This window comes from Peromyscus eremicus, chromosome 5 (genome assembly GCF_949786415.1).
Source record: "Peromyscus eremicus chromosome 5, PerEre_H2_v1, whole genome shotgun sequence".
NCBI lineage: Eukaryota > Metazoa > Chordata > Mammalia > Rodentia > Cricetidae > Peromyscus > Peromyscus eremicus.
This window is the reverse complement of record NC_081420.1, coordinates 95,058,785-95,635,500: the sequence shown is the minus strand read 5'-3', so window position 1 is coordinate 95,635,500 and position 576,716 is coordinate 95,058,785. Positions and strand designations below refer to the sequence as shown.

The window sequence follows — 576,716 nt, the reverse complement described above, 5'->3', positions numbered from 1 at the left end:
TCCCTACACTTCCCAAACTGATCCTGTCCCCTCCCATCCCCGATCCACCCACAGAATGGAGTCTATTTCCCTTTCCTGGGGAGATCCATGCTTCCTCCTCATAGCCTCCCTCTTTACCTAACCTCTCTGGGTCTCTGAGTTACAGCTTGGTGATCAGCTACTTCACAGCTAATATGCGCTTATAAGTGAGCACGCACCATATTTGTTTCTTTGGTTCTGGGTTACCTCACTCAGGATGATTTTTTTCTAGTTCCACCCATTGGCCTATAAATTTCATGATGTCATTGTTTTTTAACAGCTGAGTAGTACTCCATTGTGTAAATGTACCACATTTTCTTTATCCATGCTTCAGTTGTTGAGGGATGTCTAGTCTGTTTCCTGGTTCTGGCTATTATGAATAAAGCCACAATGAACATAGTTGAGCAACTATCCTTGTGGTAGGATGGGACATCCTTTGGGTGTATACCCGAGAATGGTATAGCTAGGTCTTGAGGTAAATCGATTCCCAATTTTCTGAGAAACCGCCATATTGATTTCCATGGTAGTTGTACAAGTTTTCACTCCCATCAGCAATGGAGGAGTGTTCCCCTTGTTCCACATCTGTGCCAGCGTGAGCTGTCACTTGTGGTTTTTTATCTTAGCTATCCTGACAGGTATAAGATGGAATCTCAGAATTGTTTTGATCTGCATTTCCCTGATGGCTAAAGATGTTGAACATTTCTTTAAGTGTTTCTCAGCCATTTGAAATTCCTCTGTTGAGAATTCTGTTTAGATCTATATCTCATTTTTAATTGGATTATTTTGGATTTTTTTTTAATATCTAGTTTCTTGAGTTCTTTTTGTATTTTGGATATTAGACCTCTATTGGAGGTGGAGTTGGTAAAAATCTTTCCCAATTTTGCAGGTCATCTCTTTGATTGACTGTGTCCTTTGCCTTAGAGAAGCTTTTCTGTTTCATGAGGTCCCATTTATTTATTGTCAATCTTAGTGCCCACACTATTGGTGTTCAGGAAGTTGTCTCCTGTGCCAATGTGTTCAAGGATATTCCCCACTTTCTTTTCTATCAGGTTCAGTGTGTCTGGTTTTATGTTGAGGTCTTTGACCCATTTGGACTTGAGTTTTGTGCAGAGTGATAAATATGGATCTATTTTCATTCTTCCACATTGTGACATCCAGTTTGACCAGCACCATTTGTTCAACATGCTGTCTTTTTTGCACATTTTCAAGGGCAGCCACAAGAATCAAGATGAGCTTCTGAGTTGTTTCTCGTTGTCTTCGTGATACTGACTAGTCATTCTGTCCACTGACAACAAGCTTAGGCCCCATGAGCAAGGTCTTGCCATGTAACTGTAAGAGTCCCTGTTAGACCCTCAGAACTTATGTAGCTCTTCCCTGTAATCCCAGCAGTAAGGAGGTGGAAACTGTCAGCTGAGTCAGTGAACCCAGGCCAGTGAGAGACCCTGTCTCAAAAGACAAGAAGGATAGCTCCTGAGGAACTTCAACTTCTGGCTCCCACATCTATGAGCACGCATGTGTCCACACACCTGCAGGCACCCCCAAAATCTCTCTCTCTCTCTCTCTCTCTCTCTCTCTCTCTCTCTCTCTCTCTCTCTCTCTCTCTCTCACACACACACACACACACACACACAAATCCAATCAAATTTAACGAAATTTTAGAATAAATAGTTTTCATGGTGATTCTTGTCAAACTTCTTATTTCTGAGTTAACTTGTAACTAAAAGTGATGCATTTTCTCTGCTGTCACCCAAAGTTCTCTCAGCTCACAAACTGCTCCCTGGGGATAAGCAACTCAGATGGGAACATAGGATAACTGTAACTGAATGGGACCCCAATGGCTTATAAAAGTTAATGTGTCTAAGGCAATTAATGAAGCTTCTACAACAAGGGATGCAAGTCAGAGGGTAATTTATGCATTGGGACACTCAGGCTCATTATGAGCATTATTTAACATTCCCCAGGCACTCACCTAGTACATAGATATACACATAAACACAGACATGAGTATATCTTAGACTCCTGTAGGTAAGAAAATATCTCTCATTAGAAGACTCAAAAAGAACTAAATGTGGAACATAATAACTAGTTGGAAGAACCGGGAAGGGAAGTCCTCCATGAGGATCAGTGAGTAAGTATGTAGTATAAAAAGACAGAATTCTAAAACACATTGGCAACTCCAAGTGAAATAATGGTTCTAGGTAACAGTCACTACTGAATTCTCAAACAGGGGAAACAGTGATCAGCAATTTTACAGTGAGAAGCAGGCTAACATCACATGAACCTGCCAGTGACTCGACATCATTAACTATGAGGTGGTCTAATGTTGGCTCTGGATGATGTCTAGTATTGAGAGTGCAGAAGACTGTACAGAAGAACTATATAAAGACATTTGAGCCTGGTCAACCAGATGCCTCAGCAGGTGAGAGTTCTGGCTGTGAGACCCTGATGACCTGAGTTCAAAAAGATGAAAGGAGAAACTAACTCCACAAAGCTGCCCTCTGGCCGCCATATGTGCACCACGGCACATGCATGTCCCACACATACATCATACAAACATATGCATGCATACACTAATTAGAAAATTTAAAACAAATTGAGACTTATTTATGTAAAGTCCCCCCAAAACCTGTCAGTTTATAGGCTATGAAGGGGATAAAGGAAAATTAACATATACCTATAGGAGTAATTAATCAAATGCAGAATGTGAAGTACTTATTTGTACATATTAATAGAGTAAATAAATTAGGGACAACTGTCACAAAAATAAATGAGACTTACTGCATTACATGTGCTTTGGGGGGATCTTGATTCAAATAAATGCATATAAGATATTTTTATACACGCTTTTATATACATGTTGAGAAATTATTGACTTTGAAGGAATGTGGTTATTTAACAGTCTTCTCAGCGGACACACAGATAATCAAGTATTCATAGTTGAGATACCATTCTGTGTTGTATTTGCTCTAGAACATGCTGACTAAAAGACACAGGTCAATACAATACTGGACAATGGCCATCTGTGAGTGTAGGATTGATTAGTGTGTGCTCTGGCTATGTTTGAAATCTGCAAAATTGGGAGGACTATTAATGTGTCCTGGGAGGAACAGACAGATGGTGAAAGAGTTACATCTTCTGAGGACTCAAGACCTAGTGCATCATCAGATCAAATCTGAGTGCTGTTTTGAGCTGATATTAGCATTTTAGGTATTCTTTAAATACAGCACAAAAAATGTCTAGACTTTAAAAATGCTTAAAGAAATTATCATCCATTTACAAATAAATTTTTTCCTCTTAATGGAAAAAATAAGAACTTCTGTGTGTGTGTGTGTGTGTGTGTGTGTGTGTGTGTGTGTGTGTCACATGGATGCTCCTGTATGCCTGTGCATGTGTTCAGAAGTCAGAGTAGAGCATCAGGGGTCCTGCTCTATCTTTTTCTACTTTATTCCCTTCAGATAAGGTCTCTCCCTGAACCTGGAGCTAAGGTGATGTCCAACAAGTCCAGTGATCCTCCGTTTCTGCTCCTTCTTACAGTACTGGGGTTACAGAGGTGTGTGTGTGTGTGTGTGTGTGTGTGTGTGTGTGTGTCTAGATTTTTACTAGATTTCAGAGAGATCTGAACTCAGTTCCTTTTGGTGATATTTTGTGTATGCTCTAACAAATAAAGCTTGCCTAAAGATCAAAGGGCAAAGCCAGCCACTAGTTAGCCACAGAAGCCAGGCAGTGGTGGCACACACCTTTAATCCCAGCACTTGGGATCTCATGACTTTGCTCCCAGTACTAGGGAGGCACACATGCCTTTAATCCCAGCACTAGAGAGGGTGAGACAGGAAGTAATATGACTGGGTGGAGAAAAGGAATATAAGGCAGGAGGAGACAGGAACTCAGTGCTCTTTTAGGCTGAGGATTTGGTAGAGGCAAGAACTAGTGGCTGGTTCTCTAATCTTTCAACATTTACACAGATATCTGGCTTTGGGTTTTTATTAAGACCAATTACAATTTGTGCTACTGTTCTTGATTCTTGTTGAACTGAGTCACATTCCTAGATCAAAACTCCAAAACTTCTCTACATAAATAAGTTTTTTAAACTTCTTCATCCAATAAGTTTTAATGGTGATTAAGATGATTAAGTTGTACCTATTTATTTTAAAAACATTTTTCTAATACCTAATTTGAATATTGGATATACAGATGCATGATTCTCAATAATAGTACTGGAGTTTATTTCAAGGGATCACATGAAGTGCATTTTAAATAATCATGTGAGAGGTAATTGGACTTCGTCAAATGTCTGGAAAGACATTTCAATGAATTTGGGGAAACTGAGGCAATTGATAATATTTAAGCATCTGTAAAACCTAGACTATGTTGAGTAGCAAGGCAACTTGAATATAATAATGATGTTTTGCAAGTGTGAGAGGAGCCACATTAAACAGGAACATTTTAGTCACACAGGCCTACCTCACGGGCTCCTCTCAGACCATCCAGTGCATACAGCTTCCTGGCTTTCTTCTTCACTCACCCTGGTTGCCTTATTCTCTGAGGCTCAAGGAATGTGAATGTGGGACAAGTGGGGCAGTTGTGTTTAACCTGCTGAGACCCAGCTATAAAGTTGGCACTATTTCATTCTGATGTCTCATCTTGTTCTCATTTGCATTTTAAGTCTTATTTTATTTTGGCCAGAACATTGCACTAGAGATCTGCCCTGTGTGTATGTTACCCTGTGGAGGCCAGAGGTCAACCTCCAATGTTGTTCCTCAGATTTGTTTTATACTGAGAGAGTCTTTCATTGGGACCTGTGACTCCATGATTGGATTAGGCTGACTGGCCAACCAGCCCAGGAAAATACCTGTCTCTGTCTCCTCAGTGCTGGAGCTAAAGTGTGCCCCAAGGTGCCAAGCTTTTTAGTGGGTCTTAAGGATCAAACTCTATGGGTTTGGTGTCCCGGGTTTCGGCACCAAAAATGTATATAAATTGGTTGCAAAATGTGAGTTTTGCAACTCTGTGGGTTTGGTCCCAGGTTTTGGCACAAAAAAATGTAGGTAAATTGGTTGCAACAACTCTGGGGAAAGGTGTCCTGACTACCTGGGGAGTCAGGCAACACCTTGAGCTGCTTAGGACAGCTCTGATGGCTGGAACTGCAAGGAGACAATTCAGCCCTGGAGGGTGAGGTATCCCTGACACCTTGAGCTGCTCAGAACAACAGCTCTGCCCTGAAGGTGTCCCGGACACCTGGAGCTATTTAGCACAGCTCTGACAGCTGGAACTGCAAAGAAGCAGCCCAACCCCAGAAGGGAAATTTTTCTGACTTCAGGAGAGTCAGGCCTGGAACTATTTCAGCAGGAAAGGGTATCCTGACTCTTCTGGAAAGTCAAGGTATACTTGGTGTGATGGGGGATGGTCTCTCCGCAGGATATAGCAATCCTGCTCCTCTTCTGGAGAGCCTCAACAGCTGAGTCTTGCTCAGCCCCCACTTAAGGGGGCTTCCTAGCAGAGCTCTGCTTCTCTGGCCTGAGATGTTGCTTCTTTTGCTTCATTCTGAGAAAGGGGAAACCCCTGCAGAAATGTAGCATCAGTGAAGATCTTCTGTTCAGCTCCTCCTTGCTCTGCTGTTTCAGCTCTCCCTTGTTTTGTCCACTGGGGGACGTCTCAGCAAGGATCTTCTCTACGCCAGTGAATGAAGATCTTCACCCAAAACTCTTTTGAGAAAGAGATTTATTTAGGAAGGAGGAGTCCAGGAGAGTAGCTACCTCTACTAGGGTGGAGAGAACAGCCTTTTTTTTTTTTCTAACTGAATAGGCAGGGTGGTTTACACAGGAAGTCTTGGGGGTGGAGTCAACCCCAGCCCCAGGGTTCTACTATCCTGCTCTGTGATTGGTTGGTTTCACAAGTCAGTTGGCTAGGGGCAGAGATGGCTCTGATCTGCCTGAGCCAAACTGTGTATCTTTCTGCCCTGATCTTAGCCATCTTTCCCTATTTCTGGGCTCCAGGGTCAGGGTGGGTTTCTTTATCTAGCCCCTTTTCCCTACAATAGGTATGGGGTTATATAGCAAATCTCTAGACCTCATTTGGTTTGCCTTGATTTGATTATTACTGCAACACTCTAGAGATCTGAAAGCCATCTTGTTGATGTTTCCCAATGACTCCTGATCTGGTCTGGTACATTTTCTTGCACAGCTCATGTCCTATTGGATGCATCCCAGGAGGGACCTGTTTCTTTCTGTTCCGTTGCACAGAATGCCAACCTAACTCAAGATACCGTGCCTTATGTCCCTCTCGATTTTCTTTCCCAGTTATTGTTGACCTTAATAAGATTTTTGTTTGCGTCCATTCCCTGTTGGAAGTTTGACATACTAAACATCAGGGAAAAAAGGAGAAGACAACTATTAGCATCTTGTGGATACCCTTGGTTTCCTTGTTTGGGTGGTTTCAATTGCAATGTTTTCCTGCTTTAATGAGACCCAGTATTCATGGGAATAGGGACTAGTATAAAAAGCAACGATGCGAGCAGCTCTGAAAGGCCGAATGCTACAATAAAATTCACCTTCTGGGACTCTCTCAGAACTCTGAAGGAGGACTGTGGACCACTATTGTATTTAAGCATGGCAGATCCCCGAGCAGCCATGAAGGAAAATGTGGATTTCTGGATCCTGGATCAGTACAACAAACATTTTACAAAAAATATTCAATTAAGTGTTTGCAAGCTTTCCATGTGGAAAATTATCACTTCCATTAAACTGACTCAGAGTTTCAGAGTGGGGAAAAATAATCACTCAGATGCTGTAAATGGGTTGACCCGCAGGTGGGTCTATTCATCCATTTAATGTGGTGTTTTGCAGTGTGGTCCTGGGAAGCAGAAAAGGTCACCTGGGAAATTGTTAGGAAGGCAAATTTGGAGTTCCACCCCAGACCCCAGACACAAACATTTAAAGGTGGGTCTCAACCTGTGTTTCCACAAGTCTATTAGGAATACTAATCAATGCATAACTTTTAAGAACAACTAGATAGTTTTTCAAAGATTGATTTTGAGATTTCTAATGTGATTTCTTTGAGATAGGATAAAGGTTCACTTTTCTTAATATAGTAAAGTCATTTGAGTCAGATAAATAGTCTTTCACTGTCTAAGATTTTTAATGAAAGCTCAAAGGTTTCATAATAACTTGATAATTCTGCTTATTGATCATAATTAAGACAATGCACATTTATTATTATAACCATTATCTTATTATTCATGTTCAGCACTGTAAATGGTCTGATGTGTAACTTTTATGCCTGCATATTTCTAAGGACAGCAAGAAAGGTCCTTTTTGTTACTGTGATGAAATACCTGTGGCTGAGTATTTATAAAGAAAAGGTTATTCAAGTTCAAACTTAGTGAAAATGACAAGACTCCACATCTAAGAAGCTCAGAGAACTACACTGCAACACAAATAATCAAATTCCTCAAAATCAAGATTAGGAGAATATTTTAAAGATTCATTTTAGAATGTTAAGTATGTGTGCACATGTATGTGTTTGTGTCTGTGTGAATGTATGCTATGTATATATGTGCCTTTGAATACCAGAAGAAGGTGTTGAATCCTATGGAGTTGGAGTTATAGGTAGTTGTGAGTCACACAGTGTAGACCCTGGGAACCTAACTTGGGTCCTGGGGAAAAGCAGCAAGTGTCTTAAGTACTGAGCCACCTCTCCAGTCCTAGGAAGATATTTTAGCATTAGTCTAAATAAATAAATACAAAAGAGCAAAGATAAATGTATTTTATTTGATTTTTAAAATGTATATGGGTGTTTAACCTTCATATGTGTCTGTACCACATGTGTGCAGTGCCTGCCAAAGCCAGAAGGGTCAAGTTCTCTAGAACTGGAGTTACTGATGGTTGTGAGCTGCCACATGGGTGCTGGGAATTGAAACTGGGTTCTCTGCAAGAGCAGCCAGTGCTCTTCACTGCAGAGACATATCTCCAGCCCCAACAAAGATAATATAACAATAGATTCTCATCAGAAATGATGCAAAGGAGAGAGAAGTCCCACCTTTGAAAGAAAAATGGCAACCTGTCAACAAAGAATTCTAGGTCCAGTGAAAATGTGTTCCAGAAATGAATAAACAGAAATATTTTCAGACATGTGAAAATCAAAAGAATTTAGCACTGGGTGATGAGGTTTTATCAGCTACAAAACTGTTAATAAATAAAAAGGATAAATAAAAAGGATAAAAACAAGCAGGCTCAAATCATGGATATGCACAGGAAAAGATATCTGATATAACCTAAGGAATGAAAATTGAATCATGATGAGATTTAGTTTTAAAAATACTTATAATATTCACATTATTTTTTGAGATGTTTTCATTAGCTTGACCTTGAATTCATGATTCTCCTGCCTCAATCTCTCTATCCTGCTCTAAAAGAATTCTTATAATTTTAAAGGCTAGCCTTGTATTGCTTCTTTGTGGCAAAAATATTCTGAATCCTTTCTTCCAGAATTTGGAATATAATAGTGGATAATCCCCATTGCAGTCATGGTCAACAGGGCTAAAAAAAAAAAGCCCAAATTCCACAAGTCAAGATTGAGGTTAACCCAATTTAGACCTTGATATAATATATATTCATGTATTGAAGAACCACAAAATTTATACCCCACTAATGTACAGTTCTTATGCTATCAATTAAGTAAATTAAATTTTAATTAGTAAATAAGAGGCCATAGGTTTCAAGTATTGACAGATAATAAAAAAATGAAATTTTCATATTGCTTAGTGTTGTGTAAAAAGATTTAATCACTTTGAAAAACTTGTTAATATTATCTATTAAGAAAAGCATGCACTCACTGTAGACCAGTATTTCCATTTCTGGATATACACTCAATGGTAATAAATTTCTTTCTTTTTTTAACATTTATTTTTGTGCATGTGGACTATGCACACCATAGTGTGTGTGTGTGTGTGTGTGTGTGTGTGTGTGTGTGTGTGTGTTAAGGGAAATGTACAAAATTATTCATGGGCATTTGACAATAGATCCAAACTAGTAACTCAAATGCCGTGGCTTTCTCTTCTCCATTTTCCTCCTCTAAATGGTTGCTGAAATTTCCGTATTGCTTGCCCTGTTGTTTTTTTTCTTAAGGTTTGGTAAAATTTGTTCTTAAGCTTCCTTGGGAGTCCATTCTTTTTTTTATTTTTTATTTTATTTTATTTTACAATATAATTTAATTCTACATATCAGCCACGGATTCCCTTGTTCTCCCCCTCCCACCCCCCTCCCCTTCCCCCCAGCCCACCCCCCATTCCCACCTCCTCCAGGGCAAAGCCTCCCCCGAGGATTGAGATCAACCTGGTAGACTCAGTCCAGGCAGGTCCAGTCCCCTCCTCCCAAGCTGAGCCAAGCGTCCCTGCATAAGCCCCAGGTTTCAAACAGCCAACTCATGCACTGAGCACAGGTCCCGGTCCCACTGCCTGGATGCCTCCCAAACAGATCAAGCCAATCAACTGTCTCACCCATTCAGAGGGCTTGATCCAGTTGGGGGCCCCTCAGCCATTGGTTCATAGTTCATGTGTTTCCATTCGTTTGGCTATTTGTCCCTGTGCTTTATCCAACCTTGGTCTCAACAATTCTCGCTCATATAAACCCTCCTCTTTCTTGCCAATTGGACTCCTGGAGCTCCACCCTGGGCCTAGCCGTGGATCTCTGCATCCAGTTCCCTCAGTCATTGGATGGGGTTTCTAGCACGACAATTAGGGTGTTTGGCCATCCTATCACCAGAGTAGGTCAGTTCGGGCTGTCTCTCGACCATTGCCAGCAGTCTATTGTGGGGGCATCTTTGTGGATTTCTGTGGGCCTCTCTAGCACTTTGCTACTTCCTATTCTCTTGTTCATTTACCATGAACATTCCTTGTTCTCCCTCTCTGTTCTTGATCCAGCTGGGATCTCCCACTCCCCAAAGCTTTTTTTCCCTTGACCCTCGCCCTTCATTACCCCCACTCACGTCCAGGCGGGAGTCTATTCTTAAATTCTTTTATGAATGAGACTAAGAACTCTGAGATGGGATCCAAATTTCCCTGGTGGGCTGGTTAGTTTTGGTCAACTTGATGTAACTTAGAGTCACCTGGGAAGAGGTAACCTCAATTGCAGAATTGTCTCTATGAGATTAGCCTGTGTCTGTGTCTGTGAAAGGCTATCTTGATTGATGCTTGATGTGGGAGGAGCTATCCCCCTGTGGGTGGCACCATCTCTGGGCAGATAGGCTTGGGTTGTATAAGAAAGCCTGTAAGTGTGAGCTGGAGAGGGAGCCAGTAAGCAGTGTTTTGTGATTCCTGCTTCAGTTCCTGCTTGAGTTTCTGCCCTGACTTCCCTCAACGATGGATGGCCTGTGACCTGGAAGTGGAAGCTGAAATAAACTCTTTCCTTTCCTAAGGCACAGAAAAGCAAGCTAGAAAACCAGGTAGCCTATCACATCCCAGATGGGGCTTTCCCCCAATTTCCACCAACGCTCTACTCCACCATTAGTATGTTTTCAAGCTTCTTCTTCTTGGGCAAGAATCATGACTTGAAGCTTTATGCCATGCTTTTGGTGTGATTCTGAAAATCCTGAGTGGTGAGGTATGAGTGGGATGGCAAATACCTGGCAAAGAAGAGTTGTCATAGGAGAGGAAAAATTAGTCTGAAAGCGGCATTCCTGGGGTTTTCCTTCAGGGTGAAGCAAAGACTGACTCAACAGGAAAAGTGATACCTGGCCCCCACCCTTAACCCTGCACAGTCACCGATTATGTAAGAGCTCTGCTTGTCATCTCTGCTAATAGTAGGTGCTTTGGGCTTAAGAAGTCCTTAGTCGTCTTACAGTTTCTTCCAGCTTTCCTGCCCTTTACCCCCTCCATCGTTAGTAGTGATGATTTCCCTCATTTCCTTACATCATTCAGCTCCACCTCACTTGGTTCTTGTGTATTTTTATCGATATTCCTAGTTGGAAAGATATTCGAATTTCCAGAAAGGAATACAGACCTGAGGACACCTTGATCTCAGCCCTGTCAGGGAGAGCATCTTGGCCTGGATTTTGAAGACACTTAATTCCAGTGCAGCAATATTGGGAGGCAGGACCCTTGGGGAGGTTAACACTGTTGTAAGAGAGTTTGATGGAAGGAGTTTGGTTCCTCCCTTACCTTTCTTCCCTTCTGCCCTGTGACTCAACGTGCATTCTCTTGGAAGGATGCAGGTTCAACTGGCCCTGCTTGTACTGCAGTTTTAAAACTCCGCTGCCTTCAGAACTATGGGAAAACACATTTTTGTTTCTTACTGGTTACCCCACTCAGGCATTCTATTATGGCAGCAGAAAACAGACCAAGAGAGTTGTTTTCAAACTTTGAACCTCTAGAGCTGAAGACAATAGATTTGTGTTGTTTTATGCTGCTAAGTGTGGTGATTGGTTCTAGTAGCAACGAAACTAATGCATTCTTAAAAGGATAGAAAAGTTAATAATGATAAATTTAGCAAAGGATTAAAAAATTGCTTAATAACATTATTATTCAGAATACTTTCTAGCAAGTTTAAACAACTTAGTGAAACAGATGTGGTTTTGAGAAAGAGGATAACTGAAGAGTGAATTCTGTGTTCTTCAAGGTCCTTGCTTTTTCATTATGTCTGGGACAATCAGCTCAAGATCCAGACTTGTGGAACAGAGTTTACTTTTGGGGCTCGAAGTGGGGCCGTTTCTATGTTTCTGACATAATGTGGTCAGAACCATTTTATCTCATTAAGGCAAGTGTTAAGAATAAGAGAGTTCTAGGAAGGAGCTGATGTTCAATATCCCTCCAGAAGTGAGCTTTATGAGGAGAGAGGGCATCACAGCTGTGAGAGCTGAGATCTGGCCTTGCTGCAAGAGCATTACAAAGGGCGCAGTCTACCCTATCAGAGACAACAAGATAGAGCCTTAAAGGGAAGGAGAGGGCCCAGGACTTCCCTTCTGAAGCACAGGTGAGTGCCCTAGCTTGCCCCCGACCCCATCCCTGGGCACCAGCCACTCCGGGGAAGACCTGCCCAACTTGGGCCCAGGTTCTGGTCCCTGGGCAGGTGCCCTTCTACCACAACCGGGAAGGATCCCCTTCTCCAAGACCCCTGGCAGACCCTGCAGTCTCCACGCCCTGCCCCCACGCCCATCTGCCTGAGCCCCAAGCCTCTTCCTGAGACTTAGAGGCCAGGCCCCCCAGCTCCCATCTTGCCCAGGACTTCCCTTCTGAAGCACAGGTGAGTGCCCTAGCTTGCCCCAGACCCCATCCCTGGGCACCAGCCACTCCGGGGAAGACCTGCCCAACTTGGGCCCAGGTTCTGGTCCCCGGGCAGGTGCCCTTCTACCACAACCGGGAAAGGTCCCCTTCTCCAAGACCCCGGGCAGACCCTGCAGTCTCCACGCCCTGCCCCCACGCCCATCTGCCTGAGCCCCAAGTCTCTTCCTGAGACTTAGAGGCCGGCCCCCAGCTCCCATATTTCCCCGGACTTCCCTTCTGAAGCACAGGTGAGTGCCCTTGCTTGCCCCCGACCCCATCCCTGGGCACCAGCCACTCCGGGGAAGACCTGCCCAACTTGGACCCAGGTTCTGGTCCCCGGGCAGGTGCCCTTCTACCACAACCGGGAAGGATCCCCTTCTCCAAGACCCTTGGCAGACCCTGCAGTCTCCAAGCCCTGCCCCCACGCCCATCCACCTGAGCCCCAAGCCTCTTCCTGAGACTTAGAGGCCGGCCCCCAGCTCCCATCTTCCCCCGGACTTCCCTTCTGAAGCACAGGTGAGTGCCCTAGCTTGCCCCAGACCCCATCCCTGGGCACCAGCCACTCCGGGGAAGACCTGCCCAACTTGGGCCCAGGTTCTGGTCCCTGGGCAGGTGCCCTTCTACCCCAACCGGGAAAGATCCCCTTCTCCAAGACCCCTGGCAGACCCTGCAGTCTCCACGCCCTGCCCCCACGCCCATCTGCCTGAGCCCCAAGCCTCTTCCTGAGACTTAGAGGCCGGCCCCCAGCTCCCATCTTCCCCCGGACTTCCCTTCTGAAGCACAGGTGAGTGCCCTAGCTTACCCCCGACCCCATCCCTGGGCACCAGCCACTCCGGGGAAGACCTGCCCAACTTGGGCCCAGGTTCTGGTCCCCGGGCAGGTGCCCTTCTACCACAACCGGGAAGGATCCCCTTCTCCAAGACCCCTGGCAGACCCTGCAGTCTCCACGCCCTGCCCCCACGCCCATCTGCCTGAGCCCCAAGCCTCTTCCTGAGACTTAGAGGCCGGCCCCCAGCTCCCATCTTGCCCAGGACTTCCCTTCTGAAGCACAGGTGAGTGCCCTAGCTTGCCCCCGACCCCATCCCTGGGCACCAGCCACTCCGGGGAAGACCTGCCCAACTTGGGCCCAGGTTCTGGTCCCTGGGCAGGTGCCCTTCTACCACAACCGGGAAGGATCCCCTTCTCCAAGACCCCTGGCAGACCCTGCAGTCTCCACGCCCTGCCCCCACGCCCATCCGCCTGAGCCCCAAGCCTCTTCCTGAGACTTAGAGGCCAGGCCCCCCAGCTCCCATCTTGCCCAGGACTTCCCTTCTGAAGCACAGGTGAGTGCCCTAGCTTGCCCCAGACCCCATCCCTGGGCACCAGCCACTCCGGGGAAGACCTGCCCAACTTGGGCCCAGGTTCTGGTCCCTGGGCAGGTGCCCTTCTACCCCAACCGGGAAAGATCCCCTTCTCCAAGACCCCTGGCAGACCCTGCAGTCTCCACGCCCTGCCCCCACGCGCATCTGCCTGAGCCCCAAGTCTCTTCCTGAGACTTAGAGGCCGGCCCCCAGCTCCCATCTTCCCCCGGACTTCCCTTCTGAAGCACAGGTGAGTGCCCTTGCTTGCCCCCGACCCCATCCCTGGGCACCAGCCACTCCGGGGAAGACCTGCCCAACTTGGCCCCAGGTTCTGGTCCCCGGGCAGGTGCCCTTCTACCACAACCGGGAAGGATCCCCTTCTCCAAGACCCCTGGCAGACCCTACAGTCTCCACGCCCTGCCCCCACGCCCATCCGCCTGAGCCCCAAGCCTCTTCTTGAGACTTAGAGGCTGGCCCCCAGCTCCCATCTTGCCGTGGATTTCCCATCTGGAGGAGAGAGAGAGAGAGAGAGAGAGAGAGAGAGAGAGAGAGAGAGAGAGAGAGAGGAGAGCACCCATCCTCCCCCGGACTTCCCTTCTGAACAAGAGCTTCCATCCTGTCCCGGACTTCCAATTTGGACAAGAGAGCTCCCATCTGGACAAGAGAGAGAGACTTCCTGAATCTGTCAGCTCTGAACCAAGTGTGCGAATAAGGCCAGGAACGAACCACAAGGAGATGGGCAGACGTCAAGGCAGAAACACATACAACAAAATGAATAGTAATACACCATCACCAGGCCCTAGCCCTCCTCCAACACCTAGACCTGAACATCAGAAATTGGAAGAAGCAGAAGAAAATAGCCTTATGAATGTCATCATGAAGAAGCTAGAGGCTCGTGTAGAGGAAAAGACAAAAAAATGTGAAGAACGCTGTAAACAACTAGAGGAAAGGGCAAACAAATTAGAAGAAATCAATAAAGTCCTGGAAGAGAACAATAAAATACTGAAAGAAAATCAAGAAAAATCAATGAAACAAATGAAGGAAACAGTCCAAGACCTGAAAAGGGAAATAGAAAAAATGAAGAAGACACAAACAGAGGGAATGCTGGAAATAGAAAATATGAGAAAACGATTGGGAACTTCAGATGCAAGTATAATCAACAGAATGCAAGAGATGGAAGAGAGGATCTCTAGCGTTGAAGATACAATAGAAGAAATGGATTCATCAGTCAAAGAAAACACTAAAGTCAACAAAGTCATGAACCAAAATGTCCAAGAAATTTGGGACACCATGAAAAGACCAAACCTACGAATAATAGGGGTAGAAGAAGGAGAAGAATACCAACTCAAGGGCACAGAAAATATATTCAACAAGATCATAGAAGAAAACTTTCCCAACTTAAAGAAGGAAATGCCTATGAAGATACAGGAAGCCTATAGAACACCAAACAGACTAGACCCCCAAAAAAAGTCCCCTCGCCACATAATAATTAAACAGTTAAACGTACAGAATAAAGAAAGAATATTAAGAGCAGCAAAGGAAAAAGGCCAAGTGACATATAAAGGCAAACCTATCAGAATAACACCCGATTTCTCAATGGAGACTTTGAAAGCCAGAAGGTCCTGGACAGATGTAATGCAGACATTAAGAGACCATGGATGTCAGCCTAGACTAATATACCCAGCAAAACTTTCAATCGTCATAGATGGAGTGAACAAGACATTCCATGACAAAGCCAGATTTAAACAATATTTATCCACAAACCCAGCCCTACAGAAAGCACTAGAAGGAAAATTCCAACCTAAGGAAGTCAGATACAACCTCGAAAACACAGGCAATAGATAAAGCCACAGCAGTAGACCCCAATGAAGAAAAGTACACACACATCACCACCAAAAAATAACAGGAATGAACAATCACTGGACATTAATATCCCTCAATATCAATGGACTTAATTCACCTATAAAAAGACATAGGCTCACAGAATGGATACGAAAGCAGGACCCAGCTTTCTGCTGCATACAAGAAACACATCTCAAACTCAAAGATAGACACTACCTAAAAATAAAAGGCTGGGAAAAGACTTTCCAATCAAACGGTCTTAAGAAACAAGCGGGTGTAGCCATCCTGATATCCAGCAAAATAGACTTCAAACTAAAAACAATCAAAAGAGATCAAGAAGGGCATTACATACTCATCACAGGAAAGATCCACCAAGATGAAGTCTCAATTCTGAACATTTATGCCCCAAACACAAGGGCACCCACATATGTAAAAGAAACATTATTAAAGCTTAAATCACATATAAAACCCCACACATTAATAGTGGGAGACCTCAACACCCCACTTTCACCACTGGACAGATCCCCCAAATCGAAACTTAACAGAGAAATAAAGGACTTAATTGATGTCATGACTCAAATGGACTTAATCGACATCTACAGAACATTCCATCCTAACAAAAAAGAATATACCTTCTTCTCAGCACCCCATGGAACCTTCTCTAAAATCGACCACATACTTGGTCACAAAACAAATCTAAACAGATACAAAACAATTAGAATAACCTCCTGTGTTCTATCAGACCACCATGGTCTAAAGTTGGATTTCAACAACAACAAAAACTACAGAAAACCTACAATCTCATGGAAACTGAACAATACCCACCTGAATCACCAATGGGTTAAGGAAGAAATAAAGAAAGAAATTAAAGACTTCCTAGAGATCAACGAAAATGAAGACACCACATATCCAAACCTATGGGACACTATGAAAGCAGTACTAAGAGGGAAATTCATAGCACTAAACGCCCACATAAATAAGCTGGAGAAATCTCACACTAGTGACTTAACAGCACACCTGAAAGTTCTAGAACAGGAAGAAGCAAAGTCTCCCAGGAAAAATAGATGCCAGGAAATTATCAAAGTGAGAGCTGAAATCAATAAAATAGAAACAAAGAGAACAATACAAAAAATTAATGAAACAAAGAGTTGGTTCTTTGAGAAAATCAACAAGATAGACAAGCCCTTATCCAAACTAACCAAAAGACAGAGAGAGAGCATCCAAATCAACAAAATCAGAAATGAAAAGGGGGACATAACAACAGACATTGAGGAAATCCAGAGAATCATCAGGTCATACTTCAAAAACCTCTATTCCACAAAACTGGAAAACCTAAAAGAAATGGATAATTTTCTGGATAGGTACCACATACCTAAATTAAATCAAGACCAGATAAACTATTTAAATAGTCCAATAACCCCTAACGAAATAGAAACAGTCATTAAAAGTCTCCCAACCAAAAAAAGCCCAGGACCAGATGGTTTCAGTGCAGAATTCTACCAGATCTTCAAAGAAGAGTTAATACCAATACTCTCTAAATTGTTCCATACAATAGAAACAGAAGGAACATTACCAAACTCCTTCTATGAGGCTACAATTACCCTGATTCCCAAACCAAACAAGGATACAACAAAGAAAGAGAACTACAGACCGATCTCCCTCATGAACATTGATGCAAAAATACTCAATAAAATACTGGCAAACAGACTCCAAGAACACATCAAAACAATTATCCACCATGATCAAGTAGGATTCATTCCAGGGATGCAAGGATGGTTCAACATACGAAAGTCTGTCAATGTGATACACCATATAAACAAACTCAAAGAAAAAAACCACATGATCATCTCACTAGATGCTGAAAAGGCATTTGACAAAATCCAACACCCCTTCATGATAAAGGTCTTGGAGCGATCAGGAATACAGGGAACATACCTAAACATAATAAAGGCAATTTACAGCAAGCCAACAGCCAACATCAAATTAAATGGAGAGAAACTCAAAGCAATTCCACTAAAATCAGGAACGAGGCAAGGCTGTCCGCTCTCCCCATACTTATTCAATATAGTACTTGAAGTTCTAGCCAGAGCAATAAGACAACATAAGGAGATTAAGGGGATACAAATTGGAAAGGAAGAAGTTAAGCTTTCCCTATTTGCAGATGACATGATAGTATACTTGAGCAACCCCAAAGATTCCACCAAGGAACTGATACAGCTTATAAACACCTTCAGCAACATAGCAGGATACAAGATCAACTCCAAAAAATCAGTAGCCCTCCTATATACAATGGACAAAAAAGCGGAGAAGGAAATCAGAGATACATCACCCTTTACTATAGCCACAAATGACATAAAATACCTTGGGGTAATACTAACCAAGCAAGTGAAGGACCTATATGACAAGAACTTTAAGTCCCTGAAAAAAGAAATTGAAGAAGATGTCAGAAAATGGAAAGATCTCCCATGCTCATGGATAGGCAGAACTAACATAGTAAAAATGGCAATCTTACCAAAAGCAATCTACAGATTCAATGCAATCCCCATCAAAATACCAACACAATTCTTCACAGACCTGGAAAGAATAATACTCAACTTCATATGGAAAAACAAAAAACCCAGGATAGCCAAAAGAATCCTGTACAATAAAACAACCTCTGGAGGCATCACGATCCCTGACTTCAAGCTGTACTATAGAGCTACAGTAATAAAAACAGCTTGGTACTGGCATAAAAACCGACATGTGGACCAATGGAATCGAATTGAAGACCCTGATATTAATCCGCACACCTATGAACAAATAATTTTTGACAAAGAAGCCAAAAGTGCACAATGGAAAAAAGAAAGCATCTTCAACAAATGGTGCTGGCAAAACTGGATATCAACATGTAGAAGGCTGCAAATAGATCCATATCTATCACCGTGCACAAAACTTAAGTCCAAGTGGATCAAGGACCTCAACATAAATCCAGCTACTCTGAACCTGCTAGAAGAGAAAGTAGGAAGTAGTCTTGAACACATTGGCATAGGAGACCACTTTCTAAATAGAACACCAGTAGCACAGACACTGAGAGAAACAATCAATCAATGGGACCTCTTGAAACTGAGAAGCTTTTGTAGGGCAAAGGATACGGTCAACAAAGCAAAGTGACAGCCTACAGAATGGGAAAAGATCTTCACCAATCCCACATCTGACAGAGGACTGATATCCAGAATATATAAGGAACTCAAGAAATTAGACATCAAAATGCCCAACAGTCCAATTAAGAAATGGGCTATAGAACTAAACAGAGAATTCTCAACAGAGGAAACTCAAATGGCTGAAAGACATTTAAGGAATTGCTCAACATCCCTAATCATCAGGGAAATGCAAATCAAAACAACTCTGAGATACCACCTTACGCCTGTCAGAATGGCTAAGATCAAAAACACTGAAGACACCTTATGCTGGAGAGGATGTGGAGCTAGGGGAACTCTCCTCCACTGCTGGTGGGAATGCAAGCTTGTACAACCACTTTGGAAATCAATATGGCGATTTCTTAGAAAATTGGGAATCCATCTCCCCCAAGATCCAGCTATACCACTCTTGGGCATATACCCAAGGAATGCTCAACCACACCACAAGAGCACTTGTTCAGCTATGTTCATATCAGCGTTGTTTGTAATAGCCAGAACATGGAAACAACCTAGATGCCCTTCAACTGAAGAATGGATAAACAAAATGTGGTACATATACACAATGGAATACTACTCAGCAGAGAAAAACAATGACATCATGAGGTTTGCAGACAAATGGATGGATCTAGAAAAAATCATCCTGAGTGAGGTATCCCAGACTCAGAAAGACAAACATGGTATGTACTCACTCATAACAGGATACTAGATGTGGAACAAGGATGACTGGACTGCTACTCACATCACCAGGCAGGCTACCTGGAAAACAGGACCCCAAGAAAGACACAGGGATCGCCCAACGACAGAGAAATGGAATGAGATCTACATGAACAGCCTGGACAGGAGTGGGGGTAGTGAAGGGCGAGGGTCGAGGGAAAGAGAGCTTGGGTGAGTGGGAGATCCCAGCTGGATCAAAAACAGAGAGGGAGAACAAGGAATAGGAGACCATGGTAAATGAAGACCACATGAGAATAGGAAGAAACAAAGTGCTAGAGAGGCCCACAGAAATCCACAAAGATACCCCCACAACAGACTGCTGGCAATGGTTGAGAGACAATCCGAACTGACCTACTCTGGTGATGGGATGGCCAAACACCCTAATTGTCGTGCTAGAAACCTCATCCAACTACTGATGGATCTGGAGGCAGAGATCCATGACTAGGCCCCAGGTGGATCTCTGGGAGTCCAATTAGCGAGAATGAGGAGGGTTTATATGAGAGAGAATTGTTGAGACCAAGGTCGGATAAAGCACAGAGACAAATAGCCAAACAAACGGAAACACATGAAATATGAACCAATGGCTGAGGGGTCACCAACTGGATCAGGCCCTCTGAGTAGGTGAGACAGTTGATTGGCCTGATCTGTTTGGGAGGCATCCAGGCAGTGGGACCGGGTCCTGTGCTCATTGCATGAGTTGGCTGTTTGAAACCTGGGGCCTATGCAGGGTCCCTTGGCTCAGCATGGGAGGAGGGGACTGGACCTACCTGGACTGAGTCCACCAGGTTGATCTCAGTCTGTGGGGAAGGCTTTGCCCTGGAGGAGATTGGAATGGGGGGCGGGCTGGGGGGAAGGTGAGGGGGGCGGGAGGGGGGAGAACAAGGGAATCTGTGGCTGATATGTAGAACTGAATTGTATTGCAAAATAAAAATTAAAAAAAAAAAAAATTTTATCAACCATTTAGTTTCCATATTTTGGGAACTATTTGTTTAGTAAAACTAAAAAAAAAAAAATACACAGAGATAAAACTAGGATATATATTAATATTTATTGATTTTAATATCCCTTCATTCTTCATGATATTAAACTTTATCCTACACAACTCTCTGTTACCATCAAAATTATTCTCAAAACTCTTATTTGTATTATAGATATTTTATGTAGATAATTAATAATATTATTCCTTATAACTTTTTCAGACAACCTTGCAATTATGTTGAAAGACCCTAGCCCTTCAGGCTTACACCCCTAAGCCTCAGGAAGGGAGAAACTTCAAGCACCAGAAAATGAAAAACTAAAAATCTAGTTCCAAGGGCCACCTGACTCAGCCACTACTCAATCACCCCTGTAACAATATAATACTGTAAAAAGATTTCTGTTAAGAGATGTGCTCAACTTTGACTGGGATAGTTGCAGGTGTTCCAGGAAGGACCACTATGACCTGTGTATAAACTCCCCTCCTGCCCTGATACCCCCCTTGAGGTTTCAGGAAGAATGTATCTGTTGATGTGACTGTAGCCACTTTGTGATCAGGCTATGAAATTGTATGGGAATTGTAATCTTGTGGGTTTTGTGGGTGTTTCCTTTAAAAGCCCTTATGGGGCTGCAGTAAGATGCGACTCTTGCTCTTGGGAGCAGAGGAAACCTTCTGTGTAGAAGCTTAATAAATCCTCTTGCTGTTGCATCAAAAAAAAAAAAAAAAAAAAAAAAAGGGAAGGAGAGGCTCCCTTTTAAGTCCTCCAGAGGAATTTGTTAAGTAGGAAAGTTTGAAGTAAAAGAGAGGATCTTACTGGACAGGTTGGCAGGGGGAAAGCCCAGAGGGCAGTTTTTGGTGAAATCCCCTGAGCAAAGAAAATATTTGACTTTTATATCCTTTCTGGGGGTGTCTGGGAGTTCCACACCATGTGATTTAGTCTTTGATAGCCCAGGTTACAAGGAGCACAGAGGAGTCAGGTATTAGATGAGGCCATAAATTAGGGTCTGCAAGGTGTAGAACCACTCAGTTTTTAACTCTGTCCCAGAGAGAGGGTGAGCTGCAGAGGAGTGTGGCCCGCTCTCCCAGGCTATGGCATCTTAAAGGGCCAGCCCCATGATCTAACAGTAAGAACATCTCACTAACAGCATGCCACCACAGTTTAAAAATGCTTATTATTGTAAGTAAAAGGTGGAAAGAACATTGCGTCAATTTAGGTGTTTGTGGTTTTAATTCATTTTGTTGATTTTAATTTATTTTTCTATTTCATGAAAATACTTTTAAGGAAAAAAAGTTTAAAAGCAAAGAGGAAGAATACAATGACAGCATTTATACTCAGTAACAGATATGAAGCACCAAGAGGATGAGGCTATGCTAATCTATGGGTGTAATGATTAGTCATTAGGAGTTGGTTTAATGCCACCTAGTGATAGTAGTAGATTTTCTCCTAGGGCCTATGTTCTGTCTACCCCAGTTTCAAGTCCCAATAATGGCACCAGTAATGGGTTTCAACTTACAGAATCCAATGAGAAAGTGGTTAATTCCTTCCTGACATTCATGCCACTATGTCAGTGGGCATGTCTTACCAGATAAGTCATTATTATTAAAAACGTAGTGCCAGGAACCAGAGTGCAGCCAGCAACTTCATTACTTTCTTCTTGCATTGCATAAGACTGCTCAAGCTTATTTGGTCCAATAGAAGTTCAGTTGTTGCTGAAATTGTTTGCCAGGCTGACAGAAAAAACTTTCAAGACATTATTTGGGATAATAAAGAGTTCGAGTGAAAGGAAACTATGCAATGGAATCTTTCTCTTTGAGGTCTACTGTAGCCACTTTAGAAGCCCTCACTTCAACCTCAGCGTCTTGTATTGGATGCGCTTGAAGAGAAAATGTTTCATTTTTGTGAAGAGCTGTTGGACACAAGGAAACTTCACCTTCAGTAAGATTAGTCACGAACACAGGAACAATCAAAGCATTGTTTCTTCAAAATTGCTAGCACACACTTCAGAGTCCCTCCTTGTAGAATATGCTTTAATTTCTGTCCCGTCCTTGCCTGTCAGAGGCTTTGTGTCCACCTCTCTTTGTCTCCCAGTGACAGGCAGATTCGGCACTACACAGCAGTTCACAGAGGTAGCCTGCACTGAAGTCATTGTTTTGCAAGTTTTTATTTTTTAAAGACTGAGGAAGAAAGATTTAGTAAAAGATGTCAGATCAACATTTAACTGGTTCTTTTTTTGCCCCACACTTATATGCAGGGACTGTTTTCTCTACCTGATGGTGTCAGTGCTTTGTGTGAGGACATTTTCTTTGAAGACTGAAGACATTCACTGATGAAGTCCAACCCTTTTTTTTTTTTTTTTTTTTTTTTTTTTGCGGGGGAAGGCGGGGGAGATAATTTGGAAGTTGGCTGTGGGTGAAAATATGTGTAGAAAAAGATTTCCTGGTTTTCTGAATTTTATAAAATCTTTTCTCTACACTTGTCAATTTCATTCAGATATATTAAAAATATTAATGTTTCTTTATTTGTGATTCTTCTCAGAAAGAAGCCCCATGGACATCCCAATAAAAACAGAAAACAGGGCACATTTACTATTGACACTTCCCAAGACTTCTTTGCCTAATGTCATTTGGCAGGAAGTGATTTTTAATTACAGGATATTATCACAAAGCTATGGCTTTTAATCTTCTTTATTCATTAAGGAAAACAAAAGCGTGTCTTCACATAGTGTATGTCAATCTCTCGTGGGGATTTCTTTGGCATTTTTATTTTTCCTCTCTCAACTGTTCCATTTCTTACATGATTATCTGCATAGTGTGCACTTCTCATTTATGCAGTTATGAATGTGCACATTTTAGCTACCTTTGAACACCTTTGTTTTATACAATGAATTATTTTTGTTCATTTTTCTTTCTTTTGTAAGATTAAAGTTGGAAATGTGTTATGATCCATTAAGTTCTGAAGGGACCAAAATCAAGATTTTGAAGGGAGGGGCCAGGGAGATGTCTCTGCTAGCTGTTAAGAGCACATTTGTTTCCCAGCATCTACTTTGGACAGCTCATAACTGCTTATAATTCCAGTCAGGGGATCTGATGCCCCCTTCTGGCCTCCATGTGCACTTGCATTCATGTGCACATACACACAGATACATATAACTTTCAAATGAAAATAAATCTTTAAAAAAGTTTCAAAAGGGTATTTATATGCCTCCCTGCCATTATTCACCATAGTCAAGATGTAGAAACAACCCAAATGTCTCTCAGTAGATGAATAGATTAAGAAAATGGAATATTACAAACAATGGGCTATAATTAATCCTTAAAAATTAAGTAAATCCAGCTGGATGTGGTGGTGCATACTTGTAATCCCAGCACTTGAAAGGCAAAAGCAGGAAGATTAGGAGGTCATGGCCATCCTTGGCTGTTTAGTGAGTTCAAGACTATTTTGAACTGTATGAAGCCTCTGCAAAAAACACAGCAGAGCTGGGGATGTAACCCAGTTAGTAGAATGCTTATCCAGCCTTCATGAAGCCCCAAGTTTGATTCCCACCACCATGTGAAACCAGGCAGGTGGTTAGTTAGTGAGCTAATGGCCAGCCTGGGTTACAAAAAACCTTCTCAAAACAAAAGTCAAAAAAAAAAAAAAGGTAAAAGCAGGGAATAAAACTGTAACAGTATAAGTGGCAACAATAATTTAAATAAATACCACCATTTGACCAACTGGGATGAACCCAGGGACAAGGTGCTTAATGAAATAAGCTAGTCATAAGAACAAATACCCATGATTCCACAATTCTGTTCCTAAGCTAACCAGATCCTCAGTGGTAGAGAAGAGAGTGAGCTGTAGTTGCCAGGGGCTGGGAGGAGGGAGGAAACAGGATGCTGTTTCTTAAAGAGCATAAAGTTTGTTGCAGAAGCTGGCTAAGTTCTAGAGGTCTGTGTGCAACAGTGCCATCATCACCATCACAGAGCAGTGTTATTTTCACTCTGTACAACTCTGTCAATGTCCATATTGTAACACATCGCTTCTTTCTTTTAAATTTTGTACATCTTTTAATACCAGCCACATGAGCCTATTTTTTCCTGATTCATAGTGGTTTTTTTTTTAAAAGATTTATTTGTCTTTCATGTGCATGAGTGTTTTGCCTGCATGTATGTCTATGCATCATCGTGTGTTCCTGGTATCTGTGGAGGGCAAAAGAGGGCATCAGGTTCCCTGGGATTGAAGTGACAGATAGTTGTGAGCCACCATGTGGGTGCTGGGAATAGAACCCTGGTCCTCTTGAAGAACCATGAGTTCTCTTAAGTACCGAGCCACCTTTCCAGCCCCACATGTACAGTATTTTAGAGAATGATTATCTAACAGTCTACTTACCTGCTTTCCAAGGGATGGCTGTTAGGAATGTCTCTGATGGTTCCCTGTGATGACTATGTCTGCCTTTCTGCTTGGTGCCATCCTTGTGCAGTGGGTTTCTGTATAAATAGACATAAGTAGATTCACAAGTTCAAATGGGCCATTTATTCAATACTGCTTTTCCTTTATTTTCTTTTTTTTTACTGTAATTGTTCTTTTATTAATTTGTTTAAATTTTATTAATTTATTGTAAAAAGAAATGAGTTTTATTGTGACATTTTCTTTTCTTTTCTTTTTTTATGCTTTTTCAAGACTGGGTTTCTCTGTGTAGCTTTAGCGCCTGTCCTGTCCTTTGGTCTACCCACTCTGTAGACTAGGCTGGCCTTGAACTCACAGAGATCCGCCTGCCTCTGCCTCCTGAGTGCTGGGATTAAAGGTGTGAGCCACCACACCGGGTTCATTGTGACATTTTCAGAAGAAGTCGGGAAGGGCAGGAAACAAAACACAGTGATAATATACACCATCATGACATTTTCATATGTATATTATCACTCTGCTTTGTTTCCTGCCCTTCCCGACTTCTTCTCCCCACGCTGTTGGTCCTTCCTGTTCATCTTCTTCCTTCCCCTTCTTTGCCAAGGACAGTTCCTTTTCTTCTTTTATGATGTATATATTCCATCCCAATATTGGTTTTTAAAATTTTCACTGATTCTCCCTTAGAATGCTGCACCAGATGATGATAGCACACTTTTCCTTACTGCAGCATTTCAACTCAACTGACCTATGGCTTTCTAGAGAAGGGTGTGGGACATAACACTCTCCTGCATTTAGCTTTGATGGCTGGAGTGTGCGTATAGAGACTAGACAAAGTTCTTGCTGAAAAATGAGACTCTGACCATCTGCATGCAGTTCAACAAATGCTTTAATATCTGTGATATACTTTTAGGATGGAAAAATGGCATGACCAGAAATCAGAGATCTGGTAGCTTGCTTAACTGTTTCTGACCCTACTTTGTTTGAATGTCCATGCATAAGAACAGGAGGTGAGACTGTCTGTATCTCAGAGCATATTTGAAAAGAAATTTCTTCGCAAAACAAAACCCCAGCAATCCATCCATTTGGTGACATTTCTCGGGTGTTTTCATAGTCATCGTGTAAAGCTTATTTTTATCAAGTGAGACGTATGTGGTGCTGCAATCATACACAATTAGCAACACTCACACCAACAGAATTGCTTCATTTTTTACTTAAAAATGATTTCCTTCATTTCTTTTGAGGGGATACATATGGAAACACACATCACATGGACCACATATATCCTTAACTTTATTCCAAATGTCTAATTATTTTCAAGAATTTGAGTTTATGGGTAAGAATGAAGCTTTTCTTTTTTTTTGTTCCCCATTTTGTCCTTGCAATCCCTGCCGAGTGTGAGTTCACACAGCAGATGGGCCCAATCACAGCACACGTCCATCATTTCACCCATATTGTTTTCATAAATTCGCTGCCTCCCTGGGTGCAAACAAATGATTTTCTTCTTCAGTTCACCTGAAAATTGCTTCTCAGGCCTTCATTTGGAACAAGTCAAGATTTGGGCGTTGTCAGCAGTGCAGGGACACATTTGAATAAAGTCAAACTCCCCAGATCTAGGGCAGTATCATCCATCACACGTATGTCAGGGAACTGTCTGGTGGCCCTATAAATCTTTGGCTTCAAGATGAGCTAAGTCCCCCGCTTAGGAGCCTGGTCCTCCACTGTGCTGCACTCCACTGTGTCTTTCTATCAACTTCCAGATGACTTGAGCACAGGCTTTTCCAGAAGCATGCCTGTGTGTTCATGGAACAGAAGGCTGTTTCTTCCAAAGCTTTAAGTTTCTCAATAAAAGGTAATTTTATTAAGGGAGCTAATATTCATGTCTACACGGAGCATAGCGAGAGTATTTGTTCTTCACGACAATAGGCATTTGAGAGGAGATCGAAGGAACTTCTAGAATGAACAAAAGTTTCAGAGAAAGTAGATTTGTTGTACATAGAAATAATTCCAATGAGAACTCAAAAGGCAAATGCCACATTTCTAATACAATCCTTTTTAAATTATAAAGGTGATATAATAATCTACATAATAATTATTGGAAATACAAAAGAGAAAAAATTTACAGTAATTGCCCCAAATCAAATGGTCCATATTTCATCCATATTTATTAGTTGGACTCTCCCCTTTCATTGTCATTTATTTTTGTATGTTCTTCTATACGAAGTCTATTTGCATATTCTATAATAATGATGAGTTTTATGGATCACTTGGTGAGAACACGCATTCCAGCTTCTTCATTCAGTTTTAGTGAGGAGTCTGTGCCCTATGATAAAGTGAATGTGAATTCACGGTGTAGACAGGGAAAGTTGAGCCTGATGGAGATGATGTCCCAGGGTGCAGATTTAGTCAGTGTGACCCTTTGCCTTTGCACGAGTTTGCTGCATTGTCCCAGGTACTCTTACCTTGGTAATTAACACCGGTAACATTGCACTCATTGTCTGCGTGGCTGTGTGGTCTTTGTAGCAGTAATTTCTAATGAGGACATCCTTTCTTTTAAGTGCAAGCCACACAAAAGTGGAATTATTTAAGAGTTTAAAAGTAATAATTACATAAAAAATTTCAGCAGGGTGCTTTTAAATATATTTTGCACCATGGTATTTTCACCGTTTCGGTTCTTGTCTTGCATAAAATTATGCCAAAGAGAAAAATAAACACCTTTGTCAACACCTTTGATATATATGTGTTTCCTAAGATGGTTATATTGATTTAAAAATTTATTGGTGATTCTTGAGAGCCATGGTTTGCCGCATCTTTACTGGCATTACTGTAGTAATTTGGTTTTTACAAAAGGTTTGAAATGTGACGATACAGACATAGCCCAAATATTGAAGTGAGAAAAAAGATGCGTCGGAGCTGCTCACGCAGCTCTCACCAAACCTGCTCTCTGAATGAATCAGTGTCTGCAGTTTCCTGCACTTGCTTCCAAGACACTTTCTGTGGTATGAATTAATTCGTATCTATTTATCAACACTTAGCTATACAACCTAGTCTGTAATCATCTATACATCTATGTACATATATTAATATTTATGTATCTACATATGTATTATCTATCATCTATTTATATACCTATTATCTATTAATAAACAACAACCTACTTATATTTTAATGTATGTATCTAATTATTAATATGTATTATTTGTGTATGAATATATTCATGTATTGTCATCTAAATCTATTATCCGTCTATCATCTCTCTCTGCTGTCTATCATCTCTTTCTGCTGTCTATCATCTATCTTTTAATGGTTGTCATTTTCTATGTATCTGTCTCTATCAGCTAACTATTATCATCACTGATCTATTAATATCTACCATCTATCCATGTACCAACCTCTATGTATTTGTCTACCATCATCATTGATCTATTAATATCTATTTATTATCTGTCATCTCTAAAATCGTTGTAGGATTCATTTTTAACCTACTTACTCATTTATCCTCTCATATTCTTTTCTATTCTTCTCTTCCACCAACCCTATTTGTCCTAGATCCCATGTGTGTGAAACAGCGTTGCACCCATCATTCTTATTTAGCTGTATGATGAGTCATTTAAATAATGGGTGACACATTGCCTCAGTGCATGGGCTGTTTATTAGCTAATCCCAGAGATTCTGTTTCCATGCCTATAAGTTTCCTCCTTGCAGCAGGTTGCTCACCCTGGTGCATGACATTTGATTGGAGAATCCCCTTGTTCAGGTCCAGCCTCAGCATTGTGCAGATTCAGTATCCCTGGTTCTCAGGGTTGGGCTTTTTCAGGGACCCTGTATGAAGACACATCAAAGGTGCAGAACCTAAGGTAGCTTCCTACTCCCTTTCTCAGAACATGCCATACTCTTCCATGTTCCCAAGCTCAGTGGGTCTCCTCGGAACCTCTGGCAAAGGCTGAGCTGCCCTTCCTTGCCTTAGAGGCCAAACCTCTCTCTGCTTAGGGAGAAGGCCCTGGGTCACTGTGCCCTTCTGCAGAACCTGCTACACCTCTTCTCTTGGCCTGCAGCTCCAGGGAGGCTTTCCTGTCACCTCTCCTGTCCCTGCTTTTTGTCCTATGCACCTGACATGGCAGAGCCTGTGAGTGGGTGCAAATTCCTTGTCACCTGCGACTTTTAGGATCCTTTTAGTTGTTCACAGCAAGCATTTGACAGTTCATTAAAAGTCTGGCTGGATCCTTCCCATCCTTTTCTGTGAAGATCTTGTCCTTTCTTCTGCTGCTGTGTTAAGCCAGGGCTGGCGACCCGCCTTTCCTTTGATGTCATTGCAGGGGCTCTTTTCTCTTTCCTCCGTTTTTTGATGTTTTCAGGAAACATTACACTTTTGTAGATTAGGGTGCTGTTTCTCACCATTAGGGTGGGAGTGATGCTGACCAGCCTTTTACATTTTAGTAGAATCCGGGAGTCTGCCTCATGAAAGAAAAAAATCTGAAGGATGCAGAAGTTTTGGTTAATAGGTTTTTGTTTCTTGTTTGTTTGATTTCGGTGTGTTAGAGACATCCATATTCTTTGTCCTCAGGTTTCTGATGCAAAGTCAGTGACCTTCAAACCAGTGTTTCTTCTGTGTGAACTATTATTTATTTTTCCTTATTTACTTTTTTTTTTCCTGATTGCTTCTAATGTTTATTTTTTGACTTGTTTTACTAGGTGCTTTCGGATATGTGCTTCTTCTAAATGGCGAATGTTTTCCAAGATTTCAGGCCCCCTCCCATTGCCCTTGCTTTCTAAGACATATGTTTAAAATTTTATATAAATGCTATCTTTTGGATAGTTTTCACAGCCACCTCAGAAGAGGACATTAACAGTTAACATTAATAATTTTGGTTTTTTTTTTGAGAACTTTATCTACAACTCTCTGCTCCTCCCTCCCCCAAACCCCTCTTGTGTCCCTGCTCCAAAATCCACGATCTCTTCTTTAATTATTATTGCTACATGTATATATTTATATATGTATGTATATATTCATGCATGTATATTCAACCTCCTGAGTCCACTTAGCATTGCTTTTAGGGACATGTGTCCAGGGCTGACCACTTGGGACTGGACATCCTTGGGACTGGCAGCTCATTGATGGAGGAAACTAATTCTTCCTTTCCAGGAGTCACTGACCACTTTTAGTCCTTCATCTAGGAGTGGGTACCAACTGCTGTCTAATTGGATTTTAAGGCCTAATCAATAGGAGGGAATTCATGTCTGGTAATGTAAACCTAGCCAACTACCCACAGCTGGAGAGGTCACAGACCGGAGTGGAGAGCCTACTACTGCCATTTCCCAAACCAGCATAACGTCTAAGTGTGTTCTCAACACTTACCTTTGCACCCACAGATAAAATAAGTGCAGCTCTCAGCCCCCATCACAGAAGCTTCTTTGCAGTAGAGGACACAGACAATTTGCTTTTTCCTTTGTGCCTATGGCTGTTGTAATGCATGGGAGGACTGCTACAATGATCTTAGCTTTATTTAGTGATGTGGTCTAAGATTTCAGTCTATTAGCGCTTTAAAACGAGTCTGGCTTGGCCACAGATTTCTTTAAAGATTCATGGACTTTGGCTGTTCTAGCTGCCTCACATCAGAGTCTCGGCAGACCTGACCCCAGTATTGGCTAATTTTAAAAGTTCCTTAGGTGAGCCTAAAACCTGATCAATTCCAAAAACCATTTAAGCAAGCTCTTACTCTATAGTTCCCATGACCTCACTCAGTAACAGAGCGTCATGACAAATTGATTTTTGAAGGTGGGTAGCAGATTTGGAATTGGAGAAAATGAGAAAAATTATTTTGAATACTGGAGGACTGTAATCAAAGACATAGGCAGGAAAGTGGGGTGCTCTCAGACTATTGAATTCCTGGGTTGCTATCTGGAATGCTTAGTGGAAATCAGCTTGAGGCTAGATTTCGGATGGCCTTGGAGGTTAAATTAAGGATACCAAGATTCATTTTCCACACAAGAGAAAATCAATCAAGCCTTTTGATATGAAGAACAACATGCTTAAGCACTATCCACACACACAAAGAGAATAACGGTCTGCATAGCCCTGAAGGCTGCTGAGGGAGTTGAGATGAGCACACAGTTTTCTGTGTTCATGAAGGGAGTTACTGTGGGCTTGGATGTGAGGTTGAACCCTGGGATAGTGAGGTTGTGATAGACGAGAAGCTGAGGATGCAGATGATCAATAAAAGAGAGGGGGCGGGGTCCAGGGAGCCCTGGGGCTGAAATGCAAGTGATGAGGAGCCAAGGCTGCCACTTACGGTAGCCAGAAAGCAGAGGATAAGCAGGTTTGTGTATAAGATAAAACTTTTAACTGGCATTGAGATGACTTGAGGGGTTAGTGGCACTTCCTGTTGGTGATATGGCAAACTGCTTTGCGTTCAGGAGTGCACACACACAAGTCTATCTGGGTCTACAGTTTCTATGTCTGACAGAAATTCTATACATGAGATTTTTCTCATTTAATCCAGAATACCCCGTGGATATATTGAATTAATATTCCAGTATATTTGAATTTAATGTGTAGCATTACATTTCATGATAATTAGATTTTTCAAAACTTTATTTAAATTATCAAAAAAGTCATGAAAGCAGATTTATGTTCTCCTACAAAATCTTGATAGCAATTATCCTCCACTTTTCTTTGTGATAAATTTGATGTATTTTCATTTTAGCATTGTAATTTTCATTTTGAATCTGCATTTAAAAATATTTCTTAGCAAATTTTAATGCACTTAAGGAGGAAAGCAAGATTAATAATTGTGGACCTTGAAAGATGTTCACATTTGTCCTGCATGTCTCTTCTCCACAACCTATCTGTTTCCTTCAAAAATTTATTATTTTTATCTTCGCATGCATGTATAATATGTGCATATGTGTACATGTATGTGTTACGTTTGTACATGTATGTGTGTGAATGTAGGTGCAGGTGTGATAGAGTGCCCATGCAGAGGTCAGAGAACAACCTCAGGTGTCAGTCCTTACCTTCCTCCTCATTTGAGGCAGGGCCTCTCTCTTGACTGTGCCTCCTGTCTTGTTGTAGGAGCACTGAGACTGCAGATGCACACTACTCCACCCGGCTTTGAACTCATGTCGTTACGCTTGCATGGCAACCGTTTTTCCCACCGAACCTTCTCCCAGGTCCCCACACTAGCCTACTCCCTTCTGAAGGATGCTCATTCTTTCACTGTGGGTTGGTTTTACTTGAATGGTGTCACGCAGTATGGACTGCATGCCTGGCTTCTGTCACTGGGATCTGAGCGTGCACTTGTTTCGTCCTGTTGCACTGGAAACAGTTCTCTGTTTTTCTTAGTTTCACGACTCTTTATCGGCATTTGCACTGTCCCTGTCTCGCTGCTGTTAGAACAATGCTGTCATGATGTTATGACTCACTTGGGGGTATGTCTATATTCTGTTTTCTATTTAGAGCTGCAATGGGAGTGGGTCACAGGACAAGTACGCGTCCAAAGTGGAAATTATGACAGTGTCTGGTTTTCTCATCACCCTTCATGCTTATTTCTAGTCTTTAAAAATTTCCATGTATTGATGTATGCAATTGTCAGTCATGAAATTAGTTCACAGTTTTCTGGTGATTAGCAAGTCTGGGCGCAGTCTCATATGTTTAATGACTGAAACTCAAATTTTCCTTTTGAAATAGGTTGCAAAATAAGTTATTTGTTCTTTTTGTCTTAAAAAAGATTTACTTTTTTATGGTGTGTGTGTGTGTGTGTGTGTGTGTGTGTGTGTGTGTGTATGTGCATGTGAGTGCAGTCCTAATGAAGGCCAGAAGAAGGCATTAGATCCCTGGAACTAGAGTCACAGTTGTGAGTCACTAGGTGGAAGCTGGGAATTGAACTGTGGTTCTCTGGAAGAGCAGTAAGTGCTCTTATCTCCTGAGCCATCTTTCCAGCCCCAGATCTTTGTCTTTTACCTTTTGACTGGTAGAATTTTTTCATGCATTGTGAATATGGAACTTTAATTACTAAGTCTATTGTCTATCTTCCTGCTTTGTGGCATGTATTTTAGTTTCTCAGTAACTGCTCCTAAAGAGGATTCTTTATTTTAATCTATTTATTTATTTGTTTATTTGTACATGCGCCTGTGTGTACTTATCTATGGAAGTCAGAGGACAACTTGGAGTTAATTCTCTCCCTCTACCATGTGGGTCCTGGTGGGTGGTGGTCAAATTTAGGTTTCTCAGGTTGTCAGGCTTAGCTCCTTTACCTACTGAGCCATCTAATAGACCCTTCTTTATTTGTTACATTTTAACTTACCAATATTTTTATTTTTAATTATGCTATAAGATTTTTCTTTCATGCTATGGTGGTTTGAATAAAAATGGCATCCATAGACACATAGGGAGAGGCATTATTGGAGATGTGTCCTTGTTGGAGTAGGTGTGATCTTGTTGGAGGAAGTGTGTCACTGTGTTTGGGCTTTGAGGTTTCAAAAGCTCAGGCTAAGCCTGGTGACTCACTGTCTCTTCCTGTTGCCTGTGTATCCAGATGCAGAAACTCTTAGCACCTTCTCCAGCACCATGTCTGCCTGCATTCTGCCATGCTTCCTACCATGATGACAATGGACTGAACCTCTAAATTTGTAAGCCAGCCCCAATTAAATGCTTTCCTTTATAAGAGTTGCTGTGGTCATGGTGTCTCTTCACAGCAATAAAACCCTAAGACATATGCCATAAACACAACCTATATTGTTCCAGAAGTTTTATTTTTATTATTTGTTATTTGTATTCCTTTTTACTCATTCATGCTTTTATTATTTTCTGTGATGCTAGGTATGCTAACTCTAACTATCGAGATGCTATTGGTATAGATGGACAAAATGCCTGTCCCTGTTTGAAGCCCAAGGTCAGTCTTCTTCAGATGCCTCAGTCTTTTCCAGCTCTTCTGTAGTGACCCTCTTGGCACTAATGAGGTCACTTGTGTGTGATTCTGAGTCTTCTGGCTCCATCTCATCTGTTTGTCTGTATTGGACTTAAGATAACAAAGTGACCTGCTGCACCTTCATAATAAATACTGGCATCTTGTTATGAGAGACCCCCAAGGTTGTGCTGGCTAAAGATTGCCTTGGCTCTGCTTGGCTACTGGCATGTCTATGTACATTTGAGGACAAATAACCTGGATTTTGATGGTAAGTGTAGGAAACCTATTGGTCAACTTCAGAGGAAAAAAAAAAGGAATCATATTAAATCCTATCTAGAAGCAAACTGTGGATTTTAAAATTGCTGATCTCTTAGTCCTTCATTACCTTGGATCTTCCTTTGTTTGTGTGATTATTACTTGATATTTCTAATGCTACTGAAGATTGTATGAGTTTAATATTTTTCTTTTTTTTTGCTTTTAAATGGAAGTATAATTAACTTTAGGTTGACCTGTTATGTGGCAAGATTCATAAAATAATATAAAAAATTCTGACAGTAATTTAGTGTTATCCATTAAAAAATCATCTGACAATTTTAATACGGAAAATTTCATTCCTCATTTATATCAATATATATTAAGTTTTCTACAAATTCCTTATGACTACGTCAGTCTCTTCAAATTATATTTATTTTTTATTCTTTGACAACTTCATACATGTATATATTAATTTTGGACACCTTCACCTTCCTTTGCACTCCTTCACACTTCCCTCTTCTTGCTGGAGCACACTTCCTCATGCTTCCCTCTTCTTGCCGGAGCACAATTCTCCTTTCTACTTTGATGTATTCTTATTTTTATTTTTGACCCACCGAGTTTAATTAAGGATGCTTGTACACGCAGGAGTGAGAGGTTATTTACTGGAACATTATCAGTGAATACACCCCCGGGGAAAATGACGGTCCTTCTCCCAGGACCCATTGACTTTCCATAGACCTTCAGTGGTGGGTGAAGCCCCATATACCCAAGCATGATGAAATGGTCACAGGTCCAGTGTTGTACAAGTGTTTGCAGTAGTCACAGCTGCAGTGAGCTCACAAATGCAATGGCTGTGCCATGTCTAGAACTGTTCTGCAGTGCTCTCTGTCACCCTCTGCCTCTTCCATTCCCGCTCTCCATAATGCTTCCTGAGCTGTGGCAGTGTGTTACACAGATGTCCTAATTAGGGCCATGCACTACACAGTCACCCATTCCCCACAATTCAACTAGTTCTATGTCTCTGCATTAACCACCACCCACTGCAAAAATTAAAGCAGCTTCTCTGACGAAGGCAGAGAGAGCACTAATCTATGAATATGAAAATGAACAATTAGAAGACAGTTTGACACCATGCTGATAAAATCAATTTTTAAGTCTGAAAAGTTGTCTTCTGATTTAGGTAGGTTTTATATGCATATTTTAGGTCTTTTTGAAATTATTTTTAATCCATTATTCTTCTGTAATTTTGCTCAGAAAAACACTGAACAGAATGCAATGGATATTTTAGTTCCCACTCCTCATTTCATGGACAAATCTTTCAATAGTTCATTATTGAATATTATGTATTTATGTAGAGTGTGAATTCATGTGTGTGTGTGTGTGTGTGTGTGTGTGTGTGTGTGTGTGTGTGTGTTAGCTTAAGAAAATCCTTCTCTTAGGATGATGGAAGATTTTACTTTTTTTTTTATCATGGGAACACCATACACGATTGAATATTATATATATTCTTTGAAACTGAGGATGATATTTTTTATTCTTTTTCTAAATAATGTGTTAAATAATAGTAATTTATTTTCACATATCTGATCAAACTGGTAGGCATTTCTTGGCTGTCTTGCCAATATTGTGTATAGAATTTTGCAAGTATGTTCATACTTTGGTAGGATATGGGTCATAATTAAGTTGTTCTCATAAGTGAGTTTATTATGAGTCTCTTCTACTCTCTGGAAGAGTGTTTGAACAGCTGATGGTGAGTCTTAAGTATTTGGAAGGATTCATTGTGAAGTCTTGAGTTGTCTCTGAAGATTTTCATGAGTATCAGTCATAATTTTATTTATTTATTTATTAATTGGTTGGTTTTCTGAGATAGGGTTTCGTGTCTGGCTGGCTTGAACTGACTATGTAGCTGCAGATGACCATACACTTCAGATCCCCCTGCAACTGCCTCCCAAGTGTTGGGGTTACATGTATTTGTTACATCTGGCTTCTCAGCAGCCATTTTTAATGCCTGTGGTAATATTAATCTTCATTTGGTTTAAACTTTCATATTTATTGGTATGAACGTTTATGTGTATGGGTTTTTTTGCATGTATATATCTTTCCAACACATGCATGCCTGGTACCCATGGAAGAGGGTATCAAATCACTTAGAACTGGAGTTACAGACGATTGTGGGTCCCCATGAGGGTGCTAGGACTTGAACCTGATTCTTCTGGAAGAATAGCCTATGCTCTTAACTGCTGATCCATCATTCTAGCTTGATTTTCATTTTTTTAAAACATAGTATATGTTTCATTCTTGATAATTTTCATTTGCATTCTCCTTCTCTTAAAATTCCCACAGAATTAGTAGTTTTATTGTTTTAAAAATTGATTTTTGAATTGTTTTTGTAGTGTTTATGTTTTGTATTTCTTTAATTTCTGATCTTAAGTTGCCCTCACATTCCTTTCTTTTCACAGAAGAACTTACTCAGATGGAGAGTTGCATTCTGAGTGCCAGTATTGCCGTAAGCATGGTGGTGCATATCTGTAATCGCAGGACTCAAAAAGAACAGGCAGAGGATTGCCACGGTTTGAAGCCAGCTGGTATAGTAAGTTCCAGGTCATCTTGAGCCCAACATTCTCACGATGGGCTGTGAATGCTGTCCTCTAGACTGAATACAATCATTGCAATCATGATCTCACAACTAGGGTTATCTGCACTGGACCTGCACAAGACCGGCTCTGTCAATAGTCTGTTATGAAAAGGGGGAGGCCTCACAGGGCCCTACTCCTCACTGCTGAACTATTGGCTATAGATAGATTTGAGATGGGGAAAGTCATTGCCTTCACTGTGTATCCATTGCTGAGCCTATTAGGCCCCAACAGATAGTGCCATATCCGTGGTTACACAGATGTGCCTGGTCAAACTTAGTGGGTCCCAAAACAAAATGAATAGACATGAACATGGAAAAGAGATTTTCAGGGAAGGAGGTGGCGGTAGACACAAAGAGAGGGAGATAGAGGAGGGTGAGGTGTAAGAGTGGTTAGTATGCATTATGTACCTGTGTGAAATTGTGAAAGAACAAATTTAATTAATAAAAAGCCAAAGATCTCAGTTAAAAAAAACCAACTCTGTCATAATGATAAAGCCAAGAGTATCAGTATTTATTATTTTTCTAAATATGCCCTAAAGATACTTTTTCTTCTGATAGATACAGCTACATGTACAGTTAGGGACAGAATTTGTATTATATATAAATATTACTTTTTGACATGGGGGGGTCTCATTATGTAGCCCAGACTGACCTTAAACAGGTGATGTCCCTGCTTCTACCTCCCAAGGGCTGAGATGACAGATATGTGCCCTCATACTAGGGTTTAATTATTAAAAATTTGCTTTGAAATGCTCTTTATCTGTATCTTATTAGTTGGGCTTTATTTTATTTTAAGCAGTCTCACAAACCTTTTTTAAGGCATGATTTCATACATTTATATTTGAGTAAGCTTTTGTTGTGTATCTGATAATTTCTAACACCTTACTAATATTTTTTTTGGAACACACGGTACTTTTTGTGCTTAAAACACTTTAGTTGGTGCCGAATGTTCTCATTTTGTTTTCCTGGAACTCATTTCCTTTTGGTTTTGAAGGATGTTTTTCTTTAGGTTTAGATACCTAGGCTGAAATGATTCTCATTCATCAGTCTGATAATATTCCATCAGTTTTTTTGGCTTCCATAGTTTTAGTGCAGTGATAACTGTCAGCTGTGAGGGAATGTGCTTCTCCTCCTGTACTTGATTGTGGGATTTTCACCTTGATTGGTGTTGAGTTTCCTTGAAAATTTGGAGAGCTCTATTATCCTTCTTTAATTCAGCAGTTGATGCTCTCAGGGGCTTACCTATAGCTCTACCCCGCCGAGAATCAGATCATACGTATATATGTATGCCTATGTATTTGTCTGGAAGTTTGTTCAACCTGTTTATATGGTGACATTAGCAGTGCTCAAGAATTGAAAATCCTCCCAAGTAGTCCTTACCTGATGATTGGCAGTTATAAGGCTATACATATAATAGTTTTCCTTGGGTGGGATAATCGTGTGTCTTAGACATTGTTTTAACCACCTCAGTTTGTCTTATGTGATTAGCTACTCACCTATAGTTCCCTTATTTACAACACCTCCCCCATGTTTCTTTCAAGAATAAACGATTTGTGCTCAAATCCTCATCCTAGAATCTTGGATTACTTTAAACTCAAAAGACCAAATGCATCTCTCTTCTAGAAAAGGAAAACAACAACAACAACAAACAGTGTAGATAGGGTAGGTGTAGTCCTACCCTATCTGTTGCCTCTGGTAAATCCAATGGTCTTCCCCCATCACCCCGAGAAATCCTCTGGTATTTTATTATGTTTGCAAGATATGTATACCCATCATTGGCAGACAGCTTACATTTGTTATCTGCCTTGTGGGAAAGAGGTGGAAGCCCATACTTTTTTTACTTTTGTCAAGAAATACCAAGAGTTAGCTGTTATGGTTTGAATGTGCAAAGCTCATGTGTTTGAACACTTATTCCAAAGCTGGTGGTGCTGTTTGGATGATTGTGGAACCTTTAGGGGATGGGACCTTGAAGGAGCAAGTGGGTCACTTGGGGTGAGCCTTGAGGTTTTGTACCTCAGTCCCAGTTTCTGTTTACCCTCTTCTTTCTGAGTAGGGCTGCATCATGACCAGCTGGCCTCTTGCTCTTGCTACTGTGCCTTTGCCTCCTGCTACCAAGTCTTCACCATGATGGACTGTATTCCTTTAAACTGTAAGCCAAAAATCAAACCGTCCTACCTTTAGTTGCTTCCTGCCAGATATTTTATTACATCAACAAGAAAAGTAGTTAATACAGTAGTGATGATGTAGCTGAGGGAAATGGCAAGTTTATCACCACCCCATGGGCTTAAAGGATGAAGATTTGGTGGTCCCTGTCACATTTCTAGTCCACTCACTAATCTTGATCCTGAAAATACCAGATAAAACATAGAAGATTGAGAGATACGAACAAAACAACATCAGCAATCGCCACTGTATCTGGGATCCATGTAAATGTCAACAGTGATAAAGGCAAAGAACATCTTACTATTATTATGACCATAATGATACTCTCACAGACATCCTGAAAGTGTCATCATGGTACCCCCTATAGTTTAGGACCATAGTGGGAGAGGGAACAGCCTCATTCACTGATATCTCCAACGACCCACTTGAGAAATTTGTGCTTCAGCTCCCAGTGGAGAGATGCTTCTAACAGGCCACACAGCAAGCTCAAATTACAGCTCTCCATTAGTCATTCTGGGCTCTCAACAGGAGTAGAGATGCATTTTGTGAAGTTACATCCTGTCAGTGGAAAATGGTCATTATTATCATGAGGGTATGGAATCTGTTTCCTAATGAAGGCAGGAAGATTCACTGTGTGTCCATGCCTGGCGATTAAGCCAAAATGAACAGGAAACAGCGTGCCCTGACAGAGTATGCTAACCAGGGAGCCATAACCCTTAAGGATAAGGATCGGGTTGATGCCAGATCATTAGAAAAGCTGGCCAATTATTAGAAGAGTTTGTTTGAATGACAAAAGAGACAATATATTAATTGTAACTTTCAGATGAAGCTGCAGTACATGTGCTCCCCATCAGCCCCTGTTTGGTGTTTTGAAGTAGGGTTTCTTATAGCCCAGATGGACCTTGAACTTCCAATGAAGCTGAGCTTGAAGTTGAACACATGATCCTCCTGTCGACTACATGCTGAGATTAAAGTCATGTTCCCCCTCCACCATGCTTGGCAAGACATATATCTTACTCCACAAAATTGTTGATTTTAAAATATTTGACTTTGAAGAAGTGCTGACAGGCTAGAAGACACCAACCTTGGGGCACGTGTTGTTTTGAGCATTTCTAAGGGTTGGCTATGGCAGACGCTGTCAGATGTCACTCATAAGCTCTATTGCTTACCCTATCAGTGTCCTCTAGGCAATTGCCAACCACCAATACCTTGAAAGTTTGTGCTAGAAGGCTACTCTGTTTGTATCCATAGGAAGTGCTATGTGCTATGGAATTAATGAGCACTCTGAGGAATAGTCTCCAGCCAATGCCTAACAGGAAAGGGTGCATAAATACCCAGCATCCTCAGCCCTTAGGTGGCACATATCCATGCTTAGTGCTTTGTGCCATTTTCCAGTTCCTCCAGTGTTAAGCCACAGTATTCCTCTGTGTCTTGCTAAGTAAAAGGGAACCACGTTGCAGGCTGCCTCCTCTCCATCTGTTCGCACTCTCCTCTGGATGCTCCTTACATATCTCAAACGGACTACTTCAAATCTCCTCACAGTCTCTTTTCAGAGAAACCCAAGTAAGGATATGTGGGTACCCACTACTCGCTTTTTGCTCTGATTTTCATCCCAGTGGGCACTGCTTGGGAGTTAGAAGATGCCTTCAGGGTAAAAGCGCTCCTAAATACTCTCTGCTTCTCTCCCCGGGTTCCCGAGTCTTTGAATCCTTACTGATTTGATAGCTCTCTGGTTCCTTCAAACAGACTTTTTAAAAATGTATCCTGCTATGACAGTAGTTCTCAGTGGGAGAGTTGGTCCAATGGAACTGATAGCCGAAATCAATTTCTTTCATAAATCCATATGTGGATTAAAGAAACTTTAATGAGAACCAAAAGCAGTCACCACCCTCCTCCCTGATGTTTTGAAAACCCCTAAATCATTTAAAATGGAATTCTATAGTTGTGGAGAAAATAAAAGCAATAAACAGAAAACAAAGCTCAGTCCAGGCTTAAGGTTTCTCAATGCTATCACTCTGTGAGTCACCTTTGACTTCTTGTGTTTTATTTTGTTTTTGTCTCTGCATATTTTGGGTAAGTTTCTCTGCTCCTATTTTTTGAGGAAGAATATACTTTCAGATCTTCTATTGTTTTTGTTGAGTTCTCGGGGAGTAATTATCTGGCTTCCAAGAATCATTCCTTTGGGAGGGAGGGCATTATGAAACATTCATACATCTTTTCATTTTCTGTCCAGTAAATACAGTTCGGGAGGGGCACAGCATAATATTTTGCAGAGAAAGTGAACCATTAAGGGGATGAAAAAGTGGTTGTTTGAGGAGCTCATGATTAAGACTCATTTTGTAGATTAATAGAGACATCACCAGTCTCCAAGGTTAGTAAGTCAACAATTTCACGAAAATTAAATTTACATAAAATCTGGGGAAATGAATAACGTTTCAATCTTTGTTGGTAGTGGGTCAAAAAGCCATACCCTCATTGAATTTAGAACTTTGCTTTCCAGTGACTTTTACTGTGACCTATTTTCCAGCTTTCAACTTACTGGCCACTTAAGGCTTCTCTGGGCATCGATAACTTACTCTGTAGCTTATAGTCTCGTCTGTTTGGAGAGCTGTGCCTATGAACAGAGTTATAGGTACCGTGCACCATGTGACCTGTCCATACTGAATGCTGCCCGCTTTGGTTGTTTCCTAAAGGGTAATAAGTCCCAACAATTCGACTTGATGTTAAAGAAATGGCTGCCACCTTAGGGTGGTCTCATTTGTGGACATAAGGAACACTCTAATAACAGCTTGCAAATTAGGGAAGAAAAGGGCAAGTGGGCACCTGTCTTATTTATCAAACAGAAAACCCAGAGGGCTGGAGAGATGGCTCAGTGGTTAAGAACATTGGCTGCTCTTCCAGAGGACCCGGGTCCAATCCGCAGCACCGACATGTGGCTCACAATTGTCTGTAACTCCAGTTCTAGGGAGATCTGGCGCCCTCTTGAGGCCTCTGTGAGCACCGGATGTGCACGTGGCTCAGGGTTATACATGCAAAACCACCCATAGGCATTAAAGAATAATCCTCCAAAAGTCAGAATCTAAGTGTTTATCCCACAGAATCAAACTGATAAGAAAGACCATCATGCCCCAATTTTATCTCTATGCCAATTAAATAAAGGAAAAAAAGAGAGACCCACTTTGAGGTCTAGGGGTGTGAAAATATCACCATGCTCCTCTGGGACAAACCATCTCTAACACTGTTAGGTAAATTTCTCATGTATACCAGCACGGCAGAGGAGGCTGGCTAGCCCATTGTCTTAAACCATAAGGTCCCCTTCTTCCTGACCCAACCCTGACACTCAGCCAAACTTTGTAATTTCCTAAAGGAAAATATAAGATATGAAGCAATCGGGATGATCCGTCTCACCCCTTGGGGCTTTTGTGTCCCTAACTGCCCACAAAGCATCTTGAACTCTGAAGTAGTTCATATTTAAAGGCTTTAAACACGTCTGTAAAATGGTTCTACTCCTTCCCTGGTGATGGGGTGGCCGCTCAGTGACAGCAAACAGCTAGCTAAGGGTGTGCTTTGAGATGGCCAGAAGAGGGTTTATTATTATTTTTCATTACCACTTGGGAACATAAAAACAGCATTATTTCACTATCTATTAGGTGCGGTAACTTATACCCACCAGATGTCCCATTTAAATATTTTCTAAAGTTTCAATAGATTTGTTAATATTTACTTATCCACTCCTTTGTTCAACACGTGAATTCCTTCAATGCTAAGAATATTGCTAAGTGGTTGTTCTGAAGATGATTAAAATGATTTGCTTCAAAAGAGATGGTGGAGCACTGGTAATTTTGTCTTCGAAATCACATGCACATTAAACCATAGTTTGCCTTTTCAAAAATGAATGCCAGGCCAAGGGCTAGATACTTGTATTGTGCTACCCATCTATGGTTCTATTTATGAATACCATGTACATAATTTCTACAAACTAGTACTCAATATTTATTTCAAAAGAATGCCAGAATAGGACGAACCCTAACATGAGACCAAGATAGATTTCAATATCTTTATACAATATGGATCTGGAAGCAAGAATCAATGTGCTGTATGCTAACTCTTGTCCCACATGGAACACTTTCCTTCCTAATATTCAGCAGACATTAGTAACATACCCTCAATGTTGCTCTCTTTACATTTCACACCCTGTGAGGTGCTGCTGTTAGATTCTTACTTTACAACAAAGGACGCTGAGCCTGGAGAGTGGCCCAGATTCAACGCTGGACCTGGACCTTGAGTCTTCTTGTGTGGTATTTAACCGTGTTTGCACGAGGGTTTTCTTTTTAGTTTATGTATGTGAAGGTTAATACTGATTGTCAACTGGACAAATCTAGAATCATCCAGGAGACAAACCTCTGGCATGTCTGTGAGGGTTTAAGCAGGAAAGACTCTCTAAATAGCAGCACCATTATTCTGTGGGCTGAGGTCCTATACTGAATGAGAGAGGGAGAGGGAGAGGGGGTAAGAGGAGAGGGAGAGGGAGGAGGGGGGAAAGGGAGGGGGAGGGGGGAGGACGGGGAGGGAGCTGAGTGACACCTTTCATCTCTCCCTGCTTCCTGACTGTAGCACACCTTACTGGGCTGCATTGTGCTCTGGCCACTGTGCCTTCCCAACCTTGGTGAATGGAATCCTCACACTGTGAGCCGAAATAAATCCTTCCTTTCTGGTTTTGTCAGGTGTTTTGACGTTTTACTTGTGAGCCTTAGCCTGTAACAACTGAGCTATTTCTCTAATCCTTGTCAGGTATATTGTCATAGCAACCAGAAAACAAACTAATACAAATCATGATAGGCTGTTTCTTCTCCTCCTCCTCCTCTCTCCTCCCTCCTCTCTCCTCCCTCCTCTCTCCTCCTCCTCCTCCTCCTCCTCCTCCTTCTCCTTCTTCATTCAGCAACTTGTGCATGCTTGGCCAGGGCTCTACCACTATGCTACACCCCAATCCTGTCTCAGAGCCTTGGGAGGGTGAAGACACCTGCCATCATTTGCTTTAAGTAGCCATTAGAACGCCAGATTATCTTTCAGGTGCTGCCCCTGTAGTCAGCTCCCTCTTGATTCTTTTGTTTTTAAAGATTAACTTTTTTTAAAATTTGTGTGTCTATACGAGTGTACACCATATGTGTAGGGGTACCCAAAGAGGCCAGAAGAAGACGTTGGATTTCCCAGAGCTAGAGTTGTAGGTGATTGTGAGCCACCCTAAAATGCAGGGACTAGGGATCAAATTCGGGTCTCCTGGAAGCACTCAGACATCTCCCCAGTCCAGCTACTTGAGTCTTATATGCCCAAATGTTCTAGTTTTGTTGTTTCTGTTTCTGTGACTAAATATACCAATGGAAAGCAACTTGAGGGAGAAAGGAATTAGTCAGCTTCCAATTCCATGTTACAGTCCATCATTTGTGGGGAGTCAAGGCAGCTAGTTATATCCGTGATCAAGGACACAGAAAGGATAAGTGAATGTGTGCAAATTCTGCTAACCCCCTCTTTATTCTTATACAGTTCAGGGCTTAAACTCAGGAACTGGTGTCATCCATTTTTAGGCTGGGTCAGCCCACATCAATTAACATAATTATGACAGTTGACATGTTCACAGGCCAATCTGATCTAAATGATTCCTCACAGAAACTCTTTTCCATCTTAACCCTACATTGTGTTAAGATGACAATTAAAACTAGTTATCATATCGAGGAAAAATGAAATGAGAAATTTAGTAGGAAAAAGTGAGTGTGTACCTGTGTGGAGACAGAGTCATACATTATATATTGTAGTGTCTACCTAGTCACTCCCCCCCCCCCCCCCCCCCGAGTACCCCATAGAGGCACCAGTAAGATTGGAATTATTATTTTTTTTTCTGATTAACTTAAAGTAATGAAGAGGAGAGAGAGAAGTGATTCATGAGCAAGGGAAAAGGAAGGAACGGAGGCGTGAGTGGGGTGGGGGTGGGTGGAGGAGGGGGAGGGAGACAGGTGCAGAGGGAGAGGCATACTGCTGGGACGGCAGAGGGGCTGACAGAGCACTGGCAGGCTCTAGGCTGTCAACAAAGCCCCTGCTCTGGTGAGGAGGGAGAGAATGCAACACCAGCTCCTTTTCTTCTGCTTCCCCATTGCTCTCTGGGGTTGGGAGAGGTGAGCTATTTGTTGCAAATGCATGATGGATTTCATTAAGTATGCAGAACTGCTGTTAACATCACTAGAGATCTGCAAAATAGAAGCCCAACATGCCCAGAGCAGATTTGACACATGGAGCAAGGATGTGAAATTTGCCAGAAATTAAGAGCTGTGCTGGTAAATTCTGGTCCTTCACGATTCATTTTTTTTTTCTGAGCAGAACAAGATTTTATTGAAATAATGACAGTTGCATGTTTTATTAATGTGTTTTTCAGACAAGCTTTATAACATGATCTCATCATAAAATCCTGGAAGGTAATGGATTTATCATTTAGTGAGTTAATGCAGTACAAAGTGCTTTGTAGCCTGGAAAGTTCGAAGTAAACATTAGTTGTTGTAATCATAATCCACGTGGCATTTGGCTTATAGATTTTTTATTTTAAACATTTTTTAGAACAGTTTTAGATTTATAGAAAATTGTGAATGCATACAGAGAGTTCGCACATAACCCACATTTAGTTTCTGCTATTGATACCTGTCATTGAGATGCTCAATTATTATAAATAACAGACAATATTAATATATTATTTAAAGTTCATATTTTATTCAGATTCTCCTGTCTCTACCTGCCTCTTGCTCTGACGGATTCTCAGACTTGCCTTATTTCTAAAGATGCTGCTGGTCAGGAGGAGACAGGCCAAGCGTCAGTGGGCTGCCCTCTTGGGGGACGAGTCTGGTGTTTTCTTGGTTGGGATTGGTTGTGAGGGGTTGGCATGCATCGCTTCTCCTGCTGTTGCCGTGTCAACTCTCCTTAGGTGGCTTCTCCCAAAAGTGTGTGTGTGGTTACAGTTTTACCCCTGGAAGGTGGAGCACCCACATACATTATTTGTAATTGCATTCAGGTCGTTTAGTCTTCTAATCCCACTTACTGTGACTTACCAATCATGTATCTATATGTCAACATGGATTCAGATTTTTTGGTTTTGTTTTAGTTTTTAAAGACTACTTTTATTTTTAACTCTCTCTCTCTCTCTCTCTCTCTCTCTCTCTCTCTCTCTCTCTCTCTCTCTCTCTCTCTCTCTCTCTCTGTGTGTGTGTGTGTGTGTGTGTGTGCAGGTGCCTGTAAGGGGATAGATCCTATTGGAGCTGGAATTACAGGTTGTTGTAAGCTGCCTGATAGAGGTGCTGGGAACTGAACTCGGGTCCTCTGGAGGAACAGTACAGACAGTTAACCACTGAGCCATCACTTCAGCCCCTCCAAGTGTTTATTTATTTAGTTTTACTTTGTTTTATAATCCAGTACTATTTTATTTTGTGGCTCACATTATTTCAGTTTTGGGAAATGTGTATGTTGGCTGTCAAGTTCTTTTGATAGATTCTCGTGTGTGTGTGTGTGTGTGTGTGTGTGTGTGTGTGTGTGTGTGTGTAGGTATATATTTAATGTCTCTTTATTTTCTGGCACTCTAAGGTGAACCTGCAGTGTCATTTTGGAGCCATCCTGGCCCAATACTGGAATCAACCATTTCTTTTTTTTTTTTTTAAATATTTCTATTTTATAATTAATTTAATTTTACATATCAGCCACGGATTCCCCTGTCCTCCCTCCTCCCACCCCCAACCTTCTCCCCCACTCCACCCCCCATTCCCACCTCCTCCAAGGCAAGGTCTCCCCTGGGGAGTCAGCCCAGCCTGGTGGATTCAGTTGAGGCAGGTCTAGTCCCCTCCTCCCTGCACCAAGGCTGAGGACCAATAGCTGAGGAGCCCCCATGGAACTGGATCAGGCCCTCTGGATAAGTGAGACAGTTGATGAGCTTGAACTGTTTAGGAGGCCCCCAGGCAGTGGAACCAGGACCTGTCCTTGGTGCATGAGCTGGCTTTTTGGAACCATTTCTTTAAAAGCATACCTCAGTTCTTTTATTAATTGCTTTTTAAAAAGTTTAATGAAAATGAAAATGAAAGCATACATTTCTTTTCCTTTTCAGCTTATGTAACTACATCCTTCTTCTTGAATTTCAGGATGGCAACATGGTATTTTGATACCGATTTTCTATGGAAGGTTGTGGGGAATGATCTAGAGAGGAAGAAAAATGAGCTCACTACCCATGTACCTCTACTGCTATCATTTTCACATCCCCTTCCAGCATCTGTTCTGTTTAAAACAACTAAATGCCATTTTCATCGGTTAAATTAGCTAGAATTTGGAATCCTATAATGGCTTGTCAGATTCTGGTTAAAATAGTATCTCAGATGATCACAGGCAAAACAAAAATATTGTAAACAGAACAAGCTTAGACCTTTGAACTGAAGAAAACAATTGGAATGGTGAGTTTACTCATTGCCACTGGGGCCTCAAAGTGAGAAATTAAGGAAAGATATTCCTGTATATTAGCCCATGTGTGTACACATGCTTATAAATATCTTACCTGGAACCACCTGTATATACATGTGATAAACATGACCTCTTACTGGCGCTTTCAACTGAAACCATTATCACATGGACTGTTCTAGAATTCTTCCTGCTTGTTTGCCAATGAGCAAACAAGCTCCCTCATAAGCTGAAAAGGAAAAGAAATGCATGCTTTCATTTTCTCCCTCAATGAATGTTTAGCTCCTTCTACACTAATTTATTTCATTTTTAAAAACAAGTTTTACACCTACTATTAGTGTGCTTCCAGCATTGAAGAATCAGCTACCAAGATGAGATTAGATGTGTACAGAGTTTGTTGTGGAAGGACCTGTGGGGAGAAAAAAGGAAGGGGGCGGGGTCAGAATAGGTAGGGAGGGTTTTCAGAATAAGATGCCAAGTTTCCAGGTATGGAAAGAGGAAGAGGGGTGGGGGGAGGGGGAGGGGAAAAGGAAAAGAGGAGAAAAGGAAGGGGAGATGGGGAGGCGGGGCAAGAGGAACATCACTGCTGTAGTTCCGAGACAGTCTCATCTGGCTACAGCTGCAGAGAGAAGACAACTCTCCGCGAGCAGAGCCTCTGATCTCAGACACCTAGTCTCCCAAAGAGTGAGCCGATATGGTCCTTAGTGGGAAAAAACAAAAACAAACATCTAGACATGTTTAAGTGTTTTCAGGTAAATGCTGTAATGTCTGGAGATTAATTTTGACATACTTCAGCCAGAAAAGGCAGGGGCAGTTGGTAAGGAAAGGAGAGGGAGGGGCTTACTGTAGCAGCTGAGTTCTGAGCATAGGGAAATTCATCACCCTGATTTCTCTATATTACTGTGTGGTTGAAAATTGACATAGTAAGTAGTTTTAAGTGCAACCAACTCATTATTATTGATTATTGGTGAATCCACTGAGCACAGTATGCCACAATCTATATATATTATAACACATTAGACTAAGTAACCATAGCACTAACTACACTGAGTGCTGGAGGTGAAATACCATCGTTCCCCTGATTGTAATAGAAGGCTAGTATGATAACTGTTATTATTATTATTATTATTATTATTATTATTATTATTATTAGTATTGCTATAGTATTATTTTACCTTTTAATTATTTGTATGTGTATATGTGCACGTGAGTGCAGTTCCTGAAGAGGCCAGAAGGGGCATCAGATTCACTGGAGCTGGAGTTACAGGCAGTTGTGAGCAACCCTGACATGGGTGCTGGGAACCAAAGTTAGGTCCTCTGCAAGAGCACCAAATGCTCTGAACCCCTGAGCCATCTCTTTAGGCCCCCAAAGTAGCTACTCTTAACCTTAATGTGCCCATTATTCACTTGCTTATTTGGACTTGAAACAATAGCCTCATTGCTTCAAAAGCTAAAGTAATCACATCATATTTTCCAATTAAACTCCTAAGTCATACTCATAACTACTTTTATTGAATATATACTGTATACCCAGTGTGTTGTGAAGTGTCATATATCATGAGGGGATGTCAAATTTTAAAAAAATAGGAATGTATTTATGTGCTCATATAACGGTTCTAATTTATTGTTAGTGTGACAAAATGCATTAATTGATTTTTAATAGTTTTATTTGTGTATAATTGACATATAATTAACCATACATATTTGAAATTCATAATTCATTAGATTTTAATATATGTGTTCACCTGTGAAACAATCACCATAATCAAGATAATTGCCGGTGCTACCTTCTGCCAAAGCTCCCTCCTAGTCTCATGGAATCCTTCCTCCCTGCTCCCTTCCCACCTCCACAACCACAAACTGTTTTGTGTCACAGTAGATTGGTTTTCACGTTTTAAGAGCAAAGATCAACAAGCAATAATCTGTTGGTCAGATTTAGCCCAGCTGATTCTGTGAACAAAATGCTATTGGCACTCAGCCACACTGGCTTTTACATTTCAAAGTTTTATTTATTATCATTGTGTATCATTATCATTATCATACACACACACACACACACACACACACACACACATATATATATATATACACACACACATGTGGTGTGTGTGTGTGTGTGTGTGTGTGTGTGTGTGTGTGTGTGTAGCTCAGAGGACAATTTTTGGGATTTGGAGCTTGAACTCAGGTCCTCGGGGTTGCATAGCAAGCTCTTTTACTCACCAAGCCATTTCTCTGGTCCCCACACTAACTTGACTGTTTGATTGGTTTTGGCTACAGAACAGCAAAGTAGAGTTACGAAGGTGCTCTAGAGGCTCATGGAGGCTGATACTTACTAGTTACCCCTTCAGAGAAAAGGTACTCTTTTTAAAGCCTGGTTTCTTTCATTTCCTATGAGTGTGTTGGCATGCATTCATGTTGTATCTGTCAGTAGATTGTGCTTTCAGATGCTCAACAGTATTTAATTGTAAATACACATCAATGTTTGATTGTCCATCTACTTGTTGAAGGTCATTAGGTTGTTTGAAGTTTTAGATCACCATCATCAACAACCACACACACACACACACACACACACACACACACACACTCTCACACACTACTGTAACATTTAAGTTAACAGAAACCAGAGCTCTCTGTTTCTGGGGGTGAAAATCCGCAGACGCAAAAGTGGAACATAGAAACCATATGGCCAACATATTTCATCTGTGACCCTTTAGAAAGTACTAACTGGCTGAAGCATTTTGCATTTCTACCAGCAGTATGTGAGCACCCCAGTGTCCCCATGTCTTCTACCATTTGATGTAATGAATCTTCCAGTGTTAGTTATCCTGGCAGGTATATTATTATATCTTGTGTGGTTTCGTTAAAATTAACTGAAGTGCTAATAAAGCTCCATATTTTCTATGTTTTCTCTGTGAAGTGTCCGTGACTTTTGCCCTCTTAAAATTTTCCTATTGACCGACACTTTGTTAAATATACATTTTGCTTGATGAGGGATGAAGACTACATGTATCTGTAGGTATAAGGACAAATGTTTATAGGTTGTCATTAGGGATTATGCTGGTTTAGTAAATTAGTGGTTGTAGATTCTCCTTCAACAACCATGACTTTATTAGCTATACCCATAAAGTCTCACCAACACGACTGCCCAAATGTGAGTCAAACAAGAATTATTCCAATGGATGTGTTAAACTGTATGGAGAAAGCCCACAAGGCCTCAACCATACACAATCTACTACAGACAACTGAGGAAGGCTGGGAATGGGAGAGGTGGCCTTCCCTAGGGAATTGGTTATCCAGTGCCAAATGGTCAGCCCTGAAAACAATGCAGTCTGAACTAGTTTTATTTAGGAATCTATATGTATATACATATACTGATATGCGTGCAAAAATTGGTTTAAAAAAAGAGGCTGTGAATTTGAAGGAGAGTGGGGAGCATGGGTGAGTTTGGAGGGAGAAAAGGGAAGAGAGAAATGTAGTAAAATATATCTAAAAAAAATTCAGGAAACAGCAACAAAAACCCAAAACAACAACAAAAATCCCCACATAGTTTGTAAACATTTCTTCCTTGAATGTGGCTGATTGGTCCATTTTCCTACATTGTCATCCATGGATATGTGTTAATTTTTATAAATTTCAATTTACCTTTAAAAGGTGTCTTTCTGAGGGCTAGAGAAATGGGTCAGCGGTTAAGAGCACTTGCTTTTGCAGAGGGTCTGAATTGTTACCATCACCCACGACCAGAGGCTCACAACTGCTTGTAACCCCAGTTTCAGAGGATCTGACACCCACTTCTGGACTTCACCTGTGCTCACACTTGTTCACACCTGCCCCCACAGACACATAATTAAAATTAGAAATAAAGTCTTTAAAAAACACATTCCTTTTGTCTAATTTTTATTGTGCCACACATAAGAAATTTTTGTTAATTTTCAGACCAGAAAGCTTTCTTCCATTTTTTTTCCTTTGAGAAGTTTTAAAATTGAGTGTTTGTATTTACATAGAATATATTTCGTTAATTTGTTGAAAAGATCAATTTTTTTTTTTTTTTTTTTTGGTTTTTCGAGACAGGGTTTCTCTGTGTAGCTTTGCGCCTTTCCTGGAACTCACTTGGTAGTCCAGGCTGGCCTCGAACTCACAGAGATCCGCCTGGCTCTGCCTCCCAAGTGCTGGGATTAAAGGCATGCGCCACCACCGCCCGGCCCTGAGCTTTTTTTTAAGCATTTGTCAAAGCTAATATACCTGGGACTGAATCCCTTCTTTCTCCTGACTGACTTCACTGTCCTGTGGTATTTATGGCTGAAGTGGTAATAACAAAGAAGCTTCCAGCTGTGATGGTTGGATTGCCTATTTTTCCTTCATAGCTGCCATTTCTTGCTCCATGTGTTTTGAATTTGTTGGTTGCACATTAATTTTAATTGGTATTACCTGTTAGATGATCAAGCTTTATTATTATGAAATGTATCTCCTACCTCTCTAACATTTTTACCTTAAATTTCACTTTCTCTGACTCTAGTTTTTTCCATTAGCAGACCACTCTTCCTGTGGTGTCCCATTTCCCATCCTTCCATATACAACCTGTTAGAAAACACTGAGTTCCTTTCTCAAGGAAACCATGCTCTTAGATTTTTAAAAATCCAATCTGACAATTTTTGCTTTCTGTGTAGAGCCTCTACCAATGGACATTCAGTTTAATTGCTAATAAGTTTTTATAAAAAAGATTTGTTTTTCAAATTGTGTGTGTGTGTGTGTGTGTGTGTGTGTGTGTGTGTGTGTTTGTGTGTGTATGCATGCTCCCATGCACACATAAGTGTAGGTGACCTCAAAGTCCAGAAGAGGGCATTAGATCCACTGGAGCTGGTGTTATAGGCAGTTGTGAGTGACCTGATGTAGGGCTGAGAACCAAACTTGGGTCCTCTGCAAGAATATCAGCACAGGATTTTAACCACTGAGCCATCTCTCCAGCCCCAGAAATGGTTTTGGTTATAAATTTATGCTCACGATTTTAATACATCCATACGTCCTTTGTACGGGCCTCCTATTTTTTGAATCAATCTGTTTCTCCTTTATTGTCTTTACCATTTACATCCTTGGTTGGAGTTTTAGCTGCACTTTAGTTTTAGATCTGTGTGTCTACCTTGTGTGCAGTGTCCATGGCTAGAAGAGGATGTGGGATTCCCTGGAAGCTGGAGCTAGAGATGTATGTTCCCTGATGTGGACACTAGGAGTTGAACTCAGGCCTCTGAACAGGAGCACACACTCTTAACTGCTGAGCTCTCTTTCCAGCTCCTGTCCTCCTTTGTGCTACCAATGACGTATACCTCATGGTATTATAAGTCATGTAATTATGACTTACTGTGTGTCTACAGTCTTTAGAGTAGGTATGGAAAGGACATATACAATGCTTATCCTGCCAACTGATACACTTTTTATGGTACTATTTATTTCTTTGTGTGGATTTGATTTCCTACATGCTGTCCACAAGTACTCTGAGTCTTCATTTATCTGAGTTTATATTTGTCGCACTTTTGCTTTCAGAGGGCGGCTTTTCAGGGTACAGTTCTGGGTGACAAAAATCTGCTCCCCTCCCCGACTCTGCACCGCAGCACTCTGAGAGAAGTCAGCTGTTCGTTTTTTCTTCCATGTGTCAGTGTGTGGTCGTGGAAATGGTTGTATTCTTGCTGTTTTCAAACTTCTCTCTTTGCCACTTGACGGCTTCACTATTTGTGTCTCCCTCACACCTTGCCACATTCCCTTACTCTCTCTTCTCCTTTTCTTTCTCCACCGCCCCCTTTCTCTTTGGCAGAATCTTGTTACATAGCACAGACTGGCCTTAAACATGTAATCCTCCTGTCTCAGCCTCCTGAGTACTGGGGTTCCAGGCACTCGTCACAGTGCCAGGCTGTGGTCCTCACTTCTTGATGCCAATGGTAAGTTCCACAATCTGATGACTTAAAATAACAGAAATTTACTGTTGCACAGAAATGGGGATGAGAGCCCCACACTAACGTTTCAACAGGGAACACTGTCTTGATGGGGGTTCCTTCCTAGTTCTGCTTGCTTCTGACAGTTCTTTGCATTTCTTGACTCACAGCCTTGTCTCCACCTCTGTCACGTGGCCCGTGACTGTGTCCAAATTTCTCTCACAAGAATGCTGGTTGTTAGACTAGTATTCATGCCATTCAAAATGATCTCATCCAGACTTGACTAAATATTTAAGTCCAAAGAAGCCACACTAAACTGTTCCAAGGCTTTGGCTCTCAACATATTTTTGGGGACACAATTCAATCACAAGATTCCTTTGAAGTATACATGTGTATATCCCTTTTGTGTTAGTGCTAGTTGGGAATTTGTTGTGCATTTTCTTTGAGATTGCATGTTAATGTTTAAATCAAGTTCAGAATGTTTCTGGTCTTTATTTCTTTCAATACAATTTTTCTTCCACTTCTTTCTCTATCAACATTCCATTTGTTGCTCTCATTGTGTATATATATTGGCATTATTTATCAGGTCAAAGAAGTACCTGCTTTTGTTCATTCTTTTCTTTTGATAGTGCAATTCCATTTTATATCTTCAACACATAATCTTTTGCCAGTTCAAACCTGCTATTGAATTATTTTAGTGATTTTACCCCTCCCCCCACTGGTGATAGTCTACAAACCAGAATTTCTATTTACATTTTTTTTAAAAGTCATTTATATCTCTTCATTGATGATTTTGTTTATTGCTTATTGTCAATACACGTTTCTTGCCGGAAGTTTCTCCGGTCTTGCTCAGCCTTGTGGTCCTGCAGCCACCTATAAATTAATCAGAGACTTAATATTAATTGCAAAGTCTATGGCCTATTAACTCGGGATTCTTGTCAGATAGCTCTTACAACTTAACTCAACCCATAACTATTAATCTATGTGTCATCACGTGTTCTGTTGCTTTACCTGTGTCCCATTATATGTTGCTCCTTAGACGGTGGTTTGGTATCTCTTCTGCTTCTGACCTTCTTTCCTCTGTATCTCTGCTTAGTTTTCCCGCCTGGCTGTAAGCTTTCTTGCCATAGGCCAAACAGCTTTATTTATTATCCAATGGGAGTCACACATATTCACAGCATACAGAAAGACATCCCACAGCACTGCCCCTTTTCTGTCTAATCAAAAAGGAAGGTTTTAACTTTAAATTATATGTAACATTATGTAAAATTATATGTAACAAAAGAGTTACCAAGCAAGAATTATAGTTACAATATCTAGCCTATTTGTATTTGGAAAAATTAAAGAAAATATTCTATCATCTATCTTATTTTTGTGAATCTAAAGTTTCATATCTAATTTACCTTTTATCATGACTAAGGCTACTTATAATGTTTTATATATATATATATATATATAATATTACCATAATCATGACTGTAATTATAACTCTCTAGTCTTCAACTCCATCAAAGACTCCAGAAGAGTATAATATTATCTGAGTAAACAGGAAGTGCATTGCAAGCCACTTCTATAATTCTAGAAATGACAGAGACAGTTGGTTGCCTGGACAGTCACCCAAAGTTCCTCTGCAATGTTGGGGCATCTTCAGCCTATAGGCCTAGTCTCTCAGTCACTTTCTCCTGTGTCCTGTAGAATGTCTCATAATCTCCTCTGCGAAGTAGGAAACTGAAGGACCATTTTGCCTTGTTTTGGCAAAATTCAGTGGTCATTTTCCTATGGGTCCTGTATGTCCAGTTTATGCAACATATTATCAAGCAGTCCAAGCAAGAGCAGTTTCTTGCCAAAATGGCTATTTTTGCCATAAGGAAAGCAAACTTCATATGGAGTTCCTTCAGTGCCCATCATCTTCTTTAAAATAATTGGTGCTTTCAAGAGCATACGTATCTCACTGTCCAGAAAAGTCTAAGTTCTTAAAACATTTTAAATGCCATATTTTGTAGGTCTTTGAAGTGTTTGGAGATTACCTAACTAACTAAAATATATCTCTGCATATCTAGAAAACCTAATTAACATGACTGTTATAGATGACTATTAATTTGTATTTTTAAATTATATATTACATTTCTAAATGAGCTGCATAAGCATAATGCCCTAAACAAGAGTGGAAATATACATACAGTATAACAAAATTAACTTTAAATTTTTATCAATATACTAAAATTCATAGCAATGTAAAACATTTCAAATAAGTTGTTGCTCTTTAAAAGTAGATTCAATAATCTACCCTTTTATTCTAGTATATCTATGTCCCCTTTTCTTCTTTAGAAAGAGATTGCATTTATAATCAACCTCCTTTAAATAAAAATAAACATTTATAAATAATATTTTGGGAATTTGGGTGTGGCTTTTCATACTATTTCCTGTTGGTTGGGAGTGCTGGCACTCTTATGGGGATCCTGAGAAAATTAAGAATCATAGTTAAATCTTGGCTGTAGTAGTCTGTGAGGCTGGATTGTCTCAGTCAGTTGCTTTGAAGCTGTTTTGGATGTTGGATCATCTGGGCCCTGCCTGTCATCAGAGATCTTTCAGGGGGTCTTGGTTGATCAAACCATATTAGCCTGGAAGCAATCCACAGGTTCTCATCTTCTGTGGAAATGAAAGCAAAACCCCTTTCCCAAAGCAACGTATCCTTAGACACAAATTTTGAAGTCAAGATACCTTTCAAATATACATATTGGTTTAACTTGGTAGCCCCTACAATTGAATGTCTCTCTGTAGTTAAAAATCCCCCACACAATATATTAATATGTAGTATCCAGATTCTTTGTGTAATTTCCATCTTTATGTGGTTTAACTTTTATATTATTCTTATTGTCTTTTTAAAGATTTTATTTTTTAAAACTATTTATTTCTTTATATAACTGTCTATATTCCTTTTCCTATCTCTTCCAAGCCTACATATATTTTTATACACACTGTAAATAGTTTAGAGTTTTATTCCATCTGAATCCGTCTTATTATGAATCTGTAATCATTTTTTGAGCATTGACTTAAACTGCAATGTGGCTAAGACCAAAGTGGCAGCCGAGGCTGTTGGCTCTGCCTACCTCAGCTTCCCATCATGGTGGAGGTACATTTACCACCAGCTCTGGGGGTGCCATGCTCACCTGCCGACTCTGGGAAGCTGTGGGTCTATGCCTCCATCCAGCAGCATGTAGCCCAGAAACTTTTCTTTGTCTGTACTAGCAAAAGCTAAAACCACCATGCAGTGCACTGCACAGCTTGGAGACACCGCTGTGTACTGTAGTAGGAATCTGCCATGCTGTAGGTCAAGCCCACACACCTCAAACCCACCATACTGTAGCTCAAGTCCACACCCTGAGGTGTCTCTGTATCAAGGCTTGCCTGAGAGACATAACTAGGAAGCTGTTTTCAGCTCCATTTTAGAATCTTTTTTTTTTTTTAAAAAGCTTTCTCAGGTTTTGGGTGGAAATTTTTGCTACCACATGTGGGTGCCAAAATGTAGTAGAAGTTTCTCTGGTCCCACCTGGCTCTGTGTTCTGTAGCCATTTATAAAATAATCACTCAGAGGCTTATATTAATTACCAACTGTATGGCCTATGCCAGGTTTCTTGCTATCTAGTTCTTTAATCTTAAATTAACCCATAACTAATAATCTATGTAGAGTCACGTGTTCCATGGCTTTACTTGCATCTCATTACATGTTGCTCCTTGGATGGCAGTTAGGTGTCTCCTTACACTTTCCTTTTTCTTCTCATTATCTCTCTTAGATTTTCCTGCCTGGCTCCATCCTGCTCTGCTATAGGCCAATGCAGCTTTGTTTACTAACCATATATTCACAGCATACAGAAAGACATCTCACAGCACTTCCCCTTTTCTGTGGGTGCCAGATAAAAGAAGAAATATCACTAGCAATCCATGGAATCTACTTAATGAGCAAAGGAATTTATTTGGGGGTTAACTCACAAGACAGAGTAAGGGAATTTGCTGCAGGATCCTGGAAGGGTGAGGCACGGTCCAGCGCTGTTTTCTGGTAAGATCTGCCCTGGTCCAGCCTCCAAAACCATGAGGTAGCAAAGAGAGCACTGCTTATATGCATCCTAGGTCTTTTTTTTTTTTTTTTTTTTTTTGGTTTTTCGAGACAGGGTTTCTCTGTGTAGCTTTGCGCCTTTCCTGGAACTCACTTGGTAGCCCAGGCTGGCCTCGAACTCACAGAGATCCGCCTGGCTCTGCCTCCCAAGTGCTGGGATTAAAGGCGTGCGCCACCACTGCCCTACCGCATCCTAGGTCTTAAGGGTCCCCGGTGGCCATGCCTCAGGGGCATGTACTTCAAGGTCATAGGCAGGTGTAACTGTTACCTGCTACCTCACTAGGGGCGGTGCTTCAGGGCATGGCAAGAACAGCTACCCACTATACATTCCTTTAATTCTTTATTACATACATTTATTTATTTATTTATTTATTTATTTATTTATTTATTTATTTATTATGGCTGGGGGGTGGAGGTGTCACAGCACACGTGGAGGTCAGAGGCTGACTTGGTGGGGTTGACTCATTTCTTCTACCATGTGAGTCTCAACAATTGGAGTCAGGTTATCAGTCACGGTGTCAAGCATCTCCACCTACTAAGCCATCTCTCAGCATCCCTTCCCTTAATTCTTTAATCATGATTCCCTTCAGTTTTTTGATCCATCTACGGTAGCTGTTTTGCAACTGTCGTGTGTGTGGTATAGTGTCTGTATCACCTGAGTCTTACAGACTCCTGCTTTCCCTTCTCGTCACACTGCCCGCCACCACGGAATGATCTCTGCTGCTTTTTGCTGGTTGTCATTTGTTTAGTGACTCTCATAGACTGGATTTCCCGAGGCCTTTGCATCCTTGTTCCGTATCCTTATTGTCTCTATAACTCCTTCATTTTCTTCCCAGCTCCCATTTTTCATGAGCTGTCAGCTATAACTTGTTCTTTGGCAAGCTTACATTATGTTACATGACCTCTGTTAAATCTTCTGTAACATGTTTATAAATATTTTAGTTACACATTTACATAAACACATTCGGTCTGTGTTTCCTATGTGCCCCTGAGTGTGAAGGCTTCTGATTTGGAATGGTTCACCCAATAGACAGGACCTTTGCTCTCTTGAAACTCACATTTTATGTTTACAGGCATAAATGCATGCACAAGAAATAGATAGGACCATATGTGGAAATTGTCAGCGCTCTTATGTAAACAGCATACTGAAGGGCGGCGGCGGTGGTAGAAGAGGGAGGTCTTTGATGCAGTGAAAATGGTCCTGAAAGGTGATGGGGGCCGCAGAGTGGTTGATGGGGCTGATGACTCAGGTAAAGAACGCTACATGGCTTCATTTTTTTTTACTATGATAGAATGCCTGCGAAGGGACAATTCTATAAAGAAAAGCTCACATTATCCCACTTCTCAGTTCCGGAGCTTAAAGAGCATGTGCTGCCCTTCCCTGAGCTCTGGTGAGGTTCTGACCTTGTCTCATGGCTGGAGCCCCTGTGGGAGCTAAGCTCACATCTCTAGATAGGAAGCTGGGGGTCTGGGTGGGGCCAGGCTCTGGTTTCTGCAATAACTCTCCTGTGAGTGATACTGAATGGTTGTAGGAGCATCACTTGAGTGTCTTCCAAGACTAGCACTATCAAATGACCCAAAGGCCTCTTGCTAGGACCTTCTCTCAAAGGAGCACACCACCTCCCAATGTTACCAAACTGTGGACTCTGAAGTTTTAATAACATGATCTTAATTTTGCTTATGGAGGAAGTTTTTGACTTCCTAGTTTTTAACCAACTGTCCTTCCTTTTAAAATATATGAATTTGTCAAAGTTAAAAAATTTAAATTTCTAGGTAAGTATTTGGATTACTGGACTGAGGGAGAACCAAAAGTAATAGCTTTAACATTGAACTTGTATTGGCTCATGTTTAATGTTTCATTCCAGAGATCGGAAGGCACAAACACTGAACTTCAGTCTCCTCTTGCCTATGGGTGATGGAACTTTGGAATGATGAAAAAAATTTTTTTAAAAAACCATATTGTCTCAGGTATAGTAGGGCACTTGACCCTGAAGCCTGGTGAAAAGTTAGACTTCATTGTCTTTATTCTTTAAACTAGGTTTTGTCATAGCTAAGCACCAGCCATGGACTTCAACCTTGTCAGGCTGTGACAGGATATGATAGCTGTAGGAAATTACAGAGCCCAACACTGACCTTAGCCTTAAAATAAACATAATAGCAAGAAGAATAGAGCATCTTCCTTTCAGATATAAAAATACATAGAAAGAACACAGAGCATATGTTATCGTTTTAGGCTTGACATTAACAGGAACAGACTCAAGAAAGGCACCCGCCAGGAAAACATTCTAGAAGTTTATAGATTGTTCTTTAAAGCCAGAGAAGAGAAGTAGAGCTCATCAAGACACAAAGAGATTTTCTTATGCTTCAGACTTCCCAAGAACCATTGTTAACTGTCGCACACACACCACACTTCATAATTAGGTGCAGGTCTTTGTGGGATGGCAGCTTAGCTTATCCCGCCTTGAGTGTGAATCTATATTCTTTGTAGGATGAATACATACTGTCTTAACACCCACTGGAGCGGAGAGCTGAAATGAGAGAAGCATTCATCTTCTCTGAAAATAATGAAACCCGAAATACAGGAAGTAAAAAAAGAATCCTCAGCAAAATAAATACATATTTAAAAACAAATGAAAACATTTATGTTCAGATGAAAGTGTGCCGCTTGAGCTTGCTTTCCCGCTGCATTCCCTTCTGGTTTTTGTCACACGCTGTCTGCAGCACCCTTCCATCTGATTATAAAATGAAGTACCCATCTCAGAGAATGCTGATGTATAAAGAGATGAGTGTCTTTAGATACTCATGCGCAAGTGTGCTCTGTGCATAAAACAAGTGAAAGGTACACAGATAATGGCCTGGGAAGGACACTGTTTTCTGGCATCTACAGTGTCATTAACAAATGCCTACTATGTTTCTCAATTAAAGCTCAGCTTGCGGGTTTGCAAACAAGTACCATCGCATTTCCAAATCTAAAATGATCAGCAATTTTATGACATCATGAACTATGCACTAAACATAACACCTACAGACATGTATCATTTTTCCTATTTTAAGTAGACTTTTTTTTTTTTTTGAGACAGGGTTTCTCTGTGTAGTTTTGGTGCCTATCCTGGGTCTCGCTCTGTAGAATAGGTTTGTTTTGAACTCACAGAGATCTGCCTGGTTCTGCCTTCTGAGTGCTGGGATTAAGGGCATGCACCACCACCGCCGCTGGGCAAGACTTACTTTTTTATTATAAGTTTTAGTTACAGTAAATCTGAGCATAAATGGCAGAGTTCTTATATCACCACCCTGACCTTACATATGTATAATGCTTCTTACTATCAGCATCTTATACCAGAGTAGGACAGTATGACTACAGAGGGTCCTGAACTAAAGCATCCTGTTTTACCATTTTTTACAGCATACATTAGACTTTGTTCATGGTTCTGTGTGTTCTATGAGTATCAACATATAATGACATTCACTCACCATCGTGAGACGTATTTTTGACGTCTTAACAGTCCTCTGTGCCTGTTCATCATTACTTCCCCCACCATCTCTGGCAACCTCTGGCTTTTTAATATTTTCATACTTGTGCTTTCTTCTAGAATGTCTCCCAGTTGTGTGCATACAGTCTGTAGCTCTTCCAACTTTTTTTCTCACTCATGTGGTAATCTGCATTTAAGATTCCTCTGCATCTTTTATAGCTCGCTTCTTTTCAGTGCCTTTCGTGGTTTGAATGAGAATCTCTCACATGGGCTTAGATATTTGAGTAATTGGTCCCTAGTTGGTGGTGCTGTTTGGGGAGGTAGAAGATGTGGCCTTTCTGGAGAAGATGTGTAATTAGGGGTGCGCTCAGGGGGTTTGTAGTCTTGTCCTACGCCCTGTTCTCTTTCTCTGTTTCATCCTACATTTGAAGATATGAGTTCTCAGCTTCTATTCCTGCTGCCATGCCTCCCATCACGATGGACTCTCCACCTTCTGGGATCACAAGCCCAAACAAACTCTTCCTTCTGTTGGTTGCCTTGGTCATGGTGTCTTATCACAGCAACAAAAAAGAAATCAGGGCAGCACTGAATGACAGTTCATTCATTGTTTGTGCTTAGCAGGATTTCTCCAGTCACTCATTGAAGGATATCTTGGGTCCTTCCAAGTTTTGCCAATTATGACCAAAGCTGGTATAGACACCCACATGCAGGCTTTTGAGTGAACATGTTTTCAGTGCTCTTGTGTAAAAACTACAGACCACAACTGTTGGATCATCTGTTAAAAATATCCTTAACTGAAAAGAAACCACCAAACTATCTTCAAGTGTGGCTATGTGGTTCATTGTTCTCGTCAGCAATTAAGGATTGTCCCACATCCTTAACAGCACTTGGGGTTGTTAATTTTCTGGATTGTATCCATTTAAATTGGTGGATAATAGGAGGTTATTTTAATTTTCCTAAAGATACAAGATGTGCTTATTTTGAAAATTAAACTTATATTTATTGTGAGTGCATTTGCATGCCTGTGTGTGTGTTTATGTGTATGTGTGTATGTGTATATGTGTGCCACTCCATGAATGTGGAAGTCAGAGGACAACTTTTGAGAGTTGATTCTGTCCTTCTATCATGTGTATCCCAGGGATCAAAGTCAGGTGATCAGGCTTGGCAGCCAGCGCCTTTCCGTGCTGAGCCATCTTGTCTACCCAGAAGGACTAATTTTTTGTATGCTTCTTTTCACCCATAGAATTCCGAATGAATGATCTTTCAGCCTTTGCCTCTGAAGTTCTGGGATTAGAGACCTATGCCACCACACTTAGCTTATAAATAGTTTTTTGTTGTGTTATCTGTTCAGCTCTTTTATCCACTTTGTGTGTATGTGCAGGTAAATGTTTGTGTGTGTGTACACATGTGTGCAGGTACATGTGTACATGTGTGTGGAAGCCAGAGGTCAACTTTTAATGTTGTTCACCTTGTTTTAATTTTTTTTGTGTGTGGACGTATGTAGCTGGAGAATTTCTCTCCAGCGTCCACCAAGTCCCACCAGTCCTGGAGCCCACTTATAAAATAAACACACAGACTCTTACATTATTTAAACTGCTTGGCCATTAGCTCAGGCCTATCATTGTCTAGTTCTTACTCCTATATTTAGCCCATTTCAATTAATCTATACTTTGCCATGTGGCTCGTGGCCCACTGGTACCTTACATTTTTCTTGTCCTGGTGGCGGCTCCAGGCAGTCTCCCCCTCCCCCTTCCTGTTCTCTCAATTCTCCTCTCTGTTAGTCCTGCCTATACTTCCTGTCTGACTACTGGCCAATCAGTGTTTATTTATACAGAGCGATATCCACAGCAGATGTATATAAGCATGTTCATATGTGAGTGTTTGCATGTGTTGATGTGTGTGGAAGCTAGAGGTCAACTTACAATGTTCTCTTTGTTTTTATTTGCATGTGCATGTAGTGTATGTATAAGCACGTTCACGTGTGTGGGTGCATGTGCATGTATGTGCATTTGGAGACCTGAAGTTGATGTTGAGTGTCTTCCTCATGTGTTCTCCACTTTAATTATTGAGGTAGAGTCTCTTGCTGAACCTAAGGCTTGCCAGTTCTTACAGTCTTGATAGATAGAGTGCCCTGCCGGTCCCAAGCAGTCCTTGTTTGTGTCTCCTGAGGTCTTGGGATTACAGGGTACAGCCACACCTTCCTTGATTTGACTTGGTTCCAGGGATCCAAACTCTAGTCCCTCACTTGGGTGGCAGTGCATTATTCATTAAGCTATCTCCTCAGCTCAGCACCTTGTTGTTTGAGGCAGACGCAAGACTTTCCAATTAGGTGAGGCTGGTTGCTCATAGAGCCCAAAGATCCTCCTGTCTCTGCCTCTCCAGAGCTGGGATTACAAGCGAGCACTACTATGTTGGACCAAATTCAGGTCCTAATGTGTGAGTGGCAAGCCCTTTACTGACTGAGCCATCTCCTTAGCCTCTTTTACTCATTTTAAAATCATATGTTTAATTGTATATATTGGACAATGTTTTTTTAATCAAACACATGTTTTTTAAAATTATTATTATTATTATTATTATTATTATTATTATATTAATTTTTATATCCTGACTATATTTTTCCCTTCCTTCCTCTCCTCCCAGTCCGTTCCCACCTCCATTCTGCCCTTCTCATTCACTCCTCCTTCATTTCCATTCAGAAAAGGGAAGGTCTCTCAAGGATATCAACCAAACATGGCATATCAAGTTGCAGTAAGACTAGGAATCTCCTGTCATATTAAGGCTAGACAGGGCAACCCAGTATGAGGAATAGGGTCCCAAGAGCTGTCAAAAGAGTCAGAGACAGCCCCAGTTCCCACTGTTAGGAGTCCCACAAGAGGAGCAAGCTACACAACTGTCACGCATATGCAGAGGGCCTAGGTCAGTCCCAGGCAGACTCCCTGGTTGTTAATTCAGTCTCTGTGAGCTCCTATGAGCCCAGGTTAGTTGGTTCTGTGGGCTGTCTTGTGATGTCTGTGACCCCTCTGGCTCCTCAATCCTTCCTTCCCCTTTTCTGCAGGATTCCTGGAGCTCAGACTAATGTTTGGCTGTGGGTCTCTGAATTTGTTTCCATTAGTTGCTGGGTGAAGCCTCTCTGGTGACAGCTGGGCTAGGCACCAGTCTGAGTGTAGCAGAATACTGTTAGGCATTATTACATTGACTTATTTTTTTGCCAGTCATGTTTGATTTTATCCTAAGTTTCTGGGCTGTCCAGCCTCTGGGTCCTGGCCCTCAGGCAGTATTAGGGGTGAGCTTCCTCTCATGGTGTTGGGTCTCAGGCTGGACCCATCATTTGTTGGCCACTCTCACAATTTCTGTACCACCTTTATCCCAACACATCCTGTAGGCAGGACAGACTGTAGGTTGAAGGTTATGTGGCTGGATTGATGTCTTGTCTGGTTTCAGGAGATGGCAAATTCAGGTTACACAACCACTATTGCTAAGACTCTTAGCTAGGGTCACCCTTGTAGATTCCTGGGCATTTCTATTGCGCTAGGTTTCTACCTCATCCCCAAATGCTCCCCCTTTCCAGTCATCTCTCCCAGTACTTTCCCCCTCCATCCCCCCACCTGATTCCTCCCATTTCCATGCCCACCAACCCCAGTCCACCTTTGAAATCTATTCTATTTCCCATTCTCAGGGAGATCCATGCATCTCTCCCTGCCCTCTTCTCTTGGAACCTCCTTGTTACTCAGCTTCTCTGGGTCTGTGGAGTGTAGCATGGTTATCCTTTATAGCTAATATCCACATATAAGTGAGTACATACCATATTTGTCTTATCAAACACATCTTTTACAATTACATTTCCCAGTCTGTGTTACTATTTTATTGACACTGTCTTTTAAAGAACAGAAGTTTTAAATTTTAATGAATCCCAGGTTCCTAGTTATTATTTTAACAGATTATGCCTTTGGTATTGTATCTAAAAAGTCATTGCTGTTACTGAGGTCACCTCAATATTTGTAGTTATTTCTGGGAGTTTTTTACTTCTATAGTTTTGCATTTGGGTCTATAATTCATTTTAAGTTAATTTTTGTGATGCATTATGACTCCCCCTCCCTCTCCTCTCCTTCCCCTTCCCTTTCCTCCCTTTTTCTTCTCATTCTCTTCCTCCTTCTCTCCTTATTCCCCCCTTCATATGCCTGTCCAGTTGTCTTAGCATCATTTGTTGAGAATCAAACTCCTTTTTTGCCACTCTATCATCCTTATTTCTTTGACAAAGACCGAGTGACTGTATTTATTTGGGCCTTTTCCTATCCTGTTCTATCAATGCATTTGACTCTTCTTTTACTAAGGCCAGACTGCTTTGATTACTATGGCCTTTTTAAAGTCAGTATCAGTCCTCTATTTTATTATTCTTCAACCTTGCATTTATTATTCTGGGTCTTTTGCTTTTTCATACAAATTTAAGAATGGGCTTGTTGCTGGGCAGTGGTGGCACATGCCTTTAATCCCAGCACTCAGAAAGCAGAGGTGGGTGGATCACTAAGTCTGAGGCCAACAGAGTGAGTTCAAAGACATTCAGGGCTACATAGAGAAACCCTGTCTCCCAAAACCAAAAGAACAAGACAAAACAAAAAGAATGATTTTGTCAACATGTACAAAAACTTGGTAAACTTGGTGGAATTCTGACTTGGTAAAACTTATGAGCTTTTAATTGCTTGCATGAAGATTCAGATAAGGATCAAGTATTGTGAGTTATTTACATATCTGTTAAGTCTCTTTTTAATCTATACATCCTGCTCCCATGTGTCTTTTCTATGCAGTTAAGTTATAGGAGGAGCCAGGCATTTATCCTATGCAGTTTTTCACTTGAATGGTGCAACTGTGGGTCAATGAGAAAGTGTAAAGAAAGGCTTTAAAGAGGGAGGTGGGGGATAATAGAATGCATGTGATGTCAGCAGGAAAGAGGGGACACTGGGGCTATATGATATAAGAGAGGATGGGGGCAGGGAGGGTCAATTAAAACTAAGTGTGAATGAGAATGCTGCAATGTACCTGCTACTTCATATGCTAATTAAAATGAAAGTGTGTTGTGAGCAAGTGAATTTTATTCCAGAAATTCTAACTTAAATCACTAAGTACTATTAAAATATTAACAGAATAAATAGAAATGTTAAAGTATCACTTTAACAGATAAATAAAACTCATTTAAGAATCCATACATTTTTATGTTTTTGACACGTAGCATACCATCCACGGGAGAAGGCTTCTTTAATGTGATATAGGTTCAGAATTGCAAGGACTTCTGGGTGTTCAGACAGAAATAGAATCAAAGAGAGAAGTCTGTTGTGTTAACTCATCATGATCTAGAAAATGTCAGTTCAATTGAAACAAACAGTGAGGACAAAAGAGGGGAAATGGCCACTGCTCTTTGTAAATATGGACGTGTGTATCAAAATTCCAAACAGGGAAAGGTAGAGCATACTTATATTTCACTATATTTAAAATGAATACGAAATTATTTCATATATTTTATCAAAGTGTATAGAAGACAAGGAAACCCACATCCATGCACGTCTTTAAAACTATTAGAAAAAAATAGGCGTTTTCACTTTCAGCTCAAAATCACACACTGCTCTGCACTCTGTGTCCATTTCAGATGATTTTGTAATTCATTTCACAGACAGAAGAATAAGCCTTATCTTTCCTTTCTGACGACCCCCATCAGATTTTATGTTTACTGAGGTGACCTGCCATAGACGGAGGTGGAAATGAGGAAAATTAGTGCAATGTGGTGTAGGGGGAAAAGAACAAAATAACATTTCTCTATCTTCAAGAACCATGCTTGCTTCTGGAATTAAACCCAGCAGGTAGAAAGATTCTAAACAGACTTCAAATTGTTGAACATCTGCTCACCCCAGCATAGTCTGAAACAGGGAGTGTATAACACTTCACAATGCTGAAGCTCACATGGCCTCTTTAGAATTATTACACAATTAAATTGTTTTTGAAATGTGTCTTAAACCGACTCCAAAGTATTTTTATTTTCAAGTCGTACAATACTATAAAACTGACCCCCCTCACACAGCTCTTTTGGTATGCTAAAAATAGTTGGATATATTTTCCTAATTTAACTTTATGCCACTTCTTTAACTTTCTTGAAATGAAGTTTAAAGTTAACAGACTCGAGGGTCAATTGTATTTAAATGAGGTGGACATGTAATCTCAACTATTAGCTGAACCTACTTGCTCTTCTCTAATGGCCGTGTGATGCCAGCACGTCCTGTACCTTGCAGAAAAGAGGGGATTTGGTTCACTTTTAGAGAGTAAACAATACCTGGGAATCCCTTCTACTTATAACACAATTGCTAACAAAAGAGGAGGAGTCGCCTCTTTGTCTCAGCTTTTGTCTTTACTGTGACAAAATACCCTAGAGAAGCAGCTAGAGAGAGGAGAGGCATATTTCAGCTCACAGTCTCGGAGGGTAAGTCCATCATGGCTCATAGGGAAATCCTGGCAGAATGTCTTAGTCCAGGAATGGGAACTCATGGCTGCTGCTTCTCATATGTTGGTAGATTAGGGGAAAGAGACAAAGTGGAAGCAACTCTTAAGGTTGGCCACTAGTGACCTACATGCACCAGCTAGGTCTTGTGTCCTAAAGGCTCTGGAACCTTCCTTAAATCCCACCCATGGACTAAGTGTTCTAATCCATAAGCCCATGGGGAGCATTTAACATTTAAACTTCAACGTGTTTCTAGGGCTGGAATTGTAACAGCAAATTCAAATATCTACTCTTCATGGACTGACATGGCTCCTTCTGATTTGCCAGGTCCCAGCACTCACACATGTCTCAGAGAACTGACAGTACAGGGAGGAAAAGATGGCCCAAGAATGTTTGTACTTCTCAGCTGATGTCATGGTCTCAGTTCATCTTCTGGGCAGAACGCAGGGCACATGTCGGTTTGAAGTCAATCATCTTCCTGGTCATGGACCACACGTGTCCTTACATGACATCCTCAAAGAGACAGAAGAGAGCGATAAGTAGATTGGTGGTTGACAGAGGTTGAGAGGAAGAATGTTGATGTACAGGGATGTCATAAGGGCCATTTCTTCTGGGATGATGTACTTGTTTGTATCCTGTTGGTGATGATATTTCTGTGAACCTATACACACTGCATTCACAGATAGGCACAACATTGGTTGTTCCCCAAAAGTTCATTTACCATGCAGCAATTTAAAAATCAGGAAAAAAATTATGCCCAAAGAAAACCCCGAGTGCTGTTATTTGTAGCAAGGCTCTGTGACTGACCCCCACATCCACTCCCACACAATCCCTTTAAGTGAAAAGTTTTCTAAGCACAGGCTTTTGATGTTATTCTGTGTTTTAAACAGAATGATTTAAAAGCATGTTAAGGTAATTATCCATAGTTGATGTCGAAGGAGGAGAAAAAAAAGCTGTGTTCTAAAAAAGCTTTTAAACAACATTTAAAGCAATAAGCAGCATTGGGAAAAGTGATTTTCTTTTCTTGAGATGACCCCCCCACCAAGTGATGCTTTTGTTGATGCCTCTATGAGATTGTGAGGAGGCAATACTTTAAGAATTCTTTGCTGTAATGTAAAATTGACTGGAGATTCCCTTTCCCCCTCCCGTTTTGTAATCCCAGTAATGGAAAGACACGTGTCCATATCACTGTTCAGTGAGCTGCAGAACAATGAGGAACCCTGTCCTTGATTGCATAGCAATTCTGTGAAGGAAGCTTAGAATTGGTTTGACTGCTGTTTCTTTTACTGTGTCCCTTCTAGTCTTGTGACTTCATGCTTTACTCGAGTGTTAGGAATAGTCAGACAGCAGGAAAGGAGAGGGAAGGCAAAGCAGAAATGTGATTCTAAAATTTGTACAGGAGGGAAAAATCAGAGGCTTATTAAATTCGAAAGGTTATGTCTCTGAATAATTTATTCATAAGATTTAATTTGTGTAAGAATGTTTATGGCAAAACTGCACGCTGGCTGTAAAACCTGAAGTAAAAGCAACAAACTGGTGTTGTGGAACCGGTTTCTGCTGCAGGTGGTTTCTTCTTTCTCTCACTCTTTTCCCTTTTTTAGCCTGACCTGTCATTATCGTGCAGCCAGAAGAAAGTAATCTACTTTCTCAGAAGATAACGAGATACTTCTGTGTTTTGTTTTATGTAGATGTATTTTGGTGATGTGAATGTCTGAGTTTCCCTGCATGAAAACGATCAGTTACCATGCTAGATGCGACGCACAGCAACAATGCTGGGAGACTGTTCATTTGAAATGACTTACTTCAGAATCAGAGCCAGAGGAACTGTAATGGACTGTGTGGAACCACAGGTGGCCCAGCTCTCCTGACCTGTGTTTTTCTCAGTGAATGTCAAAGTCTTTAACCTGGATTACTTAGTGCTACTCTTTCTGTTTGCAGTGCTGAGAACTGACCCTGTCATTGTATTTGTCTGAGTGTGTGTGTGTGTGTGTGAGTGTGTGTGTGTGTGTGTGTGTGTGTGTGTGTGTGTGTGTGTTCATGCATGTGTTCTGTGACAGGGTCTCAGTTAGCTCAGGCTGACCTCAAACTTGTTATGTAGCCAAGTATGACCTCCCAAGTGCTGGGATTGTAAGTATGGGCCACCACAGCAGGTTTAGGATTGAATCTTTTATGTAATGACTTAGTTCTAAACACCAGTGAGAGTATCCTCACCCTGTAACCCCTTCACTCAGCAGGATTTCTTTCATTGGTTTAGTAAACTATTATTGTGGACACATTGAATAACCCATGGGAGAACATTGCTTTCACATTCATTGAAATGTGTAACTATTGCAGCTTCTTCCCAATGCTAAATGCTTTTAGAAATAAAAAAAAAAGTTATAACATATGGTGTTCCAGGAAATCGTGTTCTTAGATGTATAGACCACTGGGTGATAATTTGTGACAGGAGCACATAGCTGACATCTGTGAGACAAAGATTTGTCACATAGAAGTGACACCCCACTGATAAGTGATAGAATCGCATGACCCCTCTCTTTTCCTGTAGAATAAAGATGGGGCGATGGGGACTAAAATGTCTAAACTTCTAATCATAATAGCAGTATTTGATTAAAGATTAGTAGTCTACAGGCCACAGAGGTATTTGCATAATCTGTATTTTCTTCACTATCCATAATAGCCAAGAGGGAGCCCATCAACAGACGAAAGGATAAGGACAATGTGGGTACATACGTAACATCTTATTCAGCCATAAAGAAGAATGGAGTGATGCCATTTTCAGGAAAATGGATGGAACTAGTGTGGTAGTTTGAATGAGGATTGTCCCCCACAGGTCCAGGTATTTGAACACTTTGAACTGGTGATGCTGTTGTGAAGGTTATGGAGTCTTTAGAAGGTAGAGTCTTGCTGGAAGAAGTATGTCATGGGGTGAATGGGCTTTGATGCTTTACAGGCTGGACTTACTTCCTATTTTCTTTCTCAGTTTCATATGTGTGGATAAGATGTGAGCTATTTGCTTCTCAACTGCTAGGCTGGCCTCAGAGTCCTACCGCCATGCCTTCCCTACCATGATGGTTTCTATCCCCCTGGAACTATAATCTAATGACTCTCTTCTGCTCTAAGTTATTTTTGGTTGTGATATTTGATCACAGCAACAGAAAAGCAGCTGGAGGTCATTATGTTAAATGAACTATGATAGACTTAGACACACACCATGTTTCTTTCATATGAATTGCCCCGGCCAGCGGGGTGTCAATGAGGGCGACCCACCTGCGGGAGAGAATGAAAGGGACGGGGAGACACGAAAGAAGACAGCAAGACAGTGTTCTGATCAAGCTGCAAATTTTATTCTCCTCAGCAAGGCTTATATATGGAGGGGGAGGGGGCAGGAAAGAGGGAAGGGGTGCAGTACGTGCCATACGTGCAGGTGAAGGGGGACGTGCAAGTCTTGAGGGTGTTGTGCTAGGTGGTAAGGTCACTGGTCAGGGCCCATTGTTCTGTTGCTATGCTACCTGACCTACCTGACCTGTTCTTTATCTTTGGGGGCATCTGGTTTAGGGCAGGGGCTTGTTCTCTGGCCTAGCTAGTACTTTTCCATGGTCCATGTTTGGTCCCTGACAATGAATAATATAGATAAAATGTACTACATGAAGGTAGAAGGGAGACTATGTGAGGTCTAAAGGAAGAGGCTGGAACAAGAAAGGATAATGGACAGAAGAAAGACAATTACATTTTTCTCTTATAGGTAGAACTGAAATTATAGATATACAATATATATTACCTATATGATATGAAAGCAGAAGAGGAACTATTTGGGAGGAGGAAGAAGAGGTAAGAGAGGCAGAGGTAGCAATGAGGAAATAGAAAACCACAATAATATATAATCTATGAACATGTCACAGTGAAGCCCATCATTCTGTTTGCCAAAAATTAGTAATAAATGTAAAACAAGTGAAAAATGTATTGACACTAAGACATTAAGATATAGACATATGTATAAGGGGGTTGCTTAATCACGCAAATCTTTATTATATATGAGAACAAAAGGGTGGCAAGATATTGCTATCTGCAAGTGTTGCAATTCTGGTGCATGTTGGGATGGCTCTCTCACTAAACACCTCTCTACTGCTGTAGTGCAAACTTTAAACAAGGGTCTGGAGAGATGGCTCAACAGTTGAGAGCACATGCTGCTCTTGCTGAGGACCTGGGCTTAATTCTTAGCACCCACATCAGGAAGCTCACGACTGCTTGTAACACCAACTCTGGGAGACTTGATGCCCTCTTCTGGCCTCCAAGGTACTTGCACACACAGTACACACACTCACTTAGGTACATACACATACACTAAATCTTTTGAAAATTTAAATAATAGGCTAACAACTTTTCATTAATTTTGCCTTTTGACGTGAACTTATTCTTTCCCTTTCCCTGGAGGATGAGTAAATATTAGTCCAGTGCTCACAAACACCTTGCCATTTCTTTAAACATAGGCATTCAAGAATGAAAACATGGTCTCAGTGACCATGGTATTTTTGAAAGATGGAACAATGTCATGGTGGATAATTTTTTCACCAAAATGTGAAAATGTATATTTTCAAAATGTGAAACTATATATGGTATACATGTATGCACACACACACACACACACACACACACACACACACTAATATATATATATATGTGTGTGTGTGTGTGTGTGTGTGTGTGTGTGTGTGTGTTAACCAAATCTTGACTACTATTTTGGTAAAACAAAACCTCAAGTATTTATCTCTTGATATCAAGATTTGAACTCAAATTTCTTCATGAATAATAAGAAAAGAAAAGGAATTTGAAGCTAAATAGGATTTTCTTCCAAATTGGTATTGAAAAATCAGTGTAGAATGATGAGAAATTGGAAATACGTGTTACATTATAGTCGGGACAAGACAGTGTGCAGCAGGTCAATCTGGAAATGAGCTTGTTATTCAAATATGGCTTTTCTTACAAGTGGTGCCATTTAGACTGAATTAATTGATATATTAGAGGAATAATTTTCTCCCAGTAGGATTAGATCATAATAATTTCCTAAATTAGTGGAACAAAATGCTTGTATACATAAAAAAAATACCCTAGCATAGTTCTTGACTTATAAAAAGTGTGTAATAAAACTTAGTAATCTTCTTGGACTTCACTATTTAAAAACATGCTTCTCAAAATGTTGCCCCATAGCACCATTTTTTGGTGAACTCATGTAGAATCCAACATATGGTAATAGATGACATCAGAGCTATTTTGGCCAAAGAGGACTTTGGAGCTTAGTATTTGTGGTCCTGGACTCTTCTGTTTGTTCCCTGCTACCCCACTGAACACCTTTCTGATAATTATCTGGTCTCACCCCCATCCTCATTCCCAGAAGGTTAGCTATAGAGCTACCTCCATTCTTAGGATTCCACCCAAAGAATGCAAATTGAAAACATCAACACTACAGTTTAGTAAGGCAGTCTTTTCAGATGTAATAACCAAAAGTGTCATATTCAATAATGTCCACCACAACTTATTACAGATAATCAAATCGGTTAACTTTAATGAATCAGAAGAATAATCACTCATGAACTTAGTATTATTCATTGAAAAACACACGAACACACATATATTTGTAAATATTTTGATATAGAGTTATAACATTTTAGGAATATTTTTAATTTGTTCATTGAAAAATTTCTGTACATATATCATATATCTTGGTCATATCCAACCAAAATCCTCCCTCCTGCTTCTGACCAGATCACTCAATGCATCACTCATTCCACCTTATTCATGTCTTCTCCTTTTAAATTTTTTTATAACTCACCAAGTCCAATTAGTGCTGCCTAAATGCATGAATGTGGGGCCATCCACTTAAACATGGGCAACCTACCATCAACCGTATCCCTAAAGAAGAATGATTTCCCCTTAACCCAGCAGCCATCAGTGAAGGGTGGAATTTCTTAGTTCCCTCTCCCACTCATGCTGGAATGTTGACTGACATGACCTTGTGCATGTAACATAGCTGCTGTAAGTTTATACGGGTGCACAGCCATGCCATGTTCAGAAGTCTGCATCTCACAATATTCTTCCTTATCTTATGGGTCTTACTTTCTTTTCACCCTCTCTTACACGATATGCCTTGAGCCTTGGGAGGTGGTTGGTGTCCCATTTTTGGCTGAGCATTCAACAGTTACTTATTCTCAGTGCTTTGATAAATTTGGTTTCTGCTTTGACTACTGCCCTCTGCAAAACAAACCTCCTCTGACCAAGCTTGAGAGCAGCATTAATCTATGGATATAAACATAAGTATTTAGAACACGGTTTGACAACATGTTTATTTAGCAAAACAATAGTATGAATCCCCACTCCCATGGCTTATGTCCTCCAGAGACACGGCCTTTGATCAGGTACCTGTCATGAATTTCTTCCTATGGAACAGGCCTCAAATCCAATCATAAAGCAACTGGTTACCCCCATCATGTCATGCCACTGTTGTAGCAGTGGACACATTGTGCTTGGTAGGTCAGTAGTGCAGCATGCAGGGCTCACTGCTGGGTATGATCAATGATGACCTTTTTCCCTTTGCAGACTGTGTAGCACCCTCTGAGACTAATAGAACCTAGCCAGTAGGGAAAAGGTTTCTAGTAGATAAACACTTTAAAGACAATGTCCAACTAATTGTAATTAATGTAATTCGACTGATTGGTGTAAAGGAAAATACTAAGATTGAAATACTGAGAAACATATACACCAAGTAAGAACTTCTTATTTAAAGAATTGGCATTTTGAATAAATATAGGCAGTTGGTCTCTAAACATTAAACCAATTTCAATACCCCTTGGATCAACAAAAATAATAGTGGTTCCTGAAACAAGAGAGACATCCTGTATAGCTTGGTTTCCATGTTATGTCCAGTTTTCTCTCTGTTATGAATATGTGTTGCTTCTGATTCACAAGCCATTCATAGGATCATACAAATTTAGTATGCCCTGAAGGTAATTTGCTCTAGGGACACAGTCAGAAGGCTAAATATGATTTTGAAGGTTGTAAAACTATGCTTACCAATTTAGTGTTATTCAATCAGGCCTAATTTATACTTTCAGCAGAAGCTACAAACGGAATAGCCAGAATTTGCCTGGTGAATGTCCAAGGCAAAGAAAGACTTCTAGCAAATTCTCTAGTGTGTGCCTAATTGATATTTCTATTGAAAAGAGATTGAAAATGTTTGTCAGCATCCCCAAATGAAACAGAAGTGCCTCTGATCGCTCCTAAAATGTTTGCAAAAATCCTATGCTGTGTTTTGGATCAGTAATCTTAGCTTGGCCAGCTTTTTCTGTCATTGGTATTATTTACCAAGATGGGTCAATATCCCTTAAAATGGAAGGTTCACAGTGATTATGACTCAATATCTGGTTATTTTCCCCATTCTTGTATCTACTGCCTTGGAGTCAGCCTTACACCTCAACATATTCTAAGGCTCAAAGTACATTTGCTGGAGCTTGGCATACTTACAACTTACTATAACTTAGGCTGTAAAGACAGTATGCCCATATTAGCAAGTCCCTATGTATATACTGATAAATAGTTTAATAGTTTAAACATCATTATCAACTTAAATAACATACCGTGCATTTTACCAATGTGAAGGTTATGATAATTTTAATAAACTTACAGAACTTTTCAGGTAACAACATAACCTATTATTTCAATCTCTTCAAAAATCTTCCTTATACCCACATGGAATCAATTCAGTTCTTACTTCCAGCCCCAGGCAAACCAAAATATGTCCTTTCCTAGACATTTCTTAGAAATGAAAACACGAGCTGGGTGTGGTGTGGTGGCACACATCTTTAATCCCAGCACTGAGGAGGCAGAGGCAGGTGAATCTCTGAGTTTGAGGCCAGCCTGGTCTCTCATAGTGAGTTCCAGAGCAGTCAAAGCTCTGTAGAGAGACCTTGTTTCAAAACAAAACAAAAACAAACAAATAGCCAACAACAAAAACAAACCAAAGGGGAATAAATTAAATTTTTTTTCCTTTTTGTTTCTGGATGTTTTTATCATGGTGTTTTTGAAATTAATGTATACTCTATATAGGAGTACTTCATTAGTTTTTCTAGCTGAGTAATATTCCACTGAATGGATATGCTATATTTTATTCATTCATCAGATGAACATTTGAGCTTCTTTTAATTTGTGGCTCATACAAATAATGTTGCCAGAAGTATTAAATAAATACTTACGTGGACACCTGTTTTATATTATCTGAGTAGATTGGGAGTTGATGGGATATATAAGAAAATTACCTTCAATTTTCAGGATATCACCAAATGATTTTCCAAAGTGGCAATGCCATTTTAATTTCAACAAGAAATATGTGAATTCTTTGTAAAACTTACTATGGTTTGTTGCTTATTACAGCTATCCTGGCGAGTATGAAATGACCTCACATTGTGGCTTTAATGGATGATAGTGATGAGTATTTTATATGCTTAAGTACTGGCCTATCTTTTAAGGTAAAATGGCTGCTCTGTATAGTCTTTTGTTCATTTAAAATGAAGTTTTCTGATTTGTTTTATGAATTTGTTATACTTAAACACTTGATTTACAAATAGTCTTCTTTTAGTCTTCATTTTATTTTAGACAAGTCTCATGTAGCCCAGGCTGGCCTCAAGCTTGCGGTGGGGCCAAGGATGAGCTCATGTTTCTCATCCTCTTGCCTTCACATCCTGAGTGCTGGGATTAGAGGCATGCCCCATCTGGTTTGTACAGTGCCTGGGACTGAACCAGTGTTTCTTGTGTCTCAGGCACGATTCCAACAACCAAGCTACCTCTTATTTCTTCTCTCTCTCTTTGTGTGTGTGTGTGTGTGTGTGTGTGTGTGTGTGTGTGTGTGTGTGTGTGTGTGTATGCATCTGTGTGCATGTGAGTGTGTAAAAGTTTATACTTGAAGGCTTGACATTGACATTAGGTGTCCTCAAGCACTCTCTACTTTATTTATTGAGGCAGAGTTTCACACTTTACTACATCCTGATCCAGAGAGAGAGAGAGAGAGAGAGAGAGAGAGAGAGAGAGAGAGAGAGAGAGAGAGAGAGAGAGAGAGAGAGAGACTGGCTGGGCCTGGAATGGGTTTTTTAAAGCTCAGAGTCTGGTCCCAGGGACACAAGGCCACATCTCCTAATCCTTCTAATCCTTTCAAAGAATTCTACTCCCTGGTGACTAAGCATTCAAATTTATGAGCCTATGGAGTCCATTCTTATTCAAACCACCACACACTTGAATCCAGAACTTGTTAGTTTCAGCTAGGAAGCATGCCAGGATCCTTGCCTGAGTCTCTGGAGGCTGCTGTACCTGCTTGGCTTCTACATGAGTGCCTGTCCCGACTCTGTGGCTTCTACATGACTGCTTGTCCCGGCTCTGTGGCTTCTACATGACTACCTGTCTTAGCTCTGGTCTTTGCACTTGCCCAGTAAGCACTCTATCCACTGAGTCATCTCTCCAGCCTCTTTTTTAAAAATTTAATGGTGTATTTTCTTTCTTTTCTTTTTTTTAAACACAAATGTTTAAAGATTTGAAGTCCAAATTAGAGTACAGCAGCCCTTTAGGAGGCTGATTTCAATGTGAGGTTCCCGGGTTCCTGCTCTTTTGGTTTTCATGTCCATGGCACATCCTTTCCCATTCTTTTACTTCGTGTGTGTGTGTGTGTGTGTGTGTGTGTGTGTGTGTGTGTGTGTCCCTACAGGTGACACGAGTCTCTTGCAGCAACCTGTAGTGGGATCCCTCACGATCTTCCAACCACTTTAGGTCTTTTTGTTGCAGAACTTGGCCCATGTACGTTCAAAGTAATCACTGACAGGTGAGCTCAGACTCCCACTTTGTTAATTGTATTTTGACTCTGTAGCTCTCATTCCCTTTTCCCCTTTAGCAGTCTACTTTGGCGGTTAGGTGATTTTCCTCAATGGAATCCCTTATTTTGTTTCTGTGAGTAGAAACCTCGTATTGGTTACTTTTCTTATGGCTGTGACAAAATACCAGACAAGAAGCTACTTATGGGAGGCCAAGTGGTCACATGACATCCAAGTCAGGAAGCAGAGTGGGACCCAGAAGTGGGGCCAGGCTAGAAAACCTCAAGACCCACACCCTAGTGATCCACTTGCTCCAGCAAGCTCCACCCCTAAAGCTTCTACAACCTTCTCAAATGGTGCCACCAACAGGGGATGAAGAGTTTAAACAGAGCCTATGGGTGTCATAGTTTCATTCAAATCACAACAACCTCAATTTAAACTTTTTTCCTTTTAACTAATTTTTAAAGCTAGTCTACAAAGTAATGGGCAATTCTTTATTTTTATAATATATATCATCTATGTCTCTACAGTGTAGGTCAGTCTAATAAATGCCCTTTCATATCAGTTCTGTTCCCTTAGAGAACCCTGACTAATGCAGATTGTGGTACCAAGGAGGGTCTATTAGTGTGACAGGCCTGACCATGTGGTTATTTTTGGAAGCATGTGGATGACTTTGGGACTTGGGACTAGGAAAGCAGTTGAATGCTGCAAGCAGAGATTAATGGCACATCCTAGTAGGAGCTTGGAAGGCAGTAGTGCTAAGAACTTTGTGGACTGTGGAGGGTCAGCTCAAGAGGTTTCAGAGGGGAACAATATTAGAAACTAGGCTGCAGACTGTTCTTGTGATGTTTTGGCAATGAATGTGGCTGCTTTCTGCCCTTGTCCTAAGAATGTACCTGGGGCTAAGTTAAAAAGTAAGGGACTCTAAGTTTAAGGTGCAGTAACAACATGTACCTTGATGGTAACCAACAGTTCCCTAGTTGGGCTTAAGACCAATTCAACACAAGGGAAACCATGAGTGGTACTAGAAACCTAGTCAATACCAAGGGATAGTGAATCATGGATATTGGAGGAGAATCTACAACTACCATTTTACTAAGCCAGCAAAACCCCCAACTATATTGTAAATATTTTCCTTATACCCTCAGGCAAGTGTAGTCCCCTATCCCTCATCAAGGAAGCTATTCTTGGCAACAAATAGAGACCATTACAGAAAGCTATAACCAATCAAAATGCAGAGCTGTGCAGCACATTTTTGAGGATGGAAACATCTACAAAACAACTCCTGCACCTAAGTAAGTAAAGGAGATTTTGGAGAAGAGGAGTAAAAAGATTGTAAGATCCAGAGGATCAGGGAGTCCTCTGTGAGATTGTATCTCCTAGTGACAGGATGGAGACATATATATATATATGGATGGATATATGTGTGTGTATGTAAATATATATGCACATAACAATAATTAATGAAAAAAGAGGCTATGAATTTGAAAGATCAAGGAAGGGTATATTGGAGGGTTTGGAGGGAGGAAAAGGAAGGGGGAAATGATGTAATTATATGGTAATCTCAAAAATGAAAGAAGTAATTTTAAAAGTAATGGACTAATTTCTTTGACAAAGGAGATTTCAAGACAGCCTAATATTGACTCTATCATGTGATTATTAGTAGTCACTCTTATGCAGGTCTACAATGAAAAAGAGCAAATGGGGCAGAAAGAAACACATAATGTTCAGTTTGGAAAGGAAAAGGACATTGGCAAGCTTAATGTTACATAAAAGCTTGTATTGGAAGAGAGGTTATAATTATTAAGAAGATTGGAGCCATTAAAGAGAGGCCAAATCTACTTTGGGATAATGGGAAGGGTGCCCCCAAGCAAGATCCACCCAGCTAGTCTTCAGACCTTTGAAAGGAAAAGGCCTAAGAAATTAATAAAAGCTGCTGCAAATGTGTTTCAAGTGGCCAGCATTCATCCCAAGTGAGCAGCCTTACTTGGCAGTGTTATTCACATGGAGTGAATGAAAAATAATCAAGTAAAGGGACTGTGGAATCTTCTCCCATGGTTAAGGACATTCACTGAGGCCAGGCAGTGGGTGGCAGGGAAGTTCCTGCCTGAAGGTCCTGAGAAGATAAGAGGCCCTGAGAAGGCATTGTGTGACACTTTGAAGATATAACCTGTATTGAAAGAAAACTCTAAGATGTTAGCGGTACAAGAGCCATGAGGCATCTGCCAAGGGGAGCTGCATACAGGTAGTGGAACTAGCCTCAGATGTATTTTTGCAGACAGAAAAGCTGAAAGGACAGTGCCAGTTATGCCCTTTGACATGGAGCTACAGGATTTGGAGTTTTCCTTGCTGGGTTTTGGTTTTGCTCTGCCCCAGCGTTTCCTCACTGCGACCTGATTCTTCCCTTTGGAATGGTAATGAATATTCTTTGGCACTGTTTGTTGGAATTACTCAATTGTCTTTTGATTTTAAAGGTGTTTACAATTAAGAGATTAATTTGAGTCTTAGAAGAGATTTTGGACTTTTAAACAGCATTGAGACTGTGAGAGACTATGGAAATTGGAAATTGGACAAATGGTATTTTGTCTTATCATATGACCATGGGGATTATACAGACTAGGGAGTGTAATGTGGTATTTGAATGAAATGTCCATCATAAGTCTCAGGCATTTTAATACTTGGTCCCCAGTTGGTGACTGTTTGGAGATGATTAGGAGGCAAGTACTCACTGGAAGAAATTTATCATTGGGGTGGGCTCTGAGATTTCATAAGACTTGTGCCATTTTGAGTTAGCCCTCTCTGTCTCTTGCTTGTGGCGCAAGATGTAAGTTCTTGGCTGTTCCTGTCACCACGCCTTTGCTCAGCCAGCATGGACTCTCATTCTCTGAAACTGTAAACCCAATTAAAGGCTTTCTTTTATAAGTTGCCCTGGCTATGGTGTTTTATCACAGAGATAGTAAAGCAACATTCCATCAACACTTGGTATTTTAAAGTAATCTAGTAACAGACAGCCATTTCTCTATGTGGAACATCTGGGCCTGAACCTCTGAGCTAATTTCTGCAACTGGATTTCATCTAGTGCCATCTCACTATATTTTTTTGGTTACTTTTATTGCCATAAGCCTCTTCCTTTGAAGAGCTCACAACAACCATATTGTTAATGTGTCCCAGCCTGATTGCTGGATTACGTGATGGATAATCTCTTACAGTAGTCGTTAGGGTCTTGCTGCTAATTGTCATTTGATCTCAGAGTCCCCTCTTCCCACTCTCGAAGATGGTTGGCACAGTGCGGATCAGCATTGGTGCTGAATTTCAGATTGCCTTTCAACTCTTTCCTTCTTAGCCTTGTTGCTCTTCTTCCAGCACTGGATGGAGTGCAAGCACTTCCCATTCCATCACCAGTTATTTTAAGATGGCAACTTTGTAAAAAGCAGATTCTTAGTCTGTAGTTCAAACTGATCTAGAACTCGCTAGGTAGCCAAGGATAGCCTCAAACTCAAGGTAATTCCTCTTGAGGTCTGGGATTATAGGCATGATCTACACTATGCTAGCTGATAACTTTGTTGTTATAATACTGTAACCCCGAATACACATTATCGTGGTTCTGATGTTATGATTTATATTGCATTGTGATTCTTGGTCAGCTTGATTATATCTGGAATTAATTAAAACCTGAATGGCTGGGCACACATGAGAGATTTTTTTCTTAACTCATTTGAACTGGGATTTATTCTTATACATAATAAATATTTTATATATTGTAATTATATAATTATATAATCATGCATTTATTATATATAAATGCATATAATAAAATATAATTTAATAGAGTATAATTATAAACATATTTTATATATTAGTACATGAAATATATAAATAAATATATATATATATATATATATTTTTTTTTTCCAAGACAGGGTTTCTCTGTGTAGCTTTGCGCCTTTTCCTAGAACTCACTTGGTAGCCCAGGCTGGCCTCGAACTCACAGAGATCCGCCTGGCTCTGCCTCCCAAGTGCTGGGATTAAAGGTGTGCGCCACCACCGCCCAGCTTGTTATATATATTTATATATAATTATTTTTATATATAATAGTAAGTAAGTAATTTTTATTAGTTCTAATCTGGATCTTTGAGGTGGGAAGAAATATCTTTAATCCAGATCTTTTAAGGTGGGAAGGTCTACCTTTTTAATTAAATAATTTAAAATTTTTATTTTATTTAATTAACATTTTTTCATTTATTTTACATACTGACCACACTTTTCCCTCTTTCCTCTTCTGTTCACCCCCTTCCCATCTACCCTGCTCCCCATCCACTCCTCCTCCATCTCCATTCAGAAAGGGGCAGGTCTTCCACGGGCTTGAACAAAGCATGGCACATCAAGTTGAGGTAGGACCGAGCTCTTACCCCTGCATAAAGTCTGGGCAAGGTAATCCAGTATGGGGAACAGGTTCCCAAAAGCCAGCTAAGCATCAGGGACAGAGCCTGATCTCACTACTAGGAGCCTTACAAACAGACCAAGCTACACAACTGTAACACACTCGCAGAGGGCCTAGCTTGGTCCCATGCAGGCTCCCTAACTGTTGGTCCAGAGTCCATGTGCTCCTAGGAGCTTAGGTCAGCTGTCTCTGTGGGTTCCTCCATCACGACCTTGACTTCTCTGGCTCATACCATCCCTCTTCCCTTTCTTCAGGAGGACTCCCAGAGCTTGGCCCAGTGCTTGGCTGTGGATTTCTGCATCTGCTTCTATCAGTTACTGGATAAAGGCTCTCTGATGACAATTAGGGTAATCACCAATCTGATTACAGTAGATGGCCAATTCAGGCACCCTTTCCACTATTGCTAGGAGTCTTAGCTGGGGTCCTTGTGGATTCCTGGGAATTTCCTTGGCACCAGGTTTCTCCCTAACCCCAAAATGCCCACCCCCATCGTTCTTACTCCCTCCCTCAGTCCTGCCCCCAACCTGCTACCTCAAGTTCCCATCCCCCATCCCTCTACCCTTGCCCCCAGTTTACCCAGGAGATCTCTTCTGTTTCCCCCTCTTAGGGAAAACCATGCTTCCCTCTTTGAGGGACCTTTTTGTTATCTAGTCTCTCTGGGGCTGTGGATTGTAGGTTGGTTATCCTGTACTTTACTCCTAATATCCACTTATGAGTGAGTACCTGCCATGGCCATGTTTGTCTTTTTGGGTCTGGGTTACCTCACTCAGAATGCTTTTTTTTCTAGTTCCATCCATTTGCCTGCAAATTTCATGAGGTCATTTTTTTTTTTTTTTTTTTTTTTTTTTACAGTTGAGTAATACTTCATTGTGTAAATAAATATACCACATTCTCCTTATCCATTCTTTGGTTGAGGGGCATCTAGGTTGTTTCCAGTTTCTGGATATTATGAATAATGCTGCTATGAACAGAGTTGAGCAAGTGTCCTTGCAGTATGATTGAATAGCCTTTGGGTATATGCCCAAAAGTGGTATAGCTGGGTCTTGAGGTAGATTGCTTTTCATTTTTTTTTGAGAAACTACCATATCAATTTCCACAGTGGCTGTACAAGTTTGCACTCCCACCAGCAATGGAGGAGTGTTCCCCTTACTCTACATCTTCTTCAACATAAGCTGTCATCAGTGTTTTTGGTCTTAGTCATTCTGACAGTGTAAGATGGTATCTCAGAGTCATTTGATTTGCATTTCCCTGATGATTAAGGATTTTGAACTATTCTTTAAGTGTATTTTGGCCATTTGAGATTCTTCTGTTGCGAATTCTCTATTTAGATCTGTAGCCCATTTTAAATTGGATTATTTGGTATTTTGATGTCTATTTTCTTGAGTTCTGTATATTTTGGAGAGTACCCTTTGTCAGATGTGGGGTTGGTGAAGATCTTTTTCCATTCTGTGGGCTGTTGTGTTGTCTTATTCACACTGTCCTTTGCCTTACAGAAACTTTTCAGTTTCAGGAGGTCCATTTATTAATCGTTGATCTCAGTGTCTGTGCTACTGGTGTTATATTCAGGAAGTAGTCTGTGCCAGTGCATTCAAGCCTAGTTCCCACTTTTTTTTCTATCAGGTTCAGTGCAACTAGATTTATGTTGAGGTCTTTGATCCACTTGGACTTGAGTTTTGTGCAGAGCAATAGATATGAATCTATTTGCAATCTTCTGCATGCTGCCATCCAGTTATGCCAACACCATCTATCTGTTCAAGATGCCTTCTTTTTTCCATTGTATAATTTTAGCTTCTGTGTCAAAAATCAGGTGTTCATAGATGTGTGGATTTATGTCAGGGTCTTCAATTCAGTTCCATTGATCCACATGTCTGTTTTTATGCCAATACCAAGCTGTTTTTATTACTATAGTTCTATAGTAGAGGTTGAATTCAGGGATAATGATACCTCTGGAAGCTCCTTTATTGTACAGGACTGTTTTAGCTATCCTGAGTTTTTTTTCCATATGAAGTTAAGTATTGTTTTTTTGAGGTCTGTGAAGAATTGTGTTGGGATTTTGATGGGGATTGCATTGAAATGTAGATTGCTTTGGGTAAGATGGCCATTTTTACTATGTTAATCCTACAAATCCATGAACATGGGAGATCTTTCCATTTTCTGATATCTTCTTCAATTTCTTTCTTCACAGACTTAAAGTTCTTGGAAGATCCACCTCTAATCTGGGCCACACTTTAGGCTGGCAGCCTATATAAAGGACATGGAAGAAGTTATCTCTTTGCCTGCTTGCTGTCAATCTCTCTAGCAAGTCCATTCCTTCACTGGCATTAGAGCCTACTTATTTGAGATTCTGGTATATATAGAAGACCAGCAGAGACATCCAGCCCTGTGGACTGAATAACTACTGGATTCTTGGACTTTGCATTGGTAGGCAGTCATTGTTGGACTAGCTTGACTGCAGCCTGTAAGCCATTCTAATAAATCCCCTCATAGGAACTTAGAAGATAAGAATGTTGAGAGTAGTGTAGACATTAAAGGCCTGGCTTGTAAGGTTTCAGAGGGAAGCAAAGACTCTACTGGACCATATGTGTGAAGACTCCGTAGTATCTGGTCAGTTGGTACTGAAGGGTCAGTTGTGAAACCTTTGGGTTACTGGGACAATTGATGATGGCTATTGGACCTAAGAAATTAGCAGTGATTAAGAAGAGACCAGCATCACTGAGGTTAAATCTTCTGGGAGGTGTTTTTTCAGGGTCAGCACACAGAAGCTGTGTCCCAAAGGCAGTCAAGGTTGTACCTTGTGCTAGAAGCTGAACTTGGTAGTGTAAGAGTCATCTAGGTGGTACTGGTTTTGAAGATATGAAGGGATCATGGAGAGCAGCTGAGGCTGGGCACTGTAAAAATCTATTGGTGAAGCTATTGGTGAAGGTGAAGCCTCAGTAGCAGTTGAAGGCCGAGGACTAAGGGGCCATGCAGAGAAGTTGAGGCTTGGCTCTATGAAGAGAGCTCAGGAGAGGCTATTGGTGAAAGTGCAGCCCAGTTGCAGCAGAAGACCCCAGCATTTTGGAGACGCTAGTACCATGGGATGGTCATCAAGAACAGCAACAACAGTGGAGTGGAGCCTGGTGGAGCTTAGAAGACAAGCTGTGTGTGCTGCAGAGGGTGGAGCCAGAGAAGTGACTCAAGTCCTTTGGAGGAGCCCAGAAGATTATGGGTGGATCCCAGACATTAGACACTGAGTCATTTACAGTTGGGGTTTGTTTTTTCTTTGATCTGATTGTGACTGTGCCCTGGTTCTTCACTCTTGAAGTAGGAAAGTATTTATTTTTTGATTTTATAGGCATTCACAGTTGAAAGACTGAATTTTAAAAGAGATTTAAAATTTTAAAAGAGACTTCAGATTTTTAAATAGACCAAATTAAAGTATTTGAATTTTGTTTTAAACTGTGGCACTTTTAGAACTCGGAATATTTTATATTTTGATGTTCATATTAATGTGTGCCTTTGGGGATGGATGAACAAGAAAGGAAAGGTTGTAGCTTAACAGTGATGTGTTTATGTGTCAAGTTGACAAGGGGTCATTTCTTCTGGCTAGTTTTATGTCAACTTGACACAAGCTAGAGTCGTCAGAGAGGAGGGAGCCTCAATTGAGAAAATGCCTCTATAAGATTGAGCTGTATGCAAGCTTATAGGCCATTTTCTTGGTCAGTGATTGATAGGGGAGGGCCCAGCCCATCATGGGTGGTGCCGTCTCTGGGCTGGTGGTCCTGGGTTCTATAAGAAAGCAGATTGAGCAAGCCATGTGGCACAAGCCAATAAGCAGCACTCCTTAATGGCCTTGGCATTAGCTCCTGCCTCCAGGTTCCTGCCCTGCTTGAGTTTCTGTCATGACTTCCTTTAGTGATGAACAGTGATGTGGAAGAGTAAGCCAAGTAAACTCTTTCCTCCCCAAATTGCTTTTGGTCATGCTGTTTCATCACAGCAATAGTAACCCTGGCTAAGACATACATATACTTCAACAAATTGGTTGTAACTCATACTTTTTATGTTTTGTGTCTGAATCTTCATACTAAAAGCACATTACATATGATTACAGTATTAAAGTATTATAAAGCTGATTTATTTTACCAGTAAGTTTTATACTTTTTGACGTTGTTGTGCTGCACATTAATGTCCTTTGCTTTCATCTTGAGGAAATATTATAAGGTAAGCCTGTTGGTGATAACTCTCTCAGCTGTTGCCTGAGAAATCTTTATGTTTTCCTTGTTGCGGAGACAGTTTTGCTGGGTATATTGTTCCTGATTTGAGTCTTTTCTATTTTAGGATTTGACTATGTCATCCCACTCCTTCCTGGCTGTTAAAAATGGCTGTTAGTAATACTAAATAAGGCTCTACTGTATATTATTTGTTTATTTTCTTTTGATGGTTTTGAGATTTCTCTCTTTTTTAATTTAAATTTTCAGTTGTTTAATTACAGTTATGTTTTTTTTTTGGATTGACTATATTTAGATACTTTTGACTTTCCTATGCCTGAACATTTATATCTTTCTCCAACTTTGGAGTATTTTATTATTTACTTTTTGAAATCATTGTGCACTTTTTCTCTTTCTTTACATTTGTGGACTTAAAAGTTTTTCTTTTTTCTGCAGTCTCCACGCCCTGCCCCCACGCCTATCCGCCTGAGCCCCAAGCCTCTTCCTGAGACTTAGAGGCCGGCCCCGAGCTCCCATCTGGCCCCGGACTTCCCTTCTGAAGCACAGCTCCCAGCTCCCATCTTGCCCCGGACTTCCCTTCTGAAGCACAGAGAGCTCCCATCTGGACAAGAGAGAGAGACTTCCTGAATCTGTCAGCTCTGTCTGAACCAAGTGTGCGGGTAAGGCCAAGAACGAACCACAAGGAGATGGGCAGATGTCAAGGCAGAAACACATACAACAAAATGAATAGCAATACACCATCACCAGGCCCTAGCCCTCCTCCAACACCTAGACCTGAACATCAGAAATTGGAAGAAGCAGAAGAAAATAGCCTTATGAATGTCATCATGAAGAAGCTAGAGGCTGGAGAGGATGTGGAGCTAGGGGAACTCTCCTCCACTGCTGGTGGGAATGCAAGCTTGTACAACCACTTTGGAAATCAATATGGCGATTTCTTAGAAAATTGGGAATCCATCTCCCCCAAGATCCAGCTATACCACTCTTGGGCATATACCCAAGGAATGCTCAACCACACCACAAGAGCACTTGTTCAGCTATGTTCATATCAGCATTGTTTGTAATAGCCAGAACATGGAAACAACCTAGATGCCCTTCAACTGAAGAATGGATAAACAAAATGTGGTACATATACACAATGGAATACTACTCAGCAGAGAAAAACAATGACATCATGAGGTTTGCAGACAAATGGATGGACCTAGAAAAAATCATCCTGAGTGAGGTATCCCAGACTCAGAAAGACAAACATGGTATGTACTCACTCATAACAGGATACTAGATGTGGAACAAGGATGACTGGACTGCTACTCACATCACCAGGCAGGCTACCTGGAAAACAGGACCCCAAGACACAGGGATCGCCCAATGACAGAGAAATGGAATGAGATCTACATGAACAGCCTGGACATGAGTGGGGGTAGTGAAGGGCGAGGGTCAAGGGAAAGAGAGCTTGGGTGAGTGGGAGATCCCAGCTGGATCAACAACAGAGAGGGAGAACAAGGAATAGGAGACCATGGTAAATGAAGACCACATGAGAATAGGAAGAAACAAAGTGCTAGAGAGGCCCACAGAAATCCACAAAGATACCCCCACAACAGACTGCTGGCAATGGTCGAGAGACAGTCCGAATTGACCTACTCTGGTGATGGGATGGCCAAACACCCTAATTGTCATGCTAGAAACCTCATCTAACTACTGAGGGATCTGGATGCAGAGATCCATGACTAGGCCCCAGGTGGATCTCTGGGAGTCCAATTAGCGAGAATGAGGAGGGTTTATATGAGAGAGAATTGTTGAGACCAAGGTCGGATAAAGCACAGAGACAAATAGCCAAACAAACGGAAACACATGAAATATGAACCAATGGCTGAGGGGTCACCAACTGGATCAGGCCCTCTGAGTGGGTGAGACAGTTGATTGGCCTGATCTGTTTGGGAGGCATCCAGGCAGTGGCACTGGGTCCTGTGCTCATTGCATGAGTCAGCTGTTTGAAACCTGGGGCCTATTCAGGGTCGCTTGGCTCAGCCTGGGAGGAGGGGACTGGACCTACCTGGACTGAGTTCACCAGGTTGATCTCAGTCTGTGGGGAAGGCTTTGCCCTGGAGGAGATTGGAATGGGGGGCGGGCTGGGGGGAAGGTGAGGGGGGCGGGAGGGGGGAGAACAAGGGAATCTGTGCCTGTATGTAGAACTTAATTGTATTGCAAAATAAAAATTAAAAAAAAAAAGTTTTTCTTTTTTGAACTTCTGCAAATCCTGTAAGTGTTCTCCATTCCTTTTCATTTTTTTTCTCCTTCTGATTTTATAACCTCAAATAACCTGGTTTACACTCCAGCAGTTCTACTGTTATTGGTTTCTGTTGCATTTTTCATTTTATTAATTATGTTGTTTAGCCTCAGCCTTTGATTTTTAAAAATCATTTTAATATCTCTTTAATTTCCCGTTGTGGTCATTTATTATTTTTTATATTTCACAGAACTATTTATCTGAATTTTCTTGAAGTTTGCCACACTTCCTTAAAACAGATACTTTAATTCTTTGTCAGGCAGTTTACATACATTCATTTCTGTAGGGTTAGTCATTGGTAATTTATTTTGTTTCTTTGGTTTCCCTGGATGTTCTGGATCCTATGGGTATATATTAGTCTTGCACACTGTAAGAAGTAAATACTTTTTCCAGTCTTTGTGGATTTACTTTGTCTGGTAAGACCCTTCAACATTAAGTCCATCTGCTGTGAAAAGTCTGCCATAGTCTACAAGAGTCATTGAGAACGTTTGGCAAGGAGACTGAATCCATCTGGGTGGATTTGTTAATTGGATATTTTGATGTTGTGCAGAAGCTTGTATCCTGGAGGGATTCCCAAAGCTTGTCCTTAGTGGCTTGCCTGGTAATGAAATAGGCTAGAAGTTTAGGGGAACCAGTACTGACATTAGGGAGGGCCTAAGGCCATTCATTTGGCTAACCTAGGAGTGGGAGAGTTCCAAAGTCCAGGAAACTAGATTTGAGTTTGCAGTGGGGTAGGAAAGAGCTTGGGAGGTGTTTTTTCACCCTTGTGATGCAGCTGGTGTAAAGTCTAGGGCTGCTGAGGCATGGCACTGGTCTGAGTGTCTGCCAAGGAGTCTCAGGAGCTTGGAGATACTATATATAGCTGACTGGGCAGTGGTATGGACCATAGACTGAGTCTCATGCAAAGACCCAAAGACTGGAGTCTCTGGGTCTGAATTAGCACAAGGTAACATTCTAGAGTCTGGGGTATTGGGCTTTTCAGTAGCTGGGTCTAAACTACGGGTAGATCCAACAAAGCTCATTCTCCCACTCTGTTTTTCTCTAAACTATTATGCCTTGGATTGGGAAAGAGATCATGTGACTAGTGCAAACTGCCTTTCCTACCCTCTTCATACACTGATTGTCTTGGTCACTGTTCTATTGAAGCGATGAGACACCATGACCATGGCAATTTTTATGAAAGAAAGCATTTAATTGGGGCTTGCTTACAGTTTCAGAGGTTTAGCCTATTATCATCATGTTGGGGAACATGGCATCATGCAGGCAGATGTGGTGCTGGAGAAGTAGCTCAGAGTTCTACATCGGATCTTCAGGCAGCAGGAAGAGAGTGACTCTTAGTTTGGAACGAGCTTTTTTGAAACCTCAAAGTCCACCCCCCAGCCCAGTGACACACTTCCTCCAATGCAGGAATCCTAATTCTGAAAGGGTCTGATAACCTGGGATGAATGTGTGAAGTCAGTGCATTGAAGAGATTATGACCACCTGTTTCAAACAAGTGGCCCTGGATATCCTGGGCCGTTTTTATTTATACAGTTTCAATAGTTTGTATCAACAGTTTTACAATCAAATTTGTTTCCTCATGTTTCTAATAATGGTTACAATAATTGCCAGTTTGTTCCTTTACCTCACTCCCCTTCTGTCCCCCAACTTTCCCACTGGTAACCATTACCCACTTGATCTATAGCTCTAATGTTAGAAGCAGAAGCAGTGTTGCACATGACAAAGGAAGTTTTCTTTTTTTTTTCCATGCAAAGCAAACTTTTATTGAATTGGACAGCAAGAAGAAAAAAATTAAATAAAAAAAGAGAGACCACAGCACAGACTTGGGAGCTGACTACATCCCCAATGTTCATTGCAGCAAGTATTTAAACACGAACCCCACAAACATCTGTGCCAAGTCACAGTTACATTTTTCCACCCATCAGGATCCAAAGATTAGGGGCTTTCCCTATGTGTCCTATCATTGGCAACTGACACAGAATGCAAACTTTTCAGTCCAACCAATCAGATTCATTTGTTCTTTCTATTGTTAAGAACAGCCATAATGTTTTTAGAGAACTAAAGATGCATAACAGACTATTTCTATTGTTTAAGGAGGAGGTTGGTTAGCTATTGGAAAGTCCCCAGCTCCCCAAAGGGCCTGGGAAGTTTTCTAACTAGGCACACCTACAGGTAGAACAGTGTGCCCAGTTGGCAGCATTTGCAATTACAGTGGCATGCAAAGTGAAAGAGACTTTTGTCTCTAGTGGTTAATATGTACATCTGGTAGGGTCTGAGTTCTCATAATCAACTCACCAGTCGAAGCTGGATCAATTCATTCTACATTCTGTACTAGTCTATCTCTTCTAGGTTTTTCCATTTATCCTATAGGCAATCTAACTTGAAAACTTACTATTAATAGTTGGCACTGCTTATCCCTTGTTCTCATGTCTCCTCCCTCTCAATCAACTTCCTCCAGTTGCTGGCACAGCTATTAGAAATGAGAGCATTGTGGATTTTTATGATTCTGCTTCATTCCGTGTTCCTAGACTGTTCCCATCAACTCTTGATATCATCTATTTATTAGCATTTCTCCTAGATTCTTATGGTTAAAATCATTCTCTCCAGAACAGTTATGCAAATATGAAATGTCATGAACTACTGTGACTCTTTCAAGCTAGTCACAGGGTGTGTTAGAAAGGCAACATCCTGTTCTTGAGAAGCCTGAATTCATGGTCACTCTTGAAACATCAAGGGCTTTAGGAGCTGAATCAGGTCCACTGTATATTTTTAACAATATCCCCTCTGGCTCACCCAGAGGATTGTCATCAGGGGGAAGTTTTCCTTATGTAATAGCCATCTTATCCATAGCTCTGAGAAAGTGAAACTAGAGGCAGCCAGCAATATGATTTGTATAAGGAAAGCAAGGAAGGCAGGTAGCACATATGGTCCTGGGTCATGCCCAGAATTATGCAGAGAACAATCTATTGGCCTTGCCAAAATGGGTCATATTCTCCAGGGCCTTGCCAAAAGAAGAATTTGTTTGTGCTGTTCTCAGGCCTTGTCCCCTGAAGAAGTCACATGGATCCCAGCACTCCAACAAGGCCACACTTCTTAATTCTTTCAAATAATGCCACTCCTTGGTGACTAAGTATTCAAATCTATGAGCCTATGAGGGCCATCATGCCTCTTCTGTAGCATATTCAAGCATCGCCATCTCTTTCCCGGTTTCTTGGCTTCTACAGAAGTACCTTGGATAGTTGTGCAAATTGATGGAATTGAAGTTCACTAGAGAGTCCTGTTCTCTTATCTGGCCCTACCCATTCATACGTACCCTCTTCTATGTGACTAAAGTAGACACAATCACTATTTAAAGTTATACAATATATGTCTCAAATTCTAGGTTTCACTAAAGGTGTTTTTATGTATTATTATCAGGTTCACTTTCCATCAACTAACTCATATACCAAATATGAAGACAGTAAGATGATGGAAAAATATTCCCAAGGTAAATGAGAATCAGCGTTGTTGCTTTCAGAGTGGAAGTGGGGTTTGACTGGCTCTCTTTCAAGTTCAGGTGCATGATAAATTACACTGATCAAATTCCCACAAAGATACCTGTGCTCAGAAAGATGGCCTCACAGGAACTATAAAATGCCATACTTGAGTGGCTTTGGAGAAAAAGAAAATACAATTATTTGGAAAGTGATATGTTCAGAGGCTCTGGATATATTTGGTTTTAAAGACCTTACCCACTTTAATTCTTCATCAAGGAAAATCAATCACAGTTTGAGAACATGAATTAGATCTCTCTAAATGTCATAACATTTATATATTGGATTTTATTTTTACTTCATTAAGAAACCAAATAGGACTGTAATTAAAGAAAACGATAGCATATGGTAGAGAGTCTGTTTATGGTTTGCCCAACTTTATCCATCGTTAGAAGTTCCACGCTGTGGCAAAAGAACTGTGTGCATATCTGTTCAGAAACTTACTCCCCATTTAAATCACAGGGAAATAGACCTTTATTGAATTTGAAATCTGTTACACAACTCTGTTTGGAATTGAGTGCCCTAAGAATTTCCCATGAAATTTGAAGAAGGATGAAAATGAATGAGGGAGCAAGGGCTTGAAAAGTCTCTGAACAATATTATTGAATTTCATAGACTTCCTAGGAGTATGGTATCTTGAAATTATATTTTTTATCATTTCTGTAACAGCCAATTAATCTCACTGTTCAAGGAAATAATTCAGTGGAAATTCTTTGAGTTGTTATTGTGTGCCAGGTATGGGAGAAGTTCTTAGCAACTGTAAAAGAGACTTGATGGTTTCTCATTGAGTGGCCCAGGATACCAGATTTAAAAAAAATAAGATTTGGGACATCTTGTCACAAAGTGCTATGTGGTCAGAGAACAGTGACTGGGGAGAGAGACCAGGAGCGGTTCTAAAAGTACCATCTGGATCACTCACAGGAGTTCAGAACTTGGGTTTTCTTTTCTTTTCTTCTTCCACACTAGTTTTTTGGGTTACAGTAATTTTGGGGTAGGCTAGTATTTTATGGAGGAGATACCTTTTAATTTCAACATTTCTGACACTCTACTCATATTTTATAGAGGAGATAGCTTTTAATTTCAACATTTCTGACCCTCTACTCATGACTGAACCAGAACCAAACAACTGGTATTTTGTGTGTGTAGAGTGGCATTCAGGGTCTCATGCCAGGACATTGTGTAGCATTGCATGCAGTGCGGTTGGTAAGTGTTGGGTGTGTAGTGTTGACAATCGTGATGTGCTGTGGTGCAATGAGGATGTTGGGCCTAGGATAGATGTGCATGATACTGTGTTTGGTGTGGTTGGAGTGGCATATGGTAAACAGACCACGGCTTTGAGCTATACAGCATGCCTTGTGCAATATAGTACTTGGGACAACGAATTTTTGTGGATTATGATGTACCGTATTTTGACACAGTGTGAAGGTCCATGTTTCTGAAGTCCTGCAAATATTGAAAGAAGTAAAGTTCCCACCAGTGACAAGGAACACAGGTTATACTCATATTGTTTTCTGTGTGACATTGGCTAAGTGTCAGCATTTTCTTTCTGTGCTGAATGAAACAGCATCTGCATGTTGGAAGCTTAGACTTGGGGCTGGGGGCTGGGCATTCCTAGGGTGAAAAAACCGAGCAAGCCTCTCAGGTACATTGCTGATTTGAAAATCTCTTGAAATTTAAAGTGCATACATCTGAGTACATAGGAAGATGTCAATTATGATGTTGATGGTGGTAGCACAATGTTGGACTTATCTAAATGTTCCATTAAGAGGGAGGTCATTAAATAAATGGCTATCGACATCACTGGCAATTTGGAAATAGCAGATCTATTTATATTGATTTTAAAATAATGCCAGTGGTAGACAGTATTAAGGGAAAAAGTTAGTTGCCAGTCATTTTTGTTCATTATTCTGGTATGTTCTTTACAAGCATAGTTAACATTGTGTCTATATGTTACAGACAGCAGTGATGCTACCCAGCTCCTGAGATTTGGGGCCAATGTTCTCTTTTTGAATTTTTTTTGTTTGATATCTTTTGTTAAGAAATCTGTCTTAGACAAAGTAGTTATTTTTGGAAAAAATAGACTGACTTGTGTTTCATAAGAATTTCTGTTGAATTAAAAAGTAAATATCCCTATGTAAAGCTGGCTCTGGAGCTTTCGGTTCCGTTTTTGAAGTCAGTTAATTATCCTTGTGACTGTTCTGGGTTGGTCCGTGTGCCTGTGTCAGACTCATCTTCTGACTCGCTCTTCTTCCCTTACAGGGAACGCTCCTTTATTTTTAACAGCATCTGTGGGGCTTGGGATTCATTTCCCTCAGCTTGATGAGTTATGCTCCATTTTTCTGCGCCTCTATGAGAGACATTTAAACTTCGAGTATAGTTTCTTGGCTAAAATTAAACAATTCAAATATATTTTGCAAATGGCCAAGAGAGAAGAGGTGAGAGAGGGAGAGGGAGAAAGTAAGAGAGAGAGAGAGAGAGGGAGGGAGGGAGGGAGGGAGGGAGAGAGAGAGAGAGAGAGAGAGAGAGAGAGAGAGAGAAAGAGAGGATCAGTTTTGTGCAATTTTGCTGCATATCCCTTGTGCATCGAGGAAATATATCTGATTAGGCAAATAAGACCGTGTCCCATTTTACCCCTTCTTGTATCAGCACATTCCTCTATTACTTCATTAAAAACCAAATTATACCATGATTACATCAAATGAACATGTTTACACCATTATGTGTGAAGATACTGCGAATTTCAGACCCAATCAGCCCCTTCTCTTTCATTCGTTTCCCTCTGTGGTCATCTGTCTCCTTTCATAAGACCTAATCACAGTCTAAAGCATGTTGCTACGAAATACTGTATTTATCTGGCTCAAAAGAGAAATCCTAGAAAGGCCGTATGTTACTGGCCTTAAGCAAACACTATGTATAAGCTAGCACTGTTTAAACAATTAGGGGAAAGAACTTGAGAAAACAATGCATTGCAGCCCTTGTAAACCTCAGCACTAAGTAGGAAGCGATGCCCGGCTGAAGCAGCGAGAGGAGAGCGCTCTCCCTGGCCCCCTTTCTTCTTATAATGACCTGTTCTCAGTCTGGCTGCCTGCGGATGATGACTGCCAGAGTTCTCCGGGCTGGATACAAATGACCCTCTGCTTCACTTCGAGATTCTCAGGCTCTGACCAAATGTCTAGGCAAAAAGGAAAAAAAAAAGATATGATATTTGAGGCTATTGCCTAGGTATCTAAAGCACTAATACATCTTTCCTTGAAAAATATCAGTGCTCTGATGCCTGCATTGACTGGCCTGGCCTTTTCCTTTTACAATCTGAGAATAAACTTATGCAAGATGAGGGGGAAATGTAAGACATTTAATCTCTGGACTCCAATACGTGTTTGTTTTCTTCTGCTCCTATTATGAGTTACATTTTCAATTGGTAGGCACCAATAGGATTTTTTTCTTTTTGGCAAGTGACCGGCATCTTGCAGTCATGAGCCTCAAAACGAGGATGGCTGCCCATGTATTGAGGATCTTTTTTATATTTTTGTCCAGTGTCATCCACATTTCTATTTGCCTCTATGAAGTAGCCTGAGATGCAAACACATTTGCTAAAATTGTTGAGCTAGGATGGGGTTACTTTGTGCTAAGTTTCCATGATGGATTAAATGAAAACAAAAAGTACTGTTGTCTCCCTCCACTCCCGCATCCCCACCCCTGAACCCAGCAGTAGCACTACACTTTGGAAATCATTTCTTTTTCTAATGGTACCTAAATTGAGATAATAGTACATATTGTTGATATCCATCCATATCACCTAGTTGAATGGAAATTGGTGTTGCCCTTAATTTGAATCTATTATACCATCTCCAATAATCTTTTACAATATTATTTCTCTTCTAGGACCACTAAGATTTATTTGTCAAACTCTTCCAGGGATGGGATGTATCTTCTTGTTCTGAATCTTCTATACACAGCATGACATGAAATGTCAGGAAACGACTTTATGGACATCAGTGTGTAACGTTGACTAACTAGGAATAATACTACCAACATAGAAGCAGAATTAATGAGATTATGATGGATAATGTTTAGGTCTAAGGCATACATTTAGTGTTTTATAAACTTGTTCCCATTCATGATGCATTTAGTGTCTCATCACCAGGATGTTAAGTTTAATAATTCATTGATTTGTTTTGAGAAATGTGAATTAAATATTTTAAAGATTTATTTATTATTTTATTTATGTTCTATGCATTTAGTTGCAGGAGTTTCTGTGTACCATATGCATGAAGGGACCTTTGGGGAGGATCCTAGAAGAGGATTTCAGATCCTCTGGAACTGAATTGCAGATGGTTGTAAGCTGCCATGTGGATGCTGGGATCCCCACCCAGGTCCTCTGCAAGGGCAGTGAGCACTCTTAACTGCTGAACCATCTTTCCAGTCCTGAAATTTTATATAATTGAAGGAGAATAGTATGATGCTTTGATATATCCTGTGAAAGGAATTATCAGTCAAAACTGATACTTAATACAAGGTATTTAACTCATCCATCACTTCATATGAAAGTTGATCTTTTTAACTGTGTGGTGAAAACACTTAATGTTTACTATTATAGTATATTTTGGATACCCATCTAACTATAATCAGCAAGCTGTACATTTGTCCCCAGGACTTACTTGTCTTATGTTACTGGAACTTATATCCTTTGATCAGCAGGCATTTATCTGTGACTGTGAGTTGCAGCTATCTATTTAACACAACCTCAAATCAACTGGGAAGAGATTCTTGATGGAGGATCTTCTAGATCATGCTAACCCAAGGGCATGTCTGTAAGGATTGCTAATTGAGACAGAAAGTCCCCCCTGGATGTGTGTGGTCCCATTTCATGGGCTGGATCCCAGATTGTATAAGAGTGCAGCAAGCTATCTGAACTGAAGCGAGGAAGCAGGCAGTGTGCACTCATCATTTCTCTCTGCTCTTGGCTGTGGATGTGTGGTGTGACTAGCTACTCCAGTTCCTGCCATGACTTCCTTGACATGATGGACTGTAACCTGGAATTGTGGGAAAAGCCCTCTCCTCCTCCTCCTGCTGCTGTTTTTGTCAGGGTGTTTTTCATAGACACAGAAACGGAATTAGAATGTCATCTCTTCTGCCATCCCCACCTTGGCAACTGCAGCTCTACTGTCTGCCTCTAGGAGGTTTGTCTTGTTTTGTTTTGTCCTGGGAATGGAACCTGTAGCCTCACATGTGATTGATAACTTCTGAGCCAGTGAGCTATGTCCATAACCCTCTTTTCACTTAAAAAAATTAGCCAATGTTTTTATGTTGGCAAAGCAAACCATATATTACTTAGTAGACTGTGTTGATACCCAACCTAAAGATCAGATGCTGTAAGATCCCTCTCATTCTAAGAGCAGCTGTGAACCTGGATATGGTGGTGCACACCTGCAGTCACAGGGCTCAGGAGGCTGTGGCGGGAAGGTTAAAGATTAAAGCTAGCCTGGGCTACATAGGGAGACTGTGCAAAAACCAAACAAAACCACCACAACAAACTCTCTGATATTCAGTCAGTGGATCAGATCATTGTGTTATTTGTTATATCCAAGAACTGTTTTCTCTATATTTAAATCAAACAAGTATTTAGTTTAAAAATGATAGTTGTTTTAATGATATCAGGAATTTCAAATGTCCCTATTTATGTTAGGAATGTGAGAAGTTAATTTTCTAGATTTGTTTAATTATTATTTTATGTGTGTGGGTGCTTTGCATGTATGTCTGCATACCATATGTGTGCATGGTGCCCTTGGGGGTTAGAAGAGGAAGTCAGGTTCCCTGCAATTACAGATAGTTGAGCTCTGTGTTTACTGGGTCTTTTTGTTTTTTAATTTTAAGACATGCTCTCACTAAGTTGTTCAGGCAGGCCTAGAACTTACCATCTTCTTGCTTCAGTCTCCTCTGAAGCTGAGATCATGGGCGTCCTCCATCAAGTCCAGTTTTGTATTTTACACATTTACTTAAGTGTTTCACTTTCTTGGAGGTTGTATATAATGCTGCAGTGAACATGGGAGAGCAGTGATATTGTTGACACACTGAATTATTCCTTTAGGTGTCTATGCAGAAGTGGAAATCTTGGAACATGGGGTAATTTTATTCTTCTTCTTTTAAGGAACATTCATGCTGCCTTCTATAATGTCTGTACCAATTTATGGTCTCAGTAGTAACATCAAAGGGTTCTTGTTTCTCTGTACTTCCTATGTCTTTTTGTTGTTTGTTTGTTTGCAGTAGCCATTCAAATAAGTGATATCTCATGATGGGTTTATTCTGAAATTTCCTGATGTTGAGCACTTTGCACACACACACACACACACACACACACACACACACACACACATCAGTCATTGACGCCTTCTTGAGGTATGTTTCCAGATCTTCTGCTGATTTCAAAGCTGTGTGACTTGTTTTATTGTTATTGGATTGTTTGCATTCCTTATTACTTTGGATATCGATCCCTTATCAACTGAATGGTTTGCAAATATTTCCTTCTACTCCATCAGTAGGTTGTTCCTTTGTGTTGATGCTTTCTTTTCCATAGAGAGGCTTTTAGTTCACCACAAGACTACTATACACATCTCCTTGCCTGTGCTTGGGGGTCTCATCTCAGAAACCACTATGAGAACAAATGTCATAAAGACTTGACCTGTTTTTGTCTGGTGGTTTTATATTGTACAAGTCTCATATTTAAGTCTTTAATCAATTTTGAGTCGATTTTTTAATACTGTGTGAAATAATGGTCCAATTTCACTCGTTTCATTCAACATTGATAGCTTTTCATATGTTTGTCTCTGGTTTCACTTATCTACTGTGGTGGTTTGAAAGGAGGCCCCCATAGGGCGTGGCACTATTAGGAGGTATGGCTTTGTTGGAGTAGGAGTGTCATTGTTGGAGGAAGTGTGTCACTGTGGGAGTGGGCTTTGAGGTCTCCTTTGCTCAAGCTCTGCTCAGTGTGGTACACAGTTCACTTTCTGTTGCCTGTGGATCAAGACGTAAGACTTTCAGCTTCTTCTCCAGCACCATGTCTTCCTGCATGCTGCCATGCTTCCTGCTATGATGATAATGGACTAAACCTCTGAAAATGTTAACTAGCCTCAATTAAATGTTTTTCTTTGTAAGAATTGCCATGGTCATGCTGTCTCTTCACAGTAATAGGAACCTTAACTAAGACATCTCCTTTTCTGTTTTTTAATTGTACAGCACTGTTAACTCTTTGGTTAAATTTATTCCTAAGCATTTTATGCTTATATTTCTCTCAGCCTCAGTAGAGTATGATAAATGTATAGTAAATTTTGATAGTTGTATATATTATAAATTATTAAATAAAATAATAACATATACATCAGTTCTCACACTTTTTTGTGAAGAATATTTAATACTTAACCCATTTGTAATTTTAAGTATATATTACATCATTACTAGGTATAGTTATCATGCTTTATAATAGATAAACACAATTTATTCATCTCCTTTAGCTGAAGCTTTGTCCCTATTAAGCCAATATCTCATTTTATTTTCTCTGTGTTTCTATTAGTGAAACCTAGATGTCACATTTAAGTGAGATGACAATAGTAGTTTGTATTTCTGTGCTTGGCTTGTTTCTCTTAGCCTAATCTCCTCTAGATTCATCCATATTGTCACAGATGAGAAATAATATTTCTCTCTGTCTTTATCTGTATGTCCATCCACCCACCCACCTACCAATCCATCCACCCACCCACAAATTCACCCACCTACCCACCCACCCATCTATTCTACATTTTGTCTGCCTTTGATGGATATTGTTTTAATCTACTTTCTGCTGCAGTAAAAAAATACTCAGGGGAGGTTATTTGTAAAGAATAGCAGTTTATTTAGCCTATGATTATAGGGGCTGGAAGCACAAGTACATAGTATAACAGTTCAGCATATGGAGGGCTTCCTTGCTGTATCATGTCAGGATATAGGGCATCATGCTGTGAGGCACCTGGTTACCTCCCAAAGACCCTCTTCTCTGGATGCCATTAACACATGACTTGGAGACCTGTTTTCAGCACATCAGTTATGGGAGACAAATGTTCAAACCACAGCAGACACTTAGGTGGATTCTGTAGCATGGCTATTAAGAGTTTACTGTAAAGATGGCAGGAGTGAGATGTCTCTATCACATACTGGTTTCATTTCCTTTGGATATAGACGAATCCCTATGGATTGCTCTCTTTTGAATTTTTTGAAGAATTTCCATACTGTTTCTATAACAGCTGTGCTAATTTACACACCCATAGCTGTGTACAACAGTGTCCCTTCTCAGTCTCACCAACACTTGTAATCTTCTATGATTTCAGCAACGGACATTATTCTATTTGCTTAATACAATATTTGTTGATTATTATTTTCAAGCATTATGCTCAGCAAATGGAAAGGGTGAGAAGGAGATCATAACTTTCCTCAAGAGGTTGACACCCTTGGGGAAGTCATTGGGGAATTTGGGGACTTCAGTACAGCCTGGCACATGCATTAATGAAGTGTGTGTCGAGTCTCAGAGGGGCAATGAGAAGTGTGACTCAGGTTTGGGCTGCTTTGAAAAGTTCCTCAGAAGAGGTTGAAAGCAATCTGAGGGCTGGAGAGATGGCTCGGAGGTTAAGAGCACTGGCTGCTCTTGCAGAGGGCTGGAGTTCTATTTCCAGCCCCCACGGTGTGTGCTTCACAACCTCCTGTAACTCCAGCTCCAGGGATCCAACACCCGCTTCTGGCTTCCTTAGCAACCCCTCCCCATGTGCATATAGCCACACACAGCACACATGCATACACATAAATAAAAAGCGTTTTAAAAAATCTGCATTTTTAAAGGCTCAATAGAGAGCATCATCAGAAAGGACATTGGAGACTAATTAGCAAAGGGGGTCAACAGAAGCAGTCTTGGAGGAGAAGGGGAAGAGATAGCTGAGTCTCCAGTGGTAAAGGGGTGGGAGGCGGGAAAAGGGAGTGAGGGTGGGGCAGAGGAGCCTGGAGTTCTGGGTGCTGAGTCATTAATCATGTGTCACCTTGTATAAGTATAGACACTTTGCTTCCTTATATAATGCATTACTTTAAAAAATTAGCATTTTCAGTATAATTATTCTTGATAATTTTCAACTAAGGAAAACCAGTATTTTTAAAATTTTTTTTCCTCTGGTTGAAGTTCTGGCTCTGGTAACTTGCTGTGGAGACCAGGCTGGTCTTAAACTTATGGTGATCTTCTCATCTCTGCCTCTTTAATTCTGATATTACAGACATGTGCCACCATGCCTGGCTAAAATATAGTATTTTTGATACTAATATTTTCTTTTTTGGTTTCAACTTTTTCAAATTTCAAATATTTTCAAATTTTAGTTTCTTCCATTGGAAAAAAAGCTGTTGGTCACCCGCCCCCCAAGACTATCTGCTTAAGATACGAATTTGTTTAATGCAAACTCTAAACAGAGTTCTGAGACTTGTGATTTCTGCTGTCCATGGTGCTGGCAGTTGGCCTCCCATCCCTAGGGGCACAGTCTCCAGGCTTCACTTTCCCAGGCACTACTTCTACGGCTTGTACATGGGCTGGTTGGTATCCCTGTCAGTACCTGTTACCTTCCACCAAGCCATTCTTAGATTTCTTTCCTTTTGTTAATCTAATATGGGTCCCACCTACATCTACCCACCCCTCTCCTCATATTTCCCATCTCAAGCTGCAGGTGTTCAATAATTTCCACGCTCCATTAACATTCACCCACAACAAAACCCTCAGGAGAAGTTCCTGCCAATGTCCCAGTTCCAGAATACCCCACATTCCCACAAAATTTCCTTAGACATCTCTTGGCCTATCTTGAGGGACGAGGGACTTCTCACTGGGTTCTTCCTTTCCTTCCAAAAGGCTGATGGCAAATCTGTCTCTCTGTTTAGGTGGCTGTAGAATGTGCCCCTGGAGGTATGGGCAGGATGACTCATGAAATCACATCTGACTGTAATTCATCAACTTTCAGTGTCCCAGTTTTCATTTCTGCCTAAAGCTATATATAGCAAAGTGTCCAGCATTTCTAAGTGAGTTCCAAATGGGAAAACTGATTTTTTTTCTGTGTAATTATATATCTAATTTCTGCTTAGTCACTAGATCAAGAAAGAGGCTGAGGAATTGTTCATACATGTCAGAAAAATTCCCATTTCTCACCAACATTAACAGATATGTTAAAACAGTCAATATTATCCAATTCTAAGTAACCAAGGCAATTGATTTTTCTGGTGGTATATTCTAAAAGATTTAAGAATGTGGCATCTTAAACGAATGGAAACACATGAACTATGAACCAATGGCTAAGGGGCCCCCGACTGGATCAGGCCCTCTGAATGGGTGAGACAGTTGATTGGCTTGATCTGTTTGGGAGGCATCCAGGCAGTGGGACCGGGTCCTGTGCTCATTGCATGAGTTGGCTGTTTGAAACCTGGGGCTTATGCAGGGTCGCTTGGCTTGGCCTAGGAGGAGGGGACTGGACCTGCCTGGACTGAGTCTACCAGGTTGATCTCAGTCCTCAGGGGAGGATTTGCCCTGGAGGAGATGGGAATGGGGGGTGGGCTGGGGGGGAAGAGGAGGGGGTGGGAGGGGGGAGAACAAGGGAATCTGTGCCTGATATGTAGAACTGAATTGTATTGTAAAATAAAATAAAATAAAATAAAAGATGAAAAAAAAGAATGTGGCATCTTATTGGAACAAATAAGAAAACTCTAGTAGGCTTTCACGAGAGGTCTTATTGCAAGGCAAGAGAGAGAAGCTTGAGAAGGAGTTATTGACTCTCAACCTTGGCAGCCTGAACTTAATCAAGAAGTTATTGTAATCAAATGAGTGGTAATGAACCAAAACACTGGAGGAGACACTGAGAGTACATGAGAATTAAAATAACTTTGACATTAGAATTAAGGAATCTGGAGATATTTCATAGGGGAAGAGGACATTGAACACCAGAAATGATGTATGTGTTACTTTAAATTTTGTTACTATTATTATTTTCGATTTCTCTCTCTCCCTCTGTGTGTGTATGTGTGTGTGCTTGTGTGTGTACGTGTGTGTGTGTGTGTGTGTGTGTGTGTGTGTGTGTGTGTATGTGTGTGTGTGTGTAAAGGCCAGAAGATGTGGGACTCCCTGAAACTGTAGTTACAGGTAGTTATTTGTGTTCATCTGAGGTGCTGGGAACCCAAAGTTAGGTCCTCTGCAAGAGCATCCATTGCTCTTAACCACTGAGTCTCAGTGTGTAGGGTCATCCTATGAACCAGGATAGGAGCAAATAACACCAGACAGGGTTAGAGGGTTGAATAATCTCATTAATTTGAACCTTCCCAAATAAAGTGTTTCCACACACAGCCTTGGAGTTCAGAAAAGGGACCGATGACAGATGTTTGTGTTCTCAAAGTGCAGATCACTTTTGCCAAGGTCAAAACAGAGGGAGAACCACACAGAAATGGGGTGAGGATAAGAAAAAAAGAATAGTAGAAGGCATGGGCTGGGGAAAGCACAAGGAGGGTAGGAAATGAGGAAATAGAGACCAGGGGAGGGGAAGTGGCCCACAGCAGCACTGCCGTACAACATTAGAACAGAGAGAGGGCAAGAAGCAAAAGGAGTTGATACTGGATGGTACGGTTTTCTTTCATAGTAGAATAATGAGAGTCATATGAGTTAAAAAACCAGTGTATGGCCAGAATGATGACTCATCAAGTAAAGACATTTGCTGCCAAACCTGATGACCTGAGTTCAATCCCTTGGGCCCACATAGTGGAAGGAGAGACCCAATTCCCCCGGGTCGTCCTCTGACCTTCACAGTCACATCTTGGCACACATGTCTACTCCACCCAACCCTGACACCAAATGAATAAATGTAAAAAGAATTTAGAAATTCAGCTTGTAGTAACACAGAGGACTGAGTGGTTGAATTGTGTAAGAGGCAGGATGTGATATTGAAGATGTTTGATGGTGAGTTGATACATAGACAGCTGGCAGAAGTGTTGTGATGTGCTCATAATGTAAAAGACTTTTGTTTTTGGGTCAAAGACCAAGTCAAGCTCCTCACATGTTGTCAAATTGCAGCTCTATACTGCATGCGCACTCACAGTCCTCTAAGCATTCCAGGTCTTCCCACACCACAGAATATCAGCTCATGCATGAAAAAGGAGTGGCTTCGTGATCAGCGTGCTCAGCCAGGCGGCTTCCTCAGACACGTCCCTGGAGATGCAAAGCTTATGTCTCTCACAGGACTTACAAATTTAGTTAAAAATAAATCTCTTTGCTCTTAGCAAAAGGTTCAAAGATGTTTTTAAGAGTTTGACATTGTACTGTTGAAGATGTATTTAGGTAAGAACATGCCAGCTCTCTGAAATGCAGTATAAATATTCATTATCTCTATTCATGTAAGAGATGGGAAGTGATTGAATGGGACTGAGTAGGTGGTTCAGTGGTTAGGAGCACCTGCTGCTCTTTGAGAGGACCTGAGTTCAGTTCTCAGCACCCACATCTGGCAGCTTCTAACTTGCCTGAAACTTTAGCTTCAGGACCTGACACATCCTGGTATGTGGGGGCACCTGTGCTTATGCACATCTGTGCGCGCGCGCACACACACACACACACACACACACACACACACACACACACACACAGAGTCTAAAATTAAAAAAAATATTTAAAAGAATAGAAGTGGGTAAAATCAGAGTAGAATGTCTATTTTGGGTCCTTTTTTTCTTTTACTATATTAACTTCTACTCTCAGTCCTTCCCAGTAAAATCATGTTGTCTTTTTATAATATTACCTTTCCAGTACACTCTCTTTCTGTCTCTCTCTCTCTCTGTCTCTCTCTCTGTCTCTCTCTGTCTCTGTCTCTGTCTCTCTCTCTCTCTCTCACACACACACATGCATACACACACACACACACACACACACACACACACACACTTTGTAAATAAGATCTGAACATTCAGGTCACAGAGGAAAGAATGAGAAAACAGGACAATTGTATCTTCTTCTTCTTCTCCTTGGCCTTGATTTAATAACTCTTCAGATACATTTGGGATTATTGCATATCACAGCAAAATAATATTGTCTGCCAATTATTACATTAAAAAGAAACCACGTATTAACTTGGAACTGAAGTAATTTCTTTCCTTGAAGGAGTAGAATTGAGTTGTAGGTGATTTTGATGTTATTGAGAAGGCTTTAATCACACCGTCTATTTAAACTGTTTATACAAATCTTTTCATGAGAATGCCTAGGGGATGGCCTTCATTCCCCATTACTACACAATTGGGGGAATATTAGATCTTAATAACAAGGCATGTGGGTACATTTTTCTACTAGGATTTTTTTAAGTCTGGAATTTAATTTAAGGATCTAATCTAATTTCCTCTTAAATTGTTTATTTCCTTGTGCAGTACTGGTGTGGACTGTCTCATTGATGAAAACTTACCAGTCCTTCGATATTGTGTGAACACACAGTCCTCTATTCAGGGGAAAATTCTGGCCTGTGGATGTAGCTGAGCTGATAGAGCACTGGCCAAGCTTGCACAGAGCCAGCTCAGAATTGGTTCACCAGTACTGCATAAACTGGGTGCTGTGACACACGCCTGTCACCTCAGCATTAGGGAAGTGGAGGTAGGAGGGTCAGAAGTTCAAGGTCATCCTGGGATGCATAAGGACCTTAAGGCTAGTTTGGTTACATGAGACCCTATCTAAAAAACTCATGAGCGGCCAGCCTGGTCTACAAAGCGAGATCCAGGAAAGGCACAAAGCTACACAGAGAAACCCTGTCTCGAAACCCCACCCCCCAAAAAAACAAACAAACAAAACAAAACAAAAAACTCATGAGCAGGTGGTGCCCTGGTTTGCCTTCTATTGCTGTGCTAAACACCACAACCAAAAGCAAACTATTTCATCTCACAGTTCACAGTCCATCGTGAAGGGAAGTCAGGGCAGGAACTGAAGCAGAAACCATGGGGGAACACTGCTTACTGCTTTGCTCCACATGGATTACTCACCTTGCTTTCTTATATAACCCAGGACCACCTGCCCAGGGCTGACACCACCCACAGTGGGCTGGGCCCACCTACATCAATCATCAATCAAGAAAATGTCCCACAGATGTGCCTACACACCAGTCTGATGGAGGCAATCCCTTACTCGAGATTCCCTCTACCTAGATTGTTCTAGTTTGTGTCAAGTTGATAAAAACAATCAAACAGACAAAAACAAACACCTAACCAGTACAGCTGGCATGGTAGCTCATTCATAAAATGATTTCTATGCAAACTGGAGGATCTGAGTGTGACCCCCAGAACCCTCATAAAGAAGCTGAGTGTAGTGGTGTACTTATCATCCCAGTATCAGGGAAGTAGAAATGGGTAGATCCCCAGGGTTCACTGGTCACTCAGCCTGCCTGAAAAGGTCCAGGCCAATGAGAGACCCTTATCAAAAAATAGCAAGGAGGGTAGCTCCCGAGAACCAACACGTATAACTGATTTCTGCCCTCCACACACAAGCACACACAGGCACCTGTCTATACGTACCCCCATGTGCGCACATGGAAAGTGGGTCTCAGTTAACAGAGGGGTTCTCTTAGTATGTTGCTCTTACTGAAGACACAGTGCAAGCCTGGCTACAGAGGGAGACTTGTCCATCATACAGAAATTTGGAAAACTTAGGAGATAATCATCAGTGGCTTTCTGAGTTCACACTGTCAGTTAGCTATTGTTTAAATGACCTGCAACCCTCCATTATTTAGCTCTCCAAGGAGTCACTAGGTTGATCCTGATATTAACCAGAAAGGTTGAGAGATGGTAAACAATTTCAAAAAGTCACAAAAAGAATAGCGTTTGGACTTCCCCCTCCCTCAACCAATCTAACTTCAATGTTATAGTCGGTTCACAAAACATGGTCCTTAAATATTTTATCACCCAATAACTGCTAACAGCAAGGACCATTTCCCAAATGCAAACTTTCTGCAACCAACAAGCTGGCTACTATCTGTGTTTTTCATACACCCTTCTCACAAGTTGATTGGGGAGGACTCAGTCAATGTAAAGTTTAGCCCATATGATCCTTGTGCTTTCTTACGAACTGCAAGTATTGTTTCTTTGTCCATATTAGCATCCTTAATAAAGATGCTGAATGGGACAGGGTGGGACAGAGAGACCCTGTGGCTTGTGCACGTCACCGGTGGGAACTCAGTCCAAAGCATGGTGAATAGCTGGTAGGTAAATGAAGATGGAGGTTAGAGTACAGAGCCCACGTCCTTCATTTTGCCAGCTCGAAGTGGAGTGCTTGGTACTGGCCATGGGGCTCAGTGGGCAGAAGATTGAGTTGTAATGCCAGAGGACCTGGGTTTGATGCCCAGCCCTGCCTAAAATGGGGTGGTGGAGGCAAATGGGCCTGTCATCCTGGCCACTCCAGAAGCAGAAGCTGGGGGATTAGCACTGCAAGCTCACTCTTGGTCTCCGCCAGCTCCAGCCCCAGCTAGGTTGGGTCATATTGTAAAATAACAAGGAAAAGTTAGATCAAAATGGAAGGGTTTGTCCAGTGTCCATTGAAATTCAAACATCCTTATGCTTCAGGTGGGAGCTTTTGTCAATCCCATATTTACTATTTATTTAGTGTGTGTGTGTGTGTGTGTGTGTGTGTGTGTGTGTGTGTGTGTGTGTAGACACAGATGTGGAGGCCAGAGGACAACTTGTATGAGTCCATTTTGCTTTCTACCATGTGGATCATTTATCCACCCAGGAATGATCTTTATTTTCTTTTCTTTCTCAGTGTCCCATGTGTATACATGTTTTTTGCACATGTGTGGGTGCATGTTTATATATGTCCACATGTGTGTGCTTGGTTGATGTTGAGGCTCAGCAATGGCCCTTCCACCTTGTTCACTGAAGCACAGTATCTAAATTAAACCCAGAGCTCACTGATATGGCCCCTCTCACTATTCAGTTTGTCCTGGGTATCCCCAGACTCCATCTTTCCAGGCTGGAATCACAGGCAGGCCATCTTGCATGTTGCCCACCCAGCATTTATGTGGCTTTCTGGGGATCTGAATTCCTGTCATCACCCCAAAGCAAGCACCTTAACTACTAAGCCATCTCCCCAGTCCCAAGAGTGAACTTTTAAAGGGCCTGGGGAAATGCTTCCTCCAGTCCACTACAATTTCTGACATCCCACTTTTCCAGGAGAGAGAACTCAGCATAGAAAGAATAGGTGCATCTTAGAGCATGGATTTTCCAGAAGGTTGTTCTTTCCTGAGGGTGTTCCTCCTCATGACTTTCTTCTGGAATCCTCCTGAAAGAAATGACTTTTCAACCTGCAGAAAAATCATTAGTTATGAACAAAGTACAGATGACCAAGCTTCCAAAGAGCATATGCACTTTAATTTCGTTGTGAGCAGAAAAAAAAAAAAAAAAAGCATGCAGTATTTTTTATTGCGGGACACTTAGATAGAACAAGTTGGCATACGTAGTGTCCTCTTAAAATATCATTCATGGTAAATTACAGAAACTGGGCAAAACAAAACAAAACAAAACAACACCAGAAAAGCAGAATTCCCCAGGGAGGGTGCGGAAAGCGTGAGTAGAGACAGGTGCACCCCACAGCTCCTGATGAATGGAAGCTAGAGGGCACCAGAGAGCAGCCATGTACCCACTCAGAAGGCAGGCAGGGTCAGAACCTGACCCAGCGAACCTGAGACAAGAGATTCTTCTAGCGCTTCAAATTCCCATCAGCATCATCTGCTGTAAATGGTTGTCAGCTTTTCACTTAATTACTCAGTACATTTGTTTAGACATTTGCCTAGAGAGCCATCAAGTTACTCTTAAAAAAAAAAAAAGAGCTTTGTTTAGAGCTCTGGTTGAATTTCCTGATTAAATTATTTGATGTAAGCAGAAATACCTGAACCCTGAAAACCCCGTAGACGCTCTTGCTGGTCCCGGATAGGACGCCCATCTGCAGATGGCTATTGAGAGGGGAGGAAATGATGACAGAGGAGAGAATCTGTGCTCTGAAAAAAAATCATTAGTGGTGGGTGAGATTTTTAAGTTTGACAGTTTTTTTTTTCCACTTACACATAATTTTCCCTCTTCAAAAAATCTTTCTCCCTCCCTCTCCCCCACCTCGGATGGGCAGTGGGGGGCGTTGCATGCCACAGTGGTGGTCAGAGGAGAATCTCAGGTGTTGGTGTAACCCTCTCACCTTGTTTGAGGGAGTGTCTGGTGTCCACTCTCAGTTTCATCCACCAGCGACCGCCTTCTCCCATCCCTTCGGAGAAGTGCTGAGGTTGCAGATGTGGTCACAGATGTGCAGCCCTGTGTCTGGCTTTCCGTGTGTTCTGGGAATCTTATGAACTCATGTTTGCACAGCAAGTGTTTGATCCCTGAGCCATCCATCGCCCCAGCCCTGTAAGCTTTCTTCCTTCAGCAATAACAACATTCTGCATTCATGCCCACAAGCTTTCTTTGCAGTTTAAAACAGTAAATATAATCCAAAGGCAGAAGATTAAAACATATTTCACTGATGGGAAATATTACCAGTATTTTGAAAAGACTTTCCAAATTCTATTTAAAACATTATTCTTCAAATGACACATTTTATATCCAGCACAAAGCTCCAATGCCCATTTAAAAAAGAGCTAGTGGGCTCTTACTGAAAATACACTAAAATAATTATTTCTTAATAACGATATTTTTGACTTAATCATTTCCTCCTCCTCATTTTCTGAGAGACACTTTAAGATGTCATAGCCTTTTCTACAAATGGAATTAGCTTACTTTACTAATGTAATATATGATGGCTACTAAATTAGCATCCTGTAAGATTTATTTCATTTTAATACTGCTTCAGAATTACAGCACTCCTTTTGGAAACATGGAATTACCTACAAATACTTAATTTGTCATGAGTCATAACACAGAAATTATTTGCAGTGTTTAATTGCTTAATATTTTTCTTTATGCCAGTTTTGAACTTGTGCAAAATAGATACAGCCAGATGAAAAAGTATGTAATAAACTCCAAAATACTTTTTTTTTTCATGTAAAAGTCATTATGACCTGTTCATGATTCTTCATTTCACAGCCCCACGAAGGGGTTTTTTGTTGGTTCGTTCAGGGCCCAATGTTCTGAGTTATCTTCTTTAAGACAGAGTCTCAGTCCGTAGCCAGTGTCTCAGTCTCTGTTCTACTGCTGTAAAGAGACCCCATGACCATGGCAACTTTTATCAAAGAAAGCATTCAATTGGGGCTGGCTTACAGTTTCAGAGTACATTGTCATCAGGGCAGGGAGTATGGAGGCATGATGCTGGAGCAGTAGCTGAGAGCTACATCTTGATCCACAGGTCGGGGGTGGAGGGCAGAGAGAGAAAGACTGGGTCACTCATGCATCGGCTTTTGAAACCTTAAAGCCTGTCCCAAGTGACACACCTCCTCCAACAAGGCCACACCTACTACAACAAGGCCACACCTCCTAATCTTTCAATCCTTCTCAAAAGGTGCCACTCTTTGCCAACTAAGCATTCAGATATATGAGCCTTTGGGGGCCATTCTTATTCAAACCATCACACCCACACTAACCTCAAATCCTCAGTTGTCTTTCTGCCTCCACCTCCAAGGGGGGAGCCACTCAACCCAGACATTTAAAAATTTGTAACATTGAACCTCATGGAACAAATCTTGTAGAAAAAAATCAGGTTAAAAAAGCATCAGTCAGGGGAATCTGTAACAGGGAGAAGAATGGGTACATGTGTAGCATCTATCCCAGAGCATCTTGGCTGTCAAAGGACAAGAAAGGGAACGGTATCATCGAACTGGCCTTAGTGGCATGCATCTGTACCCCCAGAGGTTGCTGCCACTGTGCTCTTTATTTTACACACTAATTGGAGCTGTCTTCTCGACAGAAGTCAGTGATCAGCTTCCAAGTGTTTGAGACTACGTGGAGTTTGGAGTCGGTCCACCTGGCTTTGGTAAGCCAGGTGTGTCACCTTGGAGAAGCAGGTGGACATCACCAAATCTATTGTCTCCCCAGGGGTGTGATGGTAATAACTCTCACCTCTTACATTTCTCATCAGCAGATACAGGCGCCTAGTGTGCAGCACAAAGTCTGCACCATATCCAAAGCTCAGCAAATCTCAGCTGAGCAATCACAAAAGTTCCCACAGTTAATTTGTCCTCTAATAATATGTGCTGCAGACTCTGACCAACAGGGGAAACTGACTGAACTGTTGTCGAAGAATTAACAAGTGTTTTCCTTATTTTATGTAACTGTTTTTTATAGACAGCCCAAGATGACTAGCATCATGGTAATGCTGACTACCGAGATCCATCCTTACTTCAGTCAGACCATCCTCAGGTCAAAGATGTTAAGTGATACACATGATGGAAGCAATGTGTTATAAAGAAAATGCTATTTTCTATCAAGGACAAATAAGGTCCATGTATGCACAACTATAAATCTGGATAAAAACAGCTGCCATCACCCCCACACCCACCACCACTTGCTCCTAAATGGGTGCTTGGGGACATGGAGCTTCTAATCCCATTTATTTACTTCAGAAATAAGCCACTGAATTTGAATTGCCATTTTGGAGGAATTTTAATGAATAAAAATTTCAAAACAGCCTGAAATCTGGAAAATCAACCCCTCTGGGCTTGCCATGATGTAACTGTTGTGACCACCAGTTTGTCAGAACCTCTAATAATCTGAAAACTTTTCAACAGTGCATCTCAGCAACTATCCAGTAGGCTTTGATGTGGACAGTTCTGTGGTCCCGGGGCTGATGACAGCTGCCTTGTGCCACTGCCTCTGGCTGTGAGCTTGGTCTGATGGCTCAGGGGGGTGCAATAGGTTCATTGTGAGAAGATCCTTGGAACTCTCTGGACCTATTTTGGACTTTATGTCTGGGAATTTTAGGTTCCAGACACCCTGAAAGTTGCGTTCCAAATTTTCAGGTTTACTTTTTAATAATAAGCAACTAGAGAGCTAGCGCAGTCATGAAGGTGCTTGCCCTGCTTGTGTAAGGACTTTGGGTTGATCTCCAGAAGTTAGGCATGGTGGAGCATTCCTGTAATCCTAGTCTGAGTGTCAGGGAAGTGGAAGAGAGAGGCAGATTCCTGAGATTTGCAGAGAAGGGCAGTGAGAGGGACTGACTTTAAAAAGAAAAAGTGAATGGTGTCTTAATAATGATAATTGAGGTTGCTCTCTGGCCTACACACACACACACACACACACACACACACACACACACACACACAAGTCCATCTACACGCACATGAACGTGCGTGAACACATACAGAAATGTGCACTTTATTCCTTCCTTGATATTTGTACATTGGCACCTAAAGTTAACCATTTGTGCACAGAAAGGATCACGTTAGTTTTAACCATTTATTCACACACTGCATTTGTATTTTAACCTATTCTCAGGCCACACAGTGTTTACCAGAATAAGCAGAGTGCAGAAAGATTTTCTTACTGGTCACTTGTTCAATATAGAAAGAAAGAGAAAAGAAAGGAAAGAAAAAGAAAAGAAAGAAACCAAATCCAAAAGTAAAACAATCAGCCCTCCCTCAAAAAGAAACAAAGAAGTTAACAAAACCCAGTAGGATAAGAATATGTGCAAAATGGAGTGGAGTAGTTGATTCATAGAACCAGCTTCTCCGTGTATGTCCCAAATACATCATAAAGCACCCTCAAAGTGAGAGATGGGGACTACAGAATGCCTGTAAATGACTGGCTTCCCTCCGACTGATCAGATGTCATCTCTGTGACAGGCATTGTTGGGGACATCTAGCTCTCTGACTCCCTGCAGGAAGCGGTCCTACAGAAGAGAATCGAGTCTCTACCAGGCTGACACACTGCACTGCTCTAGAATTTCACTAAACTATTGAAATGGCATGGTGTGAAGGAACACCTAAATTGAGAAATATGACCAAAGTAGTGTGAAATAAAATCAATAAAATCAATCAGGAGATCACAAAGCATATATCCTGGGCTATGAAGCAGAACATTTCCCATTCTTTGTAGAGAAATTTGTCAGTAAGTGGCCGGGGTTAGGAATAAAATGGACAAGAGCCAGCAATTCACACACATTGTAAAAGGAAGTCCAGGAAATCCTTCTCGGTATTTGATCATTTTATGCTGCATCCCAGAGATAACAGACAGGAAGCAAAGAAAGAAACAAACATTGGTTGAGCAGCTTTGGAGAGGAGGTTTTGTGTCAGACATCTTCCATGATGGCCATAGCCACTCTCTGAGTTACAGCTATTCAAGGTAAATGAGGCTGAGAGATCTCGAGTAACTCATCAGTGTCAGAGGCAGAATCGTAGCCAGGGCTCTTTAATTCATGATCTTGTGCTCATTTCACCGTACTTCTGAGAAGCAAACACTCCCCTCTGTGTCAGCAGGGAGCAGCCAAGATAGCACAGATCTGAAAAGCAGTCTGTGGAGTTAACTGCCTTGGGATATGAAATATGCTCTTTGCTGTAACAAATAATTCATGGGAAGTCTCCCCTGTTCCTGATGTCACCTTGATTCTCCTTCCCATCTCCTTGTTGGCTCTTACATGATTGTGTCCTTTCTGGTTTGTCCTGGATGCTCTCACTTACATTCTCTTCCTTGGAAGCAGCAGAGAAAGTCTCTTAACCAGACTCTGCCTAAGTAGTGTGCTGGCTTCACTGATGCTCTCTATTCCTCAGTAAAACACATCTCCTGACTCTCACAGTATGTTAAACCCATGTGTGTCAGTGTCTGTATTTTCTAATTCTTTCCATGCTTATTGTCATTAGTGTTTTTTATTGTTGTTGTTTCCAAATCTCTATAGAATACTTGGGAATGTCATTATTTTATATATTTTAGTTCTATACTATGTCAACTGAAAATAGATTTGTGCATCAAATTGTTTACATAAAAATTAAGTTGAGTAGTATTACTAGGTTTTCCTTTAGGGCCTGTGACCTAGCCAGTTATGGGTTTTTGGTCCAGTTAATAGTACCAAGCATGAGTTTCTTCTTGTGGAATGGGTCTTAAATCCAAGCAAAAAATGGCTGGTTACTCCCATAACATTCATACCACTATCACACCAGTGGGCATATCTTGCCAGACTAATTATTATTGTAGTTTGCTAGGTTCACAGCTGCTAACACTATTGATTATATTTTCTCCCTGGTAGTATGCATAGCACACCCCAGCACCATGAAAGCCAGTAGGAATGAAGTTTCTGGGTTGGTACCAGCTTAATTATAGTCTTATTCTACTAATTGGATGTAGTAATAAGCCACCCCTAAACTTTTTACAATTATACTCATAGATTAGTTCATCTATCAACCCTCAACAGAGAAGCTTCTTTTAACACTGGGTGTTGATTAATACAGAGACTCACAACTGGTCAACATGCAAAGAACAAAAGACTATGGAATGCTCAGTTCTGTTGAGATATCTTGCTTCTCCTCCTCCAAGGCTCAGGGGTCATCCTGAAAGAGGGGCCAGAAAGATAAGATACAAAGGCAGTAGATGTCAGGGAAACAGTATCAGCCGAGCATGGCAATGCCATTGCACATGTAAACTCACAGAGACCATGACTACATACTCAAGACCCGTGACAAGATCAAATTAGCCAAAATCCCTGCACAGAAGGGGGATGTGCTCATGAAGCCCCACCTCTAGCTCAGGAGCTGTTGGCAATTGATGGCTGCTAGTGGAGTAAGATTGAGTTTTCTTTGGGGACATGTTCCTGAAGAGGTTACACATGTATGTTCCAGTAGATGGTTCTACACCATGCCCATGCAGGCAGCTCCAAGCAGATGCAGTGACTGTTTTGCTTTTAAAAGGAGTTCATGAAGTTAGGAGGGAAAAAGTGGTGGGAGGGATAGGAGAGTAACTGGAGAAAAGGGTAAGGGGGGGTGGTTTGATCAAAATGCATTATATGCGTGCATCCAAGCTGAACACCTTGCCAAGATGCCACAGGAAGTCACTGAGAAGACTTTTCAAATTAAAGCTATAAAAAGCAAGAAATAATTAAAAGAACAAGAATTCTGAACTGAGGTTTTTTTTTTCATATGTGTTCTTCAATTCTAATTCCAGTTAAAACATTTGGTATTAGAAACAGCAAAACAGCATCATGAGAGGGGCAATGTCTGTAGCTCCGCAGCCCAATACTCACCTTGTGTGCACTGGGCCCTGGTTCAATCCCCAGCACCACAATAAAAACAAGCAAAATGAAATTAAAAGCACTGGGAGTAAAGTTCACGCAAGAAAAATAGTAGGGAAAAGTAGCAACCCTGTTTTAGAAGCCGGGAAAAGGTTTTGTTCAAGGTAAATGGCAATTCCCTGCTTTTGTCTTTAGCTAACTGGGAACAAATAGGAAAACTATTAATGAGAGGAAATTCATACAGGGTGGGAAGGACTTAGGGAAACCAGTGAAGAACAGTGTACAGACTCACAGCAGTGAGGGAGCCTCTACCTCCTCTGTACTTGGAGAGACACAGGGCAGTAGCCCCATGGAAGAGAGGGAGGGTCCTGGCAGATGGGGCCCACCCAGAGAGACTCAGAAGGGAGGAAGGACATTGGCTTCCATCTCCATCCCTTGGCAGTGTCACAGTTGGGATATGTATTTTTTGTTCGGGGATTTCTTTTCTCTGTAATTTAGTGGGGGTGAGTAGGTGGGTGTGTGCAGGAGAGCATGGAGGTCAGAGGTGTCAGATCCCCTGGAGCCATGTGATTGATACAGGTGCTGGGAACTGAACTCAGTGACTTTGCAAGAACAGTAAGTGCTCTTAACTGCTGAATCATCTCTTCAGCCCCTCCCTCTTTCTAGAACAACCTTTTCACACACTTTTTTCTTTTTTCTAAGTTAAAGATTGTTTTCATACAATTTTTGATCATATAGTTTGATCATATTGTTTCCCTTCCCCCAAAGCTTCCCAGATCCTCCTTACCTCCCTAACTACCCAACTTCATGTTCTCTCTCTCTCAAAAAAACCCTCCAAAACATTTAAAAAAGGAAATAAATATAAATAAACACACACACACACACACACACACACACACACACACCACATTAGGACAAATTTACAAAACTAAACTAAACAAAACAAAATATTCACAAACTGTTTTGTCATAAGTCCATTAGAGAACACACACAGACATTCTTAAAACTGAATAGAAAGTCTGTATTGCTCACTGGCAGTCGCACAGGGACTTTGCCCAAATCATGAAGCTCCAAGCCTCACCTTTCTTTGTCTTTTATGTGCAAACCCCAAATCCTGGTTGACATTGTTCAGCTAGCAAGAACAGTTAGCAAGGATTTAAACTACAGAAGCCAAAAAGCAAGGTTAGTGCATTTAGGAACTTTCTGGATCTTGGAAATATAGACTAGGTCTTTGATAGATGAGGTCTTTTTCCCCATTTTGGAAGGTGTGGGGTTCTAAGGTCAGAATGGTGCCTCCAACATGGAGTCAGTTGTGCTAAAGTTTGGTAGGGGGCTGTTACAAAACATTTTGTGTTGAGCAAGTACTCCTGGGCATGGGGCCTGCCCTGCAGTGTGGTTAATATATCCAATAACACTCCACTGGAGAACATTGACTTTCCCTTTCTGAGCAGGTGTCAATTGAAAATACCTTCACAGTAAGGGGAAGACTGTGTCCATATCCCCTTCTCCATGCTGCAGTTTTGTCTGATTTGAACTTGTGCAGATCTTTTGTATCCTCTCATAATCTCTGTGAGCTCATATATGTATCAGTCCTGTTGAGTCTGGAAGAAATTGTTTCCTTGGAATTAGCCATCCCCTCTGGCTCTTACTGTTTTTCTGCCTCCTCTTCCTGAGCCTTGAAGGGAGGGGTTTGACAAAGACATTCCATTTAGGACTGAGTGCTCCAAACTCTTTTACTCTTTGCACATTGTCCAGTTGTGGGTCTCTGTGTTAGTTCCCATCTACTGCAAGAGGAAGCTTCTCTGATGGAGGTTGATGATCTATGGGTAGTATGGCAGAATGTCATTAGGACTCATTTTATTACTATGTTCCTTTGGCAGAATAATAGTAGTGGGTCTCCCCCAGACCTATCTAGTTCCCAGTTCTTGGTAATGTTAGCAGTGTCAGGTATGGTTTCCACATCATGCAGTGGGTCTGAAATCCAAGCAAAAGGTGCTTGGTCATTTCTACCACCTTCATGCCACTCTTTCACTGTCTACCTTGCAGACAGGACACAGGGTTTGTAGCTAAGAGAACCACTATTGATGATTACTTTTCTCCTCTAGTAGCATGCACCTTCCAGCACCATGAATGTAGTAAGTAGAGGTGAAGCATCTAGTTGGGGACTGCCTTGATTTCCCCATGTTTGATGACATAAGTAAATGGTGTCTTCAGCAATAGGGCCTTGCCAACAGGCTGTGGAGGGTAACCAAAACATTTGGATTATTATTAGAAGTGTAATATAATTGATTTTTATATCAGACCCATTCTTGATTTTTTTCTTTTTCAAAAGTCTTTATTTTCTTAAAATTACTTGAATCAAAGGTTCTGATAATTTTATAGCCAAAGGCCTTTATAAGAACTAAACTTCCATGGTCCTGCTGCAGCTGAGGTCTGAGTTGATGTCTGTGGCCTGTGTTACACTGAAGGCCATGTGGATGTCTGTGGCCTGTGCTGCTCCCTGAATCATGTTGATGTCCACCTGAGGCCATGTTGAGGTCCGTGGTCAATGCTGCCACCAGGGGCCATGTCTGGGTCTATGTTCCTGCTGCAGCTGGAGGGTGAGTTGATGTACATGGCCTGTGTTATTACCAAAACCCATGTAGGTATCTGTTGTCTGTGCTGCCTGAAGTCATGTTGATGTCTGAGGGCTGGGCTGCTATTGGGGGCTGTGTTAGTGTCTGTGTTCTGTACTGCCACTGGAGAGTATGCTGAGATTCATGGCACATGCTGACACTGGAGGCCAGGTCCATACTGTTGCCAGATATCATGTGGAAGTCTGTGAACCATGTTTCTGCTGACTGGAAAAGACAAAGAATCTTCTTCTGTAGTGGTATCAATGACTGCAGACTCACAGGTGAGAAAGAGAGATGCAGAAGGCTTCTGTGACAATGGGAAAAGATCTTCACCAACCCTACATCCGATAGACGACTGACCTTCAAAATATATAAAGAACTCAAGAAAGTAGACATCAAAAAACTAAGTAATTCAATTAAAAATAGGGTATAGACCTAAACAGAGAACTCTCAACAGAAGACTATCAAATGCCTGAGAGACATTTTTCAACATCCTTAGCCATCAGGGAAATGCAAATCAAAACAACTCTGAAATCCCATCTTACATCTGTCAGAATGGCTAAGATCAAAACACAAATGCCAGCTTTTGCTGGAGAGGATATGGAGTAAGGGAACACTCCTCAATTGCTGGTGGGAGTGCATACTTGTACAGCCACTTTGGAAATCAATATGGAGGCTTCTCAGAAAATTGAGAATCAATCTACTTTGAGACCCAGCTATACTACTCTTGGGTATATATCCATGGATAGGAAGTTATTTACTAGACCACGGAGAATTCATCAGTGCCTACACCATTGAAGAAAGTAACACTGTAGCATTAACTATGCTATAATGGTTGACTAATTAACTAAACTACAATGATTTCTCAGAGTGCAGTGAGGCCTCATGAGCATTTCTCTTTTTCATGATAAAATATTGACAGGCCTAATCAATCTCATACAGGTTTGATCAAGTAAACCACAGCTGCAGTGAGCTCCTATATGCAGTGGTCTTGTCACGTCCTGAAGACACCATTCCATAGCACTCTTCCACAACCTCTGAGTGTTACATTTTTCCTAACCCTTCCTCTGAGATGCTCCCTGAACCTTAGGTATAAGTGTGAGGTGGTTTTTTTTTTTTATTGTTGTTGTATTTCTGATGATAAGTCTGAGGCACTAGTATTACCATTGCTGTATGCATGAGACAGCAGGGGTGGGGAAGAGAAGAGTGAGAAGGGATGGGCAGTTAACAGCAACAATTGGAACCTTATTGGGGCGTGAAACCGAACATCATAATTAAACCTCTCTTTTGGATCACTCACTCTGTTGTCCACTTTACTGTCATTCCTTTGGGTTAACAAGACATTTGGGAGTGGTGAGCCAAACTCCCGTTCCTTAAACAAGTAAGTGAAACCTTGAATTGTTAGTGGTCTCATTCTTCATGGAGTTTTCTGTGTTTTACATTGAATGGAAATATTGGACAGTGAGGTACTAAAAAACATCCCAGTCACACTCTTGGGTCCAGAACGTCATTTCATTTGTACATTACCACTCCCCCACCCTTGACACTATGTAGCTACAATTCAGTTTCCCCTTAGATAAACCTGTCTTGTGGTTCCTTTTCCAGCCTGATAATAGGGCTCCTGAAGATCCCCAAATAGCCAGGGATCTGTTTTGGAACCCAACTCTACCAGTCTTGGACTGTTTTCTTTGATGAAGGACATTGTCCTTTTGAGCACCTGGATTTTCAAGCCTTTTCATCCACAGTGTTACCAAGGAAACAACAACAACAATGAAATAATCAATTGTCTCTTAGTTTAAAGATGAATGGGAAACTTCTACATTTTGCTGTTTGAATCCATGGATTGGTGCATAAAATATTAATTTCTGTCTTAAAGCACACACCATGTTAAGCTGGACAGCACATAACTTTATAAGACTTTGCATACATACCAAGATTGGATTTAGCGAGTGATACAGGAGCGAATTAGAAGACATTACATAGGCACTGTGCTTGGAATATCCAGGCATGATGGAAAATACAACTCTTCATTGCCCAAAACCTGGCCTTGAACTTGGCTTAGTTCCTGTCTATATTAAACCCAAGACCATAATGGGGTGTCCCTCCAAAGCTGCCATTCAGGCACTCTATGTTTCTATCTTTGGATTGTATCCTACCCGTATACATAGAAGAATACTGTAAATTTATTTCAATAGGCTTACAAATATTCAACCAGAACATTATTAAGAAGCATAGCACAAATAACCTGTCATCACCAGTAGCCTATATTTTATAACTATGGAATGTATTCCATAATACAAGATGCTCTTACCAGGGGTGGAGAGATGGCTCAGTGGTTAAGAGCACATGCTGCTCTTGTAGAGGACTTGAATTTGGTTCCCAGAACCCACATCAGGCAGCTCACAACCATCTGTAGCTCTTGCTCCAGGGCATCTGACACCCTCTTCTGGCCTCCATAGGCACACACACACACACACACACACACACACACACACACACACACACACTTAAAAATAATAAAAATAAAAATCTTAAAACAACCTGAATTATACTATCAGATGTCTTTAGTGAGAACTATTTTGTCAGAAATACATACATATATGCTCACAGATACAGTTTTTAAGTTGTATGGATTATTCAAGTTGATATGAAAATTGACATTGTGAATTTGCAAAGAGAAGACAATATTTGAGATAACACAAAAGCATATATTACAATTTGAGCAAACTTGGCCATTTTCAAGCTATGAGCTCAGTTGGTTCCTTGAAACCCATCTCTAAATCTTACATACAGAATTGCATTTTTAATTTTACAGAATTTAATTTCTTGCTTTAATTACTCTGCCTTGCTCAGGTTATGAAAGTAACCTGATGAGTTATTTTTATTTATAGGGCTTCCATTCAATGTGCTTATAATTATATTTCAGTGCATTAGAAATTTGCAATCATCTAATTCCATGCCTCTAAGGGTTTTTTCTTTTAAATTAGGCTTTTGCTAAAGGTTAAAGGACTGCTTTTAGAGCTAAAATACTATTTGTTAAGATGGTCGATAAGGAAATTTGCACCTGCGTATTACAAAATCATTACAAATGGATGGAGTTGTAATTTTTATTTGGCAAAGCCATTCAGTTTCAGAATCATTAAACATGTATTGAGTACCATCTGCATGCCACTGTTTTTCATATGACACCTTTAGTTTGGGCTCAGAAATGTACAGATCTGATGTCATTAATAACAGACAGGAAAAGCTACTCTTATTTAGCAGCTACCTCGCCGAGTCCGGACTGTAGCAGGTTGCGTAAACACACACTTCAGATTCTCAGACTTGGCAATAGCACTCCGATCCCTCCCCTGGGTATATCCTTGAGACAGCTGTCTTGACCTTATTTCAGTGTCTCCAAATGCCTTGCTCTCTTTTGGCTCCTGGTCTTCTCCCAGGCTGGTCATTTTGTCCATATTGATCTCCATCCCTACCCTTACATTGCCATCTTTCCAAATCATCTTCCAGGCCCCAAATATCATCTCATGCATTTAATGATGCCCTACAAGAATTTTTAAAGCATGCTGCCTGGTCTCATTTTACTAGGAAGGGTCATTTTACTGTACACCTCTTCTTTAACGTCCCTTTAAGTTCTCTCGCACCAGTCTGCTGTTAGCACAGCTGCCTACTTTTTGCACCTGCCTTCTTTCCAGCTCAGAGAAAGCTGGGCAATGACTGTTCTATCTCCCCCTTATATTCTGTCTACCATCACCAAGAATCCCCTGTAATAGACACTCATAAACGTTTGGGTAAATGAAACATTTAACAAATCAGACTCGTCAAAAATTGACAAAGTAGTGTAATGAGGTTGTAGTAGAGGCAAGAAATTCGAGTAGGGCAGAGTTCTCCACTCTGTTAAGGGACAACCCAGCATGCCAGGGTGTTAGATCTGCAGGGTGGAGACTGTCAGAGGTCATGAAGGGGTTGTGTTCTGGTGCAATGTGAGACTGGTACGGCCACTGGACTCTTCAGAGGAAAAGGTCTCAGCATTTGCCTTTCTGTATGTGTAGGCCATACACCTTCAGAGAAGCTGCATCAGATAGGTTTCACATTTAAGGAACGCCCAGCTAAGCATTAGCAGGCTGTGCCCTCAGCTCCTAGCACAGCATGCCAGGGGCTGCTAAAGACACTCAGTCTGCTTACTGAAGTTGGTCTGGCTGCCTGGAAGTCGTGCCAGTTAGTGAACAGAGAGCATATTTTTTTGACTAATGAAATCAAGAATTGCAGAGAGCCCTAAGGTCAGAAGTGACCCACACGATGATGGAAACGTAGCTGGGAAAGATATATATGCGAATGAAGTAATTGCCAATTTGGCAACTATAATTTCCCACTTGGTTTAAATGAGATTTTCCTTGCTCGCTTAATCAGCATGTGAACCAGAGCCCCTGCGGGGTCCCTGCCAGGCTGGAGCTGCGTTGTCTGACTACACACAGTCCTCTGCATCCTCAAATATTCCTTTCACTTCTGCTGTCCTCTGAGGCCTTATGGCAAGCACCATCCTCTCTAATTCAGCCGTTTTGGTCAGTACTGTAAGAACAACAAGCCTTAGCCTATAGATTGCCAGATTGACTTATTTATAACAGACTTTGCGAAAGGTCTCTGAAGTCCAGGAGTGAAGGGGGGGGGGAATAGCTAATGACTTTCTAGAATAATAATCAAATTAAGCCAGATTTCTAAGACTTAATGTAGGACCCCATCAGGTAGTGCTGAGCTAAGCAGGAGCTGCAGACAGTAAGCTCATCACAGATGACTTTTTTAGCAAAGAGCTCAGGCCACGAATCCCTCCACTATCTACTGTTTTCATTTCCTTATGAAAATCCACCATCGTTGCTTTCAGGAGGCAGAATACCAACGATGTCATTTGGGGCAAGCAGCTAATTTAGGGGGTGAAGAAACAAAAATATTAACCTCAATTCTGTCGCTTACAGCAAAGCAAATTAGCAGGTGGCCCGGAGAATGAGAGAGGTGAACACTGCATTCGCGAGCCTGGCTTCCCAGGGTGCAGCAGAAAACACATTCATCACTGAAAGCAGGCATGGCTCCTGGACGTCTTGGTAGTTATTTTTAAAAGTGTGGCAACAACTCTTACTTTAATCTGAATCAGAGCTGAAGCTGGGTCATAACTTTCCTCTGATCTGGGTTATCTTTAACTCCCAGTTCAAAACCACAGCTTTGCCTAGAAACATACTGACATCAAACCAAACAATTACTCATGTATGTTTTCTGACAGAAAAGAAGTGAGTTCACGCTCATGAATAACAACTGAAGGAGGGTGACAGTTAATTTGATCACCTTAACCAATTTATATGAACACAGTGCAAAGACAGATTCATGTTGCCAAGTTAGAAGAAGTAAAGTTTTGCATACACCCCAGATTTCTCAAGGAAGGAAGTGTATTGGACTTCTTTCTTTGAGTGGGAAATGGGAACAACCAAATGAAGGACTCAGTGTAACCATGGGGATTAATGAGAGAAACAGGCTTCAAAGTAACTTTTCTTATCAGAATCCCAAAATGATACATCTACAGTAATTAGAGCAGTGTGATGCTGGGCAGACATAGAGCTGTTGAACAATTTCCAATCTCTTTAAAGAGACTCGGATGTGATGCAAATAATACAACATAAAGGAATAGATAATCAAAAGATTATCGAGATAATCAGCTATCAAAACCATTGAAACAAATCGAAATGGGGACTAGGTCTGAAGAGTCCCCGAGCACACAGGACCAGTTGCTTCATAAGTGACCTTAACCTTGCTCGATTTGTAATAAGCAACAAATTATTAAGCTATTTTTCACAACTGCCCGTTTCCTTAGTTGCTCATGTTGCTGGGACAGAGTTTCTGAGATAAGGTGATTTGTTGAGAACAGACTATCTTGTTCCTCATGGTTCTGGGTCTAGGAAGTCCAAAATGGAGGCACAGACCTCTGCTGATGAGTGAGGGCTTCTTGCTGTGCATCTAAGTGGCAGGAGATGGAGGGATAGAAAGGGTCAGGAGCGGTGTCTTTGCAGGGTGAGAGCAGAGGAAAGTGAGCTCACTCCTGCTAGCCCTTCTTGCAAGACCTCCATTGAGTCCCACCTCCCAGCATGTGAGGTCAGACAAAGGCACGAGTGTGACAAATCAGAAGGAAAACAGAATTCAAGTGCAGCCAATCAGAAGCAGTCCATACACTTGTGGTTAGTTCCCAACAGAGATCAAAAGGGACATTTGCACTGACAAATTCTAACCCTTTGTACTCCTGTCTTGATCCTTTGCAAATTTCTCCCCACTTTTGTGGCCCTGGGAACTTGAATCCTTTGTGACTGAGCACCACCTGGTTCATGAGCCACTGCAGGATCAATGAACTGTTTGTGATTCAGTTGCATTTTTTAAGTAAAACACACCCAGGCCTGAAGAGATGGCTCAGTGGTTAAGAGCATTCACTGCTCTCTCAGAAAAATGGAGTTTGGTTCCAAGACATTGGGCACCTCACTCCCACCTGTAACTCCAACTCCAGGAGTCTGATGCCCTCTTCTGGCCTCCTTGAACACTTGCAGGCATGTGCACGTACACTTAAACACACACACACACACACACACACACACACACACACACACATAAAAAAAACAAAAGTAAAATATTTAAATAGAAAACATACTCCCTTAGAATTTTTATTGTGGAAAGAATTTTTAAACTTTTAAAATCTATGCTTACATCACAGTTGTCACAAAATAGTCTATAAATATGTTAAACAACTGAATAGATAAGGAGAATATTTTTAATTTTTAAGGATTAATTTATTGTACACTGGCTGAAGTGAGAAAAGTGAGATCAAATGACAACCAAAGGAAAAAATTATAGCTAAGACAATATTTAAAATATTGAAAGTATACATGTCATACAAACTCTTGAAAAAGAACATTAAAAACAGAGAGAAAGATACAGGGTAGATATTTTAAAAAGAAATGAAATACTGGTACTTCATGAAGTTGAGAGAAGATAAATTCACTAGTAATAACAAAAATTAATAAAAAACACAGCTGTAGGGACTGAGGATGTAGCTCAGTTGGTAGCCACCTACTTGACATTCATGAAGCCCTGGGTTTGAGCCTCGGCACCACATAAAACCAGACATCGTGGTACATGACTGTAATCCCAGCACTTGAGAAGTGGAGGCAGAAGAACCAGGAGTTCAAGGTCATCCTCAGCTATATAGAGTCAATACCAGTCTGAGCTACAGGAGATCCAGTCTCAAAATAACAGTAACAAAACCAAAAGAAAGCAAAATAAAACTAAACCAACCAAACGACGGTCAGGGGCTTCCATGAGCACCCTGTATCTCTCTGCTGATCAAGAACAGCAGGAAGCGGAGGAGACCTAATGCCCACATCTCCCCTGCCATCTCTGTGACTTTGTTGTTGTGCCCTTCTGTGGATGGCCATGCCTCCTGGAAGCTGTTACTCTCTAGCAATTTCTCCTGGTTTCAGACACCCCCTGGGTCTTTTCCCATGAATTTGGAGTTTCCTCATTTCATTAGCTTAGAGCGTCACACAGTGACCTGTTACTGTGCTTAGTGCCTCCCATATCCTGAACAGACCTTCTCAGCAAATCTACTGAGTACAGCATCGGTTTCCTGCTAGACCTTATCAAGCTAAACAAAAGAATTTTAAAAATTGTAAATATTTGCTATGAGATCTTGATATTATCTTGTGGAAATGATGTGTTGACTATTCCTGAAACAGAAGAGAATATTATCATTTTCATATAAGATTTTCACTAACACCACAAAACTAACACAAATACACTTCAAGTCACTGAACTTTGTTAACACTGATAGAGAAGAGTGCTGTTTATCTGGGAAATTTCTGCAAACACTTTAATGCTATGACAACTAATAACTAAAATTTTAAGTCAATCTATATCAATCAATGTGGTGATATATTGTGTACTCTAATAAAGTTTGCCTGAAGATCAGAGAACAGAACAAGCCACTAGATTAAGCATAGATGCCAGGCAGTGGTGGTACACACCTCTACTCCTAGCACTCGGGAGGCAGAGATCCATCTGGATCTCTGTGAGTTCAAAGCCACCCTGGACTACATGAGATTGACTCAGTCTAGGAGAGAAACAGAGCCAGGAAGTGGTGGTACACACCTTTAATCCTAATACTTGGGAGTCACATGCCTTTAATCTCAGCACTAAAAAGAAAGTGATATGGTGGGTGGAGAAAGGTATATAAGGTGTGAGGAGCCAGGAACTAAATAAAGCCTTTTTGGCTGAGGAAGTACATTTGGCTAGAGGCCTATCCGATGAGGCTTTTTCAGACTGAGGAGTCCTAGAGGTAAGACATGGTTTGTTCCTTTGTCTCTTGACCTTTCAGCATATCTAGATCCGTTTTTTTTTTTTAAAGACCATTTTAACATTCTAGTGACAAGTCAAAAAGTTTCCCTGAAAGAATCATGGCAAAAGAGAAGAGAAGGAATTGAGAGGAAGTTTTAATGTGCGTTTTCCTAATGATGAGAGTTTTAGTTGTAATTATTTACCATTGTTATTAGAGACTCAAGCTTGAAACATAGTTATTATTTGGGAATCTTGATATTTTTGTTTGGAGGGAGATACAGAAGTTGAGAGCATGTGTGCTCTAGAGGGTGAGGGTCAGGGATGATGGAGGCAAATATTTTAGGTTTCCCTGGATACAGTATACCTGTTGTTCTGATTTCCTTTCCATTGCTGTGATAAAACACTTGGATGAAAAGCAATTTGGGGGGAAGAAAGGATTGATTTAACTTATACTTCCAGGTCATAGTCCATCACTGAGTGGACAGGAACTCAAGGCAGGAATCTGGAAGCAGGAACCATAACCAGGGGATGGATGTTGCTTGCTGACTTCATCCCAGGCTTGTTTAGTTAGCTTTCTTACCTAGCCCAGGACCACTTGTCTAGGGAATGGTGTTGCCTAAAGTGGGTTGGGCCTTCTTACATCAATTAACAATCAAGACAACCCTCTCTCCTGGTCATATTTATAGGCCAATCTGATCAGTGCAGTCCTTTGTTAGAGATGCCCTTCTCAGGTGACCCTAGGCTGTGACAAGTTGACAGTCAAAGCTAACTATGACATTGCATATTTCCTTAAAGTCAAGTACCCATACTTGGCAATCGTTATTACAGCATCACACTGAAGTCAATAGACTAATTAATCCATCTAGGATTTGTAGTTTAGCAAGAGTCATATACTTTATTGCCCAAGGTAGCCTTATCAATTTAAAATATTTAAAGGTATTTGCATAGGCTTATTCTTTTGACTCATTCACTCATCAGTATAATCCACAGGCAATTGTTGAGTCTCATTAGGAATCATGTCAATTAATAAAGTAAATATTAAATATTAAAGCCATCCTTCAGGTGAACAATGTATTTCTTAATATGTAACTATAGTAATGTCTTAGTCAATTTTGCATTGCTGTAACAAATTACATGAAGAAGACTATTTCTACAAATAAAAGAGTTTTGTTTAGTTCAAGGTTTTGGAGGTTCAAGGGTATGACACTGAAGTCTCAGCTCTGGTAGTGGCCCTCTTGGCTCTGTCAAATCATAGTGGTATGTATGTGAAAAGAGGGAGTCACATCAGGTGAGACAGGAAGCCATGAAGACTAAAATCTCACAGTCCCTTTTGAAGGCACAACCCCAATTGACCTAAAAGCCTCCCACTAAAAAAATACTTTATTTTGAAGGAATTGAATTGTGTGTATGTGTTTGTGTATGTATGTAGGTGAGTATGTGCATGGATGTGCAGGTACCCAAGGAGACTGGAAGAGGAAGTCAGACCCCCTGGAGCTGGAGTTACAGGTGGCTGTGAACTGCTTGTCATGGGTGCCGGGACTAGCACTTGGGTCCTATGTAAGTGCAGCGTGTGCTCTCGACTGCTGAGCCATTTCTTCAGGACTCTGGGCACGACCTCTTTAAGGTCAGTTCTATTTGACACTCCCAGACACTCCTAGGCCTCTGACATGGGACCTTTGGGGGACAAACCACCTCTAACCTATAGCAAATATGAAAAATCTCGTCACTTAAATCTAGTGGGCAAAATTAATAATTTCTTTTATCAACAGAATAAAAACCAAGCAAAATTGCCAAATAAAAACTTTTAGAAGTGCTTCTCATAGACTAGTTAAATTAACTGGAATAAATAAATAAAATGGAATATTAAGAATTTATTTACATAATCTATGCTTAAGTGGTAATTAATATGGATATCTCATTCTTCATAAAATTATGTTAAATAATCATTTTGTTCTCAGAGAATATACCACCTGCTGCTACCACCCTTAAATGATCATTCATAACACTAAAAGACAGACATTTGCCTGTGGTGAGAAACCCAATCTGCTAATTACTACCATTAATTTGGATAGTAGCTTTGCCTTTATAAATATGAAATATTAGCAAATGTGACAACAGTGCATTTGAAATCTAAGAGATAAAAGACTTTATGTTTTACTTCAATAAGCCTACACATCACAAAGTCTATTTGTGCATATTCATTAGAAAATATACATTTTAGCAGTGTCTTTTCTTTCTATATGTTAAAACTGGCTTAAAACTGGTTATACTTAACTCACCAATAGAGTTGTAATTCAAGTTTAAAATTAAGAAATCTTTAAAAAATTAATTTAAAGATGTGTATGTGTGTATGTACACGAACATTACTACAGGTACCTGCAGAGGCCAGAAGAGGGCCTCAGATCCCTTGAGCTGGAGTTAAAGGTGTTTATGAGCCACTTGATGTGAGTACTAGCAAGTGAACTTGGGTCCTCTGCAAGAGCAGTATGCATTCTTAACCACTGAGCCATCCCGCCAGCCCCACCTTTAATCTTTTTCACGTGGTATGTCAGCAACTTCACATCGGGAAGTTCTGCTCAACATTTGTGTCTATGCTTGACACACTCTGGTTGATTAAGTTCTTGAAAAGCTTCATCATGTGTCTCCCTCCATTCCTTAGTTTCACCTAGTGAAGCATTCTAAACTGTCCTCAGAGTTTAACAAGCCAGCCTTTTAAGAACAGCTAGGGGCTGGCAAGATGGCTCAGTGGGTAAAGGCACTTGCTGCTAACCCGAGTTCAATCCCCCAAACCTACATGGTGGAAAGTGAGACCAGTCCCCACAAGTTGTCTTCTTCATGGGTGCCAGGGCGTGCACAAACCGCACATACACAATTACACATGAAATGAAAGCTAAGATAAAGAGGGAAGTGGGTGTACTGCAGTGGGACTTTCTTTCTAACCTTGTGATTTTGGTAAAAGACCACATTGCTTTGAAACATCTCAACTACTGAGAGGCTGTCTTAATAGTTCACCAGCTATCTCCCTCTGACAGACAGCGCGGTGGTGGCAATTAACTTCGTCAACTGTGAAGGTCACCAGCTTGCAGACATTGATGGGCTCACCTAGCCGAGGGGCAGTAACTTACTCCTAAGCCTTTCAAAAATTAATGTTAATTAGTAGAAACTAAGGGGGAGGGTGATCCCCGGGACACTGACATGTTAAGATTGTGTAAATATCGGTGACCCCGTCTCCTTCCCCAGCTGTGTGGATCCTCTGTGTTAGACACATCCAAAGCTCCTGTGTGGCTTTCTACCGTGGAGATTTATGGTGGGAAAGTGTGTCTCAAAAGCTTCAGAGCAAGACTCTAATTTTTCAGTATTTATTCACGAAAAAGTAATGAAAATTATAATCTTTTATAATCGAAAAGGAAAATATACTAGTCTGCTTATATTAATACTTACAAAGAATCTATAATAATTCTGAAGCCATTGAGATAGTTTAGCCTGTACAGGTACCTATGACCAAATTTGATGACCTGAGGTCAGTCCCTGGAACCCACATAGTAGAAAGAGTCAACTCTCGTAAATTGTCCTCTGAAATTCCATTTATACAGACTCTCTCTCTCTCTCTCTCTCTCTCTCTCTCTATATATATATATATATATATATATATATATATATATAAATATATATATATATAAAATTTATTTTTTTTGTTTTTCTAGTTTTCTTTTTTATTGTTTTTTAATATAATTTTTTATTTAAAAAATGTCTTTCTTTTTACATACCAACCCCTGTTCCTCCTCCCTCCTTTTTTCCCATTCCTTGCCACCTACCCCCATCCCATCTCCATCCCCTCCTCATAAAGGGTAAGGCCTCCCTTGGGTAGTCAACACAGGCTGTCATACCATGTTGGGGCTGGACCTAGCCCCTCCCCCTTGAGTCTCCAGTGACTGATGGAAGCAGATGCAGAGACCCACAACCAAGCACTTGGCCAAGATCCTGGAGTTCAGTTGAAGAGAGGGAAGAAGGATTATAAGAGCAAGGGGCGGGGGAGTTAGAATCATGATGGGAAAAACCACAGAAATAGCTGACCTAAGTTAATGGGAGCTCATGGACTCTGGACTGACAGCTGGGGACCGAACTAGGCCCTCTGAATGTGGGTGAAAGTTGTGTGGCTTGCTGTGTTTGTGGGTCCCCTGGCAATGGGACCAGGACTTATCCCAGGTACACGAACTGGCTTTTTAGACACCAAAAAATAATTTATAATTTTAAGAAAATGTGTTTTGGAGACATGGTCTCATGTAGCCCGGAGCGGGATCCAAATCATTTTTTTTCAGATAAAAAAAGGCCTTATTCTCCTGCCTCTACTTCCTAAGTGTACAGCTATGCACCACTACACTTCATTTATAATAAACATATTTTGAATCAAAAGACAAATCTTAGTTTAATAGGTTCCATTTTAGTTCCTTTGCTTTTTTAATGACATTGTACATTTACTAAGATGATGATGATGATGACTGTGGAGACAGGGCTCTTACACTGCAGCCCAGGCTGGCTAGGAACTCACTGTGTAGCCCAGACTGATCTGGAACTTCTGCCAGTTCTGCTTCAGTCTCCCAAGTACTGGGATTACAGAGGTGAGCCACCATACTTGGCCCGTTCCTTAATATTCTTACAGATTGTCATACCCCACTTTATTTCCAAAACATTTTTCATAAGAAAAGAGGACAAAGGAAACCCTCAGGGAGATTTTCTATGGATTCACCAAGCCTGCTGCAGTCAGGAAAAGGAAACATGATACTAGCTACACTCTGCCAACCAAAGCAGATGTGTGAATGTAATGCAAACTTACTCGGATAAGACAATTAAACCCTTGTCTTTACAAGAATGTAGAGACAAGTGCATGCAGGCAGCTAAAGCCTGTAAGACTAAGGTAGATGTCATCATTGGATACGTGTTACATTCAAGTTCACAAACGAGAAAAAATTTAGAAATTAAGTTAGGCTGTCTTTCTTTTTCAACAACTCTGAAAATTAAGACTTTAAAATTATTATTTTCTCAAGGATGGGTAATATTTTAAAAAATCTATATTTTATTTAATTGTATACAATTGCTTTCAATTACTCTTCAAACAAAGCCAGCATTTAACATTTGTGTTCAGTCACAGGATCAGAAACCCCAATTCTGGTTATTTCCAGGTAGGGCCAACATATCAACACGTTTGAAAGTCTGGACACATAGCTAGCTCTGAAAAGCGGGACTTGAAGTTGGCCACTTTTGTCTTTCTGTGTTGAGATGATCTGCTATGCTCAGTTGAGTGGCATCACCCATCTGGCCATCACAGTTGCTCCATCTTAAATATTCATTCCCTGCATTTAGTACAACTAATACCATACTAAGTCTCAGCCTCATATTGTCTGTTTAAACAGGCAGAGATGGACTTGGCAATAAGTTGAACGCATTTTGGCCATGCCTAGAATTCATTGGTGATATAGTCATCAAGGACAAGCAAGGATACTGCCAGGAAGCTCCCCGTGACTGTGGGAGGGTCTATGTCACTCACTGCATTCTTCATTAGGTGCGTAGGCCACAGACAGTCAGTGTTCCTTATTGACTGAAGGAACCAGAATCCTCCAGAAACATGTGTGATCTTCACAATCTCCTTGCCCAATGAGGTCTAGCCTCATGGTCTTCTGTCTTAGTCCCCTAAGTCATATCACACCTGAGATGCTCCCTGCCCTCCAGCCTGTTAGAAGAGACGCTTCTGCTCCAGACGGGGAGGGAGAGGATGCCAGAACTTTTCTTCCCGATGAATAATTCCAAGAAATATGTCAGTGGTAAGTCAGAAACCACTTGTCAAGCTTGGAGGCAGCCACCCTTTGTGTCTTCTGAGCTCTTTTTTGGGGGATGCTAAATTATTTTGATTTAAATGCAAGAACTACTCTGGAACGGTCCATGATCACCCTTGCTGTGATGTTCTTTTTGAATACCTTTGATATTATGCTGTAGTTACACATGCTAGGTGCTTGGAGAGTTAAGTTCTTTCAGTAACTTCTTAAACTCTTGTCAAGGTAAAGCAGGCATTATTAGAATATGTATAGATATGTTCTATACACATAGATAAGTATTTATATATATATAATCTCTATAAATATACATGAGATAATTCCAAACAATATATGCATGATCCTTTAATAAATGTGTATATATGTACTTTGATTTATTGTTATTGCGTGTATGCTTAATGCATGCATCTGAACACCCATGTGGAGGTCAGAGGACAACCTTGTAGAGTTGATTCTCTCTCTTCCTCTCCCTGGATTTGGGGGAGTGAACTCAGGTTACCAAGCTTTAATGCCGAATGATTCACTTATGAGCCACCTTGCCCAGTCCTTACATGTCTCCTTAACAGCAAGCATACAAAATGCCTTCATTCAAAGGCAGTAAAATTGAAGCTAAGAATAGACCCAGTAATGAAATAAAAATATTTTATCTCCATCAGTTATCACTAACACAACAGCATGTTTTAAACATGTGTATTATTAGTTTGCTGCCAGTGAAAATCAAGTGCTAAGGAATCATTGTTGTGAGATTGAGAATCAACATTTTGGATACTTGGTATGAATTTTAAGGAGTGTGAGAGAAAATGCCAGAGCTGAGTGTATTTGTAAGCAAATACAAACTAAGTAAAACAGTAACAAAAATCACTTTAGTCATCGAATGGCTTTATTTCTTGTGGACCAAATGCATCTAACTGTCAGTATAATCTTCCTTTCCTTCCCATCAATCTGGATTGTAAGTACTTTGCTCAGCAACTCAAGCATCTTGACTCAAAATTTCCTTCTAGTGTTTTCCCCCACCAATTTTTTGTGTACAAAGTCCCTGAGCACAGTGAACAGACAGTACACCCCAATGTGAATTTTGAGCTTGTTCACAGAACATATGCATAGTATTCCTTCTTACCAGATACTTGGGAGACAGCTTGGTGCCCAGGTAGAAGGTGAGATTGTGTTCTTAGCACAGTAAAGCTTAATATCTCCATCAGGAGAACCATGAAAGGGCTGGAGAGATGTCACATTAGTTAAGAGCATGTACTGATTTCTGTAGAAGACCCAAGTTCAGCTCCTGGTTTACAACAGCCAGTGACTTCAGCTCCAGAGAATCCAATGCCCTCTTCTTACCTCCATAGGCAATCACACTTGCACACACAATACCCCCACACAGACACATGCTTATATACAATTAAAAATAAAAAATAGATCTTAAAAAAATCATTGCTGGGCTGGCAAGATGGTCCAGAGGTTAAGAGCACTGGCTGCTCTTCCAAAGGTTCTGAGTTCAATTCCCAGCAACCACATGGTGGCTCACAGCCGTCTATAATGAGATCTGGTGCCCTCTTCTGGTGTGCAGACATGCATGCAGGTAGAACAGTGCATACATAATAAATAAATAAATAAATCTTAAAAAAAATCATTGCTAGAAACATTTGGAAAAAAGCAAAAGAAAAAAGAAGAAAAAGAAAAGATCCACGGAGCTTCCAGGCATTGTGGTTTTATTTTTGTAAAACCTTCCCATTTTCTTCGGGCTTAAGAAAGCCAAATGCAGTGTTCAACCCCATCCCTCCTCACTAGGCACACACGTGTGCATGTATGGTCCTCTCCCGGTCTCAGACAATGAACACCGTGTAAGAAACGCTCATGACTCTTTTTCTGCTGTGACCGGCAGTGCAGCGTTAGTCACATTTATGATAAATTTTGTCCAGCAGACAGAGCTTCTTGCAACTGCTGGCATTTTATCCGCTCATTAAAAAACAAAACGAAACTGGATTTTCTTTTGTGTTTATTCTTCCAAGGAGAGTAAAGGATGAATAAGTAGGGGTATGAATGGCTCACTGAACATTCCATTCTTGCATTGTGAGTTAGATATTAGAGAGATACTTTGCAAGGATGAGTTTTCCATTTCCCAGAAAAGTAAGCCAGATAGCGTACCCAGTTAAATCCAAAAGATCACATTCTTCAGAGAAGAAAATGTGCAACCAATATTTGGGGATGCCCTTGCTAGAGGGAAGCTGCTTTGAAGGCCCAGGAATTTGATAGATATAGGTAAGGTACTAACATTTAGCCCATACTGCCCGGGTCCACCAACTTCCTGTGCACAATAGGGTGGTCTTTAATGAGAAGTCAGTCATAGAAGGTAGACACTTTAAGCACAAACGATGGCCACAACTTTTCTTATCTAGAAAAGTTTGTCAGACTCAATGGTTCTAGTCTCTTTTCCCATCATGTGCTAAATATACGCATCTATTAGTAACTTTGCTTCATAAAGCTTTTTATAAAAAACATCGCTCTTGCCAAAGGGAACGCACTTGGAGACCGAAACACTCTGAGAAACAGAAGTTTCTCCTTCTGCCCTGTTTTGTAGAGTTTCTCCTCCTTTATGCTTTCCATTAATATTCTATATTATGGTACACAAACATTAGTGTGGATCAGAACTTCTAAGTTAATATACATTTTAAAGCCATTAGAAAAAGCACAGACTGTGCGGTTGCTCTTTTTATGAGAATGGAGATTGAAGGCAGCTGTTTTCGAGGGCGCTAATGTACTTCAAACAATGATGTAATAGCTAACGTACATAACCTTTTAAAACCTGGTAATACAGAAGACATTTGGATTTACTGTGGAAATACATCTCAGTTTTATTTTCTGCCAAAAAAGGAGAAAAATACAGGGAGGCATGGGGAGTTCTGTTTTTTTTTCTTCCATTTGGTAGCTAAAGGTTATGGCCCATAAATAAATCTACACACTACCCGGTATACCAGAGCAAGCAGAGAGGCAAAAAGATTCAAGCTACATCTAAGGCATGGTGAGTTTGTGAAGGCGTTGAATGGAGCGGAGTTCATTAGATACTTCTCCTCTAAGAGTAATGTTGTTGGAGACATAGTTGTGTAATTTGTCATCCCAGCCAGATATCGGGGGGTGGGTACTAATCAGTGGGTTGCAGAAAGAAAAAATGGAATTTTTGCTTGTGTTCACTGTTACATCCTTTTCAATTTGAAGGTGTATTTACTTTATAAACAACACGTGAGAGTAGCCGAGCGTGGAAACTGACAGTATTTAACTTACAAGTAGAACACATATACTTTCTTTTCCTACATATTTTAAATGCTTTAGACTGAACAATAATAGTCCTAATGTGGCTGGAAATGCCTGATTGAGCATATATTTCAGATTAAAATGAAATGGGAGTTAGGTTCAATTAGAAATTTCAACAGTTAGGAAAGGCAGAAGTCAGAAATCCTATTATTTCTTATCACCTACAATTTCACAGAGGTGAACCCTATAGAATAACTGCAAATAACTGAATATGATTTTAAAAATTATTTGGGAGAATGGGGATCCTGAGACAATTTCAGCCTTTAGACTTTAATTGATTCATGGGATAATCTGAATTAAAGCACCACATGCAGAAATAAAGAAAAATCAAAGGCTGGAGTGAATCGTGAAGCATAAATTAAGTATCTCACAGAAAAATTGAGTTATGTATTCTTAGTTTGTTAACTGTGGAGTTTTGAAGGTTTTGAGTCTAGCTTAACTACAAGGTATTATGATTCTTTCAATCAAGAGGTGGAGGTGATTGGAGACTAGTAACTCTTAGGGCAAGCTGAACTTCCCATTGTTTTGACATTTCCCCAGTCATACCATTTCCTTTTTTTTTTTTTAAATTTAGATATGAATGGCAGTAGTCCCTCTTCCCTGTGGTTTTGATTTGCATGGTTTTAGGCACCTAAATCAAACCATAGTCTGGAAATATTAAACAAAATGTTCCAGAAGAAAATTTCAGAAATAAATGTTTGTAAGTTTAAAATAACCTTTATTATAGCACATTGTTATAAAGACCATATTTAATTGTTAGGTTATTGCTATCTTATACTTAATATGTAAGTTAAACCTTATCATAGATGAGTCTGAAGAGGAAAAAAGAGAACATATAATAGTAGAATTTTCTATGGTTTCAGGCATATCCTGGGGATCTTGGAATGTACCTCTTATAATAAGGGAAATGACTGTACAGTATTTCTCATTATTTTGGCTTTAGAAATCAGTGAGTCAATCACACATGACATTTAGTTCTCAATAAGTATTATTTCCAAGGAATAGTTTTAAAAAATACTTAAAGATAATTTACACAATGATATAGTAATCATATGTAAATATTTATCCTATTAATGAGAGGAAAAACATACTGTTCAAGTGGACTCCCCAAAGACCTCAAGAGATGCTGTCTCTGTAAGCAGAGAAACAAAGAATAGTGGTCTGGGGTTGTAAAACAGTAGTGTAAAAACTGGCAAATGTTCTACAGGGCTATACAAACCCAAGGTTGGGGCTTGTGTTTGTACCAGCTAGAAATAACTGGCAGTTCTAACAGACAGAGGCATGCAAGTTGAGAAGCCATGCAGAGACTGGGCATGGGTAAAGATCGTGCACAAATATGCATTTCCCTTTAGAATTTACAATTGTTTTGTGAAGACCCGTTAGTGCTTCAATATGATAATAAAGTGGCACAAAGCCATCACATTTCCCCATTTCTAGGCTTTAAATCAGAGTTTCTGTGTTCACTTATGCAGTGAGCAAAGTAAGCTCTAGAAATGCTTTAAAAAGAAAGTTTAAATCCTGAGTGAAACACTTCACAAATGGTGGCTATGCTTAGAGATATGTATTAACTCCTTTGTCTATGAAAGGAAATCCCCTTCACTGATAGATGCCTGTCAGCTACATGTGCTACCTGGACTGGGAAACAGCTGAGCCTTTGGAAGTATGCATTGTGCTGCAAGTTATCAATGTTTATGCAACTATGCCATTTAAACAGGAAAACCTAGATCTTGGAGGGAATCCTGCCCTTAGGGCTCTTTAAATTTACTTCGCTTGCAAATAACCATCATGAAGAGACTAAATGAAACCATAGATCCCTGATTGTTTTGTTTGTGAGTATTTTTTGTGCTTTTTTTTTTCTTTTTAGTCATAACTTGTAATTTTCATTTTCAACTTTGATTGCCTTATTTTGAAAATTTTGTTTATTGGGTCATGTCACTCTAATTTGATTTATACCTGAGAGTTGAAATCTTTTCAGGTTCTCTAACTTCCCCATCTACTTACAAATATTCAGAGTATCAGGTACTTTTCTTGTCAATGTAATGAAATGCCTGACAAAAAGCAACTGAATGACAGAAGGGATTGTTTTGCTTCATAGTTCAGAGGAGTGTAGTTCACCATTGTGGCAGAAGGGGCTTGGTTTTGCAGTCAGCAGGAAGTAGAGAGAGAATGCCAATGCTCATGGGACCTTCATATGGTTCAGTTTGTACCCTAAGCCCAGGGAACGGTGCTGTCTGCATTCAGTTCCCTTTTTCCTCTTTCTCAGTTCCTTTGGAAAGGCCTCACAGACATGCCTGGAGGTATGTCCTCTAGGTCATTCTAAATCCAGTCAAGTTGATAATAAAAATCAACCATCGCAAGCCGTCCCTGGTCGACTTGACACCCAAGTCTATCACTTTCAAGCCATAGATTTCATCCCAAGTCCTCAAACATCCACAGTCATCTCATAACGCAAAATGTATTTAGTCCATCAATAAGAGTACCCCAACTCTAAAGAGCTTCAGAATGTTCAAAAGTCTAATGTCTTTTCTGGATGTCAAAGCAAACTCTTAATGGTGAGATCCTATGCTAATAAATTTTAACTCCAGTTTACATATTTCCAATATATATGGCACAGAATAAATATTCTCATTCCAAAAGGGAGATACAGCAAGGAAAGACTGAAAAAAAAAAAGAAAGAAAGAAAAAAAGACTGACCTCTGCAGTTCTGCAGTTCCTTCTCTGGCATCCTTCGTAAGCATCATTTGAGATTCACAGCCATGAGCAGCACCCCTCTCTGTTCTGCTCTCTGCAGCACACAGTCTCTCTCTTGGGTTGATCCTACTCCTGCAGCTTTTCTTGGAAGATGTCCCATGGCCTTGGCGTCTCCAGCATCCTGGGGCCTTCATCACAACTTAGGCTTTACCTTTACAATGTCACACGGGGGATACTTAGAACCTGCTCTCAGGAAATCTAACCCCAGTACACATTGTTTGGCTTAAGTGGTTTTGGGGACCTTGGTGCAAGCTGCTATGACCCCATAACTCCTGAGTTTTTCATGTCTGCAAAACCAGCATGGGGAAGACACTGCCACGTTCTGCTGCCGGTCAGAATGTAGTCTGGTTCCGTCCTCCACAGCTGGAGTGTGTTTTGTGCACCTGGATAGATGAAGACAGAAAAACACTTCCTTAGGTGGCTGTTTTATCCAGTGAATTAATTTTATTGTATGTGTATGAGTGTCTTGCCTGAATGTATATATGTGCTCCCTGTGCATACTTGGTTCCCTTGGAGGTCAGAAGATGATGTTGGATACACTGAAAATGGAGTTATGGATGGTTGTAAACTCCATCATGGATGCTCGAAATTAAACTAGGGTCCTCTGCAACACATGCTCTTAGCCACTGAGCCATTTTCCCAGCCCAAGGTGGCTGATTTTGAGCAGGGGATCCTTTTCCTTGCTCTCTAAGTTCAATTCTTTCGTTTCAAATTAATTTTTAGTTTTGCAAGATAGAGCCTTCAATGGTAGGGTCTTATCCCCAAGGCACCTTTCTTATTGTCCCAGTGCAAAGAGAAGATTTGTCTTTGTGTTAATCACTGTAACGGTTATACTTTGTCTAGACCTCCTTGTCTGAAATTTTAAGCTTTCTTATGCCCCTTTCCTGACCAAATCCCACATTTTGCATGTTTTTCTGCTCTGCTTGCTGCTTTCCTTCACTGTGAATCCAAGCAGTAACCATGCTGTAGCTGGAATGCCAGTCTGCCTTAAAATTTCATCTCCTAAATAACTCAGTCACTTACCCAACTCAAGTTATCAGCACATAGGTAGCCTACAGGCAGAACCCCCTCCCCCCCAGAATGTGACATCAGTGGCTTCTAGTCCAATTCCAGTCTTTGCTCCTTCTGAAACCTCATGAGCCTGACCTTATTGCCCACATTTCTGTCAGAATTGTGCTCTTTTCACAGCTCTCTAGGCTTTCTCTAGCCCACAGCTTCTAACTTTTCCATATCCCTCTTGAAAACAAGCACCAAGGGCACCCAAATGGCATGATCTGGCTTTGTACTGATTTTCTATATTGGTTGCTTGTGTGTGTGTGTGTGTGTGTGTGTGTGTGTGTGTGTGTGTGTGAGAGAGAGAGAGAGAGAGAGAGAGAGAGAGAGAGAGAGAGAGAGAGGGAGAGAGAGAGACTAAATACCTGTGGAAAAAAAGGTACTTAGGTGAAGAGGTGTGTATTGGGCTCACAGTTCTGAGGAATACAGTCCATCATGGTGGAGAGGGCACAGTGGTCTAGGGAGCTAATAAGGAAGCAGAAAACAAATAATGGTGACACTAATCTGACCTATTCCTTTTCTCCTTTTTATTCATCTCTGAGGACCCCAACCTGTGTGATGGTGCTGCCTGTATTAAGGGTAGATCTCTTTTCTTCAGTTAGTGCTCTTTGTCGATGCCCTCGAAGACACAGAGGAGTGTTTTGAAAGTGATTTTAAATCCAGTCACGTTAACAATGAAGATTAGCACTTGTCAACCAAACATATCACTTTTAAGTTTAGTTATTGATTATATGCTATTGTTCTACCTCTTAAACGTAATAAAAACTTTAGGTTGATAGCAACATTTCTTTAACTCCATATGATCCCGTATGCTGTTTCCCAAGGCAGCCTGTAGGTATCTCTTATCTCTACCTCGATAGAGGCAGAGCTGTTGATGAAGGTGGTGTTAGTGTTATTCTTAGTGTCAGGTTTGAAATGTTTGGGAGAAATCAAACAGTTGAAGAAAGGTACACACTCTTCCTGCCTCTTTTTAAATTATGCACATGTTCTATTGAGCTAAGATATTATGCACATTACAAAAACAACACATTTGAAATGATAGATGTGAAATGAAAATCAATCAACCCTACTTGATTTTCATGTTCCCTCTTCACCCCTGACCAGAGTGGACAGATTCCCCTTAGGAGATCATAACTAAACTGCCATCAATGTTATCTTTCTAGAAGATATATTGACAAGGCCACTTTCTTGCTTGATTAAAATTTTCTTTTCATTATTGAGGATTGAGCCTAGCACATCCTAGGTAAGCTTTCTACCAGTGAGCTGCTTCCTGAGATCTCTAAGTACACCCTAAGAACCAAATCTTCAGACAAAATAGTTTTGCTATTTTCTTGCCTTTCTCTTCCATTCATCATTAATTTAATACTAATTAAACATCTCCCCCAAGGTGATACTTGTTTCTTTATGGCCTTTTCCCATCCTGTTCTGACCAGCTCCTCTCTTCACTAATCCTGTAGTAATTATGACCCTTTCCTAAGAATGAGATTGCTGACATCATAATAGAAATACAGACTATGCCCAAATCTTCTTCGTTTTCTTAATAGTACTTTATTAGTGGTGGACTCTCAGTAATGGGATGTTGAATAAACACTTTCTTTGTTACTAAAAAAGACAGGCCTGTGTTAATTCCCATCTGAGCAAAAATTGAGATTAAATCCCAGAAATTGCCTTTTATGGTGCTTTTGAAGATCCAGATTGGTTTGCTGTGTTTTTCTGGCCTGGGATGATGACTTGCAGAGATTTATCATGTTGCCAGCAGGTGGGTTCCTACAAATGGGTCAAGGTATTATGGAGGGAAAAGTTCACACAAGTTGCAGTTATTTTCTGCAGGAAATATAATTGAAACACGGCCTCATACTGAAGCCAAATTCTCTTTCGCTATTGCTGTAGTTGAAAATGTTGTTTTTGAGTCATTGAGTGATTCTTAAAGAGCTTTCTTCTATCCTTGCTTACATAAAACCAGCAACCACAACCTCTCTGCTTTCCTAATGGTTTAAAGTTTAGCTTAGACTTTCTAATACACCATCAGGTTTGCACATCTAGATAAATATTTAATGTTAATGGAAAATAGGAAATTATTTTGAACATAAGTATGAGAGAAATCTCTACAAAATGGGGAGAGGTGAAATCTAAGTTTCTAGAAGTATTTTATTTCTAATAATTTCTACTGCCAAGGAAATCTGCTCTTAGAATCCTTTATTATACTAAATTACCAGATTCATGTTTTGCATGAGAAGTGCCAAACTAAAGCAGGTGCCTACGAATGAGAAACACCTGTCCAGGCTTCAGAGAGGATTCAGTTCTGCTTGTGTCTGTAGCTGAACAGCTAACTTAATGCACATGTGGGATTTTTTTTTTAACTGCCAAGTTGGTGAAGATTAGACACGGTTAACTCTTACAGTTCCCTAAATACACTAAAAGCTAATGACTCTTATAATGTCAAAACTGTCCTGGTAACAGTTCCCTGAAAGATCAGGCATGTGTCTGCTCCTTAAAAAACATCACCTGTAGCTCTCTTTGAACGGGCTTCTGAAATAGAGGACACCATTAGACATCAACCAAGGTGCAATGCTAGAAGCTAACTGGAAACTGTAAAACAATTAATACTTTTGCAAATTTAGGAAGCAAGAAACAAAATCCACCTGAGATGAAAATTTGACCAAATTAAGAGCAAGACATGATGTCGTCATCCAAGAGTGGATGATTGCTGAGAACCTCCATCCTGTACTACACTGCCTCATTAAAAAGGTAACGAGGGGTCTAGGGAGATGGTTCAGTCAGTAAAGTGCCTGGTGCACAGGCAGGGGGACCTGAATTTGATCCCCTGCACTCATGGAAAAGCTGAGCATAATGGCTTTTACCTGCAACCCCAGAGCTGAGGAGGTAGAAATAACATCCCTAGAACTTGCTGACCAGATATCCTAACCAAATCATCAAGCTCAAAGTTCAGTGAGGGACTTTGTATCAGAAAACAAGGTGGAGAGTGAGCAAAGACTCCTGACATTGACCTCTGACCTCCAAATGCATACACACATGTGCATTCCCCTGCACCCATGTGCAGGACCACACACACAGAGTAATATCCATTTCACCAGTGTCCATACCTTCCAGGAATTACTAAGGGGCCCCTAACACACATATGAATTGCCTGACTTAAAATGGGGTCATATTCTTGCCCCGGACTTCCCTTCTGAAGCACAGCCCCACCGGGAAGGATCCCCTTCTCCAAGACCCCTGGCAGACCCTGCAGTCTCCACGCCCTGCCCCCACGCCCATCCACCTGAGCCCCAAGCCTCTTCCTGAGACTTAGAGGCCGGCCCCCAGCTCCCATCTTGCCCCGGACTTCCCTTCTGAAGCACAGCACAGAGCTCCCATCCTGCCCCGGACTTCCAATTTGGACAAGAGAGCTCCCATCTGGACAAGAGAGAGAGAGACTTCCTGAATCTGTCAGCTCTGTCTGAACCAAGTGTGCGGATAAGGCCAAGAACGAACCACAAGGAGATGGGCAGACGTCAAGGCAGAAACACATACAACAAAATGAATAGCAATACACCATTACCAGGCCCTAGCCCTCCTCCAACACCTAGACCTGAACATCAGAAATTGGAAGAAGCAGAAGAAAATAGCCTTATGAATGTCATCATGAAGAAGTTAGAGGCTCGTGTAGAGGAAAAGACAAAAAAAATGTGAAGAACGCTGTAAACAACTAGAGGAAAGGGCAAACAAATTAGAAGAAATCAAAAAAGTCCTGGAAGAGAACAATAAAATACTGAAAGAAAATCAAGAAAAATCAATGAAACAAATGAAGGAAACAGTCCAAGACCTGAAAAGGGAAATAGAAAAAATGAAGAAGACACAAACAGAGGGAATGCTGGAAATAGAAAATCTGAGAAAACGATTGGGAACTTCAGATGCAAGCATAATCAACAGAATGCAAGAGATGGAAGAGAGAATCTCTAGCGTTGAAGATACAATAGAAGAAATAGACTCATCAGTCAAAGAAAACACTAAAGTCAACAAAGTCATGAACCAAAATGTCCAAGAAATTTGGGACACCATGAAAAGACCAAACCTACGAATAATAGGGGTAGAAGAAGGAGAAGAATACCAACTCAAGGGCACAGAAAATATATTCAACAAGATCATAGAAGAAAACTTTCCCAACTTAAAGAAGGAAATGCCTATGAAGATACAGGAAGCCTATAGAACACCAAACAGACTAGACCCCCCAAAAAAGTCCCCTCGCCACATAATAATTAAACAATTAAACATACAGAATAAAGAAAGAATATTAAGAGCAGCAAAGGAAAAAGGCCAAGTGACATATAAAGGCAAACCTATCAGAATAACACCCGATTTCTCAATGGAGACTTTGAAAGCCAGAAGGTCCTGGACAGATGTAATACAGACACTAAGAGACCATGGATGTCAGCCTAGACTAATATACCCAGCAAAACTTTCAATCATCATAGATGGAGTGAACAAGACATTCCATAACAAAGCCAGATTTAAACAATATTTATCCACAAACCCAGCCCTACAGAAAGCACTAGAAGGAAAATTCCAACCTAAGGAAGTCAGATACACCCTTGAAAACGCAGGCAATAGATAAAGCCACAGCAGTAAACCCCAACGAAGAAAAGTACACACACATCACCACCAAAAAATAACAGGAATGAACAATCACTGGACATTAATATCCCTCAATATCAATGGACTTAATTCACCTATAAAAAGACATAGGCTTACAGAATGGATACGAAAGCAGGACCCATCTTTCTGCTGCATACAAGAAACACATCTCAAATTCAAAGATAGACACTACCTAAAAATAAAAGGCTGGGAAAAGACTTTCCAATCAAATGGTCTTAAGAAACAAGCGGGTGTAGCCATCCTGATATCCAGCAAAATAGACTTCAAACTAAAATCAATCAAAAGAGATCAAGAAGGGCATTACATACTCATCACAGGAAAGATCTACCAAGATGAAGTCTCAATTCTGAACATTTATGCCCCAAACACAAGGGCACCCACATATGTAAAAGAAACATTATTAAAGCTTAAATCACATATAAAACCCCACACATTAATAGTGGGAGACCTCAACACCCCACTTTCACCACTGGACAGATCCCCCAAATCGAAACTTAACAGAGAAATAAAGGACTTAATTGATGTCATGACTCAAATGGACTTAATCGACATCTACAGAACATTCCATCCTAACAAAAAAGAATATACCTTCTTCTCAGCACCCCATGGAACCTTCTCTAAAATCGACCACATACTTGGTCACAAAACAAATCTAAACAGATACAAAACAATTGGAATAACCTCCTGTGTTCTATCAGACCACCATGGTCTAAAGTTGGATTTCAACAACAACAAAAACTACAGAAAACCTACAATCTCATGGAAACTGAACAATACCCACCTGAATCACCAATGGGTTAAGGAAGAAATAAAGAAAGAAATTAAAGACTTCCTAGAGATCAACGAAAATGAAGACACCACATATCCAAACCTATGGGACACTATGAAAGCAGTACTAAGAGGGAAATTCATAGCACTAAACGCCCACATAAATAAGCTGGAAAAATCTCACACTAGTGACTTAACAGCACACCTGAAAGTTCTAGAACAGGAAGAAGCAAAGTCTCCCAGGAAAAATAGATGCCAGGAAATTATCAAAGTGAGAGCTGAAATCAATAAAATAGAAACAAAGAGAACAATACAAAAAATTAATGAAACAAAGAGTTGGTTCTTTGAGAAAATCAACAAGATAGACAAGCCCTTATCCAAACTAACCAAAAGACAGAGAGAGAGCATCCAAATCAACAAAATCAGAAATGAAAAGGGGGACATAACAACAGACATTGAGGAAATCCAGAGAATCATCAGGTCTTACTTCAAAAACCTCTATTCCACAAAACTGGAAAACCTAAAAGAAATGGATAATTTTCTGGATAGTTACCACATACCTAAATTAAATCAAGACCAGATAAACTATTTAAATAGTCCAATAACCCCTAACAAAATAGAAACAGTCATTAAAAGTCTCCCAACCAAAAAAAGCCCAGGACCAGATGGTTTCAGTGCAGAATTCTACCAGATCTTCAAAGAAGAGTTAATACCAATACTCTCTAAATTGTTCCATACAATAGAAACAGAAGGAACATTACCAAACTCCTTCTATGAGGCTACAATTACCCTGATTCCCAAACCAAACAAGGATACAACAAAGAAAGAGAACTACAGACCGATCTCCCTCATGAACATTGATGCAAAAATACTCAATAAAATACTGGCAAACAGACTCCAAGAACACATCAAAACAATTATCCACCATGATCAAGTAGGATTCATTCCAGGGATGCAAGGATGGTTCAACATACGAAAGTTTGTCAATGTGATACACCATATAAATAAACTCAAAGAAAAAAACCACATGATCATCTCACTAGATGCTGAAAAGGCATTTGACAAAATCCAACACCCCTTCATGATAAAGGTCTTGGAGCGATCAGGAATACAGGGAACCTACCTAAACATAATAAAGGCAATTTACAGCAAGCCAACAGCCAACATCAAATTAAATGGAGAGAAACTCAAAGCAATTCCACTAAAATCAGGAACGAGGCAAGGCTGTCCGCTCTCCCCATACTTATTCAATATAGTACTTGAAGTTCTAGCCAGAGCAATAAGACAACATAAGGAGATTAAGGGGATACAAATTGGAAAGGAAGAAGTCAAGCTTTCCCTATTTGCAGATGACATGATAGTATACTTGAGCAACCCCAAAGATTCCACCAAGGAACTGATACAACTTATAAACACCTTCAGCAACATAACAGGATACAAGATCAACTCAAAAAAATCAGTAGCCCTCCTATATACAATGGACAAAAAAGCGGAGAAGGAAATCAGAGATACATCACCCTTTACTATAGCCACAAATGACATAAAATACCTTGGGGTAACACTAACCAAGCAAGTGAAGGACCTATATGACAAGAACTTTAAGTCCCTGAAAAAAGAAATTGAAGAAGATGTCAGAAAATGGAAAGATCTCCCATGCTCATGGATAGGCAGAACTAACATAGTAAAAATGGCAATCTTACCAAAAGCAATCTACAGATTCAATGCAATCCCCATCAAAATACCAACACAATTCTTCACAGACCTGGAAAGAATAATACTCAACTTCATATGGAAAAACAAAAAACCCAGGATAGCCAAAAGAATCCTGTACAATAAAACAACCTCTGGAGGCATCATGATCCCTGACTTCAAGCTGTACTATAGAGCTACAGTAATAAAAACAGCTTGGTACTGGCATAAAAACCGACATGTGGACCAATGGAATCGAATTGAAGACCCTGACATTAATCCGCACACCTATGAACAAATAATTTTTGACAAAGAAGCCAAAAGTGCACAATGGAAAAAAGAAAGCATCTTCAACAAATGGTGCTGGCAAAACTGGATATCAACATGTAGAAGGCTGCAAATAGATCCATATCTATCACCGTGCACAAAACTTAAGTCCAAGTGGATCAAGGACCTCAACATAAATCCAGCTACTCTGAACCTGCTAGAAGAGAAAGTAGGAAGTAGTCTTGAACGCATTGGCATAGGAGACCACTTTCTAAATAGAACACCAGTAGCACAGACACTGAGAGAAACAATCAATCAATGGGACCTCTTGAAACTGAGAAGCTTTTGTAGGGCAAAGGATATGGTCAACAAAGCAAAGCGACAGCCTACAGAATGGGAAAAGATCTTCACCAATCCCACATCTGACAGAGGACTGATATCCAGAATATATAAGGAACTCAAGAAATTAGACATCAAAATGCCCAACAGTCCAATTAAGAAACGGGCTATAGAACTAAACAGAGAATTCTCAACAGAGGAAACTCAAATGGCTGAAAGACATTTAAGGAATTGCTCAACATCCCTAATCATCAGGGAAATGCAAATCAAAACAACTCTGAGATACCACCTTACACCTGTCAGAATGGCTAAGATCAAAAACACTGAAGACACCTTATGCTGGAGAGGATGTGGAGCTAGGGGAACTCTCCTCCACTGCTGGTGGGAATGTAAGCTAGTACAACCACTTTGGAAATCAATATGGCGATTTCTTAGAAAATTGGGAATCCATCTCCCCCAAGATCCAGCTATACCACTCTTGGGCATATACCCAAGGAATGCTCAACCACACCACAAGAGCACTTGTTCAGCTATGTTCATATCAGCATTGTTTGTAATAGCCAGAACATGGAAACAACCTAGATGCCCTTCAACTGAAGAATGGATAAACAAAATGTGGTACATATACACAATGGAATACTACTCAGCAGAGAAAAACAATGACATCATGAGGTTTGCAGACAAATGGATGGACCTAGAAAAAATCATCCTGAGTGAGGTATCCCAGACTCAGAAAGACAAACATGGTATGTACTCACTCATAACAGGATACTAGATGTGGAACAAGGATGACTGGACTGCTACTCACATCACCAGGCAGGCTACCTGGAAAACAGGACCCCAAGAAAGACACAGGGATCGCCCAATGACAGAGAAATGGAATGAGATCTACATGAACAGCCTGGACATGAGTGGGGGTAGTGAAGGGTGAGGGTCGAGGGAAAGAGAGCTTGGGTGAGTGGGAGATCCCAGCTGGATCAACAACAGAGAGGGAGAACAAGGAATAAGAGACCATGGTAAATGAAGACCACATGAGAATAGGAAGAAACAAAGTACTAGAGAGGCCCACAGAAATCCACAAAGATACCCCCACAACAGACTGCTGGCAATGGTCGAGAGACAGTCCGAATTGACCTACTCTGGTGATGGGATGGCCAAACACCCTAATTGTCGTGCTAGAAACCTCATCCAACTACTGAGGGATCTGGATGCAGAGATCCATGACTAGGCCCCAGGTGGATCTCTGGGAGTCCAATTAGCGAGAATGAGGAGGGTTTATATGAGCGAGAATTGTTGAGACCAAGGTCGGATAAAGCACAGAGACAAATAGCCAAACAAACGGAAACACATGAAATATGAACCAATGGCTGAGGGGTCACCAACTGGATCAGGCCCTCTGAGTGGGTGAGACAGTTGATTGGCCTGATCTGTTTGGGAGGTATCCAGGCAGTGGCACTGGGTCCTGTGCTCATTGCATGAGTCGGCTGTTTGAAACCTGGGGCCTATGCAGGGTCGCTTGGCTCGGCCTGGGAGGAGGGGACTGGACCTACCTGGACTGAGTCCACCAGGTTGATCTCAGTCTGTGGGGAAGGCTTTGCCTGTTGGAGATTGGAAAGGGGGGCGGGCTGGGGGGGAGGTGAGGGGGGCGGGAGGGGAGAGAACAAGGGAATCTGTGCCTGTATGTAGAACTTAATTGCATTGCAAAATAAAAATTTAAAATAAATAAATAAATAAATAAAATAAAATAAAAAAAATGGGGTCATATTGTACTATGTGGATTGAAGCGGAAATAAACTGTGATAATTTAACGCATGATGGTAAGGAGCACTGAGACCTTTCTTAGTTCTTCATCCCCACGCAGATATGAGCACCATTAAGTGAGTGTTCACAGGAAGACTAAGAACTGACTGACTACCTCCTTTATACCCATTCCCTGATACCTCGAACTCATTTTATGAACTTCACAGTGCATTTGTTTTGAGCCTGACAAATTTATAATGTGCCTTGGGATATAAATTTAATTGACTATAGTTTCTGGCTTTGTCATTAGAAAGGTCACTGGAGAAATATACATGGGTAGATTCTGAAGTATGAAAATTGTCAGCTAATTTGAGCTTTTCATTTAACTGAAATTTTATTTTCAGGTCCAATTTCAGTGTGCTATGCCAAAGGCCATTGTAAAACTTGATGGAGAAATAGTTTTCTTTCAAAAAAAATGATATAACATTTAATTGTAATTCTAATTGTATTCAACTTAATGGTAATACTAAGGTCTATTTTGAATGGAGGCTGAGTCCTTTTTGCTTTACTCCTTGGTGGCAGTGGAACCAGGAAGCTACCAAAGTTGAATGACATTTGCAATTATGTACTGACCACTTATTATGCATTGGATGCTAAATACATTGCCCTGGCTCCTGTGCAAAGAATGTTTAAATATATGCATGTTAACGCTTGCATTTCACATCACAGGAAAGAAAGATATATAATTGAAAAGGCGATTTCCCCACAGACTCCCTATTTATGTTTATATATTAAGTGATTTCTATTTGCTCTGAGGGTGACATTTTCTTTCATAATTGTTTCCTAAAATTTGTGCTGGAGTGTTGTCTATATTTATTCTTTGTCTTTTCTGCCATAATTGCTTTACTGACATTCTTCAGTAATATGTCTTTAGTGGGTAACTAAATAGTCATAGAGGTAAATATTAATTTGCTATCTCTAAAGAAAAATCAACATATCAGCCAAAGCTTACATTCATTTGTTCTCATGTCTGTAATTTAAATTTCTTAATAAATATGGAGTGCTTGCATATGCATACTCTACTGATGTAAAGAAGAATTGGAATAAATATGTAATACACACGTTTGTAGAAGATGCCAGAGAAATCTTAGACACTCTAGACTTTAATTAAATATCTAATAAGAAGGTCAGAATATAAAACGTGGGTAGACTTTGTTTTTTAAAAATGTGGACATGGTAGATTAGAGCAGGACTTATACATAGACTCACAGAGAAGTATAAAGGAGACAGCAGGACATTGCTGTGGGTGTGGATGAATGAAGAGAGCTGACATAGGCCAGAGATGCAGGGGAAGGGAATATGGGACATGGAACATTGGACCCATGAACTAAGAAGAGGGTTTGTGTGGGAAGATGGAAGGGTGTCACTCAAATGGAAAAGGATGGTTGGAGCTGGTTTTGTAAGATGTTAGTTTCCAAGTCTCACCAAGATGGGGAAACAATGCTTGGTAAAGAATGGCAGAATGACAGTACTGTATATGATGCCATATTTACTTCCCATTGTAACAGCCAATTAAACCTCCTTGTACTTCTGTGCTACTCGTCAATGGCTGCCTGATAAATTTTGAGAAATAACATATTTCCTGAAACAGATTACAGCGAACCCATTGTGGAGACAGGGAGCTGCCATTCTGCGCAATTATACTTTAATATCAGTCTATTCATTACTCAAAGGAACTGCTGTTCGTCTCAACCACAGATGTGATGAAGCAGAGCTGGGTCACAGTACACCTAATCCTCCTTTCTCTCCTATAATATTTGTATTTCTTAACAATTACTTTAAAGTCTCAGTGTTTACAAGATGAGTCATTTTACATGGCTTATATTTGAAAATGAGACTGAATCATATTCTGGTGCGTTCTCTTTTCTTTTTTCTTATCTTTGAAAGAGTTAAACAAAATGTTTACTTTAAAAAATGCAGCAAAATGAATATTGACTGGCTTTGGATTTCTTTTGGCAATTTCAACCACCTGAGGATATACTGCAGAGATTGCATTAGGAGGAAAATATTCACAATGTATAAACACACACGCCTCACACATAGTGTTGCATATCAGACTTCGTCTGCTGATGGGCAGCCCAATTCTCTGATGTATTTAAGTCCATCTGGTACTTTTCCTGTTCCCCCGATGTGTTTACTGGCTGCTGTAATCTAAGTGTCAGAAACACGCTTCTCTGCATTGAATTATCCATGTTTGTCACTCAGATTATTAGTCTGTTTGGTAAATGAGCTTCTATTTCCCATGCACCAGCAGTTTGTATCTACTTTTAAATCCCTTTAGGGATGTTTGGAGATATATTTCAGGAAACTGGCTATGGCTTATGATCCAAATTGTCTCTTATTCCTACTGAAGACACACATCATTGTTTCACATCTCCAAGACCAAGTTGTTACACACTAAGACCATCATTTGTAAACCAAGCTGAGGACTATAGAAGCTAAACTAGACAATGGAGAGAGATTACTTAAGTAAGATATTACTAATGCCATTCATGAGAATAATTTGTAACACACACACACAACTTTAAAGAATTAATGAATTTAGAAACTTGTTGAGTGTGAAAGGTATATGGAGCCCACTCTTTCTTGATGATTGGCAGTTATCTTAGCCAAAAAAAAATTAAATAAATAGCTGAGACATGGTGGTGCACACCTTTAGCTCCAGAACTCAGGAGACAGAGGCAAGTGATCTTTGTGAGTTGGAAGTCAGCCTGGTCTACATAGCAAATTTCAGGCCAGCCAAGGCTACATAGTGAGACCCTGTCATAGTGTAGAGACATCCATGGAATGAAGGGAGGCAGTTTCGGAAACAATGTAAATGTGAAGGAATGAAAAATTGTAGAGAAGATGGAGGAAGCTTGGTGAAGAGGAATCTTCTAGTGAGCCTCAGCTGTCAACTTGACACAGTCCAGAGTTATCTGAGAAAGTCTCAAATGGGTAAGTCAATCAGATTGGCTTGTGGGCATGTCTCGGTTGTTTTCTTGATTTCTAGTTGGTATGGGAGGGCCCAGCCCACTGTGGGCAGTACATCCCTAGGTAGACGGGTCTGGATTATATGGGAAAGCTAGCTGAGCATGAGCCAGTGAAAGAGCAAGCAAAGCAGTACTCCTTCAGTCTCCTTCCTTGAGTTCCTGCCATAGCATCCCTCCTGGATGGACTGTGACCTGATCATGTAAGCCAAAGAAACCCTTTTCTTACCCAGTTGCTTTTGGTCATGGTGTTTTACCACAACCACAATGAGGAAAGTAGAACGGGAGATAAGAACATAGCATATGACCCTTTCCATTTAAAGTAACAAAGAGCGGTGCTCTTGATGGCTTCGAGTTATAGACTAACACAGAAGAAGGAAGATTCTGAGTAGTTCCTCAGGGCATGCTAGTGAATAAAAAAATCAGCTGATAAGAGTTACAGAAGAGAAGCCTCAGAAAGAGAGCATGCATTTCTAGTCATTCCCTTCCACATCATTTATTATTGTGCTAAAAACACACAACAGATCTACTCTTGCGAATTCTAAGTGTACAGCATAATATGGCTGTGAGCATGGAGCAAGGACCAAACACTAGTTTTTTCCACATGACTGGAACTCAACATCCACTGAACTTCACATTCTCCTTGATCCTCGGAATGGCTTTCTACCCTTTGCATTTATGAATTTAGCCACTTCTGATTTGCGTGTCGGTGGAATCAGGGGTGTCACACAGTATTTATCCTTCTTTGATTGGCTTGTTTCACCCAGTATAATGGATCAGTCAGTGCTGTAGTATGTGGAAGGATTAGCTTTTTCATGGCCGAGAAATAAACACATACTCTAACACAGGCACACACACTTTCTTCCGCTCCCTCTTGCCCCTCCCCCACACTGCACAAACCGTCATCCCCATTGTCTTCGTCCATTCTTTTATTTTTCCAGTGGATATTTGGGAAATTTCCCACTCTTGACTATGTCAAATAGTACACAATGAACATCAAATACCTCTCTGATAGCCTCTGCATAGTTTGCATACGTACACAGACATGGAATGGTTAGATTTTATAATTTTTATTGTTGTTCTTTTTCTGGTTTCATTTTCTTCAACAGTCATCTTAACAGCTGTAAGGTGATGTTCCATGCTTTGATTTTCATTTCCTTGATGTTTAGGCGTTTTGAATTTTTTTTTTGTACACCTGATGGCTATTTGTATGTTTTCTTTGAAGAAGTGTCTATTCAAATTCTCTGCTTATTTTAAGTCATTTTTTTTTCTGCTATTGCATTGTAATAGTTCCTTATGTATTTTGGATATCAGACATGTAATTAGCAAGTATTTTTCATCCTGTTCATAGGTTACCTTTTTACTCTGTTATTTCCTTTGTGGAAAAAGTTCTTTAGTTTGATGTACTCCCACCCCCACCTCCCTGCTTTTATTGCCTCTGCGTTTGGTGTCAGATCTGAGAAGTCATTGCCACAACCAATACTATGAAGCCTTCCTCAACACTATGTTTTCTTCTAACAGCTTCAGAGTTTTAAGTTTAGCTCTTTATAGCAAGTTGATTTTTTCTGTGTATTATAAAATAAAGGTCCAATTTATTCTCTTGTATGCGAATTTCAAATTTTCATAGTATCATTTGTTCATAGTCTTTCCTTTCCCCATTGTGTGTTCTTGACACTTGGCTCAATTAGTCTGACTTTGCATGCATGGGCTTATTTCTGAGTTTCCTATTCTGTTTCATTGATTGGTGGATGTATCTGCGCTAAATCAAATGTTTAGGTCATTGTAGATCTGCAATATGTTTTGAAATAAGAAATTGTGATACCATCAGCTTTGTTTTATTTATTCAAATTTGTTTTGGATATTTGAGGTCTTTCATAGTTCTGTATTAATTTTAGTTTGTTTTTTCATTTCTGTAGACATTTTGGTAGAGATTGTATTAAATCTGTAAAAACTGTTTTGGATCATAAGAATGCTTCAATAACACTAAATATTCTAATCTTTGGACACAGGATGCATTTCTACGAACTTGTATCTTCTTTTATTTCTTTCATTATTGTTTGTAGTATGTAGTGTATAAGTCTCTCACCTCCAGGTTAAGTTTATTCTTGAAGACTTTATTCCATTTGAAGCTATTGCAAAAGGAATTTTCCTTTTTTAGTTTCTTTCTAAAAATTTTCATTGTTAATATATAGAAATTAAACTATTTTTTGTATGTCTATATAATTTTGACTTTGAAAAATGTTTCAATGCATTCAATCAAGAGTGAAAATTAGACATTTCAGAGACCAGGTAAAGACGTAAAGGGGGATGAGTTATGGCACAAAGTCCGTGGAGATATGGGAGCCTAACAGGTAATATAAGCTATAGTGTTGTGGATAATCAGATTCAGGGCTTCAACAATGAGTTCATCCATCTTCCTTGGGCACCTGCTATCTGCTAGGTGACAGGCACGGCAATGTGTATTGGAAACACGATGGTGAAAAGTCCAAGGACTGGAGGGAAGTAAGGCCAAGTGTCTGAAACTCCCAGAAGGTTGAGAGAATTGTAGAGGAGCTGAAATACCGTGTTAGGTCAAGTCAATAGAAGATTTTGAAAAGAGGCTGGTCAACACTTCCATGTCCTGGAGAGATATTAGGTAAATTAAAGGAGATTGCCCCTACGGGTCAGTGATAAGGCAGGTATTGCTGCCACTGACAAGGCAGCTTCAGTGGATTTATTTAGGGTCAGAAGCCATATTGTTGGGTTGTGGCAGGTAAATAAAAGAAGTGGAAATAAATGGAGAATGCAGCTAGCATCAGATCCAGACATGCAAGCCTTAGAAAGACACCAAGTTCTGCTGGTACCCTAAATCTTTTCTTTTTCAAAGTGGTACAGAATTCACATACAATCTGGAGTATAGTAGAGTTCCCATAGCACATTTAGCAGTAGAATCTTGCGTAAACAATCATGACTGTAATATCTCCATGCCTTTGCTTTGCTAATGCAAACTCCTCCGTGCTTAGTGTATCGTGGTTTTCCAGCAGTGATCCCCGTTTTAGGAATCTGAACTTTAAAAGAGAAATAAGATGCACTGAGATTGAGTTGAGAAGGAAGCCAGGACTCAGGAGACTGGAGAGGATAAAGTAAAAGGGTGAATTTGATTTTTCATTTGGGGAATATTAAAGAATATTCAAATATTAAAAAATTACAATCTATAAAAGTAAAGCTCTGGGAGATTTTCTTAGTTGATTTTCCAGCACTGTGATGAAAAATCAGAGAGAATCAAATATGTAAAGAGGAAAGACTCACTGTTTGAGGGTTTTGTCTGAGGTCACCTCTTCACTGCATTTGATCCCACACCGAGGCAGGTCATCACAGTGTTAAGTGTGGCAGAAGGGGAAGTTCCTAACGTTCACCAAGCAAAGAGACACAGGAAGAGGCTAGCCTCCCAACATCTTCTTCACGGGGTGTCTCCAGTGAAGCAAGTTCTTTCTGTTAGGTGTCATCTCCCAAAGACCCCATCTGCTCCCCATAATGCCAGTAGCTGGCATCCAAGCTCTGAACATCTGAGTCTTTGGGGAAAAATTCTGACCCACAGCACAGCAGCACAAAATTCAACAAAATTTGTGAAGTAGAGTTTCTTGATAAGTTGGACAAAATAAGATTAAGAGAATAGATAAAATATAAGACATTTATATCAGCCATGAGAGCAACACCATCTCTGTAGGAAATGCAGCAAGAGCCTCAAGGTATCGACCAAAAAAATGGCATGTTCAAGGTAATTTGATGAAACTTAACTCCATAGACCATCCAGAGGTTCTGATGTAGTGTTGCTTAGCTCAGATAGGGGTAGTTTGTGTACCTTCACAGAGAGCATACATGACAGAAACTCGTTTTTAGTGGAACGCATTGTATCTTGAGTAATTTTGAATAAACTCATTGGACTAGATCTTATGTTCACTTAAAAAATTTAAAATAATACCTAGTATGTTTTTGGAATGCTTTCCATGGACCAGACACACTGCCAGCTACTTTACAATTATCCTCTCACCATGAGCCTGTGGATTATCTACTGTTAATTTTTTCCAGGGTCAGGTAGCCAAAATATCAACCAGAATTCAATTGTAAATCTCCTGAGCTTAGCCACAGGGTGTACACTAGGACTAAGTATATGGGAACAGTTCCCGTATTAATTTTCTATGAGTATCGTAGGATGAGGTCTATCTGGGTTGAACCACAAACACAGAGGGCTAGTGGGGATTTAAAAAGGCTTGGATAGACATCATTAAAACTCTGTAACTAAGCCTTAGTATTAGCTGACAACAAGCTTTATAAGCTACACATACAGATCAGTTTAAAAGGTGAGTTTTTGTGGTTAATAAGTATACAAGCCAATAACGTGATATTATAAAAAAAAAATCTACCAAAACTCTCAAAGAAGAGTGTTTAAAATGGGGCTAGGCAAAACTTTAAGAGCACAGAAATGGTGTCATGCAGCCAGTGACATCATATACCCACGATCCTGTGAGTTCAGAGGCTGTCTCTGTTGCAATTATTCTCCAGCTTGCTCTCTGGTCTACCTCTCTGTTGACCCCTCCTTTCTTCTCTGGTCACTCAAAGGCTACATATTCTGAAATTGCATTCCAATGCTCCCTCTATTCTGCCCTCCATTGTTTTGAAATACATTTTCTTGTTTGAGAGAAATGACAAGAACTCAGGAGTTGTTTCAATTCTACCTCCAATTGGAAGGTATATTACATATCCATATCATCTATGTATCTATGTATCTATCTATATATCTGTGTATGTATGTATGTATGTATCATCTATCAATCAATCATGTATGTATGTATGTATATAGCTATCTATCTATCTATCTATCTATCTATCTATCTATCTATCTATCTATCTATCTACATATACCAGTTCTGAAAAGAAGGGCCCTCCTGTTTTCATTTTCTATTTGAGAAAACTGAATCTAGCAGTGACTTTCCCCCCTCAAATCCAGCTCATAATTACTAGTGTTGATGGGGCTCAAGTTCCTGTTTTCAAAGGCCCAAATCACAGCCTTCTGTGAGATAATGTTATCTGGATATTTAATTGTTCCAGGACAGTTTTGATGGTACAGTGTAAATGGCTTCATTAGTCTCATTTATTCAGATCATAATTCTTGGGTTTGACAAGAAAAGATGCTGAGCTGTGAAGAGTGATAGAAACAATGTGCGAGTGTAGGAAAGGGCACAGATGGCTGCTGAAAATTATAAAATCAAGGTGCCAGGGGTTATGAAAAATCACACCCATGATGTACCTGCTCTAGCTACTCTCTAGCAGGGAGATTTATGATGAGGGTATGGATGCATGACATTCTTCGTTATTTTTTTATTATCATATTATTGTCAGATGTTCTTGGTATATGACTTATCACCATGAAATGCCAAGAGGTCACAGTGTTCTGGAATACATATAGGGAAAAATTACTAGCACAAACTACAGTGAAAATGACTAATATAATAGCCGATTTCTTTGAGGATATAAGGACTCACATATTTATTTGACTTTTCTGTTTTTTACTTTTGTGCTGGACACTGACAAAAGGAGGTATTATCACCTACATTAGAGGCTAGAAAGGAAAATGAATGACATGGAGTTTCTCTTCACTACATGCAACATACCAGTCTTGTATAATTTCTGTTTCTCTTGTTTGGTTGGTTGGTTTGGATCTTTAAAGACAGAGTCTATCCTAGTTAACTTCAACTGTTTACTTGCTATAGCCTTGAGTCTTCTGGAAGGGAAATCTTAACTGAGGAATCATGTCCACCAGATTGGCCTATGGGTATGTCTGTAGCGGATTATTTTGATCATTAATTGATATTGGAGGGCCAGGGCCACCATGGGTGGCACTATTTCCTGAGCATGTGATCCTGGGTATTACAGAAAGTAAACTAAGCCAGTGAGCAAGCAGTGTCCTCCAAAGTTCCTGCTGTACTTTGGCTGTGGTTTGCGTTCCTTGGTTGGAGATAATGTTGTGAGAAATACCATGCAGGCTTACTTTCAGGATCTTGCTTGACTTCCTGCCCTGACTTCCCTCAGTGATGCACTGTAATCTGTAAGCTGAGAAGAACTCTTTCCTCCCTTAAATTGCTTTTGGTCAAAGTGATTATTCACAGCAACAGAAAGGAAAATCGAACAGGATCTCACTCAATAGCCCTGAGTGGCCTGGTACTTGTATGTATTCTAAGCCAGCCTCAAACTTGTGGCAATCCTTATTCCCAAGCCTCCTCAGGACTGGGACTGTAGGTTTGAGGCACCACGGATTGTTGTTTCTTGCAATGGTATTTAACATATTTCTAACAAACCACTGAAAAATTTTCACACAATACAAAATGTCAATTCAAAATAAATCATGAACTAATCGTACATATCAATTTATTGCTGGAACCTTTTCTGTTTCTTTTCATAAAATCAAACTAATTCTATTCTTTTCTTTTATGATGAGGAATCTAGTTAAGAGGTCACACGGCTCCGTGAAAGTCACAGGAAATACTTCCTCCTGTGGAAGGTGATGCAAAGATTATGTACGCTACTTGGCTTTCATATGAAGCAGCTGTATAAATACCCATTTTTGACTCATATGCTTCAATTTCAATGTTCATAATTAATTTATTAAGGCAATTTAAGGTAAGAGAGTCCCAGTTAATGTCTCGCTACGATGGAAAGGCAAGTTTATCAGCTGTTTATACATAAACCACATGAAAGTTAGTTAACTCTGCGAGATTCAATTTTCTACATAAAAATTGCATAGTAGTTATTTTTAGAAGGCTGATTATTTTACTAGTTGTGATCTTGTGTTAGGCCAACAGTCCTCAGATATAGCACATAAAGCTCAAGCCATCATGAGAAAACGGCTGAATCTGACTTTAGACCCAAAGGTAAAGAAAGGCATGTAGTAGGGTTGAGAGATGGCTCAGCTATTAAGGGTGCATACTGCTGTTGCAGAGGACTTGAGTTCATGTCCCAACAGTCACAAGAATCTGTGACTCCAGCCCAGGAGATATGATACCATCTCCTGGTCTCCATGGGCACCTACACTCACCTGCGTATATCCTCACATAGACACAGATACACACATACTCATAATTATAAAAACTATATTTTTTAAAAAGACATGTGACATTGACATAAAATATTTGCAAGTCATATATATGTAAAATGATTCATATCAGTTGTGTCTAAAAAACCAATAACTTAAAGTAAATCTAATGTAAACATTGGGGGGAGGGGACTGGGGGTGACGTTAATAGGTACAAGATTTCTTTGGGGAATGATGAAATGTTCTGAAGATAAACTGCAGATGGTTGCAGAACTCTGTAATGAAAATGATAGACTAATGGAAGAACTAGGTTCTGTGTAAAAAACATTTCAATAAACTGTTAAAATGGGGAAATATCTGAATAGACATTTCACAAAAAGATGTACATATGGTTATTAATGACAAGATGTTCAGCATCATTAGTCATTAGGAAATTTGCAAATTAAAACCATGATGAAGTAAAATTTCATACCCACTGTAATGGCTATAATAAAAAAGATAATGTAATAAGCATGGGAAGGCATCTGCAAAGTAGAACCATTAAACATTGCTGGTGGAAATGTAAACTGATAGCACCACTTTGTAGACCAGCGTAAGAATGTTTTGATGTTTAAGTTCATTTGTAATTTATGTGTCTGTGTGCATCTGTGTGGGAGTATGCACACATGAATGGAAGCACCCACAGAAGTCAGAAGAGGGCATCAGATCCTCTGCCCAGCTTGTTTCCTTGGACAGCTCAGGGTCCTCTGCCCAGGGGTGGCTCTGTACACAGTGGACTAGGCCCTCCTACGATTAGAAACCATAGGCATGGCTGATGGATGTAATTGCTCAACTGAAGTTCCCTCTTCTCAGGTGTATCAAGTTGACCACCAAGAATAGCCATCACAATGGATGAAGTTTAATGACATGAAAATATTACAGCAATAAAATTTAAATTAAAAAAAGCTAAGCAAAGAGAGTAAATACACCAGAAGAACTGTCTAGAATATTTACTGGAAAAATTATTAGCTCTATAATTTTGTAAGTAGTTAAAAGGATAAAATGGGATTGTTCAATGAAGAAGATTCCTGTGTAATATAATCTCTCTCCACACACACTAGTGTATATATGATTAATAGCCTAATGCTAATATGATATTATTGCTTTTACATTTCTACAGTACTACTGCTGGTTAAATAATGGGAAAATGCCCTTAGAATAATCACAAAACACAGTGTGCTTACTTTTTAAGGAGGCAAAATTAGAAGTTCTTGCATCATCGTGTAGACCACTTACTGTCTTTGCCATATGACTTTGCTGAAGAATCACTGTTGGTAAAGTGATCAATTAAATAATCTCCTGGGGCTCCCTTCAGGGCTAGGAATTAAATAATTTCTATGATTAAGAAAAAACCAGTCTGTTTGTGACAGTGTTTCAGATCACCCATTTTCCTTTTATTTCTCATTGCTGATGGCCAGAAGAATAGAAAACTTGAAAGGAATCCCATTTCGAATCAAGAATCATTTTCTTGAGTTGTTATTTTACTTAGTGAACTAATTCCTGTGAGGTGTTTAGAAGAGCTAAGGTATTGACACACGTAAGAGAAATGGAATCCTGCTGACTTTCTAAGACTTAAGTGACGGTTGGATCAATTACATTACAGAGGTAATGCTCCCTGACCCAAGAGACAGCTTTGGGAGTCTTGGAGCTCAACGGAACTCACTCTCGAGTTCTAAGATCGAGACATCTCAGGAACTCTTAGTTACAGTGCATGTGACTGGGGTTAGCTCCTAGAGGAGGCACCTGGCTAAACAGCCCTGGGGACCCTTCTGTTGCAGACATGATCCTGATGCTCCCACTTCTTAAAACCAACACAACCTAACAGAAATGTCACATTCTCCTTTGGGAGAAGATTCTTAGCAGCATCCAGGGATGTAGCCCAGTGGGGTAGATTGTTTGTCTGGCAACGCATGAAGTTCTGCGTTCCATGCCCAGTGACAAACAAACACACAAACAGCTGAGTGTAGCGGAAGACATCTCTAATCCTAGCAGTTCAGAGGCAGAGAGGCAGGAGGACTGAGGTTTGAAGACCATCCTCAGCTGCATGGCAAGCTCTGGCCTAGCCTGGGCTACTTGAGACACTCTTTCAAAAACAAATAAACAGAAACAAGAGTGGTGACTCAGAGGCCAAGAGCCCACACGGCTCTTAAGGAGAACTGTGGTCTGGTTCCCAGCACCCAGGTGGGGCTAACAACTGTCTGTGACTCCAGTACCAGGGGATAACACCTCTTCTAGGCTCCTTAGACTCCTGCACAAATGTGGCATACATAAACTCCTTATAAACACATACATTCACATAAAAATAAAAATAAAAAAAAACAAGTAAAAATTTAAAGCAAACACAGTAAGCTCTAAACAAACAAAACAACAATGATCCCAATCAACTAAACAACCAAGGAGACAGACAGACAAAAAGCATCCACAAAACAATTCCCACCATTCTGTGTGGAGCAGAATGGCAGTTCAAGACACCCTACTGATGGCGCGTTGAAGTGCCTCCTAGGGTGGTGTGTACTTGGGGTACAGTCCAGCATGCCACGTTATCACTGTTGCCCTGACATCACATTCTTATGCTCATTGTGCCGGTTAATTGTTGTTGATGTTGTTTTTTTTTCAACTTGACACAAGCTGGGGTCATCTAGGAAGAGGGAACTTTAATTGAGAAAATGCCTCCTCCATTAGACTGGCCTGTAGGCAAGTCTGTGGAGGCATTTTCTTGGTTAATGATTGATGTGAGAGGATCCAGCCCACTGTGGGCAGTGCCGACCCCTGTACAGGTGATCCTGGGTGCTGCAGGAAAGCAATATGAGGGAACTCTGAGGAGCAAGGTGGTAAGTAGCGTTCTTCCATGGTCTCTGCTTCAGTTCTTGTTTCCAAGTTGCTTACTTGATGCCGCCTCGTGATGGATTTTCAAGAGTCAGATGAAATAAGCCTTCTTCTTTCCATATTACTTTTTTGGTTATGGTCTTTATCCTACCAATAGAAAGCAAAGTAAGATATCCATGAACTTGCATGCTGAGTATATGTGTGCCAATGGCTTTCTAACGTCACCAAGATGTATTTTTGGATATGGTGGTGTATTTTAACTTTGCGGCGAAAGGGCACATCACCAAACCTGGGTAGAGCATCATTTTTACGAAGTTGGCCAGGTTTCCATGAGACAAGAAGGACTCTTCCTAAGCTGAAGCTAAGCATGTGCAGATAGCTGCCTTCCAGTAGATGGGCTGTTTACTGCATGTAAGACTAGCCGATTCAGCTAAATTGTGAGGGTAATGCAACAAGGGCCCAATCAGTCACTGTGTTTTAATTGCTGAAGGTAACAGCCACCTGAGGCAGGAATAAATTATGTCCAATTGTTAAGGACAATTATGTGCCTTATCAGCTGGTCAGCAACAAGAGACTCGAATATATGGACCATTAATCTGTATTCGAGCAGCTGTTCCGAAGTCCCTTCCACAGAGAAAGTGAGAGCCCTCTCGGCCTGCCTTGTCAGTCACCAGCAAATTAAAAACAACTTAACTGGCATCTCCTGTGTTACAGGTCATTTTCTTTTAAAAAGGGAATGTGAGTCCAGATAATAGATGTTTATTAATTTTGAAATGAATCAGACTTTCAGAGCCTTCTGTTCTCCACACTTTCTCATATTCTGTAACGGACATATTTCAGGAAGAAAGATATTCAAAGACAGCAGATTCTTGGAGTTATCACAAGCCTCCACTCTTTATTTTCCTGTATTTACTTGCTTCTGTATTTTAGATTCTACCCTAAGAGACTGCAAAACCAGTTAAAAATATAACTAAATAAATATATTTTCAAAGAACAAGAAAAAGTAGGGAAATATAGGGGAGAGAAAAACAATGAAGCCAGGGAGTTAGGTGCTGGATTTATCCTCTCAAGTCGTGTATATTTTCTACTTCAGGTTTTCAAATCACATTTTAGAAAGTCTACCACAAACCTGTGTGAATTTTATACAAGCAGAGACAAGGATAGGAATGATTCACACTGTGAGGAGAACCACCAGATGAGGGCAAAGCACAATTCCTAACAGCAGTCACTGGAAGGAGGGGTCCTCACAGAGCCCACGTGCTAGGCGGAGGAGACGTGATTGCATCCTCATCCGTGAATGTAGAGAGCATCAGCATTCCCCCCACACACCTTTTTTTCCCTGTTTCTTATTTATAATAGCAGTCAGGGGAGGGGCTTAGTACCAAAAAATTGTTAGGTAAAGTAATTGGTTTGGGAGAACTTTAAAAAGCAGATCATGTTTCTTTCTTTTTTTTTTTTTAATTTGCCAGTTATATATTTATAGAAAGGTAATCCCCTGGCTTTAAATAGATATGTACATACAAACATGAACAAACTTAAAAAAATACAAACCCTTGGCTCACAAGGGGGCCTCTGGGAACCCCTCTATCCTTCCCCCTCACCCAAGGGCACAGGGCATGTCTGCTTTTTAAAAATTAATTAATTTTGGCCATCCTTGCAACAACAAGCCTGAAGTTAGGTGGTTTCCCATAAGTGAAAAGTCAGAGGAAAAATTCAGTTTCCACTCTGAATTCTGTATCTCCAAAATTAGGGCTACATGCTTTTACTTTTAGCTAGTACATCAGGGTAACAGGGGAGGAACCCCTGAAATAGGTTAAGAAATAAGATACACTCATTTAAAAAGGGGTGTGTTTCATTTACTCTGAGAGCAAATGATAAGATAAAGGCATACAGACCCCAGAGAAATCCCCAGTTCCCACACCTTAGGAACATACTGACTGGACTAGGTCCAGACCCTAAGCTCTTTGCTCTAGCCACCTCCTATTTCTTTGGTATTGTCAGAAGACAAGATTCAGTTCCTAGGTGTTGGGGAAGCGGGGGATTAGGTCATGGACTTCCTCTAAGTACTGAGTGGACAATTTAAATTTTTCCCTTTTTAAAGATCACGTTTCTAATGTGCTCCAGGGGGAGGAGTTGGCTAAAAGAACCTGCCATGTAAGTTAGCTGAGAGGTACAGGGGCAGTTTGAGCTCTGGGAGGATTGGCAGGCAAAGATTGAGCAACATATGGATAGGAGTTGAAGCTAGAGACTGGTTAACATACATGTTGACTCCTTTGGAGAGGGGTGGGGAAGAATGTTTTCAGTGTCTATGAGGAGGATTCGAGTGGATGCTTGGACATGGAACATGTGGGCTGTGAGGGCAACTGGCAAACCCCTCTGCAGCTGTGAACTCAAATTCGCTTCCTGTTCTAGACGCTGGAAGGGTGATGCCATAAGTTTTTTTTGTAATCCAATGAGGACTATAGGATCAGTCTTGATGGTGGCATGTAGCCGGCGACGATAGACACATTTTTCTAGGCACCAGTCTTGAAATGTTTGGTATGGCCGTGTACAAGCTCTTTTTCTTCTACCCCTGTGGCTCATATCCTTTAGAGCTGGCAAGATGAGACTGAAACTCTGAGAAACTGTGTGTGTGTGTGTGTGTGTGTGTGTGTGTGTGTGTGTGTGTGTGTGTGTGTAGTGGCCAGCCAGCATAAGGTTCCCCTTCAAATGCAGCCAATTAAAATAATAATTCTGTTAATGAGGAAGTGAATGAATAACAAAACGTACTGATCCCATTTTTTCGACTCCTCATTAGTCTACTCCTATGCAAAATACAGTTTCAAAACTATTTAAAATTTAAGCCCATTTATTTTCATCAGCATTTTCCTGCTTTCCTTTTTTTTTTTTTTTTTTTTTTTTTTGAGGCTGGCCCTCAGCATGAAGCCCAGGCTGGCTTTGAATTCTAAAGTCTTCCTGCCTCAGGCTCCCATGTCTTTTTAGGATTATAGGCACATGCCACCCATCCTGGCTGTGCTTTTACTATTAGGAAGGAAGACAAAGAGATGAGCTGCTGTCATATGGTTCGTGGAATTATTTGTTTGCCCCTTTTCTTTAAAGAGAGAGGGATTTTAATAGCCTTTTCCATTTATTACCTGGCAGTGTCTTTACATTACATGTTACTGTGTTTGTGTGTGCCTTGTATGTGCAGGTGCATGTGCCCATACATGGAAGGCAGAAAAGAGCTTTAGATGTTCTTATCTCTCATTCTCTCTTATTCCTCTGAAGCAGAGTCTCTCCCAGAATCAGGAGATTTCATATATTTTTTTAAATTAGTCTGCTAGCCATCAAGCTCCAGCAATCCTCCTGTCTCTGACCCCACAGGGCTGGTGTTACAGGTATATGAGACCTTGATTTGTTATGTGGGTGCTAGGACTTGAACTCAGTTCCTTATGGTTGTACAACAAGCACTCTTAACCACTGAGCCATCTCTCCAGCTCCTACACATTTTTGATATCTTTTGTGGTAGTGGTGATTATTAACTGCTATAAAACATTATATTTATTTATATATGTTTTCTAGATAATCATTCAGTTAATAAACCACTTTCAGGTTTATTTGCATAGAAGTTAAGCAATGTATTGCCATGGCAATATGGTTAAACAGGGACTTATCTTCAATATACTGTTCAATCTGTATAAAGTGGTAGATTGCTTAAATCTTGTAGTGACTCAAAATTTCTGTTTCCATAGTTACATTTTTTATAAATAAAGATGGCATTAGTACCTAGAATATGCTTATTATAAAACTATGTATATAAAGTGCCTAGATCCTAGTCTAAGATCTCTATGTGTGCTTAGTAATAAGTCTTTTCCTTAACATCCGGTGCCTTTCCTATTTGCATTATTTTACATTTTGCTCTTTCTCCATCTAACAATGTATCTATGCATATAGGCATGTATTTTAGTTGTAGTACCTTCTCATTCCCAAGCCCAGGGGGAGACACACATCTTTCTTTATGTGGAATGATGATGGACTGGGTGTGGGTATCCAGGGAGGGTGGAGGTAGTTGACTTGTCTGGCAGTTTCTCTCTCTCTCCTTCATTCTGTTTTTCTTTTTTTTTCAGTTGAACTAAATTCAACCTTTAAAATATCAATAGAAATTCTTAGGGCACATGCTAGAGTAATTGCGTGGAAGGAGGTGATACTTAAAAGTTTGGGGCAAGTGGCTTTGGATTATTGACCCTTTTAAAAAACACACCTTTCAAAAGTATTTAATTTTATTTTTAAATTAGCTTATTGAATAACAAGTCTCCACATGGAATTTTCATATGTACTTCATTTTGGCCCGCCCTCTCCTGTTTCCTGTCACCCCCTTCCTCTTTTGACCCCAGTGTCCCTTCTCGTCTTTGTCTTCTTCCTGTCCCCTCTTGTTCAGGCTCACAGACCTCTTTCTAACTTCCTGACCTTTCCCTGTTTACTCTCCCCTGCACACACACGTCTAACAGAGGCTAAGGTCCACACATGAAAGGGAACATACAATATTTGCCTTTCTGAGCCTGGATCGCTCACTTAATATAATATACAAACACCACCTTTAGCACAGTGTAGTTTTTGTGTAGAACTTGTGGAAATTGCTGGTTGGCCTTGAGGAAAATACAGGATGCTGAGAAGTATTTTTAGGGAGCCAAGATTTTCATAAATAATGGGAAAAGAAATTCTGGGCACTAGGAAAAGAACACTAAAAAGTGGATTGAATATTTCTAGTCCTTCCATTCATTAACTATATAATCTTAAGTTAGTTAATATATCTCAGTCTCTTCATTAGTGAAACAGAGAAAGTAACGAATTTAATGTGATTTGAAAATCGCTATATTTAAATAATATGTTCAGTCCCTAGAGGAGCCAGGAGCTTGATAGATGCAGATACTATTTTCCTTTCTTTATTATTCTATCTTTTATAGAGTCAAGGTGCACATAATACAGCAACCCTCGCTGTGCTATATATTGTAGGCACGAGTAAAGAAATAATGCGACAGTAAGCTATTAATAGAATTTTGATTCCAACTGAAATAGAGGCCACAGCATAAACATCAGAAGGCAGGAAGCTAGGAAAATGATTACTATATGGTTACAGGCAGGATTTTATTTTATTTTTTTACAGATTCAAAATGTAGGATCATTTATAACACTACCAATGTCTGAAAATTAGAAGAAAGTATCTGTTGAAATATCTTTTCCATAAAAAAGCAATTTCTCTAATACAACACACAGAGTTCTTTCCTCTGGTGGACGTTCCTGTTGAGGGGAAAACATTCCTCCTTTATGAGTGATGTGCATGCAGTTTTCCAAATGACAATTTCTCTTTCATGTATAGTTTCTGAAATTATTTTCTGCCAAATGCATGCTTGTTTACATAATTATAAGTGATTTCCTAAAGCAAAAGGAAATAAGAAAACTTTGTTGTTTTCAAATCTCTTATGTCCCAGGAAGAGTGCACTTAAAAGTCTACATGGATTTTTTTTTTGTGTGTGAGATTTTTTAAGTTGTTCAGTTTTTCCTCTTTAGCTTTATTTAGGTTTAATTTGCAAAATATTATGTATTAATGTATATAATGTGATGGAATTTTGTGTGGGGGGGGTGAGGGGGAGTGTGGATGTGGAGTATACGTATATGTGTGCATGTGTGTGCTATGCACTCATGTATGGAGACAACATGAGGATGCCCAGAATCCTATTCTGTCAGTCTGCACCTCATTCCCTCGAGACATGGTCTCTCCTTGGACCTGGAACTGGGCAGGCTGTCAGCAATACCCAGTGACCCTCCTACCTCCATCCACGGACAACACTGGGTTTATAGACACACCTGTGGGCCTGGCTTCTTATGTGAGTGCTGGGGATTTGAACTTAGATCCTCATGCTCATGTAACAAGTCCTCTTACCAATTGGGCCATCTCTTAGTTCCTAATATGATGTTTTGATCTATAGCTGGATTATGCAGTACTGAAATCAAGCTCACTTATACATCAGTCATCTCACACGCATACTATTCTGTGGTGAGAACATTTAAGATCCACTTACATAGCAATTTTCAAGTGGACATGTGGACATACATTATGTCCTTGGTGACCACTGTACAGTATGCCTCCAGAATTTATTCCTCTCGTTTGAGTTGACCTTTGTCCCTTTGATTGTCTTTTTTTTTTCTTTAAACCCACCGTTTACCAACTCTCCCATGGAAAACCCTGCTAACCATCTGCCTTCTGCTTCTGTGAGTTCTGTTTCCTAAGAGTCCATGCGTTAGTGAGCTCCTGGAGCGTTTGCCTTTGTGTGCCCGGGTTCTTTCAGCAAGGTTCATGTCCCCTGGGTGTCTTCATGTTGCTGGGAAAGAGACTTCCCTCTTTCCTAAGGTGTAATTTTATTTAAATGTGTGTGTGTGTGTGTGTGTGTGTGTGTGTTCTTTCAGTCACATGTGTATGGATTCTTAGATTGACCATGCATCTTGGCTATTGTGAACAGTGCTGTAGTGAACCTGGGAAGGCTGATATCTTTCTGACATATTGACTTTATTTTCTTTGGGAAATGAAAGACAGGGACTGTTGGGCCACAAGGGGGTTCTGGTTTAATTGCTTGAGGAATCACCATACTGTTTTCAACAAGGATTGCACCAATTTGCATTTCTTAAACAGTGTGCAAGTATTTCTTCTTATCCGTGTCTTTGCCAAAACTTATCTTTCATTGTTTTGATAGTAACCCTTCTTTGGGGCTGGTGAGATAGCTTAGCAGGTAAAAGCACTTGCCACTAAGTCTGATAACCTGAGTTTGATCCTTAAGACCCACATGGTGAAAGGGGAGAACCAATTCCTGCAAATTGTTCTTGACCTCCCCAGATGTGCACAGGCATGCACATGTCCCCTAACACACAAATAGATAAATGTAATAAAGCTCCAAAGACTATCCTGTCATGATGATACTTCATTGTGGTTTGAATTTCCCTCCCCCAGTGTGGTTAGAATTAACGTATTTTTTAAAAAAAATCTGTCATTTTTATGGCTTCTTTTTAGAAATATATAACCAGGCCCTTGCTCATTTGAAATTTAGGTTGTGATTTAAGGGTCTTTTATGCTGTTTGGGTTCCTTATATGTTTGGATATTAACTCCTTGTAAGATATATGCTTTGGCAATATTTTCTCTCACTACAGTTTTCTTCTTTTGATAAAATTCTTACTTTTTTTTTTTTCTTAACAAAAAGGCCTGTTTATTACTTTAGCCAGAAATATCTACTTGGACCAGCCTTGACTCTGGTCTTGTCCTTAGGACAGAGCTGTGGCCCAACTATGATCTCCATTTACTCAGGGCACCCACCTCCCAAAGCCAAAGCCCTGGTCCTCCTGCTGGGCAAAGATCAAGAGACAGAGTGATGGGTGACTACTGGTTACATGTCAGCTGGGTGCCTGGGGAAGACTGTTTTTGAGCAGTGCTGTGAGAAAGCTTCCCAGTTCTTCTTCCAATAAGAAAGGGAAGAGGGAAGCACAGCTACCCACTACAGACAACACAATACCAAGGAAGTGAGACCTCCAGGCATACCAGTGATGTCCACCCTCCTTACCTGGGAGGCCCGAAATTCTTGTTTTTTTTTTAATTGATTGATAAACCTTTTCTAAGGCAAAATCTTAGAATTAAATTGTGTATGACCAAGAACCAAACAAACCACAGCCAAGAGATCTCAGACCTGAGTGTCGAGTCTCTAGTAGAGAACAGTTTTTAATTTGCCCCACTCCTCACTGAGTGAGATGAAAATCAAGCTTATGACCTATGGAGCAGAATATCAGAGTGTATTTAGTGTACACATCTGAAGTAGCTCATACAGGACAAGTTCAGTGCTTAAAGGGAAGTGGTTGAGGGGCTAGAGAGAGGGTTTAGCGGTTAAGAGCACTGGCTGTTCTTTCAGAGGACCTGGATTGAGTTCTCAGCATCCACATGGCTTCTCACAACCGGCTCTAACTCCAGTCCCAGGGGATCTGACGCCCCCTTATGGCCTCCATGGGCACTGCATGCAAATGATGCACATATCAATGAAGGCAAAATACTCATACTCATAAAATAAAGAAAACAAATCTTTAAAAGGAGAATGGTCTAAAAACAATGAACTGAGGCTACACTTAAAAGACATAGGAAACATTGAACTTTAATCCAAACAAACACAGAAGTATAGGAAATAGAATAATAGGCAAACTTACCAAAAGCTATTTCTTAAAGTGGCTAGTTTTGACTCTGCTGTCCAAATCAATGATACAGACCCATCAGATCTTATATTGTGTATTTTATCTGTGACATTGAAATAGGGTCTACTAAATTCCATACATAAAATGTAAAGCCCGTGCATACAAAAGTACACAAAATTACATTGAGATGTAGGAGTTTATATTTACCATGTTATATGAATTTGTATATTTCATATGGTAAGTTTTTTGGAGAAATATATTATGAATTGTATTTCTATATTATGGTATGGTCTTAGAATTGAAGTATAAAAAGCAAGAAATATAACTTTTCTTGCTAGCAAAAAAACAATGATAGAAAACTATTTATTGAAGACTATGGTCTTAAGAGATATGACAAGAACTTTTCTAAAGTTGTTGACTGTTACTAATACTTTCTATTTCATGTGTTAAGTACTTAAAGTATTTATTTTGAGCTGTTTTAGTGGGATAGTACTTTGAGTTTTAATAAATTTGTGTAAAAATATAAAATGCTACTCTTCAGCAAAACTAAAAAAAAAAAAGATGGCTTACCAAAATTGATTAAAAGGGGTATGTTATGATACCCTGATACTTAATAAGAGAATACATTTTCAGAAATTTCTCCCAGAGAAAACCTTAAATAACATAATTTTATACAACAATTATACTGGATGATTTAATATCAATTTATATGTTTTTGGAAAATAGAAATATTTCTCAGCCTCTTCCATGGAAACTACCATAACCCTGATGCTAAAAACCAAGCAAACATGTATAAAAATGAAAATTAAACACCAACATTTCTTGTGAACATGGACACAAATGTCCATGAAGAAGCATTAAAAAAATAAATATAACAATATATACAAAAATACTATGTCAGGTCTAAGAGGAAGATACATGAATGAATGAATGAATGAATGAATGAATGCAAGGTGGTTTTAACATTAAAAAATAGTCAAAGTTTAAAAGTATCAGGGCCAGAGAATTGACCAGGTGACTAAGAGCATTTTGCTGCAAAGCCTTAGGTCCTGGTTTGGGCCTCCAGAACCCATATGGTGGAAGGAGAGAACTGGCTCCCACATGTGTGCCATATAGACACACTAAATTCTTTTAAAAGTTAAAGAGAACCAAACAAAGACTATTTATGCTACAGCGCTGTTATGGGCCCCTTTCTGAACTGTCCCCAAAGGTTTGTGTTTTGAAGGCTTCTTCCATAGCTGATTGCACAGTTTTGAGAAAAAGGCTGTAGGGCCTTTAGGAGGTAGACTCTAGCTATAAGAAGTAGAAATGAGCCTTTACACTGGTGTGGGAAATCTCACAAGGTCCCTCTCTGTCCTGGTCACTCTTCTATTGCTGTGAGGGGACACCAAGACCAAAGCAACTTATAAAAATAAAGCATTTAGTTGGAGGCTTGCTTACAGTTTCAGAGGATTAGTCTCTTATCATCCTGGCAGAGAGTGTGGCAGCAGGCAGGCAGACATGCTGCAGACAGTAGTTGAGAGCTTACCTCTCATCCACAAGATGGAGGCAGAGAGAAAAAGAGCAAGACTGACCTGGAACAGGCTTTTGAAACCCTCCAAGCCCTCTCCCCAGTGATAGACCTCTCACATCAAGGCCACAGCTTCTAATATTTCCCAAACAGTTCCATAAAACTAGGGATCAAGCCTTCAACCATACGAGCCAGGGGGGTTCATGCCTATTCAAACCAACAAACACACTTAGATGAATAGCTACAGACAATTCAGCTATTGACTGAGAGGAGAATCAGTTTTCATGGATGAGCACCCTGATAGGTTATTTAATCCCAAGTGGCCAGACTTAAACAATATACAAATGAGCAACACTAAATGAACTCATAATGTTTATAAAACAATAGTAATTTCTTTCTTTAGAGATTTAAAGTTCTTATCAAAAAGGTCCTTCACTTGTTTAGTTAGTGTTATCCCAAGGTATTTTATATTATTTGTGGCTATTGTAAAGGGTGATATTTCTCTGACTTCTTTCTCAGCCCTTTTATCATTTGTGTATAGGAGGGCTACTGATTTTTTTGAGTTGATTTTGTATCCTGCCGCTTTACTGAATGAGTTTATCAGCTGTTGGAGTTCCCTGGTAAAATTTTTGGGTTCAGTCATGTATACTATCATATCATCTGCAAATAGAGAAAGTTTGACTTCTTACTTTCCAATTTGTATCCCTTTGATCTCTTTTGTTGTCTTATTGCTTGACCTTAAAGTACTATATTGAATAAGTATGGGGAGAGTGGACAGCCTTGTCTTGTTCCTGATTTTAGTGGAATCGTTTTGAGTTTCTCTCCGTTTAATTTGATGGTGGCTGTTGGCTTGCTATAAATTGCCTTTATTATGTTTAGGAATGTTCCTTGTATTCCTGATCTCTCTAAGACCTTTATCATGAAGGGGTGTTGAATTTTGTCAAAGGCTCTTTCAGCATCTAATGAGATGGAATGGGCTGAAGAGCTAAACAGAGAATTCTCAAAAGAAGAATCACAAATGGCTGAAAGACATTTAAAGAAATGCTAAACATCCTTAATCATCAGAGAAATGCAAATCAAAATGACTCTGAGATACCACCTTACATCTGTCAGAATGGCTAGGATCAAAACCACTAATAATAGTCAGTGTTGGAGAGGATGCGGAGCAAAGGGAACACTCCTCCACTGTTGGTGGGAGCGCAAACTTGTACAACCACTGTGGAAATCAATATGGCAGTTTCTCAGAAAATTGGGAATTGATCTACCTCAAGACCCAGCCATACCACTCTTGGGCATATACCCAAGGAATGCTCCATCATACCACAAAGATACATGCTCAACTATGTTCATATCAGCACTATTTGTAATAGCCAGAACCTGGAAACAACCTAGATGCCTGTCAACTGAAGAATGGATTAACAAAATGTGGTACATATACACAATGGAGTACTACTCAGCAGAGAAAAACAATGATAGCATGAAATTTGCAGGCAAATGGATGGAACTAGAAAATATCATCCTGAGTGAGGTAACCCAGACTCAGAAGGACAAACATAGTATGTACTCACTCATAAGTGGATTCTAGACATAGAGCAAAGAACAATCAGACTGCAACCCACAGAACCAGGGAGGCTATATAGCAGGGGGACCCTAGAAAGACTGTGGCTTATAATAAGTTTTGGTTTTACTCAATTACTGGGCAAGCCTCAATGAAACATTTCACTATTAGGATAAGACTTTGTACTGTATCAAGCTGATAATAGAAAAACAAACAAATAAAAAACTGGGGAAAAAAACAATAATAATTAAAATGTCATAGAATTGAGAGGGAGACATGGTGGGCATTGGAGGGCAAGAATATGGAGATGGAGATGATGTAAACACAGTATTCATGTGTGAAATTGTCTAAGAATAATAAATATTTGTAAAAATAAGATTTTTAACCTGGTCCTTATTTCTGGTCTTGCTCTGCACTTCCTGGTCCACTGTGATGACAGCAGCTGTTGTCTACCACAGGCTCTTGCCAGCATGGCATTCTTCCCATGTAAATGAAATACAACCACAGGCTGAACTCTCTGAAACAGGAAGTCCCCCCAAAATCCTTTCTTCCGTAAACTGTTTTTGTTGCAAGTTTTGGTCCCAATGAGGAAAAGCTAACACAGATGCCAATTTTAGAAATGTTGAAAACTCTATAGACATGATTTAAGGATAAGTATATAAGTGAAAAATGTGTTAAGAATTAAGAGTCTGAGCTGGGTGGTGGTGGCACACGCCTTTAATCCCGGCACTCAGGAGGCAGAGCCAGGTGGATCTCTGTGAGTTGACCAGACTGGTCAACAGAGTGAGATCCAGGACAGGCACCAAAACTATACAGAGAAACCCTGCCTCGAAAAACCAAAAATAAATAAATAAAATAAAATAAAGTAAAAAAATAAAAAAGAATTAAGAGTCTGATAAATGATGGGCAGTAGTTATATTTTTTAGAAGTTAGATGGGATAAGAGACAGTGTTGTATAATATTTTGATTGTGTTCTGACAAATAAAGCTTGCTTAAAGTCAGAGGGTAAGCTAGCCACTAGCTAACCATAGAGGTTTGGAGGACTGAGAGGGATAGGAAGTGGTAAAGTGGGGGCTGAGAGAGGATCTCGGCCCTTTTTGGACCAAGGAATGGAACAGGTAGGAAGTCATTGGTGGCTGTTCCCCTGCTTCTCTCAACTTTCAGATTTTTACCCCCATATCTGACTCCTGGTTTTTATTGATAAGATTAATTAGATTTACGCATCAAGAAAGCACACAGTTAATGCAATGAATTTGTTAACATTGTATTTGGATTTGCATGATATGGCCATGTGTGGTCAGGTATTTATAATTACATTTGTTACATGTATTGTTTTAAATACATCAAATATATAATATTTTAAAATTTTGGGAAACAAAATATGGGTGAAAAAACTCATAATTTTTTTTTACTGAAACAAATGCAGAAGCAAAACAAAAATTAGTCTGTATACTCTCTCAAACTGTTACTAAATTCAGTATCAACTTAAAACCCTTGATGTACTTGGTATTAAAGTGAAGTATGTTTTCTGAGCTGGGCTGAGAGCTGTATTGCTGGGTGAGTGGTTTTTAAGCTAGGAAAATTGTTACTGGAAGAGATATAAATTCCATATCCTTGGAAATGTTACTTACCCATAAATATTTGAGGAATTCTGTTTTATGTAAGGATAGCATCATTGGTTGGCTATTTCATGAAAAAAGGAACCCACATGAATGCATCCCAGCAATAACTCTCATGCACAATTCTGGAACATGATTTTCGGAGAAAGAGCATCCTTAGCAGGTAAAAAGCTATCTGGAATGATACCCTGGTAGCCAAATAGATGTTATTTCAGATAATAAAGATAAAAAATTATAAATATTCGGGGCTGCAGAAATGGCCCAGCGGAACACACACACACACACACACACACACACACACACACACACACACACGCATGCACGCACACTCACACATCTCTCCAGCCCCAAACTTTAGGATCTATTGTTGAGTGGTGTGAATACATCACAATTTGTTTAACAATTCTCTCATTGAGACACTGCATTTATTATGTTTTATAGTTTGCATCTATTGCAAATGAAGTTGCTATGAACAGTTCTCTATATGTTTCTGTGTGGCATCCTTTCTTTCAGAATACAAATGCTTTTACGGGCTTTTGCCATGCTGACTTTATTATTGGTTTTCAATTACAATCTAAACCTTGTATGCAAATAGCATTAATTTAATAAATTAATAAAACATAATTTGAGTAATCTTTTAAAGATAATTTTTAGATTTGCCCATGAAATAAAACTGAACATTATTTTGTGATAAAAATTCCTTGGAATAAAGGAGAGGAACTGTCTTTGCCTTTCCGAACATCTGTAACATTTCTGTTTTCTTCTCATCTTCACAGTTCCAGCCTTATTTATAGGTCTTCCTTAAAAATTTTTTAGATTTATTTATTCTTTTTTATCCATATATATGTGTAACATATTCATGAAGTACACTTAGAAACCAGAAGATAGCGTCAGATCTTCTGGAACGTTCAGACGGTTGTGATCCATATGTAGGCTCAGGACTAGAACATAGGTGTTCTGAAGAGCGGCCATGCTCTCAACCACCGAGTTATATCCTGGCCCTTGCAGATCTTGTATCTGGTGAGACCCAGGGCTCTGGTTTCATTCTCTATGTGAATACTCAGTCCTCAACGTGCTTTATTGAAGAATCTCTTTCCTTGGCTGCTTTGTCAAATATCAGTTGCTTATGAAGAGATGAAGAACAATATTTGTGTGAGGAAGAAGGTTGATCAGTTGGTAGCCACGTTACAGCAGACATTCTAGTGTTCTGTGTCAGCATGGTGAATGTTATTAGCATAACGTATATATCTCAAAAACTGAAGACGTCAAATGAACTCATTGTCAAGAAATGAGAAAAGTTCAAGATGATGTGTGGTGGTATTGTGTTCCCCAAAATATTGTGTACCTTAATAAACTTATCTGGGGTCAGAGAACAGAAAAGCCACATGATACTTAGGCTAGAAAATATTAGCACACGCCTTTAATCCTAGCATTCCAGAGACAGAAATCCCTCTGGATCTCTGTGAGTTCAAAGCCGCATATGGAAGCCAGGTATGGTGACTCATGCCTTTAATCCCAGAAAGCAGCCTTTAATCCCAGGGAGTGGTGGTAGAAAGCAGAAAGGTTTATAAGGCGTGAGGACCAGAAACTAGAAGCATTTGGCTAGCAGCATTTGGCCTGGTTAAGCATTTGGCTGGTTAAGCTTTCAGGCTTTGGAGAAACACAGTTCAGCTGAGATTCATTCTGGATGAGGACACAGAGGCTTCCAGTTTGAGGAAACAGGACCAGCTGAAGAATTGGCAAGGTGAGATAGCTGTGGCTTGTTCTGTCTCTCTGATCTACCAGCATTGACCCCAATAATTGGCCTTGGGTTTGATTTTATTATAAGACTCTTTAAGATTCCTGCTACAATGATGGATATATTAATTACCCTAGCTTGATTACTACACACACACACACACACACACACACACACACACACACCCCAAAACATTTCAGAATACCTAGAAACTGTGTCCTAATGTTATGTATCTATAAAAATAAAGTTAAAAAGGAAACAAGGGTTGGAGAGCTGGCTCAACTGGTGAAGTGCTGGCTGTGTAAGTAAGCATGAGTTCACCAAGGGTTTGAGTTTGGCCTCAAGAACCTGCATAAAATAGTCAAGTGCTGGTGACATGTGCTTAAAATCCCAGTGCTGGGGAGGTGGAAATGGGAGGGTCCAGAGGGCTTGCTGACCTGACATGCTTGATGAGTCTACTTGATGAGTTCCAGGCTAATGAGAGACCCTGTCTCAAAATGGAGTAGAATAGAACATAATAATAATAACAACAACAATAATAAAAAATAATGAAAATAAAAATATAGATGATACCTGAAGAGGAATAGTACCTTGATCTCTGGCCTACACACACACACACACACACACACACACACACACACACACACACACCTACACACACACATACTTACACAATGCACACATACTTACACAATGCACACATGTATACATGTGCACATATACACACAGGTATATACACATGCATACACATACTTACATGCATATACATACATATACACACACATACATACGAACGTACACATACACACTTACCCACACATGCACACAGAAAGACACACATACACACGCACACACACAAGCACACAAACACACACATGCACCCATACACAAGTGAATATGTGCACAAACACATACACACACAAACATATGAAAGGAAACAAAAGCAGAGAAGTTGTGGGGTTCCCCGAGTTAATTTAAAATAACATTTCCGGTCTTACAGTGCAGGTAGGTGCTGTCTCTGAGCACTTGGCTCTGGGAGAACCAGGGAAGCCTTGCACCTTCCTGTCCTGGCAGCTCCCTCTCATCAGCCCTACCTTTCCTCCTTTCTTGTAGGAGGTAAATACAGAGTTCACACAGGACTGAGAGTTACACTAATGTCCCCCACATCAGGGGCCAGAAAAGATCCTTCGAACCACTCAATGATATCATAAAACCGAGTAAATGGTAAATGAATGTGACTTCAGAACCCTTTTAGAATTGCTTCAAGATATTTTCAACGCTAGAGAGTGATAAAGAACACATTCGTCTTTGTTGAGCTAAGCAGCGGGACCTCGCTGAAGCAAAAACCGTGGTGCTGTGTGCAGAGACCGATGGGTGAAGTGACGCACACGCAACTTGAAGGATGGAGAGGTCCGTGCTTGAGGGCTATTCTTTGTGTGGTTAATAAGGTAGCTGACTTTGAAATGACTTGCATTGGCTGAGAGGGTGTAGCTGGTTTTAGAAAAGAAACAGATGCAGTGTATTTCTAAAAGAAGGCGAAGACCACACAAGGCACACAATACCCACTTGTTTTTTAAGATGGCCCCATCCCTGCAAACAATTTGAAAGACCTCTTCCTTCAGAAAACTGTAAAGCTGAACATGGGATGGGAACTTAGGCAGATAGAAGACGGACCAACCATGAGCCGTTCTTCCTTCTGTTTTGAAGAGGAGGCGGTTCTTGGCCCCTGGCTCAGTCCACATGTTTAGAGTGGAGGTCATACGACGCCCTTCAGAAGTGGGGACTGTTGGGCCTCTGTGGTAAGGTCATTTGAACCACAAAAAGCCTCAGCTATTTCTCTCTTTCTTTGCAAATTAAACATACTCCCCGCCGGGTTGTAATGGGTTTCAGTCCTTTGTAATTAAAGATCCAACTGTTCACCTCCTAAACCAAGGGCTTTTTAGCACATCGTTGCTTCATTTATCTCTGGGGAGAGACACTGATCCACCCGTTTGCTGCTGGAGTGACGCAGCCCTCGGTGTCTGGCTGGCAGTAACGCGGTAATAAAAGCGAACACTACACATTCTGCAGGAGATCCATTACCTCAACTCTCTAATGAGCTTTGCTTCTCAAGAGTTTTTCAGTAAAGGGAGAAAAAAAGAAAAAGATTTACAACAGAGAAGACCTCAAAGTGAGGTGACTGTCTCTTCAGAGTGATGAAAATAATTTCTTTTCTCCTTCCTTAGCTGGGCTTTAGTTTTGCTTTTCCCCTCAATGCCTGAAATTCATTTCTTGCTTGCTTCCCTCTCTTTCACATGTGACTAATTCCACGGTTTTGGCTTGACTCCATGACAAATTCTTCTGTTATCGCGCCTTTATTCTGAAGTTTTCGGACAGCAGAGCCTGAGGTAGAGAGCACGTGTGTGTTCTTCCCAACAGAAGCATGAGACAGCCCAGAGGAAGAGAAGCTGGAAGAGCTCAGCCACAGGAGCCAACGGGACACACCTGTCCACATGTCCACCCCACCCCACTGGCTGAACAGCCAAGCAGTCAGAGGTGGGATTTGCTGACTGAAGCCCACCTCAACCCCCCAGCTCTGTGAAACTGGTTTATTTAGCGTGGAGTGACTGACAAGCAATCACACTGAACACACTCAACAGCACGCTCAGCTTCTCTCATTTTCTCTGTCTCTCCCTTTGGGCTGGTTCACGCTTCTGTCGGAAACCAGCGTGGCTCACGTGAAGTGGAGGTGTCGTTAGGGGATCACTAAAGTTCCTTGAGAGATGGCTGTCACAACGGACTCTGTGATGGAAGACATTTGCAACCGAAGAGATCTGAAGAGGTGCTGGAGGGGTGTCTAGTGCTTAGCTCTTCCTCTCTACCAATTGTTGGTTTGTGTGGAGCCAGCGAAACTCACCCTTGCAATTCGAGGTGTTTTACAATAGTCTGGGGATCATGGTCTTGACATTGTATTTGTCTTGTCTTAGAAATCATTAGTTCAGCTCTCTCAGAGGAACCAGAAACGAGAGTGTATACAGCTCCTTCTGTTTTTCCCAATGAAGCATGAAGCTTTTCAAAGAACACGTGTTCATAGACCCGCTTGTTGTTGATTTTGAAACACCCTCACACTGTAGCTTTGGTTGGCCTAGTACTTGAGCCAAGTCTCCTGCATCAGCCTCTCAAGTATCAAGATTAGATGTATGAGCCACCATACCTGACATTTATCCATGATTGTACTTAGAAACACCATATTTTACAAATTTCTTCTTTAAAATAGTAACTTTGATATGATTTTATGACACAAGTTGATATTCCCCAATTAATCAAAATTAGTTTTGGTCTCCGACAGCTTAGGGCCATTGGAGAGATCTACTTCTTTAAAAAGTAACATATTTTGGCCAGGTGCTGGTGGCCCACTCCTTTAATCCCAGCACTCCTGGGAGACAGAAGCAAGGGGATCTCTGTGAGTTTGAGGCCAGCCTGGTCTACAGAGTTAGATCCAGGACAGGTTCCAAAGCTACACAGAGAAACCCTGTCTCAACAAACAAACAAACAAACAAATAAACAAAAAGTGACATTTTATTTTTAAGTATGTGCATGCGTATACATGTGGGTATGTGCAACTGTGAGCGCAGATACTCTCTAGGTCCAGAAGACGGCGCTAGATCCTCTAGAGTTGGGGTTACAGGAGCTGTGGGCCACTGTGGGTGATGAGAAGCAGATTCAAGTCTTCTGAAAGAGCAGCGTGGGCTCTTAACTCTGACCCGTCTTTCTAGCTCCAGAGAGATTTACTCCTAACCACGGCCTTTTAAACACAGAAATCACTAGAGCCTTCATCACAGAAGCTCAGTCTATTCTAGCTCAAAGATTCCAGACATGGGGAGATACTCTGACGTGGGAGTTTGAAGTCCTGGAGCTCAGATAACAGCCACGTGTGCTTTTCTGTTCTGAGGTTTCCAAGAGAAAGGAGAGAAAGAATGATTCACCACGAACTCTGAGCTGCTCTAGGGGAGCAGAAGGTTCAGTGCGGTCACCAAGTAGGTAAAAATGACATCACCTAGGGTGTTGCTTATTAGGTTTCAGCTTCCTTTGGCTTTTGACTTCTAAAAGAAGACAGTAGATAATTTATAGACTGAATCTTAGGACACAGCCAGCTGTTCATTTTTTTTTTTTTTTTGCGTGTGTGTGTGTGTGTGTGTGTGTGTGTGTGTGTGTTGTGTATGTGTGCATGCATGGCTGTATGTACATTTGCATGTGTGTTTGTGTACATGTATATGTGGAGGCCGCAGATTGATGAGGGGGGATCGCATAATCACTTCTCATCTTGTACTTTGAGGCAGAATCTCTCAGTTGAACACAAAGTTTGCCAATATGGCTTTCTGCCTAGACTGCTTCCTTCAGGGAGCCCCTGTCTGTCATCAGAACACTGGAGTTATAGGCAGGCTGCCATGACCATTCAGCATTTGCATGGATTTTAGGGATCAGAACCCTGCTTGCTTGTAGGGTCAATGCTTTAGCCACTGAACCACCTCCCCAGACCTATTTTTTTTTATTATTATTTTTAAGGCAAATTCTGACTTTGTAGCCCAGGATGGCTTTGAACTTTCAATCCTTCTGTCTGCCTTTCCAGTGCTAGGATTACAAGCACGTGTCACAATGCATGGCATAGCTGTGAAGTTTCCAAAGTACAATCGAATCATTGTTACTAGAGAAATGTTCATTTGTATTCTAGATGAAGATACAGCCAGAAAATTAGCATTTTCTCTCAGTGAAATTTTAACAATTATTTTTAATAAAATCAAGTAATACCTTTAGTTGAATTTTTTTGTATGTGCTTTTTTCATTTGCAGAATATCTTTTTGTGCTTTAAGGATGTACATAGATATTGGAGTCATGTTTTAAGCAAAGTTAAAGATGGATATCTCTTTTATTTGTACAGTAAGAGAAGTAGGGAAAAAACCCAAGAAATATGTTCTCTTTAATCTTCATTTAAAGACTTAATTGCCCATAAAATCTGCTGAATCTAGGCATGTAGTTGATAGGAAGATTGCTTTCTTGCTTTTTTTCCCTTAGATTTCTGTTTCTAGAGCAAAAGGGATAGAAGTGAATGTGTTTCAATGGTGCATGAACACTGAGAAGGAGAGATACAATGGACACTAGTGTGTCCACTTCCTTACTGTTTTCGGCCTTCACACTCTTAATTAAGGAACTTTGAAGTACCTCCCATATTAGGGTTAGAATATATTTTCCTATTCCTTGATTCTTGTTTTTTCCATGTATCAAAAGTATTATTTGGAAGTTAATATGCCTGTCTAAACTGGAAAGGCTTTGCAATAGGTCTTTTACACTTGTCTTAGTTATTGTTCTATTGCTGCAATGAGACACCACAAGCAAGACAACTTATAACAAAAAGAATTTAATTGGGGGCTTACTTACAGTTTCAGAGGGTTAGTCCATGTTCATTACAGCAGGGATGTGGTGGCAGGCAGGAATGTCACTGGAGCAATAGCTAGCTTACATTTTGACCCATAGACAGCAAGCTAATAGAGGGACTGGGTATGGAGTGGGCTTTTGAAACCCCAAAGCCTATCACTAGTAACACACCCTTTTCAACAAGCGCACACCTCCCAGTCCTTCCTAAACAGTCCACAGCTGGCAAACAAACATTTAAGTATATGAGCCTCTGGGGGCCATTCTTGTTCAAACCATAACATTTCTTCTTGCTTTCTTGTGCATTGGCCACCCACCTAAAGAGAATGTGTTCTGGATAAGCCACCAGCCCCAATTTTTAGCACACTCTTTTAGCTGAGTCACAAACGTAGTTACCACTCATCCAATACCTGCCAAGTCCAGACAAGTCCAGATTATTCTTCCCACCCCATGTCAATCTGTAGATGCGTTTTTGAAAACAGAGAACTCTTACTTAGCACTATGTGTTTGAGGTGGATAGAGAAGTAATACTGCAAGTGTGTGTGTGTGTGTGTGTGTGTGCATGCTACCCACTCTCATCATGAACAACCTTTAAAATATGAGCATTGTTGTCAGCATGTTGAATAGCACTCCTGCCGAAGTTACAGCCAGTGTTTTACCAGTAGCTAGCATATGACGAGCGATGGGGATATATTACTGTCTTTGCTTTGCTGAAAGAGTCTAGAATGTACATATAAAAGAGCCCATTCAGATGGCACCAAAATAAATTCAACTTCTTTCCCTTCCGGGGGGAATCTGGAGGCACTATTCTTCATAGGAGCTTGCATAGACTTAGCCGAATTCTGCAAGCTTGTGGAGAATTGTGGAAATACAACATTATTTACAGAACTGCTTTCCAGTCACCCGTCCAGCTTCTTGATTAAGCATTTATTGAATGCCTGCTTTTTCTAGATCTGAAAATACAGATGTAAAGCAAACAGCCACTTCTTTCAGTATACCCTCATAGGGGTCCAACACACAGACTTCCACAGAGAGAAAGAGAAGGACACAATGTTGTTGGGGAGCCTGCTTGAACAGAAATGTTTAGATGTTGGGGAGTGTTTTTCTTTTTGCTGTTATGGGAATGATGGCGTCCAGAGCTTTGTGCATGCTAAACAAGCTCTCTATTGCTAATTTTTTATCCATGGTCTAGAGAATTCTTCCCCCTTAGAAGATATTTGGCATGGTAAAATTTAGTTTGTTAGTCTGAAATGATTTCCCTTTATAAAAGGAGATGCATGCCCTCTGTCTAGAATTTAATATTATTGAAAGTTTTCAACAAGTTTTTTTTTTTAAGGTACTATATGAAATCAGTCACAAATGGGAAAAAAGTATATTCCACTTACTTTTTTTTGGTATTTACTTCACAAATATCCACCTTCCTTTTCAAAATGTAAACCAAGGTCTTTCTCATGTAGAATATCACCTAGCACATACTGGGTGCATAAATCACCCAATATCATATCAATTGCAGAGTTGCCCCCATGGAGGAAATGTTTTAGATTTCCAAATGTGAAAAACATGCTTCAAGAAACCATGCCCAGAATCTCAGGAGGGGAGACAACCCCCTCTTTAATATTTACCACCATGTCTTGCTGCTCAGAACAGACACTGAGAGGTTTGTTGGGCGTGTTTCTGGTTCATGTTGTACTGCTCACTTTGAACTGAGACACAGAGCTCACCAAATATTTCTTTCTCGCCTCTATTGGAATTGCTTGTCCATAAAAATAAGGTCCCTGTCTTCTGGGCTCTGCCATCAGAGCCCGTCTCCTACTGCAGGAGAGTGAGGACAGGACAAAGGTTGGGATATATGGGCTCTGGAGTCAGGCCATCTGGGTCAGATTGGCCTCTGCCATTCATGAACTGCAGAACCCCAGGCAAATTACTTAACACTGTGTTCCTGGATACCAATAAAATGTGGATCCATAGAACAGTCTAGACCACAGGTTATCCTGAGTCTTAAATCACTTCACCACAAGTAACGGTTTGAGTACTTGGGTCACACTAGCCCCAGTTCATGTTGAAACCTAATCCTAAAGAGGGTGATAAGACCTACACAAGCTCAAACCAATCAAAACCCAAGCAGGAAGGAGTGGAGTTGGGGCAGCAGTCTCACCCATAGCTGAGGAGCCATTGGCATTTGATTGCTATAGGGAGAGAGAGAGTTGATTTTCTTCAGTGGAGTGACACCTGGTATATCAACCAGACTCCAGGGCAGGCCCCACATCCAGGAATAATCAGCCAATACAAACTGGGCTTCGTGGGCTTAAATGTGGGGAGGGGGAGGAGGAGGAGGAGGAGGAGGAGGAGGAGGAGGAGGAGGGAGGGTGGGAGAGGGTGGGTAAGGGATAATATGAAGTTGGGTGTATAGGGAGGTTGGAAGGATCTGGAGTTTGAGGGAAGGGGATGATATGATCAAAATACATTGTACATCATTCTCAAAGAATAAATAAAAATGTGTTTAAAGTGGTAGAACTTTTGGAATGAAACTATTACCCCTTTAAAAGGGCCCAAGGGAACAGGTTTACCTCTCTATCCTTCACTACTTGACACAGTGACAAAGTGCCATCTTTGAGTCAGAGAGCTACCCCTCATTGCATCTGCTGTCACCCTGACTTATATACTCCAGCATCCAGACTACTGAGGAATAAATATCTGCCTTCATAAGTGACTAGTCTAAGGTACTTGGTTACAGGTAAAAATATGGGGAGCAAAACAACTTGTCAAGTCGGCAGGACAGTATGGTTGCATGGAGCTAGCATCCACAAGGGGAAGTAAAGATGTCACCCCTCCCCACAAAAGTGTTTTCTCCTCCTCTATTGGCCTTGATTGGACCCCACGCCTGCCATTTCTATGATTTCTGCCTTCCTTCATTGGGAAAGCAACTCTATCTCCATGGCTTTGGGTAACTTTTAAAAACTCTTTGTTTTTAAAGATGTTGGTGTGTGTGTGTGTGTGTGTGTGTGTGTGTGTGTGTGTGTGTGTGTGTTGGGGAAGTAGTGCTTGTATGTGAGTGCAGGTGCCCAAGGAGGGCAGAGGCATTGGATTACACTGGAGTGGGAGTTATGGGTGGTTATGAGTCACTCAGTGTGGGTACAGGAACTGAATTCAGGTTCTCTGCAAGAGCTGTGCATGTGGATCATGCACTTAATTGCTGAGTCATCTCTCCAGTATCATGGGTGAATATTTTCTGATTGCCATCTCTGTCTCCTCCTGCTCTGATACATCAACAGCAAATAGAACACATGTTTCTGCAAAGGCTGATAGGAGACTACACAGAGGAAGAAGGGCTGGACCACCATCTGCAGGCTCTCTTTATGGATGGCTTATCATCTTGAACACTCAGAAGCCCAGGATGAAAGCCTGTGGAAGTAGCCAGAACATTTCTACCTTGGTTCAGCTGCAGAGATTCAGAAACAAAAGCCACATTTCTCCTGAACAATGCTCTACACTTGAGGAGAGGGGCTCTGGGGACCCTAGGGAAACAGAACAGAATTTGCCTGAATGCAAATACTTCAGCCCGTTCTTTTTCTCTAAACATCCCACTTTCAATGCTCTTTCTATTTCATGCCACTGGGGAAGAAAACTCAATTGTGTGCTATGGCAGCTCTTATGGTCACATTCTCTGTTTGTGTTTCTTGTGCCTGCATTCAAGGGAGCTCTCTTTACAGGACACTCGGAAGGAGTGCGGCTGATTAGAGTCCTTTGTGGGCATAGAGTAATACCCCCCAGGACCGAATCCTAAATATGAAACCGTGAACATTTTTTTTTGCCCATGTTAGGCTGCTCTATAAAATGTTTTTAGAATCAAGTGTGGTTTTCTCAAGCAGTGATGAGTTTTTACTGAATAGTCCTCCTTTTTCTTCCAATTACACGCTAATGTCAGCGTTAGGAAAATATCTGAGCATGAGGGATGAATCCTACAGGGCTGTCACAAGGAATGTTTTGGTTTAATACATTTTTCTGAGTAAATACTGAGTCTCTGAGGGTGTCTGCAGCATCAAAAATCCCCTGAATACTATTTCTTTAGCATGAGTATAATAGAATTGTATTTTTATAACCATTCTGTAGTCAGTGAAATAATTTACATTAGCATCCCAAACTGAGCAACAATTAATAGGTTTTTATTGTTGAGCTGACATGATTAACAGCAGAAAGTGAGAAATCTGCCCTTGCTTAGCTTGTCAGAGGCATTTTACCTGGTCAGTGGCCAGAACCTTTATTGCATTTTGTTACAGATCATAAAACGGGCCTGAGCGCCCACAGCCCACTACGTGCAGTAGAAGAAATGCAGGGATGATATAAAAACAGCATCTGACAAGTTTGTCCTCTGAGATTTTCCTGCAATGCAAATTCTCCATTCTTAAACAGTGTAGTCAAAGGTAGAATCAGTTAAAGCAGACAGGAACTGGTGAGTAGAACTAAGACTTTTGTTTTCTGATAACAGTACATGTATGAATGCATGTAAGAAGCAGATACACACACACACACACACACAGACATGCACACACAGAGAGAGACAGACAGCTAGACAGATAGACTAACAGACACACAGATAGACGCATGGATATATACACAGACAGTGAAATGGACATATAGACATACCTGCAGACACATAGACATGCACACATAGACATAGACACACAAATACAGACACACATATGAACTCACAAACATAAACACACATGGATATACAGTCACAAACACACAGACATGAACACACAGACATAGACACATACACAGACATACACAACCATGCACACATACAAATACAAACAGACACACAGACAAACACACATACATGCACACACAAACCCTAATTCTTCGTCACTTCATTTCAATGGCTCTTTGAATTAATTTTAATTCCTTCACTTGAGAACTGCAAAAGACAAGTATTCAAAGATACAAAGATCTTTGTGCTAAAGATCAGATTAGATTAGGATGTCATTACTACAACAAGGACTTAGGGGTGGCTTTTGCTAAAAAGCATCGACTCTTCAGATCTCCAGATGCTTGGTGGGCAGCTAAAGCAGGATAAAGCTTGGCATCACTGTGGTCAGTTTGTGTCTGTCTCCTTTAACTTAAAGCATTTTTTCAGGTTCCTGCTCAGATCCACACAACGGCTTGTTGTTTAGTTAAGGCTATCAGTCTAAACACAGGTAATACAAGTCTGGTTATCTTGGGATTCTGACCTGTCTCACCTTGCTTCAAGGCTGAAACCACCGGGGTAAGGATAATTGAGATATTCTCAATATCTACAGTGACCTTTATCTGTCAGTTTTTAAGCTATCCTGTGCCAGACTCCTTGGAGTCGCACCTCAGAAGTCTCCAGTCATTGCCCTAAACCTGAAGTCACCCTTGAGTTCCAGGAGTAGCCAGCTTCATAGGCAGATCACGCCATGATCATACCATCTACCTAAGTGGAATGATTATCCCATGATGGGCACCAAGGCTCCCTCCCAAGAAGTAATCATATCAGAAATTGAACCAAATTGCCCCGCAAATGATGTTGTTGTTGTTGTTGGTGGTGGTTGTTGTTGTTGGTGGTGGTGTGGGTGTGCACTATGATGTCTGTGTGCAGGTCAGAGGACAATCTTGGGTATTGGTCATTGCCTTCCATGTTGGTTGCAGCATGGTCTTTTTGTTATTTTCTGCCTTGTGAATGCCTGAGAATTCTCCCGGCTCTGCCTCCCATCTAGAATTACAGGTCTTTATTGCTTTGTTGGGACTTTATGTGGTTCTTGGAATTTGTACTCAGGTCTTCATGCTTATGTGGCAAGCACTTCACACTTCCCCCACTGGGCTGTCTTTCCAGACCTCTCAGAGAGCTTTTTTAAAAATGATCCTGAAATAGTCAATATTGTATCTTTCTAATATAAAACTTTCAAATCACCATGAAAGCTTACCTCACTTACAGATAATTTTAATACACACACACACACACACACACACACACACACACACACACAATTAAGATCAGTAAATAGATGTTTATGTGTCAATATATGAAACACATTCCCAATTGCCTTAGATATGTTCCACTTTGTGGTGTTTCTGTCATTTGCCAGTGTTTGTCTCTCATTATTTCTCAGTGTTAGTGAATGGATGGGCTCACTAATATTGCTTGAAAGGATGCAAAGCGCCCCGATGTGAATTCAACCTAAGTTTCTTCTAAATGAGGTACCTTTTGTTATGCCCCATTATGCTGTTCTTGCAAATTCCCCTAACAGACTCATCTTTAAAGTCAATTGACAAAAGCAGGCCCACAGCGGGTTGCTATGATATGGGCTGCTAAGGAAAAGCTAGTGTGAGGCTCAAAACATGGCCTCTGGTCCTTAATGACATTGATTTGTCACAGATCCAAGAATGGAAAAAGAATAATACAGCCAAGCCATGTCCAGTGAAACCTGACACTTCCCCAGCCTGAGAATTAAGCAATGATTTAAGATAATATCATTGCAGAAATTAATACAGTAAGGCAATGCAGCTTCAGGGCTTGGGAAGTGATTCAATCATCAATTGCAAGGTCACGTAAAATGAAGCAAGAGAGGGTCCCCAGCTAAACAGAGAGGTGATGTTATACATGTGCCATAAGGAAAGGTAAAGCATAAAGCAACCTTCCTACCAATACTGGTTCTCTGGGCTCTTTGGATGTAGAATCACCATACAACAAAAATGACAGCCAAAGGTTTCCATGGCCTGATAGTAACTCCACTCAAGCCGAATTGAAAGTAAAAGACCAGGTTTATTGGTCAAAACGTTTCCAGGTCGCCTTTTCTGGTCCCCAGAGAGGAGACCAGGAAAAACTATGTGGCTGCTTTCTAGGGGCAATTTTATACCCTGTAGGTGTGATGTAAGCTTGAACTGATCAGGGGGAGGAGCCACCACTTGGGCTTTCTGAGAGGGGCGTGGCTTGGAATGGGAGCGAATGAGGATGAAGCCGAGCTTCCAACTGAAGAGACAGTTCCCCGTTTTCTCAAAGGCCAGCTTTTAGGGTCTACTTGGAGACAGATGAACTCCTGTCATCAAATTGGCCCATATTCCCAGGTGCCAGAGACGAGGCAGAGCAGAAAGCTGGAGGAAACCTGCTCCAGCTCCTAGGTTTGGGCTTATAGATTAACGACATGAAACACCACACTTCAACCAAAAGTTTTCTTCTGTTTCATTTTTATTTTTAATAACCTTTTGGAACAATGGCAATCCGGGATATTTTTGTCTCAATGCCCTGTTCTGGCTTTTGTGCTGTTTTTAACAGGATGTAGTTCGGCCCGTTTCTTCTGTACGTGATTAGATAGAGCAGGGATAGAACAGACAGGGCCGCTCAGCTCTTTAATCTCACTGGAGTGCCCCCTGAGCAAAGAAACAGCGTGTTACTCTTCCCTTCCTCCCCCCTTGCTTTCATCCCATTGGCTCTTGTTCTCAACTGGTCAAACCACAGCATGCCCTTGTTGGGCCGCTAATCGTACTTGGGTGACCATGAGAAGATCCATCTGTGGTCCCTAAGGTGCCTGACTAGGAAGAAGGGAGCTTGAGGCTCTCAGAGATGAGGGCCAACAGAGAGAAGTAAATTAGAGATTTAGAAGGGCAAGAAATCCAGCCGCTCCCCTTGCTTTATTCAGGGCAGGGGCTTTCGGCGGAATAAGAACCAATGGGATTGTCTGTCGATCCGTTTCTTGTTGCTCCTGCAGTTAGTTAACACGAATTTAGCGGCTTGAGAGAGCGCAAACTTACTCAGCGTTGTGGAGGCCAGAAAGTAATGTTCCATGGCTAAAATGGAGATGCCAGCAGGACTGCGTTCACTCTGGAGAGCCTAAAGGAAGAACCGGTTGGTTCCCTCATCTTTTCTAGCAGTGGAGGTTGTCAACATCCCTACCCGCTGGTCTTTGTGCCTGCACAGCATCTTCACGTCTCTTCCCTGCCCCGAACTCTGACTCACCTACTTCTACCTTTTCCTTCTGGGGCAATTATTCAGCCTACCATGTCTGTGTTAGCTAGCTTGAGTGGGGATTTTGTGGCTTTAACCAAGGGGACCCTGATTAAGACAGGACTCTGTTCTTAAGTTTCCCTTAGAGGTCAAGAATCACACGCCCTCCTGCCTTGAGTGCACATTAGAGGTTTTAAGACGTGGAGTTATCCAGAAGAAATGTTATTAGAATGTAAATTATTTGGTCTTAATTCTCACTAGAGCAGGCTGTATATTTGCTTTCAGGCTTGGCTTATTCATTTATCATATGCAGATTAAATACTTATGATTTGCCCAATTCACAAGGTTGTTGTGAAATTCAAATGACATAAAACACTAAATTTATACCGCTTGCATATAGAAAGTACCTTATTTTATCTCCTGTGAGTGCCATCTTTTAAAATAATAATTTAATCACCAATAGTAAATGTAGTTTCTGAACATGGATCTGGCTGTAATTGCATTTACATATTCTTTTTGCCTAATTAAAAAAAAAGTAGGTGGCTGGAAGGGTGGTTCAGTGGTCAAGAGCACTTGTTACTTTTGCTGCAGAAGACCCAGATTCAATTCATGGCACCCACCTGGTGGCTCACAAGCTTTCATAACACCAGTTCCAGGGGATACAAGGCCCTCTTTCTGGCTGCTGCAGGCACCAGGCATGCATGTGATACACATACATATACACATCCTGGAAAAAACACTCATATACATAAAAAAATAAGTCATTAAAAAGTTTTTGAAAAGGATAGGAGTTTTCCTGAGGTTAAAAAGATAGAGAACAAGGGAGGGGGAGTCTGAGGAGATGGTTTAGCAGTTAAGAGTGCATATTGCTCTTCTAGAGGACCTGCATTCAGTGACCTGCATTCAGTTCCCTCCACTCAGGTTAAGCAGCTCTCAAATGTCTGTAACTTCAGCTCTAGAGGATCCAGCACCCTCTTCTGGCCTCCTTACACACTTGCACTAACATGCACATACCAGCCCACAGATACATGAATTAAACATAAAAATACAATATTTTTTTTTTTGTTTTTTGTTTTTCGAGACAGGGTTTCTCTGTGTAGCTTTGTGCCTTTCCTGGAACTCGCTTTGGAGACCAGGCTGGCCTCGAACTCACAGAGATCCGCCTGGCTCTGCCTCCCGAGTGCTGGGATTAAAGGAGTGCGCCACCACCGCCCGGCTAAAAATACAATATTTTTTTAAAAAATAGAGAGAATGGATAATTCTTCCCTCATCTCAAAATCTGCTTGGAAAAAAAACAACCAAATAAGAAAGGAATAAAATCAACTTTGGTGGAAGGAAATGGGCACATCTCAGTGCTATAAATGGGGAAGGTGGGTTGGGTATTGCGAAAATCCACACAGAGATATTTGGGGCATGAGAAAGCAGTGTGCTGTCCTGCAGATGTGAGGCGTGTCAGAGATCCCCTTCACAAGATGTAGCTGACTTCAGCATCACTAGTGCTTGTTGAGGTCCCAGAGATGGAACATTGGCAGGCGAGCAGGCAGTTAGCATGGGAGGGGAAGGGAAGAAATATCTCAATAGAGCATTTCAGAATTCTTGAGAAGATTTGGAAGGAGGAAAAGCTGTGGAAGCACATTTGGATAATCTACAAAATGTGAATCAGTCTGGTGTCATCTGAGAGACACATCTCTGGGCAGAGTATTTTTGGGAGGGATTACCTGAAGGGACAAGATACCCTCCCACCACAAGTGGCCAGCATCTTTCAGCAGAAGCCAAGATACAAAAAGGTGGGAGAGAAAGGAGCTAATGCCTACTTGCCTTCACTCACTGCTGCTGAGTGTATCTACTCGATTGTACCACCAAAGCTGCTTCTGCCACTGCCACCACCATCCTCCCCTGACATCAGAACTCACCTTCTTCGATATCCCATTAAGTACTGAAGACCTGTAGCTCTCCAAGAATCCTGCAGACCTTCAGCACCAGATTGGGACTGCTGAGACATCCAACTTTTCGGACTGAGCAGTTATTGAGTTCTTAGCCTGTCCAACGTGTGCAGACAGCCATTGTTGGCTTACCCAGCCCTCATTATGTAAGTCAATCTCGTAAGTCACCTTTGCAGTGTATTTCCCTTCTAGTCTGTTCCTCCAGACAATACTGAAGAATACAGCCTGAAGCCTAGAGTGGGAAGGTGGACAGGTCAAAACCTAGGTGGGAAGGTCACAGGTCAGACACTACCACACGTAAATTTGCATCGTGGAGCCGTTACCTGAAAGGAAGATTTACTCCCAAGACAGAGGAAACTGATGTTTTGATATTGAGTACATTTGCTGTGACACATCCAAATTTGTTATGGATGCCACCAAGTGATACATGGAGAAGATGGTTTGGTGATAACCAATCAGAAAAAAATTGGCACTAGATCCAAGCATCTCAACACATCAAAATCGAGAAGGAATTGAAACAAAAGGATGCACATCATAAAAAACTGGGGTCCAGAGGGATGGCTCAGTAGGTCAAGATGTTTGCTGTCAAGCCTGAAGACCTGAATTTGATTACCCTAGAATTTACGTGGACCTGTGCACTGTGGCACACTTCCCAACCACCCTACCCCCACAAACAAACAAACAAACAAACAAACAAATAAATAAAATGATTTCTTAGTTTCCCAGAGAAGGAGGAGGGGAAACCTTCAGAATAATGCACGTAAAATCCTCCTCGCCAAATCCTTTCACCAAGAGATGACACATTTCAGGAAGAGATTGTGTGTCAGGAAAGTCCAAGGAAGGAAACAGGAGAGGTAGTGTGGAAATGAAATGGGTCAGTCTCTCCATAGTTACATCACACACTGTGGGGCTGTGTTCTGAGAAATGCATCATTGGGCAATTTTGTCATTATGCTAATGTCACAGAGTTATACAAACTGTGATGGCTACGACACAGCTAGGTGATAACGTGGCACGGGACTACTGTCATGTGTGTGGTTTTCTCAATGACTGACATGCTACTGTGCAGTTCACAACTTTATATATCACATTAGTATGGTAGGCGTGATATTAACATAATATTCACATGTGTAACACATCGCAAAATAACTCTCAAGCATAGAATGAAACAAGTTCTTCTGCCCTGAATTAAGTAAGAATCTTTTGTACTGTGAATTGTCCCACTGAAAAATTATAAACCCCCAGATCAGATTTTTAAACTTTGTACTGTATTTCTTAATGAAATATAGATTTCCTTATTTTTCAGATGAGCTAAGACCAGGAGATCAGGTGTGACTGACAGCTTGCGGCCGGTAGCTCCCCAAAGTCAAGGCCATGAGACACACATGTGGGTCACCTGGTGAAGTTTCAGGGACTTCAGGAGGCAGAGAGTAAGGACAAATGTGAGTCTTTATTGTGGTCTCTGCAGAGGACACAGGGTTAAATTCGACTGGCTAGTGTGCTGGCTAGCTTTGTCAACATGACACAAGCTAGAGTCACCTGAGAGCAGGGAACCTTAATTGAGAAAATGCTTCCATAAGATCGGGCTGTAAGCAAGCCTGTACAGCGTTTTCTTAATTATTGATTGATGGGAGAGGCCCAGCCTATTGTGGGTTAAGCCACTCCTAGGCTGGTGGTCCTGGGTTCTCTAAGAAAGCAGGTTGAGAAAGCCATGAGGAGCATGCCAGGAAATAGCCCTCCTCCACCTGCCTCCAGGTTCCCCCCCCCCCCATTTGAGTTCCTGCCTTGACTTCCTTGGATAATGAACAGTGCTATAGAAGTGTAAGCCAAATAAACCTGTTTCTCCCCAAGTTGCTGTGGTCATGGTGTTTCATCACAGCAAAAGAACCCCAAATTAAGACAGCTAGTTTGAGTAACTTTCTAAAGACTTTACTTTTATTTTAAAATAATGTGTGTCTGTGCATGTGAGTGTGGTACACACGGAGCCCAGTAGATCCCCTAGAGCTGGTATTATGGGTAGCAGTGAGCAGCCTGACATGGGTGCTGGGAACTGTGGATCCAGGGAACCCACTTGGGTCCTTTGAAAGAGCACTGCATGCTTTAATTGCTGAGTTATTTCTCCTGCCTTATGTGAATAATTTCAGTCCCAGTGTTGAGGACGCTCCCTTCTCAGGTGGTGCCCAGTCTTCTGCATGCGGTGTCTGTGCTACGAACTTTGGATTCCTGGTTTTCACTTGAAAAGAGCATTCTCCAGTTGTTTGCTATTTCTAGCAATTCGCAAACACTGGGATGGGTGGTCTCTGCCAGGGTAATTCAAGTCTCAGATGTGGAAGCATCCAGAAACACAGGAAAACAAACAAACTGATCAAAACAACCCCCTACCAGGACTAATACAATACCAGTCAAAAGGCTCTCAGCAGACTAGGAAGTGGGACCCAAAAGAAATTGTTTATCACACTGTGCCAAAATTGTCATTTACAGAGCACAGAACATGGTATTTAATTAAAGCCTAATAAAATCACATGACATGTCACATCACTGAGTTCCAGGGGAATATACTTCTGATAATTTCCTGTTGGAATGCTTGAAAGAAAGTTGTTTTCCTCAAAATCAGATATTCTGTGCATGCACTACCAAAAATTTTTACACTTTCAAGGCAGCTGGTAATGCCTGCTCTGAAAATTTGTATTTCATTCTATGTAAATGAGTGCCTGAACAAAGAGTAAAACTAATAAATTTTAATAACAAAAATACTAGAAGAAATACATAGCGGGATACAGCTTCATACACACGCCCATGGAGACTCCAGGCTCATAAGTTTGCATGTAATTGGAACCTGGGATGTGTGAAAAATCTGGCTCCCAGCCTCCAGGATAAAAAGGAATTTAAGATTCCAGGCGAACAGGTGAAAGACAAAGGCAAGAATATTTATTGAGTCAGTGGGAGAACTTGGTGACAGACTCAGTCACTCTGTGACTGAATTTACCCTGAGCAACAGACTTTTTTTTTTTCATTTGCTAAAATAAATACCCTTGCTGTGGACAATCTGGGAGGCACTGTACTGCAGAGGTGGAGGAGGGATTGAAAGCAAAACTAATTTATTTTGCAGAAATGGCTGGTCCTTTCATAGCACTGTGTATGCCATGGAACTATGGGATAGCCATTTAGTAAGCTAAATTATCTTATTCAGATATTTGGAGAGAGAGAAACAGAGAGAGAGAGAGAGAGAGAGAGAGAGAGAGAGAGAGAGAGAGACAGACACAGACAGAGACAGAGACACAGACAGACAGAGAGACAGACAGAGAGACAGAGAGAAAAGAAAACCTCTGGCATTTTCCTAATGGCCAGTTGTATTTGAATTTGAAACTAGACACAAAGGAAGGGATTGGAGGGGTTGCTAATTAAAATCACAAACGACAGCATGCTGCCTGTGAGGGCACATGGTGTACAATACAAAAAAAATATGAGTTAAAATTTCCTTTAAAGAGAGAGGAAATGGACCATCAAAACAGGATGAGATTGAAAAGGGGACATTTTCGGCTCTTCGGCTGTACGAAAGTCTCTTATTTTAAAAAATAGACACCGAGTCTCTGTAAATAAAGACGAAATCCCGACGTGAGACATATTTACTAATAGCATGGAAATTTTTGACATAAAATCTATATATGCTTGACTCACTTGCAAGTACCATATACATTAAATTCTTTTAAGACTCCATTAAGTTTCCACTGTTTCTTATTTGTGGAAGAGAAAGATTGCTGTATTTTTCAATGACTTTGCAAAACCTTTAAGGTGGTTAGCATTTCTTCTTTTGAGTTGGTGCATTTGTTACAGAGGAAAGAAAGGGAGAATTCAAACGCTAAGAGTCTTTGACACCCGGAGCTTGTTTCTTCACAGTCACTGCACTCCCTGTATTTACTTTGATGAGACCTCAATTCTACCTATTTACACCGAAACCCAATCAATAACTCATTTATGCATGAGCACTGGGAGCAGTTTTAAGAAGGAATTGAAATGACATAAATACATGCCATGCTGGGAATCAACATTTATTTCCATGTACACTTTAAGCCTGGGCCTTCATGATCATTTATGTTGCCTAAGCAACTTTCAGACTCTCATGTGCTTGCCAGAGAACTCAAGGAAGACAAGGTAGGTATTGAAGTGCACTTGCAGAGGAAGAATTTGCAGCTTAAGAGAGGGAAGCTATGCAACAGCAAAGACAGGCAACTGCTAGAAAGTGCTAGATCAGGAGGGAGGGTCTGACACAAGGTTTGACACTAACTAGAAGGACGAATGTTGCCGTGGTGTCTTAGCATTTTATAGTGCCTCGCTTACCTGCCAATTATCTCTGAAATTTGTAATACTTCACTACAACCTGACCATTCCCCTGCCTCCAGTATTCTTGCCATCACATTGGGAAAAACCAATTCCATCATTCTGTTCTGGGGAAGGGCCACACATACAGCGAGGGTGGAGTGTGCATTCAATACATGTTCATCAGACACCAGTGATCACTCTTACTTTGTGCTAGATTTAAAACATGCAATATAGGCATGATGGCTACATCCCTGGTTCTTATATAGTGTTATGTTTACAGCAAGTGCTATTCAGAGCCCAGTTCTCCCTGATAGGCTGTAGCAGGCATTCATATTTTATAAGCCCAATTGCTCTGACATGGTACAGCTCCCCAGTATTGTTCGATGGCCTGACATATCCCTAAAGCTCCAGTCTCAGTTATTTCCACTCACTGATTTTACATTTCAGCCTCCAAAGCACACATGTACGTTTTGCATGATCCTGGTTCACTCTGCACATGGATAAGGCTGAATCTCATCCTTTTGCCTTCTCTCATCTAGAATTCTTCAGACACACTGTAAAACTGGCTAATTGCTGCATGTCCTTAATGATTCTGCTCAAATTCTCTATTTTCTTGGAAGGCTTCTTCAATGTTTTCTTATATTCAACCCTTGGCTGTGTATTATTATCAAGTCTGGCGTGTTAGTTTATACAAGTTTTCAGCCTGGGGCAGTTTTACTCCAAAGAAGACAAAATGTCTAGAAAAATTTTGGTTGTAACAGCTGGGGTGATGTTCTTGGCATCCTAGTGGGGAGAGACCTGGAATGCTGTTTCAAACCTTGCAAGGCTTGAAAACTTGACCGACAAAGAAGTGTCTAGGAATGGAAAACTTCAAGCTGATGAGTTTCCCATGACTGGAAGCTTTGTTTTTCTTTTCTGTAAATTTATTTTTATGTATGGATATACGTGTACCTGCTTGTCTGTGTGTCTACCACGTGTATGCAAATGCCTTCGGATGCCAGAAGAGGACTTCAGGTCCCTTGGAACTGGATTTACTGGTGGTTGTGAGCCACTGTGTGGGTGACACGAACCTAACCCAGGTCTTCTGGAAGAGCAGCCAATGCTCTTAACTGCCCAGCCACCTCTCCAGCCCCTGAAGATCTACTTTATTTGTCATTGTATCTTCAGAATCAAGTTCAAAGCTGGGACATGTTTCATTGGTATTTTCTAAATATAGGATAGCGGGGAAATAAAGCATATATGATTATATAAGTTTCTGAAAATGTTTGTGAGGTTATAAAGATACAGACTCCACTCAGACCGTTAGCAGTGTCTTCTGACTCAGGGGTCCAAGTTTTGAGTAGGGAGGCAATGTTGGAAAGAATGGGGATAGGGGACCGAGAAATCATGGGAATTCAGGATTGGAGTGCTAATAACAAAGTTACCAGAAAATGCCAGAGCCCCGTATTTATGGTGGCCTTTCAACAACTTAATTCTTTGCATGTATGAATATTTGAATATTCTTATTACAGCCAATCAAGATTAATGTGTATACAGTTTCAATATGCAAGATTATTTTTCCTCTTATTAAGATTAGAAATTCAGGGCTGGGGAGAACAGCTCAGTTAGCAATGTGCTTGTTTTGTAATCGGTGAGGTACTGACTTTGAATCACAAACTCATGTTAAAAAAAAAAAAAAAGACTGGGTGTGGTGGCCCCTGCTTGTAATTTCAGTGCAGGGGAGGCAGAGACAGGCGGCTCTTAGGTTTGCTGATCACTCGGCTCAGCCTATTGGCAAATTTCAGCCCAGTAAGAGACCCTGGTTCAAGAAAACAGGATGAGTGGCACCTGATGAACCACATCCAAGGTCATCCTCTGACCTCCACATGGCTATGTATGCACATGTGTGTGTCATCCGCTATACACACCTGTATGTGAACCAACGTGCACACACACACTTAGAAAAAAGAGCAAGAGTGTGGATTTCCTAAACCTTAGTTCTGTAGTATTTTATTATATTGTATAGCCTGAGAGCATTTTGATTATTTAAGGGGTACCATCTTAGTCTTCCTCCCTGTTTACCCCAAGCGTGAAAGCCAGCATAAGCAAAGCTTCCCCTTTATGCAGTTAGTTATGGCAAGTGAAAGAATTCATACAAGAGCCACTTGCAACTGTCAAGCTGAAATCAAATGGAAACAGTTTTGAAGTTTAAAATAGTTCTTTAAATTTTCATGCCTTTCTGAAGTGTATTATTTCAATCAATATCATCCAGGAAAGCGTTGAATTACTACCAAGAGTAGTTCTTGAAATACTGCCAAGATTTGTAGGGGAAAAAAAAAATCCAATCCTAAAAAACCTAAAAGGCTAGAAATTTTATGCCAGGGAGAGTCAGTAATCAGAACTTGGGACTCCAAGATTCTCTTAATTAAATACCATTGACTTAGATTTAGTAATAGTCGCATTCCTTTAAAAGGTGGCTAAAATCATGAGAATGTGATTGACAGGTGGTGAGGAAAACTCTCCTTTTTTAATGGCTCGACTGTGAATGTCCCCTACAGGTTCATGTGTTTGAACATTGGTCTCCAGTTCTTAGCACTGTTTGAAGTTGTGAGGTGTGGTGGTTTGAATAAGAATGGCCCCTATAGGCTCATATATTTGAATACTTAGTCATTGGGGGGTGGCACTACTTAGGATTAGGAGGTGTGGCCTTGTTGGAGGAAGTGTATCACTGGGGGTGGCCTTTGAGGTTTCAAATGCTCAAACCAGGCCCAGTGTCTCTCCTCTTCCTTCTGCTTGAGGATCCAGATGTAGAACCATATCCTCATGTATGTAGAGATGTACCTCTCCAGCATCACATCTGCTTGCATGCTGCCATGTTTCCTGCTATCATAATTATGGACTAAATCTGTGAACTGTAAGCTAACCCTGTAGCACAAATCTTAAAAGATCTTATTAATAAAAACAAACCCGGATCCAGGTATTGGGGTAAATGCTAAAAGATCAGAGAAACAGAACAAATCACAGCTAACCTCACCTCACCAGTTCCTCATCTGATCTTGTTTCCTCAAACTGGAAGCCTCTGTGTCCTCACCGGAATGAATCTCAGCTGAACTGCTGCTAAAAGCCTAAAAGCTTAACAAGCTTAGTTCCTGGTCCTCACGCCTTATATACTTTTCTGCTTCCTGCCATCACTTCCTGATATTAAAGGTGTGTGTCACCATGCCTGGCAGTTTCCAGTGTGGCCTTGAACTCACAGAGATCCGGATGGATCTCTGCCTCCCAAGTGATAGGATTAAAGATGTGTGTGCCACCATTTTCTGGCCTCTATGTCTGTCTAGTGGCTGTTATGTTCTCTGACCCCAGATAAGTTTATTAGGGTATACAATATATTGAGGGGCACAATATCACCACATTTCCCTTTTTTGTCTAAGATAATAAAAAAAGCTTATAACTATATCCAATAAGTATATACAATATATACAGTCAAGAATTACATTAACAATGTCCAGTCCATTAACATTTGACAGATTCAGACAAAAAACTCCATTATATATATTATCAATGTCCAGTCCATTAACATTTGACAAATTCAGACAAAAATTTCATTATTTATCCTATTTTGGTGAGTCCAATACAAAATTTATATATAATATACAGAAATCCAGAATTAAAGTCTTCCTCTCTCTGCTCTTCATGTTCCCCTCATGTACATTTTCCTCTCACCCTTTTTAAGTCCTGTTTAACTGTGAAGAAATGATTTGTGCTTTTCTGTACAACTGGACTCCACACAATCTGTTTCTGATGTTCTTCCCTCTCAAAGCACTTGAACTAAAACTGCCCATCAAGAAAATGCTCTCCACAGATGATACTTGAAGTATTTGTACTTAAAATTTTGTGAAGTTATTTATTATTATTATTATTATTATTATTATTATTATTATTGTGTGTGTGTGTGTGAATGTGTGTGTGTGTGGTGTGTACATGCCTGTGTGTGCCCAAAAAACAGAAGAGGACGTTGGATCCTCTGAAGCTGGAGTTAGAGGTGACTGTGAGCTGTTCAGCATAGGTGCTACGAGCTGAATTTGGGTTCTGTTAAACCATCTGTCCAGCCCCAAGTGTTTGTACTTTTAAATATTTTTATCTTAATTTAAATGACCATTCTCATTTGTATTAAAATACTATAAGCAAAATATTTTCTGACTCCTTTCTTTTCTGGTATGAAAGAACTCTTAGTTAGGGTTACTATTGCTGTGATAAACAGCATGACCAAAGCAAAGGGTTTATTTGGCTTGTACTTCCACATCACTATCCATCACTGAATAAAGTCAGGACAGGAACTCAAACAGGGCAGGAACCCAGAGGCAAGTGCTGATGCAGAGGCTATTGGATGAATGCTGCTTACTGGCTTGTTCCCCATGGCTTGCTCAGTCTACTTTCTTACAGAACCAATACCACCAGACCAGGAATGGTCCCTCCCTCATCAACCACTAATTAAGAAAATTGCAGCCTTGCTTCTATGGAGCCCAATCTCATGGAGGCATTTTCTTACCTGGGGTTACCTACTCTCCATGATTGTAGCTTATGTCAATTGATGAACTTCTTTTATTTTTGATACATTTAGTACTAGTTATTGCTTCATTGTAGCTACCTGGAAACTTCTGCTCTAGCATTTGGAATTATCTACAGTAACAGTTAAGGTATAATGGCTTAGAACAAACTCCTAGATGCTTATAGTAGGATGACAAACAACTACACAAAGATGACAAGGTCTACCCTGGGAGCTTATGCATGTTACCAAATGCTCTTATACAAGAGAGGTAGAGAGGTATTTGATAGTCTTATTTGAAGAATTTCTATATAAAACATATATTTTCTTCACAGCAAATGATGCCAATTGTCCTGGAATCCATCTTTGTTGGTGTGTGTGTGTGTGTGTGTGTGTGTGTGTGTGTGTGTGTGTGTGTATGTGCACATGCACATACAGCATGGTGCTGTGTAGAGGTCAGAAGATCACTTGCAGGAGTTTGCTCTCTCCTTCTAGCATGTGAGTACTGGTGATCCAGGTCAGGTTGTTAGGCTTTGTACCAGCATGCCTACCTGCTGAATTATCTCATCAGCCCTGTTCTGGAATTCTATTTTTTAGAAACAAACGTATATTTATTTAAGTATATAATATTTATGCATTAACACATATTTTATACAATATTGATATATGGATATTATAAAATACAAATAATAATTTTCAAGAGTTTTGTATAACATGTTCTGATCATATTCTCCCTGCCTCCCCCAACTCTTTTCAGATCCACTCCCTTTCCTACTCACCCAACTTTACATCCCTTCCCCTCATCAAGGCCAGTTCGTGCTGTCCAAATATTCTTGGGTGTGTGGCCTTTCACTGCAGCGTGGTCTACGTAGCAGGGCTACAGTCTTAGAGAAAACTGACCCCTCCTTTCTCTGCAGCTAACACTTGACCATGGCTTCTCAGCTAGGGGTGGACCTTCTTGCCCATCTCCCCTCCCTGTGCTGGGATTTGGTCTGTCATGGGCTGACCCCGGTCTCGTGCACACTGTCACAAAAGCTATGAGTTCATGTGTGCAGCTGTCCCGCTGTGTCCAGAAGACCCTGTTTCCTCGAAGCCATCCATCGCTCTGGCTCTTAAACTCTTTCTGCTCCCGCTTCTGTTAGGATCCCTGAGGCTTCCGAGGAGGGAGTGTAACGTATGTTCCACTAAGGAGGGAACCTCTGCAGTCTCCTTTTCCTGGAGCCTTGGCCAGCCTTGGGTCTCTATGGGTCATCACCGGCTGTAAACTGAAGCTTCCCTGGTGAGGGTAGAGAGATTCCATAAGCTGAGAGTTTTCTGGGCTTTTTGACGCTTAGCTGGCGAAAATATCTATCAGACTCTGGGATGAGGGCCTCCTTCCCATTTCAATGTCTCCTTAATCTTTGTTTTCTATCCTGCCTCAATTAAAGCTTTGACAAATGCAGTTGAAAATTTTTTAAAAAATGAAAAGGTGTTTTTTTTTTTTTTTTTTTTTTTTTTTTTTTTTTTTTTGTGTGTGTGTGTGTGTGTGTGTGTGTGTGTGTGTGTGTGTGTAATGAAGACTGTGAGTATATATATTTTTTGCCCCTGGGAATGATTAAACACATCCCACCTTTAATGTTCCTATCTTTTTTTTTTTAAAAACAAATAAAAACACAAACATTTCAGATAAGCTTTAAGTTAGGCCTTGGGCATGCGCTCTAGGAGATCAGAATCAATAAGGATTCAAATAACTCCATGACTTCAATGTTTGAAGCATTCAAAGGAGAAAACAATGTGAAATTAGGTAAACTAGCAACGTTCTGAACAGAGGGTAGTTACACAGCTCATTAAGACAGAGCATTAAGTCAATAATGCAGTGGCTCTGAACGTTTGGGTCTCTAGCTTTTCATAAGCTAATCTCTGCCTCATAATAAATTAACTATATTTTTCTATGAAATAGTACAGTAAACCAGCAAACCAACAGGCAATTAGGGATCAGTGCACCCTGTCACATGCTCCTAACTCTTTTCATATTCTTCTCATTCTTCACAGAACCTTATGCACTGGGCAGTGAATATTGGGGTAAATAAAAGGACAAAACTGAGTAAATCAGCAGTTCCTACTCCAATCCTGCATAAGATGAATTTAGAAAACTTATCTGTTTCTAAGTACATATATGTTAAGTGTGCACGTGTGTGTGTGTGTGTGTGTGTGTGTGTGTGTGTGTGTGTGTGTAGGCCAGAGCTCTGCATCATCGTGTGTTTTCATCAGTCATGCTCTATTTTTCCTAGGTAGGGTCTCTCACTGAACCTAAAATTTGCTGGTTTGGTTGGACTGGCCAGCCAGCATGCCCCAGGGCTCCTCCTCTCTCTTCTTCAGCACTGGGAATGGAGGTACCTGCTCTGCACTCAGCTTCTTTACTTGGGAGTTGAGACTCTGACACAGGTGCCCCTGCTTTTGGGACAAGCACTTTCCTGTCTCAATCATCTTCCCACTTGCCAAGGAAACATTTTAAACATTGTTGTGCCCTTGTCACTACTGGCAAGTGTTTGTCCTTCTGTCCAATCTCTTGAGTAGTTTCCATGACTTGATGGCTGTTTTAGTAACGATAACTTATTAAGGATATAATAGGTTGGTTAGTTGGCTCTTTTAATTGTATCATACCCTTGCATTTAAACTTGATGATCTATATAAAAGAATACAAATTGGGGTCAGAAAAAAATAAAGACCACAGACACAAAGAAAACATTGCACTGGATATTAAGATATAGACATACGCCGGGTGGTGGTGGCGGTGGCGGTGGCGGCGGCGGCGGCGCACGCCTTTAATATATATATCTCCATACTATTTATTTTAATAACTCCTAGTGTTTATTTAAAGTGTATGTGTGCTCTCAGAGTTGATATATAATAAAAGAAAAAAAGTTCTTTTCTCATCTGTTTCCTCTTTTGTTTTATAAATATAGATATAGTGATAACTTCCAGAGACAAAGCATCACTTGTTTTTTTTTTGTTTGTTTGTTTATTTGTTCCAAAGTTGGAGAATGTTTATCTCCTCATGTCAGGTAAGACTGTCTGCTGTGGGATGTTCTGTATGGCAAATGTGTTGCTGATTAGTCAATAAATAAAACACTGATTGGCCAATGGCTAGGCAGGAAGTGTAGGTGGGACAAGGAGGAGAATAAAGCTGGGAAGTGGAAGGCTGAGTCAGAGAGACACTGCTAGCCTCCATGATGAGAAACAGCATGTGAAGATGCCGGTAAGCCACGAGCTACTTGGCAAGGTATAGATTTATAGAAATGGATTAATTTAAGCTATAAGAACAGTTAGCAAGAAGCCTGCCACAGCCATACAGTTTGTAACCAATATAAGTCTTTGTGTTTACTTGGTCGGGTCTGAGCGGCTGTGGGACTGGCAGGTGAGAGAGATTTTTCCTGACTGTGGGCCAGGCAGGAAAACTCTAGCTACAAATGGCGTCCAACGTGGTGGCAAGAGTTACCACCTAAAAACTGAAAAAAAAAAAAAAGATTCTAAAATGGAGCTAAAAACAGTTCCTAATTGTCTCTCTCAAATGAGCAGCAGCTGCCGGTTTGAGCTACTGGTGGGTTCCTAGTGTGCTCGCTCGACCTGCAGTGTGGCGGGAATGAGGCCTCTGCAGGTGGCACATTAAGCTGTGTGGTAGATTTAGCCTTTGCTAGTACAAAACAAAAAAAGAGGTTTCTGGGCTACACGATGCTTGGATAAAAGCATAGACCCATGATAGCTCCCAGAGCTGGTAGTAAATGTAGCCATGTTGGGAAGCTGAGGTGGGCGGAGCCAGCAGCCACAGCTGCTGCAGTTTAAAGCAATAGATTCACAATAAGACAGACTCAGATGTAATAGTTTACAATGTGTGTAAAATATATGTAGGCTTGAAAGAGACAAAAAAAGTGATATATACAGTTATATAAACAAATACATAGTTTTAAAAAATAAAGTCTTTAAAGAGACAGTAAAATTAATATAAAAAATAAGCCACATAAAGATGAATATTACACAGAGAATCTGGATTGTGTTGTCTTTGGGATTCTTAACTGCAGAAAAACATTTGATTGTAAAAGCTGTTGAGTTATGCCAAAATGTATATTTTAAAGGTACCTTGACTTCAAAATTTGGATATAAGGATATGTTGCTTTGGAAAAGAGTCTCTGCTTTTGTTCCTACAGAAAGCCAGAGGCTATGGATTTGTTCCAGATTAAGATACATCAGGTTTGACCAGCCAAGACCCCCTGAAAGGTCTCCGATGACACCATGGCCCAGATGATCCAACATCCAGAATGGTTTGAAGGCAACTGGCTCAGATGATACACCCTCATGGACTATTCCATAATCCTAAAATTTTCTTTGTATCCCCATAAGATACAGTGCCCCCCTCCAGCAGGAAGTAGTAAGAGAAGCTACACCCAAATTCCCAAATTATATGTAATTTTACTTTGTTAAGGTTAAAATCTTCCTTTTTGAAAAAAAAAAAAAAAAACAGGGGAAGTGCTGTGGGATGTTCTGTATGGCAAATGTGTTGCTGATTAGTCAATAAATAAAACACTGATTGGCCAATGGCTAGGCAGGAAGTGTAGGTGGGACAAGGAGGAGAATAAAGCTGGGAAGTGGAAGGCTGAGTCAGAGAGACACTGCTAGCCTCCATGATGAGAAACAGCATGTGAAGATGCCGGTAAGCCACGAGCTACTTGGCAAGGTATAGATTTATAGAAATGGATTAATTTAAGCTATAAGAACAGTTAGCAAGAAGCCTGCCACAGCCATACAGTTTGTAACCAATATAAGTCTTTGTGTTTACTTGGTCGGGTCTGAGCGGCTGTGGGACTGGCAGGTGAGAGAGATTTTTCCTGACTGTGGGCCAGGCAGGAAAACTCTTGCTACAACTGTCCATTATCCCTGTGACTCACAGAATTCTGGGTCACATGGTACAACCAAAAATGCTCCAAGCTTAGGGCTGGAGAGATGGCTCAATGGTCAAGAGTTCTTTCTGTTCTTGCAGAGAACTGGAGTTATATTTCTAGCACCCATGTCAGGCAGCACACAACTGCCTGTGACTTCAGCTCCTGGGAATCTGTTGCCCCTTCTGACATTTCAGGGTGCTGAACTCATGTGCTGGGGTGCAGAAACACACAATTGAAAGTTAAAAAAATCTTAAAAAAATATTTAAAATGCCCGAGCTCACTTAAGCTAAGAAGCTTGAGTGCACCGTGGGATGGTTAGAAACCCCCAACATATTCATAATCATCAAGAACTCCGTCACTAAGGACTTGAAGATTCTGATTTTATAAACTTTAGAGTCTTCTTAAATTTGACTGGGTGGATGATAGGGAGCATGACAACTTTTCCAAAACCAAAATGACTAATTACACAGCTCTCTTTGTGAATGCTGATTTTTCAAATACTTATTTGTGATTGTTGGTTTATGCCAATAGTCTTTTTTGTTTCTATCGTTGTGACTGGAAAAGAAATAGATTAGTTTCTCATGATGTCTGTGTATACTGCTGCTATTTTCCAATGACTTTATTGTTTGGCTGGGCTAAATATCTTAATTTACATATGTTGTATTTCACCTAACATTGTTTGAAAATCTGTCGTTATACAAAACTCTGCTTGCTTTCTTGAATTCATAACTACGAAGAGCAACATATTTATGATTAACGGTAGGAAATATGCTTCCAAGATGTTTTTATTTGCATTTATAGATATAATTTGCTAAAGGATTTATGTGAACACTACTCATAAATGCTCCGATCAGATGTTTGGCTATAAAACATTTCTAAATGCCACACTCCAGAGCTAATGATCTATCCATCTGAAATACTATTCTGACTCCTGTAAATGATATAAATTTTAGAGGTACATGTTGTATGCTCATATTTGAGGAAGTACCCAGTAAGAGTAACATTGATGGGCACTTAGGACAGTTAGAGCAGAAGAAGAAGGATGCTGATCTGTGGACTAGGACTTCATAGGGAGGCGAGAGCTTAACCTCCAACACCCAGGTCAGAAAGTTCACACACAGTAATGAAAACAACACATTACCTATTCAGAGTAAAAGGGGGATGTAGAAAGAAAGTAACTTACAAGGGGACAGCATATTACCTACAACCAGGACTTTTTCCAGAAGTTGAAAGTAATCTAGAGAGATAAAAATGAGCAATTGGCCTGAACTGCCTCAATATATCGATGGGTTTGTACACTTCCGGGAACTATTTATAAATTCTTCTTTCCCTACATAAATTTGGTTGCCCTAGATTAGCTCATAAAATTCCAACTCATGTTTTATCAACAGAGTATCTTGTTTTCCTTTCCTGGATACCTCTTCTGGATTTTTAAAGACACTTCAGCTGGCTCCATATGCTCCTCTGTTTTTCCCTTTTCTTCTCTATTTATTGTGTTTATTATTTAGCTCTACTTTTACTTCCTTCATTATTTTTAGAAAAGGAAAAATTATACATGAATAAATCACGTCAGAGCAAGAATTGGCCCAGATAAAGTTAGCCAGTGGAGGAAGATTGACTTTAGGCTGCTGAAGTCAGCCCCACGTTAACAGGGGCAGGTGGGTTCTCTAAGGAGGTGGAGCGGTCATAGAAACAAACTGCAGGATGTTAAGGGGTGGAGGCGGAACAGTGGATGCTTACACACCAATTTAATCCTGGGCTTGTAAATGAATTTCTCTGCAGTTAGACCATCTGTATTTGCTAATCAGCACTCATCAAAATTAGGGTCCCATTCTCCCAGAGATGTAGGGAGTAGGAGCTACTAGCTTCTTGGATGGTTACATTTCAAAGAGATGGTTGGAGTCTCTGGGGACAGACATTTTCTTGGCCACAAAACTGGCCAGAGGCCGAGAGAAAATTGACATATATCCCAAATGAGGAGAGAAAAAATTTACAGCTGACAATTTTTGAAAGTAAAAGCTGTACCAATAGGGACATCAGGGCCCATGTTTCAGAATAAACCTAGCTGAAGTTTAGATAAGCCAAGGAGAATATCAAGGTCATCTTGATCAAGAACGTAATCTGTTTAAAATATTAGTGTTTATATCCATAATGTACCAGTAGCACAATGATATACACATATATGTATACACAGATATGCTCTGCATTGCAAAAATGAATAAGGATTTCACATCAATCTTTAATCTCTTCTGCACTTAATTCTATTTCCTACTTGAAAAATTCCATCATCTTCATTGAGCCAAAATGAATTAGCATGTTCCCTGTAGTCAGCAGTAAAGTAGATAACACAGGGTACCTCTTCCCAGGGTCTCTCTCCACCGACTCTAAGAATGCTCAGGCCTTTATCTCCTAAATGTAACTCCAGTTACAGGCAGATGTCACCTCTCTGCCAGCTGGACAGGTGCACACATAATCCTGAGGGATATACAGAACAGTCATGTTTTCTTTTGCCTGTTGTATGCATTCTATTGCAAAAACAGCCCAGAGTGGAGACATGCATGTTACTTTTCTATAGCATCCATCTTATTTTAGCTCCCCACAGCCTGAGGCTTTGTTCAAAACACCAATCCTGCCCTGTCCAGCCTGATAGCCATCACCTACACAGATGACTATCAAGTCCTTGACATGTGACAGCCCCAGACTGAGAAGTTCTGTCCTTCTAAGACACTTGTCAAATTTCGCAAATATCATGTAATTACAGGTAACGTACACATATCATTGAAAAAATATAGTGTTCAAGATGAGATTTTGGATATACTGGGTTATATGGGGTAACCTGTTTTCTCTTTTCTACTAGGGCTACTGGGAAACTTTAAATAACATTAAGATTACAATGGGTCAGGCAGACTCTAGAGAGTCAGACTTCTGAAGTTCCTGGTACCTAAGGTCTTTCTCTCCTTCATGTTGGTCCCTATTGTAAGGAGTCTTGCCTTCCATTTCTGCCTGCCTCTTGTTAAAATGCCAGCCAAAATGCCAACTCCTCCCTGTAGCATGGGGTTACTTAGCACTCATTTATCATTTACAGTGGTTGTATCTGTATCACCCTCTTGCACACTTTAAAGCCTGTTCCTTTTGGTATCTGCCTCCATCCTCCATGGAGTCTGTTATTAAGCACACAGTAAAACTCAACTGATATCTATTTAATGCTCTAAATTCTGGCTAAATATCTAGTTGACAACACAGCATCTTCAATTCATCATCAAACAATTCCTTTTGTTTCACTCGGGGCATAAAGATGTAAATCTGCCCTTTAGCCAGGCTGCTGTTCTGAGTTTGAGCAATCTTGGCCTTACCCAGTCATTAGGCTCCCATCAAAAGGCTACAGCAAGGTGCCAGAAATACACTGAGTATTCTGGAGCATAAAGAAACGAAGATAGTGATGGAAACCTCAGTTTTTATTGATGTGCAAGTTTTGTTTCCCCTTCAAGAGAAACTTATACAGTGCTGTGATTGTTCGTTCCTTATAAACCTCATGTCCAAGGGCAGGATTCTGTCCCAGTAAACTGTCGATAGGCATCCTTGATAAACGAGTGAAAGCAGCCAGAGAATTCACTGGGAAGCATTTCAACCCCATGCTGACTTAAAGCAAGTACAATTTAATGGAAACATCAATGACAAAATATTTCTGTGGTCAAGGTGAAGATGTATAAATTATTAAAATTCTCCAAGGTTGTGAAGGAATAGTAAAACCCAATTTCAAAGAGTTTTGGGTAAATATGTCTGAAACAGTTGCCGCTTGAGGAGCACACAGGGCCACTGGCTTTGTTCCCTTGGTGAGCATCCTGAGAATGATTGTCTCCCAGGGAGTGGAAAGCACCATCTTGGCCTTTCACATTGTCTGTCTGTTCTCATCATCTGGGTACACTGTACTTGCTGAAGCCAAGTGAAAACGTATAAAGTATAAAGACGGGTTTTTTAGTCTGCTTTGTGCATAGTCACCAGTCTGATCTACACCTTCACAGCTGGGCTGCTCTGGGCCACTGGATCGTCCCCATTCTGCACATCTCATAGAACTATATGGATCTCACTGTGTTGCCAGTGTGAGGGACCCTATGTGGAAAGTCTGATCAATATAAACTCATCTAGTTTGAGATAGCATCAGGCCTGCATGGGCCACCTCTGTTTGATGAAGCTAAAGGATGCAGTTCTAACAAAAAGAACCAATATATACTTGCTTTGAGTAACAATACATAATAGACATGTTCACTCAGGAAAAATGTGTTGTGTAGTTGCTATATTTAAATTTTTTAAGTACCTGAATGAGGCAGGATTTCTTAATCTTGACAGTGTTGGCATTTTGGGAAAGATAATTCTCATTTTAGATGGAAGGCATTGACTGACTTATTGACTATCATGTGTATGGTAGAATTCCTTCTTTAAAATTTAATGAGATTAATTTTTTATGTGTATGAGTCTTTGCCTCCATGTATGTCTGTGCACTGTTTACATGCCTGGTGCCCATGGAGGCACCAGAAGAGGATGTTGGATTCCCTGGAACTGGAGTTACAGATAGTTGTGAGGCACTGTGTTGTTGCTACAGATTGAATCCTGGTCCTCTGCGGGAGCAGCAAATGATTTTCCCAGTGAGCCATCTTTCCAGTGCCCCACCCCTCCACTGTAGGACTCTTAACAGCATTCTTATTTGTTTTGTTTTGAGATGAGATTTTACTGTGTGGTCAAGGCTAGTTTCTTTGAATTCATTACATGGGTCCAGCCTGGTCTCAAACTTTAATTTCAGCTCTTGGGAGGCAGGGGCAGGTGGATCTCTTTAAGTTCAAGGCCAGCCATGTTCACAGAGTGAGTTCCAGGACAGCTAGGGTCACACAGAGAAACCCTGTTTCAAAAAACAAAAAAACAAACAAAGGAAGAAGATTCTCCTACTTTAGCCTTCTAAGTGCTGATTCAAAGAGTGAATGACCATGCCTGGATTTTAATGACATTCTGAACTACCAACCTCTAGACTCACCTGCTCCTGTCTTGAGACTTGATAACAAAAAATATCTCCAGGCATTGATAAATGTCTCTTAAGGATAATTTAAATTGGCCCCTAGTGGGATTCACTGAGTGAAATGGCTAACCTTGGTTGTCAACTTGACACATCCAGCGTGAAGAACTCCAGCTGAAGACCCGCCTCTTTCAAATTGGTCTGTAGACATAGATGTGGGGCATTTTCTTGATTGCTGATTGACATGGGAGGGCTCAGCCCATTGTTAGCTGTACTATTCCTAGGCGTGCGGCTCTGTTGTGTAAGGAAGGTAGCTGAGCAAGTCAGTGGGAGCAAAGCATTAAAACAGCATTCTTGCATGGTCTCTGCTTCAGTTCTCACCTCAAGCTCTGCGCTGGCTTCTCTGATGACAGATTGTAATCTATAAGCTGAAATAAGCCTTTTCCTCCTCAAGTTGCTTTTAATAGATTGTTTTATCACAGCAATAAAAAGCAGTGACATAAATTAATCTTTTAAGAATTTAATTATATGGATATGCATGTTTTTTTCCCAAGGTATATAAAATCACAACACACCCAAATACTTTACAAAATACCTGAAATGAAACTTGGATGCAATCAGTATCTAGAAAAATCAAGAGGGACAATAATGGGTTTCTCAAATTATGTATTCATGCTCCAAGTATTTTTTGAATAGAATTGCTTCAAATATCATTATGTTAATTGTAAAAGCACTCATTATAGTTAAACAAAACAGTATCCTAAAAATGTATGTTGAACAACTTGAATGAGCCAGATACTATTTCAAGAGTTTGGACAGAAATAGAGAAACTAAAAAAATGAATATATAGCCTCATGAAGTTTAGGGGAGTCATGTAATAATTAAATAATCACCCAAGCAAATATGAAATGAATAAGATGAGCTTTGAACACAAGTTTCATAGTAGGGATACTGTCTCAAGAAAAAAATTATAATAACATAAACACCATGCATGACAACACATATGTCTCATGTTGGGGATGTTCATACTATCCTTTAAATTAGTGTCTATACTCATGATATTCAAGAGAGTATTGAAATAGGTAGTAAGAATCAAGGGAGAAGTTATCCCAGTTACTCATGGAGACAGATAATCTCTTGATGTCAGCTAAAGTGCCAGCAGGGAAAAATTAGGGGTCAGATGAAGATACCATTCCGTAGACTGGAATAAACAAGATCCATAGTATTATGTAGAAGCATGAAGAGGAAATTCTAGGACTGGAGAGATGACTCAGCAGTTAACAACACTGCTACTCTTCCTGAGGACCCTGGTTAAATACCCAGAACCTGCATGACTTGCATACATTTGTAACTCTTGTCCTAGGGGATTTGATACCCTCTTTTAGCTTTCACAGGTACCAGACATTCAGGTGATACATAGATGTACATCCAAATAAAACACCCATATACACAAAATAAAAACATAAAATTTAGAAAAAAACTCAAAAAAAAGAAAATCAAATGCACTATGAAGAGAAATATGGTTGAAATATATATTTATTTAAGTAAGTATACATAGATGCTCATGTGACAATTTAATTTTAGCTAGGGTACTTTTAGGCTCTGGGCATAAATTTTCCTGGCTTGCTAGATAAGAAGAAATAATTCATATATTGGTTCATAAATGTAAGGTGTAAGGGCACAATTTTATTTATAGACTGCTGGCTGAGTGAGTGCTCAAATGTGCTGGAACAGATGTCAGGACAAGGTTAAAGCTTTTCTTAGTAGATAATGAGTAATTCTTCAGTTCTGCTAGATGTCTAAGCAGGTAGGTCCAGGCTGATGGTGGGAAAAGATTATGGTCCACATAGCCAGGCAAACAGAGAGTCCGTTAGCTTGTAACTGGGTACACTGGAGTGATTATCTCATTGGTCATCGTCAGGATAGGGCAACCTAGGAGGATCAAATCATGTTTTTGTTCTATTAGCCACTTCATTGGGCACAATTGCCACATGTTTCTGCCTGACTATGAAGGAGAGAAATTCAATATTTAGAGAAATTTGTATGCTGCCCTTCCATTCACCAAGATGTGCTATTGTTGATGTTTTGGTGTACTTTCTGACATTATTTAAATGTGGTGTTATGGAACAAAAGAGAAATACCTAAATGATTATCAGCATGGTTGGGTAGAAAATAACCACAGATAAAACGTTGTGGGAAAAGCCTTATGAGCTAAAAGATCTGTAATCAAGGACATGGGGGAAGGCATGGAGAACTCTTACACATGAATAATCTGCTACTAAGATTGAAGGCTAGCACATCCAAAGAGGATCTTGTACGTTTATGTTCTCAGGGTTGACCACTTCAGATTGGATAACCAACTGGTGTGCTCTTCCCTGGGGAAGACCATTTCTCCCACTCTCAGCATTCCTTAGTTGTCTGTAGTTCTTTGTGTAGGGTTGAGGCTACCTGGGCATCCCCTCATTCATCTTAGCATGTCTATCAGTGTCACAATTATTAAGCAGTTATGTCAGTGAGATTTTATCAGTGTTGCTTCTGAAATTCCTAAAAGAGACAGTCTCACAGCAAATTCCATGTTCCTCTGGCTCACACAATCTTTTCAACACCTCTTCCACAATGATTCCTCAGCCCTGCCAGAACTAATGAAAAAAAATATATTATTTTAAAGACTTATTTAAAGAAAGGAGGTCTTTATTATATTTTACTTTATATCCTCTCTACTGGCTGGATTGCTTATTTTTTTAATATGTCATTCATATGTATGTATTTAATCAAGTGCTACCTAATTAATATTTCAAGAAAACACACATATTTTGGCTACCCAGAAGAGAGACATTATGCACATGTATCAATGTCATTAGAGCCTATTCAGAAATCCAAGTGTGTATTACTAGAAAGAAGTCCTCATTTTGAGCCTAAAATTTCTCAATAAGCTCAAACCCTGACTGCATTTTGACTATCAATTATCACTGTGTGTTTATAGTTAATGTTCTTGCTCAGCAATTTCAGAAGGTTAAAGCAAATGTGTGCAATCACTTTGTTATTTGCCAAAGGAAAAAATACCATCAAGGCTTGTGTGATCAAAGGGAAATGGTTCCAAAGATAAGTTTTGCTCTGGCTGGTGAAGAAAATGGAGGGGAGGGAGGGAGGGAGGGAGGGAGGGAGAGAGAGAGAGAGAGAGAGAGAGAGAGAGAGAGAGAGAGAGAGAGACAGAGAGAGAGAGAGACAGAGAGAGAGACAGAGAGAGAGACAGAGACAGAGAGACAGAGAGAGAGACAGAGACAGAGAGACAGAGAGAGAGAGAGAGAGAGAGAACTAAAAGTAAGATAAATACAGCCATTCTGTATGTAATAAGGCTACTGATTTTTGTGATTAATTTTGTATTCTGCTACTATGCCTAAAGTGATTATCAGCTGTTGGAGTTTCCTGGTGGAATTTTTGTGTCACTTTTGTATATAATCATATAATCTGCAAATAGTGATACTTTAACTTCTTCCTTTCCAATTTGTATCCCCTTGATCTCCTTCAGTTGTTCTACTCTAGCTAGAACTTCAAATATGATGTTGAATAGATGTAGACATTGAATAGATACAAAGAGAGTGGACAGCCTTGTCTTGTTCCTGATTTTAGTGTAAGTACTTTGAGCTTGTCTCCATTTAGGTTGATGTTGGCTTGCTGTAAACTGCTTTTATTATTTTGGGTTATGTTCCTTGTACCCCTAGCTTCTCAAGGACTTTTACATAAAGAGGTTCTGAAATTTATACAAATTATAAATAGACTGAGAAATAAATTAATAAATTAAGGGGCAACTCTAACCAAGCAAGTGAAAGACATGTTTGATAAAAACTTCAAGTCTTTGAAGAAAGAAATTGAAGAAGATACCAGAAGATGGAAAGATCCCCCAATTCTTATGGATTGGTAGAATCAATAAAATAAAAATAGCCATCCTACTAAAAGCAATTCACAGATTCAATGCAACCCCCATCAAAATTCCAACACAATTCTTTATAGAACTTGAGAGGATACATGGAAACACAAATTCACAAAAACCCAGGATAACTAATACAATCTTGAATAATAAAGGAACTGTGGGCAATATCAGCATCCCTGGTCTCAAACTGTACTACAAAGCTATAGTAATAAAAACAGTATAATATTGCATAAAAACAGAATCATTGGTCAATGGACTCGAACTGAAGACCCAAACTTAAGTCTACACACCAACGGACACCTGATTTTTGATAAAGAAGCCAGAAATACACACTGGAAAAAAGACAGCATCTTCAACAAATGGTTCTGGTCAAACTGGATGTCTGCTTGTAGAAGAATGTAAATAGATCTATACTTATCACCCTACACAAAACTCAACTCCAAATGGATGGATCAAAGACCTCAATATAAAAGCAGATACACTGAGCCTGATAGAAGAGAAAGTAGGGGCTAGTCTTGAACTCATTGGCACAGGAAAATAATTTTTGAACAGAACATCAATAGCACCAATACTAAGAACAACAGTTAATATGAAATTCAAAAGCTTCTGTATGACAAAGGCCATCATCATTTAGCCAAAGTGGCAGGCTACAGAATGGGGAAAGATATTTTGCTAATTACTCATCTGATAGAGGGCCAATATCTAAAATATATAAAGAACTAAAAAAACTGGACAGCAAGAAAACAAACAACCCAATTTTAACAGTGGGGCACAGGCTGGGTGGTGGTGGCACACGCCTTTAATCCTAGCACTTGGGAGGCAGAGACAGGCAGATCTATGTGAGTTCAAGGTCAGCCTGGTCTACAGAGCGAGATCCAGGAAAGGTGCAAAGCTACACAGGGAAACCCTATCTCGAAAAACAAAAACAAAAAACAAACAAAAAAAGTGGGGCACAGATCTAAACAAAGAATTCTCAAAAGGAGAAACACAATGGCTGAGAAGTGCTTAAATAAATGTTCAACATCTTTAGTCATCAGGGAAATGCAAATCAAAACTACCTTGAGATTTCATCTTACACCAGTCAGAATGGTGTAAGTTAGATCAATAAAACAAGTGACAACTCATGCTGGTGAGGGTTCAGAGGAGGAGAAACACTCATCCATTGCTGGTGGGAGTGCAAACTTGTACAGCCACTATGGAAATCAGTGTGGTGGTTCCTCAGAAAGATAGGAATTGATCTACCTCAAGATTCAGCTATACCACTCTTGGGTATATAGCCAAAGGATGCTTGCTTAGCCACACCCATAGCTGCTCTATAATAATAGAGCATAATAATAATAATAGCTAGAAATCAGAAACAGCCTAGGTGTCTGTCAGTGGGCTGAATGGATGAAAAAAGAAGTGGTGCATTTATACTATGGACTATTACCCATCTAGGCAGTATAGGGCACAAGCTCACTCTCGTGGTGTGGGCCTCGAGTTAAACAGATGTTGGTTGGCTACTCTAACAACTTCTAAGTTACCTTTGCCCTAGCACAATGTGTGCAGGCAACACATTGTAGGTTGAAGGTATTATGGCTAGGTTGGTGTCAGGTTTCTCTTTCTGTAGCCTGTAGAGTATCTTCTTGCACCAAAGAGACTAGAACATAGGGGTAAAGGCTCCATGCAGGCACCAGCTAGACCTCTCCATGTTCAATGAGCTGTAGCTGGAGTCATCTCCAGTCCCACCTGGGCCTACAGCCACTTAGGCCCAAATAAACACAGAAAAATCTCTCAACCTTTTCTTTTAGCAATATACTTGGGTTTAGAGAAGGAGTGATCCAATTCCATCTCCAAAGCCAGCTTGGTATATTTGGGAATTTGAACATAGCTTCTCATACTACTTCCTGCTGGATGAAGGCACTGTATCTTATGGGGACACAAAAAAAATTTTAGGATTATGGAGTAGTCCATGAAGCTGTATTGTCTGAGCCAGTTGCCTTGAAACCATTCTGGATGTTGGATCATCTGGGTCATGGTGTCATTGGAGACCTTTCAGGGGGTCTTGGCTGGTCAAATCTGATGTATCTTAATCTGGAACAAATCCATAGCCTCTTGCTTTCTGTGAAAACAAAAGCAGAGCCTCCTTTTCAAAGAAACATATCTTTAGATCCAAATTTTGAAGTCAAGGTACCTTTAAAATATACATATTGGTTTAACTGAGCAGCTTTTACAATCAAATGTCTTTCTGCAGACGCCTCATTCCCACCATGCTATAGGTGAAGCCCGCATGCCACAAACCCGCCGTAGAGTAGCTAAAGCCTGCATGCTGTGGCTAACTTGAGAGCGACAACTAGGAAGCTGTTTTTAGTTCTATTTTAGAGCTTTTAAAAAAGCTTTTTCAGGTTTTAGGTGGAAATTGTTGCCTCACATTGGGTGCCATTTGTAGCTGGAGTTATCTCCAGTCCCGCTCGGGCTCACAGCCACTCAGACCCAAATAAACACACAGATACTTACATTATTTAAACTGTTTGGCCTAATGGCTTAGGATTCTTGTTATCTAGTTCTTATATCTTAAATTAACCCATTTCTATTAATCCATACCTTGCCACGTGGCTCGTGGCTTACCAGTACCTTTTACATCTTGCTTCTCATGGTGGCAGCTGGCAGTGTCTCCTGACTCAGCCTTCCACTTTTCAGAATTCTCCTCTTTTTTGGCCTGCCTATACTTCCTGCCTGGCTACTGGCCAATCAGCACTTTATTTATTAACCAATCAAAGCAACAAATTCACAGCATACAGATATCTACAGCAATGAGCTGTGTGGATGTTGTCCTCAGCAATGGGAGCCCCACTGTCAGTTTTTAGAGTGCGACCCTCTGTTCTAGCATCAGCCTGGGTTGTTTAGGGATCTCCATGGGACCCCCTTGACCAACAAATAAATTGAATGCAACTGAGTCCCGTAGACGAATTTCTAAATGGTCGTATTAAATAAAAATCTCGGAGCCAATTATAGAGGTGAAAACCTTAGAGAGATCAGGGAAATAGGGAAAGCCACCAGCCAACCTTACCTCACCAACTCTGCAGCTTCCAAATGTGAGCTACTTCTTGTCTTACCCATGCCTTTATTGCCTTGCCGTTCTACTCTCTCATTGGCTATCTTAGCCCAGCTACCTCACTTCCTTGTCACTGTCTGTCTGTACAGACCTCCAGGTCTCTATGGTTGGTACTGGGATTAAAGGCATGTGTCAACATGCTTGGCTCTGTTCCCTAGTATGGCCTTGAACACACAGAGACCCTGCCTGATAAATGATCGGATTAAGGGCATGTGCTGCCTGACTTCTTGTTTACTTAAAATGGCAGGCCTTTTCCCCTGATCTCCAGGCAAGCTTTATTAAAGCACAAATAAAATATCACTACATTTCAACATAAAGTATCACCACATAGTCCCACCACTAAAAAACTTGCCTGGCTACAAAAGATGGTTAGTTCAGACTCCATATCCTTTATTACTAGAGGTCCTCACTAGTCCTTCATGGAATCACCCTCATAGATTTTGGAAAGTTTCCACTGTCCTAAGTTTCCACACTGCCCCAAATGCCCAATTCCAGCTGTCTCGCCCTGTACTCCTTCCCTCCATAATCCTCCTACCTGATTCCTCTCTCTAGTCCCCACCTGACCCCAAGTCTGCTCTCAAAATATATTCTACTTTCCCTTCCCAGGGAGATACACATATTTCCCCCTAAAGCCCCCCTCTTTACCTAACTTCTCTGAGTCTGTGGATTGTAGCATGGTTATCATTCGCTCAACAGCTAATATTCACTTATGAGTGAGTGTATACTATATTTGTCTTTCTTTAAAACATCATATGAAAGATAAGCCATTTGAGATTCTTCTGTTGAGAATTCTCTGTTTAGTTCATTACCCCATTTTAAAACTGGATTATATGATTTTTTGATGTCTAGTTTCTCGAGTTCTTTATATATTATATATTATAGAGGTCAGTCCTCTACTGGATATGGGGTTGGTGAAGATCTTTTCTCATTCTGAAGGCAGATGTTTTGTCCTATTGATGGTGTCCTTTGCCTTACAGAAACTTTTCAGTTTCATGAGGTCCCATTTATTAATTGTCATTTCAGTGTCTGTGCTACTGGTGTTCTATTTAGGAAGTTGTCTCCTGTGCCAAGGCTGATCCCCATTTTCTTCCACCAGGTTCAGTGTAACTGGATTTACGTTGAGGTTTTTGATCCACTTGGACTTGGGTTTTGTGCAGGGTCATAGATATGAATCTATTTGCATTCTTCTACATATAGTTATACTGGCACCATTTGTTGAATACGCTTTCTTTTCTCCATTGAATAGTTTTGGCTTCCTTGTCAATATCAAGTGACCATAGGTTATGGATTTATGTCTGGGTCTTTGATTTGATTCCATTGATCCATTTGTCTGTTTTTATGCCAATACTATGCTGTTTTTATTTCTGTAGGTCTGTAGTAGAGCTTGAGACCAGGAATGGTGATGTTTCTGGCAGTTCTTTTATTGTACAGGATTGTCTTAGCTAGCCTGGGTTTCTTGTTTTTCCACATGAAATTGAATATTGTTCTTTCAAGGTCTGTGAAGAATTGTGTTGGAATTTTGATAGGGATTGCATTGAATCTGTAGATTGCTTTTGGTAAGATAGCCATTTTTACTATGTTAATTCTACTGACTAATGAGCATAGAAGATCTTTCCATTTTCTGATATCTTCTTCAATTTCTTTTGTCAAAGTCTTGAAGTTCTTGTCATACAGGTCTTTCAGTTGTTTGGTTAGAGTTATCCCAAGATATTTTATGTCATTTGTGGCTGTTATAAAGGGTGATGTTTCTCTGATTTCTTTCTCAGCCCATTTATCCTTTGTGGGGATACTGATTTTGTTGAGTTAATCTTGTATCCTGCCCCCTTACTGAAGGTGTTTATCATCTGTAGAAGTTCCCTGATAAAATTTTTGGTGTCACTTATGTGTATTATCATATCATCTGCAAATAGTGAAAGTTTGACTTCTTCCTTTCCAATCTGTATTCCCTTGATCTCCTTTTGTTGTCTTATTGCTGTAGCTAAAATGTCAAGTACTATATTGAATAGATATGGAGAAAGTGGACAGCCTTGTCTTGTTCCTGATTTTAGTGGAACTGCTTTGAATTTCTGTCCATTTAATTTGACGTTGGCTGTCAGCTTGTTGTATGTTGCTTTTTTTTTTTTTATTATATTTAGATATGTTCCTTGTATCCCTAATCTCTCCAAGACTTTTATCATGAAGGGGTGTTAGATTTTGTCAAAGGCTTTTTCAGAATCTAATGAGATGATCATGTTATTTTTTTTCTTTCAGTTTGTTCATATGGTGGATTACATTGACAGATTCTAGTATGTTGAACAAACTCTGCATCACTGAGATGAAGCCTACTTGATCATGGTGGATGATCTTTTCAATGTGTTCTTGGATTTGGTTTGCCAGTATTTTATTGAGTATTTTTGTATCAATGTTAATGAGGGAAATTGGTGTAATTCTCTTTCTTTGTTGGCTCTTTGTGTTGTTTGGGTATCAGGGTAACTGCGGCCTCATAAAAATAATTTGGCAATATTCCTTCTCTTTCTGTTTTGTAGATTAATTTGAGGAGTACTGGTATTAGCTCTAATTTGAAATTCTGGTAGAATTCTGCACTGAAACCATCTGGCCCTGGGCTTTTCTTGGTTTGGAGACTTATAATGACTGCTTATATTTCCTTAGGGGTTGTAGGTCTGTTAAATTGTTTATCTGATCTTGGTTTAGTTTTGGATTGTGGTATCTGTCAAGAAATTAATCCATTTCTTTTAGATTTTCCAATTTTGTTGAGTACAGGTTTTTGAAGTATGACCTAATGATTGTTTAGATTTCCTCAGTGTCTGTTGTTATGTCTTTTTGTTTCTGATTTTGTTAATTTGAATAATCTCTTTCTGCCTTTTAGTTAGTTTGGATAAGGGTTTGTCTATCTTGTTGATTTTCTCAAAAAACCAACTCTTTGTTTCATTGATTCTTTGTAGTGCTCTCTTTGTTTCTATTTTATTGATTTCAGCCCTCAGATTGATTATTTCCTACCATCGACTCCTCCTGTGTGTGTTTGCTCTTTTTGTCCTAGGGCTTTGAGGTATTCGGTTAAGTCACTAGTATGAGATTTCTCCAATTCATTATGAAGGAGGCACTTAGTGCTATGAACTTTCCTGTTAGCATCACTTTAATTGTGTCCCATACATTTGGATATGTTGTGAATTCATTTTCATTGAATTCTAGCAAGTCTTTAATTTCTTTCTTTCTTTATTCCTCGACCCATTGGTAATTCAGTAGAGAGTTGTTCAGTTTCAATGAGTTTGTAAGCTTTCTGTTGTTTCTATTGTTGTTGAAATCCAGCTTTAATCCACGGTGGTCTAATAGGATGCAGGGGGTTATTTTAATTTTCTTGTATCTGTTGAGACTTGCTTTGTGACTGAGTAGGTGGTCAATTTTGGAGAAAGTTTCATGAGGTGCTGTGAAGAAAGTGTATTCTTTCATGTTTTGTTGAAATATTCTGAGGTATCTGTTAGGTTTGAGTCACAACATCTGTTAGCTTCAGTATTTCGCTGTTTAGTTTTTGTCTGTATGGTCTGTCCATCAGAGAGAGTGGGTATTGAAGTCTCTCACTTTCAGTGTGTGAGGGTCAATATGTGATTTAAGCTGTAGTAGTTTTTTTTTTTTTTTTGAGACAGGGTTTCTCTGTGTAGCTTTGCGCCTTTCCTGGAACTCACTTGGTAGTCCAGGCTGGTCTCGAACTCACAGAGATCCGCATGGCTCTGCCTCCCGAGTGCTGGGATTAAAGGCGTGCACCACCACCGCCCGGCGTAGTTTTCTTTTGTAAACTTGGGTACCCTTGTGTTTAAGGCATCAATGTTAAGAATTGAAATATCATTTTGGTGGATTTTTTTGCTTTGATAAGTATGTAGTATCCATCCCTATCTCTTTTGATTAGTTTTGGTTTGAAGTCTATTTTTTTAGATATTAGAATGGCTACACTAGCTTGCTTCTCAGGTCTATTTGCTTAGAATATCTTTTCCAACCTTTACCCTGAGGTAATGTCTACACTTGATGTTGAGATGTGTTTCTTGGATGCAACAGAAGATGGATTCTGTGTTCATACCCATTTTGTTAGTCTGTGTCTTTTTATTTGGTAATTGAGACTATTGATATTGAGAGATATCAATGGCCAATGATTGTTGATTCCTGTTATTTTGTTGTTGTTATTGGTGGTAGTGGCGGTGTGTGTGTGTATGTGTGTGTGTGTGTGTGTGTGTGTGTGTGTGTGTATGTGTGTTTACCTTCTTTTGGTTTTGCTGGTGTAAGATTATTTATTTCCTGTGTTTCCATGGGTGTAGTTAACATCTTTGTGTTGGAGTTTTCTTTCTAGCACCTTTTGTAGGGCTGGTTTGTAGGTAGATACGGTTTAAATTTCACTTTATCATGGAATATGTTATTTTCTCCATCTATGGTGATTGGAATAGTAGTCTGGGTTGGCATCTACTGTCTCTTAGAGTCTGAAGGATATCTGTCCAGGACCTTCTGGCTTTTAGAGTCTCCATTTTGATATCATGTATAATTCTAATAGGCCTGTCTTTATATGTTTCTTTTTTTTCCCCCTTGAAGCTTTTAATATTCTTTTTTTGTTCTGTGTGTTTAGTGTTTTGATTTTATATGGTAAGGGGACTTTCTTTTCTGGTTTAATCTATTTGGTGTTCTGAATGATTCTTGTACCTTTATAGGCATCTACTTTTTTAGGTTAGAACAATTTTCTTCTATGATTTTGTTCAAAGTATTTTCTGAGTCCTTGAGCTGGGATTCATCTCCTTTCTCTATTCCTATGATTCTTAGGTTTGGTATTTTCATAGTGTCCCAGATTTCCTGGATGTTTTGTGTCAGGAATTGTTTAGATTTAACATTTTCTTTGATGGATGCATCAGCTTCTTCTGTCATATCTTCAATGCTTGACATTCTTTCTATCTTTTATATTCTATTAGTGAAGTTTGCCTCTGTATTTTTTGTTCACATTTCTAAATTTTTTGTTTCCAGATTGCCCTCAGTTTGTGTTTTCTTTATTGCTTCTATTTCTATTTTCTGGTCTTGAACAGTTTTATTTGTTTCCTTCAACTTTTTATTTTTTTCTTGGCTTTCTTTAATGGATTTATTCATTTCCTCCAATTGTTTGTCTGTTTCACTGGATTTCTTTAAGGCATTTATTCATTCCTTCTTTAAGGACCTCTATCATTTTCATATAGTTGGTTTCAAGGTCTTTTTCTTGTGCTTCAGCTATGTTGGAATATAAAGAGCCTTCTGTGGTGGGATAGCTAAACTCTGTTTGAGACATGTTGCCCTGGCTGTTGTTGATTGTATCCTTAAACTGGCAACTAGGCATCTGGGTTTGGGGTGATTACAGGTCTAGCTGTTTTCTAGGTTTTTCTTTGTTGGGTGAGTGTTTAGTTCCTTGGTTTCTGTTTCCTCTCTGGATTTTCAGAGCGTGTTGGCTGTGTGTTGCTTGTTTTAGTGGCTTGCTGGGCTTATAAGTATATTCATGGGGAATGTTTGCTGATGTTGGAGGCTGGGGGAAGGGGAATCCAGGGGCAGATGATCTGTGGGATCCGTAGGAGGTATGGACAGTGGGGAGGTGAGGCTGCAGCTGGTATTCTGTTGCAGTGCTAGGGGTGACCCTGATGATTGGGTCTTGGGGAACAAAGAGAGTGGAGAAGGTCCATGGGCAGCCTACTTGGTCTTCGAATGTAGTTTTCTTAATGTGCCATCACAGGAAAATATTATTGGAATTATATCTTGTATGATTGATGGATTTGCCTGCATCAGTCTTATACTGTCTGGTGTACTTTGAAACAATTCTATGCTTCCTCTGGTCACAAAGTTTTGTCTAATCAATACTTATATCTCAGGCAGAGTTCAGAGTCACTTTCTTAGAAAAGCTCCCTATGATCCATATAGCCAGGTCATGTCCCCCAGCTAGGGACTTTTGGCACACTTTCCAATCTTTCTTTGCTCTGCCTATCACACTGTCTAATTAAAGGTTTGTGTTTGACGTGTCTTCTCAGTCTCACCTGATTGTGGTGGCTGAAACACAGGAGGTCTTCAAAGGCATCTACTGAGTGAATGAATAAAGGCAAATGGGCATATGAGCACACACGTTTCTGGTCTGGTGTAAGTAAGCCACTAGAGCTAGTCTGGTAAGACTCAAGAGTCACCTCTTCCTTTTGTGTAAAAAGAACTCAGTGATGCCTAGTGGTGCCATATGTTGGAGTCTGTTCTGAATCTCCAGAATGACTTGGAACCAAGAGAAACTGTGTGATCCTGCCCAAGTCCAGCTGTGGCTTACTTTTAAAACCAGACCACAGTGTTGGCTAGTTTGATATCAATTCAAAACCAGCTAGAGTTATCTGGGGAGAAGGAACCTCAACTGAGAAAATATCCCCACCAGATTGGCCTGTCGGCAAGCCTGTGGTGCGTTTTCTTGACTGATGTGTGATGTACGAGAGTCCATCTTATTGTGGGCTGTGGAACCCCTGGGTTGGTGATCCCAAGTTCTGTAAGAAAGTAGGTTGAGCAAGCCACGAGGAGGAAGCCAATAAGCAGCATTCCTCTATGGCTTCTGAATCAGTTCCTGGCTTGAGTTCCTGCCTTGACTTCCCTAGAATGGTGCACTCCAAGCTGTAAGATGAAACAAACTTTTTCCTCTCCCGGTTGCCTTTGGTTATGGTGTTTATTGCAGTAATAGAAACCCCAAGTAAAACAGCCTCGGACTTTAGAAAACAAAAATCAAACATGATGCTACTAAGCTATTGTGTTCATAGGCTGTGCTGGTGTAGAATGGAATGCAGGAAGAAACCAGGATTGTGTAACTCCTGAACTGGGAGTTGGGGTTCTTCTAAAGAAGAATGGAAATGTAGAACTAAAGGATTTTGGCCTAAGATATAGGAGATGATCTGTAACATGGAGACAGAATTAACAATGGAGCCCATTTCTGGAGACCCCCATGATCTTTGTTTCTTCTTCTGTTTTCCTGTAAATAGTCACATTAAAATAAATCTTTGAGCTTCATTTTCTGTCCTATCATTTTGTTTAGATTTCACTAACTCATCAGGAAACCTGTTCCTTGTACCCAGCCTTTGTCCCAGTGGTGGGTTGAGGAGCTGGGTACCAGCTATGAAGCAATCATACTGTGCTGACCCCAGGAAGATCTGTGATTCAGACTTCCACACTGGCACAGGTTAAGGTCATCAAAGACATAGGGTGATTGTAGAGACATAAATTCAAGGCTGGCAAGGATGGAAACAGATCCTTGGTGAAGGAAAAGGAAGGTAGATAAAAGATGGGTCTTGGCACTCTAGGGATGTGAGAGGATTAAGGGATGGAGGGGGTACTGGCAGCTTCTGGTCAAGCCTGAGCAGAAGTCTTTGGAAGGCATTTGAATTTTACTTGGTAATCTGTAGTTTCTGAGCATCTGCAGATTTTGATCTATTCAGAAAGATAGTTTAAGAGTCAATGTGGGGAAAGGGCAAGACCAGTGCTGATGTCATCAAAATGTAAGGACAAGAAGGGCTGGCTTCTAGCTGGGCGTGGTCATGCATGCCTGGAAACCTCGGACGTGGAAGGCAGATACAGGAGGAGCATGAGTGTGAGGCTAGCTGGGGCTACACAGCAAGACCTGACCTCCAGAACAGACAGGTAGGCCTATGGTGCAGGACTGTAATTGCTGCTACTTGAGAGTCTGAGGCAGTGAGATCACAAGTTCAAAGCCTGCCTGGACTACAGGGTGGGTTCAAGCCCTGTTTAGACAACTCAGTATGACTCTGACTTAAACAAATAAAAAACCAGAAAGAAAGGTCTAGGGACATAGCCAAGTGGTAGAGTGCCTAACATGTGGGAAGCTCTGTGTTCACTGCGTAGTACTGCAGTAAAACACATAAAGCCCAAACACACAAAACAAATTTTAAAAATAAAAGGGAGCACCTAATCCTTCCACTCATTTTTCTCCTATATTTTTAATCTGGTTTCATTTGAGACAGGGTGTCACTGTGGTCTTGGTGAGTTGAACTCACTGCATATCACAGATTGGTCTGGAACTCCTGGCAGTCCTCCTGCCTCAGCCCCATAAGTGCTAAGATTACATGTGTGTATCACTATGCCAGGCAAGAGTCTGATTTCTCTATTCTAGTTTATGCTCTATCAGTTGGTTGTTTTCATTATTGAAACACAATTGGTAGAACTATCAACTAAGATAATATACCAGGGTTTGAAGGGACATCTGACATAGATTCAGGCTTTACAATATTGTTATTATATTTCTATATCTATCTATCTATCATCTATCTATCTATCATCTATCTATCTAGTGTGTGTGTGTGTGTGTGTGTATGTGTGTGACTGTGTACCACAGTGAAAGTGTGGAGGTCAGAGGAGAGCTTTCAGGAGTCAATTCTATCTTTCTATCGTGTGAGTTCCAGGGGTTGAACTCAGGTTCAGGCTTGGTGGCAAACAACTTTACCTGCTGAGCCATCTGTGGTGATATATTGTTTTTAATCTAAGAAATAAAACCTGCCTGAAGATCAGAGGACAGAGCCAGCTACAGAGCTAGCCACAGAGGTCAGGCAGTGGTGGCACACACTTTTAATTCCAGCACTTGGGAGTCACACACCTTTAATCCCAGCATTAGGAAGGTTGAGACAGGAAGTGATATGCCTGGGCAGGGAAAGGAATATAAGGTGGAAGGAGACAGGAATTCGACGCTGACCTCTGCTCTTTCAGGCTGAGGAGTTGGTGAGGTAAGAGGTGGTGGCTGTGGCTTGCTCTGCTTCTCTGGTCTTCCAGCTTTCACCCTGATATCTGGCTCCCAGTTTTTATTAAGACCAATTAGGATTCATGCAAAAGCCGTCTCACCAGCCCTAGGCTTTATTTAAGAGTACATGTTTTGTGACATTAAAATACTGAAAAATAGAAAAAAATAATTGAATACCGACTTTGGTGCAATGGGAAAAAATAATTTGGCATTTCATCATTAGTAAACTCCAAGCTGAGTAGTTGAACCAACTATAATCATTAAAAGAGATGTTGAAGGTTGAAGAATGAGACTTTATCATAGAACCAAAGGATGTGTGTTGTGCATGTGCACACACATGCGAATACAAGTGTATTTTATCTGTCACCACCAAACCCATTTTACCAGATTAAAAAAAAGTGAATACAGTACCTACATTAATTTTTGCTAGCCAGCAGAACTTCTCCCAATAATTGCTCCATGAGAATTAAATGCTAGGTCAGCAAACTTGCCTCACGTGTTCAGTCGATCTGCTATTATGCAAGATTATGCAGTTTCTGTTAAGTGGTTCCCAGAGGCTTACAAAACAGATTAACTTGGTCCTGAACATGGATTAACTTCCTCACCATTTCCTAGCCTCATTTAGCCTCTTTAGTGTGAGGCTAGGTATGTTCAACTAATATTTGTATTCGATTAAAATACTGAGAAAATCGACTCTTAGAAAGTGCTATTCCACTTGATTTATTTGAAGAATTACAGCCATCGAGGTTTTTGATAATGGTCATGATTTGGAGGGATACACACACACACACAGATACACACACACACACACACACACACACACGTGTATATATATGTATATACGTATGTATATGTATGTGTGTTATTGAATAGTGGCTGATGACAAGGATTATGTTGCAATAGACATTTCTCCTGAGGATACAGGACATTTGTTCAGGGAGATGAATAAATGAATTAAAAGAATGATTACAGGGCTAGTGAGACAGCTTGTCAGGTAAAGGAACTTTCCACTAAGCTGAAGACCTTCAATTGTTCCCAGGATCCATATGGTGGAAAAAAAGACCTTCCTGTATGAGATAATTGCATGCATAGCAATGAAATGTTTATAGCTAATGCCCAAGTCTAATAACAACTGACAAAGTTAGGAAAAACGTGAATCTTATCATCTATAAATATTGTTCATCAAAACACTGTGTTAGATGCTGCCTGTGGTGGTGCACACCTTTGATCCCAGCACTCAGGAGGTGGAGGCAGAGAGATCTCTGTGAGCTCCAGGCCAGCCTGGGACTATATAGTGAGATCTGGTGTTATAGTCACTTGTCAGGCAGGCGATTTTAGCAGGTGTACATCTGTTATGCCATAGATTGCTGTTTCTCAAAATGGGGTTTCTGTAGTAGCAACAGGGCCATCCCCTGGGAACATCTTAGAAACACAAACTTGGGGAGCCTACCCAACCTGTAGATAAGAATCTGGGCCCAAGGTCCAAAAATACTTGTTTAGACCATCCCATCTGTGATCATGACTTCTGTGTTGAAGTTTCACAATTACACTGAGTAAACAGCAAGAACCTTATGTCCCCTGTTTGAGTTACAGTCACTCATCTGCCCAGTCTTTCTGTGTGTACATTTTCTCCTCCTCTTCTGCTCCTCCGCTCTCTCTCCTTCTCCCTTCCCCTTGCTTTCCCCCTTCCCTGGCATCTCCCCCTCTCTCTCTTGCATAAGTTCCATTTATTTGTGTTTTTATTCTTTAATCTCTCCCAGATAACGGCCTCACTAATGCATTGCTCCATGCGGAGAATCTATTAACTTTTAAGATAAAAAGTTCATTTGCTAAAATTTCCCCATATGTTCAGACTCATAAAGTGCTTTGTGTCATTGCTGTGATACAAACGAGATGTTCACTCAGTTTACTCTATCTCTAGGAACACTGTTCCGGTCCCAGGTATGAATCAACACAGCATGTTCAAAACAGGTTTTATGAAAATCTAAAACCTTCCATAACAGGTGACTATTACAGTGGTCACAGGTGTATGTAAAATTCTAAACTTAAAGTCTTAAAGTATATTTATTCTTAAAGGCAGCTGGAGGAATTAGCACATCCCCATGTGATATCAAGATGTGCATATTAATATCTTTATGCATTCTCTCTGTCAGCCTGCTCAATGAGATGTAGGTCCTTCAATTATTCTTGTTCTTGGCTTAAGTCTACTGAAATACACAGTGCAACGTGGAACTGGAAAAATACTCAAAATTTAAAATTTGGAGTCTAGAGAGATGGCAGTGGCTAAGAGTGCTTGTTGTTTTTTTCTGAGGACCTGGGTTAGACTCCCAGCACTTGAATGGTGCCTCGAAACCATCTGTAACTCCAGTTCCAGGGGTTCTGAGCCCTCTTCTGGCCTCCAGAGACACTGCATGCACATGGTGCACAGGCACATGCAGACAAACACTCATGTACATAAAAATGAATGAAACTTAAAAAATTAAAATGTACACAATTAGTATTTAAATTGTATTTATTGCAACAGATTATAAGTAGACTAGATGAATCAAAAGTTTAAAAATTATTTATTTGTGTGTGTGTGTGTGTGTGTGTGTGTGTATACATATGTGTGTCACAGTGTGCATGTGGAAGTCAGAGTGTACTCTTCATAAGTTGGTTCTCTTTCTTGTATGTGGGTCCCAGGAATTGGATTCAAGGCGACAGGTTTGGCAGCAAGCATCTTTACCAGTTGACCATCTTCTTTATCATTTTTTTTTTTTTGGAACAGAATCTAACCTAAGTCAACTTCCTCCTGCCCTTGCTCCTGAACTGCAAAAGTTACAGGTAATGTGTCACCATGGTCAGCTAACCAAATGCTTTTTAATGAAAAAAGTATTGAATAATTTTTGTGTTTAATTTTTATAAAATTCTCACATGCTCTAACAATTATGCCATTCTCAATGAGGTTTCTTCAACAGGGGTTTTACATGTTGAAAGTTTTAAAGCATTCTTTTGCTTTTAGTTACATAATTATTTGGAAATATTATTCACAGACTAACAGACTGCAGTGGTAGTGCTGTGGATTTAGGGCATCTTTCAGGGGAGGGAGTTGATTTATTGGTGGATCTCTTCTTATTTTTGTGCATTCTAGTCCAGCTCATTATTTTATAAATGTTGCCTGGCTATAAATTTATTACTTCAAAGATCAGCACAGCACTGAGAGCACAGTGAAGAATAAGAAAGTAGAACCCATTCTCTTGAAAATTAATTCACCCCATCCTATTAAAGATCATCAGAATTTAAGAATAATGCAGGAGTGTGATACCTACTCACTAAGCATTACTGTATGAGCTTCGCTTTTAGAACTGAACTCACAGAGAGCTGTGTTTACATCTGACTCAAGGTTTCAACCATTCAAGCAGCGATGTGAGGAAAATAGGAAGTCCTTGTTTTATTTTCTCATTTTCTAAAAGGATTTTTTTAAATTGCAATTTTTTTTGCTATAAGACATTTCTCATAAAAACAATTTAGCAAAAGTTGATATTTCCTATATCGAATATTGGAATATTTTGGAAGTTAGAAAAAAAACTGAGATGGTATCCTGGTTTATAATCATTCCCTGAGAAAAAGCAGAGGGTTGCTTACCAATATGGTGGCCGGAGGGGGCCACACTTCCCTCCCTGGTTACCTGGTAGCTAGCATGTGTGCCTGCAGCCAATGTTTGGTTGGGGGCTTGCTTCCTGTTTGACCCTGGTGCTACTGAGGCTCAGACAAAGGAAACCAGTGGCTCTTAATTACCTCCTACAGCCAGCTTTGGATTCTGTTCATTTTCTGACCTATGTTCTTGAGAATCCTGTGGAGTCAGCATTATTTATATTTTTTATTGCTTATGGTGACCAGCATCAATTTCTTTTGTTTGCAACCAAGGCTTCTCACTTTGAAAAATATTTGCATATATTTCTTAAGGGTTTACTATGGTTTTAGTAACATGCAGATGTTGCAGTTTTATTGACTAAGGAGAATCATGGCTTATGCCTCTATAAATTTACAACCTCCAGCAGGAGGTGAATCAGTATGGAAAGTGCTACATACAAAGTGATAAAATAATCGGAGTTTTAATATGCATATTAAGAAACCAGAAGATTATACAGAATTTTGAAGAGTCTCAATAAAGTACCAGGGAATTTTTCACATATGGTAGCCTGGCTCTTATTGGAAAAATTTGCAAAACAATTCTGTGTGCGTGCATGTGAGATTTTGTTTAAAACTGAAACACAACTTTCTCCGAGCTGTACAATCTGGGAATTTATTTTGAAAATCATGAACTGGTGTCTCCAGAGAACAAATGTCATTTGAAAGGTGTTTTAATATCAAGATACAGGGACTGGAGAGGTGGCTCAGCTAATAAGCGCAAGTACTGCTCTTTCAGAGAACCAGGGTTCGGTTCTAGGACCCATATCCAGAAGCTCACAGCTACCTGTAACTCCAGCTCCAGGGACCTGACACCCTTCCTCTTTTGGCCTCCATGGACACTCCACAACACAAATATTAGCATGCCCGCACACACACACACACACACACACACACACTGCACACACTGCACACACACACACACACACACACTGCACACACCACACACTCACTGCACACACTGCACACACCACACACACACTGCACACACTGCACACACCACACACACACACACACACACACTGCACACACCACACACACACACACTGCACACACTGCACACACCACACACACACTGCACACACTGCACACACCACACACACACTGCACACACCACACACACACACACACACACACACTGCACACACCACACACACACATACACACACACACACACAATCTTAGGGAAAATAGCACATAATGACTGACCTTTTCAATTAAAAATCTATCCACTGGGGCTGGAGAGATGGCTCCCTGGAGTATTCTTGAAGACGACCCATGTTGAGGTCTCATCACTCACATTAGGTGGCTCAGAAACACTTGTAATACTAGCTCCAAGGGATTTGTTACCCTCTTCTGGCCTTCGTGGGTACTGCACTCACAAGCACTTAGGACACATACATGTATACTTAAAACAAAATAAATCTTAAAAAAAAATCCATCCATTCTTTTCCCTACCTTTTCATGTATATAAACACCTTCCTGTTTTAAGTACTATTGACCCAAGTCTTTCAAAGTCACTGAAACACCAGGAAGTTAATTTTCCAATTGTGCTGGTGACTAAGTGCATAGGTTAGGCCACATAACCTATGCTCCTGCTCAGCGGTAGCGTGAACTCCCGCCAGGAACAAAGAATCGGGTGTTTTTAGGGCACTTCCTTCCTCCATAAACTCCAAGTGTAACCCAGTTTCTGTGCATACGTAAAAAGGAAGCAACTGTTTGTTTCTGCAAACTGGATGTTAAAACAGGTTTTGACCTCCAACTTTGAAACCAGACCTGATTGCATACTTACAAATATGAAGACTTTTGGCATCAACTCTTACAGAGAAATAACTGTTTCACAGAGACCCCAGGAGGAAGAGTGCTGGTACTTTATGAATTTGATAATATTTAATCTATAACTGAATCTAGAAATATATCATGGTTCTACCCAGAGTGACGTAACACATCTTATTCTTTAACAGCAATGAGGTAACACCTTTGTCTTAAATGTGATGCTGTGTCACAGCATCTTAAAACATGGTACTACAGAGACAGCTTAGTGGGTAAGAGGACTACTGAGCAAGTATGAGAACTTGAATTTGAATCTCAGTACCCACTAAAAAGCCAGAGGTGGCTGCACATATGCTTGTAACCTCAGTACTGTCTGGGGACACTGGAAACAGGGGGGAATCACTGGGGCTTTTTGGTGGCCAGCCTAGCTCCAGGTTCTGTAAGAGACATTTTCTCAAAAGGAGTAAAGTAGAAAAAGAGGTCAGGACATCCAATATCTTACTCTGGCCTCCTTGAGGTGTGACACCACCAGCTTGTGTGCATACATTACATACATGTACACTTTACTGACACACATACATATACACATTCAAACACACATATGAAAGTTATATTGGAACAACTTGGATATAGAAGGAAAGCTATTTTAAAGAGTACATCTTTCTCAGTAACATGTATACATACACACACACAAGTACATATAATCAAAAAAATAAAAAAATACATATTTAAAAATGAGAAAAGTGATAGCTTTTTAGGAAGGAAAGATGACTAAAGAATAACACCTAGTTTGGAAGATGGAATAGCTATGAATCTAGACTGAGTAGATGAGCCTCAGAGGAACCATGATAATCCTGGTGCTAACAGATTTCCAATACTCTTGGAGCCAGTGGAGTTGGGAAAGATGAAGTAGTGAGCTGAAAAGAAGAAAAAACTGACTGAAATCTAAAGACACAACATATGGATCTTTTTCCTCATTGAGTATTTGGAAGTGGGCGTAGTCTCTAGAGTTGCTTACAGCCATTCTTGTGTCTTCTGTTGCTGTGAAACAACAACACCCTGGCAAGAGCCGGTTAAGGAAGGAAAGGTTTATCTGGTTCAGAGGCTGAGCTGTAGTCCATCATGGCAGGGAAATCAAGGCAGCAGGCAAGTGAAGCAGCTGGTCCCATCACATCCACAGTCAGGAAGAAGAAAAGGGTGAATACTTGCCTTGGCTCACTTTCTCCTTTTTATACAGTCTAGGATTCCACCCTAGGGAATGGTGTCGCCCACAGTGGGGAGTTCTTCACACCTCAGTTAACTAACAAAGACAATTCCCCACAGGCTCACCTAGAGACCCATCTCCCAGCTATTCTAGAATCTGTCAAGCTGAGGACTCACAGTGACCACAGCAACCCATCTCACTCTTAGTTCTGTCTGCCTCTTTCCCCCAGGGTGTCCTATGTTTGCATAGTTTTCTGTGATTGATACATTTTTAAAAAGTACTGCATCATGGAAATCAGTGCTGGATATGAACATTTTTTTTTTTCTGGTGCTGAGGATGGAATTCACAGCCTTACACAAACTAAGAGGACTCTCTACTATTGAGTTACATTCTGAACTGGATATAAGAATATTGATATCTAATCTGAGTTTAAAAATTTTGAAACTAGTACAGTGCCCACCAAAAACACATTTCGTTTTTTAAGTTGTAGATATTAAAAATTATTAAAAAATAATTTATGCATTTATTTTTTTAAATGGAGCCTAAGTTGGCTAGAAATGTATATATAATATATTAGGCAATATATAATATATAATGTATTATATATTATGTGATACATGTTATATATAATATATATTATGACACACACACATATACACACACACACTTATTTATTTGGTCCTAGCTACTCATGAAGAGGGATGGATTGCTATTTGTTAGCTTAGAGGCACAGAGAAAACACAAACCCCAACAAAGCTGCAAAGGAGGAAAGTCTGAGGCTTTCTGGTCTCAGCCAATTAAGGTGATGTCATTCTTCTGTATGATACTCTCCCAATCACGGTATCTCTAGCCACAGGATGCCATAGGACTCAGTGTTTCTAAATGAAGTGCAGGGGAAACTATACTGGGTAACATCTGCGAAAGTTTTTTTTCTTCCTAATTAGAACAGTCCATCCGAGATGAAAGGACTTTGCCACACCAGCCAGCCCTTGCTTCCTGCTTTTGAAGGTGGTCCCATTGCCTGGAGCTGAGTCAGCCATCGGGCAATGTGCTTTGACAACTGTGAGGATTCTTGCTGGGTAAGAATAGAGCCTCTGCCTGTCCCCCCAATGCCTAATTGATGTGCTGAAGCTGTAAACAGTGATGATTCTGGATGTGACTGAAACCATGGCTGAGCAACTTCATATGTGTGGCGTGAGAGGCACCAGGAGAAGGCATGGAGACAGAAAAGGAACACTAATAAGAGGTGAAAGCAAGTAAGGAAAGTATGAAAGTCATACTTCAGTTAAAAAATATGTAGGTGGATCCCAGAAGGAAGACCGAGGTGGCAGCTACCGGAATCAGAAGTACAGCCAGGGCAATCAGAAGGCTGACATTTATTGTATATTTACACATTCCAGGCGTGGCACACATTGTTTTATGTATGCATGTTTATTTTTTTGTCACAACTCTGAGAGGTGGGGATGGCACTCTTTAGTGATAAAGAAAGTGGAGCAGCAATATATCAATGAGCCTGACCTGGGCTAGGGGTGGAGCTCAGTGGTAAAGTTCAATCTGGCATGCCCAGGGTCCTGGGTTCTATCCTCAGCAACACACACACACACACACACACACACACACACACACACACACACACACACTCACTTACAGAGAGAGAGAGAGAGAGAGAGAGAGAGAGAGAGAGAGAGAGAGAGAGAGAAAGAGAGAGAGGGGGGAGGGGGAGGGGGAGGGGGAGGGGGGAGGGGGAGGGAGAGGGAGAGAGAGAGAAAAACACTTGAATGTAGACACAGTTAAGAGAAAGAGGAGATGGATAAGCAGGAAATTGCTGTTGTAGACATTTTTTGGTGAAGCACTGTTTTTGTAAATAAGTGTCTTTTGTGTGTACAAGTGCCCGAGCCTATGTGGTCAAACAGAGGGCAGAGGAAGACATTGTCTTCCTTTAATGCTCTCTACCATATTTTCTTAGTCTCTCACCATTCCTGAAGCTTTCCATTTCCTTTTTGTCTGACCTGATTGGCCAGGAAGCTCCCAGCATACACCTGGCCCTGCCTCCTGGCACTGGAGTGACAGACATGTACGGCTGTGCCCAGTTTTGTTTTGTTTTTTTTTCCTTCTTTAATTTGGATACTAGGCTGTTCATGTAGATCTCATTCCATTTCTCTGTCATTGGGCGATCCCTGTGTCTTTCTTGGGGTCCTGTTTTCCAGGTAGCCTCCCTGGTGATGCGAGTAGCAGTCCAGTCATCCTTGTTCCACATCTAGTATCCTGCTATGAGTGAGTACATACCATGTTTGTCTTTCTGAGTCTGGGATACCTCACTCAGGATGATTTTTTCTAGATCCATCCATTTGTCTGCAAACCTCATGATGTCATTGTTTTTCTCTGCTGAGTAGTATTCCATTGTGTACATGTACCACATTTTGTTTATCCATTCTTCAGTTGAAGGGCATCTAGGTTGTTTCCATGGATACTAGAAATTTGAAGTCAGGTCTTCATGTTTACACAGTAAGTACTCTACCCACTGGACCATCTCCTCAGGCTCCCAGAGTGGGTATCTTCGTTAGAGTGCTGTATAGAAGAATAATTTACAAAGGAGTTCCATGGAAAGATTTGCTTATTTACTATGTGTTTGGGGTGTGCGTGCATGCGTGTGTGCGTGCGTGCGCGCGTGTGTGTGCATGTGTATAGAGGCCTCAGGTCGATGCTGGTGTCTTTGTCAATTGTGTCTCCATCTTACTTTTTGAAACAAGGTCTCTCAATGAACCTGGAACTGCCTGATTCATTCAGGTTGGCTGGCCAGCAGGCCCAATGGATCCTCCTGTCTCTGGCCTCTCAGTACAGGGATTAGAGGTTTGCAGGCATGTCTGGGTTTTTATGTGGGTTCTGGGGATCTGAACTCAGCTCTTTGTGCTTTATTGACTGAAATGTCCCTCCCATCCTTCACTTCTACTTTTCTTTAAAAAAAAAAATTAAATATACACAAATAATTAAAATGTAATGTTCTTAAAATTTAGCAGTGAGAATGTAATGCTGGATCTGTTTTAAATGGATGTTGGTGATGTCAGGCAACGCTTTTGAGGAGGGAGCTATTGGCTGGAACTCCTCTTAGTAAACACCGGAAATGTCAGGCAGCCTGACAGAGAAATGCGGTGGAGGTTTCGTCAAGCCTTGCATTTACATATGTCTTAGGTAGCTGTTGTTCTTTCATTGAGCAACACATATCCAAATAGACTAAGTTAATTTTAAATTAAAGTCAGATCAGATAAAAAACCAGGGACGATGTGAAATCAATTAACTTCATTTTAGCTTTTACTCCCGAGAAATCAATGCTATTTCCTTTAAGATCATTTCTCATCATTTTCTTCGAAAGTAATCAAGAACATAACCATCAGTTAACATAAACCTTTATTTGTGGCACACAATGTCAGCTTGAAGTCTTGAAGCTTGAAGGCAGCTTGAGTCTTGAAGGATAGCTTGGACGAGAATAGGTTAGGTTTACAGCCTTACAAAGTCCCAGAAGAGAGTATGTACTAAATGCAAAATATAGCCAAAGACAAAGAAACCAAATCTCTGAGATGATCCACAAAATATTCAATTATGTATCAGGGGTTCTTGCTTATACTGGAATTACCTTAAAGAATTTATAATCGGAGCTGTGGAGATGGCTCTGTGGGCTCATAGGCAAGTCTGACGACCTGAGTTCCATCCCCTGGACCCATATGGTGCCCATATGGTGTGAGGAGAGGATAGGCTCTCACCGTTGTCCTCTGACCTCCACAAGCATACTGTGGCTTGTGGGCAATTGTACCTGTGGTTAGGAGTGTGTGCATGTGTCCCCCTCCCCAATCTTGGCGATATGGGGAGAAAGCACCAATTTCGTTGGAGGTGTCCATATAAATCTTAGCAATTTGTTTCATCCAGGGCAAGAAACTTCGCTTTTATTCATCTGAAAATTTCTCAGATTCCCCAGTGACCACACTATATAGCCTGGGCTTCTAAGCCTGCATAGCTAAGGTTGACTTTGAACTTCTGATTTGACTGCCTCTGTCTCTCAAGTGCTAAGATGACAGGCACATGTCATCATGCCTGGTTTATCCTTTTGAAAATTCTGATCTCTAGTTCATCCCTAGTAACTTGCAGCTTCCTCTAAATAAGTGTACAAAGCACCTCATAGTTTATGGTGGTTCTTTACATGCAAAATATTCTTAAGATAAAGCTACTGTGTAAAGATGTTAGTTCTTGAGTATATCTTTTGCTATTTGTAAGTGCATGCAATGTTTTTCACTGAATATTTTATCAATCTAAGAGAAAGAAAGGGATAGAGAAAAGATGAATTTTAAGAGTTGTGGATTTCACAAAACTCCTGTACCGGATTTTTCAAAATAGATAGTGATACCTAGGAAAAACTTATCCATTGTGATTTTCCATGGATATGTGATTAAAAACCAAATACTAGCTTTGAAGATTGCAGTAAAAATTTAGAAGGATAAAAAAATTGGAGAGAGTAAGAATGTTTTTCTATATTCACATTTATTTTTCAGATGGTATGATCATCCTTGTCAAATGTCATTCAGTGGTATTTTACTACTGCAAACATTCTAGCTGTAAATTTTTTGTTTTGGCATGGAGTTTTATTTACTGAGAATTGTGTTTCTTTTCCTCCAGGAAATAGCTCATATTTGAGGGCAAAGATGGGAAAGTTTTGATAGTAGGAAAGAGTCAATACTTGAAAGTGAATTTAGCAAGTTGGGTTGCTCACTGTTTAACCTTTAAATTGGATCATTTGACTATAACCATGTAAAAGATGAAATCTGCAAAATCTCTCGCTTGTCTGGGGTAGTATTTACCTTTCAGGAATGTGTGTCCACAATTTCAAATGAAAGCCTCATTCCAAGTTATTGAAGTCAAGTTTCCTTATGAAAGGGTGTGCATATACTTTATTACAGGTGTTCTTCCCCAGCTCAGAGAATATTATGCATTTATGGTAAAAAAAATTCTCCTAAATGTGTGACTTTAAAACAGCAGGTCATAGTTAATATTTCAAGACCTTGGTTCACAATAGCATGAACACTTAAAATTTCAAAATGTTATTAACGTTAGGGTGTAACATATCTCTATTACAAACTGGTGATGACTGTGAACATATGACATGAATACCCATGAGGTCATGAGTTCATCTAAGGTGACATCACCATGACCTGTAGTCTTAACTCCCAGAGCAAAGGCATCTTAGTTACTTTTCTTGTGGCTGTGACAAAGTACCTTTCAGAAAACTAAAGCAGGAGATGTTTGTTCACACACACAGTGAAAGCAGACTCAGTCCACCAAAGGAGGCAAAGAGCCAAGACAGGAGCAAGAGGAGCAGCCTGTGTCTGTGACAGCAAGACTCAGGTGTGGCCTGATCCATCTCCTCCACACTCAAGAAAGAGAGAGGCTGACAGGAAGTGGACCAGGTTCTAACTCAAGATCTGTCCCCACCTTCCAGTGACCCACTTCCTACAGTAGATTCCACCTTCTAAAAGTTCCCTAGCTCTCCAAAACAGTGCCACCAGCTGAGGACCAAGTGCTCACACACATGAGCTTGCAGAAGACATTTCGTAGTCAAGTCTTAGCAGTAGTGAACAGTCAATACTTGGATGCAGGGTCTAACATCTTCTGTATATTATCCTTAACAGTGTAATTCAAGAGTCAACATGTTTTAAACTTGTTATGGATAGAGGGTAGGAAGGGAAGAAGTGAGAGGTGGGAAACACAGGGAGAATAAGAGGAGAAACAAAGAGGGGAGAAGGAAGGAAGGGAGGGAGGAAAGAAAGAAGGAATATGTGATATTCTATGTCTCCAATTTTATCAAGAAATTTAATTTTGTTATAAATAATTCAAGTGCATTAAAAGCATAAAATAACAAGTCATCAAATTTTCACTAAAAAGAAATAAATACAAAAATGGTGTATTTTCTTTTTATAGTATACTTAACAATTACTAAATTGTTAGATTGCAACTGCTGTTCTCAATGAGGTCCTCTGTTTTCTCTGCATTTAAAATAAATATGACTACCTATTTTGCATTTCACTAACCTGATAGAGTACAATAACTATGTATCAAATTAGAAAAGAAATCAAGGTGTCGATAAACGAAAGTGGCACTAGGAGTCGTTGTCCATGACCTTCTTCCTCTGAGTCTCCCTCTTGTTTATTATCCTATCTTCCTCACAAAAGAAGGTGTGGTGACTTCAGTGAGAACTATCCCCCACAGGCTCAGGTATTTCAACACTTGTTTCCTGGTCAGTGGCACTGTTAGGAGAGATGGCGCAGCCTGGCTGAAGGAAGTATGTCCCTGTGGTGGGCTTGAAGGGTTCAGAGCCACGCTAGCTCCCTGTTCCAGTTTCCTCTCTCTGCTTCACTTTCAGGTCTGATCTCTCAGCTTCCTGCTCCTGCCTCCATGCCTGCTGGTTGCTTTCATGCTTCCCTGCCATGATAGACACTTGTCCTTCTGGAACTGTAAGCCAAAACAAGCCCTCTCTTCCATACGTTGCTTTTGGTCACAGTTCTTTATCAGAGCAACAGAAAAGTGAATGATAAGTGATACATAGTACATGCCTGGAAGATGTTTTGTGCTGGCAGTAATTTTTTGTCTCTCATTTCATCTCCATAGCAACTGTATGTAACAGGCAGGTAATAGATGGATAAATAATGGTTCATAAAAGGAGCCAATTTCATTAAATTGGAGACAGGATCAATGTGCAAAGGAAAAGAGTTTTTCTGTATACCCCCAACAAACAATTAGAAGATATGCCTATAAAATGTATATTTGTATATTTGAAATATACCATTTACAAGTAAATTCAGAATAGATATGTAAATAACAGTGTCAAACTTTTTGCAAGTCTGTGCATGGGTGTCTAAAAACTTTGCTGGGATGCATTAAACAAAACTTAATAAATGGAGATGTAACTTATGGCCACAGTGCAAATACCCACTTGATGGGTAACTGTAGGCTTGATGCTGCTGCAATAAAATCCAGACATTTTCCCATGAAACTAGACAGGGAGATTATAAAGTTTATAGAGACCTGAAAGCAGAATGGGGACTATTTATGGGGGGAAGTGGACCATTTATGTGGGAAGGGGAGGGGGCAAGAGAGGATAAAATGAGCTAAGTTTACTGATTTTCATGTATGAAATGTCACAAGACATTTATTGTTATACACTAATTTTAAAAACTTTCTGAAAAAGACCACACAGAAGTTCAAGGGTCTCAAAGGCAGGAGTCTCAAGCCAATGAATACACCAATGGTCAGTGGTGGAAAACTCGTGCTGGAGACCAGGACTTCAAAAACTCTGATAATTAATAGTGTTGCACTCTATAAGGTGGATAAACTGAACAGTGGGATAGCACAGAAAGTCCAGGGGTGGCATCTATAAGATTATGAACAAAATTATGTACTGGTATTTCCCCAAAAGGAAGCATGTGAATGAATAAATAAATATTGTAAAAAAGCTTAATCTCATTGTTATCAGAAACAAGCAGGAAAACCTACAAGATGGTACGTATTCTGCTGGAAGAAGAGGGAGATACACAGTGTTTGAGAGGCTGTGGATGAGTGGGTTCTATATTCATCACTGGCAGCAATTTAAATTGGCATAATCTTGTTGAAGACTATTTTCACATTAGCTTACAAATCTGGACATTTATACACCCAGCAATCCAACCCCGGTTATATGGCTAGTTAGAATTTACTCCTTGCGTTAAAAGACATAAAGAAGGCAATTGTAAAAGCAATATTTAAAATAAAAGTAATCCAGAGGCAACTGAATTAATTTGAAACAAGTTATAATAGATTCCCACACTAGATGACAGTGAAAATGAATGGGGTACATTCTTAAGATTAACAGGACAACATGGACTATTCTTGGTAACATCCTGTTGTGTAAGTAAGAACAACAACAAAAAACCCAGTCTAGATGAAGTGTAGCTTATTTTTGTATTTGAAGATTTATTACACTTTTATTTACATGCCTCTGTGTGTGTGTGTGTGTGTGTGTGTGTGTGTGTGTGTGTGTGTGTGTATACATGTATGCTGGTGTACCTGTGGAGGCCAGAAGAGCATGTCAGTTATCCTGGAGTTGGAGTGACAGGCAGGCAGTTGTGAGGCACCATGTGGATGCTGGGACTTAACTTCAGTCCTCTGCAAGACCAGCAAGTGTTCTTAACTGCTGCACCATGGCTTCAGCCCCAGGTAAGGTATAGGTTGTGTTCTAACTTCAAAAACAAGCCAAAAGAAGGAAAACTGAGTAATTATTATGATTTTTAATGAAGGAGATTAAAGAAAAGAATGATAAGGGTACATGAAAATTTGTGATGATAGAGGGTTGTGAACTGAAGATTTTGACTAATCTTTTTGTAAGTACCTGATTTAAAAAAGAGATAAGAGAATCAAACACATTACTGTGTATGTGTCATGTAAACACAAAACAGTCTGAAGCTAGTCAGCAGGATCTGATACAGCATTCCCCTGTTCTCAAAGGTACCACAAAGAACAGAAAAGACTGGTTAAGATGGCATTTCACCGGAGTGTGTTAATCGCCTTCTCTTCTTTATCAGGATATTACTCTAAGACCCGTACATTTAATGTATAGTATAATATATATGTCACCAAATATTTCATAGCTGCCATTAGAAAATAACACAACCAATAGATATCCCAAAGTACAGAGAGAATACTGACATTTTAAGTGGAATATATTGAGAGCAAATTCCATAATGCATTCTCCCGGATACATTTTTGACTCAAACATCTTAGAAAGCTTTTTCATAACATTTTACCTTATCCGAGCTGAAAGGAGCCTTTCAAATCATCTATCCGCATCTTCTTACTTTACAGATAAAGTCCCCGAGGTTTTAGTGCTCATAGTCAACCCTGGACTCAAGGTCACCTCTCCTGGTATCCGAGTCCCATGGCGGTTTCCAGGCCTGATCCGGCAACCTCAGGGATTTCTGTCATTCTGGACAGAATAATGCTTTTAGAAGCAATTTGAGAAAGAGAATGTGAATGCCAACTATCCAGGCGTATTCCTCACAGGGGAGACAGCACTACCACAAATTTATTATGCTTCTCCAAAGTGCAGCCTCAGTGGAATTTAACCGCGGCTACCCACAGAGCCAATCTACCCTATGCTGCAGGTAAACCTTTTTAAAAGAGAAGGAGGGAAGGGGAGTAAATTAGTGACCACTTCAAATATAAAGAGAAAACTGTCGTGGTAATGTAGGGGAATTCAGGAAATTCTTAGCTAACCTTAAAGAGGAAAATTTTTCAAAGGTTTGGTTGATATGTTGCAAATTAATGTCACTTTTGAAGAAACTCAAATCTGACTTCAACTTCTTGCCAAAATTTTCTCCTTCCTGTCAATAACTTGTGAGGCCTTTGGATGCTATCCAATCCAACTGTCTTTGAAATTTACATTTTAGAATTGCATGTAAACAAACAAAATAGAACTGGGACTCCAGCACAGCGGTGGGGCCATTGCCTCAAATGCAAAAGGCCCTAGCTACAATCCAGTACCGAAAAACTAACAGAAACAAAAGCCACTTCCTTCCTCTGTATATTCCTTTTCCTGCCCAAATACTGACTTACTAAACACCGAACACCTAGATTCCAGTTTATATTTCACATTTGGTTTTTAAAATGTGTTGTATTTCTTTCCTAAGCTTAGTCTCCAACGGCCATCTTTCACTATGCCAAGAACCTACTGCAAAGGTGCTTGCTTGCTTACAAGTTCACATTGACTAGGGAACCCCGTGAAGGCAGGGCCTATCTTCCTCCCTGTGCTGGGCAGTCAGAGGCTTGCTCTGTACCACATTGCTGCATCTCCTTTGTGTTGTTGTTATTGTTTTATTTATGACTCCAGGAAGTCACATTTTTCCACACCTGTAATCTCCATTCCTAATGGGTTCAGCTAACTGGGAGATAGAGAGATGGGAGGAGTTACTGCCTTCTTGTAGAGCAATGGTGTGGTGAATCACGTGGTGGGAGTTTCTATAATGGAAGGACCAGTGGACGCCATGTTCTAAAGCACCTATACCTAATGCCCATCTCCAAGTGTGGTTCTCAAGGAATCCAGTGCTGTAGACTCTTGCTGACATTATTAACTCTTGCCTTCTCGGACTAGGAATGACTTTCCTGCAGTTTCTAATCTTTGTGTAATCTTACAAAGCCTGGATGTTGGCTAGGTGCAACACCTACCTTACAACTTCTCAGCAAAGGAGGAGTTAAGAAGAAGCACACCAATAATAATAGTAATAATAATAATAGTAATATGGATTAGCCGCTTTCCTTGCTGTGACACAGCCCCTGACAAATGCATTGAGGATGCAAGGGTTTGTCTTGGTGTGTAGTTGGAGGGGATACAGCCCGTGATGCCGGGGGACAGGCAGCAGCATCCGTTGGCTGGTCACATTGTGTCTTTTCAGGAAGCACAGACACCAGAGAGCTGCAGCTTCAATCACTTTCTCCTTTCTCAGTCTGGGACCCTAACCCATGGAATGGTATCACCTTCATTCAAGGATGGATCTTCCCATTTTGGTTAAACCTCTGTGGAGATGCCCTCACGGACACAACTAGAGACTTTACCCCTAGGTGATCTTAATTGTGTCAGGTTGACAGTCAGGATTAAGCACCAGAAGTCTACCCCTTTGCAGCTGGACACATATATACATCACGTCCAAATCAAACTATCCTACCTTTGGTCCTTAAAGTCTCATGTTCATCTCATAATGCAAAACACATTGAATGCATCTTGAAACGTTTCTGATATTTTCACAGTTTTGATGTCTTGAGATGTCCTATGGTCCCCTTCTGCAACAATTCTGTGTGCTTTCGGCTGAACGTGAGAAAACACTTTCCTAGGTAGTTGTTTTTGAGCAGAACACCTCTTTGGCATTGTTTGCAGTTCAGTTTTTCTCCTATCAAGTGAATTTGCATTTTTTTTATTTTTTAATTTGGCAGTTTAATAATTACATTTATTCATTTAAATTTATTTATGGGGGTGCCTTGTGCTTGTCATGGTGTGTTTTGAAGACACTTGAAGAAAGTGATTCTCTCCTTCCAGTGTGTTTGTCTGTCCAGGGGATTGAACTCTGTTCGCTGGGCTTGTTGGCAAGAGTTCTTACAAGCTGAGTCATCTTGATAGTGCTAAGTGGCATATTTTTTAATCTGTAAAAATTCTTGGTAAGCCCTCACTCTAACTTTGAAGGAAAGAAACGTAGATTGAGGCAATAAGATCCATGTTTATCCATTGATGAAATGTTTAAAAGGTTACTATTCCGGGATGTGGAGGACTGGAGAAAGGAGTCTTTTTGTGTGTTTATACCAACAAGTGTAGCTTTCTGAACATCAGTATATCAATATGCCAAAAGCCTTGAGGCATGTGTCCTTTACTGTGCTCCAAGACTGAATTTGCATTTTTCACAAGTTAAAACCTTTGATGGGTTGGTAGGCTCTTGCCCTCCAGGGACCTTTTCTCTTGTCTTAGCGTAGAGCAGGAGGCTCCCCTTTAATCGTGCCAGTCTGCTTAACAATCATAGCTATTTTCTCAGCACAAGCCTTGTCTGTAACTTCAACCTCACTTACGCTCTCTTTCTCACCAAACTGTACATTTTCCACATCTTTCTGCTCCACTTGCTGCTTTCTCATTGTACACCTGGATGGAATTAGTACACAGAAGTTATGCCGTAGCCTGAGTTCTATCCTGTTTCTGGACTCCCTCCACCAAACAAACCACTACTTCTGAATTCTGCTTCATCCAAGTTGACAGTATAAAAGCAGAATGCAGCCAGATTATTTGTAAGACTTTTACATGAATGAACTCTAGCCCAGTTCCCAATAGAATCTTTGCTCACTTCTGAAACCTCTTGAACTGTACCTCCACTATCTGTCTCCATGTTGGCATTCTGGTCTTCCAAACTCCCAGGAGAACAACCTATTAAGCTCCACATATAACATTTTAGGGCTTCTCTAGGCTTCAGTTTCAAACTCTACCACATTTCTCCCAAAAATCAATTCCAAAGGCCTATGAACCACGTGGCTAGTTTGATCACAGTGACACCCCACTCCTGGTAACAATTTTCTGAGCCAAAATATCTGACAGAAGCATTAAAGAAGAAATGGGTTATTTTGGTTCACAGTTTATGGGTACAATCCATCATGGCAGGGAATTCACTGTGGCAAGACTACAAGGTAGCTGTTCACATGCTGTTCATTCAGGAATCAAAGAAACACAAAGGCTGGTACTCATTTTCTCCTTTTTATTCAGTTTGGGACACAGTCCATGGAATGGTATGTATCACTCCCATTCAGGGTGGGCATTTCCATGCCAGTTAAACCTCTGTGCAGATGTCCTCACAGGTGTGCCTAGAAGTTTGTCAATGAGGTGATTTAAATCTTGCCAAGTTGACAACCAGTTTGAATTATCACATAATATTTGCATTATTACAGCAGTATTTAAATGGAGTGTCTCATTTAGGGAATTTAGTTTTTCTTAATTTAACCTGGCCTTTCAGTAGATCTTTTTTTGCGAGGCTTTTGAGTTGTAAAAAGTCCATATCATTATGATGATATTTTCTCTAACAAATAGCATAAATATGATGGACTTCAAAAAATAAAATATTTTAATTCAAAAATTAATCTGGAGTAAAAGTATCTAAAACTATAACAGACATACTATAGAAACCCAGAAAGGTCAGATGTACTGTTCTGCTGTGATACTCTAGGAGATATAATATCTATATTGTGTGTTCTGATATTTAAGACTAAGTATGCTAAGCCTCTTGCTTGGTCCAAACACATGGAAGTACCAAATATATTTATAATAATAATCATTAACATACTTGAAAAACCTTAAACTTATTGTTTTCTTCTTGTAATTGATGATTAAACCAATTTATCAAACTTTCACTATGTTTTACTAACTGGATTAGACAATTACCCTCATATCATACTTACAAGTAGTCTAGAAGGGCAGTATGAACACTGGGGATGGAACCAAGGGCCTCACACATACTAAGCAAGTGCTCTACCACTGAGCTATCAGCCCCAGGACTTCCTTTTGATGTAAATGTTCTATCTGGTTTGTCCAACACGGTAGTCACAAGATATGGGCACCGTTGAGCTGACACGAGGCTAGCATTTAAGCAACTGGCTCAAAATGGCTGAGCAACTTTCTCTGCAAACTGACTAATAGCTACTGCATTGAACAGTAGGTAGAAATAAAGTGACATCATGCATACGGCCACCTTATAAGACTGGCTCTCCAGACAGCACACAGAACTTAAGCTAGTCTCTAGAAAAAGCAAGCAGGCCTTATGACCGTTTCTCCCTTTCCCACTTCTGTGAAGATGGCACCATTGCTGTGCTTGTGAATGTAATGACCACTTTTACTTGTGGGAGATTAACCCGAGCCATTCTCCCTCTTCTGTAACAGTAGTTTTCTACCTGAGACTTGGAGAATTGCTCCCTTATGGCGCATCAGGCTGCTGGGCATGAAACTCACTGTGTTGTGGATCTAAAGATCTAGGTGGTGGGTGGATTTGATTTCCCTGGACCTGCCTGAGGCAAAACTGTTTCTGCATCATTATTCTAAGAAATGAAAACTTTCCACGAGGCAGATGCAAGTTCTAAAACATAAATGCTTGTAGATACAAATGTTTTCAAAGTCCTTATCTACTGAACTCTTTGTTTTGAATAGTAGCTGTGTTCCATTCTGCTTAAATCAGTTTGCTATAAAGACATCACAAATCTAAGCATGATATTTTCTAGCGCTATGCATTCCTACTGGGATAAGCTTTTTCTATCAGAGAAGTGAAACTCAATGCTGTATTCTGCGATTTCACTGAGACAAAACAGGAGGTAAAAACATCCCCTATCCATAACTATGCCTTTCTTCATAGTCCATTTCCCTAACTGCACTCTATTTTTTTTACAGCTTTATTTTCTTATTTATGCATATGTATGTGTGTGTGATGATTGTGTGTGCCATGTGTGCTCAGGAGCTCACAGAGGTCAGAAGAGGGTAAAGGGTTCTCTAAAGCTGGAGTTACAGGCAGTTGTGAACCGTCCTACATGGGTGCCAGCACCAAGCTCAAGTCCTCTCCAGAGCAGTATGTACTCTTAACCACTGAGCCATACCTCCAGGCCCTACACTCTATCTTTTATGTTGGTTTTCTTTTTCCATCATGTCCTCCTGAACCAGATACTATTTCCCCTGCTATACATTACAATCAGTGCCTTGCAAAATGGCCAAATTCATGATGTTCAGATGAGGAGGGTCTAAATGATTTCTCATATTCAGTATACTTGAGTTTTAAGCATGTTTAAGGAGTTATATATGTTGTCTTATGCTAAATACATTTAAAACAATTTGATTAACTTTAAAATTTTTTTTCTTATTCTAGAAATAGCACCCTAATTTTGTGCACCTGCTGCTCTTATGTGTAAAACTAACCTTGAACTTGAGTCAGACTTATTGTTCTGTATCAACAAAAACATCTCAATCAAGTATGATCATATAAGGAAACCCACTTATCTATGAATACTGGTATTATAATTTCTTATGATGTTAAGTTAGAGACAACACTATCCACACCATGTCTAAGTACTTACCTTAAAGAAATGTACCCCCCCAAAAAATTTAGATCTTCTCATAGTAAAGTAAAACTTTTTTTTGCAGGACATAGTCTAGAAAGAAGATTTTTCACACTATACCTTGTTCATTGTGCAGATAATAGAAGAATGTGACATCATTAATTTTTATACTTCTATCATCTACAGAAGAACAAGTATCAGATTTGGGTTCTTAACTGAAATAAATAAAATAAACAGGAATGGTACCTTAAATAATGGGTTTTAAGATACTGCATATAAGTCAATGATCTCTAAAAGATGAGAAATGAGGTGGTCATTATGATTTCTATAGCTTACTGCCTGTACAAAGCTGCCAGCCTTGGTACAGGAGGAGAGACACAGACTAAGTTTTGTGCATTCTTTGAATTGACAAAATGGGTCTATTTTGAAAGAGATAAGCAGTTACAGTTGATAAGAGAGAGAGCAAGAGGGCAGAGAAGGTCACACAGAGAGATCCTTGGACACTTAAGGAGGATTCTTTTGATATTCAGTAGAGTACTAACCAGTACACGTATGGAAAGAAACAAAGGCTGGAAACACTTATGAAAAGCTATTATAGATGTCTGTCACAGGGCTGAGAACAGTGCTATTCCTATCAGTCAGATAGGAAAGACACATAAATACTGAAGGCATCGTCTCGATCACTCAGGAATGCCTACCCTCAGCAGCAAGTAGTAATTAGCATTATATTAAAGATCACTCTAGATTATATAACAAAATCATAAAAGCAAGCCTTGAATATATCATATTACTTCCAAGTAATAACTGCATCCCCCAAACACAGCTCAAGATTTGTATCTATAAAAGTGTACAGCCACCAACAATGTAACATTCATACAATGTCTTCCATTAATCAGAGATTAAGGCTTTAGGTGTTTGGAGAAGACAACTCATGGAGAGAAAAATGATACTGTAAAATAAAAAATAATACTATAATAATGTACAAAATAAAGTGATACTGACTCATAAGCCAATGGATACAATAAGTGCCCATCTGTCCACATTGTCAAGTAAATGAATAAATGCAGGAGACCCCACAGATCTGCCAGGAAGAAGACTCCCACTTCTTACACTCTTACTCCCACTTACATACTCTCTAACCTCAAGTAGGAGGCACATAATTTCTCATTCTTTAAGTCTGGACTCCATTTAGTGACTTCTTGCCAAAGAAGGAATAAGAAAGAGAGAAAAAAAGGTACAACTTTATAGCGGAGGAATCTGAAAAACACTGCCCCCATAAATGTATCAAGGTCAGCAGCATCAACATTAAGTCACCATGTCAATGAGCATCCTTGACACCGGGTGTGATCTTCGGCACCTGCTTCTGTGGTCTTCCTCTGCAAAGCAAAGAATCCCCATTTGATGGAGGAAAACAACAGACAATTCCTATTAGATAAATATGCCAAGTAGCTGACAGTACACATTAATTGTCAAAATGATCGAAAGTAAGGACTCTGAGGAGTTGTCTTAGAGGAGAGTATCCTAAGAAGACATGAACATTAAATATGAATGTGGGAATCTGAATGGGTCTCTAGAACAGAGAGATTATCTCCAGTAAAAATGAAGGACACCTGGATAGGCTTTGGTTAATGTATACCGGCACCAGTTCTTTAGCTGTAGTAGCAAACATACCAAAATGATAAAGACATTAATGATAAACAAAACAGCATACATATGAAAGGAGGGCCCACTTTCCTTGCAAATTTTTAGCAAATATAAAACCTTTAGGATTAAGGGATGATTTAAAACTGAAGCATTTTCAAATGTTATTAAAAACAACATTCACTAACATATAACATTTTTAAAGATTTATTTTTACTGTCTTAATTATATGCATGTGCACGTATCAGGGTGAGGGTATGTGCACCTGAGTGTAGAGTGTAGGTGACTTGAAGGTCACATTTTTGGGTCCCAGAGCTGGTGTTAGAAGTGGGTGTGAGTGTTGTTCGAATCTTAAATGGTCTTTTAATAAAAAACCCGGAGCCAGATATTGGGGTGAAAGCTGGAAGATCAGAGAAGCAGAGCAAGCCACAGCCAACCTCAGTTCGTCAACTCCACGAATCCTCTGACTGAAAGTCTCAGCGGAACTGCTTTAGTTCCTGTTTCCTCACATCTTATATACTTTTCTCTGCCCAGCTATCACTTCCTGGGATTAAAGGTGTGTATGCTTCCTAGTACTGGGATTAAAGGTCTGTGCCGCAATTGCCTGGCTCTGTTTCCAGTATGGTCTTGAACTCACAGAGATCCAGACTGATTTCTGCCTCCTGAGTGATAGGATTAAGGGTGTGTGCCACCACTGTCTGGTCTCTATGTCTAATCTAGTGTCTGGCTCTGCCCTCTGATCCTAGGCAAGTATATTATGGTGCATAATATATCACCACATGTGAGTTGCCTGGTGCTGGGAACCAAACCTGGGTCCCCTGGAAGAGCAGGAGGTACTCTTAACCACTGGATCATGTTTTCAGCTCAATGTCTTTTATTACTACTGCATTTCTTAAGAGAGTATCAGGTGTTACTGATCATTTTTATCTCAACTGGCAATTAAATGTTTCTTATAGAAGGTGTGTCAGGTGAGATGTGAATAGAAAAGGCACTGTGCTAAAACTTAAGTATTCGTAAAGTTGCAAAACTCACTATGTGCTTTAGCAACACAGTTATCACTACTTTTAACAACAATTAGAAGAGAAAAAATAGTAACACCCAGGGCAACATAAAACTGCTAGTAAAAAATGCATGTATGTTAGAGAACAAGTCTCTTGATTAAAAATATGACAAAAGATTTTGTTGTTGCTTTAGGTCATGGAGATCTTACAGCTTTGGATCTGCAGATCTGGCCCCTTCACATGATCTACCAGTTTGTAGATGAGGAGAATGTTGGGGTGGGCGAACTCAAAGCCCTGGTTCTGCGCCTAAGTGGTAGCTGGGTTGGTAAGCTTGCCAGCTTTCCCTCATTGACAGAGCTCTCCAGCACTGCCCCAGCTAGCTCACCCACTACAGCAGGTTGCAAGGAACAGGAGCAGGGCCATAAAATATCCAAGAGGAGCCCAGTATTGAGGGTGTAGCAAGAGCTGGAGGCCTCAAACTAGACCAATGACTCCTTGCAATGAGCACTTACAAGTTAAGTTGTATGGACTAAAGGGTATACTGTGTGACTCACTGGGTCACACTATAGCTTCAATACTGAGACTTTTTTTTTGTATGCTAGTTTGGTTGTTTTTGTTTTTATTTTGAATATTGTTTTGTTTTGTGGGGGAGGTTGCAAGGGCAGAGGGTGGATATGAAGGGACAGGAAGATGGATGGAATCGGGATGTATGATGTGAAACCCACAAAGAGTCAATAAAAGAAATGACAAAATAAAAGTAAGTACTTTTATAAAAGATTGGTCCTACAAAAGGTTAATGAAACACAATAACAATACTATTATTAAAGAACATTTATTTGAATTTTTAACCATGTGTATGTGTATTTAAGTGTGGGATATGTACATTTGAGTGACGTTACCCAAGAAGGCCAGAAGAGGGCGTCAAATGTCCTGGAGCTGGAGTTAATTGGCAGTTGTGAGTTGCTCCACATAGGTTCTGAGAAGTAAACTCTGGTCCTCTGCAAGAGCAGTGTTCACTCGTAATGCCTGAATTAGTTCTTCAGTCCCATGTCCATTTCTGTATGCTTAGTGGTGATAGCCAGGAAACAATGCTTGTAAGCATTATAAATATATTTGAGAGAGGGCTTTTGGCCAAAAATTATTGTTTACACTATATTTTAGTTAATAAAACCTATCTGTTTCGAGGAATAACATTAGCAAGATGGTAAATTAGAAAGTCTCTGACTCCCTCCCTGAGAGGTATCAACTTAACCATGACATATGCCTGATTTGTCTGATGAAAAATCTAAACACCAGGTACAAGGATTTTGCATCCTGGGAAAGCGTGAAGCAGAATGAATGGGAGTGTGGTCGGAGAATCACGGCAGTTCACTCACCAGAGCCCTTCTCTGAGCGTGGTGCAGGGCGATCAGAAGAAAATTCTTAACTCCCAATCTCTCCCTGGGGAGGTTTGTGTCTTTCCTGAATTTAAACACTGAGAGGAGCAGGAACTAGGTTAGAGCTGATGAGAAGCAAAGTGATCCACTTACCATAACATCACAGACCATCCGCAACACTGCAGCTCGGCAACAGGGGAACTGACTAACTAGGAGCCAGCAAACTTCTCTAATGAGGTGACACACACACAAGTCCCCAAAGGAGGGAGTCTCATAAAAGGCTTGAGAGACTTCCAGTTTGGAGCTCAGATGACTGACTAGTGAAACACTTTTGTATAAAACAAAATCCTACGACGGGAGACACGGCTGGTTTTTAAATAGCCGTGTCCCAACAGAAGACAGCGAGGCATATGAAGAAACGCGGAAACACACTCCAATCAAAGTCGCATAGCAAATCTCCAGAAACCAACCTTAAAGAAGTGGAAATATAAGAATTACTACACAAATAATTCCAAGTAACTTTTACAAGGATGCTCGGTGAATTATGAGAGTCATGCAAGACAACAAACCCAGGAAAACAATGGGAGAGCTAACCGAGGGTGTGGACAAAGGGGCAGAAGCCACAGAGCAGAGGCGAGTAGGCGGTCCAGAGCTGAAGAGCATGGGCACTGAGTTCAACAGTTTGCTGCAGGTGCTCAACATCAGAACTTCAGAACTGACAGGGCAGGACGCAATGAACCAATGAAGTCAGGGCACTCAAAAGACTCATGGCAGAAGGCTACGAAAGAAACCCAAGGGTGGAGAAAAGAAGAGGCAGCGCAGATCATGGGGGCTTCCGAATGAAAAGCGAGAAAGGGAGACACTGAGAGACTGTTTGATGAAATAATGGCCCCAGGTGTATTCTCTAAGGAGAAGGAGCCAAACCACAGTGTAATGAGACTTAAAAGTCACAGACAAGGACAGTAACAAGAGAAAATGACTAATCATATACAAGGGAGCATATATTAGGAGACCAGAATACTTATCAGCAACATAGAAGTCCCTTAAACAAATAGAGAGGCAGGAGAGATGGCTTGGCTGATAAAGTGCCTGCTGCCCAAGCTGAGGACCTGAGTTTGGATCAATATCACTTACGTAAAGAGCCAGATAGGTGGAACATGCCTGTAATCTTAGTATTGGAAAGGTGGAGACAGGGAAATCTTGGAGTTTGATAGATAGTTCTGTCAAATTACTGAGCTCCACCAGGAGAACACGGCCCAAATAATCAATTAAACAGGGCTCATAGGGGCTCGCAGAGACTGAAGCTATGAGCTGTGTGGGTCTGTGCTAGGTCCTCTGTGAATATGTTATGGTTGTTAGCTGGGTGATTTTGTGGGACTCCAACAGTGGGAGTAGGGGTATCTCTGACTCTTTTTCCTGTTCTTGGGACCCTTTTCCTCCTACTATGTTGCCTTACCCAGTCCTGTTATGAAGGTTTGTGCCTAGTCTTATTGCATCTTGTTATGCCGTGTTTGCTTGATATCCTTGGGAGGTCCGCTCTGTTCTGAAGGGAAACAGAGGAGTAGTGGATCTAGGGGAGAGGAGAGGTGGTAGGGGACGGGGAGGAGTGGAGGGAGGGGAAACTGTGGTCTGGATGTATTGTATGAGAGAAGAATTAAAATAGTGTCCAAAAAAATAAGGTGGAGAACAGTTGAAAAAGACACCCAACCTCAACATCAGGCCTCCGGAAACGCCAATGCTGGCACACCTGCACACACACATAAGCACACACACAAATTAAAAGTAGAATTTATATATGATCCATAAATTCCACTTCTGGGTATATATCTCAAAGGATCTCGAAGGGACACTTTCATGTCCCTCATATCAGCATTATTCACAATAGCCAAGTCCTAGAAGCACATAATGGCCATTGACCCATGAAGGAAGAAAGAAAATGTGGCTTATATGCACAATGGAATACCGTGTGATCCTAAAAAGAAGGACATTTGCCACTTGCTATAATCTGATGGCCTTTGAGACAGTATGCTAAGTGAAATAGTCTTGTCACAAAGGGCACATAATGTATGGTTCCATATATATGAAATATCTAAGTAAGTCAAAATAGAGTAGAAACATGATTACTAAGGGCTGGTGAGTAGAGGGATTGGTGTTTTATGAGTACACAGTTTCGGTTTTGCAAGATGAAAACATTCTAGAGAGATTTATTAGACAGTGATGTGAATGTATGTGATATTTAACACAATTGAACCATTGTGATGGTTGGTTATGGGTTTCAGTATGAGTAAGAGATGTGGAAGACCCATAAAATGCATGTCTGTGTGTCTCTGGAACTACTTCCAAAGAGAATTAATGTGTGGGGTGATGACTGGGAGAGAAAGACTCGCCCTGAGTGTGGCTGGTGGTATCTAGTGGGCTCATGCCCTGGGTGACAAGATGTAGAGGAAGGAGGTGTATGTATGGTATGCCAGCAGGATCTGATCTGTTCTGAGTAAGAGTTGCTTCCTTTGTTCACTGGCTGTCACACCCAGCTGCTCAGCCTTTCTGTATGGACTCAATACAAGATCTTCCTACCTGGACCTCTCCTGGGCTGGGACTTAGGCGTGTATTACCACATGAATTTTCTTTTCCAGCCATTCTGGTGGGGTCAGAGAAATGAAGCACAGGTCAGTAGGTCTTGGTGTCCAACCATTTTTTGCTATCAACAGTTCATGTCTCATTGGCCACAACACGGTGTAGCATGAGCCTTGGGAGTGTATTGATTCTGACAGCAACATGCATTCATGCCACCTGGGAATGCTCATTGCCTGGTCACAGCTCAGTCATGCAGTTCATACTGTACATATGAGAGCAAAAGGACTCTCTGTTTATTTTTCTTTTGTTTTTTTCCAAATGAGGTACCAAAGACTAAGGTCATTGAGATATTTAATCAGTAATAGTGGGAATTGCATTCACATTTGGGTCTCTGTTTATCATGTCCAACCTCTCTCCTTCAGTGGAGAAGGGTTTCACCAGGCCCTGAAATGACAGTGTCTTCCAATCTGCACTAGCTTTCAAGGAATTTTCTTACTGCGGTCTATCAGCGTGAAAGGTCCCTCTTGAATAGCACCTTAGATAATTCACATTGAGAATTGAACATAGTGTCTCCTTTACGATAGGCATTGAGCTACATACCCAGATTTTGTTTTTAGTGTATATTTTGCTTAAAGAACATTTAATATTTATTTATTTACTTTGTGTGTGTGTGTGTGTGTGTGTGTGTGTGTGTGTGTGTGTGTATGCACAAGGCACAGTACTTATGTGTAGGTTAGAGGACAACTTGTGGACTTTATTTTCCCCTTTTACCATTTTGCATCTGAAGAATGAACTTAAGTCATCAGGCTTGGTGGTAGCAAATGCCCTTACCCACTAGCCATCTTGCTAGAGTGGAACCACTTTTTATTTAATTTTTTAAGATTTATTCATTTTTGGTTAGGCATACCAGTATTTTGCTTGCACATAGGTATGTGCACCAATTGCACACAGTACCCACAGATATCATAAGAGGGCATCAGATTTCCTGGAACTGGAGGAATGTAGGCATGGTTGTAAGCTGCCATGTGGGTGCTGGGAACTGAACCCAGGTTTTTTCCAAGAGCAGGAAGTACTCTTAACCACTGACCTATTGCTTCAGCCCCTCTACTTTTTATTTTTGAGACAAGGTCTTGCTAAGTTTATCGCCTGGGGAAGGTCTTGAATTTTAAGTCCTCCTGCCATAGCCTCTAGAGTAACTGGGATATGGATCTGTTTGGTCAGGCCCAGGTTGTCTTAAACTTTCAATCATCATAAAATATATAATTATTTTTCCAATTTTAATCCAATACTAATCTTCAAGTTTCCTCATTTTTTTTTTAATGTAAGCAGTAACAAGTTTAATAGTTTAACATTTTCTTCTGGAAAGCTTGACTTTACCGCCGAAGCAAGAGTTTTACAGTCCCATAGATCAGAATGTCAAATCCATCCTTCCTTCCTTCCTTCCTTCCTTCCTTCCTTCCTTCCTTCCTTCCTTCTTCCCTCCCTCCCTTCCTCCTTCCCTCCCTCACTCTCTCTCTCCCTCCCTCCTCCCTTCTTCCCTCTCTCCCTCCTTCCCTCTCTCCCTCCTACCCTCCCTCCTTCCCTCCCTCCCTCATTCCTTCCTTCCTTCTTTTCCTCCTTGTTGAGACAGGATCTTTCATAGCCCAGGCTTGCTTCAGATTTGCTTTGTTGCTGAGAATGACCTTGACTTTCTGATCCTCCCACCCCCACCCCCCAAGAGCCAAGATTACAGGCATGCACTACCATACCTCTTTTATATAGTGCTGGCAGTCAAACCCAGGACCCTGTGCCTTGTAGGTAAATACTCTTATCAGCTGAGCTACATCTTCCACCCTCTATGTTTCTTTTTTACTCAGAGTAGCACTCTGGACAACACAGTCTCATAGAGGCCTAAAAGATTCATTCTTCCTTCTGTAGGCACAAGATATTTTCCTCAAATGATCACTTTAATAATTTAATCAGATAATAAGTTTCAGCATGTAACTTAAATTACACCCCTCAAATAATTACTGATATAAATTGTTAATATATAGCTGTTTTTCTTGACATCTTATGGCTTGAAAGCCAAAGCCAGGAATTTAGGTCTAGGAACACAGAAAATACTCAGGCCCTGCTTTTCTTCCCCCTGATACTGGTTTTATAAAGACTGGAGTTTTTGCAGGGGTCTGGGGAGGTATGAACTCTGATATGAGGGCAGCAAGCCTTAGGCTGAGATCAGTAGAACCAGAACCAAAAAACCAAGTCCAGCTTTCTTCAATTCACTTCCTAAGTCAATGACCCTGCAAATCATTCCCTTCTCTGTTCTTGGTTTTCATCTGTAAAATAGGAGAAGCAAAACTATCCATTCAGCTTTGTTTGAAGTCAAGAGCTAAACAATTATGCTTGGTTTATGGATGGTTCTCTCACTCCACCCCCTTTTCACAGCCCAGCAAGGCTGCTGATGGGAAAGGTTTGAGCTTCTCTCTGTTCTAAACACCAAGATGTTGCTTGAGAGCTCCTGGATTCCTGTCTTTACAACACCCAGCTAATCAGCAGGAAGGCATCTTGACATTTATTTTAAAGAGATGATTTACCCTCTCTGACACCATGCGATGTGCCACTCTGTATGGGGTCTTAGCTTTATCATTTAAGTGATTTAATTTAATATTCTGCACAAGCAATAGTACCCATGGAGTGGCCATTGGAAGAGTATTCTCTGTAGTAGTTGATCTTGTATGTGTTTGGGAGAAAGTTCCCTGTTTTCAGTATTCCATTATTTTCCATTCTGGGCCCTCTGGGAATTACTATTGAAGAACACGATTGTGGAATGCTGCCTACTCACAGAAGGATGCGTTCATGAAACTCAATCTACCAGAGCACTCCACTGGTGGATTTGTATTCCTGAAGCACCAACTAAAATAAGAAATGTTAATTTCTTGCAGACTATTATCAGATGATTTTTAAATATCTGCCGAGCAGGAATGTCTGTTCCCATGTGAGGAATTTCCGTAATAAAATCTTGGCACCAGAGCACAAGGCGATAGTTTTATAGAAACAGAGAAAAACAGCAAGCGTTTTCCCGGAGGACAGTTTTAGCTACAATTCACCAATGCTTGCTTTGTTATTTCTGTCTTATTTTATGCTTTTGTTTTGAAACATAATGCAATTTTACCTGGATACACTCCCGGGCAATCAGGAAATAGCTCAGTATGTTGGTTGGCACTGCCAAATACAAGACCTGCGGAAAATCAGAAGCCTTCGCCGCCTGGCCGCTTCCCCCACCCACAAGGCTGGCAGGGCACAAAACGGGTTAAGGTTTACTGAGAATAGAGAGGAGGGGAGGGAGCCCCGAGGAGGCCGGGAGCAGCGGGCAGCACCTCCAGCCCAGCTTCCATCACCTGCAGCGGCTGCGGAGCTCAGAAAGCTGCTGTGCTTTTCGGAGGAGGGAGGAGGTAGGATGCTGAGGACAATTTCTAGGACCGCTGCGAGGAGTGGGCGTGGCCTCGGCGGCGGCAGTGTGTAAGCTTGTCAGGACAGATGCTGGTGGCTTTTCAGTGAGGAACCAGCGCTTGGGGGGGGGGTGGCGAAGAGAAGGAGAGAGAGAGAGAGAGAGAGAGAGAGAGAGAGAGAGAGAGAGAGAGAGAGAGAGAGAGAGAGAGAGAGAGAGAGAGGGAGGAGGGGGGAAGGAGGAGAGAGCAGCAGCGCGTGAGAGGAGGGAGGGAGGGAGGGAGGGAGGGAGGGGGAAAGAGAGAGCTAGAGAGCTAGAGATACTGAAGACTCAGTCAGTGCTGGTGAAGGACCGAGGAGAACCTGTCTTCAGCGCCCCGAGAGCCACTCGAGATCTTTTGGGGAGCTCAAAAATTATGAATATGGGATCTGTCACTGGAGCTGTCCTCAAGACGTTACTTCTGTTGTCTACTCAAAACTGGCACAGAGTGGAAGCCGGGAATTCATGTAAGTACACAGCAAATGATTTAAAACTTGCAGGGGGGCTACGCAAAACTTTGATTCTGTTGTTTTTATGATTAATCCTTTCAACTGGAATCGCTGCGGGGGGCTAGGCGAAGCACCACAGGAGAACTGTGCAAATAGGACCGGGTTCCTCTTGGTCTGGTCAAAATATGCAAAATGTTATCTGGACTATTTTTTTTTTTTTTTTAACTAGCAGACTCTCACTCTCCTTGAATATTCATTGAGAATAGTCAACTTCTAGTACAACATTAAATTAACATCTTAATCAGGGACTAGCCCAGGCACCTTTCTTTAGGTTATTGAATTTCGTTGGGATTATTTGGCGAGCAGGAAAACAACCGGCAGACTTGATATTCTGCTGCATTAGCTGAGATTTCTGAAGTTTGCGATTTAGCAGTAGCTGGCTGCATCTCTAAAACGATGCAGGCTAATAACTGAAACATACTGCAGACTTCACGGGCAGGCAGAACTGGTGGCAGCCGAGCTCAGCACTGAAGAGCCCTGTCCTCACGGAGAAGAGCACTCCTGGATGGGCACCCAGCCCTATATCTGGTTTAAAGGAAAATGTGAAGGTGATTTTTCCCCCCCTCTTAAGTAGTGTTCTCTAGTGGTTGAATTTTCAACTTCATGTGTTTGTGATTGATTGTCTTGGTGCTGAGTTCATTGATTCAAGGAGCATTCGTTACAGCCTCCTTGCTTAATTTACATATCACCCCAAATACATCGGCTAACTCTTTCACCAGCTTGCCATTGGAGATAGGAAAAGTTTTGAAAGTTTATATTTGGCTTACATTCTCTAAATGGAAGTGTTTTCCCTTTTGCCGTGCATGATAAACAGCTCAGCAAACACAACTTCTTTTTCTTTCTTTTTCCGATTTTAAAGGCAAGCCTTACCTGCTTTACATTACAAGAAAGGGTTACAAGGCCCGTGCAGGAATGGAGGCCATTGCTGTATTACCAGCTTGAGGTCTGGGAGACAAGAAACTGGCAGCTCTCTACTGTAGAACCTCCTTTGACTTCATTGGAGAGTCCTTATGAGGGAAACACACTGGGAACTCACTTTCACGAGCCCTAGTCCATCCAGGCTACTCGGCCCGGCCACCGTGGTGATTTTGTGCTTCCATTTGCAGGAGCTCATTTAATGTCACATTTTATCTGCCACTCTGCAAAGGAGAGAACCTCACTCCTGGGGCTGCACTGTGTTTCCCATTCAATTTTAAACGGGATGTGTGGCAAGCTCTTTAAGTCAATAAAATGTGCATTGTTCCACCCAGTCAAAATCTTAGGGGTCCTGCGGTGATAGCCTTTGACTAGTATGTTAGCAAATAAACAAACAAACAAGGACCACAAGAGACCAGACCCCAGGCAAATGAAGTTCTGTGGCAAAGGTGTGATTCCTCCTGAAGCTGCACGAGTTTCGTAAAGAGGGATCACTAGAGGTCACTGTTGCGATGTGAAGCACATCACAGGCTCCCTTCCCTTGAGAAGGGCAGAGCTTCACCCTGGCCTAACGCAGTTTGTCTTTCCAATGCATTCACTGCCTGTGGTTCAGTTTGCAGTATATTAATATGAATAATTGGGTTGTGAGTGGTTGATGTTTGTCTGCTTACTTGAAACCCAATGCAAAGTGTAGCCAGAAGATCCGCATTAAAGGGTTTTCTTCCATAGTATATCTTCTTAGCCAGGGAAAAGTGAACAGCTGAGGTTTGAGGAGAGGCCAGGGTACTTGTCTGCTTGGCTCTGGCTGGGCCTCTCATTGGTGCAGTTTCAGTGTTGGATCTGGATCCATTGGGGTTGGAGTTCTCTACGAAGGCATTGGATAAACTCAGAGAGCCTAGAATTGAAATGATCAGGAATGCTTAAATATTAAAGTTGGAATTCTTGGTTAGCAGACATGCTTAAGAGTTGACTTCTCTTAAAGTGCCCAAAATTCATAGTTCAGTGGCTTCAGATAATTAAGGTGACTTTTAGTAATTTCATATTGGTATTTTGACAATGCAATTTGCAAATGTAGATTCAGAAGATTTCATTTCCTAATTTTTATATTAGTCCTCTGTTTTTACATTTTGGAGGTGTCAGGGTTCACTTGTTGCTGGGTGGGGATAGAAAGGTCATTTTTGGAAGAACAAGTATGTATTATGTGTTTAGGAACAAGGGTGCAAGTGAGCCAAAGACAGGCGACTAACTAGCACAGCATCTCAGAGTCTTAGAAGGCCTCCAATGACTCTTCTGAACCAGATTGTATATTAACAAGAGGTGAATCAATCTTAAATCCCCCTAGTAAAGTCAGGGGGAACTGAATATAAGCAAAAGAAAATTAAAGACCCATCCTCTCGTCTCTTGGGTGAATGCAAACACCTTTCTTCTTAGTTACAACTGACTCACAAGGAGAGAAATCTGTCATCCACTGAGTCAGCCTTTGGGTAACAATAAGAACATTTGCCTAGGGGACTCTGTAAACCTGGGATTAGCTGAACTCTAATTTGAATATTAATTGATCTAATTAATCAACTGGGAAATTTGCATTAGAAAGATTCCATGCAAACACAACTGCCCCTACCTCTCTCTTTCTCATATGCAGGGATATGTACACACACACACACACACACACACACACACACACACACACACCTATGTGTAAGTACAGATTACTAACCCATGTGCCTGTAGTCAGTGACTCTGACTCTGGTCAGTATCTGTGAATTTAAGAAGAAATATATTGAGTGGGTTGCATTCTTTGCTTCTGGGGTCCCATATGACATTTCCAAGCTGTGAACCAGCACCCGGGTTTTACTTTTTGTCCAGGTCAAGGTAAGTTTGCTACTACACTGAGCCATCCTTTGCATGCAAACACAGCGACAGGCATCCTTGCACATGAGCTTGCTCTCCTGGTTCTCTTTGGCTTCTTCACTTCCTTCTAAGAAAGATGTACTATAACAGGAAAGTTATTTATTTTACACTTATACTTAAGGACCCACAATTTCTGAATATAATAGTTTGGGGGGTTAATGCACCATATAAGAAGGATGGGATGTAACTAGTAAGGCTGGGAGGGGTTTTGATTTTGGTTTCATTCTTATAGCTCACATGATGGAGGACACATTGAGTCCCACTCTGAGAATCATTAACACCCACCATATAGCTCACTAATGACTTAATTAGAAGTTAGCTTCTGTCCATGTTCTTTTTTTTTCCCCTCTAATTGAAATCAGGGATCTATGTCTGATATCTACCCTGAAGGAAGTACCAAAGAATATGATAAAATCAATACCAAGAAAGGTAACTGCCTGAGTAGATGATCATTCTTACCAGGTCCAACCCAGATCCAATTGGACAGATCCTCATTATTAAAATTCAGTTTTGTAGTTCTTTCTAAAAGCTTCCTCTTGTTCTCTTCCCTCCCCCAGATGTGCATCTGTAATAAAGGAATGAAGTATCTAGAGTGTGATAACAAAGTTCTGATGGATATGATCCATGACACAGTGTGTAAATGGCTGGCCCTTGGAAGTGACTATCAGTGGGTTCTCAGGGTCACTCTCCTAGGATCATTTACACTCATCCGTTTATTGCATTCTTTCCACTTATCGCATCACCTCTGGATCATTTCTGATCCTTTTGCGCATGGCTAACATAGCTTATAAGCCAACATGGAGACCAAGCATGACTTCTGTATGACACCTAGGGCTTAATTAAAATAGTAAATACTGTTGTTGTCGTCTGAAACTGGTTTTGGAATTCACATCACATAGAAACAATTAGAGTCAGTCTGTACGTCAATGGACCTTTTTCTTTTTTCCTTGGAAATAGATCAATGGAATTGTGTAAGGTTATTGGAAAGAGGTTGTAATATTTAGCTCAGAGGTTGGCAGAGTCTGGACTATGAGTCAAATCTGGCCTCATGCCTGTCTTTGTATGGCCTATGAACTAACAGTGGGGTTTGCATCTTTACCTGAAAAAAAAAAAAAAGAAAAAGGAAAAGAGAATTCTTTGTGAGACAAAATGGCAATGTGAAATTTGAGTTCATATTTATATTAATTGATAAAAAGGTCTTACATCATTCATTAATCATGCAAATACTGAAGGAGCCGCTCATACTACTGGTAAGTATAACAGAAGGATCCTTCACTTCCATATTTTCTTTATGTTTCTCCTGAATGACTATTGCTGAGAAAACTCATTTCCAAGACTATGCAATCTCTGCATTTATTAGTAAAGTTTCACAGTGTTTTGGTTTCGAAGGGGGCATTTTTAATCTCAAGTAATTGCATTACTATGCAGTGCTTGATAAAGTCTGTGAGCAATTTCACCTCAGACTTGGGATGAAAATTCTGCTGTTACTTCACATTTTCATGAGCATAGAATATTCTATTCTATACAAATCAGAAAAGATTTGGAATCAAATTGATTATGTGAGGGAAACATTCTTGTTTGAAGAGTGTTCTTGCTTTGAAAGTAACTCAGCAGTTTTCTCAAAATGCTCAAATTGGCAAACTTTCTAGAACAAATTGAAAAATAGATTTTCATTTAAGCACAACCCACTGAGAATTCACAATAATTAAGCAAGTGCTTTCTACCTACTCATGCCAGCATAATTAATTTGTATGTAAATATCTTGTCCATTTGGAATTGTATTTACCTTTGATTTCCAGAAACTGATCATTAGGTTAATTTTATTTATATTACACTATTTACAGCACTTAAAAGAGTAAGTTAAAATGTAATAGGGTATACTATTTTTATTGTAATTTAGAAATGGCTATTTGTTAAAATTTTATTTTTTTTATAATTTATTCTTTTTTTTCTTTTGAGGCAGGGTCTCATGTAGTCCAGGTTTCCTTTGACCTTGCTATGTCTGACCTTTAACTCCTGACTCTCCAGACTCTGCTCCCAAATTCTTATATTACAGACATGTGCCATTAAGAGCAGATCACACTTTTTGTTTTGTTTTGTTTTGTTTATTTCTATTTTTGAGACAGGGAGTCATTATATAGCCCTGGATGGCCTAGAATTCACCATGTAGGTCAAGGTGGCCTGGGACTCACAGAGATCCACCTGCCTCTGCCTCTTGAATGCTAGATTAAAGGTGTTAACCACCATATCTGTCTCTTAGTAATGTCTTAACAGTTCAGCTTTAAATGATGATTCTGACTTCTCACCAAAGGGCCATTTTTTGAGTCTAAGGACATCTTAAGATGTGAGCTAGGATGGGTCTTATTAAGAATTGAGGCAACTGACTCACAACTGTCTATTGGACACAGATGCTTAGGGATAGTGACCTTGACAGTCCAAAGTGTTGAATGTGGTTTGGCATTAGAATATCAGTCTGGCTTCACAAATGCCCATTTTTCTGCTTAGAATGAAAATCTCTTTTATCTCAGATCAATCAATACTGGACCTTTAATGTTGTCAACTAATGAATCATTTGACCTTTAAATTGCCAGTTAGCCCCAGATTAGCCAAGAAATCCTTCACTCTTTATGTTGTTTGTTTGTTTGAGGGGGAGTCTCAGGTAGTCCATGCTGACTTTGAACTCTGGATCCTCCTGTCTCAAAGAGCTAAGATTACAGACATGCACCACCAGGCCCATAATCAGTGTCCTTTAAAAAACATCTTTTTCTCTCCTTTGTACTGACTGAAAGTTTGCAGAATACAAACACTAGGAAGATAAGACAACATGGCCACACAAATCCCAAGAATGCATATTCATATTCGTAGCTTATTATTTTTTGCTGAAAAAATAAAGGTTCGCATACTTTGATCTGATTTCCCCATTGCTTATGGCTTGTTATTTTCTATTTTTATTGATTCAAACATTTTGGCATCACTGACTTGTTTGATATGTATCTGGAATTATTGCTGTTTTCTTGTTAGTTAGAATGATGGAGAAGGATTAATCCTCACAGAATATGTGTTTCAGATAAGAGCCGCTTTGTGAATTCACCATGTTCTTGAGGTTGAAGGTGTTTTGCTGTTGTTGTTGGTAGAGTGAGCCCTAACTACCCAGATGACTAACACTACTGTGTTAGTGGCTCTTCTAGAAGAAATCTTTCGAATACTCTTTAACAAGCAGAGCTCCAGAACACACCTTGAATTGGAGCATCAGATGCTGCAGTTGGTTGGAGTTTGCTAATCTTAAAGAGAAAAAAAAAAGCTCAGTGCGATGTGATGGCACACCTGTAACTCCAGCACACAGAATGACGAGGCCGGAGGATCACGAGTTTCAGTACAGACCCAGTTAGAGAGTGAGATCCAGTTTGATAAAATCCAAGGGCAGAGGATGCATTTTTGTGGTAGAACACTCGACTAGCATGCTTATGACTCTAGGGTTCCACTTCTAGAACTTCCCACTGACACCACAGCAATGTAAAAAGAGAAGAAAAAGCCTTACACTAACTACATAGTGCTAAAAAAAAAAAAAAAAAAAAAAAAAAAAAGAAGGGCGCTCTAGGAGAGAGTCTGTTGTGATTTTCTGAAGTCTTTCTTTAAGGAAAACACACTCACCAATGAGTGGAATACTCTGAATTCAAGTAATTTACTCTTGAAATTAACATGGCCAGTCAAAGCCTTTGAGATCTTGAAAGAAGGTTTAAAATGTCTTCAGAAGTAATAGCTTATTTGTAATTCTAAGTTATGATAGATAGCATTTGTAAAATTTTAAAAAATCTTGGGGTGTGTGTGTATGTCTGTGTGTGTCTGTGTGTGTGTCTGTGAGTTTACGTGCACTACATGTGTGCAGGAGCCCTCAGAGGCTAGAAGAGTATACCAGATTCTCTGACATGAGCTGCCATGTGGGTACTGAGAACTGAATCCATCCATGTCCTCTGCTAGAGTAGCAAGGGCTCTTAACCTCTGAGCCACCTCTCCAGCTCTTACAGTACATTTATAAATGAGAATGATGTCAGGTAGGCTGGGTGTCATTGGGTTATATCAATTTGGGGGAGGGGAGAGGCAACTTTGATGTCAGATTTCAGCATTCAAATTTCTTCAGTGAGCTCCAAGGCTGTGGTCTGAGTTTGGATTTCAATTAAACGTTTCTGTCTTTACACATGCATTTTTACAGCTCTGTGACTTTCATGGCTGGCCTTTTTGTTTTTAATCTATAGTTGGGGTACCCCAATATGCCAGCAAGTTTTCCAAGGGTCTGGTGTTGGTAAAGACCCAAATCTGCTATTACTATACAAGAAAGCTGCTTTTGTCCTCAATCATCTTTCAAAAGGTGGAGTTTTTATAGAAATGTCTTTTACAAAGGCGTTCACATACATGACATTTAAAACTAAAGGTCAAGACATGATGGCATGTGTGCACGTCAAGTGTTTTCCTCATTACCTTCTAAGCTCCATGTGGTGACTGGAAAGAGAGTATATGCCAGGCTTTTCGTCCCTTTCCAATGGAATTTTTTTGTCATGGTTCATGGAAAAGCAGTACTTTGACAATAAAATTGGGGAAATCTCATAACAGGATGTAAAAATGAGCCTGTTTATGTTACAGTTAATGAGTCATTCCAATGTAATAATTGGAAAAGTGAGTGAAGCCTGCAAACATTTGACATTTTAAGTAGTTCAAAATTAGTAACTATAAAATTTTTTAATGCATAATTATTTAATAGTGATGGGATTTATCTAGAAGGGTTTTAAATCACAAAAGAAAAAATGGCATAATATGTATCATATCTATAGCTCTAATTACTTTTTTTTAAAGTTCCTCTCATTAGCAATTGTCTATAATAAGACATTATGTGCTTCTAAATCACAAAACATATATTTGTTTCCATGACCACCCCCCCCCCCACTGGCTATTATGGTGCTTAAAAATGGGATCATAGGTTGATACTAGTCTAGAAGTAATATAAATATATAAATTCACTTGTCTTCCTAAAGTACATTTATTGTGTAATTGCTAGATGAATTGTTATTTTATTACTTGACTTAGCAGTTTCAACCTACAGAGATTGATTTTGACTGTTCTCTGAATAACAAATATACCTATGAACTCTTAAGAACTGATTCTGAACCAGGGCTTGGTAGGTACCTGGGTGAATTGAGCAGACATTTGAATCTCTTGGTTCATGACAGAGGTCCTACCATCTTCCTGTTAGTATAAACCAATACCTACTAGACCAATAGAGGGAGTCTTGAAAAATTTGGGAAAATTAAATGTCTAGGCTAATAGCTTTGCTTTAAAACATTGCATATCCATGTATATACCCATATATATGTATATAGACATATATACATGTATAAATACACACACAAGCATATGGTCCTTAAGACTCGTCATTTAAAATCTGTTGATCATCAGGAGACAAGGAAAAAGAAAGACATTAATTTGAAAACAGTCTTTAAGAGACTTGAGTTACTGAGATAAAATTATCAAGTGTGTGTGTGTGTGTGTGTGTGTGTGTGTGTGTGTGTGTGTGTGTGTGTGTTGGAAGGCATTTAGGAAGGGATTAAGGATCGGGGATTTCAGGAAATACCCATTACCCATAGGGGGTACTTTTTGAATTAAGGTGTGTTAAGACACAGAAGAAAGTTGTGTTTCACTTGCTGTCCACACCACAGTCATCTCTAATATGGTTGTAAAACAGTGTGTGGAGATAAATATTTTACCCTGATGTGAACACTGTCCAATATGTATATGTATTAAAATATATGCTACCTTATAAACATGTACAATTTCCTTGTTGTATTGAAAAGAAACCCATCACCACTGCCCTTGTTAGTGTTAGCGTCAACTTGACTTAGCCTAGAATCATCTGGAAAGAGTTTTAATTGAGTAGTTGTCACTATCAGGTTGGTCTGTGGGCATATCATGAGGGATTGCCTTGATTATTGATTGGTATAGGAGGGCCCAGCCCACTATGAGTGGCACCATTCTATATGGGAAGGTAGTCATGGGCTGATTAAGAATATATGAGCCTGAGAAAGGCAGCAAACAGTGCTCCTCCATGGTTACTGCCTGCCAGTTCTTGTTTGAGTTTCTGCCCTGACTTCCCTAGGTGATGGCCTGGGATCTGGAAGTATAAGCCGAATAAATTCTTTCTTCCCCTGAAGTTGTTTTTGGTCAGAGTGTTGTATCACAGCAACAGAAAATAAACCAGAACAAGCCCCAACAGCCAAAGGAAAAACTGTGTAGGATTAAAATTGAGCAAAATAAGCTGCCTATGGTGGTGCCCTTGGGGGCTGAGGCAGGAGGACTGCAAGTCTGAGATCAGCCTTGGCCATATAGGAAGTTCAGAGTTCAAGGTCAGCTTGGGAAATATGGTCTCTAGTTCAATGGAAAAAAAAAAAGGGAGAGAACATAAAGTTGGGATGAGGTGCTGGTGGGAGTCTGGGATCAGTTGGAAGTGGGCAGTTGGAGTAGATAGGATCAAAGAAGCACTTTGTATACATGTATGAAATTCTCAGAGAAGAAATAAAGATATTATATTAAAAAGCCAAAAGACAATAAAGCATAATAAAACATTCACAAAACGTCTTTGGAGATCCTGTTTAAATTTACCCCGAACATAGACAACTCTATTTATCTTTTATAATTTCAAACTCCATTATTTTGTAGAATGTGGTATGGTTTTGCTAACATTTGACTCAACTTTCTATCAGCCCCTAAATTCTAGTTTTTGTCAACATGACATAGAGGGTGAAAAAAGAAATGACAGGAGAGCTTCTGGCATTACAGCCACGGGGCAAATCAAAGCATAATTTAGCTCTCAAAGATAGTGGAGTGGAGTGATGCTGGTACCCAGAGCAGGACATTACAAACAGAGCTTAGCACTTGCCACATCATTCAGTTTTATCTCTCAATTTGGGCTGATTTTAAACAAAAAGAGTCTATCTCCAAGGCAGAAAGCTGCATGGATGCTCACTGATCTTCATAGTTAAGGATTTATAATACATATTTACATTTGCCATGTTTTAGATGTTTAGGACTTAATTAAAAGAACATTGCTAAAATAAAAGCAATTCTGTCTAAATTGGTGGCGAGGGAATTCTGTGCGAGGTTATAAAGCTGCTCAATTAGGCGCTTTTGTGGCACAGCGTGTATGATTCCAGGCTTGTTTGAACTGTTGTGCTTTTGTGTGCAGACTATTTTACCACCCTGTTAAGAAAACATGATGCATGTCTAAAATGTCATGATTGCTACGTCTGGAGTATCATGAAATGTATAATCTTTCCTTTAAACCACTACCACCAAAACAAAGCACCCCCCCACAACAACAATAACAACAACAAGCACCAGATAATTCAGAAAAAAGAGTTTAAGGAAAGCAAAGAGCAAACATGAAAGATAACCCTTGGTTTTCTAAGCCCACAACATCCTTCATCACAAAATGGAAAAGAAAACATAAACTATTTCCTAATCAAATATAGTATCTATTGAAGAGAGTGGAAAGAAGTGGGCTCATAAAAATTGAGTGTAGAGTATTAAGGAACTAAAAATAAAATTTTACCTATAATAATTTGCTCTGTTTAACATGTGAAACTGAGATTAAATTCATTTTCTTTTAAACTGGTTCTCCTTGTGAAATGACCATATTTATTTGTTTGTTTTTTTTTTTTCGGGGGAGGGAGGAAGAGGCCTTTATGTGCTTGCCCGTGGAATGGCTTTTTTTTTTTTTTTTTTTAGGTAGATGTGTATTATTGCAACATAAACGAGATTAGTGAGAAGACAATGTATGTAGTGTCATTAATCACCAGAACATTCTCCAGAGAGGATGCCAGGAAGTTCTCTGTTCCTCTGAGTTAGCAGAATCGAGCCTCCTGTGATCATGTTCCTCTTTCATTTTCCTGGATGTAAGGGCGATCTGGCTGTGACATCTGTCATGTTTAGCAATTGCCAGGACTGACTTGGCTGATCTGGCTGGTGTGGCAGCTGTCCCCTCTTCCTTCCTCACGCCCCACCCCAAGCATCCCCACTTCATCCATTCCTTATTAGGCAATATTTTAAAATATTACACATTACTGCCTTTTAGGTAAGCCTGACTAAACATGTCCACATATTTGATTCATGTTAAAGCGTTCAGTTTTGCAGAAGAACAAGTCTTGCTTTATGACAATCTTCCACTGCAGCGAGGAGGTTGCTTCAATGTTCAGACCAAAGTTACCAGCACGGTAGCCTATGTGCACAGGAGCCTCCTGTCTTCCTGCTCTTGCCTGTATTTACTGCTCTCCCCCCCCCCCCCAAATCCTGCTGTCAGCACGTGTCCTCTGCCCTCCCTCTTTTAGTCCTCACTCTGTTGTTGTCTTTACTTTGGTAATTCCCCCAGAATCTCATCCCACAAATACTTCTGGAAAATTTCTTAAATGTTATTTGACTTTTTATTATTGGGGAGGGGACACACATGCCACAGCATGAGTTTGGAGGTCAGAGGGCAATTTTGTGGGGTTGGTTCTCTTCTAATTTTATGTGAATTCTGGGGATGGTCATTTCAGGTGGGCAGGCTTGCACTGAAAGTGCCTTTACCAGCTGAGCCATCCTACTGGACTCTGGAAAACTTCTTTTCCTGTATTTACAGTTGTGTGTGTGTGTGTGTGTGTGTGTGTGTGTGTGTGTGTGTGTGTATGGGTATGTATGTGTGAATATGTGTGTGTGCATGTGTGTGTATGGGTATGTATGTGTGAATATGTGTGTGTGCATGTGTGTGTATGGGTATGATGTGTGAATACGTGTATGTGTGGTGCATGTGTATATGTGTATATTTTGCACTTGTGTGGTTGCACTGCTTATGTTCCCCTTGGAGGCAGATTTTGGAACTCATCCTCCATTGCTCTTGTACCACATTCATTGAGGTAGGATCTCTAAATCAGCAGAGATCTTTGGTATGGTTAGTCTCAGTAACCAGGGTGCTCTGGACATCCATGTCTCCACCTTCTGAGGCTGGATTAGAGGCAGGCTGCTGTGCCCACTGGCATTTACATGGGTTTCTGGGTATATGAACTTTGGCCCTAGGCTCATGTGTCAAGAACTTAACCACTGAGCAATCACCTCAGCCCTGGAAATCTCTTTAAAATCAATTTCACCCCCTTCCTCTGTGGGGTCTTACCTGAGCAAACTGCCTCAACTGTCATCAGTTCCTGGCAGGAATCCCCTCTCATTCCAGTGCTGGCCTGGTCTGAGCAGGAAAGCTGGTATTGAAGACAGGCTTATTTACAAAACTGTAAAATCTCTGAAAAGTGAAGGTATTGCTTTGATAATGTTTGTAAGCATACTAGTATAGTACCTGGGCTGAAGAGAGTTCCCAGTAAATGTGGGAAAAAAAATCCATGCATGGCTTGTATTCTATTTTCTAGTTGAAACATTAGTGTCATAGGTAAATCAGAAGGATATCTGCTATTTAAATGATTAAGAAATCCACTCATATTTGGTGGACTCCTCCTCCCTTTTAGCTAACCTTTTACAATTTTGCCATTCTGTTTTCCTCTATTACATTTTTATTTTGTTAGACTGAGTCCTTTTCATGCTGTCAATAATGTTGGGTGTATTTCCCTGGGCTGACCTACTGTTTTTTTTTTTCTCTCTCTTCTCCTCTTTCTTTATCTTTATCTAAAAAATAAACAACTGTAGTTTGAGAGGCTACTGGCTCAAATCATTTTGATTAAGACTCTCAGAGGACAGGTCAACACACACACACACACACACACACACACACACACACACTGAGCATAAACTGACTGCTGAACAGCTATCCTGGGTCTGTCCACCTTGGTAAGAGCCCCTGGAGACAGTCTGTAAGTTGGAAGTTGTACACAAGGGACCTCCAGCTTTCCAGGGAGACATTTTTAGCTTTTTATCTACCTTAATTTCAATTATTCTTCATGAAAATTTAATTTCTCTTTTCTTTTAATCATTTTTATATTTTTTCCCTATTTGTTTACTTGTTTATTTATTTATTTTTTGAGACAGCGTCTCTCAATGTAGCCCTGGCTGGCCTGGTACTTTCTATGCAGCCCAGGGTGGCCTACAACTTACAGCAGTCCTTCTGTCTCTGCTTCTCCTGAGTGCCAAGAGGATAGTCACATGACAACATCCCCCGTTCTTTTTTATGGTTTTTGGTTTGAAAACTTTTCTCATATACAGAGAGTAGGGAAAAAACAAATAACACCAACAATTCAAAAACCAACGGCCTCCGACCCCTCCTTTTTTTTTTTTTTTTAACTTTTCCTTTTCCTCACTGACTTTGTCAAGAAGAAACCAGCAGCTTCCCTGATTTTATTTTGCATGAAACGTACACATGATGTTTCTTGTTGCCTGGAGCAGGTTTTGCCTGCATTGATGGGTTCTTAACTTTTAATTTCCTCTTTTAATTGCACACATGCTCATTTTTAAAATAATGATTTTCTTATAAAACCCTACCACATCTTTTCAAATTCCGTTCACGTTTCTTCCTTCTCATGGTACACATTTGTGATTTTTATTGCCAGAATTGTATAGTTCACAGCTAACCACAAGTGTTGACACATGCTGTCATTAACAATGACAGATATTCCTTTTGCGTTAGGCTCTGTGGATGCTGAGGTAGTGGAGTGTGGACTCTTCTTTTCATTTCCCTCTCACATAGGCCTGTGAGGCAGGTGATGACCCCTCTACAAAATAGAAAACCAAGACCTGGAAGGTTCCAGAGCTTATGTGTGGCTACACATCTACTGATTTCACCCCCATCCCCAGGGAATGAGTATATCATCTTCTCCTTGAACCTTGCAAATCACCTCTTCTGAGTGTTAAAGCACACCTGTGCCCTTTCTCAGGTGTAGCTAGAGTTTTCCTGCCTGGCCCACAGTCAGGAAAAATCTCTCTCACCTGCCAGACCCACAGCTGCTCAGACCCGACCAAGTAAACACAGAGACTTTTATTGCTTACAAACTGTATGGCCGTGGCAGGCTTCTTGCTAACTGTTCTTACAGCTTAAATTAATCCATTTCTATTAATCTATACCTTGCCACATGGCTCGTGGCTTACCGGGATCTTCACGTGTGGCTTGTCATGGCGGTGGCTGGCAGTGTCTCTCTCTCAGCCTTCCACTTCCCAGAATTCTTCTCCTTGTCCCGCCTATACTTCCTGCCTAGCCAATGGCCAATCAGTGATTTATTTACTGACCAATCAGCAACACACTTGACATACAGACCATCCCACAGCACTCAGGGTCTCTTTTAGGCATGACATGTTGTTCCTGTTTTAAGTATGTATTTTAGGGGATGCAGAGATGACTCAGCAGTGAAAAGTATCTGTTATTCTTCTAGAGTTTGGTTCCCAGCACCCATGTTGGGTGGATCACAGCTACCTGTAATTCCAGACAAACTGATGCCCTCTACTGGCCTCCCAAGGCACCTGCACTAATGTGCACATACCTCCCCCCCAAAACATACAGGCACCACACACACACACACACACACACAAACATACAGGCACACACACAAACATACAGGCACACACATACCTACAGGCACACACACACACACACACACAACCCTACATGCACACATACAAACATACAGGCATACACACACACACACACACACACACACACACACCACTACAGGCACACACACACAAACATACAGGCACACACACACACACACACACCCCTAGAGGCACACACACAAACATACAGGCACACACACACACACACACACACACCTAGAGGCACACACACAAACATACAGGCACACACACACACACACACCCCTACAGGCACACACACATACAGGCACTCACACCCCTACAGGAACACACACACACACACACACACACACACCCCTACAGGCACACACACACACACACACACACAGGCACTTACACACATACAGGCACATACACACACACACACACAAACAAAATAAATCTTAAAATATGTATTTTGATTTTAAATTGGTACATAATAACTAATGTGTTTCTAGGGTTGCAGCACGACATTTTGATGCACATATACAATGCATAAGATGAGCCTAACTGGGACATCACCTGAAATATGTGCCATTTCTTTGTATTACAAAGTTACAAAATTGACTTTTTTGAAATAGTCAATTAGTTGCTATCAATTATAATTACATTCTGGGGATTGCTAGTTATTATTTTCTCATTGATTTAACAAAATGCATGACAAAAGCAGCTTCGGGGGGAAGGATTTGTTCTGGCTCACCGTCTCAGAGCAGGGACGGCATAGCAGAGTTCATGGCGATGGGAGCAGTTAGCATAGCCTCTCGTGTCTTTGTGGACAGAAAGCACAGAGCTAGACCTGAACTGGAAGTGGACTGTACCTTCCAAGGTGAACTATGTCTGCTGGCGAGCTCTCAATCCCAATGCTTCCAGAGCCTTCCCAAAGAGTATCACAGCTGGGCACCAAACGTTCAGATACATGAGCCTGAGGGGGTGGTGCAGGGCATGTACATTCAAACCTTAACACATCCTATTGAACAAAATGATTCCTCAGTCAGGTACATCCACCCCCCACAGTCCCCCTGTCCTCTGCCCTCTCAGGCTCTGGTAACCACTAATATATTCTCTCCTTTAATAAGATCAACGTTTTAGTTTGCGCATGTGAGTGAGAACACGGTATTTGTCTTTCTGTGGTGTGATAAATTCCGAGATGATCCTTTTCTTTCTCTACAAACATCCTGCCACTAGTATTTTAACCGTAAACTTTCTCAACAGTTAGAGAGAAACAGTAGGTGACAGGTAGGCAATAATAAAATTTTATCCTTTGCAAAAACTTTTCTCCACACCGTCTTGCTTCCTGTTGCTCAAGATCCATCCCTGCCCTCTATCTTTCTAGTCAGTGCCTCCTAGAACAGCATATACAAGGTTGAAACTGTCCAAGGGCCAGGAAAAGCCAGCTCCTTCCTGCAATTGTGCAGTACCTGGCTGAGAACTCGGCTGGCTTCATTTCTGTCTTCCATCAAAGCCTCTCTCCTCCCCGCTGTGCAGAGGCACACTCCTTATGGCTGCGCAGCGCCTCTTCTAGTGCCGCCATGACAAAATATAACAGCTTGCATGCCTGGAGTAATAGGAATTCATGTTTTTCCACACTTCTGAACTCCAGGGTCAAGGGCAGAGGTCAGGGTTGGTTGATGGGGAGTCTTTCCTTTTGGTCTCGTGATGACTGTCTACTTCCCAAGTCTTGTAGAACATGGTAGTGTGCATGAATTTTTATGTGAGTGTGAGCATACATACATGAATATATGTGTGTGCGTGCATGTGCACGTGTGTGTGTATGTGTGTGTGTGTGTGTGTGTGTGTGTGTGTGTGTGTGAGAGAGAGAGAGAGAGAGAGAGAGAGAGAGAGAGAGAGAGAGAGAGAGAGAGAGAGGCTGAGATATTTTGTCTTTTCCTATTCTTATCTGGACATTAGTCCTGTTGGATTAGGTTCCCACCCTTAGGACATCATTTAACTATAATAATTACCTCTTCCAGTTTCTCATCATTAAATACCAACACATTGGCAATTAGGGTTTTGTACACCAATTTTGGGGGGTATACATTTCAGTCCATGGCAGAGGTTGACTCTTGCTGATCTGAAGAGAGATTTCTCAAGTCCAAAAGCATATATTTCTTTTACACATTGAGGCTTCTTTGACACATTGAAAAATGAACAAAGTCACCCTCCATTTGGATGGATCCCTCTTTAGTGGCATTGCTGAAATCACTACTACTGTGCCCATCTATTGGCCAGTTGTTATAGGTTCACTACTGTCCTGTCTCTTTCTTTTTATCAGCACCCTGTACTCTTTAGCTGCTGCTACCCATGAGCTCCAAATACCCATAAGAAGTGTGTACATTAATGATACAAAAAATGCTTTTCCATAAATTCGCAACAGTTCCATTTCTTTGAAGGAAGTCATTTCCCTTGAGCACATTATTGTATTTCCAACATTCCTTCCAACAGTCTCAGATATTCAGAGGATGGTAATTTATTGCCCTTTATTAAAATCACCTCTGTATTTACCACCATTATTCCCTTAGCTGTTACCTCAAGTATTATTTTTATCCCTTTTCAATTACATTCCTCTTTATGCTTCTGAGCTCTGGTGGTGGTGTGATTTGCTCTGAGTGTTTTGTGTATCGCACCCCGCCCCCCACCGAAGTGGATTGCACAATTTGTTTTCCCAGGTCCTTTCCCTGAACCACATAGTACAACTTCCTCTCTTTCTCTGTCTAATCTCTTCATATCTATCTACAGACAAACAAATAATAAAACCACCATCCTAATAACTTTAACTTTTCATTTATATTTTATTAGCTATTTGATAATTTTGTAAAATGTATTTGGATCATATTCATTCTCTCTTCTAACTCCTCCCAGATTTACCACCCCCTTTCCTAACAATGCAACTTTGAGTCCCCTTGTTTTATTTTTTTTTTAAAACTCACTAGGTCCAATTTGTGCTTCCCATACACTCTTGGATGTACTACCATCAATGGGAGCATGGTGGACCTACTTGAGGCTACACCCTTAAAGAAAAAAAGACTTTACTTTTCCCAGCCACTATCAATTGCCAATAGCTCCTCTTCTAGGGGTGGGTCTTTGTGCCCACCTCCCTGCCTCTACGTTGGGGTTTTGTCTGGCTTGAACTTGCACATGTTTTGTTCACGCTGTCACAATATTTGTGAGTTCATATGTACAAGTTCCCTGCTATGTCAGGAAAACACTGCTTCCTTCTTGTCATTGACCACATCTGGCTCTTAAAATCTGTCTGTACCTTCTGAAATGATCCTTGAGGAAGAGGAGGTGTGATGTAGATGTGCCACTTAGGGCTGTTTGATGTCTCTTATTTTTTGCACCCTGACCAGTTGTGGGTTGTTGTAATTTCTTTTTAATCAGTTTAAAACTTGCCTAGGTTTGAGTTTGTCAAATGTCTTCTGAGTGGTGGGAGCCAGGACAGCTGTTCATCATATATTATTTCCCTCCATGTAAACACAGCATCTGTTCCTGCCCAGTCTTTCCTGCTCTGTGTGTTCCCCTCCTCTCCTGTGAATTTCCCTTATGGCTAAACAGTCTTTTTTGTCTCATAGTAACTCATCAGATACATATGCACTTCCTCAAACATTTCTCTGTTTTAAACCAGTTGGTTGTGAATTGATTGATTTTTGAATGCTCTCAGTCTACCAATGTCATCGTCTAGTAGTAGTTTACAGCTCCTTAGGAGTAAATTCTCTAAAATCACAGTGTCTTAAGCCATTTACAAATGTTCCATGTCATCCTCTCACTTTGTCTTAGAAAAATCGGGGCTTCCTTCACCTTTGGAAGAAGAAATTTAAAGCCTCAGATAGTTCCTCCCACCTTCTCCTCTCTGCTCAGGAATATGTAACCTGTATCTTCTCCAGGATGGTCTGTTCCAGCACGAATCAGTGGTGGTGGGGAGAGATTGTCACATTTGACAGATCTCAGAAGCACATCTGTCACCCTCCAGGAAAGCCCCTCACTCATCAATTGGTCTTGTCAGTTACATGTACAGGTATCTCCCCAGCCCTGAGCAGCATCACCAATCTTCCCTACATGTGCCCTCCACAGAACTCCTGCCTGTGCCCTCAGGGGGGCTGCTCCGGATGCAGGTTTCCTGCTGTCACCTTCTGTGGAATGTCTTCTTCAGGTGGCATGAATCATCTTCTGGTGAAGAATCTCTTAACTGTGGCATCACTCCTCTCTTGGTCCTGATGTTGAATTTCCTCTGGCAGTTTAGAGTTTTCTTTCTTCAGGAAAAATATGTATTTCTTTTCATCTCTTAGAGAAAAAGGTTCAGTGTTTCAAGGGAATGATGATCAGTGCTTTCTGCTTCCCTAGGGAAATCTGGGCACATTTAATTTACCTCTATGATTTTGGGTGGATACCATTTAAGATGGGCTCCTGGAAATCAGGTCTATTTGGGTAACATCTTATGGGGCTTTGGCTGGTGTTTCTCATTAATTCCACCCCCCTTTTTTAACAAAGAAAAAGAATACAGATTTCCTAGGCACTCCATGTCTTTTCACATTTTCTTTGATTGTTGACCTCTGTGCATCAAGCCTGGCTCTCCATATAGCTGTGCCTGAGGCTGTGGATATTTCTTTCTTGCTGCACCAGCAATACACTACAGCTTAAAATATGTGCTTTATCAGACGGAACAATGGGATCATCCCTTTAATATTTCCTTTGACATGATTTCTAGCTTGTTTTTATTTTAGTTTTCACGTATGTACTGTGACATGTACAAAAAATTTTAAGGAGAAGTGATTATACAGGGAATGAATAAATTCATTGTAAAATTAATTTCTTAAAAATGTCAAAAAAATTTTAAGTGGACACCTGCAATCCTGTAGTTAAGACATTTCTTTGTAAGCATCCTTTCAAAGTTTTATAGCTATTTGTTTACAGCTAATGTGTTGAAAATAAATGTATTTAATCACATACTTCTTACGCTAGGTCAAATATCAGGTGAGGTATTTTAGCAAATAACTAATTCTACAGTGGTAGATAATTTTGGAGATGAGGTTTCATACTCCATCACCTAGGTTGATTTAAGTTTCAGTGCTTAGGTGGATTTCCAGCACCAGCATTCTGAATGCTATGTAGTGTATATTATAGGCAGGATTCTCTCCTTCCTTCCCTCCCTTCTTTCCCTCCCTCCTTCCTTCCTTCCTTCCTTCCTTCCTTCCTTCCTTCCTTCCTTCCTTCCTTCCTTCCTTCCTTCTTTCATTAAAGGATACCACTGGTGGCCAGAACCAAGTGTAGCAATTTTAGTGGAGTGGCTTTCACTGAAAGTTGGGTTCAGCGTTTTGCTTTGCATCCTATAGTTATTTTCAAAACCATCCATCCTTCCAAAAGAAAGAGCTAAAGACAGTAATTGTCGTCTATCTGGCGGCAACTACGAGTCTATTCTTATTTTTCAGTGAGCTTCTGGTGTGATGTACAGAAACAAATGCTGTTTGAGAGGTTTTGGAGAGGGGCTGATATAGCAGGTAGCCATTCCAGCTTTGATCTGGAAGTTCCAACCCCCATTGAGGCTTCCATAACTGTCACGCCTACAAGGCGGGGCCAAGGGAGGACCCTGAAGACCCAAGATCCGGATGCCCCAGCTCTCTTGGTTCCTGGACCCTGCACGCTGGAGGAAGACCGAACAGAGTTCTCCAGAGAACACTGCCGGACTGCGCCATACCTTTCTCAGACCCTGTTACCTATTCCTTCACTTGTTATCCCACAAAATAAACCTCCCTTTTAACTACGTGGAGTGGCCTTAATAATTTCACCAATAAGCTCTAGGATAGATAAGGGGACCATCCATTCATCTGTCCCCTCCCTTCCTCTCTCCCTCTTCTCGTTTATCCATCCATCCATCCATCCAACCTCTAAAATAACTACATATGAGTTTGTTGTTCTAGTCAAGGTAACAGTGTAAAATCAGAAACCTGTCCCAATCTCTGATATTCAGGAACTCAAAAAAAAAAAAAAAAAAATGGAGACGACGACGACATAAAGACATGTCTCAAGGCAACTGTGGTAAAATACAGACAGTGGTACCTCCTGCGTTATAACAGGCATGTTGTGAATGACATTCACATTTTATGGGTGACCTGTGCATTCCTTCTAATTCCTTTTTAAAATTAGAAGCTAACTGGTAACATCACTGGAGTAGATTTAGGTGAAGTTTTTATATTTTTCACCTGACTCTGGATGGTGTGAAAATTATCCTTAGGAATTACTCCCGTTGAATATGTTCCATGTTAAATGAACCCTGTAATTGCACACTTTGGAACTCTGGTTATTTTTTTTCAGTTGGCACTGAGGATTCAGAGAATTATAGCTAAGACTGAAAGAAATACTGTGTTATATCAATTCTTAGTGAAATATTTTTTTTTTGCATCCCCTAGATGTATTTGCTTTTATACAATTTACTCTTCCCAGGGCTGGGCTATTGTTCACTCAGCTTATTAAAGTGTTCCTCACTCTTGTCATTTCTGAGGCTCTTCGTGGTCTCATCTTATTCTGCTTATGCTATTCATTTATTCACTCAACAAGTACTTAGTGAGGCTCCACAGTGGGGTGTCCATTATTACATATGTCTTCAGCATGGGTAAGTTGATCACAATCTAAGGTAGGATTTTGACTCTCAGATACACGGTGCTTTTGGGATCATATTTTACACCTAAGGTTTTGTTTTCCTTTAAAACAAAAATGCAGGCCATTGTTCCGGGTGCTTCCAGGGTGCCATTGTGATTGCAGACGGTACGCTTGGTTGGCTGTATGGCTGAATCTTAACCAGCTCATCCTGGGCTCTGTGTTCAGCTTTTAAATTTCCTGGGTCTGTAGAAAAGTGTGGCACAGTGTGATCAGAGAGAGAAAAGAGAGGCAAATACAAAGCCTTTGGGGTGGTCATAGACAGGGCATCAGGTGCGGGCACTGTGGGGGCAGAACTGGTCCTTTCTTGAAGGATGAATAAAAAAGCGGGAAGGGATCAGAGAGCAAGTGACTGTCCATCATGTAAGAGCCATAAAAGCCCGGGGCATTTGCATGCACCACAGATGGTTCAGAAGGACAGGCTGTAGGAACCTCATAGCTAGAGATGAAGAAAAAAAATGCCACTAGTGCTCTGAGCATTACAAACTATTTTTAAAAAATTTATATTTATATGATGTGCTCTGTGTGTGTGTGTGTGCGTGCGCGCGCGCGTGCACATGTGAGAGCCCATTTGCTATGGTACTCGTGTTGAGGTCAGAGGACCATTTTTGGCAATCAGTTTTTTCCTTCCACCATGTGAGTCCTGGGATGGCACTTAGGGGCTTTTACTCACTGAACTATCTTGCCAGCACCTAAGCACAATATTTTACCCAGAATATCAAAGGATTTTTTCCCCCCTATGGTAAGTGTTATACACACTCAAGGGTGTGACATTAATTTTGAATTTTGTAGAACTCATGGCAATGTGAGGATAGGACTAGAAAGGGAGAGAAAGTGGACTTCCATGTGGGACCGTGAAGAACAGATACTGAGCTTATGGACTCATGTAGGAAATACAGGAAATATAGAATCCAAGAATTCATCCACAAAGAGGAGGTAATGGAAGCATTTTGTGACTGACAATTGCCACAGCTGATTGTCAGGAGAGATCCACGAGAGAGATAGGAGTGCAGATTCACTGGGTGGCATTAGCTTTGATTTTATTGTACATGTGTTTATGCCTTCCAAATTTTATAGTTTGCTTTTTGTATTTAGCTGCTTTTCTGAACAAGGGATTTTCCTTTCATTCATATTTTTTCAAACTTTCTTTTATCTATCTATCTATCTATCTATCTATCTATCTATCTATCTATCTGCCTATCTATCTATTTATCTGGTGTATTCAAATATGTATATATGTACATGCACCTGTTCAAGGTTGTGCTGAGACCTGAGGGTGTGCAGTGTCTGACTCTATCTTATTTTGCCTTCCCCCCTGAGACAGGGCCTTTCACTGAGCCTGTCACTCACCTTCTAGACTAGGCTGACTGGCTCATGAGCTCCAGGCATCTGCTTGTCTCTACCCAACCCCTGGCCTCAAAGATGGAATTAAAGACAAATACATCTGTACCTAGCATTTATATAGTTGCTAGGGAGTCAAATTGAGATCCCTCTTACCTGCTGAACTCTCTTCCTGAACAAAGAAATTCAGGAAAAAAAGGAGCATAGTTAATTATTTCAGGCTTGTATGTCCCTGGATAAATGCAGTGTTTTGGGAAGATGTTAGTAATGATGAATAAAGTCTTTCTGAAATGAAGCTCAAACAAAATTCTTTCTGACATCTCTTACTGCATTTTATCAATATTTTATTTTCTCTGGACAAGAATAAGGAATGATCCAGAATTGGAAATTTCTGGAGAATTCTTTTCCATTTTTGGGTACTATGACATTTTCTTGCTTCTCACTGATCTCTGTTTCATTTGCCATGGCTATTAAAGACAAGATACCCCTTAACAAGTAATGCTGAGTTCCTATAACTGAGTTGTCCATTGCTTCTGGCCAAGCATATTGCTTCTCAGCAAGCATATTTAGTATTTAAGTATTTGTCACCCATGTGTACAGATAAAATGGGGGAAAACAAATGTCAACCTGAATTTAAAAGATTGATTCTTATTATTTTTGGTTTTGTGTTTGTATGTGTGTCTATGTGGATATGTGTTTGAGGCTAGAGGCATCAGATTGCCCTTAAGCTGGAGGTACAGGTGGTTGGAGTTCACCTTGTGTGGGGGTTGGGGAGCTGGAGGTACAGGTGGTTGAGGGTTACCCTGTGTGAGTGCTGGGGAGCTGGAGGTATAGGTTGTTGAGGGTTGTGGGTTCTGGGGAGCTTGAGGTACAGGTGTTTGAGAGTTGTGAGTGCTGAGGAGCTGGAGGTACAGGTAGTTGAGGGTTGTGGGTGCTAGGGAGCTGGAGGTACAGGTAGTTGAGGGTTGTGGGTACTGGGGAGCTGGAGGTACAGGTAGTTGAGGGTTGTGGTTGCTGGGGAGCTGGAGGTACAGGTGGTTGAGAGTTGTGGGTGCTGGGGAGCTGGAGGTACAGGTGGCTGAGGGTCACCCTGTGTGGGTGCTAGAGACACAACTGAAATCTTTATCAAGAGCAGTATTGGCTCTTAACCACGGAGTCATTACCCCAGCCCTCAATTTGAATTCAAAACAGGCTTTTGAATTGGATTCAGTTCATTTAAACAGACATTCCAAGTGTGTTCCATGTTGAAGTGTATTCTAGAAAGCAGGAGCAGAATGCTGTATAGATGCTGCTCCCTGACAAAAGAGTCAGGAAAGGGTAGTGCAATGGTTCACCATCACGCACGGTCCTAACTTGCCTTTTTTGAAACTACACATCATTTTGAATCCATTTATTTGACTACATCTGGGGATCCAGCAGCCATCAGTGGGTGCTTCTGAATTATTGACCACACCTGATACCCTAAGCGTTGAGAAAAGACAAGATAATTACCCCTCCAGAGAGCTTTAGTTCTCCAGTGTGCTTCACATCCTTCCGTGCTCTTGTGAGATTTAAAATGCAGTGGCAGGGAACATTCGAGGTTTCCTGTGGCTCTCCAATGGCAACTGTTACATTTTTAAAACTTGCCCCTGGACATATCCCGCTATGAAGATAAACCTGGGAGGTTCCCCCCCCCTCAACAAAGTTGTGAAGAAAGGAACTTTACTAATTTATAAGTGGACTTGGAAGACTGATGAAAAGTATGAAGGGAGATCACTTGTAAAAAAATAAAAAAGGCCTGAGCATTTCAAGTATTGTAAGTTCATGTGTAGACAGAAAACCAGGTTTCCTGAAAGCCATTTTAATTAATGTTCCTAGGACTGGGATATAGCTCAGTGGTAGAGCCATTTGCCTAACATGCTCAAGGCTCTGGGTTCAATTCCCAGGTCCTACACACACACACACACACACACACACACACACACACACACACACACACAAATTAAGGACACCATTTGGGTAGCTTTTCTTGCTTATTTAGATTTTAGTATTTGTAAAATATTATTTTTATTCATATTTTGCTTAAAAACTGTAAACTATGCTAAATTCTGTTAGAAGTCTGAAGCTACTAATATAAATCCCTTGCAAAATGAAATTTTTGAGATATTCCCTGAACCAAAGTGGTTTGTTTTTATTCAATTACTGTAATATGCTTAATTTATTTGTTCCACCTCTAAAAAGTTTAAAAAGGAATTGTCTTTCCAGATGTGCATATTATGAACTGATTTACAGTAAAAATTGAATTCCTAATGTCGAGGATTAAGATAGTAATTTTATTTGATTTACTTGAATCCAATCTACCATTTAAATTTTCCCCAAGCTCTTTGAAATATATATTCCCAGGCTGCGAAACAACTCATTATGTTTTAAATTTGTCAACATTACTAGGCAAGAAGCCTAGGAGTTTCTAATGTATAGTAGGTAGGTAGGTGGATAGATAGATGATACACAGATGCATATCTTTCACTTTTTAATGGTCATACACAAATCTACAGTGTGGTGTTCTCACACTGCCTCACTCAAGAACTTCAAGTATCCTGCCTTTTGAGTGTGTGTGTGTGTGTGTGTGTGTGTGTGTGTGTGTGTGTGTGTGTTTGTGTGGTGAATGTACACATCTGTATTCCAGGTTAATGACTTTGGTTGTAGAGATTAGAGAAGGACATGGAATGTCCTACTGTATCAATTCCCTGTCTTAATACTTTAGAACAGGGTCCCTTTCTGAACCTGGAGATGAGCTGGTGGTCAGTAAGCCCAGCTATCCTCCTGTGTCTGCCCCCATAGTGCTGGAGGGTGCTGAGGATTTGAACTCTTCCTCATTCCTGCACAGCAAATGCTCTTACCTGCTGAGCCATTTCTCAGCCTCCTTACCCCTTTTGATTATGCTCAGCATCTATGATACAGAAAAATGTCTTTTAAAAACCTTAAAATATTCATTCAATATTCAAAATATTTAAAAAAAATTCATGTAGTATGAACGGATAAACCTGGTATTAAGCTAGAAATTGAAGTCATCCCTGCTTCTCGCCCCCACCTCCCCACTTCTCTATGCCGAATGAATCATCCTTTTTAGATCAGCTCTAGTCAGAGACACTTCCCCATCTCTGCAGCCTTCGTTCATCTATTTGCATAGCAACAAATCACTACAGAAATCAGAGCAAACCCTCTTTCAGGGTCCCCACATCCACTCCTCCCTTTCTGCCATGGCCTTTTAAACCACAGTGTGGGGCTGAGCACTTCAGCAGGGATGAAGAACACGGGCACAGCATTTCAATGCATTATTTTAATTACTGAGCAAGAGTGTTACACCGGGTGCTATAAAAACAAGGAGAACACTTAAGCTCAAGGAGGTCAGCCAACAGGTCTTTGTCTGGAGGCCATTCCATACTGCCGGTCTCAGCAGAGGCGCGGCAAAGCGAACGCAAATAGAACTCTTAGTTTAATCAAAATGGAGTAGCCAGGCTGACCCGAAATGTAATAATCAGAATGTAATAGTCCTGGAACATCTATACCAACGGCTGATGGGGTGGGAGCAAGTAGAACTGAAGATGAGTTTATAATTAACGCTCCAGGTTTTATGGATGGCAATTAGATTGTTTAGATTACCCCATTCCTGTGCCTGTGAGAGGTGACAGTCTGAGAAGCAGCCAGATCCTCTGTTCCAGGGACCATACAGTGGAGAAATTCATTAGAATCTGAATGCGGATAGAAAGCTAGTGAGAGGAATAGCCATGCCTTGGAAGTAAAGATGAATGTGTGAATACGTATGTGCCTGTGTGTGCATGCACATGTGTCATAGTCACATGAAGCTTCTAGAGGCTCAGTTGCCTGTAGAGACACTGAAAAGCTGGACTCTGAACCATCTCCAGGTTGCACTGCTAACAGTGGGGACATTTCCAGAGACTCTCCCTTTCTCATCTCATAGCTGAGACACTATCTGGTTGGGGCACTTAATACCAAGAGCCAGTGGGAGATGGGGAGGTGGGGCAGCAGAGACACTAAGGTGAAGTTGCACCTACCAGTTTCTCTGAACACTGACTTTCCTAATTTCATTGGTGAGGATGTCCTGTGTTTAGAAAGTTAAGTCATCTTTTTAATACAGATGTCTGGCATCTCACTGATGCACATTTAAAGAAATCTTGCTCCAGAGAACATGTTCGATTGCTGTCATCATGTGGTGTGCCTTGTGCGTTCCTCCACCATGCCCCACTGAAAGCAATGCCTTCAAATATCTGCTCCAATGATTCTTTCTGAGCTCAGACAATAGGGTCTGGGAGAATAGTTCAGTGGGCAAATGCTTCCCTTGCAAACTGGAGGAACTGAATTCTACCCACAGAACCCAAGAAAAATGTCAGATATTGTAGCACATGCTTGTAGTTCCAGCACTGGGAAGGCACAAAGAAGACCTGGGGGCTCACTGGCCAGCCAGTCTAGCTTAATTGGTAAGTTCCAGGCCAGTAACAGACTGATTCCTAGAAGGTAGACAGAATTCCTGAGGATGACACCTGAGACTGTCCTTGGTCCATTTCATGAACACAAATTCACACACACTTGTACCTGCACACACATGAACATTCCCATATACATTAAAGAAGTAAAATAATGGTCCTGTAATAAAGTGGGAAAGTTGTGCTGGCAGCATAATCAGCATCAAAATAAAGCTTTATGGGAAAATAAAAATATGCCCAAAGACTTCAGTAGGAAATTTAAATTTTCTGACCTGCAGTGCAGTACCTAGGAAATGGACAGATGTTCTCTGAGGGGTTCATGTAAGGATTTAACTGACAGGGATGTAACATGAACATCTCCAGCTGTCATGGTGTATTCACCAGAGTTTTAATGCCTGGAGGGATTACTTGAGGGGTCTAATAGAAGAAAGACTTCTGGAGGCTCACAGTTTCAGAGACTTCTGTCCATGGTTGGCTGGCTCCATTGATGTGGACCAGGTTAGGCAGAGCATCACGGTGGAGGGCATGGGGGAGCAGAGCTATTCCCCTCATGGTGGCCAGGATGTATAGACAGAACAGGAAAGAGCTGGGGCCAAGACATGTTCCTCAAAGGCTCGCTCCTCATTACCCACTTCCTCCAGCCAGGCTCCACTTTCCACAGTTCTTCTAATCCCAAGTAGTCTATGCAAGATTATAATTCCTCCATGGGTTAAGTCATTGAGTAGGTCAAAATCCTTGGCCACTCTCACACACACCCAGAGATTTTCTTCACTAATCTTGTTCTCTCTCAGTCCAGTCAAATTAATAATCCAGATTAATCATCTCTTTCTTGGCACTCTTTGTCTACAGAGACCCAGTTAAAATTTCACTGGTACACTGGCGTGGGTCAAGTTATTCTATAAATGTCTTCCTTCTAAGCATGAAGTCAATTTGCAGTATATCAACATTTTGACACATGCCAGAGAGGTACTTGAATTGTAGGTCAAAGGGGGGATGACTTTTGATAATGGAGTGCCTATGAGGTAAACGAGTAAACAAATACTTGGTCAGCTCAGTAGTGTTTTGTGGGAACTGAAATGAAAATGGGATGTGATAGACATAAAAGCAAAGTAAAAGCTATAGTATTTGAATATACTTTCTAAGGCTTAAATTAGAACTTAAAATTTAAAGCCATACAATTCACATTTCTAATTCTAATGAAGTCTCAGTAGGAAATGTCTGTAAAAACAGGATCAAAAATAGAAGTTTGTGTAAGACTGTTGAGTTTCATCTTTTCAATTGGAATTACTTTATTTCAGTTTATTTTATTTTGCACAGTCTAAGTTTGAACTCAAGATTTTCTTATTTTCAACCTCTTGAGTGCTAGCATGGCAAATATGTACCACTGTGCCTAGCTAAGACAATTATCTTTTTCTAAACAAGGTGACTCAAGGAACCAGATGGGGGATGTATGAAAATCACTTTTAGTACTGTCATATTGAGAACTTCAAGAATTGTCTTAAACTAATGATTTTAAACTTAATGCTTTAAATTTTAAATGACAAATTTAAAAGGATTTTTTTTGTAGGTGTGTTTGAGGCCAAAAGTAGATCATGTTAGAATGTGCAAAAAATGGCATGGTGAAACTTATTTCCTATTTTGAACTAATTCATGATCTTAAAATTCATGACTTAGAACATATATCTAAGACAGCATTAACAATTAACAAAGTGTTTACAAAGTGTGTCTGAACTCATATATGGAAAGATCTGGAAGCAAATGAATTGCCAGATTTTGCCTAATTATAAAGGGATGTCATCAGAATGTTGGGAAGGACACAAAAATTTGAAAAAGAGACAAAACTTAGTAACAATAAGGATACTCCCCAGGTTACAAGTTTTTAACAGAATTCAACTCCTGGTAGCAAGGTTCATGTTTTCTTGTGTGCTGCCAACTGGAACCTCAGCTCCTATAGGAGCAACTGCTGTGTCTTACCAAGTGGCACTAGCCAATGACATGGCAATCTGCATCTTGAGGACCAGGAGGAGAAATTTCCCTCATGCTTCTCACCTCTCTGATTTCTTTGTGTCTCTGTCCTTTAGGCTTTTTGAAGGGCAAAATGATCGTTCCTACCTTTCAGTACTTGAAAATCAAATAGAAGATTTTTTTGGGGGGGCGGGGTTGAGGAGAGACAGAGTCTCCTGAAGTCTAGGCTGGTCTTGCATTTATATGCTTGCTGTTAATCAAGAATGACCTTGAACTCCTGATACTCTTGCCTCTGCTTCTCCTATATTGGAGATACAAGCATGCACCTAATTTATGAGATACTGGGGGTGGAACTCAGGGCCTCATGCATGCTAGGCCAGCACTCCAAATTTAATCAATTAATTCTATGTCCCAAATCCCCTTTGTTGGGTAATACAACGCAATCACACCCGTGTCAGCAGAACACCTTGAAAGGCTCTGCCTGCACTCAACTGGAGCACAGCATGTAAGATATTTACCACACGGGCTTAGAATCTTGGTTATCAGCTTAAAAGTTTACAGAACCGACTGTCCTCCTAATAGAAGAGAGCCCAGGCAACAGAACCACCTATTTTTACATGGACCAGGTGTTTGGAACATTGGAGTTTGATCCAGTGGTTCCCTGGTCAGGGGCCAGGCTTTATGGGAAAGGCGGTGTTTACGGAACCCAATCGGATCTGTCATGGACCTAATTCACACCTGCTCAGCCAGCTTTTAGTTAAGCTGCCAACACAGTGGAAAGCAACCTCTGAGGCCAGCCAAGCCCGTCCCTTGCTTGATTATGAAATCAAACACAATAATCTTAACCAATGAAATGGAAACATCTTCCGCCTAATCTCATATGTTATTGTTCAGAGAAGCATATTGTTTCTAGTTGGCTTGATTCTTCTCCCTCACTGAGAAATAGCTGTTTATTAAAATAGCTTTGTGGACTCCCCTACTAAAATCCACTTGTCTTCAGAAAAATTCCTTATCACTTTGAATCTTTTCAGCCTTCATTTGTAAGTGTGTAGTAGTTGGTGGCGCAAATAACAACTATCAAAATGATTTGGTAATAAAGTGGAGTATTTCTTCCTTGATGTCAAAATACCATCTAATATGACTAGAATAAAAAGTGAATTGAAGCTTACCCAATTTTCCCTACAGGAATCAAGGTTTAAAACATGGCAATTTCAGGTAGAAAATATCAGTTAATGCAAATAGCACACGCATAGGGGTAGACTGTTACTGTTACTTCACATACACAGGATGTAGTCAGCATAGCATGAGGGAGAGTAGTCATTGTTCAGCACTGAGCTGTCTATGGCTGCTCGTGTTCTCTCACTCTCTTTCCACTTTCCTTATTAACCAAAACCTCTTGATCTCTGCATCATATGTAGTTTTTAACTTCTATTTTATGAAGTAAGCAAAAACAACTCTTAAACTCAAGAGGTAGGAAGAAATCACATAGCCTTTTGGAACATTAAAACTGTTCCCTCATAGATGAACCATGCATTGTAAGGATAATTTTATTTTATTTTTAGTTAACAATTCTGTAAAATCCTCTTTGCTTAGAGGGAAGGAGGATGGTTAGGAACATTTAACGCTTGAATGATACTCCCCACCCCCCTCCACCCCCTGTCCCAGGGAATTGTTCTTACCAAATTTTTGTAAGAAATACTGAGCTAAATTTTATTTGGTTTTTTTTGGCTAGAGAAATGGCTTGGTGTCCTCTGCTCTTCAGAGGACCTTAGTTTGGTTCCCAGCACGTACATCAGGCAGCTGACAACCACCTGTAACTCTAGCTCCAGGGGATCTGATACCCTCTTCTGGCCTCCATGGGTATCTGCTTGTGCATGGGTGTGTGCAAGTGCACACACACACACACACACACACACACACACACACACACACACACCGTGCCTACAAAAATCTTAAAAACTTTCAAAGTAGTTTCAACTCTGGAATTTCTTGAATTAATGGATGTTGAAGCTCATAATCATAAATGTGGATAGTACTAGTTAAACACGGAGTACTTAATGCTTTCTTTATATAATCCAGGCTATCCACAAACTCCTGATTCTCCTAGCTCAGCCACCCAAGTGCTGGACTTATGGGCATGTGTTCTTCCATATGACTTTTCTTGACTTTTTGATTATGTTATTATACATGGTTGAAAGGACTTTGCAGGTTGTGGCTAAATGAAGGATTTCAGATGGGTTTTCCTGGGTTGTCCATGTTGGCCTCATGTCACCATAAGAATTTTAGGAAGTGAAAGGGGTGGTAGGAGAATTAGAGAAGACTTGGTGGTAGATGCCAAGGTCAAGTGCAGGGCCTGAACCCAGGACTGCACGTGGCTTTTGGTTGGTGGAAAAGGAAGGATACTATTGTCCTGAGCCCCTACCAGCAATGTCGCCCCCCAGACACTTGGATTTCAGTCCAGTTGAGCTGATTGTGGATTTCTGACTCGCAGGGCTGCAGGATAATAAATAGGTGTCATTTTGAGATATCAAGTTAACAACAGTTTGTTAGGGGAGCAAAGGGTAAATGAATATTATAGTCACTCTCTCTTCCTTGCTCTGCTTCTGTCTTTGGGCTCTGAAGAACAAGCAATTGTCTATAGAAATTTGCTCAAGAAAATTTACATGAACTTAGTAGAAAAGAAGAAAAGGAAGAAGGATAATGAATTTCTAGTTGGTTTGTATTTTTACATAGTTCTGCTCCCCCCCCCCCCCCGGACTAACTTTTTCTTTTAAATGATTGATTATGTTCCCCTAAATGAACCAGATCTTAGATTTATTTAATTATTTTGTTATTTATATATTTTCTAATTGACTAGCTTTCATTTTTTTAAAATTAATTCCCTCCCAGAACTTACTTTGTTTTTCTTATATTTTGTTCTCCCAAGCTGAGTGATTAGTCATTTACTTCCATCATTCATTTTTAAATCAGGTATTTAAGACTTTTGAATCTAGGCTTAGTTAAGCATTTAGTTAAGACTATGAACTAGGATAGATCTAGCTATTGAATTGAGTTTACAGGATTTAGCAGTAAGAAATGAGTGGCAGACATCAGGCAAGACCCAGTTTTTCTCATAGACTTATAGACTTAATTTTGAAGCACTTGTTTTGAGAATTTCTCCCTGGAAGGGACTAGGCAATATCTTTCATCCTCCCTTCTTCTAAGGTTCCAATGATAAAACAAAGCTCAGTTACACCAAAGTTTCCCTTGAATTTACTGGACTTATGGAAAAGAGATTATTGACAAGAACATGAGTGACTCCAAAGCAACTTCACTGGAAAGTTCTCAGACTGCATGGATGATGGCTTCTCTGTAGTCATATAAATCGAGACCTCTCCTTCAAACTCCACATATATAGTCTAGTCCCCCTTCAAGAGTTAAGACCCCAAAGACTTCACACAATGAAGGTAGAATTGCCTACAACTGACTGGGAGGAGAGGCTAGATACCTGGGTGAGTGGGTCAATGGCCTTCCTGGCTCCTTCCTCTGTGAGGGATGTCAGTGGTCCACAAGCCCAGCTGTGATGCTCTCGGATAAGTAGGCACAGCTGGTCTTGTGAAGATGGCCATTGTTCTGCTGGAGGATGGTGCTATGAAAAGTAATTCATCACTATCTTTCTAAGGATCTGTCTTACCTCAATGATCATTCCCCAGTGCACACAGTTAGTGGTCTCCACAGTTTCAACCACATTCTTTTTCCTGACCTCCTGATCTCTAGCGAAGAAACAAACAAACAAAACCATAAGGCCACTCGGTCAAATAGGTCCCCAACCGAAGGTGGAGAGTTTCTAGTTGGAACAGTTACGGGAGGAAAAATACCGTAGGAGAAAGTGAGAAGTGTGCATGTCATCCTCAAGTCCAAAGATTTGTATGTGAGCTGTTGGAGGGAAGAAGTCAATATTTTCCTCACACCTCCAGTGACTTTTGTGCTACCTGCTATGAATACTTTGTTTCCACAAATGTGCTAAATCCATTTATCAAACTAATTTCCAAGGTGGTGCATTCAAGACAAGCATATTAATAACTCCCCAAAAGGATACATTTTTCTTTATTCACTAGAACTGGGGATAGAAGAAAAGAGATACATTATTTTGAGGACCCTGCTCTGTGCTTTCTATATCCTAGGTATTTTATCACATGAAGCTATCAAGTTGTTCTGTGAAGGATGCTTTAATGTGCATTATAGGCAGAAGTATGTCAAGTTGGAGGAGTATGGATCAGACTCTGGGAAGTGCCTGAACAAGCATTTAAGGTTTCTATGGATTCAAAGCCCACATTTTTCAATTCCTGGTGTCTCTTGTGTCATTTCTGTTAAACACACCACTTAACCAAGAGATCAAGAGGGAGCTAGGGAAGATGGCTGAGTAAGTTAAGTGCTTGCCATACAAGTGTGAGGACCTGAGTGATACCCAGATTACATGGGGGGAAAAGAAAAAAAAAAAAGCAGAGTGTGGTAGTGTGTACTTTTAATCCTGGGATTGGAGAGACAGCGACAGGCAGATCTCTGGGGGCTCACTGGTCATCTAGCCTGGTCTAATTAATGAGACCAGGCCAGGTGAGAAACCCTATCTAAAAAATCAAGATGGATGACTTCTCAGGAGCCACACATGAGGTTGGCTTCTAGCCTGCATACACAAATACACATAGGTGTAGCCCTACCTATGAACACATATAAACACTATGTACATGTGTGTTTGTGTGTGTGTGTGTGACACACACACAGAATTAGAGACACATTTTAATTATGAAGGGTATACACACTTAATAGTCTAACAGCAAAAGCAAGTTTACTTCATTGAATAAAAAAAAGCACACGCAAAACTAGAGATGAGCAAGAGACAAGAAAAAACATTTAAAACAAATAGGTTTGACCACAAGTAAATAAAACGCTACAATTAATTTATGTTAATAAAAACAGTGGAGAAGAATGAAGATTCTCAGACATTGAGAAGAGTGACGACACATGGAAATGTTGCCTGTGTTAACTTTCAGTCACATTTCAACCAACAATACACATTGTTCCATTATTTCTTACCTGCCTTACAAGCAAATGAAGTGAGGTGTGTGTGATGGGATGAAAAATGAAGGAATCAAAAAAAAGAATGAGTGAATTGATACAACCTTTTTGAGGGAAATTGCAATGCATTTCAGCATTCATGTGTATTAAACTATACAGAAATATAAAATATATTTAATTTACTATGTTATGTATTTCAAATACATAACATATATGTAAAATATATTTAACTGTGTTATATATTTAAAATATATCTAAATATGTTTTTAAATATATTGAATTTTGATCCACTAATTCTTTTGGGTATCTTTTTCTTATTAAAAACTTCAAACTTGCTTTTGAGAACTTCATTTGTGACCACCTCACCTATATCATTTTCACCCCTCTCTCTTTCCCTCCAAATTATTATTGTTACATATGTATGTTTATACAACTTGTGGAGTCCATTTAGTTTTGTGTGCTCGTGTGTGCGTACATGTGGAGGGCTGATTACTTGGGATTAGACAACCATGAGGGTCTCATCCCTGGAGGAAAATGTTTCTCCTTCTCTCAGCAGCCATTGCTCACCCGTAGCTCTTCGTGCATGGGTGGGTTTGTGTGGAATCTTCTCTGTCCACCTTCTCCAGAATCTTGCCTGCCCACACCATCCCTAACTCCCAGGTTGACTATCTATCTTAAATCCATACACAATAAACTACAGAAAAGCTTGCTCCGTAATCTTCCATTGCTCCTCTTATTACTTAGGAGACACAGTGTTAAATGTTAAAGTTATCTGTCGATGAAAGTCTGTGATGTACACAGAGTCCTTGAGCGCTGATGTTCGCTTGACTTTAAAACAATTACTTTTCTTCACTCCTTCACCTTTGGTTGCTTTTCTTGGGTGGATTTGTGGGTCTCTTTGTCCTAATATCTAGAATTTAAATAGTTGCTATTAAAACTCCAAAATCAATCAGCCTCTGGCTGTGCTGTCGTTAAAAGTTAACTGCCTTCCCATTAATCCATTAATTTGTGAAGATTAATTGGGAAAGCTCTTTAAAGTAAGGCTGTAACTTGGAGCGCATAAGCCAGTGTTTGCCTCCACAGGAAAGCTTACCCCATTAACACCACAAGCGTTAGCAGCCATGAGTAGCGCTTGCCCATTCTTCTGTGGGAGAATGCATAGGGACTTAGAGATTGCTGCCTACACGAATTGTTTGGGAAGCATGTCTGTCTTTAGCTAGGCTTGTGCAAACATACTGATAAATATTTACTTGTTTTAAGTTGCAGCAAGATGCTATTTTTTTTTAATTTAAGCCACTGACTGACAGTTAGAAGCTCGTGTTTATCCCATTTAATATATCTAAAACCACTACCCTCAAGTGAATGTTAATTTTCATGTCAAAGTCAAATTAACACCCAGAGAAGCTAAGGAATCTGTAGTCGACTCCCCTCACTAGTGCTTAGTTTTGCTGAGATGTTATTTTAGTGATGACGAGAGGAGGAGATAACCCCGTGTAGCGCCTGTTCTGCTAGCTGCAGAGCAAGAGTGTAGATCTTGTTCAGTGCAGGTTGCCTCCTCATTTCCCCCAAACCCTTTTTCCCTTTTCTAAACGTGTCACCTTCTGTTTATTTATGTTTATTTAGAATTGTGTGTATTCCTATGTATCTGTGTGTGGGTGTGTGCACACCAGTGCAGGTGCCCTCCAAGACCAGAGGTATTGGCTTCCCAGGAGCTGGAGTTACAGATGACTGTGAGCCACCTGACATCGGCGCCGGGAACTGAACTAGGGTCCTCTGCAAAAGCAGTGTCTGCTCTTAGCCATGGCGTCAACTTTCCCTTCATCCATTTTTTTTCTTTTACTCAAGTCCACTAGTCTTTTCATTTTTCTTTAGAACTTATACTCCCCATACACCCACCAGCACCATGTCACTGCAAAATAGATGCCTCTGTGTAATCAGCCCACATGGAGTTGTAGGGAGAAAAGGGTGAGTGTGATATCGTAGCCGTTTCTTCAGTCCTAAAACAGACCCATGAAACACCAGCACAAAACATACAGACATTTGTGAAAGCAACAAAACACTGCAATGGATAGGAATTAATTTGCACATTTATTTTAGTAGTTATCAAACTAGCATGGTCCTGGCTGTGGGGCATAGAGAGTGGAGGTTTGAAATCTGCCCCATGTGGTTCTATTCTGTAGCTCAGATGAAACCCTGAAGGTGCCTACCTACTCCAGATAAGACTACCTGGAATGGATTCAAAATAGATGTGTATATATGTACATATTCATATAAAAATATATACATAAAATCTGGAATTGATCACCTTTCAAGCATACTAAACACACTCAGCTCTTAGATGCATCCTCAAGGCAGATTTTAGAAGGATTTTCCTTAATGTGCCTCGTGAATGCATGGGTGACTACAGCTGAGAAGGTAAGGTGAGGAGAGTTGAGAAGAGCCCGCTGGGGGTGGAAAGAAATGCAGACCACCCAAATGAGAACAAGCAGAGGCTGCTTATTCACTGTTTGCTGCAGCAGAGAAGTTAGCTGTTGGCACTGTCACTTGGGCTTGGCAGCTACTCAAAGGCAGGCAAAGAGAATGAGGCTGCACAGTATTAGACACACAGAAGGTTCCAGTGTACCCCGCTTAGAGGCCTCGGGCATAGGAAAGTTGTGATCAGGCTAAGTAGAAGCAGGACATCCCACGTGATTGATTGGGAACACATATTTGACTTGGTTCGTAGATGCTCTTAAAGTGGAAGCAGAGGAAAATGTTAGGGATCCTGTCTGTTATCTGCCAAGACCTGGCTGTTTGCAGGCACTCCCTGAAGAGCTAATGTTGGCTTCTGGATCTGGTTGCTGAAGCTTCTGTTTCTCCATGTGGGCTGGCCATTGCCCCTCCTATATCCAGTCAACTACGGGGCAGTCATCAGAGCCATATCAGGTAAAGATGCAGGCCATGTGTCAGGGCAGGGCAGGGGACAGGGCTCTGTCTGATCTAGGGTTTATGGTGATGGAACAATACTATTGTTGTGGATGAAATCTTGCCTTGCTCAGGGTACTTTTTGATAGTATACATCAATATAATCGTATACTTGGCCCTTTAAATTAGTTTGTGGTTTCCAATTTCAAGTAGATGAGCTTTCAATAATATAGATTGGAATAAAATTTTTTTTCAAGGATATGGAGTTCTTGAGAAAGAGGCCATTCCTTAATCCTAAAACTGACAATGGAATGTTTGGTCCAGGTCTGTGAAATTCATTTCTTTGAAGGAATGAAGCTCCAGTGTTTTCAAAGCTCCCTATAAAATGAGTCATCTCTGCCTCTAAGATAAGGGAACTTATCAGATAATCATCTTCCTGCCCCTCTACCCCTCCCATGCCAATCTCCAGTGCATATCCTTATGGGCTGTATGATTCATTAGCAAGGATGCAAATAATTTTGGCAGGTTTTTGGAATAACAGAGAAGGTGGTTATTCAGCAGCAGTTAAGCTGCATGTTCTTGCAAATCAGCCCTGACTTTCTATATTGTATATTTTAGATGACCGATTCTCTTTTAAACAGCGTATTTGTCCCAGAACAGGAGATATGACACTGTGAATCCATTCATTTCTAATGTGTTCTTGGGTGCTTTATTTAACTAGTATGCCTTATTTTCCCTCAATTGTCCCAGTAGCTAATAGTTTATAGTAGGGTATTTTTCAGGACAAAATTGCCCCAATATCTAATAGGGCAACATAGGGTATTCGTCAGAACCAAATGAGGTAAGAGATGTAAAACACTGAGAATGTAAGCACCCATAATATACACTTATTATCTTGGTTCAGGTAATATTGCAAACAGTTTAAGAAAATTGAATTACTTTTATTAAAAACTGAACAGCTTTTACTTACTTATGAGAATTATGCATTAAAGCCTTTTGAAAATAAAAGGAAATTACTTTCTATCGAGCTGTATTAAAATATTTTCAATACAGCTTGCACCTTTGTTTGTGAGAGACTATCGGATGTTTTCATACATGCAGCTTGCAAGAGATCTAATTTATCACTGTCTTTTTAATGACAAGGATAAGTTTTTCTCCCATGGAAGGAAAAAATGCTGACTTTTCTGAACTATTGATCTGAAAGCTGGAGTGTTTTTCTCTCTCTGTCCCTGTACATGCACATGTGTGTGTGTGTGTGTGTGTGTGTGTGTGTGTGTGTGTGTGCACATACACACATTTTCTCTCTGTGTATATAAAAATATCTCAACATAAGTTAGAAAACTTTCTTTCCCGTTATAGATATTCTAACACAATTCATTAACTATCTACATGTAACTGATATGCAGATTTATTTTTTAAACAAGTAGTTCTCAACCTTCCTAATGCTGTGACCCTTTAATACAGTTCCTCATGTTGTGATGACCCCAACTACAAAATTATTTTTGTTGCCACTTCATAATTGTAATTTGTTATTTTTATGAATCATAATGTAAATATCTCCATGTTCTGATGCTCTTAGGTGATCCCTGTGAAAGGGTCATTTGACCCCCAGAAGGGTCATGACCCCACAGGTTGAGAACCACTGTTTTAAACAACAACAAAAAGACTAAAATCCACAGTTTTACTATGTCCAGCTGATATCATGGTAAAAACACAAATCCTCGTGTAACTTTTAAAAACGCCAAATGATGCGTTATAATTTTGGAAAAGCAGAATAACAAGAGTTTCTCGTTCTAATAGAAATATCTAATAATATCTGAACAAGATCTACTACCATTTTGAGTTCTGTAAGCTTCCCTAAAATGTTTTGTAACTATATTATTACATTCCACTAGTCAGTGCACCCATCATTTCCCCCCGTCTTATTATTTTTCACCTATTTACTTTTTTTACCAACAACATTACTGGTATGAAGAGACCAGGATGCTATTATGATTTGACATAATAGCATTTAATAACAAAAACATAATTTTGTGTTAAGCTAAAATAACCTGTTATTTCAGTGTTCCACACTTCCTGCCTTCAATGCATATATACCAGTGTATCCTGAATGATCTTTATTCAAATGCAAAAGAGCTGCAAATTAGAGTTTTACCCATGCTGAAACAGGAGAGGAAGCTGGAGATGCCCAGCTGAGACTGCTCCAGCAGAAAGCTGCGTTTTGAATGTGGGATGCTGTTTTCCAACTTCAGTACCATTGGAGTTTGGAAAGAAAACTGTACTGTAGAGTGATGTCCTACATATTATACAGTGTGCAGCAGATCATCTTTGTCCCTGATCTACAGGTTGCCAGGAGTAGCCTGGCTCGAAGTGTTACCCAGGGCTACAGTTCTTTCTGGTTGAGAATCTTTGAGCTGAAACACTGTCCTTCAGTGTCATCAGTCCAGAATTCTCATTTTGCTATGGCAATCTGAAAAAAACAAAAACAAACAAACAAAAAAAAAACCAGTCTCTGGAATGAAACTCACAGGAGGCCTATATGCAATCTGTAATTCCATTCCGTTAATACTCACAGGGAAATGTCCCGTTTAGTCATCTCAGACTCATCACTGCTGCCCACTGCTTCCTCCCTTGAGGTCAAAACTATTGAAGATCAAAAGTGTAATAAACAAATAGCATGGGAAACCCTGAACTTGAGAGAAGAACTTCTCAAGACATGTTTTACTGATGCTGTCATGGTGCTCCACAACATCCAGACAGTGAGAACTGAAGAAATGGTCTTTATAATTACGGTGTTCTTAGGCACTTGATTTCCTGCTCCAACTTGATTTGTAAATATCACCATTCTACTACAGTAAGATAAGAAAGTGAGCCAAGCTTTGTGCCTCAAAGATATTCACTGATAAGTTGTTAATATTAATATCTCAATGGGGAAGAATAAAGGCCAGTTATTATGTGTGAAATGATCTAAGTTCTCAGGAAAAGTATGCACTATGTTATAGTTAGTAGGAGAAGAATGACTAAAACCCTCTGTTGCTAGGAAAACTCACAGCATCTTATAGAAGGATTTGTAGGCTTGTGGTAAAGAATAGTGCCACTCATGTGACTGGAACTTGACCCAACCTCAGAGCTCCCCACTCACACCTTCCATGATCCACCTCTCATGTTGCCTGTCCCTCTCCCCACAAATGGGAGAAATTCCCCCTCTCTTATTTCAATCCTGTTCTTTAAAAACTGAAGGTGGAGCAATATGGATTCTCAATTTAAAGTTGACAAAAACAAATGGGCAATAAATATATACCTTCCAGAGTGACTGTAGCAGAGATGCATTCTACGTTCACAGGATCGATTCTGATCTGCATAATTGATTTGAGAAGCAGTTAAACAGCCCAGTGAATCACACACCTGCATACTGATAATGACCCAAAAAGCAGGCAGTTTTAGTGAATACACACACACACACACACACACACACACACCCTGTCCCCACGTATATATAATGCACTCTGTGTGTACAAACACATACACACTTTAGCTCCCACAGTGTACCAAAGCATTCTGGTTGTTGCTTGTCTATTTGGGTACAATCACCCACCCCCTCCAACACTCCATGGGTTGTAAATCTTTAAATGTCTACACCCGTTAATACTTGAGTTAACAACTAGATTGGCTGGTATTAGCACTTAAGGTAATCAATAGACATGCAAGAACCCATCTTCCTTAAGAGTCAGCTAGAGAATTTAAGGTACAAAAGAGGAAAAAGTAAGCTTTACATGAAAATGAGATAAGGAACTAAGTAGGGGGCTGGGAATGTGGCTCAGTTGGTAGAGTGCTTGCCTTGCATGCTTGAGGCCATGGTTTTGATTGCTAATACTGAGTAAAACCCCAAAGAACAAACCAACAAACCCCAAAAGAATGCAAGAAACACAAGGCGACATTAGGTAAATTCTTGTGAAAGTCATTCAAGAGCAAGCTATGTTCAGGCAGAAAGAACTCTGCAACATTTCAGGTGAATACAGATAATTTTTGAATTAATTTAAATTAAATTACTGTCAAAGAAAACATTCGAAGCAATAACCCTGCATGCTTTTAAATTACCAAGATATGTAAAAATACTAACTACGAACTTTTTTTCTGATTAAAGCAGAAGTGAGAATAACTTCTTAATTCGAAAAAGTAAAGCACTTTAAAGCTCATACAGAGCAAATTAAGCATGTATCATTATCAAAGCAAACATTATTCCTATATTAGTCTTTGTACTTTGCTTTTTAATAGTAAAATAGCAATATAAGTGGGGCTGGAGAGCTAGATGGGTTTGTAACATTCTTGCCAAACAAGCTTGAGGATCTGAGTTTGATCCCTCGAAACTGCCTTCAAAAGCTGGGTATGCGGGCAAGCACTTGTAATCCCATCACTGGGGACATATAAACAGGTCGAACATTATGACTAGCTGTTCAGGCTTCATCATTAACCCCCAGACCAGTGAGACACCTGGGTTGGCCTCTGGCCTCCACATTCATGCAAACACCCATACATATGTGCCCCCTCCCATGATTTTGCACACAGAGAACAGTCTATGTGATATACATTTAAGATAAATAAATGGAGACTTGTCTCTACTTTAATAGAGCCTAAGATCCACGCAGGTATATGCATAGATGCCAATGCTTATATATTTTTAAAGCATTGTAACAAAATGGAATTTTTGGAAGGTGCTATTAACACCCAGACCTTGACCTTTGGTGACTTCATCCTGGGCACTTCTCATTTTGAGTCTACCCCAGAGGTACAAACAAATCCTGAAGTTTTGCAGTTTCATTCCTTTACTTCTTAAAATCATTGGAATGACAAGTCGTGTATGCTTCCAAAAAAGATATTACTTAGCTTTGCGTTTTAAAATTTCCCAAACTAACAGATATGCTATGCTGTTACAACTCAATTTGTTCCACTACAATTATACTTCTATGAGCTAACCTTTTGGTATTGCTCTAGTTCCTTTTCATGGCGGACTATTACTTTACTGTGAACCGTGCTATCATTGTCTGTTCTTTGGTTGCTACATGTGGGTTGTGAGTGGTCCTTTGCTGTTTTGAGTGATGCATGTGCCTCTGGGTCCAGAGATGCTTGTATCTGCAGCTCAGACAGTAGTGTCCAGCTTTGTTCGTTTGATGGGAAATGAAAACTACTAGCATTTGTATATCACTCTTGTGGTATTCAAGAGGCCTCCCGAGACTGTTGCTCCTCATGGGTAAGCCATTTCCAGAAGCACCTGCTTCTTAATGGAATCAGTGGAGTCTGGGACATGCTGAAGTTCAAATTTACAAGCTCATGGCCAGTTGTTTCTACAAGTAGTTGCTCATGGTGCTTTCTCATAAGTAGTATGAAGGGACTCCCCCAGACCAACTTTTTGGACCCCATACAGTTTGTCCATTCACTGCTTATAAAGAAGTATCTACTTGTAGTTCTGGTGTTTATTAAGTTTGTGTGTCAATCAATGTGCATGGTTTCTGTGCTGCAAGGTCTCTGGCCAAGCCTCAAACTACTTTTCTAGTGTGTTTTCTAACTAAGTGGAAGGTGTTTTTATTTTTCCTTATTAAAATGTTTTCTATATTCAGGCTACTGATTATTTCTTGGCTTGTGCTTCTTTTTATATAATTCTTTCAGATACATATATTTTCATGTACTTCTTTCATATGTTCTACAAAATTCTGAATATTTCAACAAACTTTTATGTGCTTATAGAAGCACCTATGTCTCATTTGTTTCTTTTATGTGAACTTTATACATTTTGTGATTCTTTTTCTTCACTGTATAGTGTATTTTAGAAACCATCAATTCTTTTTGTTCTGTGGTACTAGAGATTAAACCCAGGGCCTTCCACATGCTAGGCAAACCCCCTACCACTTTGCCAGATGCCCAGCTTTTGCTCTGCTTTTGTAAATAATTTGAGATAGGGTCTTACTAATTTGACTACGTTTCCTTGAGTTCACTTCCTAGCCCAGCTAGGCTTTGACCTTGAGATCTTTATGTAGCATGCCCCTGAGTTCCTGGGATGACAGGTGTGTACCACCAAGCCACAAAATTCCTTCATTTAAATGTAGTTAAATTTATACATCTCTCTGCTCATCAAAAAAAATTCTTTTTAAAGCAAATCTTTTGATCTTAACATATTTTACTTTATAATTTCTATAGTGTCTTCCTTCTATGTTTTTACAATCTCTCATCTATCTGTTGTTTTTCCACTGTTACTGAGCTTGACAGACTTTCAGCAGCATACTGCATGTATGATAGGCATATTTCTATAGAATCCAGGTCTCTCTGTTTACTTATTTGAGACAGGGTTTCATGCAGCCCAGGATGGTTTTGAACTCACTGTATATCTGGGGATGACCTTAAACTCCTGATCATCCTGCACCTTCCTGCTGAGTGCTAGGTAACAGGCACGTGCCACCATGCATGGCTTAGATCCTAGTTTTGATGTTGTGTTTATTTGTTGTGTCTATTGATTTAAAGAGAACTGTCAGCTCTGTGCTCACTGGAACGTGACATTTTCCCTCCTGGCAGATGACTGTGATCAGCCCCTGGTGTCTGCCTTGCCTCCGGCATCCTTCAGCAGTTCTTCTGAGCTCTCCAGCAGTCATGGTCCTGGATTTGCAAGGTTGAATCGAAGAGATGGTAAGTCTGCTCTTCCCCAAACCCTTTGGCTCATGATGAATCTTGTTAATTTTCCATTTTTTAAATAAAATCATTGCAAGTGATACGCTGTGAAAAGAAGTATAAGTCTAAAGAGGCCAATGGTAATAATGTAGAAGTTTATGACACTGGCTTCCATTCAGGAAAGGCAAAGAAATACATCCTACCTGAAAACTCTATACCATCATTTTAACACCCAAAGAATTTAGTTTTTTCAATCTGGTAAGATTTTTATGTATCTTGTAAAGAAAAAAATTTTGCAATGATTTGCAATCATTATGGATACAGGAATGATGGGAACTTAATTGGCTTCCTATTTCAAGTTAAAGAAGTCTGCAAGAAGTAATTTTAAAGCACACTGCATATTTTAAAATAGTAATCCCTCAGTTTGTCTAATTCTCAATGTGGTTGACATGGTTTTCTTTGCTGTTGAGGATCAAGAGCTTCATAAAGCTTTTCTGCCCCTTGAGGAATACTCAGTTCTGGTTGTTTATTGTTTCTTTGGTTGGGCTCAGTGGCTTGCATATGATTCAGGGAAAGAGAAGACAAATAAAGACAATTCACTTGCAGGAGATATGAGAGCACACCATACCAAACAACCATATGCTAATGACTGTCACTGGGGTTACATTCTTTAAAATATTGGGGTGAAAGACATCAGCACAAAGATTGAAGGGACACACTGACAAACACAAGGCCATTTCAACAGACAGAAAAGCAGACTCCCAACATCTCATATTTTCAAGACCACACTTTGCTCGTGTTATCTTTTCTCCCACCATACTGCAAAATCTATTCCTTGCTATTATTACTCTGCTTCGTGCTGCTGTTGCTTAATGCTTGAGTTTCAGTATGGGGAATTTGGACATACATAACAGTGAGTGAGTGAGTGTGTGTGTGTGTGTGTGTGTGTGTGTGTGTTGTCATTTGGTACACGCTATACATCACTCAGTTCCAATGACTATAAATATGTTTGCATGATCCTTTGACAAGGTTTTAAGCTTTTTGACATGGTTAAAAATCTCAAACTATTTGAGGTGTGCACTTTGTTGTGTTTTTATGACTGAACATATCAATGGAGGAGAACACTGAGATCTTTGTATCCAATGGGAGACATGAAGGCCCTTGGATCTGATCATGCTTCTCTGTTCCTTATAAGTACCTTGTAGTCAGAGATTCTTATTTGTGATTCTGAATCTCTGACTGCGTAAGCACCAGACTCTCTTTGCTCTCTAGGAGACATTCTAGATCTTTCACCAAGTCCCTCCTAGCAGGGCTACCATTTCTACAACACTCTAATTTGAAGGCAAAGTCTCTACCTTGTGCCTTTACAAGGAAAGCAGAGTTTAACATTAACTGCCCTTCCCTTAAATCTTCAAAGCCTTCACAGAACGGGGTCCCCCCAAAAAGAAACAAAATTTAATTTATCTATGAAGCTTTGCTTCATTTTTGAGGCCCAATAAATCCCAGAATTATATTTTATTAATTGGATGCAATCATAGTTTTCATTAATTTATATACTCAACAGGAATCTCCATCGGTGGGACTCATTTTCATTCTTAATTTGTTTCTATGGCTCTTGCTGAAACACAATATCAAACTTCATGAATCTCATTTGCATGTTAATGAAACTAAGAAACAAAACAGGATCATTTTAATTATCTCTTGCTGGTTGTCAACCTACTTGATTACATTTTTCTTTTTTTTATTTAGATTTGCTTTTTTTTCCTATTAATTACATGAAGTGTTCATAAAGGAATGTCAGATTTTGAGTGATTTATTAAAGGCTATATATCACTTATTTTATTTAAACACTCCTTCTAGTGTTTAGCTCAGGTTGGGAGAGGTGTTCAGCTAAGCTACTAGGTCATGTATAAGTAGATGAAACCAACAGATAAAAATCCCAATATTAGCTGACTGGTGGTAGCACATGCCTTAAATCTCAGCACTTGGGAGACAGAGCCAGGCAGATCTCTGTGAGTTTGAGGCCAGCCTGGTCTACAGAGAAAGATCTAGGACAGGTACTAAAACTAGACAGAGAAACCCTGTCTCCAAAATAAATAAATAAATAAAATAAAATAAAAATAAAATAAATAAAAAATCCCAGTATTTTTGATAGACAGAGAGAAATCTTTTCTGAGGAATCAGAAGATTTGGTGAAGAAAGGTCAGGCAGGGAATGAGAAACAACCCATATGGTGTCCAGCTGTGGGTGAGAAATACTATGGCTTTTACTGAGTAAATGAGTAGGATCCTGACAGGAGAGTCAGGGCTGAACTGTCTCCTCCAAAAGGATACCCTGCAGTCCGAATGTTGATACCTGGGATTGTGATTTACTTCATCTGGTCATAGGATTTTATGAGATGCAATGAAGCTAGAATGAGATTTTTACCAGGTTGCGACAGGCTCTAAAACCACTGGCTGGACTGCGCATAAGGAAAGCAGGATTTGGAGATGCACAGAGCCTGTGAGCACATGCGGTGACAGAAGCTAAAAGCAGAGTAGTGCAGCGCTGAACCAAAACTTGTCAAGGAGTGCAGATGCTAGAAAGTGGCAAGGTAGCGTTTGTACCTAGATCCTACAGAAAGTTCACAGCTTTGAGGAATAGAGTGCAAAAATTAACGTAAAGTGACACAAACACACAACCAATCACTGCTGATACTGGAATCATAACACAGTCAAATCTCTCCCTATTTGGTGTAATATTTCCTCCTAACTTATTGTTTCGCTTTCAGCCCTTTCCCTCAACAAAGGTAAGAGAATACTAAGCAGGCGGGTTTTAAATTATATTCTGTGTTGAGAATTGGGATGAAATCTCCTATCATTTTACTCTGTCCCACTAGGAATATAAAGCATCCTTTGACCACTGTATCCACACTGTATGTGCTACCTGCTCATTAGTAACTTAGTAGTTATGTTGGTTATCAAGTAGCCTGTATGTAGTAGCCTAGTGCCACATCTCAATGCCTACATCATTCACATCATTTCACCTCAATGCCAGTATTATTTACATCATTTCATTGAAAATCATGTAGGCACATATCCCCCCACATCAAACAAGAAAAGGATGGTGTCCTATCATGAGCTAGTTTGAGTGGCAGAGAGAGATCATACTCACACAACTGATACATTGCTATCATTGTTTTCTTTTGTTACAAGTTGTTGTTGTTACTCTTCTCCTGTGCCAAATTTATGAACTAAATGTATCACATACATGTATACATAAGAAAAAACACATTGTACACAAACACTTGTATTATCAGTGATTCAGGCATCCATTGGGTCTTTGGAGCAAGAGCATTGGTAACTGCTGTATAACAGTTACCAATTAGTGGAGTACAGTGACATTTTAATTTTAATAGAATAGTTAGAGTTAAGCATGCCCTGACTTTATGGTTATCAATCTAGAGTCCTCACAGGTTCTGGTCTATCATATGACACTCCATGAATGTCCTTAGACACATTTTGTAGTAATGTTCTATTGTTTCTTAGGCTGAGATAGAATGCAAATGCAAGTCTTTATTTTCATGTCCTTAAAAACCTTAAAATGGGTTCATTGGAAACCAGTCGATTTGTGAATATATCTAAAATAACAAGCAATGAAGAAAATGATTGTATGCAGCAAAAATAAAGTATTTAAATATGGGATGTAAACACATGCATTGTGTTGAAGTACATCAAATTGCTTCATGAACTTGCTCTAATCTAGCCTGTAAAGTAAGGATATTTCCTATTCCTATTGTTTATGCTTCTCCATTGTCAATTTTCTTTCTATAACTAAGTCCTTCTGCTCTAAATAAGCAGCATTTTCTCATCCCTGTAGGATTTGTTGTTAAAATCAAACATCTGTCTGTAGAGAAATTATTTATGTGGTGGATTGACAGAGGTAACTCCTGTTCTTTGTATATTCTAGGATGGATTAGTCTAACACCCACTGCAGAACTGTGTGACCATTCTTTCTGTGCTACATCACTGTGCTTATTCAAATAAAACTTACTATGTTTAAGTAAAGGCCCTTAAGTTCAGTTTTCAAGGTATTCATGACACACATCATTGCTTAAGAAGAGAGGTCCCCTGAGATATTTTCAAGTAATCAGTGCTTCTTGTTGTTAAAGGTGTGGCATAAAATCCTTTATAATCGTTAAGTCTAAAATGATAATATATTTAGTAGCTGAGGCCTTAGATGACAGCTGATAAATTAGAAATGAATTATGCGCAGTGGAATAATTTGAAGCCTAAGGGAAGGGGAGCCTCAGCACAGATGGTGTATGGAATACACCTGAGGTCATGTGGCCATGAACTTCAGTGGCTGAGTTTGATGCAGAATGAAAGATATTGTAGTATTGTATTATGTACCAAATTCTTCCCCATCACCCCAGAATCTAACATGCCAAGAAAGGCTTTGGCATATGGAGCTGTAAGGATTTTACACCTTCAGGCTGATCCAGGCTCTGCCACATGATATCTTAGTGGCTATGCCTAATTTTTCTGCCCTGTGCTCTAATTACCTCTAGTATGGACCCTTCCCCCTCCTCCCTCTCCTGTCCTTTCTTTCCACTCCCTTCTCTTTCCCTCCTTCCCTCATTCATGTTCCTCTTCCTTCCTCCCCCTCCCCTCTGCTTCCCCTCCTCTCCCCTCTCACTCCCTTTCCTTGAAATCATACTTACAGCTCACAATGCTGAGATCCAAGCACTTAAATCCAACTAAATCCCTGAATGTTTGGACCACAAGTTCCCTTACAGTCACAGGACACAGAGCTGAGTATCTGAACTTCAGCTCTCCACCTTGCATCTCTCTTTCTAACTTTCTCCTGAGGATAATACAATTTTAGGTGAAGAGCATCTGTTATTAGACACTCCGAGATTGATTTACTCTTCTTGGGTTTAAATCACTGCTACCTCTTATTCACTTAAGAATGGGGAAGATATTTAGCCTCTGTTCTTTAATTTCCTATCGTAGGAATAGGGTTAACAGTGTCGCAGTATTAGTGAGATTGGCCTTGTTGAAAACAATGGTAGTGCAGATGTATGGTCAAATGGATTTCAGAAACACAGGCTGGAGTAATGTTAACCAGTTTCAAAGTGGAGTCAATCAATAAATCTCATTTTAACAAACTTACCAAGACAAAATATATGCACTAATATATACAAGGTAATCTCAGGAAATACAGATGTCCACATAAGTCTTTTCCCTTCTAGGAGGGAGCAACTTGTTCCTGATTAATTGTCAAGCAGTGTCAGAGAATCATAGATACATTTTCTTTGTTTTTTTTTAAATGAGAATGAAGGAAAGATAGAACATTCTTTCCTGTGTATCTTTGGTCAGAGTCTATCAGCTTGGGTGATGTGATGACTTAATTTAAAATAATTTTTCTTTTCTTTTCTTTTCTTTTCTTTTCTTTTCTTTTCTTTTTATAAAAGAAGCAATTGAATTGGCTTATGAATTAAAAACAAAAACCTTACTAAGAGATTCACACTTTCATAAAGGTTTGGAGAATGAATTCTGAGATCATTTTTATGGTCTGTGGTATGTCACTTGTGCTTATAGATTATATTTTATATACTGGCCTTGAGAAGGTGAAATAGGATGAATGAAGATTTACATCTTTTATATCTTGATATGCCCATATCCCTTATTCACTAAAGCAAAGGAAAAATTATGTATCTATCTATCTATGTCTATCTATCTATCTATCTATCTATCTATCTATCTATCTATCTATCTATCTATCTATCTATCTCTATCTATCTATCTATCTATCTATCTATCTATCTATCTATCTATCTATCTATCTATCTTTACTTCTATTCTTGTAGTGGTTCATTTGAATGAGCACCAGAGATGACTGTCTTGTGACCATTTGATGTCCTGTGGGATTCACACACTGCTGTTTCTTCCTGGTCTCCTTCTGTAAGGACGTGCTCACCCCATTCTCACCTCACCCCACCTTGGTGCCCCTTTTTTTCTTTTCTTCTCTTGTCCTTTTCTGCCCGGAAGCACACATTCTCTAGCTCTAAATCAACCCCGTAATTCCATCTGAGCAGATGTGTCAAGTTGCCAATCCTAAGTAATTTATGCTGAGACAAAGCTCTGGCTTGGGAATCCAGAACACTACACTATGGCAGTAAATCCTGGGTGGCCTTGGGAATGACATCAGCTCTCTCTTTCCCTCTTTCCTATAAAAGTATGAGACTGGGTTTGAGGGTCTCTATATTCTAAAACAATGTGCACTGTGTGTGCTTGGGGTATGGGTGTGCATTTGTTCATGTATGTGTGCACATGTGTGTGCACGTGGTGTGGTGGTCAGAAGTCAAATGCTGGATGTCTTCCTCATTCACTCTCCAGTTTATTTTTCTGAAAGGATGTCTCTCACTGGGATCTGGAGCTAACAGAGATTTGGCTAGAATGGTTGACCAGTAAACCCAGACATCCTCTGGTCTCTGCCTTCCAGCTCTGGGATTATTGATAGGTGCTATTGCACATGGATTTTTACTTAGGTGCTGAGGATCCTGACTGAGGTCTGCATGCTTGTGAGTGAGCACTTTAAGAACAGAGTCTTTCCCCGGCCCCAAGTGTACTTTTTTTATCTGTAATTTATACCAATGCATTTATTTAACAATAGAAATAGCATTAATTTAACAATAGAAATCTTTGAATCAGAGTGAGAAATAGGAAATTAAGAAGATGAGAGAGGAATTCCTTAAAACAGATTGTCCTTCTCAGTCCCTTCAAATTGGGAGACACAGGATGCTCCTGGCTTAGGAGATGCCTTCAACTTCCATAAGATGAAGACATTCAAGGTATAAGTATGATTGCACTCAAACTGATACAGTGGCTCAAGTTTGTTCAATTAAAATATATTCATGAAGCTGATAGTTACCAGTGTATGATTTGTGTTCTTTTAGTGTGTGTGTGTGTGTGTGTGTGTGTGTGTGTATGTGTGTGCATGTGCGTGTGCGTGTGTGCATGTGCGTGTGTGTGTGTGTGTGTGTGTGTGTGTGTGTGTGTGTGTTCATGTGTCTGTGTGGGTTAGTGCACATGATGCAGGCGTCCACAGAAACCAGAAGAAGGCATCAGGTCCCCCGGACCTGGAATTACCACCAACTGTGAGCTACCTAATGTGGGTGCTGGCAACTGAACCCTGGTCCTCGGTACAAGCAGCAAGTGCCCTGAAGCACTGATGTCTGTCCAGCCCATTTGTCACTTTGGCCAGTAGTGAGGAGGGATATTTCATGTGGGTGGACCTTGGGTTAGGTTCTCTCAGGGGCACAGCTGGAGCTGTGGTACAAAGGATGAAGTTGTCAGGGCATAGCTGTGGGAAGAAAATGGAAAGCTCATGGGCAAAGCAGGGATGGGTGGGTAAGGGACCCTTCAATTTCCAGAGAAGACCCAGGCAGATTGGGTCTATCAGCCAAGGGATAGATAAGACATAACTATCCTTTGATAGATTTTACTTAAGCCTTTGTTGTGCCCCAAAGTCAAAGGTGCCAATTTTAACAGGTATCTAGTTTTTGGGAAGTACTAATTTAGAAAAGCTAGGATTCACTTAGGCTGCTATAACAAAATAGCAGATTAGGCAGATCGGACAATAGACATTGATTTCCCATAATTCCAAGGTTTGGAAGTGCAAGATCAAAGAGGGAGCAGATTTATTTCATGAGGGCCTTGTTCCTAACTACCTATTGGTCGCCTTCTCTGGATGCAAGCATGCGGGAAGAGCACCATCTCTCCATCTTCTGCTAGTTATGAGGGTATTAAGCACATCATGAGTGTCCCACCCTCCTACTCTCATCTAAATCTAATTACCTCCTAAAATTTCATCTCCAACTGCTATAATATTGACGGCCAGGGCTTCAAGACATGGATTATACAGGGAAACAAATACTTAAATCATATTACTTAGCTGTATTAATAGAAACACATGAACCAAACAGAAAATGTAAACAACTTCATCTGTCTTAGAAAAACCCAGCAAACCTCTCTTTCTGGGCAGTAGTCCTTGAGAGAAAGGAAATGCTGTCTAGTGGCCCAGCTATTTTCCATACCAAATAATAAAGTATTAAATACATGAAGGACTAGTAGAAATATATAAAATAAATAGAAATGCAGACCGTAGTTGAGTTTATTATTAAGGTGACTCTCTGCCTAGTTATTTAATATGCAAGCTAGGAAAACTGGTGAAATTACAGAGGATTGACATAACAAAATTAATAAATTTGTAAAATAGGCCAATGTGATTTATGTTTATACAGTGTTTCCAACAACTGGAGAACACACATTCTTATCGTGTATACCTAGGCTATTCATCTAAATTTATGTGGTGTCATAAAGAATAGTGTTTCAATAAATCTCAAAGGGTGGAAATCATGGGGAATAAGTGTCCTGGCTACAGTGGAATTACCTGGAAATCATTAATTAAAAAATACTTAAAATCCAGGAAGGTGTGGAATTTAATTATCGCACTCCTCGTACAGTAATCTCAATGGAGTTTAGCTATCATTTTTGCTCAATGATGACAACTCACAATAAGTCCAACTTGTGAGGTGCCACTTAGACCAAAGCTGATATCCTTAATTGCAAGTGTTACAGAAGAAAGAAGGTTAAATATGAAGAACCCATCCAAGTAGCCACGTGAAGAAATTACAAGAAAAATATCTAACAGATTAAATAAAAAATAATAAAAGAAGGTGGGTTGGGGAGACAGCTCAGTAGCAAAGGGTACTTGCTGCTCTTCTAGAGAATCTTGAGTTTTGTTCCCAGCACCCAAACATGACCTCTAACTCTAGTTCCAGGGGATCCAATGCCCTCTTTTGGCTTCATACATTCACATACAAACAAAAAATAAATAAGACTGACAAATTTGAAAAACATAGCCGTATAAAATCGCATTCAAGAAATAACAGTAAAAGAAATCCTCTGTCTCTAGAAGAGAATAGATCCATAATTAAAATGTTCCAACAAAGAGAACCCCAGGTTAGCAAGTGTTCAAATGGGAATTCTTCCAAACACATTTAAGACAGATCTGACATTCTCTCTCAGAGAAAGGAAAAAAGTCAAAATCCTCCTAACTCATTCTATGAGGCCAGAATAACCTTGGTACCCAGCCCTGTCAAGGACAAACAAGAAAGGAAAATTAAAAGCCACTCTTGCTCATGAATATAAATGCAAAATACTCTAAACAAAATATTAGCATACATGTGTGAAGAGACTCAGCCTGAGCCTCAGAATGAGAATGTCCTCTGAAAGCTGGAAGACACATGTGCTCTGAAAGCTTGGTGGGTTGCTAAGCTAAAGACACAGTGGAAGGAAGCAGGGGCTCTGGCCTTGTCATGGACATCCTGAGCATCCTTCCACTGAGGAGGGGGCAGCACAAAGTGGTGGGAAAAGTCTCATTCATTCCCGCTAAAGACAGTTACAATTTATTAGATCCTTCATGGTATCTCCATGCCTTCAGTTGCATTGCTTCCTCCAGCCCATGCTCCAGTGGTCAAGTCTAGCTTCTCAGAGATGTAAGAGGGACTTGTCCTAGGCTGGACCACTCAGCTGAAGTTTCTTGCCCATGGCTTCCCTATGGTGAGGATTCCTCTATTCCCAGAAATCCACAGGCATGACAAATGGTATTGGTCCTCTAGGGAGTGTGTTGTCTGTCCACAGGGAGGCTACCCTTAACCAGGAGAGGATGAGAATGGATGGAGCAGTGTCTTTCTTTTGTCCTCTTGATGCAAAGTTAAGGGATGCATCCCTTGAGGATATTCAGAACTGTGTGTGGGATTGAATGTCAGGAACCTATAGTTTTGTTCCAGTTGGGAGCTCAGCTTTGTTTGGGTTTTCCTACTTTATACCATCCTACCTTTTGAATTTGCTCAATTAGTTCAAATTGTGCCTTCAAATCATACCTTAAAAAAATTCGCACAACATAGGAGCTACAGAGATGGCTGAGCACTTAAGAATGCACACTATTCTGACAGAGGGTTTGAGATCAGTTCCCACTGCCCAGATACTCATAGTTGCCTGTAATTCTAGCGCCAGGGTATCCCACATTCTCTTCTGGCTTCCATGGGCACCATACAGACACACACAAACCGACACACAGACATATATGAGTACATATAAATAAAATAAAATAAAATAAATAGGACAATATATTCACTCCTGTTTAGAAGAATTCCAAGTAACTTAACAGTAGACTTTCCCACATCAAGGAAGTAGAGAATAAGTCACGAGCCCTTAAGTGTAAGATGTATTTAAGCAACTTATGTCCAATAGGGGGTTGGTATAAGAATTTTGCAGTGGAGAAAACTGACACTCTTACTCATGCAGCTGACCAACTTTAACACTGTCCATGATAAGCTACGTTGATAAAATGTAATCTTGATTTGGTGTGATGAGAATAGAACTTTTTTTACCCCTCTGGTTTGTCTTCTGAAAAATTTCTCTGAAAATTATTAGGCAGACCTGAAAGGATGATCATTTTACCTGGACAGTTATCCTCAAAGCTGTCAAGGAGAACCCCCAAGAATGAAGCCTGAAAACAGTCATAACCATATAAACTCAAGGGAACAGGGTGATGAACATATAACATGATTATACTAGTGGGACCTTGAAATAGAAAAAAGACATTAGGTAAAAACTAAAGGAATTTAAATAAAATATCGGTTTAGTTAATAGTGATAATGTGTCAATATCGAGTCATTACTTGTGACACACATATCATATTCATGTTGACGTTAATAAAAAAGAAATCTGAGTATAGGTCATATTCCCCTGATAATCCTTCAGCTTTTCTGCAATTCTGAAACCATATTAAGATAAACAATCATTTAAAATGTGTGCCAATACTTTGGCTTTATCAACATGGAATGTGGAGTGGACCTGTGCTAATAAATTCCAGGAACATGTGTGTAAGGTGAAAACAGATTTAAGGTTGGGACAAAGGAATGAAGAATGCAGTAAAAAAAAATGGATGGATTCAGTATCATTTTTCAGTTAGTATGATTGGTATGGGGACATCCAGAACATCAGAAGGAGGCTTATGAAATTCATGCCAGAGGCTCAGTAAAAAAACCCCTTTATTTCTGTTTCTTCCAATTAACAAGGTGTCTTAAAATTAGCATTTTCTATTTATAATAGGTTTCATTATGAAACTCTCTTTTCATTCTGCAGTGTTGAGAACTGAACCGAGGCTGTTGTGTGGCAGGCACATGCTCTACCACCGAGCTAGTCATGTCTGTCATCATCATATTTGCATAGATGCATGCAATGCACTTTGACCACATTCACCCCTACTCTCCATCTTGTCTCCCTGCTTGCTAGTAATGGGTTCCTAAATGAGTGGTTCTCAATCTGTGGGTCACGACCCCATCAGGGGTTGATGGACTCTTTCACAGTGGCTGCATATCATATATCCTGTATATCAGATATTTACCTTACAATTCATAATAGCAGCAAAATTACTGTTATGAAGTAGCAATGAAAATAATTTATGGTTGTGGGTCACCACAACGTGAGGGACATAAAGACATAAAGGGTCACAGCATTAGGAAGGTTGAGAACAACTCTCCTAAATAATCCTACAGCCTACTTTTATTTCTTATTTCCTTTTAGCAACTGGATTCTGTGTCTGAATAATATACAGGGTATTTATCTTTCTAAATTTGTCTTGTTGCAGTCAATATGATGTTCTCAAGTTCTATTTTCTTTCAAATGACATCCTTTTATTCTTCTTTCACAACTTAATATTACTCCAGTCTATGGAAATGCATTTTCTTTGCCCTTTTATTGCTGATGGGGATGGAGGCTGGTTCTATGGAGTTGGCTTTTGTGAACAGTGCTACAAAGCACATGGGTGTATGGCTGTCTCTGTTATGTGCTGCCTTGACTTCTTTGCGTATGCACCCAGGAGATGTATGGCTGGGTCATGTGCTACTTCTTTTCCAAACAGTTTCCATGACCTTAAGGTAATTTGATTTCTAATTCAGGTCATTGTTGGTAGAACCGTAACCGGTCCTTTAATTTGAGACTTTCCTCAGTATAAATAAAATTGAAATCCCATTGGAGACGTGTGTGCCTGCCTAAGACTTTCAGCCCAATCGTCATTGCTTGCATAGATGTTTATGAATGTGCTTTCAAAGCCTAGCTATGATTCTGCAATGACTAGAGATGCTATATGCTGCTTTCAAGATAAAAGGAATAGAAATGAGCAAACCTTCAAAGTTAAAGACCAAGAAAATGTATTAGCATTTACTCTCCGACTGACCCATCTCCACTTCATTTGCATGCTATTTCTTATATTTATTAGAGTGGACCTTCTGCTATGTATTGCATGGCATTAATGCTGATTAGGACAGTTACATAAGGAGCACATTGATACAGAAAACCATCAATGAAATAAAAATGGAAGAAACAGATATTTAAAGCAAACCATAAATATAACCAATGACCACAATTTTAGTACAAGTTAAAATAAAACATACATGAGATGGACTATGTGGTTGGTTGAACTTTGTGGTTTTACACAGTGCTTAAGAAAAGCGATGGATGCATCTGTAAAAATTGCATACTATTAGACAATTTTCTCCTTGTGGTTATCTTTAAAATTAAAACTAATCTTTAAAATTTACAATGACCTATTTTAAGTTAATATTCCTCAGCTTCTCTTCCCAGCATGTCTGCCTCTCCTTTTAGTATAGTTCTCATGAGTTACATATTTATCATGTATCCTCACATATATTTATAATTAATTATATGCATTTTTAAATTAAATATCTAAATTGTATTCATTTACTCATAGCACCCTGTTCCCACCCCCTGCCGTGTGCACATGCTGCTGCATGAATGATGAGGTCAGAGGATGACCTTTGGGAGTTGGTTCCTCTCCTTCCATCATGTAGTACCTGGGGATCAAACTCAGGTTGTCAGCTTTAGCAGCAAGCATCTTTAGCTGCTGAGCCAGCTCACTGTCCTGCATTTCTCTTTTAAATCATGAAGAAAAATGGGATTATTATTATTGTCATCATTATTTTAGAATTTTAAAACTGTAGCTAAAGTTTTCCTGTCTGGCTCACAGTCAGGACAAATCTCTCTCACCTGCCAGTCCCACAGCCACTCAGACCCAACCAAGTAAACACAGAGACTTATAGTGGTTACAAACTGTATGGCCGTGGCAGGCTTCTTGTTATCTACTTCTTCTATCATGAATTAACCCATTTCTATTAAACTATACCTTGCCACGTCGCTCGTGGCTTACCGGCATCTTCATATGCTGTTTGTCATCGTGGCGGCTGGCAGTGTCTCTCTGACTCAACCTTCCACTTCCCAGCTTTATTCTCCTCCTTGTCCCGCCTACACTTCCTGCCTAGCCAATGGCCAATCAGTGTTTTATTTATTGACTAATTAGCAACACATTTGCCATACAGAACATCCCACAGCATAAAACTTTCTTTTTTATTTAAAAGTTTTTTTTTTTTCATTTTACATACCAACTATAGTTCCTCCTCCCTGCCCTCCTTCTGTTCCCCCTACTTTCCCCTCATCCACTCCTCAGAGAGGGTAAGGCTTCCTATAGGGAGTCAACAAAATCTGGCATATCAAGTTGAGGCAGGACCAAGCTCCTCCCCCCTGCATCAAGGCTGAGCAAGGTGTCCCTCCTTAGGCAATGGGCTCCAAAAAACCAGTTCATGTACTAGGGATAAATCCTGGTCCCATTGCCAGGGGCTCCACCAACTGTCCAAGCCACACAACTGTCACCCACATTTAGAGGGTCTGGTTTAGTCCCATGCAGATTTCCCAGCTGTCAATCCAGAGTCCTTGAGCTCCCACTAGCTCAGATCAGCTGTCTCTGTAGATTTCCCCATCATGATCTTGACGTCCCCTTGCTCATATAATCCCTCCTCCCTCTCTTCAGCTGGACTCCTGGATCTCAGCCCAGTGCTTAGCTGTGGATCACTGCATCTGCTTCCATCAGTTACTGGGTGAAGGCTTTATGATGACAATTAGGGTAGTCACTAACCTGATTACAGTGGAAGGCCAATTCAAGCACCTTCTCCACTATTGCTTGAAGTCTTAGCTGGGATCATTCTTGTAAATTCCAGGAATTTTTCCTAGCACAAGGATTCTCCCTAACCACATAATGGCTTCCTCTATCAAGGTATCTCTTTCTTTGCGTTTCCTCTCTGTCCCTCCCCCAACTTGACCATCCCATTCCCTCATGTTCTTATCTCCCATCCCATCCGCACCCCCAGATCCTGCATTCCCAGTTTATCCAGGAGATCTCATCTGTTTCCCCTTCCCAAGGAGATCCATGCAAGTCCCTCTTAGCATCTTCCTTGTTACCTAGCTTCTTTGGGGTTGTGGTTTATAGTCTGATTATCCTTTGCTTTATGTCTAATATCCACTCTGAGTGAGTACATACCATGTTTGTATTTTTGGGTCTGGGTTACCTCGCTCAGCATAGTTTTTTTCTAGTTTCATCCATTTGCCTGCAAATTTCATGGTCATTGTTTTTTACTGCTGAGTAATATTCCATTGTATAAATGTACCACATTTTCCTTACCCACTCTTCAGATTAGGGGCATCTAGGTTGCTTCCAGGTTCTGACTATGATGACTAAAACTGCTATGAACACAGCTGAGCAAGCGTCCTTGTGGTATGATTGAGTATCCTTTGGGTATGTGCCCGAGATTGGTATAGCTGGGTCTTGAGGTAGATGATTCTCAGTTTTCTGAGAAACAACCATATTTATTTCCAAAGTGGTTATACAAATTTGCACTCCCACCAGCAGTGGAGGAGTGTTCCCTTCACTCCACATCTTCCCCAGCATAGGCTGTCATCAGTCTTAGCCATGTCATTGATCTTAGCCATTCTGACAGGTGTAAGATGGTATCTCAGAGTCCTTTTGATTTCTGGGTTCATTCCCTGGCGTCTCCAAGCAGCCATGGTAGGAAAAATGGGATTATAATCCCCAAATGCAATAATGCATTCATCAGTGCTTATTTAGGTATCTACCTTATTAGTGTTCTTTGTTACTTCCTTTAGCTTTGCTTTGCTGTCTATTGCTCTTTCATTCCACACATGGAAACTGTTCTTGTCGGTTAGGTCTATTAACAAAATCTCCATTGCTTTAAAATTTGGGACTGTCATGATTTATCCTTCATTAAAAGGACAATTTGGCCGACTTTCTTTTTTCCTTGCAGCATTTTAAATTTGTCATCCTATTATCTTTCGACCATCGTAGTTTCTGTTTAGAAATTATCTGTGAGTCTTATTGAGGGTCTCTGGTATATGACAAATCTCTTGTCTCTGCTTTTAATAGTCGTCTCTGCCCAACTTTGAATAGCTTGATTGTAAGATGTCTCCGTGTGGAACCTTCTGTGTTTATCCTGCCTGTTGTTTATTGAATTTATCATTTATCAAATATGAAAAAAGTTTTGGTCATTTCTTCTTTAATGCTTTATTTCTTTCCTCTGCCCTCTTCTATCTGCCTGTGCCCTTATACATGCTTAAGCTTGATGGTGTTGCAGAGATCTCTTAGGCTTCCTTCTTTTTATTTTTTTTCTTTCCATTACTCAGTCTTCAGTGATACTAACTCATCTATCTTCACAGGTATGTCTGTCTGCTCAAATCTACCTCTGAACCCTTAACTGAATTCAATTCTGTTTCACCTTGTGGTCCCTTTTTATGCTTTAAATTTTTATTTTATTTGTTAAAGTGTGTGTGTGTGTGTGTGTGTGTGTGTGTGTGTGTGTGTGTGTGTATACGAGCATGGATGAAGGTGATTGCCCACAGTGGCCTGAGATGTAGGTTCCCCTTGGAGAGCTGGAGTTACAGGGAGCTGAGAGCTGTTCTGTGTGGATGTTAGCAACTGGACTTTGGTCCTCTGCAAGAATGGTAAACGTTCTGAACAATGAGCAGTCTCTCCAGCTTCCCCCTTTCATACTTTATGTCTGTTTATTCTTACTTTCCATGTGTTGAGACAGTGTTTGCTCATTTCCTTCCACGCTTCCTTCTTGAGTTCCTTTAGGTCTTCGACCTTAAATACAACTAATTTTAAGTTGTAGTCAGGCAGGCCTCCTGTTGGCTTCCTCAACGACAATTTCTATTCGTTTTCCTGTTGGTCTAGTGTGTGAGTTACTTTTGTGTGTCTGTAGCGGAAATATCTGGGAGAACAACTTGAAGGGAAAAGAAACATTTTGGCTCATGTTTTCAGGCCATGGTTACTTGGCCTCATGTACATGGGCAGAACTAATGGTGGTCAGAATGGGGTGGGAGGGATTCTTCACCAACAAGCAGAGGATGAGGAAGGGCCTAGGGACTAGGTATAACCTTCAAAGGAACATATCTAGTGACACGGTTCCTCTAGCTAGGCTCCCCATTCCAGTACAGCATCACCAGCTGGATAAACAGCATTCAACACAGGGGCCTGTGGGAGTCACACCATATTCACACCACAACTGCTATCTCTCTTATTTCCTTGTACGCCTTGTGTTTTAGGGTTGGGGGTTGAAACAGCATTTTAGTATTATGTTAACTCTAGAAATCAGATGAAGTTTTCCGTTTGCTTTACGGTTTATCTGGACTTGTCTCCTCCCCCCTTCTTCTCTTGTCTCACACTGTCTCTGTCTCTGCCTCCCATTCTCTCTGCCACGCCCCTCCCCCTCCATGTATCGCAGGGCTTACCTGTGAATTCCCACTGTCGCTAAAATCATCATCCTCCTGCCTCCCCCTCCTGAACTCTGGGATTACATCATTACACCTGGCTCCCCAGTTTCCTGTTTTCTTTGAGGGAGAAAGTCTTTGAGGTCCATATTCTTTTAGTTTGCCACTGACTAGTGTTTTGAAAGATTTCCTCAAGCACTTGAGGAAACAAAATCAAAATGAGGCAAAATAAAATCCTTTCCTAGTCTTTGCACATTGACTCTGTGCTGGGTCACTCCTTAGCCAGCTATATAAAACTCTCCCTTATCGTTCACTTCCTATTCACAGACATAATCCTCTAAATTGTGTTCAGCTTAATCCCCCAAATGATGTCTCATGAAAGAGTAGAATATATGAGCCAAATCTTTCAACTCTTTTCAAATAAAACTCTTATAGTGCAATTGTATTTTTCTGGATAAAGCCCAAACTTAAAAAAAGCAGCAATGTGATGATTTTTTTTCTATAATGGAGAAGAAAAATACATGCATTTTATAGCAAACCCATTGAAAGTGCAATATGCACAGCACTTGCAAAATTTTTCAATCATGAGACATTGTCAACAACTATGCATTTTAGTAGCACTGTATGTAGAGAAATCAATACTGTGTAAATGTTAGCAGCCTCCTGAGTAGTTGGTGTAAGCACAACTTTGCTTTCTGAGGTTTAATCCTGCATCTATCCACATGACAGCAAAACAGGCATTGACCTCTCATCTGTTAAGCCTTGATGACCACACCATAGGAAAAAACCTTTTTTTCTTCTGTGTTAAATCCTCTGGTATGCCATATTGTAATTTGGAAAAGCTTGTGGATCAGGGATGAGGCAACACCTGGCAGGTACCAGAAGCTTTGCTCACTATTGGCATATAGCTACATGTCTCTATGGTACAGTCTTACTAAACTGTGGCCAATAAGGGATGCTGGGTGAGTTCTTTTTATGTGTCACACAAAGTGGTCAGTAGAGTCTGTTTTTCTGTATCAAAATGTGGTGACCAACACTGGGAAAGGTGAGCATACACATTTCTATAATGGAAGATGGTATGAAATTGAATGAGAAAATGATTCTCTTAGTGGCTCCTTCTGTGTGTGGGATGGTGTGGGCAACAGGAGTAGACATAGGTGCACCATTTGCTTTTTATTCCCCACCTACCTCAGGTATTGCGAGTCATCCTATGCTTAAGTAAATACAGGTTATTGCATAGCTTGACAACAAGGTTTAGCAGAATACCTTTAAGCCTAAACTATGAAAGATTTGACAAGGGATAAAGAAGACTAAAGGAATCTCTTTTTTTTTTTTGTATGTCATATTTTCTTTTCTCACTGCTGTGCAACACACCTGATGAAAGCAACTTAAGAGAGGAAGGGTTGATTTTGGCTCAGAGTCTGAGGGTGCAGTCCTCAGGACAGGAAGCCACGGGATCAGGAGCATGAGACAGCTGATCACAATGTGTTCACAGTCAGGAGAGATAGATACATGATAGATAGATAGATAGATAGATAGATAGATAGATAGATAAATAGATAGATAGAGATAGATAGACAGATAGATGATAAATAGATAGATAGATGATGGATGGATAAATAAATAGATACATGACAGATGATAGATAGATAGATGGATAGACAGACAGACAGATAGATAGATAGATAGATAGACAGATAGACAGTTAGATAAATGATAGATAGATCAGGCAAGAGGTAGAGGGAGAGAGAGAGAAAGATTACACTCCAGCACTCTAGAGAGTACAGTCTTCAATGATCTCTGTTTTATTCAGTTGGGACCACACTATGGAATGGCGTCTTTCACTTCTATTAATTCAGTCTAGAAACTCCCTTCTAGACACACCCAGAAGTCTGTCTCCTATGTGAGTCTAGATCTTGTCAGGTTGAAAGACTATATTAACCCATGAATGACATTAACACTATTGCTCTGCTTTACTTAGGAGGAGAATTTGGAGTGGAAGGGAGAAGGTAGGACATGAGCAAACAAGAACAAAGACTAGCTTGCCTTTGCTTCTTGTTTCAGACCAAGTTTATCGTATGGAGTTTCATGGAACCCTTTCTTCACATTTAGATGCTTGGATGTGAACAATGAGCTTAGAGTGATGCTGAACAAGGAGTCTGCCTGTCTAAAGAAAAAAAAAAACTAAAGCATCTGCTTTATGTGGATTGTTGTGTAGAAAGGACCTCACATCAACCCTAGATGTCCAATGGGGATGTCTAGGAGTTTCCTAGGGAACCAGAGATGAATGTAGGAACTGGACTGGTGTTCAGTAATGAGGAATGTACGAGCTAGGGATTTACTAGAGTGGAATGTAGGTGCTAGATTCTGAGGCCACAGCTGTGCCCAAGATCTTATACTTGGGATGCATGTAGGGTATCAGTATGTCACAATCAAGTATACATCCTGCCCATGCTCTACTGGATAATACAGAGAAGAGTGGAAGATACCTGCTCAGGCAGCTGACCAAGAAGCAGCCCCTTGTCTACTGCTTCCAGAAGGCACCAGTGTCAGTGGGAAGGGAGATCAATCCCTGCAGGCATTTTGAAGCTGAAGGTGACAGAAATATAATTCTTAATTGATTGAGTCATCCATGAACTAGACTGAGTTCCTCTGAAATGATTAGATTGATTTTCTACATGAGACAGAATAAGAGCACAAGATAGAAAATTAGATTGAGTTAGGGGGGAAAATGCATTTTTCACACTCGAAGCTGTAACAGAGAATTTCATAACTGCGATGTGATTCTAGCTGCTCGGCTTAAGTAGCTTACCTCAGAGATATGGTCAGTAACCTGCTGATGTGTGAGAGCCTACTGGGAGTGTCTCTTCCCATCTCTGCTTTTCCAAGGAGATAGCCCAGAATCTGATGTGGAGGAAGCATTGACACCACAGGAATTGACACATATTATCAGGCAGGACCTTCCTCTCCAGAGAACAAGTTATTAAACACTTCCCAGCATGCCACTGTACTGGACTTCCCACTCATGAACCAAAGTGAAATGATGTTGTGGAAAGGCTATTAGGCTTTCCTTTAAAAAACTCAGAATGATATAAAAGTATGAACCAATGACTGTGATCTGTTTTTCATACTTCACTACATTTTTCTTTTTGCTCATGGGGAAAAAAACCTTAATAAATTTTCTTTTACACATTCATGAGACACATTCAAGCTCTTTAGTGTGGCTTGAACAAGCTGTTTCCAGGCCACATATAGCGAGCAGGTGTGGTGAGTGTGTGTACTCTGAGGTAAAATGTTCAGACCTCATTTTTGAGGTTACAAGCTGATTAATTTGTTTGATTTTGTATCAAGGGAGGACATTTCCCCATCAAAAGTTGATCTTTGGGCAAAATATACAGAAATGTTATTCCTACAGAATACTGTGTGTGTGTGTGTGTGTGTGTGTGTGTGTGTGTGTGTGTGTGTGTGTGTATGCACATCCATGTGGAGGCCAGAGGAAATCTTGGCTCTTGTTTCTCAGATACTCACTCCTTTGCTTTTTGTTTTTAAAGTAAGAATAAGAATTTTTATTTAGTATCTACAGTATTGCAAGCCTTTAGTTGTATATTTTCTTCTCTACTCATTAGAGGAAGAAAAATGATGACATCAGAGCAAAGCCCCACTTCCTGATAATCCCAGGTTATTAAAAGTAAAACAATGAGCAGATGTCGCCCATTCTTCTTTCCTTCTTGAACATTCTCCTTGAATCTAGAGTTTCCCTCAGCTGGTTCCTCTATACTAGGAAAGAATAATTTTTCTGTCTGCAGAATTACACTCCCATTCCCACCTCATCCTAAATATAATGTCTTTCAATCTTCTCCCCAAGAACTTCTCCAATTTTCTACATGTAAAGCCTTCATAGCAGCTTTAATTATGTGTTCATTTATTTTGTTGGTGATCAAATCAGGTAAACACAATGCTAAGGCAGCACTCCCTACTGAGACACATTATCACACCATGACCACTGAACGTTTCATCTCATCTCGATTGTTTGACTATTCACTATAACATTAAGTGACCAATTCACTCTCTACCCAGCACAGATATAACAGAAATGTATTCAAGTTCAATATATTTAGGATCAGAAAGTCATCAGATAACTTGTGTTCACCCAATTGCAACTCCTAGTCTGTAATGTATATGTGTATATGTATGTATTATATATGTATGATTTTATATATGTACACATAAATATGGGTATAAATGTACTGTCTCAGTCACCGTTCTAATGCTGTGAAGAGACACAACTCATAAAATTAAGCATTCAGTTGGGGGCTCGCTTACAGTTTTAGAGGTTTAATTCATTATCATCATGCCAGGAAGCATGGCAGCAGGCATGGCAAGCACTGTGCTAGAGAAGCAGTTGAGAGTTACACCCTGATCTGCAGGCATCAAGAAGAGAGAGAGTTATTGGGACTGGTATGGGCTTTTTGAAAGCTCAAAGCCCATCTCCAGTGATGCACTTCCTCCAAGAGGCCACACCTCTTAATCCTTCTAACCCTATCAAAGAGTTCCACTCTTTGGTGACTAAGCATTCAGTTATATGAGCCTATGGGGACCATTCTTATTCAAACCCCAATAGTGGTCAAAGCCTGAAGAACTAGAAAAGAGACTGAGAGGGAGTAAAAATAAGTTCTGAGAGGTGGATACAAAAGGACACATATGAAATGAAAAGAGACAGGGGAAATGTGGGGGATGAGTGAGAGTCTACTAAAACCGTCTTGTTTGTATGGGACAGGCATTCTCACTTGTCTGGCTCTCACCAAGTAGGCTAGGCTGACTTGCCAGTGAGTTCCAGGAATCTGTTTCTTCGCCACACACCCCTTCAGGGGTTATCAGTGTATACCACTGCACTTGGATGTTTTTACGTGGGTCTGGGGATCAAACTCTGCCTTTTGTGCTTGCAAGGCAAGAACTTTACCAACCGAGCTATCTCCCAGCCCTAGAATGTATTCTTTTAAGTAATATGTATGTGTGTGTACATACATACACACAGATCTCTATCTGTCTGTCTGTCTGTCTGTCTGTCTCCTATCTGAATTAAGATTATTATATTTTGTTTTTATTTAATAACTATCCAGAGTCAAAAGTTAAAGTAATTTACTTTGGGAACCATCTAGACATATCAAATTATCTACTCTCAAGTCTGGAATGGATGGACTAAAAGATCGTGGATACTATCTTCCTTTAAATCAGTATGTAACACTTACAGATCTTATTAGTGACCCGAAATTACTGCTTATTTTGAACTTCTAAAATTCTGATGGTGTCTCTTTCAAGCGACTCATAATTGGCTGCAGACATGGTTGTCGGACACTGAAAGTTTGAGAGTTAGCTTGTCTTTATCTTCAAATGAAGAACTTTCTCCAATCTCTCCTTTCCTGCTTTAATGAGTACTGCCCTCTCTGTGCCCCTCAATCCCTTCAGTCCAATTACTGCCATGGTGAAAAATGTGCCTGGCGTTGGTCTGCCCCCATGTCACTCTTCTGCTTTGTACACGCCAGCCTTCCATTTTGCCCTTTCTAAGTCTGATCCTAGAACCCAAATGCAAGGATTCTGCTTCCTCCATCACTCAGCCCATAGGGTGTTCTCATTCTAATTTTTCAGCCCCTTAGATAACACACATAGTCTCCAGATGTGCCACATTGTTGCTGTTTTTTTTTTTAAAGCATACTGGATAGTTTAATGTCAACTTGACACAAGCTAGTGTCATTTGAGAGGAGGGAACCTAAATTAAGAAAATGCCTTTCTAAGATCAGGCTGTAGGCAAGCCTGTATGGCATTTTCTTAAGTAGTATTTGATGGGGGAGGCCTAGTCCATTGTGGGTAGTGCTATTCCTGGGCTGGTGGTCCTGGGTTCTATAAGAAAGCAGGCTGAGCAAGTCATGAGGAACAAGCCAGAAAGCAGCACCCCTCCATGGCCTCTGCATTAGCTCCTGCCTCCAGTTTCTGGCCTGTTTGAGTTCCTGTTCTGACTTCCTTCAATATGGAAGTGCAAGTCAAATAACCCCATTTCCTCCTCAACTCACAGCAAAAGTAACCCTAAGACATTAAGATACATTTTAATTTATATGTATATGCATGCTTGTGAGTGTGTGTGTGTGTGTGTGTGTGTGTGTGTGTGTGTGTGTGAGACTATTTGCAGATGAGTGCAATGCCCACAGAGTCAAAAGTATCTGATCCTCCTAGAGCTGGAGTTATAGGTAATTGTGAGCCACTCAATGTAGGTTCTAGGAACCAAACTCAGATTCTCTGCAAGTAAAGTATGTGCTCTTAACTACTGAGCCATCTCTTCAGCCCTGTGTTTTTCCTTTGTAAGAGATAAATACCCTGGAAGTAGAATCCATATCATGTGCATAAGTAACAGCCTCTGAATCATATTGTTTTCATGGCTTATCTGACATCACCAGAGCTCCTGGATCATTCTCCAGTGACTGTACAACCATTGACTTTAGTCTTTTCACACCAAGAATGAGAAAAACAATGGAATCCATCATATAGCCCCATTGCCAAGATCCAACAAACTGTTCTTTCTTCATTATTTTTTTAAAAATAAGATCCTATGAATCTAATGCTGGTATCTAGGTCAGTATGTAGCTGAAGATGACCTTGAACTGTTGATCCTCCTGCCTCTATTTCTGAGATGCTGAAATTACAGGTATACATCGCTATGCCCAGTTATGAAGTTCTGGGGATAGAACCCAGACCCTGTGAATGCTAGGTAAGCACTCTGCAAACTGAGCTATATCTCCAGCCCGTATCCAGGGAGCTGAGACACAGAATATATAGTATGTTATGGAGTACATGAGTGGTTTCTAGATATGTCTAGTAGTCTCAGACTCTTTTGCTTGGGCTATATAGTTGTTTTATCTGTGGCATAGTGGATGCACTTGAACCCACTGCTGCTTCAGCTGCTGACTAAGCCTCCACAGCCACTATCTGGCTGCTGAGGCTGTGGCTGCCGGGAGCCTTCCTGTCCTGCGGTCACCTCAGCTGCCTCTTGGAAGGGAAGCAATTATCTTTTTTAACTAAGTCTTTATCATTCTATTTTACCAATAAAGACTAGGAAGCCAGATGCTGGGGTGAAAACCTACTAGCTCAGAGAGGTAGAGAAAACAGCCAACTGACCTTCTTCCTCTGCCACCCTCCCAGAAAGAGCTCTTTCTCTTTCTCTCGCTCTCTTTATCAACCAGATGTTCCTCCCTTCTACTTCCTGTGCACCTCTCTCTCTCTCTCTCTCTCTCTCTCTCTCTCTCTCTCTGACCTCCTAACTTCCCCTCACTCTCTATGGTTACTTCCAGTCAGCTGGTTGCTTGCTCTGCCTCTTGACCTATAGTTGATTTTTTTCTGAATAATGCAATCTCTGGGTTCACAGTGTGATCAAATATCACTCAACATATAGGTACTCACTTATATCAAGCATTAGTTCAGTCTTTTAGGCTGTACATCGAAGGTTCTGGTGATATAGACTAGAATTAGAATGATAGCTTCTAGGATACAGTAGTTCTATATATTTAAAATCAGTATAATGGTTTTCAAGTTTTGAAAACCATAGATAGCTTATATGATTAGAGAAACAAATTCTGTATTCTTGGATGTGAAGGGTGACATATGGGAAATTTAAAAATGTGGCCCTTTTATAACCTTCTGAGATCTTCTGCCATCCAGAGATCATTGAGCCTTCACAATCTTTTTGAAAAGTTAGAAATGCCTGAAGCACTAGATCCACCATGCTACTCCATGTATGCCCCACATGTGTCTCCATCACATTTTAAAACACATATGCAGACAATCCGTAAGTTGTTTTCATGTCATTCAAAACTACAAACATTAGCTGCTTTGTAATCTGTGCACAAAAACAAGTAAGGTTTTAAAAAAATTAATTATTCTAGGACACTTTAGGATATCAATACTGGGGAAGTTTTCATTGAGATTCAAAACATGTTTCAGATGCTCCAAAAAAGATGGATGAGAATTAATCACCAAATATTTCTTAGAAAAGAAATGACAGAGTGGTTTTAAGATCCTTTGAAATGTCGGCTTCGCTCATTACAAAGTTCTGTCTTTTCACTTCGTTACCAGAAAGGAAAAGCTTCCATCGTCCTCTGACCTTCTGATTTCATCTCAGAATCGATCGAATTTATTTCAGTCACTCTGAGTTTGGCTACATGAGAACAATGGCAGACCAACTAATGACAAGCCACACTTTGATGTTTAACCAGGTCACAGAAGTTTAAGTAAAGCCATATCCATGTATGAAGCTGATATTCTAGCATGAGGTCTGGGTCTTAGTGATTAATATAATAAGCATTAGGAAATGCCATCCTTTCCTATGACAGATTCCATAGTTAACCAGTGAGGTTTGGGGAGAGATGATATTTAAGGTACAGTTGAGAAGTAGAGGCAGGGAAATTTTGGTTGAAGGAGAGGAAGAGGGATATGTATGTATTTCAAATAAAACGATGGACAATAAGAACAGGTTTCACAGACACCTGTGTTGTCACCTGTGGCTACAAAGCCAGACTGAACTCATGTTACGGTCCTTGTTAAATAGGAAGCAGCTTTTGCAGTTAAGACTTGAACTGATTTATACAAGGAATTGCAAAGGGCTGGTGAAAATAGGTTGGTTATTCAAGAGGCACATACTAAAGACTTCCAGCAAGTGTGAATGATCAAAAAGGAATGGCTTCCTGCCTTACCCATTATGCCCTAGGCCTTCTCTTTCTTTGTCGGTAGTACTGAAGCTAGTACTCAAGGCCCCCTATATACCAGGCAAGTAAGTACTCTACCCTTGAGCTACATCTCTAGCCTCTTTTTACTTCTTATTTTGAGATGTGACCTTATGTTCTCCAGGTTTGTTTCGCGTTTTCTGTGCAGGCCAGGGAGTCCTTGAATTTGTGACTCTCTTGCTTCAACCCTCCATGTAGCTGGATTCACACGTGTGTGCCACCAGGCCCAGGCTACTCCTTTCATTCTGATCACCAAGAAGAGCTGCCCCTGGGTTCCAAACTGAACCACTGATCAGTTTCCTAAATCCTTTGTATTTCTTCAGATTTCCTGTTGTTTCATTTTTTTCCTTTTCAAATGTTTCTTTTCCATTAGGGCTGAAGAGAGATCAGTTGGTAAAGTGTTTGCTGCACAAACATGAGAATTCAATTCAATTCTCAGAACCCAAATGAAAAAGCCAGGCATGGTAGCTTGTGCTTATAATCCCAACCCTGGGGAAGTAAAACAAGTGGATCCCTGGGGCTTGCTGGACACTTGATCTAGCCTACTAGGAGTGTTCCAGGTTAGTGAGAGAACAAAGTGGATGGCACCTGAGTAATGGTGCCCTACATTGACCTCTGGCCGCTACATGCGTGTGCGCACACACACACACACACACACACACACACACACACACACACACGCACACACACTTTACTCTTAGCACCACCATCTAGACTGTCCTCCAAATTATCACCATGGACCTACCCTTTCTCTCCCTACCATCTTAAATGATGCTCTAACACCTTGTAGTTATGGGCTATTCATAGACCACAAGATCCTGTCCATTCTTCATCACCAAGGCATCTATTATTTTTTCCCCATTTGTGGTGTTTTCTAGAAAATATAGCTTTCATTTGAGACTCAGAATATCCAGTTCTTATTAATAACACAACACTAAACGTGCTTTTTCTTTTTCTGTAATTTGACCTAGGAGATCTTTCTACACTGCCAACTGGCAATGTATTCATTTCTTAGCTTCTTCCAACAGCCCTAATTCTCGGTCTGTCAGTGTTTACTGTATCCTTTATGGCCCTTAAGATCAGCCTCCTCTTACCAGTATAGCCTCTTTTTTCATCTCAAGCCAACTTCTATGACTTTACAGTCCAACTATGTGATACAAATAGAAGTCCCTGAATATGCTGTGGTCTCTCTCACTTGCAGAGCTTGTATCTCCTCTTCCTTTGGGAAAGCCACTGTTTTGTCTTATCTTAGTTCATTTCTTTTAGGATCTCAGCGAAGACACGACTATCTCTGGAAGTCTTCCCAGATTTTCCAGTGTGGGCTACGCTTCTTTGTGCTCACCCACAATCTTAATGCTTCCAGTAATCATGAACCCACTTTTCTCAGGTGAAAAGAATCTCTTTCATTTTTGAGATGATGTCTTACTGAAATTTATACCCCCATCGACAGACCAATAAGCTGAGAAGATGTTTCTTAATGGCATTTTTGATATAACAAGAGCTCCAATCAAGACAGGAATAAAGAGAAGGAAAGAAATACAATGAAAATCACTTTGGAAGTCATGGTGACCTGATATGGCAACCTCATGGTATTTTTGAGAGAGAATAATTAGAAAGGATTTTTTTTTGTGCAAATAAGTAGAAGATTGGAGTTATGTGGCCATGTGGTTTTGACAAGTGACGAAGTGTCCCTTTTTGGAGTTCTGAGTTTAAGATATCTATAGGATGTCCAGGAATAGATACAGAGGAGATATTGCTCTATGTAATTATGAAAGGGAAAGCGAAGCCAGAAGAGACAAGATTCAAACTTCACAACCACAAAGTGTTATTGTAGCAAGGGTCCTCCGAAATGTGGTTCACTGAGAATGTAAAAGGTAGAGGAAAATGGAGGTGCTTGGCTTTTCGGCGAAAGGCAAGAAAGGGAGATTCATGAATGATGCTAAAAGGCATGATGGAGAAGAGAAACAGGCAAAGCTGTAGTGCCAATAGGAGATACAGAAGGAGGTTACCTCGCGGGTCAGAAGCTAGTTAGTGACTCTGTCCTGATGAGTCTTTTCTCTCAGGCTCCCTTTTTGCTTTGAAAGCATTCGCTTTCTAGAACCAGGCAAATCCTGAATGTCCTGTTGAGACTCCCCTGAAGTGAAATGCCCCTGCTGTCAGATGGTCCCTCCCAGTTTTATATAAAGGAACATAAAATGCTGGAAAGACTGTACTCAGGCTTGCGTGTAATTCTGCAAACACCATAGATTGAAAATTTTCACCAGGGCAATTATACAACACAATATTCTTGTGCTCAGTTATGCATCTGTTGAAGGAAAAATTGGTGCCATTAAACGAAAATATAAAGTTCTTGACATTTATGGTTGACTGTTGAGCTTAGCTGGCTCAGGAAATACTACATTCACATTTCCTACAGCTACAAATTGCAAATATCTTAAACTAAGAAAGCAAAGTTCTGAATTCTGAAGGTGCTTTCGAAACATCAAATTGACCTCTGGTGTTTTAAAACCATCTTTTCTTAACTATGGGTTACACATTTTCAGAAGATGCATGTAATAAAAGCAATGACAGCTTCAAATATAACGATCTGCGCTGGTAAATGTCCATTTTGTTTATCAAAAGTACGTGCTTTTTGCAATTACTGTAGCTCTCGTCATGAGCATGCATGGAGCAGCCTCTGCTATAACACTCACTTTCTGTTGCTTTAGTTGCTTCATGTTCCTGTGTGGTAACAGAGTTTGTAGGAAAAAACAGAGGTGCTGATGAGATTCATAGTATTGCCAGAAGCAATTTGAAATTGGCTAGGCAGAAACACAACCTTCTTTTTCTTCTTCTTCTTTTCCTTTTTGGCTCATCTTTCTGATCCAGAAAATGTTTGCATTAACTCTCGCTCCTGGTTGGAAGCACCATTTTATTATGACTCAGTGGATCAATATATACACTGGGAACCATGAGCGATGATAGGTAGCCCTGACAACAGTGTGAAAGGCCTCATTGGTTTGAGTGGAGATGAGGTTGCTTTGTGAGACTTTCTTTTATCAAAAAAGACAATTTAGAATTTTCCATTGTGTATCAGGAATAGAAATTAGACAAAGATAAACTGATGTCCCTTCTCCATCTTATGCCTGGTCTTCCCTATTGCTTAGTTCCTAATAAACTTTACTGGGCTTCTTCCAAATGTGGGCTACGCTTTATTGTAACAAAACCAGGGAAACATCTGCCTTCCCTCTCTAATACAGACTAACTGACAAGTGGTGTACTACTTTAGGGAGTGTTTCTTTTCAGTTTAGGGGATACAAAGGAAGTCCAAAGACAAATTCATAACCATAGCTTAAAATCAGACTAGTAGAGGCCACAGAGATGGCTCAGTGGTTAAGAGCATTAACTGTTCTTCCAGAGGATCCAGCTGGTTCCCAGCATCCACATCAGGCAGATCACAGCTGTCTGTAACTTCAGCTCCTTTGGATCCAGCACCCATTTTTGGCCTCGTCAGACACTTGCATACATACAGTGAATACTCACACAGATCTACATACAATAAGTAAAAAATTTTAAATAATCGGATTAATAGATGAAGGAAAAGCAAGTATTCTGGAAAAAACATCACCTAGCATTGGTTATTTTTGTTTCATTCCTATTCTTCACTATTTTAGTACAGAAAAATACTTAGAGATCAAAGATGATGAAACTTGACCTGTTTTATTCAATAAGGTAAATAAATAAGTTAAAATAATTAAATTATCAAGGATAATTCAAAATATTCAAATGTGTGTGGATCCCAGACAAGACTCACAGTAGAATAATTTTGACATAAACCACATAATAGCATTTTTTTCTACTCAATTTTTCATTAAATCATAACCTTGTGTGTGCCTCTTTTTTTTTCATAGACCAAGAGCCAGATGGAGCTGGCTGGGGTGCAGGGATGTTAGAGGAAGCAATTCTTTGTGTAGCAGAAAGGTCTGCATTTGGAAGCATTTCTAGAATTGAATGTGTGCACAGGGAAATATTTTACCTGCTGGCTTCAAACTCTAATCCTATTTGCATACCACTCCACATACTACTGTAGAAAACTGTGACTGTTAAAGTTTGAGTAGATAGGTAGAGATAGATAGATAGATAGATAGATAGACAGACAGACAGATAATCTGTGTAAGAACCAAGAATCATTGTTATGCCCAATAAATTCATCTAAAGTGTGAATGTGAATTACCCAGGCAAGATGTTTTGGTAATTGTAAAGCTGCACCAATTTTGGTTGGCTATACATGGAAATTGCATTATTCTCCACAATCTACACATCCTTTTATAATCACAAGATGTACTGTTGACAGCTTTTAGGGTGTCCATCAATCTTGGAGTAGCTCATAGTACTACTAAAGTACATAGGTCATTCAGATCTGAAATCTACTTTGGTATGATCATCTCCAGCTTGTTCCAAACTCCTGAGTCTGATGATTAGGTCAGTGTTGGTTGAAAGGTAACTCAAGCATCTCACATATTACTCATGATTATCAAAGTGTTGATAGCTCTTTTGTTTTAAGGTAGGATTCTTTGTAATTCTGTCCAGAGACTCCTCACTGTATGTGGCAGCCCCCACATCACATTGCTCCAAATTCCTGCCCTCTACTGGATAAGACAGTTTCTTTCGAATGTGTGAATCCTATCCATGTGAAAAATCAGACATACTAACTTTCTAACATTTCTTTTTCTTCTTCCAAAGTGGTAGTTGATTCATGAAGGACATCCATGATGCCTTTGTGTGAGTAGGTGATGAATTTTGGTTGTTATTTCAGAGGTGACTGAGGATTGTTGATGGATCCTTGTGCTTTGAACCTTCTATATCTGCTTAGCATGGTTGGGTTGGTACCCAGCACTGGATATTTGCTGCCATTCAGTGCCATTGTAGTAGCTTATTTACACCTTTGTCTGCTCTCTTGGCAAGGGCCATCCTGTGCCAAGTGAGCTGCATGCTACTGTCCAGATTCCTTTCTGCTAATGGATAACACAGGAATACAGTAGTAACCATTGAGCATTGGCCACTACAATGGGAAATGGCTGTTGAGCTCTGAGACAGGCACTCATTCACAATAAGGCGTTCTTCTTCTCTTAGACTCTAATTGTAAAATTGTTGAGTTGTTGGAGAATATAACTCACTGGGTAGAACAACAAATATCATGTTACATTAAAGAAGCCAAGACAGAGCAATAATCTCCCATCAAAGAAAAAAAAAAGGTGAGACTGAGGTAGGCAGCCAAGGCAGACTTTAGTGAAGAGCATTGCAGCAGAGGTCAATAGAGGAGAGAGACTGAACTCAGTTCCTTTGAAACAATCCGGTGGAGGCAATGGACTGACCTAGTGGAAATGTACCAGAGGACACTGTGTGTGGGGGATGCGGGCCAATGTGATCAGACCATCTGCTTGCTAATTGGAGCCTGAGGAAGTTGGGCTACTAGTCTCCCACAGAGCCTGGAAGACAGGGACCTTGTCTTCATTACTTGGTTTTCAAAGGGGTGTCTCATAGGTCCTTGAGAAAGACATTCCAAGATTATGAAAATGGCAAGAGGCTACATGACAATTTGCATCTCAAGAGACAAAGACTTTATAGTCATATGTTTTAGAAGTTAAAGGCTCTAAGGCAAAGGATATAAGGAGCTGGTATCAGGAGGAAAGGAATTCTGTCTAACTGCACTCCATCTGAGGGGTAGAAATTCATGCTGCTTTGGCTGGGTACATCACTAATCATTGGTCTTGTTGTCTGCACAATAACGATGACAGCAGTAAGATAATACTCACAAAGGAATATATTCTGGAATTAAAATATGTACATCCAAGAGCATATTTATCAAATTCATAAGCCCATATAAATATATATTAAAACACAGTACTTTGTTAGTATATTTAAGCTTTTGTTTCAAACTGGAAAAATATTAACTCACTTATTCAACTGAACACCTGTGACTGGCTTTTCACTTTCTGCGCTCGTGATGCACCATGCCCCAATGTCTACCACCCAATGCCCATGCTGCGTTCCCAACTGTTGTGTGAAGACAATGTCTGTTGGTGGCAGGAGAGTGACTTCAGTTTGGTGATCCAGGAGTGGTGTGGAGGCATTTGGCTCATGACAGCTTATCATTGCTGTCTGGCTGGAAAAGATATATTAAAAAAAAGTTACTTAAACCTCTGAGCCAGTGCACCATCTCCTATCCATGATGCCATTTACTGAAATGACCTGCTTCACTATAATGGATCTAAATGGGAGCTTTGAGACAAGTATTATAATGGGCTTAGAAAGTAAATTGTGGGCAGATCCTGATCATCATCTGACTTTCTAGACATCATGTACTCAAAACCATTTTCCCCCAAACTGCTAATTTAAATAAGCTAAAACTCGGCATGGTAAAAATAAAAACTGATTAAAGCATGATTTTTTTTGTAGCTTTATTGGACTTCTGGAGGAAATTTGGTTGTCCTAAAATGGAAAAATCAAATATATAAATCAAAATGCCTGAACAGAGAAAGGATATAAATATTTACTTTTCAATCCTCTGAATTATTAAAGATTTCAGAAATGTTTGATCTGGCAAGACAAAAAGAAGGGCTGAAAGTCAGCCTGCCAATTTGCTGCGAGGCAAAATTGATAGACAACAAAGAACTCAAACCTAGGAGAACTTAGTGAGGTATTATTAATTTAGGGCCCTGCTGGGGAGACGAAGAGAGAAAGCATCTCATTTCCATTGTATCCAGACTGAAAAAAAAAAGCAAAACTATAGATACATCTGTGAAATGTAGTTTGGAGTAACTAAACTGGGTAACTGTGAGCTGATTGGTGGGCTATGAGATTGACATCTCAGCCAAATTTCTAGATTTTCAATTTGAGTGCACCATTGCAAAGAATTCTGTGGTTTTGTTTAATTCAGGCATAACTTGTGTGAGTTCAAACACTCGGGCCTATATGGCTGCAATTTTAGTTTATTCCATAATTTAGAAATACAGTAATATATATAATGTTTTGGTCAACAATGGATGGCAAGCATGGTGGTGGCTATTCCATACAGCCTGGGGGAGTGGTAGACTATATGATCCTGATTTTGTAAGTACAGTCAACAGTGTTTGACTAGTGATGAAATCACCTGATAAAAATTCTCAGTGCATGTCCATACAATTAATCAATATTTGCATTTATTTAGAATCTATTCTGTGTCAGGCAGTATGTTAAGAATTTAGGTTCTGTCAGTGAACAGAACAGGTGAAAATTCCTTGTCCAGTGGAGGTTGTATTTGAATGGGACAAGACAGAGAATAAACAACAATTTCCATCAAGAAATGAAGAAATGTGGGTCAGGGTAAGAGGAATGGCTGCAGGATTTCTGAGTGGAATAATTTTTTAAAAGAAGAGATCAGGAGATGCAAAGCTTTGAGAGAGGGTGAGCTTTGAGCAGTCCTGAAGACAGAAGAGATGTTAGCCCAGAGTGTCCCTACAAAGATAATGTTTAACAGAGCTCAGGAGATGTGAGATGATGAGCAGTTCATTCAAAGACCAGCAAGAAGACCACTGTCAATGGAGAGGAAGGAGCTGGTGTCTCAGTCAGTGTTTGGCTGATGTAACACAATACTACAGGCCAGGCACTTTATAAAGAAAGGTGTTGTGTGAACTTGCAAGTCTGGTGGCTAGGAAGTCTGAGAGTATGGCATCGACATCTTCTTGGCATCTGATGAAGATCTTCTGGCATCATAGTAAGGTGGAGGGTAAGCACTCAGTAAGACTGAGTTAGTAAACCAATTTGGTGTGTGTGTGTGTGTGTGTGTGTGTGTGTGTGTGTGTGTGTGTGTGTGTGTGTGTGTTGTCCTGTGGTATGGGTGCTGTCATGAGTGTCCCACTCTTATGGCTTTAACCTTATCCTAATGACCTCCCTAAGACCTAATGACCTCCAAACATAAAATTGGGGTTTGTGTTTCCAACATATGAACTTGGGGGAGATACATTCAAACTTTAGCAATTGGGAAGAAAAGAAGGAGGGATGGGAGGGTAGAAGGAAAGAAGGTCCCAACTGGACTTTGTTTTTCACTCTGTGCAATCAAGAGTCACTGCAGCATTTTTGAGTTCAGGGGTGGTATTTATACATATTGTGTAGAGAAGAGAGTCTCAGTGGACAAAGACAGAAAGCAGGATCATTAGGCGGTTATTGCAAGAATCCAGGATAGCACAATGAAGCTTGAGACAAAGAAGCATCCATGAGGGTTGTGGGAGTGGAGAACCAACACCACCATCCTCCAGTGCTTGAGATATATGGTGTAAGAAAAAAGGAAGGGATCAAGTGTGACTCTCTTTATTTTTCCATCCTGAGAAACTGGAAGGAAAGACTTGTAGTGACCAAACATATAGAGTAAGATGTGAGAAGGTTGGAAGTGTTATCAAAGAAAGAGTAAAATTCTCAGGTGACATGTGGGTAGATACATAAACTATCTAAGAGAGAAAAGAACAAAAATAGAAGGGAAATAAACAGAGCCAGAGGCTGAGAACCGAAGAGTCTCAATTTTGAGAGATGACTAGAGAGAAAAATGAAGAAAGGAGGCCAGGGAGCTGAGTTGGACTCCCTGGATCCACACAGTGGCAAGAACTGACTCCTGCAAGTTGCCCTCTGCCCTCCATATACACACCATAGTGTACTCTATGGCATAGTTGCACCCCTACTCCACCCCAACCCCACACAAATAAATAGATAAATAAATACACAATTATAAATAAATGCAAATGAAAAAAATGGACAACAGTGAACCTGAGAAGGAACAGTCAATAACCTAGCAGGGAATTCTATAGTTCAATACTGCAGGAACTAAGTAAATAAAATACATGAAGACACAGAGAGTGATCCCAAAGATGAGAATCTCCATACGCTCAAGTGGTAGGAGGACTGAAGTCTGGACATTGGATTTGAGGATCTGGTGTTCTTTGGTCACTTGTACAAGAATATTTTCAGTTGAATGACTGGGAGGGGAAGCTTGCTACAACTGGCATAAGATCATATGGGACAAGAAAAGTTGTAAGTGATATGGACAGCTCTGAATCCATTTGAGAGAACAAAGGCAATGGTGGACCAGGACTGAGGGGGAGGGAGGAAAAGAGGGTGGAAGACAGGAGGGAGAGAGAGAGAGAGAGAGAGAGAGAGAGAGAGAGAGAGAGAGAGAGAGAGAGAGAGAGAGAAGGAGGCAGAGAGGCAGAGGGGGAGGAAGAAGAGGAAGGGGGAGGAAGGAGAAGGGAAGGATGAAGTGAGAGAGGAAGAGGAGGAAAAGGAGGCAGAAGTGGAGGGAGAGGAGGAAGAGGGAGGATGAAGACAAAAAGGAGGAGGAGGAGGAGGAGGAGGAGGAGGAGGAGGAGGAGGAGGAGGAGGAGGCTGCAGCAGTGTTCCTGAGTAGCTTCTGTTGAAGTAGAGGGCAATGCACAGCCCACAAAGCCAAAGCTCCAATGAGCAGAGCCAGGGTTTCTGGCCACATCATTAGATCTTGGTCTTACATTCTCTCTTTTCCCCTGCTTTTCTGTTGGCATCACTTGGTTAGGCTTCCTATAAGTTTTTCTCTGTTTTGACATCCCCTCTTCTCACCAGCAGAGAAATATCTTCTTTAATAGCACCTTCAACACTCTACCATTGATTCATTGGCCTGGCCCAGGGTCATCTGCCCACTCCAGAAACAGTCTGAGACCAGAGCAGGCAATGCCAAGATTCAGGAACGACCTCAAGAAGAGACCAGCAGCAGTCTACACTTTATCATTGAAGTGTTATTTTCTTCCTGCAAAAAGAACTACTTTGCCATGGAAAGACTTTAAATGGTGTTCCCTGGACAACACATACCATTTAATGGAACCAGACAAATATCAGCACCATGTTCTTTCCATTCTGTACATTTTTTTGTAATTTAATGTCAAATTCAAAATGAATCAGGCAAATGGGGACTCTTTGGGGAAATATAGGTGAGATCCCACTTGGAAAAAAGAAGTAATTATCCTTGAAGGAAACCTTCCTGTGACACTTTTAATTAAGGCAATTATTTTCTAGAAATTTAGATGTCCTAATGGTGGCTAGCAGTGGCACTCACCTGTGGTCACTTGTGCCTTGTGTCCTTCAACGTCTGTGTCCTGCGTTCTCATCCATTGAGGAAGAAATTGGACCCACCCTCTCTGTAGTCTCTACTTGCATTAATTTGGCATGGCACCTCCCTGATAAACACAGGAAGTGACTGCCATACCATCTTTAATATGAGTAAGGAGTGAAGCACATTCTCACCTATATTTTAGGGCTCTAACCAAGAGTATATCTTTTCTTTCACTTTCCTGAAATCGAAGATGTCCCTCCCAGCCCAGCACTAAATGCCGATAACTGGACATTGGATATATAAGGCATAAACACAACTCAGTCAGGCTACTTACAATTAACTAACACAGAATTTTATATTGTTTCAACATATTAGTAGGGTAAAACGTATCACTGAGAGGTGTCATAAAGAGTTTAGAATAAATTTTAAAAATAAAAACTTTTTTTTAAGTTTTAAGTTTTAATTTAAAAGTAAATTTTCATCCCTTAAAAACTATATTGCAAAAAAAAAAAAAAAAAGCAGGGTGGTGGTGACGCACGCCTTTAATCACAGTACTTGGGAGGCAGAGGCATGCAGATCTTTGTGAGTTCAAGGCCAGCCTGGTCTACAGGGGGAGTTGCAGGACAGCCAGGGCTGTTACACAGAGAAATCCTGTCTTAAACAAACAAACAAACAAACAAACAAAACTACATTGCAAAATACTGGGGAAATTTACTATCTTTTCTAATATTTTTAAGCTTCATTTGAAGAAATGTGAAAATATAGTTTATTTTATTAGATAATTTTGAAAATGAAGTATAACACAGTTGCAAATTCCTCTTTAGAGCCTATACACTGGATACGTTTTAGTTTACTTGTCTGTCATCATAACTCACAGGAACATATGCTCCAGAGGCAGGTCCTGTGGGAATCTAAACACGGTAGGCAACAGATCAAAGAGATGCTGCGTTGTATAATCATTTGGTCATTAAGTAGTTTTTAAATATCTTGTTTATTCTTTGAGAGTTTTATTCTTTGAGTATTTTGATACTATTTAGCCCTCTGACAACTCCTCCCATGTTCATCCTTCCTTTCCCTAACCACCTACCCAATTTTGGATTCTCTCTCTCTTTATAACCACCAAGTGCAATTTGTGCTGCTCATAGCTTCTTGGGCGTGGGGCCATCCATCAGAGCATGGAGAACCTGCTTGGTGCCACACCTTTAAAGAAAACAGACTCTTCTTTTCTGAACAACTCTCAGTTGCCATAGCTCTTTGTATAGGGGTTGGAATTTCATGACCAGCTTTGCCTTCCATGTCAGGGCTTTGTCTGGTTTGAGCTTCTGCAGGTCTTCTGTGGGTCTTGTGCAGGTCTTGTGCAGGTCTTCCTCAGGTCTTGTGCAGGTCTTGTGTGGGTCTTGTGCAGGTCTTGTGCAGGTCTTGTGCAGGCCTTCTGCAGGTCTTCTGCAGGTCTTGTGCGGTTCTTCTGCAGGTCTTGTGCGGGTCTTGTGCGGGTCTTGTGCGGGTCTTGTGCAGGTCTTGTGCAGGTCTTGTGCGGGTCTTGTGCGGGTCTTCTGCGGGTCTTCTGAGGGTCTTCTGAGGGTCTTCTGCAGGTCTTCTGTGGGTCTTCTGCAGGTCTTGTGCAGGTGTTGTGCAGGTGTTGTGCAGGTGTTGTGCAGGTCTTGTGCAGGTCTTCTGCGGGTCTTGTGCAGGTCTTGTGCAGGTCTTGTGCAGGTCTTGTGCAGGTCTTCTGAGGGTCTTCTGAGGGTCTTGTGCAGGTCTTGTGCAGGTCTTCTGCGGGTCTTCTACGGGTCTTATGCGGGTCTTGTGCAGGTCTTGTGCAGGTCTTGTGCAGGTCTTCTTCAGGTCTTCTGAGGGTCTTGTGCAGGTCTTGTGCAGGTCTTGTGCATGCTGTTACAGACACTGTGAATTCATATGTACAATTGCCCTGTTTGGTCTGGAAAATGCTGTTTCATTCCACCAACTCCTAATTATTCATTGCTGTACCCATAGACTCTTGTACCTTTCAACTGTCACTAATGAAACCTCTTTTTACAGTAGATGGCAATTATTACAGAAACCCTCAACTGCTCAAGGTTTAGAGAATAGAGAGACTTCACAGTGTTCAATCTATATTCCTTCTTTTCCTTCCAGTGCTTCAGGGATCATAGTGAGGAAAGGGTTAGAAAGACTATAAGAACAATAAACAAGCAATGACAGCCAACTGTTTTATTAGAGATAATATTATTTATTTATTAAAATTTCTTTAAATTTTCATACTTGTATACAATGTATCTTGATCATATACATCACTCTATTATCTCCATTCTAATTATTTCTGGGCAACTATCACCTCCTTTCTTTTAAAGCCACTAAGTCCAGTTAGTGCTGCCCTTATGGACATGGATCCACTAGGGTATAGGGAACCTACCAATGGCCATACTACAAAAGAAAAGTGATCCCTCCATACTAGCTGGTTTTGTGTGTCAACTTGACACAAGCTAGAATCATTAGAGAGGAAGAAGCCTCAGTTGAGTAAATGCTTCCATGAGATCTAGCTGTAAGGCATTTTCTCAATTAGTGATCAATGGAAGAGGGACCATAGTAGGTGGTCCCATCCCTGGGCTGGTGGTCCAGGATTCTATAAAAGCAGGCTGAGAAAGCCATGTGGAGCAAGCCAGTAAGAAGTATCCTTCATGACCTCAGTATCAGCTCCTGCCTCCAGGTTCCTGCCCTGTTTCTGAGTTCCTGTCCTGACTTACTTCAATGATGAACAGGAATATGGAAGCATAAGTCAAATAAACAATTTTCTCCCCAACTTGCTTTTTGGTCATGGTTTCTGGTCATAGCAGTGGAAACCCTAACTAAGACACACCCCCAGCAGTCAGTCATTGCCAGTGGTTCCTCAGGTTGGTGTGGGACACCACAATTTGGTTGTGGAGGCCCTCCTCCACTCATGCTGGAATTTATAATTAGCTTGTTCTTGTGAAGGTCTTGTACAGGTTCACAGCTGCCAAGAGTTCATATGTGCAACAGCGATGTCATGTTCAGAAGACAGCATTTCACAAGACTTCCCCCCTCCTCCAGCTCTTGCATTATTTCTGCCCCATTTTCTACAGAGTTTCCTAAGCATTGGGGGGGGGTGGTTATATAGATGTCCCATCTTCAGCTGAGCCCCCACAGCAGTTTATTCTCAGCTGTTATGAGTGTCTCTCTTAACTACTACCCGCTGCAAAAAGGCCAAGATTGAGAGTAAACTACCTTCTACATATTTATGTTCATACCCATAGATTTGTGAGACCAGTAAACATTTTTAAAGCTCAGCTTTACTGTGACGACAACTCTTTGCTTGGAGTCAATAGCAATAATAATAGTTTCACAACCCAGAAAGTTACAGCCAGCATAGACAGTCACAATTTCTGAATGTGGGGAAATCAATAGGCACTTCATATGCTTTAAAAAATTGAATTCTCACGACAATACTATAATATTTAGGAATTCTATTAAGGGAGAATGACCTTAAAATATGAGTTTCCAAGCTGTAACGTGAAGAGTTCATAAAAGTTTCTAGAAGCTGCAGAGATGTCTCAGTGATTAAGAGTGCTTGCTGTTCTTTCAGAAGATCCAGTGTGGGTCTAGTGCCCACATCTGGTGGCTCCCAACTGCCTATAACACCATTTCCAGGGTATCTGATCCCATTGTTTGATCTCCATGGTCACCTATACATATATGATGCACAGACATACACTCAGGCACACATATAAATGTAAAATAGTAAGTAAATATTTTTAAAAAGAGATAAAAGAGGAATGCTTCTATTTGAAGCACATGTGGCACTTGATTATGCTAAGTCTCAGAATCAGGGCTAAGGATGTAGAAACAGGTAGATGGGGTTGGAGAAGAAAGCCTGTGATGTGAAGAGAGAATGAAATGGAGGGACAGGACTCTTGGGTAGGTTTACTATCAGTAATCTCAAAATAGATAAGAGTTAGGAAAAGATGGTCTTTAGTTTCATAGGTTTTGGCTTACTGTGATGTTGAATATATTAGCATATTAAAAGCACATTAAGGACAAATAACACTTGACTAGCAGCTGAAAGGTTTAGTTAATAAACAAAATAAAGAATTCATTATAGTGTTTTATTTATAGTAATTCAGAGTTTTCAATTTGCTGGAGTTAGCCATCTTGTTCTCTATTACAAAAAGTAGCTGTGCTGATGGTTTGTCCTCTGGAGGCTAGATAGATGGGCAGTGACCAGGGGGCTGGTGCAGTGTGACCCTCAGCTGCAGTGCCATTTGTATCTCATGTCACCATTGTCCCTTCCTGCCATCAAAGGCTGCCAAGATCAGCCAATGATGAATACAATTCTATCTCACATTTTCTCCATTGCTACTCAACATTTTTCTTAAAGTTCTAACAAGCGCATTCCGTCATGTACCACTGCAGAGCCTCGCAGCTTAAAACCCAACGGGAATCTTTTCATCCCCTGTGGCTGACTTATCCTACTGAAATTACTTGGTAAAGCCTGGGAGCATCAGAGTTTCCATTACTTTATCAGTGTACCTTGTTAATGAGATAGCTTAATTTGCATACCAGTAGTACCTTTTCACCACAGGTAAGAAATTGAAATGTTCAAGGTCAATTAACTGCCAATGTTTCAAGTCGGCTTGTGGGACTGTAACTGTGAGTGATGCTGGGAAGAGGGAGCGGTCATTCAGGGGTTCCTCTTACTCCTGATGAGAATTGATGATCCAATTTTAACCCACTCGGATCACCCTGACACATTTACCTTGCTATGCATCTCTCCTGTTTGTTTTTTTAAATACAGAATTATAAAGATGTCCTGAAATGATGCAGAAGTACTGTGATATTCCTGATGAAAATATAATTCTCAACGTAACCTCATTACCAATTTCAGATCATTAAAATTAACTAGAAAGAATAAGAAGCAAAATTGTCAGCATTTTTTTGGAGGTATAAGCTAATAGAGACAAAATTCTGCATGCAGAACTTCCAAAGTAAGATGGTAGCTGCCTGGGGGCATCCTTCTTTCCTAAGTTTTCACTGTGAGAAATGATAAAAATTCAGAACGATTTTCAGTTACAGCAATTGGAGGACCCAAGATGTTCGGTTAAATCCAGCTCTACAATGACTTTCAGCTTCCAAGCATTTGATAGGCTCTGAGGAAGAAAAGAAATTGGCTAGGATAGTGGATGGACATACTCACCAATTCACTGTCCCCATCATGTAGGTGTATTTAAAAAATATGGTCCATTGTAAGCAGGGAAGGAGGTTGTTTCTGCCTTCTGAGAGCTAAGGTTTTCTGATCTTCATCCCCATATGTTTCCTGGGAACTACAGATTCTTACTGTCGTATCTGACGATGAAAGGTACCCATATGTCTCTGTTTACAGCACTTGCCGCCTCACTGGATGCCAGGCAATGGAGTGTGGAGAAAGTGCTGGCTTGGATATAAGGATAATGTGATGGGAGCAGTTCCCACAGAGGGTTCAATGACCCAGTGAGATGTCTGTGGTGGATTCCTCAGAGGGTGTGCTGTAGATCTCCCAAGAATAATACCTATGTAGGAAAGAGATTACGAGAGTAGGAGCACCTCCTGTGGACAGCAGATAGCAGTGCCAGACACACAGCACTGGGCCACCCTATTTCAACACAGCCCATGTCTGCCCCACAAGTTCTCTTGCTTAAATATGAATAGCATTCTACGCTAATCGAATCAAGGTTGCTGGGATTAGGGGCCAACCTGACTCCACCACTCCCAAGCCACATTATAAAAATATTAGCTGATTGTGTGTGTGTGTGTGTGTGTGTGTGTGTGTGTGTGTGTGTGTGTGTGTGTTGGGGTACGCATGTGCCATAGTTTGCATGTAGAGGTCAGAGGGCAACCTCAAGTGTTGGCCCTCACCTTCCAACTTGCTTGAGACAAGGTCTTTTGTTCAGTGCTACATACACCATGCTAGCTGGCCTGAACTCTTCTAGGTATTCTCTTGTCTCTACCTTTAAAGTCCTGGAATTGCAGAACTGGGCTACCATTCCTAGATTTGTGTGGACTTGAATGCAGGTCCTTAGTTTTGTGTGGAAAGTGTTTTGATGAGTGAGCCATCTCCCCAGCCCCCAGTCACATGCATTCTTTAAGAGTAAATACAGAGAAAATTAAAAAATAAAACTACACCTACAAAAAAATTACTTGATGTATAAATATCCTGGATCTATGAAAGGATGACAGTGAACTTCCAGTTTATGGAGTAGAATATCATTTTACATAATGGTTTGCCAAAAAAAGGGAGAAAGAAAGAAAGAAAGAAAGAAAGAAAGAAAGAAAGAAAGAAAGAAAGGAAAAGAAGGAATTGTGAAAAGGTATCTAGTTTTTACAGATTAAAATTATCTTTTAATTATGTATATATGTGTGTGGGTTTGTGAACATGAGTACAGTGCCCACAAAGGCCAGAGGGGGTACCATATCCCTTGGAACTGGAACTACAGGACAGATGGGTTGCTGAGACCTAAACTTGGGTCCTCTGCTGAGCTGTCTTTCCAACCCCCTCGCTCTAAAGACAGTATAGTGTAGTAAATATTGGGCACCATACCCTAAGGCAAGCAAGAATTATTGAGATACCACCAAGAGAGGATATTGCTATAATTTTTTTAATGTTATTTTGAGTTAGTTTTGAGGCCTTGATAAATGACCAGTCAGTTTGCCTAGAGCAACTGATTATGTTTATGCCCCAGCCCATTCTGTTATTGGATTCTAAACATTTGGGTCACCATGTATCAGCCCTACTCACAGGGAAACCTGGCACCATGTGGCTAGAAACAGTCCCCACAGCCCAGAATTTCTTCTAGAGAAATTATTCAAATAAATCAGTTTACTGGAAGTTCACAAAACGTAGTAACCCTCATCCTAGCTGTCATACCTGAACCCCCTCTTACAGCTTTAGTTTGTTATACCGTCCTGGGGTGTCATTATCCCATGAGCCCCTACCTGGTAGCTTTCTCTTGTTTGGAGTTGTAAGTAACAGTAAGAAAGAAGTCCTTTGCCTTTCAGAGTTTCACTGTGTTCTATCATCAACAGAATCTTTATGTCTTCCAAAAAAGTCATTCACGGGGTATGTCCCTTCATGTGTTATAATGGCATGTATGCCACACATAAAAGTGATATTTTGGGAGTGTTTCTTTGAGCTATGCTTATATTCAAAGTTTCACAAATAGCTCATAAATATAAAAATAATGCTTGACTCAAACTGTGTGTGAATTGATGGTAATCTGTGCTTAAAATTTCAGATCTTATTACCAAAGCCTTGAGGTGGCTGCAAAGGAAGGAATGTGATGAAAACCTAGGTGATTAGTCTTGTTTGGGGAGTCACGGAATAGATAGCGTATTTCTTAAATTCTGTTTTGTGTGTACGGCTATGTTTTGCTTGCATGCATGTTCTGACCTGTGGAAGGTCAGAAGAGGGCATTGAGTCCATTAGAACTAGAGTTACAGATAGTTGTGAGCCACCATGTGGATGCTGGGAATTGAACCTGCATCCTGTGGAAGAGCAGCCAGTGCTCTTAACCATTGAGGCATTTCTCTAGCTCCTGGATATTGTATTCCAGAATGTGTGAGCTCTATTTTGTGACTCCTTTTTAATAATAATTGTGTATATGTGCATGTGCGTGCGTGTGTGCGTGTGTGTGTGTGTGTGTGTGTGTGTGTGTGTGTATCTTACATATTCAGTGAGTAATTTAAGAACTGGAGTAATTCCCAAATTATATTGAAGGGGAAAATAAAACATCTTAATAAAAGAGACATGAGCACTGCTCTAATGTTTTGAAGAAAATATTACACAACACCTTTTGCACCACCCCTTCTTTCATTGAATATGTATCTCACTCTCCTGGTCCCCTCCCAAGTGCTCAGAGGCAGCTTATTTGTGGTGTTTCAATTTGCTAGCACCCTCCCCCATACACACACTCTTCTTCTGCAGATCTGGCCTGGGATGTTGGGAAACTGTCTCGGTGCAGGATGGGTGCTTCCTTGTACGGTTTACCAGTCTGTGATTTACACACTCCTACTGTGGCTAATCACAAAGTTGCCAAAAGTGCACATGTAGCCATCTCCCCTTATACAAGTGCAAACCCAATCCATTCTCCCACGGCACAGAAACCTCCATTTTTTTTCTTATGTTATGGTTTCCTGCACAGTGTTTTACCATTAATGATTTTGGAGCTACATTTCAAACATGCTTTTCAATATCTGCCCCTCTCATGAGACTGTAACACCTTGAACATCTTTGTTATTCAACAGTTAGCAATGTACCAAGACACGACTAAACTCGGCTTGTTAGCTCTGCCAACACCAAGACTTTCTTCTTTATATTTTCTCCCTGAACAGAGACAGACCAAAGGCCACACATGATTACTCAGCCATGCCCATGGGCAGTGAGCACTCTGGCACCAAATGTTGGTATGACCTTTCACACACACAAAACATTTAAAAATATTCAATGAGACCTCCTAACTTCTCTCCACTGCCGGGAAACTTCTAATGCCTCTAAATGAACACAACCAGCACAGGTCTATCCTTGTCTACTACATTTCTGCTTTCCTATGTTTTAATATAATTATGAGGCCTTCCATATCCTGGGAATCTTTCTGAATTCCATTCAGTCTACCAGTATTTCCACTTCATGGAATTTTAACGTGTTCTTTCCCAATATTCTATTTTTGCAAAAGGAGCTGGTGGCTGGTCTCCACTTGTGTCCAACAAATATCAATGGCTGCAGATTGACCTTGGAGAGAGGATGGAGGTCACGTCTGTGGCCACCCAAGGTGGATATGGGAGCTCCAACTGGGTGACCAGCTATCTCTTGATGTTTAGTGACAGCGGAAGGAACTGGAAACAGTACCGACAAGAAGACAGCATCTGGGTATGTTTTCTTAGTAAAATATATGGGTCCTGGTGTGTGTGTGTGTGTGTGTGTGTGTGTGTGTGTGTGTGTGTGTGTGTGCATGTGTGCACGAGTGCAGATGGAGGGCTGGAAGCACAGTCATCCTGAAACTTGTTAATAACTCTCTTATATAAAGCAGCCATAGAACCTTTAGGATGACTCTGACACCATTTCTCAAGGGAAAATATGCATAATTAATTTATGAATATACTAAGAGTAAATTCCTTAGAAGGTAAAAAAAAAAAAAAAGTCTTACCAGGCTATTAAACAGTGTAGAAACTCAAGAACTAAGACTTGTCTAAAAATGTTATGTTTATAAGATGACATGGTGCTTTTATATTGTCAATGAAGCCAGTCAAAAGTATTTATTTGGTTTGGTCTGATGACTGAGATGTCTGGATCTTTCTTCTCTTGAAGATAGAGAAGATAGAGGCTAATATATGGAACTGTGTTTGAAGTTATAGAGTTGTATATATATATATATATATGCATATACATATATGTGTATGTATTATATATAATATTACATATATCAAATGCATACAGACACACACCATTAATAAATGTGTACACTGCTGTGTTTTGCCAGCTCTCTAAGACAGAAAGCAGGAAAGCGTCAGGTTGTGTTAAAGTGGGGTGGCTTTTTTTTTTTACAGTGACTGCATATCCCTTGATAAAGGAAACTAAAGGAGGTTTGCTTGATGATGCAGAGAGATGAATTCTTTGTCGGTGTAGAAAGCATGTTTTGGCTCTTATGTGAGCTAGAGATGACATACTGCAATCAAAGAACTGGTCTCCCCACTCTGGCTGAGGTGCTGGAATTGGAGAAAATGAGTAACTTAATGAACATCCTCAGCACATGGATAATTTGGAAGCCTATTTGGGCACATGATGATAATTTTCTTTGACTTGTCGGTTGCTGCTCTTTTCAAACTTCTTGGAATCAGTTGCACATTATAAACTCATTGAAGAAATGGACTGTGATTTGCTTACCTTTGTGTCAGGAAAGCTCCTGGTGGTCATTAGGTGTGTGTTTATTGACGCAAATTGAATCGGGGAGAAGTGCCCATAGTCTTTTCTGTAGAGAGAACAGTAGGCTGAAAGCAGTTGCCTATGAGCATTGCTTTTTAAAAATTATTATTGTTATTATTAAAACTACTTTAAAATCCAAAGCAAGTTGAATCTGTGTATAAGAGTGAGAAACAAAATCTCACACAACTGGGTGTTATGGTTCAGTTAATTCCATGGGAAGCATTCAAACGAAGGCTAGAATGAATAGCAACGATGAACCAATAACACCAAAGCTTAATGAGGTATTTACTTTAACTAGACATTTGGATTATCTTTTACTGTTTTTCTCAATTAAGCATTGGATTTTAAACTAGGAAAGTAGTGGTTACTGCCTGCTAGTATTTAGCTGCTCTAATTAAAATGCATTGTTTAGGCATTGTTTTTACATTGTGAGCAATGTGTGTTTCTGTTTATTAGACATGGGAAAAGTGAAATGCAGGCATTGCTGTTTCCTTGTTTAGTACTGTTAAAGGGGAGGTATTCAGGGTGAAATGGCAGCAAGTGAGACATTTTTAATAATCTAAACCACAGAAGGACCAAGAGCATCTATCACAAAACTGTTAAGGCAACACTGGTCTCTAGACCACATTGTAATCTGCTGGCTTTTTCATAGGCTCCCCATCTTGACTGTGAGTTGCCTGTCCATAAAAACTGCCTTTCAGTCCTACCTGAACATCTTCAAAGCCCAATAGTGCCTGGAATGTTGCCAACAAATAATGAATGACTACATGAATGAAACAAACATTTTATAATATATTCTTCTCATTACTCCAAATAATAGTGATTCCCTCCTGCCCCATCAGCTCTTTGAGCATATCTATCATCAATCAATCATGTATGTATGTATGTATGTATGTATGTATGTATCATCTCTATCTGTCTATCTATCTATCTATCTATCTATCTATCTATCTATCTATCTATCTATCTATCTATCTATCTATCTATCTACCTATCTATCATCTATATCTAGTATCCATCTACCTACCTTTCATCTATTTCAATCTACATTTAATATCAATACTTCTTATTTATAGTTACATACTTACATTTGTATATTTAAATCTGTCTTTTCTGGTCACAGGTAGGTTGACAAGTTATTTTACTCTATAATTACTTTGTCTTTCTTCTAAACACTCTAATGGAGCCTCATCCGAGGTTCTGTAGTTGCCAAAGCAGGGAAAGTGAGGCTGTTCTATTACTTGGCTCTTGACATTTACACTCGGAAGAAGATAAACTATTGCAACTTAAAGTTTTTAAGTAGAAGAACAATCTTGAATTTATACAACGCAGTAAGGAACTTAACCTTTTGCCGTTTTATGAATGCACATTTTCTAAGTTGATTTTTGAGGTTTTCCTTCAGTTTTTCTAGCTATTATGGGATGTATGCCAATTATACAAAAGTGCCAATTTCTTGTAATGGCTTTACAGTCTGTCTAGGATGATACAAATAAATCTACGAGAGAAAGTTAAGAAACACATAAGGCATTATACAAGTGTGTGATAGGAAGAGAAAGAAAGACAAGTGTTATTGGTTTAGGAAAAAACACAATAAAACAAACCAATAAAACCATCCAAGATGGTATTGAGAACCAAAGTGTGAATTCCTCACTTCTCTCAGTTGACCTTACTCAGTCTTCAGAAAGAACAATGCCTTCTCTACACCTGAAAGAATTAACAAAATGCTCTCTACTTCTTACAGTAATTTAGAAGACTAAGAAAATATTTTGCTCATTATCTATACAGGTGATTAGTAAAAATGCGAACTTGATAGGCATATGATACGTTAAAACATATTAAAACATTTCTTCAGAATAAAATTTACGGTCTAATGCCCATCAGATGTAATTTCTCTAAATTGCTTGGCTGGATGGTGGATAAATATTTTATGAAAATTTAGAAAATGTGGACCACTAAAATTGTTCCCTTAAACTGAAGACAAAATAAAGTCCCTCAGCATTTTCAGGATGCAAAGACTCTTTTCAGCTAGTGTGTTCCAAGTGATGAAAAAGTAAATGCAAGGTATAATTTTAACTCATTTAAAAACAATTGCAGAAATATGAAACCAACATCTTAGAAATTTTCAGTAAGGGAACATGTTCAAAAACCTACAGCCAAATTCTCCCAGATTATTTTATCTATCTATCTGTCTGTCTGTCTGTCTGTCTATCTATCTATCTATCTATCTATCTACTAATCTATCTAATTATTTTGATAAGCACCCAAGATTCTCTTGATGACTACAACTTTGAGGAAGGGGTGGAACCAGCCTTCTAAATGGTTTAAGTAAACATAGCTGTTACACACAAGAGTAGTTTTTAAAAAGATTTATTTTTTTCTATTTAAGAAAATTGTGTGTATGTTTACGTGTGTGTGTGTGTGTGTGTGTGTGTGTGTGTGTGTGTGTATATGTGGGTTTATGTGTACCACATGCATGCCAGAGCCCATGGAGGATAGGTGAGGGTATCAGATCCCTTGGAGCTGGGGTTGCAGGTGGTTGTGTGCTGCTGTGTAAATGCTAGTAATGGAATTCAGCCCTCTGCAAGAGCATCAAGTGCTCTTAACTAGAGAGCCATTTATCCACAACACAAATGTTTAAGTCTTAACAGACTTAGTGGGTTGAATGTCAGGAAGTATAGGGACACCACAGACATTTTTGCATTTCTTTTGAGACCCACCAACTAGAAAGTGTGTTAGTGGAGATTCTTTTTGGAGGGATGGAGTCACCATCACAAACTAGCTCATGCTGAGATGAAATGTGAAATCTTGACATTGTTAGCACCATGCTCTAATCAACTAAACTCAATGATCAGGACAAGAAGAGAGGCCCCCGTGACCAGGAGTGGACTCCGAAAATCTCTCTCTCTCTCTCTCTCTCTCTCTCTCTCTCTCTCTCTCTCTCTCTCTCTCTCTCTCTCTCTCTCTCTCTCTCTTTTGGTTTTTCCATGACAGGGTTTCTCTGTGTAGCCCTGGCTGTCCTGGAACTCACTCTATAGACCAGGCTGGCCTTAAGCTTAGAGATCCTCTGCCTCTGCCTCCTGAGTGCTAGGATTAAAGGTGTGTGCCACCATGTCCAGCTCAAAATATCTTTTTCAAATAAAATATTTTGAATATTTCCCTTCCTTCCTTCCTTCCTTCCTTCCTTCCTTCCTTCCTTCCTTCCTTCCTTCCTTCCTTCCTTCCTTCCTTCCTTCTGTTCTTCCTTCCTTCCTCCCTCTTTCCTCCCTTCCTCCCTCTTTCCTCCCTTCCCCTTCCCTTTCTCTCTTCCTTCTTTTCATTGAAGTGGTCTCATTATGTAATGGTCTCTGGTTGGTCTGGAACTTGATACATAGATCAGGCTAGCCCTTGGCTTGCTTACAGCTATCTGCTTGCCTCTGCCGGCCAAATAATTAAAACTGTGAGTCACCCATACTTCTCCTATCTTTATTGTGTTCTAAAATTCTTATGTATATGTGTGTATATTTGTGTGAATATATGCCACATGTGTGGGAGTGCTCCTGGGGGCCAGAAGAGGACATCAGATCTCCTAGAGCTGGAGTTATGGATAGTAGTGATCTGCCAGATGTGGGTGCTGGTAAACTATCTCTGGTTTCTTTGAAACAACAGCAAGTGCTCCCAAAAGCTGAGCCATCTCTCTAGCCCTGCGCCTTTGTTTCTTAACGAGCAGTGTCATGGTTCTGGAAGGAAAACACAAAAAACTTGTGACTAGTGTAGTCAATTATACAGAATATCACCTGTCATAAAATATTGAAGCCATTATAATTGTTATGTTTGCCCTGCCAACTGCATAAGTCAGACAAGGTGGCAACAGCTGCAGAAACTTTTTTTTAAAGCATGAATTTGTTTCATGTCAAATTAATAAGTGTCCCAGGGAAGTAGGACTCTATGGAAAGTTTGTGGGAGCCTAGATAGGTGCATCCTTCTTCAAAGTGGCATTTTCCCTAAACTTTCTCCATGCCAAGTCATTATTCTAGTGACCTGACCATACTGAAGCACGTGTGGTGATGCAGAGCACAGTAGTATTACTTCCATGTACACATCACATTGTCACCTTCATCACTGCAGTCCTTGGCTGATGCCTAAGGAGTGTGTTTCAGGACACTAATCCCCCAAAGTTGTTTTTAATTAAAGCCTACATTGTTAGCCCGTATCTTCAGGAGATTTCTCATTTACACTTCTAGGTACCTATGAATTCTCCGCCCTTTACAATGATTAACCTAGCCCCGTATGGTGCAAAGGTGGCTGAGTTTTCTTTTTAAATTGTGGTAGAGACAATTAACATGGAATTTATCTTCCTAACAAAATTTTAAGTGTGCAATGAAGTATTGTTCGTTATAAGCACTGTGCAGAACAGCTGCTCTTTGAGTTTAATAACTTTTTTTGTAACTGTAGCATTATACCTGCCGAGTGCTATCCTCACCCATCTCTCATTTCCTAGGGACCATTTCAGGCTGTCCTAATAAGGAGAACCATATGGTATTTGTCCCAGGAATAGCCTAGTTTATCCATTCTACTTCCTCATAGGTTCATCTATTTTAGAATAAGACTGTTTTCTTGCACCTTTTAAATACTAATTTTTCAGTGTATTTAAGTATTTCATACATGTATGCAATTAAATGTGACATCACCCCTATTTCTCTCTCCCCAGCTCCCTCCAAATAACCCCAATACACCCGCTCTCCACTTCATGTACTGTTTTTCTTTTTAATAACAGTCCAATTAATGCTGCTCAAATGTGTGTAGGTCACCTTCTAGGGCATGGGAAATCTCTCAGTGGCTGCATATTCAAAAAGAATGATACTTCCTCCCCAGCAGGTATCGCCTGCTAACAACTCCCCAGTAAGGGGTGGGGCCTGATGGTCACCTCCCCCATCTGTATCATAACTTTGGCTGGTTTGATCTTATACAGGTCTTGTGCAGGCTATCGTAGCTGGTATGAGCTTGTGAGTGCAATAATAGTGTTAAGTCTTGGAAGTTTGTCTTCTTGGTGCCCCTCCCATCCTCTTGACCTTCCCATTAATCTGTCTACGGATACTTTGTTTCCATCAGTACCTCTCTGTGACTATTGCTGTCCCGCATGCTACATAGCCTTTGCTTTATGACCTTGATCTCAGTTCTTTTGGATTAATACTTGGGGGTAGGATTTCTGGATCATATGGTATTTTTACCTTTAATTGTTTGAGGAGCTTCTGTGCTGTACACTTCTTTCCATAGCACCCTATATCATTTTGAATCCCCACTGTAGGAAGAACCCGATGATGTACAAGGATTCTGAGGTCTGTAAATTTTTGTCATTGCCTTTTGTCTCAGTTTGGTTTATAACAATATCCTAATGGGTGCCAACTGATATCTCATTGTGGTTTTGCTTGGATTTCTTTGCCTGCTAGCATTGCTGAGCGTGTATATGAATATACAGCACACAAGAAACTGCATAGGCTTTTATGAGCTCTAGATATGTGATTGTGGGCTACTTTTCTGCAAGGTGTTTAAGGGATTTTTCATGTGCATTTACTATATTTTTGCTATATATGTAGCTTCATTTTAAAAGTGTTTGATACAGAATCTCACTGTATAGCCCAGGCTGGCCTCCAATTCACCATCCTTCTGTATTAGCCTCCAGAATATTAGGATTACAGATATATACCACTATAAGTAGTTTGTATTTAGTTTCTACACACTAGCAATGAGCAGTCCAAGTTGGAGATCATCACTGTCAGCGACAACAGAACACCTTGTTTACTAATGTCAAAAAGAATAAAATACTTATAATAAATTTAGTGAAAGGGGTAAAAGAGCTGTATACTGAAAGCTGTTAAAACATCACCAAAGAAGCAATGAAGACACAAATGAATAACACACACACACACACACACACACACACACACACACACACACATATATATATTTGGAAGTTTTCCTGTGTCCTGCCTGCTCTGCAGCCACTCAGACCCAAATAAACACACAGAGGCTTATATTAATTATGAATTGCATGGCTGTTAGCTCAGGCTTATTACTGACTAGCTCTTACACTTAAATTAACCCATAATTCTTACCTATGTTTAGCCACATGGTTGGTACCTTTTCTCAGTTCTGCCTTGTCATCTTGTTTCCTCTGTGTCTGGCTGATGACTCCTGATTCAGCCTTCTTCTTCCCAGAATTCTCCTTGTCTGCTTATCCTGCCTATACTTCCTGCCTGGCTACTGGCCAATCAGCATTTTATTTATCAACCACTCAGAGCAATACACATTCACAGCATACAGAATGACATTCCACAGCATATATATGTTAATATTTGATTTTTTTTACAATGCCCATATTACCCAACATAATCTCCACATTCTGTATAATTTCTATCAATATCCTAAATGTATATTTTACCAAAAGTACTTAAAAATTGTGAAATGCACATTTGGACCTTAAAGGACCCTGTGTAACAGAACTGAATGCACCATCCTGCCTGATTTCCAAACATACTATAAAGCTTCAATGATTAGAACAGTGTGATACTGGCATCAATTCAGATATTAAGGTGAATGAAATGGACCAGAATCCAGGAATAAATACATGCACTTATGGTAAACTGTGGACTCACAAGAAGGTAAGAGCATAGAATGAGGAATGTTCTGGGCAAATAGTGCTTGGGAAACTTGATATGGACACACAAAATAGTTACATTGAGGGTCTGTCGAGAAGTATCAGCACTTAAAAGCATGCACTGCTTTTGCAGAGGACACAATTTGGCTCCTGGCAACTCTGCTGAGTGCCTCACAAGTTCTTATAATTCTTGCTTGAGAGGCTCTGTTCATTGCCTCTGACCTCCACCAGTGTCCACACTCATCTTCACATACTCACAAATAGATACATCCATACATATAATTAAAAATAAAACAAAATCTTTTAAAAAATAGAAAATATGGACCTTATCTTATACTGTATAAAATAAAATTAAAATAAATTAAAGACTGACATGTTAAGCCCCAAATCAACAAAACTGACAGAGAAAATACATGGTGGTATATGGGGAGAACATATCACATTGATTTAGAGTATGAATGACTTCTTTAGTTATGAAATCAAGTCATAGACTTGAAAAACAGACAAGTGGAAATAAATTGAAGTAAAAACCTTCGCATGGTGGAGGAGGTGATTAGTAGATTGAAAGTGTATCTTGTACAACGGGACAGAAAAGCAGGTTACCATTAACTGATAAGGCGTAAGAGTTTCTGTGGTTTGTGATGTGATGTCAGCCATGAGTCAGGGCAGCTATTGCTAGGCAACTTGTCTGTTCAGCATTCATTTGAACCTGTTTCCCTCTGTAGCCTGTTGTATCAGCTACTCTCATAAATGTCTTTGGCACATACATGATTGGAATTTTACAATACATATAGGACACAAGGAATCCATATCCACTCCTGCAAACTGTTAGATCGTAAACAAACATAATGATATAAGACAAATGGTCTTTGCTTAACCTTCCTCAGATCCATCTGTCTCCAGGCAAGGAAATAGCATGTGTTTGAAGAGTGATTAGAGCTAGCAGGAGGCTCGATTTGGTACCCCCTCAAAGTGTATGCTCCATCAAGAGCATCCTCAAATCACTGATCAGAGAATTACAAGTCTGCAAAGCACTGTGACTCACGTCTCCCGTTTGGCCATATGACAGTTCAATGACGGCAGTGTCACACCCCCCTTCTCCTGTCCTATTATCATTGTTCTGATGCAATGTGTCAGATGTCTGCCTCTGGCTTTTTTCATTCTCCAGTCCCAGGTGGCTATAGTTGGCGTTTTTCCTCTCTTGGAAGCAATCTGTCCTTTTGAAATGTGTTTTCATTATTTTATTTGACCTAGGGATAGTGACTAGCTTAGTCTCTCTTTCCTAGTTTTCCATCTTTTATTTTCAAACTTATCAAGTATGATTCCATTAGAGAAGATGCTAGAAAAATATACATAAACCATAAAGAGGGATCTGAGACTTGGAACTGATGTCTTTATATTCCTTAAAGATCTGAGAAAAACATCATCTTTTTTTAAAAATTAAAGATAGCAAAGTAATGTGCCTAACAATAAATTAATTTTTAAAATCATTAGTCTTCTTATATATAAACATATAAATAGGTAGGCAATATAGAAGGAATATGTAGTCCATTTTTTTTTCCGTGTTTGCTTTTTACTTGTTTGAGACAGAGTCTTATTTTGTAGCCCAAGCTAGATTGCAACTTGTGACAATTCTCCTTTCTCAGCTTCCCATGTGCTGGGATAATAGGCATGAGCCACCATGCTTGGCTTCCATGTATAATTAAACTGACAAAATGAATAATAAGGAGAAACCTGGTGTGAGGGAAATTCCCAGGAATCCGCAGGGATGACCCCAGATTAGACTACTAGCAGTGGTGGAGGGGGTGCCTGAGCTGGCCTACCCCTAAGTGTCATCATAGAGCCTTCATCTAGTAACTGGCGGAAACAGATGCAGAGAGCCATGGCCAAGCACCAGGCAATGCTCCAGAAGTCCAGTCTAAGAGAAGGAAGAGGGATTCTGTGAGCAAGGGGCATCAACGGGGAAACTTACAGATATAACCGAACCAAGTTAGTGGGAACTCATGAACTTTGGACAAACAGCTGTGGAGCCTGCATTGGGCTGGACTAGGCCCTCTGCATGGGTAAGACAGTTGTGTAGCTTGGTCTGTTTGAGGGGCTCCTGACAGTGGGAATAGGGTCTATCCCTGGTGTATGAACTGGCTTTTTGGAGCCCATTGCCTGTGGTGGAACACCTTGCACAGCCTTGATGCAGGCGGAGAGGTTTGGACCTGCCTCAGCTGAATGTGCCAGACTTTGCTGACTTCCCATGGGAGGCCATAGCTTTTCAGAGGAGGGGATGGGGGGTAGGTTGGGGGCGGGTAAGGCTGGGGAAGGAGCAGGAGGAGGGATGAAGGAGGGAATCTGTGGTTGGTATGGGGAATGAATTAAAAAAATCTTATTAATAAAAATGCAAACACTTAAAAAATAGAATGAATAAATATGAAGAAAGATTTATAATATAAAATAAGCAAGATGTACAAACAATGTCACTAAATGACGTAAGAGATGACAATGAAATGCAGCACATATTTTGGTTTGAACAGAACACGTTATCGTACAGTTACATCCTCTAACAAAAATAACCCAAATGAGATCATTCCAAATCTCATATAGAAAAATTGTGCAATAAATTAACTAAACTAGTTAACAAAATAATAGTACTAAGGAGGATCTCAGTTATGAAAAGGTGAATGTATCTTAAAGCACATTGATATTATTACATTAAAACATAATAGCTAACTAAGAAGAACATTCACCATCAAATCAAATACATATATAAAGGTTTCAATAAGACAGATAGGAGATACACAATGAGGGTCAGCAAGATGGCTCCTCAGGTAATAGTACTTGCTGCCAAGGCTGATGACCTGAGTTCAATCGTCAGTGTCAATGAGATAAAAGGGGAGAACAGATTCCTTCAAGTTGTTCTCTGACCTCTGCATCTATACGAGGGTAAATGTGTACCCACAATCACACATCATACACACAAACAATAAATAAATGTGAAAACATATGCCGTAAAATATGAATCAGTCAATATGGACCTTGAGAAGCTGTAGCCTTCTAGTAAAATCAGTAACTTTTATAACAAAATGGGTTCTAGATGACTAATTAAATAGGCTAAACTGTATACAGAGAAATCATAAGTAGAAGATACAGAACAACATAAAACTAAATATATAATACCAGAATGGGCTTTTCTTTCTACACAATAGAACTAAATTTGTATACTGTAGGGCAGAATGTAAAAACTACTTAGTATTTAGAAATCTGCATGAACAATTGAATAAAGACAGTAAAAGAAAGAGTATGTAAGTGTACATGTTAGCAGTGTCTGATTTGATTCAAATGCAGCAGGGACGCTGGGTTAGGATTGACATTCTGACTGGATTTGATTGAATGGGCTTCATCCAGCCACAGGTTCACTTAAATTTAAATAGTGATGAGGAACAGGCAACAGTATATCATGCTCAGCAGGAGCATAATGGATGTCCAGAGAGACTGAATAATTTCTAATTGTTCTAATGACATTGAGATAAACACATTCACAACTGACAGGCCCAGGTGGGTGTAGCTACCATAGATGAAGAAAGCCCTCCCTCTGTTCCAGTGGCCCTTACGCTCTTTTACATGGAGAGTGATGGGACCCATCAAGGTTAAGTCACTAACCTATATAATCTTTCTCTCATCGGTTGGCTGCATCTCAAGAAGGCCAGGTAGAAGCCACTGATTCCAGATTGTGTCTGTGGGTCCTATATTTTCATGTAACCCTGTTTTGACTTCCCTGGAGACTGTCTAGAGGTGGGAATGTAGGCATTTGTGGTTTAAAAAGTATACCTAGGCAATTCCAACTTGCAGAAAAGGAGGGGGAAATTTTGGTCACTCAATACATTTCAGAACCAGTAACAGATCTGTAATTCCATAAAAGCACAGCAGTAGATGTAGAATTGTCTGAGATCCAGCACACTTCTGTACATTCCCATGTTAGTGTTGCGAGGAGGAATTGCTTAAAGATCAAGACCAAGGAAACAACTATATAATTAAATGTTAGCTCTGTCCTTCCAATGACAAAGACTCAGTTTCTTTCATTTATAAAGCTAGGCTATTTGGTACAGTAGCCACTAACCACATGGTTACTTAAATTTAAAACTGAATTAATTAATATAAAAAAATTTAGAAAATATAGCTGGGGCCGGGCAGCAGTGGCTCATGCCTTTAATCTCAGCACTTGGGAGGCAGAGCCAGGCAGATCTCTGCGAGTTCAAGGCCAGCCTGGTCTACAGAGGAAGATCCAGGACAGGCACCAAAACTATGCAGAGAAACTCTGTCTCTAAAAACAAACAACAACAAAAGAAAAAGAAAAAGAAAAAAGAAAAGAAAATATAGCTGGGAAGATAGACAGAGATCTATCTTAGACAGAGTGTGTTTAGTGAGAGGGAAGCCCTGGATTCAATCCCAATCTCCAAGAAAGTATTAACAAATGAGGTTGCATCAGTTCATGTAGGCCATACTTAAGGCACTCCATACCTGTGCTAGAACAGCTATGCTAGTGTGCTGATATTGTGTTCCCCAAAATATTGTGCACTCTAATAAACTTATCTGGGGTCAGAGAACAGAATAGCCACTAGATACAGAGGTCAGAAAATGGTGACACATGCCTTTAATCCCAGGAAGTGATGGCAGAAAGCAGAAAGGTATTTAAGGCATGAGGACCAGGAACTAGAGCCTGGTTAAGCTTTTAGTCTTTCGAGAAGCAGTTCAGCTGAGATCCATCTGGATAAGGACTCAGAGGCTTCCAGTCTGAGAAAACAGGATCAGCTGAGGAACTGGCAAGGTGAGGTGGGTGTAGCTTGTTCTGCTTCTCTGATCTTCCAGCATTCACCCCAATACCTGGCTCCGGGTTTGATTTAATTAATAAGTCCTTTTAAGATTCTTGCTACAGTGCTAGTCTATCAGTTCAGTTATGGAATATTTCTATTATTACATAAAATTTCTTATGAGTCAGCAAAATGGCTCAGTGGGTAAGGGCAATTGTCACAAAGCTTCTGATGACCTGAGTTCCATCCCCAGAGCCACATGGTAGAAGAAGATAACCAACTCCTACACATTGTCTTCTGAGCTTCACATGTACACTATGGTGCACATGTGTGTTTGTGTGTGTGTGTATGTGTGTGTACAATATAATAAAAATTCTCTCTTGCTGGGCGGTGGTGGCGCACGCCTTTAATCCCAGCACTCGGGAGGCAGAGCCAGGCAGATCTCTGTGAGTTCGAGGCCAGCCTGGGCTACCAAGTGAGTTCCAGGAAAGGCGCAAAGCTACACAGAGAAACCCTGTCTCGAAAAACAAAAAAAAAAAATTCTCTCTTATTACACAAGTATAAACAGTCTATAAACTAATGACAAAAATAAAACTTTAATTTTCTGTTTTTTAAGGAAGTGGCAAAATTATAAATAGACAACTTATAGAAAGAAAAAATAGCATGAAATTATTCAAAAGCATCTTTGTCTTTATTTAAAGTGAACACAGTGCTTCCTAAAAGATTGCAGTGTTTGACACCTCAAAATACTGTATTCTTTAATTTAAACAGGCATTTAGAATAATAATTTGCCTTCAAACTACAGCATCAAACTCATAATGTTATATAGAGAGCTATTAAATAATAGCCACATAATATTGTGGATTCCTAGCAGCAGATCATTAACTTATATTAAGTTACATCATCTCCTCAGAAATAGAATACAACGTGGACTAAAAACAGGCAATGCAAGAATATATTGTCTGATTCTGGAGTGAATTCCAAGAATGATGCCAGAATTGGAGATGATGTGTCCCCTTCAGACATAGGGGAGTCTGAAGGCGTGAACAAGTGGAGATGCAAGGACAGAGAGAGGAATATGTACTTATGCACTGAAAGAGTGAGTAAAAATTAGATTTATGAACAATTTCAAATGGGACACAGCTAGCAGGAAGCAAAGGAAAGAAAAGAGACAGACAGAAAATAAAGGATAGGAAGTCATAAAAGTACTTAAGAGAAACAGTCACCATAATAGAATTAGTTAATTCAACTACGGAGGCTGAGATGGACCATGGCCTGCTGTCTACAGGCTGGAAAATCAGATCTGGGATGTTGGTGATGGGACGCAGCCAAGAATCAGGAGTTCAGTTTTTTTTCTGGAAAATCCTTCTGGAAGGAATCCTCTGACAGTTTTTCTAGCATCCACTGGACTAGAAATTCACCCACACATAGCTCCTGTGTTGGTCCCCAGCTGGTAAAAGTTCTGGAAGACTCAGTAGGGCTTAACTGGAGGAAGTAGGTTATTCAGGGTGTGCTCTCATTCCTAACACTTTCCATTTGCCTTCCATGAAGCAAGCAGCAACCACCCTGGAGTTTTGCCTCCTCAGAAAGCCAGAAACATGATGCCAAGTGTCTCTGCACAGGAGTCTCTGAAACCATGAACAGAATACATCTTTATCCCTTAAGGTCTTTCTTTCATGTAGTTGGCTACAGCAATGGTAAAACTAATAGACATAAATACAGATGTTCCCTAATTTGTTTATTATTGTGCAACAGTTATTGATAGTGAAAGTGTATGGAGGTAATCAAAATGAACTATCATAGAGTATTTATCATTATTTATTCTGGTAGCATTTTAAACATACACAGTCATTTCCTTATGTGATGGCTGGGTGGCACGTGTATACATAGCAAGTTGTTTAAACTTTGATTATATTATGACAGAGTAGGAAGAAGTAAAAGCATTAGTTCTGGTCCTAAATTGTCCTCTGAGTCAATGCCCAGTCAGGAAACCAGAAATCACCCCAGGCATCTGAAACTGGGAAGTCATTATAGAAAATTGGTTACAGGTGATGGAAAAACCGAGCTGCCAAATATGAGATGGTGAGGGAACTCTGAATTTAACATCAGCAGGAAGATGCTACAAGGCCTAGAGCTGTAGGCAGAATGGAAGGTGTTGTTTCCAGAGCTCTGAGCCTAGTGCTGCCTAGTTGGAATGTGAACCATGCCATGGGCTGTGCAAGAGAGGGCCATGAGATAGAAGACAATCATTGGGGCTGGGATCTTGTTAAGATTTGATAACTACTGACAAACTGACTGAGGCACACCAAGAGAGTGAAATATGCCAGCTCCTTCTACCAGCTGGTCTATTCTGTTGCTCATATTCTCCCCTCTTTAACTCCCAGTCTCTGTGATCTCCATAGAAAGAATCCACATGAGACAAAGAGGTTGGTGTGGTGGGTAGGTAGAGTTTACTGCATAGTGAGTTGGGGGCCTCACTCAAGAAGTGAGGGTGTACAATGACCAAAGAGACCATTGCCTTGTGGCACATTCTCAAGACCCAAGGGTCCATTGTGCCAACTTGCCTTGTATGCAGGCTTTATTATTTATGGAGTTTCCAGAAGAAGCAGTTTTCTCTGAAGGGGTTTTCCCATCCATATGATTGCGATACCCATTTAAATTAACTTTTAAGAAAGTACACATTCGTATGCCTATGTTCTCTACACCAGTTTCCCCTGCGTAGTGTGAAGATCTTCAGGGTAGTTCAGCACATCACATCTCCATCTAGAGCCAGAGATGCGATTTAGATCTTCTTATTTTTATTTTATTTTATGTGTATAGGTATTTTGCTTGCATGTCTGTCTGGTTTCCAAGGAGGCTAGAAGAGGGTATTAGTTCCCCTAGAACAGAGTATGGACAGTTTTGAGTCACCATTTGAGTGCTGGGAATTGACCTGGGTCCTGTGGAAGAGCAGTCAGTGCTCTTAACTACTGAGCCACCTCTCCAACCACTCTGACCTGATTCTCATGAACAGTTATTAGCGTTCTACAACCTCAGTTACCAGTTTTGCAAGCAGCTGATTATGAGGGAGGAGTCCATCCCCTGTGTACTCCATGATTACTAATCTCTGAACAGCTGCATACACGAACCAGTTTCATAGGGGAGGTCATTCACACAGGAGCCTGCAATGTTCATGCATCCTAAACTTGGCTCACAAATCTAAGTAAACGAGAAAGGACTGAGGCCAGCACACAATGTCACCTCCTTGAGCTTCTTATACCGTACATACAGAGTGAGAGGAGAAGTAGACTCGGGGTCCCTATGGAGAGACCTCTCTTTCCGCTAGTTTTCAAACGGCACACATCTTGCTTATTGGATAGTTTAGTCTCCTCTGAGCTCAACCTAGCCGTGACATCCAACCATGGAGAAGAGATAATGTAGTCATGGTATTGAAATAAACAAGACAGGACAGTTGATAGCTACTTCCATGATTGATGATAGCATTGGGGTTGTTAACAGTCCTCGTATTAGGAGGGGATGGAGCCTTATCAGACCGTCAGCTGGGATTCCAGCCCCAGCCCTTCCTGTCTCCTGGCTGCACATGGTCTAGACATGTAGCTGTGTATGCAGACTGGAAGGTCAGACAGCTTTGTGGAAGCTATTATAATGCAGATATGGGGCCTGCCAATAACATGACTTTCGAGTTATCCATGTTCTTGTATGTTACTCCTATGAGCAAGCTCAATAAATCCATCAGTTCACCAAACTGGACTTGAGTAGAGTCTTTCCTTTCATCTGTTCTCAGTGCCCTGCCTGGAGGGGGTAGATAATGGTTTACTTCTTCCTCAGCTTCCATCTATGTATAAAGAGGGAATGTCCTCATTTTCATAAGAAAGAAGCAGAGATTTAAGATAGCCAAGCCCACCTGAATTCTCTTTTTATTAATTAAATTTATTCATTAATTTTACATCTGGACTACAGTTTCCCCTCCCCCCTCTTCTTCCATTCCCTTCTCTTCCCTCCTCTCTGCCCCCTCCAATCCACTCTTCCTCAGTTTCTATTCAGAAAGAGGCAGGCAGGCCTCCCATGGGTATCAACAAAGTATAGCATATCAAGTTACAGTAGGACTAAGCTCCTCCCCTTGCATTAAGGCTGGGCAAGGCAACCCAATGTGAGGAATAGATTCCTAATAGCTACCCAAGGCATTAAGGACAGCCCCTGCTCCCACTGCTAGGAGTCCCACAGGTAGACCAAGCTCCACATCTGCCACATATCTGTAGAGGACCTATGTTGGTCCCATGCAGGCTCCCTGGCTGTTGGTCCGGACTCTATGAGCTCCTACGAGCCCAGGTTAGTTATTTCTGTGGGTTCCCTTGTGATATCCTTGACCTCCCTGGGCTCATATAATACTTCCTCCCTCTCTTCAGCAGGATTCCTTGAGCTTTGCCCAATGCTTGGCTGTGGGTCTCTGCATCTGCTTCCATCAGTTACTGGAAGAAGGCTCTTTGATGACAATTGGAGTAGCCACCAATTTATGAGTATAGCAGAATATAGTTAGGCATCATTACACTGACATATTTTTCTTCCTCCAATAATAATAAGTCTTGAAAAAGGGAAATCCACGTAGAAGGCTCAACCTTTGGTGTAGGGTAATTGTTGTTAGACACAATTTAATCTAAGCAAGTAGAATATTGTGAACTCTATGCATCTGGTCCTTTGTTATTTATCAAAATCTGCATTGTAGTTCAAAGCCTTGATTTGATTTCTACGTGGGGAAGTAGCCTTGCTGTGCCTCATCAAATGTTTGGCAGATGAACTCCAGAACTCACTGCCGAGGACCAGGTGGAAGAGTATATAGGCGGATTAACACACATCTGCTGTCACTTCTGGGTTGGTGTTGTCATATACTCTTGGTGTGCAAAGAACAGCATGTGACTGGGTTTTATTGAAATGTTTCACTTGGCAGGCAGACTTAGAGGCTCTGTCCAACCCCAAACCTGGCATGGCCTAGTAGCAACTTCTTTGAGTATTGCAGCTCAGATCTCATATGCTTAACGTCAACTCATCAGACATTTACCAAAGTGTGCTGTATTCCTAAACTTCTTGTCTGGGTCTTTATTGACTTCTAAGGCAAAGTTGCAGGACGAGCTCCGACTCATCCTTATAGCCCAGGGGTTCCCAGCCACAATGAAGCCATAGCTTGTCAAGCCTGCTCCCCACCATTACTTTTCCAATAGTCATATAACTCTCTCTGGGGTCTTTTTTGTTTTCCAGTGACATCTGCAATAGTGTCATTTCCATTTCCAGGAAATCCCTCTGGATTATTTTTTGCATGCTTTCTATAACCTTCATCAACTGTGTTTTGGACTCATGCATGTATTTTTCAGTATGTCTCACTCTCCTTAGATGCTGGCCTTTGTTCCAAATTATACCCTTGACATAACTGAATGCCCAAATACTACTGGCTAAAATTCAGACTATGCATCTGCCTCTATTAAAAAGTACACTCATGTCTTAATTAAAGCTGCTGATCTCTCAGAGATTGAGTTTGTGCTTGTTGCCAACATGAGTTAAGATAGACCTGAAAAGTTCCCTTGTAGGAGAAGCATGGGGAAATATTTCAGTGATTCCTTACCTCAGATTCAAAGCCTGGTGGTATACCTGGCCAGCTTGTCAAATAGAGATCTTGTTTGCACTGAGACAAGATATTTGTATAACATTGCAAGAACAATAACTTGAACCACTTGGCTGTATATGCCCACACTCTCCATTGCTCTTGTGCATCACACTCTGGGGCTGGCATTGTCTAAAATAATCTCTTTATATTATTGTGTGCATCTTAGTACTTTGACCAGCATTTATGTTTTTTTTTCTTTGTTTTTTTTTTTTTTGTTTGTTTGTTTTTGTTTTTCGAGACAGGGTTTCTCTGTGTAGCTTTGCGCCTTTCCTGGAACTCACTTGGTAGCCCAGGCTGGCCTTGAACTCACAGAGATCCGCCTGGCTCTGCCTCCCGAGTGCTGGGATTAAAGGCGTGCGCCACCACCGCCCAGCTGACTAGCATTTATGAACACTAATCCTTTGGGTGACCGAGAAGACTATGCGTTACAAAAGATTCAAGCATGAGTGAGGGACTTTATCCAGAAGCAACTGTGGCTGTGAAAGGAGGAAAAAAAAAATCAAGCATCACAAAAATATGAGGACATAGTCTGTGGAGTGGGGTCTATAAATCAGAGACACATGCTAAAAAGAAATTGGGTCTGACTTCCATTCTGCAAATGAAATTTCTATTTGGCTTTGAACCCTCATCTTCCATGTCTCTTATTGTTATTAATCTCTGGAATGGAGAGCGTCTCCCTTTTAGAGCCTTGAATATTTTAAGTACTTAATAATAGGATTCCTCTTCTATAAGGAAGAGAAGAGAAAAATTGCTGGGGCAATGAAAAAGCTATCCCCTGGGAGTCATAGCTTTATTAGACTATGTCAGAGTCATCATGAGTTGAGGACAGGATGGGAATATCAGTTTCAGGAGGTAAAAAAAAAGTATTTATTTTATCAAGATTTTGGAAAGTTGTGGTAAATTATCCAAGAGCTACAAAGCTATTATTTCAATAGCAGCATTGTCTTCATACTGAGAAATAATAAAATGTTAAAAAAAAAAGTTCAATATGTCACTTTGGAAATCGATTTAAAAACCTGAGATTAGAATAAATATATGAATTAATTGAGTTTGCAGTGACATTTGCGCTCTCTTTGTAAAGCTCCATGTCAAAGATGACAGGCAAATATTGAAATTCATCCACATTGGGAGAAAATTGTTCTGTTGCGTCTCCTTGCTCTTGTGAAATCAAACCTCTCAGATAGATACACATGAGTGTTGAGTTTCCCTATGATTACTCTGACTTTTTTATTTGTACTTTGAAAACTTTTTAACCTTTCACTATTTTGCTCAAACCTGAACTGAATCAAGTGTAAACTTGGCTTTGGCACATTTTTCTAAGATATTTTTTTTTCCAATAAGGAACAACAGTTTTGAGTGATTTGAAAGGCCCAGCTCTTAATTTGCTTTCTGTGATGAGGCAGCATGACCCATGGCAACTTGTGGGGATGGGGGAAGAGTTTATTTCAGCCTATAGCCTGGAGTCCATCATCCAGGGAAGTCAGGTCAGGAACTCAAGGCAGGAACCTGGAGGCAGGAACTGATGCAGAGGCCATGGAGGGGTCCTGATCACTGGCTTGTTCCCCATGACTTGCTCAGCCTGCTTTCTTCAAGTACCCAGAACCACTAGCCCAGGCATGGGACTGCCTAAAATGATTTGATCCCTCCCCATCAATCATCAGGCGAGAAAATGTAGCACAGGTGTGGCCCATAGGCCAATCTGGTGGAGACATTTTCTCTATTGAGATTTCCTCTTTTAAAATGACTTCAGCTTGTGTTAAGTCGACCTATAACTGGCCAGCAGAAGCTGCGTACGTGTCTGTGAAATATATTCTTGTGTTTCATCCATCTTGGATAATGGGTAGAGTTCTGCATTGGAATCTTTTGTTCTTTTGGAAACCTGTGTAGTATGACCTGATCTACTATGACATAAAACAATTATTTCATGTCTTTCCTTTAGGAAGAGTAGTTCCTGGGAGCCATACTCTTCCTCTCCCTGGCCTTTTCTCTTCTCAATCCTCCCCTCCCCTCTCATATTCTCCTCCATGGTACTCACTGTTCCTGGGGCCTGGATTAGAAATGTAACTAGATCTGATTATCTGGAGTAGAGTAGACAAAGCCATCAGCCACACTTCCTCACCCACAGGGGTGGAAAGTGGCTTTGTGGGAACAGTGAATCACTTTAGGTGTTTGAGCCAAGAGCTACTTGGGTTACTGGGATGTCAGATCAAGGCCTGTTCAAAGTAATGAAGCTAAAGGAAAACAAACAAAACTAACAAAAACAACAACAACATAAAGGAGTAAGAGCTACAAGGAAGAGGGTGGCTGTTAAGGATGCCATCTCTGTGATTGGCCAACTCTATGTCATGAAAGCTGTGCCACCATCATCTTACACCTCAGGAGAACTGCTTTTATATGCTCTGTAACAAAGTACACAAGAAGTTTGTTTGAAAATTTGATACAAAAGATGACGAGGGTGAGAAGAGAATGAGGTGAAAGGATAAAACAAGAGGGAGAGAGGAGCAAACAGGAGAGAATGCTGGAGAGAGGGCTCAGTCTGTCAGCGTTTGATGTGCGAACTTCAGGACTCGCCTTAGAATCCCCAGAACACACACAAAAGCCAGGTGCAGTAGCATGTGTCTGTAATGACAGTGTTCCCATGTTGAGTTGGGCTGTGGAGGCAAGAGAATCACTGTGAACAGGCTAGCCTGGAGCCTGCAACAGTAAATGATGAAGAAGAGACCCAGTCTTCAATAAGGCGGAAGGTGGGACACTGACACCTAAGGTTGTCCTCTCCTCTCGTCTTCATACCTGTGCTGTGCCACACATGCACCCTGCATTCACACGCACGAACATACATAGGCACACTTGATAAACATGTACAACAGGGAGAAGCAGTGGAAAGAAGAGAGGAGGGAGACAGAAGGAAAGAGAAAAACATCAGCACAATGAAATACAATCCTCTACTGTAGTGGTTCTCAACTTTCCTAATGCTGTGACCTTGTAATACAGTTCCTCATGTTGTGGTGAACCCCAATACTTCATAACTGTAGTTTTACAACTGTTACGAATCATAATGTAAATATCTGATGTGCAGGATGGTTTTAGGTGACCCCTGTGAAGAAGTTGTTCAAACCCCCAAAGGGGTCATGACCCATAATTTGAGAACCACTGCTCTACTGCCTGTAAAATTTAACAAGCAATTTGGGGCTAACAGCAATCTAGCTGAAAGGTGGGAGTAAATATCTCAAGGGCTGCATCAGTGTTTGGGAGAGAACCATAATACAGAGGTGTGGAGACAGCCAATACTGTTCTCAGACCTTTGGCTCTGTAGACAAGGAGGGTAGGAGGTTTGAAAATGGCTCCAGAGGGGTTGGATGGGGCAAGTGGATCCAGATCACACTGGTTCTGAGGAGAGACACAGTTTCTCATGAAAAAGCCAGGTTAGGTTGACCATTGTCTACAGAAAGGGACCTTCATTACAAAATGGTCTAAGGAAATGTAACAATGATGCCTGCTAGAAACAGACTCTGATGGCTGTGTGTGCCCATCCCAGGCTGGGGGCCATGGATAGACCCTGCATACACTGCACTTTGGTCTTAGTCAGCCATGTACAACTGCCTATATGCAAGCATGCGGGGCATAGATGCTTGCGAGACTCAGGGTTCAAATCCACAATGACATTGTATTTGGAGAATAAAGATGTGTGTAAGCTGCTAAGAGCATCAGGAAAGGAAAGAGTCAGCACTATTCAGGGAAGAAATGGGGGGAAGAGAGAGAGAGAGAGAGAGAGAGAGAGAGAGAGAGAGAGAGAGAGAGAGAGAGATTCATTTTAAATATATTAAGGGCTTGCTTCATGTAATCATGAAAGCTTCGTCAGCCTAGAGTTTGTAGACTGACTAGCAGCCTAGAATCCAGGATCCAGGGTATAGAGTTGCAATTCTAGTCCATCAGCAGTCTGCTGCTTAATTCTTTCCTCTTCCAAACAGGTCGACTTAGTTTCCATTTAGGACTTCAGTTGCTTAAAAGAGGCCCACTCACACACTAAAGGGCAGTTTGCATTATTCATGGTCTATTTGACTTAACATGTGGGCACTGTGGCCTAGCTAGGCTGACTCATAGCATTAACCATTGCAAAGACTGAGGCATCAAGAGGAAGAGTAGAGCTAAGAGGGCTGAAAAGCACAATTCGAGGCAGTTATAAGGATCTAGTCTTCTGCCTGGAACGTTTACAGGTTCAAAAATGGGGCCATCTCAGGCAGTGTTCCCAGGTGTGGACAAGGGCATTCTAAATGGGGATATATTAGTTTGTTTTCTTACAGCTGTGACAAAATATCCAACAAGAGTAACTTAGTGGTGGAAAGGTTTATTTTGGCCCACAGCCTGATGGAACAGTCCATCCCAGTGGGAGAAGGAAGAGTGACAGGGGTGTGAGGCAGCTGGTTATGTTGCATCTGCAGTCGGGAAGCTGAGAGGGAGGAATGTTTTGCCCAGTGAGCAGTCTCCTTTTAAATCATCCCAGATCACCACCTGCCCAGTGAGCTGTCTCCTTTTAAATCATCCCAGATCACCACCTGCCCAGTGAGCTGTCTCCTTTTAAATCATCCCAGATCACCACCCCATATAATGGTGCCATCCACATTTAGAGTGGGTCTTTCTACCTCACTTAACCCAACCTAGGAACTTCCTCAGAGACACACCTGCCTAGAGGCATGTTTCCATGGATAATCTAATCCCATCAAGTTGACAGACTGGTCATGATGAGGAGTTACAGGGTGGCTGGATCAGAGTGCTTTAGGGGTTGTGCCCAAGGATATTTCAGCAGTGAATTGAGAAGACGATTACAAACGTGAGAATGTGATCTTCTGGACAAAAGGTCCCAATAAAGATGTACAGAACTTGCTGTGAATATTCATCCAAAAAGGAGATGTGTTTTCTCTCATTCTTTTCTTTCATTGGTTTATTGTCACAAGAATAAAAGGAAAATTATAGACAGATGACCCATTAAAATGCTTACTAAAGCCATGGAAATATACCATGTGGGGAAAGTATGTAAACTTCATGTGGGGTCTGGAAGAATTAATTGGCATTTTGGACAAAATGGATTCCCTTTGCGTGTGGTGTCATCCAAAACTTTCTGGGGGCGCTTTCTCATTATCTCCATCTTACAGATGAAGCTGAAGTTCCCCATTGGTGAGCGCCTCCAGTTGGTGCCAAGTAGGAACTGGTACAAGCTAGACCAGCACAACCCAGGGTGCTCAAATCCAGAGCTCTGATGAGTTCTCAGGCTGGCCTCCAACTCAGAGATCCGCCTGTCTCTGCCTCCTAAGTCCTGGGATTAAAGGTGTGGGCCACCCTTGCCCTAAAACTCATTTGGTTTGTGACTTTTGATTATTTTTTATGTGTATTTGTGTGTGTGTGTGTGTGTGTGTGTGTGTGTGTGTGTTGGTGTACATGTGTGTTCAGGGGCAGGAACACCTGTGTACAAATGAATGTAGAGGCCAGAGGCCACCTTGGGGTGTTTGTTGTCTTTAGGTACTTTTCACCTGTTTTTTGAGACCAGGTCTCTCATTGGTCTGTGCCTTGCCATGTGGGCTAGGCTGGCTGATCATTGAGCTCCAGGGATGTGCCTGTCTCCACCTTCCTAAGAATGGGATTTCAAGTGGATACCCCTACTCTAGACTTTATTCTATATGATTTTTGACAATTGACTCCGGGTACTCATAGTTGGGCAAGATTTTACCCACTGAGCCAGCTCCCTAGACACTGGTTTGTGACTTTGACAGCCCCTAATGTGGTTGGACTTTACTTTCCTCATCTATAAACCTGGGGGCTCTGATTATCTATGACCTTCAAGTTTCTCTCCAACTCTAAAATCCACACTTGTAAAATGACTTTTACCTGGACCGTTCTGTCGGTATTATAGGATCGAAATGAATCTGAGCTCTGCTTCTATGTGGCTAACAAATCACTGCAACTTCTAGAATGGTGAGAGAAATGGGGAAAGATTTTAAGGGAATCCTGGATGTTAGAAGGGGACATGGGGACCTCCTAGAGACATTTCCACCTCACATCCTCAAAGGGAAAGAGAATAAGAACAGCTCCTGCTGACTTTGCCTCATAGTATAGAGAACTTTCCTCGGATCCTCACACCCTCATTTTCTATGCCATTAATAACTTGAAGTTTTTTGGGAGCTGATGCTGATTTTACTCTGTCTTTTCTTTTTTCCTTCTTGGTTTAGTTGAGTCGATTCTTGAATATGCCAATGGTTTCCTACCCCTGCCATTCTCTTTTGTATGTTGCAGCCAAAACTCATACCCAAGCTACTCAAAAGCTGTTTTGTCATTCATCTGAGACCCATCCACTAATCACACTTTGCCTCCCCATGGAAGCACTGATTAACCCAATTGTGACACTGTCTTTTGAATAGCTTTCCACTTCCTGCTTCTGATTTAGTCGCAGTGTGCACACATCAGTCTCAATCACTCCTGACTGGTCTTAGCTGCTTCTGACCAGGACAATGGTTCTCATCTTTTCCGTAAATTGACTCACACATGTGAAATATTCTGGCTTTCTGTTCTCTGCTTGAGTTAATGATATGTGAAGGATTTCTCTAGACTCAGTTTCAGATTTTAAAAGATACGCTTACCTTGTAGATAATGGCCTGCATTCTGATGACCTCGGGGTGAGGAGGCTTTGACAAGGAGTCTATTTGTCTGCCTTGTGCAATGACAGTCACTCAGATGTTTGATATAGGAAGTCACAAGTGTGAAGTGAAGGTTCTGTATATTTTTTTGAGAAATTTATTTTATCAAATGAGACTCAAGTCTACTGCCATTTCTCAAGATGTCACCAGTACGTTATATTATATTGGAAAATATGTTCAAAATGGCTCTATGCTGATGCAATTCCCATGTCAAAATGTGTGTGTGTGTGTGTGTGTGTGTGTGTGTGTGTGTGTGTGTGTATGTGTGTGTATCTGTCTGTATGTGTGTGTAGCAATCAAAGAACTGGATATGAATTTGAGGAAGTGTGGTTGGCAGGGAAGAGTTGGAGAGGGGAGGGGTGTATATGATCAAAAATGCATTGTACTTTTATATGGAATTATCATAAAAATAAAAATGGATCAGGGCATTTAGAACTGGTCATATATATTATAAATTATTTTATTTTGAATAGTATGATAATTAGAGTTTTTCAAATCCTAATGCAAAAATTGGGTTTGGTTGAAGACGGTGACAGATACTTATGCTTACTTATGCTTATTATTACTTATACTTATTATTATAATTATTATTCCTTATACTTATGCTTGATTTATGCTTATTTATTTCTGATATGAATGTACAAGACTTGTATATGTTTATAAACTCAAGCTCTTATATCATACAATTAGTCTCAGTACATTAATGAAAATAATATTGGAAACTATGTTCTCATACTGTCCCTAAAATTCCAAGATTAGTTTGAAATCACTGTTGCGCCTGAAAGAGAAACAACAAACGCTCATTTTTATTTCTGTATTTTCCATGGTTTTCCTACTTTTTGAAATGTTCACAGTCATGTCAACAGAATCAAGCAAAACATAACCCTAAGATGCCCAAGATACAGCTTTGAATGTGATCAGGAGGATTTTTTTCCCTTGAAAATATTTACCAACTATTGTAAGGAGAGAGAGAGAGTACTACCATGTAGCTGAAGAGATACTTGGAACAGAACACTATGAACTTGAAGACACTCTTACTTAAGAGACACTTGGAACAGAACACTATGAACTTGAACCACCCATGAATATTTAAAGATTGTGACCATGTCAGCAGTAACCAAAGATGGCAGGCTGAGCTCAGGAAGTCATATGATAGGCTATTTCTCCCATACCACAAGCTTTAATGTGTGTATCTAAGGATGATAGAAAAGAATGATGGCTGTCATGGATTCAGTTGCTCCAAGTGTCCACCATCCTCTCCTTATTGGCCACCTGTGGGCTTTACTTCTATTAGTTTGCATCATAGCTGTGGTCTACAACTTTCCCAAGTTTCTTTCTATGCCTCTCTCCTCTATTTCCCATTACCCTTTAACCACAGTTACTTTTTCATAAAACCTTTTCAGGAAGTTATGAATATGTACATACTATTTTTCTCTGAATACCTTTAATCAGATAATCTGAATTCCTAAATCTAACAACTCTAGTGGATGAGATGTCCATTTTTGGTGAGCCGACATTAGTTAAAATTTGGGAGTCTCCATTAACACAGATGCACCTGGCATATTTTTAAGTCTCCAAAGGAAGAGAGGCTCAGAGCAGTACAGTTCTTTCCATGAGAAGCTGGAAGGACAGTTTCGAAGTCCTGCAGATGAAAGGAGAATCCATGCTGCTGACGATACCAGAGGAATTACACTGCACGGGCTTTCAACATGTGTTTACATTTTTGCTTACTTACATTTTTTAAGTAAATGGAGACAAGACCAAGAAAACATTTTAATCATTTATTTTTAAAACATTTGTTTGTTAGTTTGTTTATTGTTTAACGTGGATAGTTGTTTTGCCTGCATGTATATTTGTATGTGCACCATTTCAGAGGTCAGGAGTAGGTGTTTGAGGCCCTGGTGCTAGAGTTATAGATGGTTGTGAGCTGTCATGTGGTTACTGGAAACTGAACCCAGGTGCTCTGCAAGATCATCAATTGTTCTTAACCTCTGAGCCATCTTTCCATCCCAGTGATCTTGGAAATTTATGCTCTCCTGATTCGAACAACATTGCTAACATTTTCATGCTTGCATACTCATTTGGAGTAATGACTAAGCCACACAGGATGATAAAGATACTGCAGAGACAATATTAAATGCTAGTTGCTATAAGGAAGTTGTGCTTTTGTTTAAATAGAAATCCCTATCTTTTAAGTATATATCTGGAGATATTTATGAGTGGAATTATTTGATGTCTGTGGTTGAATTTAACCTAATCTGTTGAGAAAAGTGATGAACTAAGTTGGAATATGGTTATAAGTGAAAATAGATTAGCCATGAGTTAATAGTCTTTGAAGCTGGATGTAGGTATTTCATATTCTTTCTCTCTGCTTAGTATATATTTGAAAATATTCACAATAAAAACATTGAATGGCAGATATATTTTTGTCTCCTTTTGAAACTTTTAGTAACTAAAATTCCCAATCTGACACCATGCAGTTTTACTTGCAATAAGTTAAGGTGGACATTAATGATCACCATGAGGACCAAGTGGAAGAAAAGTATTGATTAATGTGAAATGAGTTGCCTCCACCAGAGATGGAGGTGGCTGTCCAGATGCAAGGCAAGGACAGGCTGATACTATAAAGGTATGTTCAGGTCGGCATTGATGAGCTGTGGGGAGGTGAAGGTTTGTTGGGACTAAGAAAGAGAAAAGACAGATTTTAAATGGGTAAAATAGAATTGGGGACAGGGACAGAAATGGCAGTGACTGTATCTCCTTACTCCTTTTCTAGACCTAAGTGATGCCCCGACTCCACTGACCACATGGTTTGGGTTGTGTAGCTGATTTGCTTATCATTTTTCCACAATTGGAGAGTGTAGGGTAGAGATGACATGAGATGATTAACCTCTCTGGTACCCACATTAGAAATGGAAAACTCTTTGCTCCTCTTGGAGGACACTCCAGAAGAGGGTTGAAGAGAGCATGTCAGATGGGCATCAGTTGTGAGTTTCCACTGCTGAATCATCTTATTGACCTTTGTCCTGGCTTTAGTACATATGTTCACCCACTGGCCCCCATGACAACACATTTTCAAATAAGATTTGTATTTATTTTTATATTTACAATTTACTAGCATCTAGATTTATAGTCACCTCTACCTATGAAATACCTAAAATAAAGTAAAGTAGAAAATAAGAAAAAGCAAAGCACACCTTTCAGAGCATGAGTGACATCTGAAGTGTATGCTTAAAGTTTTAAAAAAATCAATCACTGACAGTCAGCTTCAGGAAGCTAAAATATAAAATGACCCAAGATCATAAATATCCAAATGTATTCATATGCATGATTCTGACACCTGGCAGGTGCAACTTATAAAGTTTGAAACTGCCTACATGTGGGCAGCTTAATTATAAATCTTTAAAGAGACATGTTTTCCATAGCCTAGTGCATTTTTATAATGTGTTTTGTTGATGGACCTTGGTGTTTGCTTCATTTGTTCCAGAGTTACTGAAAGCTGAGTTATGTGCTGGGCATTGCTGGTTCTTATCACATCTGATACCTAGGCTTTATAGCATCTTTTTAAATAATGAGTTATCAAATACTGATCATCACTGTTGCCTGTGGAAACTGAGTGTTTTCCATGATTTGGGGCATCTCTGTGATGACCAAGAAAATTATCCTGGACATTTATTTTGGGGCTTACAATAAATTGTAGCTAGTAGGTGAATTCAAAGAAACAGAATCTGTGCATAATAAAGATTAGCTATAATTTTCTGTTTGCCTACAAACTATTCTATGGGTCACTAGCTTTGGTTTATTCTTTCCACAACTTTTGTAATTGATTTAGAGAACTAGCCTCAGGTAAAATAGTACAGTAAGCCATTTGTTTATTTTCAGAAACTATCTTGTGTCTTCTTAAAGATAGATTTTTTTTTTATCTTTTTGGAAAATTTAAGTTGTATTTGTTGTCTGAAGTTAGGAAAGCTAAAATTTAGAATGCAAGTTCTCAAAGATAAGGATAATTTGTCTTGATTGTGCTTATTTGTAGAGCCTACCTTGGTACTGGAAATATAATAGGTGCTCAGGAAATATTTGGACATAATAAATGGGCTTGCATAGTTAGCAATACATATCTGATTATGATAAAGATGTTTGCATCCTTGATATTAGGGCCGGTGAGGAAGCTACCTTACATGGTGAAGGGAGAAGTGTGGATGGAATGTAGGTGGATAACCGGTCAGTGTCAGAGCAAGAACATTGCCTAGGTTATACAGGTGGACTTGATGTTTCAAGCATGGAAGACAGATCAAGAGGAGCATGTGGAAGAGATTTGGGCAATGAGAATGTTTCTACATGCTGCCAGGAAGGGGCCAGGAGTCAGTGACTCTCTGTAGCCTCTGCTGCTAGGAAAGGCAAGGAAATAGACATTCTGTAGAATCTTTCAGAAGAAATACATCCCGATGACATTTTGGTTTTATCTTATTTTTCTGTGTATATATGTGCATGTGTATGTACACATGTGAGCACGTGGATGTGTGCACACATGTATGTGTGTGCACGTAGATGTCATTGATTGATGTTAGGCATCTTCCTCCACCACTCTTCATCTTATTTTTGAGACACAGTCTGTCATTGAAGTTCACTAGTTAGCTAGACTGGCTCACCATTGAACTACAGAATCCCCCTGTGTCCATGTGCTAGCACTGGGCTTATAGAGGCAGGCCTCTGTCCTGAACTGTTATGTGGATGCTGGGGATCTGAACTTAGGCCCTCATGCATGTAGGCAGGCACTTTACCAACTGAGCCATCTATCTGGCTTGGTATTTGGACTTTATCTGACCTATGACCTAGGTCAGATTTTTGGATTATAGAATCATCAGATAATTCACTTGTATTGTCTGAAACCACGGATTTTTGGCATTCAAGGAAATGCACATTGAAGTCATTGGAAATAACACCCACTATCTGACATTTATAGTCTGATAAGTGGTGTCACAAATTTTAAAATCCATTAAGATATCCAATGATGAGTGTTACATGTCAACATCAAACGTCATGGTGAGGAATGGAAAGGAAATTTCCAGAGATGCTCCAGCCTTCAAATTTCACTGTATAATTTGGCAGCTGCTCATAAAATTGATTGATTGACTTGGTACATCCTTTGGAACCAATAGTATATTTTGCCTTAGGACTAAAATAATTGATTTTTATCTCACCGTTTTGTTGTTTTCCAGTGTGAGATAAATTAGTATTTTATGTATTTATAAATCACATAGTAAGTAATATTTCTATATTTCTAAAAGTTTAATCATTGGATTTTGTGACAAAATATAGTGAGATCAATTTTATGGTACTAAAAGAAAGAAACCGCCTCCTGAAACTTTGAAATTAATGTTCATGAAATAATATAGCAATGAAGTAATGAAAATTAATGTTGTTTTAAAAACCATTGAACACAGACAAGATCTTGATTGCGTTTTGTCAGCCAACATGATTTAATAGTAGTTTAGACACAGATGACTGTGTTGTCTTAAGAATGAAATAAGATCATCCAGAGTGTCCAAACGCTGCCTTGAATGTAGGCTGTTCTCAATAAATATTAAGCAATTGACCTTGGAAATGCTGTTGTTTTCTTAATCATTTTTAACTTAAAATTTTATGATTGACATATAGTATCTGAACATATTTGTGAAGTACCATGAATTCTTACATTTACTGGGTAATGATCAGCTATGAGAACACATCCATCACCTTCAAATTTAATCATTTCTTTTTGCTATAACTGTATGCACATGGAGAGTTAGATCTATACCCCCTGCCCTTAATTTCTAGACTATTAAAAATAATTTTAAAATGTATGTTAATTTTCCCAAAAACTCAAAATTACATTGCTAGTCGTCATTCACAGGTGTCTGCCACAGTAAAGAGCTTTGCATTTTACTATCAGCCACCATTTGAGTGGATACATATTTTAAAAATTCCTTTAAATGGTGGTGGATAGCAATTACTTCCCCAGTTCCCACTCTGTAGCTTTAGCTAAATCAGCATCTTTTGGTGTCAGGAACATTACTGAGACATTTACCCGGAGAGTTCATTACAACATTGCTGTTCATTTTATCTGTCCTCAGAAAGGCAGTGGCCTCGTGGACGGCTAGGGATTCCCTATACTAGGAAGTCAGCATTTCTTCAAACACTGGTATAATAACCAAAATGAAACATAAAAGAACTTTCCTCTGCACACCAAAATTCCATTCTTTCCTGTCTGTGGAGTGATGAAGTGGTTATGAAACCTTCAGAAATGTACATTGAGTGAACCATTGGTTGCATGGATCTGAAGAAGATGAAGGAAATAACATAAAGTTCTAATGTTTTCAGAAACACACCACTCACTTTTCAGAAGGTCAAATGAACACAAAACCATCAGGATAAACTGAGGATACCTGAGGGTTATCTCTTATCTCATGTGTAACACTGTGTTACAATGATACCCCGCATGTAGTAACATCACTTCTCTGCTAGGCAAATCTTAACTTATTGACTTCTTGCCCTTCTGGATCAAGAGATACCTGAGATATTTTTTACAGAATTTACATTTTTCTCAGTTAAACTTAAACTAACAGAAAACTTACCTTGAGTTCTAAGTCCAAGTCTACAAGTCTGTCTCACTTCCTCTGCCTCCAGTATAGATCCTTTCATTTTGTGCCTCATCTTGTGTTGCATGAGTTGTTCTATGCCTTAACAGCAATTTTAGAAACAAATGGGAGGTAACCCCAACAATAGAAAACATATTCCATGTGTATTCATAGCATTACATATGTGTATATAAGCCCAAACAATAATGTATTAGAATTTTGTTTTGTATATAATCGAAGAGATGTATGCACAAAAGATGTCACTGATGCAAAGAAAGAAAGAGGGCATTGCTAATATTGGATGGTTAGGAAATTAGTATGAAGTTAAGGGAGCCATGAAAGCTTGCTTCAAGAATTGTAAATTGTGAGGATAAGACTGCATAGACAGCTGATGCAGCCTGACTCATGCCCACACTTTGATAAATCCCCTGGAGACTCCTCATTGTGTGTGCTATTTGTGTTTACAATGGAAGTCAACATCCAGGGGTTTCTTCTGCAGTATTAACTGTGGCTTTTTCCCTATCCAGAGCTTCACCTGTACTCCTGATGGTAACCCCCTGATGTTAGCACCATGACCTCCTCTAGCCTTAGGTATTCTTTTCACTATATTACCCCTGCAACTCATGTGTTTTAATTTACCTCCATTAGAAGTAGAAACCAAGACAAGAATTTGAATGCAAGTTCATGATATTGGATAGTAAAAATGTGAGCAAAAGAGAAAGAGACAGGAGGAAAAAAGCCAATAATCAGGCTGAAATGTGGACAACTGGAACTTAGTCCCATTTTGATATTCTAGAAGACTCTGTACTTCACAAGTGTTATGTTGTCCATTTGACGGAAAACAGAGCTGGGGACTGATCTATAATCTCTGGGCAGCCATTGCTGCCTCTTTCCTCCCTGGCAGATGGGCTAAGTTAACAGACACACCTACACAGCATGCTGACACACAGCAAGGAGTATCTGCAAGTATCATGGCCTTCTCTCTCTCTCTCTCTCTCTCTCTCTCTCTCTCTCTCTCTCTCTCTCTCTCTCTCTCTCATGTGTGTGTGTGTGTGTGTGTGTGTGTGTGTGTGTGTGTGTGTGTGTGTGTGTGTGTAGGTGCCTGGGTGGGGGTGAAAAGGGCATCAAATAATCTAGAGCTGAGTTACAAACAGGTATGAGTCGCCCAGTGTGGGTGCCAGGAACTGAGCAAACATCTTCTGGAAGAGCAGGATGCCTTCTTAACTGCTGGGCTGTCTATCTAGCCCCACCAGGACCTTCTCACAGCTGTCTTAGCTTCCCTATTATAGCTAATGTGTGGAAGCAGTCAAGGTCCTTTTAAAAATCCTTCTACTGGAGACCTGTGTGGGTTTGTCTGCTCTGAACATCAAAGTCTGAACTATGTCCTTGTGTGGACTCTTGCTTTCTTAGCCTCGTGCCTATATGAGATTGCTTCTGAGAGAAGCCAAGTGTTCCCTGGCTCATTAGGTTTCTATAGCGAGAGGCCCTGCTCAGGAGCTGCAACTCCACACTCTACCTCTGTATGCATATATACATAATACACAATACACACATATATGTACACACACACACACACACACACACACACAAACACACACACACTCCTCTGCTTGTTTCAAGCAGGCATTGTACCTTCTCCTCTGGCTTACAGAGAGGGTTCCAAAGCCTGGGGTGGGACTTGACAGATAACTTCTCACCAGGATTGTTCCTGTTCCTTACATTACAAAGCATCTGGGACATTTATTCCATTCTCAGCCTTATGGCTCTCTTAGCTGACTTGAATTTGCCAACTGCTTCTGAGACATTACCTTTCTGATGCTTGGTAAATCAAGCTTGCCGTTTCTTTTAATTTACCTTAACTACTTTTGTGTATTGATTGTAATTGGAAATTATACTGACTGGCGGAAGAAGGTTGAAGATTCTCCCACTGTCCCTTTGTAGGTGATGGAGAGGCAAATGTGGCAAGTATTTCCAACTCTGATGGGCTCATACTTTGCCTTCTTTCTCTTCTCATTCTTTTCTGCCAGCAAAGTTAGCCTATTTTCAAGTTTACTTTCCACCAGGGACCATATTTCTAATTTGTGCCTGAATTGACTATTTTGAATGTTCTACAGTCTGTTAAAGTTTAATATAAAATGTCCTGAAAGTCCAAACTATATTTTGGTGTAATAAGGATCAGGCTGGCTTTTCATGGCTTGACCAGTACATCTTACATGACTGCCCTAGATGGCTTTAACTGTCAACTTGGCACAGCTTAGTGTAGCCTGAAAAGAAAGCCCTGATTGAGAAATTGCCCAGATTAGATTGTCCTATGAACCTGTGGGCATTTCTATGGGAAATTGCCTTGCTTGCTAATTGATGTAGTAGAGCCCAGCCCACTGTGAGTGGCACCATTCTCTAGGCAGGTGGTCCTGGGCTAAGTAAGAGAGCTAGCGAAGCATGAGTCAGTGAGTGAACCAGCTAGCAGTGTTCCTCCATGGTTTCTGTTTTTAGTTCTGGCTTGAGTTTCTCCCTTGACTTCCCTCAGTGATGCACTGTAACCTGAAAGTGTAACCCAAATAAACCCCTCCCATTCCCTAAGGTGCCTTTCGTCAGAGTGTTTTATGACAGCAGCAGAAAGCAGCTAGAACAATGTCCCAAGTTCTTATCTACTAACGTTTCAGTGTCATAATTATTTGGGAGCTTTTAGAGATGCAGAATGTAACGTTCTACCTGAGACTAACCTTGTGAAAACCTCTGAGGAGGGGCTTCCAGGGACAGGGTTAGAACAAGCCCTCTGCATGATGTTTCACGGCCACTCAAAGCTTGGGTAGCATAGTTCTACAGCTTTTGTACTCACAGTAGCATTCTCCTTGATAGAAATCCAGGATCTTAGGGTCCATGCTATTTCTCCATTTTTTTAAGTGTGTGTGTGTGTGTGTGTGTGTGTGTGTGTGTGTGTGTGTGTGTGTTGCACATTATGCATGTTTTTGGGCATAAGTGAGTATAAGTGTGCTTTGTGTGTGTGCATGTGAGATATGAGGTTGATGTCTGAAATCGTCTGCCTTTGTTTTTGCCTTTCTCATTGATGAAGGGTCTCTCATTTGAATATAGAGATTGTAGATATGGCTAGTTACACTAGCTAACTTGCTCTGGGACCCCCCCATCTCTTCCTTTTTAGGCTGGCATTACAGACAGGCCACCACAACCACCCAACATTCTCATGGGTGGTTCTAGAGATCTGAACTCCATGTACTAGCATAGCTAATGAGCCATCTCCATAGTCCCTGAAAATCTTTGTTTTGACTGTAGCTCTAGGTTAATGCCTGTACACGTTAGTCTGAATAGCATCACTTTGAAGGACTTGGTTTGGTTTTCAAAATGAATAAGTGATGTGTCCTATCAAATTATTCACCAAAATTAGCATTAGTATAGATTCCAAATTAAGAAAAATAAAACCTTTTGTTGTTGTTGTTGTTTTGTTTTGTTTTGAGTCAGGTTCTTACTCTGCAGACTGGGTTAGCCTAGAACTCACTAGGTAGCCTAGGCTCATTTTAAAATTGTGAAAATCCTCCTACCTCAGGCTCTCAGGATTACAGGTATCAGACAGCATGTCCTCTTAGGATCCCAAAATATATTTGAATTGTGTTCTTAACTATAAGTTACTTAGATGGAGACTCAATATTAATTCTGAAATCAAAGTCCTATTTGGAAGGCTGTGAGACAAGATATTAAACATCCACAATATGAGTTCTATAAGAGATAGCTACCAGAAAAATAAGAGTGGAGAAAGCCACACTGCAAACCTATTTTCTACTTCATTATTTTCCAAAGATATTGTAAGACTACTCAAAATGATTAGAACACACCCTCAAGGATTGGGGGAAATGTCTTCTCAGAATGTGGAGTGCAGATATTTATTTCCAAGCAAACATTGTTGGCTGTGCTCAAGCACACATTGTCATCTGGGAAATGTGCCTTAGTCAAACACAAAGGGAAAAAAATTTTGAGTGTGGAGTCCTTAGAGAGGAACTCTAATTTGAAATAACAAATGGGCATGGAATTTGAATTTTCAGAGCTTGCACACACACCTAGATACCTGGGCAGAGAGTCACTGCCTGAGTACAGATGGATGTAGGTCTCAGCTTGGGGATGGGTGCTGCGGACAGGCTGGCTGTGGCCATTGTTGTGCTGAGAAGAAGGGACTTGGAGTGTTTATCCTGCCTCTGCATTAGACCTTGCTGTGAAATATGTTCTTAGCATAAGATACTATCATTTTATCATGAAGATTTTAATTTCTGTAAGCCTGTGAAATGTCTTCAACAAGCATGAATGTCTAAATTTCATTTTGACATGGAGCCCTTTTTTACTTATTTTTACTCCTGAAACATCACACCCAGATCCTCTCCCAAAGTCATTCTTACTTAGCAATTCCTTTTCCATTAGGAAAACAAATAAACGAAAGAAACAAAAACCTTATTAAAAAAAAATCTTACTGTTGCTATGGTTATTCTCAACAATCAGAGCAATTTTCACACCCAGGGAGATGGTCCAGAATGCATCATGGATGGGAAACACAGAGCTGGGGAGGGGCTCACCAAAACAACCTTACTTCATATAGTAACACTCAGCTCATTCCACACATTCATTTACCCTGGTGACAATGAGAGTAACTCCTAACACTCAACACTGTCACTTGGGAATCTGTGTGCCCAAATTGTCAGTGGGGACTGACTGAGCATCCTTACGCACTGATGGATATAGCGAGATGAAGGAGATTCAGTCCTAGGATCCAGAATGGCCACAGCCTAGTGAGGTTAGGAGGCCTGCCAAGGAGTTGAGATAAGGGCTGGGGAGGTGACTCAGTTAGTGCAAGCAGCAGGGCGTGAATTCAAACTCCCAGAATTCATGTGAGAAGCCAGAATGTCAGCAGGCATGGGAGGTGGAGACAGGCAGATGCCAGGGGCAACTTAGGCAGCCAGCCTAGGTGAGTCAGTGAGTTTCAAGGTACAATGATGAGACTCCATCTCAAAAATCAAGGTGGAAGGTACTTGAGGTACAGCACCTGAGGTTGACCTTTGGCCTTCACATGTGCTTGCACACATGTCCACATGCATTAACCCACCCGCCTCCTCTGAAGCAGCAGAGAAAGCACCCTGACTCCCCATTGAGATCAGCTTTAGTGGGAAGAGGAGGATGGGGATAGTGTGTCTGGGAGGAAGCTGATTCAATGTCACAGTAGCTAAAAACAACACAGCCAACTCCTGAAGCCATTGGGTCCTGCGTGAGGCACAGAGGGCATCCTTGGCTTCGTCATCTTCAGCTTTTCCAAAAGGAGAAGTTTGCTGTGCTGTGCAGACGTCTGCTAAACTCCAGAAGCTCTCAATGCCTCTTCAGAGAACTGTTGGAGCTATCAAGCAGCTATAAAATAACTCAAACATTAGGGGCTTAAATGAGTTCAGAGAAAAATATAGTCAATACAATTGCTTTATTTCATTTTTCCCAACAGAAACAAACTGCATTAGACTGTGAGCACTTTAGTGTGTCTAATATTTTCCCTGATTGTTTTTCCTCTGGATATTCTTCTTCACAGGGACGAACAGGCATGCCAGAGGGAAGGAAAAAATCAAATGGCGCTGGCAGAAAAGTTATGCCTATTCATTGTAGCAAGTCCTGGCCTCCACTACATCTGAAAATTCATGAGAAAATATATACCTTTTAAAATTCAGCTTTTTGTTAGTCATTCATCATGACAGTCCCTGAGCCTGGTGGCAGAAGAGGGGTGGCTGATGTTGTTTACTTATTTTGCAAGCTGACCTTGAGCGAGTTATTTAAATAGTGTCCATTTAGATGGGATTTATTCCTTAAATCTCAGAGGCAAAGCCCTTCACTCGCGTGGAAACTGGAGAGTCTGCATTGGCAAGTGCACACTACCATATAGACACACTGCACAGTGTTTCCAAGAAATGATAACTATCAATTATGATGGGGAATTTGCATTTGCTGGTATTAAATTGTAGTGATAAGATGATTTGATAGGTGGGACTCTATTTTGTGTGTGTGTGTGTATGTGTGTGTGTGTGTGTGTGTGTGTGTGTGTGTGTGTATACATGCTCTGCTGGATCAGAAGACAACTTGAAGGAATCAGGTTTCTCCTTCTACCACGTGGTTCTTGGGGAATGAACTCTACTTGTTGGTTTTGGCAAAAAGCGCCTTTACTCACTGAGCCATCTTCCTGGTCCCATACGTGAAGCTCTAACTTTAAATAAATGGCCATAGGAATTAATGCTGCTTTCTGTTCACTTCCTGAGTAATAGTTTTACGAAGAGACTTTTTCTTTGCTTCTCCTTTCCATCCAAATTCTATGTGATATTTACATGACTTCTGTAACAGAAGTTTTTACTTATATATGTATAATTTATAATTTGAAAAAAAATGCTCTTATTGAAATTAAATTGAAATCATCTTGGTATCTACTCAGACATTTAGGTATATTAAAATGCTTTTATTTCCAAAGAAGTCCCAGGTAACGTTCACAGATGAAGATTTAAAAGCCAGAAGGCCATGATAAAGAATCCACCCTCTGCTGCTGGTGATGTATCCTTCTGATCTTCTTATCATGAGAAGTGCCTGGGCTTCTGTCTTAGTCAATAGAAGCAGTCTGCAGACATTTGGAGTAGGGCCACAGCTTTTTGATGAATACATTTGTTCTGAGCAGAAATTAGCAGAAGAAGTGGGCAACACAACACCCTCTGGCCAGAGCCCTCAAGCATGCCTCTTTCCCCAGGAGAGCTGTGTGTTAGAAGTGTCTTGCTTTCTATGAAACACAAGCTTTCCAGAGGGCTGACTACTCTCAGGATGCACGGAAGCCAACTGCAAGTCCCTCAGCCCAGATATCAGGGGGTTATGACCTGTCCCAGTTGTTAACGTCAGCCTCTTAGAGGACACCTGGAAACCTAACATTATCTTCTTACCTTCATGATTCCTTTTTCGGGCTGTGTGTTCTTCAAATGCGATGTGATAATTCTTTTCCTTAGAAGAGGACTTGTATTTTTAGAGCCTCTTGAGTAGAAATCAATGTATACAGAATGACTTTTGGCAAATCTGTTTTGCTCGTGGGTACCAATGACAGGTGCCAGCTTTGCTGTGGCCCCTGCAAAGACCTCTGAGTGGTTTTAGCTAACCTGGACAGTGATGGAAAAAAAAAAGAATTTTTGTCATAACTAAGGAAATAGCTCCTGAAAACAAGAACATTTAAAACTGGATTAGTGATATCAAATTTATCACAAGTTTTACTTTATTAATGTATTAGTTCCTTTTCTTATTGCTGCAACTAAATATCTGGCATTAAGCAGCACAGGGAAGAAGGATGTGTTTTGGGTTTGAAGCGTAGAGTCCATCCTGGTGGGTGAGGTATGGCATTGGGAGAGACTAGTGGCTGTGGTGTCAGGGGCGTGAGAATGCTGCACATTCATCGCTAGGTGTATAAGGAAGTAGAGAGTTAGACCGGGTTGTAATCCTCAATGCCCACCCTCCAGTGATCCATTCCATGTCTAACCTATATTATAACCAGCCACCAAATCCAACAAATGGTTGTAACTACCTGACTGCAATAACAGCTGCTACAGTTGCCAGCCAGCCAGCCTCCACTATAAACAAACATGCAGTCGAAGTCAGGCACTGCACCGTACCAAGAAGGGAGGGGGCTCATCGTCTTTGGGATACCTTCATTTTCATCTGGGCGGTAGGAGCGAGGCAGCTGGTGGTGGAATTGGTATGCATATGTGAAGTCTTCAAAGATTTCATAAGAGCATCACACAAAGAGAAGGTGAAGTTGGCAAAGGAGAGCCAGCTGCCACTCAGGGTAGCAAATTTGGCCACTTTCGTGCTGAGTCACCAAAGTATCTAAACACACTGTTTTCCCTTTGGTCTCCATTGGACATGATTACGGAGTGTTCTTATTTATGCCTCATTCCATAACAGCCGTGGGATGCGATTGCATGACGCTGGTGTCCTAGGAAACTACTTATGTTCTGCAGTGAAATGCTATCCTGGCTCCTCACCGACAGAGGCCAGGGCTGCTTTTATCTCTGTCACTATCTCTCTCATCAGGCACCCTGTGGATCAGTCACTGCTTTCAGACTTGCCCACAAATCACTGACCATCTGAAACTATCCTGCAAAGCCAGGCAGCATCCTCCTCATCAACTGACAGTTGATGTAGCCACAACTCTTAGAAGTCTGGCAGCTTGCTGATGGCCATGTATCAGTGAAAGGAAGCTGTTTATCACAAGAATAATCCTATAGATAGGGAAACACAGAGGAAACAATGAATAATTTCCAAGAAAGCCAAGTGGTTGAGGAGAGCCAAAGAATCTCTCACAGCTGTGACATCGGGCTACCGCTGCGGTATGCAAAAGTGAAGTTTCATGGGTGGGTGGTGTGTAGGAGGCATTGTAGAATACTGTGAGTCAAGGCAGAGAGGAAGGAAAATGAGGATGTAAAAGCAACAGTAGCAGAGCAATAGATAAACACCTTGAGCATGTGTGAGAACATGGAGAGCATGTGTGCAGGTTCAGGAGGTTTGGGAGAGTTAGGATACAGGACAAGGGTGGGGTTTCAGCTGAAGGATAGAGAAAGGAATGCTTTGTTCTTCACTGGAAATGTTTTCAAGCTGGGCATGGTAAATATCATGAGAACTAATGTTCATCAAGTATCAAATGCCCATTCATTCATTCATTCATTCACTCAACAAAAACTGTGTGTTGTACCATAGACAATAGCTCATGTGAAGGAGCTTTCAATATGTGTTAAGATTTTCTCTATTTCTATTTATTTTTCTCCTTTTAGTAGTCAAGACTTTCATACAATGTGTTTTGATCATATTCATACCTTCCTCAACTCCTCCTAGACTTACCCTCACTTCCCTACCTACCCTACATCAAGAACAATTTGTGCTACCTACATACTCTTGCAGGTATGACTTTCTCTTGGAGTGTGGTGGGCCTGCCAGGGGCCACACACTAAAAAAAAAAAAATAAAATAAAAAAAATCTGATTCTTCCTCTCCTAACTATCTCAACTGTCAGAATCTGCCAACTGACCACTTTGCCCATAGATTAGATTGTCTCTTAACCTTTATCAGAGAAGTCATTTTTCTCAATAGATGATGATTGACACAGAGAGCTACAATTGGTGAAGGTACAGAGAACAAGAGACTGTGGAATGTTCATACCTAAATTGGACATCTGTATCACAGCCCCTTCTCTCAAGGCTTAGGAATCATTGCAGAAGAGGGAGTGGAAAGATTAGAAGACCCAGACAGAGGTGGTAGGTGACCACAAGGGGACAATGTTTCCTGGCCACAGCAGGGGAATTGCACATATGAACTTGAGGCTGGTGTGACAGCATGAGCAAGGACTGTGCAAGACACTTCATTTAGAGCAGCAGACATCACAACCTGACGTGCAGAAAAGACCTGATGATGATACAGTTTCTATTTTAGTTATCATGTATATGGAAACCTAGGATCTAGGAGAAGAAACGTCAAACTCATCATGGGCATGAAGGAAAGCCTTGCGCGGTAGGTGACATTTGGGCCACAGGCTCAAGCAGCAAGGAGTAGGTTCCAAGTAGAGAATCTATGCTGGGCTGGAAGGTCCAGGGAATAGATGCTACGTGGGATAAGGAAGTTTTCATTAAGGAAGAAAAGACTCATAGGAAATGAAAAGAAGGCTGTATATCCTGTTTCCTGTTTGTGCATTCTTTTGTATAATTATGCTACTAACGTCATTAGACATTGCTAATATATCAGGGATGTATGGCACCATGCAAACAGACTAAGTAAGGCTGCCCAGCTGGAAGGTCCAGGGAATAGATGCTACGTGGGATAAGGAAGTTTTCATTAAGGAAGAAAAGACTCATAGGAAATGAAAAGAAGGCTGTATATCCTGTTTCCTGTTTGTGCATTCTTTTGTATAATTATGCTACTAACGTCATTAGACATTGCTAATATATCAGGGATGTATGGCACCATGCAAAGGTGCCTTCAAGAGCTTTACCCCTCCACACTTCCCACCAGCAAGACACAAGTGTTCTTGCTTCCTGTACTTGTGCCAACACATCCTGTTATGTGGCTTCCTGACTCTCCCCAGCTTTTTAAAATACAAAGTGATGTAATAAAACCTTTTGAGTTTAACCTTGGGCTTGTCTATGCCTCTTTATTTTTCCTATTTTACTTTGCTAATGCTGCCACCTTGAAGAAGTGTCCTCACTTCTGATGTTCCAGGGTATCTCATAAAGCATTATGGAGCTGATCATGCGTACACAGCATTCACACCAGGTCTGCAAAGCAGGACATTCTCACAGTAGATAAGAACATTATTGTTTTCAAATGACAAATTTAGGAAGCATTGGAGAACTGGGTTACAGGTAAATAGCCATCATCACAATTCACTTTAGGGGTATTCAATAATTTGGCGTGTGCATGTGTGGGCATATATGTGTGTGCAGGGGCACATGCATATGTGTTCATATTACTGTGGAGGCCAGAGATTGATGTTGGGTGACTTCATGGTTTTCTCTCCACCTTATATTCAGAGGCAGGATCTCTGACTTAAACTCTAGGGCTCACTAATTAAACTAATCTAGCAAGCAAGCTTCCTCTGAGGAGTCCCTGTTTCTACCTCCCTTTCTCTGGGATTATGGGTAGGCCTTCTTGCCCACCTGGTATTTCTGCAGGTGCTAAGGGATCCAAACTCCAATCCTTATGCTTGCACAGGAAGTATTTTACCTGTTGTGCATCTCCCCAGTCATCAGTAGGTAAACTGAAATAGCACATAGGATACAATATGCTTCTATGCTCAGCAGGCATGCTGGTTGCTTCACCTGTATGCTAAGCAAAGCCCAAGAAATGTAAAGTTTCCTTATTCTTGTCAGGCCACTAGAACCCACCATGAGAACAGACTAAGTAAGGCTGCCCAGCTGGAAGGTCCAGGGAATAGATGCTACGTGGGATAAGGAAGTTTTCATTAAGGAAGAAAAGACTCATAGGAAATGAAAAGAAGGCTGTATATCCTGTTTCCTGTTTGTGCATTCTTTTGTATAATTATGCTACTAACGTCATTAGACATTGCTAAATAAAGGACACTTAAAAGACAAACTTAAAGTCTTGTCACCTAACAAAACTATTGCTGAAAGTTTGATGCATCTTCTCTTTCTTATTTCATGATGCTTAACTTTGAGTTAATTTATAAGTATGCTGATCACGTAATCATGTGTCACACTTAAGTAATGAAGAGAGCATACTAATTTTTCAATAGTCTGCAAAAATCAACATTTTAATTGCTTCATAATATTCTATCAAGCACATGTGCCAGGTTAATTATATTTTAGTGCTCTGGACTTGAAAGCAATTTGACATCTTAAAAAATGTATAGTATTAATTATAAATTATTTTAATCAAATGATTTTAGACATGCTGACATATCTTCCTGTAAGTCAATGTGTACATTCATGCCTTATACAGCACTGGTATGGCCTCATACTTTCGGTAGAATTGTCTTCATGTAGCTCAGTGATTGGGACAGTTCAGGTATTATGACTGTGTTCCAGATGGAGAAACCAACTACAGTGTGTGTTTAAGGATTTGCTTTAGATACACTGACATTCAGTGGGATATTTTGAAATGCATGTACATTCCATAGTGAGCAAGTCAACCTAATGAATATACTTTATCATCTGGTATCCTTGTCATTCATCCCATTGAGAACTTCTAAAATCCATTCAGCAACTTTGAAGTAGACATAACACATTGTACATAGTATAATTACCAGGAAGGAATTAAAATGATATCTCAAATTAAAGCAAAGGTGACACCAGTTTAGAAAATAGTCTATTGGAATACTGGACATTGCTTTAAAATAAGTATTTCATATGAAGATAATTCTTCATATGAAGAAATTATGCAGGTCAATGATTAATGAAGACACCACCAGTCTCCTGTATTTTGTCAAGCTCTTGGAGTTAAAAACAAACAAACAAACAAGCCAATAAAGTGGTTCTGTTTTAAGAAGAGCCAGTACAGGTGCTCCAAGAATCCATATCAGTTGGCAGCCTGTAACTCCAGCGCCAGGGGGTCCAGTGCTCCTTTTGATCTCTGAGGGCTCCTGCATACTGGACAGGAGGACTGAATTTGAAAGACCAACTTGGGCTAGGTAATGAGATCTTGTAAACAACAACAAGAAAATAAAAGCAATGTAGAAATTCTTAAGGGAATAGATTTTTTTGATGTTCTGTTCATGAAAGGCTGATTGATTGGTGATGTGATAACTATATTAACTAGTTTTATTGAATTTGTCTGCAAATGAACAGAAATTCAAATATCACACTGTTTGTTCTGGGTCTATTTATAAAAAATATCATTTAAAAGGAATACATGTGCTTTATTGTTGCATTTTCATACATTTTGAGTATACCTTCTATTGTTCTCCCCTTACTCCAATTTTGTAATTAGTAGCTATTAACAAAAAACATAGAAAAAGAACATTCCAAAAATTAGAGGGAAGAAGGAAATAGCGCATTTGATGAGCTAATTCTGCACCCTAATATCTAAGTCAATGTTCAATACGTTATGAAGTTTAGAATAGCTTAAAGTAAATTATGCTTTCTCAGAAAAAAAATGGAATCTGTGATAAATGTATACTAAAATACATTTGCTTCAAATAAAGAAAATAATCTGTTTTCTTAAATTCTGACTAGAAAATGACATAGAAATAAAAGATTACTATGATGAAAGTGTGAACAAGCCCCTCAGGGGCAGAATCACATTTGCCAGCATAACTCAACCATCGCTATTAAATGTGATAGTAGGGTACAGTGTTCTAGAGGCCATGTCCGTGAAACCATGCAAATGACCATTGCTTGTTCCCTGTGTTGGTGGTGATCTGAAAACTGTATTCAATGAGCCAGAAAAAAAAATGAGGAATTGTAATTTTCAAAATCACTAACTTCTAAAAAATTATTTTGGAAACATATATGTATATTTTTCTGCATTGCAAAGCATGCTTTTCTACATTGCTAAAGAACATGTTCTACAGATACAGATAATTTTATCAAACATAATTTGTCTTGATTATTAAATACAGTAAGATTTTTTTTGTGATGCCTTGAGAGCTATTAAATTAACTAGATACAACAAAATAAATAAGCATCTTGCTTGTTACCAGAAAAATGTGAAAATATTTATCTAGAGGAAGAAAATAAAGGTAATAAAAGAAAATATTAGATTGTATGTAACACACTCTTTATATAAACTAATTCAGTTGATCTTTTCAGTAACCCCTTCCCACACTCATTTCATATACTCCAGTTAACTGAATAGCATATAAATAGCATTCTATGGCCATGCTCAGCCTGAATAACCATCGTCTCATGGCCAATCTTGGCTTATGCCTTTCCTTTATACGTTGCTCACCCACCTATTATTGTTTTGAAGCATACTGCATGCACCCTAACCTTTCATCCTTCAATATGCTGGTGTAATTCTCTGAAAAGTAAGAGCCTTCCTTAATCAAACCACACACACACACACACACACACACACAAATTCATTTACATTATTAAATAGCCAGTGGCAAAACTTACTGCATAAGCTGGCAACCCATGCTTCATGCCTTGCACATACTAAATATTTTTACCTATTCAAAGTTCTCAGTCTAATAAGAAGTGAAGAGCATTTAGTGGTAAGAACTGTTGATCTCGGATTCTGTGCTCTAAACATCACCCCATCTGCGCTGTCTGCCACTCAGTCACAATTCCACTCCCTAGGGATCTGCCGAGGTGCCAGTGTTCCTGGAGGATGCTTATTTCAATACTTAGAGTGACGTGATGTTCAGACCTGCAGGCACACCACCAGTGGAGGTCACTGAGCCTGTTACTCCTTTACTCACGGTTTTCACATGTGTAACCTGAGAACTTGAGACCATTCTGGAAGTCTTCCAAGGGCAGTCGGAACATATGTAACAATGGACGCCACGTTACAGGTGTCAACCAAGAGAAACACAATTTAAGTGTAAAATCACGAGTGCTGCGTTGTGACGTCGAATGCTAGCAGAGTCTTCCTTCGGTTTGTTCATTTTAATTTCTTTGTTGTAGAGAGCAGCCGGGCATTTCATCTGGTTTTCTACAGAAAGTTCGGGTTATTTTGTACATTATAAATAATGCAGTTTCTTAAAATTCAAATAAGCAGAGCTTAAATTAAAATACTTATATGGCATCATTAAGACAGTGTGCACTCTGTTTTATAAACCGACTTCAGAAGATGCATCTAAATATAAAAAAGTTATCTCTCTTTAAATGGATGGGGCACCTTTGAGATATTTTTCAAATGTTAATCAACCAATCTCAGTTGCATTCAGAGAGAAACAATATGGATATTTAGGGACTGTTGTTGCTTCACGACACTGTAATTACAACCACTGAAATATAATTTCCAAAATTTATATGCGGAGGCAAACTAGTTTAAAAGGAAATAAAACTCCACATTAAAGAAATTAAAACTACTTTTGTTGAAGTTTCTTTCCTAGGAAGTATTTTCTGGATAGCTTTGCAGCTCTGTAGTAAAGTGTTTACCTAGCACCCACAGACCCTGTTTGAGTGTCAGCTCTGCAGGAAAGAGAAATAAAGGTGAAAACACAGAGTTATCAACAGCATTTACATATGTACACGGTTTTATCCCTCAAATGCAATTGTCTCTTTGATCAAGGTTCATTTGAGGGAGATAGTGTGGATCTTTTGACTATCTAGCTGGGTGTTTCAGATTTTCAACCCAAATAAGGAGATTTAGAGTCAGTCAGACTTGAGGTCTACCCAAGAGTGACAGCACAGCCACACTTGCCTGTGATGGAGACTTGGCATTAGCCAGGCCAGATGTTCATCTCCTTATCTGACTTCTTTCTTCAGACTTTAAGACCTTATGTAGACTCCTGTAGCCAGCTTCTAGATGGAGAGTGTTTGGAGAATCTCTGATTCCAGTCTCTCTAAATGGTAAAGAGATGGATTCTCTGTGTCTCTCCCAAGGTCAACTTAATGTGTTCAAGGTCAAAGGCTTGGATACTTCCTCTAATCTCTCTCTTTCTTCCTCCTTCCTTCCTGCCCCTCACACAGACAGACAGACAGACAGAAACACACACACACACACACACACACACACACACACACACACACACACACACACTACCCCACACACATACTGGATAAAAATGTATGGAGGTTCAGTTGTGGGGAAAGTAGCATTCTTTCCCTAAGTGGGGCATTACAAGGTGGTGGTGCCACATGAGCTGGGCTGGGCACCGTCTGGGCTTTGGCTGACCATACAGGGAGCTTGGAGACAGAGAACACTGGAGGAGCTCAAAGTTTCAACCAGACTAGAGGACGAGCTTTTGTGACCTGTGGCGCAGAATAGTGACTCTTATTAATAAGTCATCATACATTTCAAAATTGCAGAAAGAATGGATTTTCAGTATACTAACTACAAAAAAATGACAATTACACGATACAATGAGTTTGTTAATTAGTTTGAATTATTTTATAATGCAAACATGTATCAGAACATAACTCTGTACTCAAGAAGTACATACAACTCTTACTTGTCAATTACATTTTGTTTCTCTCAAATCCACCCCCTCCCCTGGATTTCTCAAACAACAAAAACATTTTTTTTAAAAAGAAAAAAAATGAGATAAGGTTTCTTCTGTGTAGCCCAGGCTGGTGTTGAGCTGACCCCTCTGTCACTTTCCCCCTCTCAAGTGCTAGGATTACAGGTGTGTACACCATGCCCATATATTTGTGAAGAGGCTGTCTCCTGGATCCCAGTGTTTCAATGGGTAGGCGGGGAGTGTGAGAATTCTAAGGAGTGGTGGATGCTTTATGGTTTTTATCCTTAATTTCTTTTTATGCAGAAGGGATGAAGATGATATTAGGGCTTTGTTTGTTTTGGGATTAGTGATGGTTGGTGTTTGAACAAAAAGAAGTTGTTGTAAAGATGAAAGAGTTTCTGTGAACATGAAATAAATGAGCTTGTATCATCGTGTGGAGTAGAGCATTTCCCAAATCGCAGAGACCTTAGCATTAAAAATGGAGCACATGCACTCAAACATTAAGTGCTCTGTAGTTTTTGGTTCCATTTATCTGCATCAAGTTACCCATGGGTATGTGAGACATTTCCTGGTCTATTGTTTTATTATACCTGGCAGTGTTTCAAAGGCAATGCAACTAGGCAGGTGCTATTATTGATTGAAATAAAAATTTGCACCTCTCTCTCTAACTCTATGTTGACTGTGTGCATTTAATCACCCTCAGCTCCCTGAGGACAAATGTGTTTATCTCTTTGGTGATGAATAAGCTAAGAAAGACTATATGATTTTGGTCTCCACTTACATTATTACTAAATAAAGTGGATTCTCTTCTGACTTTCAGATTGTAAAACTCCAACTGTATGACTAAGCTGTAAAGCATTTGAAGGTCAATGAATCTAAGATAATACAGAATTATGTTTATTTGTGTGTGTATGTGTGCACACTTGCATGCACACATGCACATGTATATGTGCCTGGGAGCATGTGCTGCAGCACATATGTCAGAGACCAAATCACAGGAGTCAGTTCTCTTCTTCTACCATGTGTATTATAGGACTCAAACTCAAGTTACTGGAGCTGGAGAGATGGCTCAGGGGTTAAGGACATTGGCTGTTCTTCTAGAGGACCCAGGTTCAGTTTCCAGCATTCACATGGTGTCTTACAACCATCAATAACTCCAGTTTTAAGGTGATCTGATGCAATCCTCCGGCTTTCATGGGCATCAGGCATATACATGGTACACATACAGACATACAGACAAAACACTCATATGTATAAAATAAATAAATCTAAAAACAAACAAAAACCCCTCATGTCATTATGCATGACAAGTACCTTGATACAATAAGCTATCTCACTGGCCCCAGAATTATATTTTTGTCTGTGTATTTCAGAAATATTGGATGAGATTTAATGTTAGAGGCAACATTAAATGGGAGTACTGTAGAAGCCATTCCTCTTTGTAATTGTGAAGTCTCAATGCTGTAATTAGACATACGCCAAAGTTCACCTATGGGGCCTGCAAGATGACTTAGTGGGTAAAGGTGCTTGTCCCGAAGCCTGATGCCCTGAGTTCAATCCTAGGAAAGAACAAACTCTCCCAAGTTCTCTGACCCCTCCATGTACACCATAGCATGAATTCTCCAACCCCATAGTAAATCTGTGTAAGAAATTGTTTCTTCTAGCTTCTCTCAGGGTCTAGGTTATAAAAGGTATAGTTTGGGATTTACAAGATGATACAGTCATCACCAGCTAAATTATATATATATATATAGTATTTAATGTATATCAAAATATAAAACATATATTGAACATTGTATACATTAAAAGCATAATTAATAAATATTAAATAGCATCTGGTTTCAGAGGTTGAAATCAAGCCATTCTCTAAGGGGGAAGGGTAATGTAGAGATGTCCTATTTAGGGCTGAGCCTTCCATAGTTTCTTCTTCTCTACATGTTGGTTAGTTGTGGGTCTCTGTTAATTGCCTTCTAATCTGAGAAGAAGCTTCTCTCATGAGGGCTGATAGATGCACTGATATATAGGTATAGCAATAAGTCATTAGGAGTTATTTTTTGTTGCATTAGTAGTTGTTTTAATATTGTGTATATCTAGCAGAGTAATAGTATTAGGTTAACTATCTTCAATTTTTCAAATTAAGTATAGTAAAACAGGCAGTTTATTTTAATCTTCTTGGAAAGATCACAGTCTTTCTAAGAAACATATTGAAGTTTCCACTTTGGAAAATGATTGGTAATTCCTTTAATAAGTAAATGACATCTTGAAGGGCTCTGAGAACTAATAAATATGTTAGAATGTTGGTATAAAAATGTTTGTAGAATGTCAAGATGAGTGAGGAACAATCCACTTTAAATCTCATGATCTTCTTGGGGAGGGGTTCAGTTGTCTGCCCTCAGCACTCCACAATAGTTATTTTAATGATAATGGTCATGAGAATGTCATTATGCTTTGTAATATTAATGATAAAATGAAAGATATTAATGGGGTTCCTTGTGGTACAAAGCATGATAAATTATATGATATCTAAAATCCAAGGTTGAAAAGCATTTCTCTTAACATTCTTAGTGACCTATAGAAAAGGACAATAAGGAAAAATGCAACATATTCCCTCTGATCGTTTCAATAAATACTTGCAAATGTTAAATATTTGTCATCTTCACTGAACTGTTTGCTTTCCTTTTATTTTTCTTATTAAAAATTATTTTTCATACAGTAGATTTTGGTCATGATTTCCCCTCCCCAACTCTTCCCAGAGTGTTCCCAATTCCCTACTTTCCCAACTCTACATTCTTTCTCTCTTTCTCAACAAACAAACAAACAAAAAATGAAAATTAAAACAATCAATAAAACAGTAAGACAGAAACAAAACACAACAACTACACACATCCGTGGAGTTCATTTTATGTTGGCCAACTACTCTTGGGCATGGAGCTTGCCCTATAGTGTGGCTGATATAGTCAATGACACTCCATTGGAAAAAATGGATTTTTTTTCCAACAGTTATGAATTGCAGCTAGCTTCTTGGTTAAGGGTGGGATGCTACGTCTATTTCCCCATCTCAGTTTTGGAACCCCATCTGGCTTGTAATCATTTTGCTGTAAGATTTTTTTGCAGATACTGTAGTTTAAAGATTTGAAAATTCTCAACCTGTGAATTTTCAACATATTGGATTTTATCAAATACTCTTTCTGCATCTGTTGGTAGTACCATGTTTTCTTTTTTTGTGATTAATTAGATGTAATAATTTAAATATGACAACAGTCCTTGCGTTTTGAGAATAAACTTGATTCAAGTATGGTTTATTTTCTTTTACTCTGTATATATTTTCCCTAGACTAATTTTGTTACTACTTTTTAAGGATTGTAGAAGCTATGTTCAAGAGTGATAATTGAGTTTTATTTTTCTTTTTGTAAGTCTACTGTCAAATTTTGATATCATTTGTTCTGTCTTTAGAAAAGAAGATTTTTTTTAAGTCTCTACTCCTTCTGACTTCTTTGCAAGTATTTTCTTTTGCAGATGCCTTTCTTTGGATTGAATATATTATGATTCATTGTTGCTTTATTTTGAGTTGATTCTCATTCTCCAGCCTCCTGGGGGCCGTAGTGGTGTCTGTTCTGGATGTTGGAGAGTTGTCCAGGATTATTTTAGCTGTTCCTTTTTCTTCATTGTTCTCTTCCTTCTGATACACCACTACTACGAACATGGCAACTTTCATAATTGCCCCAGATGTTTAGGGAATTCTCTCCTGATTTTGTTCTTTTCTTACATTGTAGTTTGGGAAGTTTATGTTTCCTTATCTTCCAGCTCACTGAGTTTTTTTTTCTTTTTTAGCTATGGTGAATGAATTGATATATCCTTTAGATGGCATTGTTCTCTGTCATAGTACTTTTTCCACTTTGAGCTTTTCCTTTTTTTTTTTTTTTTTTTTTTTTTTTTTTAAAGAATTTGCATCTTTCTGCTCACGTGACCCCTACGTCCTGGCATGCTGATCACCTTTTTCAGTTATAACCCTTAACATTGATCATAGAATTCTACTATCTGTGCCATGGATGAATCTGGTTTTGTTTTAGGTAATTATTTCGCCTTAGCGGATATTGTTCTGTTGGCTCTGTGCATAGCTGTGTGGTGTTTTGCGGAAAGCAGTCAAGGCTGTGTACACCAACAGGTCATTCGTGTGAGGACTGATAGTATCCTGCTAGAAATTCAGGTATGTCTAATGTTTGCACCAAGTGCCCTGGGTGCCAAGCACTTAGCTTCAAACTCAATGCATTGCTTCTGTCTCACCTTTTGACTTTGAGATCCTCCCCAGTGATGGCCAGTTGTTAACTATATTGTACTAGGGTCTTGGATGACAGCATGTGCAGGAGGGGTCATGTTGTATGCCCTTCCTCCTAAATTCCATCCCTTGAAATGCTTTTGTCTCAGAGCACAACCTTCATTGGGGTTTCTCTAGTCCTCCACTCTTCCTCGTCTATGGTGCTGATTTTTCAGTCTGTTTTCTGGAAGCCCTGTTGCTGTTAACTTCTTTCCCATGTGTGAGGCCAGAAGGTTTGGGAGGTTGGAGGGGCTGAAGGAGCCTCTATAGTTGGAACAGTATCTGGAAAAACATTGGCCCAGGGAATTAATTGGATTTTGTTGTGGAGGACTCAGTGATTATTGTCTCTTTCCCCTGCTAACCCAGACTCTCGGAGACTGTGATAGGAAGTCTGAAAGGGGTTTTGAGATGTGAAGGGCTCATAAATGTGATCCTCAGGAAGTTTTACTCATCCGATACTAGCTATTCACTCTCCAGGGGACCAGAAATATTGGTTCCAAGTAGACATATCTCAGTCTTTGACTGATCATGTCTCTCTGCATTTCAGGGTGGTGGTTTTTCATGTGAATCAGTCAGTGCAAGTGCCTTCAACAAATTGTCAACAGACACTCATTTCTTATGGTCCCAGAAGTTGTCAAGGTATACCTTAGGTCAAGGGGTTGACTGATATGGTTCTAGGTTGGGGCTTGTGATAGCTAGTTATCATTATCATCTTGACAGGATTTGGAATCATCCAAGAGACATACTTCTGGGTGTGTTGTGATGGTGTTCTCAGAGAGGTTTAATTGAGAAGGAAAGAGAATCACGGATAAGGGTGGTACCATCCTTTGATCTAGAGCAGTGGTTCTCAGTATTTCTAATGCTGCGACCCTTTAACACAGTTCCTCATGTTGTGGTGACCCCCGATCATGAAATTATTTTGTTGTTGCTTCATAACTGCATTTTTGCTATTGTTATGAATTGTATTGTAAATATCTGAAATGCAGGATGGTCTTAGGTGACCCTTATGAAAGGGTCTTCAACTCCTCAAGGGGTCATGACCCACAGGTTGAGAACCACTGGTCTAGAGTCCCAGCTTGATTAAAAACAAGAACTAGAAGGAGAAAATGAGCTGAGCACCAGAATTTCTCTCTCCTTCTTAACTGTGAATGCAGTGTGATTCTCCACCTCATGCTCCTGCAGTGTGTGTGCGTGTGTGTGTGTGTGTGTGTGTGTGTGTGTGTGTGTGTACACATGTGCTCATGTGTATGTGGGTATACATGTGCTGACGTGTGTGTGTCTGTGTCAGTGTGTTTTCAGGACAGTAAATTTTCCTGTAAGAATAATCATTGGTTCTGTTAAACATTTTCTCATGTGTGCAAGATATTAAATGAGAAAAACTGAACAGGTAATTAGAGGCCTACAAGCGGTCTTTCTATCCATTTCTGCTGCCAGCAAGAGGCACTAAACCTGACTGAGTACTTTGCTACAATTTCAATTGAGAAAAGGGAAAATTTTACTTTTAAAAGTTATTATTTAAAATTTTTCCTATGATATACTTTCATCATATTTTTTCTCCTCTCTCAGTTCCTACCGTATCTTCTTCACCTACCTACCTATCTACCACCCTACCTCATGCTAGCTGACTCTTTCTCTGTGTCTTTCTTTCCAAACAAACAACCCAGAAATGGAAACATTATTCTTGATCCTAGGGTTGTCCATTCCATCTCTCTGTACCTAAATTGTAGGCCTTTAATTTCTGACACAAAATCTGTGGAGGCTCAATATGTATTATTTTCCTTCATGGATCTAAAACTAACATTTCACTTACAATCTCATGAGTTAAAAATGTTGTCTCAGCTTTTATTTCTCTTCCTCAGGAATCCTTTGCTCATTATTATTATTACTATTTTAAGTTTTCTTCTATTATAGTAAGAATATTTATTTCTATACTTTTGGCTCAACCTCTGTTTTTGTGGTTGTTGTTTGTTTGTTTTTATTTTGGGGTTTGTCCAGAATTTGCTAGTCTAGTGCTATAATAGTATGTATGTCACATCCTTTTAGACTCTTAGACTGCCATTACTATGTAAGCATAAAAACAAAGGAATTACCTTCACATTGAAAATTGAGTCAACTCACTCTTTTGTAGCTGTGGTTATGATGTCTTCTTTGACAAATGTTTGCAAGTTTTTCTTATCTGGGTTCATGTTGGCAAATCCCTCGTTTTTTCAGTAGTTTTTTTTAAATTTTTTTCTTTGCTTTTCTTTTGCACTTTCCAACGCTAAAGGACCCCTTGGGAAACACATTTAGTCAAGATTTATAACTGACATCAAATAAAGAAGAGGTTTTTATTTGACAGCCTGTGGCCATGATTTAGCCAGTGTCTCTGTGTTAACTGACAATGGCAAAATAAGTTGCATTTGGAAACAGGTCGCGTGTAGGTCAGACGTAGGTCACTGGAATTCTCGTAATAAATGAGATCAATAATGACAAGGGGATTCTCATGTTTGCCTGTCTGCTTGTTGTGTTGAATTTCTACTATTGCTGCTGTTTATTTTGGCTGCAGTTGGATCAATTTATATGCAGTCTGAGTCTGCCATGTAACTATGTATAACTGGTCTCCTGTTTCTGATTTATGACAATGACGTTTCATGGCTCCCTATCAATTGCCACAGGCAAGAGTTTCTTAAACATCTTGGCTTTTATACATGGCTTGTTCAATTAATACTTGCAGAAGAAATTAGTGCTGTTGTACCTCACCGTAAACTTTAGAATCACTTAGGAAATTCTTTAAAATCATGTGAAAAATTTTAATTCATTACCTCATGAGTTATCTTGGCTGCATATACTTTTTCAGTACTGAATATCAGACCCAAGGCCTTGTACATGCTACGCAAGCACTGTACCACTGAGCCACATCCCATCATGGTTTTTTAAGTTGCCTATGAACATCACATGGAATATGGAAGTCAACAAGTCAACCAGAAAAGAAAGTACAATTAAGCTTTCAATTTTTATCACATAATTGTAAATTTTACTTCTAGATATTTTCATATTTAATGACATCATGATATAGCATTTTACACTCTATATTTCTGAGGGATTACTGTTTATATGCAAGAGTCTTTTGAACTGTGTCTCTTGTTTTTATCCTTCTCCAGTAGATTGGAGAAAAGGTAAAGCTTAATAGACTCTTATTCTTTCTATGCCATTCAGTGGCTAGAGCTGAGTCCCAGCGCAGCCATAATCTAAGTGGCATTATTCTCAGATGTATGAAATATTTCAAATATGAACTATGAGAAAGAGGAAAACACTTTAGAAAATAGATCCCACTTCCTCCAGGGTAGGTGTTTGGCGTTCCCGTTCTGCTAGAGTGAAGCCTTTTGATGACTTCGCTAAATTATGAGCTTTGGAGTCAGAGCAGCCTGGAATTAAATTCTTACTTAGGCACTTCCTAGCTGTGTGACTCTGGATGCCTAACCTCTATAATTTTCATTTTCCTCAGTTGTAAAGTGGGTACAAAAATAACTACTTCTCAGGGTTGTCACCAATATTAAAGCTGCATAAAATGCTTCAGCTGTGTCCTACCCTGAGTGACAAATTTTCATGCTGAAGACATTTAAATTGATAATGCAGAACACAGTTGCTTCGTGCTGTAATCTGGATGCTTGCCTCCTCCAAGCTTTGCATGTTGAAATCCTAATCTTTAAGGCAGTGGCATTCAGTGGGAAGGGCCTGTTGGGAAGTGATTAGGTCTAGGGTGTTCATGGCAGTGGAATCAGTGCTTTTATGAAAGACACTTGGGTGCTATGGGAGGTCCTTTGTCTTTTCTAGAATGTGAGCAGAAAGGTAAGAGTCTACAAGTGAGGAAGTGACCCTCACTGACAGTGAATCTTCTAGTCTTGACCTTGGACTTTTTAGGCTCCAGAACCAGAATGATGGGAAATATACTTTAAAAATTCTTTGATAGTTTTATATTTGTGTATAATGGATTTTAGTCACTTTCATCCTTATCTGCCCCTCTTATTCCTTTTGCTCTTCTACTAAAACATTTCTTCTTCCCAACAAGCCCTTCCCCTGCTTTCCAGTCTTCTTTCTGTGAGTGTGACCCACTGAGTCTAGAGTTGCCTGGGTGGGCCTGGGTGGGATGCTACTTACTGGAATATAGGCAACTTGTCAGTGGCTACAACACTGAAGAAAATGACAACCCTTCTTCCAGCAACTATGAACTTCTAATATTCCCTCAGGGAGGGGTGGAACCTCATGGCACTTCCCCATCCATGATGAACTCTTGATGGGCAGGACCCAACCTTGTATACCTGTTGTGCAAGACAACACAGCTGCAGTAGAGTTCAGGAATGATGAATATGTTGTGTTCAGAGGATGTATTTTTGCTGTGCATTCCTCTATCCTCTGGCTCGAGCATTCTTTCTTTCTGTTTAATATTTCAAAACACTCCCTAAGCTTTTGGGTAGGTGGTATAGATATAGCATTTAGAGACAATCGCTTGAGCATTGCATAGTCTAGGCATTTTGGCCAGTTATTGGTTTCTGTATTAACTGATGACCACTGTAATGAGAACCTTCTCTGATGAAGGCTGAGAGCAGCACCAATCTAGGGATACAAACAGGAGCATTTAGAAGACAGTTTGACATCATGACCATTTAGGAAAAAAAATAGTAGGAGGTTCTCCCTTAGTGCCTCTGACTTACAGAACTGGGCATGAATTCCCTCCTGGGGAGCAGGCCTGGAGTGAATACAAAGCCTCCAAAACAGACTTGGTTAATTTCCTGGGCTTATGCTAGTTTGTGAGTAGAGCCCAGTGGAATAGACATCACTTATTCTTCTTCTTAACCCTCCTAGACCCTTCTACATTCTTTTCGTTCTTGGAAAAACTTGTGAGATAAAATAGGGAGGGGGAAAGAGCAGGACTTCTCTCTGTACTAAGAGGGTGGGAGACTGCAGTCTCAGACTCAGCTTGCCAAAAACATTAGCTGCTTTTCTTGTCACTGTTACCAAATGCCTGACAAGAGGTAACTAACTCAAGGGGGAGATTTGATTTGACTTATGGGTTGAGGGATACAGTTGTAATCAGGGTAAGCCATGGCTCCAGGCAGTTCTATGGCAGAGGGAGCCAGTGGCAGCTGCTTGCTCACATCTCAGCTGATCAGAAAGAGAGACATGGCTGAGGCAGGATTGTGCTGTAGACTTGAAGGTCCACAAGCCTCTGAATAACCACTTTCCCCACTGAGTCCCCATCTCTAAAACCTTTTACTATATGGAACAGGTGGACCTAGGGAACAAGTGCTCAAACCAGGAGCCTGAGGGAGACATTTCATATTCTGATCACAAGAGCACGCATTTGAAATGGAGACTCTGGCCCCTCTCATAGCTCTCACCTGTGAGGTGGGAAAAGGAACTTCCTGAATTTCTAAAGTGCACCTCATGGAGTCTGACTACAAACCAAACTCTTGAAAGGACAGAATAAATTTGTTCAGGTAATGCATTTTTTTTTTTTGAAGAAGAAGAAGTAAAGAGAAAGGAGAAATGTAACTAAAATACAATCTCAAGAATTAAAAAAAAAATAAGGAAAAGAGAGAGAAAAAGACATTTAAATTCAAGTATTTCTTTCAGGTACCTAGATCCAAGTACTTGGAGGTTGAAGCGGGAGGATACTGAGTTTGAGGCCAGCCTTGGCTACATAGTGAGCTCCAGTCCTTCTCAAAGAAGAAAACAAACCAACAAAGAAATCTTTTTTTTTTTTAATGGAATTTTGATGGTATACAAATAGACATTTTTTTTCCATAACAGATTGAAGAGTGTCTCCTAGGCAAAGTAGATGCATTTAACACCTGAAAATGGGCCTTAAAACTTTCCTTTACTGTAATACTGTAATGCAGGATCAATCCTGCACCCTCACAGATGTTCTGAAAACTTCCTCTGTAAGCATTGAATCTAAAACTGAGTCTTGGTTATTTGGGGATTTAAAAAAGGTAAACAGATCGGACAACAGAAAGCAAATACTGTCAGTCTGTTTTTGATGTGAGAAATAGTAATCTTATATTTTTCCAAATGACTTTGCAGTGGAAAGATTTTAAGGTGCCCGAGTGTTCCTAAATAATGCTTCCGCCAGCCACTCCACTGCCTATACTTCCTATAGCAATGTCTTAATTTTAAAAATAATTATAAAAAGAATGCCAGCTTACTTAAAAAGCCCAGGCTCTACTATCTTCAGTCTTACAATTTTATAAGAGAACTGAAGATATTTGTATTATGTATGCAAATGGTATATTTTATATTTACACTCTGTTTAAAAATTTAAATAACCTATAAGTGAATCAGGTAAAAAACCAAACATTGCCATCCACATAAGTTCCCATGCCGTTTACCCATCTGTTATCACTGTCAATAGGAGAATCTTTTCCTCCTAGTCCCTTAAGAAGCTGCAATCCTTGTAGTGCATCTCTCTGAATGTGTGAAATTCTATTAATTTTTGGGGGAAATGTGATATCTTTTGGAAGGTCATCTAATTAACCATCCACCTGTTCACTTGGAAAGGGATTATAATTACAGATTACATTAGTCTGCCAGTGGCACCCAGGAACTAGAATCAAAGCTATGAGATGAGCTGATAGACAGCACGTAGAATCTGGTATCTGGGGACCAGGCTCTCAGCCCTGGCTGCGCATTGCCTTGATGTGGATGGAGAGCTTGTTCAGATGCACATGCATCTGTGCACAGCAGTGTGTAAGTGTATATGTGCTAGGGTATGCATAACATATGAATATATGGGTCTTCATGATACTTGCATATACATGTGCTCATATACGGGATCATCATAACAGATGCATATACATATGTTCACATACAAACACATATCAATGCCTAATGTCTGTGTGACATGTGCATATACATGTGTGCACATGCATATGCATACACACACAGACACAGATACATGCACTTATACCCCCCATACACACACACACACACACACACACACACACACACACACACACATACACACCAGTGCCTGGGGATCTGCATTGAAAATTTTAGCAAGTAGTTCAAGTTGGGGGATTGTGCCCTGCCTTGACCATCCTAAAAGAAAAATTAGACTACATGGACATCCAATTTTCAGGCAGGTGCTCATGACCTGCACAGAAATGGAAACCACTGTAGTGTAGAGATAAGGGAGAATGGGGCTTTTGCTAGTGTGATAATCTTTCTTTCCTAATCCTTAGTGAAATATTTTGACCAGTGAAACAGGAAATGGTGGAACTTTCTAAAATGGCTTGATGGTCAGAGTCCAAGGATTGCAGGGTTAAACTGTGTTCTACTTACGTTCTGGGAGACAGCACCAGCCCAGGCAGGGGCTCTTCAAAACAACAGCTATAATCTACAAGGATGTTGAAGAGTGAGGGAAGAACATTTCTGTGATCTAGTACATCTGAGACATGCTGGATCATTCCATGTCATAAGCAACACAGCACATGGTCTTGTTAGGTTTGGCCGTACTCTGAGAGGTCCAGGAACTGAGAAGCCTGCTGAACTTTGTTTAATTTTGTTTTCAAGCCTGCTCTTCCTCAGATATAAATGTCCAAATGTCTTGCTGAGAGTCACCTTGAGCCAGGCAGGGAGTTCACTGTTATAGCTGCAGGCTAGTTAAGGTCCTGCTAATAGGGTAAGATAAAAAAAAAAAACCAAAAAATAGTAAGCAGGGGAAGACCCTTTCTCCTGCAAATTATAAGAAACAAGTAAAAAGAAAGTAAAAATGGAAGATCTGATGTGGGAGACCTTGGAAGCTGTGATCAAGAGAAATTCTGTCTCAGGTGGATGCTGTATAGATAGACAAGACTTGACAAGAGGAAGTGGTTGTACACAGTTGCCTGCCATGCAAAGAACTTAACCAGGATTGAGTCAGGCCTTTTCAAAGAGATTCCATGGGGCTACATCCCAGTTGTGGTTGTCACACTTGATGAGGAGTTTGGGCTTTGCTGAGAAGTAAAGAAAGCACGGGGAGGAGGTACTGTAATTCTGTCCAAATATTACTGGCTGATCACTAGGGAAAGAAAGCATTGAGAGTGGGGGTGGGAGTCCAGTTCCCACCTTTTGAAGGGTTCTTAGGTGAAGGAGAGAGGAATTAGGAAATGATAGAAAGAGAGACCTAGACCACAAGAAGAAAGACAGAAGCATAGGATAGCTTTGGGAGGGCCTGGTTCAATACCCACTAGCCCCATCCTTTATTGAAAAGGGCTTTTTATAACATGCTAAGGGAAGAGACAAAAGGGCTCCCCCTTACAAGATTGAAGCACACTGTACAGCCAAGTGTAGACCCTTCTACAAACACCTGGTAAACTTGCCCATGATCAAATCACACCATTATGCAGCCCTGCTGGGTAAAGCAAGCCCAGAGTCTCTGACCCTGAGTAAGTTCTCACTAGGAAACCTCTGTGGCTCTCCACAAGTAGGGGTGTGAATGGAGGCAGGAAACAGAAGAATGGAAGGTCCAAGAACAAGCTTTGATGATAGTTCTGATGAGAGCATGCTTTGTGGAACTGGGTGGTCGTAGGAGGGATGGTAAGACACGCTATGTTAGTTGCTTTTCTTATTGTTGTGACCAAATACTCATCAAGAAGTAAGTGAGGGGAAGAGTTTACTTTTGGTTTATAGTTTGAGAGTAACTCCATCATAGAGTGGAAGCCATGGCAGCTAGAGCCTTGGTCAGGAAGCAGAGACTGACAAATGTGCAGCTTGCTTTTCCCATTTCCTGTTTTTATTCAGTCAAGGATCCCAGTCCATTGGAGGTATCACCCACATTCTGGGTCAATCATACTTTTTGGAAACCCTGTCATAGAAGAACCCCCCAAATTTTTTTTATACCTGGTTCCAAAGACAATCAAGTGGTGAGGATTGAAGATCACGGTACCCAGATTTCAGATTTAATTTGCAGGTAGCTAATCTGTACATCTGTGGAAATGCTTACGGCATGACAGCCTGAAAACTGGGTGAATGGGATACTGACAAAGCAGGAGGATATGAAATGATTGCTAAGGGAATCAAATTAAGTTGATATTTAAACATGCAATACTCCCTTTATAATGAATCAGAAATTGTTTTGGTAAGTACTAGTACCAAGTAGTAATCATGGAACCAGCTGCCTGCATCTTAGCATTTGTACCTGGTCCTTTATCATCATGAGCCTGCATCTGAAATAGCATCATTCCTGTCTTTCCCACATAAACCAATTTGTGACAGTGTAAAAAAAATCAGTAGGAGGAGAATGAAGGAGAAGATAAGAAGTGTTGGAGGAGACAGGTGGAGAAGAAATAAAGATGAAATATAAACGATGGAAACAACTTCTCTTTCATGCTGATGTCTTCATACATGAAGTCCCATGCTAGGGAAGATAAAAATGGCCCAGGCCGAAGATAGGACTCAGAAGTTAAGAGTGCTTGCTACTCTTGCAGATGTCCCGGCTATGGTTCCCAGCACCCATACGGAATCTCACAATGGTAATTCCAGTTTCGGAGGATCCAGTGCCCTCTTCTGCTCTTCCCAGGCACCAGACATGTACATGGCTTGCATACATGCATGCAGGCACTCACACACATAAAATAAAAACAAATGAATCTTTAAAAATGTTTTAAGAAGTGGCTAAGACATTGAGTTCTGTGTATGTTTGCAGGCAAGCTCTACATTGGCGAATGAGCCCTAATACTGTGGAAGGAACCAGCACGGGCTCACTCAGTGTAATGGTTTTGCAGACGCCAGAGATTTTTTTCCCACCTCTCTGACCTTTAATTTCCTCATCTGCAATTTGACTGTGCTGGCTTAGCATCATTCCAAAGGTCTCTCTAGTTTTCCGGGGCCAGAGTCTGTAAGTCTAATCACAGGTCTTTCCAAATTCTCATCGCTTCCAGTTCCCCTTTACAGCTCTGGACGTGTATGAGGCAGTGTGCTGATGAAGCTGAGCAGCTGGGAGAGGGAGCCTGGTTCCTACTTGGGGGAGGCTTTTGTTTATGCTAATGAGGGAGCTGAGAAAGTGCAATAGCTGAAGCAGGTGAGCAATTTCTTTGCTGAATCAGGTAATAGTTTTTCAATACTGAGAGATTATTTTCTCGGCTTTTCCATGCTGTTTGCAGTGCTGGCAGCCGCAGGCACGCACACTTTTACATTTAATCTGTGTTTTGCAGAAGCAATTTTTATTGAGGGTATCATAGTTGAAAGCTGATTTAATGGGTATGATGTAATTTAAAACTTCTCTTAATACAAAGAAAAGTAGGTAACAGTCACTTCTGTGGATGGAGAGACAAAACTGTTCATCTGATTTCCTTAAAGTGGCACTTTTCACAGGAGAAAAGGTAAAGGCTGGGTGTGCACACAGATAGTCATTACAGGTGACACTGGCAGTCTCCAGATACCCTGAGTTCCTTCTTTCCCTTTTCTTCCAGGGTTTTGCTGGAAACTCGAATGCAGACAGCGTTGTGTACTATAGACTCCAGCCTTCAATCAAAGCCAGGTTTCTGCGCTTCATCCCTCTAGAATGGAACCCCAAGGGCAGAATTGGAATGCGAATTGAGGTGTTCGGGTGTGCATACCGTAAGTGTTTTGTTTACCCAGCACATTGAAACAGATATCAAAGAAGGTGCTTGAAAAGCCACACTGCACACTGAAATAAATCAACTTCGTAGGTATGAAGAGAGACAGCAGCCAGGAATGATTTTAGTGGGAAACCATTCATGTGACCACACATGCCAATATTTACAGGAGCATTTAACTTTAACATCTAACTTAGAGATGAAGTGTGTGTGTGTGTGCTTTCTCTCTTCCCATTGTGTGCTTGTGCATGTGTGTGTGCGTGCAAGAGTGTGTGTGTGTGTGTGTGTGTGTGTGTGTGTGTGTGTGTGTGTGTGTGATTGCTCTTTATCTTATCTCTCACTGATCTGGAGCTCATTGCTTCTGCTGTTGGCTGACCAGTGTGATTCAGGGATATGCTTGTCTTTATTCCCCATCCCAACCCACCCCCAGTGCTGGGATTACAAGGCTGGTACCATTGGGCCTCTCTTTTTACGTGGGTGCTAGAGACGTCAACTGAGCTACCTCTCCAGCCCCTTAAGTCCTTCTTTATAGGCATTGCACAAAACAGTTTATGGTTTTACAAAAGCATCGGTGTGTGTGTGTGTGTGTGTGTGTGTGTGTGTGTGTGTGTATACCCATTTCTTACAAAACTATCATTATTAAGTAGGTCTAAGTATTCAGTTGCATCTCCCTCAGTGGGTTACTTAAAGCTTCATGTCAGTACCCTGATGTTAAGAAAAGAGACAACAGTCCATCTAGTATGACCAGCCAGCTGTTATGAAAGCTGAGTATTTTTCTCTCTAGACTAAAATAATATGCCAAGGAATTCATTTTTAAATGTGCCATGCCCTCAGCATAAATTAAAAGAGACAACCAAGACCTCTGCCAGAATATAAAATGTGTTTGAAATATCTTCACATAAAAAAGGCAGAAACCACAGATTTCACTGTCTCCCCCTAATGAGGCATTTTATTACATGTTCTTGTGGGGAAGGGACCTAAGAGTTATTGATAGTCCACCTCAAGCCACACCGCCCTGGTAGGGGCTCTGTTATTATAGAGCAGTGAATTGGTTAACATGATCTACAGTAATCAGACAAACAATCTGAGGTTTCAGAAAATTCAGACATTGACCCAATGTCTTACCATTAATACATGGGAAACTCCAGAATAAGAACTCAGTACTGTTCAATTTTACTACATCATCATTCCTCAAGCAAACATGTATTTACTTCTTTTTTAGCCACTAAAGGTTTCTTATTTCATATGTCATCTATCACTTTAGGATACTATCCTGGCTAGGTTCTGCCTCCCTTTCCCAAAAGAAAAGAAAAACAAAGGTCATAAAGAAGTCAGATGACTTGATGAAGTCGTTAAAGATTTTTATGGTTACTTTAATTGTGTGTCTATGTGTAGGTATGTGCACATGTGTGCAGGTGCCCATGGAGGTCAGAAGAGGGCATCAGGTTCCAGCTGTGAACTGACTAATGTGGGTTCTGGGGACAGAACTCTTAGTTGGGAGGCCATCTCTCCAGACCATTGATGAAGTTTTAAAAACTGTGTTGGGCCGAGAGATCATATTGTATAGACTGCCTGCAGCTCCTTGTATATTTTAATGATGTTCCTAGTATCCAATGCCATCATCAATCAACATTTTTTTTCCTTCACGCCCCTAGAACAATTATAATGATGTCTGATGGAACAGTAATTCAATTAGAAACCGCACTGAGCTGGGCGGTGGTGGCGCACGCCTTTAATCCCAGCACTCGGGAGGCAGAGCCAGGCGGATCTCTGTGAGTTTGAGGCCAGCCTGGGCTACCAAGTGAGTTCCAGGAGAGGCGCAAAGCTACACAGAGAAACCCTGTCTTGAAAAACCAAAAAAAAAAAAAAAAAAAGAAAAGAAAAGAAAGAAAGAAAGAAAGAAACCGCACTGGTAGCAATATTAACAGCATTAGTATTTCTAATTCTAAAAATAGAACTTGCCTGAGTGCTTACTATATGCACTAGGGTGTTTCTTTGTGTGTATGTGGAACATGTGTATGTGTTTTTGTGCATGCTTATGTATGTGTGGGTGCATGTGTCCGTGTGTGGAGGCCAGAGGTTGGTATCAGGGCTCTTTCTCAATTACTCTTTTTTTTGAGGCCAGTCTTTCACCGAACCTGGAGTTCACTGATTCCACTAGACTGCCTTTGCAGGGAGCCTATAGATTCTTCCATGTCTGCCTTCTGAGTGTTAGGACTAGAGGCATATGGCATTGTGGCTGGCTTTTCTTATGGGTTCTGGGAATCTGAACTGAGTTATCCAATTTATTGAGTGCTTCTTATAGACACTATACAAAGACATTCATGACATCTCAAAGGGACCCAGGTAATTATGACAAGATAGTGCCTCTATTTTCCATTTCACAAAAGAGAACTAAGGCTTGGGATGGTTGACTTGCTCAGGCTGCACAGATAGGAAGTGGCAAAGCTGAGTTTGTAGCCAAGTCTCCTAGAGACTGGGACTCAGGCTTTTGCTCCCTGCAGCTGCTGGATCACACAACTGAGTTCCAGGGTAGCTTTCTTCTTACCATCTGCCCAGCTGGACTGCTGGCTTTCTTGGCTTCCACAGTCCAGCTTAGCTGCTCTTGGTATGTTTGTTCCTCATTTCATAATTTTCAGACATGGAAAAAAAAATCACCCTTTGAAAAACAGCCTACCCTAATCAAGTTGTAGAAGCCAGAACTTGGACAAATAGTCTTATTTCTAACATTATTATTATTATTATTATTATTATTATTATTATTATTATTACAGCACCTGATATGCACTAGACAAGTGCTCTACTATGGTTCCATATCACTAGCCTATGTCTTTAGATGCTGGAGGTTAGCCAAACTCATGCATGCGTGGTGGATAAACAATGGAACAGATATCAGACTATTTTGTATTGACAATTGTATTCTCTATGGAGTGTTCATTTTGCAAAAATATTTACTACAGCAGAGTAAGAACTGACACTGATTGTGGATACACTGTGACATGGATCATTTTTTAGAGACATTCTAAATAATTCTTACATTTCCCAGGGTAAACTGAGTCTTGGGGAAATGAAACAATCTGACCACTTTCAATACTTGATACCTTTTGAGTTTTGCCTGTAAATTCAATGCTATTTTGTTGACACCTAATTATTGTTTGTAATACTGTTCTTTTTGATGCCACGTGACTCAGGATAACCTAAGTGTTTCCCTACTGTCCTAGGCCCATAACGCTTTGAAACACTCATTTTGTTGTGATTACATTTGATGCTTTGAGGAAAAGTACATTCCCCACCTGCCAATCAGTTTTCTTTTCTCACTGATCCATGATTTAAGTAGTAGTAGATTTTAAGCTCAACTACACAGAGTAAAATGGTATGACAAGAGCCCGTGTAAAATGATGGATACATAGTTTTAAATTATTAAAAGACACAAAGTAATATGTTTAATGGAAAGGTACTCTCCCAGAGAGCCAGAAACCAACGTAAAATTGGCTTGGATGTATGTGATGTTGAGGAATGGGCTGGATCATATTAACTTTAATCTTTCAATTGAATAATCATCACGTTCACATTCTCAAACTATTTATTCCATCATCCTTGCTTGAGTATTAATTGATTGCACATGATATCATAAAGCCAAGTATTGAACAGTTATTATGAACCAAAGACCATTATTTATAGGTATTTTCTCATTTAGTTTGAACAGCACATAGAAGTATGTACATGAATATCACCATTTTATGCAAGAATAGAAGGAGACAAGCAGAATTTTCTGTCTAATGAGCCATAGACTTGCTTTCAGTCACTGGGCACAGAAATAATTGGAACCATTGGCTTTTCCCATTTATGAATGGAGGATCCTGGATATTTTCAGCATAAGCAAACAGTTCTTTGATTTTGTTTGCCACTTCTTTTGAGTAGTGTAGACAAGATCAGACTGCATTTTCTCTAGACATAGGAGGACATTCTCCTACAACATCTATAAATAGGAAGCAATGGTATTTGGGGTGAGGGCAAGGTCTCCCTCCTGGATAACAGTCATAGAATGCCCATCCATGCCCAGTGAAACAAGCCTCTTCTGATTGCTTCTTCCCAAGCACACTCATATAACATAGTTCCTGGGCAGACTTTGTGCTATTCATTCAAGATCAGTAAACATCAAAGTGCCTTACATCTGACATGGAAGAAAGTGGACCACAGACAAATTAGGAACTTTGTCCAAGATCAGACAGCACATGTTAGACCAAGATCTAAAATGAATGATATCACTTTTCAAAATTAGTGCTCTTCCTAATTAACTTGGATCCTGCATCTATTCACAAATAAGTATATACTGACATTTTCCTTAGAGAGAACTTTACTATATATTGGGTATGGAGAAATTCTATAAAATGTCTATAGAGAGACATTCTAAAATAGTATATATTTTATTAAGTAAATAGACAGTGCAATGTTGAAATACATTGTACTCATCAAAGCAAAGTACTGTAGCTTGTGAAATACTATAGCTTATAAACACGAGGGACAAAGATTGAAGTTAATAAAAGAGGTTGATAACAGTATGTTTTGAAATCAAGATGTATTTTCACACAGTAAGCTTGGAGGAGATCCCAGATAGAAGAAATGATTCCACTCAGGCAAATACAGGAAGGAGAGTTGATGGATTGTGGAATGATTAGCTTTAATTGTCAACTTTATACAACTTAGAATCTCCCAGGAAGAGAGTTTCAGTGAATAAGTTGTCTATATTGAGCTGGACTGCGGGCATATCTGAGGGGAGGTTGTTTTAATTAAGTCAGCTGATATGGGAAGTGCCAGCCCCTCATAGGAGGCATCATTCCTTAGGCTAAAGGATGAGTTTGCATTTGTGAATGGTGACTCAGACTGAAATGAAGGTTACAGGTTGAAGGGTTAAATATGTACATAGAAGCAGAATTGGAGGCTTTTGATGTTATCTGTGTAGGACAACTGGTGTACCACACTGGAGCAGCAATCCACAAACGGGGAGAAGGTCAGAGTCAGGAGTCTACTGAGGATACTGAAACATCAGAGCTTGGTCACAGTGTGATAGAACACTGAGTCATTGCATCTGGAAAACTGGAAGGGGGTATCATTTACTGGAACAGGGCACCAGAGAATGAATAGCTGTGGAAGAGAACAGAGGGATAATTAATCCTGTTGTTGACTCATTGAGTTTAAGTGCCTATGAAATATGGAGCCACTCCAAGTCTTTAGGTTGACACTATAGAACTGAAACATACATAAATTTACTTCTTAGTAAATCAAAAAGTGTTCCCCCTGTGTCACTGCTAATAAAATAATGAAGTGCTAAGTTTCAACAACTACTTGTGTCTTGAAAAATTGGAATGCTTCTCTACAATGAGAGCAGACCCTTCATACATTTACTTAATTAATTCATATAATTAATATATTTTATCATAGTGTGTGTGTGTGTGTGTGTGTGTGTGTGTGTGTACTATTGTGCACATGTGGAGGTCAGAGGACAACTTTCAGGAGTCAGTTCTCTCTTCCACATAGATCCCAGGGCTTAAACTCAGGTTGTTGGGCTTGGCAGCAAGCACCTTTACCCAATGAGCCCTATTTTTTTGCATTTTTATGCCAGCTTCTTTCCATATTGTGTAATACATGTGCCTTCTAAAGTTACAGACTCAAGCTGTCCTGTGATCATTTTGGGTAAAATGACTATTGTGAGACCCGTATGTAATTTTATTGCCCTTTGCCCCAACATGTTAGAGCAACAACTGATTCTAAAGGGATGCCAGGTGTGTAGAAAATTTGTATCTAAGAGCCTGCTCTACTTTAGTGTCAGTAAACCCAAAGTTGTCTCCTGAGTAATAAGTGAAGCAGAAGCTAAATTTTATGGCATCAAAGGGAAAGTATAAATTTTGGATATGTTGGCCCCTGCAGTTGTGAACACACTTATAGATCCAGAGAAGAGATGGATGGAAGGACATGAGTGATGGAAGACAGGAAGGAAAAGAAAATAAAGTCTTTGATGCTTGGATGAGGGGATACTATGTGTTCCAAAGACAAGTACAAGGGTGCAAATGAAGGCGGGTCTGGGAAAATAACTGGGTGAAAGGGAATATAGCTCACACACCCTTAGGGAGTATAGATTAAATCACAGGATGTAACATTCATAATTGTGAATAGATTGCATGGGAAATTTTCCTTAGTCTGCACTTAAAATTCTGTAATCTTGAGCAAGCATCCTTACTTTGTAGCCATGGTCCTTTTTTTTTCTCTGCTACAATAAAATATCCAACTATTTAGCCATACTGAATTAATTTCAGTTGCTGTGACATGCCACAATTTCACAATTTTTCTGGCCCTAGGGGCTTTGCATGATGCCCAGAGCTATTGCTCCGTACTTGGCCTTCCTTCTCCACCTAGATAATTACCTTACTCATTCTCTTTCCTCAGCAAGTAACAGTTTCTCTCTACTTTCCTGATACCCCACTTTCAGACCAAGAGATGTTTTCAACTGTCACAAAACAGCCTTTCTTCTCCACAGTGTGTCCTCATTGTACTGGTGCACAACAATTTCCTTTCTGACACCAATCTTCTGGATAGATGGAGGAGTGAATGGGAACATTTTGGTGAGCCTCAGGAGGCTTCTCGCATCAGCCAAGTAGCATGTTCAACTCCTGACAATCAGGAATAGGACACAGGGAGAAGTCAATGAGAAGACTTGATGAGAACGAATGTAGAAAAGTACTGAATTATGGTGTTTAATTGCTTAAATATTGACTATGTAAGAGAAAATTATGGGCTTTATTCATTGAAGGGAACATAAGTCAATCATTAAAAAGCTCATGCTAACTTAAAAAAAATAGAAATGTGCATTTAGCAATAACCCGAATACTGAAGACTAGAATTATACACTGTGAGCTAGCTTCCCAATATTGTAATAGACACTTGAGATCATCAGCTCAAGAAGAGGAAAGGCTTGCTCTGGCTGTTTTGGAAGTATGGCTCATGATCTATTGGCTTGTTGATTTGGGGCTTGGGTTAAAGCAGAGCTTTCTTGCAACAGCATGTGGCAAAGTATGTTCATCTCATAGTCGGAACATGAATAAAAGAGAGAAAAGAAGGAAACCAAGGGTCTACAGTGCCTTTTGAGGCATGCTGAAAGACTAGAAGACTATTAGGCTGTATTTCTTATTGTTTTCATCATTTTCTAATATCAAGAGGCAAGCTGTGACTGCATAGACCTTTAGAAAACACTTAAGATCCAGAGTATAATAATATCTTCAGTAGATTTCAGCTTAGAAAACATAGGCAGTATAATAAAGACTCCTGACAAAACAGATATTTACCAATGTGAAGATAATATTTGTCTTAGCCAGTGTTCTATTGCTGTGAAGAGACACCATGATCAAGGCAACTCTCATAAAAGAAAGAATTTAATTGTGGGCTTGCTTACAGTTTCAGAGGGTTAGTTCATGATCATCATGGGAGCATGGGAGCATGGCAGCATGCGTGGTGCTGGAGCAGTAGCTGAGAGCTACATCCTGATCCTCAGGCAAAGAGATCTATACTGGGCCTAGTGTGGGCCTTTGAAACTCACCCTCAGTGACACACTTCCTCCAAAAAGGCCATGCCTTTCCATCCTTCTCAAATAATGCCACTCCCTGATAACTAAACATTCAAATTTATGGGCCAGTGGGGGACATTTTTATTTAAACCACCATAATACTCAAAGAGAGCATGGCAGTAATTTTCTGTTTTAAGGACTCTGATCCCTTCTGTGATGTGTCTAGTTAGGACAAGAAATTAAAAGCAGTTTATTTATGAAAAAAGAAAGTTGTAATTGAGTTAACTACATATTTATTGAACAAGTTTCTTATGGTAGGTGCTGAAAGTTCGACCAGCTATCTTAGACACAGCTCCTTGTCTGACTATTCATTCTGTCAGACATAGCTGAAGGATCCTAGTTTGTGTCAAAGTTTAAAAGGAACAAAGCTTACAGTCAGTGCAAAATTTAGCAGACAAATTCTCTCATTCTCTGTATAGCTTTGGATAGTTCTAATATTTTTGCTTGGTAAATAGTGTTCTACTAATACTGCCACACACTGCATTATAACACTAGAAAGAGATAAAGGAAAATTGTGAAAATCCATCAGAACTGTCTCTGAAGAATTCAGAAGTAATTGAAAAGGCTCATACCATCCCACAACAGAAGCATTTAGTATGAATAAAAGGAATCTATAAATCTTCAAAATATATAAAGTATATTTAAATGAAGGGGTTCATGATAATACTTATTTTTTAAGATTAATTTTGAGTTTTAAAAATTATGTGTGTGTGTGTGTGTGTGTGTGTGTGTGTGTGTGTGTGTGTGTGTGTTTCAATGTGCATGTGAGTGAAGCATCCATGGAGGCCAGGAGAGGGCGTTGGATGTCTTGGAATGTAGTTACAGGTGGTTCTTAGCTGCTGGATATGAGTGCTGGGAAACATTGGGGAGTTTCAGCAAGAGCACAAAGAATTTTAAAGAATTTTAACCATTGAACTATCTTACTAGCCATGCCTATATAAATCCTACATTTGTGTGTGTGTGTGTGTGTGTGTGTGTGTGTGTGTGTGTGTGTGAACAATTTGTGGGAGGTAGTTCCCTCCTTCCACAATGTGGGTCCCATTAATTGAATTTAGGTCATCAGACTTGGCAGCAAGCCCCTTACCCACTGAGCTATCTCACTGGTCCCATGATTATCATTTTAACAGCCTCATTAGTCACATAGGAGAGATATTAAGGTTCCAAATTCTTATTTTTAAAACCAATAAAAGAAGTGAAAGTTACAGTTCTTTCATAACCTCTAGTATGTCTTTTATCATAGTCTATGATATGAGGTAATCAAATACAACAGAAAAGAGTGTTTCTTTTTTCCTTTTAACTAGGAAATAATATAAAGAAATGGTAGTATTGAAAATATGCTCACTTGGTAACCTTGGATAAATGAATGGATTACAGTAACTACAAATGTTCAAAAAAGGATCAATGACTTTCCTTTTTGGTATGTTGAGTCAGAATAGCTTTAATTGGGTTAACTTGCTACCCATAACAAGTAAATATACTAGGTAGATATTTTTATAAACTACCTCAGAGCTCTGAAATCCATTTAATGCAGGTAGAAACTTGGAACCATTTGATTCTATAAAGCCAAGAAGCACACTCTAGGAGATTCAGTCAGCTGGCATTTTCTAACGACAAGCAGAAGGTTTCCCTGTCATTCTAGACTTAGGAGACAGAGGTCAGAGTTTCAAGTCCTCAGAGAGGCTAGAAATTGAGAAAGGAATATTCAAAAGAAGATTATCAACGGAGAGCTCCAGCTTTTGCATGCTTCCCCCAGCACCCACCCTCACACCAATCCTTGGCTGATTCTTGAACACTGTGTGCCTAAGTGAAATACCCAGGAGAAAGGAGTAGTTGCAGAGGACAGTTCTAGACTTGTAGCATCCATGTAGTGTTGGGAAGGCCGCCCTTAGGATTCAAGTCCTGCCTGTTACAGGGAATTGTTATACATATTGGGCTTTGAACCAGAAGACACTGATTGAGAAGTGATGGCCATACCTGAGGTTCAGTGGTAAATTCCTCAGAGGAAGAGAAAAACAAAATACAGAAACCCAGAAATAGGTCTTCCCATGGTCATGGGACCCGCGGGAAATGGCACTTCCTGTGGGTTATTTCCGTTTTCTTTTTCAATGTTATCCCTTCAGCCTTTTCCATCTTCCCAACAGCACTCACTCACTGTCTTTCATTTCCTTGCCTGACATCCATTTATATATGTGTTCACCTATTCAGCATAATACCACAACAGCAGATCTAATTTAAATACATCCACTCTAGTCTTTTCTGTAACTCTGTTCTTTTCTTTCCTTTATCATTTACAATTTGAAAGTTCTTCTGGGCTCGGTAAATTGATTAGTGTCTGTTCCTTAGGACTGGAGGACTTTTGAGGACAGGATGTGATCCATTGCTGAAATAGTGGCTTCCATGGTGGCATGTGGCATAGTTCATGTGTAATAACAATTGATAAATAGATGCATGAAAACTATTTTTATATAGGTACTAGGGAGATTACCCAGTGGTTAGAGCATATACTGCTCTTTCAGAAGGCCCAAGTTCCCTTCGCCTTACCCACATCAGGAGGCACACAGTTGCCTGTAACTCCAGTTCCAGGGGATCTGATGCCCTCGCTGGTCTTTGAGGACACTGCACACATGTGCACAAACCTAACACAGATACCTACACATAATTAAAAATAAATCTTTAAAAATATTTTGCTATAAGAACAACTAGCCTGGGCTCATAGGAACTCACAGAGTCTGAAGTGACAATCAGGGAGTCTACATGGTACCAACCTATGTCCTCTTCATATATGTGCTTAGTCCCAGCACAACTGGATATACCGTGCATTGATGATACCCATGGGAGGCCTGCCTCTCTTGGGACAGAAGCAGAGGAGGAGTGGTTGGGGGAGGCGGAAGGGAGGTGGGCAAAGGGAGTGGGAAGAGGGAGGGGAAACTGTGGTCAGTATGCAAAATAAATAAATTCAATTAAAATATTTTGATATAAACTAAACAATAAGTTAATACATAAAAGCACAAATTCATTACATTCAAAATGTAACAGTATATTAAAGGAAAGAGACATCTTCAAGGTGAATAAACGCTTGTAGATATTCCTGTCAAAATGGTATTGCTGTCATCAACGTTGGGACCCTGTGGTACTTCCATTTGATCTCCATAGCCCCTTGGTAATATGAAACATGAAATTTAACCTCTTTATCTTCCAAATAAGGAAACCAGGTACTTAGGTGAATTTGACCACACTACAGAAGTCTCCAATAAAGCCAGAGACTGAAATATAACTTGTATCTTCCCACGACTCACTGAAAAGCCCTTGCCAGAGTAGATGCTAAGGGTTTCAGCTACCCAGAAAATTAGTTCAGATTGATATTTAAGTACAGGAGTCATGAACGGCCCCTCAGCCTATTGCTGACTTTACCTCTGTCTATTCACAGCCATGGCAGGAGAGTCTCTGTTCTTTGCGGTTCTGTGTAGAGCTTGCTTCTAGTCCTCCTTCCGTTTCATGGTATTCATTTGAGTTGTTTTAAAATGAGGAGTCCCTTAAATCATCCTGGGTTCTTTTATGCTTCTATGCAAAAATAGTATAACCCATTTCCTGTTGATTTCTTGAGTGCTTGGTCTCCGACCTGATTCAGTAATGCAGGTCTCAAGTGCCTATCCATCACCCTGCTGCTTGAATATCTCACTATATAATAGTTTAACAGTGACTCCATTTGATTTATTTCTTACTTTAGTAATTCATGGGTAATAATTCTCAAATAAACAGTATGATTGCTGTTAAATGCTGACTTCACTTTTAGCCAAGAAGAGTTTGGCCTATAGCCCCTTTCTCTGGCTCATGGAAGGTCTATATTAATTTTACTCTTTGATCTTTAAGGATAGAACTGTGTGCATGCATGCGTGGGTGCATGTGTATTTGAGTATAAGCACAGCTGAGTGCTGGTGCCCGTGGAGGCCACAGGGAGGTGTCAGATCCCCCTGAAACTGTACTTAGTTGTGAGCAGACTGACCTGGGTTCAGTGATTCAAAACAAGGTCTTTTGCAAGAACTCTTAACTGCTGAGCCATTTCTCCAACCCTGAAAGAAAAATTCTTATTCAATTTATATTTTGGGGGGTAATTCTCCCCAAATGAACAGAAGACTTAATTATCTTTTTCAAGAAGAATCCTTTCATGACCTTTAAATAAAATTAATTTTCTCTTATTGGAGGAATGATTTTCCAGTTCACGCATTTTCTACTCCAATTTTTCTCTTTTAAGTTTTTTAGTCATCTGTCCTCATCAATAATGCTATGATTCATAGTGAAACTTGCAGAATCAATTTGTCCTGAAGTATCTTTCGGGGAAAAATCTCTCATACCTCTGAAACTTTCTACAAGAACCAATGGTAGTATAAATAAATAAAGCGTGTTCATTTTCCCCAGTACAATTCAGTAGGCAATGAGGTTATTTGATTTCAGAAAATAGGTCTCTGTAACCTACACATTCTTCCAGTCAATTCTGCTTGATGTTGTCATCTAAGTCAGCCTCATGGGGGATCCTGTATTCCCAGGTCTCAAGTTAGGAGTCCACACCTTCTAATTCAGTGGCAACCTGGCAGAGGCAGAGCTCAAGATGTTGAATGTTTATGGAATACCCAAGAAACAAATTTCTTAGCCTTGTTTATTTACAAAAATAAAAAAAAAATACTTAGTATGTTTCTCTGTATGCTCAGGCATGCTGTGGCATGCTTATGGACAAAGGTCAGCTTGCAGGAGTCCGTTCTTTTCCTTCTGTAAGTGGGGCCTGTAGACTAAATGTGGGTCATCTGAGTTTGCAGAGCAAGAACCCTTATCTACTGAGCCATCCTGTTTATCCAGTTTGTTTTTTTATTATGGCTGGTTCACAGAGCTCAATTTAAGAAGTCACCGTCTTGGATGTTTTCGTTGGTAATCTACTTGGGGTGGCGGGGAGAATATTGCTTTAAAAAGTGACAACCTTTTGAAATTCAAGAATGCTCAAACTTTTGGAGCAGGACTGGATGCAGGGGTTGGGTAGGAAGAGTTACCTGCAGGAGAACATATCAAAATGATAAGTGGGTTTGCGCATGAAGTATGTACAGGTAGAGACAGTGTCTGTTGCTCAAGGAAGTACAGCATTTCTGCAGTTCAGCTGATATCCTTCTTGGGGGCTGGTGCAGGTTAGCTGTCTTGTGCATCTTAGGCACCATTGGGGACATTGCCCTGATCCAAAAGCAAAGCTCCAAACAAAGGCATGAATAATCGCATCTTAGGGACGTGTGTCTTCCCATAGATGGTAAGCGCTTTGAAAAATATAAAAGAATGTGCTTTGTTTTCATGCAATACTTCATCTGCCTCTGTGCACATAGAGAGCTCTCCATAAATATGTGTTGAAGGAAGGAGGGCAGAATGCCCACTTCAGGAACATTCCTCCCAACACAGCTCCCTGAAGAACATTTGTATATTTTCTATTGGAGAGCTTCTGTTCCACGGAAGATTACATTTCTGCATCATATAAGCAAAGCAGAGTATATACGGAGTCATAAGGAGAATTGGTTCCAGGCCTACAGTCTTTCTGAGTCTCCTCTTCCCTCAATTTTTGCTTTAAATAAGCAGATTTCAGATGGTGGTATTCACTGAGGAGGATTCAGGTCACCAACAACTGCTATGGTGTGTCAGTTCAGGCAGGAGCTGACAAAGAGCCACAGAACTCACAGCTGCCTCAAATCATCCTCTCTGCATTACCTGGCAAGAAATTGATACTGAGGAGCACCCTGTGTGTGTGTGTGTGTGTGTGTGTGTGTGTGTGTGTGTATGTGTGTGGTGTGTGTGTGTGCCTATGTGTGTATATGTGCATGGGCATGTATGGGTGTGTGTGTATGAGCATGTGTGTGCTTGTGTGTGTGTGTGCATGTGTGGTATGTGTACTTGTATATGTGCATGTATAAGTGTGTGTATGTGTCTGTGTGTGCACATGCATGTGTGTATGTATGTGTGTGCATTTATGTGTATTTGTGTGTGTATATGCATGCATATGCTCTTCAAAAATTCATTATGTTTTAAAGAATCAGAAATCAACCCAAGTATTTAATTATTTTGAGCACCTCTTTTCCTGCTCAATATTCTAATAATAACTAATAGGTCAGCATTAGCGGCAATGAGTGTTCATTGATTACTTGTTACTATGTGGATAAACACTCATACAACAAACCTGTGGAGAATATACTGTTACTCTCATTTCATGCATGAAGAAGCAAGACAAAGAGGTTAAGTAATTTGCTATGAGACAGAAAACAACTCCCCCACTATTATTATTTGAATACAAGATGTCCCCCAGGGCTTGTATCTGAGCACGTGTCCCCCTGCTGCTGGCAGTATTTATGGAGGGCTGTGGAAATTTTAGAAGGTGGGGCCTGGCTGGCAGAAGTCAGCCACAGGTCCATGCCTTTGAAGGTTTCATATGGGCTCATTTTGCTCTCCCTCTCTGTGTCCTGGCCCCCTATGATGTAAAGAGTTCCACCTCATACTTGGGTGTCACAGATACTGCCTTCCCTGCTGTGCTAGAGACCTTTTGAACCCAAGACCCAAAATAAATCTCTTCTCTCATATTTCATATCTGTCAAGTATTTTATCACGGTGACACAAATCTTAGTCCCTAAAACCTCAATGTAAGGACATTGTGGTACCTTACACAGCAAAGCTGCTTTGAAGATACAATTACTGGGAGATTATCTGGTTAATTCAGGGGACCCTATGAAATCAGAACGGTCTTTCTTGACAGGGAGGGTATGGGTTAGAGAAGACAGTTCCAGATATTCCTATCATTTGTTTTTTATGCATTTGTTAGGGTTTCAGTTGTAATAAAATACAGAGACCAAAAGCAACTCAAGGAGGTTATTCTCCGACATCACACACAGTCCATCATCAAAGAAGTTAGGATAGGAACTCAGAGGCAGAAACTGAAGCAGAGGCCACAGAGGAATTTGGCTTTCTGGCTTGTTCTCTGTGCCTTGCTTGGTCTGTATTCTTATGCACCCCAGGGTAGGTGGTTCTGGGATACATAAGGACACACACTGAGCAAGCCACACTGATCACTGATTAGGAGCATACCTCACAGGCTTGCCTGCCATCAATCTTATGCAGGCATTTGTGCACCTGTGGTTCTCTCTGCTCACACAGCTCTAGCCTGTATCAAGTTGACAAAAACAAAACAAAACACAACAAAATAACAAAACAAAAAACCAGGGTGTTTTATGTCACATAATACAGTGCTTTGTGCTGATGGGTCAAAACTATATTTCACATGTCAGATGTTTTCATAAATAACTGTAAATGTAATGATAAAAAGGTGAATGTTGTAAATTAGCATAATGTCAATATGAAATGTCAGGGATCATGTCTGACTACTTCCTGTCCTTTCCTCACTTCTGAAAGGCATTGCTTACATACGTGTGGAATGTGTGACGTGATTATTATCAATATTTCTATACTTTTTTTTTTCTCAGAGGCCCCTTATTTGGGAGGACTCTACCTCCTACTTCAGAGCATTAAATTATCTCCTGTCATAGTAGTTTCTCAACAATCCCTAGATTTTTATTCGAAATAGTGAACATGACCATATTGGAAGAATATCAAGGCTTTTTGAAATTAAATGCCACAAGCATAATCTAGATTATGAGGAGAATATATGGGCTTGAAACTGTAGAGAGAGGCCAGGTTACATATGAGGACCTGCCTGAGACTCAGACTTCTAGGTCTGACACCTGAGCAAGCTCTTCCTCAGTATCTTAGCCAGCTGGTCCTGTCTTCTTCACCAGAATGTCTGTTACAGTCTGTAATGGTTTTATGGATGTATTTGTTCATCTTCTCTGTGTCTAAGCTCCATGTGGGTATACTTATCTTGAACATTTCCTACCTAGCATATTTAGCACACAATAACTCAGACATGGTAGACTGAGTGTGTTTATAGTAAATGACTTTATTGACATGCATAGCCATGTACTTGTGAGGTCAAAAGTAGGTAAGAATCAGAGAAAATGGCAAGTGGCTTCGGTTTGAGGGATAAAACATTATGCCATTGCTTTAGGCATCAATTGTCCAAGATTTTTTCCCCACTACCTTATTTTGCTGATGGAAATATTCCAGGGCCCAAAGCTTGAGGTGCCATGGAAGATGGATACAACCATTATAATGTAATAATAACAATAGTGAAAAAGAGAAGAAAAAAGAAATAGTAGGCTAAAGTAACATGGGCTGTTTTTATGGGGGAAAAATCTCTTGGTAGCTAATTCCAAAAATAGTCTTTATCTATAATAAAATCATTACTCTGATAGTTGCCTCTAAGCAATACATTAACTCAGGGATAACTCAGAGATAACTGCATTGCTCCAAATGTGTCAGCATTTAAAGTCTATCTGGCTGAAATTTTTCTTAATTTATTGCTATCTAATAATGGTAGAAAACATCATTTGTGTTTGACAAAGAGTTATGTTTTAACCATACACATCCATTCAACTATATAACAAGGAATGATTGTTCAGCTAACATTATTCTTTCTAAGGAATGTGATGTTTATTCATGTGTACTTAGCGAATGAATTCTTTGTAAGCATATTAACAAGATGTAAAAAACAATCAGACCCCTGAGTCTTCAGCAGCAAGCTTCATAGAATAGTGAAAACATTTAGGGTTGGTGGGGGTGATTAACAGTTTCTAGGGTGTAGTGGGTAGTCTGAATCAATACATATTTGGGCATAGAAGTAACTATAATAATTTCATCAGAGGAAATATGATGAGTAAGCTTTAATGTCATGTTGTTGACTGAAAGGAGTCAACTTACCCCGTTGAAAAGCAGCTTCTTATTTTATTGGGTTCCTCTAACCTCTTCGTTTATGATATAAATGTACTCTTGGGTGGTAATTGCCTTACAAAAATCTTTGACTTGTGAAACATAGAACATACAGTGAGGATTTCTGAGTATTATTGGTTTCATTTTGTGTCTTTTTTGGGGTGCAACTGATTTTGACAGAGGTACTATTATGTTACCAGTGTAACATGACATCTTTTTGAAGATGAACTGAATAAGAGTGAGCTTGACAATGAGTAGGTAAGACACTATCAGGAAGCTGAAAAAACAGGTTGGTGTCAAAGTATGACATAAATGCGGTAGCATAAACCTTACAATATCATTAGGCTAATGTCTTTCCAATGATGCCCTTGAAAAGGCAGAAAAAGGCCTTGTCTTTAAATATTATCACTTAGTCATGAAAATCATATAATATGACAGAGCACAAGGCGAATTTAATGTGCGCTTGAAGTGGTAGTTTATAACTCTAGAGTACACACACACACACACGTGTATATATGAATGGATGCTATCTTTGATAGGTAAAGCACATGCCTGGAAGAATTTTAAGATATCCAAACCAATATTTTTTTTCTGAGCTTCCCCCCAAAATAAATTTTAACAGTCTAAGACCACTATTAAACTATTGATTTTTAAATATGTATTATAAAGTGATAATATATATAATTATAATCATTTTCTGATTTTCTCTTCTGTAAAATAAGACTAGCCTTTAGTAACATAAGAAAATTTGAGGCACGAGTTTAAAGTATATTTCTAAGTCATGAATTTTGTGAGGAGTTAAAAAAATCCAGATGGAATTGAATCAGTTTTGGGTTTTGATAGAATTAGATATTTGTTGGTCTGATATTACACACACACACACACACACACACACACACACACACACACACACACACACACCACAGTAGTTAACATGCTTCAGTGCAAACCATATTTATTCACAGAATGATGACTTTCACTCTCTTTGTCTCCAGGGTCAGTGGTAATTGATCTTGATGGAAAAAGTTCCCTTCTCTACAGATTTGATCAAAATTCCTTGAGTCCAATAAGAGATATCATTTCTTTGAAATTTAAAACCATGGAGAGTGATGGGATCCTACTGCACAGGGCAGGGCCTGCTGGAGATCATATCACATTGGAGCTAAAAAGAGGAAAACTCTTCTTACTTATTAATTCAGGTAAAGCTATTTGGTGAGGCTCTTGGAAGGTCTGATCATTTGATTATTGTTTATTTAACTTTATGTTTTCATGCTCCACTTCTTTTTACATTCAAAGTACTTTATTTTCCAATTCAAGGACTTGTATGTATACCCAGTGCCTGCTGTGGAATAGAATATTTGTTTAACTATGTAAAGGTGTGTTGCATTTGTGTTGCAGAATAATTGTTTAACTATGTAAAGAAGTGTTGCATTTGTTTATGCTGCATTTGTTTAATTATGTAAAGGTGTGTTTCTTTTGTTTGTGCTGCATTTGTTTAACTATGTAAAGATGTGTTGCTGTTTCATCTTGCCGGCCTAAAGCACCTGATTGGTCTAATAAAAAGCTGAATGGCCATAGCTAAGCAGAAGAGGTATAGGCAGGGCTGGTGGGCAGAGAAAAAAGGGGAGCCAGCCAGACAGACATGGAAGAAGCAGGAAAACATGATGGAATATAGGTAAATGATATAAGGGAGCCTCAGGGAAGCATATATAATAGAAATGGGTTAACTTAAATTTTAAAAAAAGCTAACTAGAAACAAGCCTAAGCTAAGAGTGAGCATTCATAATCAACAATAAGTCTTTGTGTCATAATTTGAGGTCTGGAGGCCCAAGAAAGCCTACTACATTTGGCATTCAACATGGGGTGCTAAATGTTGTTATTTTATAATTTAACTTAATTTTACATATCAGCCATGGATTCCCTTGTCCTCCCTGCTCCCTCCGCCTCCCCCACCTTCCCCCCAGCCCACCCCCCATTCCTATCTCCTCCAGGGCAAAGACTCCCCTGGGGATTCAGCTCAACCTGGTAGATTCAGTCCAGGCAGGTCCAGTCCCCTCCTCCCAGGCTGAGTGAAGTGTCCCTGCAAAAACCCCAGGTTCCAAACAGCCAGCTCATGCACTAAGGACAGGTCCCGGTCCAAATGAAAACACATGAACTATGAACCAATAGCTGAGGAGCCCCCAACTGGATCAGGCCAAATGTTGTTTTAACTTTGGCACAGTGGCTATGCCTTAATCTACTGTTATCTCAGCCAGCAATTGCAACTATGCTGTTACTGGCCTCTTTCTCTAGCAGTGGCCTGGCTAGTCAGGCCACAACCTGTTGGGAATTCTGTTCCCTCAGTCACTGGCCCTGTTGGTGCTGATAAAGGTAGCTTTAACCAAATCTCTATCATTCTATTTATGAATAGGACTCAAGATTCAAAGCCTGGGGTGAAAACCTGTGAGCTCAGAGAGGCTGAGTGGAAACTACCTAAGTCTTTCTCCTTCCTGCTGTCCACAGAAGAACCATGCTTCCACTTTGCCAAACCAGAAAAACCTATGCTTCTCTAAACCCCACCCTACTACATCCTGTGGCTATCTCTCCCGGATGCCCTCTGAGGCTCTATGATTACTTTCTGTCAACTAGTTGCTAACTTAACCTCCTGACCCAAGATTAATTTTATTTAATTAATGCAAATGCAAATTCAGGGTTCACAGTGTGATAGAATATCCCCCAACAAGTGCCCATATGATTCATGCTTACAAACTGCACAAATCCCTCTTTGGATGCTCTTCCTATAACTCTGATGTAGCTCCACAGTTATTTCCTAACATCATAAAGAATGGGATGGGTCATTGAAAAATATTACAGCAGTAAAAATAATGAGCTTGTAGCAAAGATAAAATTTACATAGAAAATGAGCTTGCAATGGGTAATAATAATAGAGAGAATTAACAGTGGAAGAAATTACAGCAAGGTTGAGAGATCATTGTAATCAAGCTTCAGATAAATCCACACTAGTGTTCAGGATGGCATGCATGGAAGAAGGTTGCGAATTACTGTGAGAGATGCTGGTCCATCAAGAAGAAGCTCCCCACCCTTTTAACTGAATCACAGCGCTGTTATTCTTCCTCCTAGGTGAAGCTAGACTGACCTCTAGTTCCACCCTGATCAACCTGACCTTGGGCAGCCTGCTGGATGATCAGCATTGGCATTCTGTGCTCATACAGAGACTGGGCAAACAGGTCAACTTTACAGTGGACGAGCACAGGCATCACTTCCATGCCCAGGGAGAATTCAATTACCTGGATCTTGATTATGAGGTGTGGTGGTTACATTTCAATTAATACACATTTGATGATGTATATGTGGTTTAACTTCCTAACAGAAAATATGCTATAAAAAGACACATTCAGAATAAATCCCCAGGCTGACGAAGCATTCCTAAGGTGACTAGCACATGGAATTTGGGGCTCATCATTTATTATATATTTATATGTATCATTATAGAACATGACCATAATTTCACCTGACACATACAGTCACAATACCTCACAGGTAGATTATGTTTCCTGTGATAAGATCTTATTGCCACATACAAATCTAGAATGCATAGTCTGATTTTTTTTCTGTTCTACCCCTGGGAAATATAGATTTATGAGAGACTATAACAACAAACAGATTAATTCATTAACAACTGATTTAAATATGCAAATAACAATTTGTACTAGAAACATATACAAAATAAAATATCATAATTAGCTACATTATTAAATAGACCAAGTTCCACTGTGAATCAAAAAGTTTATTTTTCTTCATTAAGCAATAAATATCAAAACCAGGTGTGATTAGCGACTTGGTAGGATAATCAAGCTGTCACACAAATGAAGACTGAATGCACATAAATTTGTTTTTAAAAGTCAGTATCTTAATTTTTTCTATGTATGGTGTTGTAAAGTTATCTATGTGATGATTACCTCTATAATTGCTAATCATAATTATTTAAACGGGTTATCATAAAAATCACTAAACAATATTATTGATGCCATTTTTCTTTCTAAGATCAGCTTTGGAGGGATCTCAGCACCTGCAAAATCAGTGTCATTGCCATACAAACATTTCCATGGATGTTTAGAGAACCTCTATTATAATGGAGTGGACATCATCGGCTTGGCCAAGCAACACAGCCCTCAGATCATCACCATGGTAAGAGTCTCCATAGGCAGGGATGAGTAAGATGTACCTTTTCCAAATAAAAGTGCTCCATATGAGGGTCTTACTTATAGTGTTTTAGATGTGGCTCTTATTTAAAAATTCTCTCTGGTTGACCGTATACATGTAGGAGATTAGTTCTATTTAGGGGAATTATAATTCATAAAATAACTATTTTTCATATATTTATTTTTATATGAAGTAAATGCGTGATAGATTTTACCTGGGGAGACACAACACACACACACACACACACACACACACACACACACACACATACACACACACACACACACACACACACACACACACACACACACATCTCCTCACTCCAGAAAGGGAGCCCATAACAGATCCAAGTAATGATTGCACTGAAGTCCAACTTGGTGAGCCAATGAGTTTCCGTTGGGGTCACTAGTAGTAGTACGGGCACCGGGTTACCTACAGAAGCCAGCCTGATGCCAAAGCAGCTGCATCACGGGAAAGGCCATCCAAGCACAGGTGATGATGACTCACAGAGCTGCTGTTCTAGAGCTCCCTCCTCACAGGGCAGAACAGTTGTTTGTGGCTTTTACAAAGCTGTGGAGGGACCTTCCAGAACTTCCTGAGTTTCAGCTTTCTAAGACATGTGATGTTTTGTTTACCTCCTTAATCTCATGAGCCTGCCCCTCCATCTAGGTGGAATGTTTTAATTTGGAAATAACTGTCATACAACAGTAAATTAAAAAAAAAAATAGTATGGGAACTATTTTAAAATTTTGTTGTGATTTCATTTTTAATTTTGTCGTGACTGTTTCGGTCTTGTTGAGATAGCATTGCTCTCAGTAGATTAATTATTATTTTGTTTTATTTCTTTAAGAAGTTGTTCCCTGACAAGCTCATTGGATAAGCACAGTCTCTGGAATTAGGGAGCATTCTGGTGTGTTAACAAGAAACTAGAAACACTTGTGTTTGCCATGGCCATTTACAACAAATAAAAATGTATAGACTGTTACAACATTGCCATGGCCATTCATAACAAATAAAAATGTATAGACTGTTACAACATTGCCATGGCCATTCATAACAAATAAAAAACTTATAGATTGTTACATCATTGCAGCTGCCAGGCTGTCTAAATAGGAATATTGTCTGGGCTCCCTTGTACCCCAAGTCCATGGAACCCTGGCAGCATTTAGCTCTAACTGTTGGTCATGGTTCAGTCAGGAAAGCAATAGCAGAGTGTTACAAACAGGGTGCCTTTTTCTGAACATGGAACTTAGGACTTAGCACAGGAACCAGGAAGTGAAGGCTTGGCATGGGAAGGTTGAAGATCAGATGAGTCACTCTCTGATGCTGCACTGCGAATGGACCAATTGGACTTAGCAGAGTATTGTGGCTTATGCAGGCAGCTTTCTGAGGTGAGGGTTCTACAGGAGATGTTGCCTCTGGGTGGCTTTTGTCCGTGACACACATCTGGGGTGGGCATCAGCTTGGCTTGTTGCTACTCAGAAGGCCCAGATGTCTTGATAAATAGGTGGTACAGAGTGGAGGAGAGCAGGACAGTGGGGGCAAACCAGCATCACTCTGTGCTTATCATCATGTCCACATGTGTGTGGTGGTGGTAGGCATATGAAAGCTTTTGTGGTTTAGTAGATGTGCGCAAGTGGAGGCTGGAGGCTGCTATTCGGAATCATCCTCAATCACTATTCCATCTTATTCACTGAAGCTGTATCTGTCAATCAAACTCAGAGCTTGCCTGTCTGTTGCTAGCCAGCTTGCTCTGGGGATCTCCCTCTCTCTGCCTGCTGAGGCTGGAATTACAGGTGGCCTCCCCACCCATCCAGTACCTGTGTGGATTTCTGGGTATCCAAACCCCAGTTGTCAAGTTTGCACAGCAAGTGCCTTGACCACTGGACATCTTCCCTGTCTTAAGCCTGGCTTTTTGGCATGAGTTCTGGAAGATGTAACTCTGGTCTTCTTGCTAGCAAGCAAGCAGTGGCTATCACCACAAGTTTGTGCTCATCCTTCACTGTACACAATTCTCAACACCTTTGGGGGAAAATGGCTGGTGCTCTACTTCTGAGAGTCAAGCATCATCCTAGGTTTTCAAGGAACTTTTACCTAGAATCAGACAATGATTGAAATTCTGGGAAGCACTGTTTCCAGTTTTACTACTTTGATAATAAAATGCAGATGTAAATAGATTTTCATTAATTTCTCTCATTGCTTAAAATTCAAAATATGTAAATTGAATCTCACGTTGTGCAGAAAATCCCAAAGAGCATCACAAGAATATTTATTATGGAGAAGATTTCATTTCTAATTCTCTGTGAATTCATGTTCTTTGTACGTTACTAACATCCAGTAAGGTTTTACTTTCTTTATTTTTTATTAAAGGGAGATAATTAAAAAGGAAATATAGACAAATGTGTGTGTGTTTCATCCAAAATAATGTCTCTATACAACACTTGTTCATGGACAAGAGGATGTGCTGTGTAGGGCAGGAGGCAGCTACCCAAATAAAGCATAGAATCCGACTGCAGCTGATAGCTGCTCCCGTCTCCACAGAGATTGATGGTCTTAAAATTCCCTTCTTTTTATAAGTTAGTGTATACTTTAACAGTTAGCATTTTGTGCTCTTAAGCTTTTAACATTTCACCCAAAACACAACATAATAGTTGTATAAAGTAAAAGTTCAATTTTTAACAGATTCATTTTTATTTGTTTGTTTGACTAAGATTTCCTCCCACTGTTTATTTGTCTCGATAAAGTTGATTTTATTGACTTTGCAAGTCTATACTAAGGTTGAAGAACGGGGAGAAAACCTGGGAACACACTTCAAGAACTTGTAAGATAAATGGAAAGATTTGGACCTTCAAAGCAAATTGTTTTCAGGCTAGAATAATATGGGATTGATAATCAGACTCCACGAGCATTTAAATTCCATTCCACATGGGCTGTAACAAGCTGAATGCCTGTTCTTGTCCTCTGTCCTCAGGGAAATACATCGTTTTCTTGTTCACAACCACAGTCTGTGCCTCTGACTTTCCTGAGCACCAGGAGTTATTTGGTACTCCCAGCATCTTCCAAAGAGGAAGCCATCTCAGCCAGTTTTCAATTCCGAACCTGGAATAAGGCGGGACTTCTGCTCTTCAGTGAACTCCAATTGGTTTCGGGCGGTCTTCTCCTCTTGCTCAGCGATGGAAAACTTAAACTGAATCTCTACCAGCCAGGAAAGTCACCCAGTGACATCACAGCAGGTAATAAATGTATTCCTGCAGGCAAAGCATATGGATTTGAAAGATTTCATTATCTCCATGTCCCTTCTCTGTAAACTTCATGCATAACCAAAAATTAATATTTGTTTAATAAATGGATACCTGAGTTAATAAGATTATCGCTACCCTTCCTTAGAGAAACTTGGTTCCAATTTTTCTTCTAAATATGATTCCATGTTCAAAATTCTTATTAACATAGTTGATAATGATGAGGGAATAGAAATTTCTATGCATGACCCTTACTCTAATACAGACAAGTCATCAACATAGCAGGAGGAAATGGAGTAAAAGTGAATGGCACTGAAACAGGCCAGTAAATTAACTGAATGTCCTTTAGTGAGGAATTAGACTGCTCAGTAGCTATTGTCCACCTTGGTGTGAGAGCATGGCAGAGGCCACACTGGTACCTATATCTGTCTATGTCATTATACTAATATTCAAATGTACCTTGTAATGGTTGGATTTTTTTTTTTGGTTTTTCAAGACAGGGTTTCTCTATGTAGTTTTGCACCTTTCCTGGAATTCACTTGGTAGCCCAGGCTGGCCTCGAACTCACAGATATCTGCCTGCCTCTGCCTCCCGAGTGCTGGGTTTAAAGGCAAGCACCACCACTGCCTGGCCCAGTTGGATATATTTTTAAACAGGCAACAATTTGTGCAAATTTTGCCATTTGGGCACCAATTGGTTCTCTGCATTCGTGTATAATGCTGTATCCTTTTATCAATTAGAGGTAATATAATTAAGGTAACTTTATATGTGTCTCAAAAATTAATATTCAATCTAGGTCAGAGCTGTGGGTGAGGGATATATTTGTCTCTTCATTAAAATTATATAGCTTTCTCCAAGTAATCCCCATCACAGTTGTTTCATATACAGAATAGCGTGCACTCCTGGCAGCTAGAGGTCCCATTGGGTTAAACTGCTACATTAATTTAATAAATGATCTTTATAAACAATTTATAAATATTATTGTACTACTCTTCTATATTAACTATGACCAACATTTAGAGAATATGATTGGGGAAAGAAAGATGAGGAAAGTTAAAACAGAGTCTGAAACTAATAGAAAAAAACATGGTGTTAACATGGTGCTTAGTTAGGCTTTTTATGGCTGTGATAAAACACCATGACCATAAGGAACCAGGAGAGGAGAAGGTTTACTTCACTTACACATCCCTCTCACATTCCATCCTTGGTGGAAGTCAGGGCAGGAACCCAGAGGCAGGAGCTGATGCAGAGGCCATGGAGGAGTGCTGCTTACAGCTTTCTCCTCATGCCGTCCTTAGCCTTCTTTCAGAGAGCACCCAGGACCACTAGCCAAGGAGTGGCTCTGCCTACGGTGAGGTTGGCCCTCACACATCAATCACCAATCAAGAAAATGTAACACAGATTTGTCCACAGGCCAATCTGGTAGGGGCAATTTTTCAATTAAGGTTACCTCTTCGAAAATGGCTGTAGCTTGTGTCAAGCTGACACAAAGTCAGCCAGTACAGGGGCCTATTGTTTGTATGTTTTTATTGCCATTTGTGTTCCTGTATCAGTACAGTTTAAGTTAGAGTGCTAGAAAGTCAGCATTAATTATAATTTTTGAGAAGTACTATGCTGTGACTTTTTATGTAATGTTCAATGTGGTAGATTTGTAGTCTGGACAAAGGGAAATAAATTAATCAGTGTCATATGAATAATTAAGAGGCTCCTAAAATGAGAGTCTAAAAATGTAAGCTTGTCATTAGTGTGTAGTGTATTGTGATGTATTTGACATCCTCTGAAGTGGTTACAGCCATAGCCTAATTTTCAACATCTTAAAGAAACTGCTTCAGTACAACATTACTGTAGAGAGCTGCATGAAACTAGCTCACTTCCAACCTCTTTATAGGAATGTGTGGTTAATAAATTACTAGGTATAGCTCTGCATAGAATACCCTAAGTGATTTTAAAATCTTTAAATGAATGTTTGAATACAGACATGGCATAATCCATTATGATATCATGTGACTTTATATGATTATTTTCGTAGCTTATAATAAGGAATCTAACTATGGGTGTCAGGGTGGTAAAATAAATTATACCAAAAACAGCAAGCATTGGCTATCAACTCTCCCCACTCTTTTTTTCCAGTTTCTTTCAAAATTATATATCTAATAACTATGAAAGTTTAAGCCATCCTTATACAATGAAAAGATTTAGTATAATATCAAGTGCACCCCAAGTAGGTTATAGTATATGTGTTAATTTTTGTGAATTTCAGTGAACCAATTTTTTTTATTTACAAATAAATTACTTAAGTGGTAGTGGAGTACCTGGTCAGTTTCTTTTCCCATAGGAAATGGCCTTTCACTAGGGGTAATTTGAGGTACTGTACTATACGAAATCTTTTCATTATATAAGAATGGCTTAAACTTTCATAGTTATTAGACATATAAATTACCAATCTTAAGGGCTTAAAATATTCAAAATATTTTTACCTTTTCCATTAAAAAAACCCTAAATTATATGGAGAAAGAACTGAATTATGCAAATATTTGAATGATCAGAATAAATTTGTAATGGAGTGTACTATTGGCAAATTGTCATTTGAAATTATTTGAAAATAATATGTGAACCTAAGCCATCCTTGAAATATTAATGACAGTATATTAGCCTAAATCATGAGGCATTTTAGCAGTGCTCTGTGATCCCTCATGACACAAAATATTTTCAGCCCTTGTCACTGTTAGAGATGTCAAAAATCTAAACCCATCCAGATGACAAGGCCCTAATGTAACAGTGCAGTTACATTTTCTTATTGAAAAGGAAATTCTTTGTTGTTAAGTTTGAAGTTCCGACAGTGGTTTTAGTGGTGAAAATAAGTCCCATGAACAAGGTTTTGGGTCCCACAGCAGAACCTGCCTGTGGTAAGCCTGCATGTGCTATCTGAGTGTGTCTTCTGTTTTAACAGACATGTGCAATCCTTGTGTTCCTGGCAATGGTACAGCCTTCTTGGTGTGTCTTGCCCAGAAAAAAGCCCTTTTTCAGTTCCACCTCATCCTCTCTCCTTGTTAAGCCCTTCTTCTCTTCATACTGTAAACCTGTCCCCTTAAACTCCTGCCCTCCACTGAAGTGATAGTCACCAGGGACCCTCGTATTTTCACCTTGACAGGAGCTATCTAGTGATCTGGGTCCTTAATTCTGGCTAGTGACGATAGTTAGTAATTGTAGGATTCCTGGTGAGTTCAGAGCGCTGAGATATATTTGGGAATGGGCACCACTCTTCAGTGGCTCCTTGAGTGATGGCAGACATGTAATTGCCTTCTGCACCTTTGCAGAGGATCTACCCTAAGTGGCAGGCTTAGTGTTTTCCTTTATCCATCTTTCCTTCGAGATGCCTGTTACAGTCTTAGCAGAGGCTGGGGGCAGCTGAGCTGTCTGACCGTTTCTATAGCAATTTACGATAGCTCTGCAGATTACACAGGAGAAAGCAGATAAAAAACTTCTTACTTCCTGCTATAATTTGTATAATGGTTATGTGGTTTGAGCCAGAGACAAGGGTGGAGGAGTTGGGTTGAGGAAGAGAAGGGTCTCGAACAATTCTATTTTTTTCACCACCTGCAATTGCAAATCCTTTCATTTATTATTCAGTTTTTATATTTGCAATGGACAGTGTTCCCCAGTCTAAGATCACCTTGAACGTATTTGGAGTTTGAACACATTGAGTCTGTTGCTTGTGGCAGGAAGAGGAATGTACACTGAGACTCACATGAGCAGCTTGGCGCAAAAGTGTTAAGAATGACATACAATTTGGGGTTATGTTCATTGGCTGGTGGCATCTAGAAAGCAAACATTTGCTCCAGATTAAATGCTCTTGGGAAGTAAGGTAATTCTGTGATTTGATGTTTTTTGTAATCTCAGCCTAGAAGGATGGAAGGATGAAATGACACTGCGGTGATTGACAAAAGAGAAACTAGTAGTTGCACTAAAGCCATTTTAGTGTGTGTTGCTGGGATCACCGTACCTGGCAGAAGCTGTGTAAGGGAGGAAGGACTTGTTTTAGCTCAGGGCTTTGGGGGGTTTCAGTCCATCATGCTGGGAAAGGCATTTAGAGCAGTGTACTTCATTATCACAGGAATGTACGACAGAAGAGCCTGCCAACATCACATCTGCTCAGGAAGCAGAGAGGCCAGATCTAGGGGGTGGTCCATAGCCTTCAGTACAAGCTCCTGGTGACCTGCTTCCATGAACTAAACTCTACCTCTTGAAGGTTCCACAGCCTCCAAACTTGTGTCGCCTGGAGATCAATCTTTCAAACTATGAACCTGCAGTGGGACATTAAACATTCAAACAGTGACAGTAGTTATTTACATTATTCAGAGGAGGGAGAAGTTTGGTGTGCCTATGGTTTATGCATTAACCTTATTTCCTTTTTGGTCTGTGTACACCCAAGATTTTGAAATAGTAGTATTTTTGTCTGTTTGTTCTTTTGATGTTTTGAGACAAGACCTTGCTAGCTGGCCTGGAACTTACTATGTAGACCAGGCTGGCCTTGAACTTATAGCCCTTCTCTTGTTTCTCCCTTCCAGGTGCTAGGATTACTGGCATGCACCATTCCAGGCAGCCTAGAAACGGTTTTGGTTTTTTCTCTTGATCCTATTGTCACCCAGCTATTGATGTTGGCATTCTGGGACTTGACTTATGTTCAGTGGGATAGCGGCAGATCCTTCACCTGGCCCTGTATGGCAGCTGGCTTCTCATGGCTCAGCTGAGAAAATTGTGGGCTGTCGAGTCAGGCAAGGGTTTCTGGCTTGTTTTGTTGCTTGCTAGCTGGATAGCACCCAGGGTAATTGTTCATTCTCCCTAAGCTTCATTTTCTTCAGACTTACAAGAAGGGAAATAACCACTGTGGTATAAATTACACAATACGTAAAAAGCACTGAACAGTAACTGGGAACCGCTGTTCAATAACATTTTTTGCAATGATTACTTTATTAATATAGCAACAATACACTCACTCCTGAGATTCTAGTAAGTAGGCCCTGGGCTCTAGCTCAGTGGTGGGGTACTTTCCTCCTCAGGGCTCTGGCCTTGATACTCAGGATGGATAAGGAATTATGAGTGATGGTTTCAGTGTGAAACATCTCCCTCACAGGCTCCTGGCTTAGGGCTTTTGGTCCGCAGCTATGGCTGGTGTTCGGGACGTGGAAACTTTGAGGATGGAGGTATGATGGGAAGACATGGGATGGTGGGTCTGGGTTGTTGAAGGTTACCTCGAATCTGATCTCTCTGATTTTTATTTGTTTGTTTGTTTGTTTTCCTACTGGGATGGGAATAATCTCAGCTACACACTCCTATGACCAGGAATTCTGTCATGACTTCTAGCCATAAACCACCATAAACCTTCCTTCTTTAAAAAGGATTTTTTTTTGGTGTGTGTGTACGTGTGTGAATGTGTGTGTGTGTGTGTGTGTGTGTGTGTTTGTGTGTGTGTGTCTGGCTGTGTGTGTGTGTGTGTGTGTGTGTGTGTGTGTGTAAGTGCCTATAGAGGACAGAAGAGGGTTTCAGGGCATCTGGAGTTTCAGTAGGTTATGAGGTGCCAAGTTCCAGTGTTGGGAACTGAACTTGGGTCCTCTGGAAGAGCAGCAAGCATTCTTAACCACTGAGTCATCTTTTCAGTCCTATAGACACTTCCTTTCTGAAGTCCCTTCTTCCAGGTATCTGTCACAGTGATGAAAAGAATAATTAATAAAGCCGTGATACAGTGGAGTTATGTAATATAATTAATAAGGGAAAAAGTACAAGTTGCATGGTTCCTTCCTTTAACAGTAGTGTGGCCTTTCAGAGGGGACACTTCTTATCAGACTGGGAGGTAGAAAAGTGAAATCGAGTCTGATGTACTATGTAGGACTAGTTGAAATATGTTAGGGATCGTTTATGTTTTAATTTGAGCAATCCATCCCATGGACAAGCAATAAGTCTCCTCCACAGGTAAATGATGTCTGTTACACAAAATTTCAGCTTTCTAAAGGCCTCTATAAAAGTGTGGCCCCAGTTCATAACCTGCTGGCTTGTTAAATGATTGCATTTCACTGTGCCAAACTGCGGAGTGGGTTGTTCTGCCAATCTTTTGTTCATAATCTAACTTGGCTTCTGTATGGAAAGTAGGATTCCAAAGGCCTCCCCAAGCCTTTGGTTTAATTCTGCCCCATGCCCAATCAGCAGATTGCCCAGGGCACAGCTACACAAAGCATGATCCTTGGACTGACCTGAGCTCTCTGCAGGTACTGTGTGAATCCACAAGTATGAAAACAGAAATAAAACTTTTTAGAGATTATTACAACACAAAGTAATCCCTTCAAAGCACAAATACATGCTTAGCAGACTTATATTTTTTAATGTTTCATTTTCAGTTTTTATTTTATGTGTGTGGATGTTTTGTTTGCACGTATGCCTGTATACCTTGTATACCTATGGAGGCCAGAGAGGGACTGGCTCCCCAGGGGCTGGAGTTACAGATGACTGTGAAGTACCATGTGCTGAGAATCAAATCCTGGTCCACAGGAAGAGCAGGCAATGCTCTTAATCGCTAGCCATCCCTTCAGTCCCTAGACCTGTACTTGTATACCATTAATGTTAGAGTAATCTATTTTATCATGTGTTATAAAAGTATTACTATGCAAGCCAGATGAAGTGTCACACACCCTGGATCCCAGCATGTGGGAGGCTGAGACAGGATGATTGTGATTTTGAAATCGGCTTGAGTTACATATTGAACTCTGTAGCTGAAGAAGAAAGCAAAATCAGAGCTGGGGAGATTATTCAGTGGATAAAACACTTGGGGAACAAGAGTGAGGACTTGAGTCTGAACTCCTGAGCCCACTTGAAAAAACCAGACACGATAGCATGTGTCTGCAATCCCAATGCTCCTATGACAAGATGGGAAGCAGGGATGGGAGAATCTGCAGCAGTTGGCAAGCCAGCTAGCTTGGCATATGCCATAGTCAACAACAAAGAGACTTTCAGATAAGCAGAGGGGGGACTGACACCAGAGGTTTCCTGACCTCCATGAGCACAATGTGGCAGGTATATGCCTGCACTCACACAGACCCATTTACTCACAATCATTATAGAGTAGATTGGAAAATGGAAACTTTATCAGCATGTGGGGGTTGGAAGAGAAATATCTAAGAACGAAGAGAAAACCTAAGGAGAAGCAACAGATTAGAGCCATTCATGTAGGGTAAGCTAGAGGACACATGGGGTCAGAGAGGTGGCTGGAAGCATCTGCACTTGTGGATGAAGCATGTAAAGCTTTACCACTCTGAGTGCTGCCTCCTAAAGGAAGTGCTGGAAGGACACATGGGGGAAATTTGATACATTGACTCTAATCTTACTCAGTCATGGGTTTTATGACTCTATTCTATCTTTTAAGTAGAGTCCCTTCTCAGAAAATGGTCCAAGAGCAAGTATCTAATCTGCCCTCTTCACTTCTGGGTCCAAGGATCTTTCATGGAGCAATCCAGAGTTGGGTCCTGAAAGATTCTTTTCTTGAATGATAGAGTAGTATGCTTTCAACCCTGGGTCAGGTTTGTGTCCCTTTTAGTGCATCCATGCCAAAACAATGTGACCAATTTAAGAGAGTTTGGTGCATTTTCAAACTGCAATTGTGAGGGAAACTCACTCAGCTTAATAAGCCAATTTCAAATGGCTCCCTGGGCTTCACAGGGTGATTGCAGTTTTGTTTGCTGACTTGGGTGTTCTCTGGCTGTAAGATTGACTGGCAAAACCACCATAGAGTTCAGCTTCCCTATCCCTGCTTGGCCTTGGACATGTTTATTGTTGTGATTGCCTTTGAGGAGAAGGACAATGACAGGAGTGTCACCTTAGGAAGAGCTAGAGACTGTTTTAGTGGAAGCTCCTTGGTTTTTATTATAGTAACATTATATTTATATAAAATTGTGAGTCTAGTTAGAACTATGTATATTATATAGAGAGTGAGAGCTAGAGTGAGCAAGAGAGAGAGAAAGAGAGAGAGAGAGAGAGAGAGAGAGAGAGAGAGAGAGAGAGAGAGAACCAATTCTAAGTTATTTTGACAGTCATAGTCGATAAATTCCCATGAAGCTGAATCAAGGAGTGTCATTAAATGTTCCTGTGAGGCTCTTGTCACAAAGTTTTTCTCCAGAAATCTTAGGTTGAACCTATATATACAATATTATGTTTAATCTATGTGAGGTTCTTTTGAAAGATATTTAGTATACAATACATTGTTTTAACATCTTTATTGTTTGATAATTTCATATAGGCATAAAATGTTGTTTTAATCAAATCTACCTCCCATTTCTTCCCTTATCCCCAACAACCACTTTTCCTTCCCAACAACATGTGCTCTTTTTTAAAAAACCCACCGAGTCTACTTAGCTGCTTGTATGTACATGGGCTCCACTTTGAAGTTGTAGTCAACACTATCCTAAAAGCACCCTCTCTGTGTCTCTGTCTCTGTCTCTCTCTCCCTCCCTCCCTCCTTCGCTGTGTTTTCCCTCTCTCCCTCAACTAACTACATTGTCTAGGCTGGCTTCAAACTCCCAATCCTCCTATATCATCCATCCTCCCAAGTAGTGGGATTGTGGGCATATCCTTCACATTTGCTATGGGAATGATTCATATGACATCCTATTATCTGTGGCTTTACTTTCCATAGCTTCAATGACTGTGGTCAGCTATGGTCTGAAAATATTAAGTGGAAAATTCCAGAAGTAAACAGTTCATAGGGCTTATATGATGCTTACAGTTTATTTTCCTATTCTAGTCTAAGTTACTGCTGCTAATGGTTGATTGTGCCTAATTTGTAAGTTGTACTTTATCATAGCTATGTATATGCAGAAAAAGGCACAGTAGGTATGGGGTTCAGGCATCCATGGGTGTCCTGTAATATGTCCCTCATGGAAGGTGAGTCTTCAGTAGATTCAAGCATTGCAGTTGATCTAAGATGTCTACTGCTGTTCATAAGTCACTGACTGCTTCGTGTTTGTTATTGAGAGCTATTCCTCTGCTCCTTTCTCCAGGTGCTGGCTTAGATGATGGTCAGTGGCACTCTGTCTCCTTGTCTGCTAAAAGGAATCACCTGAGTGTGGTCGTGGATGGCCACGTCACCCCTGTTTCTTCTTGGCTGGGGCCTGAGCAAGTTAATTCAGGAGGCATCTTTTATTTTGGAGGTAAGAAAAAGAGTTAGATCGTGTGGTCCATTGGATCATATTTGTGTTCCTGCTTCTGTGTCTTGGGGATGGTATCTCTCATGCTTTAAGCAGTGCTAACGCTGCTAACCCAGGACTAATTTTTTAATTTTCTTTAAATATGGAAATATTGAGTGGATCAAAATGACAAATTATGACCTAAAATGAATTCCTATAAGGCAGAGTTCCTTATGCTTACAGTTTCTCTAATGAGATTTATTTTAAGTAGGTCACTTTCTTCAGTTCTTATTTTCAAGCCACGTTAGATTTTTTTCTAGTGTTAAATAGCCCCCGTGCATTGTCTTGTGATTTGATGGGTTGATGTCACTGTGGTGTTTTTCTGATCAGACCCTTAGCTCCCCTAGAGCATTCTTACTGCTTTCCCACTGCCCAGTACAGAAAGCAGTATTATGCCAGTGGACAAATAATTTAACCTAATTAGTCATAGCAACTCAGTCTTTTTGCTGAAGAAAAACAAATAAACTGGTGCATTTGATGAAAGCAGGACACCAGCCTTCAGCATCAGCTTTTCCTTAGGGAACAAGAACAAATGGAGTGTTTAGCTGTCTCATGGATGATTGATTGAAATAAAAGCTTGGCAAAGCAGACTTGTGGCATGAGAATGAGTTTTTGCAACTGAAGCGAAAGCACAGACTCTTTGACATAGGGAGTGCAGTTCAGTAGCAAGACTTAGCTATGTCATAGCGTTTTCCATATTATCATCGTTTGGCTGTTGCTTCACTACAGTTTAATAGTTGCTTCTGTGGCCAGGAGGATGCATTCATGGTTGAAAGTTCATACTGCTCTTCTAGTGGTTTAGAGTTTGCTTCCCAGACTCATATCAGGTAGCTCACAATTGCCTGTAACTCCAGCTCTAGGGGATCTGATGCCTTCAGCCTTTGATGCACACACACACACACACACACACACACACACACACACACAATTAAAAATGAAATAAATCTTAAAAATAATAACCAATTCTAGAATCATTTTTGATATGGAAAATGATTTTCAATAATTACCAATAAAATTCAAATTATTTTCTAAGAATTATTAAAAAGACACAGACCAGAGGTTAAATGCAAATTAAAGAACAAATCAAAACAAAATAAAATAAGGAAGACAAAAACAAGGAGCTGGAGAGATGGCTCAGTGGTTAGGAGGGCTGACTGCTCTTGCAGAGGAACGAGGTTCAACTCCCAGCAACCACGTAGAGGCTCACACCACATGTAACTCCAGCTTCATGGGATCCAATACCCTCTTCTGACTTCTGTGGTACTTGCACTCACATACACACACCCACACAGAAACACATATGTACACGTAATTAAAAGTAAAATCCACTACTGCAAAAGGCAGCAAAAGACTACAATTTTAAATGACATAATTGCTTCCCAGATGGATAGTTGCTCATCTATGGACTAAGCTGCTTCACAAAACACAATGGATTTCATGGTTACCCATAGGAACACAGTCTTTTAATCAATAGTAAGGTATATGGAATATGCGAACCCAGAGCTTTCAATCCAAAGGGAAAGATTTAAAACAGAGAAAGAGATAAGAAAAAACCCAACACCAAACATACTGTTAAAGGATACAAAATAAAAATAGAAGCTTGAATAAAACTGTTAATAAATCATGAAAATAGAATTGTCTTTCTTGCAGCGTTTTATGACCTCTATGTTCAGATTTAGTAATACTTGGCTGTTTTATACATTTTCTCTGGCTATTGTGTTTATCCACACTGTAATATTTGAGAGTGAAGTATATGCATGCTGTAATTTTTGTTTATTATGATACACATGTCACACTCTATGTCATTCTAAAATGGTTTAGTTATGCTAAGATTTACTGAGATATTACAAAGTTACACAAAGCTTTACTAGATGTACTGCACATCTAGTTTCCTTTATTGTCCATGTTTCAGATCATATGTACATTTAAGGAATACCAATGAAGTTTTTTGGGTGTATTTGTGTGTATGCAAGTGTGAATGTGGTACACACACACACACACACACACACACACACACACACACATGTGTACAGGTGCAGGTGCCCACCAGTGCATGTGGAGGCCAAAGAGGGGTGCCAGGCATGCTGTTTTATGGCTCTTCACCTTATTCCCTTGAGGCATGGTCTCTTGCTGAACCTAGAGAGAGGCTGTTATCCAGCATCTCCAGAGATCCTCCTATCTTCACCTATCTCCATAGCTCTTGATTAAAAGGCAAGTGCAATGCCACACAAAGCTTTTATTTGGCTGCTGGGCACTTAAACTCAGTTCTTCATGGCTGTACAAATGCTCTTACCCACAGAACTATCTCTGTGAGTTCAAGGCCAGCCTGGTCTACAGAGCGAGATCCAGGACAGGCACCAAAACTACACTGAGAAACCCTGTCTTGAAAACAAAAACAAACAAACAAAAAAAGAAAGAAAGAAAAGTTCAATCCAGAAACCAGACTTATTAGGATTTGGGGGCTAGAAATTCTGTGTCCCAGAACATTAGTGATAAAGGGTTCCAAGTGGGTACCACATCTTTCCCTGGGAAGCTCTGGAAGGGGTAAAGTAGGGCCCCATAAGGTGAAGTACTGGCCTGATTGCTAGGCTGGTAGTGGCAGTGGGATGATCACACTCTGGCAATTTCTAGTTGAAAGTTTTGTGTCCCTCCCCAACATCATGCCACAGTTCTTTACCACTGAAAACTTTTTGTTCTGTGTGGATGGGGATTCCTTATTTTATCTAGGTAGAACACAGTTTTGCAGTAGTTAATTCTTTACCAGTTTATATTTATGATTTAAAAAAACAAAAAACAAAACCATGATCTGAGAAACCCCCATGGACTCTCCAAATCCATCTGCAAGTTCAAAGTGGTAGTGTCAAAATCCAGTCATACTAACCTAGCTGTCATACTCTACTGTAGAGAGTTCATCTGACCCAACAGCCTGGGTTCTGCTCCTACTCTGATGTCTTCAGAGTGCCTGCCCCATTAGCTGTTAGGATGTTAGTTCTCTTCTCAAAGAACAGAACTCGGTATGCAACACAAAACATTCACTATTTATCCATCACCTTGCTCGCTTTCCTCTTAACCTTTCTTCTTTTGAATGAGTGCATTTCAAAGAATCAGAGAGCACCCTGGGACACTGCTCAGCTTTCATCATTTATAAGCCATACATTTCAAATATTGGTTCTCCACGTGGAAGATAGTCACATGTCTAATTTCTGTAAATTCCCTTACATAATCTTTTTGATGGGTAGCCCAGCATGCATCACAGACTGGGGATGCCAACTGAGGTGCATAATGCTCACGTTCAAGTTCCCTACATAAAACCAAGCATCAGGTACTTGAGGACCAGGCCACACCACCGTGAAATGGCATCTCACTTCTGGAACAGCAGCACACGGTGGTAATTTATGTGTCATCTCCAGAGGTACTTAACACAATGACTGCCTCTGGTAATGTATCCATTCATCAATGCAGCATTAAAAATTCTCCAGCAATCTTCTTATTTTAGAACTTTCATCTTGAATGAGTACAGTGTTCAACTTCTCTCTGGTTTTGCACTGTATTACCCCATGGTTGCCTCTTCAAAGACTAATGAGATGAACCTGATTGCACCCTTCTTTATTCTTAGAATTTCTTGCTTAATGAGTATTGCATACAGGAATATGAAGTACCCATGATCTGACTCTTGGCTTTTTCTACAGTTGTATTATCTTTCATTGTGATTCAGTTTGTCTAGTCTTGTTCCAACAGATATACTGCATGATTTAATACATTCTGAAATAGTTTGAGATATATTGGGAAACATGAACCATAGAAGAGAGTAGCCAAGTAGTTTACACTCCTGGTGTATGGGAACTGTCAGGTGTTCTTGAACTATTATCCTTTCTGCTCTATCCTGCCATTCTTAATTAGGTAATAGGTCAGCTACAGGAGACTGTGATAACATTGTATGTTGTATGGCCTTTCCTGGGAAAAGTGAGCAAATGTCTCTTCACTCCAAATAGGACATCTAAGACCAAAGAAATATTCAATCCAAGTGTAGCTCATGAACTAATGCATTTGTTAGGGCTCTTTATGAGAACATGGGTGGCTCAAAGGTAGCTACATCACAGAATACTTACTCTGGCAGGGATATTGACTCATTGAAGCTGTGTCTCTGGAACTACCTTTAGAACTTCCAGGCAGCTCCATCAGAACTACCTCTCCCCAGCAACTGTTTTACTGCTTATATAATCTGGGGGAGGGGGAGGTCTTACAACTTTTATATGATTGCTGAGTCCTATAAGCCTCTCTTTCCCTCTAGAAAGCATTCTGTTGGAGGATATAGTTACACAACAATGCACTATGGTCCAGAAGAATTTTAATTACTGGAATTGTATACATTACTGTGTACCTCAAATCACTACTCAAAAAGCCTTGGTGGTCTTTTGTTGATATATTAAATTTGAAACTTTGAAATTTCCATTAAAATCAAAATAGCGTATTTCTGAGTGCCTGCTAATAGCTTTAAATAATACTGGATTTTTCTTGCCATGTAAATGTATTTTGCTGGGAAAAGAAAGCATTAAAGAGAGATATCCTTGGTGAAAATATTGAATGTAATGGAAATTTCCAGGTGGAAAACTAGCAGAGAGGAATTAAGAAGTTGCTGCTCCCTTCTAATTCTGTGAAATTGTAGTGGTGGCTGACAGCCATAGCAGCAAAGAAAGATTGATGGAAAATATGTAAGCGAAATATATGTGCTCATACTCCATAAAATTATTTACTTCACTTGAATAAACATTTAGAACATCATTAAACTCAGACAGTAATGGTTAATATTATATTTGTTATTTAAATAATGAGAACAAATCTTAAATGTTAGAAAAAAATTGACATTAAGAGAACATTCTTTGCTGAGCCAAAGAATAAATAAAATCAAATAGCAAAATATTTTTTGACATTTAGCCATTTGTATTTGTCAAATATATGTGTAGTTCTCACATGTATAAGGAAATACAGTATTTAATCAAATAAAGAGATAGTAATTTTATTCTTGGTCAATATATCTCCTTTCTCAGAGAGTTAGCTTTAAGTACAAAGGCATTTCATTATTATTGATTTATCTTTTATTGTCTTCAGTGTACACTTATCCTAGTTTATGTTTTGAGTTTTCCAGTCTAAAGACTGAGTTCCCTCTTAAGTTATAGGAGATTTGACATTGCTGGCTGGCACATGTAGGATTTTGGAGCCAATAGCTAAACTTCTAAATTAAGATTAAGCTAAATTGGAACACATAATTATTATAGCTCTAGAGACTTCCTTTGAATCTATGGAAACAGACAATATTTTGCATGAATTGAGATGAAACTAACACTGATTCCAACAGGTTTATCTATCTTCTCTAATGCAGAGGATAATCAAATGTCTGTTTTATTTATTTATATTTTTATATAAATTCTCCTGTGATCCTGAACACCGCTTTTCTATCATGTACTGTGGCTTGGCTTTGCTTTAATCTTATCAGGATGTCCAGACAAAAGCTTTGGATCCAGGTGTAAGAGCCCACTCGGTGGATTTCAAGGATGTATGAGACTCATATCCATCAACAAGAAAATGGTAGATCTGATTGCAGTCCAGCAGGGGTCCCTTGGCAACTTCAGTGACCTTCAGATAGACTCATGTGGCATCTCAGACAGGTAAGAACAGTCTCACATCTCCTCAGTGACCTATTCAAAATTTTGATGACACAATTTTGATATATGTATTTTTCTGACTACTATCTGTTACACCAGAAATGAATTATATCTGCTTTAAAAATAAACAAATTTAGCAACTGCTTTATATAATAAATTTCAAATAATAATATTAATAACAAGTATAAGATAGGTGACTGTTAATTACACATAAACATGCTACCAACCTATAAGGTTTGATGCTCATGCTGTTATGGTTTTATTTTTATTTATTTTTAATCCGTGTGTGTGTGTATGTGTGTGTGTGTGTGTGTGTGTGTGTGTGTGTGTGTGTTCAATATGTGAGTATATATGTGTTTGTACGTGAATATGGACACACATACGTACCATGTCATGCATGTGGAATTAAGAGGACAACCTGGGTGTCTCTTCTCACCTTCTACCTTGTTTTAGACAGGGTCTCTTGCTATCTGGACTATGAGATTCCAGGAACTCTTGTCTCCACCTCCCAACCTCTTATATGATTTCTGGGGTTACTGAAATGCTACCAGGTTGTATCCAGCTTTGTGAGGCTTATATGAATCTGAACTCATGTCGTTATGCTTATTCAGCAAGCAAGTTAACCACTGTGCCATCTTCACTGCCATGCTATAGTTCTAGAAGTCGGGAAATATACCAAAACTATGTCATTCAACTCAATACACTGTGTCACCCAAGCAATAAAATTGTCAGAGACCTGTGTGGTTGATTATCAGGCTGGCTTTGGATACCCTGATAGTTGAATATACTTAGGGGCAGGGGAACATGATGTGTGCCTATTCTACTGTGCACTGTCACATTCCATTACTGTCTTCTGTGTGGGAGCAGGAGAATCACTGCATCTAGGAATGCTTGGGTTATTGTATTGATTAGGGTGTGAGCATGACCCCATAAACTCAGTAGGAGCATGGGCACAGGACATGGCAAGGCAGGATTCTATAGTTAATTGTAAAGGATGAGCAATTTCTGACATAATAACCAACAGTTAGTAATAATTAAAAACTGTAGGTAGACCTGGACAACTATAGTGAAGGAATCATTCCAGCCGTGCTTCTAACCAAGGCTGCTAATTTTAATTACTGAGTTTGATGGAATGTCATACCACTGCAGATTTAAATCCATATACCATGCCCTGAACTAAGCATATAATGCTTATGAGAATTTACATCTACCTTCACAAAATCTTGACAGTGACTATGTCTGAAGAACAGGGAAATTGATACATGGAGAGGTAAAGTTGACTAAGAAAACATAGAGCCCAGCCCCAAAGCCAGGAAGTCAGAACTGCATCCCTGGCATGCCATTCAGCCTCTCTGGGTGCACATTAGTATTATGGGTGGTTAATCTTTCATCCATGTATAATAAATGGATCATTTAATGATTTAATACATTATAATTTAAAATAAGTGGTAACATTAAAATTTGACGGGAACTTAATACAATACAACCTTTTTCCTTTTCCTTTTTAAAAAGCATAACTGGGTTTTAGCAGAATCAAATTTTCACATAAAGACATACATACAAAGATACTCACTCATGCATACATGGTTCTTCATGCATGTACTTTAAACTTGTAGTCCTCACACACTGTGTTTCACACACATACACACTCATATGCTCAGTCACATGACTGGAAACTCCTCACACAACACTCATGCTGATTTATATGTGCACATTCACATGTGTCCATAAACACATGTCTATACCATCCTTATACCCATACTCAATAAAGTCATCTTCATGCTTTTTACATACACATGTCTTTTTTTACACAGCCACCCAGTACACTCTCTCTTGCAAATGTGATTTCTTCATCCTCTGTGGACATGAAGTGGGGTTGTCCTAAGTCCAGAAACTCTACTGACTAAGGGACATGGCATAATGATAGGATCAGCAGCTGTCTCTGTCCACAAATCTGGAACAGAAATCTAGAGGGTTGCTAGGACACCTCTAGCAGGTGTGAGCATCTAAATACTCACTAAGTTTCCAGGACCTGTGTCATTTGTTTGGTGAGACTACTAAATAGTTTTTTTTTAATCAACTCTTTAAGAATATCAAGAAACTGGTGAAGGTCACTATCCAAGCCATTGACACCACCTACCATTCTGTGAGAGTGGTGGGTACATGCTTAGTGTCAAACAATATCAAGCTACAGGGACTTCTGATAAGAAGTAGGAGAAGGGTTGGACAAGATTCATCACTGTGACCTTACTCACCCAGCACCTTCCTCCTTGTTCTGCCAGTTCATAGGCATGGGCCAGTCCTTGGCCTTTCACCCCAAAGTTTCACTCTACTGTCTTCCAGCTAGGCTCATCCTGCCCCTCCCAGTGTCTGAGTTTCTCCCCCTAGTCCTCCACTTTTGCTCTCCCTCCTCTTCTACATAGAAGCCCATAAACACACCAAGCCTCTCTGTGCTCTCAAGGAGGCTTATTCCAAGCACCTGAAGATGCCCATTCTATCTCTTGTGGCAGAGAAAGTGGCACTCTGGGAAGAGTAGCTCAGTGAGTGAGTTGTTTGATGAGGGAGTTCTCATTAGTTACTGTTCTGAGGATGTGAGACCCACAGGTAACTAATGTTTAGTTCCCCTGAATGTGATAATGTTCTAGATCTAAATTCAATATCATTTATTCTAGCCAAGCATTACATCCTATGAAAGCCTTTGAAACTGAAATTGTGCTGGACAGAGAATCTGGCTAAATGAAAATTTTACCTGTCACTTCAGGTTTGGGTATGTCGATGGATGTGTTTGTTCAAAGTCACATGCAATGAAAATAGTGATGGAAATGTCTGGAAGAAAGATTTAGAAGCCTGAGAAAATGGGTTGATGGATTGTTTTACTTTGTATTGGAATGACTAGCAAAGAGGGAAGTGTACAATGCAATTGCTTAGAGCCCGTGGTGAGGACAAGAGCTCCACCATGCAGTGCAGATTGCCATAGGTTACAAGCTGGCAAATGTCACCATATAATGAATTTAGTAAAAATCACAATTCAGTCTTTCACATTTTATTTACAAATGTAAAAAGCCTCACCTGACTAGTTTGAATGGAGAAAAACGGGCCCCGTTAGCCTTTGGAAGAAGATCAATGGGAAACAATGTGCACCACGACAACGAAAGACTTTTTGTTTGTTTGGATTTTAGGTAAAACTATTGAATCTATCCCTTTTAAAAACAGTTTTGAGACCTTTTAAAGAAAGGTCACCTCTGTCCTTTTCTGATTTGACTATAAAGTAAGATTGGTACTGTTTTAATAGTTTTTAAATGTCCTTTTTTTTTTTTTACTAGATTGTCATTGAGTTGATATGCTTAAAAATTAAATAAATTATGATAATGTATCTGAATGGGTTCCTGCAAATCTATAAGAATGATGTGTGTGAAATTAATGGTTGTTTAAGTATGCATATTCTTTCTTTTTTTTTTTTTTTTGATCTCCAAAAAGCAGAAGAATTACTTTTAAGATTATGTTTGTGTGCTGGGTGCAGAGGTACATGCACTTGGGAGGCAGAGGCAGGTGGATCTCTGTTATTTGGAGGCCAGCATGGCCTGTGTAGTGAGTTGCAGGGCAGCCAGAGCTATAGAGTGAGACCCTATATCAACAACCCCCCCCACCAAAAAAAAATAAATAAATAAAGACTGTGTTTGAATACAAGGTCATGTTTGTAGTGAGACTATAAGTGAGACTGCAGGTGACCGCTCTCCTTCTGTCCTGGATTGTTTTGTTCTGTGTACAGTGGACATCTACTTTTTAATCAAGAAAAAAATCAATAACACTATTTTCAGTTAACATTGGAAAAAGCCTATAAGCAAAGCATCAGGTTCCCTCTTCAGCTCTGATAAAGGAGGAGGCAGAAAGTCCACCACAAATACGTTCTGGCAGGCTCTGTAGTTTATTTTTTTAATTGAAAATGGATGAGAGCATTGGAAGCCTTGGTCTCAATGTATTATTCATTCTAACCTCTGAAAGGCATCTGTGGTCTTATCAGTTGTTTGAGTCTAAACTAGAAGTCCACAAATGTCTTTTGTTCCTGATACTTTACCTGAGTCACTATAATGCCTCTAAACCACATGCTATCCCTGACATTTTTATTCAAATGTGATGCTAGGGCTGGAGAGATGGCTCAGTCTCTAAAGTGTTTGCCTCACAAGTGTGAGGACTTGAGCTGACTTCTGTAGAAGGTCAGGCATGGCGGCATACTTCTGTAACCTCAGCTTTTAGGGTGGGGGTAGGTCAAAGACAAGTTGATCTCTGGAGCTCATTGGCCAGCCAGTCTAGCCCAGCTGATGAACTTGGGTTCCATGAGAGACCCTGTCTCAGAAAAACATAGACGAAGAACCATCAAGGAAAGAGCCCGATGTCACCCTTCTGCCTTCACATGAACGCGCGCGCACACACACACACGTGCATGCATGTGCAACTGCACACAGCACACCACACACACCACGACCACACACATACAGATTTTAAAAGCAGTTGATCTCAGCAGCAGTGGGGAGACATCAAACAGCACTGCCAGCAGTAGCTCAAGGAACCCCCACATTAGGGACCTCCACTTAAGTGAAGCTAGAGTTGCCACTGTACTGCTGAAAAGTACCCAAGGGAAGCCTTACCCTCTCTGAGGGGTGGATGGGGGGTGGGAATTGGGGGAGACAGGGGAGGGGGTGGTGGGACAATGGGAGGGAGGGGGAACTGGGAATGGTATGTAAAATGAACAAAACCTTTTTTTTAAAAAAAATTAAACAAATTAAAAAAAGAATTCAGGACAAGTCAGAGGGAGATAGAGCTAATGAGTTTATTAAGAGGTGGGAAAGCAGTAGTACACACTTTAGAACTAAGTGTTAGTGTTTAGAGAGAAAGAGACAGTGAGGATAATGCACACCTAAGACTTGGGTGGGAGGAGAGAGAGAGAGAGAGAGAGAGAGAGAGAGAGAGACAGAGAGACAGAGAGACAGAGAGACAGAGAGACAGAGAGAGAGACAGAGACAGAGAGAGACACACAGAGAGAGACAGAGACAGAGACAGATAGGTCTGTACAAGCATACACACACACACACACACACACACACACACACAAATAATTCTGTAACCTCCTAAGTAATGTTGCTCAAAGTATGTAATTTACAACAAATTTTTTAAAAAAGACACTACACAAGGTTTATTTATTTTTCTTATCTTAAATCATCTTCTTTTGTGAGTGATATTATAAAATTGTTTTTATTAGGTATGTTACTTAGGTTCAGGGGAGAGAGGAATGCAGATACAGTTAACCTCAAAGTTGTTTTAGTTCTAGCCCTAAGGAAGCACATGCCAGCCTTTTGTTTGGGATGTATTTGTAAAAAATAAGCATGACATAAATTTAAAAAAATTTAAAGTTACATTGTGTGTGAGTGTGTAATTATGTGTATATGTATGTGTGTGCATGTGTATTGGTCATGTGGAGAACAGAGGACAACTTGCAAGGGTCGGTTTTCTCCTTCCACCATGTGGGTCCTTGGGATCAAACTCGGGTCATCAGGCTCGCAGCAAGTGCCTTTAGTGTCTGAACCATCTTGCTGGCCCTCTGCGAAATCCTGATTACATCACTTGTGTTGAAGGTTCTTGACTCTTTTTTGTTTGTTTGTTTGTTTGTTTTTTTGAGACAGGGTTTCTCTGTGTCGCTTTGCGCCTTTCCTGGAACTCCCTTGGTAGCCCAGGCTGGCCTTGAACTCACAGAGATTCGCCTGCCTCTGCCTCCCGAGTGCTGGGATTAAAGGCGTGCGCCACCACTGCCCGGCTAGGTTCTTGACTCTTAATCAGCAGAAAACCACACAGATTCCAGGAGAAACTTCTTTCCCGCCAGGGCTCCTTACTTTCTCTTGTCTTCCTATCGTGCCTCAGGTCCAAACAATTTAATGAGTACTTGTTTTCTAACAGTTGATTCTCAACGTGATTATGTCACATCTGTTTGTCATTCAGTGTTTATGGAAATTACTTAGGTTCCCATCCTTCTGTGGAGACAGGGAACACAGGTTCTGTCATTGTTACTTGCACCCCAGCATCTCAAAGGGGTTGTCCTCCAGAGAGCACTTGCTGGGTCAGGGAACTTGAAAAAGGTTAGAGAAGATTTATTCCTCAAAGTGACCAAGAAATAATTTACAATTGAAGGCTTTCTAATGGAAATGCTCTAGGGAAAGGCAGGTCAGGAACTATAGCCTACAAGCAGCTTAGCTAACTTATCCAAGCTAAGGGGAATGTTGGAACCATCTTTGTCCCCCATGAGTACTTCAGTCTACATCAGGAAGTTCCCAGCTTCTTCTCCCAAATGTCTCAGACAATCCTCACATTATTTCCCTATGTCAAAAGATACACCTGACCCTTTGATTTAAAAAAAAAAATGGTTTATTTAGATCGAAACAACTTGATAAGTACTTATTTTCTAATGACTTAGTAACCTTGGAAGAAATGATACCTAGACAGCAAAGGTACAGACAACAGGTGACACAAATTATACCATATTGAAAATTATGGTAACTAAGTAGGTTTTAGTTGGGTTTTTCTGCCACAAAAACAAACAATGGGAAATATTAGGAAGCTAGAGACTGGAGAGGTTGCTTATTGGTCAAAAGCAAGAACTAGAGTTCGGTTACTAGCAACCATCTCAGGTGGCCCACAAACACTCAAAACTCCATCTCACAAGAATCCAATGTCCTCTTCTGGCCTTCCAGTGACCTACACTCACACATGCACAAATCCACATGCACACACACACACACACACACACATACACACACACAATGTAAAATAAAATAAGTTCTAAAAATTAACTAGCTCTGTGAAATGATATATATGTTAATCTGCTTCATTGTATAATAGTTTTATTATCTGTAGCATCATGCTGTTTTCAATTAATATACACAATGATTTTTTTAAAGGTCAAGTGATGCATATAAATTGAAAAGAAATATTTTAATTAAACACAATTGTTTAGTCTTTTGACTGTTGACCTACTTGGACCCTTCACAGCTTTTCAAAGCCTAGAATCAGCTCAATGTGCTAGCCTTTCTTTTTCATTGCCTGTTAGTTTCAAATGGTCCTCTATTTAAAAAAATAAATTATTCATGATATAGCTTCTCAAATACAGATTTGATTAAAATGATGCATTATGATTTAATGCTGCAACTGAGCTACCTCAAGGGGGTAAGCCTACTGTGCTCCATAGTTGTTGAGTAGGGCAGTTCTTTCTCTTGGAGATTTACAATAACCAGGGCAGTCTGTAGCTGGAGTTATCTCGAGTCTCACCTGGGCCGGCAGGCACTCAGACTCAAATGAACACACAGATGCTTATGTTATTTACACTGTTTGGCCTAATGGCTGAGGCTTCTTGCTATCTAGTTCTTATATCTTAAATTAACCCATTTCTACTAATCTATACCTTGCCATGTGGCTCGTGGCTTACCGGTACTTTACATCCTTCTCCTCATGGTGGTGGCTGGCAGTGTCTCTCTGCCTCAGCCTTCCACTTCCCAGATTTCTCCTCTCTCTTTTTCCTGCCTATACTTCCTGCCTGGCTACTGGCTAATCAGCGTTTTATTTATCAATCAATCATCCACAGCAGCAGACCTTGTGAGTTAGGCTGAGCACCAGAGAACACCCCAGCACTGCTTGCATACGTGAGTGTACAGCGAGCATTCTTGGGACAATTCTAGATCTGCAGACTGAGTAAATACAGACAGCCTTTCCTCTCCTTTCCCTCTTCCTTTCCCTTTTCCTCAGTCAATTTCCCTTCCCATGCTCAAGAAGTAGAGTAACTCAGAATGGTGGAACACTATTTCATGTAAGCTGTTGATATCCTGGCTAGTGTTGACTTCACACCTTGTCAATTAGGGAAAATAAAGAGCTGTGATATGGTGAGACATGTTCAAGACTAAGTAGTCAGAGAGACTTGAGAATTGGCCAAACCCAGATGAATTTAATGACTCTAGGTTTAGTTCTATGAGTAAAGTGCCTCAGCGCCAGACCATGTAACTATTGGTCATGGTGAATTTACTCTCTACATGGTCGACATCCTTGCTTCACATGACCATATATGAATGATCAATACTATATTGTATCTCACCACAATTAACAGCTTCTTCGCTCTCTTTTAGGTGTTTGCCCAACTCTTGCGAGCATGGTGGCGAGTGTTCTCAGTCTTGGAGCACCTTTTATTGTAACTGTACAAACACAGGGTACACAGGAGCCACTTGCCACAGCTGTAAGTCACACACACTTGCTCTTCTGCCCTCTGTTTCCTCTGCATTGCCTTCTCTGGTGTCTGTACTTATACGACCTATGTGACCTTGTACTGGGACACATGGCCTGAATTTCAGCAACCAATCAGTTTCTAATTTCTAGTCCATACCTCATTTCATGAAATCGCCAAAGCAGAAACATAGAACGTGAAACAAGAAAGATGGGGGTTAGATAGTTGGGAAGCAGAAAAATAAGCTCAGAAAGCAAAAGATAGCTAAGCACAAAATAATCCAGTAAGATGTGGACCATGTGAACACTTTCTGCTGCCTGACCTGGACAGCATTTGACTTTGAACTTCCTAGAAGTACAGTGTACGTAGAAATGGGATCAGTTACCAGATTCTGTGTTGACACTCTTCAATGAAGATATTCTCAGAAGCAGTGCTGGATGGGCTGGGCTGGGGCAGGCTCTGGTAGAGAGCTTCAGACATTAAATACAGTCCAAGAGGGCAGTATTCCATTTGGGCATTGATAAGTATCATAGACTGGCTGGCTTAGGTACAGTATAAATTTGCTTCTTACAGTTTGGTGGCTGGAAGTTCAAGCTCCTGTGGGTTCAGGAATTTGGCCCTGAGGAGGGCCTGCTTACTGGTTTGCAGACTGTCATCTTCCTCCACCCCCGCCGTGTTCTCACATAGCCTCAAGAATGATAGCCCTCTCTGGACCCCATTGCCTACCATGTAGTCTTTACTCTCATAATCTCACCAGTCCCGAAAGCTCTAGCCCCCTAGACCATTCTTCTGTATGTGAATTTGGGGGAGCCACAAGTCTTCAGTCTTACTTAAATTCTGCTTAAGATCTGTTTAATGAGGTGGATGGTAGTTAAGTGGGACAGACAATTATTACAGTAACCACACTTAATTTTATTTAGTACTTTCTAAATTCTAAGTGTAGGTTTAGTATTTTGTGCTTACTGACTCATTTGATTCTGACATTACCCTCTTATGTCAGTACTACTGTTTTTGGCCTAGTTAACTCATAGTATAATCAGGGGATATTATTAAGTTTCCCCAGTTTGTTTAAGGGGTATATAGGCAGAAGGAGGGCGCTCCAGAGCCCGAGGTCACAGCCAATATATTTTCCTATATTATAAATCATGCACCTTTTTTTCTAGTGAAATGTTCACTTAGGCTGTAAGCCTCATGTTATTTTTGAGGTGCACTTGTTCAATAAGGGAGTGACCCAAATGCCTGCCTTTCATGCCCACTGTTTCATGTTACTACACAAATTCTGAGAAAAACAGAAGCAAGAGTTGACTTGAAGCAAGTGTTCAGTGCAAATTCAACTACCTTACAAACTTAGACCCATCAACCACACAGCTCACTGTTTTGTGTCCCCACTAGATTAGGAATCAGAATCCTAGGCTCTCAGTACTGGACACCCTATGGAGGACAACAAGGAGCTCTAGTTCAAGGGTAGAAAGACTGTGTTCAAGAAAGCCTCTTGGCCCTATCAGTCCTTCAAGAGTGATGGCTGGGTATTGGTTGTATATATTGGTATTGTGTATATTGGTATTAGAACCATGGCTGGGAATTGGTTATATATATATGTATTGTGTATATTGGTTGTGTTTATTAGTATTGGAGTCATTGCTGGGTATTGGTTGTATATATTGTAGTGTCTCCCTGGATTCTACAAAGAATGCTCATTGGAGATGAAGCTTCTCCCAACTTGTCACCAGAAGCCAAATTACTCAGCATATCACCCAGCTATTGAGAGACAGCATATTTTGATTTTTTTTTTACATATTCTACCACCTCCATTAAAATCTGACTCAAATCCAAAAGCCATTAAATGCATTGTAATTGACTCTGCATGTTGTATTGTTATTAATAAGTGAATGTAACTATAAATACAAACAGCTCTGAGGAGAAACTTGACTGGGAAATAAAAAGGTCATTTGACATGTGTCCCATAATGTGATGCAAAAACTAACAGATTGGGTTCTCAAGCAAGCTGCTTAAATAGAGCTGGAGGGTTTTTGTCAAAAATGTTCTGAGAAGCAGGATGAGAATGATGTCACTGGTCATAGTGGTGAGATAAAGATAGAGTCTTCTAAAAGGTTCTGTTAGAATCTCAGCAGTTGGAAGGCCGAGGCAGGGACATCATGACTTAGAGGCTAAAGTGGACTCATATTGAGAGTTTGGTTTTAAAAAAGAAAAGGCTTAAATTAGAAAATAACCATCATGTTATAGAAGGGCAGTTAGTAACATTAAAGCAAAAGTCTTTCCCGTTTGGAGCTGGAGTTAAGAGTGAGTATTGCTCTTGCAGGGGATATGAAATCTGTTACCAGTGACCTCTTGAGCCAACTCACAACCTTCTATAACTCCAGTTCCAAGGGATCCAACAATACTGGCCTCCAAAGGCACCTGAACTCATGTGCACATACTCCACCACACACACATACATATATATAATTAAAAACACTGGACCTGGAGAGTTGACTCAGCATTTAAGAGCATGTACTGCTCTTCCAGAAAACCCGAGTTTCAGTTTCCAGCACCTAGAGTAGGTGGCTCAAAAATTCCCCTCACACTAGCTTCAGGGAGATCTGACCCGCTAGTCTTCCTGGGCATCTGCATTCACATTCACACACACACACACACACACACACACACACACACACACACACACCTTCATGTAACTAAAAATGCTAGAAGTAAATCTTAAAAGATATGAAAATAAATTTTAAAAAAGCATTTCTATTATCCTTGTCTACTTGTGTGCTTCTGGGAGCCCATCACCATCCCAAAGTAATGTGTATATCTTTGGCAACCACTTTCAAGGCATTTATGACCATATGCATATGCTCCCAGAAATATAAAACTAACCATTTTGCATGCCCACTTCACTGCACAATGCAAACATAGCTACAAACCACTGCGTGCTTATGTCTTCATCTATGTCATAAAAATAGGGATAAGTGAAAGCATCATATTGTAAAGCAGTGTGGAAGGCAAGTTCTAGAATTATTTGTAAAATTTGTCACTTTGCACAAATTAACTGAAATGTTTCATGTGGCCTAAACATTCATTAACACAATTTTCAAAAATTTAAAATTGATTCATGGGAGGCTACCCAGGGATTTGTTTTATTTCAGATTTCATGGAATAAAAACCTTAATGGAAATTACTGGTGCATTTGGCCAGGCATTCGATGAGAAGTGTGCATTTCGCAGATGTTAATATCAAACCTTATGCATGGCAAATATATACTCGTATAATAAAAAATTCAATTATGGATCAAAACACAATGAGACCACTTGGGGGCATATTTCACATGAATATTTCCTCTGCTTTGAATCTTAATTGTGTTGAGTGCTTATTAAAGAGCATTAGAGAAGTTTCATAATTACATTTAAAACTATAGATGAGGAACTTTCTGAATCTTTTTTCCCCTCTGAAGAACAATGTTTACCTCTGGTTAAGTTGATGGGAGAAAGTAGCATAGCTCAAATATTATTTAAAATGTCCCCACTGCATAATTATTTGGTAGTGCCTGATTAGTTCTGAAGGTCATGCTACTGTACTTTCAGATGTTAGGTTATTACAAGGTGATACTAGAATTAGATATTCTGGAACAGGTACCACAGATACTATGTTATACTTACAAAGGTCTTAACATTTAAATAGCTGCCTTCTTTTCTCTAGTTCTTCCTACCATAAAAAATAAGCTAAATTTTCATTTTGATCTAGTAATCCCCTTCTCCTTTGGTGATAAAAATGTCATGAAATACAACCTCATTTTTTGTATATTATCCCTTTCATCCATATTAATTTGAAAAGAAAAGAAGGATGGATCTTGTTTTAAAATATAAATGTTACCTGTTCTCTTGGCTACTGATGTAGATAGACTTGGGGATCTACTGTAAATCTCTTAAAGTTTGAGAGATTTGTTTCGTGTTATTTCATTTATGACGTCTCTCTTTTCTCTTTCTCAGCTCTCTATGAGCAGTCATGTGAAGCCTATAAGCACCGAGGAAATGCTTCTGGGTTTTACTACGTAGACTCAGATGGAAGTGGGCCTCTGCAACCATTTCTCCTATACTGCAATATGACTGGTAAGTTAACACACTTCCATTTACTAGTTAAATCTGCTTTAATGAACTCATTGCACAAAATTGAAGTGAAATAAGTATAACATTGATTGAATTTGCAACAAGATTGAAGTGAGTATTTGCTCTAGCTTCATTTCTGTTGTTGTGATAAAACACCCTGACAAAAGACAACTTAGGAGAGAGAGGGTTTATTTTAGCTTACATTTCTAGATTATAGTCTATCATTTTAGAGAAATCTTGACAACAGGAGCTTGATGCAGCTAGTTAAATCACACCCACAGTCAGGGACAGAGATCATGACTATATCCATGCTTAGTGGTCAGCTAGCTTTTACTACTCTTATACTAGGGAATGGTACTACCCATGGTGGCCTGGATCTCTAGAAGAGAATCACTCATAGATATGCACACAGACCAACCTGATCTAGATAGTCTCTCACTGAGACTCTTTTCCCAGGAGATTCTAGACTGTGGCAAGTTGACAATTAAAACTAACCATCACATTACTATTTAGTAAAAAGCAGTATAAATATTTAACAACCTTGTTATTTAAATGTTAATAATTTACATATTGTTAATATATGTGCATATGGTAACTGAGCAGTATATCTAATGATAAATGTTTTCTATTGTGTCTCAAAACACAAGACTTTGTCAGAGAAATCAATGCCGAGAGAAGAAAGATCTCAAAAAGATACATCATTTTAAATACATGTAACTATGAAATTATTTGTTTTCTAGAATTCTTATTCTACATAAACTCAGACAGAAATTAATAGTCACAGAAAAATGTGTTTGATTAAGTTCAACATCTACACATGATATAAAAATAACTGGAGTGCTCATAATCTTACAATATTGGTAACAGCTTGTAAATATTGACATCTGTCCCCATCTTGCTGGTATTAACACCATTCTGCTCACCACTGTATGGGAGGTCTTACCTAATACAAGAGGAATAAAAGCATAAGGATGGGAAAGTATGACCTATGATTTTCATTACTCATAGGTGGTTAAATTATATGCTCAGAATATTCTGAAAAGCCATAGTAAATGATTTTAATTAACAATAATTACTGGATTCCAACTTAACATAAAATTGTTTGTTTCTATATACCAGTAATATGCAATTAGAAAATGACCTTCTAGAAGATTGTATCTCCAACAGCCTTTAAACTCTCAAATACATGGTAATAAATACAATAGAGGATATGCAAGGCTTCTCACAAATAGGCATAAAATGCTCTTTATATGATTTAAAATCCTAGAGGTATAGAGGAGTATAAAATTTTCATTAATTAAGAGACTCAACATTGTAAAATGTCAGTTCTTGCAAGATTGATATTGATTTTTAGTACAAACCTAAATTAAAATTCCAGCAGGGTATTTGTTTGTAGGTTGGTGTGATTATTTTGGTGAGAATGGATAAGCAGATTTTTATACTTTATATGAAAGGGTCAGAAACAAGTCAGTTTTGAAGAACAGAGCTGAAGGACTCAGTTCTATCAGGTATAAGCATTGGTAACTAAAACAAAAGAGAGACTTCATAAACAGATTCACTCATATCTAGATACTTGAGGTTTTACCAAGGTGATACTGACGGGTAATGAGAGAGAAATAACCTTTTCAATAATTGACACCAAGGGAAATGTATATAAATACTCCCCTCTACCCCAAAAGAAAGCATATTTATCCTTTTATCAGATACAAAATGATGAATTCTGGGTGTACTGTTTTGTACAATATGGCAGCCACAAAATAAGAATAATTCCAAGGTTCAATGAATTTAAATCTATTCTACCAATGCAAGCAAATAAGTCCTTTAACTAAAAGCAAATAATTGCTCATTATATTTTAACCTGTGTGTCACCTGTGGCTAGCAAGGAGTGAGCTGATCATCATGGTATATAAAATTTTCATCAGGTCAGGAAGTTACACTTCACAGTGCTACGGTATGACATCCAGGTTTGTGAAGCATAGCAAAGGGCAAGGGATTTTGAATTGAGTCAAACATTGTTGTAGAGGGAGATTTGCTACTGAAAACCTAGTCATAAATATCTGAAGATACAACATACCAGATAGAAGCAATAGCAAATGCCAAGTCCTGAGATTTCCAGGCATATTCAGAAACCAGCAACAAACTCAAGTTAACTTGAGTATGGCCAGTGAGTAGGGCACAGTAAAGGATGGGGAGAGTCAACCAACTAGAGGGTATGAGAAGAGGGAGAGTCATGGTGCCATAAGGGTGTTGCCCTGAGTGAGACAAGAAGATCTGGGTACATTTCAAGCACAGTGGTATATGATATATTCAACCTGATCTCCTTCGATAGGACCATAACTGCTCTCACATTGGCAAATGTCTGTCCAAGAGCAAGGATACAGTATATATGGAGTTAAAGTTAGGAGACCATTTAGAAAGCACAGATGTATTAGTTACTTACTTTTCTACTGTTTTGATAAAACTAAGGTAACATATAGAAGGAAGAGGTTTTTTTCGGGGGTAGGGTGAGGGTGAGAGGGTTCAGTTCTAGAGGTTAAGAGTCCATGATGGCAGTAGCAGGCAGCAGGTGGGGCTGAAGCTCCAACCAGGAACTCACATCTCAAACCATAAACAGGAAGCAGAGAGAGCACAAAGTGGCCTGAATCTTTTGAAATCACAGCACCTGCCTTCAGTGACACACTTCCCCCACAAGGTCACACTTCTTAATCCTTCTCAAAAAAAACCCAAAACAAAAAACAAAACAAAACAAAACAAAACAAAAAACACCATCTGAGGACCAAGTATTCACATGCTAGAGACTTATGGGGGACAATTAATTCAAATCCTCACAGCAGATATGCAGGAACAAGCTGATGGTGACCCTATTGCCCCTGACCATTACCAGTGCAGATGGGGAAAAGAAACTGGCCTTGTTTGTGGAATACGTATGAGACGTGAGAAAACAAAAAGAACCATGATCTGCTTAGACAACCAAAGGGTTAACACTATTGGAGATGGGATCAGAATAGGTTTGAGGAGCAGAGAGCAAAAACTCCATGTAACTCATTTTGAGATGAAGATGTCTATCACATGATCAAGCACAATGTTAAGGAGACAGCTGGATAGGCAACAACAATAGGTCTACCTAATATGCAATTTTAAAAACTACAGAGTAGTGGTTAAACCTGGGCTATTGATTTTTACGGGGTGAGAATTACTGTAGAACATATCTTTAGAGAGTTTTCAAATATACGCTTTGGTGGCTTTATGAATTGACAACCACTGAGGAAACTGTTCTCTAGACTAACCCAATCTAAAACACATGCTGATTAGACATGCTTATCTCCTGTGTGCCGCTGGACAGTCTGCATGCTGCATATTCCCAGACAGTAGCCATGGCTTTCTGTCTCATAGGTCAGGAGGGGACACAGAACCATAGATAGTCTTTCCAGATGACTATTTTCTGTACACAGGTTTGGAGTTGCTGTTTTAGACATATGATTCTCAAATTTTTTGTATGCACAGACTAATCTGCTCTGTAAATTTAAACACACTAACGGTGAAAAGAGTTCACAAAGAATAAAGGAAAGCTCTGTCTGTGTAAACCATGCACTTGAGGGTCCGAATTAATTTTGAAACTTGTCCTGTTTGTATGGGGTGGATCATGAGTAAGAGTTAACTGCAATGCCCTGCAAAGCTACAGAATCTGTGTTCCCGTAAGTGCTTCCTGAGTCGTTTATCTACATAGGAGGTATAAGCTGTGATTCTAAATATTAAATCTCGGTAAACTAACAAATATCTCTGGTCTTTGAGGCTTCCAGAAACACACACACACACACACACACACACACACACACACACACACACACACGGGGGGGGGGAGAGAGAGAGAGAGAGAGAGAGAGAGAGAGAGAGAGAGAGAGGGAGGGAGGGAGGGAGGGAGGGAGAAATAGTGGGAAAAGAGGTAGGAGGAGTCATTTCTTGATTTATGGTCATTGTGTTCCATAAAGTAACCATGGACATTAGATTAAAAAATACTAAATCATTGCTCCTAAGAGGAACATAGTAAGATAGGTTTTCAAGAGCCTCTGGTAACAGTATTCTCTTCAATAAATCAATATCTAATCTTGTTTTATATGTATTTAATGTTAAAGAAATTACACACACACAGGTACACACACATATGAGAGAGAGAGAGAGAGAGAGAGAGAGAGAGAGAGAGAGAGAGAGAGAGAGAGAGAGAGGTATGATTCATTAACATTTAATTTGTGACCAAAAGCACTGCTGGGCAGTGCTAATCTAACATGTTTTATGTTCCAATCATGGTTTGAGCTTAGTGATAATCCTCAGTACCTCAGCAGTATTAGGCAACCATTTTAAACAGCAATATCATCAACCAAAAGAGAGGGGGGGAAGGATTACAAAATAGACCATAACCACAGTCATTTCTGATATGAGGACTAAAACGGGAGGCAGAGAGCAGCTGTTTCTTCAGCTCTAGCTGGGAATACACATATTGAGAACTCAATTTTTGCTATTCTGTGCATGTCTACAGACAACTGGAAAATGTTGGGCTTACAAATAAATTTTTATCAAGTGTGCGAATTCAGAAATAATGAAGATCTATAAATGATGGGATCAACTAACTCGTATGCTACTATGGATAATAATTCAGGCATGCATCACCATATGCAAATTACTGAATGACATCTGGCAGATGTTGAGGGCAGAGACACATTTGTTCAGGGACAGCTACATGTCTCTAGAAGCTTCAGAATATTGAAACATAGTCCAACAAAAGAATCGACTCAGAATATAACAACCCCCAGCAAGAAGCAGGAGAAGCACATGTTACCATGTGAAATTCCCCTTGGTTTCTGTTTTTGCAAAGGAGGAAACCAAGACTAGGCAAGTGTTGGTGTAGCAGGCTGGCGGTATCAGGTGGAACAGGCAAGAACTCAAATCTTGGTCCCTTTTCTTGCAGCCTGAAGCCTTTCCAACCTTTGATTAGTGCCCCTTTATTTGTCTCTTCTTGTTACCCAAACCAAGGATAGCAGTCAAGAAAACCAGGCACAGTGTGCTGAGTAAATAGCTTGCAACTGTGTTCCTTAGAAAACTAATATAAGTTTGAAATCAGTGTGAAGGAAAGGATCCCAAGTGGATTAAAAGAACCCCAAGAATTACAAGCTAACTGTCAGGAACAAGTAAACAAAAATCCCTATTTCGAATGGAAAGTTTCTTAAGTCACATTAAAGACCAAATTTCTTTGCCAACTGAGTATCCTAAATATAATTTAAAATTAGAATTCGATGAGTCCCTCTAGATGCTCCTGTTTGGTGGAAGGCAGTTTTATGCCACTTTAAACTCATTGTGTTTGCTATAATGGAATAGTTTTGTGTTTAAGAAGTTACTCTGTATCAAACATTACATTGTAAAGAAGATTGCTTCAGTGGGAGCTGAAGTGATGGCTCTCAAACCCTTGACAAATGGAAATGCTGTGCCTTAAAATCCCCAATTCCTATTGTACTGTTAGGGGTTTCTGGGCTTGACTCTCCGCCTTCTTAACAAGCAGCACAGTGTGATTTTATCGTAATGATGTGGGGATAGCAGGGTTTCTTGGGGAAAAAAAAAGGAGTCTTTCTGGGGGAGCTCGAGTTCCAAAAAATTGATGGCTTCCAAAGCTGTCCCAAACCTGTGGCTTTCAGGTTCTTGTAAATTCAGAGAATGAGATTCTTGGAGTTTTATAGTAGGCTTTGTTACAGATTCATAGATGAGACCTTAGGAGAGAGAATGAGAGCTGGGCATGCTAGGCATGGGAGTCAGACACATGGCAGGGAGCAGAGCTTCAGATGTGCAAAACAAAGCCCAAAGTACCAACGACAGCACATGTAGGCTCTGGCTGGCATCTGAAAGAAAGAGTTAGAAGAGGGGAAGTCATGTTTTTCTGAGTCAGGACATAGAAACCTGGGCAGACCCAACAGAACCTCGTGGTGGCTCATAGTGTCTGTACTAGTGGGTGGGAATCCTGGGAATGAAAAGTACATTATCTCACTAAAGAGATAATTGTTCCTTCTATCTCATTAGCATGGTTTAATATAAACCTGCCTTCTAGAAGGACATGCCCAACTAGATGAACTCTTTTTTTTTTTTTTTTTTTTTTTTTTGGTTTTTCGAGATAGGGTTTCTCTGTGTAGCTTTGCGCCTTTCCTGGGACTCACTTGGTAGCCCAGGCTGACCTCGAACTCACAGAGATCCACCTGGCTCTGCCTCCCGAGTGCTGGGATTAAAGGCGTGCGCCACCACCGCCCGGCTTAGATGAACTCTTAATGGAGGAAACTTCCATTCCTTTGGTTAGGAGACAACTTTCATTTAATGGGCCCTCAATGCTACTGTAACAAAAGACAGGGGTGCTAAGTCTTATAAAAGTAGTATAATTATTTTTACTTTGGAGAGTTCAGAGTTAGAAGGTTTTTAGGAGCCACGCAGATTAACAGGGTACCTTTGCTGGAAGGCAGGTGTGCATGCATCAAGGCTGTACAGAGTGCATTAGCTAGCCCTGCTTTTCTTCCCTCTGGCTTTCCAGAACAGACTACTCCCTGCCTGCTCCTCCCACTCCTTAGCACATCTATCACCCTCAGCTATTAAACACGAGGCACCACAGCTTTGCGACTGTGTTGCTTAAACAGCAGGTTTTTTTTCTTTATACTGTTATCACCCTAAAAAATAGCAGTCAGCCTCAGGTAAATCAAGGCCTTAATTACTCAGTAGCTTTATTTACAATTCATAGTATTAGAAATCTCTTCAGGCAGAGACACTGGCAAACTCAAATTACCATTCTATTTTTTTTTAAGCCCATAGATTTTTCTGCCTGTTTCAGCGATCTCTTGTTGTTCCTTGCCATGCGTCTCCTCATTCCATAACTCTTGCTGCATTTAGTAAGGAATAATTTTTTTGGAAATGAAAAGCATGACTCTAAAACAGACATTAAGGTAAATACTTAAAAGCAGATTTTAGAGGTTTTGTGGAATATATTATTAACGAAGAGATGGGTTCTCTCTTAAAGCCAGCTCAAAGGAGAAATCAAATAACAGACACACATACACCTTGGGAATATTCATGTTATTGTGTAAAGAGAGGCCACACAGGCTTCTTTCCCTGCAGGGGAGGCAAGTCAATAGATTGTCAATCAAATGGTAGTTGCTTGTCTAGCCACAGGAATTACGAATAACTCATAAGGTAGCCATGTTGTCCTAAGGAAGTCAGATAAACTGACAACAGTGACAAGTGCTAACAGTGAAACAAAACATCGAACACGCACAGAGCGGCTGTGAGGTTGAAAGATGGTCAAACGTACATCTGTCTCGGAAGTTACGAACAGCAAATTACTCTAGAAAGATTTAAAGGCTTGGCTGATGCCCACTCTTAGTGGTAATTAATATCTGAGGACTTGTAACTTCCCTGGTGCAGATTTGTTTTATAAATAAACAAATATTTGTTATATTTGCCATAGACCTCACTTTATGGAGGAGGGGGGTTATGCTAAGTCATGCTCCAGAGGACATGTGTCTCACAGGTCTGGGCTCCTGTCTTGTGATCTAGCTGAAGCACACACAGATGCATATGGTACTCAGTGTCATGGCCTGCAGGAAACTGGGGTGTGAGGAACCTAAGATGCTAAGGTTCCCTGTGACAAATGGTTGCCCAAAAAGGAGTAATTCTGGGTCAGTTAGGATAGGCAGGTGGGTAAGTAGATTATAGTAGTAGGTAACAGAAGGATAGTGTGTAACAGATAGATGATGTATGGATAGATGGTAAGTGAATGTATGCTCAGTGACAGATAGATAGATAGGTGATAGATAGGTACACAGATGATAGTTTGTAGATGAATAGATAGCTGATAGATAAATGACAGATATTCATTATATATTATGGATGAGTAGATAGATGAAAGATTATAGAAGAATAGCTAGGTGATAGATAAAGGATAAGTAGATGATATATGAATAGATGATGAATGGACAATAGATTACAGATGAGTGGATAGGTGGATTGGTAGATAAACAGATGAATATACAACATATAATATGCAGATATATGGTAGAAAAGTAAATGATAGATGGATAGGTTTCAGATGGTAGATTATAGATGAATGAATAATAGATATATAAATGATGCATAGATGATAGATGAATATGATAGGTAAAAGATGGATAGGTAATAGATACATAGATGATAAATTACAGATGAATACATAGAAGATAGATAGTTGATGGATGTCAGATGAACATATGATAGGTAGGCATATGATGGATGGATAGATCCTAGGTGGATAGATGAGAGGTGAAGGTAGCTATCTGCACATGTGGCAGAATAACTTGTTGGCTTGAAAGTAGAGTACCACCGTAGACCTGTCATAGTTTCATATTCCATGCTAGTTTGTCATCCTTTCTGTTGTTTGTAGCTCAGGGAGTTATGGGACAGTTCACTGGCAGCAGAAGTTCCAAAGCCACCACAAACGAGAATGAGATTACCGGGGCTGTGCTCTAAACTAGACATCACACCATTTTTATTCCCCAGCACATTCCCTTTGCATGTGCCAAGCTGTGTCCTGGTGACACCACAATTAGCATGTAAAATAATGTTAATAATCTCAGACTGAGAGTTCCCCATAAATCATTACAAATTATGCAGCCCTTGCAATTTTTAAATTATTTCTAAGGCCATGCCAGGGACCTCAGCTACCACAGTCATGTCTGAATGACCAGGAAGGCAACTCTAAGTTCAGAGTTTCCCAGGATCCTCCTGTTAAAACTTACACATGTGACTCCAGCTGGACCTGGCTTCAGGATCCCTCACTTCCATTGCTGAACAATCTCAGATGATTTCATGTCTCCTTTGCTTTGGCGATCTAGATGGTCTGCTAAGCACAATTTCTCCTTAACTGCACTCTTAGTAGTGTTTTGCATTAGAAAATAAAACTGCTTACAGAACCTCTCCTGATATCTGCTGGCTTCAGTATTTCCAAAAGGAAACATTTATAAGAGCTGCCATTGAATGGCGGCCATGCGTGATGGCTTTAACCTTTTTCAGCCACTTTAGAAAAAAAAAACAAAAAAACAAAAACAGGGAAGCTGAACTGTATGGAAGTAACTCTTAATGTGACCCAAAAGCTCCAGAGACAAAGACTCCAAGCAGGTTCATTGTCTTGCTCTTCTGAAAGTTACTCAGCCGGAGTTAAGCTTCTTCATGCACAGCAGCAGATTCACCCCAAGAAAAGGCCATCAGTTCTGTTGAACAATAAGAGCCCAGTCTGAGGGAGCCTGGGGTGACTGGAGTTGCTAGCTTAATAATAACCTTAAACTTCCAACAGCTATGGTTGAGTCAGCAAAAACTGTAGGATTTCTCACCCAGCCTATTGACTGGTTCTGCCAATTCATTTCAAACTTGGAAGTGAAGGCTTAGATTTTTTTATTTTTTACTTAACTTTCTGAAGGGCACAGACCTATGCCAGCTGTGCAACCCTATTGGATGGCTTCTGCCCTGTTCTGCAGGCCACCATAATTAATTTTATTTATATATAATGCACTTCTTGAGAGAAGGATCCTACTGGTTGCACCCCATGCTAAGCTGAAATGCAAAAGGGAAATGAAAGGACCACCAATAATTTCACAGAAAACAATGACCCGCAAACAGAGGGAAATCAACACTGAATTGTTCCTCTCTCCTCTCACCCACCTTTTTATTTGATAATCATGGGAGTGATAGGTGCAGACACTGTCAAATTTGACCCTCATATCTTGTTTCTATTGTTGATTCCTGTGACTATATCAGCTAAATAGAGGGGGAAAATCTACAATTTATTACTACTTTCCCAATTTGGCATATTCATTGATTCACAACTGCCTATAATCCCAGTTCTAGGGAGTCTGATGTCCTCTTCTGGCCTCCAAGGGTGCCTACACTCATACGCGCACACACACACACACACACACACACACACACACACACACAGTTTTAAAAAGATGAAGGAAAAAGAGATGAAGGAAAAATATATACTCACATTGGCTAAAGAGAGATTTTAAAAACTGATTTCATTTTGGCTGGTAACATGAATAATTTTAAGAGTAAATAATTTCATTTTTACATCACATAGTATAAGCTATTTTAGTAATTGTAACATGCACTCTTTCACATTGTAAATGTGATTCTATGTGTAAAAACAAGTATTTTACATTTAGGACAGGTAGCACTTTTTTCCTTTTCTTTCTTGAAGAAAAAAGTAGTGATGTGTCCTTAAAAAGCTAGACTATCAGGTTTCACTAGATGAACATATAATTATGAAATTCAATAATTCCGATTTTCTAATAATTTCATCGTAAATATTGCTGTGGTTAAATAACATGAAGCATAAGCAAAATCATGGCAAATGCATGGTGTTAGGATACATTTCAGGGAAGAGAGTCATTTTGTTATAATTTAAAAAATCTTGAGGATCCATTTGTGTTGATTCTGTCTCTCAAGAGAGATTTGATGACTAGAAAGACTTAACCCAGATAGAAGATGATTTTGATTTTCTTTATTTATTTTAACTTTTGCAGACTAGTGATGGTCTCCTCTCTTTCTTCCCCCATTTCTGCATACAAGAAACGGCATGGACCATCGTCCAGCACAATGGCTCCGACTTAATGAGAGTCAGGAACGCTCATTCCGAGAACCCACACACTGGGGTTTTTGAGTATGCGGCCAGCATGGAACAGCTGCAGGCCTCCATTAACCGTGCAGAGCACTGCCAACAGGAGCTTGTGTATTACTGCAAGAAGTCAAGGCTCGTTAATCAGCAAGGTGAGTAAACTGAGGCACCCGACACACTTTCCAGGCTGCACAGGGTGCTTACTTGACGAGCTCCTGAGGATTTTAATTCCACTGAGGTGCTCATGTTCTGCACACTTAGCAAATATGTCACAGTCTGGAAGTCTCAGAGATGCTTTTCCCTGGAGAAAAGTGCAAGGTCAATTTACATTGAGCTTTGTCCAGAGCCCTGATTGCTTTCTGACTCTCCTCCTGGCCTTAATCGGATAACTGTGCAGTAAAGGCTTCATTTTGGTAGTAGATGAATGGAGACAGTGTTTATCCCTATAGAGAGCAAGTGGCCAATAAGGTTTATTTTATCAAGGACAAGAGCTAATACAAATATTACTTAGTTTTCTCAAAGTGACTGTTCTGCGTATCTCTATTTTCTCTTCCATGAACTGTTGACAGCTAGCCTCTAGCTATAGCTAAACATAAGGAAAGGCTGCTAGAAATAGTGGATTCATTGGCTTAAGCAGAAACCAGAAAAGCATCTGAACTCAGACATTCCAGGAAGAACCAGTCTCAATTATGTCTAGGGGTTTATATTGTCTTCTTCAGAACATTTCATGATGCTAGGACAGCCCCAGCATCCCATCTTCTGCCTTAGAAAAGACTTTGGTGACGTCATTCTTCAGCTAGCAGAACGGTGTGTGAACACCGTTTTGTCATGGCCCCAGATCATCTGATACATACATCTTCATGGAGGAACTTAACCCTTAAGAATCTTTTCTTCCACTCTTTAAAAAGTTTGACGGTCTTTTTCTGCTCATTTGTGAAACACAAACTTTTCTGCTTGGATCATAGGGCCACATGCCAGAGCCACGCTGCATACACAGCCTTTTGGCCATGCTGCAGCACAGTGCTTTGGAGCTGTGATACTGGGGTCTATCTTTCTTGAGAAATTAGGGTTCTAAGACATCTGCTCTACAAAGTCGCCTTGTTTACTCATGTCTGTTATCCTAACATGGGCTTCAATTCCAGAGAAGCTGTTGAGAAAATTTTTTAAAGTGTAGTTTATGTGACTATCAGATGGCAAATGGCCATGGCACAACTGGACTGACAGCTGATGGCTGAATTTTCCTTTTCCAGTTAAACTTATTTTCTATTCACTCTGCGCCCACTTAATGCAGGATTATTTTCTCTACAATATGCAAGTTCCCTTCTCCTTTTCCTTTTTTTTTTCTAGAATGTTCTAATTTAGTATTTTATCCATTCAGTCCCATCTTGCTGGTGCCAATCAAATCTCATATCTTGAAAACTCAACTCTATCTGTGAATGAGAGCCAGACTGTTGAGCAGAAATCCCAAGAGTAACTTGGATGTGGGGAGAAAGCTAACTTTCTGTTTTAGGTCTCTCATTGACCAGATACAGAACTGGGGTGAATGGAGCTTTAATTCATCAAGAAAATAACTTCTCTGGAAAGGTGCCCCCAATGTAGAAAGGGATGTGGTAGTGCTTGGATACACTGACACACACCATGAGACATGCTTGAACTGAGTCCTTTCCACTGTAGTTCTTTGTGATCATAGTGAAAATACACAGCCTAGAATGTAACAGATTGTTCATATGCTTGATATTTATGTTATTTCACATTGCATAATGCTCTTTGTGTTTTATCTTCACCACACATGGCAGGATTCCCTTCTGTTTGTTTTTAACTGGACAGTATTACATTGTGCATATAACCCATTTTCTTTGTTCAGTCCACCATCAGTGGACAACTAGGCTGCGTGTGTGCTCTATCATGAATGATGCTGCAGTGGTCATGGGAATCTGTTTGAGATGGTAGAAGCCATTATGCAAAGTGAAACAAGCCCAACACAAGAACACAAATACTACATCACCTTATTTGTATATAGAACTTGAAAAGGCTGACTTCATAGACACAGAGAATGGAGAAGTGGCTACTGAAGAACAAGAGGGGGACAAGGAAGGGGCCACAAGATGAGTAAAAGCTAGGCTCTTAAGCTACAGCAGTGTGGCAATGATGGTTAATAATATCATATTTTATACTTGAAATTTACTAGGAGAAAAGATATTTTCATTACATACACAAATGCACATGCATGTAACTATATAAGGTGATAGATATGATAATTAACTCACTATGTATCATGATATACATATTGAATAGGTACAACTTTCATTGATTAACTTTAACTCAATAAATCTGAAAACTAAAACATAAGGGAAGAAAATCATCAAAAACACAAATGAGTCATATGCTAATAAACCAACAGATGGGATCCCCAAGGTGATAAAAAGCAGATCTGGAAGTAAGGGGAAGGAGCTTTAACACCTTTGGTACCAGCAAAACCTTCCAAGGTACTGCAGCCAAGCCTGAGACTACATTACTCCACTACTGATATTAGTTATTTTCCTTATTATTATGATAAAATACCCTGACAAAAGCAAGTTAAGGGAGAAAGGGTTTATTTTGTCTCACAATTTGAGAGTGTAGTCATGATTGTGGGAAGTCCTAACAGCAGAATCTTGAGGCAGGTGGGAAGCATTATGCCCACATACAGGAAGCAAACAACACTGAATGTTGGTGCTCAACTGGCTTTCTCCACTGTGTGGAGGCCAGGACCTAAGCCCAGAGAATGGTGTCCCCCATCTTTAAGGTGGGTTTTCCATATCACTTAACTGAGAAAATAACTACTAAGCATGCTCAGAAACTCCCCTAATCTAGATATTCCCTTACAGGTGTGTCTAAAAGCTTTCCTTCTAGATCAGCAATTCTCGACCTGTAGGTCCCAACCCCTTTGGAGGTCAAATGACCTTATCAGAGCAGTCACATATCAGATATGTACATTATGATCCATAAAAGCAGCAAAATTACAGTTATGAAGTAGTAGCAATGAAAATAATTCTATGATTGGGGGTCACCACAACATGGGGAACTGTATTAAAGGGTCACGGCATTAGGAAGGTTGAGAAGCACTGTACTAGATGATTCTAGATCCAGACAAGTTGAAACTAATATTAACCATCACATTAGTAAAGAAAACACTTCAGAAGGCTGTGGACCAGGTGGTAATGATGCCTGGTTGTTGTTAATCACTGGTTTTCTCAGGTCAGTACTCAGAGTGTGTCTGAGGTAGAGGAACTGAGGAAAGAGAGAACAGTTTAGATGTTGAGGACCCAGTAGGAAAGGCAAAGAGGAGGGATAGGAAGGCATGCTTAAATCTGGACTTTTGGATCTCAGTAGCAGATCTAAAGATGAGAGTGATATAACCGAGTATGAACACAACGGAGTGTTAGGAACACATGTTCTCAGCAGATGAGAATTCAGCTCACCGGAAGGACAGTCTTGGGGATACCCAGGTTGATTAAGAGTTTAACCATGGGAGATGGAATGCTTTATGCTGACCAACTAGCATTGTTTTATTTTAATTAAAAAAATATTCCTCGTGTTTTTTAAAAATTCATTCATACATTTATTTAAATTAGTTACTCTTTGAAAAGCCTTGGATGGACTCAAATATTTTTGATGGTTTTAAAACATTAAGCAAGGGCTGGTGAAATGATTCAGTGGGCAAAGGCATTTGCCACCAAGCCTGGTGATCTAGGTTTTATCCCTGAGACCCATTTAGTGAAAGAGAACCAATTCCTGTAGGTTTCTCTGTCCTCCATATACATACAGATACACACACACACACACACACACACACACACACACACACACACAATGTAATGATAAATAATATACAAAGCATTTGGCAATTTATCTTTTATGGTGAAGATCAGAAATATAGCTATAAAATATGATTTTTTAAAAGAATAACAGTATTTTTCCTTAATCTGTGAACACATAATATTTTAAGCAGCATAGCTTAATATTCCTAGAAAAATGTTCAAGTAGGCTTAACTGTTGATGAGTTGTGAGTTAATCAAGTTAGAAGCAGAGTCTTGAGGTTAAGAGCTTTACATAACACAAGCTTCCAAATTTCCTTTTTTTCTTCTCTTAAACATGGCAGGTGTTTATACTAATGCTGGAAGAGAAGCTGTCAGTATTCACAGAAGGTCTACTTAATAGTAGGTTAAAATAAGCGCTGTGTTAGTGAGTAGTGTCTGAATGAGCAAAAGCTGCAGAGTCCCCATGGGAATGGTGGTGATAACATAAAGATTTGAAAGTCAAGAGGAAAATGCTCGGTCCTTCGCAGGGAACTGACTGATTTGACGTTGTCTGCGCTCTCCTTTTGCTCTGTGTCTCCAAACACTATGATTCTTTTCCTCTGAACTTTTTTTCTCCCCTGAGATAGATTGCCTGCATGCCTCACCTCCCTTTCTACAAATCCTCCGCTAAATGTTCTGTCTGCTCCTTGCTTGAGTTCCTTGGCATCGTGTTTAGTCTTGGCTCTGGGAAGGAGCTGGTAGCTGAACATTTATCGTAGAAAGAGATGCGTTTAGCTAGGGGAAACTTTTTTTTTAACTGTAATATTTGCTTCAGGCATGAAGATTTTTCAGTATTATTTCTGTAGTCTTCAAATAAATAGCCAAGCCAGTAAATGGAAGAGAAAATACAGACTTCCCGATAAATCCTAAATCATGACAAAGGAGTGCTATACCATGCTTGATGTCTAATAAACAGCTAGTATATTTTAACCAATAAATATATGGAGACAAATCAGTGCCTTTATATAACATTCCAGAATGTTTTGATGCTTTTTTTGTGATTTGAGATCAATTTTATTTCACTGTATTAATTACCACAGTTTATATTTTGATGCCAATTTTTTTAAAGATTATTTTTTAAAAAGTTGCAAATGAGAACTTTCTCTCTCTCTCTCTCATGATTAAATGTGGATTGATGGTTTCTAGTCAAAGAACAATGTACCATTTCATTTAAGACTGAAAATAAGGAGGTGGAGAGCCAGCTCAGCAGTGAAGAGCACACATTGAAGACCTGAATTCAATTCCTCGCATCAATAAGACGGCTCACAATGAACTGTAACTCCAGTTTCAGAGGATCTGATGACCCATTCTGGGCACCTGCATGCATAGGATGCATATAAACTCATGTAGGCACATGAAGACATAAAGAATAAATGCATAAATATTTTTAAAGATTATAAAGCGGCATTTTAAAAGAGACTGAAAACCGAGTATTTTGTAAAGATAGTTTCTTCCCAAATGCTGTCAATTACAGTGTTTAGGGCATTATTACACCATATCAGTCGCTTTCTGTCTGTGTCCTGAGACTTCCTCCCTCTCTATATATCACTATCTCTTTCCTTGTCTCTATCTCTGTCTCTTTCCCTCCCTCTCATTTCTCCATCCCACCTTTAATTTTAATCTCTTAGGAAGAAGGAACAGTGCTCTAAGATGGAAGCAGATGATCCATCTCTCTCATTTGTCTTTCAGATGGAAGCCCTCGGAGCTGGTGGGTGGGAAGAACCAATGAGACACAGACCTACTGGGGAGGTTCCATGCCTGTGCCTCAAAAGTGCACTTGTGGCTTTGAAGGGAACTGCATAGATGCTCAGTATCACTGCAACTGCGATGCGGATCGGAGCGAATGGTAATTCTTCTTTTAATTATGTCAAGAGTATACAGCTAGGTGGATGATGAATACATTGCTTTGAGGAAATAATTAGATGAAACTATGTCTTGATGATACATGGTACAATGATTCTAATTCTACAGGCTAAGATAGGAAACTTTCAGAGGCTATTTCAACAGTGGACCATGTACTTTGTTTATTTTACTTTTACCATATGAGAAAACAGAGGTGTCTATGACATGAGAGTTGTAATTCTCCAGAGTTCCTTTTCAGTGTTAACATCATTTCAACAGTGTTATGTAACCAGTTACCAAAGCATATAACATCAATATAGGCTGCAAACTTCAGAAGAACAAATTTGTAGATTTTGAATTATTATAACTCTGAGCAATGATTTTAGCATGTAGTTCTTTTATATTTTTAAAGGATAAAGTATGCCAGAAAGAGTAAATGTTATATGGATAATATCTTCAAAATGGTAATCTATAACATTTGGGATTTGAAAATGTAAAGTATTTTTCTAAGCAGAAAAAATTCCTATGTGTGTGTTCTCTTTATCTTAAAAAATAATGAGTATTTTTATACTTGAGCATAGACTCTATAAGTATATTGCTCTTATATATTATTTGTAAATGAACATTTTAAATGTTTATACTCACTTTTATACACTACATGTCTGTTTTATACTATTAAGCAGTTGGACCTTCATACATTTATTTATTTTTTAAAATTTACTCTCTGAGAGTTTCACAGCTATGTACAATACAATACGATCAGACTCATTTCCCCTCTTACTCCCTCCGAGTCTCCCTGCACGTGTCCCCTCCCAGCTTCATGCCTTCTTCTTTTTTTAAATAACCCATTTATTTCCAGTTAGTATTGTCCACATATGCGTGGGTGTGGATATGCATGGGTGTGGATTTGCATGGGTGTGAGCCATCCACTAGAGTGTGGGCAATCTTCCAGTAGCCACACTCCCCGACAAGAATGATTCTCCTTCCCTGAGTAGCTGTCACCCCCAAAAGCATCTCAGTTAGGAGTGGAGCCTCATGAGAGCTCCCAAGGCACAGTATGTGCTCTTCTGCAGTCTATGCTGAAATGTCCACAGGCTTGATCTTGTGCAGGGTCGTTACAGCTGCTGCAGTCCTAGGCGTGTCACGTCCAGAACACATTTCACAGCTCTCCTCCCCACTCTCTGGCTGGGATACTCTTTTCTTTTCTTAAAACGTTTTTCCTACAATATATTTTGATCATATTCTTTCCTTTACACCAACTCCTCTGCCTCCTCGTCCCAATGTTCTTTGAGCCTTGATGGTGGAATGTTGGTAAATATGTCCCACTTGCTGTCACCTGTTCTCAGCACTTTAATGTGTTAATAATCTGGATTTGAGAATATGAGAATTTCAGCAATCAGTTGCTATTAAATGAACTCATTATTTGAATTATGTAAATGCTGTTTGTTTGCTTGTCAAAGATCATGATCACGATAATGCTTTATATGTGGTTGTGTACACAAATGTATAGAATATATGCATGTATGCACAAATACAATCATACATACATATAAGGCTCTTATAAAAACATGAAAGAAGAACCGATATGGAATCATAAAGCTATGATTGAATTGTTATATGAAGAATATCATCTCTCTTACCCAAACTCTACTTTAAGGAACAGGGGTCGTCTGGTAGAAAATGCAGGGAGGGATGACTATGATAAAAAATATTGTATGGAATTCTGTAATAATTAATATGTACTCTCTTTGGACAACAACCTTTTTCTTAATATATTCACAAAAATTGTTCACACACTGAAAATGGTAATTTTAAATGTGTAAAAATGTTATTAATGGTATTTAACAGCACAAAAAATTAACCTAATCACTACCAATAACCCCCATGTGCCTTCGCAACACATTGCTATTTAAAGCTAGTTTTTAAAAAGAGTTTAGAACATTTCATATTCAATTCAGCTTATAGATAAATAACCATATATATTTTTCTACATTTTTACAGACTCAGGAAAATATTTCAATAATAAGTATCTGGGGCTCTGCAGAGATGACTCACCAGATAAGGGTACTTGTTGCCAAACCTGGTGACCTGACTTCAGGCCCTGGGACCCACAAGGAGGAAGGAGAAAACCAATAACTGCAAATTGTCCTCTGACTTTCACACACATGCCATGGCATACATTTCCTAAACAGAGTTTAAATAAATAAATAGTCTTTGGGACTAGTGAGATGGTTCAACAGTTAAGAGCAGTTGCTGCTCTTGAAAGGGACCTAAGTTCAGTTCCCAGCACCACCTGGTAGCTAATAACTGTAACTCCTGTGCTAGGGGACTCAACAACCTCTTCTGACCCCCAAGGGCACCAGGTACACTTGGGGTGGACTTACATACATGAAAGAAAACACTTATTACATAAAATAAAAACAAATGATAAATCTTAATGTGTGTGTATCTGTGTGTGTGTGTGTGTGTGTGTGTGTGTGTGTGTATTTGAAGGAAGAGCAGTGGAACTGAACTTCGGCAGGGGCTTCCAGGATTGGTTGAAAGAAGATAATCAAGGTGAATGAGACCTGGACTTAAATTTTTTTCCTTCGCAGGCACTAGTTGTGTCTTGCTTTTAGGAACCTAAAATTCAAAGGAATTCTGTATTATTTTTATTTTTATATGCAGCATAATGTATCAGGAGGTAGAGTTTGGGGAATCCAGAATGACTGGAAATTGAAGGATAGGGTAATTTCCAGAAAAAAGAAAGCTGGTTTTGATGAGTCTGCTGCATAACTCCTGCTTTGGACCCTCAATGGCCTTTCAAAGTGTGTGTGAATTGGGGAGGGATTTCAGAGTCAAGGAGAGAGCCACAGAGAGAAAACTAAATGAAAAATAGGGCATTCCCACAGTTGCTGCTGGAGGAGAAAAAGATCTGTTATGTCTCTGAGATTGGCTTTGAAAATCCTTCAGTTTAGGGCAAGAGTGGTGAAAAGTTCACGTCTTTGCTGCAAAGACCATATCCTCAAGTTGAGATGGAAGACTGGAAACCCAGAGTAAGGCAGCCATAGGGAACCCTGGGAAGTATGAAATCATAAGCTTCTACTTAAATACCCATGAGAAAATAATATTAGGGAACAATAAAAATATAGTATCTCTTGACTCGTCACCGACATTATCCAGAACACTGTACACATTACTGAATATTTCAAGAAAGTATAATTCCATATAAAATCAAGACATTGAATGAGGTTATTGTAAACAAAGTCTTGGCACATTTTAAAGTTTGCAGATGAAATCTTTAAAGCTAATGTTATCAACATGTTTGAAGACCTAAAGTTAAAAATATCCACAGTGAGTGAATAGGGAATTTAAATAAATGAAAGTGAATTATACTAAAGGACCGAGTACACATTTTAGAATGGCAAATTAACATCTGAAATGAAAATAATTGCAACAAATTTTCTGGGATTAAAAAGAAATAACATCAGATGAAAACTCAGATATTTAAGAAGAAATGAAGATCACTAGAAATTATAAATTACCTGCTGTTCCTTAAATACAAAAATATAATTCTTTGCCTAAATACATTGCAAAGTTTATAATATACATTTAAGTAGATTACCACAATAACAGAAAAAAAGTTTATATGTGTATTTCTGTGTGTATGGGGGTGTTAATCTCATGGAGAGCTTCTGATATTACATATTGTTATACAATATAAAATATAAGTAGATGGCAAAAAGTCATGGATGCATTTTATAATTCATTGAGGAAGTAGTAAAATACAATGAACAGAGTTTTATCTGAAAAATGAATAGAGAAGACAGGGTTGAATATAGGGGAATGTAGAGTTGATCAATACGTACAAGAGAATAACAGCAAAAAAAAAAATAATTCAAAGTGTAACTAAATCATAGGAGAAAAAAAAGGAACAAATGCTAAGCACTTTGCCTAAAAATCAACAGGCCAAATGTCAAGTAAATTATCCAATTCATCAAATGCTAAAAATTTTTCCACCTGATTTAAAAACATAGCTAATCTGCTATTTTTGTCTGCTTTAGAAATAGTGGTGGGGCAGTTTATTTATTTATTATTAATTAAATTTATTCTTTGAGATTGTATACATGCGTATTATGCATTCTGATTGTTCTGCCCGCCTACTCCTGTCAACCCCCCTCTGCTACAAGTGAGTCCTTTCCCCACATGCGTGTCTTTTCATTTTATTTTGTGACCACTGAGTTTAACCAGGGCCAACTCTGTGACCACGAGTTCAGAACTCTTCCTGGGATCCTGGTGAGTTCAGCAATGGGTACACAATGAAGACAATAGCTACCCCTGCCCTAGAGTCCCCCACTAGTCCATGGTTGAGCATTCCCTAGAGTGGTTGTGGGCTAGTGAGCCAGGAGAACGGGATCCACTCAAAAAACCATTGCATTCTAATCTTAACCTATGTTATATTTTGTAGTCTAGACCTTAACATCTATAAGAGAGACTAACATCTTTTCATGTTTTGTATGCTAAGATAAGAAATTGGAATTTTTTTTTGTCAGTGTCCAAACTTAGTAGGAAAATCTTCATTTAGAAGTGCCAGGAAAATCGTTGCTTATTTTAGAATTCCGCTCATCATCATAATTTAAGGATTTTGTTGCTGCTCCTGTTTATTTTAGGACCAATGACACTGGATTCCTCTCCTATAAAGAACATCTGCCAGTCACTAAGATAGTGATTACAGATACAGGACGTCCCCATTCAGAAGCTGCTTATAAACTGGGACCTCTGCTCTGCCGAGGAGACAGTAAGTGGTCCCAACGTGTGGACTTAACAGAAGAAAGTCTTTTTTGCTTAAGCATCATGTGTCTATCACAGGGTTATTGAATCAGAATTCTGTCAAAAAAAAACATGAGATGTATTCCTTAAATTTTTAATGCATTCATTGTATGTATATGGATAATGTGGGGTGGAGGGAGGCACATGGGCCACAATGCACATGTAGAGATTAGAAGATAACTTGAGAGAATCTGTTTTCACCTTCCAAGATGTGAGTACCAGGAATTCAACTCAGATCATGAGACTTGGTATTAAGTGTCTTTCCTACTACCCATCTTTACTTCAGGAAAGATAAATAAACCATTGACTGCCCAACTGAGGGATTCATAGATGTATCCCAGCATTCCTAAATTTCTCCATATCTTTATCTACTTAGAAAGAATCAGTGCTGTACAAAATGGTTAAGAATTCATGTGTACTTCCTACTGGTAAGCCTGGGGTAGGATAAGAACATCAATAGAAGCAGATGTCAGTTTGATCAAACATATTTCAACCTTTAATCTCTATTCTTTTTCAGTTTATAAGTGTGTGAATTGACTTTCAAACAATTGGACTTCTGCTTTGTATATTCAACGTGTTACCATTCTAAAGTAGGATTTTAAAATTCAGAAGTAGTTCATCTCTCTCTCTCTCTCTCTCTCTCTCTCTCTCTCTCTCTCTCTCTCTCTCTGTGTGTGTGTGTGTGTGTGTGTGTTTGTGTGTGTCTCTCTCTCACACGCACACACACACACACACACATGTTCGTGCGCACACACACAGTGCATGCCCCCCTTCACATAACTAAATATTTATTTTTCATCAGGAAATGAAATGAACAGATTCTTAACCTCTTCTTCTTCAAAATCAGTTATCTTAGAGGAAGATGCATTGGTTATGTATGTGCTTAGTATTTCCAGAAATTAAAATGGAAATAAAAAGAAATATTTGTTTGCATTAAAAGCATACCCTAAAATACAATTTTATGGTGGGAGCTCCATATAAGAAGGAAAGATATGACATTCAGTAGATATAGGGAGATGCGTAGCAAAGTTGCTTAGTTAAAAGGCAAAGATGTTACTGGCCTATAAACATTACATATGCATTCTATAAAACTGCTATTCTAACCACTATTTCTGGTGTTCATCAGCCTTACCCTTGCCTCCATCCCACAATCATATGAAGCTGACATAAGGACATTTCCTGGAGGGAAAAAATTATGAGCAGAGAGATGAGGTTGTAAACTCAGCATGAACCAGAGGAGTACAACGATATTTTGTGGCTGCAAAGAAGTGCTTCTGTACATCACCTGCCCTGTCACTGCGTGCTTAGATCAAAACACTGCAGTAACCAGCCAGGCTCCCTTTCTTATTATTTGTGCCACAATTTCTGGGAATCAGGTGTGTTTTCACTGAGGTCACTACTAATGTCATCTCTTACGATTTCCTTTCTTTCTTCTTTCCTTCCTTCCTTCCTTCTTTGTTCCTTCCTTTCTTTTTTTCAAAGAAAGATTTTATTTAAAAAAAAATTTATTTAATGTGTGGGAGTGTTTTGTGTGCATGCATGCACATGGAACCTCGTGTGTGTGTGTGTGTGTGTGTGTGTGTGTGTGTGTGTGTGTGTGTATGTGTGTGTGTGTGTGTGTGTGTAGCAAATTAATTCTTGTTGCCTTCAGAGTCTGGAAGAGGACTTCAGATCTACTGGAATGGAGTTACCAGTTGTGAGCAACCACATGATGCTGGTAAAAGAACCTGGGTCCTCCACAAGAACAATAAGTACTCCTAACTTCCAGACCCAATTCTTAGAATTTCTTTACTTAAAATTCTTGCTGAATATTTAAGCATGCACACATACACACAGAGATACACAGAGAGACACAAATATGCACTATACATGTAAACAAAATGATGTCAATACTCTTTAAAATTAATTAAAACATTTTTTGACTTGCAGCGAGTCTCCATTCAGGCAACCTTCCCCTGCTCTCTCCTAGTTGATAGTAGCAGTATCTGGAGACGTGTTTTGGTTGTCATACTTGTGGACTGTGAGCTGCTAGCAACATTTTTTTGTGATTCAGTAGTTGTCCTGTGGCTGCCTTTTAGCAAATGGAATGTGTATCCATTCACTAGTTCATGCAATATTTGGTCATTTCCAGCTTTAGGAAACTATTAATAAAGTCAATAGAGTTATGCCTGGAAGTTCTTGATTTCTATCTAAAAATAATCCTGAGAGGGATTACTTCTTCATATGGTGCACATAAGGTATGACTGACATTGTAAGATGCAGCATAGGGCAGAGCCAATAAATCATACCTCTAATACTAAATTCATCAAAGGATAAAGATTTTAGCATCATGGTAACTCTTAGGTTCTCCAGGAGGGTTCTAGAATCTTTAGAAAAGGAGATGTGTGTGTGTGTGTGTGTGTGTGTGTGTGTGTGTGTGTGTGTATGTGTGTGTGTATGTGTGAGTATGTATGTGTATGTGTGTGTGTGTGTGTGTGTGTGTGTGTGTGTGGTGTGTCCCATGTGTTTAGAGCTCAGAAGACATCTAGCATCAGTCTTCACCTTCAGCCTCCTTTATTGTTCTGTACTGAATAAGCCAGGAAACAGCCTGAAGGCTTAGAGGATTCCCTCACCTCTGCACCTCATCTCACCATGGGAACACTGGTGCTTACAGATGCATGTTATCACATCTCACTTCATATGAATTCTGGGGATATGAACTCACACTTGCATGGTAAGGACTTACCCACTAAGCCTTCACCTGAGCCCTGAGTTCCAAAGTCTTGCTGAATATAAACCTAATCTTCTTTTACTTCAGACACAAAAGGGCTAAAGGAAGTAATAAAAGGAAAAGATCCAAGCTTACCAGTTGGCAGAGAGATGAGGAAAGTTCAGCCTCGTGCTTTTATGTCTCCCCAGCCTCCCAGGAGCTGGGGGATGTCTTTGAATTTGTCATATCATTGACAGTCTCTAGACCAACAATTCCTCCTCATCAGATACATTCATACCAGTGCTCTGTTGCTTATTCCCATAGGCTCTTATTTAGGAGGTGTCGGATCTGTAACATCCTTTTGTAAGCTTCCAGTCTATGGACCTATCTGTTTAGTATGGCCTAGGCCAGTATGTTTCATAGGCTGGTGCTCATCTGGCAACTCTGTGTCCCAGTCAATGATGAGGTTGATACAGGGTGTGGAGTGTGCTTTTAGAATGATTTATGCCAATTGGACAAAGAAATTTATGTCTGTTGAACACAGCAGTAATGAAAAATGGACTAGAGATAGTGGGTTTTTTGTGTGCTGTTGTTTTTCTCATTCTATTTTTCTAGCAATTTATTTTTATTGTAGTCATACAAAAGCATCAGTTCATGATGGATTAGGGCCAGAGGGAAAAGACTGAAAGAAAGCAAGCATGCTTTCTAAAGATAGCTGGAGAATCCTAGCTAGAAGCTAGCAGTTGGCTTAGGGCTGAAGTTACTTGCAATACCTTCAGAACTCTTCTTAAATTTCAAGGAGACATGAAGAAATCCAAGTATGATGGACAAAGTTAAGTGATTTGGGGCACACAACACAAAGACATCATTGGGATATTTTGCTGTTCTGTGAGTCCTCTACCACAAAGAACCTGCTTGGACCTCAAGGCCATCTTGCTTCCTTGCTTTCTCCCTCATATCCATTTTCATGCAAATTCTCCCCTTCTTTACTAAACTCTTTAAACACTCAGATTAAAACCTTTCTCCAATGAAGCCTTCCTCAGATCTCTTGAGGGCACAGATCTTCTGCCTCTGTTGAGACAAATGTTGAATATATTACAAAGACTTATTTCTCATGCAGCTTTTGATTATGTTTGAGCCGTCAAGAGTGGTGTCCATTGCTCATTTATTTTTGTGTTTCTGGTGCCTAGTATTTGCTTATGACATGAAAGATAATCAATAAATAGCAGTTTGTAGAAGAATGAGAGTGATCCATCATACACACCTAAAGAAATGTATAGATGGCTTGTGAATTATTGGTGAGAAACCATCTAATGATAAGCAGATGTGTATATTTGGTGAAAGTAGTTTAAATGATGCAGGAAGACAGACTCTGATTTTGAAAGTTAGTCACAGCACAAAGGACATCTGCTTCTACCTGAGATATTTGCTTGTAATGTGCCTGGCGGTGACTGTCAAAATGCTTTCAGAGAAGAACATGGATTTATTTTAGCTCTGAATTTACTTATATTTTAAGTTCTTTTTTTATTAGTCCTTTGAGAATTTCATACCACGTAGTTTGATCGTATTCATCCCCTCCAACTCTTCCCAGATCTACTTCCACTCCCTCCCCCACAACTTTGTGTTCTCCTCTTTTCAAATCCACCAAGTCCGAGTTGTGCTCCTCATTCTTCTCTTGGGTGTGTGGCCCTGCACTGAAGTGTGGAGGACTGACCAGGGACCACACCCTTAAGGACAACTGGCTCTCTCCCCTGGCAGCTACCAATTACCAATAGCTCCTGAGCCAGGAATGGGACTTTGGGCCCACCTCCAGTCTCTATGCTAACAAAATCCCAGTATTTATAGTTTCATTAATTCTTTGAGAACTTCATACATGCATAAAACATGTTTTGATAACATCACTCCTTATATCCCCCAACTTCTCCTGGATGCCCCTCTCAGGTCCCCCTCCCAAATTCATGTCCATTAGTGCTGCCCCTTTTCACAGAGGTGTATGACTTCCACTTGATCACGGACAACCTACCAGGAACCACACCCCTAAAGAAAACTGACTCCCCCTCCCCTATGAGCCACCAGTTGTCAATAGACCCTCAGCTAGTGGTAGGCCTTATGTGTCCCACCCCCTTCATGCTGGGAGGTTGACTGGCTTAATTTTGTGTAGGCACCCACAGCCTTGAAGCACTCTTTCAGAAATTTGTTCATTTATAAAACAGAAAGATTCTCTACTTGAAAAAAAAGACGGTTTTATGGCCTATATTTCTTTGTTTTTGTTTAGAAAACAAAAATCATTACTGACCAGGTTTTGCTAGCTCTGCTATTCTTTGGAGTGCGGCTTATATTTAAGCATTATCCCATAGTCCTATCATTAAAGCCTCTCTATTCTTGAATTTTTTTTAAATTTTGATTTATTTCTACTTGAATTTTGATGTCAAGAAGTTGTTCTTTTTCTTTATTTTCCCTCTAGGACTCATGAGCCCTGTCTTTCCTGGTTCTGCACATGCTTGGAGATAATTGTCACCTTAGGATTCCTAACAAACACAGCCAATTTAGCCTTTAAATGTTTTCTCTTTCTTGGCAACAGCTTTACTGAGATGTAACTCACATGCTCCACAGTCCACTTTTTTTTTTTTTTGGTTTTTTTTTTTTTTTTTTTTTTTTTTTCCGAGACAGGGTTTCTCTGTGTAGCTTTGCGCCTTTCCTGGAACTAACTTGGTAGCCCAGGCTGGCCTCGAACTCACAGAGATCCGACTGGTTCTGCCTCCCGAGTGCTGGGATTAAAGGCGTGCGCCACCACCGCCTGGCCACAGTCCACTTTTTTAACATGCACAATCCAGCCATGTTCAGTGTGCTTCCTCATTTTAGTGTCTTATACAGGAAGGAGCAGCCATCTCCACAGCCAGCGTGAGAACTCTGTGTATAATCTGAAAATGAAACTTGTCTACTTTCCTTTCTTTATCACCTCAGACATATACAACTAGCTAAAAAAAAGTCTCTACAGACTTGCTTATTCTGTCTATTTCATATATATTAAAACATAAAATGTGTATGGTTTTGTGGCTGGTTGTTTCACAATATTCCAAAGTTTATTTATGTTGAAGCATATATCAATATCTCATTTTTATGGCCAAATAATATTTCATTAAAAGAGTAGATAGAAAGATTCCCTTTATCCATTCATTATTTGATGAACACTTGAAATGGCTCCGTTATTCTTTTAAAATAGTATGACTATATTCCTATAATCACTTTTAAGCTGCTTTGTGGACAAGGGTTTTCATTTCCCTTGGTCTTAAATCTAAGAGCAGAATTGATAAATCCTAGCACATCCCTATGGGGTTTATTCCTTTGGGAACAATGGTAATTTTTTAGGGCCATGCTTTTTGACCTCCACCAAGTTGTTGACCTTATCCTACTTGGTCTGCACTGTAGGATGCAGCCATCTTGTTTTCCACAGCTGCACATCTATCTTTCCAGCTGACTAGTTTATTATGGAGCAGGTTCTCTTTCTGAAAGGCTTCCATGGGCTTCATTCTCAGAGTTTCTTTAAATTTGAGAAGACTGTCTGTTGCCTCAACACTTAAAAAATGACAAAACACCCTCTAGGCTTGATATATTTTCTTTTTCTGCTCAGAAATTGATAAACAACTTTTTGTTTGTTTTTTTGTTGGTTGTTTTTTTTTCCCCCTTCGTTGAACACTTTGGAGAAATCTGAGGTCAAGCAAAGTTTTCCACTTTAAAGGAAACTTGCCTTTTTTGGTGATTGCTTGAAGGAATAACTATATTTAAAGGTCACTACTTAATAAAATGCATCCAAGTGTTATACATTTGATATTTTTCTGTGGAACAGATATGATGTGCTAGAAGGCTTACACATCCTGTGTTTTAAAGAGCTTTTGCAAATGTTCTAAATTTTTGTTCTTAGTTACTTCTTTGACATTGAGTCTGTCAATTCATTTTATTAAATGCATTCCTTCTCAATTGTGTTGGAGTTTTGTGGGGAAAGTACCCATAAAAATCTATCAAGTTAGGAAAGATTGTTGAGAGTTTCTTATCCTAAGAAATTTCTGAAATTCATTTTGTCTTCATTGACTGGTGTAGTTGACTGAGAAAACATAGCTGCCCAGAATGCATTAAATAATCAAAGGTTCATGGATGCAATAAATAACTTTACAGAAGTTAGATGCTCAGGCTGGGGAAAAGGTATTGACTGGCTATTTGGTTAATTTCCCTTCCATTTGACAGACTTCTCTTCCATTTGGCAGTCTACCTCTGAGTCACTAAAAAAGTAGAGATCAATTCTGTTTCAACACATAATAAGATAATATAATTTTCTTAGCTCCTCTATGTCTAATAATCCCTCATTCTCTATAAATTCTTATTTCAATGTTCATTGTTCATCTTATATTACTGAATTTCCCTCTCTCTCCCCTCTCTTTGCTTTTTTTATTTTCTTAACGTTATCATCTTATCACCGTCTTCCCTTTATTCTCCCCCACCTCTCCATTTCCTTGCATTATTTCCATTCATTTAATAAGAATTTAGTTTATTTCTTTTAATACATAAAATTTAACCATGTAGGAATTATTCTAAGCTTTCTGGTGGCTACAATGACAAAGGATAGTATGCAATTTTCTTCAATAGGTATTTAAGGTAATCTACAATGTACTGTGGGAGAGCAAGAGAGAGTGAGAGCGAGAGAGAGAGAGAGAGAGAGAGAGAGAGAGAGAGAGAGAGAGAGAGAGCAAAATAGAACGTGCTTGTGGCCTGTTCTTGGCATTTACATTCTCATGGAAACAGAAGACAATAATTCAGTAAAGTATATGTTATAGTAGATGCTAACAAGAGCTGTGAAGACAACAAAAATATAATTAAAGCATAAGAGAGGGAATTTTAAGTGATATGGCTGTTAAAGAATCATTAAGAAGGCAGTACTCAAATAAAGACAGGATTGAAGACTACAAGGAAACAAGGCTTGTGTGTATCCTTGAGAGAGTCTCAAAACAAGAAGAAACCAGAGCAGTGATGCAGACATAGGGTTGTAGCTGATAAAAATTTATAAATGTATGGATTCATGTAACAAAGTGCTCGGGGCATGGTGGGCAAGTTAAGAACGGCAAAAAAAAAAAAAAAAAAAAAAAAAAACAGATAGGAAACTGGTGATTATACTAGATAGGATTTTGAAGTCTTTATTTTTCAACTTCAGTGAGCTGGGAAAACATTAGAGAGTTTTGAGTAGAGGAATGTTATGACTTATATTTTAGTGAGACTCAGCAGAGTAGGATCAAAGCAAGATGATGGGTGATGCCACATTATTAATTATTCTGAAAGATCATAGTGGCTTGGAGCATGGTTCAATGATGAGAGATATCATGTGGGTACTGTGAAAAGGGAGGGTTAATAAAGTTTGCTGATGAATTGATGTCATTTTCAAGAGGAAAGATTAAGAAAATGATGGAGCTGTGTTTGATATAATAGTTAGAAGCATGGAGCTGACACTGATTGAAATGGAAAAGACGACTTCTAGGGTCAAGAAGTTGGGATTATTGCAAGAATCTTCATTTTTAGACATCTAAAAGCCTAGATGTCATCAGAGCTTGAAATAGAGATGTGATGATGTCACATTGAGCAGTCCAGGCTTCAGACATACGTTCATATATAATAAATATATTTACAGCCACAAAATGAAATTATTGTGGATAGAGATGTGTAGTCGAAGAGTCTTGGGATATTCTCACAGTGATAAGCTGTGGTGGTGAGGAGGAAGAAGGAATACTGAGAATTATGTACCACTAGTGAGAAAGGGAGAAAAGTGTGGGCGTCCTGGGCTCCAAGCGAAGGAAGTGAGCCAGGGAGAAAGCACAGTCAATTACGTTAAATGTTGATAGCTTATGTAAGGAAAGAATTGTTACAACTGAATTGAGCAACGTGGAGAGATCATCAGTGGCATTGACAATGGCTTCTTTAGGCGAGTTACTGAGCTATGCGTGGGAGATTAGAGCCCAGAAGAGGCTCAGAAAACAGTGGGCTGTGAAACAATGGGGAAATTAGTAGGAGGTGGGAAGACAGTAATATTACAGAATTGGTTTTCTAAGATGGGAGAATTAATACCATGGTTGTAGTGAAGGAAGAGACCAAGTACAGAGAATTTTGGAATAGGAGCGGTTTTGGATTGTACAGAGAGGATGTGGAGTGTAGATAGTGATAACTGGGAGATGAAGGTAAGGTGGGTAGTTAGAGAATGTCTCTTCAGCTTTATGTTTTTAGAGAAGTTCAAGGACAAAAAAATGGGTTGCTGTATGCTTGGAAACAGCAGGTCCCAAATCAGCCTCTCATAACATGGAATTCATATAAAGCATTAGCCATACATGGTGCTTGCAAATTAGCATGTAGTGTAGACTTCAAACTAAAATCAATCGAAAGAGATCAAGAAGGGCATTACATACTCATCACAGGAAAGATCCACCAAGATGAAGTTTCAATTCTGAACATTTATGCCCCAAACACAAGGGCACCCACATATGTAAAAGAAACATTACTAAAGCTTAAACCACATGTAAAACCCCACACATTAATAGTGGGAGACCTCAACTCCCCACTTTCACCACTGGACAGATCTCCCAAACCGAAACTTAACAGAGAAATAAAGGACTTAACTGATGTCATGACTCAAATGGACTTAATCGATATCTACAGAACATTCCATCCTAACAAAAAAGAATATACCTTCTTCTCAGCACCCCATAGAACCTTCTCTAAAATCGACCACATACTTGGCCACAAAGCAAATCTCAACAGATACAAAACAATTGGAATAACCTCCTGTGTTCTATCAGACCACCATGGTTTAAAGTTAGATTTCAACAACAACAAAAACTACAGAAAACCTACAATCTCATGGAAACTGAATAATGCTCAACTGAATCACCAATGGGTTAAGGAAGAAATAAAGAAAGAAATTAAAGACTTCCTAGAGATCAAAGAAAATGAAGACACCACATACCCAAACTTATGGGACACTATGAAAGCAGTGCTAAGAGGGAAATTCATAGCACTAAATGCCCACATAAAGAAGTTGGAGAAATCTCACTTTAAGGACTTAACAGCACACCTGAAAGCTCTAGAACAAAAAGAAGCAAAGTCTCTCAGGAAGAATAGATGCCAGGAAATTATCAAAGCGAGAGCTGAAATCAATAAAATAGAAACAAAGAGAACAATACAAAAAATTAATGAAACAAAGAGTTGGTTCTTTGAGAAAATCAACAAGATAGACAAGCCCTTATCCAAACTAACCAGAAGACACAGAGAGAGAGCATCCAAATAAACAAATCAGAAATGAAAAGGGGGACATAACAACAAACATTGAGGAAATCCAGAGAATCATCAGGTCATACTTCAAAAACCTCTACTCCACAAAACTGGAAAATCTAAAAGAAATGGATAATTTTCTGGATAGGTACCACATACCTAAGTTAAAACAAGTTATTTTATTTACAGTCCATGAGAGTATTTAAACATTTTAACAACATTCTCAGACAATATTCTAAGTATGAAGTTGTTTTTTGACACTAAATGTGTGAATAAAAGAATTTCATTTTCGGGGCTGGAGTGATGGCTCAGTTTTTTTATTTATTTATTTATTTATTTTATTTTGCAATACAATTCAATTCTACATATCAGCCACGGATTCCCTTGTTCTCCCCCCTCCCGCCCCCCTCACCTTCCCCCCCCCCCAGCCGGGCCCCCATTCCCATCTCCTCCAGGGCAAAGCCTTCCCCGGAGACTGAGATCAACCTGGTAGACTCAGTCCAGGTAGGTCCAGTCCCCTCCTCCCAGGCCGAGCCAAGCGACTCTGCATAGGCCCCAGGTTTCAAACAGCCGACTCATGCAATGAGCACAGGACCCGGTCCCACTGCCTAGATGCCTCCCAAACAGATCAGGCCAATCAACTGTCTCACCCACTCAGAGGGCCTGATCCAGTTGGTGACCCCTCAGCCATTGGTTCATATTTCATATGTTTCCGTTCGTTTGGCTATTTGTCTCTGTGCTTTATCCAACCTTGGTCTCAACAATTCTCGCTCATATAAACCCTCCTCATTCTCGCTACTCTGAACCTGCTAGAAGAGAAAGTAGGAAGTAGTCTTGAACACATTGGCATAGGAGACCGCTTCCTAAATAAAACACCAGTAGCACAGACACTGAGAGAAACAATCAATCAATGGGACCTCTTGAAACTGGGAAGCTTTTGTAGAGCAAAGGATACAGTCAACAAGGCAAAGCGACAGCCTACAAAATGGGAAAAGATCTTCACCAACCCCACATCTGACAGAGGACTGATATCCAGAATATATAAGGAACTCAAGAAATTAGACATCAAAATGCCCAACAGTCTAATTAAGAAATGGGCTATAGAACTAAACAGAGAATTCTCAACAGAGGAAACTCAAATGGCTGAAAGACATTTAAGGAATTGCTCAACATCCCTAATCATCAGGGAAATGCAAATCAAAACAACTCTGAGATACCACCTTATGCCTGTCAGAATGGCTAAGATCAAAAACATTGAAGACACCTTATGCTGGAGAGGATGTGGAGCTAGAGGAACTCTCCTCCAATGCTGGTGGGAATGCAAGCTTGTACAACCACTTTGGAAATCAATATGGCACTTTTTTAGAAAATTGGGAATCCATCTCCCCCAAGATCCAGCTATACCACTCTTGGGCATATACCCAAGGAATGCTCAACCACACCACAAGAGCACTTGTTCAGCTATGTTCATATCAGCGTTGTTTGTAATAGCCAGAACATGGAAACAACCTAGATGCCCTTCAACTGAAGAATGGATAAACAAAATGTGGTACATATACACAATGGAGTACTACTCAGCAGAGAAAAACAATGACATCATGAGGTTTGCAGATAAATGGATGGATCTAGAAAAAATCATCCTGAGTGAGGTAACCCAGACTCAGAAAGACAAACATGGTATGTACTCACTCATAGGAGGATACTAGATGTGGAACAAGGATGACTGGACTGCTACTCACATCACCAGGGAGGCTACCTGGAAAACAGGACCCCAAGAAAGACACGGGGATCACCCAATGACAGAGAAATGGAATGAGATCTACATGAACAGCCTGGACATGAGTGGGGGTAGTGAAGGGCGAGGGTTGAGGGAAAGAGAGCTTGGGGGAGCAGAAGATCCCAGCTGGATCAACAACAGAGAGGGAGAACAAGGAATAGGAGACCATGGTAAATGAAAACCACATGAGAATAGGAAGAAGCAAAGTGCTAGAGAGGCCCACAGAAATCCACAAAGATACCCCCACAACAGACTGCTGGCAATGGTTGAGAGACAGCCCGAACTGACCTACTCTGGTGATGGGATGGCCAAACACCCTAATTGTCGAGCTAGAAACCTCATCCAACTACTGAGGGATCTGGATGCAGAGATCCATGACTAGGCCCCAGGTGGATCTCTGGGAGTCCAATTAGCGAGGATGGCTCAGTTTTTAAGAGCACTAGCTGCTCTTCCAGAGGACCCTGGTTCAATTCTCAGCACCCACATGGCAGGTAACAACTGTCTGTAATTCCAGTGATCTGACACCCTCACACAGACATATATGCAGTGTGCATGAAATAAAAAAAAAATAAAAAAAGGATTTCATTTTCATTGACATGTACTCAGTAGAAAGCTCTTAATTTGTGCTTATTTATTTATTTTGCTTCTGCCAAAATAAGTATTCTGTGTTATTTAAATATCTAAGTTTGGTTATAAGTGATTGATGGATGAATTTTCTTTTTCTCAAATGAGCAATTGGACTCAAAGTTTATTGCATTATTATATATGTTAATGCAGGGAATTAGTATTGGGTAGACCAGATGTATATTTCATTTTATATATGTTCTCCTTTGTATATTAGAATGCTGCCATTAGATAGTTCAACATATGTTGCTTCAAATAATAGAGCATGTGACTTATGGAAGGATCTCTTTTCTGGTATCTAACACAACTTTATACATTTTCCAGAGTCATTCTGACCTTCATAGGAATGAAGGATTGATGAGCAACAGCAAACTTAAATTAAATCAACTTTGCTCACCTTCCACACTCTTTTACTTAGAATGAAAGTAGTTAGATATTTGCATCAAAATTTCATTCCTGGGGCTGGGGAGACAGCTCAATCAAAAAATGTTTACTTTCCAGGTATGGGCATATTGATTCAATCCCAGCACCTACCAAAAAGCCCTCTGTGGGCAGAGACAGTGAGATGCCTGGGTCTTGCTGGCCAATCTCTTACTGAGTTTGGTCCATGAGCCTCAGGAATCCTCCTTCCAGTGAGAGATCCTGTTTAAAAATGAAGTGGGCAGATCCCAAAAAAATAACTGAGGTTGACCTTTGGCCACTTGTGTATAAATGCATATTTGTGGCCATGTACACACACAAATATAAATACATGCATGCACACCTTCCCGACACAAATTCTATTCTTCCAGCCTCTTGCAAATTAAGTTTGTATGCCCTTGAAAAAATAAAGCATATATATGTGTGTGTGTGTGTGTGTGTGTGTGTGTGTATGCTTTTATCTTTGTTACTAATATCCACTTTTGCATAAAATTAATATAAGAATAATAAACATATGCTGCAGATTATTTGTAAAAATCCTTTGATTACAGAGACAATTTCTGCTCTGCTTTTGTAAGAGGCAAAACTTACACCAAGTACATTGAACGTGCTGGAGGGGACAGCAGGGATATTTTACTGTATGCAAACACCCATGAAGAGCTTTGCTCTCTTCTCTACTGATCTATAATGCACACACTGTGACTCTCCCCAGCCAGATTTCATTTGCTTCACCCTCATTTTTACATATATGGATTTCAATGGAGGTTCATAAATTGCTGAAAACAATAACAGAAGTGCTAAAAGGAGGCACCAATGAATTATGAAACCAATACACAGGTTTTGGTGTTCCAATGAAGCAACATGTAATTAATCTTAATATTTTATTTCTGTTAAGAAATCTATATTTTAGCTCATTTTAATGGCTCATAAATATTTAGAAGATGCACTTGACTACTAAAATATTTCTCATCAATATTTTACTATTATATATATATATATATATATATATATATGAAATTTACTTTTAAGAAAGGATTCTCATCACTCTCCTCTTTCAATTTCTTCATTTCTCCAACCCTAAGAAAATGTTACTTTTTCTAGAATTCTTTTTAAAAGACTCTTCTACATATGAGAGAACTAAATGCTTAGAAACTTTTTAGAGTACACGTGGAGTTAAATAGTACTAAACTCTAATTCCTTTCTTTTTTTTTTTTGAGACAGTGTTTCTCTGTGTAGCTTTGGAGCCTGTCCTGGAACTCACTCTGTAGCCTAGGCTGGCCTCGAACTCCCAGAGATCTGCCTGGCTCTGCCTTCCGAGTGCTGGGATTAAAGGCATGCGCCACCACCACCCGGCTAAACTCTAATTCCTTAAGGGACTTTATAAAAATGTTTACACATGAAACCAGATACTTATTATATGTTCTTCTTTTATAAGTAAATAAGTTTCTTGGCCCTTATTTATAATAGATACATAGACATGTATATACATATGCATATTATATAGTTATGGAAATTTAAAAGGCAATGTTTTCAAAGGAACTTAGATTTTTTTGCTGATTCATATTGTTTTAATTAGATAACATTTTAATTATTATTTAACTAACTATCACTAAGTATTAATATTGTAGAATAATACATCTTGATGTGTTGTTTGTGTGTATGTGTTCATGCACATGTGAGCACATGTGCATAGAGACCAGAGGTTGACATCGGGTATCTTTCTCAGTCACTCTCCACCTTGTCTTCTGAGAAGGTGTCTCTCACTGAACCTGAAGCTCATCTGTCTTCCCCCACCCTAGCCCTGGAATTATAGAAGCATGCTGTCACACCTGAATTTAATACTCGGGTGCTGGCGATCTGAACTCAGGCCCTGGTGCTTGCATGGCAAGTGCTTTGCTGACTGATCCGTCTCTTCAGCCTAGCCTTTCTTGACGTGCTTTTATTGAAATGGTTAAAAAAAAAAAAAAAAGCATCTTACTTGTCTGGCAACCAATCAAGCAATATTTCAGATCTCCTGGGCAGCTTAGGGACTCTCCAACCCCCTTCTTTATAGAATCCTCTTTCAAGGGCTTACCGTTTCCTGCTGTTGCTACAGATCTCTACCTCTTCCTGGCTCCTCTCCACATGCCTCCTTTTTCTGAGACTTTCCAGATTCTCTTGGGTGCACAGGACATAAGGAGCTGAGGCATCACATGCACACCATCCCATCAGTGTTCACATTGGTCTTGGCTTTCTTTGTAGTTGTCTTGAATTAGCAGCAATTTCTTAATCTCATGAAATGTTCTTATTCTCCACCTCATTCTCCACCTATTGTGAATTTGTAAAATGGGGCTTGCTAACTAAACAAAATGTATTATTGTGTATGTTAGAGTGTTTTAGCTTCCTAAAGCAGTAAATTGTTTTCACTAGTCTGAGAGCATTTATTGTATAGAGAGTAGCAATTCAAAGATTGTCCTCCAGTTTCAACCATTCCCTGAAGTCTTCCATATGAAGCTTTATTGGGTTAGTTATAATACAATATACAGCAAATAAATCCTTGATTTTATAATATATAATATAAAAGTATTACATAATTTGACCTGAGTCCTGAGCATTTCCTTTCTAAGCACATGAGACCATATTTAGTATTATCCCATAATTTAAAGTTACATATTTATTTTGACTTTATAGCTAGTATTTCAAGAGAAAGGCATGTAACTCCTCATAAAAGGAGATCAGGTTAGCACTTTAAAGAGCACAGATGTGCTTTTACCCCTAAGTTGACATTTTGTACTTTTGTGCATCTTTTCATATACTAAGATCCAAGGTTCTAATACAGATGTAATTATTAAAAGGATGTAAGACAGAACCTTGGAAGAACTCAGATAATGTATAAGTTCACTTGACTGGGGGTGGTGGTGCAGGTTTCTCACAGACAATGTTCTTTCCAACTGCATAAAGTCAGTTCTAAATTGTCCACATGCAATAGAAATTTGACTTTTGAGTCAGGTCCACAAAAAAAAAACCAGAAAGAAAACAAACAAACAAAAATAGACCTATGTACTGTTCCTTCCTGAGTTAAGAAAGGAGAACATCTAAGCAGCATGTAGAAGCAGCCGCGTTTGTGCTTTTGGCTAACATCATGAACTCTTTCTTTAGAATAGCTGCTTCGACTCTGGAGGACCAATCTGTCCTTCTTGTAGGAAGGTGATTTAGATAAGAGAATTTCCTTCCTTGATGAGAGGGTGGGTGAAGTGACTTCACACTAAGGATGCCTAGTCCTGGTTGATGTACTGAGAACTTGCTGACAGCAGCTGAGGCTCATAGCTCATTTTTCTGATAATTCTCCATATCAACTCAATATATCCAGCTGGATTTGATCCTGGCAGCCCTGCCTTTGAATTTATATTTCATTTTCCAATTTTCTTCCTACATAGATATCCTCAAGTATTTTTTTCTAAAGAAAAGTTGCAAATATCCACAAAAGAAAGTGAAGATGAATACACTGTATTTAGACAGCAATTATAATTAACTTAGATTTTTTTAAGATTTATTTTTACTTTTGATTACATGTCTCTGTGTGTGTATTGAGGGGTGGGTTGGGTTGAGTACCTGGGTCGAGGCATCTGTGGTGGCCAGAAAAGAGTGTTGGATGCCCTGGAGCTGGAGTTACTGGGGTATTGTGAGCTGCATGATGTGGGTGATGGAACCAAATTTGGGTCCTTTGCAAGATGGATGCACAGCCTTAACTGCTGAGCCATTTCTCCAAACCCTACATGTTTGTTTGTTTGTCTGTTTGTTTCCTCAGTCTCTAAACTGATATTCCAAACTCTTCCCTCTTTCCCATCTATTCCATGTATTGACTATTTGTCAACACTTAGAGAAAGCTTTTCATCTACCTCCCTGTTATGAGCAAGGCAAGGAATGACTTTTGAATGAATAAAAGCATTTTTATAAGAACAGCTGTGCTACATAGACAAAATGTGTTTGGATCTTTAATTAAATGAGACTATTTAGGATGCCAATCTCAGTGTGAAATTGGCAAGGCCAATAATGGGAGTGAGTGCAGGTTGCAAGGATCTGCTATAGGGATTTTTTGAGTCAAAGCAACTAGATGTTTAAACTTTCAAGATACAAAAATATTAAGCAATTAAGGTTTAGCAGATTCTTCCCATATTACGTTAGCTGAGGATAGGATTTGGGGTGCAGATGTGTTTTCTTGTATTGGGGGCATTTCTGCATGAAGCTTTCTGCTGTATGTTGGAAAGAGTCCAGGGTTTCAGTCTCCATAGATACTCTCATCCTATGCCCATGCCTCTGCACATAGTTAACAAGGAAATTGGTTTCATATGAATTAATGATATTTTCAAACAGGCATGATGCTAAATGGAGAAACGACAATTATGGTTATGGCATTCCTTGTATGGCATGAGTTTGTTTTCTCTTTGAATTTGTTCTTATTGTGTTTATCGAAACAGGGCCGTTTTGGAATGCAGCTTCCTTTAATACTGAGGCTTCCTACCTCCACTTCCCCACATTTCATGGAGAGCTCAGTGCTGATGTGTCCTTCTTTTTTAAGACCACAGCCCTGTCTGGGGTGTTTTTAGAGAACCTGGGAATCACCGATTTCATACGTATAGAACTACGCTGTAAGTGTCCTTCCCAAAAAAGTCTTGGGATAAAGTCATCTAGTCTTGAATTCTTCAGTTAGCTTTTAGGAGCTCATACCTCTTGAGAAAAAAATCTACTTTGCAAGAAAATAATTTAAGTGATAATTTAGTAAAAATATTGATAAATTCATTAACAGTGGAAAAAAGTTTAAATTGAAGTAATTAAAATTTAAGACAAATTTTAGGTTAATGACTAATAGTAATTACAAAATTACTTAATGAACCACTTATTATTTTGATATATTCAGTCTTCTATTAATAGCACAATATCAAATGCATGTTTCATGCTGTTAAATTATATAAACTTTGAATCAATGAAGCAATTATTTTGTATAGTCAATTACAGATGCTAGTTTTGTACTCTCTAAATAGTTTTAATTGTTATCAATATGGAAAATTAAGTCAGAGGCTGAACTTTTTAAAAAAATCTATTATTTTTACCCTCAAATGTATCTTACTGTCCTATTCCACATCAGGAGAGTTATGTTTATCTGGACACCATTGTTTCCTTCTAATGCAAGCCTTGTGTCTAATGATTGTTGTGTGGCATTGTCTTAAGTGTAGTGAATACTCACCTGGAGAACCCTCATTTCTGGTATTTCCAGCACCCACAACAGTAACCTTTTCATTTGACGTGGGGAATGGCCCTTTTGAAATCTCCGTGCAGTCACCCACCCACTTCAATGACAACCAGTGGCATCATGTGAGAGTAGAAAGGAACATGAAGGAGGCATCACTTCGGGTAGATGAACTCTCGCCAAAGATACAAGCTGCTCCCACTGATGGTCATGTCCTCTTACAGCTCAATAGTCAACTCTTTGTGGGTAAGTTGCTCTTTTTTTAAAAAAACACTGAATGTATGCTGCAAGTCTAGAGATGAGCCACAATAAAAATAATCCGAACTTGAAAAATGATGATAAAGAGCTAACAGCAAAAACAAAGCAATGTTTATTGAAAATCCAGGTTCTAGTCTATGCCAGGTACTCCATTCCTTCCCAGTAACCAAGCCACACAACAGGTATTATCCCTATCCGAGAGCAGGATGACTTGCATTCAGAAAGGTATAAGTTAAGAGATTCAAGTATCTCTATGACTATTTCCTTGCTCTGCATACTGCCTCCTTAATATGTAGAGGTTGCATGATTTGTTACAGTTTGTGTATTATATTGGGCCTTTTAGTATGATCTTGGAAATGTTTATCTCTATCCTCAGAAATGAGGAGCCCTTGTAATGTCAGCCAGTACCATCCACTGATGTTCCTCAACCCGTACACCTTACACCAAAATGAGGCCACTGGTAGGAAAGAAAAAAGAAAGACAGTGCTCAGCTTCAACAGCTTCTCTTCTATTTGCCCATTTTTTTTTTCAGCTCCCTTCCGATAACTTACTTCATAGTGTCTCCCCAATGTCCGTTGACTCAACATTTGCAGGACGCCAGACTGGAATTCCTCTCCATGTGTTTAATTTTCCTTTGCTTCTTTGCTAATTACTTTGCAGAACTTATGGGCCATGAAGTTCAAGGATTATCTTTTATTTGATCCCAGCTCATACATTTTAATGTAAATAAAGACTCAGAGACACGATGAGGCAGGATAAATGATGAATTATCAGAAATTATATCCCAGACATCTTTAACAGCTATATTTAGAGCAGAATTCATCAGCTTCCCTCTTATACCTTCTGTTGCCTAACAATCTTATTAGCACCCTTTCACTGAAAGGGATGAGCTTGCTGTGACATATCTGACAAAGACATATTTAGGTCTTCTAATAAATTTATGTCCTCATTATTTTCATTATTTATTCTTTCCCTGAAAACAAATTTAATGAATAGCTTCCACAACTAAACCATCCTAATAGATATTCTACTCACAAACTTGTAGCCACTCAGCTGACTTATTTAAGGGTATAGAAACAATAAAGTACACTTGAGGAGAAATATATAACTTTTCTCTTAATGCCATACTAGAAGCTCAGTCAGGAAATGGACATAGATATCTCTTGAATTCAAAAAAAAATGAGAGATGGTCACAACAAAAAGGTACTGCAATTTAAAATCTGTCAGTGGCTTGGAAATAGCCTTACTATTCTTGGAAATTGAGAAGGCTGAAATTGTTCTCAAATTTTTCAGTGAAATATGCTGCAGTTTGCCTGTAGATGACCTTTCCTCCTTGGGAGGAATTTCAACTTCCCAGCACTGGCATCACTATATATTGTACCTGATAGGAACCCTGGCCTTAATTTGATTTCAGGTGGCAGTAATGAAGTATCATATGACATCAGAAAACTGCTTTGAACAGGCTCGGGTCTTTTGCCATCAATCATATGCAATAATTTGAATAAGGATCGAAGAGATTTCATCTTTATGAAGGCAATTAGTCGGGCCTTTGACATCTTCATATATGTTCAGGCTTAGAGTGGCTTTGTCACTGGGAAATTTTAACAATGGAAATCTTGATTATGTTTTAGTCAAAAACAGTGGGGGGAAAAGGGATCTCTGCCCCCCCAAAGTTCTATTTTCAATGAATAAAGATATTCATTAGTATTTGCAGGTAACTGGGGGTACAATGACATGATGTAGTGTAATGTTACCTGCCTATCAACATGCCACCCAAGGGGCTGTTTGTTGTTATGCTACCATTGAGTAGACCACTCTCAGGGGAGGACAGTTTTCTAGTTCACAAAACAACGCACACACACAAAATATTGATCTTCCAATTTATAACCTTCCTATCAAACAAATCATGATCTTTCTTTCTTTCTTTCTTTCTTTCTTTCTTTCTTTCTTTCTTTCTTTCTTTCTTTCTTTTAGGTTTGCTGATAAAGAGTTTTCGCCTTACAGGCAGACTCCATGAGAGACAAATTATAATTAAAAAGGTTACACTGAATTAGAGCTCAGTGGGTGGCAGACTAGCAAAAAATCAGCAGTAATTAGAGAGAGTTTAATGAAGCATTTACTATGAGCAAAAAGTTCTCTGCCTTCCTATGAGTATGTTTCAGTGGAAGAGGGAAGAGTAGCCAATGGTGAGAATGAGAAGAAGACAAGGTACATATATATTTCTACATGTTTATATATGCATGCATAACGCACACACACACACACACACACACACACACACACACACACTCCAATGGTGAAGGAAAATAAAGAAGAAACAGAACCAGGAAAAGAGTGCATAGGGCAATGATTAGTGTTGGGAGTTTCCATTTCAAACAGCGTAATAGGGAGATGTTAACACTTGAGTTGAGACCAGAGGAAGCAGAATAGAGATAGACTCTGTGAAGTTCTCAAGTGGTAGAATCTTTACTGGCGACAGTGAATGTGAAAGATCTTAGGAATAGAAATAAACAAATGTGATGGGAGAGAATTAATGTGAGGGAATGCAGGGGTATGCCAGGTTGAGCTATATACCGTACAGGATCATGGAAGGCTCTTGCAAGGAATGTGGATCTAGTATTAAGGGATGCCAAGAGCCAGCTTATTTATTTCCCTAATTCCCATTTACTGCCGCAAGAGATATGGATGGAAGGAAACCAGTGGGAGCAACCTATTGCAGATCTGCATGACAGCTATCAGCAGCCCCAGCTGAAGTAGATACGTTGAAACAGAGTGGGAACACATTTTATATGTAGCTGCCTACAACTTGCAAATGAATTTGTTGTTGCTATCAGCATTTGATGACTTTCCCATAACAATATACTTACATGTAAGATGCTTCCTTGAAGGCTTCTGAGTTCCTCATAGTGCTTCCTAGTTTTCAACTTCATCTGAAGTTAGTTTTTCTTGTTTTCTGCCTTTATCAGAATTACGGCAGTGACGAAATCTGTTCCCTGGTCTCACATCTCTAATAAGGCACAGGCTATAGAAAGAAAGCTGAGACAACATCTCTCAGCCTCCCTCTCCTTCAACCAAATCCCACCAGCCCTATATTCATATGCTCACCAGGAAGCCTGGCTTTTCCGTTGTCTGTGTAACACACATCATGTGTGAAGGATCCATTTGCTTGGGAACTCTTGCTTCTCATACTAATAAATAGTTGAGAGTTAAGTCTCATTCTCTCCTCGGAGCTGGTGGTTACATGGGTGACTGAGAATCTCGGCATTAATACAATGTAATTGATTTTCTGGTTGAAATTTTAAAGGGTAATTTAATACCCTTTACTTACAAGTTCGAGAGTTTAATTTGTAGTTCACCCGTCCATCATAGAAATAATTATGACTAATCAGTATTTTCAAGTGCGCATAATGACTGTCATTTGTATTGGGGTGTAGGGACAAACTGGTGAAGTCAACACAATTGTGGAAGGTAAGACTGCAGCTTTCAGCATGATTTTATTCTAATAAAAATCCTTTAAATCTGGAGAATGAAGAAAAGAAAAATATTTGCATTCATGCAGAAGCACAAGCTTAGATGTATGAAATAACTGGAAGTCTGTCTTAGGCTTAGTCTAGAGTGATTTATTTACTAGTCCAGCATTTAGCTACAAAGTGCATCTTGCATGGATACAAGTCTGTAGGAAGTTATAGTTGCTCCATCTGCTTGAAACACAAGAAATTTCAATAGCTTTTTGGAATATGTATCTTGAGATGTTAACTAGACCCATATATACACAAATAGAAGTTACAGATACGTCAATGTATCTTAATTTGACCAATCATTTTCTCCATTTCACAGACCAGGGTGTTGACAGTGTTTATTGACATTACATACATATGAGATTTTTAAATATTAAGAGTTTTCATCATCTCTTAGCATTGGCTGGTGTATTGAGATAGCATAAAAGAATTAAATGTGCTTTCTCAATTGCTTACCCCACCCCTGCCACTGAAGACCAACCAGAGAGCGTGTTTGCACTACAGAGCAGAACTCTGAAGCAAGAGAGGTGCCTTCATTTCTGAAGAAAATCAGTGGAAATATATAGAAAACACAACTAAAAAATGTGAGCTGCCTGGGCAGCAGTTGTTTGTGACAGCTGAAATTGAAGTAAGGTAATGATAAATGCAAGCAGAGGTGTGCTACACTAAGAGGTGAGAAACAGGGTGCCTTTAACAATCTTTCTGAAGATAACATCAGAATGGTTATCTTCGCCTAATGTGACTGCAAGAGGCTGTTCGCAGTGGAGGAGGGATAACAATGAACAAAACCCTTTTTGGAGCAAGTATGTGATAACTAGGTTAGAAACTATAGCATCAGTGTGGTAGACATCTCCTCTCCCCTAAAAAATCCCAAACATCACAGCATGCTGCTTCTTACAATGAAAAATGATGGTTCATGTTGTGTTCTTAGCCCCACAGCTATTCATTTGATGATATGTGGATTTGAACCCAGGGCCTTTTGCATGCTAGGCAAATGATCTACCACTAAGCCATGTCCTCAGCCTGTCCCTCTCCATTCTTGTCCTTACTTGTGGCAGCAGGTCTTTGCCACCCCTTTCTTGGTCTTTTACTTGGTCACTCTCTCTCTCTCTTTCTCTCTCTCTCTCTCTCTCTCTCTCTCTCTCTCTCTCTCTCTCTCTCTCTCTCTGTGTGTGTATGCACATGTGTGTGGTTCATGAAACATCTTAAACAATCATACTGAGAAATGCCACTCACCAGCTTTAAAATGCTGGAAATGCTCAGAGTATTGAGTCTTTGTCCTTGACCTTGATAGAACACTGAGAACAAATGGGTGAAAGTCACTGCTGCTTTCACTCACAAATGTTCTCCAACCACGGAAATGATGGAGAGAAAAGAATCAATCATTTTTTTAAACTGAAATGTGACAGTGGTCATTTTCTATTTCAGTTTGTAAACTCAGCATTTTCCCCACTAGAAGCTTCTTAAATTAGGCCTGAATTGATTTTCATTCAACCAGCTCTGCAATTTTCGTTTCCTGTCTACATTCTTTTACTGACAAGTTTTCACACAAGTTAAACTCCATTTGAATAGTCTGGGACGAGGGTTGGAAGTAAGGACCCCTGACTTAGCGAGAAGTCATTTATGTCACATTTGAATTACACCAATCAGCAAATATATGGAGCAAGCAATCTCTAAATGCCCCACATGAAGGTTGATATTGGAGACTAATCACACTGAGGCTCTAGGCTGTAGTTCTTTGTGTTGGTTGTCTGTACGAGGGTACCACTTGTGATCTTTTGGGAAATCCGCAGTACCAATACAAAGATATATTGCTTTAGTAATTGAAAGATTGGATATTACAAATACTTCTTCATAATTTTGCGGGAGAATGAATGTGTGCTTGTATTCTGTTAGGTGAATATGAAAGATTGTAATTACTTGGTCATAGAACATGCATATGCTGAGCAGGTGATATAGCCCTGTCTCCATTGACTGCATGGATGATACAGTTTATGAAGTGGCTATTCAGATTTGTTTCTCATTTTTTTTTTAACAGGGTCATCCTTTTTACAAGTAGTAATTTTTAAAAATTCTTTCCATGTTTTCAGTAAGTCTTTGTCATATAAGCTTATCATCAATATCTTCTAGCTTTTTACAAATTCATATTTTCATATTGTTAAAAGTGCTTTGAAAATGTAAGTTTTTAATTATAATATATTCTTAATATTTCTTTTTTAGACTTTCATTTTGACATGCTAAAATATAGCCATGGTAAGAGACTATCAAGTAGTTTTATTATAATAATTTTCATTTCAACCTATTTTCTTTGATAATAATTGTGTTTCCTCATTAAAAATTCAGTAAAAACAAAGGTTGTATTTCTTCATGGGCTCTTATCATTTCTTTTAGGTATTTTATTTCCTTCCTTGAGGTATCTTTTTCATTATCTGTCTGAAAACCTGAGTAGACTTTCCTATGCTCAGTGGGAAGACCTTAATGACTCTTGACTGAACACAAAGCCTTAAGAATAGAGCATATAACTATGTGCCTGATACTGCCAACAGCTCATATCTTTAAAACACACTTCATTATATTCAAATCAGAGAGCCATGGAAACCCAAAGAGACTTGCCCTTTCCCAGGGTTATAGCCACTGGGCCATGTTTCTATCACTGAGTTTGGTTCAGGAAAGAGACTGAATGTCCTGCCTATGACAGTCTTTCTTATACAAGCAGCTTCATCCACCACAGTAGTTCTATGAACATGAGGGACAATGGTTCTTTTTCCTTGCATGCTCCTGGGACTCAGTACAATTAAGATCACTTCCCAACATAATTTAAGCTAAGCTTCTTGCGTGGCGGTCTTCTGTGGCTTATATCACAGTTTCTGCCAGGCTTTCTTCCCTCAGGATGACTGTGCTGGAAGGAGGCTCTAGTCCCCAAGCACTTCCAACCTCCTGGCATGGTTCTGGGCCCAGCTTGTATGCACTGTTGATTTCTTGCTCTAGACTGGCTTGTGGTTGGGACTTGATCTGTCTTCCTCTACCACAGTGTCAAGATCAGAGGGAGCCTATTGTTTTTATAGCCTAGAATTTAAAGACAAGTTTAACAATCACGAACTCTTTCATTTTCTAAGGTTCCTGGGGCAATGAAGAAACTGTTCTTAATTAATCCTCAGCAATATTCGAGGAGAGCACATGAATAGTTTATCTTAAAAAAATCAAAATTCAAAATTTAATTCAAAGATCTGCCTGCCACAAATAATGGGATATTGGCACAGGAAAGAGCCAGCTCCAATTCTGTGACAATAACACTTGTCACTTAGAAGAAATTTCTGAGAATAATGAATGTGTTGTAAGGATGAAATCAACAGGTATTCCTAATTCATTACCTACTCAACACCTATCCAGGTATTTAGGTATGAGACCTTGGTATTGTTACGTGTGTGGATTCAGTTAAATTCAATCACATGGCAAGGGTAGGCATTCACTGCACAAGATACTCAGTGTTTGTAAAGTTCCGGAATTCATTATGTCTGATCTAGCAAGCAAGTAAATTGATAGAAAATTAATTGGAAGATAGTTCCCAACAAAATAGCTCAGCAGAAACATCCAGAATCAATTAATCAAACTGCAACTCATTTTAATTGGACAAACTCTAACCCTGGAAAGGCACTGAAATCTTTAATTAAGCTTTCAAGCACAATCTGATTTACATGAGACATGTTTCTCAAAAGAGTTCTGTCCAAACTAAAGTGACTGACTGGAAACCCAATGGTATAGTTACAAATCCTCAAACATGCACGACACAACTATGTCTAATTAGATATTATGTTTTCAATAAAGGTGGCACTAAAATAATTTCATCAGGTAAACATTAAAGTCTTTGAAAGTGTGGAATAAAGAAGTTCTAGTTTCAAATTTAAATATTCATCACTATGACAATATTTAAGATTGTATTTCATATATATATTAATATATTTTCTGCTAGTTTACCTTCAAGAACTATTCTAGTATTTATTTCTATATATACATTAGCATCTGTAGTAATCATGAATGTCTGTCCCTGAATATATTAGCTCTTTGAGAACATGATCAAATACATACACTTTTCATATTTCCAGTATCAGATACAGGACCCCCAAAGGAATTCTCAATAAAGAACAGAGAACTTAAATACAGTTCAAACCAAAGGTGGCTTGAGGCATGGAAAAAATGGAAGCATTTTCTTCTTTGATACAATTTTGAAGTGGGGAGAAGTGAGACTGCCTTGAGATAATGACTATAGTTTAGAACTAAGTGTATTTATTCTGTGATTTCCTCATTATACCCACAAATGTCTATATGTCTCTAACTTCTCTTCATGCAAAATAAGCAAGAAAAATGAATTAGAATAAATGAAAATGGACTATATTTAGTTGTTGAACCTATAGCTCCTTAGTTATTATTTATGCTATTAGAAGAACTGGACAAGGCCCTGGATTACAGTGATGTTATATGTCAGAGCAACAGACACATAATAAAGTGATTTTCTATTACTGTATGCTATGAAATATATACCCTATGGTTTTATGTAATGTAACATGAAGAAATTAAAATACACCAAATATGCAGCTCTAGCTCCTCCAAAAGGTTCCCATGCCAAGGGTGATTTGGCACAGAAGGTAGGTTGCCCTATCCTGGTAAGAAAACTCTAAAGTCTAGTAAGAATGCCAGAGAAATCATAGGCAAAGAGATCAAATTTCAGGTACTCACTGAGTAAAGTTAGCAGATAGGTATGCTAGGAAGGTATGAAGCCAAGGTGAGTAGCAACTTGATGTGAAGAGGAGGGAAATGTCCTGACAATATAGGCAGAAGAGAAACTTTGAGAATGACAGAAAATTGTTCAGATGTAGGAGGAATTAAACACAAAGGTTCTAAAATTCTGGATGAAATCAACTCCTTCATTGCCATACCCAAAAAGAATGCCTAGGGGTTTGTCAAAGTTCTTTTAATAGCATAAATAATAGCTAAGGAACTCTAGGTTCAACAACTAAATATAGTATATGAGAGAGAAAGAGATAAGGAGAGAGAGAGAGAGAGAGAGAGAGAGAGAGAGAGAGAGAGAGAGAGAGAAAATGACTTTTTCCCTTTTCCTATTCTATATACAGTCTTTCTACTTATAATATGGTGCCACTCACATTCAGTGAGAGTCTTCTTTCTTAGTTTCTACTTTCTAGAAACATCCTCCCAAACACACCCTGAGGTACTCTACATTTCAATTCAATGCACTTGATAATATTGAAATTATTTTCAGAATTATTTTCTGAATTTACAGATAACAAATATGTCCCATATCATCTGAAGCACTCTGTATCCTTCATTAAAGAGGCACACATGATATAAAATGAAGTTTGAATGTAGATATTTAAATTTTGGATAAAGCAATTTGGATAGAGGTCATTGCATCTCTAAATATGAGTTCTAAGTAGTGTGAATGCTCTTGAAGCTAAAAATTCTTATCAATTCACTCTTCATGATCTCTCATCAACAAACTATTAAGAATTTATTCAGATATGCTCATTGAATTTGGCCCTCATTCTTTATCTCAGAGACTTAAACATCTCTGTGGGGCAAAATCTGGCTCTCTTCAACTCTGGAGGAGTTCCCATCTCCCATTCTGACATTATGTGATTGAATGAGTGAATGAATGGGTGGGCGCAGTAGTTACTGGTTATTGCATAGTTGTGATGTGTCAAACATTTTTTCTATGTGCTATTCAGCACTGACTGAAGTAGCCTGTCTAATACGTATTCAGATAAAGGGACACACAGAGAGTAAATTGGTACAATGCAAAGCTCCATAGATAAGAAAGACCTAGATAGTAGGGATTTTGTGGCTTTTTTTTTAAAATCTGCACTAAATAATGAAAACAGTGAGAGTCTACAGGTTACAGTTAGATCTAGAGTTAGCTATGCGATTTAGAAGAGCATGAATTATTTTCTCTAGGAGATGCTAGTTGTCATTCCTTCAGCAGTTGCTAGTGGCCTACAGTACTTTGTCTTGGGGTAGGACCCTGTGAGATTTCCCCATTCCATGTTAGCATGTCTATTGATGATGCCAATGTCCAGGTCTTGTTTGGACAGCCATATCGAGGTATCATGGGTGCAGCTTCCCTGTGGTTTCTAAGAAACACAGTCTCACAGACTTGCTTATTCTATGACTCTGACAATTTCTAACTCCCCCTTTTCTGTGATGGTACTTGCACCTAAGGTTTAAGAGTTATATTTTAAATTTATCCATTCAGACTGGGCTCCACACAATCTGTTGATCTCTGCCTTATGACATGTGGTTTTCTGTAATGTTGTCTGTCCGTTGGTGTAGAGAAGCTTTTTGATGTGGGTTGAGAACCACACTTCTCTGTAGGTATAAAGTTAAGTTTTATAATGCAGTTAGGAATTAGGAATTATGGAGGTCTAGTAAAGTGATGGTAGTATGTTCTCTTTTAAGATTGTTGGCTAGAGAGCTATTGGTTACAAGAAAGATGAGTACCACTATTGCATCACTGTTTGTTCATTAATTTATTTTCCACGTTCTGTTAAGGTTAGTCCCAAGTACAAAATAATGAATATTAGATCAACTTTTAAGAAAATGTAAAATTTACTAAAAAGTACAAGAAAAGGCTGGGCGTTCGTGGCTCATGTCTTTAATCTCAGCACTCAGGAGGCACAGCCAGGTGGATCTCTGTGAGTTCAAGGCCAGTCTGGTCTACAGAGTGAGATCCAGGACAGGCTCCAAAGCTACACAGAGAAACCCTGAATCGAAAAAACCAAAAAAAAAAAAAGTACAAGAAAAGTAATAAAATAATACTCAATAATCATCTTTTGGTGGATAATAAATAAAAACTCATCGATGTGAGTGTATTAGTAAGGATTCCTTAGGAATACTTGTCAAATTAAAACTATTAGACTGATTAAAATCAAGTTTTAAAATATATTTATACTTACCCATGAATATATGTGTATATGTACATATGTAATATATATACATACATACACACACACTTATATAATTTTTAAAAAAGAAAGAAAATAACCCACCAAAACAAAAAGCCAAAGTACACAGCCATAACAATATACATTGTTATTTGGAATGAAGATGAAGCATGTTCCTAATTTTATTCTCTGAAATAAAGAGATGAGGAAAGGTGGCTTCCCCAGTGTAAAGCTTAATCAATCATTTTCAGAAAACAAGTGTGTAGGGTTAGGCATGGATCAGCTACAGAGAACTTTTCTGACATTCATGAGGACCTAGGTTTGATCCCCAGAAGAAAAAAGAAAAGAAGAAAATCAAAGTTTAGAGAATAGAATTTGTCATGTCTCTCTCTGAGAGCCAGTGTTCATAACGGTTGTATCTTACAGCTTCCAATTGCTCCTCTCCTCTTGCTGTTCAGTTCTCTAACACAGGTTTTCCTCTTCTTCATTGGGTCCTGGCTTTGTTTGGTCTTTAAGTCCTGAACAAAACATGAAGGAACATGTTCGCATTTGCAGTATTTTCCTTGTAGGTGGGACCGCCACCCGGCAGAGGGGCTTCTTAGGATGCATCAGGTCTCTTCAGTTGAATGGGATGGCGCTGGATCTGGAAGAAAGAGCCACAGTGACCCCTGGGGTACAACCAGGTTGCAGAGGACACTGTGGTAGCTATGGAAAGTTATGCCGCCATGGAGGGAAGTGCAGGGAAAAGCCCAGTGGCTTCTTCTGTGATTGCGCTTCCTCTGCCTATGCAGGACCATTCTGTTCCAAAGGTAGGTGTGACCTGAGACTGTGTCCCCGGGAATAAGACAACTGACATGGTTTGTTTGTTTGTTTGTTTGTTTGGTGTGTGTGTGTGTGTGTGTGTGTGTGTGTGTGTGTGTAGCTGTTTGAAACAAAAGTCTCTACATTTAAAATATTCTTTTGAAAAGTGGTTATTGTATGCCAATCGTATTTTAATCTGTGGGCCTTTGACTCAATTCTGGAAATAGTCACATTGTCTATTGCTAAATAGTCACAAATAGAAGCCTCTAGGTGTCTTCAATGTTAGCCATCAATCTACTTTTACTTTGTCTACTATTAATGTGTTTAAAAACAGGGCTGTCAACAAGCTGCCCTATGGAGCAGTTCTTGGTTTTAAAAACCATTCCAGGGTGTATCGTTATTTTTGGTGAGCGTGTTCAGCAATGCAAAGAACTACAGGAAATTAATGTATTTATTTTTTTCATTAAAAAATACTTTCTACCAAATATTGATGTATAAAGAAATAGTGACACTCTGATATTTGGTGTGTGGTAGAATGAATATCTGCTAGAGAATTAAAACAGCAGTGTATTTATTTGGTGGCTTCTTTTATTCACCAATCTATGACACAGAAGAGGAAAAGAGCAGAGTGGAGTAGTAACTGTTTTGGGTGGCCTTCTCTGAATATACAGACACATATTATACTCTCATAGTTTTTCATAGAAGAAAACCGACATCCAATTAATTTAAATTCATTGACTTTGTTGAAGTATCTCTGGGCTTCTTAATCTTCTCTTGAAGGAAGCTAAAAAAAATTGGCTCAAAATCAAAGCAACTTTGCAAATAAAGCAATGTGGGCTAGTTAATGAAAACCTGGCAAAACTACACTTTTTGGGTCATCCCCTTTTATCAGGAATAAACTGTGATTTCAAAATCAACCGCAGTAATAACCACGTGCCACTGGTAACGTTCTAGGAGATGTTTTTGGTCTCAAGTGTGAACTTAAGCCCTTCTTCTTGAGGCTGACTTTCCTTCATTTTCTAATTGAGATTTCCAGTTCTTTCTAAATGTAATCAGGAATGTTATGCTACATGCACACATTATACTGTGTGTGAAAGTTATATTATAAATAATACAATTAATGCATTAAAAATCCCTAAAATGAGATGAGTATCAAAATCTTGCTTTATGACCCAGTAAGCATCATTTATAAGACTTATCAGCAACCAGATGCTTATAGTAGCAAAGAGAACGAAGTTCAAGGATTCAAAACTAATTTCTCCACTGACCTCTTCCATACACATATATTTGCCTACATATGTGTTTAAATTTGAGACATTAATCTCTTATAGGTAAAACATTATACTTGTTAAATTATTTCAAAAGGGCTGCATAATTCATTTTGTTGATCTCTGCTAAGCATATGCCCCTCTCACATTAATGCTAGACTTCATTTTCTTTATGTAGAAGACAACAAATGTGAAAAGTAGTTAATATAAAATAAAGGTATTTCTGTTTATTGATACTGAAATGGGGAAAAACCCTCATTCTTCCATTTTTCCTATTATAAGAGGATACATGCATCATAGCTACAATAAATAATAGATGGATGTTAGAATTTAAATAAGAAAGTGATGTTTAGGGAGGTACAAGACAAGAAGCTTGGCTTATGTGTGAACTCAGATAAGAGAGCACTAATCTTGCAATTGTAAAGCCAGACTAAAGAATTAATGATATGTCATTCTAACATAAAGGCATTTTACAAGCCATTATGAAATTTCTATTCTTTCTCTGTGTTATCTTAGCCTGGCACTATTTCTTCCAGCTGTGTACTTCATTTTTACATTAAGCATTAAGATATCAATTAATGTAACTTAAACAAGATCCCTGTATGTAAAAATTTTAACATACAGTCTGCATATCATTTCAGAGATTTCTGCATATTTTGGATCTGGGTCTTCTGTGATTTACAATTTTCAAGAAAATTATTCTTTAAGTAAAAACTCCAGCTTCCACGCAGCTTCATTTCATGGTGATATGAAGCTGAGCAGAGAAATGATCAAATTTAGCTTCCGGACGACACGGGCACCAAGCTTGCTACTGTATATGAGTTCCTTTTATAAAGAATACCTCTCAGTTACCATTGCCAGAAATGGTGAGTGTGTTTTAGATGAGAGAGAAGACTGAATTAGAATACTGAGGCAGTGGAACACGGCTCCTTCTGGGGTGCTTGCGTCTAAACGAGAGTCAGGGAGAGAAATTGAGTATGCCTAGCTTTTATCTTCTTTTTGATCTTGAGTATGATCTTATAGATTAATCCAAAAGGATCATTTAAGTTCTTATGATGGTTTCATATCTTTATAATTTTGGTAATTTTATATCAGCTATGTGAATTTTGGGTTTGTTGCTATAAAATATTGTTTTATATGTTTTTATTATTTTTAATTATTTGTGTGTGCATGTGTGTATGTGTGCATCTATGTACACAAGTGCAGGTGTGCTTGGTGGTGGCCAGAATCATTGCACTGAATTACCTGGAGCTTGAGTGGAGTTAAAGGAGGTAGTGAGCTGCCTGACCTGGGTGCTGGGAATAGAACGCAGGTCCTCTGCATGAGCAGTGTTCCTGCTTAACTGATGAGCCATCCCCCCAGACACATATATTTTGTTTTTGCCAGGAGCTCTTAAGTAGTTTATATGAATATTGATACAGCTTTAGTGTTCTACTTTAAAATAAAATGTCTCCTTGTGTGTAACACATATTTTCTTATAATCAAAGCTAAAATGTACCAGTAAGGAGTGTTAATGGACCAGTATTATGCATAAAAATGTTCAGAAGATGACCTGTTGGTCCTAACAGACGATAATGTAGTCATAAGAACTGCTGCTGTATTTGTTCAGGGTGTTGGTATGTGGGCTCTGAAATGTGTTTGCTACAGAAACCTTGTCACTGGAAAATGCTTACTACTGTTTTTCTCTGTCCTGTGTATGGATGAAAGATGCATATTTTAGAAATAAATTCTCCAGGTGAGAAAAATAAACTGGCAAACAAATATGCAACTGTGTCGGCTCACTTAAATCAAATGGCCCAAGGGCACTGATTACTACATTAGGAATAATTTTGTTTCATGTGTGCCTTCCATGTCTGCTTGGAGCTTGAAGTTTATCTGTACATTGAGGATTTTTCTCTTTCTTTTTCTGTTAATTCAGGAGGAGTTCTGTGAAATAAATTAATTGAAATCTCTGCAGGCAATTGGATACTATTAATTTGAATAATAAATTTGGCTAAAAGTAATTCATTTCACTTTAATTTCATTCCAAAGTTTGTACACTTGGTCCCTTGGAAGTGAGTCTCATTTTGTGTAAAACTGCATTTGCTCAAAGTTTCATCCCTCAATTGTCTTTCTGGGTGTGGGATGGATATTTAAAATAATATGAGGTTATATTAATATAATTTTGTTGCATAAATACTTGCATTTTCATTTTTCATTAAATGAGAATGGTGTTATTATTAGCACATCATAATTTCAGAGTTGACTTTTAGGTTGAAATTAAAGATTTTCAGAAGTCAGTTCATAAGCAATATGTCTACTCTTGATTTAGAAAATACTGTAATTTCACTTAGGAACTGACTTTTAGAACTTAGCTTAGGAGACGCACCCAAAGGAGTGCCGGTGAATCTTTTTCTAGGAGTGAATATATTAAAAACTTAAAAGGATTCAGACATTTCATAAGTTGTTTTAAAATGGAATTTTTCCTAAAAATGTAACTTTTTCTACTTTAGGAAGTTTGCAGATAAGATACAGGCTAAATAAGTATCAAGACCCGGATGTTTTCAGCTTTGACTCTAAGAGCATGGCAGATGGGCAGCTTCATCACATAAAGATTAACAGAGAAGAAGGAATGCTCTTTGTGGAGGTAAGAGAGATTCTCCAGAGGTCACACACACCACACCGAGGCATGGGGCACCTAGAGCAGAAACATAATCCTGAATCACGTTAGTAAAGACATCTTCCAGTGGTCTTCCATAGATACAATTAGGCTGTAGATAAAGTCATCAAATGTAGTCATGTGTTTTTTCCCCTCTATTTTTGTTTTTTTTAACAATATTATTAATATTTGATGCTTAAAATGCCAAGCTCTGCTTGGTTTCATTTTGCTCAGAAAGGAAATGATGTCTAGTTTCTCAGAGACCTACTGGTAGGCCCATCAGTCATCTTAGGAAACCCACTTACTTTAGATGGGTATAAATGCAGCAATCATTCTACAACAGAAAATAATGACTGAAGTATCAGAATAAGTTTGAAGAAAGGATGTGATTCAGGGAAAAATTGAATTATTCACCTTAGCAGCTTCTGCAGAAAACCACTAATGTTTCAGCTCTACATAGAAGAAAATTTCTTAGCTGCATGACTCCAGTAAAAATCCCAAGCTAAGAAAAAGTATTGAGATAAAAAAATAACACATGTCTTTTTGCTGGCTTTACCAATTTTGGGTTTCTTATGCAGTGGAAATAGGTAAAGTACTAAAGGGAAAAGATGGAAAAATGAATGGGTATCTGAGCAGAGATTAAAAACCATCAGATGTTGAGTAGCTAAGTTTTGAAATTTCACTTTCTTCAACTATTATAGAACCATAATAACAATTGCCTGTGTTTTTTCTTTCCTTTATCTCATTTTTGCCACAAAACAATGGTCATTTGGATGGCTATATTTTGCGTAATGGTTTTGTAGATTGATGAGAATACAAGGAGACAAGCCTACCTGTCATCAGGCACAGAATTCAGTGCAGTCAAATCTCTGGTACTGGGCAGAATGCTAGGTAAGTAAAAGAAAGAATCCTCTCCCTAGTCATAATATATAAACAAGAATCAGAACACACACACACGTGTGTGTGCATACCTCATTATGTCAAAAGGAACATCTTGCCTTACTTTAGTTATGAAGCAATCAGTGATGGAAGTAACTATGAGTAGTGGTTTCCTGTGAAGGAACAAGCATCCTCCTTTGACAGGAAGGCCACACTGATCCTTGTCATGTCTCAATCATCATAATTGTGCTGGATAGTCAACTTGACACAAGCTAAAGTCATCTGAGAGGAGAGAACCTTAATTAAGAAAATGTCTCCCTAAGATCAAGTGTTTGGCAAGTCTATAGGGCATTTTGTTGTTTAGTGATTAATGGTGGAGGGTCTAGCCCACTGTAGGTGGTGCCATGCGTGGGCTAATGATCCTAGGTTCTATAAAAAAGCAAGCTGAGCAAGTCATGAGGAGCAAGCCAGGAAACAGCACCCCTCCATGGCCTCTGTATCAGCGCCTGCCTCCAGATTCTTGCCTTGCTTGGGTTCCTGTATGGACTGCTTTTGATGATGAACTGTTACATGGAACTGTGAGTAAAATAAGTCCTTTCCTGCCCAAGTTGATGTTTGTTATGGTGTTTCACCATAGCAATAGTAACCCTGACTAAGACAATGATGAGGAATGATATTTTTTTTCCTATACCCAAAATACCAAGATAGAAATGGCAATGTGTATATCTATCAGCTACTATTGTGAATGTCACATGTCCCCATAGGCTCATGTGTTTGTACACTTGGCCCCCAGCTAGTGGTATTATAACAACTTTTGGAATGCGGAGCCTTGAAAGAAGATGTGCATAATTGGGGGTAGATTTGAGACTTTTTAGCTCAACTCCACTTCCTGTTCACTCTTCCTCCCGTTCTGCCAAGATATGAGCAAGTTAGGTGTCCTGGGTGAACGCATACTCCAGCCACCATTGAGCTTCCTGTCCCCACATCTTCTGTCCACGGTGGTTTGTAGTCCTCAAATTATAAGCCAAGACTTCCTCTCTTATGTTGCTTCTTGCCAAATATCTGATCATAACAACAAAGAAGGTAATGAGTATGTTTGGAAAATATAGAGACCTTCACCTCACGGTGAAACTGGAGTGAGGTCTGGGGAAAATGAGAGGTGAAGGTAATTCCAGTTCAGGAACTTGCCTCTGGCTGTGCTTTTTGTCATGTTTCATCTGTCGTGTAATGTATTTACTGACACTCTTGCTTAGACACACCTAGGTGTCTTATAATTCCTTTTTGTTTCCATTAGTGCTTATAGTAATGGCATTAAAGTAGATACAGGCAATCTCCAATAAAACATCACAACACTCATGCACTTACCAACAAGGATTAAAACGAAACCTGAGAAATCAAAAGATATTTTATTTTCAGTTATAAATAAACAACTAGGTGTCAGTATGTCACATTATTTTATAGAGGGGAGCTTCTTATTGTCTGGTTTTTATTCCGATCTGATATTTGGTAGCAACCTATAACATTTTGTCCAATGAAATACTTTACTTTTTGACCTTGTAAGTTGTTTGTACCTGGATTAATCATTCCTTATGTTCCCTGTACATCATCTTAAAATCCTGAGAATGTTTGATTAAACCCATGGGTGAATGATCAAAATATTGGCCCTGGAGAAGGTTAATAGCTAAGTTTATAAATATTTATAGGCTTTCAGGTAGTGTGATGAGCACCAAAATTATGTTCCCCTCTTCTCCCAGCAGCAGAAATATCCTGAATCTCAATGGCCATTAAAAAATATATGCATCCACAACCCAGCTTAGTTATTTGGAAACATAATTAAAAAATAAAACTTCAGTACTTAAAGTAATGATTAGGTAAGGGTGGTGGCATACAATATGATACTGACACTTGGGAAGCTGAGGCAGAAGGATCATAAGGTGGCAGCTGGTCTGGTATGCATAGCAAAAGCCTGTCTCAAAAAAAAACACTGAATAAGGATGACACCAGCAGGCATGTGAGAGTGGACAGGGAACTACAGGCAACTGAGGAAAGCTGGGAGTGGGAGAAGTGTTCTTCCCCAGGAAAGCACACCAATTGATTATCGAATGCCAAGTAGTCAGCCCTGAAAACACACGCACAAGTAACATGACATGGAGTGAGTACATTGTATTTAAGAATATATGCATGCAATAGCAGCAACTAATGAAAAAGGTCATGAATTTGAAGGAGAGTGAGAAGGGGCATATGGGAGTGTTAGGAGGGAGGAAAGGAAAGGGAGAAATGTTGTAACTATGTCATAATCTCAAAAAATTTTCAAATTTAATGAAAAGTTAACAGGACAATTTCTATGCCCACTCTGGAAACGAGTACAGATAACAAGGAATGTGAGAATTTCCTAAGATGTCCTCATCAGGCTTTAAGTACAATGTCTTTCATAACACATCACTATTAAGCTAGTACAGACTTACAGTTAACACAGAAGAACGTAATAGTCTTGCTTAACTAAGGGCATTATTCTTTGAGCCAATATTGTCGGTTTTATTATTTTTCACCATCCAGATTTAAAGACATATTTAAACTCATCAAGCTATGGAGATACTGAAATATTTACTAACAATCTTTAAATGCAGTGAGAAAGACTAATTTATATGTTAAAACTTTTCAACTTAAGAGTAAACAAAATCATGTGAAATCTGTCTCCAAGATCAAAACACTACCTGGTATTCTTGCAGATACAACTTACAAAACATTGGACATCGTGCAGCACAGTTCCCATTAACCATTCCCTTCCATTTCTCTGGCCTTCCAAAATTCAATGTGAATTATGAATTCTTTTTCAATAACCTCTTTCCAATGAGGGGGAGCAAAAAGAAGAGAAAAACAAAACACTAGTTAGGTTCTCAGGTAAAAACAGAATACATTTTTCCAAACTGACATTGAGAAATCTGTATGCCTACTTCAGGGAAATGTTTCTATCATTTCAGTCAGGTGTAGAGGTGAGTATGTTGGCCTCCGTGAATTGGTGATTTAGGTTGTTGTTCAGAAGGTGTTGTTCAGATCATTTCTTTTCATAACAACAGTGTTTTATTCCACTTATAAAATAGCATCGCATAGGAAGCCGAAGGGAATTTGAGAAAGAATGAAATCCTGTCATTTGCGGCAAAATAGATAGAGCTGGAGGTCATTATGTTAAAGGAAGTTAGCCAGACACAGAAAGGCAGATGCTGTAGGTCAACCCTTGCGTGAGGATGCTCAGAAGAGTCAACCTGAATGCAAAACAAAGATTACTAGAGGTTGGGAAGGGTGAAGAAAGGAGAGATGCTAAAATGCAGCAAGATGTAAGGGGTAAGTTCAGTATTCCACAGCACAGTGGGATGTCTACAGTTCACAATAACCTATTATTTATTCCATGAAGAACCGGAAGAGAGGAGCTTAGAGGCTCCCAGTGTAAAGAAATGATAATAAAATGGAAATGCTAGACCCTTGATTTGAACAAAACTTACTGCATCCATGTATTGAAACATCATGCCAAACTCTATAAATATGTAAATGAGACAGGTTAATAAAAATTTATTTTTAACTTCAATCTTAAATAAATTTTATTTTAAATAAAATTGAAGTTAAAAATACATCTTTACTATAAGGATAGCTCACCAACTGTAAATAGCAGCCACAACAAAAACATAGCAACAATACAGCCCAAGCTGATTTAGCTGTGTGGGGCTAGTTTCTTCTCTGACCCTATGCCGTGGGCCATATGGATGGGGAGGACTGAAAGCCTCCAGGATGAAAAATCCAGAATGAAAAATCCAGGATGAGGCACAGGGGGAGGTATCAAGCGGTGGAGTCCCACCCTGAGCTGCAGACAGTCTCGTGAAAACCTCTTGGTTGATTATCAGACTCAGAGAAGTCCTTCACTAAGCCTGCGTGCACATAGGTAACATTATTCATAGAACTAAACATCTGCATCTGATAGCATAAAAGTGTGCCCATGTTTCAGACTGTATTTTTATTAGACTATATTCTGACAATGAGGGGAAGCATGGGCCAATATCACATTCTTGATATCAAGAAGTTAGATAAAGAAAAATAAAACAGCTCCCAATCTCAAGACCTCTTGTGTCAGGTTATAAGATGAGGCATATATGTAAGATGCATAACATATGTGATCGAAATTCTAAGTAATGGACAATATTGACATCATATTTTGTTTTCAAATTTAATGCCAGTGTTTCTGATAAAATATTATTGAAAGTAGAAATATGTTAAATATATTATAAAATAATTAGGACATTGAGATGCATCCTGTGAGGAGGGTTGTCTTAACAAAATTATGGAATGACATTTGTTTCCCTTTTCAGATGAATGTAGAAGACATATGGAATTAATGATGCTGTTAATGTTTTTACTCAAATTGCACATTATTCAAATGTGTATCATTCATGTTGAAAACTTATGATTAAAATCCAAACTGAGCAATGAACTTCATAATCTAAATCAATTCATTCTTCCCGAAGTATAAGTGATAATTTATTTAGCATGTACCTAAGGTATGGATCTAGATGGAGGACTAATCATTTGTAATTCAAAGGCAATTAATAACTTCTAGTCAAACTTTGTGTGGCATATGAATTCATTATAAAATGTTACAGAGTATATTAGTACATTCTAGTGTAATATATTAAGTTATCACAAAATAGATTGACAAAGTGGTTGAATAATGAAGATATTGATTTTCCAGAGTGTTGCTCACTTTTAAAGTTATGTGTTGTGTTAGTACAAGCCTTTTGAAAAATAGTTGGCAACAAAAGAGTAAACACTAGGACATTTTTATCAAGGGAACACTGTGAGAGAAAACACAGAGGGAAGGGAGTTGGCTGAGTTAGGAAGCTATCTTTACATTTGGAGAGACCGGGGTTGAAATAGAAGTCTCGTATACCACTGTACAATCTAAGAAAGATACACCAAAATCTTCTGGGAACTTCTGAATCAAATCAGAGGAGTTGCATTATTGTGAAGAATTTAAATGCCTGTTATTTCCAGTCCTTGGCCAACAGTCCAGGAGAAGCATCACATGGTAGTGAGTATGAGGTAGACTGAAAAGCCTGGCAGTTGGGGTCCTCTAGCTGAAGATCCTCAAGGCACGTTTTCAAAGGCCGCATTTATCAATATGCTTTTCAGTCTTGTTAGCCCATTTGTCTCATTGATTCATATTTTTGTTTAACACATGCTTTGTGATTATCTGACATGTATCTGGAGCTGTGGCCAATGAGGCAACCATCACATATGTCCTTTTAGAGCCTATATGTAGGTATTTACAGTAACTGCAGAATGTTCTTGTGTATTTAATTGAATAAAATGTACTCTAGTAGTGCTCTACATCAAATGGGTCCATTTCCTGCCAAATTAAAATATATTAAATGCTTATTAAAAATTGATTCTGCATATTTCTTGTAAGAGGCAGCATATAAAATTGACTGGCTTTTTTTTTAGTTTGTCTACAATTTTAACCCAAAACTTAAAGTATGAGAATTTACTGCTTTGACAGATAAAAGTACAGAAATACAGAAATTACTGTTATTTTCTTGAGTTTCTGTAATATTCTCTTAAAATTAGGAAGAAATGATAATTTTGGAATACTGTCATTTTTAAATATTACTAGCAGATGTTGAGCAAAGTAGGAAAACTTTAGAAAATTGTATCTAACTGTGCCAGGAATGATCTGGTAACCCTTTCTTTTATAATTAATTAATTATTTCCCAGCCTGATCACAGTTTCCCCTCCCCTCCCTTTTTTCCTCCTAGTCCCTTCACCAACTTCCCCTCTTCCCCCACATTCACTCTTCCTCCTTTCTCTTCAGAAAAGTGCAGTCCTTCCATGTATATCAGCCAGCCATGGTATATCAAGTTGCATAAGACCAGGCACCTTCTCTCCTATTAAGGTTGTGCAAGGCAACCCAGCAGGAGGAAAGGGTCCCAAAAGCAGATAACAGAGTCAGAGACAGCCCCTCCTCCCACCGTTAAGAGCTCCACAAGAAGACCAAGTTACACAACTGTAATATGTATAGAGGGCCTAGCTCAGTCCCATGCAAGCTCTCTGGATGGCGGTTCAGTCTCTCTAACAGAGTATCTGAAAGCTCTAGAACAAAAGGAAGCAAACACACTCAAGAGGAGTAGAAAGGCAGGAAATCCATGAAGGCTGAAGTCGATAAAATAGAAACAAAGAGAACAATACAATGAATCAATGAAACAAAGAGTTGGTTTTTTGATAAAATCAGCAAGACAGACAACCCTTGTCCAAAATGACTAAAAGGCAGAGATAGAATATCCAAATTAACAAAATCAGAAATGAAAAGGAGGATATAACAACAGACACCAAGGAAATTGAAGAATCATTAGGTCACACTGGTAACCATTTCTAACTCTCTATTACACTTAAAACACAGAGGTGATCAATAACTCTAGCAATAATAGTAGATTTGAAATATGGCATGAGGATTAAGGTTTTATGGAAACAATTCACTTCAGATAAGTCCATATCAATAGATCATTACATTTTATACTTCACATCCATCAACCCCAGTAAAGTTAAGATTTGGGAGATGTGCCTGGATAACTATATATGTTAGATGTTTGTTGAAATGAGAATTGGATGCCTTTTCAACTTATTCTGAGCAATAGGTTAGGCCTGTGTGGTATGGTGTCTCATAGCTGTCTTTTTTTTTTTTCTGGGGCTATAGAGCCAAGAAGTATACCTAAATCACTTCCAGGCAGATTTAGGCCAGATATAAATACAGTTTGGTCAGCAAGGAAAAGTGAGTCTATCCAACAACGACGAAAGATGTTTAAGAGCAAGATCCAATGTAAAGGACTCCCTTATGGAAAACTTGCTTCAACTTCACCAGGCAGAAGTGAGAAGAGTGATGACCTAGATAACCCAAGGACACTGACTTTGTTAATGTGCTGTGTGGTAACTCTCAACATAATGACTAATTATTTTAAAACCAAATTGAAAAAGGAAGTATAAGTTAGAATAAAAAAGATACAAAGACCAAAAATTAGTTTTGAAAATCCATCAGTTCCACAACCTTTTGATTTAAAAAAAAGACACTTAAAATGTGGCTGACTGATTTCAAGGCTGTGTCCTTGTAAAGATGGTGGTCAGTTACAGGGGGTCTTTCATGTTTAGAAGTGGCTATTGTTAGACACTTGTAAACAGTATTTTTCCTAACCCCATTAGGTGAATAGAGCTCAGAAGCATCATGACACAATACCCAAGGGATTCTCATGATGCCAAAAGAAGCATATTTCCTGATTGTAATTATAGAACAAATGATAAGATGGAAATTGGGGCTTTTTGTCAGAGCATATAATCATGGGTAAGTGGTTCCTGTGGGATGGGCAAGCAGACTTCTTCCAGTGAGCTGTCTCACTCAGTGCTATCATTTGGTTGTCAAGCATCATCAAAACAGAACTCTGCTTACACTTCAAAAAATACCAACCACAGAAGTGAAAATCATTGATCCCCAAATCATGCAATATCAGGTGCTGAATCTAGAAATGAGACAAAAAAGAAACCAATAAGACAAAACAATTCTACAGTATAAAGGAAAGAGGCATTATTTAATTATGGACATACTTCAGTGTGCCTGTATCGGGAATACATAAACAAACAAAGATAGGATGGGACAGTTATTAAGGAACAAGTGTGGTTAGGAGAAAGAGAGCAGGAAGGTATTGGCCAGGGTGCAGAGTGTGGATAAGAACTGCTGAGGTGGAGAGAGGACACAGCCATACGTAGGAGATACTGAATGTTGCATCTGATAATGATCTCTAATACTGATTAGAACATTCTATCAGTGTTGCCTATTAAGTATAACAGAGCAATAGCAATGGGTCCATGTCTACAAAGCATAATTTAACATTGTTACCAAAAATTACTTACTCCTGCATTGTACCTGAAAGTCAGGTTTGTTAACATTGATGGAAGTCAAAAGATTGTTGTTACAGTTCAGATTCATTTCTAAGACTGGATCCTGCAGGAGGAAGAGAAACTGACTCTTCAGTCTCACCTTCCTTGTGAGAAGCACACATACCATTTTCTTAAGCACATTTGTTCATAACTTTCATAAACTCTAATGTTAATAAGAATAGAGAAATGTCTCAGTGGTTAAGAGTGCATACTTTTTTCCAAAGGACCCAAGTTTGGCTTCTAGCACCCACATCTGGAGATACAGCACCCTCTTCTAATCCCCATGGTCACTACACTCAGGTGCACATACCCACATGCAGACACACACACACACAGACACAGACACAGACACACACACACACACACACACACACACACATAATTAAAAAATCTTTTCTAAAAGGTGAATTATTTGTCCATAAATTCCTTAACATTTGTGAGATGATTTTATAATAAGAGATTTCTCTGAGATGTAATTAATTGAAGAAACCTATAGGTATAAATTGTTTTGATAATACACTAAGCTTTTATTGGGTTTCAATTATACCACATTTTTAAAAAAAAATCTCCTAATTAAGATAATTGCATAATATTAAAGTTGCATAAAATCTCTCATAGGAAAATATACCCTTTGTTTTGAAAAACGTTATAATTTAACTCATTGTAAAGACTCCAGAAAATCACTGTTCAAAGGCTGGATGAAGTTAGTAGTTGTTCTGTGTGGTCTTTATGTCAACTGTGTAATCACATAAGTAAACCGACACGAGAGTCTCTTGGTGCTTCAGTATGACAATGGGAAGCCAGGTTGCATAAAACCCACCCAGTTTATGGGTCTGCGTTCGTTAGGCTGTGCTAACTTCACCTTTTCTATCCAAAATACATTTTATGGTTGAGTTCTGAGTCCTGCTCATGGGTTTCTTTCCATTTTAGAAAAGATTTGAAAAACCGGAAGATGGTTTTCGCTCAACTCAGCAGCCACTTTAGTATGCTTACAGGAGACAACCCACAGGATCATTGATCTCTTCTGAGCCTGTACATCCAGGAGATACACTTGGATTTATGCAGTGACATTTAGATCGGGTCAAAAAAAAAAAAGGTGGTTTGAGAATGTCTATTCAGTTTCCTCATAGAAAATTTAGGAAGATTGAAATGTTCATCTCAAAGATATATTAGATGTAAAACCTTCTGCACATCCAAGAGATGTTTAACTTTCTTAGAAAGGTTGCTTTTATTTTTAGATGAGGAGGCCATTTTAGTTTTAATTATGTGTGTATGTGTGTAGGTCTATAGGTTTATGTGTTCAAGTGCATGTGCACACAAAGGCCTGAATGCGGAGGGTCAAATCCCTGGAGATGCAGTTACAGGTGGCTGTGAGTCACCTGACATGGGTGCTGGGAACTGAACTCTGCTAAAGCCACAAGTGCTCTTAGCCACTGATTCATCTCTCCAACCAGAGTTAGAGTCCTTAAAGGTGATCGTTTTGTAAATCTGTCTAATGACACTTAAGTTGAGACAGGTTCTTCTGCAGGAAGAGAGAGTTAGGGTTCTCGAGAAAGCTACCTAGGAATAACTTCTGTATGGATTTAGGGTATCGGGTTTGCAACTGAGAGCAGTGGATTTGTAGGTGCCTGTGAGATTTAACTTCATTGCCCACCTAGCTCTTGGTGTCTGCTTTGCTGTTTGCTTTTACATTCACACCTGTTTTTATTTGGTTTAAATATATGCAGAGGCAAAGCAGCTGCTTGTTCTAGCCTTGGCTGCTTCTTCTGTGATTCATGACACGGTTTTCTAGCAATCCTTCCTTATCTTTATCTTACATGTGAAAGTTATTGAACTCCTCTCTGAAGTTGCCCCCCTCCTTTTTTTACAGAAGACATTATAAACTACTTGCATTTATTCTCGTTTGAGTTCTTAGACTTTTAATTTGGGGGTAGGTTATGAGAACCATGAGAAATTTTATAAATCACTCCTTGTCATTGTTCTTACACTGACTGCCATATCTTCCTAGAAACACTCCTTTCTCTGTAATAAAAAGGCACTCCATCAAATCCTAATTTCCGGGAACTCAATTTTTCTTGTAGGCTGTTTGTTAAATGATTTTTTTCCTCACACAGCAGAAGTTATTCCCTTTGTTGGCATATACAATTGAGGCTTATTTTTGAATAGGTAAGACTGCCCAAAAATCTTGAGTCACTTGAGGGTTTTCATAACCAGAAACAAGAGCTGGAGAGGTTTGTTCTCAATTCTCTCGTCTCCATTCACTTCTCTAGCCTTTGACACTGGGTTGGCATTGTAGGAATCAGATAATGGGAAAGAAATATATTTTGCTCATTGACAATGTTAGCACACTTGTTGGAACACAGAGGATGATGAGGTTTTTTTTTTTCTAAGGCCTGGGTTGCTTATGAGAAACTCCAGTCTACACTATTCATGTTGTCTCACAGCTAGACTGAATTCTGGGAAGAAGAATGTAAGTCCTGTGAAGTTTCCTCCCACTCCCAATTCTAATGCTATCCCATCATCCATCAGTGGTCCTGAAACAAGCAGTTGTTGGTCTAGTTGAGCAGGAAGGCTATGTTTGGCGAATGCCAGTGAGGAAACAATCCTGGGATTCTTTATCTAATGGCTAGAGTATTTTTATGCTATCTTGGAGAGACTTCATGTAGAGAGTTTGAATTTTACAGATCCTGGGGTATGTTGGCTTTACCAAGGCCCCTAGACCACATGTGTAAAGACTAACACCAGAATATAGCAGTTTGTATGTTTTCCAGTGCACAGTGATGACTCTATATCTGGGACATTTCTATTCTGATGTTGTACAGAGAGGTTTCCTCCAACAACTGAGTTCAAGGTGACACTACAGACTGAGAGGACATAAACTCCTGGGTGGTCAACCTTCTCTGAGTTTCGAACATCTGAGGCAGGAAGTAACTGAGCACTAGCCAGCAGATGGAGAACAGAACTGGGTGTTAGGCTTCTTGCTCTACACTCAGTACACCTTTTCCCTTTTCCCTTTGGTCAATGCTGTCAGGAAATATCCTCACAGGTGCATCTATCGTCGTATTAAACTAATCTGCTGGGCTCCACTCAATACTCTCAAGCTGACAAATCACAATTAATCATTCAAAAGGATTCAACATCAAGGAAAACAGAAACAAAACAACCAGCGAGATTCTCTACATAAATTAAGCTATTCAAGGAAACAGACAACCCAGCTAAAACTCAGTACAAGTAACTTAAGTAGATTCTAGTAAAGCGAAGGGAAACCAAACAAAGAGCTAGAAGAACAAACCAGAAATTAAACTGGAAAGATTGATCTATATTGACGCTTGAGTTCATTTCCTAGAAGATGAAGTGAATGAAAGGTGTTTGACCCATGCAGAAATAAGCTATGAGTTATGAAAAAGATTAGAAAGTAAAATAGACTTGGAGAAGATGCACAGGAGACCCAGGATGAATAAGTGACATCCCAGAGTGATTAAAAGGGCATAATCCAAACAATAGTCATGTGAAATCTATGGAAATTCCCAAGCTAAGTAAAAGCTGTGCGTATTGAAAGGATTTACTGTAAGGGGCTGGAGAGGTGGTTCAGGGGTTAAGAGAAGTGGCTACTCTTTCAGATGATCTGAGTTCGGTTCCCAACAGCCACACCAGACAGCTCACAGCCATCCAGTATCCAGGGAATAAGATCTCGCTGTTCTCCTCAGCTACCTGCACTCATGTTCACATATCCACGGGCAGACACACACACCTGCATATAATTAAAAAGACATCTTTTTTCAGAAATAAACAATTTACTATGTCCTCTGCTGAATACTGAAAGAAAATAATCCACAAAGAGCAAAAGATGGACTCACGAGAGTGTCCGATACATTGAAAAGAAGCAATAGAGCAGGGAGGTAGAGGAGTGATCTCCACACATTAAGGGAGGAACAGCCACATAGAAAGAGTCATCTCTACAGTAAGCACAAAAAATAACCCAATCCATAAGGACCAGTTCCTATTCCAGATGCATTCAGGGCAGTGTCCAGGTTACTTCCTGCACAGAAACATCACTAGTTTCTATTTCTGTGTTTATTATCTGTCCTCTCACTAAAATGTAAGGCGACTGAACAGCAGGGGACTTGTTTCCTGCCTTCTTACCTCTGAAAACAATAAACAGCAATGGATTAACTGCCCATTTTAAATTTAATAGGTGCCAGTTTTTGTACAGTAATTTCATGGATAGGTAAAATGTTTTCACTTTGTAAACTTGAAGTTTTCAGGCTGCACCTCATAGTGGATATTTTTCATGAGGGAAATGAATCTTGACTATATTTTGGCTCAAAAACCTACAAATATTTTAAAAGCCTACAGAACTTTTATTCAATGTGTGACTATTGTTGAAAATTTGAAAAGTATTACTATTAACATACATGCCATTTGTAGAAATCATGAAAGTTATAAAATGTTCCTAAAATAAAGTTGGCATCCTTTTGTATAAATATCTGTAAGTCTGAACTTATAGTTGTCTTCTGAACATGGGCAATTTGTTCTAGGACTCCTGTGCACATCAAAGTCTGTAGGTGCTCCAGTTACTCATAAAGAGTAAGGATATTAATATGTAGCCCATGGAAAGCTTTACCCTTTCAGAGGAGGGGATGGGAGGTGAGCTGGTGTGGGAGGGAAGCTGGGAGTTGAGCGGAAGGAGGCATGAGAGAGGGATCTGTGGTTGGTGTGTAAAATGAATAAAAAAATTTCTTAAATAAAAAAAATGTAGCCTATGTATGTCTCCCACATATTTACAACCATGCTAGGTTATTCCTAATGTCAAACACAATGGGAACACTGTACAATTAGTCATTGTACTCTGTTGTTTAGTAAACAATGTCAAGGAAAATATGTGCCATATTCAGCATAGGCATTTTTTTCCGTGGGAGAATGACAAAAAAACACATATTATTTGAAACATAATTATGCCATCCTTTAGAACTTCTTGTTAAAGTTGGCATTCCTCAATAGTGAATATTTAAGTTGATTTTCTTTTTATGTTTTTTTACTTCTTTTAATTTTTGAGATTATAATTATATTTCACCCTCCTCTTGTCTCCCCCAAATCCTCCTATGTACCCCTCCTACTCTCTTTCATATCCATGGCCTCTTTTTTACTAATTGCTATAGCATGCATACGTGTATATAAATATGATCTGTATAATGTTCATTGTATGTGTGGTATTGGATAACATTTTTAAAAGATATTTTGGGTCTGTGGGTGCTTCAGTGTATGGATGTGGAATCCACAGGTATGGAGGGCTTATACATTTGTCAGTATGACTGCAATGATGATGGGCTGAAGGACTTTTGTTTCTGTGGGGGTGAAACAATCCAACATCATGTGTTGAGGAGTTCCTTTTGGCTTTCTGTTCCAATTATGGAGAAGGCAAGGCAGGATTTGGAACCAGTTAGGCACATCACATCCAAGTCAAGAGCAGAGATAACAATAAATGCACGCATGCTCACTGCTTGCCTGCCTGTGATCACAATCTCTCTACTCTTAAAGAGATCACTACCCATGCCTAGCAAATGGTGCTCCTCACAGTAGGCTGGGTCTTCCCACATCGATTACCTTAATTAAGATGATCCCCCATGAATGTGCACCTAGATTAACTTGATCTAGATAATCTCTCATTGAGACTCTCTTCACAGGTGATTCTTAAGTTGTGTCAACTTGACAAACCATCACAAGAGTCAGCGAAATATTTCTGGAGCGCATGATCTTCTGTGTGAGCCACAGAATGATAAATCCTCAATGGTATCCTTATCTAGGGAGGAGAGCCATCAGGTCACAGCCTCCTGAGGCAGAATATTCAGGCCCCGATACCTGTCCCAAGTCTGTTACTGCACCAGGAGTGTGTGGATAGCAGCTGGATTCCTTTTGCTTCTGTCCTTATTCAGAGAGTTAGATCTGTTGAGCCTTTTCACCGCTACTGTTAAGGTCTCCCAGGTTAATGAACAGAGGATTTTAAGTATGGCTAATTAAGAATGAGATGATGAACTCTTCTGGAAATGATTAAAGGCCATAACCAAAAAGCGATGCCGTGTCCCTAATCTCCAGGCTTCTTTTTATAGAGAATGAGTCTCATAATAGGAAACCTTTCATCAATGTTATTTTTTATCATTAGATATAAAATGTGAATGAAAATGGAGCCAAAAGAAAATGTTCTTCAGAAACCTAGCTATTACAAGAAAGGACAGGCTCAGAATTGAGATGCCTGGAGTTACTTAAAAAATAGTGTTCAAGCCCAGCTCTCCCTCAAAACAACAACAACAAAAGACATTGCCAGAGTTATTAGTACAGTGAAGGAAAGAATGAACTATGAAGTGATTTATGAGCAAAAGGAGCTTGTGATTTGGGGGTCCAACTGGTCTGGGGTTTAGAATATAATGTCAATAACCCCGTAACTCCAGACAACTCATCAGTAACAATTCTGGGCCCAAGTCTTACATCCGTGCAGCAGCAATAAAATATTCCTGTGGCTACCATAACATTTAGATAATAAAATGAAAATCTCTTAAAACAGTGTGCTGCACACATATTCACCCAACAAATACCTAATATCCATTATACACTTAAAAGAAAAATGCACATCTTTATGCACACATGTGTGATGTAAGGGAAGATAATGATGCAATTTTACCACCCTGTTGGATGGATGAACATATCATAATCTGATGATCTTTGTACTTTAATACACTACAGTAAAAGCTAGGTGTGGTATATGTCTGTGATCACAGTACTTGGGAAATTGGGGCTGGAGTATCAGGAATTTGAGGTCATCCAAAGTTACATAGTGTTCGAGGCTAGTCTGCTCTATGTAAGATCTTGTCTCAAAAAACTAAATCAAACTAAACCACACCACACCAAACCAAACACAAAAACAGCTCTATAATAAATTCCCTTTGTTTCAATTTAATTCTTGTAAAAACAACTGCTATCTATGTTACATTCTTTGTTATTAAATTATGAATTAATATTTTGACATTCGAACTAATCTCTGCCCCATAGTAGACTTATTTTAACATGAGAGGAGAAGTTACCTACCTATAGAGGTCACAAAGGTATTTCTATATAACAGGGTATCATTGGGACAGAAAACAATGAGATATTAGGTTCCTAGTAAGGAGACACCCCAATACTTTTGGAGTTTGGCCTCTATAATTGCTGGTACTAGTAGTCTCCTGGAATGTTCAGATGCAATCATGAGGCATCAGAAAGCTTTCAACAGAAGGACCTTGTTGGGTTGGGCAATTGATAGGGGAGGTCCAGAGGTCAATTCTCCCTCCAGTTTCTGTTACTTTCTTGGCTCAAATCTCAAAAGCTGAGCAGAGCTAATCTCTAAACCTAGGATACATCTCTTGATATTGATTGCACACAATAAATATAGTTTGATCTGTTCTAGAATGTCAATAGCTAAGATGTGCCAGTTGGGAGGATTGTTGCCTAGCATGCGCAAAGTCCTAGGTTTGATCCTCATTAATGAGTAAAACCAGGCACGGTGGTATACTCCTGTAATCCCAGCACTTGGGAGGTAGAGGCAGGAGAATCAGAATTTCAAGGTCATCCTTGATAACATATGGAGGTTGAGACAAATCTGGACTACATGAGACTGTCTCAAAGGAGGAAAAAAACATTAAATCTTTTGACCCCTCATTAGTTCATAGTTTCATCCATTGTTAAGGCTGTTTTAATCATCTGCAGAGAGTACAGTGTTCTTAATGAGCCATACTTGCAAACTTTCTTTGTTAACCTTGAAGTCGCAACACTATTTACAGAAAGACTTGCAGACCCAATTCTTTCAACAGAGACAGAAGACAGAGTTAGCAGTTGGACATGTCTTGCTGTTCTATTCACAGATGCAAGGTATTGCATGCCTGCTTCACTGTCTTGCATCTTTAGCACTCTTAACCATGTTGTGGTGTTTCTTTGTAGAGTACAGTGATGTTGACCAGGAGACGGCACTGGCTGCGTCCCATGGCTTCACAGGCTGCCTCTCTGCAGTGCAGTTCAGCCATGTGGCACCTTTGAAGGCTGCTTTGCACCCTAGTCACCAAGCCCCTGTCACTGTGACAGGGCATGTAACAGAGTCCAGCTGTGTGGCCCCTGCTGGCACCGATGCCACATCTAGAGAAAGGACACATTCATTTGCAGGTAACTTAAGACTCTCACCTTCCTCTGTCACAAATGGACAGGATTTTGAAAACGTCCTAATTTTGTTGTTCTTCTCAAGATGGCTTCTGGGAGTGGCTTTTGTTTAATCTTCAGGCTTCTTCTTCATCACTGCTTTTCTGGAGTCTCGATTTCTCATTCATTTACAGTTGACATTGTTAAAATTGAAAATCACAGGGTTCTCATGTTCACCTCTATTGTTCTGTTCTGGTTTAAAACTGATAAATTCTTCAGAATGTCCTCCTGCTGCTTGGATGCATCACCCTGTCTGTTTCTGTGCTTTAACTGTAGATCATTCTGGAACAATGGACGACAGAGAACCTCTCACACATGCAATCAAAAGTGATTCTGCAGTAATTGGAGGTAACTGGAAAGCATGGGTGTACATATTTTGGTGGAGTCTTATTACTATTACTAATAATACTGACTATAAGCCTTAGAAAACTATCTACAATGAATCTACATGTTTTCACTGGGGATGTAGTTAAGTGGTAGCATGCCTGTCCAACAAGCATGAGATCTTAGGGTCAATTCCCAGAATGGGGAGAGGAGTTTACATATCTTTTTATTTTTTAAATTTTGTATTGATTCTTTGTGAACTTTACATCATGCACCTCAATCCCACTCCTCTCCCCATTCCTCCACCCTTGCAACCTCCCCCAAAAGAAGACAAAAAATAATAATAATAAAAAGTTAAAACAACAACAACAAAACTCTCGCTATGGAAGCTTCAGTGCGTCTGTCACCCAGTATTCCCTTTTGTACATTTTACAAATGTGCATTGCAATGAGTCCTTGGTCTGGTTCAAGGCCTCTGGCTTCTGCTACACTGTTGATACTGGATCCTCACTGGGACTCCTCTTAGATATCCTCTTGTTGCCCTGTGTCATGGAGATCCTGCAGCTTTGGTTCTGCAGAGTTCCCCTTCACATACTTCAGCTGTTTTTAGATGGGGTAGATGTTGGGGTGGGCCAGTTCAAAGCCCTGGATCTGGACCTGGGTGGTAGTTGAATTGGTCAGCCCACCCACTCTTCTGTGCCTGCACCACCAGGACCAGCACTGCCCTGGCAAGAGGCAGAGTCAGCTTACCTGAGTGCTATAGCCAGCAAAGAGTGGGGCTGGCACTCGTGTGTTCATGCCCTTTGAGGCAGCACTCCAGGGCCCATGCCACCAGGGCCCACTCTACTGTCCTGCCCAGGCAAGGTGGTGGTGGGGCTCTCCCTCCTGAGTGCTGTAGTCAGCAAGGGGTGGAGCCAGCTCTGCATAGCCCTTGGACATCAACATGGCCCCAGGTAGCAGCCTAGACCAGGAACTTCCACATGACCTTTGGTGGTAACATGGGCCATGGAGACCAGGGTCTTCTGCCTGACCTTTGGTGGTAACATTGGTCCATAGACATGACCCAGACCTCTGCTGCTACAGGGCCATGGGGTTCACATATCTTAATTGCCATACAATGAATCTCACTGTTTTTAAAATTTTTATTCTTTGCGATGCATACATGAATATAATGAATTTTGATCATATTCATTCTCTGTTACCCTCTCTTATTCCTCCCATTCCCTCTGAACCCGTCTACTTCCCTGTTCTACTTTCATGGCTTTTGTTTGGTGTGACCCACATCCTTTGAGTTTAATTAGGTTACTTGCATGAACACAGATGGGAGGTTATCTAGTAGGACATGGGCAATCTACCATCAGCTACACTGCTGAAGAAAACAACTCCTCTATTCTCAGCATGCTTTAACTGCCAATAACGCTGAGGAAGGGGTGGAGCCTCTTGGCTGTCTCCTGTCCATGATGGAATGTTGACAGACCTGCTCTTGTGCACACCTTCCCAGGCACTGAACTTGAACAAAGGATGGTTTACAACTTTTACTGGGATGGTCTCATAGAATCTTCCCAAATTCCTAGCTTTCTTGGAATTTCTCTGTGTAAATAGGATAATCTCACTAAAGCATCACACTCCAAGATCAGTTTTGCTAAGCTATGTAAAAAAGAACAGTATTTAGCTTAAAGATGGCCATCTGCAAGGCATAGGAACTACTGGATGCATTTATTTTCTTAGACATATCATTGCTTCTTCGAAGGCTCACATCAAAGTAGGAAAAAGAACTTAGATTAACATTAGAAATATGCACTGTGTGTTTCTTTAATGCTTAAAATAGATGTTTCATCATTTAGATGTGCCTATAAAAGAATACTATCAGTTATTATCAAATATTAGGTTAATAGATTAAAAGTGGTTCTTAGTAATATTAAGTTGCAGAATACACACCAAAACTTAAAAAGTATCTTTAATGCGACAGCATCTTCTTGGAGGTATATGTTATTCAAAACCAAATTCAGAACTAAAGCTTTTCTTCCTGATTAATGCTCTTCAGAGGCTGTTAATCAGAGGACTGAAATGTTAAGTGCCTTAACATTGCTCTGCACTCGAATATCATATGGATGCATAAAATAAATAACTATTCAGACTTACATCCAGATAAAGTGATTACTCATACACTTGAGAAACTTTTATGTGGACTTCATACTGGTTCCATTTACTTTTGTGTTTTAAATAATTTAATTTACTTTTTTTTGGGGGGGGAAGTTTCGAGACAGGGTTTCTCTGTGTAGCTTTGCGCCTTTCCTGGGACTCACTTGGTAGCCCAGGCTGGCCTCGAACTCACAGAGATCCGCCTGCCTCTGCCTCCCGAGTGCTGGGATTAAAGGCATGTGCCACCACCGCCCGGCCTTAATTTACTTTTTAATCGTGTGTGTGTGTGTGTGTGTGTGTGTGTGTGTGTGTGTGTGTGTGTGAATGTGCACATGAGTGAAGTTGCCAGTGCTGGTTGGTTTTGTCAACCACACAAACCTAGCCATATTTGGGAAGAGGGACTCTTAATTGAGAAAATGCTTTCATAAGATCAGTCTACAGTCAACTTTGTAGTGCATGATCTTTACTGGTGATTGATTTGGGTAGGTTCATCCTGTAAAGCAAGGTGCCACCCCTTGGCAGGTGGTCCTGAGTTACATAAGAAAGCAGGCTGAGCAAACCAGGGGAGCCAGCTGGTAAACAGCATTCTTCCTGGCCTCTGCACTAGTGCCTCCAGTTTCTGGCCTTGAATTCCTGCCCTGACTGCTCTTAGTGATGGAATGTGACCTTGTCAGATTGAAATAAACCCTTTCCTCCCCATGTTGCTTTGGCGTTTTATCACAGCAATAGAAACCTAACTAAGACAATGCCCATAGAGACCAGAAGAGGGATCCCCTGAAGCTGGGTTATAAGCAAATATGAGAGCTTAGAACTGAACTCAAGTCTTCAGTAAGAGCAGTGCATGTTCTTAACTACTGGGGCATCTTCCTAGCCTCCTGCCTTTTAAAGATTTTACTTTTAATTTTGGCTTTAATTGTGTGTGTGTGTGTGTGTGTGTGTGTGTGTGTGTGTGTGTGTGTGTATGTCTGTGTGTGAATAGTTTGATGTCTTGGGCTGTTGCTCATCTATTCATGAACTTTATCCAGCAGATATACCGTTTTTATAGATGGTGAACAATGGTTAAAGTGTCTCTCATTGTTATTTCTAACCTTCTCCCCTTAAATTAAATATCTATAAGTTAAAGGTATATGAAATAGAATTCTTATTTACAAACAAAGCAATCCCCCCCCCTTTTTTTGGCTTGATTAGTTTAATCTTAAGTTTAGGTAGTTATTGGAATAGTCTAATGGAAACATACAGTAAAACCCTATTGAAAGTTATGAGATCTGTTCATAACTTTTAAAGTTCAACAGGTTCAACATTTCAAAGTAGGATTCCTGCTTAGGCAAAATGACTCAGTCAGTGCTCTTCTTGCCTAGCTCACACATGCACAGGGCAGAGAGAGAGCGAGCACAAGGCAGGTTTGCCCCTCAAGGCTCACCAGGGTCCATGAAACCAGTATGCCTTCTGGTTTTGAACTCTTTGGGGACTGAGCTTTGGTAGCAGAGTAGCTGGGAATGGCCCTGTAAACTCCAAAGATCTCATGCTAACTGTGTGCAGTTTGTCTGCTCATTCACAGCATAGAGCCCTCCACTGTGGTTCTCTGTCTGGTAGTACCAAGGTAGGATTTTATCCCATTGCTGTGCTAATCATAAATCATACCTAGTGTGTAACCACAGTTGATGCACTCACACATTTTCCAGAGGAGATAATCCTCTTGTGTTCTCAGCTGTTGATAACCATCCTCTTTGTTTATAAACAAAGTAAGTAGTATGAGAGAGGAGGATAGATCTAGTGAGATGTTTTAAAATGATAATGCAGATATGGAATGTTTCAAGCCAGACTCTGAGGATAAAGATATACCATTTCAGACAGATAGAAATCTGTGTATGTTTCCTCCAAGAACACATCTGCATGGTGCTTTGTGTACAACAGGACAGAACACAGTCGTTTATTTTATTTATTATGAATATATTAAATTGCTTCTTTGGGGGACTGGTAACAGGTTAAATTCAAGGTGTGTGCCTTGGACATAAAGACAATGGCATGGAACTTGACCCAAATTGTAAGAAATAAATCACATACTCACAGAAAAAAAAGTCAGGGACCATCCCTGATACAGATCATCTGGATGTTCCTTCTAGGCTAATATTATGGTGATATTCATTTTTGTAGTTAAAGTAGTACTCTCTTCAACATATATTATTTTTTTTTACATTGTAGTCATTCAGAAACCCCTTCTCAGAGATAGAAACTTTATAAAATAATTGAACTAACTATAACAACTCAATTAATTGTTTTTTACAGGGATGATGGACAAAATATATAACAACACATGAATATCCTGATTAAAATTGGTTATTAATGTGGTTAAGTAGCCATACCCATTAGTAAAATTACCAAATGCATATTAGAATCATTACTATCTTTCTTGGGTAAGCCTGACCTATGCAAAAAATTGGCTCAGCAGCAGCAGCATTATCATTGTTCACGAAGACTCTGCTTAGTGAATCTTACTGAAACTTCCAATTCCCTTCATGTTTTGATTTAATTTCATTACACACACCTACATTTATTTATATGGGATGAAGTCTTAGGGCTTGGGATGTAGCTTAGCTGGTAGAATACTTTATGCACTATACATAAAGTTCTGTCTATGTAACAGCAGAAACCAGGTACGGCTCTGTACACGACTGATCCTATATTCAGGAGATGGAGACAAGATTACCAGAAGTTCAAGGTCATCCACAGCATCTTAGCAAGTTCAAAGCCTACACAAGACCCTGACTCAAGGAAAAAAAGCATAAACAAAATAGTGTGGGGTCTCAGTTTTGCTAAGCCAAATTCTATCCACAGTGTTATTTTAATAATTCTATTTTTTGTAAAGAATCTACATTCATCTATTAATGTCCTCATGATAATCTTAAAGAAACTATTAAAAATCATAATGAAAAATAATAATTTTTCATAATTCTATTTGTTATTTGACTTTTTGAACTTTATCAATAGTAGGAAATACCATTAGATGTTTTTCTTGAGTAACAGATTTACTTCATTCAGTTTAGAGAGAACTGCCAAACACAGATATTTGAACAATTATAATTTTCTTAGTAGTTGACCTTTTATATAAAAATGGTATGATTCATGACTCAAATGTTTGCAGAGTGCATTTTCTGGGGTCAAACATCACCCTTCAGTGTGCACCAGGCATGCTTGATGTATGTTTTCTGTTTCAATACACAACCCATTAGAAAGACTTGTAGTCAAGGGTCAAGACTTAATGAAATGAATAATTTTTACTGTTGCATGGAGGGCATCCTTAGATAAGATTGGCTTTTGCCTATCAGTACAATGTCTTCCACTCCACAAATGTAATAACTAGTACTACAATTTGGTGTCCTGGTCTTCATTTGTGCTAACCACTGAAATTTTCCTTACCTTCATTATATACCATTAGTGAAAATTTTACCACCACAAAAAAAGCACCTTACACCTACGATGGAACAGTAAATTTCACTCTATGGGTCCTCATTCCAGTGTGTCTTGAGGAATATCCAGGGTTCATACTCTGCTTCAAGGATCTCATGTCACTCTAGAGTTGATAACCATGGTCACAGCTAAGAATTATAGTGCTTAAAATATTTACATAGAATCCAAAGTTTCAAAATTCAGTATGCCTCATGCAGAAAGATTTTACATATTTACATACCCATATCTACATTTTATTATTAACACTATTCATGTATATAGCATACTCCTACTCTTTAACAGTTGATTGAAAAATCAATTTCATTGACATTGTTACATATTTAATTATAAAACACAATCCCTTTACTGCATTATGCTTAACTATAATTTCAAAAATAATTAAAATGTCTTCATGTCTAATTATGAAGCAACACTTGGTCATAGAATGTGTAAGTAATGTTCCTGATGAATAGGAACACATGAAGCAGATCCAGTATAATGCATATTTAGGATAAATGGAAGAGACCCCATGAAATTGATGGACTCCCTAAATAAACTTTATTATGATACTGCTTTAATCAGAAACATGAGAGGTTTTCTTGTTTCTAATTTATGTCATGTAGAGGGTTGACTTCAACAGAAAATAGGACTAATTAAGCAGTGAACTTGATGTGGTGTCTATTCTGACTGGGTATTTCTTTTCTCTTCTCTCACTAGGTCTGATAGCTGTTGTGATCTTTATCTTGCTTTGCGTCTCTGCCATAGCTGTTCGCATTTATCAACAGAAAAGGTTATACAAAAGAAATGAGGCAAAAAGGTCAGAGAACGTAGACAGTGCTGAGGCTGTTTTGAAAAGTGAGCTTCATATCCAAAATGCAGTCGGTGAAAATCAGAAAGAGTACTTCTTCTGATTGGCAGTGATCCTCTAATTTGCAAGGATGAGTTTATTTTAACAACCAGGGGCTCTCGGTGGACAAGAACTGCTCTAACCCTGACCACACAGGCGATGGATCTGCAGCACGGCCATCTTGCCATGTTCAGGCTCGGGATGGCTCCAGGCAGCCTCCTCCAGTGATGTGCTTCTAGCCATCATTCTACTTAAGAAAGGAGCTAGCTGTTGGTGTCCCTTTCCATCTTCTGCACACGATCAAAGCCAAGTTTAACTCACTTCACAACTACGGTTTTTAAATGTGGAAACTGTAGCTCTTCTCTTCACTCTGTAATTCATAAATTTTGTTAGAGGTAAGAAATCAAAATTGGACTATAATGGCCTTGCTTTACCTGAGACCACATGTTCTGTTTGCTTTTGACTTCCCACAGTGTTGTTCATGAGCCTGGAAATGCTTCTGAGATCCTGTATGGCTGGTGTTCGCATCTTCAACGGCCAAAAGTCTATACATAAAGCTCCCGCCTTTCTCTGTATTACATTCAATACATCAATAGTCTGAGAAAATGTTTTCTTGTCTTTGGCTTGTTTGTATTGCTCTTTTTCTATTTGACTCTTTCTGATACTTTTTAATGTATTTCGTTTTGAGTGTCTAACTTGCAATTACTATATAAAAAGACTCGGAAAGTATGGTGGTTGTCAATATGTGATGTCATGCTTCGACAGACAGTTTCTTACCATTGTTTGATGATGACTGGTTAAGAACCTGAGCAACTGTAATTTCCCAAAGACTGTACAACGTTTTCCATTAAACTTGTCCTAGCACAGCAAAAAATATTTTAATTGCAACTGTATTACCTCAATTATATTTCAGAGCCTATTTTCCCCAAACCTTAAACCAGTTGTTTCTTAGGTTTATGTTTTTCTAAAGGTTATTACTAAGTTTTCTTTGATCTCCCATGAGGATTTTCCATGAAGTATCCTCTTATATGTTAGAAAAGAAGGGGATAACATCAAGTGTAGAGCCCCCCTCTTCATTCTAATATACAGTTATGCCACTGACATGAGTTTTGCTGTGCACTAACCTCTAATATATGTATCCTGCAATCTGAGTTGGAACACGGCTTCTGTTTTGCAGACAGTAGATAAAGTACCAACGGATGCTCACTCTCTTATTAGACCTACACTCAAGCAGTCATTCTAATCATTTCCCATGTAGGATGATTAAGGCCTCAAAAATGCCTGAGATCAATATAATATACTCACTAGTCTATGGTGATTAGAGTGTATATATACAATGGGAGGTGGAAGCATAATTCTTAACTCCATGAAACTGTAACAATAATGAACTTTAAGGCCAAGCGAACAAGATAATTGCAGGGAACTATCTTTGAAGTCCACAAGCCAATTAAATAACAAAAGCACTTTGCAATCCATGGTCACACCTTCAGGCGCCTCCAAAGTAAAATTTCAATTCCCTGTTTTGTTTGTTTTTTTTATATATATATAAAAGAAAACTTGGAAATATATGAGCTCAGCATCACTAGCATCTTATTTTTCATGTTGATTCTTCTTACAAAATCTGCTTTTGTTTTCCCAAAGCATGAGGTCCACATTATTGTTTCTGTAAATACCTGACTAAATCTTAAAGGACCTGAATTGACAAAGGACCCATGTTGCTAAATAGCATCTGTATATGTGTGCACATGTACACACACACACACACACACACACACACACACACACACACACACACAGAGAGCTCTGTGGTGACACGAGAAGCATTTAAACTAGAATCTGTATCATTTGATCTAAAGAGCACGGCCATTAATTATCACAGCTTGGAATTCTTTAAAGGTTTGTGTTTTATTTAGTAGCAGTACTGACTTCCCTGATAGCTGAAATGTGGACACATAGATGGTGAAGCTGCGTAGTCTTCTGTGGTCCATACTGCAAGAGACTAAAATAGGATGGCATCAAATTGCATTGGTACCTTATATGCCATGGCTTGGATTTCCTGGTTTGTAATAAATTTCTTCCCTTTTCTTTAATAAAATTTTTAAAATAAAATGCAGAATATACCTTAAGAGATAATGTATATAAGTTTTAAATTAGGGAATTATATTGGATTTCTTTTTCTTAAGAAAGTAAAAAAAAATACGTAGCTATATGCCTTATTGGTGTATGCATGAATATGTGTAGTGTGTTTAACCTTTTTTTGACAGATTTCTGTGATTTTTGGTAACTATCAAATTGCTACTATCCTTTATTTTTTTAAGACAAATTTTAATTACTTTGTGTATGTGTGTGTGTGTGTGTGTGTGTGTGTGTGTGTGTGTGTGTGTATGTGTGAGATGTGCATTTCAGAGGAAAACTTGTGGGAGTTGGTTCTCTTCTTCCATCATAAAGGATCTGGAAATTGACCTTGGGTTGTGTACCTGCCAGCCAATGCTCCAGCCCCGTTTGTTTCTCCTTGAAAGGAGTCAAAAATGAAAAATAGAAAGATGATTGTCAATGTTAATGATTCGATTTTCAGTATCTTTTCAGTCTTTCCTGAGAACAATGACCTGGTTGTTCATGAGAAAGGTTTCTGCACACTTCAGCTAGATGATGTCCTTTCACTGTCTTTTCCTCTTCTCCAGAGAGTTTGGCAAATGCCCACAGTGTACATGAAGAGATATTGTATAGAGAATATAGTGTACTCCTCTCTGATTTTAAAAATCATCTAAAAACTGGGCGTGGCAGTGCACTATTAATCTCAACACTTAGAGGCAGAGGCAGCAGATTTGCTGCAATTTCAAGGTCAGATTGGATTTACATAGATGCCCTGTCTCAAAAACCAAACCACACCCAAACCAAAACAAAAAGTACTAAAAGCAAACCACATTCTCCTCAAGAAAACCGCAAATAACAAAACCACCACAACAAAAACAAAAAACAAAAAACAAAAAAATTCACCAAATACCGAGTTTTAGCACTCTGATTACAGACTGGAGTATGGATGGCATTAAAGAGCTTCTTCAACAAAATGAATGGGTCCATCAGTGACAAACAATATTTTAATTATGTAAGAAACGTCATGAAAATAACCCTTTTTCAGTCTAGAACATAGCTCAGTTTTAAAGTCCATTTCCAAGTGTTGCTTTCAAAACTGTTTTTTTTTTTTTAAATATCCTTAAGATGTTCAAACAAATACACAAACAAAGACAGGATGATGCAGAAGATAGGCAGGCAAAACCCACAGGGAAGGAGATCATTGAAACAGATTGTTCATTGGATGGTTCTGTCTTTGGAAATAACAGCATTCCTCATGGGATCAGAGGAGCACAGACCCTGCTTAAAGTGTGGACAGCTCAGCTTCACAGACAAGAAGTCCAAGTCACAATATGTGAAATGGTATTCCCAGGAGGACAATAGCAGTGTGTCCACCATTAAGCTGTGACTAAATCATCTGTTTTCTATAGAGTTGATCTTAGGGTTCCCAGGATCTGGATAGCGACAGTTATTGCATGGTGCAGAGAAACCTGGAGCATTTCCATAGCTCCCTTGTCAAGAGTGACTATAGATCTTAGATCTTATCCATCACCTATTTTTAATGAACATCCACTGTTATTTGACAAATAATTGTCCTTGATAGATTTGGTTTTCTCCCTAACACTATTAATTTCAGGGTCCTTGAGTCCAGGACAGACAATTATAATTGGAACTTATTTTTATTGGCTGTGTGCACATATTCATGTTTGTGGATGTGCAAGTGTATGAACGTGGGTGGAGGACAGGGCACTACTGTAAGTGCTGTCTTCAGGAAGGCCATCCATATCCTTAGAGAGAGGATCTCATTGGCTTTGGAGCTGAAGCTGAGTGGGAAGGGTATATTGACTGGCCAGAGCACCCCAGTCATCCCGCCCTCTCTCTTTCCCATGCTGGGATTCCATGTGTGCGTTTATGTACCCAGCACTTTAAGTCCATATGCTTACAAGGCAAGGGCTTTGCCGACCAAGCCAGTCCTAGAGTATTCTATGTAGACTTTGCGAAAGCTATAACATGAGTTATAGCTGACCTATTGAATCATCAGATATGGACTTCCTGTTAGAAAGATGAATTAGACACACCCTAAACTGAAACATGTTCAGTTGAAGATTGGCTTTCAAATCCTTGTGTCAGCTGCATGATGACTCCATCACACATTTTCAGGATGTCCTGCCTGCCCTCCACTTTTTTCAAAGTATGGATGGTAGTGTGGAAGCAGGGAAGAAAAACATCTAGAAGCTGAGTGTTTCCACAGTGGGATGTGTGTGGCTGAGGAACACTCATGCATCTACAAAGGAACAGGAAGTGGGAAAAATAACATGACAAAGTCTGGAGAAACATGCTAAGGAGTTTGGACAGTTGGCTCATCAGAGGCGCTCCCTGGAGCTCAATTTTAAAGATTCTCCCAAAAAAATACATCTGAACTCTGATTTGTATGGCTTCCCCAGTGCAATGTTTTTAAAATCATTTTCCTGTCTTTTACCACCATACTTAAATCATTATAAAATGCACAATTGTATTTTAAAAAATCAAACAGTTTAACAAATTTTTATAAAGGAAAATAGTGCTCCCTTGCCCATCTCCTCTCCTCATCTGTTTCAGCTCCTTTAATTGTCTCCCTTTAACTCTCTCTATGCCTATAAATAACATGCTATCACAGGATGGCTTCTTTGGAAAGTGAATTTTTAGACAGAAATTGCCACTTATAAAGGTTATTAGGTATTATGTAATACACACAGGAGGTGTGCTGATGTAAGATGGGGAACTTGGGCTGGGCTGCCATAACGATAAGGGATTAGCTGGCCCTACTAACATTACCCTTTGGAGGTATTCTGAGTTGAGGGAAAGGACTGAACATTGACATTACAGTAATGAGCAGATGACTGGTGGTGTCTGTGTGCTGATGATCGTGAGCTTGGACTGGTGCCTCTTTGCAGCTTAGGCTGTTCTTGAAGAGTGAAGACAAACTCGCTCAGTTGACATTTGGCTTTCACATCCATGTAGCAGCTAAAAGATGACTCCAGCCGATGTCTTCAGCATGTCCTATCTGTTCTCCAGATCATAGAGTGATGGCAAAGAAGAAAAAAAACTCAGAAGCTGAATGTTTTGGTGGGAGGATATGTATGCCTTAAGACCTGAAATGGAGGTACCAGGACCGTTTTTCCCCCAGCACTGTTAAGATCTTTCTGCTTCAGACATGACTTCTGGAAGCAGCTTCTTCAGTACTCAGGTGAATCTCTTTTCCTGAGGAAAACATGCAAGAGATAAGAAGATGGACCAGGGTCCTGCCTCCACAGATGACTGTAACTGTTACTCATCTTCCTCCTGCTACACCATCCTTGCCAGGATCCCAACATCAACTGACAACACTTCACAGAACTGGCACTCCAGTTCTGTTATGCTCCTGAATTTCTTCAATGAGATATTCTGATGGGATTGGTTTAGAAAAGATAGATGTTTAGATCAACAGCCACATTTGTGTATTTTTCAGGCCATATAATTAATATATTCTAACAAAAGTATTGTATCTGACAGAGCAGTCACAACTGAGGCTTGCACATGCTTGCCTTAGTGGTACCTTGCTATCATTTCCAGCATGTTCTGGAACAAGATCAGTGAGCTGATTGGAGCTACCATGAGGTCTCTAAATGTTTAATCCCTTAAGGATAGCACTAGACATCAACCCTTTTCCTAGCATAGATGTTCTATGTAGGCCAGTGGGACAGTAGGTGATTGTTTTCAGAGAATTCTGCTTGGACTGTTTCTGTGACAGACATCAATCATTTCAATAGTTTAAGGACTGAAGTGGTGAAGATACCAACATTAGGTATGTCAATTCCACTTATACATTTGTAGACCAGGGGAATAACTGCTGATAAGTCCATTGGCTAGACCTAAGTCATTTATTCCTGGTCCCAATATAAATGGACTTTGTGCATCTGTGGGTATGTGTATGGATGCACATGTGTGTGCAGTAACATAGGCATGTGACCGTGTTCTTGTGGATGCCAGAAAGAGCTTCAGATGCCATCCCTTGGGTAATTCCCATAATTTTTTCTTTTATTGAAAAGAGATTTTTCATACAGTGTATTCTGATTATAGTTTTCCCTCCTCCTATTCTTTCCATTTCCTTCCCACCTTCCCTTTCATCTAAATTCAAATGAGCAGCCATCTAAAGAATAATATTAAAATAAATAAAAACCATAAAATCAGAATATGACAAAACAAACAAGAAGAGGAGCCAAAGGAGAAACACAAGAAACACATATAATGCTGAGACACACATGTTCACACACTCAGAAATCCCATTAAAATCCCAAACCAGAAGTCATAATATATACACAATGAACCTATAAGGTAAAAAACAAACAAACAAACAAAAATACCCTGACAACATTAATAAAACAAAGAACCTCCAAAAATGGTATTGAATCATTTTTTATTGTTGTTGTTGGCCATATACTGCTGGGCATGGAGTCTATCCCCAAGAGTGGATTTTTTCCCCCAGTGAGAACCCCTTGGAGAAACTAATTTTTCATTTGCAAGTGGCTATAGGGATGAAGGTGTGTGTCCACTTCTCCATTCAGCTCTAGGACCCCATCTAGTGCAGACCTGCACAGGTCCTATGCATTCAGGCTCTCTCACTAGCCTGGAACTCACAAAGAAGGCTAGCCCTGCTGATCACCAGTTTCTAGGGAATCTGTCCTTCTCCATCTTGGTACCACTGAGGTTCTGAGCTCAAGCCACCACATCCAGCTTTATGTAGTGTGGATTGATCTCAGGTCCCTGGACTGCTCCCTGTCCCCGATTTTGCTTTTAAGGAAAGAGTAAATCTGTAATCAGATGCAGTATACAATGTCTCTATTCTCTTTGTCTACACCATGTCCAGTTGTTGAGGGGCATGGGAGTTGTACCCTTTGGAAAGAACTGAGAACTCACTAACATGTATACTTAGCATCATGGTAGGGTCCTTCCACTTGAAGGCTTGGTTTCTTCTTCAGTCAGTAGATTCTAGGTTGCGAAATTGATAGTATTTCCATTTTGGCCATACATACTTATAGTGCCAGTGATTGGAGGCTGAAACCAAATGATCATGAATTCAAAGTCAGCCTGGGTTAAATGTTGACTTCTGAGGCAGCCTGAGCTTTTTAATTAGAGCTTATATAAAAACACATGCATAAAATAATGAATGAATAAAAAATGAAGAATGAAGGCTCATGTTCAGAGTTAAGTGATTATGGAGTTTTTAAATGAAAATTTCATACAAAACTTTGGGGGTAGATTATTGCTCAGAGAGTAAAACTCTTTCTGTGCATGTGTGAGAACCCGAGTTAGCACATCTGAACCTGCGTAAAACCAGGTGTGGAATGCATTTCAATCACCATTTTGCTCGCACAGATGCCCTCTAGACAGGGATCCTGCTGCACACAATGACAAACTGCAAAAAAGAGAATCTGCCCAAGAATAGGTAGAAAACAAAGACCAGCACCCAAGGTTGTTCTGTAAGCTCCATGTCTATCCGGTCAGGCATGTGCCCACTCTCACAGACATATGTACCACCTCCCCAACACACTCAAAAATGGTGTATGATATAGAAAACTTACAAGGATGATATATTATTGACACTAAATCTCATAGATTCAGCAAATATCGCAGTAATATTTTCTATAGCAGAGTAATCCAGCTTAGGGTAAAATGTCACATCCATTTTTCTGTGTTACAAGTAGCTGCTTTTCAGACTTGTGTGACCCTGACATTGTATGAAGGTTGTGGGCCACTATTGTAATTCAGATAGGACACTGAAGACTTGAGAGATTTCTTCTTTGAGCCAAGGACAAATGCCAGGCTTCTTTTTGGATAAATTAATCTTTAACACAGTCCAATTTCTTTCTTTCTTTCTAGAAGTGTAGTCAGAAGGTTTTTCCAGTCCTGCCTGGCCCTGCAGCCCTGTTCCTCTGGTTCCACCCAGTCCCAGGGTCCCTCAGGTGCTTATAAAATAATCATTCAGAGGCTTATATTAATTACCAATTGTATGGCCTATGGCAGGCTTCTTATAACTTAACCCATTCTATTAATCTATAAGTTGCCATGTGGCTGTGGCATTACTGGTCTGCTGGCATCTTGCTGCTCCTTTGGCAGCAGATCTTAAGTTTCCCTTCTGTCTACTTTACATTTTCCTCTAAGTTTTGGGAGAGATTTTTTTTTTTTACTCTGTCCAGTGTCTCTATGGACAGACTAGTCTGGGCTCTTATATTTTACATTAAGCTTTTTATTGAAAAAAAATGCACTTCCAGTTCCTGGTTTATTTAACATATGCATCATTTTTTTTCTTTTAAAAGTATTATTAATTCTTTGGGAATTTTGTTCAATGTATTTTGGTCATATTCATTCCCACAACCCTAATTCTTTCTAGATCCACCCCACTTCCCTGTGCACCCAACTTTTTGTCTATTTTCGTTTTAACCCATTAATGTAGCTAGAGTTTTCCTGCCTGGCCCACAGTCAAATCTCTGTCACCCGCCAGTCCCACAGCTGCTCAGACCCAACCAAGTAAACACAGAGACTTATATGGCTTACAAACCATATGGCCGTGACAGGCTTCTTGCTAACTGTTCTTATATCTTAAATCAACACATTTCTATTAATCTATACCTTGCCACATGGCTCATGGCTTCCCGGCATCTTCACATGTTGCTTGTCATGGCAGCAGCTGACAGTGTCTCTCCGACTCAGCCTTCCACTTCCCAGAATTCTTCTCCTCCTTGTCCTGCCTATACTTCCTTCTGCCTGGCTACTGGCCAATCAGTGTTTTATTTATTAACCAATCAGAGCAACACATTTGACATACAGAACATCCCACAGCACATTAAGACCAATTTGTGCTGCCCAAATATTATTGGATACATGGTCTCTCACTGGATTGTGGTTGATTTACCAGAGCTACATTTCTGGATAAAACTGTCTCTCTTTCTCCCAGTAGCTGAAAATAACCTACAGCACCATGGCCAGGATTAGGACTGTGTGCCCAAGTCCATGCTGGGAATTATTCTGGTTTGAACTTGGGCATGCCTTTTGCATGCTATCACAACCACTTTATGTGTGCAGTGTCCCTGCTGTGTTCAGAGGACACTGTTTCTTTGGAGTCATCCACTACTTCTGCCTCTTGGACTCTTAATGGAACCTCCTCCTGGATGTTCTGTAAACCTTGGGAGGAGGAGGTGCCATATGTGTGTGCTTTAGAGCTGAGCACTTTGCCCTCTCTTATTTCCTATGCTTTGGCCAAATATGAGTCTCTGTAATAGTCACTGTCTACTACAAATAGAAGCTTCTCAGCTGAGGGGTGAGAGATGCACTAATTATGGGTATAATTATAAGGCATTAGGAGTTGGTTTAATACTCTGTGCCCACTTAGCAGAGTAGGACACCTACTAAATAGAATACCTTAGTAGTAAGTGTTCCTTTCTGTTAATTTTTTAAAAATCATATCAGCTCTTCAAAAAATATTTTCCTGCTCAAACGCTATCTTACCCCCCAAACTCCAGTCTCCTCTTTTGGTGGGAATGGTTATTATTTTTTTTTATATATTTCTTTCATAGCAAGGACCATTCAGGTATCAGATGTGTTTGTTGATTATTTCATGGGAGTGAGGAACTTTACACTGGCTTATAATCTGTATTTTAGATGGCAGTTTCTGGAAGTGACCACTTTAGGAAGAGTTTCTAATTCTCACTATCCCAGCAAGATTAGCAAATAAGCAAGGTACTCATCCGACTAGTCCCAGTGGTCTGATTGGCCCTGCTACTCAGCATTGGGATCACAAGCACATGCTTGCCACACCAGGGTTTTCTTAGTTTGCTTTTGTTTTGTTTTATGGGTTGTGGTGATCAAATTCAGATCCTCATGCTTTCAAGACAAGTGCTTTACTGACTGAGGCATCATCTCAGCACACTTTACTACTTTTTATATTGATGCTGTAACAAGTTCTGACAGCATAATGATTTTCCACTGGATGGATTTCTCATCTTGTAAGTCTACAGTTAAGAACTCCACAGCATGTCTCCTTGGGATAAGGCCAAGGCGTGGTAGAAAACTCAAGAGAATCTGTCCTCTTGCCTTTCCAGCTTATTTTGTTCATTGCCTACAACCATTCTCACAGTCCCTACTTTCTTGTCAAGGACAGAGGCAGCAATTCCAGTCCTTCTCAAATCACTTTATTCTGAGACTTCCCTTCCCCGAACCTTCTGATTACACTGACCCCACAATTCATTCAATCACATAATCCAGGATAGTTTTCCTACCTCGAAGTCATGGAATCCATATCCTGCATTTTCTGGGCTACCTGGATTTCCTTTGCTCTGTAAGGCGACACACTCATGTAGTGGGGACTGGATTCTGAACAGCTCGGTGGACATGATGCTGTATTTCCACTTCTTAGAATCTGCTTGTCTAGCTGGTCTTGATATCTTTAATCCCAGGATTTTTTTTTGGGGGGGGGGCTGATCTTTACTAGAAAGAAATCTGTATTCTCATACTCCTTTCACTGAACACAATGTTTTACAAATTTATCCACAAACCCTTGCACGCTGTTGGTAGAATATAAATTACTTCAGCCATTATAGAAAACAGTATAGTGGTTCCACAAAAAATTAAAAGTGGAACTAACATATGATGCAGAAGTGTAAGTACTGTGCACAAAATCTACTGATTTTTAATAAGCCTGTCCCTTTATTCTGGAGTCAGATGTATTATGTTGAATCCATTTCTTTGTATATATTGGCCTTAGTTTCCTTACAATGATCACATTTAAATAGTAAATCAGCCACAAAGCAACTTCACTTCCTCCCATAGCTAGCATCTGTCTAATCCTTCCCTCTAGAGGTCTCTTGTGAAAAGAACGGGAACTTCAATAACTTGACTCATGCTTTTCCTCTTTGAAAATTAGAAGTGCAAACCATGCTTTTTTTTTCAAAGCCATTAAGTCATTAATTTTTATTTTATCAGGCTTGGAGCAAGGAAGACCTATTCTTATCACATTTTTTTTGTAACATGCCAGACTAATTTGTGTTTGCTTTTAATAAAATTATTTCCTTATTTCGTGCATTGATGCTAGACATGCCTTTACACCCGTTGAACCAACACATCTGCTTCCAAGCTGCCCGTGTAATAAATTTTCTGGTAAATTATGTTTCTGTTGAATGAATTCATGTTTTTTATTCAAAATAAGCTGTTATAAATGATTCATGTCTCCCTACATTTTCAACAGGAACAAATTAATTTTTTAATTGAGCTCTGAAATGACCTGTTCTTCCCAAATGCATATTAAAAGAAGATGATTACAAATGGCTGTCAGGATAGAATGAGACTTTGTAATAACTTTTTTCATTTGCTGAGGATATTTGGCCAACTTTTCTTAGTAGAAATTTATGGCACTTGATGAATAATTGGAAAGGAACATCTTCTGGAAAAAGATTATGGTTATGTGAAAGAAAATGAGCCAGAGATAGAAAAAAAAAAAAGCATTCTGTTTCCCAGATAAAATACTGAACAAAAATATTTTAAATTAAGTGCATCTTACGTTAAGAAATGTTGGTGACAATGTTGATATTTTTACATGCTTATTTATTGAGATTTATTTTACATTTTGATTATGTATGTCTGTGGAGGTGGATGGGCGTGGGGTGGTGGGTTTGTGCATGTGAGTTCAATGGCCCACAGAGGACAGAAGAGGGCATCAAATCACCTGGAACTGAAGTCAAAGAAGGTTGTAAACTGCCTAATGTGAGTGCTGGGAACCAAACTACAGTCTTTGGCATGACCAGTGTGTGCTCTTAATTGCTTGGTCACCCTCCAGCCTCTTACCTATTTATTTACATTAAAAAGTTGCACACACACACACACATACACACACACAAACACACACACACTCTCTCTCTCTCTCTCTATATATATATACAATATAAGGTTTTAAAGAATGTATACATTATATTACATACATAATAGAATGATTGTAACTACTGAGATATGTATCTCATATAGATTTTTATGATGGTACTTCTTTAATTTCACTTAGTATTTTTAAGGAGTGTTATATATTATTAACTGTGGTCATCAGGCAGTACCTAAGATCTCTTGAATTTATTTCTCTTGTTTAGCTAAAAATGTGTATTCTTTTTTTTTAAATCTTGTATGTGTATTCTTTTTTAATTTTATTTTATAATTTAATTTAATTTTACATATCAGCCACAGATTCCTTTGTTCTCCTGTGGTGGTATTGTGTTCCCCAAAATATTGTGCACCCTAATAAACTTATCTGGGATCAGAGACAGAACAGCCACTAGATAAAAATGCTAGAAAATGGTGGCACTCACACCTTTAATCCTAGCACTCCAGAGGTAGAAATCCCTCTGGATCTCTGTGAGTTCAAGGCCACATTGGAAATGGCCAGGCGTGATGACACACACCTTTAATCCCAGGGAGTGAGGCAGAAAGCAGAAAGATATATAAGGTGTGAGGACCAGAAACTAGCAGCATTTGGCCTGGTTAAGCATTTGGCTGGTTAAGCTTTCAGGCTTCTAGCAGCAGTTCAGCTGAGACCCATTCTGGATGAGGACTCAGAGGCTTCCAGTCTGAGGAAACAAGACCAGCTGAGGATCCGGCGAGGTGAGGTAGCTGTGGCTTGTTCTGGTTCTCTGGTCTTCCAGTTCACCCCAATACCTGGCTCAGGTTTGATTTTATTAATAAGAACTTTCAAGGTTCCTGCTACATTCTCCTCCCTCCCACACCCCCACACCTTCCCCCAGCCCATCCTCCATTCCCATCTCCTCCAGGGCAAAGAATCCCCTGAGGATTGAGTTCAACTTGGTAGATTCATTCCAGGCAGGTCCAGTCCCCTCCTCCCAGGCTGATCCCAGCTGGATCAAAATGTGTATTCTTTAACCAATATTTTTTTACCTTTATCTTCTTATCCCCGCTGGCCTCCAGTAACTGCCATTCTATGCTCTACTTCCAGGCATTCAGCTTTCATAGATTCTGTTGGGAGTGAGATTCTGAAAGAGTGTTCTGGTCTTTCTGTATCTGCTTTATTTCACTTAATAGGATATTTTATAGATTTATCTATGAGCCTTTGCACACTCTTGGTAGAATATAAATTTGTATAGTCTCTGTAGAAAATAGGAGAGCAATTCCTCAAAACATTAAAAATCAAACTACCATATGATCCAGAAATCTCACACCTGTGTTTATGTCCAAAGAGAATGAAATCAGTAGGACAAAGAAAGATTGGCAACATGATTCATAACAACCAAGGAATGGAATCTATTTAAGTGTGCCTATCAATAGATGAATGGATAAAAACCATGTGATGATTGCTTTTGAATGGCATCACAATTTCTGTCTACATAACTCTTCCATCTTTGATTTGTACAAAAGAAGAAAATCTTTCATTTTTCCTGATGTCTTCCTTAGTAGAGATTTAACACACTTTGGCTTTATCATGGTTGGGATTTTATGATGTATGAAATTGATACAGTGTTCAAATGCCTCTAAAAATTTTTTCATGGCAATTCATCCCTTTCTGTCTGCTTCCATCATAAAATTGAGGCTTAGACATGGAAGTCAAACTACAAAAATAACACAAACATCTTTTGCTGTATAATTTTAAGGAAAACATTTTTCTTACATTATTAACATTGTACACATGTAATTGCAACTAATTTGAAAAAACAGATTGTAGTGTACACACGTACACACACACACATTTTTCCATATAGATGGTTAACATTAGTGCAACAGGAATGAGAAAACATGTAGAATCTCCCTCTGAGGTCTAGGTAGTTTTATGAAAGGAAGACAGACCTCAGTCTAATTCATAACGCTTTTAGGTGCTAGCTGTCCCTTCAACATTCAATGAAAAATAGGTTGAGCTCATATTTCAAGATTAGAGGAAGTTAGACCTTTGAAATGGATTCTGTTCTTTCCAGCTCTTTGGGAGGCCCTTAAAGAAGGGTGTCACACCAACATACAGTGTTCCTTATAATTTATTTCAACTAATTGATCTACATTGAACCATTTCACTTAATGTCAAAACTAGTATAAGCTGAGGATATCATTTCTCTTCTTCTATAACTAACCAATTCTGACTATGCCTCAGGTTTACTCTTCATTCACCAAACACAATAAAAGATCAAACTACAGCACTTAAGACAAAAGTTATGGAAATATTTAGAAAAAATAGAAACTACTAAGGTAAGGAAAAATGGGGTTCAATTGGCTATCAATAATCATACCTCCTAATCTCCCCATGCCACTCCAATTTCTGCCTTGTTTTTTTTTCCTGCTTTTCTTCTACCCCAGCATGGTGTGAACATTTCTTCAATTCATATCTCCAAAGGCTACAGTTTCAGGGAATGACCACTCCTTGCCAACACCTGATTCTTTCCATCCTGGGGTGAATAACAAACATAGTTTTTAGTGGAAATCATTATAGTCATAGGAGAGAGCTAACTCCCTTTTTATGGCCAGTGTGGTTAAGTGCTCAACAGTGCTTTTCCCACAGCATGGAAGATCTGTCATTGCAGAGGACCAGGTGGCAGGTTTGATTATCTACTTGAAGGCATACTGTAGACCTACTACTGGGTCTTTGTAAATATTAATCTCATCTTTCATGTTTATCTGAGTCTTACCTAAATAATACATATTTCTGAATTTTTTTTTGCTGCTTTGTGTCTTCTAGTATTTTCTAGTATTTTGATGGAATATGAGTGTCGTCGTCGACCTGTTTGCCAAAAGATGACATCAAGCCATGAGTCCCTTTCCATCACTGTCTATCCAACAATCTTAAAGATGTGGGGTTTTTTTTAATCTCTTAAGTATATAGCATGCTACCTGCTGCTCAGGAAAATCCTGCCTAAGATTGCCAAATCTTGGATAATGCACTGAAATGGCCCCTTAACTTGCCTTTGGTATAAGAATGGTGAGTCTCCCAATCTCCGACTCTGTCACTTGTGACCTTCACATGCTTTCTGCTATTCACTTCTCATCTTTGGCAATTTCCCTTCTCTCTTAGGGTGTGGAATCTATTTTGTGACATAAACATGATCATTCATTTGACTTCATTCATTCTTACTGTCAGAGTCATTTAAAAATTTTTTTTTGAGACAGGGTTTCTCTGTGTATCTCTGGCTATCCTATAACTCACTCTGTAGACCAGGCTGGCCTTGAACTCAGAGTCATTTTAATGATAGCATATTTCTCTATCAAGGGTTTCCATTTAGCGATTATTTGGTTAAAAATCATCATCTGGCTGTAGTCTCATATAGACTGACATCCTGTCTTTTCTCCGTGGTGTTTATCTTCCATCCGAGTCTTGCTCTGTTTGCATAAATTTGTCTTTAATTCATTCTACGCTGTTCATTTCTCCTCCATTTCATTGGTTAACTCCTTCCCATTGTTTGGACATCACTTTTTCTGTCAAGCCTTTCCTTGTGTCTACTTCTAGCTGCAATTCTCTAGTCAAAAGCACTTTCCCCCCAATACTTTCCTGCCCATTCCATGCTACAGAGTCCCATGAGATCAGGAGGACTGTCTCTTTGTATTTCTCATTCAGTTTCAGCACCATCACTCAGCAGAGTCAATTCACTAAACATTGGTTGAACAATGACCTGATAAGTGGTTTTCTGTATACTTGCAATGGAAGTATCATTTCTGTTGAAACAGTTCATAAGCAGGGAAGATCCTGCAAAGACCAGCAATTCTCCAGACCCTTGATGAGATTTAACAGTAATATTCAGTAATATTTAAACACAACGTTGTCTATACATTATTTATGTGCTGCATGTGTGCCCATGAGCATGTGTGCCGTGGCACACATGTGGAGACTGGAGGAGAACTTTGTGGAGTTGATCTCTACTACCTTTGCTCATGTTATGGAGCTTGAACTCCAGTTCCCAAGCTTGCACAGAAAACTCCTTTACCTGCTGAGCCATTGCACTGGCCCTCAACTTCATTTATTAGCAAAACAGATTACCTGTTTCCCGTTGGATTAATAAAATAAACTAGAGCAGCTTTCTCAATCTTATATAATACTACCCCTTAATGGAAATCAGCCTTATTTTACTTTTATTGCAAACAAGCACACAAAACAAAAGAAGATGTATGTAGTGGGAACTTTGTTTTCCAGTTATAGCCATCACATTTTAATTCATTTCTCTAACGATCTAATCTTGAATTTAGATATATTTTCTAAGCAAAATGTATGAAGCTCTACCTATCTCTTCCATACTTTAGAAAAGAAGGCTACTACTGGAATCTGCATTTCTCTGCTTAGTGTTACGCATGCCATGCCATTCTGTAGAATTGGAAGTTGGTTACTTGTTATTGGATGTAAAACTACATTTGTTTTTGTTAAGTTCCTGTAAGAGACACTCACAGAGTAGATCAGATTAAATACATTATTACGAGTGTTTGGGTATAATTATTTAGGTTTCAAAATTTTCTTTTTTTTCTTCTTTCTTTTTTTGTTTTTTTGAGACAGGGTTTCTCAGTATAGTTTTTGTACCTGTTATGGATCTTTTGTACCTGTCCTGGATCTCACTTTGTAGACCAGACTGGCCTCGAACTCAGAGAGATGCCTGGCTCTGCCTCTTGAGTGCTGGTATTAAAGGCATGTGCCACTGCTGTCCGGCTTCAAAGATTTATTTTCCATTTTTTTAAATGGTATAATTTGGGAATATGATGTATTGTGTCTTCAAACTAAAAAGAGAGGTTTTCAATATAGCTGCAGATACTATATTGGGTGTGTACAAACTTCTATAATCTTTCTGTTATGCTGGAAAATTGTTTGACTTGAAATCAGCTTGGACTAGGGAGAGACAGAGATTTGGAGAAAGAAATGGTAGAGAAATGGAATTGGTAGAGGAGGAGAGGGAGAGAGAGAAAGGAAGGTAGAGGGGTACCTTTTGGTTGTGGGTTTGAAAGTTGCTTCTCTACGCTGGTTCTCAGGGCCTCCTTCTCATCTGCCCTGCTGTGGTTTACACAGGAGTCAGCTTGGCTCCACTCAAAAGTGATGCTACAGTGCAGCATGATTGAGGGTGATTGCTTTCACTTACTTGATTAAAACTGGGAGAAATATAGACAGTCCTCCAGTTATTTTTTATGCAGCTTGCTGACGATTGCTTTTCTTTTTAAATGGACATTTACTACCTATTTAGAACAATAAAATACCTCAAAGCAAACATTAAGCAAAATGCAACCTATCTATCACATCCCCTGCTCCTCGCAGTAGTAATAACCATGAATAGAGAGCCCATTACATGGCAAGTTCCATGTTCTTACAAGTTCCTTTATAGATTCACTGAGTGATCACTAATAACCTATTTAGCAAGTATTTAATTAAGGAAAACTTAATGAAAGCCAATTAGTCAGTGTCTGGAATTTTATTTTGGGGAGTACTGAAATTCTTTTAAATGAGTCATGTATATGTATATTATATATATGATATATACATACATATACATATATGTTAAAAAGTGTTCTCGGGAATCACCAATTCACTCACAATAACACTTAATGGGCAATAAACATTTCATGATGCATGCTATGTTCATCAGTAATTTTCTTTCACTTATTTTGATAGCTAAAGAATATAAACGCACATATAATAAATGGTTTTTATTAGTAACTGACATGTAATTTCCTTTATCAAGAGACCTGAGAAGCTGCATGGGAGTGTGTGTTCATTCATATGCACACCAGTAGCATCTTGTAGAACAAAACTAAAATGCGTTCCAGGAGAGCAATACAGGCTCTTAGAAGTTTTATATTTAATCTACAAATACACAAGAAAAGATGGGTCCCCATGAAAAATGGTTTAAATCTATTGAACTAATCTTAGATTTATAGACAAGAATCAAGATTAGTGCAGTGTGTATGCATCTTGCTCTAGGTCCAGCCGTGTTAACAGTGTGAAATCATACTTCAGCTCTGAGTTGCTTAGAGAGGTAAAGGAAAGCTGCAAAGCTGGCCCTGAGTGTGCACTTAGCTTGCACACACTTACATTCTTTAATGTTAACCACATCAGTTGTGAAAGCCACAGAATGAACAGTGCTTACCAACCTGCAGACTTCTCCATGAGAAGGCTTTTTCCTACAGTTCTAATAGAGGTCAGCCCAGCTGAAGTCAGTTCTTGCCCCCGCCCCTCTTCTCCCAGCACGCCGGTAGCCTCTCCTTTGCCTTGCCTGTTTTAAATAGTTTGCACACTGCAGTCTCCTGTCTTTTCATTCTTTTGTTGGTGCTAATTTCATTTGGCCGGAATTGACATGAGGATATGGATGTGATTCAATTCTGAAAACAGCAGAGCTCTGAGGTTTCTGAGGCTGCTCCTAAGGAGGCCTCTGACAAACAGACATTTATCTTGTTAGGTAGTTTGGCTATGTGAACTCCAGCCATGCCTGTTGTCTACTTTCTTGGGCCACAGTTATAGTTACTAGTGAACAAGGCTGGTATCTTCTACTTGCTGTTCAGGTTGAATCCATATTGTGAAATATGAAGGAGGTAGAATTAATCTAAGCAAGAAGCTTAGAGGTGTGGCCTTTGGAGAGGGAGTGGGTAATATAATGCCTTCAGAGCAGAGCCTTATTGCCTGAATACCAGTGACTATTTCAAAGAGATGGGAGCGACTAGAGAGATCACTCAGTTGGTCAAGTTTTTGCCTTAAAATATTAGGACCTAAGTTTATGAGCAAAGCTGGGCTTGGTGGCTCTGTGCTTATAATCCAAGTCCTGGAGAGCTGGAGACAGAGACATCCCCTGGGCTCCCTGGCCAACCAGACTAGCCTAAAGATCATGCTCCAGACCAATGAGAGGCTCCGTTCCAAAACTAGAGTGGAGTGACTAGAGAGATGGCTTGTGGTTAAAGGCATTTGTGACTCCTCCTGAGGACCCAGGTTCAATTCAATGGTAGTTAACAACCATTTGAGAGTTCAGTTCTGGGGCATCAAGTGTCCTCTTTTGGCCTCCTTGGATACCAGACACACATGTAATACAGACATTTAAGCAGGCAAAACATACATACACACACAAACAAAACAAAAATCTTCACCACAAAAACAAAAACCCTGAAGCCATGTATTCCATACCCTATGTGCATCTGAACATATATATAGTATACACACACACACACACACACACACACACACACACACACACACATACACACACACACAATGAATGAGAGAGAGAGAGAGAGAGAGAGAGAGAGAGAGAGAGAGAGAGAGAGAGAGAGAGAGAGGATACACATGCATGCTTCCTTCCTCCCATGACGTGAAACCCTGATCAACTTTAGGACAGGTAGTATGATGGTTGTCAGCAGAGCAACTGCACAGCCTTAGACTTCTGGAACTTTGATCCAAGATAAACCTTTTTTCTTAAAACTTACCCAGTTTGTGATACTGTACAATTAGCAAAGAATACTAGGTAAAGCAGCCTTAGACTGCACCAGTTTTCATTGTTTCAGTGAGTATACTGCCTGTCAGTCTACACAGTGAGCTCTCTGTTACACACACACACACAAACACACACACACACACACACACACACACACACACACACACATCAGACTCTCCCCCCAACACACCCTAAGTCAAGAGCATCTGCCTGGCCTGTTAGTGCCCCCAACAAAATTCAACCAGCATCTGGCACTGGTAGAAATGGAACTTGAGTCAAGGGCTTGAGTGCTATTCTTTCCCTTGCTAGATGGGCAGGAGGAAAGCCAGCAGGGCTGATAGCTTCAGGAACTGGATTCCTGACTCACACACCAGAAAGGCAGAAGACCAGGGAGCTGGCGACTCCTCGGAGTCAGGGAGACAGACAGACTCTCCATGTGGTAACTTGGTGTGAGTCCAGTCTCCTTCCATAAGCCAGGAACCAGGCAAGGTTTTTGTGCTGCTTCATCTGATTCAGTGTTATACTTACTGACAACTAAGTCATCTCAGGGAAAGGAATATCACACCCTCTTAGAGAAAGTGCTAATGTAAGCATCTATTTCTTTTTCAATCAATGATAATTTTCAATTTAATTTTTCTAATGTAACTAACTAAACATTTTCACACCTGGTTTATGCTGCGGGCCCTCTTGTCCTCAGCCCCAAGATCCAGTCTGGCTCACTGTTCTCTTTCACTCACCCATTTCCTATATGTTTTCAAACTGGAATAAAAGAGATAATGCAGCATTCAGCCTTCACTTCAAGCATAATTTTAACTCCTTTGAAATTCAAGAGCAAGTGCCTAGTGTGCTGAGTGGGCTAATGTTCAATCCGATTGAGTATCTTCCCAGCTGTAAAATATATCAGGTTTCCCCAGTTTCTGGGAATTAAACACAAGTAGCAATAATATGAATGTAAACAAAACTTTCCACCTAGGGATATGAATATGTTCACATGGCTGCAAAGTAGCAAAAATATTTATTTATATATTTTGTTGTAATTAAGGCCCAAGCTCCAATTATTGCTTCCAAAGTAATTTGGAAACTAGAATTCCCAGTAACATACATTAGAATTTAGAGGCCCTTTGACTTTTCAGTTCACTGCTAAATCCATATATCTGTTAGGCTGCCAATACAAGGGCCCCACCCAGACATAAACATGGAGATTAAAATGCATTGTCAAGGGCTAGGGGGCTGGCTCAGGGATAAGAACACTTAGTCTGAAAGCACGAGGACCTGCATTTGAATCCCTAGGAGCCAGCAAGTATCTGGGCATAGCTGTGCTTGCCTGTAACCCCAGCATTAACAAGAAGAGACAGATAGATCCTGGGAGCTTGGTGACTAGCCAGTGTAGTCAACATGAGGAGCTTCTGGTTTTGTGAGAGACCATGTCTCAAGGAATAAAGCAGCGTAATGGAGGAAAACATCTGGCATCTGCCTCTGGCCTTTGTATCCTTGCAAACTCACATGTGTTTTATATGCATATACATACATACATACATACATATATACACTATATATTACTCACATGTATATACATACACACCACAAAAAATAAAATACAATAATAAAATGCAAGTGCAAAAATGTCTGCTGTAGCCGGAAGTTTCTCAGCCCTGCCTGGCCCTGCAGTCCAGCAGTTGCTTATAAAATAATTACACAGAGGCTTATATTATCTACAAACTGTATGGCCTATGGCTTTATCTTCTTGTTAACTAGCTCTTTCATCTTAAATTAACCCATTCCTCTTAATCTATATGTTGCCATGTCGCCATGACATTACCAGTCTGCTGGCATCTTGTTGCTCCTTGGGCAGCAGCTGGCATCTCTCTCCACTTCGCCCTTCTTCTCTCTGTCTCTCTGCTTGGGTTTCCCACCTGGCTATAAGCTTTCTTGCCATAGTCTACACAGTTTTATTTATTATTCAGTGGGAGCCACATGTATTCACAGCATACAGAAAGACATCCCATAGGCAGTCTGCTGAGATAGGACATAGAAGGTAGCAGTATCTCATTTCAAAGAGTTGGGTGCTTACGGGGAGGGCCATCTAAAATGCTTTTAGAATTAAATTTGTCAGATGAGTATGATTAGTAAATTCACCTGGATATCTCTTTAGTGGGTACAATCAATTTTATCATTTATAGTAGGAAAACAAAGGCATTGTAAAGGTAGAAGATAATTAGCTATAGTTGCTTTTTATTGGTATGGCTCTGTGAAGCTGGAAGTATCCAATAAGCATGTTTAAAATCTGAACCTGGCCCTAAGTGGAGGTCTGAGTGAGCTGTAGAAGGGAAATAATATGCATAGGAATTACAGTGAAATACATAGGAAAAAGTATATAGTATATATGTATATATATGCTTATAATTATTGTAAAATATATAGTAAAAAGTAAAACACACACATATATACACATACAATATACATATACATATATATAGTATATATATACTATATATATATATATTACAGTAAAAGCTTTCAGAGAATTTGTGATAACCGGAAGATGTGACACAGATATAAAATAATGGGGAAATTATTAATTTATTAATCATTTATTTTCATAGTCTTTCTTGTTCCTTTTCTTAGTTGATTACTTTTCTATTGCTGTGATAAAACACCATGATCAAGGTAATAACATAAAATAAAGTGTTTAAGTGGGGTTCCAGATCCAGAGGGTTAGAGTCTGTGATCGCAGAGCGAAAGCATGGTGGCAGGAACAGCTGAGAGCTCATATCTAAAACTAGAGGCAGGAGGCACACTGGGAACGACACCGGGTAACTGACCACAGGGACACTTCTTCCAACAAGGCCATACCTCCTAACCTTTCTCAAATAGTTCCACCAAATGGAGACTAATAATTCAATGTGTTCCTATGAGGTCAGTCTCATTCAAACCACCACACCACCTACCACCATTTGTAAAATTATGACTAATAAACAAGTACAGAAATTTTAAATATATCTAAATAATATCCATTGAAAATGGTCATTGTCCTCAGAATTCTGTAGGGCAGGTTATTAAGGTACATGATTGTTGATTTCAATCTCAACATAAAATCATGGAAGTTCTTGTGCAAGCCATTTCAGATAAAGGCCTGCTGGGATTGGTTCTGAGAATCTGCACCACTAACAAATCTCAGGGGTCCAGAAGCTACTGTTCTACAGACTGCACTTGGAATAGAGATTAAATGGAGTGGGAACACAGAGCAGAGTGGCTGCATTTTGAAGAACTGATTGGGGGAAGGAACACAGAGGACAATCAGAAAGTTATGTCAACAGTCCTTGGATTTAGAAGATCATATTGATCAAAACCCACTTTGAGACTCCATAGACATGTTTTTTTTTTTTTTCATGCAACTTTGCATACAGAGGAAAGGTATTAATGAACATCACATTGTCACATGAGTTCTTAGAAGACTCAAGCCCTGAGGTCCTGGCCATTCTGGGAGAAAGGCAGAGAACTTGAGTAGAGTTAGTCCAGTGTGGGTGGGACCAGGGGAAGGAGGTAGAATTAAATCAAACTTGTTAAAACATTTCATGGACAGTTCATGGAGATTAGTTATTAGAAATACCTGGGTGCATGCTTTGGGGAGTGTGTGTCCTTTCCCCTTAAAATGAGACAGCTACTGGAGTTCTTTTTTGTTTTACATTTTCTCTGCTGCAGAGAGATACCATGATTTTCATCAGCAAATTGCACAATATAGTTTTAAGCAGTTATAAAAATTTTGTCATCTTGAGACACTTAGCCATGTTTGCTCTTTAACTATGCTTGGGCATGTTCTGAAAAAAAAAGAAAAGAAACAACAACAACAACAACAACAACATAACTAAAAAACCAAAAACTAAACTCTCATTTACAGAACTGCAAGCTTTCTCCACCATGGGAACAAACTCATGAGGGTCATTGGCACAAAAGTATCTTCACTCATGTTTATAAGAACTTCTGAACTGTAGAGATGGCTCAGTTGGTAAATTGCTCAATGTACAAGCATGAGAAGTTGGTTGTGTTAGGATCCCTGGCATGCAGATAAAAAGCTGAGTGCTATAGAATGTTCCTGTAATCTCAAGGCTGGGGCCAGCTTCAAAGCCGGCCTAGCCAAATTGTGAGCTCTAGGCTCATTTAAAGACTGTGTCTTGAAACCCAAGGTAGAGAGTACTTGAGGAAGATACTTGATGTCAACCTCTGGCCTCCACATACACTTACACACATGTATGCACAGACACATGAACACAAACACAATCCACATAATAAAAATTTAACAAACTTGTGAGATATACATGGAGTTTTAAAATAGTTACTTCTTCATGATGAAATAGGTAGACATATCTTAACATGAAGTGACCTTTGTCCCTGTGAGCCTAGACTGTGGTAAAGCATTTATTTTGTATTTCTCCTATGCCGATGACCAGTCTAACCATCTTGGAGTAGATGCATTTGTTTTGTTATTTGGCTTTTACTTCCTGTGATGTTCAGTACATGGAATGTATATGAATCAAGCATATTTAGTTTAACATGTCTAATAGAATTATAAAACTTACATCTGTTAAGTGCTAATAAATAGATAGTAGTAAATGGTATTAGTGATAGATGCTAGACAATATTTGAGTGACATTTCTGGCTTACCATTGAATTTTATTTTTATTTTGAAGTCTGAGAAAGGACTGACCTACATTTTTACCAACGAGGGTTTAACACTGTTTTAAAGCCCTTCAACATCAACTTTTCTGTGTGTGTATGAATATTTCTAGATAACTGTCAATTTGTTCTGCTCTTGGTTAGCAGCTCCTGGATGTCCTTTGTATTTATTTCTTGCTTGGTCATCATCATTTTATCCCCTTTGCCTGAAGGTCCTTGTGGCTTCTGCAGGGATAACTCTTTGCCATTTGTAGTTTTTGTGTGTCCTGATTGCCCCACAATTTGAAATGCTGAGCGTTCTGGTGTTTCTGTACCTGTTTTGGACATCATATTTCCATCTCTCCTTTCTATTGGGTCTTGAAATCACCTTGTCTTTATTGCAGTATTTGCAGAAGTCAGGGTCCATCAACATTCCATCATGCATGACGAAAGGGCCCATGAGTTCTAAAGCTTTTGGAAATGTTTTAACAAGTCCTAAACTGAGGCTGTTTTGTTGTGCAATACAGTGAAAATTCCTGGAATGTAATGTACTTACCGGTTATTTTTATAAACTCCCTGGGAGATTCCATTTTACCAAATTATAAGAGCCCACGCTAAGTGACTCTTCTCCCTTACATGCCCATGGCGTATTCTTACCAGCACACCCACCCTCCCCAGAGGAACCTCCTAGACTTCAGGCAAAGTCAGCAACAGTGGCTCTACTCAGAGTATCAGCACTGCAAGCCAGTTTGATTCTACAGTGCCTCACAATCGCTGTCCATGAGGGACAGATCTGCTCCCTCCCATGTACTTTTCAAAGATATCAGTGAAATCCCAGGAAGAAGTGGCCTGTGTTCAGTTAAAGTAGATGTTTCCAGCAGGCATTGGAAAGCTGTTCTCCTACCATAAAAACCCCATATCTGATGAGTCTGGTCTTCTAAAACATTTCCTGTGTCTAAGACAATCTACCAAATTTATAATTCTATTTTCCATCCAAAGTCTTCCCACAAAAGCTAATCTGTTCATTAAAGACAGTAGTTTCTTTTTATCTGTGGTAGGATATATTCAGTGAACACTTTTATATTCCCAAAACCATGTATAATATTAAGCAAAGCATATATGTGTACACTATGCTTTTCTGGTACATAAATAGTATGATCAGATTTAACTTATAAATTTAATGCAAAGAGATTAATAACAATAACTAATAATAAAATAGAATAACTGTAACACTAGACTATAAAATATCCCTAACATCAATATTCTTGCAGTTTGGAACCACTGCTAAATAAAATAAGGGTTGCTTGAACACAAACATTTTGATATAAGGACAGCTGGTCTGATAACCAAGATGACTTCTATGTAGTCAATGGGCTGATAGTGTATACCATATGGACACACTGCACAAAGAGCTGGTTCTCATCCTGGGAAGGTAGAGTTGGACATCACACAATTTCATCATGATACTCAGATTAACAAGTAATTTTAAAGTTATGGATTATCTATGGACTAATTGATATATTTTCCCCCACAGTTGATCATGGGTAACTGCAACCACAGAAGTTGAAACTGCACCTAGTAGGGGATTATTGTAGACTAAAATATGACAATTTCGTGAGACCCCTTTTAAAACTTCTTTTCTATTAGTGTTCAAAAGAAATGAAGCATTAGACAATCCAGTTATTACAAACATGCATATACTTCAAATCATTCCTTCAGACATGTCACCTCTACCATTTATTAAGAATTTATCTAAATTGAAATGGGTTTTGTCTGATCCTGTGCTGGACTTTAACCTCTTGTGTCTACTTGTTTTATTTCTAAGCTCCTGCCCTGTTGGAAAACTCAATAAATACTTTTTGTGTTTCTCTCAACCTTATATTTGATTAGAAATTTGCTTCATTCCTGCTTTTTGCAATGAGTTTTTCGTGGATATTATAGGGTAGACACTTGGCAGAAGATTAATGAATTATAGCTACTTTTGCATTCCTGTCTGAGAGCTCTGCACGATCTGCTAGGTATCTGGCAATAGCAGTCTAATATGCAGTAGGCACTTAATAAATATTTGAAGCCAGTGGGCAGGAAGAGTACAAAAGGTAGAAGTGATACTGTGATTCTACTGTGGTTTTGATTTCTGCTGGACCTTGATGGATGGGATCAGGACAGGAAGAAAGTGGTGGAAGGGAAGAGAGAGAACCATTATGAATGGGTGTGGAGGTGCAGAGGGGGTTGACTCGGCTTCCCTTTCATTATGTGCAGATGTGCAGAAATTGGATAAATGAAAAGGGAGATTAAAATTGTACCATTTCAGTCATTTCCTCGGCAGTCATCTCTCTGAAGGTTGGTTCTGTAGCTGCTGGCAGGTGGCCAACTTGCTAAGTCCTCTTAAATTGACAGAGAAGCCAGATAAATATCCACTCTTGGCAGCAGTTCCCTGACAGATGGTCTGGCATTCATGGTGTAATCCCAGGCAACAATGGTAAAGCTAAAAACCCTCTAGCATAGCAGCTCCCAGCTACTGCAAGCAGTATGTAACTAGGATTTCAATGTGCTTGCAGTTACTGGGGAGGGGATGAGGGAGACAGAACCTACATTATAACCAAGAAATCACATCCTCATTGAAGAGGGTGAGTATCTAATGGGGGAGCTTTTAAGACTTGAAGTGGAAGAATATAAGAAAGAGAACATATGCATTCCTTTGCTCCAAATGAATGTTAGTAATACACCAAGACTCTAAATGAAATGGAAAATAAATGGGATTCTAAGAAATTTCATTCAGCAAGCTTTTTGGTCAGCAAGTTGGATTTGTTTTACTGCCAAGAGAAAATAGCTGATAGCTCTAATTCTTTGTGCTGCTGTTTCTGATAGTCATTAGTCTATATTCAAGGAAGAAGGACAATGTAGCAAGATGATGGCCACCTAAGCTGGGTCCCTTAGCCTGACATAGCCACTCAATGCTGGCATTTTCCTAATAGAATTTTCCTAGTGGAATTCCCCCTCTGTGAATCAAATTTTTATTTGGGAGAAACCCGTGTGACTTTCTAAAAGCCACCTGTTTCTATTTTCTGCAGAGTGAACTAAGCTTGTAAGAAGAGTCAAGTTTGAAAAGAGACTGTGAACTGTGCATACATTGGTAGGATGCCAATAGGTGCCTCAACGTAATAGACATATTAAGAAAAGTCTCTGCAGACAGTGCTTGGTGCCTAAATTGAGATCTCGAGGGAGTGTGAAACCTCATCAGAAACGGAGCAGATTCAGGCAGAAGACTTATTGATGCCCTGAAGCCCTTTAGAGTCATGAAGCATCTATCACTGCAATCGGCGGTATTGGCAGGGAAAGCTGTTTGAAACTTGTCTTCTCAGAATAATTACAACCTTAGAGTTCCTGTTTGGAAGGAGGCTGTGATCAATGGTGAAACCCCTACACTTCATTTCAGGTTTAGCTGGGAATTTAATGCTACCTATTTTGCCCATTGGTTTTAGTTATTTGTTTCTAAAGGAGAGCTTGCTTGGAATCGGTGTTTTCCATTGTCTAGCTGTTACTAGGCAGTTAAAGAAGAGATACGTTTTTGTATATCCCTAACGTCTATATCTAACATAGAATCTCCAATTCTAATTTAAGTAACATAAAGTCACTTGGGAAGGGCTTTCATCTGAAAGAGATAAGGGGTCTTTAGTGAGCATCCCTTCAACCTGTTTGCCCCTGACTTATTAAAGTGTGTGGTTAATGCTGTTTAGAGAAGAGGGAAGCCCTGCCAGGTAAGGGAGATGCTCTCACTATTTATTAAAGAGTGATAATCTATATGGCACCAACCTGTTTTCAGTACTATTGATACAGTAGTAAACACACACAGCAAAACACTCTGCCATATTATATCTACAGATAACCTACTGCCTGGTCGTTTTTTCCATCTTGGAGACCAAAATGCCTGGTATAATTGCAAGGGAGGAAGGCTGGATTTTGGCTCACCATCTCAGGGGGCCTGCCTGTGGTTGCCTGGCTCTGTGCACTTGGAAAGAACATTGTGGTGGCATAAGTATGGGGTGAAGGTGTTTCTTTACTTCATTACAGACAGGTGCCATGCAAAGAGAGAAAGAGGAGGGAGTGAGAGAGAGAGAGAGAGAGAGTGAGAGACAGACAGACACAGAGATAAAGAAATGGAAAGATAGGGAGGCTTGCCTTTGGTTTGCTACTAATTCCAGCTAAGTCTCATCTTCCAAAGTTTCCAGACCCTCCCAATATAGCACCACCAGCTTCAAGCAAAACCACAAACAGAGACTGTGGAGAGGGTCTGAGTTTACAGCAAACCGTAACATCGGCGAATAGACGATAAAAAGTTATCTTAGGTAATGATTGTGTCCTGTAACTAACTAAAAGCTTACCTTTAAACACAGGCTGTGGCACATATACATTTGCTCATACACACACACACACACACACACACACCCCACACACACACGAATAAAAATGCAACAAAAATTAATAAGAGTGGAGAAAATAAGCTGAGTTTTCCAGCTGTGGATGTCGTGTGACCAGCTGCTTCAGGCTTCTGCTATGGAGACTTTGCTGCCATGTTGGACTCTGCTGTGAGCTAAAACAAACCCCTTCTCCTTTAGGTTGCTTTTCTTGGAGTATTTTATCTCCACAAGAAATAGAATTAAGACAGTGTTTCTTTAACATGACTGCATGATTGGAAAGAGTGGCTGAAGAGATGGCTTAGCAGTTAAAAGTACTTGCTGCTTTTGCTGAAGTTTAGTTCCCAGTAGGAACTTGGCAGCTAACAAGGGGACGTAACGCCCTCTTCTGGTCTCTCAGTGCACTGTATGTGTGTGTGCATAGACACACACGCAGGCATAACACTGACACACATAAATTAAAAATAAGTAAATCTTAAATAATATAGTTGGAAAAGATGTTTGGTACTATTTGATGGAAAAGAGATGTTTCAGGCACATACTCTTGTGAACATATATGCAAATATACAAATGAAAACTTGATGTAAATTACCTTAGAAATCACATAAACCTTTCATACTGCATGATTTTAAAAAAGTGTGTGGATAAAATACAGCACATAGACTCTAGGTGACGTGATAATTAGAACCAGGCTCTGGAGTAGTGTTTTATTTTCTTACTTTTCAAGCCACCATACAGCATTTGAACCCATTTATGAAGTATAATATGATGTTTAGATCCTTGTCAATGAATTTTCATATGGGTCACTGTTAACATTTCATCATTCCTCCAGGTGATGCTTTGCAGCTGTGGAAGCTCTCTTGGGTACCCATCCTGTATCCCCCTCTCCCTCCCATCAGCTTTTGCTGCATCTCTGCCAGGGTCTGCTCTCTACTCTTCCTGTAATATACTAAGATTAAAATACTAAGGCTAGCCTGTGTGCACACAGAACTCACCTCTGCACACATACTGTCAGAACAGATGTTAGAATAAAACGATACGTACTATATAACCTGTGTGTTCAATAAAGGCAAGCTTCTCCAGTATGCATTTAAATTAAATTTTCCATTTCACATAAAAACAAGAGCTGTGAAGAAACTATCTTATGGGTGTTGATTTTTATAGAATCTCCTGTCCATATGAACATTACTGCTCCTTGAGTTGATACGTGGAGGTGATTTGATGGATGTATGTTCAAATGAAACATGTCTCTACGATTCAAGGACTGAGGAATGCTGCCATACTGTCTGAAAGGATGCTTATATTTTCCAAATATAAATTAAATTGTTTTTATGGTGTAATCTAATTACTTAGAAGGTGACACTGTGGAAACCCAGAAAGTGAGATTACAGATGAAAGAGACTTCTGTGACTTGTAACTACAGACTATAGGCTAAAAGAGAAACAGCTCTGACTATTGGGATTGCCTTCGTTAAGTTTGCATAGTTATGTTACACGTACCTGTGATTTTTCTGGCAACACCCACGTTAATATGGAAAGATATATTTATTTCATGCTAGTAACATGAACTCTCCGTATTTAATGGGTAGAGTTTAATCAAGTTCTCTGAGCACCCGTCTACTATAATTTGTATAAATTAGAAGCTATATATCAAGCACATTCTTCCTAAACACTTTAACACTTAGAAATGGAAGGCTTTAGAAGTCAGGGGGTCTTCCACAGTCTATGCACACTCTGAAATTTAACAGATGAAATTGAATACCCCCTAGTCTTCAGAAAAGCCTGTGAAGGTTTAGAAATCAAATCTGAGCTGAAAACGTGTAATTTCAGCAAATGCTCACAGTACATTTTGGGGGTTGAAGTAAAACAAACTGGAGTATAACACAGTTATTGGTAATTTTACAGCTATCTATGACTCATCTCACTTTAGACCATGAATCTTAATTTTATTTTTAAGACCTAAAATTATATATCTGAATTTCTAAGCAGTCTTATTAAAAAAAAGAACACGGAGCCAAATATGGGGTGAAAGCCTTAGAGATCAGGGAAATAGTGAGAGCCACCAACCACCTTACCTCATCAGCTCTACAGCTTCCAAAATATAAGCTACTTCCTGTCTAACTTGTGCCTTTATTGCCTTGCTTTTCTGCCCTCTCATTGGCTCTTAGCGCAGCTACCTCACTTCCTTGTCACTGCCTGTCAGTACAGACTTCCAGGTCTCTATGGTTGGTACTGGGATTAAAGGAGTGTGTCATCACACTTGGCTCTGTTCCCTAGTATGACCTTGAATACACAGAGACCCTGCCTGCTAAGTGATCAGATTAAGAGTGTGTGCTATCACCGCCTGATTTTTGTGTTAATGGCTTGCTATTTCCTCTGATCTCCAGGCAAACTTTATTTATTAACATACAAATAAAATATCACCGTAATTCAGCACAAATAAAATATTGCCACATATATATATACCCAAAATGCCACTATAGCTCTCCCCCCACTTCAATCTCCTTCTCAATTTTACATAACCCAGACAGAATCAGAACTTGCTTTGTATGTGAGAATAATCTTGAATTCCTGACCCTCCTGCTTTCCACCTCCTAAGGGGAAGAATTTCAGGCCAGCTCCAGTAACCAGGCCACACCTTTCTGTTAGCTATGATTATGGACAACCATAGACATATTAACATACCTGTGATTTCTGCAATCAGAAGTCATGCCACCTTATCATTAGTGCAGCTATCTCAAAATCTCACTTATATCTTAAAATTTATGGTATTTACCTGTCTTCCACTAGACCTTGTTGTTTAAGGTAATAACCATATTAAATATGTATCTATAATTCAATATTGTCATTGTTCAGAAGCCATAAACTGGGTGATCAAAGTAGTCTACTGACTTGACATGGTTAAGAACATATATCCTAGATATATTTACTGAAAAACTTTGATTTTAATTTAGTTGTTCTCCACAAAAAAATATGATTAGGATGTAGAAATTACATTTATCAAACTGATAAAGGAGTTACTTAACATAATTCAAAACTTTCACTTGTAGGAAAGAGGATATGAAGCCCATGGAAATAGAAATAATTAACCTGAATATATAAATCACAAATAAAAATTTTTATGCTAGTAGAAGATATCAAAGGATCCAGCTTTGAGAAGACCAAGGTATTTCTCTTAGCTAAATTCTAAAATTATTCCTCAGGTCAATATTCCATGGTGAGCAAATGGTAGATGGAGGGTGTGGGTGGGGATCAAAAGAGAGGAGTGCTTCAGGATCAGAGTGGAGTCTTAAACACTGTCTTATATGAGGCACGTTGATTCATTCAGTCTAAGCACTATGTAGCTGCTATATAGGAAATAGAAAGAAATCTGCTTACGGGGGTATTTTATTTAAAGGACATGAAGTGAAATTGATACCTACCTTTTTTTCTACTTATTGTAATTGGCTTAAAAAATAAAAACAATTAAATGACCCCAAAGAACATGTGCTATGGATACATTATCCTTATTAAACATGGTCAAAATTTGTAACAGAAATGAAAAAGGCAGGATGTGCATGGAGGGAGGGGGTCATACTCATACAGAATTGAACTGTGATTTTATTCAAAGCCGTTTTAAACCATTGTGCTTGTATTCATAAATAAAGAAAACAAATAATTCCATTAGTGTTTCATATTCAGACAGCTATGGTTTGTGGATTTAAAATGTGGTAAATTAAAAATATTAGTCCCCTTATGCTTAGAAAATTAAAATGGGGCAGCAATGAGTCACCCACCAGACGGCATTGCTTTGGGGAGCAGTGTACCGACTAATGGCATTGTGATCATTTAGCAGAAATTCAGTTTATACAAATTGTGTTCAGTGTCAGTTGCTACTGGGTTAACAGTGTGGTATGTGTGGGAATTAAATGTCCATAGTTACACAGATAGTAAAGACATGGTATTCATTGACACTTTGGTTTTTAATTTAACTCACACAAAAAATGTAAAGTTGGACATGGCTGGATGCAGATATGTATTCATGTTGGAGTGTCTGGAGTCTCCTGAGCTTCTTGGTCAGGTTGATATGCTATGATGGAGTCTGGCTGTGCGCTTTGATGGAAGCAGGTGAAGTCACACAAGAGACAGATGCCGTGTTTGCAAATTATGGTTTAAAACAAGTATGACTAGAACGTATCAAATTTTACTTAATTCAGTTATCCACTGTAGGGACCAAGCAAAGTCCTGAGTGAATGTGTATTGATTGACATGAGCACAGCCACGTCAAGTATCAATGCCTCAGTCCCACTGGAGTGGCAAAGCCTCCCCTGGGTGAGGTCAGAGGAATGACAAAGCCCTTCTCAGGTCTGAGTGTAAATGTTGACACTGTGTGAAGAAAGTGTCCACTATAGCTTCCTCCCCACCCAATGTTTATGGTCTGAAGACTGCTCACTTATGGAGATTGCTCTTACTAAGATTAACTAAACCTGCCTTCTTGTCCATCTGTATACGACAATCCAGCCTCCTTCTACATCTGTATGTAATAACCCAAACTTCTTGTGTAGCTGTATGTAATGACCCTGTCCTCCTGTTCAATTATATATAATAAAGAGGCTTGGGTGGGGATAAGCTGAAGGTACTCTATCCAAGAGCCCGGTTCACCTGATCCTAGCTTTTCTATCTGTATTTGTCTTTTCTTCATTCTCTTTTTTTTCCCCTGGAGCTGTGGAAGAGGTGGCAATCCACATATCAATACCTCATATACAATTGAAAACCACAAGCCTTCTGAGTTCTTTTATTCATATCTGTGTATTCCTCTATTCAAGTGCAAAGTCCCATGGACATGAATTGTGATGTAATGTGCATCTAATTTTTCATACATACGACTTAGAAAGCCCACATTTTGTGGTGAGATCATCTATGATAAGCATGTATGAAGGGACTGGTGAATGATATACATCCTTCAGATGGATTTTAAGATACAGACTTGCCTAAGGGTATATAGGCTCTAAATAAAGACAATACACTTCACTCTCCAAAGTTTCCACCCTTCTCCTTTTCTGATAGCGGCAACTGGCTTCTCTACCTAGAGACCAGAAGGCTCTACTGAAAGTAGATGTGTAGCTAGAGTTTTCCTGCCTGGCCCACAGTCAGGACAAATCTTTCTCACCTGCCAGTCCCACAGCCTCAGACCTGACCAAGTAAACACAGAGACTTATATTGGTTACAAACTGTATGGCCATGGCAGGCTTCTTGCTAACTGTTCTTACAGCTTAAATTAATCCATCTCTATAAATCTATACCTTGCCACGTGGCTCATGGCTTACCAGCATCTTCACATGCTGCTTGTCATGGTGGCGGCTGGCAGTGTCTCTCTCTCTGCCTTCCACTTCCCAGCTTTATTCTCCTCCTTGTCCCGCCTACACTTCCTGCCTAGCCAATGGCCAATCAGTGTTTTATTTATTGACTAATGAGCAACACATTTGCCATACAGAACATACCACAGCACTTCCCCCTTTTTTTTTTCAAAAAGGAAGATTTTTAACCTTAACAAAGTAAAATTACATATAATTTGGGAATTTGGGCGTAGCTTCTCTTACTATTTCCTGCTGGAGGGGGGCGCTGTATCTTATGGGGAAACAAAAAATTTTAGAATTATGGGATAGTCCATGAGGCTGTATTGTCTGAGCCAGATGCCTTCAAACAGTTCTGGATGTTGGATCATCTGGGCCATGGTGTCATCGGAGACCTTTCAGGGGGTCTTGGCTGGTCAAACCTGATGTATCTTAATCTTAAACAAATCCGTAGCCTCTGGCTTTCTGTGGGAACAAAAGAGACTCTTTTCCAAAGCAACATATCCTTATATCCAAATTTTGAAGCCAAGGTATCTTTAAAATATACATTTTGACATAACTCAACAGCTTTTACAATCAAATGTTTTTCTGCAGTTAAATATCCCAAAGACAACAAAATCCAGATTCTCTGTGTAATATTCATCTTTATGTGGCTTATTTTATATATTAATTTTACTGTCTCTTTAAAGACTTTATTTTTAAAACTATTTATTTCTTTATATAACTGTATATATCACCTTTTTTTTGTCTCTTTCAAGCCTACATATATTTTACACACATTGTAAACTATTACATCTGAATCTGTCTTATTGTGAATCTATTGCCTTAAACTGCAGCAGCTGTGGCTGCTGGCTCCGCCCACCTCAGCTTCCCAGCATGGTGGTGGTTTACCACCAGCTCTGGGAGCTATCGTGGGTCTATGATTTTATCCAAGCAGCATGTAGCCCAGAAACCTCTTTTTTTTGTTTTGTACTAGCAAAGGCTAAATCCACCATGCAGCTTAATGTGCCACTTGCAGAGGCCTCATTCCCTCCATACGGCAGGTCGAGCGCGCATGCTAGGAACCCACCAGTAGCTCAAACTGGCAGCTGCTGCTCATTTGAGAGAGACAATTAGGAAGCTGTTTTTAGCTCCGTTTTAGAATCTTTTTTCTCAGTTTTTTGGTGGAAACTCTTGCCACCATGTTGGGCGCCATTTGTAGCTAGAGTTTTCCTGCCTGGCCCACAGTCAGGACAAATCTCTCTCACCTGCCAGTCCCACAGCCTCAGACCCGACCAAGTAAACACAGAGACTTATATTGGTTACAAACTGTATGGCCATGGCAGGCTTCTTGCTAACTGTTCTTACAGCTTAAATTAATCCATCTCTATAAATCTATACCTTGCCACGCACGTGGCTCGTGGCGTACCGGCATCTTCACATGCTGTTTGTCATCGTGGCAGCTGGCAGTCTCTCTCTGACTCAGCCTTCCACTTCCCAGCTTTATTCTCCTCCTTGTCCCGCCTACACTTCCTGCCTAGCCAATGGCCAATCAGTGTTTTATTTATTGACTAATTAGCAACACATTTGCCATACAGAACATCCCACAGCATAGATGTATTATTAGATAAATCTTTTTCTGTCTCTACTACCACTCACTGTCTTTAAGTTCATAGGAGGGGTAGTTCCCAACCCAACATATTATGAGAGAGACTGAATGGACCAACATGGAAAACTGGACTCCTGACATTGCCAGTTTATGTCAATTAAAAACAAGGTGCATTTGGATAGGAATGAATTTGGAGTGTTTTAGGTCTCCCCCTTCCCCCTCCTCCCCTCCTCTCCCTATGTATGTGTGTGTGTGTGTGTGTGTGTGTGTGTGTGTGTGTGTGTAAATGCAAGAATTCATGGGTATGAGCATACTATACCATAATTCAGGAGTTAATATTTCAGTAAAAACACCTGGAGCTGATCATAAGAGATTTCTTGACCCTGTGAAGCCATGATTAAATGATAGTGTATCAAATAAATGAAGCAAACATATCTTTGTATAGTGAAGAGGAATCAGAGACTCGGAGAGGCAGGCAAGTTAAAATGATTTATGATGTACAGTCTGGGAGTCCACAACTTGGTATAATCGACCTGCCTTTTTCTTTGGGGAGTTCTCTGTCTTTGAAAAATTTGAAAAAGGAAGCAAGCCAAGATGGCCAGCCAGTTCCATCCAAAATACAAATAGGACTGGGTTGTAGATACATTAATCATCTTCTAATTGTTTTTCTCTCTTTTATTTTACAGTTGATATTTAGTATGGACCTTTATGGTCCATCACTTTTTGTGATTGTGATAAAGGATGGGAAACTGAGATTACCAAGGCTAATCTCAACTAGCAGTTGTTGACAAATGTGTTGAAGGTTGTAAAACATTATAAAATTAGGATTTGTAATTGCCTTTTTGGAAGTGGGTTTACAATTAAACATTGCTATATTAAAATAAGGTTATTTGCCAATAAAAACTTAAGAGCTGAGGGGTAGCTTAGTTGGCAAAGCTTTTGCCTTGTGAGCAAGAAAACCTGTGTTGGATCCTAGAATTCATATAAAAATGTCTGGCATTGTGATGCACATGTGTAATACCAGCACTGAGGAGGAATAGTCAAGAGGATCCCTGGGACTTCCTCACCATCTAGTCTAACCTAATTAGTGAGCTATAGATTAATGAGAGACCCAGTCTCATTAATTTCCTGAGGATGACCCCTGAAGTTGTCCTCTAAGCCTCTACATTCATGTGTATATACACTCATATGTGCACCTGCAGGCAAATATGTGAACACAGACATTTTAAAAATTGAACAGTTTAAAGCAAAGTGTTTTACTCACCTCATTTTTTTAAAGATTTATTTATTTATTTATTTATTTATTTATTTATTTATTTATTTATTTGATATACAGTGTTGTGCCTGCATGCCAGGAGAGGGCACCAGATCTCATTACAGATGGTTGTAAGCCACCATGTGGTTGCTGGGAATTGAACTCAGGACCTCTGGAAGAACAGCCAGTGCTCTTAACCACTGAGCCATCTCTCCAGCCCTACTCACCTCATTTGTAAGATGAGTTCTTTTTTGTTTGTTTGTTTGTTGTTGTTCTTTGAGACAGGATTTCTCTGTGTAGCACTAGTTGTCTCAGAACTTGCTTTGTAGACTAGCAAAGATGTGCACCACCATGCCTAGCTCTGTAAGATGAGTTCTAAATAAACTACTTAATACATTTTATTGGATATAAGGTTTCTGTTGAAGTTTTTAGTGTAGATTGAAAAATGTCAACAGCAGCCATGAGTAAATGAGGAGAATGCCAGAGAATCAGATGGCTTCTAAGATCTCTGAGGAGAGCTAAGATTACCTAGGACTCTAAGTAAATGTACACAGTCAACTAAAATCTATTTTGAAATGCTAGATTCACACTGCATGCTTTTGTCAACTCATCTGAGTTATTCCTCAGGGAAGAATTGCTACATCAGCAACTTACTATGACAGATGTCATTGGAGTCTATTCCCACTAAGTGAAAGAAATCACATGTGTTATTATATAATCCTTCAATAATATGATTGATTATGAATGGAAAGAGCTGCCCTATAAACTATGCATTACACTGGAACACACTCTCTCCAATAGCCAGATGTACAGGCCTCCTTCACATAGATATATGTTAAAATATTTATAAGTATTTCTGTCAACACTTAAAATGAACAATGATGTTCTTATTGTCCCAAAATGCAGGCATAATGTTAATATATGGTTCTTCATGAAGTGGTCAATTAGTTCTTAACTCTTGCATCTGTAATTATTAATACAATCATTCTAGCTAAATATATACCTAGTTCTCTTGACGGAATTTGTCAAAAATATCTTCTAGTGCTTTAAGATTAACGGCATTTATTCAATGTTTGACATTCTGTACATTAGTTTTATTTTAATTTTTCTTCTGGAATTGTATGTTACTGAAAGCCATTTTCTTAAGACTTATTCTTTTTCTATATGGTTGTGTAACACATTCAATTAATAATGGGAGATATTTACTTCTATATTTCATTAGTTACCATTATTAGCCCTGTGAGTTTCATTGTGGTGACTCTCACCTATCTGAAGTTATCTGGGGCAAATTATTCTCAGTTATTTCCAATTGAAAATATGGGGGCCACTGAGTCCAATGTTCCTATAAAGTACGTAGACAACTTTATTCCACCTCATTTCTTTCTTTTCAAACCAGCTGAATGAAGATAAGTATGACTTTGCAGTTAAGACTTAGTTACATCAGCAGGATTTCTCACAGAGTGGTGGCCACCTCCATGCAGTCCCAATTACATTACCTTCTGTGGAAGCTGTGCTTCGGCATGCACATGAGCCAATAATGCCAAATGAGATGCTTCTTGCTGGAGGCCAGGCAACCATGATGAGGTCAGCTTCAGAGTCAGAATAAAATGAGAACGGAAATAAATTTCTTATTTTAAGACTGCAGATTCTTTAAGAATGTTTGATCTGTTTTTAATCTGGTTGGAACTGGATTGAGGAGCTAGCAATAATTCAAGCCATTATTTCTCGAGAAATATGTGATAGTTATAAATGGCTAGGATAAAATTAATTCACTTTTTTGAAACATTGTATTTGTTATTTAAATTTTCCTCCTAACAAGATTTTGTGAGTGGGAGGCTTATTTCATTTAAGTTGCCATGGTAAAGTAACTCAGACAAGGACATTTATAAACAATAGAAGTGTACTACTCAGTCCAGGAGAATTCATCCAAATCTTAGAAGCCAGGGGAGTCAGCGTCTGGCAAGGGGATGACTTTCAATTTTTAAATACAATCTTTTGCTGCTCTGTTCCATGGTAGAAAATATAAACCATTCTATTAGGACCATTTCATAAAGAAACTAGTCCTGCTCATGAAGGGAGATCTCTCATGACCTAATTATCACCCACCCAAAAGCAGAACCTTTAACATGGTTGCCTTGGGGAACAAGTGTCAACATGTGCACTGGGAATGGAGCGTAAATATTCAGAACACAGAAGTAGGTGGTATTATAATTAGAAGCATAAAGGTCTAAATTGACCAATCAAATTGCATTTTTTCAAAAAATCACAGACTCCTCATTCATTTCTTTATCCAAGCACTTATCAAATATCTAGGTGATCACTGAGATCCTTTTCCAGACATCAGAGATGTAGTCACATGTCATTCTAATATTTAGCTTGCCTGTTGATCTTACAGTTTGAGAAACTCAGGAAACAGTGATAAATTCTAGGACTCAGAAACTCCACTCACTTAAATGCTTGAGGAGTCTGCTCTATGGAGGATGAAATTCTATCATGAGACATAAAAGGAACATAGGTATTTCTAGATCCTTAGAGTCTTTCTTTCCTAGACCATTGTGACAGAGCTCTGTGGACTCATCATTCTCTGGGGTCTGACCAGTGATCCTGGAAGCATAGACCCATACCATGCAACATAAATTTCCATGTACTAATTAATCATGGAGAGCCATAGATGTGATAAACAGATTGTGACAATTTATACTCTCAATGGCATCCTTTTCCTGATAGTAAGCTCTGGGCTAGACCTATAAGACTTTCAGTCAGAGTGGTGGTTGAATCATATTTGTTGAGAAGTTCAACAAAGTGAGCTGAAATTGAAAAAAATTAAAGATTCTAAAAGTATTCTTTTTATGTAAATGCCTGCACCCTTCTCTCACTTCTTCCTCTACCATGGTTAGTTCATAGTATACTTTGCCATACTTTAATTCAAAAGCAATCTATCAACATCTACCTGTTTATTTATCTGTCCTTGTCAAGTGGTACAATACACAAGATGGCTTTAATCACACTCAGCTTGAACATTAACACGTAGCCTCAATAATACCACTAGAGACTGTAAATACTGGAGTCATTAATTCTAGATTCAAATTTATGTCATGAAAAGTGAAAAACTCATCTTAAGTTAAGGAATCATGACACATACACGAAGTGCATATTAGAATTGACTAAAAAAAAACA

General features: G+C 39.8%; 1 protein-coding gene across 6 annotated transcripts; it reads left to right on the top strand.

Annotated features, from left to right (window-relative positions):
* The first annotated feature begins 257,148 nt into the window (after window positions 1-257,148).
* Cntnap4 (contactin associated protein family member 4) lies at window positions 257,149-536,852 on the top strand. Of its 6 annotated transcripts, XM_059262551.1 has the most exons (25): window positions 257,155-257,239; window positions 300,652-300,762; window positions 345,008-345,201; window positions 407,025-407,172; window positions 424,623-424,826; window positions 426,748-426,932; window positions 427,672-427,815; window positions 430,802-431,063; window positions 440,114-440,263; window positions 445,794-445,965; window positions 454,125-454,231; window positions 458,209-458,328; window positions 468,949-469,146; window positions 474,523-474,679; window positions 479,325-479,452; window positions 496,757-496,927; window positions 497,554-497,772; window positions 508,825-509,064; window positions 510,966-511,190; window positions 512,817-512,950; window positions 513,766-513,853; window positions 529,778-529,822; window positions 529,919-529,996; window positions 530,306-530,377; window positions 536,659-536,852. In XM_059262551.1, exons 1-25 carry the CDS (start codon window positions 257,155-257,157, stop codon window positions 536,850-536,852), a joined length of 3,831 nt encoding a protein of 1,276 aa, XP_059118534.1. The 6 variants fall into 6 exon arrangements, with proteins under 6 accessions (XP_059118532.1, XP_059118534.1, XP_059118533.1 ...); XM_059262549.1 differs by having other exon boundaries at window positions 257,149-257,239; window positions 529,778-529,996; XM_059262550.1 differs by having other exon boundaries at window positions 345,011-345,201; window positions 529,778-529,996.
* Window positions 536,853-576,716: the final 39,864 nt, after the last annotated feature.

Coding starts and splice junctions, on each gene's coding strand:
- Cntnap4 (XM_059262549.1), top strand. CDS start 257,149: ATGAATATGGGATCTGTCACTGGAGCTGTCCTCAAGACGTTACTTCTG. Junction 345,202..407,024: donor GACAAGAAGACAGCATCTGG/GTATGTTTTCTT, acceptor CTTTTCTTCCAG/GGTTTTGCTGGAAACTCGAA. Junction 440,264..445,793: donor AGGCATCTTTTATTTTGGAG/GTAAGAAAAAGA, acceptor TAATCTTATCAG/GATGTCCAGACAAAAGCTTT.